At 37.6% G+C, this 551,557-nt stretch overlaps 63 protein-coding genes, 6 long non-coding RNA genes and 3 other non-coding genes across 133 annotated transcripts; 30 read left to right on the forward strand and 42 right to left on the reverse strand.

The window, feature by feature from the left end:
• Positions 1-3,337: 3,337 nt before the first annotated feature.
• LOC113693702 (ubiquitin carboxyl-terminal hydrolase 8-like) lies at positions 3,338-12,395 on the forward strand. Of its 3 annotated transcripts, none has more exons than XR_011815763.1 (13): positions 3,338-3,849; positions 3,946-4,221; positions 4,636-4,807; positions 5,826-5,885; positions 5,993-6,082; positions 6,675-7,019; positions 7,161-7,301; positions 7,477-7,647; positions 7,894-8,151; positions 8,596-8,744; positions 9,388-9,445; positions 9,522-9,909; positions 10,114-10,155. XR_011815763.1 is itself a non-coding variant. In XM_072052435.1 (13 exons), the coding sequence occupies exons 1-13, from the start codon at positions 3,545-3,547 to the stop codon at positions 11,963-11,965; spliced, it is 2,802 nt and encodes a 933-aa protein (XP_071908536.1). In that variant the 5' UTR covers positions 3,339-3,544; the 3' UTR covers positions 11,966-12,395. The 3 variants fall into 3 exon arrangements, 2 of the variants coding, with proteins under 2 accessions (XP_071908536.1, XP_071908535.1); XM_072052435.1 differs by adding an exon at positions 11,927-12,395 and having other exon boundaries at positions 3,339-3,849; positions 9,388-9,909; positions 10,114-10,387; XM_072052434.1 differs by adding an exon at positions 11,952-12,395 and having other exon boundaries at positions 3,341-3,849; positions 9,388-9,909; positions 10,114-10,387.
• A 3,780-nt stretch (positions 12,396-16,175) lies between these two features.
• LOC113691952 (dihydroneopterin aldolase 1) lies at positions 16,176-18,739 on the forward strand. Of its 2 annotated transcripts, none has more exons than XM_072052441.1 (3): positions 16,176-16,401; positions 16,945-17,149; positions 18,275-18,739. In XM_072052441.1, the coding sequence occupies exons 1-3, from the start codon at positions 16,380-16,382 to the stop codon at positions 18,471-18,473; spliced, it is 426 nt and encodes a 141-aa protein (XP_071908542.1). In that variant the 5' UTR covers positions 16,176-16,379; the 3' UTR covers positions 18,474-18,739. The 2 variants fall into 2 exon arrangements, with proteins under 2 accessions (XP_071908542.1, XP_071908543.1); XM_072052442.1 differs by lacking the exon at positions 16,176-16,401 and adding an exon at positions 16,464-16,618.
• Positions 18,740-19,326: 587 nt separating this feature from the next.
• Positions 19,327-23,055, reverse strand: LOC113691296 (uncharacterized). Of its 5 annotated transcripts, XM_072052437.1 has the most exons (8): positions 22,902-22,974; positions 22,750-22,814; positions 22,187-22,343; positions 21,842-21,927; positions 21,219-21,380; positions 20,401-20,511; positions 19,926-19,992; positions 19,327-19,846 (listed from the first exon to the last, which is right to left on the reverse strand). In XM_072052437.1, exons 3-8 carry the CDS (start codon positions 22,302-22,304, stop codon positions 19,566-19,568), a joined length of 825 nt encoding a protein of 274 aa, XP_071908538.1. In that variant the 5' UTR covers positions 22,305-22,343; positions 22,750-22,814; positions 22,902-22,974; the 3' UTR covers positions 19,327-19,565. The 5 variants fall into 5 exon arrangements, with proteins under 5 accessions (XP_071908538.1, XP_071908540.1, XP_071908541.1 ...); XM_072052439.1 differs by lacking the exon at positions 22,750-22,814 and having other exon boundaries at positions 21,842-21,924; positions 22,902-23,055; XM_072052440.1 differs by lacking the exon at positions 22,750-22,814 and having other exon boundaries at positions 19,930-19,992; positions 22,902-23,055.
• Positions 23,056-26,057: 3,002 nt separating this feature from the next.
• On the forward strand, positions 26,058-31,680 carry LOC113692314 (uncharacterized). Of its 3 annotated transcripts, none has more exons than XM_072052444.1 (11): positions 26,058-26,672; positions 27,403-27,605; positions 27,713-27,837; positions 27,936-28,044; positions 28,172-28,211; positions 28,969-29,058; positions 29,147-29,246; positions 29,356-29,495; positions 29,945-30,047; positions 30,511-31,190; positions 31,267-31,680. In XM_072052444.1, exons 2-11 carry the CDS (start codon positions 27,467-27,469, stop codon positions 31,538-31,540), a joined length of 1,800 nt encoding a protein of 599 aa, XP_071908545.1. In that variant the 5' UTR covers positions 26,058-26,672; positions 27,403-27,466; the 3' UTR covers positions 31,541-31,680. The 3 variants fall into 3 exon arrangements, with proteins under 3 accessions (XP_071908545.1, XP_071908546.1, XP_071908544.1); XM_072052445.1 differs by having other exon boundaries at positions 27,461-27,605; XM_072052443.1 differs by having other exon boundaries at positions 26,060-26,672; positions 27,427-27,605.
• Positions 31,681-37,444: 5,764 nt separating this feature from the next.
• On the forward strand, positions 37,445-41,782 carry LOC113692315 (iron-sulfur cluster co-chaperone protein HscB homolog). Of its 6 annotated transcripts, none has more exons than XR_011815765.1 (8): positions 37,451-38,008; positions 38,211-38,307; positions 38,593-38,682; positions 39,409-39,474; positions 40,093-40,161; positions 40,720-40,862; positions 40,979-41,083; positions 41,450-41,782. XR_011815765.1 is itself a non-coding variant. In XM_072052447.1 (7 exons), exons 1-6 carry the CDS (start codon positions 37,578-37,580, stop codon positions 40,855-40,857), a joined length of 891 nt encoding a protein of 296 aa, XP_071908548.1. In that variant the 5' UTR covers positions 37,451-37,577; the 3' UTR covers positions 40,858-40,862; positions 41,450-41,782. The 6 variants fall into 6 exon arrangements, 1 of the variants encoding a protein (XP_071908548.1); XR_011815766.1 differs by having other exon boundaries at positions 41,009-41,083; XR_011815767.1 differs by having other exon boundaries at positions 41,017-41,083.
• An 88-nt stretch (positions 41,783-41,870) lies between these two features.
• Positions 41,871-45,294, reverse strand: LOC140008370 (putative pentatricopeptide repeat-containing protein At5g06400, mitochondrial). Its single transcript, XM_072052446.1, has one exon. It carries the CDS (start codon positions 45,204-45,206, stop codon positions 42,054-42,056), a length of 3,153 nt encoding a protein of 1,050 aa, XP_071908547.1. The 5' UTR covers positions 45,207-45,294; the 3' UTR covers positions 41,871-42,053.
• Positions 45,295-46,336: 1,042 nt separating this feature from the next.
• LOC140008371 (fra a 1-associated protein-like) lies at positions 46,337-48,437 on the forward strand. Its single transcript, XM_072052448.1, has 2 exons — positions 46,337-46,762; positions 47,884-48,437. Exons 1-2 carry the CDS (start codon positions 46,542-46,544, stop codon positions 48,251-48,253), a joined length of 591 nt encoding a protein of 196 aa, XP_071908549.1. The 5' UTR covers positions 46,337-46,541; the 3' UTR covers positions 48,254-48,437.
• A 9,860-nt stretch (positions 48,438-58,297) lies between these two features.
• On the forward strand, positions 58,298-64,065 carry LOC140008372 (calcium-dependent protein kinase 26-like). The gene is made up of 7 exons (XM_072052449.1): positions 58,298-60,220; positions 61,289-61,432; positions 61,530-61,682; positions 62,274-62,389; positions 62,624-62,791; positions 63,074-63,298; positions 63,570-64,065. Exons 1-7 carry the CDS (start codon positions 59,062-59,064, stop codon positions 63,690-63,692), a joined length of 2,088 nt encoding a protein of 695 aa, XP_071908550.1. The 5' UTR covers positions 58,298-59,061; the 3' UTR covers positions 63,693-64,065.
• A 4,009-nt stretch (positions 64,066-68,074) lies between these two features.
• LOC113692838 (uncharacterized) lies at positions 68,075-71,464 on the forward strand. Of its 2 annotated transcripts, none has more exons than XM_027211419.2 (8): positions 68,075-68,285; positions 68,720-69,325; positions 69,412-69,464; positions 69,694-69,759; positions 69,878-69,959; positions 70,044-70,115; positions 70,227-70,334; positions 70,908-71,464. In XM_027211419.2, exons 2-8 carry the CDS (start codon positions 68,729-68,731, stop codon positions 71,286-71,288), a joined length of 1,359 nt encoding a protein of 452 aa, XP_027067220.1. In that variant the 5' UTR covers positions 68,075-68,285; positions 68,720-68,728; the 3' UTR covers positions 71,289-71,464. The 2 variants fall into 2 exon arrangements, with proteins under 2 accessions (XP_027067220.1, XP_027067218.1); XM_027211417.2 differs by having other exon boundaries at positions 68,076-68,285; positions 69,875-69,959.
• Positions 71,465-75,442: 3,978 nt separating this feature from the next.
• Positions 75,443-76,060, reverse strand: LOC113692840 (plastocyanin-like). Its single transcript, XM_027211422.2, has one exon. It carries the CDS (start codon positions 75,945-75,947, stop codon positions 75,444-75,446), a length of 504 nt encoding a protein of 167 aa, XP_027067223.1. The 5' UTR covers positions 75,948-76,060; the 3' UTR covers position 75,443.
• A 627-nt stretch (positions 76,061-76,687) lies between these two features.
• On the reverse strand, positions 76,688-79,869 carry LOC113692837 (fasciclin-like arabinogalactan protein 15). Its single transcript, XM_027211416.2, has 2 exons — positions 78,328-79,869; positions 76,688-77,171 (listed from the first exon to the last, which is right to left on the reverse strand). The coding sequence occupies exons 1-2, from the start codon at positions 79,676-79,678 to the stop codon at positions 77,098-77,100; spliced, it is 1,425 nt and encodes a 474-aa protein (XP_027067217.1). The 5' UTR covers positions 79,679-79,869; the 3' UTR covers positions 76,688-77,097.
• A 6,005-nt stretch (positions 79,870-85,874) lies between these two features.
• Positions 85,875-92,247, reverse strand: LOC113692839 (E3 ubiquitin-protein ligase RHF2A). Its single transcript, XM_027211421.2, has 9 exons — positions 92,015-92,247; positions 91,321-91,461; positions 91,183-91,229; positions 87,976-88,038; positions 87,740-87,848; positions 87,248-87,642; positions 86,971-87,075; positions 86,478-86,817; positions 85,875-86,194 (listed from the first exon to the last, which is right to left on the reverse strand). Exons 1-8 carry the CDS (start codon positions 92,018-92,020, stop codon positions 86,532-86,534), a joined length of 1,152 nt encoding a protein of 383 aa, XP_027067222.2. The 5' UTR covers positions 92,021-92,247; the 3' UTR covers positions 85,875-86,194; positions 86,478-86,531.
• An 8,848-nt stretch (positions 92,248-101,095) lies between these two features.
• Positions 101,096-102,666, reverse strand: LOC113692338 (uncharacterized). The gene has a single exon (XM_027210735.2). The coding sequence runs from the start codon at positions 101,810-101,812 to the stop codon at positions 101,348-101,350; it is 465 nt and encodes a 154-aa protein (XP_027066536.1). The 5' UTR covers positions 101,813-102,666; the 3' UTR covers positions 101,096-101,347.
• Positions 102,667-105,897: 3,231 nt separating this feature from the next.
• LOC140008373 (uncharacterized) lies at positions 105,898-106,737 on the reverse strand. The gene is made up of 2 exons (XM_072052450.1): positions 106,462-106,737; positions 105,898-106,235 (listed from the first exon to the last, which is right to left on the reverse strand). Exons 1-2 carry the CDS (start codon positions 106,592-106,594, stop codon positions 106,015-106,017), a joined length of 354 nt encoding a protein of 117 aa, XP_071908551.1. The 5' UTR covers positions 106,595-106,737; the 3' UTR covers positions 105,898-106,014.
• A 1,351-nt stretch (positions 106,738-108,088) lies between these two features.
• Positions 108,089-108,160, forward strand: TRNAW-CCA (transfer RNA tryptophan (anticodon CCA)). Its single transcript has one exon. It is a non-coding gene; the product is annotated as a tRNA-Trp (tRNA).
• Positions 108,161-109,209: 1,049 nt separating this feature from the next.
• On the reverse strand, positions 109,210-113,801 carry LOC140008374 (sucrose-phosphatase 1-like). The gene is made up of 9 exons (XM_072052451.1): positions 113,439-113,801; positions 112,309-112,392; positions 111,943-112,242; positions 111,668-111,769; positions 111,342-111,536; positions 110,958-111,248; positions 110,308-110,494; positions 109,546-109,592; positions 109,210-109,468 (listed from the first exon to the last, which is right to left on the reverse strand). Exons 1-9 carry the CDS (start codon positions 113,658-113,660, stop codon positions 109,373-109,375), a joined length of 1,524 nt encoding a protein of 507 aa, XP_071908552.1. The 5' UTR covers positions 113,661-113,801; the 3' UTR covers positions 109,210-109,372.
• Positions 113,802-114,889: 1,088 nt separating this feature from the next.
• On the forward strand, positions 114,890-120,192 carry LOC140008376 (prolycopene isomerase, chloroplastic-like). 2 transcript variants are annotated; one of them, XM_072052456.1, is made up of 13 exons: positions 114,890-116,038; positions 116,541-116,747; positions 116,846-116,945; positions 117,606-117,688; positions 117,794-117,850; positions 117,921-118,073; positions 118,178-118,256; positions 118,396-118,544; positions 118,650-118,784; positions 118,905-119,018; positions 119,300-119,410; positions 119,527-119,635; positions 119,789-120,192. In XM_072052456.1, exons 1-13 carry the CDS (start codon positions 115,451-115,453, stop codon positions 119,860-119,862), a joined length of 1,959 nt encoding a protein of 652 aa, XP_071908557.1. In that variant the 5' UTR covers positions 114,890-115,450; the 3' UTR covers positions 119,863-120,192. The 2 variants fall into 2 exon arrangements, with proteins under 2 accessions (XP_071908557.1, XP_071908558.1); XM_072052457.1 differs by lacking the exon at positions 117,794-117,850.
• Positions 120,193-120,263: 71 nt separating this feature from the next.
• On the reverse strand, positions 120,264-129,510 carry LOC140008375 (ABC transporter G family member 22-like). Of its 5 annotated transcripts, XR_011815769.1 has the most exons (12): positions 129,326-129,502; positions 127,961-128,372; positions 125,173-125,240; positions 124,361-124,596; positions 123,667-123,822; positions 123,373-123,556; positions 122,702-123,010; positions 122,010-122,300; positions 121,249-121,533; positions 121,049-121,156; positions 120,480-120,770; positions 120,264-120,307 (listed from the first exon to the last, which is right to left on the reverse strand). XR_011815769.1 is itself a non-coding variant. In XM_072052453.1 (11 exons), the coding sequence occupies exons 2-11, from the start codon at positions 128,367-128,369 to the stop codon at positions 120,549-120,551; spliced, it is 2,268 nt and encodes a 755-aa protein (XP_071908554.1). In that variant the 5' UTR covers positions 128,370-128,372; positions 129,377-129,510; the 3' UTR covers positions 120,309-120,548. The 5 variants fall into 5 exon arrangements, 4 of the variants coding, with proteins under 4 accessions (XP_071908554.1, XP_071908556.1, XP_071908555.1 ...); XM_072052453.1 differs by lacking the exon at positions 120,264-120,307 and having other exon boundaries at positions 120,309-120,770; positions 129,377-129,510; XM_072052455.1 differs by lacking the exon at positions 120,264-120,307 and having other exon boundaries at positions 120,309-120,770; positions 125,173-125,237.
• Positions 129,511-138,941: 9,431 nt separating this feature from the next.
• LOC113692321 (uncharacterized) lies at positions 138,942-141,218 on the forward strand. The gene has a single exon (XM_027210711.1). The coding sequence runs from the start codon at positions 138,942-138,944 to the stop codon at positions 141,216-141,218; it is 2,277 nt and encodes a 758-aa protein (XP_027066512.1).
• A 2,992-nt stretch (positions 141,219-144,210) lies between these two features.
• On the reverse strand, positions 144,211-149,764 carry LOC113692307 (calcium-dependent protein kinase 20). The gene is made up of 7 exons (XM_027210698.2): positions 148,304-149,764; positions 146,608-146,751; positions 146,326-146,478; positions 145,911-146,026; positions 145,410-145,577; positions 144,945-145,169; positions 144,211-144,642 (listed from the first exon to the last, which is right to left on the reverse strand). The coding sequence occupies exons 1-7, from the start codon at positions 149,208-149,210 to the stop codon at positions 144,571-144,573; spliced, it is 1,785 nt and encodes a 594-aa protein (XP_027066499.1). The 5' UTR covers positions 149,211-149,764; the 3' UTR covers positions 144,211-144,570.
• A 2,541-nt stretch (positions 149,765-152,305) lies between these two features.
• LOC113693585 (uncharacterized) lies at positions 152,306-159,369 on the forward strand. 4 transcript variants are annotated; one of them, XM_072052459.1, is made up of 16 exons: positions 152,306-152,620; positions 152,748-152,930; positions 153,474-153,547; positions 153,617-153,758; positions 153,917-154,005; positions 154,099-154,252; positions 154,333-154,514; positions 155,337-155,398; positions 155,468-155,548; positions 155,629-155,727; positions 155,846-155,967; positions 156,507-156,605; positions 157,008-157,117; positions 157,340-157,427; positions 158,056-158,252; positions 158,922-159,369. In XM_072052459.1, exons 2-16 carry the CDS (start codon positions 152,814-152,816, stop codon positions 159,136-159,138), a joined length of 1,833 nt encoding a protein of 610 aa, XP_071908560.1. In that variant the 5' UTR covers positions 152,306-152,620; positions 152,748-152,813; the 3' UTR covers positions 159,139-159,369. The 4 variants fall into 4 exon arrangements, with proteins under 4 accessions (XP_071908560.1, XP_027067928.1, XP_071908559.1 ...); XM_027212127.2 differs by having other exon boundaries at positions 155,337-155,548; XM_072052458.1 differs by having other exon boundaries at positions 152,751-152,930; positions 155,337-155,548.
• An 845-nt stretch (positions 159,370-160,214) lies between these two features.
• On the reverse strand, positions 160,215-163,514 carry LOC113691363 (arginine-specific demethylase JMJ22). Its single transcript, XM_027209469.2, has 2 exons — positions 162,066-163,514; positions 160,215-160,737 (listed from the first exon to the last, which is right to left on the reverse strand). Exons 1-2 carry the CDS (start codon positions 163,373-163,375, stop codon positions 160,497-160,499), a joined length of 1,551 nt encoding a protein of 516 aa, XP_027065270.1. The 5' UTR covers positions 163,376-163,514; the 3' UTR covers positions 160,215-160,496.
• A 1,148-nt stretch (positions 163,515-164,662) lies between these two features.
• LOC113693584 (myosin-binding protein 7) lies at positions 164,663-169,958 on the reverse strand. The gene is made up of 4 exons (XM_027212125.2): positions 169,286-169,958; positions 167,501-169,178; positions 165,811-165,857; positions 164,663-165,122 (listed from the first exon to the last, which is right to left on the reverse strand). Exons 2-4 carry the CDS (start codon positions 168,911-168,913, stop codon positions 165,020-165,022), a joined length of 1,563 nt encoding a protein of 520 aa, XP_027067926.1. The 5' UTR covers positions 168,914-169,178; positions 169,286-169,958; the 3' UTR covers positions 164,663-165,019.
• Positions 169,959-171,148: 1,190 nt separating this feature from the next.
• LOC140003812 (protein MAIN-LIKE 1-like) lies at positions 171,149-174,685 on the reverse strand. Of its 2 annotated transcripts, XM_072052461.1 has the most exons (9): positions 174,527-174,685; positions 174,362-174,423; positions 173,463-173,736; positions 172,738-173,385; positions 172,488-172,649; positions 172,040-172,411; positions 171,836-171,943; positions 171,670-171,756; positions 171,149-171,596 (listed from the first exon to the last, which is right to left on the reverse strand). In XM_072052461.1, coding segments are annotated over exons 2-8 (1,581 nt in total). In that variant the 5' UTR covers positions 174,364-174,423; positions 174,527-174,685; the 3' UTR covers positions 171,149-171,596; positions 171,670-171,741. The 2 variants fall into 2 exon arrangements, with proteins under 2 accessions (XP_071908562.1, XP_071908561.1); XM_072052460.1 differs by lacking the exon at positions 174,527-174,685 and having other exon boundaries at positions 174,362-174,520.
• Positions 174,686-175,802: 1,117 nt separating this feature from the next.
• Positions 175,803-179,559, reverse strand: LOC113692325 (strigolactones hydrolase CXE15-like). Its single transcript, XM_072052462.1, has 2 exons — positions 178,779-179,559; positions 175,803-176,313 (listed from the first exon to the last, which is right to left on the reverse strand). The coding sequence occupies exons 1-2, from the start codon at positions 179,219-179,221 to the stop codon at positions 176,241-176,243; spliced, it is 516 nt and encodes a 171-aa protein (XP_071908563.1). The 5' UTR covers positions 179,222-179,559; the 3' UTR covers positions 175,803-176,240.
• A 5,313-nt stretch (positions 179,560-184,872) lies between these two features.
• Positions 184,873-186,949, reverse strand: LOC140008377 (strigolactones hydrolase CXE15-like). The gene is made up of 2 exons (XM_072052463.1): positions 186,175-186,949; positions 184,873-185,414 (listed from the first exon to the last, which is right to left on the reverse strand). Exons 1-2 carry the CDS (start codon positions 186,840-186,842, stop codon positions 185,105-185,107), a joined length of 978 nt encoding a protein of 325 aa, XP_071908564.1. The 5' UTR covers positions 186,843-186,949; the 3' UTR covers positions 184,873-185,104.
• Positions 186,950-195,296: 8,347 nt separating this feature from the next.
• Positions 195,297-206,155, reverse strand: LOC113692226 (D-lactate dehydrogenase [cytochrome], mitochondrial). 3 transcript variants are annotated; one of them, XM_027210600.2, is made up of 18 exons: positions 205,730-206,155; positions 205,475-205,568; positions 205,222-205,322; positions 205,097-205,145; positions 204,813-204,905; positions 204,047-204,161; positions 203,176-203,236; positions 201,901-201,937; positions 201,768-201,829; positions 201,415-201,511; positions 199,997-200,071; positions 198,916-199,024; positions 198,433-198,542; positions 197,341-197,403; positions 196,913-196,992; positions 196,689-196,819; positions 195,938-195,981; positions 195,297-195,682 (listed from the first exon to the last, which is right to left on the reverse strand). In XM_027210600.2, exons 1-18 carry the CDS (start codon positions 206,011-206,013, stop codon positions 195,563-195,565), a joined length of 1,725 nt encoding a protein of 574 aa, XP_027066401.1. In that variant the 5' UTR covers positions 206,014-206,155; the 3' UTR covers positions 195,297-195,562. The 3 variants fall into 3 exon arrangements, with proteins under 3 accessions (XP_027066401.1, XP_071908565.1, XP_071908566.1); XM_072052464.1 differs by lacking the exon at positions 201,901-201,937 and having other exon boundaries at positions 204,043-204,161; XM_072052465.1 differs by lacking the exons at positions 195,297-195,682; positions 195,938-195,981; positions 196,689-196,819; positions 196,913-196,992 and adding an exon at positions 197,063-197,246.
• Positions 206,156-208,215: 2,060 nt separating this feature from the next.
• LOC113693564 (probable E3 ubiquitin-protein ligase BAH1-like) lies at positions 208,216-211,613 on the reverse strand. The gene is made up of 6 exons (XM_027212096.2): positions 211,122-211,613; positions 210,201-210,445; positions 209,823-210,071; positions 209,583-209,720; positions 208,643-208,701; positions 208,216-208,562 (listed from the first exon to the last, which is right to left on the reverse strand). Exons 1-6 carry the CDS (start codon positions 211,423-211,425, stop codon positions 208,457-208,459), a joined length of 1,101 nt encoding a protein of 366 aa, XP_027067897.2. The 5' UTR covers positions 211,426-211,613; the 3' UTR covers positions 208,216-208,456.
• A 436-nt stretch (positions 211,614-212,049) lies between these two features.
• Positions 212,050-214,701, forward strand: LOC140008378 (uncharacterized). The gene is made up of 2 exons (XM_072052466.1): positions 212,050-212,182; positions 213,709-214,701. Exon 2 carries the CDS (start codon positions 213,720-213,722, stop codon positions 214,470-214,472), a length of 753 nt encoding a protein of 250 aa, XP_071908567.1. The 5' UTR covers positions 212,050-212,182; positions 213,709-213,719; the 3' UTR covers positions 214,473-214,701.
• A 229-nt stretch (positions 214,702-214,930) lies between these two features.
• LOC140008379 (uncharacterized) lies at positions 214,931-215,527 on the forward strand. The gene is made up of 2 exons (XR_011815770.1): positions 214,931-215,070; positions 215,319-215,527. It is a non-coding gene; the product is annotated as an uncharacterized lncRNA (long non-coding RNA).
• A 3,311-nt stretch (positions 215,528-218,838) lies between these two features.
• Positions 218,839-224,860, forward strand: LOC113691400 (probable glutamate carboxypeptidase AMP1). Of its 2 annotated transcripts, none has more exons than XM_027209524.2 (10): positions 218,839-220,229; positions 220,985-221,227; positions 221,903-222,055; positions 222,162-222,230; positions 222,568-222,655; positions 222,794-222,877; positions 223,035-223,123; positions 223,482-223,595; positions 223,712-223,846; positions 224,197-224,860. In XM_027209524.2, exons 1-10 carry the CDS (start codon positions 219,270-219,272, stop codon positions 224,377-224,379), a joined length of 2,118 nt encoding a protein of 705 aa, XP_027065325.1. In that variant the 5' UTR covers positions 218,839-219,269; the 3' UTR covers positions 224,380-224,860. The 2 variants fall into 2 exon arrangements, with proteins under 2 accessions (XP_027065325.1, XP_027065324.1); XM_027209523.2 differs by having other exon boundaries at positions 219,123-220,229; positions 223,482-223,589; positions 224,197-224,678.
• Positions 224,861-225,377: 517 nt separating this feature from the next.
• Positions 225,378-229,109, forward strand: LOC113693656 (uncharacterized). Of its 2 annotated transcripts, XM_027212243.2 has the most exons (9): positions 225,382-225,507; positions 225,640-225,805; positions 225,987-226,202; positions 226,370-226,499; positions 226,778-226,851; positions 226,989-227,033; positions 227,124-227,236; positions 228,022-228,121; positions 228,704-229,109. In XM_027212243.2, the coding sequence occupies exons 1-9, from the start codon at positions 225,454-225,456 to the stop codon at positions 228,796-228,798; spliced, it is 993 nt and encodes a 330-aa protein (XP_027068044.2). In that variant the 5' UTR covers positions 225,382-225,453; the 3' UTR covers positions 228,799-229,109. The 2 variants fall into 2 exon arrangements, with proteins under 2 accessions (XP_027068045.2, XP_027068044.2); XM_027212244.2 differs by lacking the exon at positions 226,989-227,033 and having other exon boundaries at positions 225,378-225,507.
• Positions 225,500-225,572, reverse strand: TRNAR-CCU (transfer RNA arginine (anticodon CCU)). The gene has a single exon. It is a non-coding gene; the product is annotated as a tRNA-Arg (tRNA).
• A 127-nt stretch (positions 229,110-229,236) lies between the features above and the next one.
• Positions 229,237-243,512, reverse strand: LOC113693655 (ubiquitin C-terminal hydrolase 12). 2 transcript variants are annotated; one of them, XM_027212242.2, is made up of 32 exons: positions 243,177-243,512; positions 242,728-242,815; positions 242,338-242,485; positions 242,073-242,230; positions 241,145-241,410; positions 240,836-241,054; positions 240,640-240,748; positions 240,450-240,565; positions 239,304-239,402; positions 238,437-238,546; positions 237,918-237,992; positions 237,345-237,423; positions 237,121-237,267; positions 236,958-237,038; positions 236,750-236,869; positions 236,088-236,210; positions 235,089-235,166; positions 234,879-234,967; positions 234,609-234,717; positions 234,422-234,490; positions 234,209-234,319; positions 233,201-233,256; positions 232,935-233,112; positions 232,661-232,762; positions 232,502-232,573; positions 232,030-232,095; positions 231,235-231,300; positions 230,655-230,741; positions 230,392-230,508; positions 230,222-230,296; positions 230,044-230,130; positions 229,237-229,869 (listed from the first exon to the last, which is right to left on the reverse strand). In XM_027212242.2, the coding sequence occupies exons 1-32, from the start codon at positions 243,204-243,206 to the stop codon at positions 229,828-229,830; spliced, it is 3,372 nt and encodes a 1,123-aa protein (XP_027068043.2). In that variant the 5' UTR covers positions 243,207-243,512; the 3' UTR covers positions 229,237-229,827. The 2 variants fall into 2 exon arrangements, with proteins under 2 accessions (XP_027068043.2, XP_027068042.2); XM_027212241.2 differs by having other exon boundaries at positions 236,088-236,213; positions 243,177-243,456.
• A 2,363-nt stretch (positions 243,513-245,875) lies between these two features.
• Positions 245,876-247,265, reverse strand: LOC113693658 (uncharacterized). Its single transcript, XM_027212247.2, has 4 exons — positions 246,868-247,265; positions 246,589-246,671; positions 246,293-246,411; positions 245,876-246,197 (listed from the first exon to the last, which is right to left on the reverse strand). Exons 1-4 carry the CDS (start codon positions 247,136-247,138, stop codon positions 246,116-246,118), a joined length of 555 nt encoding a protein of 184 aa, XP_027068048.1. The 5' UTR covers positions 247,139-247,265; the 3' UTR covers positions 245,876-246,115.
• A 327-nt stretch (positions 247,266-247,592) lies between these two features.
• LOC140008380 (uncharacterized) lies at positions 247,593-249,122 on the forward strand. Its single transcript, XM_072052467.1, has 5 exons — positions 247,593-247,755; positions 247,925-248,251; positions 248,349-248,452; positions 248,558-248,676; positions 248,772-249,122. Exons 1-5 carry the CDS (start codon positions 247,608-247,610, stop codon positions 248,869-248,871), a joined length of 798 nt encoding a protein of 265 aa, XP_071908568.1. The 5' UTR covers positions 247,593-247,607; the 3' UTR covers positions 248,872-249,122.
• Positions 249,123-249,772: 650 nt separating this feature from the next.
• On the reverse strand, positions 249,773-256,482 carry LOC113693562 (rhomboid-like protein 15). The gene is made up of 13 exons (XM_027212093.2): positions 256,310-256,482; positions 254,899-255,064; positions 254,240-254,543; positions 253,940-253,972; positions 253,751-253,842; positions 253,572-253,645; positions 252,747-252,841; positions 252,593-252,659; positions 251,262-251,434; positions 250,519-250,573; positions 250,376-250,432; positions 250,121-250,195; positions 249,773-250,041 (listed from the first exon to the last, which is right to left on the reverse strand). The coding sequence occupies exons 1-13, from the start codon at positions 256,361-256,363 to the stop codon at positions 250,036-250,038; spliced, it is 1,251 nt and encodes a 416-aa protein (XP_027067894.1). The 5' UTR covers positions 256,364-256,482; the 3' UTR covers positions 249,773-250,035.
• A 1,281-nt stretch (positions 256,483-257,763) lies between these two features.
• On the reverse strand, positions 257,764-261,247 carry LOC140004312 (uncharacterized). Of its 2 annotated transcripts, XM_072052468.1 has the most exons (6): positions 260,857-261,247; positions 259,697-260,172; positions 259,353-259,511; positions 258,844-258,925; positions 258,346-258,537; positions 257,764-258,131 (listed from the first exon to the last, which is right to left on the reverse strand). In XM_072052468.1, the coding sequence occupies exons 2-5, from the start codon at positions 260,036-260,038 to the stop codon at positions 258,386-258,388; spliced, it is 735 nt and encodes a 244-aa protein (XP_071908569.1). In that variant the 5' UTR covers positions 260,039-260,172; positions 260,857-261,247; the 3' UTR covers positions 257,764-258,131; positions 258,346-258,385. The 2 variants fall into 2 exon arrangements, with proteins under 2 accessions (XP_071908569.1, XP_071908570.1); XM_072052469.1 differs by lacking the exon at positions 257,764-258,131 and having other exon boundaries at positions 258,347-258,526; positions 260,857-261,204.
• A 2,733-nt stretch (positions 261,248-263,980) lies between these two features.
• On the forward strand, positions 263,981-269,033 carry LOC140008381 (probable glycosyltransferase At5g11130). The gene is made up of 3 exons (XM_072052470.1): positions 263,981-264,632; positions 267,058-267,625; positions 268,204-269,033. The coding sequence occupies exons 1-3, from the start codon at positions 264,095-264,097 to the stop codon at positions 268,691-268,693; spliced, it is 1,596 nt and encodes a 531-aa protein (XP_071908571.1). The 5' UTR covers positions 263,981-264,094; the 3' UTR covers positions 268,694-269,033.
• Positions 269,034-270,285: 1,252 nt separating this feature from the next.
• Positions 270,286-273,623, forward strand: LOC140008382 (probable glycosyltransferase At3g07620). Its single transcript, XM_072052471.1, has 3 exons — positions 270,286-270,911; positions 272,068-272,632; positions 273,006-273,623. Exons 1-3 carry the CDS (start codon positions 270,374-270,376, stop codon positions 273,487-273,489), a joined length of 1,587 nt encoding a protein of 528 aa, XP_071908572.1. The 5' UTR covers positions 270,286-270,373; the 3' UTR covers positions 273,490-273,623.
• A 1,499-nt stretch (positions 273,624-275,122) lies between these two features.
• Positions 275,123-280,765, reverse strand: LOC140008383 (syntaxin-132-like). The gene is made up of 13 exons (XM_072052472.1): positions 280,473-280,765; positions 279,364-279,474; positions 279,183-279,239; positions 278,648-278,696; positions 278,014-278,102; positions 277,859-277,932; positions 276,634-276,676; positions 276,484-276,544; positions 276,358-276,383; positions 276,194-276,271; positions 275,828-275,908; positions 275,618-275,683; positions 275,123-275,506 (listed from the first exon to the last, which is right to left on the reverse strand). Exons 1-13 carry the CDS (start codon positions 280,488-280,490, stop codon positions 275,330-275,332), a joined length of 930 nt encoding a protein of 309 aa, XP_071908573.1. The 5' UTR covers positions 280,491-280,765; the 3' UTR covers positions 275,123-275,329.
• A 3,087-nt stretch (positions 280,766-283,852) lies between these two features.
• On the forward strand, positions 283,853-286,731 carry LOC113692799 (uncharacterized). 3 transcript variants are annotated; one of them, XM_027211367.2, is made up of 3 exons: positions 283,853-284,165; positions 284,479-284,623; positions 285,041-286,731. In XM_027211367.2, the coding sequence occupies exon 3, from the start codon at positions 285,096-285,098 to the stop codon at positions 286,536-286,538; it is 1,443 nt and encodes a 480-aa protein (XP_027067168.1). In that variant the 5' UTR covers positions 283,853-284,165; positions 284,479-284,623; positions 285,041-285,095; the 3' UTR covers positions 286,539-286,731. The 3 variants fall into 3 exon arrangements, with proteins under 3 accessions (XP_027067168.1, XP_027067167.1, XP_027067169.1); XM_027211366.2 differs by lacking the exon at positions 284,479-284,623 and having other exon boundaries at positions 283,855-284,165; XM_027211368.2 differs by lacking the exons at positions 283,853-284,165; positions 284,479-284,623 and adding an exon at positions 284,643-284,899.
• A 1,574-nt stretch (positions 286,732-288,305) lies between these two features.
• Positions 288,306-293,351, reverse strand: LOC113692798 (uncharacterized). The gene is made up of 10 exons (XM_027211365.2): positions 293,108-293,351; positions 292,350-292,601; positions 292,008-292,212; positions 291,479-291,569; positions 291,242-291,387; positions 289,976-290,219; positions 289,764-289,868; positions 289,485-289,667; positions 289,175-289,376; positions 288,306-289,051 (listed from the first exon to the last, which is right to left on the reverse strand). Exons 2-10 carry the CDS (start codon positions 292,582-292,584, stop codon positions 288,555-288,557), a joined length of 1,908 nt encoding a protein of 635 aa, XP_027067166.1. The 5' UTR covers positions 292,585-292,601; positions 293,108-293,351; the 3' UTR covers positions 288,306-288,554.
• Positions 293,352-298,126: 4,775 nt separating this feature from the next.
• On the reverse strand, positions 298,127-300,837 carry LOC140008605 (uncharacterized). Its single transcript, XM_072053427.1, has 2 exons — positions 300,202-300,837; positions 298,127-300,055 (listed from the first exon to the last, which is right to left on the reverse strand). The coding sequence occupies exons 1-2, from the start codon at positions 300,835-300,837 to the stop codon at positions 298,127-298,129; spliced, it is 2,565 nt and encodes an 854-aa protein (XP_071909528.1).
• A 102-nt stretch (positions 300,838-300,939) lies between these two features.
• LOC113691282 (uncharacterized) lies at positions 300,940-310,942 on the reverse strand. Of its 5 annotated transcripts, XM_072052474.1 has the most exons (11): positions 310,704-310,942; positions 310,213-310,238; positions 306,639-306,879; positions 306,321-306,525; positions 304,190-304,280; positions 303,951-304,096; positions 302,766-303,009; positions 302,553-302,657; positions 302,284-302,466; positions 301,980-302,181; positions 300,940-301,885 (listed from the first exon to the last, which is right to left on the reverse strand). In XM_072052474.1, the coding sequence occupies exons 2-11, from the start codon at positions 310,219-310,221 to the stop codon at positions 301,398-301,400; spliced, it is 1,914 nt and encodes a 637-aa protein (XP_071908575.1). In that variant the 5' UTR covers positions 310,222-310,238; positions 310,704-310,942; the 3' UTR covers positions 300,940-301,397. The 5 variants fall into 5 exon arrangements, with proteins under 5 accessions (XP_071908575.1, XP_071908576.1, XP_071908574.1 ...); XM_072052475.1 differs by lacking the exon at positions 310,213-310,238; XM_072052473.1 differs by lacking the exon at positions 310,704-310,942 and having other exon boundaries at positions 310,201-310,238.
• A 2,311-nt stretch (positions 310,943-313,253) lies between these two features.
• Positions 313,254-317,841, reverse strand: LOC113691281 (uncharacterized). 2 transcript variants are annotated; one of them, XM_027209370.2, is made up of 10 exons: positions 317,703-317,841; positions 316,893-317,133; positions 316,546-316,750; positions 316,031-316,121; positions 315,792-315,937; positions 314,860-315,103; positions 314,647-314,751; positions 314,378-314,560; positions 314,074-314,275; positions 313,254-313,979 (listed from the first exon to the last, which is right to left on the reverse strand). In XM_027209370.2, the coding sequence occupies exons 2-10, from the start codon at positions 317,128-317,130 to the stop codon at positions 313,492-313,494; spliced, it is 1,902 nt and encodes a 633-aa protein (XP_027065171.1). In that variant the 5' UTR covers positions 317,131-317,133; positions 317,703-317,841; the 3' UTR covers positions 313,254-313,491. The 2 variants fall into 2 exon arrangements, with proteins under 2 accessions (XP_027065171.1, XP_027065172.1); XM_027209371.2 differs by lacking the exon at positions 317,703-317,841 and having other exon boundaries at positions 316,893-317,345.
• An 8,031-nt stretch (positions 317,842-325,872) lies between these two features.
• LOC113694035 (multiple C2 domain and transmembrane region protein 16) lies at positions 325,873-330,101 on the reverse strand. Its single transcript, XM_027212886.2, has one exon. The coding sequence runs from the start codon at positions 329,305-329,307 to the stop codon at positions 326,104-326,106; it is 3,204 nt and encodes a 1,067-aa protein (XP_027068687.1). The 5' UTR covers positions 329,308-330,101; the 3' UTR covers positions 325,873-326,103.
• Positions 330,102-332,276: 2,175 nt separating this feature from the next.
• Positions 332,277-334,729, reverse strand: LOC113691498 (uncharacterized). The gene is made up of 2 exons (XR_011815771.1): positions 333,984-334,729; positions 332,277-333,729 (listed from the first exon to the last, which is right to left on the reverse strand). It is a non-coding gene; the product is annotated as an uncharacterized lncRNA (long non-coding RNA).
• A 3,658-nt stretch (positions 334,730-338,387) lies between these two features.
• Positions 338,388-348,260, reverse strand: LOC113692116 (uncharacterized). Of its 5 annotated transcripts, XM_072052479.1 has the most exons (13): positions 348,057-348,260; positions 347,419-347,557; positions 346,214-346,330; positions 345,832-346,077; positions 344,841-345,018; positions 344,503-344,731; positions 343,847-343,986; positions 343,259-343,548; positions 342,355-342,567; positions 341,781-342,269; positions 340,232-340,897; positions 339,291-339,815; positions 338,388-339,156 (listed from the first exon to the last, which is right to left on the reverse strand). In XM_072052479.1, exons 3-13 carry the CDS (start codon positions 346,238-346,240, stop codon positions 338,908-338,910), a joined length of 3,252 nt encoding a protein of 1,083 aa, XP_071908580.1. In that variant the 5' UTR covers positions 346,241-346,330; positions 347,419-347,557; positions 348,057-348,260; the 3' UTR covers positions 338,388-338,907. The 5 variants fall into 5 exon arrangements, with proteins under 5 accessions (XP_071908580.1, XP_071908579.1, XP_027066281.1 ...); XM_072052478.1 differs by lacking the exon at positions 347,419-347,557; XM_027210480.2 differs by lacking the exon at positions 347,419-347,557 and having other exon boundaries at positions 338,388-339,129; positions 348,057-348,258.
• Positions 348,261-354,046: 5,786 nt separating this feature from the next.
• LOC113693819 (binding partner of ACD11 1) lies at positions 354,047-358,125 on the reverse strand. Its single transcript, XM_027212544.2, has 7 exons — positions 357,926-358,125; positions 357,658-357,840; positions 356,366-356,437; positions 356,228-356,290; positions 355,432-355,772; positions 355,011-355,134; positions 354,047-354,385 (listed from the first exon to the last, which is right to left on the reverse strand). Exons 1-7 carry the CDS (start codon positions 357,929-357,931, stop codon positions 354,365-354,367), a joined length of 810 nt encoding a protein of 269 aa, XP_027068345.1. The 5' UTR covers positions 357,932-358,125; the 3' UTR covers positions 354,047-354,364.
• Positions 358,126-363,313: 5,188 nt separating this feature from the next.
• On the forward strand, positions 363,314-365,297 carry LOC113691504 (annexin D8). Of its 2 annotated transcripts, none has more exons than XM_027209653.2 (4): positions 363,314-363,932; positions 364,047-364,265; positions 364,389-364,511; positions 364,804-365,297. In XM_027209653.2, exons 1-4 carry the CDS (start codon positions 363,435-363,437, stop codon positions 365,029-365,031), a joined length of 1,068 nt encoding a protein of 355 aa, XP_027065454.1. In that variant the 5' UTR covers positions 363,314-363,434; the 3' UTR covers positions 365,032-365,297. The 2 variants fall into 2 exon arrangements, with proteins under 2 accessions (XP_027065454.1, XP_027065455.1); XM_027209654.2 differs by having other exon boundaries at positions 364,422-364,511; positions 364,804-365,233.
• A 373-nt stretch (positions 365,298-365,670) lies between these two features.
• On the forward strand, positions 365,671-366,828 carry LOC113691505 (uncharacterized). The gene is made up of 2 exons (XM_027209657.2): positions 365,671-365,915; positions 366,172-366,828. The coding sequence occupies exons 1-2, from the start codon at positions 365,807-365,809 to the stop codon at positions 366,687-366,689; spliced, it is 627 nt and encodes a 208-aa protein (XP_027065458.1). The 5' UTR covers positions 365,671-365,806; the 3' UTR covers positions 366,690-366,828.
• Positions 366,829-368,390: 1,562 nt separating this feature from the next.
• Positions 368,391-376,628, forward strand: LOC140008384 (uncharacterized). 4 transcript variants are annotated; one of them, XM_072052480.1, is made up of 12 exons: positions 368,391-370,284; positions 371,090-371,179; positions 371,259-371,495; positions 371,757-371,978; positions 372,065-372,173; positions 374,264-374,410; positions 374,957-375,027; positions 375,140-375,219; positions 375,384-375,454; positions 375,547-375,590; positions 376,167-376,215; positions 376,404-376,628. In XM_072052480.1, exons 1-12 carry the CDS (start codon positions 368,536-368,538, stop codon positions 376,406-376,408), a joined length of 2,874 nt encoding a protein of 957 aa, XP_071908581.1. In that variant the 5' UTR covers positions 368,391-368,535; the 3' UTR covers positions 376,409-376,628. The 4 variants fall into 4 exon arrangements, with proteins under 4 accessions (XP_071908581.1, XP_071908583.1, XP_071908582.1 ...); XM_072052482.1 differs by having other exon boundaries at positions 374,966-375,027; XM_072052481.1 differs by lacking the exon at positions 376,167-376,215.
• Positions 376,629-377,830: 1,202 nt separating this feature from the next.
• Positions 377,831-385,516, forward strand: LOC113691750 (uncharacterized). 2 transcript variants are annotated; one of them, XM_027210046.2, is made up of 13 exons: positions 377,831-378,297; positions 378,428-378,522; positions 378,666-379,743; positions 379,879-379,946; positions 380,566-380,648; positions 381,403-381,502; positions 381,836-381,921; positions 382,461-382,543; positions 382,930-383,057; positions 383,145-383,246; positions 383,780-384,073; positions 384,155-384,277; positions 384,835-385,516. In XM_027210046.2, the coding sequence occupies exons 1-13, from the start codon at positions 378,294-378,296 to the stop codon at positions 385,216-385,218; spliced, it is 2,628 nt and encodes an 875-aa protein (XP_027065847.1). In that variant the 5' UTR covers positions 377,831-378,293; the 3' UTR covers positions 385,219-385,516. The 2 variants fall into 2 exon arrangements, with proteins under 2 accessions (XP_027065847.1, XP_027065848.1); XM_027210047.2 differs by lacking the exon at positions 384,155-384,277 and having other exon boundaries at positions 378,160-378,297.
• A 199-nt stretch (positions 385,517-385,715) lies between these two features.
• On the reverse strand, positions 385,716-391,345 carry LOC140008385 (double-stranded RNA-binding protein 1-like). Of its 2 annotated transcripts, none has more exons than XM_072052486.1 (7): positions 390,924-391,345; positions 389,893-390,030; positions 389,335-389,570; positions 389,001-389,217; positions 387,953-388,102; positions 387,636-387,803; positions 385,716-386,210 (listed from the first exon to the last, which is right to left on the reverse strand). In XM_072052486.1, exons 1-7 carry the CDS (start codon positions 391,177-391,179, stop codon positions 385,909-385,911), a joined length of 1,467 nt encoding a protein of 488 aa, XP_071908587.1. In that variant the 5' UTR covers positions 391,180-391,345; the 3' UTR covers positions 385,716-385,908. The 2 variants fall into 2 exon arrangements, with proteins under 2 accessions (XP_071908587.1, XP_071908586.1); XM_072052485.1 differs by having other exon boundaries at positions 385,716-386,228; positions 390,924-391,324.
• A 606-nt stretch (positions 391,346-391,951) lies between these two features.
• On the reverse strand, positions 391,952-397,074 carry LOC113692677 (5-methyltetrahydropteroyltriglutamate--homocysteine methyltransferase). Of its 2 annotated transcripts, none has more exons than XM_027211153.2 (12): positions 396,914-397,074; positions 395,380-395,733; positions 395,204-395,291; positions 394,839-394,966; positions 394,373-394,764; positions 394,126-394,289; positions 393,927-394,007; positions 393,666-393,832; positions 393,482-393,587; positions 393,091-393,341; positions 392,760-392,961; positions 391,952-392,650 (listed from the first exon to the last, which is right to left on the reverse strand). In XM_027211153.2, exons 1-12 carry the CDS (start codon positions 397,051-397,053, stop codon positions 392,282-392,284), a joined length of 2,442 nt encoding a protein of 813 aa, XP_027066954.2. In that variant the 5' UTR covers positions 397,054-397,074; the 3' UTR covers positions 391,952-392,281. The 2 variants fall into 2 exon arrangements, with proteins under 2 accessions (XP_027066954.2, XP_071908585.1); XM_072052484.1 differs by lacking the exon at positions 396,914-397,074 and adding an exon at positions 396,326-396,555.
• An 8,014-nt stretch (positions 397,075-405,088) lies between these two features.
• On the reverse strand, positions 405,089-425,052 carry LOC113692701 (dicer-like protein 4). Of its 5 annotated transcripts, none has more exons than XM_027211195.2 (25): positions 424,501-425,050; positions 422,678-422,855; positions 421,908-422,018; positions 421,368-421,508; positions 421,023-421,095; positions 419,217-419,257; positions 418,929-419,072; positions 418,692-418,820; positions 418,368-418,506; positions 418,028-418,124; positions 417,377-417,569; positions 417,029-417,189; positions 416,746-416,952; positions 416,371-416,633; positions 416,002-416,276; positions 415,489-415,913; positions 414,872-414,966; positions 412,018-412,223; positions 411,651-411,860; positions 409,884-410,339; positions 409,517-409,783; positions 407,706-408,032; positions 406,312-406,627; positions 406,124-406,238; positions 405,089-405,456 (listed from the first exon to the last, which is right to left on the reverse strand). In XM_027211195.2, the coding sequence occupies exons 1-25, from the start codon at positions 424,704-424,706 to the stop codon at positions 405,297-405,299; spliced, it is 4,935 nt and encodes a 1,644-aa protein (XP_027066996.1). In that variant the 5' UTR covers positions 424,707-425,050; the 3' UTR covers positions 405,089-405,296. The 5 variants fall into 5 exon arrangements, 4 of the variants coding, with proteins under 4 accessions (XP_027066996.1, XP_071908589.1, XP_071908590.1 ...); XM_072052487.1 differs by having other exon boundaries at positions 405,431-405,880; positions 424,501-425,051; XM_072052488.1 differs by lacking the exon at positions 421,368-421,508 and having other exon boundaries at positions 424,501-425,051.
• Positions 425,053-427,385: 2,333 nt separating this feature from the next.
• LOC113692703 (uncharacterized) lies at positions 427,386-431,195 on the reverse strand. Of its 2 annotated transcripts, none has more exons than XM_027211199.2 (2): positions 428,321-431,192; positions 427,386-427,927 (listed from the first exon to the last, which is right to left on the reverse strand). In XM_027211199.2, the coding sequence occupies exons 1-2, from the start codon at positions 430,890-430,892 to the stop codon at positions 427,644-427,646; spliced, it is 2,856 nt and encodes a 951-aa protein (XP_027067000.1). In that variant the 5' UTR covers positions 430,893-431,192; the 3' UTR covers positions 427,386-427,643. The 2 variants fall into 2 exon arrangements, with proteins under 2 accessions (XP_027067000.1, XP_071908591.1); XM_072052490.1 differs by having other exon boundaries at positions 427,699-427,972; positions 428,321-431,195.
• An 8,933-nt stretch (positions 431,196-440,128) lies between these two features.
• On the forward strand, positions 440,129-448,641 carry LOC113692511 (uncharacterized). The gene is made up of 3 exons (XR_003448966.2): positions 440,129-440,676; positions 441,381-445,648; positions 448,062-448,641. It is a non-coding gene; the product is annotated as an uncharacterized lncRNA (long non-coding RNA).
• LOC113692583 (protein ENHANCED DISEASE RESISTANCE 2) lies at positions 444,955-458,427 on the reverse strand. Of its 2 annotated transcripts, XM_072052492.1 has the most exons (23): positions 457,992-458,127; positions 457,159-457,671; positions 456,721-456,795; positions 456,407-456,460; positions 456,261-456,326; positions 455,984-456,042; positions 455,491-455,567; positions 454,883-455,008; positions 454,136-454,170; positions 453,425-453,525; positions 453,259-453,354; positions 452,326-452,390; positions 451,666-451,737; positions 450,902-451,072; positions 449,962-450,164; positions 449,809-449,875; positions 449,525-449,700; positions 448,389-448,490; positions 447,474-447,521; positions 446,688-446,831; positions 446,506-446,601; positions 445,447-445,548; positions 444,955-445,198 (listed from the first exon to the last, which is right to left on the reverse strand). In XM_072052492.1, exons 3-23 carry the CDS (start codon positions 456,757-456,759, stop codon positions 445,106-445,108), a joined length of 1,992 nt encoding a protein of 663 aa, XP_071908593.1. In that variant the 5' UTR covers positions 456,760-456,795; positions 457,159-457,671; positions 457,992-458,127; the 3' UTR covers positions 444,955-445,105. The 2 variants fall into 2 exon arrangements, with proteins under 2 accessions (XP_071908593.1, XP_027066804.1); XM_027211003.2 differs by lacking the exon at positions 457,159-457,671 and having other exon boundaries at positions 457,992-458,427.
• A 3,678-nt stretch (positions 458,428-462,105) lies between these two features.
• On the forward strand, positions 462,106-468,355 carry LOC113694072 (uncharacterized). The gene is made up of 3 exons (XR_011815773.1): positions 462,106-463,995; positions 464,275-466,533; positions 466,936-468,355. It is a non-coding gene; the product is annotated as an uncharacterized lncRNA (long non-coding RNA).
• Positions 464,530-467,978, reverse strand: LOC113694071 (sugar transport protein 7). Its single transcript, XM_027212923.2, has 4 exons — positions 467,834-467,978; positions 466,821-467,140; positions 465,872-466,498; positions 464,530-465,275 (listed from the first exon to the last, which is right to left on the reverse strand). The coding sequence occupies exons 1-4, from the start codon at positions 467,976-467,978 to the stop codon at positions 464,835-464,837; spliced, it is 1,533 nt and encodes a 510-aa protein (XP_027068724.1). The 3' UTR covers positions 464,530-464,834.
• A 932-nt stretch (positions 468,356-469,287) lies between the features above and the next one.
• LOC140008386 (uncharacterized) lies at positions 469,288-471,750 on the forward strand. The gene is made up of 2 exons (XR_011815772.1): positions 469,288-469,881; positions 470,758-471,750. It is a non-coding gene; the product is annotated as an uncharacterized lncRNA (long non-coding RNA).
• A 1,402-nt stretch (positions 471,751-473,152) lies between these two features.
• On the reverse strand, positions 473,153-476,532 carry LOC113693623 (sugar carrier protein A-like). 3 transcript variants are annotated; one of them, XM_072052493.1, is made up of 5 exons: positions 476,269-476,532; positions 475,591-475,765; positions 474,837-475,156; positions 474,112-474,738; positions 473,153-473,810 (listed from the first exon to the last, which is right to left on the reverse strand). In XM_072052493.1, exons 2-5 carry the CDS (start codon positions 475,733-475,735, stop codon positions 473,373-473,375), a joined length of 1,530 nt encoding a protein of 509 aa, XP_071908594.1. In that variant the 5' UTR covers positions 475,736-475,765; positions 476,269-476,532; the 3' UTR covers positions 473,153-473,372. The 3 variants fall into 3 exon arrangements, with proteins under 3 accessions (XP_071908594.1, XP_027067980.1, XP_027067981.1); XM_027212179.2 differs by having other exon boundaries at positions 476,226-476,532; XM_027212180.2 differs by lacking the exon at positions 476,269-476,532 and adding an exon at positions 475,299-475,492 and having other exon boundaries at positions 475,591-476,211.
• A 2,934-nt stretch (positions 476,533-479,466) lies between these two features.
• LOC113692053 (adenylate kinase 5, chloroplastic) lies at positions 479,467-487,028 on the reverse strand. 3 transcript variants are annotated; one of them, XR_003448856.2, is made up of 19 exons: positions 486,696-487,028; positions 486,124-486,225; positions 485,905-486,033; positions 485,676-485,810; positions 485,436-485,582; positions 484,804-484,878; positions 484,616-484,706; positions 483,684-483,727; positions 483,433-483,561; positions 483,250-483,285; positions 483,101-483,181; positions 482,864-483,002; positions 482,094-482,173; positions 481,926-481,991; positions 481,111-481,140; positions 480,925-481,034; positions 480,139-480,290; positions 480,012-480,041; positions 479,467-479,914 (listed from the first exon to the last, which is right to left on the reverse strand). XR_003448856.2 is itself a non-coding variant. In XM_027210390.2 (19 exons), the coding sequence occupies exons 1-19, from the start codon at positions 486,897-486,899 to the stop codon at positions 479,890-479,892; spliced, it is 1,791 nt and encodes a 596-aa protein (XP_027066191.2). In that variant the 5' UTR covers positions 486,900-487,027; the 3' UTR covers positions 479,467-479,889. The 3 variants fall into 3 exon arrangements, 2 of the variants coding, with proteins under 2 accessions (XP_027066191.2, XP_027066192.2); XM_027210390.2 differs by having other exon boundaries at positions 480,139-480,276; positions 486,696-487,027; XM_027210391.2 differs by lacking the exon at positions 486,124-486,225 and having other exon boundaries at positions 480,139-480,276.
• Positions 487,029-488,909: 1,881 nt separating this feature from the next.
• Positions 488,910-491,690, reverse strand: LOC140008387 (transmembrane 9 superfamily member 11-like). The gene has a single exon (XM_072052494.1). The coding sequence runs from the start codon at positions 491,229-491,231 to the stop codon at positions 489,261-489,263; it is 1,971 nt and encodes a 656-aa protein (XP_071908595.1). The 5' UTR covers positions 491,232-491,690; the 3' UTR covers positions 488,910-489,260.
• A 1,648-nt stretch (positions 491,691-493,338) lies between these two features.
• LOC140008388 (uncharacterized) lies at positions 493,339-499,548 on the reverse strand. The gene is made up of 8 exons (XM_072052495.1): positions 499,173-499,548; positions 498,871-499,049; positions 497,297-498,248; positions 496,075-496,166; positions 495,467-495,541; positions 494,644-494,705; positions 494,373-494,442; positions 493,339-494,281 (listed from the first exon to the last, which is right to left on the reverse strand). Exons 1-8 carry the CDS (start codon positions 499,324-499,326, stop codon positions 493,553-493,555), a joined length of 2,313 nt encoding a protein of 770 aa, XP_071908596.1. The 5' UTR covers positions 499,327-499,548; the 3' UTR covers positions 493,339-493,552.
• Positions 499,549-508,127: 8,579 nt separating this feature from the next.
• LOC113691474 (uncharacterized) lies at positions 508,128-513,085 on the forward strand. The gene is made up of 2 exons (XR_011815774.1): positions 508,128-509,465; positions 509,675-513,085. It is a non-coding gene; the product is annotated as an uncharacterized protein (transcript).
• A 4,895-nt stretch (positions 513,086-517,980) lies between these two features.
• LOC113693874 (peptidyl-prolyl cis-trans isomerase CYP28, chloroplastic) lies at positions 517,981-520,451 on the forward strand. The gene is made up of 2 exons (XM_027212627.2): positions 517,981-518,951; positions 520,103-520,451. The coding sequence occupies exons 1-2, from the start codon at positions 518,273-518,275 to the stop codon at positions 520,309-520,311; spliced, it is 888 nt and encodes a 295-aa protein (XP_027068428.1). The 5' UTR covers positions 517,981-518,272; the 3' UTR covers positions 520,312-520,451.
• A 10,006-nt stretch (positions 520,452-530,457) lies between these two features.
• On the forward strand, positions 530,458-535,013 carry LOC113692444 (homeobox protein knotted-1-like 11). 4 transcript variants are annotated; one of them, XM_027210853.2, is made up of 6 exons: positions 530,458-531,356; positions 533,220-533,340; positions 533,862-534,055; positions 534,142-534,273; positions 534,361-534,497; positions 534,666-535,013. In XM_027210853.2, exons 1-6 carry the CDS (start codon positions 530,658-530,660, stop codon positions 534,676-534,678), a joined length of 1,296 nt encoding a protein of 431 aa, XP_027066654.2. In that variant the 5' UTR covers positions 530,458-530,657; the 3' UTR covers positions 534,679-535,013. The 4 variants fall into 4 exon arrangements, with proteins under 4 accessions (XP_027066654.2, XP_027066653.2, XP_027066652.2 ...); XM_027210852.2 differs by having other exon boundaries at positions 530,486-531,356; positions 534,577-535,013; XM_027210851.2 differs by having other exon boundaries at positions 530,486-531,356; positions 534,574-534,803.
• A 5,995-nt stretch (positions 535,014-541,008) lies between these two features.
• Positions 541,009-541,747, forward strand: LOC140007960 (uncharacterized). The gene is made up of 2 exons (XR_011815389.1): positions 541,009-541,153; positions 541,234-541,747. It is a non-coding gene; the product is annotated as an uncharacterized lncRNA (long non-coding RNA).
• Positions 541,748-545,214: 3,467 nt separating this feature from the next.
• On the reverse strand, positions 545,215-545,673 carry LOC113692331 (uncharacterized). Its single transcript, XM_027210728.1, has one exon. The coding sequence runs from the start codon at positions 545,671-545,673 to the stop codon at positions 545,215-545,217; it is 459 nt and encodes a 152-aa protein (XP_027066529.1).
• Positions 545,674-551,557: the final 5,884 nt, after the last annotated feature.

Below are 551,557 nucleotides of genomic sequence, written 5' to 3' on the forward strand. Positions count from 1 at the left end.
TGATCCCTCCTCGGCTATATCCTCAAGTTTGATCACTCGACGTCTGACATATACAGGCATAGCTGATTAATGCCAGGCGGGGTTGACATGACCGCTGCTGTCGACCTATCTCTGACACCGCCGCCCTAAACTAACGCCCCACAGGTGACAGGGAGCGGGTTCCATCATGCCTCCTTTGGGTCTCTTGACTATAAATATTCTCCTCCTTTTTTTTGTGAAGGGGGGGGGGGATAGACTCCAACTCAGTTTAGTGTGGCTCTTGCTCATAACTCGAGTCCAATTAGTCTTGCTTTTACTCGTAATTTCTTACATAATTGACTTTAGCATCAGAGCTAGATCGAGGGATAAGACCCCGCTCATGCTTCTATCTTGACAGGTGTGCTTGTACTGTCGACTTGGTTCGTCCATCCAGAAATCACCTCGTCATAGGTCAAGGGAGTTTTAAAACTCTTTTGGTTACATAGTTTATGCTTTACCTGCATACTAAGAATATTGCCGCATTTCAAATTGGATTTCCTGATATAATTGTTTCGGAGATAAAGAGCACTGCGCAAGGCAGGCTAAATACAGTTACATGTAGGATCACAATAGTGATATCAAATAGTCATAAATTACAACTCAAAAAAAAAAAAGTTATAAATACGGGGGTTATCTGCTTTATCATTTGAATGGTAAGAGTAGTAGAATAAATTCACTGCAGGGTTCAAGAATAATTGCTTATTTCCAACAAAAGCAGTTATTGTACAGACCGTGGCAATTTCATCCACGTTCTACACATCTAGCACATGGTCATAACCAGAAGAAACATGAGCATAAATTATCAAAACCATGGATTAATTGGTGACAAGCATCAAAACAAGCTAAAAATAAAGATGGAAAGTCCAAGGTTAACATCAACAACAAAGTGCTGAACTGGGAGTCGAACGAGCTATGGGCTTGCGCTAGAGCCCGACGTCTCTGTGTTACAAGGGCAAAGAGTTTCTTGCAATTCGGCGGCAGCTAGCTGTAGTTTTTGGAAAAGGGAAGAGAAGATTCTGCGTTTGATAGTACCTCGCACCGGGGTGACGAATGGCCGTGCATGGACAAAGTACGTAATTTTCATAGAAGAAGCTGAAGAGGAGGAAAATGCTGTAGTACTACAAGTAGTGCTTTGAGAATAAATGGATGTCATGTTTTCTGTTGGATGCTTACCTTCTTATTTTCCATGTGTAATACTAAAACCCAAGAAAAAAAAAAAGGAGGGAGGCAGGTGGAAGCCTGGGGCTCACAACTGATGATACCTGCGATCTTTTTGATCGAGGAAGTTGTGTATGTATAGAGAATGGTGTTGTCTAGTTGGGATTCAAGCATCCCTCCCCCATTTCAACGATATATATATATAGAGAGAGAAAGGGGGAAGAGATCTTAATTATAAGCAAATGAATTATTGGTCAGGTATTCGTTATCCCTTTGAAAAGTTTGTTGGTGAAGGGCTGCTGTGGCGATGGAGCCAGACAGAGACAGGGATGGTTGAGAGAGTTATGCATGCTTTGGCCGAAAAAGGATGCTTCCTACCACATGCAGGAATTCACTTCATTATGTTGTGGATTGACCTCTTTTGGCTATTACTATAACTCTTTTGCACTTGCATTACCATACTATGTTGGACGGATTGGGCCGTAATTAATCCGACCGCCTGGATGAAGATTCCTTTATTATCCCTCCATTCTTCCTGTGGGGAATATGACACGGCCCCCCGGTTGGGGGGTGGGGTGGGGTGGGGTGGGGTACGACTTACAAATGTGCAGCTCTACAACATAGTGCCAGTAATTTTTGGAATGTTTGTAGCCCTTAATTCGTGAATTCTTGACATTCTGGAACCAAATTGAATCATTAATAGTAGATTATTGTATGGTACTGCATGATCAGTTTTGTTTGAACAGTGCTTTTATCTCAAATAATATTTCGCTTGCATCATAAACATATTTTTTCAATCCATTTTTTTTTATATTTCCAATCATCTTTTTATCTCACATACATCATATCACAAAAAAATGTTACAGTAATTATTCCAAATAATACGCTATCCAGAAAGTCCCCTCATTTCTTTGGCATCCAAAATAAGCTGAGTCATTCAATATTAATTGTTTTCCCAAATACAAGCTCCTTGAATCCTCTACCACGGGTTGTGTTAAAAGTGTTGTGGTTGATTTGACGGGTTGAAGTTCATGTCAGTGGCCTTCTAATTATTTATTACAGTAAATAATGCTGAAAGATTGTCCAATTCTCACGTTTCTAAAGAAAGAAAGAAGGAAAGAACAATATACTGTAGTGTATTTCCATCAGAAAAAAGGTGAAGTTAAAGAAACAGAAACAAGCACTCTTGAAATAATTTACGCAAGTTTTCTTAATCCGATTCCAGAGCCCTTTTTTTTCCGAACAAAACTTTTCAACCCCAGTGCCGGTTTGCTCATTTTCGCTTTTGCCAAGTAACCGTGCAGTCCCTAATAAATTGATTTTATCCTAATGAGACTTGAAATTAGGACAGGCTAAGGCAGTCAAGATGTGGGTTGCTTTTTGTAATTAAGAAGATCAGACTCGTTTTAGTTTTTGGGTCGTTCCTGGTCAAAATCGCTAGAAAATTTTATGTACCGGGCTACGACATACCCTTGTTGGAATTCTAATTCTAATTGACCAGACAAAATTTGTGAAAATTTTCCATAATAACATCAGTAATGAAAACGGAACCTGTTTTCGACCTTCTTGTTCCTAGTTAGTAAGTAATCTTGGGACGAGGGCTGTTAGGGATGTAATTGAATCGATTTACTCTTGAGCAGCTCGCGAATAGTTCGATCAAAATTTTGACTTATACTCAATTCGATAATTATTCAAGTCGAGTTTGAGTATTATTTTTTTAAATTCGATGGCTTGTCGAGTCTTATTGAATACAAAGTAATTAATTGAAAATTATATATTTAGTTATTGTAATTTTATTCTTTTAGACTTAAAAATTGTATAAATTATCAAAATTATTCTTTTAGTCGAATCAAGTGCTCACTGTGATTATACTCGCAAGAAAATCAAGTATAATTAAATCAATTTTGAATTTTCGAATCATTCTTTGAATTCGAGTAAGAAGTCTACTAGTCGCTCGAGCTCGAATACCTGTCATCATCGCAAATTTTTGTCGCCACCTGTCATCCGCAGCCCATCCCAGTCGAACCGCATCGGACAACACCAGTAGTGGGTCTCGCGTCTGGCCTTTACAGAAATAGCTCGTAGAAAATGGAGTGGCAAAAAAGAATTTCTGTTTCTCTTTATTATTTTTAAAAAAGAACAATTAAGGAAAATCATCATCGTCAATCAATCAATCAACCAAACCTTCCTTCTGGAAAATACCGCCCCGCATTCCCTTTCTTCTCTGCTGCTGCTGCTACTACTAAACTACTTTAGTAGTAGTGGGAGAAGTAAAATTGCTTTGCTTCATCTCTCTCTCTCTCTCTCTCTCTCTCTCTAGAAGTGTTTGCGTGCCTACGTAGGAAAGAGGGAGAGAGTTGTTTGTATTATGAGCCGTAGCCTTGGAAGCTTGAAACGACTGCGTATTCCACCCCAACTCGAAGCTTTTAACTTCTCTCTCTACCACCGCTCCACTTCCTTCTTCTCCCTCCTCTCGTCTCTCTCCCCATTCCGCCTTCTCAAACGCCTCTTCTTCAAAACCCTCCGCTACTTCCCCGTCTCTTTCCACCGCATGGATTCCTCCTTTTTATTCTCCCTCTCTTCCCCCTCCCCTTCTTTCGCCGACGACGTTTTGTCTTCCGATTACTCCTCTCCTTCCTCCTCCCCTGAACCCCTCTTCTTAGTTCCCCTCAGGTACTTTTTTCTTCACTTCGCTCCCGCCGCCGCCTCCTCCTTTTCTTACTTTTTTTTCTTTTACTATTTGACTCTTTTTTTTTTTTTTTTATGTAGGTGGTGGACTGACGCGAATGCGGCGTTGTATGGCGGCGGTGGCGGCTGTGGGGAGAATAAGGGAATTTTGTATAATGTGATGTCGCGTTTGAGTAATAAGGAGCTTGAGATGGATGATTTCTTGTCGGAGGTGGAGTCCGAGATTGTCCTTGACATGACGAGAGTTGGGGACACCGGCACCGCCCAAGGAGAGGGCGTTTCTGGCAGCTGCAGCGGCACCAGTGATCTTAGTCTTGCTTTGATTTCTGAATGGATGTTCTTGAGAGCTTTTAGATGGTGAAATACTTATTTAATTTCACTCTCTTTATGTCTTTTGCATGCTTTTGCAGTTACTTTTCTTCTGTATTTTGCCACTCCCGAATTAATCATGGATGAATTTACTGAGTTGCCATAACTAATTATCATTAGTAACCGACAAAGGCTTCTTTAAAGCCATCAGAAATCCGTGTAGTAATAAATGTCCCTGTAAAAATCTTGACGGTTCTTTAATCGTTCGTGAGTAGAATATTAGTATGTGAGCGGCATAAACCTCACCTTTAGAAAGTGAGTAAATAAATTGACTTCCGATTTCTTGATATATCTGTAATCTGACGATGCCCGTTTTCAAAAAGTTGTGTGTTTGGACTAGTGTCATGAGGAAATTCATGTACCGTACCATTGACGTTTTATCTGTTTCATTCTTCCTTGTAGGCATAATGATACTAAGGATGTGGGAGCTTTTTTAGCGGCAGCAGATATTATACAGGACTTGTTCTCTTTACAAATCCGACTTTCCTTTTCGTGCAAAACAGATTCACTCATAATAAGGATAAACCGAAAGGTTTCAAGACAATCCTCCTTTTCCTTGGCATCTCTCTACCCTGTTAAGTTGTGATTGTTGCCCTCTTGTTAGTGGTTCATTGCCAACTAGTGATTGAACTTCAATTCTGGTCAAGCATAAAAGAAATTTGATTAAAGTTCTTGAGAGCTGAGTTACTGATCTACTTGCGCAGAAAGAGACGGAGAGAAGTACGAGCCCGGTTCATGTATTGTGCTTTATGAATATGTAAAATGGCTTAGGATCTAGAGAATGGGTATAGCGTTGATTTGTCTCATTAATTCTAATTGCCACAATATTAAAGTATTAACAACCATAACTACATAGAATTCAATTATTTCATATTCTAAGAGCAAAATGAGGGTTAGGGTTTCTCTCACTTTTGGCATAGCGAGCTGCACTGGAGGCTCGCACGATTTGCTCTTAGCTCAGTTATACATTGTGGCCCAGATAATTGCATCATTCTGCCTATTTGTGACAGCTCTATCTGTGATGGCTCTCAGCTGCATAAATCATTAATAATTGTCTGGGAAAATCATATTGTTTCTACATTGTGTTTCTATCTGCAATTTGAATTTTTTAGTGTTTCAACAGTAAGATAGTGTTCCATGGAGCTTAAGCTTTCAAATTCTGGGATTTCTAAATGGTAAAGATATAGCACTGTTCTTTAATCAGAATTTATGTTCAGCCAACCAACGAATTAAATGGTTTGCTACTTAGTTTACGTGATAGTAAGTGTGAAAGTCTATCATGTAGGAAGTTGTCTTCCTCTGTTAATTACCATAAATTTATTACCTTTCTGCCACTTGGTTAAGAACTTTCTTAGTTTGCTTTGTAAAAGTTTATGAATAATATGTTCATATGTGCAAAAAGAGCATGAAGGGACTGAACGAAAGCTTGATTTTCAGTTGTAAGGGGATAGTTTCATGCTTTAGAAGAGTGACGTGATTAGTATGATTTGTCTCATGCTTTTGGATCTCTTCTATATGCAGATAGTACAAACTGATTTGTCTTGGTGGTTTCTTGCTTTCTTTATCTGACAAGTTTTCCATACATTTTCAAGGACAATGAGCTTAGAGATTTTGATCGAGCTTGCAGTATTTTTTGTGTTGATTCCGGCATGGTAAGTTGAGTAATGTTTTAGTAGCCCACATCGTGCTCCATCTCCTTTTTGTATAAGAAAGAAAGGAAGAACTGGAGACAAATTGATCTCTTTCATCTGTTGTGCAGTTGGAAATTTGGGACTTTTCCGGACAGACAAACCAGTTTTTCATGGATGACAGGAAGCTACTCAGTGATTTTGATCAGCCTCGTGAGGAGGTAAGTAGATACTTACTTCTCTTCTTTATTTGTAATCATTGTAAGCCTTATATGGCCTACATCCTAGTTGACTAAATGTGAAAATGTTGATCTACATGATCCTAATTCTTAGAGACATGAGTACGTACAATCAAGTTGACTCTGTTCTTAAAATTGCCATTGAATGCATAGAATATGAAACAGCAAAATGCAGATATGCTTGTGTCACTGTGAATTTCATTTTTCTTTTTGGGTTGTTCTGTGGATTGGAGTTTTGATTAGGTACACTTCTAGTTTCCAGAAGAAATAAAGCCCGTACGATTACTGATTTGGTATTGGTTTTCTTCAATGTTTGCGTATAGGCTTCTTAGTGATTATATCGGACAGCGTTGGAATGGATAGTCTACCATTAACATTTTGAATTACTTTTCACATGAGACATTTAGCTGTTAAGAGGAGCATTTTATTTACTTGATCATAATAATTCAAAACATTATATTAGTTGTGATTATTTGTTTTATGGAGTTGATGGCTTATTTAACATGTTATACTTCGCATAGATTTGACTTTTAACTGTATATTCCTTTTCATTCTTTGGAATTGCTTATTACAGATGATTTTGGAGTTGCAAGTTTATGGGGTTGCTGAGGCTAGAGACAATAAAAGAGAGAAAATGATTACTGACCAATGCAAGATTGAAGCTCCTCCTATCAGTGGTACAATGACGATGAATGGGAGTATGGATGATGAGCTATTCTCCAGATTCAAGCAGTCGCCTCCCCTTGATGGTAGCTATAGTAATGCTTGTGCTTTGGGCTTGACTGGATTATATAATCTGGGGAACACTTGTTTTATGAACAGTGCCCTCCAGTGTCTTGTGCATACAAGGGAGCTGGTTGATTATTTCCTTGGAGACTTCCGAAAAGATCTTAATTTCGAAAATCCTTTAGGCATGAATGTAAGTATTAATGATGTTTTACATTTTCTTTTTGGTTTTCTTGTACCTTTTTTAATCTCCAGTAAAGTTGTTTAAACTCGCTTTCTCTCATAAATGTGTCCATATTGATAAAGTTTTTACTAATTTGGACCACTTCATCAGGGTAAGCTAGCATTAACTTTTGGAGAATTGTTGAGGAAGCTATGGGCTCCAGGAGCAACACCAGTGGCTCCAAGGATATTTAAGTCTGTGATTGCTGGTTTTGCTCCTCAGTTCGGCGGATATAGTCAGCATGATGCTCAAGTCAGTGAAGAATGTGTATTGTTTTTAAGGTTTTCTTTTTCCATGCAATTTTCTATTCCACAGTAACATTCATAAAAGGGAGTTCTGTAGTTTTGTGGATGTCATAGATGCCATTTTGTACAGTATTAAAAATCAATCATGGAAAATGTTGCATTATTTGTCTACTGCCATGTAGGAGTTTCTTGCTTTTTTGTTGGATGGGCTTCATGAAGATCTCGATCGTGTAAAGCATAAGCCTTATGTTGAAGTGAAGGATGTAGATGGACACTTAGATGAAGAAGTTGCAGATGAACATTGGCGGAATCATCTTGCTCGCAATGACTCTATCATTGTTGATCTGTGCCAAGTGAGCATTCCTCATCTGTTACCAATGTCTTTGATGACCCATGCCGTTATCTTTGCAAGTTTTAACTTTTAAGTGCATCCAACTTTACAAACATTCTTGTTTTACGATGAATTTTAATGGGCTCACATTTTTGTGATAATGTAGATGAAAGACAGTCTTTTAGGAAGATTTACCTCATCAAAGGAGTGGCACTATAATTTGCTAATTCGCTTATGTGAGTAATTAATTTTGTTTATTGTGTTGTAGGGTCAGTACCGGTCAACATTGGTTTGCCCTGTTTGCAAGAAGTTATCCATTACATTTGATCCATTTATGTACCTGTCATTACCACTTCCTTCTACAACAATGAGAAAAATGACTTTGACTATTTTCAGCACCGATGGTATCACTTTGCCTTTGCCAGTCACAGTTGCTGTGCCCAGAGATGGGACTTTGAGTGATCTGGTTGAGGCCTTGAGTGTGGCTTGCTGTTTACGAGATGATGAGACGCTGTTAATTGCTGAGGTAACTTTTTCAAAGTATAGTTGATTAATTGGTGCTTTTCTATCTATCATGTATTCCGGCTGAGTTGGCAACCCAAGCTTTCTTTACCAGTTCGATTCTACTATTTATGATTTTACTCTGCAAATATCTTGTGTAATCCATGGCATAAAGCTGGATAAAACCATTAACAAGCCACGGGCAATGGTAGTTATATTGTCTGACCTTATTGTTCTTTTCAACTTTGTAAATCAAGCTGAATATTACACAATTAGGCTGTTCCTTTTGCTCCATTATGATAGTTCACTTGACCTTAAGCATCTAATTCGAAGAACCTCAAATGTCTTTCATTCAAATTATTCATGGTGAAACTAACATGTCTAGGATATTGTTGCCCCGCCCATCATGTTGCTTGTATGATTTTGTGAAATGGAGAATTTACACCTTGACATGTGGGGTCATCTGCAGGTATTTGATGGTAGCGTTCTTGGTTATCTAGAGGAGCCATCTGGTAAAATAGACCTGATTAGAGATCAGGCTCATCTTGTCGCTTATAGAATGCTGAAAGAAAGTCAAAGATCTCCTTTGTTCGTGTTCCGACATCTACGTGAAGAAAAGTAAGTGTTGGCAGCTTTCATCCAATCTCTGTTACTGTTGCTGGAATCAGCTCTAGCTTCCAAGGTTGCTGTCTTTTGAAAATTCTATGTTTCTGAGAAGGTTTTTCCACGATGTGATAGCTGTCAGTTTTTCTTTTAAGTCTGTGGCCAAATTCTTGTTTGTCTGATCTCTCTCTCTCTCTTCCTGGCAAGCACTTATCACACGGCATATGGTATTGTACTATCTTTGTGAGTTAAGCAGCCAGTACTTATAATAGTAACATCCATTGTCAAATTTACTTGTTGCTTCCTCAACAATTCTTCACAAGTGTTAGGTGGCTGAATTCATTTGTTTTGTCCCCTTGAAAGTAGAGCATTTATTTTTCAAAATCAAAGACAGTCCGAACTTTTATGTGTCTTGTTGGATGATTTATTCTTTCATGCACTTTGTAGGTTCCAAAAGGTTAAGGATTTAATTTATATGACGAGATCTAATGAGCTTGAGTTTTGAGTTTTGAGTTTGGTGATAATTTCAGGAAAGCATATTTGGCACTGATTTGTTAGCTTTCCACCTTTACTTAAGACTTATCATGGCGGTGGGGATGGGGGATGGACGTATAAACTTCTGGACTAATCTGTATCTTCTATAACATGTTTGATTCAGGTCAGAATTTACTGGATACATATATTGCAAGAAATTTGGTGTGCCTCTCCTGTCAAGGGTATCTAATTTTTCTGAAGGTTCTGAGATACGCAAAGAATTCCTAAAGCTGCTTAACCCATTTGTAATGCCTGCAGAAGAATTGTCAAATGACTATGATTGTAAAGGGATTGACACTAATGGAGATGGTAAGATAGAGTCAATTCTGGATGAAGATGCAGACATAGAGCCTGAATCTGAGATTGACAGCTGTGACTTTCAGTTTTATCTGAATGAATCTTGTTGGAAAGAGTATAAGATAGAAATGAATAACCCGAGGCCAATATCAGTGTCTTCTGGCATTGTGAATGTGTTTGTTTCCTGGCCCAAAAAAATGCTGGAAGTGTATGACACTTCCCTTATGAGTGTTTTACCAGAAGTCCATAAATCTACACTCTTCTCAAGAAAGTATCAGGAATCTGTTTCCCTATATAAATGCCTTGACGCCTTCTTGAAGGAGGAACCACTTGGACCAGAAGACATGTGGTGCGTGTCTTGAGTTTCTTTTGCTTTATGTATTCAACTTGCAAATGTGATGCTATTGTTAGCATTTTTGCTTGTAGACTTTTTTGATAGCTTATACAAAGTAAAACTGTATTAGCTTTACTTTCTCATGAGCAATGTTTCCCATTCCCTGCAGAAATTGCTTTTTTTGGTCTCACTGCCTTGTGGTATTGTCAACTTATTTAGGTACTGTCCCAGTTGCAAAACTCACAGGCAAGCCAGCAAAAAGTTAGATCTGTGGCGATTGCCAGAGATACTGGTTATTCATTTAAAGAGGTTCTCATACAACCGATATTTCAGAAACAAGCTAGAAACATTTGTTGACTTTCCTATAAATGATTTTGATCTATCAAATTACATGGCTCACAAAAATATCCATATGTCGCACCATTACATGCTTTATGCTGTAAGTAATCACCAAGGTGGCATGGGGAGTGGTCATTATACTGCATTCATTCAAGTAAGTTCTTTTTGGCTTTCTTTAATTATGTTCTTTTTTTGTAGATAAGCTGTGGGGTGATTGATCTCACCTTGAGACTTCTGAAAGACGTTACAAAAACCACCTTTGAATTAAGGATGCTGTAAAATTTTCAAGTTACCTTCTTCAAGGAAATAGATGAGGGAGATCATTGGAATTTAATCTTAGAATTAACTTGACAAAGGTTTCTGATGTACAAGGAATTTAGAAATGGAGATTAGTATTGTTTGGGAAACAAGAACGTCTCTGGTCTTTATTTTTAATTGGACATTTTCCCTAGGATTTAGAGGTCTTGTGTTCAAATCCCTCCTTCCCGTCCCCACTTCTTAAATCCCACCCCTCTCTGCTTGTTTTGTGGGTTGGGGGGGGGGAGAGTCTCTGGTCTTTATGACATAGAGATGTCTGCATGACTAACCTAAATGATGTGTTTTCTCTCTCTTTTATTTGTATCCCACTAGCAAAGGGACTTGATGAAAAGATATCAAGTTGGATGTCTTTTTTATTAGTTAGAACTGAAGATGCAGTTCGTGTCCATTCTATGTGGTTTTCATAACCTTTTATACATAATTACTGGATACCAAGTGTTGCACAGAAGCTGTGGGATTTTTTTTTTTTTTTTCGGTTGAAGACATTCTGTTGATGTAAAATCCAGTGTCTCATCTTTCTTTTCTATGCTGAATGAGTTATTTGAACTGGATACGTCTTCATCAACCTCCCCTCTTCTGTCTTACTGACTGTGAATATTTTGACCTCCCCTTGAGTTTATTTGTCTTTTATTTGGAAGGACTAGATCCTTTTCTCTTAATAATAATAGCATGCATTTACTCTTTGAGAAGAACGAGAGTTTAGTTTGGATTAAAGGCTCTGTTAAAAGTTGATCTTTACTTTCTAATTTGGTACATCATAGCAAGAACATTAAATGCTTGTTTAATAACACTCCTAATATAAAAGCCATCATAAGATTGTATAGTTATTACTTTTGATATTGAAGTTATGCATAGAAATAATGCTTCTTCCCTGGTTCAGAGGTTAGCCTTCTTGGGGGTCCATATCAGGAAACCTATAGAGAGAGGTGTTTTATTCACATCAACAGATAGAATAGATTGACTTGTGGGTGGAACAATAATGGATTTGTTGAAAACTTCAGTAAACGGCAGATGTTATCGTCAGTAAATAGTTGAGAACTTTGATAAAGAACTGTTACTTGATTTTTCTGTCCTTTTGCTGACAATTGCATTCTTTCATCTATGTTCAGTTCTTATTTGATGCTTTCTCTGCTTAAATATTTCTTTTTCATTTTTTATTCAGTCGTTGTGTCTTCATATTTTGGAGTTGGAATCCTTTGGCTTCTAGGAGGCATAGTTTAGTTTTATGCGCATTTTCCTATAGTTGAACTCATTTGATCATTAAAACATGTTCACCTTCTCTAACTTGAATTTCTGCTTAAAAAAAAAAAAAACTTTTATATCCCAAGTGGTCAAACCTTCGTCGAAAGAATATCCAAAATACTTATTATCCCAGTTGGAATTTTTGTTGCTTGATGCAGCATGGGCAAAATAGGTGGTACGAATTTGATGACAGCAATGTTTTCCATATTAGCGAGGAGCAGACAAAGACATCATCTGCTTATGTTCTCTTCTACAGGAGAATTTGAGATACTGTACATAATAATGTCCATTAATTATATGGTTGGAATACTGGATAGTGAGACATATTCAAGCATCTTACCTCAGGTTTGGTGCCAGCCTCTAGGTTTCCAAGTTCATTTGGGGCAAATTGGAGGAGCTCAGCAATGTAACCATTGTACATATGCCAACAAAATTTTTACTTGTTTAAGAGGTGATTCCTCCGGAAATATGTCTGTACATCATTCTAACCTGTTTCTGGTGGGAAGATCGTCAGGGAGCGACGTAGTGTTAACATTCCTGTCGAAATTGATTATACTTTTGAATCCTTGTCTTTATGGAGCTCAGTATTCCTCTTTTGTTTTCGTGCTTGCCTGTTTACTGAAACATTTATGGCGTAATTATTTTTTATCAGTGGGATGCCTTGTTACATAGGTGGTACCTTCTACTCGCAATCTTTCCCACCCCCCAAACCAACGCAACCCAACCCAACCCAACCCTCCCGTGTTGTAATTATCTATTCTACAACATCCTATATGTGCTGTCATCCTTGGTTGTTTATGTAATTGCTTGCTGTTTTGCTCATCGGTTTTACTTTTTGGAGCCGCAGCTGCAGTTTAACAATAATGCAAACTTGCACATACAATTCGATGTGTTGGGAGTTTATGCTCTTACCTCTATTGCATGGAATTTGTTTACTTAGTGCTCTGTGGTACAAAATGTATGCCTCCTGCTCCTCCTGTTTTTTGGGTGGTTCTATTGTCCTATTCCCAGCTTGGAAGTTGAAAGCTAGCTCTCTGGAGTTCTAGCCCTGTTAATTGTGACTTCACCAACGTAGGGAATAAATGGGCTTGTACTCAATGGGTTATGCCTTTTTTAGCGTATTATTGGAATCTTTTACATAATTATGGGGTCCGTTTGGATTAGCTGTTTTTTGGGTTGTTTTTCAAAAACAATTCTGTAGCATTTCGTTTTTGAAATACAAGTCCGTTTGGATTAGTTGTTTTTTGGGTTATTTTTCAAAAACTAAGGTTTTGTTATTTAAAGAAAATTAAATTTTTGTTTTTAATCCTTTATCTCCCTCCACCTTCTCTTTCCACGCTTTTCCTGCCCCAAATTGTTATGCTCAAGAAGAATTCTATGAACTTCGCTATGATTACTAAGCTAATCTAATGGTGTTTTTTTTTTTTTTTTTTAAGTTAAAAATTAATTTCGAAAGCAACCACATGCATGTATTTGAAATCCAATGGTGTTCAGACATACCCTTTCTCAGCACTTTGACGAATTGGCCATCATAACCTGTACAATAGTCCCCCTAGGACCAGATTTATTCTTATCCAAGTGAATCTAGTCTTTATTTGCTGAGATACACAGTTGATCGGCGGCAGTAAATGTATGCAACCGTCATGATTACTCACGACGCTTCGGCTTTCATGATGAGACGTATTATATCAGTCAGTTGTTTCGCGTATCCATTTCTCCATAAATAGGGGAAATCTTTGTCATTTTTTCACATTTACTTTCTTTCGCTTTCAAAATTTTTTCACCTTTCTGTTATCAGTTAGGGCGTCCGCTCCAGGCAACTCAACTTCCCTAGAAGAGTTCTTCCTCTTATAATAACGTGTTGTCTTTTAATCACTTTATCCCCGTAAGTAATTCAACTCAACATGTTAAGAATTTTTGGATAAAAATATTCTTTTATATTATAGCATTACTATATTATTATTATCAATTTATTCGTTTAGGTTATAGTGATACAATCATTTTAGTTTCTAACATTATTTTCTAGATATTTTACCTTATCGTTAATCTAACTAGTATGGTCAAAAATTTTAAGTATATTTACACTTCTTATATATAATTAAAAATAAAAAAGTTGGAATGGTAATTCTTCTTTTTTTTCACTTTAAGAGATTGAAAAACATAAAAATAAAACAGTTTTCTCAAATTTTTTTCGCACTTATTAATACTAGAAAAAGAAAAAGAGATAGAAAAGAAGAAGAAAGTGAATTAGGATTACATTAAGATTGTCGGAATTAGGATTGAAATTTGGTAGTAAACAGAGAAGTGAAATAATTTTAAAATAATAAAAGTATTTAATTCTTTCTTATTTGTAATTTTTTAAAAAAAAAAGAATTGAGCTCTCTTTCTCTCCCCCTCCCTTCCGTCATCTTTCTATTCTTTTTTTATATTAATAAGATTGCCAATAAAAAATAAATTAATATTTTGACTTTTTTTCTTGACACTAAAAAAGAAAAGAGTTACTCTACATTTTTTTATTATTTTTATTATCCAAAGAGGAGGGTATTTTCTTCTAAAGTTTTTTAACTTACTAAATTGGATTAATGGTAGGATAAATTATCTAAAAATAACTCTATGGGGTAAATTGGTAATGAGACTATAGTTTATGGGAGTAAAGTGATAATAATTTTAAGGGTTAAACATGTCTTTTTACTTTAATTAACAAACTCCATTAATTTTGACCGTTAGTTTTGGGGGTAAAGTGACTAAAAGATTACGTTAAGGAGAAAATTGATAGTGGCACCAAACGTTAAGAGGATAAAGTGATAATAACATAAAATAGGAATTGGGTGTGTAATTCTTTTTTGGGTTAATAACACTTTGCGCTCATGAACGATGGTAATAGTCTCATTTTGTCACCCTCAATAAAAATATAGTCCCTCCGTCCGTTTACTTAGTCTTGATTTTTTTTTCACACAGATTAAGAAAGTGTAATTAATTTGGTTGGAAACATAAATTTAGATTAATAATTTCCTAAAATACCCTTATGCTAATAACGAAGAGTGCATTGGAAAAGCTCAATGTATTCAATGTAATGGGTTAGTATTTAATAACAATGTATTAATAACAAAATATTTAATAAGGGTATTGTAGACAATTTGAAAGATCATTTCATTTCTTAATGGGAAAGTGGACTACAATTTGGGACAGACCAAAAAGGAAAACAAGACTATCAAAGTGGGACGGAGGGAGTATACACTTTATCTCCTATATCCTATTAAATGTTAGACCCTCAAAGTATGTGAAAATTTTACTTCCAACTTTGCCCTTACTTTGCCCCCTTCAACTAAGAAAATGTACACTTTGTTTCAATAATTAGCAACTATATATATATATATATATATTATATTGAACTGATGAGAAAGTTACAGTATAATTATAACACTTAAAACTAACATACTTTACACTTAAATATTATTGATGAAAAATGCCATATATATATAGTTCTTTAAAACAAACTTTCTATATAATTATTTTATTGTCAATATTTCCTTGCAATGTATTTTTTAAGTTTTCTTCAAGATATAATTAAAAATTTCATAGTAAAAAATGTACTGTAAATAATCTCATCTGCCATAATATTTTTTGAAATATGTAAAATAAACTTTAAAATCTTTAACCTCAAAAAGAAAATGAGTTATGTAAAAATTTAATAAATTTGATATCAACAAATACGTACACCCTTTCTTACTCTTAAAACAAATATTGTAATTAAAAAAATATTTATATCTTTTAGATTAATTAAGTAAACGTACGTAATTGTTTTTTTTATAAACTTATATTGACAAGTGCTTTTAAATTTTGTGTTCGTAATGTTTTGTCAATGTGTTTTGTTTAATGTCAAATTTATTAAATTCTTACATAACTAATTTTTTTTTATTCTTTGAGGTTAAAGATTTTAAAGTTAATTTTAAATATTTCAAAATATATTATGGCATACAAAATTATTTATACTACATTTTTAACTATAAATGTTTTTAATTCCATCTAGAGAAAATTTTACAAAAATTATATTGTAAAAAATTGTTATAGAAAGCTTATTTTGAAGAACTATATATATGATACTTTTCATCAATAATGCTTTAGGATAACATATGTTTGTTTAAAATATTAAAATTATATTATAACTTTCCTACTGGTCCAATATATTATATATAGAGTTGCTAACTATTAAAGCAAAGTGTACCTTTTTTTTTTTTACACTAATGGGAGAAACAAAGTGTGAATAATACTGAGGTCAAAGTTGAAAGAAAATTTTCACACATTTTTAAGGTGTAACTGTAACATTTACTTGGATAGGAGAGCAAAGTGCGTGCGTGTGTCTATATATATATATATATATAATTTTTTTTTCCACAGGGCAAAGTGTGACTACGCCGATGGTCCATGGGGATCCAAATGTTATGAACCCTTTCTTCTTTTCCCCTGGCTTTGTGGAATTAGTGTGGAAGGAATAACAAAACAGGCAAAAGCTATTGGTAGTGGCTTCTGAACTGTAGATAATCTAGGCGGCGCTGCCGTGAGCAGCTCAGTCGGTTTCTTGACTGATGACGTCATCACCCAGCATTTGTAAGTGATTATCTGGTTTTGCTTAATATATGCTAATTCCGTGTGCATGTAACTCGCTATTTTTTTTTTTTTTTTGGCGTTCTTTCTTTGTCTTTTAAATTTTGCAGTGTTTGCTGAAGAAAGTTTACAGCCGAAAAGCTTTTGGTTTTTCTATTTTATATTTTTATCTATTGATAATTTTTCTTAAGATGGTTGGGTTGCTTGTTTCATCCCTGAGGTATTTATCCTTGGACATTGGTATATTTTTACTTTTTTTTTTTGTGTAGTTCCTTTATCTGCAAGAAGCAAAAGAAATTTGTGAATAGACAAGAGGGGTGTGGCCGAAAATGTTAGTTTTTTTTCTTATCTGATTGAAGGTTGATTTGATGATTTCTCGACTCATTGATGCAGTGCAAAAAGGTTTTTAAAAAATCAAATATTAATGCTTTAATTCTTGATACTAATTCTATGTTGTTATTGGCTTTGAATACATATCTAATTTAATTTTGTTGGCGTCAAGACAGTCTACCTTAATTGCTTTTCATTGCCTTGCATTCCAATCAGCTGCAGATACAGATCATAAGGTGTTAATAATGGGAGACAAGCTTGTACTCAGAGGTTTAAAGTTCCACGGGTATCACGGGGTGAAGCAAGAAGAAAGGAAGCTTGGCCAGAAGTTCTTGATAGATGTGGATGCCTGGACTGATCTGCGAGCAGCTGGTACTTCTGATCACCTCTCAGATACTATAAGTTATACTGCCATATATGCGTAAGTCATAAACCCCAATTTTCTTCATTTATCTCCCATTTGAGGGGCAAAAAATCTTAACAGAATTTAAGAATTGGGACTTGATTGTTTTGCTTTTGGTTGCCTGTGTTTCATAGATCTTTTGCCTACCAATATTTTTCTCCATTGTTGGGTGACCATGTTCACGTGATTCAAACATCTTCCTGGCAGGATATTATAAATGCCAAACTAAACTGCTTGCAAAAGCGAGTATGGGTAGGATCTGCTTCTTGTTCTTTGACAATTGAAGAATAACTCAGAATGAGAAATATCACTTGTCTAATTTGGAATGCTTTGCTGTCTAAACAGAGCATCAGACTCCCTTGTACCTTGCACTTTTTCTTATATTTGAAGCTCAGGTTGTTCAGCCTGACATCGGTTCCTTGAAAGTCAGAGAGCAGGGCTACTTAATTAAAAAGAAAGAGTGAAAAAGGCAGGAGGATTTATTGAATTTCGACACTTAAGTTAGGAAGGAGTATGTCTATACTATATTTGAGCTCCTCTCTTGTATAATGTTGGAATAGCAGAGCGAAAATGGTTAATCTAAAGCCCATGGCTTTTTAAACAAGTTAAAAGCAAAATTTGTCTCGAGACATCAGACCTACCTTTGTCTAAATCCCTACCCTACTGGAATAACTTAATCCATACATGGTCTTCCCCTATGAGGTTCTACAAAAAGCTTCTTTAGTAGATGGATGACGATATTGTGATCTGAAAATTTCATGACAACTAGTTTCTTCAAAGGATATTCAGTGGTTGCAATGCATCAACTGCATTTATGTTGTTGATGCAGTGTGTGAATTTTGTTGATACATCTAGATGAAAAGGATATTCTGTGAAATCTTTGACGCACCTGCCCTCTAGCTTCTACCCATTTTTCCTTCTGGGTCGACCTGCCGAAGTATAAATTCGGAGAAAAGCATTTAATATAAGTTATCTTTTGAACCTTGCTTTGCCATTCATTATGTCTACTGAGATTTAGTTACAATTCACACTGTTGGCAATGATGTCTAGATCAGAATTCTCTTCCACTTGTCAAACAAATAAATGTCAGTAGTTTGTTAGTAAGCTACAGCTTCTTTATAATTTGAACTGGTTGATTGGCAGCATTGTCAAAGAAGTTGTAGAAGGACCACCAAAAAATCTCTTGGAATCTGTGGCTCAACTCATTGCATCTACAACCCTGTCCAAGTATCCTCAGATTTCTGCAGTTCGTGTGCAGGTCGGAAAGCCACATGTTGCTGTTCATGGTCCGGTAGACTACTTGGGTGTTGAGATCATACGGTACAGAAGTTCTGATTTATAGAGTATTGTCACCTGACCTCATTTCTTGTATCAATATAGGGAGTTATAGCTACTCTTGGCAAATACGTTTTCGATTTAATAGCTGTTCATTTCACCTATTATTCATGCTAGGCGATTTGGCGTAGGGATTTTGTTAGCCGTTTCCATGGGCTTTAATTTGGCTGCGTCTCTCGCCTGAATCTACTAAAGGTGTTATAATGTTTGCGGTGATCAGAGTAAATGTTTAGTTGCCAAGAAATTTATTCATGGAATATTGGTTGATTACTACTCTCAGTCTCGATAACCAGTCCAGAGTAGAGTTGCAAACGAATCCAACTTGTGAGCCAATAGCAGTTTGAGTCAAGTTCGATTAATATCAAATTTAAACTAATAAACTAATCAAATCGAACTCGAATTCAAATTCAAAAATACTAAACTTGTCAACTTGTAATTAGCTCACGAGCTTAATATTATATATATATATATATATATATGTGTGTATTTTTAATATTAAAATTATATATATATTTTTAATATTTTATTATTATTAAAAAATAATTATTTTATTTATTTTTCAAAAATAAAATAATTATTTTTTATTTTTTAAAAATAAAATAACTATTTTTTTCATTTTTTAAATTCGAACTTAATATTTTGAGCTCGACTCTAAGTTAAAGACTCGATTTGGCTTATTTGCACCCATCGTCCAGAGGAGCAGGGTGCTCTTAGCTAAGTCTGAGTTCTCCACGAATAGCACATCATGCAAGTTGTTGCAACCACCGTCCATATAAGAAACTGACACTTCCAATGGGTTGCAGTTCCTAACCACGAGTGGGCAACTAATGCAACAGAAGAAAAGTCTGTCGCCGTTCCAGTTAACTCAAGCTGCAAACCAGTCATTTCAAGTAAACATTCAAAAACAAATAAGCCTTGCAATGTAGAATAGCGAGATTCATGTTCTAACACTTTTTTTTTGGAAGCTAAAATGCATTAATACTACAACTCTAGATGTCAATACGCGGAGAAGGAAGCAGTCGATAATTGGCGTTCCTTATGCTTGGGTCTCCTATATACCACCTAAGCTTTCAACCAAAATTGAAAAACTGGAATCTGGTCAAGCTGCCATCGCATCTGATGCAGTGTCTTTTGATTTGCTTTTGCGGCTCCATATGGGCGTGGTCTCAATAAGCTGATGAGGCACGAGCCTTTTTTCTCGTTTAGTAAGTTTGCGGAAATTGTGAACTCTCAACTTGGCTATCTCAGCTTCCTCCTCCGGGGTAATCTCTCTCAGAACCACCGTCAGTCTACATTCTGGTCTTACTTTTACCCCGCATCTTCCTTTAGCATGGTAGGATACCCTTTTTCGATAGAATCCCTTTCCCACAAATGCCTCAGCTGCAGGGAAGTATGATACCACAAATAAAAAAGGGTACACATAAGAACTGCACAGAGACAATTTATGACCAAAGGTTACCAACAAGTAGACGATCCGGATCTAATCCATGATTATGAGTTGCATTTGCCCGTGCTGAATGAATGACCTGGGAAGCAACACTGTGATATCAGCAGTGGTACAGCAATATGTTACTTTTCCAGAAGTAATGGGCATATCTTTCAAGGACCATCGATTGTATTCTTAAGAAGTATTAATGTTTCCAAATACAAAGGAACCCCTTTGAACTGCCAGTGCATGTTTTTATTTAGACCTTGCAGCTTTCAGAGTTCTTACCAGAGAAGTGAAGCATCGGATTTTCGGATGCAAGACACCCTCAACATAATAGGGCCAAAAGAATATGTAATCAGAATAGATGCAACTGACTTCCAACCACTCTACCTCAAACACTAACAGAAACATAACCTGTCTCTGGCATAACAGAGAACAGACCACAGAAATTTCATGGAAAATTATTTGCTACAAATCATCCAAACAATGCTGACAGTTAAATCACCTGATAGACTGTCTTAGAAGCTCTCTTAACTGTTACTTGTAGCTGCAATAAAGCATCTTCAACACGCATACCACGGACTAATGCAGCAACCAAGTTCACCTTCTTAGGACTCTGAAACCAGTAACTACGTCAATGTTAGAAAAAGAGCAGTCAATATTTAAATCAGATCTAGAGAAGCAAAAAGGAATCAAAGCCCCATTAAGGTTGCAACAAATAATACCGATGACCATTTTGTTCCAACGCTATAGGAGAACACAGTAGGATGTTCTTTTTCTCATATTTATTGTGTGGAAAAAAAGCCAGAATTTCCAACAGATTACTTAGAATGACTACTTATGAGGACCAAAACTAATATTACAGAAAGTACTCAAGAAATCCTAATTCTCTCAAAGAAAGAGACAAAGGGAAAAAAATATCTCGCAAAGAACAATGCCTTCTGACTTGAGTCAGCAAGAAGTCTGGAATAAAGGAAAACAAGAGTAAAATGAGAAAGTAACAGAAAACAATCCTAAAAAAGAACAAACAGATAAAATGGAGATTACATAGAATAAACAGATGAATTGTTCAAATATCTACCAGCTCAACTGCATGTTCTCCTTCGTTTCCCCCCACCCCCCAATAAATAGAATTTCAATGAATTGGGAGTTCAAATGATTTGTTAGAATACAGCATTCAGGGACTTGTTGCAGCAACCATAGACTTAGACTATTATCTAAATGTGTAAAAGAAAATCTGTAAACCCATATTGTTAACACATTTGACGGGCCAACTTACTACCATCCAACTTTCTCACACTTAAAATACAGTGCCTATCATACCTGTTTTATTCCCTTTAAAACTGCTTGTACTTTTGAAGGTTTAGAAACTGGTTTCTCAGGTTCAGCCTTTCCACCGCTCAAAGCTAAAGCTGGAGTTAGTGGAGATGAAATTGGAGTTTCATTAGAAGAGTCTGCAAGTAGCTTTCTCGTACTGGTAAATCCCTGCCACGTTAAAAGATTGCAACATCTCAAAGATCAACGATTAATGCATGGAAGATTTGAAGCCACTCAACTAAATGGTTAAGCACCAAGAAGCATAAAGATATAACACAGTCAGTATGAAAATTTCAATCCAAAGTAGATCAACACTGTAGCGAAACACATTATGATGGAAGGAAATTCTGCCCAACCAGCTTAGGAGAAGTCTTGTCTGCCAGCAGAAAGCTTGCAGATCAAGATAAGGAAATAGACTTTCTTCTTTTACGTATAAAGGGGAATAAAATTCTAATAATTGTTGTTGTCTCATCTTATAATCCTTTCTTGCCAAACATATTTTAATGAATTTATTTTGCTTGTCTTTAGTTTCTCATTCTTCAGTGACCTGACTAAAAAAATAGCAACTAGATGACAGATTACAATCCAAACACCGACACATTCTTCATCAAAGGAGAAAAAGCAGTTACCAATTGCTGGACATAGTGATATAAAGGTCTTGTTGCGCAATGAAAATGCGAACTCCACAGTATGTTTCTATGAGCCGCCTCACCTGCTAAAAGCTTTTTCTCTCAGTCATACAATTTGAAAGACATATAAAGACTACTCTGACAGTAAATTTTACAACATATTGTGATAATCTGATACCCAACATCTTAGTCTTGGAACAGAGAGGAGATGCATTACATTTTTTGGGAAAAAAAAGGGGAATTTTTCAGCATTGCCAGCCAAAAAAAAGCCTTGTACTACTATTTATGCTCAAAGTCAATGCATCTATCAGTATCAGGTTTCCACAAGAAACTAAATAGAACTACCAAGTCCTGGGGCAGCCTTTGAATGATAAAATGAATATAAAGGAGAAAGGCGGCTCTGATCAAGTCTCCTCCCAGCTTGACGCAATAAGGACTGCAAATGGCGCTGCCAACCCACCATGCTTTAGCTTAAAAAACTCAGTAATAATGACAATTTCACCTGAATAAAACCAAGATATTCGTCAGGTAAAAAAAGAAGTAATCAAGAATCCAGAGAGGATAGCAGTCGGCATCCGTATACACTTAATGGAGTCCAAGTGTCCACTTGGAACACTTTGGACGAAACTCCAATTTGAAACAGTACGAACTATTTCCTCCCAAAAAAAATTAAAAATCATAAATGGGTCTTCAAATATAAGTTCAGAAAAAAATGTTGGACTAAAGTACGAAACTTTCGCATTGGCATTTCATCGAATATATTTCGTGCAGAAAATTAACACAAATCAGCAGCAATTTTCCGCATACAGATAGTTTACATTTCGTCGGAACTAAAAGTAAGTATTATTTTTTGACGATGGTCAGCTGTTGAAATTCGCTGTTCTGTAAAACCCTATCTAACCCATTACCCAGCTGTTGGGAAAAAAAACAGCAACAAATGATCGATAAATCTTCAATATTCGCCAAAATTTTCCTAGAGCAAAAAATGCAGTCTAGTGAAGAAAGACAGTGAGGAAAAGCAAGTAAGCGAGAAATGGCAGTGAAGGAAAAGGAGGCGTACCAAAGAGAGACCTTAGAGAGGTGAGCAGAGCTGCAATCCTGAGGACGATCACGAAAACATTCGTTATACAATTTTTCACCCGCAAAATGTCGACTGTGTGTTGCTGGGCTTTGTTTGGGCCTGCTGTCACTGTAATTCTTCTTCGTTTTCTTTTTCTTTTTCTTTGGGCTCAATTCGTTTGACTGCAGGGAAAAATAAAGTGACGTGAGGTGAGGAAAAAGAAAGTTAACTTTTTCACATGTGTTTGGTTAACAAGAAAATGATGCAAGAGAATACAAATTATTTTGTTTGTTTAGTTGGAAAGTCATTGACAGAATTGGATAGTGTGTTCATCAGTATAAAATATTCAATATTAAATCTCTTCATTTTTTGCATTATATATTTATAGAAAAACATGTAGTAGATATAACATTTTGCATATTGGAAGAATTGTTTACTTCTAAATTAATCTCATTCTTTAATAATAAGGTTGTATGTGTGTACAAGTTATTTCACAGATATGTAGACATAAAAAAGGAGCATAGAATGTCTAGCTATAAGCCGGTTTTTTTAAATGATAAATTCTAAGATATTCTAACTTAGGTAGAAGTTTAGAATGGAAGAAGCTTATTAGAAAGAAAGGAGTTGTACAAAAAATTAATTAGTTGAAACTTTCCTATGACTCGCTTTCCTATCAATTTATCAAGAAAAATTTTTACAGGAAAATCAACTGTTATAAGAAATTTTTATGTGGTGAGTTCCATAAGTTTCCTAAAAAATAAACATTCAAAAATTATAGAAAAGTTACTTTCCTTGACTTTTCTTTCCTTTTTTCTAGCGACAAAAACTATATTAGTTTTCATTTTGTGGGGCCTTGACTTGAGTTGTGGGTGAGTTTATATAAATACAAAGCAAATGAATACGAAAATTATGTGGTATCTTGAATTTTAAGATAGTGAGTGCTAGGTATTTCTTGGCTTTGGATGGGTTGATTCAAGTAGAAACTCGTTGAAAATTGGAGATTCTTAAGTCTGTTGTTTGACATAGAACATAGGAGAGAATTGTTATTGTCGTGATAATGTTATGGCGCAAATCAGAAACTAATATAATTCGATAAAATGATGAAAATTTTGAGATTTCCCAAATAAGCATAAAGAAATTTTATAAAATCGTTATAACAACTATAATATGGAGCCCTTAAAAATATAAATAAATTTTCTTTATGTGCCACACCAAATTTTTGACCTTTTTTTTTCCCTCTCCTGAATAAAAGTTGGGTCATTAGTTTTTCGAGGGCCTAGACAGATTTCAGCAGATGATAGACAGGCTAAATTGCACTGGGCCTTTGTCGGGACTCCATCGTGACAAATCCCACTCATTAAGCGAACAGTGTATTGCGTAAATTGTAGTAGTATTACGTTTGAAAAGAAGAAGCCCATGATGCTTTGTCTGATAAACGCCACAAAATTTTGTTGATATCTTTTTTCAATATTATCCCTACTTTTAATCAACTGCGTGTTTCATTTAAATCCAAAATTTGAATTTTGAGGGGTTAAGATTGAAAAGAGAAATTCAAAAATTACAGTTCTTCTGTTTATACTAAAAAAAAAAAAATTGGTAGTGAAGGGGGAAGGATGGATTGGAGGGTACGGAGGAGCGAGTGTAAGCGAAAGGGCTAGAAAAACACATAATTATTGATATAAAAAGTTGAATTCTCAATGTGTGACTAGAATTTTGAGGAAGGAGTACAATCTTTTATTTTAATATTTTTTTCCTCAAAATAATTTCTACAAAGACGGCAATCCAATGTTATTCCACCGCTTTGACCTGCGCAAGTGTGAAGAACTCTCTCCGTTGGCGAGTCGCCACGTGCAGTGGCTGATCGATCATGCTCACCAACCGCTTAAAGGCGGCGCAGTGCACCGTCCATTTCCTTCTGTTTTTAGACTTTGAAGCGCCCAAATCTGTCCCAACTCGCTAATCAACGCGCGTCAGCCCTCTGTATGTCACTCTCCCATCCGCGTCTGTTCCCTTTAGTCCAAGCCCCCATTTGCGGTCAGCATTTTGTTTTTGTTTTTTTGGGTAGAAGCGGTCAGCATTTTGTATAAGACAAAAATTTGGGTAGACTTGACCGGAGCGATTGTTCAAAATTGTCATTCCATCTCACTAATTTAAACGTTAAAGATACAATAAAGATGTGGTAAAATTTGACCAAACCAAGCCTGCCCAAGTGTTTAGCTTTGTATAAAGAGGTAATTGCAAAAACCTCCTCTGAGATTTATAATGATTGCAGCCACTTCCATTAAAGTTTGAAAAATTATAGAAACCTCACCTAAAAAATATTTTTTTTTCATAATAAATGGTGATGTAATTACAAAAGTTTAATGAATGTCCTATGTTGTCCTTATTTGATTTGCAAAACAAATAAATGCATCCCCACTAGTAGGTTATTTATGAAACTAAGCAAGAAGTTCATTTAAATCATCTAATAATTGAATATAATGTATTAAGTGATATGAAATTAGAACTATTGGATTAAAAGTATTTGTTTTAAAATGCTGATTTCTTTTTCCTTAACATCCGCTTGTCATTTAGGGTTTGTAGAGTTGTCAAAACTTTTTTCACAACATCAAGAGAGGTAAACATAATTTTTAAGGGAGGTGGTTGTAATTGTTAGAAATCTCAAGAGAGGTTTATGAAATTATCCCAGTATAAACCCCTAACTTGCAATCTAGGCCTTGTTTGGAAGCCCTTTTTTGTCAAGTTTGTCTGCTCAAGTTTTTTAAAAACTTTAATTACAGTAATCTCGAAAAAATTTTTCGAAAATTTTAAACTATACACTTAAAAATATTTAAAAAAACACATTTCAAAAATTTTTTTAAAAACTTCTACAGTACGATACAGTAAAATTTTAGATAAACATCCAACTAATTCCCTCTATTATTCAAAGAATTTTTACGGCAGGAGCCGTATGGTACAATCGTACACGACAACCTTGTCCCACAATTGTTTTCTTTTTCTTTTTCTTTTCCTGGTCAAAACCCACAATTATTTTTTTAAGTGCGGAAAGAATCATGATGAAATGTTTCAAAGGAACTCAACAATCATTTCTGGATAAAGTTTCACCCTGCTAAGGATGGAGAAAATGGGATATGTTATTGGTTGATACAGCAATAAAAGTAAAAGCAAGCATGTATGTTAGTAAAAGAGACATTTATCCACTTCAGTTATTCCATAGTATTTGAACGGGAAAAAAAGTATAGGGGCTGGGCTAGGGACTACTGTGATCTGTCTAGTTAGAGATGATTGCAAACAATTGACCGCATTTACATCAAAAGGAAAAAAAAATAAAACGCGTATGAAAGTCAATAATTAATGTGGTGTAAGAAGCAGAGATTCCAAAAGTAATTGTGCTTTTGTAGAACACGGGCCCAACTGCCCTCATTTCTTTAACAAACTCCACTCCATGCCGTGCAACATTCATTTTATCGGGCTGTATTCTATTTTTTGCCTCTAACTTGATAGATTTTGGAAGATGTGATGAGATTTCGCTAACACTTGACGATGATTCTGCTGTCCGTCTTTGAATTCGATGTGTTCAAGAAAAACCCATGTTACATATCCTTCTAGTTGGTCTCGTATCAGCTGATCTTGTCTCTTTTTGCCTAAAACATCTGTCGAGATCTACAACCGTGCAGTGTTGCCACAAGTTTCTTTGTGCGTCATGCTCTCCTGTTTCAGAACTTACTACACCAAAAACTTTACCTGATTTTCTCGATTCATCAATTGCATGTGAGTTTGTCTTTAATTTGGTAATACTTCTGTCTTCAGACATGCATATTTTAGCTGGTTTGGTGCTTTTCAGTATTATACAACTGCTTTTGATCTTTTTAAAGATATATATTTGTTCTGGGTTGAAAGTTTTGAAAGTGTCAGCTTTTTATTTATCTTTTGTGGTTCTAGTTCATGCTTATTTTGACTATGTTGCACTTGCGGCTGTTTGGAATCAGGTTGTCGCTGCAACTTGAGGTTGTTGTGCACTATGTACGTCTTTACTGCAGTTAAGATTTGGATATTGTTTCCTCCCTCTCCCCGGATTATAGAGAATGGAGGCAAAAAGAAAAGTTTTTCCGAAATATTTTTATAGATGATTATACGTTCTAGGCGTTTTATAGTTAATCTTTCTATTGTTCAGTCTCTTTCCTTTTTTGCCTCCTAATTTGTGCAAATGAGAAAGTTTGGGCGACAAATTGCTAGCTTACTGCCAATTCATTTATTTAGTATGTTTAGGAAGTTCAGTATATGACAAATGGATGTATTCTTTAACGCTTTAGTACTTGAGGGGCCGGTTTCTTGGTTGATGGTATTTCTTGAATCAATGATGTGTTGATTGTTGTATTCAATCGTCATTTCTGCTTTTATGGGGAAGAAGTAGAACAAAAGCAAATTGTACTTCAGCATTATGTAGCACACAGATTCATATGCTACAGTGTTCAAATGAAATATTAATAATTCTTCGTAGCTGTATCTGGTTTGCCTCTTTAAGGATTGAGAAGAATATCACTTTTTAATTGGTGAAGCAAAAAATGAGGGAGGACAGTGGCATCTCACTTTACCGAGATAGGCTGGATAAAACACTTTGTTCTCATGATCTTACTGACGTGGAGACACTTGGGACACTCGTTAAAGATCACATTTTACGTTCATCAAAAGTGGAGAATGAAGGTTGGGGTTAGAAGCTTCTCTTCCAAAATCTTAAGTTCCAATAGTTTAGCTCACTTTAAAGTTTATGCAACTAAATCATACTAAACATTGATATTCATGCTTTGTAGATTATATCGACAATATTGCAGAAATGAGAACCAAAGAAGTCTCACATTTACTGGGAATGTTAAGGAGTGCCTCTGTGGATGATCAGAGGTCAAAACACAGTGACGCTTCACATCGTGGTTGGAAAGTATGTCTCTATTCATATTGCTTGCAGTTCCTGGTTGCAGTTTTCATTCTGGTGAAAAGAAGTGTGGTAATGATACTATTACCATATTATTTTGTCAGGTGAAACAGGATACTGAAGAATTTCGTGTTATGTATAGAGAAGGACCAGAAGGCACTCCATTTCATACCCTTCTTGTTGAAGGCTATGTAGATGGGCCTTTAGATGTTTGTAAGCTACATTAATTTGCTGAACTGATCTCCCTCTTCTTCCATGTTGAATGCACATTTGGTTGAGTCCCACATTCCGTGTTGATTGCTATTGAGAACTTTCAAATGGTTTTTCTATTCACTTGCAGGTCTATGCATCACATGGGAGGTGGGCTTGTTTCAAAAATGGTAAAGGTTGCTTCCAGATATATGTGCCATTGTTTAACATTATAATGACACAGGATATGCTTATTCAATCTTGGGTTTGTTACCTGTTGAAATTTGTTTAGTGTTCTGAAAAGATCATCTCAACTGGGTAAGCAGAGTTAGGCAGGGATACACCTGCTTTTGCTACCACAAACTATGAAAGGAGCAGCATCTGATATGCTTGAGCTGCAGCTTGGCTGTTGCATTTACAACAGTACAGTTGAATTCATTAAGCACATTGGTAGCTCTTAGAATAAAAGTGACGTGATACCATGCTCGCTGGATTCTAAGCCAGTGACATTTGGAGTACAACCAGACAACTTGTGTGAATCAAATCCTGTTCATCCTTTTGGCTGTTGAAATGTTTTTGAAGTAATTACCTAATATTGCCTAAAGTTATGAGCTTTAGCATTTTCTTCCCTAACAATTTCCTGCAGTAGGTGTGGGAAAACAAAAATGGTTAAGGGGAAAAGGAAAAGATGCATCTAGTACTATCAGATATTGCAATCCAGTTATGCTATATCCCTAATCAACCTGTAATAGCTTTATAATAAATTTTTACATTTCCTATTGGATGTATTTGAAACTTATGTACATTGGTTCTGTAAATGACTCTTTTTTTTTTGGTTTATTGTAACCTGGTGATGTGGTTAACATTACTCAAAATCTTTGTCTGCTTTCTACCGCTCCAATTTTGAATTTTTGTAATAACATCATTCTGTTGTATCTTTTAAACCAGGTGGCCACAGATTAGCATTCCAAGTTTCAAGATCATCTCTTCCCAGTGTCTGCAAAAGGTCAGAATTGGTGAACAGATATGTTTAGTGAGGTTTGTTTTTAGGTAAAACCAAATATTTTCAGTTGCTCTATATAAGTCATACCTTGCCTTCTGATGTGCTCAATTACTTGGAAGGAAGAGTGAAGATTTCATGGCCATTGTTGACACGGGAGGCTCTAGTCCATTGTTTTGAGTTTGAATACTTACAAGATGATCTGGTTGTTGGGCTTTTGAAGTCGGTAGGAATTTAACAATACGTTATCTTGTCTAAGTTGTGTTTTCTCCTTTGCTTTTCTGGGTCCCTTATTCTTGAACCGTATCTTAAACTGCACTTTTCTGTCTACTCAGATATCTGACTTGGAAAGCATTGATACAAGTACTCATGGTTTCGCTCGGGAAGGGATACCTGATGCACAAAATGTTGTCCGAATTGATGTGGTGGGAGGTGGTGTTTTACAGAAAGTTTCTGCAAATAGATCTTACTTCCGGTAAGCAGTTTTGGTTAAATATCATGTACCTTTATTATAGAATGATAGATAAAAATTTGGTACTGTTAAGTGCTGCTTGTAGATCAATTCTATTCCATGACCTGAAAGATAAATGACTTGTTAATTACATAACTGGAGGACCATGATAGAAAGAATTCAGAAATACATAATAGATCTGACATGAGGATTTAATTATACAAGGATGAATCTATCTATCTGTGTATCTACGCATGTATAACCAACATGGCAACTGCATTTTGACTACTTTTATGAAATTTTACTTCAAGTGTTTAAACATGTGGAAAAAGAATTTTGTTTATGAAAAGATCACATGTATCTTGAGTTTATAAAAAGGCTTATATTTCAGTGCATCTTGAGTTTAATATTCATGCTTAACTTAGTTTTCTGTTTCTGGCTTACAATTTTTTTCTTTGATTCAAATATTCTAGGTCCATAGCAACCGTGGATGTTAAACTGGACTTTGTTCCTCCAGCACTCATTAATTTTGTTTCAAGGCAGATCATAGGAAGTGGTTTCAGGCTCTATAAAAAGGTCAGTAATGCTTTTCTAGAGATATCTTTCTTAAAACAATTTAAGTCTCTACTTGCATTCCTATTGGTGACACATGCATTTCATATTTTCATGAACATTCATCTAATGGTGGCATGAACAGGGCCTCTTATTGTGATTAGGAGGTCCATATAGTTCCTCTCTCAAATTCTTACTAATGTTACTCGTAGGATCCTGAAACTGTATGCATATACATAGCTAAAGTTAAAACTTACCGCAAGCCTGGTACTTTGAGTGCATCTCTTGCCAAGTAGGATCTCTGGTTGAAGTAATGGTAAAGAGATGAAGTTGTCTGTGACCTTTTATCCCAAAGCCAAATCATTTGCCCAGTGAGTTTGAAAAGGGTGCACAAGTCCTTGCAGTTTTAACTTTCAGTGTTGGGTTTGGATCTTTTGGTGCCTAGTATCTGCTTTCCTCAGATGCATAATCCTTGGAACTCTTGCAGGAAGTTGCTTCAGTTGCAAAAGGTGATGAAGATTTTGCCAATGCTTTGAAAGATCCACTGTATGCTCGAATTCGTCAAGCCCTTTACTCAAATGGTTTACCTACCAAGACTCCTCAACCAGAAATGAATAATGATACAGCCTCTCTGCTTGAAGAAGAACCAGAAGAGAGAGAAAAATTTAGAAGTGGTCAAGAGATGGCTCATAACCATGAGCTTGCAGTTAATTCCCAAGCTGGGGATTCGTTTGTTCAAGATAGAAAATCACATGGTGAGATCGAGGAGATTAAGGAAAATGATAGTGAAGAAAGTCGATGTTTAGCTGAATTAGATCACAATAGATCTATTTATTTGCCCACGAATCAAATTGATTCTGGATTTTGGACTGACGATAAGAAAGTAGTTATTCGCCGGGAGGTTGAACAAGCTCTGAGAATATTGGATGATGTAATATCTGTTTTCCAGGGATGCAGATCAAATGATGAAACCAGGATATTGCCCGGCATCCCTAAAGAAGAATCACAAAATTTGGAAATTAATGAGGCCGAAGAGGCGGTCCCCTCAGAGGCTGATCATATCTGCAAAAATGTGGAGACACATGGTCAGCCAACAGAAAAGAAAGATCCAGAAGTGATGATTGCTGCAGATGAACCCAGGAACAGCTCCAGTAGCCGGGGTATCAGGTATTCTTTTCATATCAATAGTTTGTTTCTTACCATTGATTTATCATTTTATTCCACTTATTCAATCCATTATCAGACATACGCACTCCAGGGATGCCAACCATAATAAAATAGCTCCAGCATCGCCTGTTGAGAATGTTTCTGGTCCTCGTGAGATTGACCATGCTGCTTCGCTCTCATCTCAAAATCAGAGAACGGAATTAACGCTTGCGGAGAAGACAATGAATGAAGAGAATATACTTATTAGTCCTGATGCCAATGATGCTGGCGGAGATGAGGCAAGGAGTAGTAAAAACAGGAAAGTTCGGCTCTGCTGCTTCAGCTCTCTTTCTCGGCAGTCATCATCTTGAAAATGAGGAGTAGAGTTGACAAATAGTAGTGTCAATCTGAGTACCATTTATCATTAAATTTACCAAGTAGGTAATAATTTTTGTAACTACCAGATGATATTGATAACGTAGTACCAGCAATTATGAGTTGGTTGATAGGAGACCGGAAATGTACCAGGAGTCGGCAGGGATGGCAACGCATCCCCTGCCCCTGCCCCCATCCCGCCACCTATTAATTCTTCCCGCCCCACCCTCGCTTTCCATGAAGGTAATAATAAAAATTTGTTATATAATTTTATTATAGTTAAATTTTAGCAAATAATCAAATACTAAAATATCAATACATCACCAAATTATTATTCATTATAATTTCATAATTGAAACTCATAAAAACAATCAAATGAAAGTTATTTGAATACAATCCAATATGATAAAATAAATATAATTAAAGTAGTCAATTTTTCATTTTTGACATAAATACAATCACTAATTTATTATTATACTTGTGTTTTTTTTTTTAGAAAAAAAATGCTATTGTATTAAGTGTAATTAGAAATTTAGTATAAATGTATTAGTAACTTTAGTATAATTGATTAATAATTTCTATTAATAGACATATATAATTATTAGTATAATTGATAATATTAATTATATTACATATACTAATAAATATTAGATAATACATATAACTAATAATATCATTATCATGAGTTTGTAACCAATTAAATTAAATATTATATATATTTATATACATATATATATTTATGGATTAATATCAGAAACATCCCTTGAGATTTCTTCTAATCACACCTAGAACCCCTCATGTTTTCGAAATCACATTTAGCACCCCTGGAATAACAACTTTGGTATCATTGTTAGTCCCTCATTATTTTTGTTCCACCTTTACTCTCCTTGTGAACTCTATTTATGTAACTCACATCCCTCCAACTTTTCTAACACTACAAAATCGTCCTTGAGCAGTGTAACATGTTTTGAACATTTTGTAATTTTATGTAAGTTTCTTGTACATCTTTATAATAGATTGTGTTTCTATTATTAAGTTTTACAAATAATTCACATAAAGTTACACATTGTTTAAAAAATGTTACATTGATTTGAACGGAGATAAAAAAAAATGTGGCTATGGATTCTCATAATAGTAACAATAGTTTCAATATGTGACTGTAGTTGTAAATAAACTTGCTCTTCCATTTTTCTGAAAATGAGGTAGTATAAATAGCTTTTTGTGCATCCTAGTCGAATGGGGTTTGTAAGTTATTAATATTGCGATACCCTATTATCAAGTAAAAATGGATTGCTAATGCTATATACTCATGAATTCCCATCATCTTTAAACTACTTTTAGATTATGTTATTATTCACTTAGAAATTGCAATTTTGGCAATGACACTATGTCCATTGCCAAAAGTCAACATCACTGGAAACTCCATAGCTATTTAATATTAGGGAGTGGGATAGGAACAATTATTAGATCAACCATCCCTAAATCGTGTAACATTTTTTGAACATTTTGTAATTTTATGTAAATTTCTTGTACATCGTTACAATAGAAGTGTGATAAGTTGTTAGTGTACATATGAGTCCAATATGTAATAATCGTATTTGTGTTGATAAATTTTACAAATAGTTCAATTAGAATTACACTTTGTACAAAAAATATTACATAATTACATAATAGTTTTACATAATTTAGGGAAAACCTCAAGGGAGGTTTCCGAAATTAACTCTACATAAATAGAGTTCATAAGGAGGGTAAAAGTGGAACAAAAATAATGAGGGGCTGACAATGATACCAAAGTTGTCATTCCAGGGGTGCTAAGTGTGATTTCGAAAACATGAGGGGTTTTAGATGTAATTAGAAGAAACCTCAAGGGAGGTTTCAGATATTAACCCTATATTTATTTATATATATATATATATTTTAGCGGGTAGCGGGCCGGGGATGGAACGGAGGTATACTTTCCCGTCCCCTGCCCTGTTCCTAAATGACGAGAAAAAATTCCCACTCCCCCTCCCTGCCCCGCCCTATTAGGCCCCTACGAGCACACTATCTCGTTATTAGGGGTGCAAATGAATTGAACTGCTCGCGAGTCTCGATCAAAGTTCGACTCGAGTTCGATCAATATCAAGTTCGAACGGTTCATTTATAACATGAGTCGAGTTCGAGTCATATGTATGAAGGCTCCTGTGCTCGCGAAATACCCCTACTTAACTAGGCATACCATCAAAATTTCCATCAATAATACGACTAGAATCATTGTAGTTTTCATACTGTTTTGGTCTCTGTAACGATGACTTCTAAAATGGTGTTGTAATGATGTATTGTAATGATGACTTCTAAAATGACAAGGACCACACTTTTTTGGTCTTTGTATTTCTCGGTGAAAATTCTTGCAAAAGACATCAAAAAGGCTAGTTCATGTCTTTAAAGTTTATGCTTACTTTCTCCATCACTTTTTGAAAGTTCTTGCAAAAGTTTATGCTTACTTTCAACCTGCAATTTTGTTACTTACCAAGCCCAACGGTGTTGAAAAAAAATTACTTTTATTTGTTGTTTGGAATTTAGGCACAACTACAATATGGCTATGTCTCCTCAAGATATTTCTTTATAACTAGTTAAATCGGCGAGTGATTCTGCCGGAAATAACAATGAGGAGGAGCTAGAATATTCCATTGGAGATGAAGAACTAGGAAGTGAAGAAGAGCAGTTAGAAGGTGATACACAAACCCCGGCTCAAACTTTGAATCAAGAGGTTGGTCGGTGATGATCTATATAATTTTAGAAGGAGATTTTATTACATATACCTTGAGACTCTACATGTTTTTAGGTAATCTATATTGGTTGCTGGAGAACTTAATCTAGAGTGATTTTATTGGTTGTTGGAAGACTTAATCTAGAGTGATTTCAAACTATTTGTTCCTTATTTTTGAGTTTGTTTGAGGTGTTGGACCTTTGAATTGAAAAATTGTGAAACAATTATGTATGTGGAGTTGTGGACATTTGTTTCTGATTTCGTGCATGTATTATTAGACAATGAAGAACTTGTTTGTTGTTACTTTTAATTCATGTCTGGAATTGTTAAATTCAAGTTTGCAAGGCATTAAATAGATTAAAACGTGCTATTGGAGTCAGGTTATATAAACTGGTTATGTTTAGTGACAGAAATTTTCAAGCTAAATTTGAGCCATTTCGAGTTCTTGTTGAATTGAGTAGATCGAGTCTTATCGAGTCGAACTTGAGCCAGCTTCTTACTTAGTCGAGTCGAGCTCGAGCTCGAGCTTGAATGTATAGTAGTCGAGCCTGACTCGATAAGTTTAATGTTCGACTCGACTCGATTCGTTTGCACTCTTACCCGTTACCATCCTAGGCTATTCAACAGTTGTTTTTTGATCCAACTTCCACTGAACCGTTGATGGTACAAGAAACATCTACAAACATGTACGTACAAGGATCCGTCTTCTGCTGCTATTCTCAAATGGAAACACCAAACCGTAGGCCATAAACCCGTCTTGCATGCTAATTTATATCTATATGAATTGCAGAAGAGATTTTTAGCAGAGACCCTTTCAATGACTTCCAAATTTCTCATTCTTTTTTTTCTAGATTTTTATATTTATTTTAATACATAAAAGTAGTGGGTTATAACTAACCCTATCACCAATCAAATTTAAAATTTAAAACATTCCCACTATCTACTTCATAAACGGTTTACAGTTTGTTATTTATACTTTAAATCCTTTTTACTCCTTAATTAAAGACAAATGTTCATTTATATGCTATTTTAATACAATGTTATATTTTTATAATTAAGAAATATTTGTCACCACATTAACTCTATAACCACCTCTACAAATGAGTTTTGCAAATTACAATCATGATTTAAAAATATCACAAATGTGCAATTAAATATAAATTTGAGAGGGTAAAGTGCTGCTAAATATAAAATTAAGGATTTTACTATATATAAGCCCTAAAAAAATCCCAAGAACGTAACAAGTAGTGGGTTATAGATTTTTGTATTTATTTTAATAGATAAAAAGTAGTGGGTTATAACCAACCCTATCACCAGTCAAATTTAAAATTTAAAACTTTCGCATAATCTATTTCATAAACCGTTTATAGTTTGTTACTTATATTTTAAATCTTTTTTACTCCTTAATTAAAGAAAAATGTTCATTCACATACTATTTTAATATAATTTTAATTCGCAAGCATACAACATGATCAAAAAACAACAGAACCAATTAGGATTAGATTTTGACTCAAAAAAAATTAGGTCTATATGGCACTGGCACGTTGCCGTAACTTACGATGCCAATTAGGACTATTTAGTGTTTTTTTTTTGTAAGGAGTTAGGATACTATAAAGTTTATTTAGACAAACTTTGACTCATCGGTGATTTGAGTATCAAATTATTGAATATACTACAAATCTTATAATATCAGTCTGCTATAAAAAAAATAATAATTTACTAGCATGTGGTATTTGCGTACGAAATTTCAGAGGTAAATCAAATGCTTTTACTTATACTTTATATAATTTGAATAGTATTTTAACGAATATAACCGTACTATGCAGGATCATCACTTTGTACAATTGGAGTTAGCAAATTGTATATCAATTACAATTTAAATTTTGCTCGATACCTGCGCAGTTTGTGAGTTCTATCAGTAACACTACATCAAACTTTTAATAATGTTATTTCATACTCTTATCAACGTGTATTTCAAAAAATTGTAGGTTTGAAAATGATACATGTGCTCAAAAGTTAGTTACGTGGTTGAGATCAAGCAATTTTATAACATCACAAGCATTGTTGATAGCAAATTCAAAGAGAATATAAATATCCGAATATACAATCATGCCTACGGTAAACTTACTCTATTTAATTTAATTACTGCACAAATTTTTTAAATTTGTAATCATAACCTATACCTTCTTTCATTCTTATTAGATTAAATATTTTCGAATACTTAGTTACATACAAAGCATTAACATAGAAAACATGTTCTATGAGTTATGCAAAAATTGTGGATAACTATATGAAGGTCGTTTTTCAAAAACATTGTGTATGCATTGTAATGATGTGGTCGACACTGTTGTTAGGTAATTAATTTCATGTATCTTTAATTTCAACAAATTTTTTTGTGTTGTATATAACATTTTATTTGTCAAATATGTATAATGTTAAAATACAAATCAAAGATTCCAGTGGTAACATGCATCTTAATCTACAGGACAGACATGCACGATTCATATTTGATTGTAATGTTTCTTATATCAGAGAATTACAAAGGAAAGTAGAATTTCTTGATATATGTTTATTTTTTATAATACTATTTATAAACTATGTAAAAAAATACATTAATTTTGAATTTCGCGCGTACTTAATTCTTAAGACAATGATAATAGGTTGTTCAACCAACGAATCAATTCTTGCAAATATCGTGCATTTTCATTTGTAATACGCATTTCACAAAATTCAACAGAATTAATTAAATAACCAATTTTGGCTTTCATACTAAAAGTTGATTGTTGGGAAGAGTGTTCGCACCTTCATGCAAGATTATCAAATCGAATGCATAATATTTGTAAATATTTATTTTAACAACATTTAATTACATTCATTTTTATTTATATATCATTCATTTTTTAATATAAATTTCTATTATTTTTTCAAGATCTATCTTTCGAAAAAAGTAATTTTTGAATAATATACACATTTTATCATATTTCAAACTATTGTTACACAAATATTATATTTTAATTATGTTGGTACAATTTTTTAATTTTTTTTAATTTATCTTTTTTAATTTTTTAATAATATCAGCACCGCACGTAGCACGGGTATTTAAACTAGTCCTGTGAATTACTGAAGCCGTGAAATATAACCACGAGGAATCCTATCACAAGAGTAGGAAGTTTCTTCCCCTACTCTACTGCCCTTGCCCAGCGCAAACAGTAAATACACATAACAACTTACTCTCTCTGTCATCACTTCTTTTTCTATTTTTGGGTGTAGATTAGAAGTGCAAAATGTGGAAGAAGCTCCATTCTCTAACTCCACTCTCGACCAACCTCCTCCACCGCGGCAGCGCTTCAGTACCTTATCCTTCCGCCACCACCGCCGACCCCTTTTCTTCCGAAATCACTTCCAAACGAAGTTCCCTCTCGCAATTTTCCTCTCTTCTGTTATCTCCTCCCCAATTCCAAATAGAAGGAAATTATTGTTATTCTTTTCATTCTCCTCCGTCTTCTAGAGTTTTCCAAACCCCGAGACTCCATTCAGGGCTCCACGGTCTAAACTCCGGTTTCTTCTGCTCGATTGCAAGTTCTCCTGCGGCCAATTCAAAGTGCTGGAATTGTAATGCTGTTGCATCCAGTGCGGTGCCGTTTTTGGTTTGTCACGGTTGTCGCAGCGTCCAACCTCCTGATCCTTCCATTGATTACTTCCAGATTTTAGGAGTGTGAGTTTTTTATCGCCTCTCTTTTAAAACTTAATTTACAGCCCTAATTTTCTTGCGTATTCGGGGTGCTTGTGATGTTTTTTTTAGTTCCCTATTATTTTCCCATATGAATGAGACGTTCCGTGCTAGACATCCTCCAGTTTTATTCTAGAACGATTCTATCTCTAAAGCGTCACTAAATTTCCTGTCCAATAATTTCTAGGGAGAAGAAATACGATGTCAAGGTCGAAAATTTGGAGGGCAAGTACAAAGATTGGCAGAAGAAGCTGCATCCTGATCTTGTTCACACCAAATCCAAGGTTCTTCCTTGGGAAACTATATGTGTGTTTGGATTGTAAGTTATTTGAGATATTTTTCCTGTAATATTTTTTGTGACGTGATGGATGTGAGATAAAAAGGTAATTGGAAAGATAAAAAATTGTATTGGAAATTGTAATGGTGACATAAGCAAATATATTTGGACAAATAACTTACAATCCAAACACAAATATTTTGCTTCAGTCCCTTTTAGTTTTATATTCATATGCTTACTGTCGAGTTTTTTCCTCTCATATTAATTGGTTTTTTGTTACTGTCTCTGTTAGAAAGAACGGGACTTTGCTGCTGAACAATCTGCGCGGGTGACTGATGCTTATCGGACCCTCAGCGACACATTGTCAAGAGCTGTGTACCTTGTAGGTTATGTTTTTAGACGATGCACTATGAACTGTTTCAATATTTTTTGATGATAGAAATAGCTCTTCTTCTGAGACTTTTTGCAGGTTTTATTGCTTTCTTGTGAAAGAGTGTCATTGTAGAAGCAAAGAATAGTGCGTCCTTTACACAAATTTCTGATTATGAATTACCCAAATTCATGGAAATTGCTCACAATAGTCTTTCACCTTCTACAATTTTAGTGGCTCAAACTAGCAAGTTTAATGATTGATAATGCATCAAACTAGCACAAGTCCTTTTGATGGCTGAAAATCAGTTAGATGAGGCTAGCTTATCACTTTGGTGTCATAACTACACAACAAATGGGTAAGTTAAGAAGCTTTGCCTCTCCTGGTTAACCAAATGATACAGGGAAATGGACCTTCAAAAGGAACATCAAAAGGTTGAATATGTTCAAGAGGTTTCCTTCTTAGTATGTGCTAATATGTTGTACTACTACTGTTGGATTGTATAATTGTTTAAGTATGTAAACATAAAGGTTCAGCATTTGTTGTAATAAGGCATGAAAACCTGTTGATGTTTTAATTTTTAATACAACAGTTGTGTGTTTTATTTTTTGACTATGTTAATAAAAGATTCCCACATTGTTAGCCATACATGTCTCTGCACTGACATCGGCACTACTATTTGTTGTATACTACTAGTATCATTGTGATTGCTTTTCAATTTCTTTCCCAACTTTGTAGCTGAAGCTTGAAGGTCTGGAGGTGGACGAAGAGGGCAGGATTTCAGACCCTGAGTTACTTGCTGAGGTAATCTCTCTTAAACGTAATAATTCTTGTATTTAACATGTTTTTTGCTTTGTTTGCCTGTTTCTCCAATTACCTAGACATTGCATAGGTTACAATTAGCTTCAAATGCATATAGAATGATGTGAGGCTTTACAAAAGTTCCATTATAAAGTTAAGGTTAAGTTGCATTAATGGATAGTTAGAATCCTGCTAACTCATATGATATCTTGAGACTGCCTTGATATTTTGGCAGATTGAGCTTTCCTAGACTACTTAAACCAATGTGTCACTGCTTCCTCTCGAAGAATTAGTGATTGACATTCTCAACTGATGAATCTTGCTAAAAAATAGATTTTGAAACGCATTTCATTTTACAGCAATTTGTATATTGAATCTCATTGCATGAGATTAAACAGAGAATAATGCACATAGCTCGAACTGTACTAACCCTTTTCATGATTCGTGTAGATAAAGTAAAATTTTTTATGGAAGATTCTAAAAATTGTTGTCATTCTTTTTCAAGATAAGCATGCTTATCTGATAAAGTTTATAAGTGAACCAATCGCCTGCATAAAGTGGGAAAGGCCTGAAATTCATTAAGTTTGTGATATCGTAAGTGACAATCAGCTTAAACTGCAGATCATGGAAATTAGAGAAGCTGTTGAAGAAGCAGCAGAGACACAGGCATTAAATCACATTCAGGCACAGGTATGAACTGGGTTTTGTAATTTGGTGATCTTGTGCAGGAAACTCATGTTGGGCCTCCAGCAAAGAGCATTGAATTATAAAAAAGGGAAAATACGCATTTTCACAGTGTCCTAGAAACTAAAATCAGTTTAGGTTCCTAGAAGAAGAAGTCAAGGAAAAACAGTTAATTCTTGAGCTCAAATTTGAATTTAGAACCAAATTAACCAATATTATCCCCTTAAATAAGGTTTTCAAAGTAAACCTTAAAATCTTGTCCGATTACCTTCATAATCCATGCCAAGAAACTTCTAATATGGAATGAACTCTTATGTAGTGCATGAAATAGAGGGAGGTAGAAAGATCGTTCTTTTGAATGGTTGCATACGTTTTCTCATGTTCTAGGATAGGCTTTGAGTAGTTTATCATGTGAAAAGATATAAAAGTGCCTCCATAAAAGGTAAACCAACACCAAATAGATATCGGTATCATTGATGATTTTTATCAAGGCAGAAGTGCAGATCTAAGTGCTATTGACATCTCGACCTTTGACTTGTGCAATCTATGTTTCTATCTATGCAGATATGGAAAAAACTGGAACATTGGTCTAAGTCCTTCGCAGATGCATTTCAGAGTAGAAAGTATGAAGAAGCGATATCTTCAATCCAGAGAATGACATACTACAAGCGGGCAAATGAGGAGATCATTAAGAAGCTCTAACACAGGCATACAGCTCTTTGGTCTTCTGAATTGCTTTGGTGTTTCCTGCCAACTTTGAAATTTAGGAATATATGACAAACTGTGATTATTTTTTTTTTCTTTTTAATTTCAATATGAGTAGCTATGTCAAGATAGTCATGTTTTTGCAAAGGTACTCAGTCATACTAGACCAGACCAAGAATTTCTGATATCCCTGATGCAAGAAAGGAGTATACTTTTCTAGAAGGTAAGTTTAAATTTCATGCTTCATATTATAATCAACAATTACAGTAAGTTTGTGCTTAAGAAGTCTCCTTATTTAGTATTTTCCCGGTGGATCTTTTTTTCCCTGTATTTTTGTTTGTGCTATGTGTGTTGTAGTTGTTGTCTTAATTTTTTTTTTTTCCGGTTTTGGGTTGGGGGGAGGGGTTGGGGGTGGTGTAGGAGTGCCTTTTTATTGGGTCAGATGTATTTTTGTAGTGTCTTTGTGAGTTCAGTATTTGCTACTCTTATGTCAATCTCTGGTTCACTTGTCGCGTTATTCATTTCAGAAGGATCTTTGCATGCATTCTTTTTTCCTCAAATTTCTGCTTCTCTGTCCTTGTGTTTGCAGGTGTCATTACTGCGGTGATGCTTCGACTAAACGCTCAACCAAATGACTTGGTGGCCAGAAACACAATCGAGTGGCTTGTGTGATCAAATTTTGTGAAGAGACCACATTTATCTATTAGTCTGGGACTTGACGACCGCCAGCTTTCTGCTGCTGCTGCTGTATAAACCTTATTGCCTGATTGTGTCATAGATGAACGACATGTCACTAAGAGTTGCTTCCAGATTGTAGTAAGAAAAGGCTTTGTACATTATATTCCTGGTGGACTAAACTGGATTGGCAGAATAAATCTCTTAAGCTTTGCTCTTTTAACAACAAAAGACGAAATTTGGTGAAGCCTGTCGTCGAAAACAATCAGGGACAATTTTAATCTTCACAATTGTCCAATTAATATTGTATTACTAAGGAACATATGCGAAGTGACTTAAATGAAAGGAAGTAGCGTCATGTTACCCTTTTATACCCGATTTTTTTTTTTTCGGCTTGTTTTTTAAATTGGAAAAAAAAAAGGGCTGGACAAATAAGGAACCGCCAACCAAAAAAAAAAAAAAGGAACAACATATGTCAACCTACGACGACAGTCTTCTTCGACATTTTTTTTTTTTTTTTACCAAACGATAAAAGATTTTCTTCGACGTTTAAGATCCAACTTTTTCCGCAGTACAATTTGGGCCAAATCGTGTTTGCCTTCTCTGTTCAGCCCAAAGAGAACCGCTCGAAAATTTATCGTACTAGGGATTATCCCAGCATCCAACATGTCATCAAAAAGTGGAAGAGCTTCTTCAGACCTACCTGCTCTGCAAAGACAAGCAATGAACATTGAGTAAGCCTTGAAATCAGGGAATGGTCCATTTTGCTTCATATGACGGAAAATCTCCCAGGCATCTGTAATCTTTCCCATCTCCATATATCCACGTACAATTGCAGAATATGTAACAGTTGTTGGTTGGCATCCCATCTCTTTCATCTCCTTAAAGGTTTCTAGAGCTTTAGATACCTGCTTCTGCCTAAAGAACTGGACCATTAGTGATGTATAAACATGGACAGTAGGGTGGATGCCAACCTGCTTCATCGATTCCACCCTTGACATTGCCTCTTCAACTCGTCCTCTTCGTAGTAGTCCGTTTACTAGGCTACCACACGTGTACTGTTCTAGAGTATGCTTCTCGCTACCAGATTCATCAATTAACTCTAAAGCCTCTTCCAGCCTTCCTCCACGACAAAGGGCCCTTATATACAGCGATCTGGTCAAACTAACTGTAAAACCAACTTTTCGAAGAGATTCGACACACCTCCTTGCCTCCAACAGTTTACCAACTTGACACAAACAACCAAGGTAAGATTCTAGTAATTCTTTATCAGGTTGAAACCCTGCTTTAATCATCTCTTGATAGATTAAGATTGCTTCATCAACATTCCTACCCTTTTCACCACAAAGAGATATTATCAAGAACTTGTACGTACTTGCATTAGGATTACAGCTACTAGCTTTCATCTCTCTGAAAGTAGTGAGGGCAATGTTTGTGAGGCCCACTCGACCATATTGCATTATCATGATTGTCCATGTATCAGATGTTATTGAGCAGCCATTTCTCCTCATTTCGTGGAAGAGACTTCTCATGTGTTTAAAATCCTTTACTTGTCCTGAGAGTTTAATAGCCATGTTGTAGGCCTCAGTATTGTGTCTATAACCACTTTGCTTTGCAACCCATGAGAAAAATCGTAGTGCGGCACCACCATGCAAGCTGCACTTTCGCAAAGTATCCACCACAAGTTCTGGGGTGAACTGTATAGCACGTTTCTCCAATTTGTCTTGAAGAGACCACCAATCCTTTGAGGATGACAAGATTCGGTTAACTTCATGCAAATCATCTTGGTTATAGGAACTTGATGTTGACTCCACCACATTACAATCTAAACATTGTTGCTCTAGTTGTTTGAAATTTAACTTTGCATTTGATTCTGGTTGAGTCGCTATATCAGCAGTAGGTGAGTCCTCTTCTTTGGAAAAAATGTTGCAGCTTTTCTGCATCTGCTTTATATTTTTTACCTTATCCATCTCTCCCTTTTTCATCATATAAAGTATAACAAACTGAAAGATATCATTTCCTATTTTAACCTGTGAAGCCTGCATCTGGATCAACATATTGACAATCTCATCTGTTGCAGAAACTTTACAAAGCTCCTTGATGAATATTGAGTAAGACCTTTTAGTCAGTCTGACCCCTTTCTCCAACATATTGTTAAGCACTTGCCACGCATCAGAAATGCGGTTTTGACTAATATACCCTGCAACTATTGCTGTTGTTGCTACGCTATCCAATTGTACACCAACATCCATCACTTCATTATAAAGTTCCATGGCTTTCTGAAACTCTTTCATGCGGATCAGATGTTGCATCAGAGTAGTGTAGGTAGACACAGTGGGTGAACATCCTGAAACTTTCATGTTCTCAAAAGTATCAAATGCCTTAGAAACATCATTTTTTCTCAAGTAACCATTAATGATGATTCCATACATTTCCTCATCGACAGAGTTCTTTTTCTTCATAATATCCACAATTTCCAAAGCATCAGCAATTCTATCTGCCCTACACAATCCTTTGACCAAAGTGTTGATGTTTTCAGATCCAAGGCTTGCACTTTTATCCTTGAAGGTTCGGATCAATTCTAAGGCTTCCCTAATGCGTCCAGCAATGCAGAAACTCTTCAGCATGAAACCATAAATGACGTGTTCAGGAATCTCCGAAACTTTTATCATGTCATCACCAACAGCATAAACAGCATCAACATGCCCGGAGCATGCTAAGCATTTAAGTAGTTGTTGATACAAACCCGAGCTCACTCTCATATTTCCATGGATCATCTCCTTGTAAAACTCCAACGCAATGTCCCCTTTCCCAGCTTTACAAATGTTTAGCAACATAACCTTATAAGCCATCACATCTGGTTGGAGACCAGATTTCTTCATCTTCTCAAAGGTCAACAAAGCTTTGCTGATCAACTTCGCCTTCCCATAGTGATCTATGAGAATAGTCCACGTTTTAATATCTTTCTGACATGAATTCTTCTCCATTTCCTCTAGTAATACATCAACCGAACGAAGGTCCTTCGCTTCCCCCGCAATGTAGATCATTATATTGTATGTCTCAGTTGAGGGACGAAACCCTGCTTTCAAAGTTACCCAATTAAAGAACCTCAAAGCCAATTGAGGAACTTTAAAGCATCTCTTCAGAACGTTTTCAACAATTTCCACATTATACTCAAAACCGGCTTCTTCCAACTTTTCCTCCATTGATTTGGACCTATTTTCACCCCTGACAATCTCAGTAACCTTATGGACCATGGGACTGACATCAATTCCATCCGAAACTTCCGTTACTGTATTCTCGGAAACCAGTAAAATTTCGTCTTGCTGTTCTACTCTCTTTTGCGAATTTAAACAAATATCTTGCAGGCCCTGTGACGGCCGTGCTCCTACAGCATCTCTTTTCAGGTCCGTTACTTCTGCACTCGAAAACCCCGTTGGATTTTGATCTGTTATTTCATTTTCAGCTCCCAAAATTGCCAGGATTTCATTAAAGAGCGGGCCTAACTTCCGGTCGTTTCTTTGGGCAATAATGGGGTGTTCCGGAGATTTATCTGCACTGTTGGATTTGGAGATAACTGAAAAAGTGCACTTTTGGAATTTTGAGACCTGAGTGCAGAGTTGATCGTTTACGGATTTTGGATGTAATAGGAACCTCAGTATGCACCTCATTCTTTTCGGTGGCCGGTTTCTCAGAGTTATTGGAGCTTGCAAGTGCGTTTAGCACAGGACACGGCCGCAAAATGCTTTCCAGTTTAAACGTCGTACTTTTTTTAAGGATTAATTACACTTTACCCCCGTAAACTTTGGCTCCATAATAACATTCTATCCCCCTAAACTTCAAATGTATATATTTTACTCATTGTTATTAACTTGTTGATGCAGTTAAAATGAAGTTATATATTTTACATACTCAAAAATATCCCTGACTAATTCTTAAATGTATATAACAATTGTGACAAAATTGATAAAATTGCTAAATTCTTCAATACAATAATATCGTGTGTTTTATTGTGACACAATTGATTAAAATTGCCAAATTTTTAAAATTGTGACATAATTCTTCAATAATTGCCAAATTCATTTAAATACAACAATATCGTGTGTTTGACCTTTTGATAATAAAAAGAATTATAAAATTTGTAAAAAAAGAAAGCATAAGCAAGTTAATGTGTTTATCACACCACTCGAGAGCTGTGTATACTAAATAAAAATGTATTTAGAGAATCTTCATTTTTTTTAAAAAAAATTTAGAATTTAAACAAAATACAAAATAATGTATAAAAACACCAAATGGCATTTTATTAACTCATGAAAATCTTATGAGAGCTGTAACATAAATGAAAATTATCAAAACCACTCTATTTACTATTTAAAGGAAGAAAGATAAGCAATGGAAAACTTGCGCAAAAGTTTTAGGAATTTTTAAATCCTTTTGTTCCACAATACAAATTTTCAATTCTTTGATATTATGCCATTTTTTAATTTTTTTTAAAAAAATTTTAAAACATGCGACTTTGTGTTGATTCTATTAAGATGTTTTATGTTTCGATTAAAAGCATAACATTATTCTAGAGCCATTATGTATTGGAATTAATGTCATTTTATTAAATTTTTGGATGGAGAATTCATCACTAACATTTGACTAATTAATGAAGGGGGTAAAGTATATATATTTAAAGTTTAGGGGAGTAAAGTGTTACAAAGGGTCAAGTTTAGAGGGGAAAACTGTAATTAATCCAAATATAAAATACGTGCACATAAATAAAATGAAATGTACACTTGATTTTTATGTGTACACATAAATTTGTTTTTTCTCAACCATTGATCTTTCATGTGTTAAATCCTGACCTTCAATTCCTTGAACAAAAACGCTCTCTCCAGAAAGCTAGCGAATGACTTGACTACGAATATTAATTTTATTGTCCTGCTTTTATTAACCGGCGGAAGAAACGTTTTCCTTCTCCTTCTGGATTGTCCCCGAAGCAAGCAACCACACCAGCAACGATGGGTTGGGTCTGGACGGATGACGAAGCCGCCGCTGACGGTTCTTCTTCCTCCTTCTATTCTGACGCTAGCGATTTTTGTATCTCAAGCTCTAGCTCCGGCGAGCGGTGCTCCACCAGAAAAGTTGTCAAAACTCAGTGCCGCACTGAGGAAGTCGAGCCTGGAAAGTTTATGAGAAAGTGTCAGAAAACCGAAGAGATTTTCAAGGATTGTGTTGGAAGGTAATCCATTTTTCTTCTTCGCTTTAAATTGCCCTAGTTTTTATTGGATTTGACGTTTTTTAATCCCTAGTTTTTTCGCTAACGGTTATGCGAATTGATCACCTTTGTTGAGATTTAGGGTTCTGATTTATTTAGGGCTTTTTTTTTTTCCAACGTCCGTTTCATCTCTTGGGATTTGTGTCACTTTTATTTTATTTTTTCCCCAGGTTTGCATTGTTATTGTAGTCTATTTTTGTTCCTATTTTTATTCCCTTTTTTTGAAATGAGTTATTCTTGGTGACGTGAATAGTATATGGTTTTGATGGCATTCTTGTCCAAGCATCTTCAGGCGAGCATGGTTGCAAGAAGATTCTGAAATCCTTTCCAAAGTTAGATAACATAAGTCCATTCCAAAGTTAGATAACATAAATGCTGCTGAAATCCTTTCCAAAGTTAGATAACATAAGTCCTTTACAAAGTTAGATAACATAAATCCTTTCCAAAGCATATGGTTTTGGTTCTGCTGAATGTTTTGTTGTTGTGCCTTAGGTTCATGTTTGGGCACTTTGTTTTAAATCTCTTGAGTGTTTTCCCCCCCAGAACATGTCCTTTAGCATCTCCAGTTAAACTTCCTTGTGCTTGAAGTTCAGTTGACTTGTTTCATAGTTGCATGTTACTGCAGAGTATCTGCACAAGCATGGCATCGCAGAATCAGAATTCTCTCAGTCCCTATTTTTGCATGACAGGGTGTAAGTGGGCCTTCTTCAAGAGAAGAGTGAGGGGAAAGGTGAATCAGTAATGTATGATAAGTGAATTAAGTGCAGGAGCCAATAACATCTGCTGACTACATGCAGAGGCTTAGCAAACGAATTTATTTCCTTTATTTATATGGCAACTTTATTGGTCCTCTCCCAGAATTGTTTCATACCTTGGTTTATGTCTCTAGGCCTTGCTTATAATCAGAGGAATATATGCAAAGCATTTGTGGGCGGATTTTGATTTCTTTTGATTTTTTCATCTTGACTGTATTTGCAGCTGGTATTATATAATTCACAGACCAACTTTACTGGTTCTGGTAGCATTCTATCTGAGCATGTTGCTGATATATCTTAATTCCAAAACCTGTTCCGTTTTGATTTCAGCCCCACTGAACTGGTGCAGTCGAACAAAGAATACACTGAGGAAGATGTCACCGGCCAGATGGCTAAAGGTGCATTGAGTTTGGACAACTCAGAAGATACTAACTTTCCAGGCCTAAATCGGGACATTGAAGCAATTGGACGTAGTCTTTTTGGTACCATTAGTCGAGCCTTCGAAGCCGCTGAAGAGATAAAAAATGGCTTCTTCAATGTGTTTGGAGATCCCGTAACTCCTCATATTAATGGCGGTGATTCTTCTTCTGCAGCTAAAAGTCGGGGCTTTCCCATAGAAGTACCTCAAAAAGAAGTTCCTTCAGGGCCAAGTAAATCTGATGGGGATGTTGATCTTTCTGGATTGGCAAGGGATATCTGAAGGCAGGTTCTTCTGCAATATTAGTAAGGGAATAAATAAAGCTGGGAGTAGGATAGCCACGCTTAGTATTCTGTCTGGCCCCAGAAATAAAAAGATGAAGTAGACGAGAGACCTGGAATGTAGATGGTTTTGGATGGTTTACTACTCATTTGAAATGGTCCTTATGCATATTTTTGTGCGTTAATTTTTTTGGTTCAACTTTTCGGCTGTTTTAAGGCGTAACATGTTGGCAGTAATACTTGGATTAGGAAGAGCATCCGAGATGTTTCTTTTAGTACATCTGTTGCTTTGTTGTACATCAAGTAGAGTTATTTTATGCCGAAATGATGCGTCCTCAGTTGCTAAGCAAGCTCGAGAATGTCTTCTTGCATCCGACAGGCTAACTACTAAGATAGCTGAAAGTTGTATGATGAAGGCGGGCTCTGGTTATATCTTCTTGTTTCACATCTTCTGGTACATAGTATAATGAGTAAAAAAAGTATTTGGCGATCTTGGGCTATATTAGCTTCCTTGAACATTTTTGGATTGGCAAGGCGTAATTAGTGAGCGTAAATCATGTGTACAGGTGATTTGGCACTGTCCAGGGTCTGTGTCACTTGCTATCTCTACATTCTCGGGCGGTCTGTGAGTATATATACTTGGGAGGTACTTGGATTACCATTTTCCTCAGTGGCATAGAATATGGATATGGTGGACTCTTTTTTAGCAGAGTATACCAGGAGTGAATTGGGATTGTAGTTTACTTGTCTTCTGTTTTACTAATTCTTTAAAAAAAAAAAAAAATCGTTCAAAATGTCTTCACATTTTATAAGATGACTTTTTTCGTCTCTCACTTTTAAAAGTGTAATTTGATGTCCTTTACAAATTTAAATTGATCAAATTTGGTCTCTACCTAGGTTTCCGACTAATTTTTTGCCGGAATCTATCACGTGACTTGCATGTGATCATTTTTTAAGGTTAAAATTGTCAAATCAAATTTTTACATAATTTGATTCATAGTCCCTCACATTTCACAAAATAAATTTTATCAACTCTCACAATTTTTCAAATGAATTTTTCATCCCTCATTGATCATGTGTACGAAATAGTTTTTTTCTATTAACCCACGTATATGTATATTTGATTTTACATAAACAGTATGAATAACATGTAATTTATCTCTATTGAATTTTATCTAAACATGCTAATCGTAGTAGTTATACACATTATATTCAATAGATATATATAGGGGTTTAAAACTAATATTTTTGTTTGAAACCCATATATATATTTATATGATTTCACCATTTGAACCTATTCAATATTTGTGACCTTTCTCTTTTGGTAATAATTTATTTATTGAGTTGTATAATAAGATCATTAAATTAATGGGTCCTAACTCGAATTCTATAATTGTGCTAACAAATTTCAATTTAAATCTGAAATTTCTACTCGACACATTTAAGACCAACAGTTGAATTACTTGCTTTGTGATTGTTTTAAAATTTGAAAGTGCTAATAATTTATTTCTTGTTGTCATACTTTTCATTTGTTTACTTTTTCTGTCCAAATTTAATTCGATATAAACACTCAATAATATTTAGGATTAAATGTTTTCTTTATTTTCAAATTTTGAGTAAAAGAAAATGAATATAAGTGAAAACTAACAATTTTTTTAAACCCATGTATTTCACTTGAGTAGTACGAATAGTATGTAATATATCTCTATTTGATTTCACATGCTATTCGTACTGTTCAGGTGAAATCAAATAGATATATACATGGATTTAAAAAAATTATTCACATACATGATCAATAAAAAATGAAAAAATTCATTTTAAAAAATATGAAGGATGAAAAAGTTCATTTTGTGAAATGTAAGAGACGAAAAAATTTATTTTATGAAATGTGAGAGATTATGAATCAAATTATATAAAATTTGATTTAATAATTTTACCCTTAAAATATGACCACATGCAAGACACGTGGTGAATTCCGACCAAAATCTAGTCGGAAACGTAAGTGGGGACGAAATTTGACTAATGTGAATTTGTAAGGGACATAAAATTACATTTTTAAAAGTGAGGGACGAAAAAAATTATTTTATAAAATGTAAAGGACGTTTTGAACAAATTTTTCAAAAAAAAAAAAGAAAAAAGAAAAAGCCAAGTGAGACTAGTAAGTAGTAACACTGACGGAGCTATTGTGAGGGCTGAAGTCTCCCCTTTAAGAACAAAAATAAATAAAACTTGTGAAGAGCTTGTAGGGTTCTCCCTATACCCTGAATTTTATGAAGTTCAGGGTTCAGCATGTGGGACAGTAGGGAAGGGTGGGAAGTTAGAAAAACAAAAATTATGGGGGCTGGACTCAAATCTTGAGAGTGGTGGTCTTGCCCAGCCTAATTGCTATGCATTTCATCAAATTTCTCGGCAGAAAAGAAAAGATCACGAAACTCGAAGTCGGAGGTTGAAGAGGTGATTTTCGGTTGGTAACTAGACCGACCTGGATCAGTCCTCTCTGAGATGAAGTGAGGTGAACTCCTGTGTCCGAAGTGAACCTCGGTGTCCGAAGTGAGTGGCGGGGCTTCTCCCCTGGGATCACTCCGACGATCAAGTTAGTATGAGAACGAGAATAATGAGAATGAGTTAATGAACAGTGTATGCTTACTTGTTGGGAGTGTGAGTGAGGTATTTATAGAAGAGAGGTGGTCAAGACGGAAGGCTCATGCTAGCGGGACCCACTCTCTGGCATTACGGCTCTGTCTCCTGTCAGGAGGTCTGACTCTGACACTGTAGCCGCCTGGGAGTGATGACGGAGGATATGGTGCAGGTGCCATTAAGTGCCTCCAGTGCTTTTCAGATAAAGTGCTGGTCCTGGATGATGTCAGGTGGGTTGACATCATCAGCGTGCAGCCGAGGTGGATGTGCCGAGGTCACCTACACGATGGACTAGGGATGAAGCCGAGCTCTGGGGTTGTGCTCAAGACAGGGATGAGCTCCGATGAGGGACGAGACTTGTGTTCACCTCGGACACCCGCGTGTCCGAGGTGAGCATCCTCAATAAGCCCCCCAAGCCTCGGGAGCTTCGGGCCAGGGAGGTACCGAGACTTCCTTCTGCCGAAGTCGTGAAGAGTCAGTGTCCCGAGCCTGCTCCGGAAGGTGCGGGGACGTGACACGTGGGCATGTCAGTTGAAGGGACCTGGAGAGTGAGTCGGCACGTAACCGTCACGTCGTGAAGTAGTGGGACGTTTCGTGCAGAGAGTGTCAGTTACAACGAGGACTCCAAGGAGTTGTGTGACCGGATGGCTGAGGACCTCCAAGCTGGAAGGAACCTGGCCGAGGTCCTGGCCGAGTTCAACAAATGGCTGTCCGAACTCGACGAAGTGTTCGAGGAGGTTGAAGAGGAAGAAACTGGAAGAGAGGATGCCGAGGGAGACGAAGCCGGAGGGGGCGAAGCCGGAGGGGACGTCGGCAAAGAGCCTGGAGATGAAGTTCACCCCGGCGGAAAGGAGACCGAAGAGAAAGATGCCCAGGAGGGGGCCAAGACCGGGATTGGAGCCGATACGGGGATGTAGGCTCGTAGGCTCTAAAGGGGTGGCCGAGGTGAAGAGTGTTTAGTAGCACTCTGACCTCGGCCTTGTATTTTTTTTAACACTTCTGTTGAATGAAAGTCTATTTCTTCTCATCTCAGCTCTTTAATTTCTTGCTTTGCTTTGACTTCATCCCTTGCTTGTCCCCCTTATTTTTTGATAGCGTAATAACCCTATTGTTCTCAGGTCGTTAGCCGAGGTAGTAAAACGGGCAGATACCACCTTGATTTATAATGGGCCGAGGTGGCCCTTCGGGAGGTGCCACTGAGTAAGGCCGAGGTGGTAAAACGGGCAGATACCACCTTGATTTATAATGGGCCGAGGTGGCCTTTCGGGAGGTGCCACTGAGTAAGGCCGAGGTGGCCCTGCGGGAGGTGCCGCTGATTAAGGCCTAAGTGGCCCTGCGGGAGGTGCCACTGAGGAAGGCCTGCCACTGATTAAGGCCGAGGTGGCCCTTCGGGAGGTGCCGCTGAATAAGGCCTAAGTGGCCCTGCGGGAGGTGCCACTGATTAAGGCCGAGGTGGCCCTTCGGGAGGTGCCACTGAGGAAGGCCTGCCACTGATTAAGGCCGAAGTGGCCCTTCGGGAGGTGCCGCTGAGTAAGGCCTAAGTGGCCCTGCGGGAGGTGCCGCTGAGGAAGGCCGAGGTGGCCCTTCGGGAGGTGCCACTGAGTAAGGCCTAAGTGGCCCTGCGGGAGGTGCCACTGAGGAAGGCCGAGGTGGCCCGTCGGGAGGTGCCCTGAGTAAGGCCGAGGTGGCCCTGCGGGAGGTGCCACTGAGTAAGGCCTAGGACTGTCCGGACCAAAATGACCATCCTCACTACCCGTGCCAAGACCTCGGCACTAATGAGCCATTTCGGTAACTCAGTTTACAATACCCTTTAGGGTCAGATTCCACAACTCGGTAAGGGCCTTCCCATTTCGGGCATAATTTCCCCTGCGGCTCAGCTCGGCTGACTGAATTTTTCCTCAGAACCAAGTCTCCAGGCTGGAATTGAGCGGTGTCAGCTCAGCGTCCGAGGTGGACGATCTTCCTTTCACTATTCGATCGAAAATACTCCGGCGGTCCCGGAGTTGGGTTGAAGTGCCACTTGGGCCGGGTTCACCTCGGCCGGTGTCTCTCCTCCGGGGATCTGGCCCCGTACGAGATGCTTGGGCTTCTCGCTTCATGCGGTTCACATCCTCACTTCGGATTCCCTGGTCCACTCTATCCCAGAGTTCCCGAAGTGTACGGGGGTACTCCCGATGGATTTCAGTGTTGAAGATTCCCGCCACCAATCCGTTGGTAAAGGCCGCGATAGTTACCTGCTCGTTCTGGTCAGGTATCTGCATATTCTCCTCGTTGAACCTTTGAGTATACGAGCGAAGGGACTCGCCCTGACCCTATTGCAGGTTCAAGAGGTAAGCTGAATTCTTGGTGATTGGTCGAGATGATACAAAGCGGTGGATGAACCGGTCTATCAGCTCGTCCAGGGAGGAAATGCTCCCTGGTTCCAGACTCCAAAACCACTTCCGGGCAGTCCCATGTAGGAAGATGGGGAAATCTCGGCAGATCACAGCGTCGGGGACGCAGTAGAGTCGGAATGCGGAGATGAAGGCGCGGAGGTGATCCTCGGGGTCACCTCGGCCATCGTAGGTGTGCAAGTTTGGGAGCTTGAAGTTCGGGGGAACCATCTCCCCGTTGATGTCATCAGTAAAGGGCGGAGCCCTCATGTAGTCAGAAGCTAGACCCCCGGGGCGCCGAGGTGGGTCTTCAGCTCGTTTCCCTAGCAGTCCCCGGGAAAACGCCCGGGAGATGGAGGCAAGCTTAGAGGTCGCCTTGGAGGAGGCGCGCCTGGAGGTACTCCGAGAGAGTCGCCCCTCATCGGAGTCTTCACCTGAAGGTACCTCAGGGGACTTCGTCGGCCTCCTCTTGGAAGACTCGGCCTTTTCTTTCCCCTGCCTTTTGAGGTACCTTCCTAGCTCCTCAAAAATGGTAGGGTTGTGCGATACGAACTCGGCCATCTTGGCGATGGCATCATCGTTGTTGGGCTGGGTCCTTTGGTACCCTGGTTCTTCAGATATGCGATCTTGCTGGGCTCCCGAGGTCTGCTCAGCCCCGTTGGAGGGAACTCTTCCGCTTCTAGAGCGCGTGGATCTCATTTTAGCAAGTCTCGTTCCCACAGACGGCGCCAATTGAAGAGGTGATTTTCGGTTGGTAACTAGACCGACCTGGATCAGTCCTCTCTGAGATGAAGTGAGGTGAACTCCTGTGTCCGAAGTGAACCTCGGTGTCCGAAGTGAGTGGCGGGGCTTCTTCCCTGGGATCACTCCGACGATCAAGTTAGTATGAGAACGAGAATAATGAGAATGAGTTAATGAATAGTGTATGCTTACTTGTTGGGAGTGTGAGTGAGGTATTTATAGAAGAGAGGTGGTCAAGACGGAAGGCTCATGCTAGCGGGACCCACTCTCTGGCATTACGGCTCTGTCTCCTGTCAGGAGGTCTGACTCTGACACTGTAGCCGCCTGAGAGTGATGACGGAGGATATGGTGCAGGTGCCATTAAGTGCCTCCAGTGCTTTTCAGATAAAGTGCTGGTTCTGGATGATGTCAGGTGGGTTGACATCCTCAGCGTGCAGCCGAGGTGGATGTGCCGAGGTCACCTACACGGTGGACTAGGGATGAAGCCGAGCTCTGGGATTGTGCTCAAGACAGGGATGAGCTCCGATGAGGGACGAGACTTGTGTTCACCTCGGACACCCGCGTGTCCGAGGTGAGCATCCTCAGAGGTCGTTTCCGTCTGTATGGGTTTGGACATCAGGTACACAACGACAAACGAGTATTGCATCAAACAAGTAGAGCAGATGCCGCTATCCATAAGAAAGTTAAACGAGCATTCGGCCGCTATCCATAAGAAAGTTCGTACATAATACGAGTATTCGGCCGGATGGCGCGACTAGGGGTGCAAACGAGTCGAGTCGAGTCGAGTTTTGGCCTTATCGAGTCGAGCCTTAACTTAATTTCATCGAACTCGAACTCGAGCTCGAGCTCGACGAGCTGGTAATTTTCAAGCTCGAGCTCGAGCTCGAGCTCGAAAAAAATAAAAAATAATTATTTTATTTTTTAAAAAATAAATAAAATAATATTTTTTCTTAATAAATAATAAAATATTAAGGATATTTATGTAATTTTACTATTAAAAATAAAAATAAAAAAATAAATATATATATACTCGAGCTCGCGAGCCGGCTCACGAGCTAACGAGTTTAATGTTTTGAGCTCGAGCTCGAGCTCGATTCTGGCTCGAGCAGCTCGAGCTCGACTCGAACTCGATATTGATCGAGCTCGAGTCGAGCCGCTCGCGAGCGGCTCGATTCGTTTGCACCCTTAGGCGCGACGGAGAAGCAAACTAATCTAAGGTCTATTGATTAACCACCAGCTCATCAAAAAGAATGCTTTGACTAACCTTGATCGTGTACTTTAGGCAAATATCAATCTACAGGCACCATCCCTTTTCAGAGAGAAGATTGCGCTCAAATTGGATTCGGAGAAGTCACATTTTCTGTAATATAATAAAAAAAGAATCAATTGGTATTGGGTCAAGTGGTAAGCAGTTTGGTTCCGCTTAAGCAGATCTTGGGTTCGAAATCTGGTGTACGCAATTACCCTTGTTGGGAGACTCACCCATCACAGCCAGGTGTGCGACCCGGATCGACTAACGGATTAGTCAGGACAAAACTCTAGATACCGTGACAGGCAACCAAAAAGAAAAATTAAAAAAGGGAGGTGAGATTCTTATTTGCTTATTTTTATATGAAAAATATTAATCACCCTTCACTTTTATTATTTATTTTATCATATAATCTAATACGTGAAAATCATTTACTAATAATAAAAATGATATTAGAAGTAGGGTGAGATTAACAATTTCCTGTCTATGTTCCGATGTCCAAATCCACTCAGCGTAGTCCATTCTCTCCCGGGTTAGCCTAAGGTGCTAGATAGTTAATTTAGGTTTGTAAAATGCCAAAAAGTCAATTTTGGCTTTGGAGAAAAAAAGTTGAAAGGCACAAGTAATTGCTTTGATGGTAACCGCTGGCCGACCCTTCTTTCCAAATCAAGAAATAAAACGAGATATCTTTAGCCTTAATTCGGAATTAATGATGTCACTGGTGAAAATTCGTTGGTATATTGGAGGTCCTCAAATCAATCGGGTGTTTAGCTGAAGACAAGAAATTTAGTCCAATAACACTCCAATATCAACAACTACACCCAATAAAAGAAATTAAATTTTTTTTATAAAAAATAGGAAGAAAAATTCATGTCAGCATGAGCATGGGGATATTCATATATTCCCATCCTCCATATTTATCTATGTCATTAAAAATTTGAGATTTGCGAATCTGTTAGGGTCAAACTTTAAGTCTCCTTACTACTAGGAATTCACAACAACAAAACATTAGTACCATTTTGTCGCCTCCTGAATCGTGAAATCCAATTCCAACCTACCCTACTAATGGCTTTTAAGTCCACGAAAATGCCTTGTGTTGTTTCGTCGTAGTACGAAATTTTTTACCGGCTATAGCCTGCAGTCGTCTAATATTCCTGCCGCCTTAACAGCTGTTTTGCAGCTCCTCCAGATTTTCTTCTTTACAAGCCTTGTTAGGCTCGGTTCTCCACACTAATTAACAATAAAAGTAAAATCCCAAACTGACCACACAAAAAAAAAAAGAAACACTCTAACAACAAGATAAGAAACCTGTTTTGCTGGTTTATTTTGTTTAGTACGACTTAATTGAGTGGCTTCCCACTTTCACGCTCTCATTGTATAATATATATTCCTCTGCACATCACTCGGTAATTCCTCTCTTTACCTTTCCAAAAATATTTTTGTTTAGACCTAACTAACAATGCATGAAGTTTACAGTTCGCGTGAGTGTATCATTCATGATACAAGAAAAATTATGTTGATCGGGTGATTGAGGAAGTAAATCTTTTTTCTCCTTTTTGGATAACTAGCTATAGTATAAGTAATTCATTCTTTTTTGTTTTACTCCTTCGTGTGGGAGTGTTTCCTTTTCTTTTATATGATAAAAACATCCTCATTATTTATAAACTGCCACATTGATGGAAGATGGATCATTAGAAAAAAAAAAGTAGAAATCTATATCATAAATTAAGCGACAAAAGGGTTCAATTAAATGTTATTGAATATTTAATTTGATAAGTAAATGAAATACTTACAAATATTTTGTCATTGATTTGATAATCTTTTATAAAGGTGGGAACATTTTTCAAACTAATCAACTCCAAGTACGAATGTTAGTATTGAGGGTTTAATTAATTTTGTTAAATTTTGTAGAGTTCGTACTATAAATGAGAATGCACAATTTTTACATGAATTAATGTGTTGGTCGAACAATGTACCTCCATTTTTCTAACAATTAAGAATATACATAATTCAAAGTTATCATTTGTGTTAGAAAGTTTGTAAATAATATTGTATAAATATATATATATATATATATATATATATATGTATGTATGTATAAATAATCTATACCTTCCTTTCTAAATCTCTAAGATAAGAAGTATGACAATGAAATATGAATCGTACCTGTCTGTCTTGAAGAGTGAGGCATACGTTACCACTAGAATCTCTAACATGTATGTTAATATTGTATCTGTTAAGAAGAAATTGTGATATATAGCAAAAAAATATAATTAAAATGAGATATACATCATTTTTGAAAAAATGTAACTGCATCATTACAATGGATTCACACCGTTTTTAAAAAATGAGATTGCCATGGTTGTCCACAGTTTTTGCATAACTCATGGAATAAATTGTCTATGTTATTGCTTTGAATGAAAGCAGGTATCCGAAAATATTTAACCTAAAACTATTTAAAAAACATATAGATTACAATTATTAATTCAAAATAAAATATAGATAATTGTTCATTAATTAATTAATTGAGAGAATTTTTACCGTAAGTGTAACTGTAAATGTTTCCTCCTTTGCAATTAAGTTGAGGGCTAAGATCGATACCAGAAGGAAGTTGAAAGAGATTGAAACCAAAAGGAAATTGAAAGAAATCGTAAATTGTGATTTTTGGTGTTGTTATCTCTTATTATTGGGTTGGAGGAGTTTTACTCAGAGTGGATTTGTTAATTAGAGGAGTATTAATTGGAGTAAAAAGGTATGTGAAGAGAGCAGTGTTAGTTGGAGTTGAATTCTTATTTGATGGAAATATAGTCGTGTGTTTCAAATATGAACATGATGTATTTTACAAAATAAATTAAATGAAAAATGGAATTGAGAGTGGTAAAGTGTGTGAAGGCTTGTTGTTAAAACCCTTCTCAAATTTATATAGATATAGATTTCCAATGACCAATTGTGTAGAATTTTCTTTCTTTAAAAAAAAAAAATTTTTTTGGCAAGTAAATATTCTCGCATCCTACAATGCGCGTATTTTGAAGAATTCTAACGGAAAAACCTGCCTCTCTCCGACCCTTCATTCACACACGTACATACATGTATGCACGTCCCTCTCCTCAATCAAAATCTTGCACTCCCAAAACTAAAAGCAAAGAGAAATCTCAAAACCTTAAACAAATCCCACGTTCGACGTAGCATACATACATACATAGGTTATGCATTTGGAGGGAAGAGAGGGAGGAGTGACCTGGTAAACCAGAGGGGTTATTACTTGTTCAATTCATAGGCAAAGACTCCTTCTTTTCTCATTAAGGTCGCTTTCTTTCTTCCTTCTAGCATTGTCCCTGATTGTGTTTTCGTGGTTTGACATTTGTTTTCGCCAAGAATTGTTCAAAGATCACTGGTCGGATTTCTTCTTCAAAGGTTGGAGTCTAATTGAAAGGGTCTTTATTTTTTTTGGAAGTTGCCTAACTTGCCTCCTTTTCCCCAGATTATTGATTCCCAGAGTTCGATTTTTCTTTCTTTCTTTCCCAATTGAATATCTGTGGTTGTGCTAGAATTTGTTGGTAGGCAACTGTTAGTTGTACGAGCGTTTGGACTAGTTTATAATTTCTGATCAGCGGGTTTGTCTCTGATCGTGCAAACCCCTGTTTATTTAGCAATTTTGTCCTTCACTTTGTGTTGTTGTTGCTTCAAAGGGCTGAAGCATGTATAGATGGGGTTGCATGAATTTATGATGGTCGAGTTAAAACATCGTTTTCAAAATTAAGGAGAGTTTGTACTCGAGACAAGAAAAAGAAACTACCAGCGAATCCAAGAATGGGAAACAATTGTGTGAATGCAAGAGTTTCAAAGCTCGGGATCTTTCAGAATATTTCGCATTCTTTATGGGGGCCTAAATTACCTGATAAGATTGCACATGAAAACAGTACAGTCGTTAGCAGCGAAAAGCCCTCCGTGGCTAAAGAGTCTAAGGAATCAGAAGGTAGCCTATCTGTACAGCATACACCTCCTGAATTGGTCGTTATAGTTAAGGATGGGAATGCAATTTCAAAGCCTGTGAATCCTCAGGAAGTGATCATGCTGATTAAGGAAGAGGAAAAACCAGCCAGGGCGATGAAATGGGAAGATGTAGTCAAGGAGAAAAGGGAAGATACAAACTTAAGGGCAGATGAAAAGCCCAAGCCAACAGCAACTGTAATATCAAAATCCACTGAAGATGTAGTCAAGGAGAAAAGGGAAGTTACAAACTTAAGGGCAGATGAAAAGCCCAAGCCAACAGCAACTGTAATATCAGAATCCACGGAAGATGCAAGACCTGCAGAAGTCTCAAGACCTGAGCAACCTGCACAAGTCACGAGACCCCAGCAGGCAGCCGAGACAGCAACAGTGTCCCCCAAACCGAGTGAGGCTGCAAAACCAAATAAGGCACACAATGTCAAGAGGATGGCAAGTGCAGGCCTCAAGGTGGACCGTATTTTAAGAACTAAAACTGCTCATCTTAAGGAGCACTACAATTTGGGGCAGAAACTTGGAAACGGCCAGTTTGGAACTACTTTTCTTTGTGTGGAGAGAGCTACCGGGAAACAGTATGCTTGCAAATCCATTGCAAAAAGGAAATTGCTGACTCTGGATGATGTTGATGATGTCAGGAGAGAGATTGAGATCATGCATCACTTATCTGGGAACCCGAATATTATTTCCATCAAAGGTGCTTATGAGGACAATGTAGCTGTTCATGTTGTCATGGAATTATGCACAGGCGGTGAGCTTTTTGATAGAATTGTCAAGCGGGGCCATTACAGTGAGAGAAAGGCTGCTGATCTTACTAGGACCATAGTTGGTGTGATCCAGACTTGTCATTCTTTAGGAGTCATGCATCGTGATCTTAAGCCAGAGAATTTCCTCTTTGTCAATAATGAAGAGGACTCACCAATTATGACAATAGATTTTGGATTGTCTACGTTCTTCAAACCAGGTACGTTGCTATTGCATACTACTTTTAGATTCTTTCATTTTGTTTCAGCACTGGTTGGTTAATCGAGTTCTTTTAGCCTTGGTGAACTTTTTATCAGTAGTTTGTGCACAGCAATAAGAAGTTGCATTGTTTTCTCGACTATAAGGAAAGCGCAAATACACGTTTTCATCAAAACAGGGAGCAATACATTTAGTTGATCAAAGAAGCTTTGAGATTCTTGACAATCACAATTCAGCTCAAGGCTGTTTTGGTTCATAGGGACAAGCAAAGAATTATGCGAATTCAGTTCAGGCCCTATAAGCATTTGTTGGGATGTAAGCAACTGTAAAGGCAATATATCATGTGTATTTTCTCTTTGTCAATCAAAGCTTTAATTTGAAGATATTTTGGTGGTTTAAGCGTCCGTTTTAGCATCCTTTAAATAGACTAGTTTAGCATTCTGCTCAAGTTGAATTTGCAATAGGTTCCCGCCGACAATAGATGAAAGACAATGTTGTCGTCTTCTTACTAATATGTGCTTAATTAAAGACACAATTAATGGTTCATAATTGAAAGCTTTATTCTTGTTGGGAAGACAATTTCCTTTATCAAAATAGTTTCCTCTTTACACTAGATAGAGAAGGCCATAAGTTTCATTCTTTTCAAAATTGGTAGATTGGTGTTCAAGAAGGAAATTCACCAGTTATTGTCTTGGTCTGCAAGAGATCAAGTATTTTGGTAGGTTTAAAGGTAGCTGTTCATTTCAGAATAATAAATCAGCTAGATATGAAAGATAAGCCAAAGCTCATAGAACAGGATTGAAGACACTCAAGCGCTTTTTTTTAACTATTACTATTGTTGTTATTATTATTATTTTATGTAGCGAGTGCATTGGCAGGATAAGTTATGTACACCAAAGCAATTATGTTGCTTGATAACAAATCAGTTTTTACTCCACAGTGGACACAGGTTATTTGTTGTTTAACTATTGAAAGATTTTCTTCTAACAATTGTTCTGATAACTAGTGAATTTTGGAATCTACTTCTCTCCAGCAAGTCAAATAAAATGTTCAATCTGTTGAACTACAGGGGTGACGTTCACTGATGTTGTTGGAAGCCCATATTATGTTGCCCCTGAAGTTCTTTGTAAGCGATATGGTCCAGAGGCGGATATATGGAGTGCAGGAGTGATAATTTACATTCTTCTTAGTGGTGTGCCTCCATTTTGGGGCGGTAAGAGGGGCTGTTTTTTCCTGAACTTTTGATATATCGTCTTATATAGATTTTTAACTTAGTTATCCTTCTTGTTTTTTTTCTTCGAATTTTGCAGAAAGTGAACAGGAAATCTTTGAGGAGGTTTTGCATGGTGATCTTGACTTCTCATCAGATCCTTGGCCTAAAATCTCTGAGAGTGCAAAAGATTTAGTTCGGAAGATGCTTGTCAGAGATCCCAAAAAGAGGCTAACTGCCCATCAAGTTCTTTGTGAGTTCCTATCAACAGATCCTCTGTTCTTCGTTTCTTATTTTTGAATTTGTATTGTTCCTCAATGCTAAGAACGTTAAGACAGAACCCAGGCAAATAGTCTTGCCTATATTAGAGGAAATATGCTTAAGTAAGGCTTTTTGTCACAACTAATAAAGAGGATGAAAGATTGTGACTGCATATTTTGTTACATTAAGAAATTCATATGCCCGATATAGACATGATATCATCTTGGTTTAGTTTATCGACATCATTCCTTACTCAAATTATTATCTCTCTTTTCAAAGCTGAAAATGGATCTGCAACTGTTTAGCATCAGTTCTAACCATGGTTACATTATGTTTCTTTAGGTTTATGAGAATGTTCCATATTTAATATAAAATTATCCAAGTTCTCCATCAGCATGCTCCAATTAACAGCATAGTCTACGATGTCCAATCAATATTCTTGAGTACTTTGATTATACTGGTTTCATATTCTTGAAAAGCATGGTGAAGAAGTTTTTTGCAGTTGGGTTCTTATGTCACAATTGTCTTATGCATTGACTGACATTATGAACATGAAGAACTCTAAAATTTGATTTGCTTGCAGGTCACCCTTGGGTGCGAGTTGATGGGGTTGCTCCAGATAAGCCTCTTGACTCTGCAGTCTTGAGCCGCTTGACACAGTTTTCAGCAATGAATAAGTTCAAGAAAATGGCTCTCAGGGTAATTTATGAGTTCTTTTTTTTTAAACTTTTGTTTTGTTCTGTTCTGAGAAGAGAACGTTTTGATTAGTATGTGTATTACTGTGGTTTTGGTAATTCTTGTAACTTTCAACTGTAGATCCACCTGATGGATGCAAGCATTTTATGAATAGAGAGCTGTGAAATTCATGCTTGTCTGTGTATATGTATCTATCAAGAAAATGCATCTTCTAAGTTGCTTCTTTTTTTCATGTAGGTTATCGCTGAGAGTCTGTCTGAAGAAGAAATTGCAGGTTTAAAAGAAATGTTTAAGATGATAGACACGGACAACAGTGGGCAAATTACTTTTGAAGAACTGAAGGCGGGACTAAAAAGATTTGGAGCTGATCTTAATGAGTCAGAGATATATGATTTAATGCGGGCTGTAAGTATCTGTACGGAAACATGAGATTTTATCTTTCAACTCTTTTTTCTTTTGGGGTACATATGATCGGGTACCAAAGAATGTTGTAGTACACGTATATATCTCTGAGTTGGTCTAGTTGTTAGCTCTAGTAAACGCAAAACTTTTAACATGTTTTTGTTTAGATAATCTTTGAAGTAGAAATTATGTGGTAGCAGAAATTCTGTGTGAGACAGGACATGTATATATATATATGTGTGTGTGTGATTTCCTTATCTAAGCAGTTAAATTCTGAAAATGCAGGCTGACATTGACAACAATGGTGCCATTGACTATGGGGAGTTCATTGCTGCAACATTGCATCTCAACAAAATTGAGAAAGAAGATCATTTGTGTGCTGCTTTTCAATATTTTGATAAGGATGGCAGCGGTTACATTACGATGGATGAGCTTCAGAAGGCATGCGAGGAGTTTGGCATAAATGAAGGGCACCTCGAAGAAATGATCAAAGAAGCCGATCAGAATAATGTAAGTTGCTTCACATCACCTGTACTTTAGTCCCAAGATTCTGAACTATTGGTTGCATCTCTTCTCATGCATTTAATCGCTACGTACAAGGATGAAAGAAATTCACCTAATGAAACCAATCAAGTTAAAACTGCCATGTAGTTGGCTTCACTGAACAAGGGAATTGTTAGCAGATTTCAATTTGCTGCACTGGTCGTCTTGTTTATGATTGTGTTAGAAGTTTAATGTCCACTTTTATAAACATGGACATATTTTTCTCTCTCTCTCTCAGGATGGCCAGATAGATTACAATGAGTTCGTGGCCATGATGCACAAAGGGATTACTGATCTTGGTAAGCAGCATCTGGGAAGTAGTTTAAACCTTGGATTTAGGGAGACAATGCAGGCCTGTTAACAATGCGATGGCCTGCAATAATCCAATGCATCTCTACCGATTTTGTAAATGATTGAATAAGTTGCGTAGGTTTGAGCATTGGCTAATTAGAATATTTGTTTAGCTCTTTTTAGTTTTAGAAACTGCAAATTGTTCAATGGATAGTAAGTAGTAAAAGTTTTCCAGTCGAGGAGGCTCTTTATTTCCTTCTCTGTGTTTGCAACTTTTCTCATCTGCGAGAAAAACGATACTGCTTGAAGCATATGATTAGTAGTAGTAGTAGTAGTAGTCGTCGTATACAGAAATTATGGGCTGAGACTGGGAGAAACCAGCCCTACTGGGCTCAATTAATCCACAATGTTCCGTTTGGTCCTGGACCTATATTTTACTATCACCATTTTTCGGGTTAAACAAGATGCAGATTGCTGCAATTAACGTTTCTGCTCCTGGCGAATCATATATATTTTTTCTTCTCAAATCCCCTCTTGATTGTCATTTCTTTTTTAAGTTTTCTCTTCTTTTCCGTCGTCTATACGTTATTCTACGAGAGTATATTATCACTCTTCACAATCCCCCTAGAAAGGGAGGCACTTAATATTAAGGGTTAATTGTGATATGCACCCCTCAACTATCATTGATTTGTAATTTGCCTCTTTAGTACCTTGTGCTATCAATTTTTCGTAGATTGTTCAAAAATGTTGCAAGGGCAACCAATTTGGCTTCCAAATTTCTAATGAAATAATTTAGTACCCCCGAGTTTGTATATGTTCACCGAAATTCTCCTATAAATTTAGAAATTTTTAGTCAAATACTATAATTTCCAAATTTCTGTTACCATCTGTGTTTTTTAAATCTCACTCATTTCCTACTAAAAACAAATATATATATATATATATATATATGTGAAAAAAAAACTACTACGTTTTTATTGGTTTATGCAATGTGCCGTAAGTTGATAGTACAAGGTACTTAAATGCTGCAACTAATAATACTTTAGAGTCTGAACTACTAATGAATGATAAGATTGAGGGCACAATTTGCAATTAACCCTAAAGTTAGAGAACGATTTGGTTCTTATCGCTATGATTACGACGTGCTTTTCATACTTAGTTTGCAACAAGGCTGGCTAGCGGCTACTCAGCTTTAGAGTTTATCCTGTTTGAGGATAATTGCAAAATAGGATACCCCTACCGAGGAGGCGAGGACTCGTTGAGAGTTATGTACAAGCAAGCACTTGATTGCTGCTGCACTAATAATTCATGTCATCCCAAACCTGACCCTGTCTAAATTATCCTCTACTTTAAATCTCTTTTTTTAACCAAATTTAATTATTCATTGATTTGGTCCCAAGCTTTTATAGTCAAAGGGATAACTCAATATAGAGATGGGCCCGTATCAATTTTTAAAATCCCTCCTCCCTCCTGGGGTTTAGTCCTCCAATTATCTATCATGTACAGCTTGAATACTTCATTATCAATGCACCATCACCACGTTGCCTTCAGATGAGACCACACAGCCAACAGCCCAAGACATTCAAGACATTTAAGTCTTGGTGGTGGGGGGGGGGGGGGGGGGGGGGGGGGGGGGGGGGGGGGGAGGGGGGTTGTCATTTAATTGTGGTTTCTTTCGACAGAAAAATTTAATCGGCTCCTTCTCTTTAAATGAGGGTAAAATAGGTTATACAAATGTTATCATCGTTGTCAACTAAAAAAAAAAAAAAAAAAAAGAGATCACACCAACACTTGTTAAAATTGATTAAAAGATACTTCTAGTAGTTACAAACGCAATTTAAGTGTCTAAATTGATGGCTAAAGGATTATTAAGATTCTGCTTTTAACATAGAAACTTGAAGAAGGATAAATTCTTAGGGTTGGACCTAGTTGCATGCATTCCTTGAAAATATCCTACGAAACAGGGGTACTGGAATTTAACACATTCATAAGTAATAAATGGTTGAGCCCTTTTTTCTAGTGTTTCTTTAGAAGAAGACAGGACAGGAGGATATCATATGATTTTCTCTCTGTTACGTACGGTAACGAATCCTATGCATTGCCTGCTGTGTCAAATGTTTGTCCAGAAGTTTGTGCTTGGGTTACGAAAAATTGCTATGTTTTTTTTAACATATTTTTATTTTATATATATATATATATATCAAATTATTATAATAATTTTTTTTATAAAAAAATTCAGAAAAATACAATCCAAACACAGTCTAGCGGTAGCATGCCATTATCATGCATCGATCTCAACAAGAAAAAAATGATGAAGACGAGTAATAAGTTTGATGACAAGAAAAGAAAGTACTCCGATCAATGCCAAGCTTGAATACAACGTACCCACTCACAAAATCCCAATCCCTCCCTTACTACAATTATTATTATCATTCCAAGGTGGGAGAATGATTTCTGAACAACCTCCACCCCACCAAGATCAACGGTCTAGATTCCTCCAACGGATATGATTCAGCCGTATGATGGATCGTCTTCCGCTACACGTTCTGACAGCTCATAATCCTCAACGGCGGTTGGCGGTGCACGTCAAGATACGCCGAACGTGGGACCAATCACGTTGCTCGGTCGTGCCACGTTGGCCTTCAACGCGACAGCCCCTCCGCCTGCGCGCAGAGGCTCATCGCCAGTTTTATCCCCCACGTTCTCCTACAGTTGCTCCTCTGTTTTTATTATATACTCCTTGCGTGCAATCACTTGCTGCGCAGCTACTTTACCCTTCTGCCCTTGATTAATTTAACAATCAAATGCTCTATTTGACTAATATGCCCTTCTATTTACCCTTCATCAACACTCACATGACGTGCATTTTGAGTTGCCTCATAGTAGGTGTTCATGTCATGGTCGCCCAAAAATTTGTCTTGCATCACGGAGACTTTGCTCCCATGGTTTTGGTCCTCAAATCTCAATCGCAGCTACCGAATGGTATGGTGAAGATGAGACATGATGGCGAGATAATGATCTGCCATTCTGCTTTTGTCATTCAAATGTCAAGACATGCTCATTCGCTCCATTAAGCGTAAGTTTACCTTGTTCGGAGGGAACTAGAATTCGATCCTTTTTTTTTTTGACATTTCGACCATATGTATCAAAATGTCCGAGATTTCCTGCGGCTGCCAAATGGCTTCTCTGTTGACTTCAAGCAACAAAATGACTAAAGAGGATAATCAATCGGTTTACGAAGGGGCAGAATCGGTTTGAACACAAAGAGGAAAAGTTAGGGGATATTTATCATTATCTAAGTTTTTTTTTTTTTTTTGAAAATGTGCTAGTACGGTTTCATCATTTGTTGGGAAGGTAACAAAGAAAGTTAAAAAATGACAAATAGAAGTAGAGTAGATCTCATATACACTAACATTGTATACACTATCACCGTTGAATCCATGACATAGGCATAAAAGTTTAATTTTAAATTCAAATTTTATATAATTGTCATTCATCCAATACTGACTATTAATGTAGCATAGAAAAGATTAATCCATAGAAGTAACACCCACCCTCTAAATTTTCTAAATTTTATTTAGTAAGATATGGAAATACTAAAGTTTCTATATGCACACGAGGGTACCTATAAATGTATTAGTCTGCCGATGACTTGCATTTTTAAATTACTGCACATGTTTCAGAGTTCGAAACTAGGAATCATATGAAAAACGAACACAAAAAAAAAATAAATAAAACATGTTTTGCTTGTGAAAAACTAATTCAAAGAATCAATATAATCATTAAAATGTACTTGCATAGGTTCTAAGGAGTTGTTTAATTATCATCATTAAAATGTATGCACGGTCACCGTTAAATATATATAAATGTTTTAAATAATCAAGGGTATCAAAGTAGTATCATTTTATAAGAACACCAACTGATATGAGGGAGGATTCTAGGATGAAATTGAGATGCCAGCCGCGTCAATCAAAGCATGTAGTGGTTGCTTACTTGCTGACCTTTGCTCCGTGCTGTCCAAATGGATCTTCAATTATAATCACCCCGAGGTGTTCTCCACCATGATTTCTGTTTCGCTCAAGTTTCCCGTAATTTTGTCGTGATAGAAAGAGAGATATTACATATTCCATTATGTTTACAACAGCTAGAATACCGTAAATGTTGCTCAATCAGCTGGAAATTTTCTCCATAAAAAGCAAACGAACTAGGAAAAGAATTGCCACACTGAAGTAGACCCAAAAAAAAAAAAAAACTATCAAATCCCACACATAAATAGGAAATGCAAATGATCTGCGCCTTCTTTTTTTTTTTTCCCAGGATCGTATTTATTTCCCTCTCATTTCTTGAGAGACAGTTTTTGGATTCTGGTTAGGAGAGTGGCAGTTTAGTCAGTTCAGAATCTTTAATACCCCCGCAAGTCATAAACCATTTCTCTGGAAAACTGGCCCTCATCTTGACTTATTTTTACCTCCTATTATCAGTCTCTGTGACAGTGAATGGGAACCACCCCAGCAAGTGGCATCCCTCTCTCTTTTTAGTACTGGTCGAACCAGATATCAACTCTGAGCACAATTCCGAGGCATATCAGCTGAACAACTGAGCAGCACGATTTCCAGGGGTATCACCGTATCAGGTCATCCGCATCGATTGTTCCAAAAAGAAGGTACCACTTCCAAAATTCCAACTTTATGCTTTTACGCTTTCACTTGTTTTACCCGTTTACTAGAAGTGGTATGACAATTCTGGATCCTGCACTCGATTTTCTTACCATTTCAGCACCGAATTCCGTTGGATCACTGTCTTTTTCTGCTTCTTTTTTCTGGGATTTTCATTAGGATTCCAATGACTGGTCTTGTTTTATGATGATATGTTTATTGGATAGTAAGGAATAGTGGAGATGATAGAATGCATCAGAGCATCACCTTTTCCTAGTTTCTGCATTTATATCTTCCAACTTTTTTATTCTTTTTAGTATTTTGACAATAGGTTTTTCAAATTTAGCATTTTAATATTCAGTCTTGGTGAATGCAAGAAATTCAACTCTATGTATTCAATTCTTACTTAAAGTTCGAAAATTTTATCTCTATGGATGGATAGCTTCTTCATATGGAGTCTGAAAATGGGGTTCAAGTCGAAGATGAAAAGAGTGGTTTTGTCGGAATGCGAACTAATGGTGGACCTGGATCGGTTCAGGACGTTAAGGAGGATGGCAGCGTCAAAAACAATGAACAAGCATCTGATGAGAATGGCTTTTCTGAAATGAAGGCTAAGGTGACCATCAAGATATCAGGGTCAGGGACTGAATTGTCGAAGACTAATTCAAATGTGAATACTAAAAATTCGAGGACAGGTTCAAAACATAACAGTTTGAAGAAGAATAAGAACACTGGAAATCAAGATAGCTTGGGAGCTTCAGCTTTGCATGCTCGGAAGACGAAAGCAAGCTTAACTCAGAGCCTATCATTCCCTGCAAGAGTCTCTCATCCTGATGGTATGACGAGGAGCACTGACGCACTCACAGCGAAACTGGGTTCCAGACATTCTCAAACCATTGGGGTGAAGGCTGAAGCTGCTCGTTCAAATGGAACTCTCAGTTCAAGTGCCCGCTTGAATCAGGTCAGCAAGGGAGTAGCAACAAACGCTGGGGGTACAATCAGCAAGCGAACATCTTTAGGGTCTCTGCCTTGCCTTCGTCAATCCTTGGTGAGGTTTTGTTGGCTCTGTATTTTCTCCATTTCTACTTCACGTATCATCTCGTGTGTGATATTTGTCCTTATTTGTTTTCTCAGTCTACAAAATCGGTTTCTGCTAATGGAATTGCAAAGAAGGCAGTATCAGAAGAGTAAGTGACTCATTTCATTTACATTCATTGAGCAAAGAAATACTTGAAACAGTTTTGTTCTTTTTTGCTTTTATATCCATTTTACTTTTACTTTTTGTTTGAATGCTGGAAATCACCATATTAAATCCGAATTAATGTAGTGGTGAAGGAGAAGGAAAACGTAATTTACCATCGTAATTAATTGGAAGTAAAGCACTTTTTAATCTGAATCAGTTGTTCATGCTTACAGATCACCTGACCAAAATCCAAAATCAATTAGAACAGGGGAGGATGATGCTCGCTCAACTGCCTCTTCGTAATGTTCATCAACATTTTACTCTAATTAAGCTATTGCATTGAAAACTTTTGCCTTTCATACTACATGTTTTCCGTATCACTTTTAACCTTCATGACTTTGCCTCAATAATCAGTAGTACCACTCCTCGCGGGCAGCGGAGGGCTAGTGTTGCTGGATTTTCCTTTAGGTTGGAGGAGCGTGCTGAAAAGCGGAAAGAGGTATAAAATGCAATTTGAATAGCTTCTGTTCCTTTGCAGACATGATTTTATGTACAAATTACGAGTCTTCACTTTGTTACTCAGTTCTTTTCAAAGATGGAGGAAAAAATTCATGCAAAGGAAGCAGAAAAAAGTAACTTGCAGGCGAAATCAAAGGTGCCTGGTATTTTGTGATCCTTCTCTAAGTTTCTGAATTTATGCGGTTCTCTCTGTTTGATCTCTTGAAATCTGAATTTTTCATTTTTGACCTACTTTTACTGTCACCAGGAAAGCCAGGAAGCAGAGATAAAGCAATTCCGCAGGAGCTTGACTTTCAAAGCTACACCGATGCCAAGTTTCTACAAAGAACCCCCTCAAAAAGTTGAATTGAAGAAGGTAGACTAGATGTCAGTTTTAATACGGTACAGAGACTTTATTATGATCCTTGTCTAATATACACCATTTTACAAAGATCTATGGCAAGATGAGAGCAGAGAAAATGGGTTGAGGAAGAAGGAATAGCATTTTTTGCCAACTTATGCATTTAGTTTCAACTTGGCCATTAAAATGGAGGTTAAAACTTCATCTTGATTAAAATGTAGTACATTCTTGCTTGTGGTCTGTGGACATGAACTCTTTTTTTAGGTTCACTATACGTCTGTAAGGGTCATCATTTGGCCAATTGAACCCGTAATACACTGTGGCTTCATCAATGAAAAAGGGAAAAAGTTTTTAGCAAATCGTATTGTCAGGCGTTGCAGTTGCCAAAAGAATGATCTTCTCTTCTGCCTGCTCAAGTCTATTGGTATCAGCAGGATACACACCACAATTACTTTTTGACAAGAGTCTATCAAGCACAGAGTCAGTTGCTCAAAATTTTCTGTCTCTCTTTCTTATTTTAATGCTACATAGCGTGCGCCTTAATTAAAGTATCATCGTATTGTTATCCATCGCTTGTTAATCATGCAGATTCCAACCACTCGTCCGGTATCTCCGAAGCTTGGAAGGGCCAAAAGCTCAATAAACGAATCCTCAGAAAACGGAGCAACTTGTCCCGGCAACGCAGCGGTCACTGACAAGGGAAAGTCGCCGAAGGATTTTCAGGCAAATGGTGACAAGGGAAGTTCTGCTTCAAAGAAGCAACTGAAAAGGTTCCCATCCAAGTCCCAGAATCGGGAACCTTTGGCTGCTAAGGCTGAAGGAAAATCAGGCAAAATAAAAGTGCAACCAACAGAAGGGAAAGCTTGTACAGAGAATTCAGAAGATATTCAGAATGAGTCTACCGTCCATTCCCTTGAACTTGCAGGAGAGGTAGAGATGGAAGCTGATAAGAACTCTGCCGAGGACTAAGGGCCTTCTTACATTGATGTGAAAAAGGAATGTTTGTATATTGGTTGACTACGTGTTCATAGATTTATTTTATCTTCAAAATTGCGGATGTACAAATAATTGTTTTAATCTTTTCTGGTTTATTTTTCTACAGTTTTTGAATACTACAATATATGAGAGATTTTACTTTGCAAGAATTTGAGATGAATCCAATGCTTCGTCCTTCACAATCATTGCACGAGTGGTCACCTGCTGCACTTATGATCGGCAATGGTTCTATAAAATGCTAGTAGAACAGCAGCAATGGCCGTAGGGATCTTCAACCTTTGATTTTGATTTTAGATTGTCACTCTAGTCTTTCACTTGCTAGTAAGTGGTAACAATGGAACAAATGCAAATTGGCCGCACCTCAGAACCCTTTATATTACCTTAGCAAGAAGTACTAATGAATAATGTAGTACGAACAGACTTGGATGCAGGCAGAAAGGCCCTTCACATTTGCATGGATGGAAGATTATTGCGGGACTTCTACGTATGGAATGGAAGGATCTGACGCATAAGGAAATGATAAATGGATTATATAACAAAATAAACCTTTTTTTTAGAGATAAAACACGGCAACAAAAAGGAAAAATATTATTGGAAACTAATTATGAGTCACAAAAACAAAAACGCAGAATGGAGGTTTTTTTTTTTTTTTTAATGAGGAAAAAAAAATACTGCTTGTACAATTAACAGCAAGCCACTGACGAGGCAAGCCTCCCTAAAGAGTAAGACTTGTTCTGGAGACGCTAGGCTGTCGGCAACTTAGATGATGAAGCCCCCAGAATGATATGGGCTAGTAGTCGGGAGTCCATAACTTACAGATTGGACCGTTCCAATTTCACTCTTAGCAAACCAACTCTGAATTCTATGATCCATACACATCGTGAGGCCTTTTAATGCTCTTAGGGCTAACAGCATTTGGTCAACGTATCCTGACCGAGACAGAATGAGAAAAAAAAAAAAAAAAAAACTAGTACAGGATGGGACTCAGGATTTTTTTTTTTTTTTCAAAAATATGATACTGAAAGTCCCTCTCTCTATGGTATACTTTACGAGCTTAATGAAGTAGTTTGATGCTTCACAGTTCAGTTAAGTAAAGTAGGCTAAATGTCACCGTAGGCACCTAAATTTTTAGAAAGTGACACTTTAGTACCTTAACTTTTAGCTACGTCAATTGATTGAATAATTTTTTTTTTTTTGGATAAAAAAGATCATTTTATTCAAACAAACCTACACATTAATGACAGAAAATACATCAAACAAACACGACACCGACACAGATAGATTTGAAGGCAATGTATAACAGATCTAAGAAAACAATACAAATAAAGATAACATATATTGATGTTTCAATATATGTTCCGTCCAAATGAATTACTGTAGCTCAATGCATCAGTGCATACCTGCTGACAATCAGATCTGATTGAAACTGATTCAAGTTCAAAGAGAAATTTAGATCTGATAGTAATAAAAAAATTGCGGATATGAGAAATTAGATTCTAGTTCGTCAATTGAATAACTAAACTTATAAAGCGGCGTCTACATAATTTATCAACCCAATTTTGGTAAAAAAAAAAATTCGAGTGAAATTTCTTTTTTTTTTCTTTTGACTTTTTGTACCAAAATTACCCTTGATTTGATTGCACATGCCGTGCATGTCACCTGCACCGAAATTGAGTTGGTGGCAACCCAACTAGAAGGAAACAATAATATAATTTTACCGCAAGCTCAAACGCCCAATTGGCACTCCAAAAACGTTTATTTACCTACGGTATTATTATTCACTTATTAGTTCTATAAGTATTTACTCTTTCATTTAATAATTATAATTTGGTTCGTCTTCGCTGCTGGTGGCCCATCCTTATCTTTGACCAGCCCAACCTAATCCAAAGTCCCTCCTCCACCCTAAACAAGCAAAAAATCAGCAGTCTAGAGATTATTGATATCATCAGAGAAGTGGGGCACCGATTCAAGATCCGTAGAATGTTGCATGTTACTACTACATTAAAAATTTGAAGGGTTTGGGTTTGCAGCTGTTGTATTATATCATCAAATTCAATTCAAAGCTTAAATGTTTATGTGAAGCTCGAATGACTTTTTTTCCGGTTGCTGATCATCAGAACCATAAAATGGGATACTCTCTCCTATTATAATAATAATAATAATAATAATACCCCACCAGGCCACGAAAGCCATTCCTCCAACTGGAGAGCATAATTCCAAGTTAGCCAGCTCATTCTCTTTGGCAGTCCTCTTAATCATGCATGCAATAAACAAACCTCTGAGTTCGTCCGAGTCAGAGAGACGGCATGCCAAAAAAAAAAAAAGGAATTAGCCAATTATTGATAATCATACAATTTTTAAAGCTTCGGCTTCTGTTTTGATGTCTCGGTCACGAAAGATAATACTTCCTTCCTTTTTTTATAACTATAACTGATGTTTAAAATTTTGCACATTAATTAAAAAAAAAATTTCATTGCTTAAATCTATACACTACTTTTCTTTTATACCCTCATTAATTGTCCAATTCACCCATATTTTCTCTCACTAAAGTATTAAATGGTGCTATTTTACTAAACTAAAAGCAATGCAAACTAACTCCCACCAAACTAGAGTAGTAATTAAGAACCCTGTATTAAGAAAGAGAGATAAAAGAATAAAATTATAAAAAAATACTCCCTCCGTCCCGTTTTATTAGTCTTGGTTTTTTTTTCACACAGATTAAGAAAGTGTAATTAATTTGGTTGGAAACATAAATTTAGATTAATAATTTCCTAAAATACCCTTATGCTAATCACGAAGAGTGCATTGGAAAACCTCAATGTATTCAATGTAGTGAGTTAGTATTTAATAACAATATATTAATAACAAGATATTTAATAAGGGTATTTTAGACAATTTGAAAAATTACTACATTCCTTAATGGGGAAGTGGACTACAATTTGGGACGGACGAAAAAGGAAAACAAGACTATAAAAGTGGGACGGATGGAGTAATTAATACTGTATGAGAATAATAAAACGACAGATAAAAATACACTAGAATAAATTTTTTAAACGTCAATTATAAAAAAAAAAGGGAAGGAAATAGTAATAGTGCATGCAAAGTTGCAAACAACCATCACCGACACCCGTCACAGCTTTGGTAAATATCATCATCATCATTATGGTTCATTCAGTTCCTCTTTAGGAAAAGGGCAAATTATCCATTTAGCCCTTGAACTTTTAGTTTAAGTAAAATTAAGCCCTCTAACTATTTATAGTCAATTTTCAGCCCTCGAACTTGTAAAATTGAAAACCCGTGACCCTTTTACCTAGATTATCCGGTTTTGCAACCGGAAAGAAGGGCATTTTTGTCCACATAACAACTTCATCTTCTTCCCTTTCCCAAACCCAACCAAATAGGCACAGATTTCTAGAGTTCTTAAGCTTCTGCAAATTGGGGATAACTGAGTCTGACTCTAAGCAAAATTTTTAAAACTACCCACTCTATTCTCTCCTGGTTTCCCCATATACTCCTTTCCCCCACTAAAAATCGCATCAATTAACCACTCGTCCTTTCCCCTTTCATCTTGATTTCTCGATCGTCTCCACGAAATCCAACAAAAATGGTGTCCAAGATTGTGAAGAAAACCCCAACAAAGTCCATCAAAAATTCACGTCACCATCTCCATAGCCACCAACACCGAAAAAATCCCCCGTAAAGAATGCCTCTGCCGCTGCTTTAGTGGTGCTTGCGTCGATTAACAAGTCCATTTACACTTGCCACCACCGCCTCATCAAGATTTTCTCCAAATTAGCGCGCATTTCAACTCCAATTAAGAAGAAGAGCCCAAGAAAATGGGGGTATCAATTACTTCAAAAGGGTTCTGAAGATCCCAAAAGTAGCATCAGAAGAGCTCTGTTTGATGACGAAAAAAGTTCTGCACTTCCACCACTAATTTCGCCAGAGAAAAACACTGTCTTTCTTGATTTGGACAAGACTCTGGTGCATTCCCAGCCGAGCCCTGCCCTAGAAAAGTATGATTTCATAGTTAGGCCGGTGATAGATGGAGAAAGAGTGGATTTCTTCGTGTTAAAGAGGCCATTTGTGGAAGAATTTTTGGAGTTCCTGAGTAATAAAAATACAGATTTAGTTAACAGTGACTTTGCCAACCATGCCGGCTCCCTGGTGAGGTGAACAGTAGAAAGTGTAAGTTCCCTTCTCTGTCAAAGAGACCGAGAAGGTCTCTCTTGGTGCGTTGAGAAGGTCTTCCTCCGACATGGAGATCTTAGATGCATCAACACCAGAAGGAACTCCATCCTCATCGAACACTACATTGTGGGGGAACCCGGCATTGTTCTTGAAAAACAATTTTCTCTCCAGAAGCCACACTGAACTCGCTTGGACGAAAATCAGCTCGCCACCAGAAGAACCAAGCAAGATCTCGGCGGCCAGGGCGTTGGTTGCGAGCATTGCACTGGCAGCAGTAGCAACTACAGCAGCACCTACTTCCTTGAGGGAAGCCTTCACGGCGAGCTTGGGAGAGGCAGCAAAGACCTTAACAGTGCTGCTCACTCTAGAAGCTGGTGCACCGGAGGCCTTGAGGCCGGTGAATGATGGGATGGAAACAACAGCGGAGGTGACAGTGGCCATTTCGAAACTCAATAGCTAAGAGTTGTGGGTGGAAGATGGGCTGTTTTGTTTTGAGCAAACTTCTGGATGGAAATCAAGAAGCCAAAAAGAGGAGAGGAGTGCACTTTAATACGTGGGTCTTGCGGACGTCTCCAACGATGGTCTTGCGAACTTCGGAAAAAGTGATTTTTTTTGTTGGGGGAGGGGAGGAAGGAGGGGTTGTCCCTGAATCTCTGAATGATGGCATTACTGTAGTATTTGTAAGTCTTGGGGTTCTTGGAGGCTGATCTTCGTCGATGGCAGGTTGGGTTAGGGAAAGGGAAGAAGATAGAGCTGTTCACTTTTTGCTTAGAATATACAGACAAAAATGCCCTCCTTGATAGCATATTGTAATTCATGTGATTTGATTTTTCGGTTGCAAAACCGGATAATCTAGGTAAAAGGATCACGGGTTTCCAATTTTACAAGTTCGAGGGCTGAAAATTGACTATAAATAGTTAGAGGGCTTAATTTTACTTAAACTAAAAGTTCAAGGGCTAAATGGATAATTTGCCCTTAGGAAAATGATTAACGCCCCAACTCAAAACACCATTTATTATAATTATTATTAATAAATAATAGCGATGAGAAAGGAAGGACAGCCCACAAACAAGGAAAGACAACCCCGTGATCTTGCAAAGAAAAACCAAAGAGCTGTTGCGTTCTTTCAACCAACCAACTTCCCAAGGATTGTACGTATACACTACTGTCGGCACCAGGCAGCCAAAAAAACCCAAGGGACTTAAATACAATAAAAAAATCGATATGTAATTACAGTATTCATAACAAAATGGAAAAACAAAGAAACTCTCTCCTCTTTCTGTGGGTTTCCAAGGTGAATTTTACTTCAATCGAACATCCTCCCCACTTTATTTTGTCATGCACAATTTTCAAGTTCCTATAAAAAAAAAAAAAAAACTGCCATAATTCAGGAAACTCTTTCTTTCTATTATCCTTTTTTCCATCCAGAATTGTTGGCACTTGGATTTAGCAAGTAAAAGAGAAGCCATTTACAGACCAGACCCAGCCTCCTCCTAGTCCTTGCTTGCTTGCTGCATCATCATTGCGTTTCAATTTTTTTTTTTTTTTTTTTTAAACCTTTGACAATTTCCTGGGGTTGCAAAAAAAACATTTAATGACAGCTAGTGAATTGAGAATCCTGCCCAAAAGCCCCCAGCATTCTACAAGCCACTTCCATCAATTTCCCTGCACGAGTAAAAGCCATTAAATTAAGACCCCCAACATCCAATCACTACTCCTGTATTATCCCTCTAATCAATACTACAACAGCAGCATACTAATAAATTAGCAAAAAAATTTAATCAATACAACAACAACCCCATCACAAGTTAATACTATGACCAAGAATATAAGGCAGAGCGATTCTTTGCATGAAGCCATTCATTCTATAACACATCAAATTTAGCCCCCACATGAAAACCATCTCAGGAGTAGGGTCAGGAGACAGGAGGAGGCTTTTCTCAAGACTGAAGGTAGGAATCAATCCATCATGAGTGAATAAGTAGGGCGTGGATCACAGCTGGGGTTGCGTTGGAATCTCTTGCCAAGGCATTTCTTCCATCAATGATCAACCCTTGGTTATTATGCACTTCATCATCTAATAAATAAATAAACTAAACAACTCTCTCTGTTTGATTTCTTCAACCACTCCACACTAATGCACAGGGATACCTTCCTACGTTCCAAGGGTCACCGACACCACCGCTGCCTGACATTCAATCCTAAAACTATTTTTTATTCATCCTTAAATCCAATAACGCACACTTTGAACAGTACAAAACTCGACACCCACCAGCTCTGAGGACTTTATTTATTTATTATTAAAAGTAAAACAGAAAAGAGTGACAAAGAAAGCTGATTATTATTATTGTGATGTGGCTAGATTTAACTCAATTCGAGTGCAAAAGCCTAAAGTGACAACACTAGCAGTAGTAGTATTTACTTAGCTTAGTGCCCAATTAATCCAACAAAGATAAAACATTTATTATTAAGTTTCTACTATGCGCAATTCTCATCATCATTGACCTCTTTTTTATTTTTTGACCCATTTATCCTATCAATTTACTGAGTATCAAAATTCAACCACCGTTAAATTCACTATCTCTGCAGAAATATTTGGCATTCATTGGTTTTACACAAATATTTCCATCAACCTTTGTTTCATCAATCTATGGATGCACGCGCAACTGCGCAAGCGTGCCAGAGGTGAAATTTGTCTTCATCCTAAACAAACGCAATTTAATTACTGCTGCTATATAAATAAAATCCAATATTAGAAACAAAAAATAATTTTTTTTGAAACCAAAAAAAAAAGTGGTTCAAGAAGAAGAAAGAACTATACCTCTCCTTGGCTTCACAGCAGCCTTGGCCACAGGAGGGGAAGACTTGGGCGCAAGCTTAGTTTCCTCCGGCGGCATTAATACTCCATCGATTCCCTGAACGGAGATTCTGCCGTCGGTGTATATATCAGGATCGAACAAATAAGCAGAACCGTCCCCTTGCCCAAACTTCACCGACCCATCAGCCTCCTCAGCCACCACCTTATGCGGCAGTCTCAAAGTATCGTACCTCACTTTCCCAAATCTCCTCACCGCATTGTACATGCTTTCCTCCGTCTGGTACTCGGGAATCAAATGATAATACACGATTTGCTCCGGCGCACCTGGCTCGCTCAGTTGATCTGTTGTTAACTTGGCCATTGCCTCATCGTTCGGCGCCAGAACCGTCAACACGTACCCCTCCGACACTAATCTCCCCATTTCTGAGGCCAACGATGTGAGGTTCACCAGAATATCGGCCAACTCGTTGTACCCGCCGTAATGTAATAGCGTCTGAATAAAATCTTTGATCTGGGCCTCGCCGTCGAAATGATGGTGAGGTCCGCCTGGCCCGGGAGCTGGGGCTGGTGCCAGGGATGGCCCCGGAGCCATGGCATCATATATGGGGAGAGCTGGAGGAGACCCTGCTGGGGCAGGACTGGCGGGCTTCTTCAGTCGGTGAGTCCTTGGGTCTACTTCCGGTGCTCCTTCGGGCAAAACAGCCGAAATGGCCCTGAGGCTGCGCCGGGAGTTGAAATCTTGTTGGACTGATTTAGGTATCAACACGCGCTCTATCCCGTGAATAATGCCGTCAGGCCGAACGATGTCGTTGGGCTTGAAGATTCTGGCGACGCTGATGTGGTCGTCGCCGTTGCGGTGAGAAATCCTGAGGCTCTCGTCGAAAGCATCCTTGCAGAGGCTGGTGTGGTGGGAGGATTTGTTGGAGCTGCGGTGGTGAGGCCAATGGGCAGAGTCAATGCGAGAGGGTATCATGTGAAAGAGCAAGAGATTCTGCAAGGACTTGAGATTGCCTGGCTCCAGCAGAAACCGCTTGAACTCGGGGTCCAAATCCCTCTCCAAGGCCTCATTCTTGGGGGCGAAAATGGTGATGTTGTGCTTGGAAACAGCCTCTTCTAGAGTCTGCAACAGAAGGGCCTTCTCCACGAGCTCAGAGAGCTCGGTGTAATGGGAGTCCAGAAGGGCCACCAGAACGGAGTTAGAGTTAATCTGGGGGGAGGTTGCTGAGGTTGAGCTTGACGAGTGCTTCTTGGAGGAGGATGAAGAATTTTCACGCAATGTAGCACCGGATGTAGAACAGACAACGATCATCAAGAGAAGTAATCGCCGGAAAACGCCATAGATCTGAAAGCCCATGGCGCCTGTCCTGTCCCGAAGACCCTCCTGTCACTACTTTCTCACTGTACAAAACTCTAGAATGCGTTTTGTGTATCTTTGGTGCTTCCTCTCTCTCTCTCTCTCTCTCTCTCTCGCTCGCTCTTGTGAAGAAGAGCTGTACTTGGATGGGGGAAATAAAACGTAGACTTTTTTGTTTTAGCGTAGGCAGTAGGGGTGTGCGTTGTTTGGTGGAATGGTATTAAAAGTAGCAGTTGTGGGACTACGGAAGAGAGAGAGGCAGATATTGAAGTGTGTGCTGTGTGAGGGAGGGAGGGAGGGCGGGTGAGGCTTGAGGCTTAAGGCCTAAGGGTAAGGGGGCATAGTTTTGTGCCCGAGGTTTGGTAAAAAGGAGGAGAGTTGGGAAAAGAAATGCACCGTAGGAGATTGCTTGGAGATTAAAAAGACCGGGACCGGTGGAAAGAGGGAAACAATTGGAACCCGCGGGAGACAATAATGAAAAGTTGTTGTTTCGGACACTTCATAATTCTTTTTCTTTTTTTTTTTTTTTACAAAATATGCTTCTGGTGGATGGTAGTACTTATTACCTTTCGTATGTTGTTGATTAAAAAATTACTACTGTCTTGGCTTTGATCTTTTTGATTAACCCTGTTCAAATGTGGTTAATCTCTTATCCATTCATTAAACTTGTGCAACCCTTTATCACTACAATCTTTTGCTAACTTTTACGTGAATATTAATTAACACTAGCTATAAAGTTATGGGCAATGTTTATATTGGTCCCAAAACGATAAAATCTAAAAATTAGTGGCCCAAGATTGTGCTATGCTATGCTAATTGTTTGTGAACTAAAGATGTAATCCGTTGTTTGGATTGCGGCCTTGTTTGGAACCCAAGTTTTTTGTCAAGTTTCCCTGCTACAAATTTTTTAAAAATTTTTACTACAATAATCTCAAAAAATTTCTCAAAATTTTAAACTATACATTTCAAAATATTCAAAAATCCTATACATTTCAAAAATTTTTAAAAAACCTTCTATAATAAATTATAGTAAAGTTTTAGATAAATTCTCAAAAAACTCACATTCCAACAGGGCATAATTTTATGTAGAAAATTTTTTACATTTTAGTTAATTAAATTTTTTACCTCACTTATATCATATTGTTTTAATATATTTTCCTATAAAAATTTTTAAAAATAGCAATACAAATGATTAGTATTGTACTTAGAAGTAAGAGTAATGGCGCACTTATTAGGAGTCCACACTGCTTAGTATTGTTACACTAGGGGCGTAGAAGGGGGGGGGGGGGGGCCGGGAATGTATGCTTTATGGATGAATATGTGTGCTGGGGTATTGGACAGGCTGGAAAATGGGACCACGCGGTGGACGTCGGTGGCTTAGCTGCCTCCAATCCATTTCCATTTCCCTTGCTGGCCATTTATTCGGCTCGCAAGTCAAACGTGAGCCAAGCCACTGCTGTCTTAATTCCACCATTCATCTGTCATTTTACATTTGTTTTTTGTCTTTGCTTCTTATAGGTGTCACTCCAGAGTCCAGTCCACTCCTCGTGCTTATTTCTTCTTCTTTTCTTTCTGTTAATTAATTAGTAGTAGTATCAATGATCAGGCATCTTCGGGAGTTTTGCCTTTTATTTCTTCGCCGATTTTTCAAGCCTGGCATGAGGCGCTCAAGACTTGACAAAGACCCAAAAATTTGGGCCAAAATCAGAAGCTTAATACTAGTTGTGTTTGGATTGTAAGTTATTTGAGATATTTTTACTGTAGCACTTTTTGTGATGTGATGTATGTGAGATAAAAAGGTAATTGAGAAGATAAAAAGGTATATTGAAAATTGTAATGGTGATGTAAGCAAATATATTTGGCCAAATAACTCACAGTCCAAACACACTCACTACTACTGAATTAACTCCTCCTTAATGCATCTGTACAGCTAGTAACACGTAAAGTGGATTTAATAAGAATATCTATAATTACACAAGTTCCAAAAGACAAATATCTATAAAAAAAAAATGAAAATAACAAATAAATAATCATAGAAAGCCGGCTATCTCTTAAAGGAATTCGAAATCGTAAAGTTCCAAAATACTTTTGCACCTTTAGCCCGATATACAACAGAAGCTCTGAATGCTGCCAAATATCCAAAGTTAGTGTTCGTAACGCCCTTTTATTTATGGGCTATCAAGTTTGGTTAATAATTTGGATAGTGTATTATTTGAAATAATTACTATAGTACTTTTTATAATGTGATGTATGTGAAATAAAAAGATAGGTTGGAAAATGTGTTTATGATGCAAGCGAAATATTATTTGAAATAATTTTGGTATCCAAACACTCTAATATAAAACTTAGTGCTAAATGCATATTTTGTGGATTTGCCGACAGGGCGAAGATTTGTTAATGCCATTCTCGACCTTGCGATGTTTGTCTTAAATAAGCGATCAATAATTCCTATCAAATTTATTATTTAATATCAAGAAGTCCTACTTTATAAAATCTAAATAACCCCCACAATCTCAACAGCCAATATAATAAAAGAGTATCAGTTCTTCGTGATACACTTTGGTGCTTGAAATTAATTATGGGTTTATTATATATTGTAGTATTTTTAAGTTGAAAAGATCAGATTCGTTAGATTCTTTTGTTTCTAAATATGTTGGGGTAACATTAATTTTTTCTTGATGTAAATTGGCAACAAGGACATCCAACTAATTAGAGCATTCCTCCTAGACTCCACTAACTTCTATTTTATGTGGAATGTAAATATGGTGCGTGCTGAATTAAACTCGTCCTAATCCAGTTTGGAGTTACAGCGAAAATAAATACTACTAACAAATCAACAGGAGCAGCACAGGAATGATGGATCCACATGCAGCAGAGGTGAATGAGAAATTAAAGTATGGTCCGCGGCTTCGGTGTTTCGATTGGGAATACTTCTTTCTTTATTTCTCTATCCACTCTGATTGCAGCACCAACATGTTGCAATTCTATGCCCTGTCAAGTTGTCATGCTCCTGCTGGGAAATGGGGCAGCCAAGATTTGGCTAGAAGGACGTAAGATACAAATTTCATTTTATGCATCATTTTTTCAAGTCACATGTAGACTTATAAAATTTTATTATATACTTATAGATTATGAAAAGTAAACTGTATCGCGTGTAAATTGAGTTACGTCAAAATCAGTCTGGAAAAATTTCTCTGTTGACTGTTTCCGCCCCTGATTCCTCGTGCTGTGTTGTTGGGCAGATATATATTCCAGAGCCAGGCCTTTTTTTTTTTTTGGGTGTCTTTTTAGTCCTTGCCTCTCCTTTTTACTCTTTTAGGGGTCTATTGCATTCTTATTGCTTCACAAATTTTTATTTTTATTGTTCAACTTCTTACCCTGAAATCTTTTATTTTCCGTTCAATGAAATTTCTATACCTTAACAAAGAAGAAGGAAGTTATCAAAAAAGGAAGAACTCACTATTCAAACAAAGTACCTAATAATTGTGGTTCTTTTTTTTTTTTTTTCTTTTACACTAATGTTTAGGAATATATTGCAATTCATGAATGCGTGTGTACAGTGTGGTTGAGGTGGATAATTCATATACCAAGATATATTGGGTACAAATCTTCTTTTTTTATTCTGTTGGGTTGAAAAAAAAAATCAAATTCAGTTTGGTAAGATCTTGTTTTGAACTTGATTCGTTAACTAGTCAAATTAAATTTAAGCAAATTCGATAAAAAAAAAACTTGTTCGAAATTGATTCGACAAATAAACAAGCTAATCCTGAACAAAATTTAAAACTCCTTAAAATAATCAAATATATTTAAACACTAAGATATTTGATCTAATTAGTTTCGATTAAGTGCCTATCCTTTTCGTGAATGGTTGAATTATCTCCACCTCTGTCCAAGGGAAAGACTTCATCGTAGCCTCAACAATAAATGAGTCAATTGGATTTAACAAGACACTGCAATAAATGACGAATTCACAAATGCACCATACAGTTACAGACAAAAGAGCAAGAGGAAATTTCTTGCCAACCACTATACAATTGCTTGATTGTAAATTATTTGCATAATTTTATTCATTTACATCATCAATACATTTTTAACTATTTTTTAAATTTCATATACCTCATATCAAAAAGTGTTGCAATATTTTTTTTCTTTCAAAAAATTATCCCAAATAATCTTTTACAATCAAGTAAAAAAAAACATCTCTATTACCGACCTAGCACATACGCATTACAGCAAGAACCGCAGAAAATTTTTTTTTTTCCAAAAATCTTTAACCACACACGCATCCCAAAAAAATTTTCGACGTAATGGTTAATCCAAACAGAGGGCAGGTACCAATGCTGCCTGACAGCCAGAGCACGTTAAGTTGAAAGTGCTGGACCGACAGAAATTTTTACTTTCCACCTAAAACGGCTGCGGCTAGGCTCAGCCAACGAGCTCCCTCCCATAAAGAGGGAGGAAAGAAAGAAAGACAGAAGCCGGGTGGTGGCTTATAAGTGTACATACGTATGAATCTACGTAGTAGCGGTGGTATTGAAGTATTATTGATGAGGAAAGGTGGAAGGCGGGCAAGGTGTCGTTGTCTGAGTCTGACCCCCACCATCAATGAATTATGAAAGAAAAACTTAAAAGTGCCATTATTTCTACGCTAAGTTACGACGTCCACCGTTGCTTTCACAGCGCGTGTGATGCGTGAACTTGGTGCTTCCGTCATCTCACCTCACTATATAATGGGGACACTTCTCCGAATGGAAGATTATTTGTCACCGTCGGATTTATTATCCTCTTTTTTTTTTTTAGTACGACTTGGCATCCATCAAGATTACAGCCACATTAAAATTATTCCCCAAAAAAAAAGAAAAAAAAAAAAAGAAAAGGCAAACTTAAAATCAGGGCTAATTTGGTCAACTGGAACTGACAATGGAATGAGTTTTACGTGTAATTATGAGTAAATTAGTAAATGCTTCGACAGAAATTTGTAAAGGAAGAGAAAGGGAACATATAATTGGACTCTGTTCTTTTGCCCATCCATTTTGTCGGTGCCTGCGAATTGTGAATTCGGATATTTCGCGTTTTCAGCAATAAAAAACCAACCTCCCACACACTCCTCCATTTACCTTTGCTCTTTATTGCTAGTTTTTAGTCCTTCCTTCCTTCCTTCACACATTTAAAACAAAGCATTTTGATCCCTCACGTCCTAAAAGCTTTCCATTTGGGTCCCAAATTCCTTTTTTTTTTTCACCCGAAAAAACAAAACGTGCATTGACGCGTCTTCTTGCCTATGCGGCTATGCCTATGCTTTGAGGGTTAAACAACTTCTCTCTCTCTCTTTTTTTTTTTTTTACTCCTTCGTTGCTTGTTCTAATTGTGTCCTCAACCTCAAGATGATTCAATGATGCAATGTGCACTTTACAACCAAAGAGGGGAAAAGAAAAGAAGATCCAAATTGGACTTTGGGACTGGAAAAAAAATGTTTTAAACCGTGAAAGGCCAAAATCATTGAAATCAAACGTAAAGAACTAAACAAGTACAAAAAAGAGAAAATGCAAGGGACTATCTGTCCACTTTTATATAATTTCAGAAATAGAAGAACCCCCTATTTTGGGTTTTTTTTTTGGGGGGGGGGGGGGGTGGGAGAGAGAAGGGGAGTCAGTTGTCTGGGCCATCTCCATCTCTTTTAAAGGCATTTAATCTTTTTACTACTTTAGTCAGTTGATTAATTAGAATGCTTGGCGTAGTTGACTCGGCGAGTTATTACTCTTTGCTTGCATGGTTTAGCAAGTATACGGAGATGGGCAGAGGCCAATTTAGAACGAGAGCGAATCGTCGTCGGTTGTGAACGCCCAAAAGGAGCAGGAAGAGCTGGTGGGCAAGTCGAAGTTGGTTTTCATCATGAAAGGCGCAACTTACCGGTCAGTCCATTTAAACAAATATGCTTCCGGCCAATCCAATGCAGGCGGAGTTTACTGAACCCAGAAAAAAGGTTTATTTGACCTGCGGGTAGGTTGGCAATTGTTGTCGCAAGAACCCGTCAGCTTTTTTCCAATTTTGGGTTATAGAGAGAGTATGTAGAGAAGAGTGCATCTTAGCTAATCAAATCAAATTCCATTATTTTCTCAACATTTTTGATCTCAGATTCTTCCTTGCATGATATACATATCGTTCTTTTTTCTTTAATCCGTTGTAAATTTTAAAATTTACCTGCAAATATAATATGCTGGGCTCATTAGCCTTCAGCCTTAGAATTAGAGAAAAATTAGTTCTCAAGCAGAAGGGTATAGAAGACTGCCACTTCAGTCCGACAGCTATTACAGGCATTGGAGTGCAATAGATAACAAACCCAAGTTTGCATAAACAAATTTACAGCGTTTTAACGCAGAAATCGCTGCTCCGCCTCAGGCTCTCTCTTTCCGTAATTGGCATCATCTATCAGTAATGGTTCTCTCCAACATTCTGCCCTGCCCATATAAGCATCCTCTATCAGCATTTCACATTTGGAGGACGAGTTTTAATAACCTGAAATTAGACAAGGATTTTGTCAAATGAAAGATTGCAACGTAAATGAACTACGATCCATCTCTATATAGTGTACTAAAAATCAACATCAAGATCCAGAACTTCGGACACAAAACTTGAGCAAAAGTAAACCATCTCCAAAAGCCGGAAACTTGGAATGTCTACCTTGAGCCCGCCGACATTCAATTTATGGTTATGGCATCATGGAGCAATTATTCAGAACTGAAGTTTAGAAGGAATATGAACTCGTGAAAATAACAAGCATTGGCGTTCATTTACTCACCTCCAAAGCTGAAATGCTGAGGAAAGATGCAACAGCTTAAACAATGTATACCACTTAACGCGAGACAGAATTTGCAGGAAGAGCCGAAATGTCACTCAATGGTGATTCATCCAAATTCCCAGGGTTATTTTGCTCTGTCGCTGGAGGATTATTTGATGTTGAAACAGGACCAGGTCTACTGTTTTCTCTTGTTTCTAGGCGTTCCATCATGCGGGAAACACTAGCAATTCCAGCATTCACTTCTCTCCTAACTTCTGAGCGAATATCTGCCATGGAATTACTTCGTGCAAAAAGCCTTTCTTTCCATCCTCTTGTGCTCTTTGAAAGAGATTCTTTGTATCTTACACACAACAAAAATAGTTGAAACCTTTCAAAGTCAACAAAATAGAGCAGCTAGAAAAGCAAGTAACCTCATAAAGGGGCAGTGTGAAAAATTAAAAAAAAAGAGAGAGAGAGAGAGAGAGAAGTAATCATGTTTGATTGCAAGTTATACTTCATTGACATTGCACTAAAACGAGATCTCCAGGAATCTGAAAAAGACTGGAAATCTGATGTTCCTGCTCTATCTTGACCTGATGGTGCCTGACGAGCCACGCTTCTGCGAGTGAATGACAAGAACTTAGATATGTAGAAAAACAACAGAAAAACTTCAATTATGAGACTGGTTGTCACTATATGCCAAGATCCAGAATCACACAAGGTAGGCAATGCAACCATTGCACCTATACGCATAAAAGAAAGCATATTGAAGTTTTGAAGGGAATCACTACCTATTGTCAGTGGAGAGACCTCGAGGGTTGTTAAGCATGGCAACTGATCCAGATGACGAAGCAGAGAGTTGACCACTAGGAACACTAGTAAGATTTGGGGTGCATTGCAATGATTCACTGCTGATTGCTCGGTGAGTGACAGAAGGATCATTAACAGGGGCTGTTGCATCTGCCTCAGGTTCCGCTCCTACAGAAGCTGAAGCAGGACCAGCGCCTGGACCTGGGGCACTGGCATGTGTGGAAAACACCAGAAAATGTGGACGACCCTGAGCAGATGAGTGACCCCTTGAGCCCTCTCTACGAGCAATATGACGTGCCCTTCCCATTGCAGCAGCAGCAGCCAAGTGCTGAATAATGCGTTCTTCCAGTTCAGAATCATTAACTCCAACAGGCAACTGCAATATGGATCAGAAAGATGAAAAATGTCAATATATTCTATCAAAAAATATGCAAATCAAAAGATGGCTTCTTTAGAATGGATAGTGAGCAAACGTGTTGCAGTTCAAAATCCCCCAGAGTGGGATGATGAAATATCGTGGCATTTCTTGCTGGAGTGAACCTAATACGTTTCTCTCTTTCTACAGCATCAAGCAATTGTTGACTGCATCAATGGACAATAATTTGAAAATTCACTTAAGAATAGTAAAAATAATTTGATGATCAGGACAATCTAGAAATCAAATGCACCTATACAACACAATAATAACTGAATAAGACAAAAGAAATACCTAGCAGGATCTTTCAAACTTATAGTTTGCCAGCACATTGGACAATTCGAACTTCTTTGACACCTGGATGGGGAATAGAAGGAAGGAAGACAACAGTTATGCTCAAGAAAAAATGGAAAGGAAGGCACCAAATCTGTCAATTCATTCTATCATCCAGATTTGTCAAAAGAATTAGATGGAACACGGACAACAGTGCAGCATGCTTCAAATATTAAATTTCATGTCAAATATACTAGTGCTCCGATGTGCTTCCACAGGACCTGTATCTTCATGTCCGAGTGGAACATTTGTATGCTTATGCTATAAACCTCAGAGAAACCCCTCAATCGCTACCTGGTGATGTGGGCAAGCCAAAGCCATATAAACGCCACACCAGCATCCCAAAACTTCAGATGTGGGATCCACACTAGATCCTATACTTACCAGACCTGGATTTAGGTCCCCTACCAAGAAATTGGGTCGTAACAGCGAAGTCTGCCATCTAATATCCATTTTAGTCAGCAAGTCTTTCTGTTCTTGGTGGCAAATTAAGAAAAATTTTCTCAGTTGCAAATGGAACAAACACTGACATCAAATCCTCATTAAGGTAGTTTAATGGCAACTCTACCACTATCAAGCCACCCTGCTACCACCATCATCGCCAAAATCTACTTTTGCAGAAGCTGATATCTTGAGGGCATCCACAATCATTTTTATTAAGCTAATCTATGAACGAGTTTCCTGGTTTCTTTACAATTTTTACAAAAAAAAAAAAAAAAAAACTCTCATATCCTTAATCTGCTGTAAGAATACCGACTGCAATGCTTGAGGAGTAAGCTGCAATCAACATCTCCACTTTGTCTGCTAAACCGGTCCTACAATCAAATCCACTGTCAGGTCTAAACCACATGACATGTTGTTTGTTTATTTTTTAAAGCAGATGCCCAACTTCTAGAAACACTTGGATTATTTAGTATCTCCACACCAAGATTAGCCATTGAAAGAAGAATATGGCCAAGATAAGCACCAAGGCCAAAACTTAGCTAATTTTTGGCTGCAGAGATTTGATACATCTTAGAAGAACTTCCTAGCAGGAAGGGACTTCATGGCCAAATATGTCTGTGCTTCAAAATTTCCATCATAATAAAAATTTTAGACTTTTCATGAAACTTAAATCCTAAAGTCTATTGCTGCATATTCTAACATTAACCATAGAGTGATGACATTGGCATGTCAGAGCCATACCTCCTCAAATTAAGTTTTAGCTGGGAGATGCTATTGCAACAAATAGCCACATTTTCCAAGAATCACAGGGTGGGGAGCCAAACCTTATATGCTGCTGCGATCACCATCATAGTCTAGACACTTATACCGATGCATTAGGCATCAACGTGATCGCACATGTAGCCTATTTGATACTGAATTTTTAATAAGCCAACTAAGATGACTTCTTGGATATGTGTTATTTTTTTTAAGACCATTTTAACAACTTCCACTATCAAAAATATCATTGACCTCCTCCTATTGCTTTCAGAAAGACTTCACAATTTACCAAACCAAATTTGTAATCCCTGCACCAAGAAAATATAAAGTAAACCTCAGGCAATATATACTGCAAAGCCTTTGGAAAACTCACAAATCAACTCAAACTACCAACAATTGCCTAAACTGTTTAGACATTTGACCTTAGTAATCTCAATTCCTGAAAATGGCTACTAAAACCATCCAGGCCAAAGTTTCATATTCACAATGCATTAGGATCACCTTTATCTTCATCCTTCTGTAAGAGCTAATCGCTCCATCTCCAAAGCTTTCATGTACTTTTTAACGTCCCTTGTTCCACAAGTAAAGCTAACAATCAACAACATCTGTTGCCTTAGGAATACGAGTACAATTCCAAAGACATAATACAAATACCATGATTGAAGTTAAAACTTAATTCACATTATAGTCAAAAGGGTTCTTCAATGCTTTTTGCAAGATCTGTACCAGAATTCTTGAAACAGTTCACCTCATCAGCCAAATGGCATAACCACTTAATCGAATAAAATCCCACCACAAACCTCCATTAAACAGCATAGCATTTCAAACATCTCCCATGACATAACCTTATTATAAACCTCCATTCTACTCGCGGAACAAGAATCAAATGCAATTAGAAACTAAATCCGCCATGTTGTAAAATATAAGCAGATCACTTCTTTTAACCAGGCAATTACAATGGTTGAGGAATTTCAGAAAGGGTAAATCGAGTGTTGGGGAAAGGTACTACAAAGGAAAGAAAGAAGGCAGAGATCATATGATAATTTGACTTTGCTGCTTGGGCAAGGAAGAATGGAAGGAAAAGAAGACAAGCACCATGGTTTCTTAAGGCACGATCCTTTAGCAATCACACGATCTTGATTTAAAATCACATCACAAGGAATTTAACTAGTGTTAATCAGAGAAAGAGTGAGAGCTGCATAAAAAAATTATAGAATTTTCACTACTTTGTCTAATAACTATAAAAGGGAAGAAATCTAAGTTGTCAAATTCTTTGAAGGAACAATTTACTAGTTGCACAATTCAAACCTCTCAATTAACTAAACAGAGCCTCCTTATGAAATGACACATAGGTATGAAAGCCTCGTCCCTTTTTAACAGAAAACAAAACAGAAAGAAGAGAAAAGCTTTTTCTTTAAAGAAAAATATCCATCAATCCACTTTTTTCTTCCCATACATCACTCTCATCTTTTGCCCCCTTAAATATTTGGCTGCTTTCAGCATCCTACCCGAAAGCTTTCCGTCTCAAAAATATATTAAAAAGACTTGTGCACTTCAGCAGAATCCATCACCAATGTTCCACCCCTTTCACTCAAATAATATTTAAATTTCTAGAGTATGCCCCAGAAAAACAGTCTTCTAATTCATTATGTTTGGTAGGAGCTATTGCACAAGGAGGTGGGACATATGGCTTAAACAAGGGCACTATCTGAGACTTGCATTAGCCCTGCAAGTCTAGGATACTTCTTATTCTCATTTTGACCTATGCACTAACTTATAAAATACTTCAAATTTGGATGAAGTCCTTAACTTTACACCATAACTGAAAGTACTAACTAGCAGAAAGAACTACTGTACTTTACATGATTATGGTATACTTAAAAAGAAAACGAAAAATTACAAAAAATATAAAAAAGGGACTTGAGAAAATTTTTTGCACATTGCTTCAGCAGGTGCCTTACATACCATTCAAGAATACATTGAAGGTGAAACTCATGCTTGCAAATAGTTACCTGTAGGAGAAAGATACAGGACGTCTCAAATTAAATGGTTTAGGACAAATTCCAGGCAACTCAAAGAGTATATATGACGGAGTTCCTTTACCGTGGATGGATCACTTTCGCAGAAGGCTTCAAGGCATATGCTGCATGAATCATCACATGCCTCCTGTATACCTCCTTCAACAAAAGCCGCGGCTGATGTCATACGATCCTCTGCCTTTTTAACCTCATCCTCCTTCGGAACCTTAAGCCATCAAGAGCTCCAAGAGAGTGAGAAATTTTTTAAAAAATGAAAAATGCAGAATTTAACCCAGGAGCATATTCTATAGCTTCAAAAGAATGAGAAAATTAGCAAAGGCAGCCGGAAATGATTTTTCTTCTATTCAATGAAGTTGAACAATAAATCTTTTTTGTGATGCATTCCACAGTACTAATTTTCTCATTCATTAAAAATTGGAAGTTGAAGCACCATTGCCTGCTCAGAAAACAATTATCTTCACGAAAACAAAAAAACATGTTGGAAATGTAACCGTGATCCGTCACAATACCCACGAATTCTTGTTGCAAAAAATATTATGTGCATCGGTCATAATTGGCTGAATTCCACAAAAAAAGATGCAAAACCCATCAAATTTCAACAAAAAATAGCAATAAAGAATGAACCTTTTGGGGGAATCAAATAGCTCTGCATACTTCAAACATCAATTTACATCAATGAAATATCAGGAAATCGACAAATGACATATCAAAATCACAAGTTTATATTTCATGGATTTGTTCGAATTCGAAAAACGTACCTCCATTGAAAGAAGATATGGCCTAGAAAAATGGGTCAAGAAATTTCCATGGAAATTTTTAAGCCAAAGCTCTGATTTTTATCCCCTATTTTCCTGGATGAAGATAACTCTAAGTTCCCATTCAGCTAAGCCCAAATTATTCTTGGACCCAGAGACAAAGAAACAAAGAAAGAGATGGATAGAGATTAGAGAAAGAGGAAAAGCCGAAAAGGTCCAACCAAAAGCAAAGGGATGGAAAATGGAGGTCACATTCAGCTTCAGCTTTATTCTATTTTTAGCTTTTTCTTTGAACTTTTGTACTAGCAATTTTTAAGTAATATATTCCTCTTTTTTTTTACTCCCGACAGCCATTAGTACATTATTTTCTTTTGATAGATAGATATTTGGGTCTTGATACATCAAAGGAACGCTTAAAGATGCACACAGATTTTAGCAGCATTGATTTAGCACTATTTTTGGGTCTTTCGATAGACATTATATGATTTGGTGCGGGGTGACTGGTGGTTGCTTGCTTGCTTTCTTTGATGCTCGGCCGCTTTATAATGATTGTAGCAGTTGATAAGGGATGATTAGCCTGCATTGATTTGTGACCCACATTTTTTTATCGGGATATCACTTCAGCACAGAAATAATTCTTTTGTCTGTTGTGGTAGAAATTTAATTTGAACCATAAGATGGACTTGTGTGCAATATAGCCGTTGGATCCTACTTAAAAGAAGTGGCACGATTTCAGATGTAGTGGTTGGATACCGGTTGTAGAAGTAAAAGCTTTCATTTGACCAACTAAAAAAATGATAAATTGTTTAAAGGGTAAAAAATGAATTTAACATATATAAGGACACATATAGGGCTGCCCAACCCGACACCATTTGTCTTATGAAGAATCTAATGCTTGCCGACAAACATACAAGAGTGTTGGAGAAATTTCCAACTTTGTGATGAATTTTAAAAAAATTCTACAAAAAGGGTGATTTTAGGTTTAATTTCCGTCAGGGGGGTATTCGCATTTGTGAAATGCGAGCTAAATGCGAGCTCTGGTTATTGAGCTCGCATTCCACGAATGCGAGCTCTTCTCAATTTTTTTTTTTCCTTTTTTAAGAGCTAGGGAATTATTTCTAGGAAGCAAATGCGAGCTCTTATCTTTTTTATTTAGTGTGTCAGAGAGTTGCCATAATCTCCTTAAACCCGCATGCGGGTTTAAAGAGTATTCGGATATTCTCATATGCACCTATGCAAATCGAACCAACCGGATATCTTATCCGTATCCCATTTTTTTAAATAAAAATCTTATAAATTTGAAAAATAAAATCAAATTTAAATGTATTAGGGTTTTAAAAATATTATATAAGTGATAAAAATTTTATAAATTGTAAAAATAAAATCAAATTTAAATAATTAAATGTTATATTTGCATAAGAAATAATACAATAATCATAATAATGATAATACAATAATATTGGTGTAATAAAACTGCCATTAATTTAAATATTTACTTATAATGCCCAAAGAGCCTAATTACCAATTTTTTCTTCTCGCGCTCAAATATAACATTAACCCGCATGCGAGCTAACCTTGAAATAGAAAAAACACAGAATCCCGCTTGCGGGTTTCAACGTTAGTGCGAGCTCGCATTCTCAGAATGCGAGCTCACTGAACTCGCATTTTGATGTTGAGCTCTCACTGAGCTCGCATTCTCAAAATGCGAGCTCAATGAGCTCGCATTCTGAGAATGCGAAGACCCCAATTCCAGAAAACCATTCACAATACGCCCTCGTTGTAGAATCATTTTTTTTTTTCATCACAATGTAAGAATTCACTATTACCACGTGCCATGTTCATACTTGAAGAATATGTTATGCCAACGTGGCAGTTATGCGTTGTTATCCAGACGCTCATTTAATTTGCAATTTTTGCATGCATGCAGAGTAATTATCGTCATTAACATTGACTTTTATTTTGTATTTTTTGTTCAAGCATGCTCTGTAATTCGTGTTTAATGATCGGTCTTGAGATGCCAATAAATGGATATAAGTAGTTGAATTAATACACGTGTAAACCAAAGTTAATATATAATACACGGTAATGATATACTAGTTTGTAACAATGCTAAATCTAGTACGTGCCACGCGTGTACTGAAAACTAGTAGTGTTACTAATTCACATTCAATGAAATGAATACTAGTACTAATATACATGTAAAGAAAATAAGGTAATAAAGATTAAAACTCCTAAGATGGAAGAAAATAAGGCAATAAAGATTAAACCTCCTAATATGATAATTCCTCTCCTTATGAATTTAATTAACTAATATAATATATTATTATATAATATTAATAAATTTATAATATATATTTATATAATATATTATACATGTGTATATAATATTTATAAATATAATTACATTTACATTTTTTATTATAAATATATTATATAAATATATATTAATTTTTAACAAGTAGTGGGACGAGCCTCGTTTCTAAAAGGGAATCAGACTTGGCTTTTATCCAATACCCTTCAAATTACTAGGGAATTGGAAAACTCCAAATTTTTAGATATAATTCCAAAATTTCAATTCCGATAGTAGTAATCCAAACAATGATTATGAGATTTATTTCAATTCTCTATACCGAAACCTTTTTACCAAATACCACCTAATTATGCATTCAATCCGATAGTCGATAGATGTGGTGCTTGCTCATAAGAAAATGGTAATAGATATGGATCATTTCGTTATGAATTTCCTAATGCGTTGTAAGACTATAACGATAATAGCTAATTACAGCAATTAATCAGATAGTCGATTCCGATGATTATAACTAATTAAGTCTCTAATTTGATTATAGATTCCTTGGTACTAACTCATAAGTAGACAATTGTAGATATGGATCATCGGAATCGATGAATTGTCCAATTCGTTGTTGGGCTAAGATGATAACAACTCATTATAACAATTAAATTGGATAGTCAATTCCGACGATTATAACTAATTAAGTCTCTAATTTGATTATAGATTCCTTGGTGCTACCTCATAAGTAGACGATTGTATATATGGATCATCTTCCTATGAATTCCCCAATTCGTTGTTGGGCTAAGATGATAACAACTCATTATAACAATTAAATTGGACAGTCAATTCCGACGATTATAACTAATTAAGGGTCTAATCTATTGTCGATTCCTTGATGCTAGCTCATAAGATGGTGATAGATATGGATCATTGTTATCTCTCAATTTGTTGTTAGATCATTGTCAGATAGTGGATTCCAACGATTATAACTACTTAGGCTTATTTATACAACTATTAATAGGACTAATTTATATGATTGTTCATGGTCAACTAAATCGAACATAGTTGATTAAAGTTACTAATATGATCTCATATATATCAATTAATTATAATAACTTAAAAGCGTGTGGTTTTCATGAAAGTTAAAGCACGCCACTTGCCAAAATGATAGAGCACGCCTTTAAACAAATCCAAGTTTTGATAACAAATCTCCCTCCTGACCAGTGGCACGCGGGCAATTTGGAAATATCTTAATCGTCAGAATACATTTCGCGCCATTGCATTTCTTTGGCGCCAACAGAAGGTTTTACTGACCATTTCGCGCCATTGTCAATTCCGAGAGGTCCCACAACAAATTATGTTGCCGGTTTTGCCCTTGATGCCTGGCCGGTTAACAAGTTTGCTTGTCCTTGCTTGCTTGGCCCGCCACTATCCATTTGTCACCTTTATGTTGGTTTTCTACAATAGCAGAATACATTCGTTTCTTCATTTAAGAAAAAACCTTTTTTATCGTATCTGTTTAGAAGAGATCACTTGAATCTTTATTAATTGCACAGCCCAGGCACCGTTAAGATTTCATTTCTTCATCAATCATTGCAATAATCATGATTTCTTCATAATAATAGGTGCTACTCATCCGTCTGTTTCTTTATTCCATGAGTCCCCATTTTGATGAATAAGTAATCCAGAGAAGAAAAGAATACGTGTTACATTAATCACAGCAAAAAAATCTGCGTCCTCGTGTGCTTATTGAAGTGTAGAACGTTAGATTGTGCACTTAAATACTACTGTCAAAGACCGGAACTGAAGACCCTTTTCAGCAAATTAATTGGTTGTTGGCCTCCTACAAGTGTTTTCAGTTGAGCAAGGTCAATTTTTACTTTTTATATATATTTTTTTTACAAACAAAAAAAAAAAGTTGAGACTAACTTCTGATGCCCTAATCTATATTATGTGTTTTTTTTAGAAAAAAAAAGGGCGAGATATTTGATAAAATTGAAGTTTGAAATTTGAATCGATTAAGTTATCGAATTGTCAAATATTAAATTTAATACATTTAAGTGCATGTCACATTCAATGATAAGTGATATTTCACTTATCACTTAATTTTGAAAGCAAATTTTACTTAAAAAATTTAATACTATTTAATTAATTCAGATGTTTAATTTTTTATTATCAAACTGTCTGAATATATTAAGATCTGAATCAATTAAATTTAAATGTTAAATTTAATTATTAAATAAGGCCTAACTTCATCGAAGATATTATGAGGTAATTAACTTGAGCAAGAAAGGAGGTTGTCGGCTCTTATTGTGGCAGTCTACTATGCCCAATTTGATTTTACGTGTTATAAATTCGGCTGCAACTTCCCAGGTATTCGGAAGTTTCAAGGGATGCATGAAACACATAAATACCCTCGTATTCAAAGGCCTTTTACAATTTGTCTACCCAGACCCACTTGCACACCTACCTCCACGGTCTTGTTCCGATTTTGAAATGGACAGTCCAATGGTCCATGTCATGCGGTTTCGACTTGAGGCCCAACTACCTTACCGCATCCAGTCTCTGATAATACTTTTTTCAACCAACCCGTGATACCTTTTCAATCGGTTGAATAAGAAGGACGCAATGACTACCCACTAACCACTGATGTGTTCAGGGCTAGTTCTCGGTCGATTATTTTAACTGATTATAAATTTTAATTTGAATAGTCAATTTTTGTGATATTCATGGTTTCCTTTGTACTCTGACTATACTTTTTTCTAATTATCAAAAAATTAAAATATATAATCACTCAAAGGCAACTTTTCCTAATTTTAATTATTCTTGTTTGGATTGTATTTTTTAGAATTTTTTGTAGAAAGATTACTGTAGCAATTTGATGTATATGAGAAAAAAAGATAATACGGAAGCAATTTTTCGGCGAAAAATGGCTGTCCAAACGGGGCCCAGTCCAGAACAAGACCAAAGTCAAATGTCCATCGGTTGAATAGCTGTAAAGTGGGAAATCCAAAATCTTGCAAAAGGAAAGGAGAGACACAAGAATATGAGAGACGGCCCAAAAATCTTACAATCACGCTGTCAGCGTGCCTATCGCTTTGAGATGGATCTTGGGGAGGCTGTGGCAATTCTTTTGCTAGTACGCTTTACAGTTTTGGACGAATAAAATTGTTCCATAATCACAAAAGGAGACCCTGCATCCGAATAGAATATGTTTATATTCAATTGGATCCGAGCCTGAACGTGGTAGGTTTGGCCCAAACTGTACACTTTATGGGCCTGTCGGTGCCTCTTTATTCCCAACACACAAATAACCAAAACAAATGAGCACCAGAAAGTATGGATAAATTTACATGCGGATAAATTTCTAACAAGAATGATTCGTAGCCGAAAGTTGTAAAGACTAAAGCAAGGCATCCTGTAATACTACAATACAAATTAGGATGGGACTTTTTAAATCTTGGGGAATGGGTCAAAAGCAGAAGGGGAATCAGAAAAGATGAGCTTCGTTGCATGTAAACCATCAGACATGGTGTATCAGGAGGACGGCAACTTTTCCTATAAAAACGCTGAATTCCTCCGCAATGATCTACGTGATGTTGCAGTCCAGTGATTGTGAGAAATGACGAGGAATCTGATGATCAAAAGCACCTCAGCTTTTTAGTAGTTTCCTTTGATTTAATTCTTCATGTCTTTGACTCTCGTCCAGGGCTTTCAGCATTTCACACGTTATAGAGCACCTCTGGTTCACACAACAAGACTAAAAGAAAGGTGTGAAAGAAGCCCAAACAAGTTTGAGGTGTTCATGAACGCTGGTTATGCGTAACTCCCAATGAGTATATATTTAAAGGTGCTCTATTTTCTAAAGGTTTTTTGGGTGTATGGCGTAGGCATTAGAGTTTCTGGCTTTTTTTTTATATTTTATTTATCAACAAGAAAGGTATGAGTAGGGGTGTTCACGAATCGAGCCACTCGAGTACGAGCTCGGTCAATATCGAGTTCGAGCTAATTAAGTCAAACTCGAGCTCGAACTAAAAAACATTAACCTCGTTGGCTCTCGAGCTCAATTATATATATATATATATATATTTTTTTATTTTAATAATAAAATTACACATATATCCCTAATATTTTATTATTTGTTAAAAAATTATTATTTTATTTATTTTTAAAAATAAATATTTTATTTTTTGTTTTTAAAAAATAAATTTATTATTATTATTATTATTATTTTTTAAGTTCAAGCTCGACATTTTGAGCTCGTCGAGTTCCACAAAATTAACTAAAGACTCAGCTCGATCAGGCCAAAGTTCGGCTTAACTCGGTTCGTTTACACCCCTAGTTATGAGCTCATGTGACAACAATGAATGAAAGAATAAAGTAAGTAGATGACTTTTTTTTTTTTTTTGGATCAAATGACATCATATACACATACTCCTACTCTAACCTATTTCGGAGAGGAGATTGAAGGGGATTGAACTATCATTAGTTCTATATCGGTGTATCACGCACTCATATGAATTTAAGACAAATCACATTAAGTGGTAACTTTGAAGGAAGACAAGATTCGAACTTTTAACCTTTCGTCCCACAAGACATGTGGTGACCAGCTACTGCAAAGGTAACTTTAAGAAATAAGAGGACTAGGGCAGCGAAGTTTGTGCTTGCAGTTTATCGTGCAATAACACAGAGTGTCTGAATAATTTCTTTCTGAAGTCGCTAGTCCTGTGGCCATAAGTCCATGTGAATTATGACTGAAGCAGTGAGTTGAAGTAACACAAATTGGCTCTATTACCTTACTGTCTGGCCAAGGGCATTAGTTCGGGTCCCCCAGACCGGCGCTTTCTGCGGGAAAGCCCAAACACGAGGACACAGGGACCATTTTATGCAACCATGGGGTGATAATTGCAACGAAATTCTAAAAACCACCTGGGGACTCCAGTCTGCTGCGACCAGCTGGAGTACTACACCTACTGGCTCGACGGTGACTCCACATCTCCAAGTACACCCTACATAAACAAAAAAAACTTCTCTCTCTCTCTCTCTCTCTCTCTCTCTCTCTCTCTTGCCTGCCTGCATCTTTTCTCGAGGATCGCCTTGTTTTGTCTTGATCATCATCAATCATCACAGGGAGTATATTCAGAAATCATCATGGTCTTTTTTTCCATTTCTGCCTCTGAAATGAACATTGGTTTATACTTTAAATCGTGGTGACAGGGGCAGAATTACGGGATTCAAGAATGGATTTGCATATAGCAGCTTCAAGCAAGTAACTACTCGAGAATCTGCTATAACTAAAAGTATCATATCTAGCTGATTCTAAAGTGGTGTTTGGCAATTTTGATGAAGCCTCCTCTCCTCCAGCAGCAACCCCATCAGTGCATCTAATTAATTAATTAATGCTTGTTATCAGTTATCACCACTAATAATAATATAATAATAATAATAATTGCGTAGTTTAATAGAGTAGTAGTAGTACTTAATTACAAAGATTTTCTTGCCATTTTAATTTTATTAGTTGATGATGAATAGTGTAATATATAAAAGTTCCTCAGATGCGATTGGAAATGGTCCCACAAGAGACAAAGATAAGCAACTGGGGCTCCACGAAATGTCTGGATCCGAATAGATTCAACTAATAGCCAAATTTCTAAATGCTGTTACGTGGTAGTCGTACTTGCTTGTTAGGTAAAAGTACCTGAAAAAAATCTACTGTTCCTTCTCCCCCAAAAACACAAAAAAAAAAAAAAAAAAAAATGTAGCCAAGATGATCCGGCAATATTTTTGAACCATTAATTTGGAAAGACAACCATTAATTAAAGTGAGACCAACAATAATTAAAGTGAATCCAATCCACGTCAATTTCGTAATCTTTTCTTTTACAACCATGACACTTTCCGTCGAAGCAATAATTAGCAACAGATAAAACGTGAACTAATTCGTCAAACCAACAAAATACTATACACATGTACAAATCGAACACCACTACATCCTAAATCATATCCAATCCACTTCAGCTTGACACGCCATCATGTCTTCCTCACTTCAGCTTGACAGCTGACAAGCAATCATTTTTTTTAAAACAAAAAAAAAATACAGTATATATATATATATATATATATATATATAGTACTTCCTCCGTCCCACTTTGATAGTCTTGTTTTCCTTTTTCGTCCGTCCCAAATTGTAGTCCACTTTTCCATTAAGAAATGTAGTAATCTTTCAAATTGTCTAAAATACCCTTATTAAATATCTTGTTATTAATACATAATGAGTTTGTTTGGATAATGTATTATTTGGAATAATTACTGTAGTACTTTTTGTGATGTGATGTATGTGAGATAAAAAGGTGGTTGGAAATATAAAAAGGTGTGTTGGAAAATGTATCTATGATGCAAGCGAAATATTATTTAGGATAATTAGGTATCCAAACACACTCATTGTTATTAAATACTAACTCACTACATTGAATACATTGAGCTTTTCCAATACACTCTTCGTGATTAGCATAAGGATATTTTAGGAAATTATTAATCTAAATTTATGTTTCCAACCAAATTAATTACACTTTCTTAATCTGTGTGAAAAAAAAAACCAAGACTAACAAAACGGGACGGAGGGAGTACTGTACTCTGATTTCTGTCCCAAATTACCGCATCCATTCCAACGAGTTATTTGGATATTGTGAAACGGAAACACATTTGATCGTGACATTTCAACAAATTCCCAAACGAAAAAATGAAAAAAGAACCGGATGGATGATAAGATAAGCTGCCTTATTCAACAAAAAAAAAAAAAAAAAGTATTAGCGCCGATATTGATTTTCTGTACATCAATCACCAAATTAAGAAGGGAGACAAATTATTCCCCTCTTGAGTTTACAGAAGAAACCACCACCAAATATGATTGACAATTACATCTTACAAGAAGCAGGGAAAAAAAATCAACCCAGTAAATTAAAAAAATAAAAGGGAAAAAAAAACTGAAACATTTACTGGGACGAATATTTGTTCTCTTCATTTCCCCCATCCCCCCTTTTAAATCTTTTACAGCGACGAATTTACGGCGGAGTCGCTCCTCTGGGAGGGACTTCTCCAAAATCCAGTGCTGTAAAATTTGTCCCACATTTCCTTCTCTAGCTCCACCACGTCTTTGTCCGACTCCGCCGTGAGAAGTGGCCCCGGGAGGGGGTGGAGCTGGAATAGCTCGACGTCATTGCAGCCGCATTTCCGGGGCGGCAAATGTCCCCCATTCTTCAGCTTGCGGCGCCGTTTCTGCCTCAGTGCCTTCCGACATAGCCCCGCCGGTACTTTATAGACGGCCAAGACCAGCAAATTCACCAGCCCGCACGGGCAGCAGCAGCAGACTGCCACGCATTCGGCAGTGGTCCCTCCCACGACCTCCGCCACCCGCTTGCTTCCTCGGCGCGAGCCGGTTTCTTCTTGGGTCAGGAGTGGCTGCCGGCGGTCCGTATAAGACGGGGGCGCCCGCAGAACAATTTGTTTCGTCATGAAAAAAGAGCAGCAAATGATTTGGAAATTAATCGTCAAGTGCCCCCGAATTAACTCTTGATTATATATTCATTCATGTAAACGGATACTTAGCTAAACAGGAAACGGAACAGCCGCTGTTGCTGCTGTGTTGGGTCTATTCAAATATTTGAATCGACCCAAATTGTGGATCAGATATACGAGGCGCTAGAAGAAAGAATGAGGCGGATGTTCAGCCATAGGTGGGAGGATGGTTTTTTTGTTTTTTGGGGGGGGGGGGGGGGGGGGGGGGGAGGAAACGGTCGTAAACCTCGCTAGGAAGGAAATGACGGGGATAAAGATGGTTGTTGGTGATGTTTTAATAATTTTCCCAGTAAGATTTTTAATTTTTCTTTTTTTAACAAAAATCCCTCCCGAAGGAGCAGGAAAAGGACAGAGCTTTTTTGAGTTCAGAAATATTCCAGGAGATGTTGTTTGGATTGACCGATTCTAATGGGGGGATTGGGAAATTTCCGATTTCTTTGCATTTGTCTGTGCTCTTTGGGTGGTCCAAGAGCTACAGAGATTTGTTGCAGTCTTGCAGAAAAAGGGTTGAAGCCGAGCGAGACAGAAAGGAAAGAGAAGAGGAAGAGGATTATGGGGCTAAAGAGTGAGTGATTGAGACGGCGTGCATATATAGGAGAGGAAAGTGAATATGGAGATGGATTGTGTGACGGACGTTGAAACGCATACAATACAATGCCGAAATCAGGAATTGCACAGCATAATGCTGACTTATTGAAGATATATGCATTATTATTATACATATAAAGGGGAAAAGTAGGGATAAATGGTGGGACTGCAATTTGTTGGAGCGGTGATTCGAAGTGTGAAACGCACAAGACGAGAAAACGTAAGAGCAGGCAGTCCGTTTGAGCAGGATTTGTATTACAGGCAATGGTCTTTTGAATCTTTTTTCTTAATAAAATGGAGAAAAAAGTTAAAAGGTGGTCTTTAGGGACTTTAACGCTTTGATCGCCTTTACGCAAGATAAAAACAGTAAGGACGACTAAGGACTGGTAGCATCGCCAACGGCGTATTGATGTTAAATTCGTTTCGAGAGTATTGTTGATGATGTTTAAAGCATTTCTGAGAGTTGAGATTTTAAAATATCACTTTTAGTCGTTAACCGAGAGATGAGATAAATTCGATCTAAATTAATAAGTCGAATTGTGCAATCAAGTCGAGTTTGAATTCAAATTCGTATAAATTGAGATCAATTCAACTTATTGGAGCCCAATCGACTTTTAAAAAATTTTATTTAAATTTTATATAGTTTTATACAATGGACTGAATAAACATTTCATAGAAATAAATAAAAAATATGTGTGTATAAATCTCGATTAAACGCAACACAAATTTGAACTTTATATATTAGACCTAATTTTGAGCTCGTCGAGCAATTCATGTTGCTCGAACTCAAGGAACTTTTTTGATCGAGCAAAACTCATAGGTAAGGTCATAAGACATTAATTTACACCATAGTGAACGTAACTTGTTTGGATTGCAGTTTTTCGTCGAAAAATTATGTTGTTTTCGTGATCACATTTCCCTGTTAACTTTTTTCCTCGCATACATCAAATCGCTACAGTAATTTTTTCATGAAAAATGCAATCCAAACACAACCTAAACATCCCAGTGTTGTCTTATGTGGCGAACATAAGACATCTTAAGTAGGGCAGCATAAGACATCTTAATTAATCCCTACTTAATTAATTAAGCTTGATGAATGCGGTATCAAAACTATTATCGAGAGGAGGGTTATTGGGTTGTTCTGCATACGCTAACTATGGATGTTGAAGATCAATGCGTTGGCATATTTGTTAACTGCCTACGTCGTTGACTTAGAAAGGTCCTAACCGTGTTTAGATTGTAATTTTTTGGAGATTTTATAAAAAAATATATTGTAGCAATTTGATATATGCAAAATAAAAAAAAATGATTGAAAAATGTATTTACGGAGAACGTTTTTCGGTAGGAAATCCCTTTCCAAACAAGGTTTCTCTCTCATTTGTCTCGGTAGTAACAGTACAAGGACTTGTTTGTTGCCCGTATATCCAATCAATGTAACGTAACTTCATGTTGAAAGAGATCTTAAAAGCCAAAAGGTTTTGTAGTCTAAGCTCATATGTTTGCCATTTTGGTTGAAGAAAAAGTTTCTTCCCCTTTCACTTTCACACCCCCAGGTGTCTAAACCGCATCCATTGTCGGCTTAATTACCAAAACGACAGTAGTACAACCGCCCACGTTACTGACATACAGTAACTCGGAAAATCGATTGCTACTTGGCATCATACCAGAGACCTTATTGAAGTGCTTTCGGCAAGAATTTGATCAGAACCTTCTTTTTAACTCGCCATGAAATTGCAGTTTATTTCATGCACTATTATTGACTCCTCTCTCTTATTCTTTTTCTTGCGAATCATCAAAAGCCTACTGGGATTAAGAGTTAAATTAAAGTCGACATAGCATTACCGGATCTTGTGAAAATCCGGTTGCATATAATTTGATGTGATGCCCACTGTCGCTCGATGGGAGGCTGGACGGGACTTGCAAAATGAACCCCAAAGTTGTGACAGCTCAAATCCACCAAAAATGTAATCAATATTAGTAGCAACCTTTGCTTGCCGAAAGGAGAGACGCTATTCAAGAGATGAGAAAACGGGCAGTTAATTTCCTTTACATAATTATTTATCATCACTTACTTCGTCAAAAAACCAATAATTATTAAGTTTGGGCACGTGGCCTGCTTTGAATTGCCTATATATATTTTAAATAAATGTGTTAATTATTTTTTTGATTTCATATACATTAAATCGTTACAATATACCTATTAATATTTACAATAGTAGTTAACATTCCTCGTATCCTGACTGAAATTGACACGTTTGTACTGCTTTGTATGTATGATGTGGGCATGAAAAACAATTCAATAAAAAAAATAATAATTAAGCTCATCCTATTCATTACCTTTTCATCTTCTTGCACTGCCATATTGAGAGCATAATCTAGATTCCGAAAAATAAAATAAAAAACACTTCATACATTTTTAATAATTTGGCTGTGTCTTAAAACTCGTCTATTCATCATCATTCTAGCATTAAAAAAGCTTCATTTACTGCCGCTGATATTACACAATTAGCAGAGTTGTAAGGACATCGGTCCATATAAGCATCTATCCTGCGTCCAGTCCATAACAGCCCAACCTATAGTCGCCGCATCCATAAGGATTGACCCAAGTTCGATTTTATTTGTTGTTTTGGATGGTGTATACAAACAGGAAACCAAAAAAGTCTGGGCCTCGCTCTTCCCCGAATCCCGCTCGTCGCTCGAGTTTCGTCTCTCATTTTCCTCCCAAAATTAGCAGGTAGATGCCAGACTAAAAAAATCTAAGGCTCAGTGGGCCAATGGCTCACTAAAAAACTACTGGGTCAATGGCTCAGTAGCTATCAGAAGGGACTTAAGTCCCTCATTGAGCTGTTGGTGAGGGTTCAAACCTCATCAGCAGCGAAAAAAATCTAAAGTTTGTGCCATAGCGTTTCCTTGATCTAGTTGGGTTTGTATACCCACTACCCCCTACAACAGCCTCCTTAGGCTCCCCTCCCCCTAGATTAGGATAGAGTAGGTTATACAATTGTATCGTTGCTGACATAAAAAAAAAAAAGATGCCACACTAAAAAAAAGATAGATTAGGATAGAGTAGGTTATATAATTGTATCGTTGCTGACCAAAAAAAAAAAAAAAGATGCCACACTAAAAAAAGAAATAATGAAAGAATAATAACGCGGCAATTCGAAGATGTCGAGATGCCTTGCAAAAAATACTTGTACAAAAGGCACAAATAAAAAGGAAAAAATAAAAAGGCCAAAATTATTCTACAATGGGAAAATTGACTACATAATTTATTATTTGCACATCTGATGAAACATTAAACCGTTCACAATTCTGAAACTTCCACTTAGTACCCAGCTGGCCAGGTTGCGAACAGCCAATACATTATTATTTGCACATCAAGGGAGGCAAAAAAAATTTGCACAAAGTATCATGCAGCATAGACACTGATCAGCAAATTCAAACGTCAAAGAACTTTCTTTTTTTTTTTTTTGTTTTTCCAATACAAAACAAGAAATTAAAAAGAAAAGGCATGGAAAATTTATTATACTAGTTCAACGCATCTACATTAGTTACTTGAGGCCTTTAAACTCCCTATCTTTTATGATCCCTTTATATAAAGCCTGCCAATTGAGGGGCAATGTCTCCAACTTTTCTTCACGTGCACGCTTTGGACACCCCACACCGCGCAGATCATTCTTCTTTGGCTCTGCATTGTGGCTTGAAGCCGCACGACGTGGCACAGCATCATCTGCAAACCTCACCTTCTTCAGTCGTTGATTTTTCTTAGACCCTGCAACCATTTCAGAAATCCATTTTGTTACCAGGGAAAAACAAATGACCCCCCCCCCCCCCCCCCCCCCAACAAAAAAATTTGTTGTTGTTGTTGTTGGAAGTCAACTGATCATGCATCGTGTTTCACGAAAGAAACATCAATGGATCAAAAAGCAAAGAAACCGAATATATATATAGACTCCATAAACGAAGAAAAGGTAACAGGGCTGCAGGTAATTTTTAACCTATCTCAAGCTCCATCTTCTCCATAAAATCCGAAAGGAGGCGTTTGTGGAGTTGCATGGCTAGAAGAGCAACGCTTCCGGACACAGCGAAAACAGCCATCAACCCGGTTCCCAAGGAATTGTTATTATCCATGCTGTTGATGATCTGCTTCAAGGATTAATTTGTGGAATTAATCTTCCTCCAGCCAGCTAGCTTTCTTCTTCGTCTCAAGGATCATTAATGATTGGTCCGGTGAAAGACGATGGGATGATCAGCCATAACTCGGATACAAAGAAATGGAATGCGGAATGGAAAGGAGGAGAGTCAGGGACATTGCATTTGAAGAGTAAAGTGGTAATAGCTGGTAGAAAAAGAATGGAATATTTTGGGATGGAAAGGAAGGCATAGCCACCTGCTCTTTTCTTTAATTTTTGTCAAGAAAATGACATCAAACTCGAGACGGACAACATAACCAATTAATGGTGTTGACTCTTTCTTTTATTATTATAACCTCACCCAACCAAAAGCCTTTACCAACAACCGTTGTTATCATCACCCGGAAGAAAATCCTAAAGAGGGCATAGAAAGTACAGGAAATACCCACACAAGGCTGAAAGGGCAATGCAGTCATAGAAAAATCAACGCATCCATGATGATTCTGAGATAAGCCAACCGTCAAAAATATACACATATGGGAAAGCAACGGCAAGCAAACTCGTGTGCTGCGTAGTTCATAGCCCAAGCCACAAGGTAATTGGTTGTTTGGAGTAGCGTGGAATTGTGGGGGAAATGACATATGTTGGGTATAAATCTAAATTTGTGTTTCGTCTGTTGGTCACTACTAATTAACAGAATGACTTGGGGTTGAGCCTCTTCCTCATTTCTTTGTCAAAGAAAATTGTCAGCCATTCCTCTATGATAGATGGTGAATAAAGAAGGAAAATGTCAGCATCGTACAGATAAATAAAAAAAAAAAAAAAAAAAAGTCTCTGATGACTGCGGGATTAAAACTATGAACCTTTTTAAAAGACTTGGAAAGAGTTAAATAACTTTCGACCGCGTTTCTAAAAATGCAGTCAAAGTGGTCCAACCCCTTGACCTCTACATCTAATGAGGGACTTAGTTGATTAGATCCTTGTCAGAGAAAGGTACAACACGGGTTTGGACAAATTTGGTGCTGTAGCTCCGAGGAGATTTTGGCTTTCTTTATTTCAAACGCACAAAGTTACAAATACTTCATCCATCGTGTCCCCAAGAAGTCTCTAGAAATGTCCCTTAGGCCTCCAATTGACCCCAAAGAAGAAAAATAACACAGTCCTACGGAAATTTTGGCTTCCTCTCGACTCAAAAAAGTCATACTAGCAAAGTTTCCATAGAGAATATAAGAGGAATTGTAATCAGAAAAAACATCACTGGAATGTTAGTATTATCGCATTCCATTCTAAGTTGAAAATAATGTAGGAATTATACTACTAATCATCAAATTGTTATTGTTGGTAGTATAATTAAATGGTGCATTTGGGACGAAGAAGTATAGGTATGAGGTGTCATATTAAAAAAAAAATAAAGGTACCCTTGCCAAGGAACGTGGATCTTACAGAACAGCCTGGATTACGTAAACAATAGCTCACAACGTATAAACAAAGTGGATCCGTGGCGCAATGGTAGCGCGTCTGACTCCAGATCAGAAGGTTGCGTGTTCGATTCACGTCGGGTTCAACTCCTGTTTTGTTTCCCTGCAGCATGTTTGTCACAGATATTTTTCCGTTCTTTTTTATTTGGGCTTAGGAAGATTGTGTGGTGCCTAACATGCTTAGGAAGATTGTATGGTGCCTTTGTCATTTCTTTCCTTCTTCCTGTTTTTCTTTTATGCGAAAATTTGTAGTACGATTACACTCAAAAAAGATGAAGAAATTTTTTTTTTTGATGGAAAAAAATGAAGAAGTTTAACAAGCAATTACTGCCAATGTGACAAAGTAATACTAGCACATTCCTTGAACTAATCTCTTCTTTTCAGGTGTTGTGCGAATTGAGCGAGTTTTTTTTTTTGGGTAATATATACAGAAATCCTAATTCTGCCCTACAAAAGTTCAATGGAGATTAGAACTGTTAAATGAACCGAACTATTTGATAGTTCAATTCGTTTCGACTCGTCTGTGTTCGTAAAAGACTCGTTCGAAACCTTAAACGAACTAAATTTGAACGAATTTTTTGTTCGATTAATAATCAAGCGAACACGAACATGTTCGCGAGTTTTGACAAACGTTCACAAACATGAACATAATTATCATTTGACAAATTTTAGAGTTAATTTTATGACTGGACTTTTATATTTGAAGGGCATATTGCTTTGTTTTATTTGTTATTTTTATATTAATGTTAGTTATATAGTTAATGAATAATAGAATTTAATCACTTAATACTGTAATTGTTTTTGAGAATAATTAATGAATTGTATAGTATATTTAAGATTTAAAATAATCTGGATTCGAGCATGTTCACAAACGACTCGTTTAACATAAACGAGTCAAACACGAACATGAATTTTGCTTAAAAAGTTGAACACGGATAAAGGTTTGGAGTTCGAAAGTTAACGAACGAACACGAATCTTGTTCGAATCGCTTTGTTCGAATCGCTTAACAAACAGAGCTCAAACATGAGATACTCGATTCGATTCGATTCATTTACAGCTCTAACGGAGATAGACCAGATTATTTCCTAAAATAAAAAAGAACAAAAAGCGGAAGCAGCTAGTCAGCCATCTTCATACCGTCCAAAGGCAATACATAAATTCTCGAGTGAATGGCAATACATAATTCTTCAGTGGACAGTTAAAAAAAAAAATCACCTATCACCGGGATTTCAAATTTGTTTTAACAAAGACGTGTAGGCTGTCGGGTTCTTGTAATAAGGCTAAGCACGCCCGCGGCTTAGAAAAACCAGGATGAATCATCAGTTGGCCCAGCTCCATCCAACCACGTCTGATGGACATGCACCCAAGTAAGCCCTTCTGGGACACTGACACCCTGTGTTGCAAATATGGATCAGATTAACAAGAAGATTCCCAGTTTCACAGTAAACTCCAAAATATTAGCAGTACTACCTTTGAACTCAATAAAACTGTCGTCAAGCAACCCTTCTGTTTTTCACCTGCATGTGGCAGAGAGTTATCAAATGGCCTAAGATTACAAAAGAATAGATGATGGCAAAAACCAAAAAACTTTGAGAACGACCAAAGGACTGTTATTACTCACTTAGGTCATGTCCATAGAATTACATCCTAAGATTAGCAGGCTGGAAAACAGATCCTGTACTTTTACACAGTTTTATGCAACACAAGCCAGGTTGTGTTCTTTAACCTTAAGTAATACTCTACTGTCAACCAGCGCTGGCCAATAAGTTCTTTGTTATATGTGCTCTAATTTACAAACCCATGGGACAATGGGGAAAGCGGAAAAGATTGTTGTGCACAGTTAAAAATGAAGACCAAGTAATTTACGTGAACCCACAGAACAACTAGTAATTTTCTCATTCTTCGGCATACGTTCAAACCAGCTACTCATTTAACTTTCTAAGGAAGGCAATAAGCTGTTATAAGGTCCACCAGTCCATCTTATATATTTATTTTACTGCTAGCTTTAGGAAGTAAGGCTCAAAAACCTATTCTTGAATCCACTGCTACATAACATTTAGGCAAACAAATTTTGTTTGTTTGTCACAAGTTTGTGTGGTAGAAGTACCCTTTTGATTTTCTAGACAGCCATTTCACTAAAAGCTTTTAATTCAAGGACAATCATGATTAGCACTTGAAAGATTGGTAAATAGAAGTCAATCGAGCAAGTTTAAGAGGAGAAGAAGTCCTCACCAGATAACTCCCATTTCTTGTACTTCACTAGCCAAGAGTCTGAACCAACCTGTGTTGGCAAAACCTGATCCACCCAAACCCGATAACTTTTTCCCTGTTGGTCACCATAGCAGGTCCTAAATGCATTTTCACAGTCACCAAGAAGTTTTTCAATCCCTGATGGATGAACAAGCACACCAGATGGACACTGCAAGAGTAAAACAAGTAAAAGGTAGTTAATAAAACAAAGATTAGACCAAAAAGACCACAGATTAATGAAAAATAATAACCCAGCAACTTCAAACAGATGCCAATAATGCAACAGGTAGTGTGTACTGACACAACTATCAAACACATCATGATCTTAACCTTCCATTTTCTTCATACACTCATTTTCAACAGGTAGTCATCTTAGATGGATAAGCATGCAAAGTAGAATCTCTAATATTTTCATCTACTAGCATTGTATAAATCACAACCAGTATCAATACTCAGTTGCAAAGATCAAAAAGGACATAGAACTTTTACAGATGCCAAGTTGAAGTATATTTTTGAACTAAAAGACAGAGAACTACGCTAGAAAATTTTCATCTCCAAAAGGTGATGTACTAGCATGCAGGAAAAAGTATATATCCTATAACAAAACTGCATTAAAAGGTATGCCAACATACACAGACTGCTTTCATGTTTGCCAAATAAAGCTCAGACTTTTCAACTTCTGCACGTCTCCATCTTTCAAAGAACAAGTTAAATTTCACTACTTCATAAGCAGGATCAAAGTCCTCCAACTTAGAATCGGACAAGTCTGTGACATCTCTTGGAGATACACTGGGACCGAGGTTAAAATGGCCAATGGCTTGTATGATACCCGCTGCACACCTCTCAGTTGCATGAATGATCTTAGAATTATCTTTAGCATTAGCCGCATGCCATTGCAACAATTCTTCCTGGGCGTTACTGACCTACAGAACAGACACATGTTCACAAAGTGCCCCTGAATAATAATCTGAAAATCCATTTAGAAATTACAATATGATGAAGAAAAAAACACCAACCATGACGCCATATACTTCAGGTATGCTAAATAGTTCAGCGTCATTCCCAGAGTCTCCACAAACAAGCGTGTTGTTAGGTGATTTACCCTCAGCCTTGAATTTTTTAAGCAAATAAGCAAGTGCTTGCCCTTTGCCTGCACCTTGTGGTAATATATCCAAATCCATCCCTCCACTGTAAATTATTTTAACATCCAACTGAAATAATACACAATAACACAAGCTCAGTTAGTATTACCTAAGAGAAGATCTAATGGCTTTTCCATCACAAAAACTTCACTGATTTAAAAAATTCAGCTTAACTGGCATTTGACAATGAAATATCATACCCCGCGTTCTTCCAGCCGTGCAGCAAGTGCTTTAATTACATCTTGAGCTTTATCCTTCTGAACATAAAAGCTAACCTTGTGTGGTCGTTGCTCCGTGTGTGACTGTATACCCCAAAAGAACACTATCGCATAAGAACTCAAACACTAAGGACATTTTTCTATACTCTGCTTTGAACTCTACCTTCCAATCTCTTATATATGGGGTTCCACAAATTAAACAGGTTGAACTATTTGATTAATAAAGCAAAAATCAGAAACTGCAGCTGTAACTATACCTGAAGAGTAAGCTCTGGAAACTTGCTCGTCTCTTCTGTAACTATCTTTCTATCCCATTTCTGGTTTAGAAATTCAACCCAGCCATCATCAGGCACCATAGCATTGCCGTATGTGATTTCAGTCCCTACAGACATGATGGTAATATCTGGGGTCAGCATAGGCTTCTCTTTCCGCAACTCCTTGTACAGTGTAGGTGACCTCCCAGTTGAGAATACTAGCAGAGAATTGTCTCGATAGTTGGCTTCCCACAAGGCATTAAACCTAAGCAGAGACATATTCTCAGGATCGTGATGATCAACCTGCAAAGCAATAGTCTTACATGAGACATGCCATCACGAGAGAGAAAACAAGCAATGACAACCCACCATTGTGTGGTCAAGATCTGAGACTATCATTAGATGTGCAGCGTCAGCAAGCCGATCCATGGTGACTTTAATGTGAACTTCGTTCTGCAAATAGATGCACAACTAAATTAGGAAACAGTAGATAGACTAAAACTAGTTCTAGGACCCTGAAAACTATGTAATGTATTGGTATATAAAACTAGATTGCAAACTGAAATTGTGGCCTTCCAAGCAACAGTGGATATATCATGATAAGGCTTACTGTAGTTGTAATTGACAATTTGATGCATTATCGGTCAAAACAACATTAAGTTGCAGGAAGCAGGAGCAACAATTCTGAAAGAATATTGCCGTATTGTGCTACTAGTAGATACAGATTCTCTAGCTGTGCCAGTCGAGATAGGAAAATTGTGGAAAGCATCCAACCTTCGATATCAAAAGGTACTCTCCATGTCACACTTGATCAAGTCTATACAGGCTCCTACTGTCCCACACGATACCTAGTACAACATCCTCTTCTACATGGGCTTCAGGAAGCACACATTTTTGTTTCACTGATAGCATGAGAAACCATCCGCCCACAATGATATCATTAACCAGGTATTTAGCTCTCTAAAAATTATGTGAAAAAGATCAAAATCCCCGGTTTCATCATAATCTGCCACTCAATAGCTCTTGTTCCCTTTTTATAGAAGAGGAACTAAATCCAATAAAAATACCAAAAAGCAAATCTAGATCCTTGTCTTTTCCCCCCTGCGAGTAAGTACAAGAATATTGAAATACCCGGGAAAACAAATCCAATGGTACTTAAATCCATTTCAACTCTCATTCAATCAAAGAACCCTCGCTGCTAAAGTCTCATTTGCTCTATAGTAACCTAAATTCAGTGAATCCTTAAAACCATTTTTTCCTTTCACCATATAGAAAACTTGCTAACCATATTCTCAATCTGAACAAGCATTTCAATTATCCAATACAATGCGCAGATCGTACCAAAAAACACAACCCACTCATCATTAAGCAAATCTAATTCGTTAACAAGAATCATCCATGGATACACGCCTATACATATACAATCATACACAACTGATTTGCGCGTATTTAGTGTGTTTGATTTTGCACAGAGCTAAAGAGTACGAGGAAGAGTGTACCGGAGTAGGAGGGGGAGGAAGGGACGCGGCGGAGGCGATGGGTCGGATAGGGGAGGAAGGATGAGTTCGCAGGAGGAGGATGAGACGTTCACCACCTGGAGGATAACTACCTGAGCCTGACGGGGAAAGGGGAAGAGGAAATGAGGATGGCCTTGCGAGTTTTGGTCCGAGACAGTTATTGATAATTGGCTGCAGCAGATATTGGGAACCAATTCTTGGCATTGGATCCAATTTCTTTGGCGCTTCTTTTGTAAACTCCAAGCTATATAGTAGTGCTATACTCGTACGTAGTATATTGTTCCAGGAATTTTTGTCCAAGTTTTAGAATTTTTTTTCCTTTCTTTTTTCACTCTGTCTTCGTTGTGCGAGTCAGAGTACTTGAGTAATATTCTTTGGGGGTTTTAAATCTTTTTGTGGGCTGCATTTGAGCCGTCCGATATATATTCATCAATATCGCCAAGGTTGGGAAATTTTTGTCCCGCTCTCCTACTCCAAGTGGAAACTGGAAAGTGAAGCAGCACTTTGATGCTTGAAGCCAGTGAAGTTAGGAATAGGGATATAATCATGTAACCAAAGCAAGCATATTCTCGAGGGTTATACTCTCCAATGATTCGCATTTATTTAGATACCTAATTTCTTTTAGAGTAAATTTTTTTTATAATGACGTTGTATATATTATTATCGTTGGATTCATAACATGATGCGTGTAAAAATTAAATTTCAAATTAAAATTTTGCATAGTTATCATTCATCTAACGCTGATAGTTTATACACTGTCTGTCAGTGTAGAAAAGATTAATTATTTCTTCTTTAATTATCTTCTCCTATATCTTTTTTTTCTTTTGGGCTATCTCCTCCCATATAAATTGTGTGAACAACCTTCTTTTTCTTCCTTTTATAAATTGGGAGTGTAAATATTGTCCAAGGAGATTTGGGTTTTCCTTTTTTTTTTTTTTTTTTTTTTATAATAGGAGATTTGAGTTTTCCGTGTATATCAATCGTGAGTTGCATTATCACTTACGTTGCTTAAGTTGTAAACTCCAGTGTTCTCAGTGAAGGATTTTACTTCTGTAGTGATCATGTGGTAAATTTTAGGGTTAACTACATAATACATCCACTTAAACTGCACATTGTATACTACTAGCAGTATAGCAAGTAAATGCATTTTCACACACAATTTTACAGTTTCACTCAAGTACTATGTCTCTATCTTTAGTTAAATGCAAAAACTTACTTCCGAACTTACAAAAGACTAACCAGAACACATTTTGCTCCATCTCTTATTTTCATTCATGATATTGATAAACACTTATAAATAGGATGTCTTTTTTCACCAATTTTAAATAGTAAAAGACAAAGCAAGTCTTCTTTTTTCTTCTTCTTCTTCTTCTTCTTCTTTTCTTTCCCCTTAAAAGCAAAAAAAAAAAATACAAAAAAAGGAAGCAAAAACAAATACTACTACTCGAAAGATGCTAAAGAAAGTGAAGATTCAGACATTTAGTCAATAGATATAGAGAATTGCCTAAGAAAAAAGTAGCTGTAGGATTCTAGACCAACCTCCGACTTCAGTTCAGTGGAAGGCTGAGATAAAGCGCTACGAAATTCTACGCCCCCTTGCGACTTCAGCTGAACTGAGGAAGTGCACCACCCAAGTGAGAGACCTACCCAACGGAAGCGCCAATTTACCGTGGAAAAGGGATAGAGCATGTTAACTGCCAACTGAAATCAGACATCCAGAATTTCTGGACAAATATTGTACCACTCAAATTTTTTGTCCCATCTACTCTCCCTGATGAGGAGTCATCAATCAGAATCACGAGCATGTTAATCCATTCTCAGATTTCCCCTATATTCCCAGCAGATACTACAAAATTCCCACCAACTTATAGTTACTAGACTCTCTCATCACTTCAAAACCTATCCCTGTTCTTTTCCCAACTAGAATCACTGCATTTTTTTCCCCTTTTCCCTATACATATTGTCTAATTCCCAGAAATCAAGAACTCAGTTTCATGGCAACCTCTGCTTTAAATCCCCTATCTTTCAATACTGCGGCTAAACGATCTTCATGGCCCACAAGCAAAAAGTTCAAATCGTTATTATTTAGCCCCGATGGAATTCCCGTTATCATGAGCTGCAAAATGGGTATCTTGAATTCTGGGTTCTACAGTTCTTTGCTGCCTTCCAGTAGCTGCAAGATGATACCTTTAAGCAGTTTCAATCACAGACTTCGTCAATACCCGCTGGGACTTGGCACTTCTGGTAGTCACCAGAGTGGTCAATTTGATTTATCAGGCGTTTCGAAGGGTGGAAAGGGAAAGAGACGGAGCTTTGTCTATGTGAAATCACTGGTGGATGTGGATAAGGTGGTGGAGAGCAGTGGAAGTTTTGTAGGATTTGAAGGAAGTAGGACCTATGATGCCATTGTTATTGGCTCAGGGATTGGTGGACTTGTGGCAGCTACTCAGCTGGCTGTAAAAGGAGCCAAAGTTTTGGTCTTGGAGAAGTATGTAATCCCTGGAGGAAGCTCAGGATTTTATGAAAGGGATGGCTACAAATTTGATGTGGGATCATCAGTAATGTTTGGTTTCAGCGATAAGGTTAGTTAATTTTGATTTAGACATGTCTTGTATTGTAATCGTTTAATAGGCTATGAGTTGCATATCTTGGTTTTCTTGCTAAAATGGAGCAATTTTAAACATTGTATATTCAGTTAGCCTTCACTTTATCATAACTGTTCACACATCGATGAAGCGTAATATTTGAAGTTGATAAGGGAACTGCTACTTATGTGTACGATCTCTGTGGCACTTAATCCAAAGGTTGCTTTGAACCCCCTCGAGCCAACTCAGTGGATTCCAAAAACTTTGTGTTGCTTGGGTAACTCTCCTTCATTTACAAGTTTGTGTTGCTTGACTTGTTAAACCAGTTCTTTTCTTGAGCTTAATTGGCTATCTACATTTGTACATTCCAAACTCTGTTCTATGTATGAGTACATATTTGGCTTCGTTATGTTTTTCTGGGCTCATGGGGCTTCTTTTGCTCTCTTTACTTGTTGATCTTGTCCACTAGGTCTGATTTAAATTTGTCATAAATGTGTAGGGAAATCTGAATTTGATAACTCAGGCATTGGCAGCAGTAGGATGCAAGATAGATGTGATACCTGACCCAACTACAGTTCACTTTCACCTACCTGATGATCTCTCTGTCCAAGTACATAGAGAATACAGTGATTTTGTTGCAGAAATCGTGCATAAATTTCCACATGAAAAGGAAGGGATTCTTAACTTTTATGGTGAATGCTGGAAGGTTTGTTTTCGTTAAGGTGATTGCTGCTTCCTGTTGTAGTATTTTTTTTTAGTTTTTGACACAAAACTTACACTGATGATTTGACTATGTATTCGTAGATCTTTAATTCCCTGGACTCATTGGAGTTAAAATCACTTGAGGAGCCAATTTATCTTTTTGGGCAGTTTTTCAAGAAGCCTATTGAGTGCTTGACTCTTGGTAAATTACGCTGCTTTTAATCAACTTATCAGGTGTCTATGATAGCATAGTCTTATAAATTGATATTATTGCCTACTCATTGTAGGTGTGTTTATGCATCTCTAAGGATATGATATAGGAAAAAAGGGAACAAATTTGGATGAGAGCTACTTGTATGGTTTATTAGTTTTTAATTCTGAATCCTTTTGCAATTTGACTAAAGGAACTGTTGACATTTTTTGATCTAAATTGCATCGATATTATGAGAACAGAACCTTCTGCAGTGATGCAGTGATCTACATTTTGCATAGTTAGTGACATTTATCTGCCATGCTATAAAATTGGATGGCAAATAAAAGTGGCGTTAGTATAATGTTTTTTTGGATTTTAATGATGAGGTGATGATGGAAAGAAGAGCTGTGAGAAGCGATGATGATCATGCTGGTAAAATTTCAAGCATTTAACAATTGATGCTCTGGGTTTCTGAGTCCTTTCTATTTGTTTTTTGATTAACTCATAAACACATGCACAAAGATGATGTTGAATCCTTGTCTGGAAATTGTTAATCTTTAATTAGAAGAAAGAACTTGAAATCCATTTTGACAGAACCTCTAATCATGTTGTTTTTGGCACAAAAGCACAAAACATCTCTTCTCATTTTTCGCTTGCTGTGCTTGTTAGCCTACTATTTGCCCCAGAATGCTGGTGACATAGCTCGAAAGTTCATTAAGGATCCACAGTTGCTATCCTTTATAGATGCAGAGGTTGGTTGACTGTTATTTAATCAAAATTTTCTTAGGCATTGGCTCTTGCTATGACCTATTGGATGGCCTGGTTGAGGTCTAATAACCAACTTTTTCTTATCCCAGTGTTTTATAGTAAGCACAGTTAACGCTTTACAGACACCAATGATCAATGCAAGCATGGTAATCTACTTTTTAGTTTAACCAAATATGTTTTGTTGTCATCATAATGTCTGACATTTTTCTTCTGTAGGTTTTATGTGACAGGCATTTTGGAGGTATTAACTACCCTGTTGGTGGGGTTGGTGAAATTGCCAAGTCCTTGGCAAAAGGCCTGGTTAAGAAGGGCAGCGAGATACTTTACAAGGCAAATGTGACAAACATTATAGTTAACAATGGAAAAGCTGTGAGTTTGACTACTTTCTTGTTCCTCTTCGCTCATGTTGTTTTACGAATTATTTGGGCATGTAAAATGTTAGTTCATTAATCCCAATTTAATTTTTGCTTTAGGTGGGTGTGAAGTTGTCAGATGGAAGGAAGTTTTATGCTAGAACTATCATATCAAATGCTACTAGATGGGATACATTTGGTTAATTCTCAGACTTTGCTTTCAAATCTATGTGAATCATCTTTTAAAGATATTAAAAAGGGCCTATAAGTGTTGATTGCAATGGTCCTTTTGATTTCTAAATGGATGGCACCTAATTATATAAGGTCATTTTTTTCAGGAAAGCTATTAGAAAAGAAAAACCTGCCTAAAGAGGAAGAAAATTTTCAGAAAGCATATGTTAAAGCTCCATCTTTTCTTTCTATTCACGTGGGAATTAAAGCTGAGATTTTGCCACCAGATACAGATTGCCACCACTTTGTCCTTGAGGTGCTGTTGCTATTTGAGAGGAGTGAAGTGCTGTTCACCAAAATCCTTCTAGCCTTTTTCCCCTCATTCTGCTATAGCTTGACTTTTTCTTCCCTTTCTTTGAAGGATGACTGGAAAAATTTAGAAAACTCATATGGAAGTATATTTTTGAGTATTCCCACGGTACTGGATTCGTCATTAGCTCCAGAAGGACGCCATATTCTTCACATATTTACAACTTCTTCCATAGAGGACTGGGAGGTGGGTTTCTTTTGTTCTTTCCTCAAACCGTGCACTACTTCTGAATAGAAAATTCTACCAGCTTCAATAAGTGGGGTTTTAATGTTTTATGACAAGTATAAGATGGCCTCTTCCTATCAGGGACTGTCTAGAAAGGACTATGAGGCAAAGAAGGAGCTTGTAGCAGACAAAATCATAACGAGACTTGAAAAGAAACTCTTTCCAGGCCTGAAGTCAGCAATTGTTTTTAAGGAGGTATAAAGCTCTGCTAGAAGTATCATACTTCTATCAGTAGTCATATGTCGTAGGATATAACTTCTTTGGCTTTTATTCTACTGGGTAGTACCAGACACTTCTTTCATGCTGAAATGTCAAAACTGTCCTTTGTTTGTAATTGGCACATCTTAGAACAGGTCTGTGTGATGCAGCACACCTCTCTTTTTGTAATTCTTCATCCATGTAGTATGCCTGTGTTTGGTGAACCTTTCAGGGTTATGATAGCTTTCTTACTTTTTCTAATGCATCACCAATGGCAGGTTGGGACACCAAAGACACACCGACGGTACTTGGCTCGTGATAGTGGTACTTACGGCCCAATGCCACGTAATACTCCTAAGGGCCTATTGGGAATGCCATTCAACACGACAGTAAGGAAAATTAGTGATTTTCATTAATGTGTTCTTGATTATCAGTGAAAGGACATGCTCCAAGTTTATCTCGTCTAATCAATAGAAGACTGCTTCATGGTGCGTGAAATTTGCAGGGTATCGATGGTCTATACTGTGTTGGAGATAGTTGCTTTCCAGGACAAGGTGTTATAGCGGTTGCCTTCTCAGGAGTTATGTGCGCTCATCGGGTAGGTGCTGACCTAGGTAAGCATTTTCCAGAATCCTTTCTTGGTTACTAACCTTTTATTCACTGAAAATTTCCTTACAAATTAGTTAAACGAAGTTAGCTATGTGGTTCGTGTCACTTCTTGTTTTGTGTTGTTCATTTGACTGGAACATTTTCTCTCATTAATATAGGGCTTGAGAGGAAATCCCCCGTACTGGATGCTGCCCTCCTACGATTACTTGGTTGGTTGAGGACGTTAGCATGAGAATGTTTTTGAGTAAAGAACAAGGGAAAGTCATTAATTTGGCTGAAAGTAGTATCAGTTGAGTTTGAATGTCATGACTAAACACCCAAATTTGATGGGAATATATCTGGTTATAGACACCCTCTCTCATATATGCAATGTTGTCCAGTTGGAATCAAACTCATAGGCACTTCATTGCTGGAGTAGTGCTTATCTAGCTTTCAGAAAACCAATGATTCTTAGTTGAATTGTGAATACAATGGCATTCAGATTTAATTGCAAATGCCATTGTGTATATGACTATTTAAATTTTTATGCAGCATCAATCATAATAATAATCTTTGGTGTGGATATTCATCTCTGTATGGGAACTAAGGAATGTTTTGATATTTGATGATTTCGTTCTATAGCAACGGATCATATTCTCGGATGATGCACAAAAACTTCAACGGGTGTTAAGATCTTGCTGCAAACACAACGAGGAATATGAGTTCATATATCATACTAATATTTTGGAGACCTTGTCCTAGTGTAATTGACTCTTATCACGTCTAAGAAACTCGCATCTCCCGTTTCCGAATTTCTGATACACTAAAGATTGACGACCTGCCTAGAGGTGAAAAATTTAACAATCCTACCTTAGTTATCTTAAAAGAAACGTCTGGCTGCTGTAGATTCTGCTGTAGGCCGCTCATTCTCTTCAAGTCCTAAGTTCCAGGTTGCAGCTTCATCCTTCGTAAAGATACATAGGCTAAGAGTCTGTAGCCAACAACCATGGCTGCCAGCACACTTACTTCTTTGAAACCGCTGTCTATTCTTATCCCTTCAATTGTGTGACTTATGTGTTCATACTGCACCTTCAGAAGAAGCTTGTAGGTGTGATAGTTAAACGACAGATAACTGAGCCAAGATATGAATACTGGTACTTTCTGCAAAATGGAGAAATCCCCTTTTCATTACTCATTTAAACACATAATTGGGAAGTGAAAATCCAGATCTTTTAATCAGGTATGGTTTCTGCTTTACAATTTTTCATTGAAATCAAACTGCCAATCTTCTGGATTACATGGATGTTGAGTTTAGTGTTACCAAAAAAAGTCGTCTCCAGAACTGGTCAGCAGGACTTTGGGTTGGTTTAAGTGGATACCTAAGTGCTGCATGTTTATACAATTAGTTTATGCAGTAATTGGAGGGAGAGTATGCTTACCTTAACAAAATAACCCCCAGCTAACATGAAGGTCATCACAGTAACAGAGGCCAGAGTTGTTGACTTCTTTAGATCCATCAATGTTGCCCCGATTGCTAATCCAAATCCCTGCCATTGAATAATCATTAATGATGGAGTGCAGTAGCTATGTCATTTTCGATAGAAAAAAGTTGATATCATCAAATTCAAAATGGTCAAACCTGAGCTGCTACAATGCACAGGAAAACTGTAACCACGGTGAGGAAAAAAGAACCGGCATTGAGCCTGAGACCTGCCATAAAATATACAACCAGAAGGAAAAGTACTGGCAGTAAAAGGTCAAGTGGAATGTCACTTGTCGTCCTGGCCACAAAATATGCACTTAGTCTATACATGTCAGCTGCTCGTTCCTTGCTCAGCATGGCTCTTTCTTGAGGAAATGTGAATATTGCAGTGAAAACTGGGAAAAATCCCCAGAAGACAGAAATGAAGAAGAGCAACCCAGCCTGCAAAGCCATATTAGGTTGAGAACCATATTCATTCCCGTACTACAGAAAGAGAAACTTTGATATTTGGTACATGACAGACTATCGATGAGATCAGTAGCTTTAGCAAGTAGCCCCAATAAAGACTTTCTAGTTTCTTAAATATATTTGCTGAGACTTTTATCTTTTTGTTTTAAAACATCGTGGTAATAATGATCCACAGTTGTTAATGGACTGGTGAATGTAAATCTCTTTGTTTATCTAATTAGCTCCCCCACCCCCGCCACCCAACAAAAAACCACCTCCCCCTCTCCACGTATTTCTTTGCTGTGAGTGGTCATTGGGATCTGTTGAAGCTACGTCACCTTAAATAAGTCAAAGTGCAGTTGGATCAAAACGAGAAGCTATTGAAGCTATGTTTGGATCGAAATTTCTAGTTTGCAATGGTGGTATTGCACATTAAGCAACTTTCTGTAACAACAGAGTATAGTTAATACCTGATCTTGCACTTCTTTGGGGTTGTTGCTACCAGACTGCCACCACAGCATTCCCAAGATAACAGCAGTTGCAAGAACTTGGGTGATCCTCAACCAGCTGAAATAGTCATGACGCCTTTCTTTGAGTCCTCTCCAGAATAGTATAGAGTACTGTTCAAACCAGCTGGCTCCCCATTCTCTCTTCTTGGAACATACTTGAGACTTAATTGCCTCGTCAATTTGCAGAGGTACCAATAGTTTCTTCTTTTCATTTTCAGCTACTCGTGTCTCATAAGATTCCACAAGATACTGCTTTGACATGAGAAAATCATCACAAAATTTAGATTCTTTTGTTTCTTATGATTATACAGGCATATATTTTGAAGCCCTGAGATGTTAGTAAAACTTATATCCAAGATAACCACGAACGGAAAATTTTGGTTTTTTGCTGTGAGATCAATGTTGACGTCCTGTCTGAACCATTTATTCTTTAGCCCTCAGATGTTAGTAAATTTTGGTTTCATTTATTCTTTAGCAACTTTCTGTTTAAACTATTTGACTTTTGCCTTTTGTTTTCACTGAGAAAATTTATGACCTATATAAGTTTGATATATACTGCTAACTACAAAATAAGTTAAGACCTCCAGATTTCAATTCAAATGTATATAAACCTAGTTAATCATATGCCAATAAAATTTTATAAGTATCTTCACCTCATGCACAATAGTAGGAGATGGTCTTCCATTTCTAGTCTCTGTTTCTGTATTCCCCAATTGTACCCTGTCCTCCAATTCAGAAGGGACTGAAACATCATTTAAATTCCCATTTGCAAGATCTAGCAGGAACTCTGCGGGGTTCATTGCAATTAGTGGTGAGCATCCTACGGAGGAAAAGTAAACCATAGCTTCTGCTGCTTTTCCAAAGTAAAGTAAATTCCCTTTGCCTAGAAGAATCAGTTTGTCAAACTTGTGGAAAAGTCTGCTGGACGGCTGGTGGATTGTGGTGATCACTGTCTTACCAGCCTGCCAGAAAGTCGAAAACATCAGTTTAACATGTTTCCTGTTCCCTATAATTCTTGACGATCATAATCCATCTTTGAGTTATCATTATGTTTGTTTATTTTCTATCAAAAGTAATTTAATGAGGCACAATCAGAATGATAGGAAGCGTGCAATGAGTTCACCCTATCCCCAAATAGTTTATAAATGGATTTGGATCTCAAGGGAGAATTGAAGCAGAATTAATATCGTAGGTTTGTTGAACATAATTTGAGTGATCAATTTTGTCGCCTGTAATTAAGGTAGGAATAACTCTACCCCATTTTATGCAAAATGAATTTGACCCGCAACAAAGGACGATAGAGAGGATTTTGATAGCAGCTTACCTCAGCTATATCCTGCAGAAGTTCAACAATCCTTAAAGCTGTGGTAGAATCCAAGCCAGAAGTGGGTTCATCGAGGAACAAAAGAGATGGGTTTATAATTATCTCATTTCCTATACAGACACGCTTCCTCTCTCCACCTGAAACTCCCCGGACAAAGGAGCCACCAATCATGGTGTCTTGGCACCTGTGCACATGATGTTCCTTGCAAGCTTAGCTTTGTCACTTCTAATCTGCTGGTTGAGTTAAAATCACTTGATACTTCCAGATGCAAGAGAGCGTAAAATTGAAAATTACCTCTCTAATCCAAGCTCATATATTACATCTACGGCGCGTTGTTCTTTTTGCTGTTTTGTCAGTATACTTGGCAATCTCAGCTGGGCTGCAAATGTTAATGTTTCTTTGACCGTAAGGTGCGGGAATAGCACGTCATCTTGGGTCACAAATCCAATCCTGCCAAAAAATGAAATGTTATTCTACTGCATTCATTCCTTTTCGTTTTTAAATTTTATCTATCATACCTGGAATTTGCTTTGACATTATCTTAGGAAGAAATGAAAATATGCAGCTGAATGTATAATTTGCAGCTTTGTGTAGGTTTTGATGGATAACCAGTTTGATTGACCAGTTCAACGAAATTTATCCTGATTGCGGTTCTCCTAGTCCTAGGCACTTCTTTACTCAACTGTGCTAGTTAAGGTTGATGCATTTGGAGTTCATGCGTTTTCATTTTTAGCTATAGTTTGAATCTGGGTAATATGCAGATGGGACTTGCAGTTTCTTCTTAGTTTTCTCTTTTTGTGAGCAAATAATAAGATTTACACCAGACCTGTTGTTCATAAATTGAGAGATTAGGAATTGGCTTCGTATGATCTGGAGGCATGTGCGATTATGTTGGTGCTTTTGAATAATCATTTCACATGACATGATTTGAGGGTACTTGTAGTTGAGTTCTGCAAAAATGTGAAACTTCTGAAAAAGAACTATATACCTGCTTTTTAAGAACTTCGAGTACGGCTGGTCATTGTATGTAACTGAACCGCCTGTTGTTGCTCCCCTTAACCTGCCACCCAGCAGACTGAGCAGGGTAGTCTTTCCGCTTCCTGAAGGGCCCATCAGTGCCAGAACTTCACCGGGATTTACTGAACCGGTTATCCCGTTCAATATATCCTTCTCAATTGTTGACGTCACTCCTTTAATGACTATCTTGTATGATACATCGGTGAACTGCAGTTAGGAAGAAAAGTTCAGTATAAGCTGACGGACAAGAATTTTCTCTATTCTTTCTTCGTGTCGTGAAGTGTGCAGGTGGTGTGATTGTGGACACCAAGTTCATGAAACTTATCATAATGGCAATATAATACTACGGTAATCGTGCACTGAAGCCGTACACTTAGCCTTCTACATGACTGAAAACTTACAGAATTCTGGAAGCAAAATGCTGGTGGCAAACTTGAAACAGCTCTACAGACTCATTTAAACTAACTTGACCTTTTGGTTAAACCTTTTCCTTCATCTCCTATTCCGACTATTAGGTTATTATCTGGTTAAAGGAAAGTCTTGTACAAAAAGCCATATGAAATGAGATTCTGTACAAGACTGAACCTGACATGCTAGCAATGTTCAAATGGGTCTCGGTGATCGTTACATAAATCTCCACCCCTGCCTGTCCAAATAGATAGTATTCAATCAATCCAAGATGCAAGTAGAAAAGATGGGTGGTTCGACACCAGGTCATGCTCAAATTTGTGAATGAAATAGAGCAAAAATTTTGGAAGGATTCTGCATGGGGGAGCATTTCACCTTCAGATATATTGGCAAGGTGGGCTCTGTGTGAATCTTCTTCTTACGGGTGCCTGCTTCAAGATCTTCTGCAAAAAAAAAAAAAAAAAAACACAGATTTTTACCGGGCATAAGTTATATGCCAGCCATGTATAAATGGATGGGTGACAAACTTGGAAGCGGAAGTAGGCAAGTAGCACTGACATCATCAGATCATGCATTGATGCTAGAATTGCTATTCAGCTTATTTTCGTTTCCTGACGTTCTTTTTCTCAAGCTGTCCTGAAGAACTCTAGTAAGGCGTTTTTTATATCAGTCATTAGCATATAAATCATCTATGTAGTGAAACGCAGTATTTTAATCTCATTCACTAGATAAGCCTTGATCTTCTTGATTTTGTAATTCAGAGCAACCGCCCTCTAATTCATCCCATGCCAACTTTTTAAGCAACAGGGAAAAGCTAACCCTCCACTTGACATCCTTACCTAAGCTAGATGCAAAATATTAGCTACTGAATGGGGGTGATACAGCCGCCGTTCCTTTGCTCTACCAACTTTTACTTCAGATGCACATTTGCGCAGCTTGTAGCATGGCAACCCCAAAGTGCACGGACAAGTTTCAATACTTCCATTACCGTTGCTAAAGAATCTCAGCTCCTTAATTAGTGGAACGGTTGAAAACTGTTTATAAGCTGACAAATGGTCCAGAAAAAGTAAGATGCTTGCTTAATGCAGCCGAGTAATGTTTTCGACAAAAATAAAAGTATATATATATATATATATATATATATCCCGCTTGACACATGCCCAGCGGTCGGGTGCTGGACGGTGGTGCCGTTAAGAATTACTAAGATATAAGGGCCGGGAGAGCGGGGAGGAACGTCACCAGAGCAAGAAACATGTACATGCAGCTATACTTGTCACCTAAGGGGACACTCTGTCTACTTTTGCTGCTTCTGGTGCCGTGCCATGCTGACAAAATTTTCCAACTTGCGGAGAAATCGCTTTCATTTTGGTGTCATCCACGCTGTGACATTGGCAGAGCCACAACGTAGATGGAGTTAGGGTTGGACTTGGGAGTCGACGAGGAGGACCATTTTGGGCCCACCAGTAACCAGGCTCCCCCCCTTATCTGGTTACATTTTGAGTTTTGACCTCAACAAGTGGCTCACGGATTGGGCAGTCGTGCAGTTTTTGGTAGTTTTGGGCCCCCCCCCAGTACTGGAAAATGGACCACAAATGTTTGTCTTACCATCATTACTTCAGCGGATTATTCAGGACCACTAGAAATAAACAAAGCGACTCCCTCAATTCACGGCCGGGGGAAGGAATTCATTTCCGAAATATAAAATCTATACCTATGTCACGAATAAAAGGCCAATCATGAGTTTTATAAGTTGTTTAGTGGAAAAGCTCGTTCGTAATTTTATGAAAAACAATCATTAGGTTGTTTGGATTGAAAGTTTTTGTATCAAAACATACCGTGACGATATAATAAAAAAATCATTAAAAAATATATTTACAATACAAACAAGTGTTAAGATACCGTTTGGATTGTTATTTTGTAAAATAAAAAAAATATTATAATGATTTAATCTGTGTAAAATAAAAAAATATATTTACAAAAAAAGAAAAAGTAAAAATTTTTGTTTAGAAAACTACAATCCAACGGGTATTTAAAGAAACAACAAAGACGAAATAGTAATAGCCTTTGAAACCTTTAGCTTTGAGTTAACCAAAGGCTCCCATCTCCCAACAAATTGATTGCGAAGGTCGTAAAATTTTACCTGGGCATTGCCTTTTGTGTATTCATTTAAATGACGTATGATGGATGGGGACTTTTACGGCTGAAAAGCATAGCCCAAGGATAAAAATTAAAAACAGGTTAATTAACATCAGAGAAAAGACCTTTAACGTTTTCCTCTTCTAAATGTTGTATCCTCTATCGCAGCTCCTCAACAAATGGAGGCCTTCTTTTAAGGCTTAGCAGAGGCTTCTCTATTAATTTTCCCGTAATCGTTTCTCTGGGATTGGAGAATTGGGTAGTTAAGTTCTCAAGTTTATCTCAAGAGTTGTCGATTTTTTGGATTAAATTTGGAATTAAGTTTAACTAACTAATTTCAAAAATCTGAAAAAAAAAAAAAAAACCAAACCAATGGAGGCACTATTAATGTCGGCTGTTTGTTAGCAATCTTCCACTTACAATGATGTGCCCTCGCGAAAAGGGAAATCTCCAAATTTCCAAATTCATGATTTCCGACGCCATCCACTTTGAACCCAAATTTATCTGTTTAGCATTTTTGGCAAAATAGGAGTGAGGAAACAGGATATCAATTGTGGCATAAAATCCCTATCAAGAACGACCTCAATCCATTTGCATTTTACACAGGTCTTACGAGGGATGGACCGGACCTTCTTCTTAAACTTCACATCTAACAATAATCAGTCAAGTATTTTCGTATATATATATATATATTGGAGCGTGAGATAAATTAGAACCATTAATTCTTTATGAAAAAATTTGAACGCTTTTCGGATATGAAACTATCCTAATTAAAAGAAATTGGATATCACACGCATGAGGGATTAAAGGCAATCTTCACATCATTATTAAAAAAAAAAAAAAAAAAAGGCACAAATCAAAGACGAATTCTACGCAACAGCAGAAGAATGCTCAAAAAAGAAAGCAAGAAAAAAAAAAAAAAAACTCATGTGATTAAATTGTAAAACACTAAACGCTTAGGAGAATATCACAACGTAAAGCAGAAATAATAAACGAAGAATTGTCCAGAACCATAATAAAGACTTACGAATATCATCATCGCTGAAAGGTTTACTATCGGCGATCTCATCGGGAGGCATGGTGAAGCCGGTGAAGGAAAAGGACAAGCCTAGGCTGGCACTGGAGGCTCGGCTCAAAGCCGCACCGCTGCTGACGTCATCCAAGTCGAATTTCATCTGAGCACTGCTCCATTTCCTAATGTGAGCATTCTTACCAGTGCTACTCCCGCTCCGCCCTGGCGACGGCATTGCCAGCCTTTTGCTGGACTTCCTCGAGAGGGTGCCCGTGCCAGTGCCACCGTTCTCCACTGCTGCTCCAGCAGCCGCCGTCTCGCTGGAGGAATGAGTTGGAGACTTCATTATAGTGGCCACGGTCTCTGCTAGTTGATCGGACCTTGTCCTTAGTAGACTTGTCGAGTTTGTTTTCTGATCGGCCATGATCTGTTGCATTATTAGCAAAGAGGTTTTTAACCAAATTAACTTTAATTAGTATATATATATATATATATATATATATGCATTCATGAAAACATAAAACTTACTAACGGGCGATAATTAAATACAGCCTAGTTAGGCCTTGCTACACCTAGAGGCTCGAATTTGGATTCTCCTTCCTACCTTCTTTCTCTAGTTAGTTGTTTCCCTCCTCTTTTTTTTTTTTAATGCAAAAATGAAAAAATAAGAAAATATTTTAATTAGACGGAATTTTGAGCCACAGGTTTTAGTCCCATCTGCTGCGCTCGATCTCTGGATCGAACATGTTAAAAAAGAAATTTAAAAAAGGGATGAGCAATTTACAATTTCCAAGAAAAGGGCAAAAATAATGTGCATTAGAATGCAAAGCGCCTAGGGAGCAGGCAAATATTAAACCTGATTAGAGGCTCGGACATGCTATGACAAGGGTTTTGTTCCCCAAACCCAACTTAAGATGGAGAAGAGAAAGAGATTATTACCAGCTGCTCTATTCATTTTCTTTCTTAAAAGAACCTTGAAATTGTTGGCAAAAAAAAAAAAAAAAAAGAAACTCTTGACCTCATAGGAGAGAGTTGGGAGAAGTGCACAAGGTTATCATCTGCCTACCAAAAGGAAAAACTCTGAAGGAAGTGCACAAATTTTTCCAAAAGGAGGAAGATAAAATTTCATGAAACTCTACTTATAAACATTCCCGCCGGGAAGGGGGGGGGGATTTGGGGGAACATGTAAAGTAAAGTTCGTTTTGGCAGAAAATGGATTTTTGAAGTAGACATACAATGCAAAATTGAGTTCGTAGGTGCATGCAGTGGTGATGAGAGGAGGATCTGAGAGAGGTAGAGATGCCCGTGGAGGAGCGAGTCTTGAAATGGAGTTGGATACAAAAATGATGATCTGAACGGAGAGGAGATGGAGTAGATTACCTTTAGACGAAGGTGTCAGGGCAGGAAGGTATGCAGTTGAATTAACTATACCTTGTCAGGCTGAAACAACCGTTAGCCAGGTGCGTGTGGAATGTTTTCCTATTGTATAGGAGGAGGAGTAAGGCCAATGGGCAGTATTTCACTGTTTCTCTCGCAGTCTCAAAGTCTTGGTCGGTAACAACATCTCTTGTGGTACAAGCAGCTGCGGCTGTTCTCCTTTTATATCGTGAGATTAAGAGAGTCAACCAATTTACACTTTTGCCCATACAGCTGTTAGTGACTAGCCTGCTAGTGTTTCAATCATTACTTTGCCAAAAGATCTAAGATTAATTTCTTTTTTGGACCCTTAACCAGTAGAGGTCTTCCAACTTTAGTTTTTAAATTTCAATTTTAGCTAATTTACATCCTCAGCTATAATATCCGTCCTATTTCACTCCTCTCATTGATCAAATCGATTAGAGATGTATATATGTGTGTGTGTGTGAGAGAGAGAGAGAGAGAGAAACTATTTTGATTAGAGTTGTTTTTCACTTCTACGTAGCATGTCTAATTGAAGAGGATTGATGGATTATAAGTCAATAGAATTTTACTCATATTGAATCCTATTTAGATTATATTATCTGCTTAAGAATATCTCTAATTTTTATAAAAACTTCAAAAAAAAACTAATTTTATGTTAATGACATCTGCTTTCCATCAATTATTACATAAAACTATAGTAAAAAAAATTTCAAATTGCAATTATTGAAATCTTATATATTTCATAAATTATTTCTTTTCACCACCATGTGGTTGATTAGTATTCAAATTGTTCATCATCTTTTCCCTTATTGTTAGTATCTTATATAATACAAAATTTAAAAATTCATCTCTATCAACTAAAATTTCTCATTTTTTCTTTTAATATATACTTAACAACCGTTTTTTTTTTTGGTTGAAATCCTATCTCAACGAGAAAATATTAACTTTCCTTCTTTGTGTTCGCTTGCTAAAATTTGTGCATGTTAATTCTAGAATTTGTACATGTATCTATTATTGGTGATTCAGTATTTTGTAATTTTTATAGTTTTGATTAAATAGCTATCATGGTTTACTTTAGCACTGATTTGACCAATTTATTTGTTATAATTCCATATATTCCGTGAAAATTTAAGATTGTTACATTGTCTCTACGCATCCAATTTTTTTCTTATTTGAGTATATATGTAGGGGAACATAAAGAAGGAAGTTTAAAAGAGGTCGAATCAGATCAAAGTTTTCTATGCATTTGATGACTTTGTTTGTTTTAACGTTTTGTAGTGTTATGCAGGAAAATTTTCATTTTGCCGAGTAGTTATCTACTCTATGTATCTTTTATAGTTTAAGTTAATGTTCGCGCGAGAAAACTAAAATTTGTATTCTTATAAATTTGTCTTTTTTCATATTAGTCTATGATGTAAAAAGTTAATCTTTGACTTTTCTCTTATGTTCCTCCAGATTGCAGGAGTAGGAGTGGCTTACAAGGGTCATTAATCACAGAGAACATAAAATTTCAAAATCATGGAAAGAAGTAGGGGTGTTTTATAAATTTTTCTCATATTATGCTATGATGTAAAAAGTTAATCTTTGAGTCTTCTCTTATGCTCATTCAAATTGCAAGAGTAGGAGTGGATTTTATAGGGATCATGAATCGCAGAGGACATAAAATTTCAAAATCATGGAGTGAAGTAAGGGTGGTTTTATTGGGATCGTGAATTGTAGAGGACATAAAATTCTAAAATCATGAAGTTCGTCTTGGCAAAGGACATACAATTTCCGAAATTCAAATACGTGACCTCGCTGTTTATCAAATCTTCAACTAATCAGAAAAGGATCTCATTAAATACCATCATTCAGGCTTTCATTTAGCATTTTTAAGATCACATGAACAATATTGTTTGTTCTTACACTTCCTTTCTATTCTACCAATATCAATTTTATCCATATGAATTAAATTAGTGTAAAAAAGAGAATTAATTGTCACACAGATAGAATTTTTTCATATTGTGTCTTCACAGATTCATATTCAGAACTCGTATAGCTTAATGTGAAACATTTTCAAAATTATTTGGATAATAGATTATTTGAGATAAATTTTTTTTTGCAAAAAAAAAAACTATAACACATTTTGGATGTAATCTACGTGGTGGTTAAAAAATACGCTGGCGATCGAAACAGATAATAATTTACGATCCAAACAAACCCAATTAATTTACTTAAGCGATATGATTAAATCTATTTTTAATTGGAGGCCGGTTCGCATAGCTCCACATTCGTACAATACAACACCATTGCATACTGAAAACTACTTGACATGTTAAGCAGATGTGATAATATTCAAGATGAACCAAGGCAAGCATCAATCATCATGCACGTCACATTCGCTGAAAGCCAATTAGTCATCAGCACGGTACACGTGTTCGGACGCATTTGCTGTTCCTTCTTTTTTTTTTGGTGTGGAAACTGTGCGAAGGACGCCCGCTCATGGACTCCAATCAACTTCGAGTTACTACGAGGCAAATTCGCGATGAATTCAGCTTTTAGCATTAATGGTCAGTTAACCTCATCCGGCTCAGCAATACCGCCTTCTTTATTAATTATCAAAATCGTGGACCGCGACCCATGACGGGAACCAGATTGCAAGAGAAAAATTAAGAGGAGGTCCTTTCTCCGCGGCTTCCTTTGCCCATTAAAGGTGAGGCCGTCGTTTGATCTCAGCCTCTCAGGTTACCTCTGCACTAGGGCACCCATCCATGTTTGGAGCTTTGCACTCTCACACGTACTTGTCCTTCCGTCCGGATTTCCACTGCGGTTTTTTTTTTTTTTTTTGGTTTGCAAGTATTCCATTCCGTAAGGCCGTAACGAGGTACTAGCTAGCTAGCTAGCCAGCAGCCATCATAATGCAGCAAAAACATAATCATTTCTTGTGAATATCTCTCTCTCCCTCCTTTTTCTTTTTTCTTTTTTTTTTTTTTGGGGTTTCATCACAATTTCATCATGATTGTCGTCATCATAATTGCCACTCTGAAATTGTTATCACTATTTGGCTTAACAAGTACTACTTGATCTTTCTTTTTTTCTCAATGTCGTAAAAAATTTGCACCTGCTACTTTGAGAAAAAGGTTAATTTGCAGTCTCAGCCATCCTGTTTTTGACAGAACAAAGAAAAGAGAAATGTTTGTACAGCTTGCCAGCTAAACTTCCTAAAAACTCGGGGGTTACCATTTAAGCTCGTGGAGAGTAGTTGTTATATTCAAGTCTAAAGTGACGGGGGAATTTTCGTAATGAATCTTCTGTCTCACATTCTGTGTCACTCTCTGTCCCACTTTTTATTATATTGTTATTTCTCCTGCATAAACATCACGTTTTAGTTCTTTTTTGCTTCCTTAAAATTCAATAACTATTAATTAAATAAAAAATAAATACAGTAACTTCAAAAAAATAATATATAATAGAAAATTAAAAAATACAACAGAAAATTCGTAAAAAATCTCATTTTTTATGCATTTTGATTTTTTGAGTTTATTAAATTTTGTGTATTACTCAGTTAATAGTTATTGGATCTTAAGGAAATAAAAAAGAACTAAAACATGATATTTATAAAGGAAAAATAATAATATAATAAAAAAAGTGGGACAGAGAGTGACACAAGATATGGGACAGAAGATTCGTTGCGGGTTTTTTCTCTTGTTTTTCCTAAAAAACCGTGTTCAAACCTGCTGATTAGTCAAGCTTATTTTTTTGTCGTTAGTTAGTGTAGATTTATTGACTGAGACGATCTTTTCTATTTAAAAAAAAAAATCGGGCCGAAGTTTTGCAACGTAGGCACGTCCAAGTTCCAATTGACTACACTAAACTGGTCTTCGTTATAGCGAAAGAAGCGACTTCAATTCCTCAGCAGTCAGCATCTTGAAAACTTGGGCTACGAACGAACCGATATCGAGCCATGGAGCTCTAATGCGTACGCAACCATGCATGCATAAATGAATCCATGAATCATGATATGATCATTGCAGAGTTAAATTTCATACAGGTTAAAGAAAATTATAAGCAAGGACTTAACCCTTGACGGAGACTGGTCCTTATAAAATGGGTGGCTATTAGCTGTCTGGGAATCAAGATTAGAACCAGCACGGAGGGCCGGAGTGGCCCCAAAAGGACATTTTTGGTGGTTATGCGGATTGACAAAGCTTCCAGTTGCCATATTTGCCTGGTGGGCTGCCTGGCGACGCCAGATCCTCAAACGTTGACACCTGTCGTACCAAGTCATTTTTTTTTTCACAACCCCTGTAATTAATAATTTTTTCCTCGGCAAAAATTCCATAAAAAGCAAAAGAAATTCATTTTTTATTATTTTTGGGGAAAACAAATCCAAGTTTGTTACCCGTTTGCCAACATTGATCTGTTCTCAAGTTCTACTTTAAACCAATATTTTTAAACTCGGATCAGAGAGTGAACTGAAAAAATGTTCCGGTTTTTCTGCCAGAGTTACTCCAACCAGTGTATCATCAATTTTAGAGAGTTTCATATGAATCCAGAATAAAGGTATTCGGAGGATGTTTCTTTGTTTTGCTTTTCTTTTCACCTTCCCAGAAGGCGGCTTGACGAGTAAAGTGTGCTTGAAAGAATTAGTAACAAGAAAAAGAAAAAGAAAAATAGAGGCGGACGACAAAAATTCATTTGAATTGCTATTTTTAGAAATTTTTGTAAAAAAATACTGTAACAATTTGATATATGTGAAATAAAAAAGTAGAAATTTTTCTACAGAAAATCACAATCAAAACAAGGCAGTATTTCATTTTCTTTCATATATATATATATACACACACACACACACACACACACGCATACATACATATATTGACTTGGTGAAAAACTTTTTTTTCATTTTCTTTTTCTTTCTTTCCTTTTTCTTTTCTTCTTCTTCTTGTTCCCCCTCCCCCTTCCCCGTTACCTCCGCCACCCCCAGCAGCAACTCCACCAATGCCACCTCCCGACACCCCTCTCCTCCCTTTCCCTTTCTCCTCCCCTCTTCCCGTCGCCCCTCCTCTCCTCCCTTTCCCTTTCTCCTCCCCTGCCCCGCCACCCCCTCTGCCTCACCTTCCCCTCCCCCCTCCACCATCTCTGCCCCGCCACTCCTCGCCTCTCCTGTTCCCCTTCCTGCTTCTCACCATCTTTCTTTTCTTTCTTTTTTTTTTTTCACAGAGAGGTGGGGGAGGAAATGGGGGAGACGCACAGAGAAAAAAAAAGACAAGAGGGGAGGAAGAGGGGGAAAGGGAAAAAAAGGGAAAAAAAAAAAAGAAGACCGGCACCGGCATGGGCATCGGAAATCGGCGCCGGAGGTGGTGGTGGGGGAGGAAGAAAAAGAAAAGGGGAAGGGAATTTTTTTTTGTTGTGTTTTGGATATTTTAAGTGTATAGGTTAAAAACTTTGATAAGTTTTGGGAGTTCCTGTAGCACAAGTTATTAAAAAACTTGGTAAAAAACAGGCCTTCTAAACAGGCCCTAAATACTGCAATAGTTCGGTGTTGCAACTATAAGCACCCCTGCAAGAGTGACATTAAATTGAACTGTTCAAATTATTGGTTGAAGAACGAAAGAGAATGTCGGAAATTGTGACTCAGAACAAGGCTTTGTAGACTGCCTATCTAATGAACATCTATTGCTGCGTGATCCAACAACGTCTTTAAGTTTATGTGAGTATTAGTGAATCTCAAATAGTCCAAAAAAAAAAAAAAAAACAAGCCACAGCACGCATACTAGGTGACTAAATCGGTATTACTTCTCTCCTTTACATTCTTGGATAATAGCACCAGCATTATAGGCGTAGAACAAAAGAAAGCAAACACCTTTGTTCAACATGCACGGGTAGCTTATGCTGGTATGAAATAGTCTGAAATCTGCATCGGGCGAGAGTCAAAGGATATAGTATATGGGCAACCGATTCCACGTACCTTCACTGCCAACTTTTGGTTTTTATGCGAAAGGGATTATGCACGTACCATGCTGCATTGCCTGTTCTTGTTCAATTAATATGACAAATTATTTTGTACTACCGGATCAACACATCGATCATAACCACAATACTTTGTAGTCTGCGCGCATATGTATAATATGTCAGGTATTACAATATGGCACAAATATTTAATCCAACCCTCTCCTACGTGCTGGGACAGCGGCTAACTCAAAAATCCCACAAGCTAGAAAAAATGTAAGTGAATAAGTGCCTTCTCACATCGATCGTGAGTGGTGTGTGTGTACTATTTAAGGTTCTCAGTGTAACCTGAAAGTCAGCATGTATTTTGAATTGAGCTGTGGGTTTCCCTTAGGTAGTGTGTGTATTATTTATGATTGTTGATGAATAAGTGCCTTCACTTTTTTTTTTTTCTTTTTTTGGGCGTGGGGAATAATTTCAATGTGCAAGATAATGTTCCCTATTCGCATTGGCAATATTGGGTATGCAGTTCATGAAAATTCAGAAAACCAAATTTGGCATATGAATATCTGATGAAAAATATGGACCTGGATCCCACTAGGCGCTTGGGTCCGTCCAAGGCTTTAGTTTAATGCATGGAGCAAGACAAACATATATCTAGCTAGCTGCCACTCCCCCTTTCCGTGAAAAGTGATAGCGCAATTTACCTACTGACAGGCTGAGTCTAATGGGCGGTGCCGTCCGATGGACTGGTTGAGGCACGTGACAAGGACGGCACTGCACGGTGGCTAGTGGGTCTGCGGTGGTGGACGCACTTTGAAGAAAAAGCTGAATTTGGTATTGTTTTGTGCGGAGCGAGCGATTCGGGGCGAATTAGCTCTACAACCGGTGAGAGTAGAGGCCACGTGTAGAACATGACACTTTAGGTCTGCACCCTCCAGGACACAGCTCACATGACGACGACTATGCTTTTTCTGGGATAGACATCTGGAATCTGCATCAATTTCTCTCCTCCTGAAGCTTCCACGTCACTTACAAGATCACTTTGTCTCCTCCTGAAGCTTCCACGTCACTTAAAAGATCACGTATCTCTGATGAGGATTGGACTGTCGATCAACCTTTCTTTACAGTAGTTAGTGTGTCGATATGGATATACATATGTATTTTAGGGGACCCCCAATCAAGTGATGGAAAATGACACCGGTTGCGTCACAGATTTTTTACTTTAGTAAGTTCCCACATCGCTTGGGGGGGTTTGGGGGGTTTAGTAGTTAAGTGCTGCGGAGCACTTCAAAAGTTGCCGGCTTTTGAAGTGTCTTCGCAGGGTCCATTTATCGAAACACTCATACAAAAAACTGTGAGTTATGAAAGGGAAAAACCTGTCTCGGGGAGTCTGGGGGGTCTTTACTTCTTAGCAGCAGGGCACCCTGTGGGGTTAAGTTCCCACATCGCTTGGGGGGGTTTGGGGGGTTTAGTAGTTAAGTGCTGCGGAGCACTTCAAAAGTTGCCGGCTTTTGAAGTGTCTTCGCAGGGTCCATTTATCGAAACACTCATACAAAAAACTGTGAGTTATGAAAGGGGTTAAGATTAGCCCAATCTATTGCTTTGGAATAGCTCAACAATATCAGCGCCCCTCAAATCAGGAAGATTCTAGACTCTATATTTTACAAGAAAAGAAAAAAAATACGGAGGATTTAAAAGTCGGATCAGAGATTTCTTGATTATTAATAATTCTATTGGTTAAGTTGATTTTTAAAATATTTGAGAAGTTACAATTTACTACCGAAAATGGTTATAATTAGTGGCTCGTTGAACCACGAAGAACTGCATTGCTCGTGTTCATCCATATTTTACTTTCAAAAAAATAACTACTATATCGAGGGAGAGTAGATCTCTCAATTAAAGCCACTTGCAAAATGCATCAACACCAATGGTATTGGTGGACCTTTTTATATATATATATATATAAAAAAAAAAAAATCAATCGATTGCATTACTACTACTATATCGATCGATGTCAAGCAGACAAGACGATCCGCAAGATTTGCAACTCTCCGTGGGCCGGTCCCAATAGTTGTACCATGATGACATGCATCGTTAGGCCAATTACAAGTCCCGAACCGACAATAGATATTTGCATCCACCATTGTTAACTTAGGCACTTCATCCTGGAATTTTTGAAGATGAGAAGGAAGCAGCTATTTGAGTTGTCATGATGATGCAAACCATTAGAAAGCACGCACGCACACACACACACAACACACAGTGAAATGCACGGTGCGTCTGAAAAAGTTGTGACCTTGTGAAGCATATTATGTGGTCTGGTCTGTCACGGGATAAAGCAATCCAGGAAAAAAAAAAGGGGCTTGCTTTATCTAGCAATAGCTCATCCTCATCTTCTCCTGCCCCCGTCCGTCTCTTTCAGTCTCTGTTCTAACGGATATAACTCCATAACAGAATTGAGAAATGGTCCATGTAATGCAGGAAGAAAGTGAAATAAATAATTTTTGAGATTTCACACAATTTTACCTTGTACGTCTTCTTCAGAAAGGTATTGACAATGAAGGATGAAAAAAAAAAAGGTTTTGGAAATTGATGAGATGGGGGTGTTAGGTTAGGTGTCATGTGCAGCTGAAGTGGTATCATGTGATGGATGAAAAGGTGTGCTTTGTTCATATATAATTGCAGTGAGAAGAGGCCAAAAAGTACCCTATCCGTAACAAATATCTGCTCCTGCTCTCTGTGTCTGGAATTTAAACCGTAACAATACATCAATTCCGTCTCAGACTCACTCAGGGTAGATATTTGACACGCTACTGTTTCAGTCTTCCACGTGTCCCCGGGGGAGCCCCTCCACGTCCCCCCCCACCCCCCAGAAAAAAGAAAAAAGAAAGTAAATGTTTACCATGTACTACTACTGTGCTTATCCTCTAGTAACTAGAATCATTTTCACATCAATTAATGAGGTTCAGCAGTCCGATAGTACCTTTCTTACGACCGAAATTGCGGTATGATATATGGTAGCAATTAAGAAGGAAAGGAAAAAGTTGTCTTTCTTTTTCTTGAGGATTATTGATTGATGGAGAAGGTCAACATGATAGAACTCATTATTAAGAAGAAAAAGGATCCAGTGTGATCTCTCACAATGAGTCAGTAGCATACATGTAATCTGCTGCTTTTTTTTTCTTTTTTTTTTTTGTACATATAAAAAACACCGCAAGTAAAAATTTTTTATAAAAAAAAAAAAAAAAACTGCCTGGAAAGCACCGGTCCGCACCAGACATGAGGAGGCTGTCAGGGACCTAGGCGAATTATACCGTTTCATTCACTGAAGTCTGCGTTTTAGGAATAAGTCGTTGGACCAAAACGGTGCCGTGGGACTAATGTTGTTAGTTAGTTATGTTTGCATTTCACGTGTATTGATTTTCTACTGATTAGGCCGGTTATAAATAGTAAGCTTGTAATAGAATCAAGCTTAAGAAAAGATATAACAAATTTGTTCTCTCCCCAGTTAACGTCTACTCTCTCTCCTCTTCCTCGCATTCTGTTTTTCCCAATTCTCCTCGCCCTCTCTAACCGACTCAGCAATTTTCCCCAATTTCTGACCTAGGACTCTGACATCTGGTATCAGAGCAGCCGATCCTTGGCTGCGAAGACACTGGAAATGGCGGAGAGTACCAGATTTCGTACATTGGAAGATCAGCTCAAGAAGCAGGAAGCTCGCCTGCAGGAGATGGTGGATTCGGTGGCCAGCGTACAAGCTGCGTGCCAACACCAGTTTCAGGAAGAATTAGAGCAGAGGAGTTCGCGGCTGGAAGCGCTCGTAGGAAGCTTGAATCAGAGGTTTGACTCCATTGAGCTGAAGTTCAACAGCCTACTGACCGCAATGTTGAAGGAGAAAGGATGCGCAGAGCTGGAAACGAGGAGTTCGGAGCTGCTATTACCAACTCCACCTCCGCACATGAAGCTGGGGAATCCGAATGGTGCTCAATTCGCACCACCAGAGAACCGAAGTAAGCAATTCACCCCTATTTTGCCAAGATTGGAAATGCCTATGTTTGCTGCTGGTAATCCTAGGGAATGGCTTAGGAAATGTCAGAAATATTTTACGAATTACCAGATTCCTGATAACCAAAAAGTAGAGATGGTAGAAATGTTCCTCGAGGGGAAGGCCGACAACTGGTTTCAAGGCGTGAAACTTGAAAGGCCTCAACTCTCCTGGGCAGAATTTAGCGATTTATTGTGTGAAAGATTTTCCGGTAAAGGCTCTCGAGATGTGATAGAAGAATTCAATAAACTTCAACAAAAGGGGGTGGTAGAGGAATATGAGGAGAAATTTGAGGAGCTTAAAACTCTCATGTTGCTTAGAAATCCGAAACTCGATGAGCTTTATTTTGTCTCCAGTTTTATCAGTGGGTTGAAGGAGGAAATTAGACCAATGGTGAAGATGTTTAAGCCACAAACACTGGCCAAGGCCTTCGAAGTAGCTGAATTACAAGAGTGTTCCTTAGAAGTGCAAGCAAAGCACTCGCGAAATGCTGGAAAAATGATGTTGGAATCCAGGTTTGGGCTGTCTAAGAATATATCTAGTGGACAGAGGTCTTCCAGCTCCTACCGTATTCCAGCCATTACTCCCAACAATAACAAGCAGGAAAACGTGGCTAGGGAGTTTAATAAGGTCTCGGCTGAGGACATCCAACATAGGCGCAAACACGGTCTATGCTATAGGTGTGGTGAAAAATTTGGCGCGGGGCACCGATGTAGGACAGGGAACTTGAATTGCTTGGATCTTGAGGAAGGGGAAGAAACAGATTTTGAAGACGCTGAAGTGGAACAAGAAGAAAACACTGGGAGAGTTGGTGAACTAGCAGAGGTTTCTCTAAATACTTTGAATGATGCCATGAGCAGGAAGTCTATAATACTGCGAGGTAACATGGGAGGACTACCAATAAAAATCCTGGTGGACACTGGGGCTTCGAACAGCTTCATTCATTTTGGACTTGCTAAAGCTTTGTATTTACCTCACTGCGAGGTGACTCCTTTCACAATCACGTTGGCAGATGGGACTGATATCACTAGTGGCGCAGTTTGTCCAGGAGTCCAGTGGTTGATACAGGACTATCAATTTCAATTTGACCTGAAGGTAATGGAATTAGGGACTTGGGACATTATCTTAGGGGTAGATTGGATGTACCAGTTCAGGCCTATTACGTTTGATTTCCACAGCCTCAGCATTTCCCTCAGTAGTAGTGGGAGTTTGTTACACTTACAGGGGCTTGTCAACCAGCCTGTGATGGAATTGGTAAGGGGCAAGGACCTCAGGACTTTTATAGAAGAAAAACGCAGGCATTGTGTAGCCTTACAAGCTGAATCACAGCAGCACCAGCAAGTAGATGTCCCTGAACAGGTAGAAGCGGTTCTGCGACAGTATTCACAAGTGTTCGCCATCCCGACAGGTCTACCACCGGAAAGAGAGTTGGATCACCAAATCAATCTCAAACCGGGAGCGGAACCCTTCAAACTTAAGCCTTATAGGTACCCTCATGCACACAAAACCGAAATAGAGAAGCAAGTGGCTGAAATGCTCTCTAGCGGTATCGTTACTTATAGCAGCAGTCCTTTTGCCTCTCCGGTGTTGCTGGTCAAGAAGAAAGACAACTCATGGAGGTTATGTGTGGATTATCGGAAGTTAAACGAGTTGACGGTTAAGGACCAATTTCCCATACCGAATATAGATGAACTCCTAAATGAATTGCATGGGACAAAGTATATGTCTAAGCTGGACCTGAGGGCTGGTTACCACCAACTCAGAGTTAAGGCAATGGACACGTACAAAACTGCCTTCCAGACGCATCATGGTCACTTCGAGTTTTTGGTCATGCCATTTGGTTTGACGAACGCTCCGGCTACCTTTCAAGCCTTGATGAACCGCATTTTTTAGCCTTACATGAGGAAATTTGTGTTAGTATTTTTTGACGATATCCTGGTATATAGCCCCACCCTCGAGTCGCATGTTCAGCATCTCCAAATCGTCCTTGGAGTCCTGGCTGACAACCAATTGTTCTGCAAACGATCTAAATGCTCCTTTGCCCAAACTTCAGTGGTGTATTTGGGACATGTGATATCTGGAAAAGGTGTAAGCATGGACAGCTCTAAGGTAGATTGCATACTTTCCTGGCCGGCACGACAATCTGTGAAAGAGTTGAGAGGATTTTTGGGATTAACCGGGTATTATAGAAGATTCATCAAGGGATATGGGGTTATCAGTAAACCGTTGACGCAGCTGTTAAAGAAGGACGGGTTTGTATGGAATTCTGAAGCTCAGATGGCTTTCCAAGACTTAAAGAAAGCCATGACGACGGCCCCAGTACTGAGCATGCCCGACTTTGAGATACATTTTGTTGTTGAAACGGATGCCTGCGGAGTGGGAATTGGGGATGTCCTGATGCAACAGGGGCATCCCATAGCATTCCTCAGCAAAGCTCTCGCAAATCAGAACTTGGGAATGTCGGTATACGAGAAGGAGCTCCTGGCGTTGGTGTTGGCTATCACCAAATGGAAACACTATTTGGTCGGCCATCGCTTCATCATTCGAACGGACCACCAGGCTCTCAAATACCTGCTGGAACAGCGACTTACACACCCGTTGCAACATAAATGGCTAATCAAGTTGTTAGGCTTGGACTACGAGATCCAATATAAGAAAGGCATTGACAACGGAGTGGCAGGCGCATTATCTAGACGACGAATGGTTGATCAGAGTGCCGCACCTTCAACCAAATATGGAACTTTGAATGCTATTTCTTCTGCTCAACCAGCATGGGTACAGGATCTGCTAGACAGCTACACAGGAGATGCTATAGCTCAAGATCTTATTCCACAACTGTTGCTAGATCCTTCCTCCAACTCGGACTACCAATTGGACAAGGGACTGTTGAAGTTCAAAGGTAAATTGTATGTGGGCACCTCATGTGAAATCAGAGACAACCTTATCAGGGCATTGCATGCATCTGCCGTTGGGGGACATTCCGGCCAGAGGGGCTACCTGCAAAGGGTGTAAGCGCTGTTTTACTGGCCGGGCATTAAGAAAGACGTCATACAGTTTGTGAGATCATGTGATGTGTGCCAAAGGAGTAAGCACGAAAACGTCCCATATCCCGGCTTGCTCCAACCACTACCGGTTCCTCAGCAGGCGTGGTCCCAAATAACTATCGATTTCATCGAACAGTTACCCTTATCTCAGGGGTTTGATACGATATTCGTGGTAGTGGATCGTTTCACCAAGTTCAGCCATTTTATGCGCCTCTCTCACCCGTATTCAGCTCAACAAGTGGCCGCAGTGTTTCTTGATAATGTGTATAAACTCCATGGCTTACCAGAAGTTATCGTATCTGATCGAGACCGGGTGTTTCTTAGTGGATTTTGGCAGGAGCTGTTCAAGTTACTGGGGACCAGACTTCGATATAGTTCCTCCTATCACCCACAAACGGATGGGCAAAGCTAGCGAGTTAACCAATGCCTGGAAACATATCTCAGATGTATGTGTAGTGAGCACCCAACGCAGTGGAGTGTTTGGCTGTCAATGGCGGAGTTCTGGTACAACACAAACTTCCACACCAGTTTACAACTTTCCCCCTTCGAAGCACTATACGGGTACAAACCAGCTCACATTCCCTTGGGACCTTTCCACGATAGTGTGATTCCAGCTGCGGCGGACATGGTGCAAGAACGACTACAGATCACATCATTGATCAAGGAGAATTTGGCCAAAGCGCAGAATCGGATGAAACACTATGCGGACAAACATCGCTCCGAGAGGACTCTGCAAGTAGGAGAGTGGGTTTTCCTTAAATTGCAGCCGTATAGACAACAGACTATAGCAATCCGAAAGAACCTTAAGCTGTCCGCCAAGTACTTTGGACCTTTTCGCATCATTGAAAAGGTAAGAACCGTAGCTTATAAGTTACAATTGCCACCCGGAGCTAGAGTTCATCCGGTATTCCATGTTTCGCTGCTTAAAAGAAAGATTGGTGATGCTCAGTCAGCTGTACCTGTCTTACCCGAGCTTGATGCAACTGATCAGTGTTTGCTGCAGCCTGAGAAAGTGATGAAGCGTAGGGTAACCATGAGGGATTCTCAACCTGTAATACAATATTTGATCAAGTGGAACCATCTTCCGGACTCTGAGGCCTCCTGGGAAGATAAGAGCTTCATTGATAAAATATTTCCAGATTTCAAAGCTTGAGGACAAGCTTTCTTTATGAGGAAGGGATTGTCAGGGACCTAGGCGAATTATACCGTTTCATTCACTGAAGTCTGCGTTTTAGGAATAAGTCGTTGGGCCAAAACGGTGCCGTGGGACTAATGTTGTTAGTTAGTTATGTTTGTATTTCACGTGTATTGATTTTCTACTGATTAGGCCGGTTATAAATAGTAAGCTTGTAATAGAATCAAGCTTAAGAAAAGATATAACAAATTTGTTATCTCCCCAGTTAACGTCTACTCTCTCTCCTCTCTCTCGCATTCTGTTTTTCCCAATTCTCCTCTCCCTCTCTAACCGACTCAGCAATTTTCCCCAATTTCTGACCTAGGGCTCTGACAGAGGCATACCTGCCAGACGCCTGTAGTCGGTCCATCCAATGGCAATGGATGGTAAGGCGAGAGAAAGATGGATGGAGGAGACTCTCATGAATATATTCATATCTCATCTTTCTCAAACTCTCTCGTGTTATTGTTACGTTTACTACGTAGTCATTCATTCAGAATATTTAATGATGCGTGCCAATCTACAAGACTAGACCAACATAATGAAGTTGGACCTGAGACAACCAACATGATTGATTCTCTAACCATCATCATCAGCATGCTTGATGCTCCTCCTCCACGAGTTTGCACCCTCAATTAAACACACACACACACACACACAAAGCCCAAGCAGCAGAAGCATGACAAGATTACAAGCTGTTATATCTAGTGCACAATAACAACACAGGAACTAATTAAACAAGACTGGCTAGTGGCTACCGGCTACCGGCTACCGGCTACTGTCTACTGGCTACTGGCTAGGATATGATTATTTTCACACAAAAAAAAAAAAAAAACTTTTACTCCTCACTCTCCAAAGCTCCACTAAACTTTACAAAACACAATGGAGTTAGATTTTTGTCTGTTCACGTGTACATGTGAACATGCTTGCTAGCACAGATAACACATACTTAACTATTGGAAGCGATGCATTTAAACTCCATGTACTACAATTTCTAAATGCACGTATTGCTTACACTTTTTCTTTTTTATGATCCTGCTCTTCCAAAACCGGTGTCTTGCATCATCGCCGCAAATTCATTGTAATCAATTCGCCCATCCTGGGAAGAAAAAAAGGATAAAAAAGCAACACAAAATATATAAGAAAATATCAACGGTGTAAAATTTGAAGAAACTATTGGATGCATGACACATAATCCGAATTTAACACGTGTCGTGCACAGTGTATATACTATCAGTCAGTCAGTGTGTATAAGATTTACTCATAAAACTTTCCTCAGTTCCAAAAGAATATCAGTTACTGTCTACGGCTAGTAACATATTCGATGATATGCATATGTCAACACACACACACACACATCACAGCATATAATCTGCCATTGGACGAGGATGCATGCCATACATTATCCTTATCAACTTCATGGATAATTTCGTCAAGGTGAACATCTCCCATTCCGAACTTCTCACAAGCCTGTTGGAGCTCATCTTTTGTAATGTACCCGCTTCCATCTTTGTCAAAATATGAAAATGCTGCGTACATGTGATCCTCCTTCTGGATCTTGTTCAGATGGAGCATTGCTGCTACGAATTCCCCATAATCTATGGTACCACTATTGTCAACATCTGCCTGCATGGTCCAAATAAACACTGCATTTTAGTAAAATCACGGAGACGACGTCGAGTGCCAGAAATGCTTGCTTGCTTGTTTATTGCTCTATACTAGAAGCTCAATAAGGATAGCCTTAAGTTAGTTGATTTGGAAAACAGCGAAGTTCAAAATGAAAAAAAGACACTAGAATACTACTATGTCAAAATTCTAAAAGAAGAAGAAAAAAAAAAAAAAAGCTTTTCAACTGCTTGTGCTTACAGCTTGCATCAGGGATATTATTTCTGAATCCCGAAGATTAGCCCCCACTCTTTCCAAACCATTCTTGAGTTCCTCCAATGTAATTTGTCCACTATTATCCACGTCTATCATTTTGAACATTTGTTTGAGCCCTGCAATTTCCTCTTCAGACAGACTTTCAGCAATGACCTGACAGACAAGATTTGTAAGCCAGAGCACCAAATTTTAGCATGATTGCTTCAAAGCATTGTGCATGTTTACCAAACTATTGGATCCTGGTTTTGATCAGTCGGAAATATTTGGAGTGATTGACCAAAACGCCATGCAAATAGTGAGTCATTACCAAGGAATAAAAGAGACAAGTTACTAAAAGATGTCCAGTGATCTCTATACTCTGTCCCACCGACTTAACTCTGTACTCCGAGCATCCGGTGGAAACAAGTCAATGCCAGCATAATTTTGCTGAGGTTCATAGTGTTCCTCAAACACCCATGTTTAAAAAGGATTAAAAGAAGAACTTACCCTAATAGCTATCTTCTTGAGTTTGTTCATTGCAGAAAATTGTTTCAGCCGACTTAGAACAGCAGAATCAAGAGGCTGATCGGGAGCTATGCCGCCAACTCGGACCCATGGGTGGCCTGCAAAAAGGAAATGCATTCTTTTCATGCAATGCAAAATCCGAGTTGAGTTAAATGGGCCAATATTTAGAGCCACTTTCTTTTTCTGAAATTCTTTATTCAGTTTCTAAATCGTAGTTGGATATCAAACACACTACTGGGTATTTTGAGTGCATGACAGTTTCTTCTTTTCTTTTAATTGTGGATCTTATTGAAATATGACGAAAGACGTTCGAATGGAAATGTCGAGTGAACGAGATATATAGTTGAGGTCTAGAGTTTAAAAAGATAGATCGAGCTCTTTAGCACCGGAGACTCACTTAGAACTTCATGTGCTTTAAGCCGCTTTTTTGGGTCTCTTACAAGCATTTTTCTCACAAGGTCCTTCGCACTTTCTGATATGGAAGGCCAAGGTTCTGAAGCAAAGTCAAGTTCGCCTTTTAAGACCTGCTCAAATATGCCTTGCTCCGTTTCTGATCCAACATATAAATTTCAGGATTAGAAAAAAAAAAAAAAAAAAAAACAAAGTGAAAAGTTTAAGAGAAGAAGTCAGGTAAACAATGGAGTGAATATGAGAACAGGTTCAGAAACGAAGTAGTCACCATCCCAGAAAGGCGGCACCCCACTTAGCAATATATAGATGATGACTCCAGCACTCCAGACATCACATTCTGGACCGTAATTCTTCCGCAATACTTCAGGAGCAACATAATAAGGGCTTCCAACCACATCATAAAATGTGTCACCTGCATAGATAAGACTTGGTGTTCTTCAACAAACCAGAAGCGGAAAAGTGGCCTAAAAATATGTGCGTTCAGGCAAGATTGGGCAATGTTAATGCAGCAATAAAATTGCTTAAATAACAACAAAGTGACACAAACGTAAATGAAGTAGACTGATTAAAATAACCACAAAGTTGAACTTTGGGCAAACTTTCATTAGTTTACAAGGGCACAAGGAAGACACGGATTGTTATTAATTTGAATCATCTTTAGTGGAGTAATTGAAAGGGGTTAAAAGATGATTTTGTATGACACCAGGACCATTCTTATTCCTGCTGCATTGCGATTGAGTAGAAAACAATACAAGTTCCACTTCATCTATTGAATTGATTGAGGTCCTGCTATTTATTTCTGTAGGTGGAATTGGAAAGGTTAAAAAGAAGAGGGTCGTCGTAGGCTATCTGGTTGTATTACGGTTCAAATAATTACCGTTCCTCACAAACTACACTTCATAGCCACCATGTAAATAAAAGGCCATCACCAGAAGTACCATTCGAGCATCTAATTCAAAGCACCCAGAGTATGTATACCTTTCAGCAAATGACACGGGAAGCAAAATTTTCTTTTCTTTCCTATTTGTTTAAGGACAGTAAAAAAAATTTTTTCCCCGAAAGTTTTCAAACTGGATGGGATCACACTAATGTGCTTTGCTAGTTCAGCAAAGTCAGATCAGCATCAGATAACATTCATATCTGATAACATCAGATAACTTTGTTGTCTAAGTGTTGGGCTTCCCATTGGGTATGCATCAGATAACACTTTAAGATGTAAGTAAATTATGTACAAGTTTTCCAAGAAAATTTAGAAAGCCGATGATGATTAGGCTTGACACTAATGGCCTAAAGTTCTATCCTACACACTTCTGGCCATGATAGTGTTGCAACTCTGGAAAGAAACAAGTTTTAGGAGCTTATGATCTACCTATGAGATGAACATGGAAGCAGCAATCCCCCAACAGGAAGGAATCAGAATCCAAGTATAATTAGCCAAAGAAGAATCTATTCTGACAGTCATTAAAACTTTCGTCTTAAAAGAAGTTCTGTAATGTAGTAAAACAACAGGTGGGGCAGAAAAAATAACACAGGAGTGATCTCCAAGGTAGCAGTTACAGAGATGTACAGATGAGGGAGGAAATCACTGTCAAGCTATTGCTTTGCCGGAGCCTTGGTAGTAACTAGCCCAGCACTCATAAAGTGGCTTGCTTAGGAGCAAGATCCAGGTTGAGGCCTTGGAAGCATTAGGTATGGTTTTTCTGACCATGTAAACAATTGGCATTGGGACTTCTTGTTTTTGCTAGTCTACAACACTAAATAGAAATTCCAATTGTAATAGTTGCAGAGCCTTGTCTTTGTATCATACCTAAGGTCAACTAAAGTAGTTCTAACTGAACCGGTAATTCTAATATAACCTTCTTCAAGGATGCTTGAGCCAGATTTTCAGCACATAATCCTTCAAAATTTCATTGTTAAGGTAATCAACTGTGAAATTGAAGAGGAAAATGCAAGCAGGAAATTACCTGGTTTGAAGAACATTGAGAGCCCAAAATCAATGGTCTTAAGTGGCGATTCCTCTTCCTCATTGACAAAAAGAAAATTTTCAGGCTTCAAGTCTCTATGCATAACACCTAAGGAGTGGCACGCTTCCACAACACCAACAATGATCCTTGCAAGCTCAGCAGCCTTCCTCTCTGTATAATGCCCCCTCTGTATTATTCTGTCAAAAAGCTCCCCACCTGAACAGAGCTCCATGATAACATGGACAGCAATGGCGTCCTCATAAGCTCCCACTATAGATATCACATTGGGGTGCCCCGCCAAATGGTGCATTATCTGAATTTCTCTCCTCACATCCTCCACATCCTCCTCCGTAGTCAGCTTCCTCTTAGCAATAGTTTTACAAGCGTATTCCTTTCCTGAGTCCTTCTCCACACATAAAAATGTGGTGCCAAACTGCCCTTGTCCTAATTTCCTCCCTAAACTATAAATCTCCTTCAAATTCCCTGTTTTTCGTCCTAGCACTGATTCAACTTGAAGCCCCACGCTAGAAACTCTCTTGAAATGAGCAGGCTTCTGTTTGGGAGCCTCAGCTGCAGGCTTGTTACTACTGGTATCAACATTATTAGTCTTCTTATTCAGGCCTTCCACGTCTGCTTCTGCCTGCTTCTGTGGCTCCTCGCTGTCTATCTTCACCGGTGCAGGCGGAACACTGCGGATATCAGATGCATTAGATTCAAACTCTGACTTTTTGGAAGTTGATCCCACTGAATTTTCATTTTCTTTGTTGCTTTTACCGGAATTCTTGCTACTTTTTTCTTGTTCTGGGGGTGGCAGAGTTCCCTGTTGCCGATTTTTCCAGACCGCGGCTGTAACAGATTGCAAGAAGCCATTGTTCCCCAAATTGGGTCCTACGCATGTATTCCCCATTAGATTTGTGCCCGTAAATTCTATCTCTCCTGAATCTCACTATGATATGAACATACCCTTCTTGATCCCATTAAAAGTTCTGTGGCTAAAATGGGGGGGAAAAAAAAAAGCTTTGCGGAAAGATCAATTCAATCTTCAAGAAAGCCTGAAAACACCCAAAATTCTGATCCTTCCTTAAAAGCAAGCAAGCTCAATATACTCCAAGATTTTGATGATTTGATGCCCTAATATCAACCAATCTGAGGGACAGAGAAACCCCTAAACACAGAATTGAAGCTGCCAAACAATGGTAAAGCTAGAACACAGTAATTTTTTCAAGGAAGATATATACAAACAACGTATCAAAACGGGCATGAAAGACGAAATGAAAAAGCTGTGGAGGCAAAACTCAAGAAACACGACGAATAAACAGAGTTAGTTGGCGAGTTGACTCGGAGGAGAAGATGTATGGATCGGTTGGTGTTGGAATCTAAAGTGCGTTTTGCAGACGAAAATGGAGGAGATCAAACATCATTTTCTAATTTAAGCCTCCCCTTTTTTGCACACTTTTTTTTTTTTTTCTCTCCACACTTTCTCACGCTCCATTTCCAAGTGGTGTGCTGGAAAAGAGGCAGAGAATTATGCTAAAATTCGCCATGTAACTCCGAATTCAACCTACTTTTGACAAATATACGCGGTAACCTTATGATCTAACTCATTGTGCTTGGGATTATCTGGTCTAGTACGATGATAAATCCTTCTGGGATTACAAGGGTAGGTTCATGGGTAGTATGTACTCATTAGTACTATTTTGCATGTGCGCATGTACATAGACTGCATGGCTCAGGGACGTGCATGCATGAATTTATTTATGGATTTATTAAAAGTTTTTTATGGATCTTGCAATCATATGCATTTATTAAAAGTTTTGAAATCAATAGAGGCTGACTACCCACTTCATCATAACTATATAATCTATTTATAACATCAAAAGTAGAAGTCATAATTAAGTACAAAAAGAATGGAATAAATTTAGCGCTCGCTCCAAATATTAGTTTTGGGTGGTGATAATATGCTAATACCACTACCAGTAGTGTTTTTTGTGGGGAAGGAAGGTAGAGTACCAAATAGTTGTGGCAGATATTAAGATAACCTCATGTATAAAGTTGAAACAAACCCCCAACTTACTCTCACTTAGCAATTAAAATCGGATATATATACGTAAAAACGCGAATGTGAATATCAGTGAGTCCGTTCGGCTTGGATAGGTGGTTATTTGAGGAAAAAAAAATCTAAAATAATATTATAGTTTTTTTTTTTTGATATGATACATGTGACATAAAAAAAAAAGAATAAAAATTGTATTTATGATGCAAACAGAACAAATTTTAGGCTTAGTTTGGGAGTTTACGAAGGAAGAGAAAAGAAAAGAAAAGAAAAGATAGCTTAGGAAAGAAAGGAAGAGAAGGGAAAAGATGCATATTCCGTTTGGGAGTTTGATGAAAGAAAATAAAAGAAATATCTTTCTCTTATTTGAGAGTTTGAGAGATATGGAAAGAAAGGATTTTACGAGAATACAACTTTACATATTTACCCTTTCAATTTGTAAATCAAAGTCCAAAAATTAGCTTTCTTGTTCCCATAAATAAAATATTTGAACAAGACAAATTTCTAAAACAATTGCATCTGTATTCCCACAAGGTGAATAATAAAACAAATTTCTTGCTGGACTTTGATTCTCTTGCATGCATGTAAATCGCCTCAAGTCCTTGCAGTATCTTTTAGGTATTCTCGACATATGATTTTTTATATTGGCTGGAAATGCCTAGTAGGTTATCTATTTAACATAAATTAAATATTTTTTAAAAAAGAAATATCCCATAAAGTTCTAGCTCTTTATGACTTTTCTCTATTACATGAGCCAAGTACCAGGTTTTTATGGATATTTTATTCTGAATCATTTAATTTATGTTAAATACATAAATATTTGCAAATAAAATTCAAAAGCCGTTACACAAATATCTTTATGAAAGGAAAACTAGCATGTTTTGTGTTTAATATAAATGAAGTATTTGAAAGTAAAAAAAATTTGTCCATAACATTCCAGTTCTTTACGAGTTTCTTTCATTATATGAATAAAATACTAGCTATTTATGAGCATTTTACTTTGAATCATTTAATTTATATTAAATACATAAATTTAATTAAGCCAAGTTCAAAAAGTGTTACACTAATATTATTACGAAATGAAAACTAGTAGGTTTTATATTTAACATAAATTAAATACGTGAAAGTAAAAAAATAAAAAGAAATTACCCATAACATATCAGCTCTTTATGGGTTTCTTCTATTACACGAAATACCTTTTGTTTGGTGAATTATGAGTGAAAAATGGAAGAAAGCCAAGTTTTCGCTGGAAGTATTGAAAGTACAGGACACATGACTGAGAAAGCTTTGCGGTGCTTTTATAGAAATCAATTTTAGGATATATTGGAAATAATAAATTTTTGTATCAGCTTTTAAAGGACAAACTTGATATTTTAAAAATGTCTTTTGGAGCCCAACAAATTTCCGTCCTTTTCTTCCCACTTTTGGGCGGAAACATTTTCAACAATTGGAGCGAGACTTTTATCCATTCATTTCACTTCTCTTCTGTCTTATTAAACTCCCAAATGAAAGAAATGACCGTTCTTTTTCTCTGAATATTTTCTTTTCTGTCCTTTTCTCCCTATTCAAATGAAGCCTTAGGGAGGAGAGAGTGCTACTGAGAAATTCCGAATTTAAACCCTCCCACTTATACCGGAAACTTTTTTTTTTTTGTCAGCAAGTGTGCCTAACCAAACAGACCAACATTCGTGAGATCATTTGAATTGTAACAACAACAAACCCCTTTGATTGACTGAATGAAGAAAAATACGAGAAGCATGAATATTATTTGGAGCGGCTCTGCGAAAGAAGCTAAACATTGGGCCGAAAGTTGTGGCTACGTGATTTTCATTCAGTTGGATATGCTTGGGCCTAATTGTAATTGGGTCTTCAGCTTGTAGCGACTTTGCCACTGCCTGATTAAATAGATATAAATCGACCCAATAATGTAAAAACAGAGAGAGAGGGGGGCGGGCCGGGCGGCAGGGGTTGGTGTGTGTGTGTGTTGTGGAAGGGGACAGATCGGTGGACGTCGTTGACTGAAAGACGTCATCTCGTAGGCCAGTGGGAGGGAAAATGGGAAATGAAATTGGTTCAAAGCAAAAGCAAAAGCAAGACTACAACCGCTCGGCCCCTGGTCTCGATAGTCATCGTTGTTCACTTTCCTCAGTCATCCCACCACTGCCTGCTCCCATTCTTCCTGATTTGCCCTAAATAACACAACACATTCCTTTCCGGGGCAAATCTTTCGATTTCAATGGCGATTAGGGCATTCTGACTTCTAGGTTATTATCCGATCCTACAGTTATAACCGAATCGAATCTCTTAATATTGATCTTACACTCGCCTGCATAAGCCTAACGTTTTCATCTACTTTCATTTTGTGCTTTATGAATTTTATTTTATTGACAGAAGGAGCAGCAAGAATTTGAAGTATTTGTTCCATTTTGAAGGACTATAAGTACTATAAGCAGAGGTATGGCTAAGGTTGCTGCAGCGGCTCAGACAAGTACTATTCCGTTTGGTGGCGGAGGAGGTTCTAAGGCCACTACCACGACTACTACTATGAAACGGAAAACTCCGTCTGAGTTGCGGGTAACCTCTGTTTCTTCTTTGGTTGCTTCCATATCGTAATGCGAAACCATGGTTTTCTATTTATTTATTGTTTGGCAATTTACTGCTTTTAAATGTGAACTTCTTCTCGTTCTTAATTCCGGGGGGGGGGGGGTATGCTGGCTTTTTCATTCGATTGCTGAGGTGTGTTCTCCCGATAAATCGAGTTGAACAAAAATTCTACTATTTAATTTTACAGGTGATGGTTTTATATTAGTGGAATTCCTGTTGAAACTACTTATTCCTTGACTCCTTATGAAGTACTACTAAATTTTCCCTTCTGATAAAATGTACAATTATTTGCAATTATGTTTTGGGGATATTGCCTCCACTTAATTAGCATCATCTGTATGTCTGACTGTTAGTAGCTTCCTCTTTTAATTCTATTCTTCTTGTTGTTCAAAATTGTGTAACCCAAACTAATGCTACAAAACAACCGCATATCTCCTCCAAAACAGCATTTTGCACCAGAATCGAATTATAAAGTGAAAATCTTTTATGTATATATATTTTTTATGGATGAAGGGGGAGCTGCTGAAACGGAAGAATGTCATAGAGCTTGTAGATGAATCTCTCTTTCCTGCAACTGCTTCTACAAGGTAAGCTTTGTCTTGCTTTTTTCAGTTACCTTGTGAACTACAAACTGAAAAACTGTTTGCCACTTGTAGGGATGGCGAGGGAAATGTTCCTGTCCAAAAAAATGACTTACCCAAAAATCCGAAATATATTGATACTCGCATGGATGAATTATTTCCTGTCAGAAAAAATAGTATCAGACTTAGGTTGCTCTCAAAACAGGAACACTCCAAGGTTGTAACAGTATCTCGAGTGTTATTCATTTGACTTCCTTATACTGTAAATCATGTTAAATTCATTATTTGTATGATTCAACTTTCTGAAATAGACAGCAAATGCACTTATCCAAAGTTACTGTATACATATTTTAATCTGTATTTAGTCAATCACAGGATAATGCTCCTGTTGAAGTTAGTGGCAGATTGAAGGCTTCCTCTGCTCCCATGAATATTGCTGATGAGAGTCGAGCAAAAACATCATGGTAAGGTGTATGGAATATGACTTACAACGCTTTATGATAATGTTCAGATTTTGTACTTCAATTTACTGATTGTCTGTCTTCTGCCTTTGGAAGTAAGGAGGACTCTGTCACTTCAGTTACCTTCTGTGAAGATAGGGCCACCAAAACTTGTAACACAGCTGAAAAATGTGGTGAGAGTACCTTTCGTAATGTGGCCGAGCTATCTCTGGGCGGTGATAGTTTGTCTGGCCCGTTAAATGTTGACATGGTATGTAATCTTCTTTGCACTGTTTGTATTATTCTGGAAGTCAATTTCTTTGGAGAAAATTAGAGTATTTGTTTTCCCAGGATAAAGCTTTAAAAGGATTGGTTGCCAATGATCGTCTTACTGCTTCAGCATCACTAGCTAAGTCTTCGGAATTGAAGTTGCAAAGTTCTTTCTCAGATTTCATTATTTCTGGAAACAAAACTCCTCTGGATTTGACTCTAAAAACTACTATGCGGGTAGTGTCCTCGACCTCAGTGAACTGGTGAGTTTCCTGATATGGCCCTGATTCTGCCAAGTGCTTTACATCTTTTTAGATAAAATGATATACATTTCAAGGGTTGTTATTTTTCTTGATTTCCACATTGCTGCCATCAATTATTTACAAAGTCTGGATATGTTTTGTATGCAATTGGTGATTTGCAGTAGCTTTTGGTGATTGCAACTTATCAGTTGTGTTTGTCATTAGAATCTGAACCTTTTGCTTTGGCCACATATTCTGTTTTATTGCAGTCACTATATATTGGTATTCACTGCATGGATGTTTATTCTCTTTTTATGCTTTCTAGTTTTATTGTGGAGTATTTATTGTTTATTTGCTACTGATTCACCCATTTTTTTGACCAACTGGCCTGGAAAAGCAAATTTTCTGTGACTTGTTCTGATGGATTGTTAATGTTTGCTTCTCGCTATCTAACATTGTGCTCTTTGTTTTTGATTTCCTCACTCATTTTACCTTTATCAAATGATTGACCATTTTGTTTATGGAGTTTGATTTATGTCTATTTCCGTTGCCCTTTGTTTTTGGTGTTCTGAATTTCTGGATGCTTCATGGTTCAGGTTAATCACAGATTACTACGAACCTGAATGAGTCACATGTTCCTTGTTAGGCAGTTATGTCTGGCTTTTCACCTTTTAAAAGAAGTTTTTTACCTAGCATGTGCTGCTTAATTTGACTGCCATAGCTTGTACAGGCATTCCAAACGAGTGCTCTTTCTTAGTCTCTTTTGCTTTTATCATCTGTTCTTTCCTTCAAGTTGGTAATACACCCTCAGCTGTTTAAAAGTAACTTCTTTTGATATTTTAGGTTTCATAGGTCAGTGAATTGTGGCACCTTCTGCAGTAAATTTGAGAGTGGTTCTCAGGATGGTAAGTCTGTAGGTCAGGATATGGCCGGTTCCACAGAACTTGGTTCATTAACTCCCAGATGCGATGCAGGGGGGTTGTCATCGTGGGTCTTTCCACAGTCTTCTTTACCTCCTTCAGTTATATCTGCATTGACCTCTGCAGCAGTGGGAGGTACTATATTATCTTGCCTTTGCTGTTTTTGGTCTTGTCCATACCCTTTTTCTTGTTTTAAAAACTTTGTGCTCTTAAAGGGCAAGTGGATTTCTTGACAAATCGGCAAAAGGCTTGGGAGGACTCATTTCGGAGTCTATACTACTTACTTAGAAAGAACATCTGTAACATCTTTTACGGTAGGGGTCTTATACCTTTGCATGTGTGACATGGTTTTTTCAGCATTACTGAGTTCTGTATACATTTATGTGCTTCAGATTGGAAAGGTTAACTTCTAACCTGATTTGAATTTTGCAGTATGTACTGCACAGTTTGTTGTGATGTTTACTGCTTGTGATGGTCCAAAAGAAACAAAACGTAGTTGCAATGCTTATATATCTCAGTCCACGAGAGGTTTGAGGTCACTTCTGAAAGAACATGTAAGATTTATATTCTTTATATGTGAAAAAACCTTCACAATTTTGATTGGAAAATTACTTGTTTTATGTCCTAAATTATGGGTTTTATTAACTTCTTTTGGTTTCTAATGTCAGTTCTTTAAATCTGTATCTATGGTAGTTTATAGAACTTTTTTAACAATACAATTTTATAGAATATTTTTTTCTATAGTTTGAAATCTTGACAAGGGAAGGCAAACATCAGGGCTTAATGGTGCACGCAGTGTAGGAAAGCTGAAATTAACAGTCCACTCGTATATCTTGTATTTATGGTTTTTGGAAGGAAATGCTATGTGGATTATTCCCTTGCATGTAGTTATTGTAGAAACAGGAATCTAACCTCAACTATGATCTGATTATGATAAATTGCTCTGGCATTCTATCTGAGTTGCATAGAGTCTTGAAATTGTTTATAACTTGGGCTATATGCTCACTGGAACTTCTTATTTCTGAGTCTAACTTCAGATAGCTTGAGTTTGCAATCTATGACATCCTATGGTTGATTTATGTTCTTTCTGCAGGATGTTTGTTTTTCTATGCCTCTTTGCCACTCTAAGATGGATGAAGTTAATGCAGAAGACCTGATTGAGCTTTCAGTGCTTGAAAACCATAATCTTGAGGTAGCATAACTTTGCAGATGTTGTTTTGTAATGTCTTTAATTTGGCAAGTGCAGTGACAGTCTCAAGCAATTTTTATCACATAGTAATGATTGTTGGATAGTTTAGTTATCTAATCCATGTCATAAAGAGAGGTGTTGCTCATGTTTCATTCTTGTATTTACCATGGTTTCCTAAATTCTTTGAAGGCTCGAGAGAAATAACTGTGACATGGAGATCAAACCTTTTTGATATTGGTCTTGATGTACTGTTTTTAAAGAGGCATTTTTTATGAGCCACTGGGACATTGTAAATTTGCAATGATACTGTTAATTTATTTCTGTTCCTGTATAGTAAATTTTGTGGGCTATTTTGTCAGTGCTTTGCTCTTTGTCAGTAATTGATTTTTCAACTAACTAATGCAGGGTCAACATTTTGTTGCCATGTCTGATGTGAATAACGGCCCACAATCTCTGCTCATGTTTACTGGAAACCAAAGTGTGCATGGTTTATATGATTTTCTGCTAAATTATAGGTGAGTGCATTTCTTTCATGACAATATATATTACCCATTTTAGGTTTCTCTTGGAAAAAAGGAATTTGTTAATTCTAACATGTATTAAGGAGAACAGAAACAAATTGTTGAATTTGGTTGTTTGGAATATATAATGTCACTAACAAACTCAATTAATTCAATTTCCCACAGTTATTTACCTGTTATATCACACTTGTTATATCCCATCATTTGTGTGTGCAGATTCTTTTTCTTATCTTTGACTGGTGTGGATGTTCCCATCTTGTATTCACCGGCGCCATTTGATAATGCTGCTCTTTCTGCTCCACAGGTAAGGTTTTAAATTGTAGGCTGGTGCTTTTTAAGAATTTTATCTATTGTGCATGTTAAATGAATATGTTGAAAATCTTTTTGTGCCACCTGATTTTCTTCTTTTTTCCAGCCTTTTCATTTGGGTGGGGGTCACTGTGCCATGACATACTCCTGCATTTTTTTTTGTTCTTGATTAACGTGATCACTACTTTGTGTCTAAAATGGGATTGTTCGACTTTTTAATGAAAGGAAGATGATTAAAGTAGCTTTACCGTTCAACTACTATATTAGCTCCTTGGGATTGTAATTAACATCAATTGAGACTCTTAATTTATGTTTGCATATATGTTTAACCTCCATTTAAGAGGTTTTATTTCTCTGTTATAGAGCAGAGAAAAATGGAAATTAACAGTTCTTGAACATATCTTCGTTTTATAATCATGAATAGATATCTTCATAAGATATTCAATACCCGCTGCTCCAGCATTCCTGCTCTTGTGCCAAAAGATGGCTTTTTAAATCTCATTCTTTTGCAGTTTGGGTTAGTCTCTCGAAATGGATTTATGACTTTGTTTAATATTCACTATTCATTACCATGTTATGTAATTTACTTCAGTTCACATATCTTACCTCATTTAAACATGCAGGTTAGGTGCAAGGAGGTTAGGCGAGCTGATCAAATGCATTTGCCACTGAAAAACTGTAATGCAATTGATGAATCCACCCGGGATTCAGCTGCTGGTATCCATTACAGTGTCGAAGTGAAGGATGCATATCTTCCACCATGGATAATTAGCTGCATATGCAATGCTATGGGATCTGATGGGACTAGCTTCGAGGCCAGGTATTGAAACTTTGATGCCATAAATGTCGATATTTGCAATTCTAGGTTTGAATTGCCATCTCAGTATTATGAAGCTCCATTTGCTTATTTTAAAAGGAACGCGAAACTAGGATTTTATTCAGAAAGAGATTATCACTTGGATTCATAGATTATGTAATGGATAATTTAATTGGAGTTCCTATTGGAAGGATTACAGTGCAAGGTGCTTGCAAGTATGGTTTCAGCAAACTAATTGCTCAAATGGTCAATGAACATAAATTTGTGGGACAATATTAAATGCGATTGAACATTTATCTTTTCTGAAGTATAGTTTCAGTTATAAGTACTTGGGTTCCATTAATTGAACATGCCTGCCATGAGCATATAAAAAAGAATAATTTCAAACAGGTATTCGTAGTGGTGGATAGAATGCAAATGAAAGGGACAACTATCTTTGCTCTGCAGATGGTAGTAAGCCATGCATTGGATGTGTCGAAAGGCATATCTGAGTGATGGCCTGGTTTTTTGTTGGATTTTTTATGATGCGGTAGAATTTAATTGCTCTTAGCAATCAGGCACTTCCTGTATATTAATTTTCATTGTTGATGTTATTTGACCGTGTTGATATGGATCTGAATGCATTATTTTGTAGAATACTCATCACTTTACTTTGATATGCATGACATGCAGTTTCGTGACAGAGCCCACGTCAGTTGGCTTGAATGTTGGTCTGGACACTATTGGTCAGGATTCTCATCCTCAAGCCACAACCTATGAAGCATTGCCAAAAGATATCTGGAATTTTGGGATTCAAAACACCAGCTTTTCTCCTCACCTTCGTTCCGCCTTCTTGAAAGGCTTGAAGTACAACAGTGGTTCATACACAGCTTCACTTTCACGCGTTTAGTTACTTTGAAGGAGCTCACTAACCTATTTTTGTGTAATTGCAAACCGGGTTCTTCCTTTTGCAATCTAGACATGTGTACATTATCTGACCTAATCTTGTATAACACCCACTCCTTTTCGCTGAACCACTTTGCTTTGGAAAACATCCGAGCGTTTGTTGAATTAGTCAAAGCTATGGATTTGTGTTGGCTTATGCCTTCAAACAGTTAAAAAGGTATCTGATCCGGGTCCATCTGCTGTGTACATGGTTTTTTTTTTTTTTAAATTATTTTCAAGTGAGTGATTGTGAACCAAGATTTTCCATGTACAATTTCTTTCACTTTATCATTTAAGTCAATCCTCCCCCTCCATCTGCTGTGTACATGTTATTTCTTGTAATAACTGTATCGAACCATTCATGAATGTTATATGAACTTGTGCTCTAATTAAAGTATGCGTCACCAAAATGTATATCATGAATAGCTCAAATTTGGGTGAGATTTTTTGTAAAAAGAAATTTTGGGTATATTTGGATGGTATATTCTTTGAGTATTTATATAAAACTCTACTGTATAATTTGTTCAAAAACTTTTGTGAAAAAATTAAGAATTTTTTGAACGGAAGTTTAATGGATATTCGTTAACACATCTAAATTTTACATAATTTATTATGTATATATACACATTAATAATTATTATTCATTCTTGCATTTATACACTTTCCTTAATTAACTTTATTTTTTCAAAAATTTTAACACTTGAAACACATTTTAACGAATACTCAATCAACATCTATTAGATAGATAAAAAATATTAATATTTTTTATTTTTTTTCCCCTTTCTTTCCTCTCTTATTCTTCCTCCCAGCCACCACCATTGCTCCAACCACCAACGACACTAGCACCACCTCCCCCCTCTCTCTTCCCCCTCCTTCCCCAGCCACCCCCTATCCTCCTCCTCCCCTTCCCTCCCTCCCCCTTCTCCTCCCCAATCCCCCCATGACCCCTGCCTCCCAACGGCTAAATGTATCTTCTTGAATGGCATTGAAATCTTAAACCTTGTTAAGCAGGAAAAAATTGGGCATTATTTGCTCCAGTAGTCAATAACAAGGGAAATTTGTCCACCACTAATTACTGGCAGGAATAGTAAACATGTTCCGTGTTCTCTCCTCTTCCGATATGTAGGAAGATAATGCAAATCATGTGAGCACCTTGATGCTTTGTAAAGCAGATAGAAGGTAGTGCAGTAACACACATTTTTAACGATCTAAAATAATGAATGCTAACTCTAAAGATATCAAAATTTTGAGATAGCTTCTTTATCTGCTGTGATATTGCACATAAGAAAGACCAATTTCTGGAATATGCGGTTACCTACTGCACTAAAAAGAGAACTTGAAAGCACCTGCATTTGAATCAGTAACTGATTCCCAGAATGAAAGTTTCTTCTTCTGGATCTTTTTATCTTCTGCTTTTGATAGCAGGTCATCAACAATTCCAGGAAAAGATGCCTCAATGGCTTTCTTGAATTTTTCATACAAATTCACCCGGTCTCTTGTTCCAGAAACAATCATGCAAGCATTTGGCTTCTTTAGAAAATCCAAAACATTCAATAAATTCCTTCTGCAAGAGAAAGTAGAATACAGTTAAAACACAGAGAGAGAGAGAGAGAGAGAGAGAGAGAGATACGGCAAAAGAATAAAATGATAATTCTTGGGGATGCAAGTTGAAAGGCTACGGAATTTCACAGAACAGATACAAAAAGAGCTCCAAGTTTGCTGATTAGAAGTTATCATACCAAACATCACAATGATGGTGATGCATCATCATGCTTTTATCTTTTCTCACTAGATCATTGTTGCAAATAGAGTTACAACCAAGTGGTATGAATTCTCATCAAAACAAAGAAACCTGTCCACCAGCAGACGTAGCAGTCATAGCAGGAGATGCTTAATAGCTCAAATTTGTAAGATTAGTCTGTATTAAACAATCACCAACCAACAGTATCAAGAATTGAGAAATCTGAAGCATTTAGCTATACTCATGAGAAGCAATAAATATCACTACAGGTCGTGAAAATTGCAGGTGCAAAGAGGGTTTCATAGCCTATACCTATCTGTAATGAGACACAATTTATCTGTCCTGTATGAAAAGACTGCTAACACCCAGTTAGACAGAAAGCACCTTCAGCACTAGTTATATCCTTTATTTGACATTTGGAGAATGGATTTCAAAACAGAGATGCAACCTGGTATGCCCCTTCAATCACAAGAATTAGTTTCTTTCTTTAGAAGTGATTATGGTCGCAACAAGTAACAAAAAGGTAAATTAGGAAACAGTTTGCATGTGTAGGCTAAGATTAATACACTGTTGTGTAATCATCTTCTGTTCATCTTCCCCAGAGCCACAACACCGAGCACCCAAATTACAGATTCTCATTCCTCACTGGAATTTCTCCAGCCTGTTTTGAATGAGGTTTCGCCGGTAAAGAATGTTGCAAAAACTCACAAAAAAAATGACACTTTAGTTCTTTTGCTGATTTCATGTACAAAGTCATTCCTCCTTCATATGATCTTAATCTGATTACACATATACAAGGCTGCTCTTCCTTAAGGTCTATACATTTCACAAGAGTTCAGGGCACATAGCCTTCTCAAGGAACATTTTACAATAGTTAGGGGTAGGTTATCACAAAACGGTCGTTTGCCAATCAATGGGTCACATGAAAAATTAGGGTACCTTAAAAAGCTAATATGTAGTAAGATGCAACAAAGGATACATAAATCTTAAAATACCAAATATAAGATATGATCTCATTGCCTGTTAGGATCCATTAAAATCAAGGAGAAATGAATTCATTCATGAGATAAATTGCCCCGCACGCACTTAGACACTGAGGAAACTAAGCATAATTACTCCAACACAGAATATGCAAAGAAACATGAACAGACCTGCTAACAAAATTCTGTGTAATGGCAATGGAGTCCTCAAGGTTGATAACCAAATGCCACCATCCATTGGGCACAAAGATAACTTCTCCAGCCTTACAAACACACTCAATGGGCTTCTTTTTCCAACTTCTTGTTTCATTATAAAAGTTCATGAACCACTCTATTATTGAAACAGGACAGGCCACTTCCACTCCATCTGGGCTTGGATGCACTCCTGGTGGCACCACATCAGGGGGGAATAAAATCCATTTCTTCGATCCCTTAATCACCGCATTCCAAGCAGATGTGGAATTAGGATCAATGTGGAATGATGAACCAGAACCAGCAGGTCCGATAATTATCCATCGATAATCCGGCCTCTCATCCCCCAAAACACTAAATAAATCTTCACTGAAATACACTGGAACTTCGTAGTCCAAGCCTAAATTTGGAACTTTCCGTGCAAATCTGGGATCAAACAGATACAATGGCCTTTCTTCCTTGGCGAGATCAGAGTACCTAAAATACTCCTCAAGCTTCATTTCCACAGGCCCAACTGAAAATTGAACATTACCACATAAGTCGATCAAATAATTCCTGTCCCACTTGTCCAACGCAGCCCAATTTTCTAAACACCCTTCCAATAAAACTGGCTTATTCGGTTCCTCAAATCTTGACACAAATTCTTCAACAGAAATTCCCTTGGCTCGTACTATATTATCCCTTTCAAGCCATTCAGGTTTCATTTCAAGATTAGCACAAAGCCAACTCTGAAACAAGTAGTCAGAATAAAAGTCCCTAACATTCAAACCCGAATTTAAAATTTCAAAAGACGGCCTAATTGCACTGACATAAGTAGATTTCCAAGTCTCGTAGAACAGAAAGCCACCTTTACAAGTTTCCAAAACAATATTCCTCCAAAGGGGTTCATGGTTACAGAAAACATACAAAGACTTGCTCACAGTTGATAAGACACCTAAATGGGTACCTCCCAAAAGGCCTAAAATTTCAAGTACAAGTTCGTCAGTTAATGACTGTAGATTACCGAGGCCTGAATTTCTTGAATTGTGCGAAGAAGGGCTAAAGTACAGATTGCCCAGTGGTTGAACTCCGTGAGAATTTGATGGTGCTGAGGCCTTCAGGCTGAAACCTTCTGCACTATCATCACCGACTTTTTCTTTTTCCAGCTCATGGAGTATGTCAGCTTCAGGTTTTCTTGAAGCAAAGATATGGTTTCTTGAAACAGAGCATTGCTTCTTCCAAGCAGTTTTCTGCTTGATGTTTCTCTTTCTCTTGTGGGTCTGGGCTATCAGATTCTTGGCGCCGCGCATTGTATCAGATGGTGGCCGAGCAAGGATGAATTAGGAGGATTAGGCTGTAGCATTTAGCCGCCACCAAAGAGAAAATGTCTTGGCCACGAGACCAAAGGGTTCAAGAGAATCAGGATTCGAAGCACAAATAATTCATTAATTTCCTTGATTTACTCCTGCTGAGCTTCAGAATTTATTAAAGAAAGGGAAAAGGAAAAAAGAAAATGAATTTCTTCCATAGGTCCTATGCATAAATGACTGATTTTCCCAAAAAAATTATGTAAATAGTAGACAATTAGGATTAACCGAGTTGTCAAAGGTAAATTAGTAAGGGATTTAAAATGTAAAAAACAAACAATTAGGTAAGCAAAGTTTCGGTTCGATTCACACTGTCACCATGCCGTTGAAAAATATTGTTTTAGCTTTGGGGGTTTTCGAAGCTCCTCCTGTTTGGATTGCTATTTTTAAGAATTTTCATAAAAAAAAATAATATAGTGATTTGATATATGTGAGATAAAAAAATAATTAAAAAATAAGTTCACGAAAAACATAAAATATTTTTGGTGAAAAATTGCAATCCAAAATTTCTTAGGATTATACCGCAATAATCCTTTTTGAGAGACATATTTGTAAGATAAAAAAGAATGATTGAAAAAATGAAAAATAATTAAAATCATTATTTTTCTTTTTCAATTGAGGCCTACGTGACCTTCTTCTTTCTCTTCTTCTTCCTTTTTTTAATTTTTGGTTGCAAAATTGTCCTCACGTGACATTGGTGATACTATTAATTAATTCTTTGATAACACTAGGTAAACCACTAAACCTCATAGGCGCCAAGATTTACTCGATTAACGGTCCATGCATATGCACCAGTCCCGCTTTGTGAGTATGGGAAACGGTCAGCCCTCCTCCGACAACGGTATTTGACATTTAACATATGGTACAATAGTCTGACATGGACATAGGTTGTAGACTCAACGGAGGAAATTGTTAAAAACCATACGAGTAACATTTATTTATTTATTTATTTTTTTGGAAAGGGAATCAGTAAGGTTGTCAGAAGTGAGGGGGTATTGATTCTCTTTACAAAATTTTACTTGGATTTGAAAGCATTTTCTTAGTATATTTCCCAATTAATTTTTTACTTTACATAAATCCTGTCTAAACAAATTACAACAATCAATGCAATTCACACGAGAGAGAGAGAGAGAGAGAAAGAAAGGAGAGGGAGCGGGGAGGAAGCTAATACCAGGCTGACAAGGTCAGTGACCCGCCTCCATCAAGTTAAAATGAAAACTACATGGAGTATTTTCAAGAAAAAAGTAGGCAATCGTCGTTGATTGACAAATCTTACACAATCCATACTGTACAGAAGCAAACCTACTGGACAAATAATTCGAGCTACACTTCAAACCAATGAACAACAACATGCCCACAAGGCCAGACCGTAATGAAATTTTTGCTGAGTTAACCAACAAAAATTGTTGAATTCCAAGATATCAAGTGGATAGGCGAAAAAAAACTGCACAAACAACTCAAGCCGAATTTTACAGTATCACGAATCCAGAACAGGGAAAGTGAAAATCTGAAAGGAGCAACTGTAATGAAATTCCACTCTATGTTCAAATTGATGAGCAAAGGCTCAGAAGATGGACGGATTAACCGCTATACTTGTGTGCTTGAAAGACATCTCCACCGTCCTACAGGAGGTGCCTTATCTAAGAGCATTAACAACCCCGCATCATTGGCCGACAATCCAAACATGTACCTGGAAACAAAACGTAGAAGAATTAGACAAAATTACCAAGAAAAGAGAAAGTTGCATTCAAAGTGCACTTCAAAGACTCGGAAGTGGGTTAAGCTCTAACCATCCATCACTATCTCCCATTAAAACATCTGTCAGTCAACAATTACCCCTTTGTACTAATTACATAAAACAGGAAGAAGCACCGGTTAAAACAATGAGTTCTGCCTGTCAACAACGTTCTAAATGGTCATATACATTGTCTTTGGAATGTAGTTTCATTTGTGCTTGTACAGAAATATTCATCAAGCAAGAATTGTCTTTTTAGCCATCAGATAGAAGATGAGCTTTTTAACAAGGGTCATTAAATTGGTGTCAGCAAATTCATGTTACACAGATTGCTCGTATAAAACTGCACTAAAGGCTTGTGGGAAGCAGATGCTAAAAGGTATGAAATGTCAACACCTTTTGTCTGTTAAATGTATGTAACCACACATCTGAGTAATTGACAAACTGTAACCATCAGATCCTAAGAGCAAGTCAGATACTTGTCATTAGCATGGTTAGCCACATTTAAGGAAATTTTTGTTAGCATAAGCACAAATATGGTAACTTTAGCAATACAACTACGCAGAAGAAATAGTCATAAAAGATGAGAACAAAACTCTAGGTTATAAGAAGTCATTAACATCTTCCTAAACAATATACTCACTTGCATCGGCGTGCTTTCCTTTTCCAGAAAATGAAGGAGACAATCCACTGGACATGAACAACAAGTAACAGTTGGTCAGCAATTGTTGATAATCAGCAATTGTTGATAACACAACGTGACAGACATTACTTTGATTATATACTAAACAGGCCTTGGTTTTATAGAATTATCCTGTGCGCACATCTATTCAAATGTCAGTCAATTTCATCATGAGTTCCCCAAGAAATTCTACAAACCTTAAAAATCCCAAGCAATATACAGTAGTGATTTTGAAAAAGCTTGGACAAAGTTCAAAAGCTCAAATAGAGAATCACAACTGAAATGTGCAAGCCAATGCCTAGGTTGTGAAGTGAGAGCAGAAAAGATATGGCAAATAATGAGCTATTGGTCATGATTTACATTAATAACTAAAGATTAAATGAATACCAAGAATACAATTCAAGAAGAAAGTTTCCACAAAACTCCAAATTATGGATGTCCATTGCCACTTTGTCTAGATACTTTCTTAGCACTAATTTGAACCCAATAACTTAGGAAATAAATCTCTAATCAAATGGTTACATCTGTAACTCATACCTTTACACTGCCTGAACATATGCTACTTTTCAGGAAAGACAGCTTTAAGTCTCACAGGTGATGACACATGAAATATACAAATATAAACAAGGTAAGAAAGAAACAAGAAACTAAATTCTGGATCTTGGGCACTCAACCTGTAAAATTTCAATTCAAAGCGACTGGCAGTAGAAGTTTCAGCCCAACAAAATAATTAACTATTTAAGCCCCAAAAAGCAAAAAGAATAAAGCAATACTAATGTATCCGCTACCATCAAAGTTTTCTCTCTATCAATCATATCTGAAGAATTGAAGAGACACTGATAGGAGAACTGAATAAGACTTCTTCTGAAAAAACAGAATAATAAAAGAAATTATGCAGGAGTCGAGAGAAAACTTCTGTATTCATAGCAAACTATTTAGGAGCCCTGCTGCAACCTTGACAGCACATAGAATAAAGAAAAAATTGGCAGTTGCCTTTCACAATCTTATGGGTTAGTTTAGCCACCTGAAAAGAAAAAAAAAAATCTTATGGTCTAGTTTGGATGATTGAATTATTAGTAATTGTAATACTACCTTTTACTTCATATTCTTGGAATAAGAAGTATCTACCGGAGATGAATATAATGACTCCTTTATTCCTAAGTTACATATAGCTTTACTAAAACCATGTTAAGACAGCTCCGGTTAGGATATCCAAAGATGTTTCAACAACTGTTTGAGAAACTATTCACAACTCCGAAAACTACTAATCCCCTAGCTCCTAATTCCAAGAAGAATGATATCACCTGATCAGACTGTGAACCAAATGAGCCCTAAATATTCAAGCTAATATCAATGTTTTCCTCAATAAGATATCCCCAGTGTTGGCAAGATGACAGGAAGTTAGCCGTCAAGAAAAGGAGTTCAAAAGGTATTGAAGTATTTGACATGATAAAGAGTATTGCTTTCATCTAATCAAGAATCACTGGAAAAAGACTGCAAAGGGAAAAAGAAAAGACCACATGAAGAAGACTAAATAATGAAGAAAAAGGACCTATGTTGGACAGAACAAATATGCAACACATACTAACGACCAAATAACTCAACTAGAAAAAATAACAAAAAGCTCATCAATGGAAGCATTATACTCTACCTTGAATACTGAGATGAAGGAAAAGCTCCCGATCAAAGATGGCTTCTTGACAGGTGGCCTTCGCACTGGTGGCATTTCTTTGCACAGATTCTGCGCTATCTCCTTCAAAAGTACCAACTGAGCTTTATCTGTCCTCATAGAGATTATTGCCTGCCTCATCGATTCTCTATCAGCCTCAAGTGCTTGAAGTCTCATATAGAGCTTCTGTATGTCGGGGTCAACCATATTGGTATTCGCCAACGATCCCCTAGGAGTTTCCATATAATCATCACCAATTGCAGCAGAAGCCTTGGGTTCTTTGACACCATTACATTGGGGTGCCCCAGGATGAACAGAATCAATTGTGTAAACTCTATCGCTCATGTCATCTCCGATATCTGAGGCATTATCAACCTTCCTCAAATTAGAAAGTTCCTCTGGATGCAGATATTCTGGCTTCCTAAAGCTCCCACCAAACCGTGGAGAATCCATGGAAAAATCTGGACCCACTTCTCTAACATTTGCAGAGAATGAATTATAACTATCAGTTGAGAACTTCCTCAAGTGTTTAGGCCGCCTTGGAGAATGACCAACTATGACCTTTTCAAGCACATTTTTCGTACCGAAAAATTCCCCTTCAGGCTGATTATTCCTCGGACTTCTCTCCAATTGATTGATGCGATGCTCCAAATCCTTCAACTGATCCCGAGAACGTGGAGTTTCTCCAAATGCATATTTCTCAACATCCACAGATTCATTATCGGGTTCAAAATAAGCCTGATTTTCATTCAAATTGCATTTAAGAGGGGGGTAATCATATGTGGGAATCTCAAACTGTCCATCAAGGTTCTCAATGATGCTGTTACTTCGGGTCATGGAGCCATTCCCCAATTTGTCTCCCTCAGCCTCAGCTTCTGTGAGCCCATAACTCATCATTCTGTGTTTATACATTTGCACCTCACAGGTGAGTGATTGAATAGCCTGCTCTCTCTTGTAAAGCAAATCCTCCATTGCCAAGATCTCGTGCTGGTCATGTGCCATTTTCTCCTCTGCAAACCTCTTGAATTGGCGAGCCTCCATCTGAATCTCCGCCTTCTCCCTCTGCAGCCTCAAGATCATCGACATAGCTTCATTGGCAGCAGATGAAGCCGCATTCCTCTCCTCCTCCAACTCCACTGAAAGGTCCTGAATGTTCTGCTGTTGGCTGGCAACCATCTCACGCAGCGCAGCACATTCATTTTCCATCTCAATACGAGCATTTTGAGGTATAATAAACCCTGGAATCACAAATTTGTTACCCCCTTCGTCATATTCATCAAATTTCCGCTTGACGGAACGTAGCATGGTCCCAGAGAATGACCTGTTCATGATCGGCGAACAACTACACCCACAATCACAACAATTTACCAAACTTGTGGACGGCTTCGTATCCATAGCTCGCCGAACATTCAATCTCAATATCTCAGTCCTCCAGTTTCAAATTCAAAGTTTCCCAATGAGACGTTTGTAATGTATATAGCTATCAAAGCTGTTCATATACGTAAATGGAAAAATATATATGTATTCTTCACACAGCAGAATTTCCGCACCCTCCCTCTGGAAAATCATATGTAAATCTCCCCCGTCGGCAATCCCGCATTCAATTCGCGAACTTATTATTGTTTCATATCAAATCAACCAAAAAAAGGACAATGATATCCTGCAGAATTTAAACAAAATCCATGAATTATATTAACAAGCCCTAGTTTACACGATTATAAACGTTTAATGAGGGAGAGAAAGACAACAGGGAATAGGGAGGGTTACCTGGTAAAAGTTGGAAGCTGAGAGCCGGGGCTAAAAATTTCGCGGGAAAACGAATTTTCTGTATAGTGTTATATGTTTCAGTTCGTTTTCCAGGGAAAATTGAGGATCGTTTTTTTTTTTGGGAGGGAGGGGGGGGGGTGAGATCCCCGAAGACCAGGGAAAATATGAAAGGTCGGAAAAGAAAAAATTTCCCGGTGGTGGTTGGAAATTTGGGGAAGCGACGGAGGAAACAAAAACAAATTGAGAGGGAGAGTGGAACAAAAAAATAAAATTAAAAAAAAAAAAAAGAAGAAGTAGTGTAGCCTGGAGAGAGAGAGAATTTGAAACCCTAGTTTTTTTTTTTTTTTTTGGGGGTTTGTTATTCAAATTTTTTCATTTTTTTCCTTCGGATACGCTTCGTGTGTCGTGGAGAAAGAAATGATTATTGTTGGAATGTTTTTGTGAGGGAGAACTTGTTTGGTGCAGGGAGAGAAAAGTAAAAGAGGTGAGAGTTCGGTTAAATGAGGGGTAAATAGGGAAATGAGAGCATTGGGGGGCTGTTAATTTTGGGAGGGAGGAAGAATATTTGACGGATTCTACAACAGAAATAGCTGTGGCTAATTTTGCGCAGAATTTTGTCCGTGATCATTATTCATTCCTAATTCCCGCCATATTTTTGCAGTGAGCGTTGGGGGTTTTGTTTCATCGTGTGACCATGATTGCAATTTGTTAGCCTTGGACATTGGTATTACACGCCATACCAACACCCCCGTTCCACCACCACCACCACCACCACACGAAGAAAAAAGAACAACTTCAATTTGGATTTGTAAGGTAATCAAGATTCAATACATAGTTAAGCACAAGAAAATTCAAAATTTGGAAGTTTGACCGGACGATCGAAGTAAATATAAATATCTTAGTTGGATCGTGATTTTTCACAGAAAAATTTTTGTGAAAATATTTTTTAATTACTTTTTTGTTGCACGCATATCAAATTGTTACTGCACATTTGTTTTAATAAAAATTTCTAAAAATAACAATTCAAACCGGATAATTTGTTAAAGGAAGAATCTGCCGTGTCTTCTTTCTTGCTTTGGAGTTCAACTGGATCTTGTTGTATGTCAGCATGTAGACTCCGGCCAAAACACTCTTGAGTACAATCCAAAAGTACTCTCTCTGTTTTCCTAGATTCAACCACTTGCTAACAAATGGAGTACCATCAGGTATGATGCTGACTAACCAAATCTCTTTTGTTTCTTTACATTACAAGCCATAATAAAGATGTTAGCGAGAGCCACGTTCTCTTGACTTTTCTTCTTCAAATTATGGACTACTCAAATTTGTAAGTATTCAACTATTACCTTTTTTTGACTGAATAATAAAAGTACGAAGTACCCAAAAACAAACGTTCCTCTTAAATACAGATGCACACTAACATTAGACCTATTCCAAAATAATAATATCATTTAGGCCATTTTGTTAAAAGGTTTTTTGGATTTTAGATATAGATATATATATATATATATATATAATGAAGATGAACGCTTTTTATTGACATTTCATGCCAAAAAGTAGGATATAACCATTCTTGCATTTATCCGACCGGATAATAAAAAGCCTCTAAGCCAGGGTGAACCGTGCCATGTCATAACCACTTCTTTTTCTTGACCAATGCTTGCACGTTTGTTGATAAAAGAAGCAATTGCAAAAGCAAGAACTAGAAAACAGAGAAGTGGTCCTCGATTCCGGTGTGCTTAATTAAGATAATCATTCATTAGTGAAGTAGCACTTCCACTTCTATGGCCCAATCACTAGTTGTAATTGCTAACAAAAAGTTTCAAAGAACATGTGGATTGGAGGGACGAGGACCCTACTCGCAGCTTTCAAAAAAGAATGGTGCTTTTTAGGTTAGACTTTTAATTAAGGAAAAATGAATTGGATAGCACAAAAAACGTAACTAACTAGAGTACTGCGTTACTTTTCTGCTGGAGGTTGGCCGGATATTACAATTGGCTCCCTCAACCGTCGCTGAACTGTAGGGATTCAGTCTCATGGTCTTGGATCATTCATTATTCAACTTTCATAGCTGCCTTTTTGCCAGGCAATTAACTCACAATTAGAGTCATTTTCAACATCTGTCGAAGTTCTGAGAGCATGAGCCAAACAATTTCCAAAGGGCCACCTTTGATGGATGACACCATTTACTCGAGAATCACTTTCAAGTGCTTATACTCCAGTAGAATTTCTAAAGAGTCTAGAAAGGCTGTAGCCCATCAAACCCCCAGGCATCTGCTCCATGTTCAAGCAGCACGAATTTTTTACTATCAGCCTGCAGGAAACCAATAAGCCCATAAAGAAGAATGATGCAGAATGAAGCATCATACATAAAGCCGTGAGATTACCTCATCCCACGTTGGGGCTTTCCTTCTCAGTTCAATCCAACAATCTGCAGTAGAACATCTTGCCTAGGAATCTCATTCAGCCTGAGCCTGAAAAATTCACATAATTGAGCACAATTATATGTACGCTAAGGTCAACTCTATAACCCTATGTACGATCAGACATTACCAGCTTTGCTCTAAGCATTTGACACTCAGCAACAGCAGCATCATAGGCCTCAGCCATTGACTCATAGTCAGAACGCTGAACAAGCAGTATATCTGGATGGTGGGCAGCCTATAAAGAGAATACAGTACTATAAAGAGGCACCCAGAAAAGGAAAGACCTTGGCCCCAAAAGAAAAGAGAATACAACCCAACAGAAAAGGCTCACCACCCAGTGGGATAATACTTTGGCCCCAGTTTCAACACCACCCAGAAACCGACTCAGATCAACAATCTTTCCAACTGAGTGAACAGCGAACCATGAGGAGTAGTCTACATTTTCATCCATCACAAGATTATCAGCTGGTCTCCCTACACCTACCTCATCCTCTGGTGTTAGATCATGGGTACCATGCATCCTGTCTGGAGGTGGGAAAGGCACTCGACAGGGAAAACCTAATTGCCGCCTACACCTCTCTCCAAGATAGTATTCCCAGGTGTCGATGCTCTCAAAAGGGGCCCGCTTCTGGGCAAGAGACACTGCCTGTACCATGTCAGTTGAACCAAATTCTGAACTTGCTAAATAAGGTTGCCAGGTAACCTGACATTGAAGACACAAGAAAATGAGCAGGAAACTAAAAGGAAATAAGCTGACTCAGAGCACAAGAAAAACCAACCTGAGCCTCTTCAATGTAGTCCAACTGGCAACGGGCAGCAAAGAGGTCAGAGAAGTCAGCAGAGGACAGAATATTAGGACAACTCCAGCGAATGGCTCTTGGAAACACATCAGCCTCAACAATATTTGGGCGAAAGATATCCAAGTACTCAAAAGCCCAGAACTATATGAAAAATTAAGATTAAAAACATAGGTCCAAAAAGAAATGGAGAATAATAACAGCATCAAGCAAATAAACTTTTGAAGATTACCAGGAGAAAAGGCCAGAAGCCCGTAAAGGCTCCTGTCTCTCCAGTGACCTTTCTCCTCATCCCAGCAAGAAATGCGGCAAACGTGATTGCAGCCCAGTTGTAGTTTCCAACCTCATCAATATGCTCCAGATATTTGACAAGCTGATGATTAATGACAGATCGATTGTTGTTAAAGAAACAACTAGCAACAACATAAAGGAACAGGCGGCGGAACATCACTGACTTTGCTTCATTATTTGCAGGGGCCATCTTTACCTCCTCCATGGTAGGTGTGATGCTACTAAGACGAATCTTTCCCTCTGTGACAGCTGCACTCTCAACTCCAAGAAGTTCCAGAGCTTTAATCATCTCAAATTGATGATTAAACCTAATAGATTCACCTTTAAATTGCAAGCCAGTAACCATCGCCCAGTCAACAGGCGTTGGACCTATTTCACAGCAGGGTAGGTGAATTGTATTCGTCTCACTAAACCACCTCTCCATTAAGGCCACAAGATATGCTTGTGGTATGTGCACAGGATCAATCTTTAGAAAATCTCCAAATCCAGCTGCAACAAAAAGTTCCTTGTACTGGTCATGTGCCTGACGATACAATCCCAGTGCAGTAGGCCAAGCGCCCCGAAAATTAAGATTTTGGGTTAAAGTACCCTGTAATAAGGCAAACTATAAGTATGTGAACACAAAGTTAAAATGCTAAAATTCTGCTTAAAAGGCTATCTTTTCACCCGTCCAAGCCTTGCATATATTGAAGGGTGCTTTCCCAAATTATGAAGCAGTGGTGTATCAGGGATGCCTCTCTGCTCAGGTGGTATAACATCTTCGGTAACCTTCTTTGAGGGCTTTCTCTTCTTCAGTCCTGAAACTTCGCCATTAGCTTTTTCTGAACCAAGATCCTGGCCAGATGTAGACTCATCTCCACAGGGCCGTTTCCTATTTCCTTGACGGCCTCTTCGTCCTCTACTTCTTTTGTTCTCAGAGACAATGCTAGTTGACATAATCCTTACAAAAGTTTCAAGGCACAAAGAACAAAATTTAATTTGGTAACAAAAACGTGTCAAGGCACATTGATTTTACAGTCATCCAGTAATAAGACAAAACAAAGCTCAGTTTTGTATCTTCCAATCAAAGGGAAATAAAACATAACAGATATATACTCAAACATCACAGCTCAAACATCCATAATTATTTGTGAAGGACAGTTTATCCAAAGGATGTGGATTTGAGCATGCTCGGGTTCAAATTTAATTACCCCAAAACAAAAAGGAAAAGGAAAATTGCAGAATTTCCAGATGCAAGAGCAAGGAAAAGTTTAATGAGTAATCGCAGAATGTACTTCTAGAGCATCTTAATACAAGTAATAAAGGACGAATGCAAAGGACGTTGCACAATCAATATTATTACTAGTATCAGTTCGTGAAAAAAAAATCCAAAAAAACATACAGCTCTGCTTGGAGTGACCGTAGACCTAATTCCTATACATAATTACCCTAAATAAAATATTTATTCGCCAAAATACTCCTAAACTGTAATGATTTTGTCTTTGTGTAGGTATTGTGCGTGGATAGTGTGTGTGTGTGTGTGAGAGAGAGAGAGAGAGAAGAAGAAGAAGAAGAAAGAGAATTACATATGATGGGGACATGTAGGCAGCTTCAGCTGCTGGTGTCACTTCCACCACCGCCGGTCTGACTGCGCAAGTAGAGATGAACCAGAAATCCAGTGAGAATCGGAAAAAATGGAGGGAGAACCGAAATGTCTACGAACAAGATAGGCCCAAAGAAACCCAACTTACCGGTCCACTTTCGTTACCCTTTTTCCTTTTCTTACTGAAGTAAGAAATTAATTAATTAAATTTAATCTCGAATTTAATCTAAACAGTTGGCAACTCTTAAAATAAATCTGAAGGCTTAACTAGCCAACCGTTACCCCCAAAGAAGGGACGCGGGATAGACAATCCTCTTTCGTTACCCATTTTGTAGTTTGCAGTCGGTATCAGTTGGGCCACAGCCTCCATCACGTCATGGCCCACATTTCCTTGTTAAGAGTTTTCTATTCTACAAATGGATGGGCAATGGTAAGACTAACCAAATGCATAGGCAATGGTAGAAATGTTTTTTATCTGAACGGATCCAACTCAAGAAAAAAAAAAAAAAAGAAGATCTGAACGGTTCAAAATCCAAACCAACATATCTGAATTTTTCTGAGTAAAATACATTAAACCCCATGTGCTTTGCCATTTTAGTCGAAACTTTCTCATTATTTAAAAATACTCATTTAAATTTCTTATGCTTTGAACTTTTTTGGAAAATGAATGGAAAGACGTAAAATTTCAATACTAACCCCGTTTTCAAAATGTACCAATAGTTAATTTAGGATTTAGTTGTTATTTTACTAAATTTCTCAATTTATTGGAGAACAAAAAGTAAATTAAGGAGCTAAATTGAAATTTTAGAAAGATTTCGTCTTTTCCAACCTTCCTTCCTACGCGCTGCGAACACTAATGCCTTTGAGAGGGTGAATGGCTTGGGCAGATTTGAGAGGCTTTATCAAAGGTCATGGGGATTTGGGTTTCTGCTTGTAGTTGCACCAGAAGGGAAAGGAGAAAAAATGAAAAACAAAAAGAAGAAGAAAAAAGAAGGAGGAAAAAAAAGAAAAAAGCATAAAAATATAAAATAGCAAATTGTCTTTGATATATTGCTACCACACTCGCTCGCTTGTGAAGCTTGTGTAACTCACCTTCCGTCAAATTGGATGATTTCCGTCCATTTTTTCAAAGAAGTCCAAAATATAGGTGGTTTATCTGAATATTTTTAAATAATAAGGAGATTTCGTGTATAATAAGTACGTCGAAAGGGAAATTTAGTGTATTGTACGCTTTCTTGCTTCAACTTGAAAGTAGAAACCAACATCATGGTTACCCTTTTCACAGCAAGTAGAAAGACAAGTTTATGGAAGCACATAACTAAGGTGTAGCAAAGAAAATGCCACTCAAATTCACAAACTCTTTGAAACACTTGAATGTCTTAAATTAACTAGTTAAACCAACATTGAACAAGATTTATCCATTCTTTACCATCCAAATGCGGCTCAAAAAATTTGGATTTTTAATCCATCAATTAGTTGTAATTTACATATATGATTTATTATCTCCTCATTCCCAGTCTTCAACATCTTTGCAAATGTCCAATGCAGGCAAATAGTGCAAAATCAGCGGAACTTACTTCAAACATAACATTTTCTCGCAAAGGGCAGGAGAAGTTTGTGGACTATTTGTACATGTCTAAATTAGTTAATTGGAGCTTTCAGACATGAAATTCTTGACAATCTGAACCACATTCTGGGACTCTCCGAAGTAAGGATAAGATGTGAAGAAGCCATGCTGTTTTCCCTTAAACTCGACATACTTAACGTTATTATTTGAACTTTTCATCCTCTTCTTTTAAGATTTCATCCCCACCAACGAGCACCAAGAAGGATCCAAGCTCAAACCTTCTAGGCTCGGGCCCTTAATTAGGTCCAAATGGGTTCACCAACGGGTGGTCTCTATCAGCTCCATTCGGCATTGCCAGCCTCCAAAACCTGCAACCCCTCAAACTGATTTTACTATTTATATATTCATACAACCATGCACATATATATTCTTGTGGGATACATTTCAGGATGAGAGCACGTTACATCCCTTTCCAGTTCCAGCCAGGCAAAAATGCCGACTCAAAAAATGAAAAACTAGATGGAAAAAGAAGTTAATATATCGCTCATGACGAACTAAGGACTGAATGAAGTGCCCTTTGTTGTTTTCTAGCTCACCAAAAAAAAAAAAAAGAAGAAGAAGAAGAAGAAGAATCATAAACAACAAAAGAACAAGATTTGATAATCGCATGATGATGTTCTTGTGCATGTACGAACCAAGAGCTTGGCTAATCGCATATTGAAAATCCACTGATAATGTCTCAAGGAATATATTAATTTTTTCCGTGCCCTTACACGATAAAAATCTCTCTTATTAGTTGGAATACTAGTTCTCTTTTTTGTTCTAATTAACTGATTGGCTTTCATTTGCATCAGTATGCAACTTTAATGGAAATTTTCCTACAATGAATGTTAGTCAACAAACTAAAAACTTGAGAATAACGTCGATAGAGAAGTATTTGATATTGAAAGTCAACCGTTTCATGTACGTATATATAATATTTGTCTTATAAAATGTTATCTTCTAAGCTACTACTGATCTCTGTCCATGAGTACTAATTATATATGTTAGGTAAAGGATTTGGGGCAGTACATTTGATAGAAGTTATTTATACGTTTGCTAATATGTTTTTTTTTTTAAACACTCAACGGTGAAGCATGAAATACATTATAGCAAATTATACACAAAATGCTAATATATTATACACAAAATGCTAATATAACACAAAATTAGCATTTTGTGTTATATCAACCACTTTTTCTTTACTTTGACATCTCATAACTTTTATTGGATCCTTTTAAAGGTGGATTGGATCTTACAAACTTCATTTCAAACAAGTTTATCCTTGAATATAAACAAGTTGAAATAGGGTATACATAAATTATAGATAAGGTGTAAATAAATTGCAGTATGTTGTTAAACTTTTTTTTTTAGATGACTGTTTTATCCTTAAATAGAGTGAGACGGAACTTCAAAACATGTGAGCCCCAATATGAGGATTTGACTTTTTTTCAATAGATTTTCTTTGCATTTTTCATAATCCACGTCTAGATGCAGGACACGTATCTTCATTTACAAAAAAAGGATATGATCATTTAAAATTTGACTAATTCTAATCCTTATTAATAAATAAAGACGTATGACTAGGGTTGTAATCGAGTCGAATCGAGCCCGAGTATCGCCATACTCGAGCTCGACTCGACATAGAGATAGGGGTGCTCGAGCACGGGCGATACTCGGGCTCGACTCGACATAGAGATAGGGGTGTTCAAGCTCGAGTTCGAGCTCGAGCGAGTAGTATTATTGCAGCTCGAGCTTGAGTTCGAAACTTGCTCTCAGTACTCGAGCTCCACTCGCATGGGCTCGAGTCCATTCGAGCATTCGAGCCTTATCGAGCTCTATCGAGCTCGAGTTATTAAATTTCATTTTCTTGATATTTTTTGAGTGAAAAGTCATTATTGCCATTTTAAAATTTTTATATAATTTGAAACATTTCGTAAATTCGACAATTTTTTTTGGGCATAATGGTAATTTTATATATTAAATAATATATATAATTTTAATATTAATATATTAAATAATTAAAATTAATATGCTCGATAAGACTCGTCGAGCCTCCGAGCATCTCTTCTGGATGCTCGAGCTCGACTCGATAGCCTTATCGAGCTGCTCGAGCTCGACTCGAACTCGGTTTGATCGAGTTCGAGTCAAGCTTTTGACCGAGCTGCTCGCGAGCAGTTCGGTTCGATTACAACCCTACGTATGACACGTTAAATCTGTACTGTAGAAGATGGAAAGATAATCCATAGACAATGAGTCAAGTCGATTAGGTACCAAAGATGCCTCAATTATGCTAGCTGACCGCAACTTAGATAAATTCGTACTCGAGTCTAAAGGCCTCCACTACTACTACATATTCCGTTAACCTTCCAAGTATTGAATTTTGACATGATATCGTTCCCCAAATATGCGAAGAACGAAAGGTTCGGACTCGGCAAATTTTGTTGATCTTATTGCTTTCGTGTACAAAGTATTACTATCATTTCATTTTGTCAGGCCAAAATTTCGGGTTTCACCATTGAGCACCGGATATTATCAATCAATTAGTTGAGTTGGTCGGAAAAAAAAAAACTCAACAAAACCACAAATACAAATGAATCGAACTCAAGTTCTTTTTTGCTTTTCTTTTCTTTGGGTCCATTCATGGGAAGCAATTAGCGTGGCACAATAACGATTTTATAGTGGCAGACATAATGGATAAGTCTAGGTTTCTTTTCCTTGAAAAACAAAAAAGTATAAATAAATTAGAGGAGAAATGAAGCTATTGCAACAGAAGATGTGAATTAGAACTTACTGGTCATAGATCTCCTGGCTCCAGAAGTCTTCTTTGGGGCTCTCTTCTTCCGACTTGGTCCTGATAATCCCTCCGAAGAATGGCGATAAGAGTATGCAACCACGTACTCTAATGGGACTTAACTCAAGCGAACCAGATCCAAGCTGAATAGCCAAATGATGAGCAATGTTTTCCCCCGAGGAATCACCGAATATGAAAACCCTGTCCACGTCAACCCCACCAATGTCAAACAACCACTTCTCATGAGCGACCTCTCGACTTTCACGCAAAGCCTGGGCTTGAAGAAACTTGAGGGCTGTAACAGCATCTTCTAAGGCTGCCGGAAGCCGGTCCTCTGGAGCCAACCGATAATAGGGGCAGGATAATAAGGGCCTGAAGCCCAGAACAAAGGCTAAGGCAAGTGTTGTGTGCGTTTGTTGAAGTAAAACAGAAACCTCCTGCATGAAGGTAGCTAGTAAACTACAGGAAGATTCTTGCGGTACTCATTCTTGTTAGAGGAAGAATAGTAATGATTTTTGGGTTTGTATACGCGTTGTTGAAGATTGTTGTTAGAGTCAAAACAACAATCTTTCCAAATGGCTGAACCATCATCGTGGGTTTTGACTTGATGCTCTTTATGCGAGGTCCGAGAAATGGAGCCGTCGCTGCAGAGTTTGAGAACTCCGAAACAACAATCTTCTATTGCTTGTTGTGCGGTGGAGGAAGAAGAAGAATCCATCTTCTGATCTGATGAGTGCAATAATGCAGGCTCATGACCAAGCAGATTCTTTTGTATATTTATTCAGAGGAAATGAAACTAATGTAGTAGTAGCATTCAAGGAAATTAATTTAGTAGTAATCTAGTAGTAGCATTAAACTAATTTAGTAGTAGCATTCACTTAGCGTACGTTGCAATGGCGTGGATTAGCTTTATTCCAGCCTGCATAAATTCGCGTATTAATTGGTCATTAGTCGACAGAATAATTACAGCCACCTAAAGTAGAGGCGTCTTTGATGTCATCTTTACTGAAAGCAATCCTTTTTCACTAAACTATCGTTTGAAAATTGTTGTTATCTTTTTTTTTTTTTGAAAAACAGACAAACGATAAAGTATATATAAGCTAAGCTTCAAGATAATCAACTAACATTTCTTAATTATTTAAACTAAATTCAAGTACACTAAATTGGTTAAAATTTTAATTTCACAGGGAGATATATAATTGAGGTCTAGAGTTAGGTGATTGTTTTTATTTTGGCTTGTCATTTATAGTTTCCTTAGAAAACCAAACACAACAAAATGATTACTTTTGAGTTCTGTCTTTTTGCCCCTAAAATAATTTATGCTCCAGCAGTGTCAACTCGCCCATTTTTTCTTTGGAAAAAAAAAAAAAAAAAAAAAACTCTTTCTCCTTTGGAGGAGTGAATTTGTGGCTCAAACCTATGTGGTTAGCCTTAATCGATGTAATGGACTCTCTTCCTATTTGCGTCAACCTCCCAGCGTAGCTGCGTAGTCCTCCACTCTCTCTCTTTCTCTGAAGTTCACGGCCACGAATCCAGAGATTCTATTTGTCGGCTCAAAGGCCCAAAAGGGTTTTCTGAAAACGGGCCAAGCTTCACGGACCGCGTTGGAAAGCACCAACGGCCTCCAAAACCTATTACGCTAAGTGGAAGGAGAGAAACTCGTGTGAGACGTGATCAATGGATGAGCAGAGCTTCAACATTTTCACTTTTTTTTTTTTATTAATGCAAGGGAAAGGGTTCGAATACGAGATCTCTCACTTATGTTTATACGACTCAATCCACCACTCTTCGATATCTTCACTTCAACCTCATTTGGTCACCACATGCTATGGAAATATCCAAGAATAATACAGTACGTGCACTAGAAAGGAGAGACCCATGTTGGAATTTGGATCAAATCAATTCTCCAAAAGTATGCTGGATGAGGAGATTGAAGTTCTTGAGTGAAGAAAATAAGGCAAGTAGGTCAACTGGAACATAATTATTTCTCATCAAAGGGAATAGCTAGGGCTTCTGTTTGATAAACCAATTGTATAAACTTTCTCCAAAAGAAAAAAAAAATTTCATAGTCCATATAAATTGGGTTTGCTTGCTCTATTTGTTTAAAGATTTTCTTAACACGTTTCTATAGTACCTTTATTTCACATACACTATTTTCAAAAAAGAACACTAATATATATATATATATATATCTACGAACTCTTCCCGAAGAAACAATATAATATTTGAGCAGTAATTATGCAAAATTTTAAAGTGCAAATCATTTCACCAATCAAAAAAGTACGTCAGTTTGTGAGGGGGTCATAATCATATAGTTGAAAATTTAAGAAGCTAACTTCAACAACAAACCTAAGGGAAAAGCATTAGCCAATTTAGTGTGTGTGTTAGTATATGATAAGGCTGAATTAAATAATTTCTCTTCTTTGTCGCATGCCCTTTGGTTCGTGTTTCTCCACTTCCGTTGACAAGGATAGGTTCGTCAACCTGCTCAGAATTGAAAATTTCAAACCATAATAATAGTGAAATTTACTGCGTCAGAAAAGATTTGCACTCAAATTGGTGGCCGTGTAAAAGGGACGACTCTTGCCCTGCCAAATCTTTTTAACACTAGAACATGCATGCATAATAGGGTCACAAACGAGTCGAGTGAATCGAATTTTGATCTAATCGAATCGAATCTTGACTTAATTTTATCGAATTCGAATTCGAGTTCGACGAGTTGACAATTTTGAAACTCAAACTCAAGCTCTAAAAAAATAAAATAATTATTTTATTTTTTAAAAAAATAAATAAAACAATAATTTTTGTTAATAAATAATAAAATATTAAGAATATATATGTAATTTTACTATTAAAATAAAAAAAAAATATATATATATATATATTTGAGCTTGGGAACGAGTTTAATATTTTGATCTCGAGTTCAACTCGACCAGCTCGAACTTGACTCGATCTGCTGTCGAGCGGCTCGATTCGTTTGCATCTTTAGTACATATCTGTAAATTTCTAGTGTCAGTAATTTCTTTAGAATTGAATTGAACACAAATTTGCGGGGATTATTTAATCAAAAGGATTGCGCAATGAACGAAGAAGATCCACAATGGTATGGTCCGGGTGGGCTCAGATTAGATATAAACCAAAATCCAGTCGCGAACTCTGTCGCACATGAACTTTAAAAAAAGTTGGTCGATTTGATTTTGTTCTTTTTTATGACCAAAAAAAACTTGTATGGTTCTCAAAACAAATGATGGATTATTGGATCGGCATCCTCGAACATCATGTGGAGATTGCACATTTGACTTGACTGAAGGAGACGGTAGATAAGATCAAAAAGCTAATCTTACAAAAAAATAATTGTGGCTGCTACTGCTAGTGGATTCCCAGATATTCCACCAGTCCGAGGCATGTGCCCAAAAAGTCGGCAATAATTCTACTGTAACCACAAGAAAAGCGGGGGGTATGCATTGCATCGTTGGTACAAGGAGAACCTTCTAATTTGATTTGAACCTCCTCAGCAGCTTTAGAGCGGCCGATGCTTTTACCCGTCCCTTTCGGTCGTCTTCGCAAAAAGAACCAAGCAGCCATTGGCATTGGGCACATTTTCTTCACCTCGCCAAATTCGTAGTGTTGGGTTGGACCATTTTGATCCTTTTGATTTCAATAATTGGCACCAACAAAGACCCGGATTTCAAAAGTAAGAGGAAAAATCATTTGATGCGGTCCAAGGACAACGTTCTCTCGTCGGGTATTGCGGTCCTTTTGTTGACGTTGATGCTACTCATTAGCATCTCTTATTGGAATATCCATGCGGTACGGATAAAAGAGAGAGAGGAAGCAGTGAATTGTGCTGGATCGGATCGCATGTGGGGGCATGGTTTCATCTGATTTTTGGTTTTGTAAGAGGCTCATCTTGTAAAATTGATTCGAATTTTTTTTTTTTTTTTTTTTTGGAATAAGTCATGTGTTCTTGTTTACGGTTAAACATCGGACGCAGCTGTGAATCTTGATGTGACATGAGAACGGGAACAAAATTGAAAGACCATAAAAAAAATCACCAGGCCAATGGTTCAGTGGTCACATCTTACCTACAGTAAAAAAAAATCTAATGATTGTGTTATAACATTTTCTTAGTCTACATTATGATAGAGTAGGTTATACAAATGTATCGTTGCTGAAAAAAAAAAAAAGATCACAAAAATTTATCTATCTAATCTTTACTTAGTATAGTAATTATATTGAAATTTGAAGGATAATTTTGTCGAATCAGAATCCAAGAGCATCTCATCGGGACCTCCTTGTAATTTTCAACTTTTTTGGACTCAAAAAATCTAAATTGAATTTTTAAAATCAGTTGAAAACACAATAAACTAATTTTTTGAAAATCAGTTGAGAGCTAAAATTAGGTCATGTCAAAATGAGAACAAGGCCTTTTTGTTTTCTCTCGTTTTTCTTTTTCCCTCTCTCTCTCTCTCTCTCTCTCTCTTTCATCCTTTGGACATACATGGTTAGCAATGAAATTGGAAATTTGGAACAAGGCTGGACTGTCATCCTAAAAGGAAAAGAAAAGGAAAAAAAAAAAGGGTTGGAATGACGACATTACTATGTAACAGAAGAAAAGAACCAAATAACATTTCATTTTTCGAGTCCTTGCATGGGTACGCAGCATTTCGAGGCCTTTACAGTTTGTTTCCTCTTCTTTTCCCTTGCATACACACACATATCTTCCTGTCAAGAATGCGCAACGTCCCTCCGGCGGTCCCTCAGCTTCGAATTTCGTCGTCACACTTCCGCCAATGAATGGCGTCATCACCCGACCACATTACCACGCACTACTAGCTCAGGCTAGCCCGGAGGCCCCGGACAGGACTGGACTCCCAACTGCCCAGCGGCGAGCCACGTTCCCTCTCGATGAGTCCCCATCATGAAAAATCCCCGTCAAAAATCATCAACCATCCACTCATCATTCGATCCCATTATTTATATATGGACCGAAGTTGAAGCCACTTTAGAACGCATTTTTGATTGCCACCGCAAGTCTATGCTCCGGTGGCAGCCCGTAGTCCTATGCAATTACGACCCCCCCCCTCTTCCCTCCTCGCCCCCGGGGACAACTCGACATGCATGATGCAACAGCAATCGTGAAAATAAGCCATACAAATTCCACCGCCGTTTATGCATATGAACGAACGAATGAAGAACACTGTGGAGAGTTTGCCGGCTGAGCTGTAAAGGAATTTTAAAGGCGGAGATGGAGGTCTGTCTATGGTTCAATTGACAGTGTTTTCAACCACGGAGCGGTTGTCATGGACAGGACAATTGAAATTTACGTCTTTGAGGCGGGAAATGGAACCATCACTGTACTATTTATTTACGGAGAATTGGCTCAGAGTCCTCCACTCTCACTATGTGCGGTAACGTAAATATTTGCCTTTCCAGTATGAGTTTTTGTTTGGGAACACTGTTGACTTAGCATGGTTTAGTATCAAACCAGGGAAACAAAAAAACATATGAAGTTTTTTTTTTTTTTGGATTCTGGATCTCACTAGTCCATTTCAGAGTAAATTAATGATCATTTTAAAATTTGTTTCCGACGTCTTATACTTGGTTTACATTTTATCTAAACTTATTCACACCCTAAGGACAAATTGGTTTGGTATAGAACTTGTGAGGCTCCGTCCCCATGTTTTTATCCTCTTATTTATTTGCAATTTTATTCTCGTTCATGTTCGTTTCCCTTCATTACATCATCGGAAAAGGTTGCTTTATAACACTTTCGCGGAGATGTTCCCAGGCAAAAGGGTTATCGTGGAGTAGCAGCGGTACGTACGTGTTGGGTATTAATCACTTTATGATGATGTAGTTGCAATGTTTATTTGATGCTGTTTCCTTGATTTAGAACTTGTATTACTGAGCTCAACTCCTAATTAAGCTAACCAAAACCAGTCAAAAAATTAAGTTAGGTAAATGGGAAATGAGAAACTTTGTTGAAACACCCGCGGTCTGACGGAACAAAAATGTAAACACAACCATTTTGCCGGAATCGAATTGGACTTCCAAAATGAGAACTCATTTGAGAATTGCCACTCGGATAGCCTAAAAAAAAAAAAACAAATTATTTTTTTTTAAAATTTAAATCACAAATTTAAGCAACAAGAAAAGCCACAATATCTGGTACACTGCTCCAAATAGAAACACAACCAGCTTCCTTAATTTCTTACATCGAACCCCTCTATCTGTGACTCGCAACCTTGGGATTTTTCCAGTAAACAAAGCATGAATATATGCGAGAAAACAAATGGAGACAAAGCAATATGGGACACAATTCATCAACCCGAAATTTTGGACATCCAGTCTTTTATCTCCTGTAAAACTCTGTCCCCCAATTCAGAATACGGGTCATTATTGAAAAAGCCATGATACTTCCCTTCAAACTCCACATACTCGACTTTCTTCCCGGCTTCCTTCAACCGTCTTGCGTAGTCCTCCACTCTATCTCTTAGCAGCTCAATTTCTCCGGCGATCACCAACACTGGGTCAAACATCACCGATTCAAGATTCTTTTTGCTAAAAGGGCTGAAGGGGTTGGCCAGCGGATGGTCTGCGTTTTTCCCTGGTGGCAACGATAGCCTCCAAAATCTGTCGTGGGATTTCAATCAGATCATAAAACACGTAATCTGATCCAGTCGAGCATGAAAAAGAATACTGCTCCAACCACTATCTAGCTAGCAGGAGAAGTAAATCTGTTACTTAATTTCTTAAATAAACAAGCTTGGCATGCATAGCTTACTCAACCATGCATTAACTTTGATTTGATAGTATTAGTTAATTAATTAATTATTCTAGTTCCTATGCAGACCGCACTTCCTTGTGTGATATTTCCAACGACTTGACTTCTGATGTAATTGCTAATATAGTAGTAGTAGTAGTATTATTCGGGTGGATAAGGATAAGGTTATCAGATTATTAGGAGTAGTAATTAATTTTAGGGGGAAGTGATTTCATCTGCCCGTGTGTGGAACTGTGGCAGACATGGTACGTGACGGTGGTGATGGTTTCGGATCCACCACTATCAATCAACGCAGGACTGTGCGTACCTGCACTAGAAAACCTCTAAAAATTTGCATATATAATACCTCTCGCAAAAAACAAGTACACGAAGTTGTGAAGACTGCACTTGGGTCAGCTACTCTATGACGACTTTGAATAAATAGATTGCGGAAATTGGATGAAATTACGTGCATTCAAACTTGTTTCCCACAACGCAGGACTAGGTTCTAACTACTACTGCTATAACCTTAATTATGATGCTGCTATAGTATTTGCTTGCATACGCTGTTGAGCATTAATTAATCAGGGCCAATGTTGAAATTGAAGTTAATTAACCATTTAAGCGTACCTGTCAAGAATCTCCACGTTCAGGATTGGTTCAGGCATCCCCTCTGCTTCGGACTTGGTCCTCACCGTGCCACCAAAAAATGGTGCCATCAGCACATAACCACGTATGTGAACCGGGGCCAACTCCGGCGAGCCGGGCCCCAGCTGGACGGCTAAATGGTGAGCCATGTTGCCACCGGATGAGTCGCCCATTATATAAACCCGGTCAAAATCAACCGCCTGATCATGCAACCATGTATCTTGAGCAGGAGCACCATCTGCAGTTGCCCGAGCTTGAAGCCATTTGAGAGAAGTCAGTGCATCGTCCACTGCTGCCGGGAGCCTATGCTCCGGGGCTAACCTGTAGTCTGGTGCGACCACTAAGGCTTGTAGCCCCGAAGCTAGGCGTAGGCAGGCGTTATGGTTGTTAGGCCAAGTACGCGAGCCAACACAGAACCCGCCGCCGTGAAAGAAATATACTACGGGCAGTTTTGTGGATGCGTTTACAGGCTTATAGAGGCGGAGATAGAGGTGGTTTTGGTTGTCAAATTGGCAATCTCTCCAGACAATAGAACTGTCGTCGTGAATTGGGATATTGAAGTCTACGTCATTAGCCCGGAAAACGGAACCGTCACTGTAGAGCTGTACAACGCCTTCAAGGTCTTCCACGATGTGGGGAAGAGAACCCATTTTCGATCGAGAATGTGCGCGCGTGTTCTGATGGTGCTGTTGGACCCGGAGCGTTTTATCGTGAAGATGGAGAGAAATGAAGCAAAGCAGGAGAGGAGCCTGACCTATAATATAAGCCAGAGGGAAAGGACTGGAAAGGATGAGGAAGGTACAGATATTGTACTTAAAGGACATTTGTGTAATTTAAATTGGAGAAGTCCAATGCTACAATACATAGATGACGAAACACATATCCCTTCCCTGCATGTGACCATGGATCGCAGCAAATGGAAGGATATATGTTAAGATGGCAAGATATGATGCTAACCCCACAATGGATAGGCGTTAGGTTGGGTGTGATTTAACTCTGCTGAACAAGTACATATTGCCCATTACAAAAATCTTTAGATTAATGTGCCCGTAATTATTACCACTTAATTTTGGATTTAAACACTTTCCTAATTTAATTCTATTGTACTATTCCATGCAATCATTAGCTTTGCATTTAGACACTTCCACGATAAAAAATAGTTGCGCAAGCTGTCCTATTGCTCTTAAGTAAACCATTTTTTTTTTTTGGCAGAATAATCTGATGTTGCACGGTAGTTGAATGAATTAATTTGACAATATGTGCTTGAAGTCATTTACAGTATATCGTTTTCGCCAGGCAAACAAAACCTGTATGAAACCCTATCAACCAATTTGCAAAGTTCGATAAATTGTTGGATCTCAGACTGATATGCAACAACTATCTTCACATTCATTGACTCGGTTTGTAGGCATATTTAAATAAACGCTGCCACCATGCACTAAATTAATCTGTCGAATTAAGACATGCATGTAGTAGCACATATATATATATATATATATATGTGTGTGTGTGTAACTTTTAAGAATTTCTGACCATTATATATCGTCATCACTTCTAGCTAAGTACACATTATTATCACTGTCTTGCAAATTTTCATGACAAAAGATCATCCATGTTACTAGATAAAAGCAAGAGCAAAACTTTCGAACCCTCGCATGTACTTCCCCTGTGGGGTTTGAGGACGTTTTGGCTATAAAAATTTTTCCTGGGAAATTTGGTCCATACACAGTTTGGAGACACTGCATCATTCTAGTGTTCATAGTTTGAAGGAAAACAAATTTTGATCCTTAATAACTTTTTATTTTAATCGAATTAAGGCAAATCAAATTACTGAATAAATGATTTTCTTGAAAGCTCTACCAATTGAAACACAGGGCAGATATTGCTTCATCAGTTGATTAACATCCGATCCATCCACGAGACTTTCAGTGTTGGTAATTTTTTTAGTCGCTGGAAATTGCTTGTTTTAGCTAGGTCAAAATTGGAAACATAATGGACCGTTTGTTTTATGAGTACTGTATGAAATTTCGTTTTTGGAAAGTTTGTTCATTGGGCGATGAATACGTACGTACCCTCCAGCCGGGAAGTAGAATCATCTTTTACGAAGAAGCTTTCACTCCAAGTCCAATGGATTTTAATAAAGCTACGGTACAAGTTGCCCGAATGCCTGCCAGCTCCTACTTGATTCGACATTCAGAGTGACTCTAGATTATTTACTTGTTGGAATCTTCTACGTATTCTCTCTCTCCCTCATTTTTTTCTGCATCTTCTTTTGGGACCAATTCCGACTGCAAGATTCAAGAATCACCCTTTTTCCTGTACTGAGGACAAGAAGATCATGTGTACGCACGAGATAAGAATATGGAGGAGGAAATTACGGAAATTTCGTGGAATTGTTACGCCATTTATTCCATGCATCCCTTATTCCGGGGCTGGAACGGTTGTCAGAGCAACCGTTCCGGAAGGTGTAACACCATTTGCATACGGTGTAACATTATCTGTACAAGGCGTAACAATAAAACAACAGCTAGTAATACTAGAACAACATTTTTGTGGGTTTCACACGGCGTGAAAATCGAGTTACAATGAGTGATCTGAGCCGTACAAATTTTTTTCACCTAATCATGACCGTAAACCTTCGGAACGAGACAACCACTGTTCCAGCCCCTGCTCCCTTATTCTCCTTCAACCTATCCTTCCTCTACTAGGGGTGGCTGAGAACCTTTTCAAGTTTAATCAGTAGACAGCTTTGCTTGAATGAACCAGAACCAGTTGCTCATTTCCAAGAACTTTACTAATTAGGCGCCGAAAATCGCGACCCTATCGATTTGCTTAATTGACAACAGTTGCAGTACTGCAACAGTCGAACCACCTCCGTAGAGATATTTCTCTCCTTATTTCAAACATCATTATTACGCATTGAACGCTGCTAACCACAGACCATAGCTTGGACATGAATAATGATTTTCAAACACTCTTTTGAGTCGCTGTCAATGCTCTATGCACCACCATCTGCAATCCGCAGACTGCAAAAGGAATATTAAGCATCAAACAAAAGCCTCGCACGGCCGACCGCCGGATGGGACTGAATAGTCCGTGATTTTGCCTTTTAGCAATAAGACAAAATTGTACCCCCACCCAAAAAAAAATGTGCATTTTGACAAATTGATGATACATGTATTCTGTCTCTCTCAGCAACCCACTTCACGGGGATGCCTAAATAGTAGAATGTCGATCGGGGAGTGCTCGACCTTGCCTGCAGACTTCAGATTGCAGGCCTATTTTAATTCTCTTGTTTCATTGTTGCCCTGAATCTGCTCGCTAAAACTGCAGCTTGCTGCCGCGCAGGAGCTGTTGGATTACCTTATTTATTTACTTATTTATGGTTCTTGGGGAGGCTAAAACATACTTGGGGTGGTCTACCCCATAATATCATTTCCAATCAGCCCTCTGAGGTCATCTGGTAGCTCTGAGTAGAGGACAGCAGTATCTGTGTCCATGTTAAGGCTTGCTAACCAGTGTCAGCACAGAAATGGTCCGAACCTTATTTCATTGTAAACAACAACAACAACAAACAAAGTGGAAAAAAGTGAAGAACACCAAGAAGATAAGCCAAGCGCCTTTTGACTGTTTAGATATTGGTCTGGGTGGATTAATCAAGGACTGAACTAGTGTCGGAGATTAGAGGATTTTAGATCTCTAACTGGATACTGATAATGACTGTAACCTCGTATACTTCCTCCGGCATCTTTGTCCGCCAAAGAAACAACAAAATTCTAATGTTAGAAACTTACACTCTATTGCTCCCCCGGCTTCTTCCCTGTTTCTTAATTTGGAGTTGGTCAACCCTTCTGGCTCCATTCAACTTGTAAAAGAGCTGATCCTTCCACTCCACCCTCCGGTTTCGCATCAAACGGTGTGAAATTTTCATGCCAATCACAGTTTTTTGACGGCGAAGAAACTGGAACATACACCAAAACAAAGCAACTCAAAAAATTGGTGGCCTTTTTGGTGTAGCCTCCAATTGCCTAACTAATTATAATTCTATTTCATCTTCTTTTACCGACCAAAAAATAAGAAAGAAGTTTAGACATGCAATATTTTTTGACTCTTTTTTTTTTTTTTTTTCGTAAGTAGAAGATATTGAATTGAGTCTTTCTCCTTATGTCCTCCTTTCTATCCTACCCAACCCACCCTCCAACCTTTTTTTTTTTTTTTTTTTTTCTGGAGATGATAAATCTAATCTATCTTACACTAAGGGAAAAAGGGTGAGCCTAAGGAGGTCCAGGGATAAGTCGGAGGGGACTGAACCACCACCGGACCAGACGGGTGCACAGCACACCCGCCTGAATTTTTTGAAAACAAGTCACAGAAATGTGACATTTTTGGTGGGAGGCAAGGGTTCGACCCCACCAAGCAGGTGGTGGCCACTGAACCCCTCCAACCCTTCCCCTACTTTTCTTGAATTTCTTTTTCTCACGCTACATCATTTTTTTTTTTTTTGCTTTTTTTTCGTCTTAGCATTGTCTTCAAGCCCCCGCGGTTCTTTACAATTTATTTAATTTTGGAAGTTCTAATATGCCACTTGCAAATGATTCGAGATTTTCAAACAAATACTCCATTTACTTAAAGAGTTTACTTCAAAAAATACGATTGAAAATCATAACATGTCCGAGTCATTATAAGTATAAATATAAGAATTCATAAAATTAAGCTAAATATGCACCGATAAAAGTACATGTACATAATTCCTTTTTTTTTTTTTTTTGCAAAAAATTGATACTCCATGTGAATGAGAGATAGTGACCGTCCCTGTCGGATCCAAAGTGTCGGCTTCACAAATACTACTACTCTTTAACGAGCAGTAGATTGAAACACGTCGCATTCATATAAAAGATTAATAGATTTATACACGCTTGGACGTTAGTTTGGGCAGTCTCCGTAAAGACTAAAGAGTAGTTTCGTAATCGTCATCAATGACGAAAGCCAGACTAGGCATCTGCGACCCTTTCGCCTCTGTCACGTTGTAAGGACAAGTTATCAAGAAAAATCTTCGAAAAGCAGCACAGAGAAATAAAATGATTAAGCAGAGGGTCGTTTAGGAAGGAACTCTACATTAACATCATCGTAAAACTTTCTTCCCCGCTTCTTTCAACCTGTTTGCGTAATTCTCAACCCTGTCTCTTTGTATAGCTCAATTCCTCCGGCAATGACCAATATTGGGTCGATCATCACTGCTTCGAGATTTCTGCTGAAAGGGTTCGATAATCCACAGCAAAATTTTACAGCAAAATTTTCGTCTGTCTTTACAGCAAAATTTTAAATTCGACTCCCACTTGCTATTGTTATTGGACACCTTTGGAGCGAGTTTTGTCCAATTTGAGGGATTAATCTAAATGATTCTAGGATACTCTCCGGATCGAAAAAAAAAAAAGCGCTTATTTAGGCATTTCCAAGATACAAGAAATAAAGCCGAAAAAGTAAACAATCCTATCCTTAATGACCATGCATGTGGGACGGACAGCTTAGTCAACCAGCAACACTCACGTGGTGTAAATTAATGCTTAATTAATTTGATCTTATTATAAGCGCAAAATTATCCTGTATCTGATAAAACTGTAGAGCCTACTTCTATCCATTCGCAAAAGTCCATGGGATAAGTATGACGTCATAATTTTGTTGTTGGAATATATAATTGACACTACATGTGAAATAGTAGTGACTGCTACCTCGTCGTGTGCTACTGATGCCACTCAACCTTGTACTGCTACTAAATAAAATTGAATGAATATTTTCCTGACTATGATGGATTTGGATCCACCTTTTCCAAAACATGTGGTGGTGGCGGCGGCGGCGGCGGCGTTACTCTTAATTACAGTCTAGTGGTAAGCTAAATTTGGTTTCTCGCACAAGCTAAAGGATTAATAGCTCTGAGATTCAGCTTACAATTAGCATCTTGGTTCTGCAATTTCCTTCCTTTGAAAAATGAAGGTTGGACCCCATAAAATTTTGTACTTTCTGGTTTCAATTCGAATCCCATCTGAATTAGCAAGTAATATTAGTGTTCAGCTTCTTCTTTTTTCTTTTTTCTTTTTTTTTTTTCGTGTAACTTGTACCATTATACGAGCTATTGCTTACAATTCAACTAAACTAACAAAAAATTTGACTTTTCTTCTATAGATTCTCTCCCAAATTTTCATGATACTCATCTAAAATATATGACATGTACATTCATTCACTTGAAAAAGGACATGATGATTTTAAATTTAGCTAATCCTAATGCTTATTAATACTAAAAGTAAACAGGTTGCAAAAATTTGCATGATCAGTGCGAAACAAATGCTTCCTGCTGAAACTGATGAAGTTTCAATTGAAGGAGCGGCAAAGAAAAGCATAATTTTTGGTTTATGGACATTATACCCGTCCAAATCTAGTAGTGGTTCAGGAAGCCACTCTACTTCAGTTCAGACTTGGTTCTCATCGTTCCACCAAAGAATGGAGATATGAGCACGTAACCTCATACACGAACCGGGGCTAACTCCGGGCGAACCGGGCTTCAGCTGAACGGCCAAATGGTCAGCCATTTTGCCACCGGATGGGTCGCCAATTATATAAACCCGGTCAAAGTCAACCTCCTGATCATGCAACCGCGCATCATGACCAGGAGGACTCTCTGAGATTGGCTGAACCCACGGTTCACCATCGCGGGTCGTGATCGCGTCGCGGTTTTGATTGTTCCACATTCGTTGCGGCATATTGGGTGATACGTGTATTATAACACATGAAAGTTTCTAAAAATTTTGAAACAATTATTGAAATTAGAAAATACTAAAAAATGAGCCATATATATAGGCAGGAGATCCAAAAGAGTGGAAGTAGGAAGAGGAAGGGGCGGGGGCGGGGTGAACCTGCCAATTTGTACGCCAAGGACAATTTACAGCGGATAATCCCCCTGTCGAGTGCCGACTCAGCCTACTTAAGTACTAACCATGGTTCAAAGTCGCGGTTGCAGTTGAGATCGCGGCCTGAACCATTCCATATCGATCTCGATATATCGGTCACGGTCTCGGTGAGACGCGAATTTTTGAAATATTTAATACTCTAAAAATTATTAAAAAAATGATAAACAAAAATAATTAAAAATTTAGTAAAAATAATAAAAATTCGAGTTGACTCGGGATGACTCGGAGTGATTCGGTGTGACTCGGCCGTTTCAACCCTTCACGATGACGTCTTAGCGAGTTGAATATTTGGGTATCGTTTCATTGCAGTATCGTATCGGCGAAGGCCGAAACCGAGACGACTCGGCGAGTCTTCTTGGTCTCGGCCGAGTCTTCGAACCATGGTACTAACACTAAAAATCACTACCATTCCATCAATTATTTTTCTTTCCTTCATTCTTGTTTTTTCACTTTCGAATGACTACTGGTATTGCCTCGCTTCTGCAAATGTCTCTGCAAACGTGACATTATCAAACTAAACTGGCAGCAGCAGGAGTTTATGTGGTATCGAAAATTACATGAACTTGGTCACTGCTCACAACTTCTGAGCAGGTAATGTTGTTCATACACCAATGTTCTATCGGAATTTCAGCAAACCTTATCCATATTCACAACTTCTGCAAATCTCTCTCCATATCGGACAAGCAGTTAAAACACCTGTGCCCACCCCCCCCCCCCAACCAAAAAAAAAAAAAAAAAAAAAAGGGGGGGGGGAGGGGTGCAAGTTAAACCGGCTAAGTATTAAAAGAGTAGGAACACATGACCGGGTTTGAGACGTGAGAATCAGAGAGTTTTGGAAACTATTGCATGGGTCTACAGCAGGGCAGCGATACTTCTATTCCAATTTTTCCAATGGCTAAAATATAACTCTACACGAGCTAAGCTCAATTCGAACGATTTCGAAACATACTCAGGTTGCAGTGGACAAATCATGATCACAATTGGTTCGAAAAAGTTTTTGCCCCTTGCTAGGAATGCGTAGATAGCTTGGTCTTAGGACAAGAGTCAAATAAGTGTTTATGTGCTTAGACTAATGCAGCTAATACATTGAGTACCAGAAATTAATACACATCCAATAGAAAAAGCCCAAAATAAAGTAAAGGAGATTGAAATAGAAAAAGCATGCATCATCACGGGAGTAGTCACACTAACTGGGGATTTTTTATTGGGATTGACCCAGCTTCCGCTCGACCATTTACCGCGTTACAAGTTTATACCCGGCTGACATGTCTTGTCCTTCTGGTTTGAATTTTACAAATCTCCATCATTTGATGGTCAGCTTCAAATTTTCTAGTCAGCGCCCGAATCCACGGTTTTGGAGGATACATACAAATGGAGTATAAGAAAGGGAGTTCGCCGACTACAAATCACGATATTCCTAAATGATAAAATGACACAAATATAATAATCTTTAAAATTAAGAAGATGAATCATTCTTTAGTTTGTTTTTATAAATTCAATGCTTAGTACAAGATTTTTCACAAGAAAAACAATAGACATAAAAATGACAATCTTTCGTATCAAGGAGGTGGTAATCCTTTAGTTTATTTCTGTCGTTTCAATCACATGTTGCTGAATGCTTATAAAATTTTTCGTTAGAAAGGGGACAAGATCACCTCCTAAACCTTTTATTAGAGAAAGCTTTCATGCATTGCCACTAATAGAGCATAAGTAATGAAATGGTCTTGTACTTAATTGCGATGGGATGGGATACGTAGGAAATCGTCTTCAAATTATGTTTCAATCCAGCTGCATTTCCTTCATGATGGATGGCGTACTAGGTATCCCTAATACTACTAATACTCAATCCAGCTGCATTTCTTCTGAATTTGTATCATTCAGTCTCGTAGGTCAATTGTACAACTGTCCAATGCGCATTAGTAAAACGCAGAGTCGTACATTTTTCTTTTGATGTAAACTATTCTTAATGCACGTTAGTCTCAATCTAAACTATTCTTTTGATCGAGAAAAATGTACGACTATGCATTTTACTATTTTGCATTGATTCAATTGCAAACTATATTTTGGGAAAATTGGATTGAATGATAAAATGGGAGAAATTGTAAGTAGAGGGCTTTAAACTTATATAAAAGAAAAACCCAAAAAAAAAAAAAATCTATTCTTTACTCGTTTCACCCTGTCTTCGAACCATGCTTGTATCTTGTTTTATTTAATTTTTCACCCTGGTTACTGACAGACAGTTTCCTATTCCTTTCTCTTTTGCTTTAATGCCAAGTATTAGTAATCATACAATGAGAGAGCTTTCTTAGCAACACTACCAACAACACAGATCGGGAAGAAATGATGTTCCCACGGTCATCTACCAAACCATCATATGTCATGTCAGTTGTTGTGGGGAGAGAGCTCCTTCAAAAACACACATGAGGAGGAATGAGTTTCCCAGGGTTCATGATGTTGTTCGGATCTAAAGCACCTTTAATCTTTTTCATTGTCCTCAGAGCCTCCATTCCAAGTTCTTCTTCAAGATACTGTAACCAAACGATTGAACAATCAATTTAAAATCATATTAAAACTGTCATGTCACTGCAAATCACCCTATCGATGCATATCCAAAAATAGAGTAAATCAAGTCCAGCAATCTTGTTAGATTATTAACCTCGATGCATTTTAATGCCCATCGCAATACCGAACCTTTGTCAGCACATCATAAAGGTTATCATCCTAAACTTTCCTGGTTTGTCATGCGTACACTCAAACAATCAACAATATTATATTTCACATACCTTCACTTTCCCCGTCCCAACACCGTGTTCTCCGGTACATGTTCCTGCCCATCACAAGATCAAGACACATCAAGCTATATTAGGGTCCTTAGAAATCATTCCACCATTATTTCTCAACTGCAGCACACTACAGTGCTTAGAGGAACTCCGGTCAAGGCATTACATCAGCGGTACAAGCAGCACATTAAGAACTTCAAAAAAAAAAAAAGGGCAACAAACTAATATGCCTACACTTCAATTGAAAACAAAAACAACTAAAGCATTCAGGTGATTCTCAAAGATTTCACGACGGATGACGGTAATGACGCAAACAGTTACCACCACGCTAGAAACTCCAAACAGTCATCTTATTGTAGTTGAACAAAACATATAAAGGCAGGCCCGCACAAAATTTTCCCACAACAAGGGATCCTGAAAAGTTCAACTCATCCAAGCAAAGCAATGGAAAATTATGCATATACTCGAAAGGAACATTAACTTTCATGGTATAGAAGATCTATGTATGTATGAAAGGTGTGGATAAGCAGATTGAAACACAAGTTGTCTAGAGCATCACGTATGTACCAACATCTCCCATGTGTGACATGAGTGCCAAAAGAAAGAAATGTCTAGATTACCTGGCTCTACGGTAGTTAAAACACACTTGTATGACAGATGAATAGCACGTGCCAAGAATATGAAAGAAGAACTCTACCATCATCAGGTATGTCAAAAGGGAGAAAATTTCATTGAAGTTGGATATATTTCATACCATCCATGGATAAAGCAGCATGGACTATAAAATGGTTTAACCTCTCTGCTTCCGTTCTCTGTTCCTCTTGCTTGGGGTCAAATAGGACCAATGTGTGGAAGTTCCCATCACCAGCATGAGCAATAACTGTGCTGTTAAGAAGATCAATCAAGGCTAGCATTCAGAGCCTGGAAACCAAAATACAATAATTTGCCTCAAGTTTGAATTGTTTAGATGAATTATACCACACAAGTGGTGAAGCATCAATCTCTTGTTTGGAAACAGATATTAATGCAGCAAGACGTGATAGAGGGACACAAACATCCTGCAAGGAACAAGAAGTGATAAGAATTTTCTAGTAGATTAAAAACTGCAAAAGCTATTGTCTCTAACAAGATGCAATTGCAGTCGGGTTCTCGAACCTACGAACAAGGAAATGCAGCCTATATAAATGATGATATTCATCATGCACTAAAAGTGATCGAGGGGCATGATTAAGACGTACATGATCAAAGGGCACGATGACACTTCGAAAGTTGCAAGGGAGGAAAAGATTGTAGGAGAGAATCTCTTTATTAACTAATTCATAGAAATCACGAAACAGCACAAAGCTATAGATGAAATATGGCAAGCCATATGATACACTTGACATATACACAAAATGTAAACTCACTGTTATCATTGCTTCATAATTAGGCTCCATTGCGAAGCATGCCCAGAGCGCCTCCTTTCTTATCTACATGGAAGAACATATAAATTTAGCAACAGCTGCTTAACTTCTTAATTGCAAAGTTACTATTTTAAACTTCTGAAATCAGCTTCTGCAACAAAGTCAACCATTCTTCAGCAAGCACTCTTCCATGCAAAGGGGCGAGTTCTGACAGTTACAAGCAATTTGATACTGAAAATAGCTCTTAAATTGCTCTCTTCAGCACCTCCAAAATCCACCATCCTCCAACTTTAAGACTTGTCCAACAAAATTTAATGAGGGATTCTAGAACATCCCTCATAAATTATTTAATTCTTCTTGCATAGATGCCATGAGATAAAAAATGAAGCACTAAAGATCTAACAATAGTCTAGAAACTGAATACAAATTATAGTAATCTCCTCTCAAAAGGTTCCTTCCATACCTTTGCCAACCACTCCCCAATTCGAGCAATAGATGGATTTTTTTTTTGGTAACATCCCACCCCTTCGTAATGCTTCTAGTACAGTGCTCCATAAGTTCAAAGAAATTCATTACATTCACAAGGATCCAATACAGTCATCCTACTTGCATCAACTATTTTCTCTCCCAAGACACAGGTAGAGGTCACAGAAGTTAATTTTCAGTACCCAAAAATAAAAAAACAGACGAATATTAACCAGTATGGTTGTGTTTCTCAATGTAAACATTTTTTTGCATGTTTATGTGTGTGCGTGTCTCTGTGTGTGTGTGTGTGTGTGAGAGAGAGAGAGAGAGAGAGAGAGAGAGAGAGAGAGAGAGAGTGAGTGAGTGAGTTAGTCAAACAAACTGCTTAGGAGACTGAATCCACTCTTATTCTGTAACTAGAGCCAAGAAGCTGCAGATGATGATATATTAGTAATCTGGCACCTTGTCCTATCTCATCGTCAAAGTTATATAGGAGGATACAAATTGAGAGTTAATTATCCTAAAGAGAAATAATTTCATACAAAACATGTTGAAACCCAACTCAGAAAACATTCAAGGAAAAGGAACATAGAAAAGGAATTCAAGATCAAAATATTTTCAACTACATACCTTCCAAAGTTCCTTTTTCGCTTCAGGGTCTCCAGCAAAAACAAAATCTGAGCCGTTGTGCTCAGAAGCTATCTTCTGGACTATCAGTGTTTGCTCAAGTGAATATGCTTCTGATTGAAGCCAAATAATGAACAATAATTAGCAACCAAGACAGTTGAAAAGATAAACTTGAGTTAAAAAAGGGCAATGGATATATGTGTGGCATCTAACAAGTATTCTTAAACCAACATCCTCTCATACTAAAGGCCTTAGATGATGCAAGCAATTAGTCTCACAGACCAATTAAATTTCATCCCTCACCAAACATGCCATAGGGCAACCTATCCTTCCGCTTAGTCACAAGTTTATCACTAGTACCCAAAATACTAGTGTGAGAAATAGCACTTAATCCACACACAACAGCTCAAGTAAATCATGTGGATTGAGCAATAAGTAACACGCATGACAAAACCATTAGCAACTATTAGCAGAACCACATTTCACCTGTGCCAACAAATTCAAACATCAAAGTTGGAACTTCTGGTAAAGTTTTCCCATTAGCAAGGTTGATGGCTTTCACTTGAACTTCATCCAAGAGCTCCACCCGTGAAACCTGTTCATCATTATGGAAAGCACAACAAGTGAGAAAAAGGAATAAAGAAGCATTTAGCTGTCATTTTTTTTAAAAAAAATCTAACTGGATCTCCACATTAATCAAATCAAGCATTGCAAATATCAGATAATGAATGGTAACCTAATGGACAGCAATGTGAATATTTATAATACCACCTTTTGTATGATAGCCGTCCAAAACACAAATCCCATACTCAAATCTCACTTTCATATAACACAACATTACTCTTATAGACCTTTTGATCTCAAAACTTGTCCAAGCCTATCTATGCATCGTAATTGTATATGCATCTCGAAGTAGGTTTATAGCCTTGCATCATTAGGAATACTTTTCCACCATTGCTTACAATTGATATTTAAGACTATATTAAGCCTCTAGATTTCCATCAAATTGTATATTTCTGGTGTGAAGTACACATTCGTCACTGGCAAAGATAGTAGTCTTCTGACTAGCTCTAATCACTCTTAGTACTGTTCAGATGATTGAGCCTCAGAGCTTCTGGAAACTAGTGTAGAGGATAACCCTGACGAACAGTCGTGAACAAGATTTTCATAATGGTGTAGACACATAAAATACTTCATATGGGAAAGTCATGTACATCACACAATTGGCACTAAATTACGTTAAATTCGTATACATATAGATAAGTAGGTATATATTCCACAGATGACTAGAACAAAATTTAGAGTGACATCATAAGTAATTTGTGAGTCATCATAATAGAGTACCATATAATATTAATAATAAAAAAACCACAAACAAAAAATACATGCGCTGAAGTTGTTGGATTGAAAACTATATCAAAAACTACAAGCTCATAATGAAGGATGCTGTAGCTAAGACTGATTTCACACTAACAAATAGGAAAAGGTTAAGATACAAACCACAGTGCAAATCTCAAAAAGTAAAAGACAAAAACTCAAAAAGAGATTAGAGGACCAGCTTCTCAACCTGTATACCAGACAACATAGTGGCAATAGCAACATCAGCTGCATCTTTAATCGTTGGGAAGTTACACATTGCAACCTGTGTATTGATCATCATTTACAAGAAAAAAGCAAGATAAAGTGAAAATGTTTGAACAATAAAGCAACCCTATCACTTTGTAGGAATATTGTCTGATAAGATATCAGCAATTTGACTTGAGAAAAGTTTAATCTTTTGAAAAATAGTAGCACCAAGACATTACAATCTGATGTCATCTGAATGAGGGATCCAATGCAACTGCAGTTATATCAAATCAATTTGTAAATCATACGGAGAATAGACTGCTATAAATCTAGATGTCCAAAAAGGAGTTAGTTTGGATACGGGATTAGGCCCAATGGACTAAAGGAGTATTATGGTATTCTTTATTTTGCAGTACCATGCAATAATATCTAAAATCCTTCGTACTAAGAATGATCAGGGTAGATCATAATACTCTATTTGGTTCTTTGCGACTTGAAACCTCAGTCCCACCATTCATTTGAAATACTATAATCTCCTTGTCACTTAAACTAACAATGTTGTGTTTGTAATCCACCTCATCGGGCATTGGAGTGTATGGGCTGACTACTTGTGGGGGAATTTGAAACTACCTTGCTGATATGTTTCATGTTTCTTCAGGTATACAGATCCTGGTTTTCACATTAATCAATTTATTTCAGACAACCAAAATGTCCGTTTTGATAATGGCATAAAACTTTATTTTCTTTTGACACCATGACAATCAGGTGCTCAGTACTTCACGTGCCTGCTGACATACAGGAAAATTTGCAATGGAAGTGAGATATTCTAATGTGTTTAGGTTGAATTGCCTTGGAAAGTTTGTAATATAGCTCAAGGGTATGCCACCTTATCTAACAAATTACAGGTATCTATGAAATGTAGGTGGGGTAAAGTATAACCCTCAAGTGAGATTAAAAGTTCAGGAAAAAAGAGAAAAGAAAAACTGCTCCTGTTATTAAAGCACTGGCCACAGCCAAAAGATGAGACAGCCGCAAAATGTGTACGTCAAAACCTAGTGCCAGCACTGTGATTGCTTCAAATATCTATCGGACAACAGACCTCACAAAGACCATCTCAAGCTTAATCTAAATTACTTCATTGCATATGTTATTCTATATCTTCCTTATAAACAAAAAAGGCATTTCCGCTCCTTATCCGAAAAAATTAGATCACAGGGGCGATGTCTATAAGTTTTGCTATTTCTCTATATTTTTTAGCCTGATGTAGCTATATGATAAAATGCATAACAATCTGCATGAGCTGACAAGTAGCTGTATTAATTTTTAGTAAATTTAACTATGCAATAAGACAAGTTATACCATTATATATTGGATCAAAACTAATTCCCTAAAATTGCGCTGAAAGAAAAGTGAAAATACCACTGAAGACTGAGGGATTTTCTGGAGACGTAAAGTAACTTCTGTTATAACGCCCAAGGTACCTTCACTCCCAATTAACAAGCGGGTAAGATCGTACCTGGGTAGACATTTGAAAGTTAACTAGCGTAGTTAACCAAATAGTAATAAAGATTCGTATTATTCCTTTTTTGACCGCTCTGACCAATTAAAGATGATGCTAATAAACAATCAAAAATTGCAATTCCAGCTGCAAATGCTTTCACGTTTTAAATGTCAAACTGATGCTACCAAAACTGAACCACATTTCAATCACAAACTAATGCTTCCAAAACCACATCACAAACTTCACAAATTTAAGTAGAAACAAGACCCACCCTGCAGCACTTTTCCTGGCACGAGATGCTGTCTTGACGATCTCTCCATTAGCTAGAACAACCTGAAAGAAAAGAAAATTTTAGAGTGTGATTTTTGCAGAAGATAATAGATCCTGACAAGGACATAGCAAACCTTAAGGCTTATGACATTATCGCGCATAGTCCCATACCTACATGCTTCAAATGAAACTGTTAAGTAAAATCCAATTGGTATTATAAAATTTTAAACCCTGCATAGCTGTTCTTAACATGACCCAATCAAGTAGTAAATACTTATCCTTTCTTTTTGAAATTGCAAAATTAAAATAATCAGATAGATAAAGCAACAAAATGTTTTGCAAAGGCTTTTTTTTTGTTTCCAGTTTCTGGTAACACGTCCCTTCATTAAAACTCATCAATGACACATAGTAAATGACGAGCACATGCTCCACTTAAAATGACATCTAGTAAATGATGAGCACACACTCCACTTAAAGCTACATCTTCGAATGCCAAGTGCCAATGCATCAGTCAGATGATATTACTCAACTCCATTACTCAACTTCATCAGTCAGATGAACATTATACCACGTAGCATCGTGATGACTTAGTTTAAGTCCATTTAGCTGGATTAGATCTCCCGTAGTTTTTAGTTTAAGTCCATTTAGCTAGATAAGATCTCCATGGTAATTCGCACTTGATGGGTTAACAAGTTTTCACGACCCATTAGCACATTTAAAAAAAAAAAGAGTATAAAGTTTAAGAGATAAAGACTACATTCAAAGAGTACACCACCATACTAATCAAACATAGAGGCAAAGAAATGCAAATAAAACTTGAACTGAGGGAACTCAAAGTTACATCTACATAAATATAATAAGCATTCAGGAAACTCTTTCACATATATAACAGGATGATATTTGACCACTATTGCCAGCACAAACCAAACAAACTCCATCTTAGGGTAACCAGTTAGCTAAAGCATTCTGCTAATAATAGATGGACAGAAGAGAGGAAAGATACTCCTAACATGCATCAAGTGTCCCACTTCAAGAGGACCAGACAACCCTATAAGGCCATCAATTACAAGTTTTAGTTTTTGCAACAAAAGCTAATGATATGAGCACGCCAATATGATACAGCTTGTACTTAGTTTCCTTTATTTGTCAGTTTGACAATCCATCAACTGAAAACCAGTTCATTACCTTAGACTTATCCTGCACAAAGAATGTGATGGTAGCAAAAAGCTTAGTAGAAAAACACATCACCCAAAAGCAAAAATGTCCTATTTTACCAAATCCTGGTTAATAAGAAGGATTGTTACAATTAGCTTCATTTCTGCCAGATAAAACCTAGTAGGATCAATGACACATTTGGATCTATAGCATAAAATGTTGCAATACACATAGAAAGGTAATGAAAGAACAACCTCACAGCTAAAGATCCAGAGCAACGAGTAGCACACATCCCGCCAATGGTAGCTCCAGGCCCTGCCGATTGAAATAGGAAAAGAAGATAAAATCCAAATGAATCTGATAAGGAACAACAGAAGCTAGAACAAGGAAACGGACAGACAGACAGAAAAGATGAAAATAACAAATCTAAGCAATAGAACAGTTTACTGCTACCAAATTGTGAACCTTATAATAGTCATCATCTATCTTCAGCTAAACGTGGTTAGCTAAGAATTTTTTTTCCGAAGACAAAAGTTCTTACTGACAAGCATTATTATCATCTGTAAAGCCTATGAGAAATAATTGATTACAAGCAACAAATGCAATGGAAAACGGCTAGAGTACTGAACGTCATGTAGGATGGCTTTACAGGATGTAGGCAGGTCAGTTCGTAGGATTTTTTTCCCCGTTGGCTGCAGTCAGAGTTGATCACCTCAATTTTGCATTCCTTCTGTTTAACACTGCGAATTGAGCTCACAGCTCTTAAATCTCACTATTGTGATGAGGACAATTTCATAAGAAGCACGAGATAATATTGCTCTGTGGATAGACATTCAACTACTAGAATGCTTTTGTCATTCACAACACAACCATAGTAGAAAATTTCAATTTTTCAAAATTGAAAATGATTCATGTTGCTTTCTAAAGCTTGTTTTAAGAACTACACCATCTAATTTTCAATGCAATGCCTAATACTTCTATCTGTCCAAATAATAAAATTAGTAAATATTTGGAGCTTATGTTCCAAGACTGCTATGCAGATCACAGCCTAAGAACTAAAGAGAAAATGAATTAGAAACAGAAACAATTTCCTGAGTATCAAATGAAAGGTATATCATTACCAACCAGGATCAAGAGGAAAGAATAGACCATAAGGCTCCAGGTACTCATTGAGTTCCATCCACCCAATTCCAGGTTCAACAACAACGTCCATGTCCTCAATATTTAAGGCTTTAACATGCTTCATAAACATATGATGGTTCAAAATTAGAAACAAAAATAAATGTGACCTAAAATTCAATTACCATTGAGTAACTTAAACAAAATGCAATTCTGCACGTTGCACAACTTTTGAAAGTGAATACATATTATGGGAAAAATGAAGTGCACAACAGGAGAACATCAAACCAAAGGAAGGAGAATGACAACTTGACCATCAACCAACACAGAGAAGAGTATTTTGGTTATGGTAAAGCCAAAGACTCAAAGGCAAGAGTCAGCTCCAAGCAGAGGCTTAAAAGAGAGAAGCGCATTTGCCAACTAGTCATCCATTTTGTCACAAAAACTAATTATCAAAATCCGTGCAATAAGAACTTTTACTAGGCATATACATGCATATGATTTATGCCCATCAAGTTAACAATCACTGCCATTATTAACTGAAAAAAGAAAGAAAAACAATTAGTACCCAAACAGGATCATCCTGGTGTAGGATTCATATTCCGTTCTATCAGGGTAAGGAATCTTCTCAAGCAACCCACTACTAGTCAGAGACCACAGGAAGAAAATCTTTCAAATCCTGTCCCCCCCCCCCCTTCCACCTTCATTTTTGCAAGGTTGAATATGTACAGAAAGTTGGCATAAATTAATGCACCAAGTATGCAACTCGTACATTCATCTGAGTCATGTCGATGCAAACACCCCCATTAGGAGACAAGGTGTGACCTTCAATTGATGTTGCTCCACCATAGGGCACAATGGGAACCTACTTTTCACCACGACAAAGAATACAGTCAAATAAAAGGTTAACTACCTTGAGATGGTCAAAACATCTAAGGTATGACGACATGCAAAAACAAAGTTATCTTAGGCCTTATACTTCCTTAGAAATAAAAGTGTTGTAAGGAAAAAAAAATGAGAGAATTATAGAAACCATATAATCTCATAGAAAGAGACCTTATGATCGTTACAAGATTTGACTATCTTAGAAACTTCTTCTGACGACCTGCAAATGATACAAGATTATAATGCAAATAGAAGACTAAAAACTCAGATTGTAAGCCAAGTTAGAAGTCATTGACCTTGGATACACTACCACATCAGGGACATTTACTGCTTTGTGAAAACTATGCTGCGGCGTCCCATGAAAGTATCTCTCCTCATAATCCATGGTTATATTATCCTGTATCATGAGCTGTATTATAACTGCTCACCTAATTCCAGCAAACTACCAATCTGAGCAACACAGCCTCCTTCAACTATAACCACAGGTTATCTATACTTCCATTTCATTTTCTGAAAGCCCATGGATTTAGCTTTTAGTCCAGAAAATACCTGACAGATAGCCTTCAATTCATCAATAAGCTCTTGTGGGACTTTCTGGTACGAACCTTTGACCTCATAACCCGTGCTGTCCTTATCCCCAATCCTGACTCAAAGGAATAAGAAATAAAAGAAGCAATCACACTCAAGAAACCAAATGTGAAGCCACAGCACTCACTATGGAAACTGACAAAGATTCCAACTTAGGAGATTCTCGGTATGAAAATACTGAAAAGGATGAAGGAAATGAGTATCAAGTAAAAAGACCTATGATCAATATTTGAGGCATCGCAGAGAGATGGTTTGTTCTGCGATTGGATAAAAACAGCTCCAGCAGAGGCTGCCAAGGCCATGGGAAGTAGAGAATAAGCCCAACTTGACAGGATTCTTGATACATTTCTTTGATGATCTGAGCTGGCAGCCTCGGTAGGGGTGGACAGCAGCAGGGCCCTGCTGTGCTTCCTGAAGATGGAATTCCGACGGCTGCAACTACTGTAAAAGGATGGTACGGAAGAAGAACGAAGGCGAGCCAACCATGACAAAAACACCATGCTTCAAGGTTCAAGCCCGACTTGGATTGTACCAAACCGTGGGGAATGGGGTTGACTCTAGAAGAAACACAGGATAGGAAAGATTGGGAACCTCGTCCGTTTCAAAATGGACTTGGACTTTTAGACTGCAGAGTGTGGTAGAGAAAGCTGAATAGGATTCCAAGTGTTTACGTGATCAATGCCAAAGCAATTAAAATTCTTTAAATTGACATATCTGTTGATTTCAATGTGAATTGAAAATATATAACCAGTCAGCAATATATATATATACATACATATATATATATAACCAGTAGAGGGTGACAGGGTGTCCTCTGTCATAGTGAAGGAAAATTTATGTGTATTTCGTTGCATTTGGGGCCAAGGCGATTGTGGTCCAAAATCTTCCAAAATTTATGTTATACTAGTTTTTTCAACCTCACGCGATGCGTGAGGATGCCCTGGCTATATGTTAATCAAGATCAAATGAAGGTAAGTGGATTAATGTAAATTGGTTATATATTTAATACATGATAGGTGTTAATAAATGTGGAGATTTTGACTTTAGGTAAATTGAATATTGTTGTTACTCGTTTACTCATTTGATTTGTAATTTTCTCTTAGATAGTCAGTCTTTGACTTAAGATCTTTGTGAATTCTTGATACTATAAATAAATGATGCATTCATTTAAAATGTACAAGTACATACAAATATCATAAATATGGTGACGCTGATCAGTTTTAAAATTATGCACACACTATTTGTATCTAATCAAGAATGAAATAAGTTTCAACAAGATCAGCCAGGTGAGAGTGTGAAAACTTCACCTTGTAAAACTGTCAAATCCAGGTCTTCAATTGAAGAAAGAAACACATCCAATATGTTGCTTTCAGATGGCTTTCTCTCAAGATTACATAGGCAAGAGAGCTAAAACTCTGAATGAAAAAAATACCAATAAAAGTATCTAAAACTAAAGGTTAGGTAGTACATTACTTTTCTGAAATTTCTTATCAAGAATTAGTTCAAACATGTTCAAAAAATCTTTTCTTGTTATACATAATAGTGATTAAGGCGCACTCAGATGTGTATATAACTAATTAGAATAAAAATATTTGTAATAATAATTCTCTTATAAAAGTGAAGTATTATAGGGGAAACAAGTGCATGGACTTAATTTGGGTGATGTTAATAAAGAAAAATTGAAGAAATGTGTGTCAAATATAGTAGATAAACATGAAGAAATTGAACGTAAAAATATGGGAAGATTCGAAATTATGGTAAAATTGTTGTTTTATTATTTTGTTACAGAATAAATCCATTTTATCCTTTATAATAAAGGCAAAAAAAATAAAAAATAAAAAGAAGAAAGAACTAACAATGCAACACCGTAAAGGGTATCAAGTTTTATATATGACACATATATGCTTCCTAAAAAATGCCACTGGAGGGAGAGGGGAAAGAATTCTAGCGTCTGAACTCAGGAGCAAGAGGGCAAGCCCAAACAAATGCCTATGAAATGCCACTGGAATTGTCGAAATTTACAGCATAACCAGTCTATCTGCCTATGAAATGCCACTGAAGTTGCTCAAAATTACCGGATAACCGGCCCATGAGCACTGTAGCAACTCCAACTGGCACTTTTAGTATAGTAAGGATTTGGTTTGGTTTGGAAAAATATTTCAAAACATCCATTCTACTTGCAAAATGAAATTTTCATTTTAATTTTGCATCATCCCTTACAAATTCAACATGCAATCCTTTTTCTTGTACAAGAAAGTCAAATGTTACCCATTTTTTTTGACAAAAATGAATATAGGTTAAATTAGATACTACATTTCTATTTAGATCCTAACTTTTAGAAAAAACGGATAGTTCATCGGTTGACTTTTTGGATCTTTATCCAGAGATGACCGTTTCGATCCCAGCATAGGTACCACATGGTGCATTGCATTATCCAAATACCCCTATGTTGACCCAAAAAAAAAAAGAAAAAACAGACCTTTTAACCTTTTTACTCCTGTCACAGTATGTGTCAGCTACAAATGGAAAGACGTGAGAAGAAAAAAAATAGACGCGAATTTTATCAGTTCGGTGTGTGTCAATTACCGGACCCATTATCAATGACTGTTATTTTGGGTGAGGACAAATTTGATTTTTGGGGGTTCTTCTTCTTTTATCCGATCTAAGAGCTGTCAATGTAGTAGTGGAAAGGAATGCCAAACTTATGGAAGTAATTTATCGTACTATGCATTTCAATGCAATGATTTTCTTCCTCCGACCAGTTGAAAAAAGAAGTAAACTTGAAATGTTACAATTTCTGGAAAAGAAAAAAACTTGCATAATTTTTCATATCCAGGCTTCCTAGTTCGTCAAAAGCGTCACCAATCCTCCACAAATGCATGTTTACACTTCAGGGTCTAATCAAACATACATATCACCCCACTCTAAAACTCGATGATCTTCTCAAAATCCTACCATAAATTTGGTTTGCATATCCCAGTAATCCTTAGATTGCTTCACCATCTCAGCACGTTCAGCACTCAGCCTCTCCTTCCAGTGTTCCTTGCATCTGAAAATGCTATATGCATATTACAATCCGTTGTATGGTTTTTATTCCAAGAAAGCAGTCTCAAAGCAAAATTTATTTACCTTTTCTTCAGGAGCAAATCTAATTCTAGCATGTGTATTGAATTAGAATAAACCCCAACCTGCAACAAAATTTTGTTTTTTCAGGGGATCAGGATCACATTGAATGGAACCAATGACAATACTTGTGATACAACTGTCGAGGCTAAGATAACAGAGAACAACAGTCGATTTCAATGAGAAAGCTGAAGGATACAATCAAGCAACAAGGCTGACCATGACAGAGAACAACAGTCGATTTCAATGAGAAAGCTGAAGGATACAATCAAGCAACAAGGCTGACCATGGCGTTTTTTTATGGCCCTATAGGAAGATTTCACAATAACTGGGCTACCAGAAGAACTTGTCCTAGCAACATTGACATGGCAAACAGCATATGCGGGGAGTTCGTGAGACTTTTAATGTTTAGGTTCTTGCCTCAAATAGTTTTGAAGGTAAAGACCTATCGTAATGTTTGAGAATTCTCCCAGAAAAGAAAAAAAAAAAAAAAAAAAACACAACAGAAAAGTTTTTGTACCATATCACCTCAAATATGGAAAACTCTAGTATAGAGGCCGCCGAGCAATCCCCAAAATGTCAATTAGGAGTTTTAGACTTTGTCTAATTTATTCTTCTATGCATCATAAGGTTAAACACACTCTTAATAATATAGATGAATTACGTGTAGATGCTTATGTAGCTATACATGCTTACTAAATGAAGATGTGCAAAACGCTGTAATCATTTTGATCGACATCACAGTTGCACCGTCTGCTTGGACATGAATTCACATTGTCCAAAATGGTTTTGTTTGGACAACCAAAGATAGATAGATACGGACCTCCATTTACACAATAGGGAAGCAGATGTTCCCATATCCATATTTATCCCACATTTCTTACGAACTTAAGAAGTGAGCAATGATGGTAGGTTTCAAGGCTATAACAAATCAATTTACACTAACCTCCCTGCAGACTGGACATTTTGAATCAGGACGTGCAGCCTTGGGACCTTGGAATATCATCACAGAAGCTGCAGTGCACGCACACAATTTGCAGAAAAGATGCCCACAACTCAAAGCGTATGGATTGAAAACAATTTCCTGAGTGATAGAAGTACGTCGAGTATTAGCACCTCAACCCAGCTAAGAAACATAAACTTTATAGAATCTTCTTCTAGATTGCAATCGAGTGAAGATTCTCACCAAGCAAATGGGACAAGTCAGATTGTACTCTAACTTCAACAGATCTGACAGCTGCAATGTCATCGTTGCCTCTGCAGTACTCAGTTCATAAGAGACTCGGCTGAAAAGGTCATTGGGACTTCCACCATTTGAACCTGTGAAATTCATATAGAAAGCCCCCAGTTCAATTAACCATGGTGACCGCAGAATCTCTATATGTTCAGTCCTCATCTTAGATTTAAATCTCATGCCATTTGCAGACCTGTGTACCTGTGAGGGGATACCAAATAAAAATGAGAAAGTGAATTGTGATAGAGAAGTATAACATTGAACCTAGTACAACAGAAGTAAACTGGATTGACATGAACATTGATGGATGCAGAACCAATTCATGATTACTTTGTCATATTTCTTAAGGAGCTTCCGGATAGCAAGAGCATTCATAGTGACGTATTCAATTAGCATCCGACCCTCTTGCACCATGACTTGCTCATCATGCTTAAAAAAGTGGCGCAAACGAACAACATATCTTTGCATTCCAGAAGCAATATGAAGATGGAGAAGGCGCCTCACTCTGGAACTGAAGAAGCCTGCTACTTCAGATGCCTCCTTCATTAACTCGGAGAAGAAAATCTGATCACACACTAGAATATTTTCAGAGCACAATAATTAGTATTTTGCTAAATGAAAGATTGGCTACAAGAAATGGTGCCTATGAAGAAGTAACAACACATCACGGGGCAAAGGTAAAGATATCTGAATAGACAGTGGGAACAGCATGAGACTTGTCGAAACTCATAAGCTTAAATATGTATAGTATGTCCACGACAGTGAGTTTTTTTTTTTAAAAAATAATAACAAACTGAACTGTTATGGCATCAAAAAATGCTGGTAACATAGTCCAATCTGCACTAACATACATAAAAGTAGTCGGATTCATGAGACATTTGCACATACCAGAGAGATAATTTTGCACTTCAATGCTAATGCAGAAAATAAGTCACCAATTACAACCATTTTTAAAACACGGGGCAGCTAGCTAGCCTAGAAACCAAATAGTACTGAATCCTATATTCAGTTACGACAACAACATAGTAGTATAGCAATCACGAACTGCATATCTCAGCCAAAAAAATTCTACCAATTTTGTATTTAATGGATGTGCACCTAAACGTGCATAAGAACGGAACAGATATGTATGAATAAGGCTTTTTTTTCCCCTCTGACCTTAAATTGTTCATCTTCTTCTTAAAAAAAAAAAGAAAGAATAAAAAGGGGGGACTAGGAAGAAGGGATGATTGAGAAAAGTGAAATGCATACATGGGCAGGATTGACACTGGCAAAATGGAGATGACGAGGTAGTAGTAATAGAGGAAGTATCCGCAGGGCTTGCAGGATGATCAGTATCCCCATGGTGGCCCGCAGGAGGATGATGACGAAGATGCTGCTTTTGTTGGTCTTGTTCTTCTTCGGTGTCTAAGGATGATAATGATGGGGATGATCTACTAGTCCGACAGCTTTTGAGGACCTTTTTGAGCCTTTTGTACTCAACGTGGGAGCATTTATCCAAGTGCCTCTCTTGATCTCCATTTAGATACTCCATAAACGTCTCCCCAAACTTCATTTCTTTTGCCCTCAATCAGCCCCAAGAAAACCCACATTCGAGAGAGAAGAAATAACCACCAAATTAGCTGCTGCAGCTGCCTTTGTTGGTTATTTCTTTTCTCCCAACCCTTACCCTGTAATGTTTGTTTCAGTCACTCCTTTTGTTTTGGAATGGAACAACACGCAGAGGAGTAAGTAATTGAGTTTGAATATGTGAGGAGTAGAAGCAGGCAGAAGGCAGATGCAGACGCAGACGCAGGGGATGACGAGAAGAAACCGGACGAGGTCGATTGGATGTGAACGGAGCCGCCGCTTTTTCCGGCTGCGAGGTTGCATGAATTACACGTGTACTTCAAATTCACTCGCAGCTGTTAGCTAACCTTGGGCTCAAGTCCATGCACGATGTTGAAAAAACAATTGGAATCCGGGCAGGCCAGAGTCTCAATTGATGGGCCGTAGCCCATGTCAAAGGAAAAACACGGAAACGGCACTCGGTTGGTAGGAAGGATTGAAGGACGATGAAAATAGTCACATTTGGGTATGAATCCGACCCAGACTAGAGTCAAACGAATTGCGAAAGCGAGTCAAACATACCCCTTTTTTTTTTTTTTTTTTTTTTTTTCTGCTCTTTACTTTTTTTTGGTTGGGTTGGCTGCTGATTAAAAATGCTGGCTTAACAGTTACCACCCCCCTCTTCCTCTTCTGTTTCTCCGGAGATCTTTCTACCCGAAACAGATTCTCAGGAAGGCTGATTCCGGCGATAAAATTCCGCAAAGGTAAAATAATAATAATAATTTTTTTATTGCTCAGCTTCCCTCTGTTTGATAATTGATATGCATGAATTAGCTGGCTACTTCTACTCGCCCCAATACCTTATCATTGCTGGTAGATGTGGTCAGGTCGCAAAATAGCCACTGACCGCTCAGCCTCAAAACTGGGTCGCAGACTTGATAAATATGACACTGGTCTGAATTTATTAAAGATTTTTAATGGGTTGCTTTTGATTTAACCTTCTCGAGTAATTCAACGGCTAATTCTATTCACACGTGAATTCAACATGCTATGATAGATAATAATGTCAACGTTATCTCCATCTAGGATTCTGGGCTTTGGTATTGTGATGAGAAATTTCGATTCTAGGGGGAACGAAGACGAACATAGTCAGGGGAAAGACATAGAAGAGCTGGGCTTTAGACCTAAACTTGGTTTCCCGGGTGCCATCTTTGTGGCTGGAAAGTTTACTTTGTTGTTTAGATTGACGGTTATTGCTTAGACTCGTTGAATTTATCTCCAAAATGATATCAAATGCCAAACCTTTTTTAACTTTCACCCAGATAATAAGCACATTAAAATACCACTATATAATGAAACGTCACTATTTGTGAATCCTTGATTTCAAGTTGCTTAGTTACCTTTTACAAATCTTAGATTGACGGTTAGTTGGGAATCTCACACAGAATTTGCCACTGCTTTACTATGTATACACACATTTTTGGCTCAAATGCTAAGCTAACTGAAGTGGGGGTCTCTAATCCTCTCTAGTTATGAGAGGACAAGAATGTTGAGCCACCAATTGGATCACTTTTCCTTTTCCTGTCTGCATACGTTTTTGGACTTAGAGTGGAAAGCATGTTAGGATAACATGAGCCACTAATCTCGGAGTCGAAGTAAAAATGGCGACTGCAGTATGATTTTTTTTTTTTTTTTTTATTCTCTTCTCTGTTATGTTTTAAGTTAGGGTAATGAACATTAGATGCTACTCAATGGGCATAAGAAACCTTGGAAACATGTCAAGATGTGCCTTACGTAGATAAGAGAAGGTAATCTCCACAATATATATGGAGTTCAAGGAATGAAAAGAGAATAGATGAACTCATCTACATTGAATCCTTTGCTAACTGAATAATGTCTCATTAGCTTAATTACAGACTTTGCTTTATAGCTTGGTTTCAATATTATAATGGGTTGTTTCTTTCTTAGAATTTAATCTCTTTATCCGTTTCTTCCTGTTTTCCTCTTCCACCAACACCACCCCCCCCCCCCTTTTTGAGCTTGCATGTTTTGCAGAACTTGGTCAGATTTTGGAATATGTATTGCAGGAATGTGAATTTTTAAACAAATTTGGAACTATCGTATGTGGAGTGGTCTTTTGACATTGATGTTTGTCCTCAACTAATTAGTAGATCGACCACTTAGAAATAAAATCCCAGCTATAACCTATTCGAAAGAAAATCAGAGTTGCAAAGTTTCTACAATCATTTTAAAGATCATACTCATTGTTATCTGTCTGAGTATTGGATAGGTGTGCTTCCAATGGCACAGCAGAAACAGCACCAGCTTGTTTCTGCGCCTGCAAGGAAGAAAAAGAGGCCAGCTGCTCGAGAAGTGGACTTTGCAAGTGCAGATGGTTGGATGGTTGTCAAGAAACAAAGAATCACCATTTTGATCCCACCATTGCCAGCGACTCAGCAGTTTACAGTGCCTAATGCAGAAGAAAGCCAACCACAAGCGAGCCTGAGAAACACTATTAATGCCCAGTCAGAGTGTTCAGACAAGACGTACTCCCAGAAGCATTCAGTTTCTCAAAGAGAGAAATCCTGGTCACTGGCTCCTGATACTGCTATTCCAACTGCTAAAATGGCTCATCCTCCTCGACCCACCCTGTTGTTCCCAAAGCTATCTAATCCTAGACGTTCTATATCTTATGATAATCCACAAATTAGCAATATCAGAGATCAGAAGTCAGTTGGTTTGTTCAGTGCTACGAAAGTGAGGAAACCAGCATTGATATTTGGTGACAGAAAGCCATTGCTGAACAGAAGAATGAGGACTATAAATATCGAGAAAAAGCTTCAAAGGGCTGGCGGTTTAAGCAGTTGGTTGGTCTCATTGGGCCTTGAACGTTTTGTAAAAATTTTTCGGCAGAAGAATGTGAGTAAATTCCAGTTGGCAAATCTGACGATGAAGAAGCTGAAGGATATGGGTGCAGATGCTGTTGGTCCCCGGAGAAAGCTGATGCATGCGATTGACTGCCTCTGCCAACCGTATTGTTTTGAGCGGTTTTGATATCTATTCATTACGTAGTTGACTATAAAACTGGGAAATGAAACTCACCTGATAGGATTACAAGACTGCTTGCAGATGCAGTATGTGAAGCATCAAAAGACCTAAACTGAAACAGATTGGGATTACTACTCTGTCTGTACATACTTGTAGATTGGCATCAAGAATTTTGCCTCTTCATTACTTGTGCCGCAGATAAAGTTTATATCTAATAGATTGTTGATTTGATTTAGTAGAAGTGTACATCGAAAAGGGAAAGAGAATGAATAGAAGCACCCCCTCCCCCGTCCAAAATGGAGTCAAGAGTTAGATGTGTTTGATGAAACCCTTTTTTATTTTGTAAAACAACGCGTCTCCTCATTCACTCTGGTGATAAGAGTCCTCAGCTTTATGATAGTGTTACGTCTTATTAAGAGAACTAATGTTTAACTCCTTGAATTCATTAGGATGCCGATTATGATGATGCTTGGTTATTTTGGTCGATTGAGGAGGAGGACCCAACCATCATCGGTCTGGCCTGCTAAATCGGCTTACATGCCGTTGTTAGAGAGGATTGGAAATAAGAACTAGCTACTAGCCAATTCTTGCAGGTCCAACAATGGTAGGTTGATTGGCAGCTCATTTCCCACTTTTCCTAATGCAAAATTGGCAAAGTCGTCGATGGTAAGGTGCTTTTGTGGGATTGGTCTCCCCTTCAATATGGTAATTGATGAGCATGGTACTCAGACGGCTCTAGTTTTTTTGGGATGGATAGATACATTATGCATGCCTTACATCAGAATCTTTCCAAATATTTCGCGAGGAAAAGCATCTTTCATGATTGTGTAATTTGGAGGTTATCTTTTTCAGGTGAATGCCCCCGGTTGGAAGCTCGTGGGTAATGCTTTTCCCACTCACCGAGCATCAACACCCACGCTCGATTGATAGTGATTTTGGGATGCTTTTTGGCACGAAAATGCAATTATGCAAAGGTGAGATTGGATTGATTCTCGTTGCTTTTGACACAAATGGTTGCATCCCATAGCAGATGAATAAAAATCAAGGAAAAGTTTCGAGTCTTTTTCGGCCTTTGTGCCAATACAATAAGCTTCAAGTCTCTTTCCTGGACAAAGCCCTGGCAAATCCCCTTTTACGGTGCGCTCAGAGCCACTCATCCGGTATTCCGTGGATCGTTCCAATATGAAATTAAATTCATTTCCAAGACCAGCAGCGCCAGCCATATTGATACATCCGGTCTTTTTCTTTCCTTCTTTCCTTCCTTTCTTTTCTTAATGATCACTCCAAAGTGGCACTAGGAACCAAAGTATGTTCTTGTCCTGCCTTGGCATAACTTGATTCTATTATTACTCTTTTTTTTAAATTAAAAAAGAAGACGCTTTTAAATCCTCCTGCTTGCTTTTTTTTTTTTTTTTTTTAATTTTAATTTCTGTGTAAAAGATAGTAGTAGTTTTGTCCCCCCAAACTATTTCTGCCAAGTACCCTTCTGTTTTTCCAAACTTTTATGCCTAAATCTTCATCCATTATCCTCTCAGCCTTAGGTGTTATTTAATTTAATGAGAAACAGCCAGCAATGAGGACTAACTGGCTGCAATGAACATTTGTAGTGGCAGTCGATTCCGTGCTTGACACATTGCAAGCAACGCAATCCAGAGCGGGGCCAACCCAAAATTTGTCTTTGCAGCAACTACTACTGCCTACTACTAATACCAAAAAAAAAGTGCTAAGCGCTGACTGTCAAATGATGTGATATATATTATTTGCACTCCAAAATAATTCTTATTTTGACACTTTCTTTTTTTGGGGGGGGGGGGGGGGGGGGGGGGGGGGGATGAACACTTCAGCTTTCTACGCTTAATAAAATGTTTTTAGAATGATGGGGGATATTTTTAGAATGCAAAGACTACTTGCCGTCAAAACATTTACTTGTAGGATGCGTTTGGGCGATTTACTATTTGTAAAAAAAAAAAATTGTTACATCATAAATATATTTTTCAATCACTTTTAAATATTTTTAATCATCATTTTATCTCGCATGCATCACATCAGAAAAAAAAAGTATTACAGTATTTTTTAAAAAAAAATTTATCTCCTATCTAAACACAGTTACTTTAATAATGGGGAAAGAAAAGGAAGAAGAAAGTGGCACTTGGCTTCCATAAGAGAGAGATATTAATATCCTCCCTCAAATAAAAGTTGAGATATTTACAAAGTGACATTTTGACCCAAAAAAAAAGGTTGAGATATTTAGAAAGGATTATTTGATACACATACTCTAAATAAAATGGGAAGCTCTGTTTTTTTTTTTTTTTTTTTGTTTCTGTTAATGGGTGTGTAACAATTTATCTATTTACTTTTTTTTCATTAAAAAAAATGGGTAATATAGAACGATGGGCCACAGTAACTCGACAATTCTCCATGGGAATGCAAGCTGCGCCAGAAATGGCCCATTAAAGTTGTGGGCCTCCGAAGCTGTTTGGAATTGGTAAAATCAGAGAGGGTAAATTGGCAATTGACCCGACAGGACGTACACGGTACACTCTCTGCACTTCCTGGAAGCACCTGAAACTAGCCACGCCGCCACCACTACAAACTACAGTCAATCGCTTCTTAGGCCAGCACAAGTTTCACAAACACACAGGTAGAGGCAGAGGTGCAAACGAATCGAGCGGCTCGCGAGCGGCTCGAATCGAGCTCGAGTTCAAAACATTAAGCTCGTTAGCTCGAGTACATATATATATATTTTTTTTTTATTTTTATTTTTAATAGTAAAATTACATAAATATCCTTAATATTTTATTATTTATTAAGAAAAAATATTATTTTATTTATTTTTTTAAAAATAAAATAATTATTTTTTATTTTTTTCGAGCTCGAACTCGAGCTCGAGCTCGGCTCGAATCGAGTCGAACTCGAGCTTGAAAATTACCAGCTCGACTCGACTCGACTTGTTTGCACCCCTACACACAGGTAATTTTTTTTTTTTTTCCGAGGACTGTGTTTTCGAACTTTACTGTTGATATAGAGTCGTATTAATTGACAATTTATTATAATTTTGTTTCAATAAATTCAGTGACATAAATAAACATTGTTCTTATCTGAGTCGAGAAAATAACTGAAAATATATAGCATGGTGTTATAAAATGTACATGCATGTGTTTCAAGAATTAAAGCAACAATTCTTGTAACTAGCTAAAAAAAAAAAGGTGAAAAATGTGAAGCTAAGATATTGGGAAGCTAAGATGTTGCGGTGATGATAGGAGTTGAATTTTTTTAATATATATATATATATTAAAAAAAAAGTCACCGCTTCTGAGAAAAGCAGAGTCCATTCCGTGTTCATGCTGATGTTGATGTTGATAATGGATGTTTTTATCGTTCCATGCATGAACTCGGCCTGGACCGTACATGCTACAACAGCAGCATGCATCATGCATCATGCATCCGTCTCATCTCTTCTCTCCCCATCCCTCTTTAACTTGAGAGCTTTTCTTTTTGCTAAGAACTTTGCAGTAGTACGATGTTTGAGTCTACTAAATTAGGTAAATTTCTTCCTCTTTGGATAATACTACTAGTCCTTTTAATTTTGGTAAAATTTCATACGCGATTTTGATCTCATATTAAATGATGTGATTCGGACAATTTCTCTTAACTCTTTTTTTAAAAAAAAAAAGATCAGGACTTGACACCAAAAACTACTACTGCTACATAACTAATAGTTAATCTAGCAGCTTTAACTCAGTGATCACAAAAAAGGGGATTAAATCTCTTCTTCAGAGTTATAGGTTAGGGATTTCAAATTTCACCTATTGTGAAAAATATTCGAAGGAGGTGTCAAGTTAGCCTTTTAGTTTAGTCGGGTTTTTGTTGTACCCGTCAAAAAAACGTAACTAATAATTGTAGCGAGGTAACGAAAAAAAACTCTATTGGACAGTTGCAAATTGAATAATAATATATTTTACTTTTATCATAAACATATTTTTCAATCCATATTTTTAATTATCTTTTGATCGTCACGTATACTTTATATCACAAAAAGTGTTACATTAATTTTCTTAAATAATAATATTTTATCCAAGCACAGTCAAACCGCTGCTGTGCATAAAAGTAGGACTATTAAAAATAAAATTTTTAAAAACAAAGCGTAGTAAATCAGGATGTTAGCGGGTCGGATCAGGCCGATGATGAACAGTTGAACGCAACATGATTTTAGATTTGTATGATTATCTTCAGCAAATTAATTATCGCGTGTTAGGCATTGCTTTGATTGTCAATGGCTCGTGGAGGAGGGCAGCTTAAACCTAAAGGCTTTTGCAACGCAATTTCTGAGCAGCTTGGTCTATAAGTATAATTTATTTACACATGCCACTTTAATCAAATTTTTCTTGTGACTTTAGCAGCCACTAGAAAATTTTAATCTACGATTCTTTAACAAAAGCTGGTAGCGTATTTTATTTTGCACGAGTACTATTGAATTAAAATCGAGTGTAACTTCTTTCATCAATACATACAAAAGCAATTAGTAGCGGTAGTGTGTATGTGGGAGTCCTTAATTATCTTCCATAATCACACACACACACACACACTGCTGCTTTCTATACACACTGCACATGCCAGCTGACAAATGTTTGCAGAGAGTGCAGCAAAGAAGATGAACTTGAGACAACCGACTTAAAAGCCTTCCTTCTTCTTTCTTGAATCCCCACAACGATTCCACCATTTCCACCACCGCCGCCGCCGCCTCCTCCTTTTTCACTTGCTACTTGTAGTTTTTAGTACTATTGTATTTTCCCACAAATCATAATGCTTCATAAAAACAACATTACCAAAATGGTTTTCCCTTCCATATCATCCTTCTCCTTTCTATTTATTCTTGCCTTCTTCCTCCTCCTCACTCTCTACACCACCCTCCACCGCCCCACCACCACCGCCACCCCCTCAAACAAACTTCACCAGAACGACAGGCCTCATTCCCTTCACTACCAGAACATCTTCCTTTCTTCTGCCAGTAACTACACCCTCGCCACCTACCTCCGCCACCTCACCCTCCAACCCCACCTCGCCGGCACACCTCCCTCTCTCCAGACAACCCTTTACGTCAAGTCCCATTTCGAAGCTCTCGGGCTCGAAACCCACGTCTCTAACCACACCGTCCTTCTCTCCTACCCTTCTTTCTCCTCTCTTACTGCCCACTTTAGCAACGGCTCCTCCCTTGACCTTCCTTTGTCCGAACCCGGATTCTCCGGCGTCGTGAAGGCTTACCATGCCTACTCTCCCTCCGGGTCGGCTTTGGGTCAACCCGTGTTTCTCAACTACGGGAGAGAGCAGGACTACATTGCGCTGCGGGGGCTCGGGGTGCAGTTTAAGGGCTGCATTGGAATAGTCCGGAGAGGCGCTGGGCTGTCGAGAAATGCAGTGGTGGAGAAGGCGGCAGCGCACGGGGTTGCGGCCGTGCTAATGTACACCGAGGGAGAGAAATTCGCAGGGGTGGAAAGAGGGACTGTGATGAAGGGGTTGGGGGACCCATTGAGCCCCGGGTGGTGGGCTGGGGTCCAGGGCGGTGAGAGGTTGAGGTTAAATGACTCGCAGTTGAACGAAAGGTTTCCGGCTATTCCGTCGATGCCGGTGTCGGCTGATACGGCCGAGATCATATTGAGTTCGATGGAGGGGGCACCCTTGCCCCAAGAGTGGAGGGAAAATCTAAAGAGTAATAAAATTGGACGCGTTGGGCCAGGCCCCGTTTTGCTCAACTTTACATATCTGGTGAGTTGGTGGCATGGTAATACTACTTTATTTTCGTTTGGTAGGATAGTAAATGGCCAGTTGTGACGTATGAATGTTGATTTGTTGAGTAGTTGTTTGTCTGAGTGTGTGATATATGGGGATTTTTTAAAAAAAAAAAAAGACGATGGATGATAGAAATTAGAATTTGTATGATATGTTTGACTGCTTTTCTGGTGGTTAGGATGCATATAGCTTTCCTTGTTTGCGTTCTGGATTTGGGTTTTCTATCCGGTTAATCGATTCTTGAAGTTTGACTTTTGATGGAATACTTTAGCTTGTATAGCTCCTTCAGAATTTCATTGAACTTAATTAGTTTAACTTTTGGGCTGTGTAATTTTTTTACTATCATTGGGTCATCTCGTCATCAAATTTCATTTAGTAGCACTTAGCGCAGAGTTTCTGAGCTTGCTACTACCCTACAAGGCGAACATCTAAGAATTCTGCATCTGGGAATCTTTCGAAGAACTGGTATTTTGGTGCACAATATACTGCACTAGTCCTTGCTGAGTAATAATCTTATATACTGGTAAAGTAAATGGATACCATTTTGATAAGTAAAAGGAGATGCACTTTGTACTTGTTACTCTGCACCAAATTTCTAATCTGAATGTGGCATCTCTAGCTATTAATCAATTAGGATTGGAAATTTAACTTATATCTTCATTAGAAGTGCTTTGACAGTGGAGCAAAAGCTGCAAGAAGCAATATTACTGAACGTTTTTTTTGTCTTTCAGGGTGAGAAGAAGATGGAAACAATTCATAATATTTTTGCTGTCATCAGAGGATCAGAAGAGCCTGATCGCTTTATAATTCTCGGCAATCATAGAGATGCATGGACTTATGGAGCTGTTGATCCTAACAGCGGAACTTCTGCCCTACTAGAGGTTGGCCGTCGGTTTGCTCTTCTGATGCGTCTGGGTTGGAGTCCTCGAAGAACCATCGTCTTTGGCAGTTGGGATGCAGAAGAGTTTGGTATGGTAGGTAATATTCTATCTACAATCTTGCTGGCCTCTACAATTGGTGTATGTCAATAGTAGGAAAATTCTATGACATGCACCATTGAGCTTTAACTAGTTAAAATTGTCATTTATGTAAAGTCTCTATGGAATTAGGAATTTACATTGTAGGCAAAGCACTTGATTAGCCTTATCCTATCAGCTGAAGGCAAATGTTTTAAAATTCTTTAGCAAGTATGTAGTATGCGTAGAAAACACGGTCCCAAAGTGTTCACACAAGGAAAAAAAAAATCTTGCGTCCTTTTTCACTTATCCTGTGAACTAAGTGGGGATATGTGGTGGAATGCTCGTGAGGTTTTCTGATGTTTTGTTGGATGCTGGGTCTATTCAGCTATTTACTGAAAAGCTTTTTGCTGCAAAATTGCACAATAAGGAAGAGACTATAATCCTGCTTCATAGTAGTTTATTCTGTACTGGATGGCCTACAACTATAATGCTGAATCAGCAAACACACATGCACACAAGCAAGTGCACGCACACAGACTCTCTCTCCCTCTCTCTCTCTCCCTATTTTGAAATTACTTAGTTTTTATATTTGTGGATAGTTACAAACTTTGGAAACCATCAAATTAAGTATGTTGATATTCTTTCCAATTATCATTAATGACTCATTTGGCTATGTATTTATGGTTTCAGATAGGGTCTACTGAATGGGTGGAAAAGAATTTAGTGAGCCTGGGCTCTAAAGCCATAGCTTACCTTAATGTGGATTGTGCTGTTCAAGGGCCTGGGTTCTTTGCTGGTGCAACTCCTCAGTTAGATGATCTTCTCTTTGAGGTCACAAAGAAGGTAAGTAGGGAGCTCAACTGTGAGGAGTTGCTTATCTTGTCAGTTGGAATATTTCAGCAAAATTTTATTTTCCACTGATACTGACAGGTTTCTGCATCTTTTGAAGGTTAAAGATCCTGACTCGGAAAACATATCAATATTTGAAACATGTAAGGTCACCAATAAAGCTATCAATGTAAGTACAAGCTATTCTTGTTTTTCTTATTGATAATATGATATTTTCTCTGCTATTCTCTAATTTTCTGGTTGGTGATATGATATATCCTCTCTTTTGTCCCAATGTATGCATTTATTAGTATAAAGTCTAGAATTTTAATGCTTTTAACAATATGTTACACTTATTAGGTTTCAAGTTGTATATGGGGTGAAATATCTTTATTTGATTCTGCATGATTTACATTGTTTTGAAACCTTTGCTACACTATTCTGCCCATGGAGTACTGTATTTATTTCTACATGCCGGTGATGCCAAAAGTAGCTGTCTCTTAAGTGAGATTGTCGTTTATTTGCAGATACAGAGACTTAGTGGAGTTGATTCAGACTTTGCTCCGTTCTTACAGCATGCAGGGGTCCCTTCTATTGATTTATACTATGGCAGAGGTACATCTCTTTAGTGCTTCTGTAAAGTTCATGTTTGGCTCTTTTGGAAATAAAAGCAAATAAGAACTCTTGTTTTGAGCTATCTAGTTATTTATTCTTGAGTGCTAGTTTGCTGATGACAGTTTTAGCACTTGGCAGATTTTCCTGTTTATCATACTGCTTTTGACTCGTATGACTGGATGGTGAACTTTGGAGACCCACTATTTCAGCGGCATGTTGCTGGTAGCCATTTTTTTTTTCTGGTTCAATGTTTGCTTGTCATCTTTACCAGTTTTTAGTATCTCAATAATTTTGTTAATTTTGTGATAGAAGTCTCCTGGTTAGATTTGTACTGGAACTATATTCAGATTGCCTGTTTCTATCCTTCTATATATTGCAGTCAGTGGTGTCTGGGGACTGCTTGCTCTTCGCTTGGCTGATGATCCAATTTTACCCTTCAACTACCTCTCTTATGTTGCTCAATTGCAGGTAACTCTTTCTCATTTTCTTTCTGTAATGTGCAAAAAAGTTATGGCAGATGTGCTCATCAAAGGGTTTCAGAAATGCTTTTAGTGTTTGTTTATTTTAACAGCATGCACTGTTTTCATCCTCATGCTGCAAAACCTGGGAAATTTTGGTCAAGTGATGGGTACATGCTCATAGCCCCAATGTGAATAATTATGTTTTGTGTTACTATGATGATCTTTAAGAAAATGAATTCTGATTCAAGCTGTTCTGATGGTTTATACCTGATGTCTTCTCCTGCTGGATTCATGCCGACAGTTTACACGCAAAATTTATTATTATTATTTTTTTAAATTCAAACACTTCAAAAAATTTGCTGCAGGAATATAGAAACACATTGAGCAACTTTTTGGAAGGGGATATCTCATTGAATCCTATTACTCTGGCCATTCAAGACTTCAAAGCTGCAGCTGACGAAATTGCTGAGCAAGTAAAGGTTACACGGAAATTCTTTTCTGTGAATTAATAAGTAGAAAATTGTACATTCTTGGACAGATTTGGCTTTGTAATTCTCTCTAATTCTGATAGATTATTTGGGTTACTTTTGGACAGAAACTGAGTGAAGATGAAAGGATGGATGAGTTTTCTGTGCTAAAGAAGCGGATGTTAAATGATCGGCTGATGTTTGCTGAAAGAGGCTTCTTGGATGCTGAGGGGCTTCAGGGATTGCGATGGTTTAAGCATCTTGTAAGCGTTTGCTTTCTGTTTGTTGAATCATAAATCGTATTCTGTTATATGGTTACCACGCAATATTCAAAAGTAAAAGACTGTTAACGGGGAGAGGACTTGCCGCCTTAGGTGTCTTTGCCTGGTTTTTAATACTTTGAGGAGGAAATTGTCGTAAATTACTGAAGTTACATATTTGACTTGTGATGGTACTACCAGCAGGATAGTCCATCTCTTTCTCCCCCTTGTGGGGATCAAACCCAGTCTCATGGCCAATTTGGCTCTGATTGGTTGGGCCGTTGAATAGCCAGTCCGGTAGGTCCAGGGAATTCTGCGTCTTGAATGTCATACTTAATTTCTATTCAATGCAGATATATGGGCCTCAGATTGATGGTGGAAGTGAGCTGAATTTCCTCCCTGGAGTAGTTGGTGCTATTTCTCGAAACACGGGGATGAACAAGGGGGAGAGGCAGGAAGCCATCCAGCATGAGGTTTGGAGGGTTGCAAGGGCCATTGAAAGGGCAGCTTGCGCGCTTAAAGGCAGTCTCACCTAGAATTGTTGTAACAGGACATTTTGCTCCAGATTTTGTATATAGGATAATTCCCCTACCGCCCCTCTCTCTGCTTCCTAATTTACCCAGTTGATGCTCTGTCCCTGTGCCCCCCTTCTTGGCCCTTTACGATTTTACAGCGGTGGTTGCTGGGTACCGGGTTTGTGAGTTCTGACCAAACCAAAGGGTCGAGAGAAGCAGCAAGTTATATATGTACACCAAAGGCTGCTTTGGATTGGAAATGGTTCCCCCTTGGAAGCTATATTGTGCTCAATCAATTCCAAGTGTCTGGGATTAATTTACGGGCACCAGTATTTTCTTTTCCTTCTTCAAAGTTTTGATGTAGTAGCTCTGAGGAACGGTCCTAAGAATGTGGAACAGGCCAGCATTGTTGTAATCTCAAGTTGCGAGTGTTGGTTGAAATGGCAGAAATTTTCGTAGGGTTACTGTCCGCAACGGATTTTCTGTCCCACACTCTGTGCTACTCTCTGTCTCACTTTTTATTATATTGCTATTTCTCCTATATAAATATCATGTTTTAGTTCTTTTTTGTTTTTTTAAAATCTAATAACTATTAATTCAGTAAAAAATAAATACAACAGCTTCAAAAAAGTAATATATAATAGAAAATTTAAAAATACAGTAGAAAATTTATAAAAAATTTCATTTTTTATGCATTTTGATTTTTTGAGTTTGATAAATTTTGTGTATTACTGAATTAATAGTTATTGGATCTTAAGGAAACAAAAAAGAACTAAAATATGATGTTTATGTAAGAGAAATAACAATATAATAAAAAGTGACACAGAAGATCCGTTGCGGTTACTGCTGTTCTCTTCATTTGTCCTGTTTGTTTAATCAGAGCATTCAATGTATGGATCTGGTCGGACATGATTTATATCTATAGGGTGTCAATTATCGATTGGAACTTATGATTTGCTAAGAGCTTTATCATTTGTCCTGTTTGTTTAATCAGAGCATTCAATGTATGGATCTGGTCGGACATGATTTATATCTATAGGGTGTCAATTATCGATTGGAACTTATGATTTGCTAAGAGCTTTATGTGAATTCAATATGGCACTTGAGCAAATGGCGAAAAGGAAAACGATTGAGGAAAACCCGCGCCAGGTAGGGGTCGAACCTACGACTTTCTGCTTAGGAAACAGACGCTCTATCCACTGAGCTACAGGCGCGTTGTGGACGTTTTATAGATTACTTTCTAAAGATCGTTTCATATAATTCGGCGCTGTTATTTTGAAGTGGGAAAGGGCGCCCAAACTCCCGGAAAACGAAATTGGAATGGAGGGGAGGGAGGAGAAATGGATCGGCGGCAAGTTTTGCGGAAGCATCTCGAGTTTCTGCCACCACCTCCAAAGCAGCTGCGACGCCCTCATACAATCCGCCGACCGCCGGCCCATCCCCCTTGGTTGGTTTACCCCACAAGCTCTCCATTTCCTTTTTTTTTTTTTTTTTTAATGTGGTAATTTGCTTTTACTTTTTGTAGTACCAGAGAACAAAAAAATTTCCCCAATCGTCTTATTTTCTGTGTTTTCCTTTTGGTTTTGATTTTTTTCCCCATCTTGGGTGTGAAAATAAAATGCCGGAAGACTCGGCTTCGACTACGTTCATGGAATTTCTAAACCGGAGAATGTCATCCACCAGCACCGACCTCAACTTGCTGGAGTGCATGTCCTGTGACACGGTGTCGTTTGAGGAGCTCCTCGGCCACTGCACCCAAGTCTACAACCACAACCAAATTCACCTCCTTGCCCTCCAACAGCACCCCGTTTTTTCCACTTCCGCCACCCAAATCCCATCATCCGGTCGGTAGCCGCCGTTATTTATATTCTATATTCCATGTTATAGGATTACATCTCCAGAAATCAGATAGGAATGGAAGCACCTTTTTTTCGATGTAAATTTTTTCCCCAATTTTGAGGGATATAGAAAATTTACCCAATAATTTGACTTCTTTTGCTTCTACCATTAGCTGCCACTGCTGAAGACCAAGATGAAGAGGAAAAGGATTCCGACGACGATGATTTATCTTTATCACCTCCTACGAGCAGCAGCAGCACAACCATCCTGCATTTTAGTAGCAAATTCCAAGATGATCCCTTGTATCCTTCTAATTATTGTTTTAGTTTATGTTGAATATGAATGTTGACTTCTCAAATTACTACCCTCAAATGAATCAGTAAATGAATTTAATACTACTCTTAGATTACTATGCCCCTTTCCTTTTATTTTTATTATCTCCCCACCACCCCCCCCCCCCCCCCCCCAACAAACAAAAACCCAACCAAAAAAAAAATTCAGATTTCTGGTTGATCTTGAAGAATATAAACTTGGAGGAAGCAGTTGAGGTTCCTTGGTGCAGAACTTAACGTTTTGATAGGTTGGATGATACTCTCAGTTTAAAGAATCTTGGACTTTCCGATGTTTGTCTTGCTACCATAGCATCTGATCAAGGTCAGACTAAATGATTTTAAAAATCGGATTAAGGAAGGTTTTAATCTATATGCTTCGTCAGATGTGTGGTACTAATTCTAGTGGTCTATTCTAAGAAAAGTGTATTCTTGTTAATTGACATGATGGGATTTTGGCAGGTAATAATAGCATTCACACTGCAAAGATGTTTCAAGAAAGTGAAGGTTCTTGATTGCTTGGTTTTTTCATCGTAAAAAGGTTTTATCTTTTGAATCCAAATTTGTGAGTGATTTTTTTTGGGTGTAATTAACTAGGTGAAATGAGAGATGAATTACCGTCGTCCAGGGATTCTAAACCATGGATAGTTGCGTCAAGAGATGATTATGAAGGCCTCCCTAAACATATCAAGAGCTTGGCATCCTGGGAGGTACTTTCTTCTGCTTGTAGCTAAAGATTCTACTCTCGCTAAATTATTAGGCTGTGCAGTTATTTGAAGTTACATAGGATAAATACACTATAAAGGTGTAAGCAGTTATATTTCCACTATGATTTTGGTATACCTATAGTTCAATTTGTGGTTAGTAAGTTAATTTTCTGCTTTCTACTTTTATTCATGTAGTTTCTGTTCAGGTAACCAAATCGGTTGTGCAGATCATCTGTTTAACTAAATAACTGAAGCTTGTGGTGAATCAAGTTTTTGCAACTTCTTGTCATGCTTGAGTTGTATCTCTGTCAAGGCTGGAAGAGTAAGGTTGTAATCTGTTAAGCAAAGGGTTGGGCATTAAAAAGCGTTAAAACCAGGACCCATATCTTCATGCTTATAGAATCCAAAGCTAGATGACTCAGGTTCATACCTAAGCTGCCAAGACATAGTGGGTTAACAAGAGCTTTAGTTGGAAGAGAAAGCCTGTAATCTGTTAACAAGAATACGCAACCAAGAGCAATTCAAACCAAGAGCAATTCTTCATGGATGTATATTCAAAAGTTAAGATGATTGTGGTATATACCTAGTCTGCTAGCCTCGGTGGACGGTAATGAGAGTTAAATTGATGTGGTGTAGATAAAATCACCGAGAACCTTCTGATTCATGCTTAAAAATGACTGCATTGTAACATTTGACATTATATATTCGATCAGGGATCTTTTTTTTTTTTTTGGTGCCAGTCTTCTTCTTGTTTCCTAAGTACAACTTTGAAATATTACCTTTGCCAGGATCTTATTGTTGCTGTCGAGAAGATGAATTCTTCCCTGGCAAAGAGGAGCATGAAGGTGGACACAATCCAACAAGATGAGATTTCGTTGTTAGGATTAGGTATGGATCTTTAGATTGGTCAGGTTTTATTAGTTCATCTATGTGGTTCGCAGCTCATTGACTGCTACTAAAGCTTTTGACTCCTTCAGTGAGAGCAATGGTCAGGACTTTTGTATTCTTACAAGGTTATCAAACTCGTCTTTGTGTCCCTCAATTCACTTGGTGAAATTGCATAAAGAAGTGAAATGAGTCATTTGATATAGGACCACCTGTTTTTCTCTCTAGTTTAGCATATAGGACCTATTTTGCATTATTGAATGGTATTAGTCGTCAGATTTTTGCTTTCCTTTCTCAGAGTCGTGCACCACAGGATGGGACACAGCAAAATATATAGATTATCTTTCGTGCCATAAATTGGGGAGCTCTTTGTGAATCTTTTAGACTAACAAGAGAGAGGTGGACCCGGATAATTAGTTTATACTAGATCTAAAGTCGGAAATTCTTTGGCGTACAAAGCTTCATAAACTTTTTTTTTTTTTCCTTTTTTCAAAGAAACAGAATGCGCGTGGATTTTTCTTTTTTTTTTTTTTCGTGGATGGACCATATCAGCATCTGTGCTAACTGGCTGCTCTTTTGTTGCAGGCCATAAAGCAAAAGCTTATTTGCTATTGCTTATAAAAATGAATTGCATAGTCGTTGAGACGATTGATGGTGTGATTACCTACAGAGTGCTGTAGACCACAGTCGTGGAGTAAAGCTTTTAGATCCGCAAAGGCTGCAATGCTCCGACAGATGATGTTCTTCGGGTGCTACTAGTTTCATCTCCTTTCTTTCCTTTACTCCGTCTTACGACTTGGGTACTTTCCCTCGGTTTCTCGCAACATAAGTGGAGGCTCGTTCACACATTGTAGTCCAATTTCCTTCCCCACTCGGAATGTAAATTCTTGGCACATGCAATGCAAGAACTGATTGATTGCCGGTAGAAAATTTCCCCTTATGGTGTTGCTTTAGTTGGAAATCAAAATGTTAAAATTCTTTTTGGAGTTGAGATTAGTTTCTTAATAAATGAATTGAAAAAATGAATAACGCGTGGCGTAAGTAGTAACCAAACTTTCGATGAGAATGTGTTGTGCCCATGAGTTGGAATGAATCCACGACTGCGTGAAGCCACATAATAAGAAAAACATTTTATATTGCATTAGAATAAAAGGGCTATTACATGGATCTTTAACTAAGACGATCTGTTTTTCTTACAAATGCATCCCCCATTATAAGATGACAATGTACACAATCAAAAGAGGGGAAGTGAAAACTGGAAAATACATCAAACGCAATGGACAAGGAGGGAGCATAAACCACGAGTCCCTACCACTTTACATCCCACAAATCAAAACCTTGGTATTACCAATAACTACATACAAAGAAAGCAACAAACCTCAGTCCTCCTTACCAGAGAAGCGCCTGGAAAGGGAGGGAAAAAAAAGGGAGCAACAAATACTACTTTCTTGTATGAAGGAGCAAGACCTAGGAGAAAGGTTCCCTCCCCAGAAAAATTGACGGAAAAATTTTGCCCTACAAAACCACCAATTCACTGGAAAATAGAAACAAAAAAGGGAGAGAAGACAGGTAGCCTCAAGCTAGTGACCTCTTTCTATGACACCCAATCCCATCTTCAATCAGCAGAGTCCCAACATTTTTTACAATCGCATGAACTCAGGAGAGATACACTATTGAGCTTGGAGCTAAAGATCCCATCTTAAGATTCCTTAATTGTATATCTTAACTGGCTTCTCAAACGTGTGACGATTCTGCAATTTTTGACAGGAAAAAGACAATAGATTACCCAAAGCTGCTTAACCTCAAATAGTAGAAGAATTTTCAAGGGTGTGCAAAGAAAAGAGGCATGATTTATTCATTCAAGTGGCTAAGATTTAAAAAAAAAAAAAAAAAAGAACAAATATTTACAGATCAGGAATATTTACCTGGTTAGATACGTAAGCTCTTTTAGGAGTTGTATCAGAATGCTCCAAGCCAAGGTACTGCTCCCAAGCACCATAAACATCTCTTCTCTGGTAGGCAACAAATCAAGCTTCTTCAGTTTGAGGATACAAGAAAGAGGTAAAACATCAAAAACGGAAGATTTTGGACTACAAGCTTGACCTGGAAACGGCTGGACACAATGTCAGTGTCCTGAAGATACTCAGGGCGTCCCAGTGACAAAAATGCAAACTTCCACTAACCATTCAGGACAAGTAAAATCAGTCCAATGTTAACAGAATGGCTTGAATTGTATTAGAAAGAGAATAGCTGAGAATAAACAAAAGCGTTACCTTTGAAAATTCCTCATCCGGAACCTGCAACTTCTTCTGAATTCGCACTTTAACTTCAGCTAAAGTTTCACCTTCACGAATGACCAAAAAGAAAGGTTCCCCAAAATTCTGAACTTGCTGTTGATGGAAAGAAGTGGCAAAGGTGTATATGCAATATCAAATTGTCACAGGATTAATAATAACAAAAACAGAGCCAAATGGGAAGAAACAGGGCATTAATGGCATCTCAAATTCACAATGAAGTATCTGCTACGTCCAAGTACCATTGGATTTTGTGCCGTTTCCTTGGTGAAATGATAAACATGAATTAAGCGATCATGAGGACCAAGGTTCTTCTCTTCATCCGGAATCTGGGGAGAGAACATGAATTTATAAAATGATTTGGGAACAAATAACAAAATATATAGGTTCCCACAAGTCAAATGAATGAGTTTCAAAGGTAGTTATACTTGCCAATTTGATAATGTAGTCATATTCCAGTAGTCATATTTGTCCACGTGTATGTACAATAAGTTCAACCATTTGCACATACGTTAACAATTCTCTTGAGCAAAAACAAACAGCAACAGTGTTTGTAGCACATCAAATTATTTAAAATAGTTTTTCAAATAAAATATTTTTGAAAGCATTAGAAAGGAAATTTCCTACACATGCAAGTTCATAATGTGCCTTAGCATGTTCGTTTTTCCAATATATCGAGGTTAAAAACACCAAAAGTAAGAACTCAGCACCTATTATCTCCCATAAACCAAAATTGAAGAGGAAGTATGAAAGAAGAAAAATGCAGCAAGGTAAAGATTGCACCCTATGGGAAGTAAGACAGAAAAGGGCAACCACACTGACCTCCTCTGCCCGTAATGTCCAGTACTGATCATTTATATTCTCAATCTTCTCATTCAGGGGAAAGATCTGCATATATTAAGACGACACAACCATGGGTACCATCCATCAGAAACAAAAAAAAAAAAAAAAAGGGCCACATCACAATTGAAACAGAAATACAAGACAAAAAAACCAGAATCACTGCAAGCATGACCTGTCTCGACGGTCTCGTAGTATATGGCCACAAAAGATCTCACATCATAGAAGGCTAAATACAGTGTTCATACAGCATAAACCATGTAATGGCAGCTGGCACATGTATCAAGCTCATCTCCTAGAATATAGAACAGTGGGTTTTCCAATCATCTTCCATTCTTTCAACACATTTTTCTTGGTCCTAAAAGACAATACCAACAACCTATACAGTAGACTGCTCATACTGGCCCAGGAACCTCGGTTCTCCACCAGCTCAAGCTGTAGAACAACTAAATCCGCACTGGCCAACTAATCCTCGCAAGAGGTATCCTTTTTTACCTCCTTCAAACTCAATATTTCCCCCAGAACAAATTTAGCACTAGTACCATTTACAGCTCAACACATCTATTGAAGTATTGATGAATATAACTAAATATGAAATTTCAAACTCATGTTTCCTTCATAGACCCAAAATTTGCATAGCCATGGAAAAATAGACAGTTTTTCAAAAGACACTCCACTAATGACACAGTTCACTAAGAGTAGAAGCCATCTTTGCCCTCCACTACTTTCAGTCCGTCACTATACCATCATAAACAGCTTCCAATATGGGAAAGTTACCTTGTAAATCTTGTGATAGAAAACTTCAAGCAATCTAAGTTCAGCATTTGGTTGGGACAATTCCACCTGTTACATAGTGAACAATAAAGATTGATAATCTGAAGTCATCCAGCTGAGTAGAAAAAGGAATGGGATGTTGCGCCCCAGGGGCACTGCTGGGGGTTTCTACTTTACAGGCAAAATAATACATGGAAGTCATATACCAAAGATTCTTGAGCTCCAACAGAATTTTTTACAATACTGCTTTTAATTTGATGCATAGCAGAGACACAACACTTACTTCTAAAGAAAAACAGATAGAAGCCCATGTAGACCTACATGTTAAGCAGGTCAACACGACGACTAGGAGGAAAAAAACATGGTAAAGGTTACATATTTAATAGAATCAACTCACATAAGTACTAGTTCAATAACATTGAAACAGAAAAGCGCAATAAAATGAAGTTTAAATAATTGTGGGCACCATTCTCACCTTTGTTTTAATTTCATTAAGTACATCTTCTACAGTGCTCAGTTTTGGCAATCTAACATTGAGAATTATCACCTGACGGATTGTAATAAACATACCATTAGATACACAAAATTTGGGTACCGTTGTGCTGTTGCACAATATCGGTAATCTGAGACTTACCTCATCTTTTGTGGCATAATGAAATGCAACTTTCAGTGTTTTCAGACATTGTAATTCTGGCAGAGGAATATCCAGCACCTCATAGTACAAAATATCAGAGACCTGTAAAAGAAAACCAATAAAAGTTAACCGACTGAAATCAAGAATTCCTCTATAGCCCCTTATTATTAGCTTAATATCAAAATGTTACAGGAGAAATAGGATCAAAAACTACAGATGAGATATAGGACATGAAGAAAAAATCCAAAATAAATTCAGCTCATATCATGTATACCTGATTGTAATGGACAAGCATATCTAGTAAGTGATCAACAGATCGATATTTAATGAAATTGGGCTTTGGTTGCTGAGAATAGCAATTGTGAGGAGTTAGCCTAATTTTCGATGGGTCGTTCAGACCAAGCCGTTGAGCTACTCTTTCCACCACATCATCATAAGTGTGGTTCTTTGCTCTAAAAATTGATTAACAAGATAGTATTAGCACATGACAATCAGAAATAATCTCCAACAATCCAGACCTAAAGCATTGCAAGTACTTACAACTCTAAACAAAAATCATCCTCTTTGGGTCTCTCCAGAGCTCGAAAGTGAACAACCTGAAAACGGAAAATTTGAAGAAAGAGTTATCCAGGTTGATAAAAGAATTCTTGTCGTACTTGCAACAAAATAGCCCCATGGTAATGCCCATAAACCACCTGCTGTTCAGGATCATATAAGAGGACTGGAAAAATGAAATTACTTTAAGAAATTATGCACTCAACATTCACATAGCAAGAAAAGATGATGCATTCTCTATTACTCCAGCTATAAATGACAGCCAAGTAAACTGTAAGCTCTTTGCCTTCCCAACATTCCATTTCGGTGCCAATAATGCAAGTAAGGAAACTTATATCCTGTTTTGCATTCATAATACTCCCAGAAACCCTACATAAGCGCTATCATTTAGTTTAAAAATCTATTAAATTATTGATAATATAGTACATCTTTGCTATTAACTGCATCACCTTTAACTTTTTGAAGTCCAATGGACTTATCTACAACAAAGAGGTCATCTTAATTTATTTAGTCTAAGAGAAAATCGTTGAATACATCAATTTGGGAATAATAATGGAATAGAAAAAGCAAATTTGTTGAAGCATTAAAATATAAAAAAAGAAATACTTCCAAACTCGAGCAGCTTGACTGCAATCAAAGGTGATGCAGAGAGAGTAATAAAATTGAACAAGCAATCCCTGGGAAGAGTTTTTACAGAGCTCATAACAAAACCTACCCAAAGAAAAACCCATATTCTGGACCAAGTACAAGCTTTACTAAGAAAAATGGGAACAAAGAAAGTTACTAACTACCCAAAAAAAAAGAGAGAGAGAGAGAAAGAAAAAAGTAAAAACCCATATTCTGGACATGCATAAAGAATATATGCTCTGCCTACACACATGAATAAATAACATGCACAAAGAAAAAGTACAAGAAGAATGAACACATGCCACAAGAGAAAAGCAGATGACTATGAGAACCTAAATACCAAATAAAAAATGCAAGCAGGTTCACCTGGCGATTTTTAACATATTCCAAAAACATAGGAACATCAGGATATCGGACTTGTTCTTCACTTTCAGGTGAAAGGCGCTTTTGAAAGCAAATGATATCCCCATCTTCAATCTTCCAGAGGGTAAAAAGCAGAAAGATAAAAGACTTGATGAGGAGGAAAGTACAAGTTAGTAAAAGTGTCAAAAACTGAAACAAAAGAAGAATGACAAATACCTGACTAAACCGGAATGAAGTCCTCCTGTCAAGGCGCTCGCACATGACATTAGGGTCATATTTTATTTCCTACAAGAAGATATAGAAGGTAAAATAAGTTCATGTTCCATGTCCAATTCAGCATCACAAAGTAGCAAACAGATACAAAATTATTACAGACCATTATGTGTCGAAAAGGAATACAAACCTCAAAAATTTCAATTTCTTCCTCTGGAGCAAATCCAGCCAATTCGTTTAGTTTCGTCAAGATTTCAGATGGCTTTCCAGAACACTTAACAAAAAGCCTGCCAACATATCTAGAAACAGAAAAAGTAGACCGCATATCAAATGCATACCATGAACGGAAAGAAAACCATGAATGGAAAGAAAAAGCATTACTTAAATGAGTAACCATGCATGCATATACATGCACATGCACGTAGAAAATATATGTATATGGACATAAAAAGCAAATTACCGAAGCTCTTCCTTTTCAGGATCATAAAGCTTAAAGAACAGAAGTATATCTTCTTTAGTCTTGTCAGGTGGAGGAATAGGACGCAAGTCCTGCAAGGTTAGAGTGCAAGTAAAAATGCATTAAAAGTAGGACCAGCAGAGCCTTTGAATAACAACCACATGCAAGTGGCAATTGATAACAAGATTGTCTTGAAGATGGTTCAAAAAATACCAGTCCATATTCTACTTCCAAAAACAGTTTGAGTTCTGCATTATGAGTTTTAGTTGATACTTCCCTCAACTGCCCAACCTGCACTTCCATACAAGAAGTATAAATTGACAGTAGAAGGCATAAGCAGACCTCCAAGATGGGTGAAAATGCCAAGAACAAAGAGATATCAAAAGATAAATATAAAAACAAAATAAAGATAACAAAAGTGGAGATTAGTCAAAAAAAAGGCAATCAAGACGATTCCACATCCTATTAACTGACCAATACCAAAAGCAAAAAAGGAACTTACAAGAGCAAAACTGATAAACAATTTAACAGACTGACCAGAAATCTCAACAAGTCTATTCAGCATGGTTAACCTACTAGGACATCGAAGAAACAACAGTGCCTTTGGCGCAATATAGAAGTGCCATGGGGTCAGAATTGAAAGAGGATTTCCAACAGAAGAAAATATATGCACAACAGAATGACAACATAGAGGAACATCTCAAGCTCAACCTATGTCACACCAGACAACTAAATCAAACCTACCTCCCTTGAAATACTTAAACTGAACAAACCCCAGACCTCTTTCAAAGATAGACCGCTTGTTTACTTTTGACAGAAGCCAAAAATACAAAAACCAACTTTCTCAAGGAATTCAGTTCTCCATACAAAACTTCAAGAATAATTTAACTCTCTCATCATTGTTACAGATTAAAATCCTTCAAAGCGGGACTCTTGCTTCAAGAGCTTCTTCAAACTAGTTTACAGATAAATTGATACCAATCGGCCAGAGAACAATCCTTCTTATACCTTGAATCCCCATCCACTATCCCTTGAAAAACTCATCCCTCCCAAAACAAAACTGTGGAATTAAAGTAACACTAAGCTCTCTAATACACATGCCATTAACAAGCAGCAGCCCTGCCCCCTTCCCATTTTTCACAGGACAAACAGGAAAACAAAAGCAAAAAGAGATTCTGAAGGGAAAAAGATGCAAACCAAAAAAAGCTTTACCGTTTGTGTTTCTTCTTGAGGTGTCAATGGGCGATTGGGACGATATGTGTGATTCTGCCTCTTTGCCCAGATCCAAAACCGTTGGTATTGAACAGGAATACCAAATTCTTTTGCAACCTCCTCCTGCTTCATACACACACCTAGATTAAGAAGCCTAGAATATCTGAAAATTCAGACTACTAATTTAATTGGTTAATTTGTATCAGCAAAAATGAAGTGTGAGGGAAATACTTAGAACACATTAAGAATCAACATAACAATTTGTTCATTTTTTCTTTCTTTCAGGATCTTTTATTCTTCCTTCTCCTGTCTACACAAGTTTACAATGAGAAATACACAGAAGTGGTGGTCACAAAGACAACAGCTCCATGCCTCATTGCAAAGCCCACCAAAATAGACGGGAAAATTCAAATGAGTAAAGAACAACAAAAAAAAAGTATCAATCACAACCTCATCTTAATCCTGATAAGACTTCCAGTTTTCTCAAGATCAGCAACTCTATTATACATAAAAGTGTGAGACAAAAACATTCAAAGAGTCAGAATAGATCATCACACTGTTTTTAACTCCCTATTTCTTTTGGTGTATCCACTGCAGATAACTCTGATGCTTATGGTCTTTCCAACATCCACTAACAGAATTTATAACGAAAAGAAGAGTACCTTAAAAAGGTTGAAAGGCATTTGCTTCTGTATCCGGAAGCTTCGAACTTTATCATGGTCAACAAGATCAAAATGTATATCTTTTCCTATTTGCTCTCTTAGATCCTCATCCCGTGCAACCTAGATAAGTTATTAGTACCATGTTTAACAACGTACTCAGAGGTAGAAACACTTCAGAATGACAAATTTTGTACTAAAGGAATATAACCTTGATGATGGTATAAAGATGGGCTTGAGCTTTGTATCTTCTCTTGTCCTCCTTCTCTTCTTGTTCTTTCTTCAACCGTATCTAAATGAGACAATTATGCAACAATATATGAGGACATCAATTACATATAACATGGAAGCAAGAGGAAATTCAAGACACATACCCTGAGGTGCTCTGCAATGTCTTTCTCATCCACATCACATATTATTTTATCCTTGTCGCTTTCCCGTATATACACAAGCATATATGCATTTGAGTACTTTGTGAATTTAAAAGGAGTATTATTGAAGCCAGGATTTGTTTGTGGCAACTGTTGGAAAGAGTAAATATGAGTGTCAGCATCTTAACTCAGGAATACTGCATGAGGTTTGCTGATAGATATATTACCTCTTCCTCACCACCATACTGCTCCTCCAGCGCCCTCTTAACATCTTCTTTTGTAACTCTCTCATCGTCAAATTTGTACCTATGAGTAGACACAAGACACCAGAGTTGAACTATGTCAAAAGTTTAGTAATCAGATCAAAGTTGCAAATATTTGTATAAAACTATAGATGCATCTCAATAAAGACAACAGGAACATCTGTAAATAGAAAAATAAACACACAGCATGTCAATAACTAGCAATGCAGTTCTCAAGCTAAGACCAAAAAAGATTGCAGTTCTCAAGCTTGCACCTATGGTGCAACAAATTTCAACCTTCATTGAAGAACTAAAGCAACTAAAGTACACAACAAACTTTTTACCTCTACAGATAGGCAATTACAGTCGGAGACCCCCAAGCAGGTAGAGAAATGCAACTATTGTATAACACATTTCAACCTTCATTGAAGAATAAAGCAACTAACATACACAAGAAACTTTGCCTTTGCAGGTAGGGCTACAGACAGGCAATTACAGTCAGGCCCACAAGCCAGCAGAGAAAAGAGCAGAAACGAGACTTCAGAGATAATTGCATACCACTGATCAGAGAGTGTCGGCCTAATGAAAGCATAATAGTGCCCACCATGTACTCCACCGCTATGTACCAAAACACTGCAATAGAAAATGGACACAAATAAGTTTATACAAATCTTGCTTGAATACTCGGAAATAAACATGAGTTAAACAAAAAGCAGAGCATAAAATATTATTCACACCTAGACAATAGTTTGATGCTAATGAATTATAAAGGAGGGCAGAATAAAATCATTAAAGCATCGTAAATCATTGGCTTAAATATATCAGTCTAATCACAGCCGATAGGTAGAACTGTGAAGAGCTCAATTTACCACAATGCAAATGGAAAAGATTATGTATTACATAAAAGCCAGACAGGAGCAAAATCCTAGAGTAATGTAAGGAAAACATAAAAAGAGAAAGATGTCAGTATCCAATTTAATGAACCAAGCTTTCACTCTTCAGCCTGAGCCCTTCTTTCTGTCAACTTTTAACAGAGCTCCACATATACGCACAATATAGAGAGCTAAGAGAGTTCACCTATGAAGTGTGTAGAGATTGCGGACACTCCTATCTGCATCAGGGGACAGATATTTGCCACTCTCTCTGTCAAGGTCAAGTTGCAGAGGAAACTCATAGCGGTCATTTATCTGCAAAGCGTCAACCATTTAAAAAAAAATTCCAAGGTGCACTAAATACTGGTTGTCCAATTCATGTTCGCATAAACCAATTACAAATTCAAAAGACAAAAAACTCTAATAGGTTATTGTCCGTACTCCTACTTAGAAATACTTGTTTCCATCTTTACACCTGTTCATCCTGGACCATTTAGTAAAATTATTACCAACTTAGTGAAGTCCACCACAGCCCACGAGCTACCTTCTCTACCTCCTTTGCTTGACAAACTTTTCCCTCAAAATCAGATACAGAATACAAAATGTATACAGGTAAATACCCAAAAAATTAGAAGTGATCTTTCATATTCAAAGAAGTATTTATTAGCATTAACAAAATCATACAGATTATAAAGCAAAAGACAATATATATGGTAATTAGAAGAAAGATAAATAGAGAAGCAGATAGCCTAAAAACTAAATTTCAGAACAGATGCAGTGTTTCAGGCAATCAATAGCAGATGTGCTCAAAGCTGTGGTTTTCTATATTGTTTTCCATCTTCACAGGCAAAAAAAATTTCAACATTATAACCTTCACATTGCCAACAATGAGAAGTAGTTTTCATCAATGCATCAGAAGCAACAAAAAGCAAGGTCAGATATAAACTTATTCATGCAAGAAAACATAGTTAGTCTTCAACTTCTTCAATATACGGTCACAACCCCACCCCCACTGACCAGAGTACTTTTTCCTTTGCAAAGCAAATGAACACAGAAAGTTTGTCCAGCTAACCTTAACCATCGTATCACGCATAAAATCATACTCAAAGCGCTTGAGCTGAAGCTGAAGCACAGGAGGAAAGTCGATAAAGAGGACACCTTTTCTAGCATCCTGAAAGTAGCATACAATTCACACTTTAAAAGCATAGTATTTCACAAAGTGCAGGAAAAACTGTCCAAATAAATTAGCAACAAGACAAATAGACTACATTAAAAGCCAAAGATTCCAGATCTGAAAACAGACTACCAGCATATAGATATAAGAATACACACGGAGAAACATGCTATCAAAAACCTTATACATATACCTTTGCGACAAAAGAAGCCATGGAAAATTTATCTAAACCGGAGGAAGATCTTAAAAACCCATGACAAGCAGCTGATGTCAACACATGATCTAATTATTGGATTTGGCTCCTCTCTAGTGGATTCTCTCTTCATTTCCTGCAGTGCACATTTGGATGCATGACATGTGTCTTCATTTATTAGGAATGGACATGATCATTTTAAGTTTGACTAATCCTAACCCTTGATAATAAATGAAGACCCGTGTCATACATTCAGATGTGCACTGCAGGAAATGGGGAGAAAATCCACTAGAGAGGAGCCAAGTCCCTAATCATCTACTTATTTATAGATTCGCCATCGGATTTAAGATAATTTGACGGCAAAATTTCCAATCAGCATTATCACTTGTGCTTCCACATGGTCAACAAAAAGACACATCATAATTTGCCATAAAAGTTTTTCTTTAAGTGTTTGAGCAATGAATATTATTATAAGAATGAAAATATATATACCTCCATTACCAGACAGAGTACACCACAACATTCATCTATAAGAAGGTTAGGCTCAGGTAGCACATGATGAATTTATGAAGTGACATTGCATCAATTTTTCTAAAACATTTACTACACTAAACAACGTGCTGTTACCAATAGTTATATAGAGGTCAACCAATTCTCTTATCAAGCCGACCACGCTGGTCAACCCATTTACCCTTTAGGTTGCTCTATTTGACATCATAGATTACCATCACTGGATCTATGGGAAACAGTTGCCAGAATGCAACTACAACTTTCTGTATGTTGTACATATCAACTAAAAGTGAGACCAACCAAACCTACAAAAAACAAGATCAATTAATCCAGTATCCAACCTGCAAACCATGTTCCTCGGCATGGTACTTGTTATCACCTTCAAGACGTTCAACTTCCACATATTTATCAAAAGAAGCATAAACATCCTTACAGCCTTTCACATCAAGTTGAAGATCTGCAATGCAAGTAGGAATAAAGTTAAAGTATAAACACGGAGAATATTAGGACAAACTTGGCAATAACCAGTACCATAAAAGGATTCCTTTCTTGTGGATTTGAAGTCCACATTGATGCATTCAATGTAGTTCATATGGTGCCCTTCAAACAACTTCTGTATTGTTCCTTCCACTACCGTTCCCTAGAAGAGCAAAGTACTTGTTTATATATCAGCATAAGACTACTTAGAATAAGATTCTTGGAAATCTACCATACTCAAGCAACATACCTTCATCTTATCTTCAAGTTTCTCACACAAAACCCTATTCAGTTCTTGCACATCATGCTGCATAAACGAGTCATACGTATCCCACCCAAAAGATTTAGTCAACTCTTTTGTTGCAACACTGGTGTCACTGTATTGAAGTTTATAAAACAAACTCTGTAGAGCCAGAGGGATGCTTCCTGAAGGCATATCATTCTCTGTTGTTGGCATATGATAAACAGCCTGATACATAACATTACCAATGAGGCATTTCCACTTTAAAAAAATAAGAAAGAGAATGATAGGCCCACTTTAATGGAGAAATACACTAACCTTTCTAAAATAAGGAATATGGTACAGAGTTTGCAGGAGAGAATTCATATAACAAGTTGCTCCCTGGTTCTTTAGGCCCACATAACCAGTCTCTTTCTTTGAGTCATATGTCCAGTAATCAATGACCTTCCGTACAGCAACATCAGCTTCAACAACAACTGAGTCATTCACGAGGTACCCCTTACTCGGGTCATAAAGCTCACTAAGAGGCATGAAAGACGTAAAGCCCCAATCACTCTCCCTTTGATTGAACTGGTGCTGTGTGTCTGCAAAACCCAGTATGAAAGACTCTAATCAAAACCAATTAGAATCACAATAATAGATGGCATATCCCTGCAGTTACGTGTCAGGATGTTAGGAAAAACAAATCTCAGCTTCCACGGACTAAATTGTTCTAACTATCAAGCATATCTCTGCAACCGTCATACTCCGGAAAGCACTAGCTCGAGAGGCATAATTTGCAGGCACACGTTGAGGGAATTATCAAGCATCAGAGTGATGATGGGACACTAGATGGAAAGTACACACTCTTCCTGGGCATCCAAAGAGTACGTTTGGAGGAAAAAACAAAACAAAACTCAAATGTTACCAATCAAAACTACATCAGTGTACGATAAACCAAAATAAGAAAAGCTTTAGCACTTGCCTATCTGATTTCCCACAATGGATTTCAGTTATAAAGTACACAGAAAGTGCATCGAACAAGAGAAAGAATCAAAAGGGCAAAAGTGGATGCATGTCTGTGTGTGTATGTATATACATACTTCAGTTCGCAATAAGAAGAATAATAATGAAGCATATCTTTTCATACAAGTGACGTGAAAAACTACATCCCGCTAAAGAAAGAGAAAATAAACCACCTCGCATGCCCTAACACCATTAAAAAAAAAAAAAAAAAAAGGCACCGCAGAAAAGAAATAAGAATTACCCTTTTTTATAGTGAACTTGTTATGAATTTGATTAACAACAGCTAAGCTGAACTGGGCATAGCGACTCCACCCATATGGCAAGGTAGCTGAATCAGCAACATCTAAATACATTGACAGATAGTCGACATTGTTGCCTTTCGGAAAGATGAGCACGCGCCTGCTCATCAAAATGCCAGTTAAAAGGTGCATTTTACCTCTTTGATATCGTGCTATAGCTAAAACAAGACTTGAGAAAACGACAAAAGAATACAGCTTTACACTTACCATTTGTAACCGCCAACAATAAAAACCTCTGAATAAAGCTTTTTCAAATTCAAGCGAGAAAAGTTCTCAATAGTCCACGTGAACCTTGACGCTTGTGGCTCATCTACAGCTTGATTCTCTGCTGTACTGGCATTCTCTGGCTGTGCTACTGCTCATCAATCAACCCCACAAGACAAAGGAAAAAATAAAAACCCCAAACATCAATAAAAGATAACTGGCCAAACTCATTTAAAATGAAAAGACTACTTAACGGCAATATCAGTAAATGGAATGCAGCTTCATTAAAAATATACAAAAGAAATTCAATTAGCAGACAACGTAAACAGACAATAAAAAATATCAGAATTGTAGTAACTTAAGTAGAAAAAGGAGAAAAACCAAAGTGCTAACCTTCCATTGGCTGAGGACCTTCGACCAAAGGCTGAGGGCCTTCCACAAAATCCGAGTGGGGCACCAGCATCTCCTCGTCTTCTTGTTGCTAAAGTTCAAAAGCAAAGTAAATATACCCAAAATCAAAAAAGGGAAAAAAAAATGTGATCCGTTAAAACCCTAGCCCTGTCACCTAATTTCAAAACCCTAATATCAATTCAAAAGTAACTACTTAATTCCCACCACAATAATATTCATAATCCGTTCTTAAACCTTGCTTCCCACTCCAAAAACCCTAGATGATCACATAACAGCCAAACTAATTGCAATCGCGAAAAAATCATGCGTACAACCAAAAAACACGTATTTATTCACCTCAAACGCTATTCAGAACAAAAAAAAAATTGAAGAATACAAAATCGTAAAATGTGTGAATGGAAACTGTGGGAGTGGGGAAGGGGCAGACTTACATCCAAAGGTTGAGGAGTCATCATCGTCATAGTTGAAGTTGCGAGAAACGTCGGACAGACGAATCTGATAAACGGAAATTAAACTGATAAAATTGAGAGAGAAAAGGAGAGACTTCTCAGAAAAATATATATACGCATATATTAAAAAAAAAAAAAGGGGAGTGAAAAATAGAGCGAAGGCTCTGGGTTTGCTGTGATGGTTTCGTCTTTTGGCTTTTCGATTGGGGAAGGGATTCCTTCGGAATTTCAGACAAACCCAAGGGTAAATTGAAGGAAGAGGGAAATTGCTGCGTAAATGTGCGTTTCGCGTGTATGAATATTTGATCTCTTTGATCCGCCACCGTCATTCGACACGTAATGTATTTTCTAGACCGGTGGATTGAAGCTTTTTAAAGAAAAACTTCTACGTGTTTTCGTGATCATATTCTTCGATCACATTCATGCGTCATATTTATTAAATCAATATAATATATTTTTCTAAAAAAAATTTGAAAAATAACAATTGAAATGGAGCCTTTAATTAAAACTCTCTACGAATTGAGAAAAAAACCAAAAATTTTTTTATTGAGAGCTTTTAGGTGGTACCCCTTCTTTCCCCAAGAGAATTAATTAGGAATGCGTCGGTATTTTTTGGTTGGTTCGATAAATCTTAGCCAAAAATGAAATTCAGCACATTAAAATGGATAAATACTTGCGGTGTAGTTTCCAAAAACTTGTTTGTCAGATTATTCAGGAAGAATGCTTTTGGATTGTAATTTTTCAAAGAAAAATCATTACGTTTATCGTAAACATATTTTTCAATCACCTTTCTATCTCACAGATATCAAATCGCTACAGTAATTTTTGTACAAAAGTTTCAGATATATGCAATCCAAACAAAGACTCAACCAAAAGACAATAAGCTATGCCTTGGTTTGCAAGTCTTTAGAATTCTTATAAAAAAAAAAAAAAGAATATATAATGTACTCCCTCCGTCCCACTTTGATAACCCTGTATTCCTTTTTCATCTGTCCCAAATTGTAGTCCACTTTCTAATTGAAGAATGTAGTTGTATTTTAATTTTTATAAAATACCCTTATTCAATATAAGTAATTGTTACTATAAACCTACCCCATTTAATGAGAGTTGATTCTTTTTTTACCATCAATTCAAGTTCCCATAAAGTTGTACCATATTTAATGTGAGGGTATTTTAGGAAAATGGCAATCTAAATTTACTTTTCCAACAAAGTTAACTATTTTTTTAAAACTGTGTAAAAAAAAAGAAATCGGACTATTAAAGTGGGGCGGAGGGAGTACGTGAAATAGAAAGTGATTAAAAAAAAACGTGTTTAAAATTTTTTGACTGCAGACTATTTTAGACAAGAGAGAAAAAAAGTTTGGCCTGGTGATGGGCGGGATTGGATATAATTTTTTTATTCAAGTGTTAGGGAATCTCGCCCCTACTAAGCCAATAGACTTTGAAATAGAAGAGTGGTAATTGACGAAACTTTTCTTCCTTCAGGCGTTGGAAGTCACGAATTTGTTCTGTACTGGTGCTATATTATTATTATTGTTGCAGTGCGAGAAGAAAAATCAATCACGACGACATGATTAGTTTGCTCGACACGCTTCATGCGTACACGTAGATGAAATCGCTTGCGCAGATTGTACGCTGTAACTGTTCCTTGTACTACTGCGGAAAGCGAAACGAGTTCTCTTAAATTGCATGATCGATGCTTTGAGTGTCTGGCACTTCGGAATGATTTTTTTTCAATTCCATATGTTTCACTTTGGAGATGACATAATAATGAGCATTGAAATAAAACAGGATGATGATGCGCTTATGCTTCACCCGTTTTTTTTTTTTTTTTTTTTTTTGCCTTTTCATCTTTTACTACACACTACTGAAACCAAAAGCTTGGTAAAATTATAAGAAAAATTTTAACTGCGTGGTTCGTTTTAAAATAATTTTCTGCATCTTTATCTTCTAGAAGTTCCTTATTATTATTAATTTTTTTTTATCCACATGCATGGAGTTCCTTTGTCCATTTTCCACAGCACGGGTCCCGAGTCTGTGGCGTTCTTCCACGGCAGTCAAAACGGGGCAATCTCCAGTGCATTGTATAGACCAGCAGCACACTAATGTTATGGAGTTCCTTCCTTTGTCAGTCACTGTTCAGGGCAACACGGGCAAGCATTTCAGCATATTTCAAAGCAGCAGGACCGATTAATAGGAATGTTTGCGGGCGATGTTATTGGCGGACGGAGTAGAATAAATACGAATATTTTTCGTCATTCACTTTTTAAATAATAATTTTATATCCTTTATAAGATAAAACCTATAAATTTTGACTCTAACTTAAATTTTCTACCACTGTTTATCCTGAATTTTTAAATTTCTTTTGTAATTTGTAATTAAATAAATGATGCAATCTATATTTAATTTTGTTCATAAGATAACTTTTTTTATACATATATAAGATAACTACGTGCTTGCGAGTCACGTGATGATTTTAAATAAAAAAATGATCGAAAACTCGAGTTATGATCAAATTTTATTAAATTGAATTTGTAAGAAACGTAAAATCTCATATATTTTATGAGTGAATGACAAAAAAAATCATTTGATGAGAAGATGCGAGGGACATTTGAACGAACGATTTTTTTCATTTTTGGGAGTACTAATTTGTTTGGAAATGGAAAAAGCTAAAGAAAGAATAAAGTAAATAGTACTGCTGACTGCTCAGGATTTCACTTGGGATATTTTTCAAACTCCACATACTCGATAGTACGACATTGCATTTCTCGCGCTCCCATACATACGTAGCTTTATTGCACTAACAACTATGATTTTTTATTATTAACAAACAATCAGGCTGGACATCAGAAGTATGGATCTGTACCTTGAACTCTTCATGTTCAAGGAAATACATACATTGCCAGGTATTGCTGCAACTACTACTTGTGGGGCAGCTTCACAATCACAACAGGACATTTGGCATGGTGAGCACAGTAATCGCTAACACTTCCCAGGAATGCCCTGCATACAACAAATACGCCAACATATTGACACTTCTAGTTTTCAAACACATTAAGATCAGATCAGAATAAAACAAAGGGCTAATTAGAAACTGCCTCTTGATTTGACCAAGTCCGCGGCTGCCAACAACAAGAACGTCCACGTGCATTCGTTCTACTGCCTCACAAATCATTTCCTTGGGATCTCCCTCAAGAATGAGGGTTTCTGCAGCGACCTACGTGCAAATATATAGCCATATCCAAGAATCAGCACTTCTCAATATGGCTTACTTTCGAATGCTTCTCCAAAATGATAGTACTACATGGTTTGACACGCACGGAAAAAAAAAAAGAAGAAGAAAAGAAAGAAGCTCCTGCAATGTTCATACTAGTACTGCTAACTAGATAATGACCTTTCTGTCCTTGCACATACGGGATGCCTGCGAGAGTATTTTTGCAGCATTTTGCTCCCGGGCTTTGGTGGCAGACTCGACCACTGGAAATGTTAGATTTCACGCATATAATACTTGGGCAAAAAATAACATCAATGGCAGCACCAAAAGCACTAGTAGTAGCTACTAGTTCAGAATAGACAGACTATGGAATTGCAGAACATACTTTTGTGTTTGTAATTGCATTAATGGTGATATCACTAGTTGCTGTGTAATTAATTTATAACAACCACGACGTACCGTATCCGCCCGGGAAGACGTAGTGAGGCAAGCGATCCATGACATGGACGAGGGAAACGAGGTTGGACTCCACTCGATGGTCGTGTTGATGATCAGGTGTTTCAGTACCAGTTGGTAGCGTACTCATCACGATGTTACTGAAAAATTTATCCAGAACCCAATTGAGAGCGTAGAAGCTCTCCTCGCTGTCATCTACTGCCACCATCGCCCTCATCTTCTTTCTTTCTTGCGGCAACAACATCTGCTGCTGCTCAGCCTGCTCTTGCTCCATTGTTCCTCGTGGACCTGCTGCAGTACGGGTCCCTTTCTCTTCTAGGACACTGCTACTGGGCTAGTAGTGGTCTCCATATCTCTTCTTTATTCGTCTGGGACTGGGAGTATATATATATAACCACGTCTGGAAGTGTTCAACCGTCTCTCAAGAAACTACTAGCAGTGTAATTATTACTAGGTTAAAAGTGACGCTGGGTTGAATAAACTTTTGATCTGTAGCGGCTAGTCATGAATCATGTTTCTCTATGCACAGAAACATTGGATATGGATGCAACACGGGAGCAAGCAAGTTGGCACGGGTGCTGCGACGTGGCTTCCTCCTATGTACTTACCGCTACTTTTGCATGTCAAAAATGGAAATTTCTATATGCATGGAAGCCACGTGTTTTTTTTGGGGGGGGGGGGGGGTGGGAGTCAGGTTCATCTTTTGCCAGGTTTCGATCTCAAGCTTTTAAGATCCTGCCATCATGCCCCCCCGACTTTATATACCTATCCACCGAACACAATACTTTCTCGTCTATCTGAGGTTTAGGGATAATCCTTCGGATCGAATTACGGGGCCTGGCGTTGTCGTCTCATTGCAATATTCCTACTTCTTTCATTGCAATATTCCAGGTAAATTAACTCGAAATTCATACTTCCATGTGTATATATATAGACATACAAGTGCTAGAAACGGAACTAAAGTAGAAAGTTGAAATTGTATGTCTAGTGACACACGTATATATATATATATATATATATATATCTTGCTTGATACATTACTGAAAATTAAAAAAGCCAGGTGGTAGCTCTGCGGGTTTTCGATCTACAGGAATGGAAAGAAAAGCAGTAGATCAGACTAGTGGTGGAACAGAGGAGGAGGCAGCTGTAGTCGTCCAGCAGCAGCCGTTGTTGGCTGGGGAGAGAACGCAGATCATGAAAGTGATGGTGGCGGTGGACGAAAGCGAGGGGAGCTTCTATGCGCTCAAGTGGACCCTTAACCATTTCTTCCACCAGCTCCCAGCTGCAGGTGCAGTACCGCCCGAGGAACCCGGCCGGGAGTCCAGCATGATAACTATCGTACACGTTCAGGAGCCCTTTCAACCCTTCATTTATCCTGCTGGACCAGGTATATAGTTTTTCTCTCTGTGTGTGTGTGTATCTAAAGCAAACATTAATTTTGTTTTCTCCATATCGTACTTGATTCATTTTGACTTATTTTCTAGCTGTCTATGCAACACCCATGGTGGTTGAGTCCGTGAAGAGAGCCCAAGAAAAAAATGCTGCTTCAGTTCTCAGTCGTGCTTTGCTAATGTGCAAGGATTACAAGGTAAATCAATATATTATGTATCACATCAAATACAGCATGCACGTATGTTCATGATGTACGTGAGTGCATGATATGTACTCAACTGCTATTTCATATTTGAGGAAGATCAAGGCAGAAACTTTGATTCTTGAGGGAGATCCGAAGGACAGGATTTGTGAAGCTGCAGAGGAACTGCATGTTGATCTTGTGGTTGTCGGTAGCCGCGGCCTTGGCAAGATAAAGAGGTGCGTGGTAATAGTAGTGATTTCTGTAATTAAACGTCAGTCAGCTGTAAACAATTGCTAATATATATTTTGAGATGTAATCTTGGTTTTCGCAGGGCTTTCCTGGGAAGTGTTAGCGATTATTGTGCGCATCATGTGCGCTGTCCGGTTCTCATTGTGAAGCCTCCAAGGGACCAGGAGGTCCATAAGAAGTAGATTTAGCTTTCGGTCCTATAATCAGTAATCGCTCAGCCAAAAGAGTTGCAGCCGCGATAATTGTAATACTACTCCTCAGTCTATCGATCAGGTTGATAGACTGAGGAGTATTAAGTGATCTCTTTCCCTTTCCTTTGGCAAGCCTACAACAGTTTTTCTCTTTGCAATGTCGGTCATCTCGTCTGACTGATGCTCACAGTTGGAATTCTCCGAGTTTTATCTTATGAGAGCATTTGGCATTGATTTTGTTATTCTCTCCTAGTTCTCCCTTCTCTGGTTCTTCCCTCCTTCCATACGCGATTGTACAAATTAAATCACCTGTTACCGAGTTTTATGTTTCACTCTCAAGGATGTTTATGCCCAAGTTGGGAAAATGACCGACCTACGATTTGTGATTGTGATGGCTTGAACGTCCTGCCGCCCACCGTGGGTGCAAATGTTTGATGGATGGACAGAAAAGACGCTGGAGGCTCTACTCACGTTACCACGTAATAATAATGTAGTGGGTAGCAATAATCATTCATCAACAGTAATAGCAGGTAATTCATCATGTTTGAATGCTCGAGTGCAGCCTACGCCGAATAGGAATACTTGTGTGTATGCATGGATGAGGGGCAGTAGAATGACCGCTCTGAACTATTCACGGTCAGATTTTGGCCAAAAAACAATATACATAGTTGTACATCGATTTTTACAGTATGTACAAAACTCGCAAAATTTTATATTAAAATTACACATTATTTACGCCACGTGCAACCAAAATTACGCGCAATTGAAAATGACCAAAATCGTCAGAAACGGTTGCCCCTTGTATGCATGCTGTTGCTTCAGCAATCGTATATATTATCGAGATACAGACGAGAATCATGAATCAGACTAATATTGTCCACAACAGAAAATATGATGATGATGATTGTTACCATTCTCCAACCGATTCCATTTAATGTGAATAATGTGTAGGAGTCGGAATTCAGAATTCTGAAACCCCGAACACACGTATGTATACAAACTTTTGTGTTAGATTCGCTCGTCAAATATACAACGTCCGTGACGTTACTTTTCCTGAACTTTCCCGCAAACAGGTTAGACATGCCGTCATATGCCCCTATCTCTCTTGCAACGCTTGAAATGCTCGTCAACGTCTAAATAACAAATAGATGCTGTTTATCCCTGGGCAGATTAGATGCGATAATATACAATCAGGATCAATACAAGTACACAATAAATATCGGATAAAAAGCACACAAACCTGTTGACTCATAATAATTTCCACAGCTACATCCAAATCCCCATCAGAAGCCGCCAACGCAACTTCTACCTGCGTCTGAAAGATTCCAGCGAATTTCTCATCAAGGTTTTGAGAACATCATTTAAGCAATTACATGAGCACTGGAATGCAAAAGGGTCTTTTTTTTTCCTTTGGCCAAAGAAAATAATACTCAGATAAATGAAATTACAAACTGAGAAAGAGTCAGCACAAAATATGCAACCAGCAACTATTTACCCTTTCAAAACCCATGGCAACAAGTTTCTGTATCTTTTCATCAGATGCAACAGGGCCCTACATGTACAAGGGAAAAGAAACAATTAATGGTCAGTCAGAGGAACAAAATACATCAAGAATCAAGCTTCCTACCACATACGAACCTGATTACTCTGCGCTCTGGTGACAGCTGCTGATGCACCATCAACTGTTAGCTGCCTGAAAAGATAAAGGCCTCTCAGCACAAAAGCCTATTAGAACAAACTAATAGGCCTTCCATTAAATCACACCCAAGCTATTGATTTAGAGGTTGTAGTGACGAGGAATGAGACTGATAAAACAGGAGTTATAGGCATCAAACTAAAGAATGAACTCTCAGTGAGAGCTATGAAGTCACATTTGAACATTAACTTGTGTTCTGCGAACAAGAATTATCCCCTTCCCCATCCAATCCATATTTGCAAGCGTATATCAGGTGAAACAAATTGAAACAATGGTGCCCTTTTCCAAGTCTGTTAATTAACCAAATGGCAAAGTAAAATCCATTGAACTACCCACGGAATGACCATTCAAATATTAACTTCACTAGAAGTACATGACTTCAAACTTCCTGCTTGCTATAAAGCAATTCAGTGCAACTACCCCTAGGTTTCTTTGTTACAAACAAAACAGATAAAACACAAATCCATTACCATTTGGGAATATCAAATGAGCATGAATAACCCAACATTTTACAATTAAAACTCAAAAGAGAGTGATTTCCTGTTTGAAATGCATACATTGCAAAGCAGCAAAGCCAATACCCAAAGAAAAATACCAGTATGGAGCTCAAATATATGACAAGTCTCTGTATGTATATAAATGTCAAATCAAGGTCATGTTAGAGGAGAAGTCCACTTCCTAGTACCTTCCATCTGATAGTAGTTCACCCCTAGCATTTTCTACTGTCTGTAATGGATTGTCTGTGTTGCTGTTGTCCAGAAGTCTAGCCTGTAAGCTTGAATTAGGATTGCTTTCAGATGGTGAGACAAGCGTTCTTCCCCTTCCTGGAAATCTACCATCCTCTTCTACAGACTGCATCTGTGAATCAAAATAATAAATTGTTAAAGTGATCATATCACATGGACGTGGTTTTTTTTTTTGTTTGAATTACTACAGCTTTTTACTAAAGAATGCCATACTATCGCAGCAAAGAGAATGCACATATATGTGGGCCACAAGAAATCGAAATTTGAGTATGTTCCTAGCATAAACTAGATTTAATGGCAGAAAACAGAAAAATGAAAATATTCAATGTTCAATAGAGTCATGGTTAGAAACCAGAAAAACAGACATCTGAAATTATGTTTACAACAGCGCCATATACAACAACACAAGGATGCACTGGAACCAAATAACATCTAACAATCCTAAAAAGATGACAGACAAACACTCTTAAGGATGCTATTCTGCATTAAGAGCAGTAATTCAGAGTTTGATCGCAAACCCCAGGACAGAAATTCTCTCAATAGACAGCCTGCACAAGTTGTCTCTCCAATAGTTAACAGCAACCCCTAAATAAACAATAATGGTAAAGTTTTCTCCATTGAATATATTATATTATCAATCAGCTCCGACCATTTTCTGCTTTTCTAGATTGATCCAACCTGTAAAAGACTTGTATCATCTTTTTCTTGATGCATTTAATTTTCTTCAGCATTTTGAGAACTTCATACATTCAATATGTTTTATGGCTAGAGATAATAAGTAGCTTTAGCGCTTCAAAAATTGATAGCGACCAGCAAATGCAGTCCTCCTTTTATCAAGATTGAATATTCGTGAATTTTAGAGTATGCATGTTCACCACTGCATTTATGCAGGCTTCTAAGTTTTTCCAAAGGAGAAAATATAAACCAGAAAAGGCTACACAACAAAGCCCTTAGCATCCCTTCTACCTAATTTTGCAAAATATGTATGTCATTTAAAATTGAGGAGAATTTCATATTCATATACACCATTATTGCATTCAAGATCTCCATTCTCTTGACTGAATTACAGAGTGAGATGATTTGCTTTGAAAGTACATATCTAAGACTATGCAGAAAATTTACTTAAATCTCCCCTCAACAATCTAACTCATCCAGCTCACCCTTTTCTCCACAAAGGAAAATGATTCATTATTATGGCATCCATCGCCAACAGCATCACCAAAAAGAGTGAACGGAAACATGAAGAAATGAAAGAAAAGCAGCTGAGCACCTGAGAGGTCTCTCTTTGTGGCATCCATGAAGAAAAGTTCCTCCAAACATTTCCAGAAAGCAATCCACTATTCGGAAACAGAATCATCATGTTCAGATGTATGTTAGAAATCAAACTAAAATGAAGAAAACATAGTAAAACCAGACAAATCTACCTGGATGTTGGATTTTGACTTGTGTGAGTGGGAATGTAGCCTGAAGCATTCCCACCAGTGCACAACATAAACTTCGGTCTTCTCACGCACGTTGACTGACCAGGGAAGTATAAAATCATTGCTAGTGAGAACAATACATTAACATAAATCATGCAAAACAAACAAAAATACAAGAGTAGATAAACAAAGAAACGATTTTGAGCAAAAGTTAAACTTCTTATACACCTACAACTCTCAAGTTTTTATCCTCCTTATGGATATCATTAAGTATGACTGATCCTGCTAACTCAAAAGGCTGTTATCTCAACTTACAAGTATGCATCTAAACTTGTTCAACTGACAGACGACCCATAGTCTGCCATTATCTACTAGAAAAGAACCTTCAATTGTGTGTTGGACACACATTGGTATTAATAGCCTCCTATAATGTATACTTTAGGGAAATTCAAACATCTAGGCTTTGCCTCTCTCTCAACTGTCCTTTTTACTTTCATTCCAAGTGCTGTCAAACCTCATAGCTTCCCTACCATATACAAGAGATCTTAGCTGTCCTTCAAATCTCATCTGCATCAACTAGAAAAGTCAATTCGAAAAGTAAAGAACAAGCATGCCTTTATGCATATGTAAGTGATGAAAATACATAAGTGTTTGGAGAACTTCAAATTACATTTCAATATAAAAGAAAATGATATCAACAATAGCACGTCAATGGGAGATATGACATTAAGAAGAAAATCGGTAACAATGGATCTGATTCCAATCTGCTTCAAAGAGGAAAATCCCAGGTTTCATGCAAAAAAGGAAAGCATCCTTGATGATACTTACAAGCCATGAGGATGATTCAATTGCTGAAAAAATGGACGTCCCAGGAATTAAAATGTTGAATAATCCATAAGTATCTGCACGAGTATAAATTGCAACTGAGTGTAAATGTAGAGGAGAATCCAATAGTAGTTAAAAAGGATATACGTGAGGACAAATAGAAATTCTTAGAATAAGCATACATGCAAATCCAGACAAAATGCCACAGAGATGTCCAAGAAAAGAGACATTTGTCATAAGAAGCTGAAACACCACCAATAAGATCCAGGCATACCTGACAGAGGTATATCAATTAGAGTATGACATACAGCTAACATATGAAAGACAAAAGGAGATAAAGTTACACTGCAATGCAATAAATGTTTATTTACCATTTAGCAGGCACATTAAATAGCCCAAACACGCTGCAAAGAAAATATAATAAGTTATCATGTCAGATCCTGGAAGTTTCAAAGACTGAACTTAACGTTTCACAATATTAGAAAGCCAATGGTACTTATACATGGTACAAGATATTCCAAAAATAACTTTTTTGCAGACAGGTCTATCTGCAAAAAGGATTTAATTCAAGGTTACGGTTAAATGTGTATCCCCAAAAAGGGGCAAGGAAAAGATAAAAAGCTTTTGCTGATGGCAATTATTCACAAGAGTCAGCAACAAGGAAGCCAAACCTTCTAGACTGGACTCCGCTCAAACTGGTCTCTATCACAATCATAGAGAAGAGAATCCCTGAGAATCCTATGCCGCACTCATTCATAAGATAGTCAAAAGGACGGAAGGGATTATGAGAAATCAACAAGGCTAAGACAAGGTGGAATATGGCATTGCTTGTTGCCAATAAAATGATCATATAAAACAAGCGGACCGACCCCATGATCCTCTCTAGTTCAGATCCCAGAGGAACCAAAGCCAACATATTGAACAGAACATGAAGCATAGAACCATGGAAAAGAATTGAAGTATAGATCCTGTAAACTGCATAGAAGATAGGAAAGAGATCCAAGGTTAAATATGAACTGCATAGCAAAGGAAAAAGATCCAAGGTTAATATTAACAGTATGATGTGACTTCTACCGTGGAGAGAATTAGCTCTGTAAAAATACATAAATGCAGCCATAGGCTATGAGATGCATTTGCCTACTACAAAGAAAGAAAAAGACCTATTTGCAGCTAAAATTTTAAGATTTCAGAAATCAAGTTCAATATATTGCTTAAAAAGATTAATAACAGATCTTTTAATATGCACTTTTTAGCAAGATTAAGAAGGAAGAAGTGTCCCATCGGGGACATCCGATAAAATTGGAAGAAAAAGAAAGAAGTAAACACTAACCTTGAAAATGTGAAATAACTGCAGATGGCCAAAAGCATACTTCAGCAAATGAGTCATATCCAACTAGTAGACAAACCAAGTAAACGACCCCACAAACAATCACCACTGTAGAAGTGACGAATGGAATTCCTTCCCACCATTGCCCTACCCTCGTGGATAATCCGGCCTTGACAGAAAATAAAAAATGAAACTCACCAGAAGAAGCACAGCAGTATTTTTCTCCTCATACATTAAACAAGTCAACAACTCAAAAAAAGGTAAGAAGTGAAAAGTGGAAAATTGTAATAGACCCCCACCACCAAAGCACATGGGACACAATCCTCCCTCAAAGAAAAAGGAAAAGGAAAAAAAGAAATGAGCACTAGATGGTAGGACTCATGTCGACAAAATTGAAACCATGAAGACATTAAGAACCAGCATAATGCCAGTATGGGCTATCAAGGCAGATCACAATATGGTCAATAAAAGAGCAGAAAACTCCATCGTTAGTTAGAATACCACTGTTAGATAGCTCATTGGACTAAGTTCAATTCTTCCTTTTTGGTCCCTCCTTTTCTATGGGTGTAATGGGGAATTAAAGCAGAAGAGGCATAGGTTAACAGTAAGAATAAGTAAGGCAATGGCTACTGCTCTTGCCAAAACTATTTGCACAATTCAAAAGAAAATAAAACCATACAAGCTTTTGAAAACTCTAAAAGTGGGCCATGCGAACAGGGATGTGAATTCATCTGGAGATTACCATTTACAATGCAGGCCCTATAATCTCCACCAAAAGATGCATAAATTCCCTACCCCAACAAGTATTTTCCTTGCGATTATCTATTATTTATCATCCAACAGCAGTAAATGTTCCTTAATTCGCATGAATAATTAACCCTATCACTCAATCCAAGTACACGTTCACACATTCGACAAGTCCCCAATTCAACAAACTTCGCAAAATGAAAATTTAGGGCTTTAAACTCCACAACACCCCCCTCCCTCACGCCACTTCCGATTTGAAAACCATGCTACAAGCTATCCGCATTTCAGCACAAATATGTACATGCCAACTCATTCAAACCCAAATGTATACATGGCAAAGCAAGAATGTAGAACCCAAAGAAAAAATCCAAACAAACAACTGTCTTCTTCATTCTTCATTTCGCAAAAATTAGACATTCTAGACGGATAGACATATAACCGCCCTCAAAAAATTAGCAATACTCTAAACTAGAGTTCACGCTAACTACATATACCTCGACGAAATTCCATTTGCTCAATTTTGGAGTGATAAAAGAGGAAACGATGACTGGTATTTTAACAGATTCGCAATCGATGGTTCAAACAGAAGTTTGTAGATGTCACCGAACTAACTTAAGTAACAACTAATTGAAAAAGAAAGCAGGTAAGCTAAGGGTAGACGGGTAACCTCTGAAACGATGTTTGATCTCATGCTGCGGTTTCTTCTTCGAGCTTCTTGCATTCAAAGTAGTATCCGTTTTTCTCAACCTCCACTCCAGAACCTCCAATTGCTTCTTATATACCACTTCTCGGTCAAGGGTTCGGATCTTTACCGATTTATAAAACCTGGAATGGTAATAATGAGTTCTGCAAACTCCCATATGGGTGGGTTGTGTTAAAACCGGGCCGGGTATAGAAGGCCACCGAGATACGGGCCATTCTGTAGAGAGATACTCTATTTATTCATATTTATTTTTAAAAGAGTTCAGTTGCATAAAAAAAAAATTTTGACATGCAAGATAAGACTAGAGATGGACGTGAGCCGAGTCGTAATCGAGTAGCTCGCGAGTAGCTCGGTCAACAGTTTGACTTGAACTCGAGTTGACCGAGTTCGAGCCAAGTCTCGAGTTACTAGATTGTCATTTAAGTCGAGTTTCAAGCCAATATTCTGAGACTCGAGGCTTGTCGAGCTAGTCGTCGAGCCTGAATATTTAAATAATATATATTATAATTTAAATAATATATATTATAATTATAAAATGACCATTATGGATATAAATTTTACGGAATTTACATTCAAATCAAATAAAAAAATTTGATTAGACTTGACTTGATAAGACTCGACTGACTAAAAGTCGAGCCTTATCAAGTCGAGTCTCATGTTTAAAACGAGTTCTTCGAGTCAAGCTTCGAGTATCAATTTTTTGTACTAGGTCGAGCTCGAGCTCATATATATGAGTCGAGTCGAGTCGAGCTCGAATATAGCAATACTCGAGCTTAATTTGACTCGATTACATCCCTAGATAAGACTACCATCTAAGGAGGATAATTCATATTGTAACAATTTTTTTTTTACATGCAAGATAAGACTACCACCTAAGGAGGGATAATTCATATTGTAACAATTTTTAAAAGGTTTCATCCATGAGAGTGTTTGGATAGCTAAAATTTTCTACATAATATTTTATTTGTATTATAAACACATTTCTCAACCTATTTTTTTTTTTATATTTTCAACTACCTTTTATTTTGTATACATCACATTAAAAAATTTTTTATAATTTTAACTACATTTTTATTTTACATATATTACATCAGAAAAAGTTCAATAGTAATTATTTCAAATAATACTAGTCTATCCAATCTAAATTACGGCATTGAAACGGTTCATAAGATTCACTTGTATCGTAGGATATACTCGTGTGGCTATTGGATGTTACAATTCATTGCAACATAAAATTAATGAAAAGATTGCTTCTCTTTCTTTAAGCAGTAAGCATGATGACTCAGGGACAAGTAGAAAGCGACCCAGTAGTCTATTTTCTCCGTTTGGTCATCGTCTCGTTTTGCTCTGCAGACTTTCCGGGTGCCTTGAGCTCACTCGCAAACACTCATCCCCGGCACCATCGAGTGGTGGATTCATTCACAAAATAGACAAAACCTCTGTTAATCACCTTGTTATCACCATCCACCAAGCATGAGCGGTGGCAATTGAAACATGCAACAAGTTGATAAAACCAGATCAGAATTGTAAAGGGAAAATTAACATTACAGACATCATAATCTCAGCTGCTAAAAGGACCAGAAAGAGGCCCATGTCCGTTTCAAAGGCAAACTGCATTTTTCCATCAGCACGAGTAAACTGTATCTAGCTTTTCCTCATCCTCTTTTTGAGCATGAACAAGCTACATATTGTTTGCGTGCCTTCCAATTTCCAAGCACTCTGAGACTGAGCAGCCTCGACAGGCCCAAGGTTAACCACGTCAAATGATCCCAAGCAGAGGCATTACCTATCAATAAGGAAAAGGATGCTATAAAGCCAGGTATAAACTTTAAGTGGTCAATGATGCACAAAAGCAGAAAAAGATGAATGCTGATTTTGTTAAACTGTTAATATTTTTTGCACCTAAAACAAACGATTTCCAAGTACTGGGCCATGAGGCAAAGGATGCCAGCTATATGATTGTCAATGTACATATCAGAAAGAGCTGGATTACAAATTACCTTTTACTCACAACATCGTGATAAGAGAACGCCAAGGAATCTACTGCTCCTGCTCCCACCCACCAAGTCTTGCCCCAGGATCATAGTTGGTGAACAATCGAAACTCATTGCCAAGTTTGCTGGAATGCTGAGGTCGAAAACCACAAGGATGTAAACCTAGAAGCGCTGCAGCGTTATCTTTCTGCACCTCACCTAAGTTAGTTGCAGGAAAGCATGATGAATAAATTTCAGCACTTAAGTGTCATTATTACTATGTTGTTGTTTTACATAAGATAGTCAAACATGAAGATCCTGCAAAGAAAAAGGCTTTTGAAATTAAGCTTGTCTACACATATTTTTGCATAATACTTTACCATTTGACATTAGCAACTGAAGAAATGGTCATAAAGACAATCAAATGACAAATGAGCAAAAGCAATATAGACTGAATAGAAGAGGAAGGAATTTCCACAACATGGCAGAAAGCAATAAGCATTTTGAACAAAATTTGATCTTTACCAGTGAGTAATAGCAGAAAGGATTTTCCGGGTCTCAAGAGGAAAGAAATTGTTTGAGTAACTTTCTCCAAGCATTCCTTGCTCTGGCAAGAACATCAACATTCAAATTAGGTAATAAGTACATATTGGAAATATTCCGGCTTCAAGTCAATCACACAATGAGAATTTGCCAAGACAATTCTGGGAAGATACAATTATACTCCAACAGAGGGTAATATAACTCATTGGATGACAAAATCCTTGTCATTTACAATTCATCAACCAAACATTTCATTATAGTTCATGCCATGTAGCATGAACATCAGTAAAGACGGAAAATAAATTACTCATCTTGTCCAATTTTGTGATCAGTTTTGCATTCATAAACTTAACCAACAAACAGAAATCTAGGTCATTTGTCTATCTGAGATGCGTACAAACAGCTAAACAAGAAGAATCGAAGTGCAAAGCAAGCATATACATTGCTGTCGAGACAAGCAATAGTGCAGGCATGATCTTCTTAACTCTTACCAAGTAAGGAGGATCAGCAACTACTATTGGAAATGAATGGTTCAATGATGCCGGTATATCTTCAGGCTGATTGTAGTCGTAAAATGTGAATTCGCTTCCGTACTGCTCAAATCGTTTGTCATACTCAAGAAGTTGAGCAGGTACTCCAGAATTAATTTTCTAAATCCAATGAATGAACAGTTACCAGCTAGCATGAATGAAGCAGTTAAAAAAGCTGAGAAGACAGGTAAGAGATGAGATAGTTTTATATACTTATGTTCATTGCTAGAGCAAGTGCTGCCTAAAATAAACAGTCGTGTACGCCACCTGGCATCTCAAGTCATCCTTAGTAAATTACAATATACCTTGAGGTATGCATAAAGAGTGGGGCAAGCAACGCAGGCAACCGAAGGGGAATCAAAGGAGTGACAGAGAGTTAGAACTTCTTTGGCTACTGTGTCAGCAGTCTCCCTGTCATACCAGAACTGGCTGAGCCGCCAGTCTTCTGTCACCAGCGCCACCTCTTCCTCCTCCACCTCTGCTGAAGATTCCTGGGTGGTAGAGTGATTCTGCTCGGCCAGGAACTCTTTGAGTGCTTCAATAGCATAGGTACTCAGCATTGGAGCATCATCATCCTCAATAATGTCATTTTGTGGAATAATAGGCTCTTCTAGGTGACCTGCGGAGTGACTGGCTTTGGACTCCATTTTAATTGCCAGCCTCGTAATAAGAGCTTATTGCTTCAAATAATGAGTTTGTGGTCTTATTCTGCTAGCAACCAGCTCGAGTCTACAAGCAGCAACAAAATAGGATGGCAAAGACTAGATCTCCCAATATGCTCCTGTACACAGAAGAAAGGAAGGGAGAAATGAGCCGCATATGAGCTCCATTGCTGAATTAACATTTAAGATCGTTTAGATCTTCAAACATAGAAGAAGGATCGGAAAACCCCAATTACTACAAGTCCAGATGGGTAAATTTGGAAGCAATGTAACAGCATGAATTGAAGTAATCTAGAATCTTGAGTTAGAAAAAATCCAGAAGCTAAGCTCAACATTGGGTTTGCAGCATATAAGTTAGAAAGATAAAAACTCATCCTACTTGAACTAGTTCAAAAGAACAGAGAGGTTCTGGTATTAAATTTGTGCTTTCCACCAAATTCAACAGTACACTACCTCAAATCTCAATCCATATGGTATTATATAGCTTCTTCTTTGACACAATGCGGTCCAATCATCTAAACCTCAAAACTCTCATTTAAGCCCAATGAAGCTAAAAAGGTACAAATTCGGGGCCCACTAAATGGAGGGAAAAAATAAATAGAAGTAAAACTAAAAGAAAAGCATAAATTAAACGCTTACTTTCATCCAGGAAAAAAAAAAAAAGAAACATAATTCCCAACAAATGCAGAGATACAAATGATTAAGCATGAACATCATTCTCCCTCGTCAGTACAATCTGAGAGAAAATGAAATTCCCAAAACAACCTAATTAGTAGAAGCTGATTTGGGAGTAGCTATAGTACCTTTTTCCAGAAAAGTTATTGAAAAAAGGCCGAAGTTGATCGGAGGGTTTGTGCAACCTTGCTTCTCTAGGGTGCCTACAGTGAGCAGAGGGCGGAGGCGGCGGGGTGTAGGGAAGACGAACGAAAAAAAGATGCTAGTACAATACTACTCCAATAGATGTTCTAGTATTTTGCTGTAAAATCCTGGAAACAATCAGGGCAAAACTGGTGCTGGATTGGCAGCGTTACTCCTCCGCATTACCATAATCAGGCTTGCAAGTAAAGTAGTAGCATCAGTCCTAGCCTCCTAGGGAAGGCAACGGCGGCAGGCACCCGCGGTCACCCGTCCCGCGGGGGTACAAATGGAGCACGGGGCAAAATATTTACCTCCGCTTTAAAACGGGGCGGGGATGAGGCCATCCCTCGCATAAAATATATATATATAAATATACAAAAATAACAAAATTTCTAACTGTTCAAGGTATTTTTAGTTAGTGTTTGAGAATTCTTCTTCTTTTCTATTAATTCTAAAAAATGCTTGGACATACGAGGAGAGTTTTGCTTTTCGTATAGGGTTGCTTCTGATTTTTTTTTGCTTCATGTACTAGGCTTTTGTGTGCATAAATTTCTGAGTTGTTCAATCCTTTTAAATAGCCATGGATATAACTTATTATAGTGGTGGTCATCTTTAACTAATTAGTCAGGAGACCTGTAAATGCTATTACTTAATGGAAAAAACTCTATATTATTATAAAGCTATGTTGTGGCTTTAGATATGAATTTCTGGCATCTTATGTACTAATATTCGTTTTACGGCAATTAAATGGTTTAAGATTTTAGTATTAAAAAAAAAAGATAGCCATGGATATATGTATAATGCTGAAATAACTCCAAATGATATATTTCGGTCAGGAGATGGGTTGGTAACTGAAAAGTCAGATATACATAGAGGGGCAATCAAGTGCAATCTAATAAAAAATTCAGTGAATTATTGTAAATGGACATTTTATGATAAGTTGATTTCTTTTCTTGCATAGGACCGCGGGGGAAATGAGGCGGGAGCGGAGCGGGGGACGGGGGGGCAAGGTGCGAAGGATGGGGCGGGGAACGAGGAGAGTTATTTGACAATGGGGCAGGGGATGGGGGAAGAAACCCCTGCCTCACCCCCTCCCCATTGCCATCCCTAATCAGTCCTGGCATACTATCCTTTTGTATTTGTCGAAAATTATAGCACTATTTCTTTTTGGCCAAATTTCAGTAAACCTTTAACGTTCAGTTCATGTTTGGGCATTTTAAAAATAAAAAAAAAATCAATGAATTTCCAAGAATACCCTTATTTTTACCAATTAAAACGTTTGGTGAGGAGGAAAATTAAAAAAGGAAAAAAATTCTATTGTATATTCTCAGGATTATACATTATGCAACACAATATATAAATTAAGGATGAGGAATGAGTCGAAGAGATAGTGTAGATGAGAGGTTTCAGATTTGAAATCCTTTACTTACATTTTAAAAAAATATTTTAAAAAATAAAAAAAATGGTATATAAACCATTGCATCTATAGAAACACAATTGATGCCTTCAGAATCTTTTTTGTTTAGTGTTAATAAAAAACAGAATGAGAAGATTGTCTACCAGCAAGAGATTCATCTTTCTTCTTTCTTCCTTGTAAAAAATACTAATATCTTGATTGATGTCAGGATCTAAATTCTCAATTAACTCGGTTCAATCATTCCTTCGTGAAAAAAAAAAAAAGGTCAGTTCAATCATCAAAGTCGCCATCAAAGTCGCGCTTACATTTTGGGCTTTTTTTTAAAAAAAAAATTTTTGCCTGCCACTTCCCAGTTTCGTTTGGAGATCAATCATACATCTTGCGGGCAAAGACTAGACAGGTAACCCAACCAATAAATGCTCGAAATTATAAGTAGAAAGTTCTAAACTCAAAATATTTCACTTTAAAATAAAAATTGTGATATCCATTTACTGTGCGTGCAGTAAAGAACATCATATACAGTTGCCTGATTTTCTACAGCATAAAGAGGCAGATTGGATTGTACAACATATTGTCCCTTAGATTGCTTGTTATCATTAGGCCGATTTATCCGTTAACTCTCGTGCTTGTTCTAATTGTGTGGGTGCGCGTGTTTCTTACTGTTGCAGTAAAAAAAGAGACAGATTGGATTGAGTCAATGAAATTCCAAATTATTTGCAGTGGAAAAAATCTGAGTACGTTAAAAAATCCAAATTTGTTGCAAAGTAGTAGTATTTTATTCATCTCCCAAGTTGGCCAGCTGCTGCTCAACTAAAAAGAGAGGATGTTCCGCAGTGTACTACTACTACTACTACAGTAAAATTTTGTCAAGATATATCGCACTGTGCATGTACCAGGATTCATTTTCCATCGGGGTTAGTCGTTTTCTTTCTACCACCATAACCCATTCCATCAAGAACGTGCGGAGTCACCGTTGAATTAATCGTGTGGTTACACCCAACAATTTGACCCACTCAACGGGGCCGCAGCCTCCAGGGTGGACGTATTGTAACCCACAGAATTATAACCATCCCCATAATATCAATATATATATATATATACACGACAACAAGAAGAATATCTGTATATACGGCTAACCCCTGTCGTAGAGTTGATATATGTGTACTAACTGCTAGGGAATAATGTGGAACCTCTAGTATAGTATAGGGATCCCAATAATTAATTAATTGACTAATCGAACGTCGCTGCCACATCAACCTCATGCATCATACTATACTCTTTATTCTCAAAAAAAAAAAAAAAAAAAAACTTAAAAAGCATGAGCATCGCAGGTTTTCGCGCACGACAATTCCCGATCTCATATCTTATACTATGCAGCTTTACTCGTCAAACTCGGTGATCATGGGGTTTTCAGACGAAAAAAAAAAAAACTTGATAATCATGGGATTGACTAATTAATTGCCAAAGGAAGATTATTGAATGGAGTAATGCTTTTATAATCACCATCAATGTATCTGCATGACTCGGCCTTCAGGCCTAGCAGATTCAGACCGACAAAAATATGTACGTATTTAAAAGAAAACTGCGTATTAGCTGACGATTACTATCATGCTGAGAAGTAATTAATTTACTTTTGGTCCCAACCATAAATTAAACGACAGGCATCGTCATTCAATCAATAATTTCTTCTTCCTCTGTCACTCTCACTAATTGTGAATTCTCTGCAGGCCATCTGGGCAGATATAGCAGCCAGCTAGGTCGCGATCATGGCTCCTAGAATTCCCTTCTTCAGCTCTTCTTTTGTGCATCGTCGCCTTAAAGATTCAGGCCCGAGCTTGTTTTTCTTCGTTCCAACATGCTTAGCTTTTACAACTTGTGTTTTTATTTTCTTTTACATAAGTTCTACGTCAAATATACTGAGTATCCACCTAAACGAAACTCATCTGCACGTCAGGCCTCCAATACAACTCTCCTCTATTTCTTCACCCCCAAGCACTTCCTCCTCCCGGCCGGTTACGATCAAGATTCCACATCAACAAGGGCAGCCGCTCGATGCTCCTAGACTCCACTTTTTGGAGCCGGCCCAAGTGCTACTTGGTGATGAGACGACGTCCTATATGTTAGTCAACGACAGTGATTCACAAGAAGCCGCCAATACTAGCCTTCCAGCTGATGATCAGTTGGCCAAAGCAACTGAAGCTTCATCTTTGTCTGCGAATGACGAGGATGAAGCTCCTGATCAGGAGGATCAAAATGATCCGTTGCCTGAGCCTGAGGAGATACGTCAACAAGGAAGACATGAAGGTATATCCCCATCCTTTTCTTCTCGTCGTTATATCTTTTATTAATTTGTTATTTATATTTGTCTTTTGTGGTTCAACATTCCTTTTATTTTTCATTAAGGTTAGCTATATATATACAATTAGATGCCGGTGGTCCAAAAATGGGATTTCGATGGTGCTTTGCCTTTTTACATTCATTTTTCAACCAAAAACAAAATAAAGTATGTAAAAAGGCAAAGCACCATCGAGATCCCATTTTTGAAAAAGAATGCCTTTTTACATACTGATATGATATCTGCTTGGGCAAAATGGAGCCAATAATAATGTACGTACGTAGTTCTCAACCCACAAAACAGAGATGCAGTTTTCATGGCAAAGAATCACTTTTTCAAATTAACATGAGATGTTTTTAGAGTACGACGTCTGGATTAAATTGTGTGCGTCGCTTTGAAATCATGGTACGTACGTTGCACGGTCCTTTTATGATCAAGATGATAAAAACAGTAGCTCACCATGACGAAGTAAATTGATTATCGAATAGGAGTATGACCAGGCAAACGAAAAAGAAGCTCATCATGACTTTTACCGCCTGAGAGTTGTAGCAGAAACCAATAAGCCTGCGGTTGTTCCCGGGTCTGCGTCAGATGAAGAATCTTCATTCAAGTTTTTGAAATGTTGTTTGACAAGTCTGAAAGAGAAAGGGGGACGGCGGGGATAAGGTCTAGAAAAATACATTTAGGAATGGGATAATTTCAGAAACCTCCCCTGAGGTTTCCATTAATTACACATAGCTCCCCTCAAATATTCAAAATTACATATACTACCCTTACGTTTACTATTTAGGTAACCATGTAGGCCCAATAACCTAGATTCTTTTTCAATAATCCCAAACTACCCTTCTATTAAAATTGTGAAAACAAAAAGGAAACATAATTTAGTCATCACCTTTCACCTATACACTTTTGCAACCAATCAAGCATTCCTAACTCAATCCCTCTCTACAGTATGACAGAGTCCCAAATTCACTCCAACTCAGTCCCCAAAATTTGGGCAGTCACAAAATCCTCAACCTCTGCTCAAATGCTTTCAGTGCAAATCAATTACAACAGTCACCTCAAATACCCAAATGTTTCTACAATTCATCTATTTCATTCCTTGCCCAAAATTAACCAATCTCAAATTCCAAACTGCAATCGCATTGGCTATCATCTTGCCAAACATAAAACAATATCCTAACCTACGACCACCAATACCAAAGAGCAATGCTTTTACTTACCAAAGCATATAATTTAGTAATACTCCATCAACATCTAGGGATCTAGACCAACTTCGATATCCATAGCAAACTGTTATCAACTATTGCAAATCAATTAAAGAAACCCAAATGCAGCTGTTAATATACAAGAAAATTTATTTTTATGGAAGGCAAAATTGTATACCCCTCATCTAGACCTCTTCCCCTTCCAACCATCAGTTTCTTTTTTTTTTCTTTTAAATCTATCACTAGTATCCTCTTCGTCTCTATCTATTTCGACAATAAAATCTACTCACCTCAATTTATTATTTGGCAATTTCAAGTCATTAGCATCAGCAAAGCATAAGAAAAGTTGAAAAATCAAAAGGTTCTAATTACCGAGAATGAGAGAGGCGGACATAGCTTTGCTATCATTATGGTTGGTGGGAGCAGGTTATGTTGAAAAATGAGAAAAGAGATAGGACTTAAGATAAATGAGAGAAACGGGGAACTATAAGTAGTTGGTGAATCTGTGGTAAGATGGGTAGCGGTGACAATTTTTTTTTTTCATTTCACTATTTTGTTTCAACGCATGGTATAGATTGTCTATTTAATCAAGGACATTTTTGTCATTTCACTGCATCAAGGGAGGTTGGTGTAATTTTCTAAACCTGAGGGGAGCTGTGTGAAAATGCAAGTAACCTCAGGGGAGGTTTCTGAAACTATCCCTTTAGGAAAATGGAAACGTGAATTCATTTTGTCTTGCTGGCCCAATACGTACCCTATGTCGTATTGACTAATTCAAGTTCCTAAACGCCAGAAGTTACTCAATTGACCAACAAATTTCCCAAAAAAAAAAAAGAAAAATATTTGTGTCCAACTACCGTCTTTGTTTTTTTTTTTTTTTTTAAATACACGCAAGAATACAATCCTGTCTATAATACTATGCCGGCTGTTGTAATTAATAATTAATTTGGCGCTCTCAAAGAATATTGGGATGCAAAAGCTTATTTGGCTGAGGATAATAATTAAGCCAGACCGGATGGCAGTGCATGGATTTCTAACATGGATGTAGCATTCGACATGGATACTAGGTTATGGCGGATCGAGTTTATTTTATATTTACCTTAAAATGTTTCACACCTCAAATCAATGCATTTCTTCAAGGAAAAAGCCATCGACGAATCGATGCTTGTTTGCTTGCATGGTTCAGGAAATAACGTGGATGGATTCGACGTATTCCATGACAAAGCTCTCTTCCAGCAAGAATACAAAGAAATGAACAAAAGCTTGAAGATTTTTGTTTACCCTCACAAGCGAAACGATCCTTTTGCAAACGTGCTGCTACCGGTAAATGACGAACCGGGAGGCAACTATGCTAGTGAAAGTTACTTCAAGAAGGCCTTATTCAAGAGCCATTTTATCACGGAAAATCCTTTGGAAGCTGATCTGTTTTACCTCCCATTTTCCATTGCAAGTCTGAGGCATGACAAGAGAGTTGGCGTGGGTGGAATACAGGGTTTTGTCAGAGATTATATTCGAGATATCAGCAAGAACTACCCATATTGGAATAGAACAGGCGGGGCTGATCATTTTTACGTGGCATGCCATTCTGTTGGGAGATCTGCAATGGAGAAGGCAACTGAAGTTAAATTGAATGCCATACAAGTCGTGTGCTCCTCTAGCTACTTCCTTCCTGGTTATGTTGCTCACAAAGATGCATCCGTACCCCAGATTTGGCCTAGGAAAGGAAACCCCCCTATTCGACCACCGTCAAAAAGGTACTCATCATTAATTAAAGTATCAATCTCAATCAATTATTTTCCCTCTCAGGATTAGCATCATGTTATCGCCTTTTAGATTTCTTAGTCACTTCATCTCAATTGTTGGCAGTTTCTTGGGTAAGCGTGCTTGCTATGATTGATAAAAAGAAAAAAAAAATCAGCGGATGTAGGTCTCTTTTATTATCAAAAGCCTAAACACAGATTACAAGCCAGAAACTGGACATGGAAAAAGAAATGGTTTTCATTAATTAGTCTGTAGTACTATAATGCTATCTAGTCATGATGTCGATGTTAAAGAAACAAATTTCTCTGTCCAATTAGTATTTGGCATTTGGGGTATCGTTTCTCTGATTTTCCCTTTCTTCTCGCTAATGTTTTAACTGATACCTACGTAGTTAATCCATGCTAGCCTCTCTTATATGTGGTAGCTCTTAAATAGTCACCCCATTATCTCTTTTCTTTTCTTTTTTTTCCTGTTCCCTTAGTTCCCAGTACAGAAATTGGCCATGCATCTTGATTTTCGTGCGAAATGGAACCTAATAATCTTCGAATATATTGGCTGGCATCTTCATCAGGGAAAAACTTGCCTTTTTTGCCGGAGCAATGAACTCCCGGGTACGCGAGTTCCTAGTGCAAGTGTGGAAAAACGACGCCGAAATCTCAGTCCACCGAAGCAGGCTAAAAACGCCGTACTCAGAAGCACTTCTGGGGAGCAAATTCTGCATCCATGCAAAAGGCTTCGAAGTCAATACAGCTCGAATTGGTGATGCTCTATATTACGGTTGTGTCCCTGTTATCTTGGCCGATCACTATGATCTCCCATTTGCGGATATAATAAACTGGAACAGCTTTTCAGTGGTCATGTCCACCGTGGATATCCCAATTCTGAAGAAAGTACTTCTGCAAGAAATAAACTCCAGTAATTACTTGAAGTTACAAAGCAGCGTAATGGAAGTGCAGAAACACTTCCAATGGCATGATGTCCCCGTTGACTATGATGCATTCCACATGGTCATGTTTGAGTTATGGCTGCGCAGGAGTCATCTGAGTCTTGCAATTAATTAGTGGCTAGCTGTAAGTCTAGTTAGTGATCGTAGAATTGAGAGTTTTATCTTTACTTTTACAGTCAGAGTAAACTAGGGTTTTTGCGTATTTTGGGAGCGTGTTTAATTGGTGAGGTGTGTGTACTAAATTTGGTGGGTTTTAGATAAGAGGAAGTGTGTGATTAGAAGTGCTATTAATAAGCTAGCGAATCATAAGTTAAAACACAAGTACGAGCGGGTCACACATACACCACCGTAGTTATACTAGCAGTTGATTGAGGAGGATAAAATTGTTCTTCGATGGGGGAGTTCGCTACTTCTTTTCATGTATAGTACAGAAATACAAGCTGTATATTCATCCATTTGTTTTAAATAATGCAAGTTAATTATTGATGAAACAATGATCCGCGATGGGCAGATTAATGTACTTTGAAACAATAAATCACGTTTGAATAGCGGGACAATAAATAATTTGCTTGGCTACCCAGTGCCTATTGGACACCACTTGAGATCCTCGGTGACATGTTTTCTATGCCAACCCAATGCCACCAATAGTGTTGTGCCAAGTGTCTTGTTATTATTTACACTTTAATTTTCTAATAATTCAACTTGGCTTGGTTTAATACAAGTTTAAATAATAACATGACACTTGGCACAACACTATTAATGGCATTGGATTGGCATAGAAAACATATCACCGAGGATCCCAAGTGATTGGACACTAGATAAGCGGGAGTTTAGGTATTGGTTTCTTGAAAAAGTGTAGTTAATTTGGGAAAGTTTTACAATTCTTGGGGTGCAATAAGTATAAGTGTGTACTTTTATATATAGTAACTTAGGTGTGATTCAGGTGTCTTAATGAGTGCTTAGGAAAAATAATCCATAAATGATAGGCAAGTGCCTAGTGCCCACTCGTTAGTTAAGCTGTAGTTTAGGTCTTAAATATAACTGTATAAATGCAAGAAACAATAACGATTGTTAATAAATATATTCATCTAGTAAGTTGTGTGTGATTTAATGTAACGAGTGCCCATTCAGCCCAGTTTAAAAAACTGTTTACGTATGCCTCATGAATAGGAAATCACTACATAATTAGCCCTCAATTAATCTTGAAGATTAATTACTGGAATGGGGAGTTGGAAACGGAAGTAGCAATACAGGTATTTGGCACTATGTCTTAACATGTCCATTGGGCCAGCAGTTCCCCTCCCTTGCCTAACCGTATAATTTTTTTTTTTAAATTTAGGAATATTCCAACCTTTTTGTCGGACTAATCCCTTAAAGATTGTGTAGAGTCTTACCTCAAAAATATATAGCGAAGAATATACAAGTCGGTCACGGACCTGTTTATAACTATTAGGTTATGGAACCTATCGAATTACTGGCGGGGCTTGCCTAATCGTATAATTGTTTGCTCCAAAATTGCAACAAGAAAATCTGATCAGAATTGGAGAATCGGCATACACGATATAACATGTCCATTGGGCCAGAATTTCTCTGCTAAAAGACTATGGTACAAATACTCCTATAGACTGCAATTGCATACATGGGTGTGATCTTTTCCCTTGAGCAAAATTTTATGCAATTGTTCCGACAAAGAAACTGGTGGGAATTCCCACCACTTCATGGAATTTGGCAACATGTTTTAACAACACCAACTACCTCATTAAAGGCACAATTCTCGTTCTTAAATGGAAAATAAATGTACAAAAGAAAGAGCTTTCGATTGCTACTCAGTTTTGACTGTAGCATCCCTCTTTCTCTCATTTCGAACCTTTGGGGGAAGAAATTAAGACCAACTAACCCTGTCCGCGAATTCCTTATGGCTTCTTCCGTTTTCTTGTACGCTATCATCTGCTGTAATCGTACTAATTTACTCTCACCCAAGGCCATTTTCTGCATACCCACATTATTAGCCTTATTCACCACTACTTGTATTCTCTTCTATATCTGCTCCACTTCCAATTATCTCTTGGTTTTTCCATCTCAAACCCATGTTCGTGTCAAACAATCTTCAGCAACTGGGATGCTCTCTATCTCAAGCTCAACTTCTCGGAATCAAAGACAGACCAAGTTATCCGCACCTGGGGCATTTTCCAACTCAACAGGAGTTACAGGACTGGTCAACTTATCTGTTGTCGGGCTTCCAACCCCATTTGAGTACCGGAAAATTTCTCATTTTGCCGTGGATGATGCTCTGGAAAATACTAGGCTAGGGAAATCCGAAATGATATCAAGTGGTGAGTAAAGTGATGATTTTTTTTTTTTTTTTTTGGATTAAAAAGTTTACTATTTGAATTGTGGCTTGTGGGCTTAAGGACTTTTCTCTAGTTTGTTTCTTTTGCTGGATACGAAGTTAAAAGGAAAAAACTTATGGATAGTTTTGCCATATGAATTTTGTCAGGTTTTGTTGATTTTGAAGCATAAAGAAATATTGAACTATTTATTCCCTTTCCAGATGTACAGAAGAAACAGAGCAAACCGGAAGAGCAACTTCTAAATAAGAATAAAGATGCTATGCAAAAGAAATCATCTCAAGTTATTTATCGCTGCTCCAATTATATAATCTCAAATTGAGTGAGTTTTCTTGAGAAATATGGAGAGGAAGAAATAAAGGAGAGGACATGATTGAAATGAGGACGCTTGGATAAGATGAGGCGACCAATAATGGGGAGAGAGTTAGGCAAGGAACAACCTGAAGGTGGGCTCTGCTCTACACTGTCTGAGTTGGGAAAAAAAAAGGTGCTCAGAGAGAGAGAGAGAGAGAGAGAGAGAGAGTTTCTATAAGGGTTTGATTGAAAATATGGCCCCAAAATGTTCATTGTGTAATGTTTTTTGGGCTGTTACATTTGATTTCTATCATAGGGAAGTTTAAGGATGAGCTCTAGTTTGATACTATTGCCTAAGCAATTGCAATATGGGTAGGGGGGAAAGGGGAACTTCTAGCAATATATCATCTTTAGAGGTGATGAATTTTAGTCCATTATTACAATGGAGTAGACCCTGCTATGATTTTATATTTTCCACGATATGAGAAACAGACACAAGCCCATTGGTATCTGTAAACGTTGTATGATTTATCTTGTTGAATACAATTTTGATATCACAGACAAAAAGAGCCCTGGTAGATTTCTAGTATACTTCTCTTTGATCTTGTGTCTTATGCTGAAACCATCGATAGTAGAGATTTTTTTTTTCTATTGTGTTATAATGAAAAAAGAGAACCAAAATAAGAAATTGCAACAAGCAAACAAAGTTCCATGGGGTAAGAGAGGATGATTATGACAAAAATGGTGTACAGCCATAAAATTTACCAAGGTCTGTTGACTCTTGCTAAGTTTTGTGCAATAATTAGTTCTTAACGTGAACACGTGGAAATCTTGGTTTTATGTTCAGGAAACTATGTGAATAACGAGGTGTTCCATGACAGAGATTTCTTTGTGGGGAACTATGGGCAAATGAACAGGAGTTTGAAGATATACGTCTATTCTCACAGAAGTGACGATCCTTTTGCTAATATCCTGTTGCCTGTGAATTTTGAACCTGGGGGTAATTATGCCAGTGAGAGCTATTTCAAGAAGGTTCTTATGATCAGCCATTTCATTACAAAGGATCCTTCCAAAGCTGATCTCTTTTTTCTGCCCTTCTCGATTGCAAGATTGAGGCATGATCCAAGAGTTGGGATTCGTGGCATCCAAGACTTCATCAGAAACTATATATCTAACATCAGTCATGAGTACCCTTACTGGAATCGAAGTGGAGGTGCTGACCATTTTTATGTTGCTTGTCATTCTGTTGGACGGTCTGCCATGGAGAAAACGATTGAAGTTAAGCTCAATGCCATCCAAGTTGTATGCTCTTCCAGCTACTACGTATCAGCTTATGTTCCCCACAAAGATGCATCCTTGCCGCAGATTTGGCCAAGGCAAGGCGATAATCCTGATCTTGCATCATATGAAAGGTGAGCAAAACATTTAATTACCTTAGTTCATTTCAGTGGATGTGTTTCAGTAGAGTTATCCTGGCTTTATTTCTAGTGTCTGATATCTGGAGATCTTGACGTATACAGGCATGATAATCTCCGAAGTGTAAATTTGCCAAATAAACCTGTTCCAATAGCCGAGTAGAACTTAGAATCCATCTATACGAAACAATCACATAAAGCATGAAACAAAAGGAAATTGTAGATATTTGAATTTGTAAGTGTCTGAAATGAGTTTGCTTAGTGGGAGCTTATTGTGTTTCTTTGATATTTTATTATATGACACATTTCTTTTGCAAAAGTTTTCAACTGTCATCATTCTTCTGGCTTCATGAATAAGAATGAATTTCAGGAGAACGCTGGTGTTTTTTTCTGGATCATTAAACTCCCCTGTGCGGGAAAATCTTCTTCGAGTATGGGGAAACGATACAGAGATTTCTGTCCACACTGGTCACCTTGAAAAACCTTACACAGAGGAGCTTCTAAGCAGCAAATTCTGCCTTCATGTTAAAGGCTTCGAGGTGAACACGGCTCGTATCAGTGACGCACTATACTATGGGTGCGTCCCAGTGATAATTGCCAACCATTATGATCTTCCTTTTGCTGACGTACTGAATTGGAAGAGCTTCTCTGTTGTTGTTGCCACTTTGGATATACCAAAACTGAAGAAGATTCTCCAAGGCATAAGTACTGATGAATATCTTGTCCTGAAAAACAATGTCATCAATGCTAGAAAACATTTCCATTGGCATCTTCCACCCTTTGATTATGATGCATTTTACATGGTCATGCATGAGCTATGGCTCAGACGAAGTTCCTTGAGGGTTTCCGGGTGATTTTTAGTAAATGAAGCGGTTAAATACTTTGTTTTGCAACCGAGTCTGGTTAGTTTAGTTATCTGGTGCTTGCAGTCCCTTGCTTCTGTTCATTCACTTGCTTCTGTTCACATGTAAAGCTAATCTTCATTATATTCGTCGACTTTGTTAACCTCTAATCCATCAATCCCCAGAATTGCAAGTACCAAATCCACATTACCTTTCTTAGTACCATTAGAAAATTGCTTTTTTCTTGAATTGGATGGACATTCTGGATGGACAAGAGAGGGGTCAATACTTTATTTATGGCTTTCCCTCTTTCATTGTAAAACTTCAGGAATCAGCATTATACGTGCAGCGCTTTTCTGGTAATAACTTGGATCGGAACCAATTTGATATATTATAATAGGGAAATTATCTAAGGAAATGGCACTCCGTCATTTCATAATTATACTCGGTTATCTTCTTTTTCACTGAAAGTGAATATATGATTGAAAAAAAAAAGGTAACGAGTCTTTCATTATAAAAAAGAGAGCGCTCTTAACTATTGTCATCATCAATTGGTGTTATGTTTTGGTTGAAATTTGCGGAGAGAACTCTAGTTCACTTCTTTTTTTTTTTTTTTTTTTTTTTGCAACAATAACATTCTTACAACTAAATCTATCCTAATCTAAGTGGAGGGGGAGCCGATGCGAGTAGAAATTCCACATATAATGGCAATTTGATGAATCATTGACCTCCCAACACCGTCAAGACTTGAATGCTTGCTGTGACCACCTAATTTACAAGTTGGCATTTTACTGACGTATGTTCCTGTCAAATTGAAATTAATTAATATATTACATAAGAAGCATGTCATTTATCTCTTTTTCTTCTTTTTTGTGTCAAAGAAAAACAAAATGCTCCTTATTCAAAAATGTTTTAATTAATTTCACGGGAGCATTTGGTTTAGAATAGGGCTGCAAACGAATCGAACCGCTCGCGAGCGGCTTGAGGCAAGCTTGAGTCGAGTTCGATATTAATCGAACTCGAGCGGGCTCAAGTCAAACTCGAGCTCAGAATATTAAGCTCGTTAAGCTCGCGAGCTTGAGTATATATATATATATATTTTTTATTTAATAATAAAATTATGTATATTATATATATATATATATTTATAGTAAAATTACGTATATATCCTTAATATTTTATTATTTATTAAAAAAATATTATTTTATTTATTTTTTTAAAAATAAAATAATTATTTTTTATTTTTTTCGAGCTCGAGCTCGGCTCGACTTGATTCGAGTCGAGCTCGAGCTTGAAAATTGCCAGCTCGTCGAGCTCGAGCTTGATAAAATTTAGTCGAAACTCGGCTCGATTAGCTCAAAACTCGACTCGACTCGACTCGTTTGCAGCCCTAAGTTTAAATAACCTGGAAGTACGATATCCAATACTAGGATTTTGGCCTACCGTACACTTTAGGTTTTAATTAATTTGAAATCCAAATCACATTGGAGAACAAGTTCTTAGCAATAATAGCTATATGTGATAAACTGACGAGTGCCTTTTCCATGTAAAATGTCAATCCATAGCACGATAGATAAGATATATATATATATATATATATATATATATATATTGCGTGTCATGAATAAATATATAGCTCCAAATATTACAGAAACCAGGCTGATGTATATCAATGGATCCGTAAAGAAAACAATTACTCGTCTGAGATGAAAATTACACTCAAGAATGGAGCAGGCAAGCCCAGACTCCAACAGCTCGAGAATAGAATATTAGTATAATACAAAAAATATGTATATATATATCTTTTCCCTCGTATCTTTATACATTTCCCATAGAGGAGGAGTAGAAAAATCTAAGCACCCTTGTTGTTGTTCTGCCACGGCTTAAGCACTCCCACGACTATGATTGCGACAATTATGAGAAGGATGAGGATTGCAATGCACATCCATTTCCTGGAATTCCTTTGCAGTGTCTTCGCTTTTTGAAGGGCCACATTTCCACTCTGCACATGGTCTACCGCGTTCGAAACCTGAAAATTGATAGGAGACAAAGTCAACGGATTCAAATGCAAAGACAACTGTGGTTGACATCAAATCCTTCTTGTTGCCCGGAGAAGCAGGGAAAGGATCTGCAATCTTACATGTGTCTCTATGTTATCAAGCAAGTCCCCTTGAGCATCTACTAAAACTGCCATGTCTAAGAATATCTGCACGAGATTATTTGCTGAACTAAGGAATCAAGTCCGATAAAAATGAGTTCGCACTAATTAAGTAATCAAGCCAATGTGATTTTGACTTCGAAAATTATATCAATAAGACTAACATGCTCTGTATTTACAAGTCAATACTACCTGTTGCAATTCAAGAAGTTTCCTCTCCAATTCTCTAACAGCATCATGACGTTCTTGAATTTCTGCTAGCGTGTCCATGATCTGCAAGAAAAAAACACAAAGAGCTAAAGCATGATTGATATGTGTTGTTGCAACAACACCAAGTGCAACAGAGACTTGTTTCTTGTCAAAGATGCACGACAAAAGCCCGGAGAGGATAAATTAAGACCAATAATTTCCCCGATAGAAGCCTTTTACACGTTACACAGTTATTACCCAAATATGTTCCGTGTGCATCTGATATGAAAATATTTCAAGAAACACAAGCAGAATAACAGACAGGCGTAGGAAGGTGAAGAAATAAGCTACAACAGAAGTGGAGCAAACCTGCCCACGTCCTTGATCCTGAACTGCTTTCTGGAAGATTTGTTCGCTATCCCCAGTCTCTATAAGTTTATCGATAGTCTGAAGAAGTAGGGAAAAGAATTAAGATCAGAAATATACACAGAGAGATTCAACATGGTTCAAAGCACAGAATATCAGGCCCTAACCTCTTCGTCTGCTCGATTTCCAGTAACTGGCAACCAAAACATGAAAGAGAAAACTATTTTAGTTAGTTATAACATTATCAGATTTTGCAGTTGGTTTTCTATGTACAATAAGCAAGGGCCAAAAACCTGTAAATACACGTCTTTCTACGACCTCACGATGCTCTTGATGGATGCTCTCTCTCAAATTCTGCAATGATCAAAGCATAGTTAATCTACAAACAAAAGAACATAAATGAGAAGATGTCCTTTGTAACGTCATCAATCAGATCAAGCTACCTGAAACTCAGTCATCTTGTCTTTGAACTTCTTTTTCAATGAACTGCAATCAGATAAAATCATTTTAGACTTAAAATCTAGTTGAAACTATCTTACTATATGAAGGCTGATCCCTCTCTACACTCATCACTATTTAGCAAAACTTCATGAGACTATCAAAATTATACAAATCTCCATAATTTGTGGTTTCCAGTATCATAGGATGTGGTATAAACCAAATTACCCCTGTTATAACCGCAATGATTCCCTTTTCTCTTTTGTTTCATTGTGAATAGTAGGATAATTCAGAATCCCACCAGAAGTTCTTGACCAGGCGAGGAATTATGGACTTCATTAGTGGCAGAAGATGATGATGGTTTGACGTGTCATGGAATTTGTATGCAGTTCATCATAATTTCAGAAACCATGATGGAAGGCTTTGTAGCAGTGGCAAACCTTAGGTGTGTCAGTGTAATTTGCACAGCAATTTATATACCCAAGTGCAAATTAGAATGAGAATGCAGAAAAGAATAGTCTAATCTCCATGCTCGGACAGGAACAGAAGAAAGTTAAACTGAACCAAGCTTTAAAATTATACACAGATATGAAAGATATTTAAAACTTAGAAGCACAAATTTCTATTTCTCAACAGATTATTTAACACTTAACAGTTACAAAGTACCTTTCTTCATTCTTTGGGAATGTTTCATGCTTGCAGATACTATGTACTTATGGTATATTCAGTTCTAACTGCCATTGTAAATTTCAATAATGCTAGTTCTTACTATTACCTCAAGCATCCCAGCTTGTTATCCTAAAACTACTGTCAACATTATTTGCTAGTGGATATCTCACCATAGCCTCGTCTTGGTTTCATTTTAAATACACTAAAAAAATAAAATGTTATATCCCCTTAAATAGAAATATTTCTGTGTTGATTAGACCTATTTTGAAAGTAAAAACGTGCAGATACTCAATTATAACACCTTCTTTTATAGGACAATTACCAACCAGAATGGTCACTGAGGATTACCAACTTAAAATATGTTATGCTATGTGTCCTGCATGAACATCAATTCCACCCAAAGATCAGTTATGCTTAGTCTACTACATCTGGCTCTTATGGAACAATAACAGAGATCATTCAAAGTGGGTTAAAAAATGTCTAAATAACAAACTAATTTCAAACAACAGATTATCATGTTGGCTAAAAGTAAATAGATGTGTCAAATGTCATCTAAATTACACTGTTGTCGCTGTTCTTGATCTATCAACAGCGGACCCTTTTCCACATCCAGGTTTCTGTCTATTGGATAAATTCTGCATAGAAGAGGAAAGGGTGTCAGTGCAAATAATCTTACATACTGCAAGCTTGCTAGAATATGTAACTACAGCCCTTACTTCTCTGTCCAGTTCCTCAATTTTTGATTTGATAACACGAGTAATTTTCCCAACTTCATCAACATCCTTCTCCATCCGCTGCTTGATTGCTGCAGATTATGACAGGAAAAATTTACAATAAACAGCTTATCTAAAATGCAGTGTCATCACAAGATAGAAATAGTATGTGCTGATGCACAGTTCAATACTTTTACGTACAGAACAGAGTTATTTGAGTCTACCAATGTTGTACGCCTAGTTTGAGACAAAATATTCAGATATAGTTCTTAACTGGAAAAGTTCCATACTTCCAAGCCAAGATTAAGGCTCAAGGCTAGTTTAAGTAGTTAATATTTATGTAGATAATTTACACGCAGTTTGACCAGATAATTTCAAAACCTACGCAACTTGTGATATTGAATAAGACATACTGAAGTTTCCAGCTCAATGCTCTCGCTCTGTATCTGTATAACAATTTAATGCCTAAGACCATTCATAGCTCTACATTGAAGAACAATCATCTACATTCAATCAATGTCAGTAACAGGCAAAATATTTCCAATAATCATGATAATTCTGCCCATGCAACTAGCTAACCAAGCATATCCTAGTCATACTGCACGCATTAAACAGAAATAGAGGAGGAGTTAATTGCCTTTCATAGCAGAGGCCTTGGTTACAGCCTTTGACTCCTCATGAGCATCCTGCAGACAACAGTAGACATTCAGGTAAGCAGACAAAGATGGTAACACATAACTCACCTCTGAACTCATCAAGTAGGATTAAGATTAACAAAATCCTTGACATGGTACAGTAAGTGGTAAGAGTAAAAAAAATTCACTATGGCATGAAAAATTCTCCTTATCCAGAAAAGAAATGGGTGAATTTGTCAAATCTGGTAAATTAAGCAAATAAATGATCTTTTTTCTCCACTCACTTTTTGAGGAGCAACAATTTCAGGGGTAAAGGTTGGAAGTTGATTAGTTTAACCTTCTATCACCATTGTCATCGTGCACAAAGGAAGCAATTAATTGTCACAATGCATTGAAGTATGATGAAAAAAATACAAGGACGAAAAGGACAACGATCCATTGAAATTGATTTGTTCAACATTCAGAAGGGGAAATATGGGCAAGGATAAAATAGAAGGAAAAAAAAAAGAGATGTAGGAGAGGAAACAATATCCATACCTGAAGTTTTTTAAGTAGCTTATTCAATTTCTCATATTGGTTCTCAATCTCTTGCACCTAGAGACACAGTAAGAAAAGTTAGAAATGATTACTGTAGCATTGCAAGCAAAAAACAAGCAGAAGATGAACTGTTTTACCCCATCAAAAAGGAACAACAATAACATCAACAATGTGAATTCACCTTTTTAAAAAAATTGTCCAGGCCTAGTTCTCCTGAATTCATTGGTTGCTGGGTTCCCATTTCGATATCCCCATTTCGAGAAGTTTCCTCCCGAGGGATGACAAAAGAATCCTGCAAAAAGAAATAGAAGAAGCATTCCTGTAAACGGTGACAAGAATAAAAAAGGGAACAGCTAATGGCTTCTCAGAGAATCCTTGGCCAGAAACATGCTACAAAGATGAGCATATAAGCTTCACTTTTAAAATATTTTAAGTTTCTCAAAATGGAAATTAAGAGTTAACTGGAATGCACTTATTCTTGTTATACACAAGGACAGTAAGTTCCTATAGAGAGTTTGCAAGCAATGAATACTGCTTGATTAATACAAACTTCAGAAAGTGTGAATTTTGCATCCAGTTCCAACCACCAAGCACACCAAAAGTAGAGTACCAAGGACTGTAGGCAGAAGAACAAAGTCCATGACGATGCAACCTCGTAATTCCCATCTAAATACAAACATCTGAATGCAATTGAGAACAATAAATAGATAAAACCAAAAATAAAAAATAAAAAAAAAGCTCATTGCTTTGCTAGGGCTTTTACGGATTTTTAGCACCCTCAAGTTTATTCGTTTATCCTTCTTGCATAGCCAACACAATTTCTGCCTGAGCTTTAGCTCATAATGAAGGCCAATACTGTCACGGATCTCCCTGTTCATTCTGTTTAAATTTCTTATAAACCCAGTCCTGTGTTTAAATAGCTTCAAAAAGCCGATCCAAAAAAATAATAATAATAAAGAGAGAGAGAGCAATTTTTTATCTCGGACGAAATCTTGATCTCCCAAAAGTTTTCTTCAGCTAGCGCCAACTACTCCGGGTTGCATTTCATTACTTCAAGATGTAAACACACACAGATACACGCAAAGCTACGTACATTGATACACAAACAAGCACAAAAGGTGAAATCTTTTTTTCAACACTCCTTGTTCCCGAGTTTGTCAAATTTAATGATTTCAACCGTTAACACTAGCAATGAACTAGCTAAGATAGATGCCATAAATTTTCAGAATCAGAACAGAAACAAGACAAATTGAAACAGGAGGAACGATTAGAAAAAAATGTGGAAATTACCGTTAAGAGATCGTTCATGTTGGAAGCCGATTAATAACAATGCCGTGAAAACTTCAGAGATGAAACGATTAAAAAAGAACAAAAACGAAAAAAAAAAAAAAAGAAAGAAAGAAAGAGAAGGAGATCTCCCTCCCTCTGTGATTTCCCTCCTCTCTTTGGTGAGGAAGAGAGAGAAACCAAGAGAAAGCAAGAGAGAGAGAGAGAGAGAGAGAGAGCTCTTTTATTTTATGTTTTGGGTTGAACTCAGAACCAGCATTCCCATTGAAGGAGCGTGAAGACAGCTTCCTCTCATTTCCCCCACTACTCTCTTCTTCCATTTTTCTTTTTTCACATTTATACTTGCGTCAATATAATTAATTAAATTAATGGGCTGATTACTCTTCTAAATTAAAATTTTCCTTAACTTATGAGAAGTTAGTATTTTGCTTATACGCAGTCCGAAATTTTAATCAGATATTAATTGCTTTTGATAATGCAGCAAGTTATTTGAAAAGTAAATATCCCCTTTATAATTTATACTCTTTTTTTTTTTTTTACTTCATGAAAATTTGAATATTTAGATTTTGTAGATCTTTTTTTTTTTTTTTTAGGGATTTAAGGAAACTTTTGAAATTTCAAGTGATAACGAGACCACCACGTGAATATCCAATGAATTGGTACAAAAGTGGTAAGATAAAAGGAATCATCACATTCTTTCACCAATTTTATCAACTTGAAATTTCGCTCTTTGTTATGGAGCTTCTCATAAATTTGATAAAATTGACAGCAAAGCTTGTTATGTTAAGCAGAAAAAGAAAAAATATAATCAAATGATGACAATTAAGTCATGGTAACATGGGAGGCAAAATGAACATTATTGACCTGTTGTGTTTTTATTCCTCGATGATTTATTAGTTTATTATTGTTACTCCGTTATTATTGTTGTGATTTGGATGGATCTTCAGAGCCTGCCATTAATTATTATTTGTCCTCACTCAAGATTTTGCAAACTCCACCGCATGCTGTCCAGCTGCAATCTTTACCAAGTAGTATAGTGTGTGTTTTTTAAAGATTATTCGGCCTTGTTTGGAATCCAAGTTTTTTGTCAAGTTTATCTGCTACAAGTTTTTTAAAAATTTTAACTACAGTAACTTCAAATATTTTCTCAAAAATTTTAAACTATACACTTCAAAATATTAAAAAATCTACACATTTCAAAAAAAATTTTAAAAACATCTACAGTAAAATTTTAGACAAACTCTTAAAAAACTTACCTTCCAAACAGGGAACATCAATTCAACTTTTTGATTGATTGGTCTTCAAACTTTCGCAAGTGTGGACGTTTTGTCTCAATTGCAATTTTTTTCTTTTTTCTTTTTTTTTTAAACCTTAAAGATCAAGAATCAGGTAGTGACTTATCAAGTTAGATTCAGCAAAACAAACTTGAAGCAATTGTGGGTTGGTTTACAGTCCACTGAAAGTTGTGAACAATTGGGAGAAACTCCAAGTAAATTTGCTCTTGGAATCTTCAACTTGGGAACAAATGGTGCTGGGTCTGGTCCGGCACCTAACATACTTCTCGAATCAGAAACAACTCATTCGAGTTGCCGCTCCCAAATGCTCGGCATTTTTTTTTAAAATTTTTCTACTTTATAAGAAGAAACGCTGGGCCCAGAATCTGGCCTGTACGGGCCTCTTTAATGTGTTTTTTTGTGAGACAGACATACGGGCCTCTTTAATCCTCTGCCTGTTAATGGGTTTTTTTTTTTGTTGCAACAATAACAATTATATAAAATACACTAATCTATTCTTATATGAGAAAGGAGAGTCGATGAAAATTCCGTAAAAAAAAAAGCCACTCAAATGTGACAATCACAATTAAATAGTAATTTTTGATAAAAAAAAAAATTAGGATTGAACCCTTGAAGGCTTATAAGTCTTGGGTTACCAACGGACCAAGAGGTTGTTGGCTCTGCCTGTTAATGTGCTGCGATAGCAGATTTCGAGAAAGTAAAACTAGTGCTGTTGCGACATGGATTTGGGGCTGGAACGGTTGTCAGAGCAACTGTTCCGAAAGGTGTAACATCATTTGCACACGATGTAACATCATGTGTATAAGGTGTAATAATAGAACAACAGCGAATAACACTAGAACAACATTTTTGTGGATCCCACACGACGTGAAAATCGAGTTACAAAGGAGTGATCTGAGTCACACAAATTTTTTTGATCTAATCATGACCGTGAAACTTTCGAAACGGTTGTTTCTGACAATCGTTCCAGCCCCTCCTCCTCCTCCTCCGTTGGGACATAGGCTGTCAACAAACACTGGGCCGAGACAGTACCTTTTGTTTGTCAGACAGATATCTGGTGACAGTCCTAGAAACCCTTCCTTGCCCAGTTTGTTATCTCCACCCGTCATCAAAAGCAATTCCTTGAAGCATAGATATATGGACATCATCGGTATTCAGGTAGAAAAAGTTACCACTAACTGAACAAAACGTTTCTGCTTGACGTTGTCTCAGCTCGAATACTCCGTGCTTTGTAAACAACCACGTTAAAGATTTTTTTTTTTTTTTTTAAATCCAGCATGTAATTTATTTTTTGGTTAAGGCATGAAGAAGTTCTCTCGAGTCCATTCATTTCGAGGCTTGGTTTTTGAACTAGCCAGCCCTTCATATATATTGAATAAATGGGCGAGCAAAGCCTCAAATTTTGTATAGCGTGCAATTGCTAGATCAGACTCCCTAGAGGGTCGAGTTGGGCTATTTCGAGCCTGAAATTCTTGCTAAACACGAAAACAACCTCCCCGATTTTAATTCCTATGCCTAAATTACTGAGGGTGGAAGTTTAATAATAAATGAACAAGGAGGTTGGATTAAGTTTTCTCATCCCTCCTCCTAATGCCAACTCCTACCCTCACTAATTTAGACATCGGAGTTGAATCGGGAGATAAATCCCATCTTTGTTTTCGTGTTTTGCAGGGACTTTAACCCCAAAACAGCCGAATTCGACCCCCTGGAAAGTCTTATCTAGCAATTGCACATACAGCAGCCCCAGAGTTAGAGCCTCTCAACGACGCATTAGTCCTGAAGTTCAAACAGTACAGAACAGGATATTAAAGAGAAAAACAAAAAAGAAAAAAGGGGGGGATGCTGAATTTGGGCTCTACCGCGGAAGTGACAGAAGAAGAGGGTCGAGTTGGGTTTTCAGAAAATGAGTTCCTTAGTGTGCAAGCAGTCTGTGATTCCCCAACTAACGCAACCCATCGCAATTTAATTTAGGAGCTTTGAATTCACACACACGACAGCCTTAATCCCAAATTACTCTAATCAGATTTTGGGCCCCGCTGGAGCTCCCCACTTCACTCCTACAGCACCCATGACCCACCCATGTCATCTCATGTCTGCCATCCCTTGTTACGCTCTTCACGCGGTGACCTTTCCATAGACTACCACAATTACCAATTTACCACCATCCCAGCCCACGCCCCTCCTCTTTCTCTCTTTTTCCCTTCAGTTTTTATCTGGTGCGGGTGATCTCGCTAGATTTGCTTTTTCTTCTACCTTGCCTATAAATAATATGATTGACCCTCGACAGAGAGCCCCCAAACAGAAGTAGAATTATACACATATTCCAGAATCCAGGAGAACCACCTTCCCCTGTGTACGCAAAAATTCTTCCTATCTTCCCAGCTGCATCAATTGATCCCAGGTTTGTGTGTGTGTGTGTGTTTTTTTTTTTGCTTTATTTAATTGGTTCAAGCTGATAACGCAAACTCAATATCCATGTTTAGACTACCTGTCCATGGTCGGTACTTGGATATAGCGTTTGTTCGTGTCATTCATGCGATGATCTTTATCCGAATTTCGCTGGTTTTGAATATTTTGTCACTTTGATGCTCCTGCTTTTTGGTTGATTATCGCTATGATGTTATTGGGAATTAGTTCTTTGTGAAAATGAAGAGTTTTATGTTTGAGATGGCATGTGATCTCTACCTTTTCTCATTTTGTTGTTTCTATTATAGCTAATGCATCGAGGGTCGAGGGGATGTTTGATGGTTGCTATGAATTATGATGAGCTACGTGAAGAGGTTCGGGATTGGATGGAAACAGGGGAGGGTGCTTTCGGATGCAATAATCATTGACATATAAATTCGCTCACCCTTCGTGGTCTCTGGGAAGAAAATTTACCTGCTTTACTTATTTTGTAAGCAGTTTTTGTCGGTAGAGGTAGAGAAATAGGAAGCAACTTAGGAGAGGGTGATCGTAACTTGATATATATGAGGCAATTTTCGTAGTACCGATTGATATGGCTACATTCAGGTTTCTCTGTTTTCAGCTGTTTTTGCTTTTTGCTTTTTCCCATTTCTCCAATAAAGTCTAGAAGATGATCATCGTCTCAAAACATCAGTGGAAGTCTGGTTTTACACAATTTAGTTTTTGACGGTACAAGTTCCAGCGCTTGTGCAATTTTATTTGTGTTTGTATATCTGCCTTTTTGCTTCATTTCTCTTAGTAGTTCTCGCGATCAAATTGATTGAGTTGGAAACGCTAACACAGATCTCCACAATTTTTCGATTTTCTCAGATACTTTGACCTACGAGAGAAAAGTTCACTGGTTGGACTGGCTACAATACCCAAGATGGAAGACAAATCTTATGTCGTTGATGAAGGCATAGAAAAGTTGGAGAAGGAACAAGTTCAGCTGAAGGTTGAGAGCAAGATTAAAACATCTGACAAAGCAGAAGAGAAGACAGACGGAGAAGTGGTATGTAAGTCCAAATCATTGGAAAAAGATGGAAAGGAGCTGAAGAAGAAAGGAGACGATGAAAATGATAAGGAATCCACCAAGAAGGACAAGAAGAAGAAAGAAAAGAAGAGTGATGACGAAGGGGAGAAGAAGAAAAAGAAGGAGAAGAAACACAAGGATGGCACTGATGAGGAGTCTGGTGAGCATGATGAAGCAAATAAGGGAAAAGACAAGGAGAAGAAAGAGAAGAAGGATAAGAAGGATAAGGGAAAAGAGAAGAAGGCTGAGAAAGATGAAAATGTCGAGTCAGAGGAGGAACCAAAACACAAAAAGGATAAGGAAAAAGAGGAGAAGAAGAAGAACAGCAAGAAGGCTGACAAAGATGAAGATGTCGAATCGGAGGAAGAGAAGATAGGAAAAAAAGACAAGAAGGACAAGGAAAAAGAGAAGAAGAAAAAAGACAAAAACATTGACACAGAGGATGTAGGGAAAGAGAAAAAAGACAAGAAGGGCAAGGAAAAGGAAGAGAAGAAGAAGAAGGGTAAGAAAGATGAAGATGTTGAAACTCAGGAAGAAGATAAAGAGAATGAGCAGGGTGAGGTGAACAAGGTTGAACTAAGAGATTTGGAAGACAAAAATGATAAAACACAGGAGGAAAAGCAGGGAGTGGAAGGGGAAAAGAAGAAAAAGAAGCAGAAAAATGAGGAGGAAGAATCAGATCATGAAACTAAGGAAGGGAAAGATGAGAAGAAAGGCAAAAAGAAAAAAGAGAAGCATAAGGAAGCTGAATCCAAGAAGGATTCAGATGAAGAAAAAGATGAGGGAAAGAAAGACAAAAAAGATAAGAAGAAAAAGCACGAGAAAGACAAGAAGGAGAAGAAGGATAAACAAGGAAAGGAAGAAGGCGAGGAAGGAGGTTTGAAGGAGGAAACAGAAGGCGACGACGATGGGGTCAAAGAAAAGAAAGAAAAGAAGAAGAACAAGATTGAGACTTGTAAGAGTAGGTCTGATGATGAAGTCACCGCAAGGGAGATTAAGATAAACGAAAATGGCAGCGATGCAGTAGAAGGGAAACACCAAAAAGAAGCAAATGAAGGTAAGGATTATAAGGATAAAGACAAGAAAAAGGGAAAGGATGAGAAGAAAAGAAAATTTGAAGAGAAGCATAAAAGTAAAGATCTCGATAAATTGAAAAAGAAATTAGATAAGGTCAACTCCGAAATTGAGAGTCTTCTGAAGAAAAAGGCAGACATCTTGAAGATGATCAAAGAAGCAGAGGATAAGAATCAGGCTGTTGTTGAGGTTTCCAAAACTGTGGAGAAAGCAGAAGAGTAAACAGTGGCTGCTACTCAGTTTGCTTAGAATCGAGTGGCACTACATGCTTTACCTTTGCAATATCAGATTGTCCACGTTACTGGTAGATAACTCAATGTACATGTATGGTGTGCTCATATACCTGCAATTTTCACTTTGTTTTTTCTAAGAGTCCTTTTTTGTCTACAATGAATAAGAAGAAATTTTCAGGCTAGCGATGTTCATGTCCCATTGGTTGCACTGCTTTATGGAGAACGGGCACGCTTGAACTTTATAAGAAGTTATTTATATTTTCTGTGAGATATGCTCCGTCAAATTGGTTAATTTACTCCAAGACAATTGGGTAAAAGGTTTTATTTCCATTTCGCATTCCCATCCCTTTCTTTTTTTTTTTTTTTTTTTTTTTTGTGTAGCTGTAGTGTGTTGTATGCCTGGGTATAGACTGAATAAGATTTGTTTCTGATATTTTTCTTCTCTTCTTGTTGGCTGGGATATTTTCCGTGAAAAACAATTTTGAATCTGAATACATAGGCAGCAAAATTAACTAAAAGAAGGAAATTCTATTTCAGCATTCTTTGGTATTGAGCAATTTGTTATTGTCATAGGAAATAGTAGTGGGTCATAATGGCGATCCCCAACGTGCATACGAAGCTGATCAACAGACTTGAACCATGTATAGCGAAACCACAATCACCAAATGGAAGGTCAGTGACACCTAGTCCTTCGGTACCTGGAGGCCAAGCTACTACAAGTGCATCAATGTGATCAAGATACGGCTGAATCACGACTGGACGTCCTGAACTACGACACATTTGACTGAGCCACAGACAAGACATTGCTCATGACGCTTGGACCTGGTTCAGGAATCGTCAAGTCCAAGCTATCTCCGGGTGTCTTTGCATATGGCAGCTCTCCCACTGCTACAATGGCACCAGAAAAGTTGTTGGATTTGACAAATTTGGTGTGTTTGGATTGCTTGTTTTCGTCGGAAAATATTGTCGTTTTTCGTGATCACATTTCCCTGTCACCTTTTTCCCTCACATATATCAAATCGCTACAGTAATTTTTCCATGAAAAATGACGAAAAATGCAATTCAAACACATTAGTATCAGGAGTTTCCTCGAAGATGACCTCTGTTGGTTGATGAATGGTTTTTCTAATGGCACCGAGGATTGTGGTACCTACAGAGAAATGGTGTCTATTTCCTCGGTGGTGGCTGAAATTAATAATATTTCAGGAATTGAAAGTAAAAAATTCAGTTCATGTATTGAGGATGCACCAACTGTAATGTTGCCACTCAAATGCTCAATGCTGCTCCAGCCCCCACACTGAAATCCAAGATTATTATCTGCATGGCTTCCTGCTGCCCATGCTCGTGCTGCTAGTCCAACAAGTGGTATTAGTGGCACAAGAGATTTTCAGACTGCAAGTTCTCTATGAGACTGTCCAAATTAGTTTTCAGATAAGCATACCTGAAATTTTTCTTGATCTTCTAAGCACCAGTTAGTTGATTTGACTCCAGGACGAGCATGTTCTGAAATTACCTGGTACTTAACCATAAAAGATTCAGTCATAGGCTCCTCACGGCATTGTCAATTTAAGTCTTAAGAACATAGTAATAGTTAATTCTTCACTAAGAAGGTTAGCCCATCAATGAATTCTGGGTAGTTGTATGAAATCGTAGCCTGTCCAAATTATGTGGCTCAATTGAGTAACTATAGACATGCATAAAAGCGTTCGGTGACAGCATAATTACTGTAGATGACTCGAAATTATGCCTCAAAGCATTTTGAAATATTTCACTTGAGACTGCCATTATTTATTTCGGACTCAATGCATCAACCATGTGCCCCGTCCTTCAATGTAATTACACATATTAATCCTGGGCCTCAACCAAAGTTTGCTGTTACACATTTTATCTTCCAACTTTGTTGAGGACGCGAAGATTTCCTCTCTCTTTCGACGAAGATATTGCTTGTCCTCACAGCAAATGCAGAAGATCAAGAAATGCATTACGCAATCTAATCAAATGTCTATCAGTAGGAGTAATGAGCCTCCGAAGGTTTTGTGGTGAGGCCAAATCCAAATGGGAACAACGGGTCATAATGTGGATCTCCAACGTTCATAGGAAGTTGATCAACCGTCTTGAACCATGTACGTGGTAACTTGCCTGAGAAACCATAGTCGCCAAATAAGACATCAGCAACCCCTTGGCCTTCAGTGCCAGGAAGCCATGCTGCTACAAGTGCATCGATTTGATCAAGATATGGTTGTATCACAACTGGACGCCCAGTGATGAGAACAACAACACATTTCACAGAGCCACAGACATTTCTGATGGTGCTTGGACCTGGTTCAGGAATTGTCAAATTTAAACTATCTCCATATGTCTCTGAATATGGTACCTCTCCTACCACTACAATGGCGTAAGAGAATTTACTGGACTTGACAAATGCAGAACCAGGATTTTCCTCGAAGATAACTTCTGTTTTTGGGTGGATGGTGTTTCTAATGGCGGTAAGAACGGTCGTACCTGCAGGAAAATAAACGATTGGAAAATGTAAAGATCTTTTTCCTTGTTCCATTTTGCTTGGGGTGAGGGCCTGAATAAGAAATGAAGAGCACAAATTTAGAAGTTGACTGCTAATTGATGTACCAATTGTGGTGTTGCCACTCAGCCCGTGCCACGACACAGTCCATCCTCCACACTGGTTGCCAATGTCATTGGCATGGCTGCCTGCGACCAGTATTCTCGATGCATGCTTGGGAAGGGGTAGCAATGGTTCATCTTCGAATCTAACATTTTTTAGCAGAACAAGAGATCTTCTCACTGCTTCCCTAGCCAGTTCCCTATGCTCCTGTCCAAGTCAACAGTTCAAATGCATAAAACTTGATGATCTTCTCTAATAATCCTACAGAATTGACAGCAGTCTGGGACCTGAGTATATTCTCAAATCTCAACTTACCTGACTTCCAAGGTACTTAATCATGCTATAATCAGGAAATGGGTACTCAAATAGACCCATCATGAACTTCACCCTTAGAATCCTCCGCACAGCATCATCAATTCGGCTCATAGAAATGAAAGAGTTGTTCACCAAATAGGTAAGACCATCAATGAATTCTGTATAGTTGTAGGGAATCATGATCTGCAATTCACCATCAATCAAATAAGTATGGTAAAATGGACTAACATGACTTAGCTTCTGACCATAATTTACTTTTGGAGCACAATATGAACTAACCATGTCAATGCCTGCATTTACACCAACTAAAATCGAATATGTGGAGTTTACATGCTCTGGTGAAGTCATCTTGTAAATACCCTGAGAATCTGATATGACAAACCCCTAATATAATTCACAAACATTTGAAAATCATATTATTTACTGCACTAGATAGGTCTCAGACATGGTATTTATCAATTCATGGAAATCAACGGAGAGATTAGCTTTACCTCAAAATGTAGGGTATTTTTGAGAAAGCCAGTAATAAGATCACGATTAGCATGCATCTTTACACCATTCCAGCTAGAGTATGAGATCATGACAGTTGATACGCCCTTAATTATTGAATCATTGTAGGCAGGCATATGGATACGTAGCAGGTCATCCCAGTTGGCCACTGTATCGTACTCATTGATGCCTCGGATGGTTCCACCATCGCCAACATAGTGCTTTGCACATGCTAAAACATTATTTCTGCGCATAATCCATCCAAAAGGAAGAAATATAAAGCAGTGTCTTTTCTATGTTGAGCATATTGTTTAAGCTACAACTTAAACTTCAGCAAAGAAATTTAGAATAACTCCCCCAGCTAAATCCCCAGACTCCAAAAGCAATTCCCTTTCAGAAAAGAAACATAAAAAAGAAGAACCACCACAAGGAAATTTGAAATTTGCTTATCAGACCAATGTGATACAGAAAAAAACATGCTTTAGCATCAATAAGTGCCTCTTAAAGCTTTGACTCTTCTATGAAAGAATTTTGGGCAAAGTTCTGTTTATTGCACCACATATGAGCCAAAGTAAAAATGATTGAAGAAGTTTTGTTGCTCATATCATCATCAAATAGTCAACCTTGTCGATTTTTGTCTTATGTTGTCAAACAGAACAAGGTAACGTCATTCATATACGACTGCAATCACAATTCTTCTTATTTTTGCTTTAAGTCTGCTTTGTTCTTTATCCTTCTGTAATAGTTTTAAAATCCAAATAGAGAAAAGTTCTAAATATTAGCAGAATTTCAAATAGATTTGCAGTGAAATGAAGAAAGTCATAGACCTACAAAAACTAAGAAAACACATCTATTAATTCCACCAAATAACTGCCAGAATGAGAGTACAAGACATAAAAACTAGTACAAAACATGAGAATGGCTCTTCATATTCTATAATAGAAAATGGGCAGGCCTCGATAGCTGAAAAGCAAGTTATTGACATTGTTTGTTGCAAGACATGAAAGGTACAAGTTGTTGAACCATACAATTACAGGATGCAACCCTTTCAGTACCATGGAATGTGCAGTCTAACTAAAAGCCAGAAGGAAAAATTGTTCAAGTCAAAGATCCATGCACACCATTAATTAAAGGTTATCATTTTGAAAAAACCTACTATATTAGACACTAAATTCTAAAAGTTGGGATGAATTAGCAACTTAGGACTTTGTTCAGTATTTTGTACACACCAGGATTGAGAAGAAATAATTAGTTTGTATGGAGCTTACTGTCCAGAAATGTAGGGGACACCCTTAGGAGAATCAGGAGGAACATCTCCTTGTAATCCTAGAATAATATCAGTCATTGCTTGAACAACTTGGGGATCTTCACTATAGCTTTCAAAACAGCGACCCCATCTGGGATCTCGACAGACCTGACAAGCAATAAACTTTGAGTAAAATGAACAGACTTACAAGATTTTAAAGGTAATTTCAGAGAGAAGATCATTTGAATAATTTTATTACAGCAACGCAAGGTGCAAAAGAGTACTGTATGCCTGCAGCTCTAACTTCAAGAGCAGTTGCAGCTCCTATCTTCTTGACTAGTAAAGGATCCCTGATACAATTATTGCAGAGTTTAGCATTATACCAGCTGATAATGCTTAATCTTCTAGCAAAGTGTCCTAATCCATAATATGGGAAAATAGTGATAGTATGACAACACGTTTCCGAGAGAAGAAAATCTTTTTGCTCTTAGCAACAGGACCAGAAATATTATAAGACCAAGTTGTAGACTAGATCTTCAATTTGAACAGCTATCTTTTCCAGGGTTCTGGAAGGCCAAAATGTAAACTGGTTTTGCATAAAATGTCTCGCAAAAAACTTTTTCTTTATTGCTTGCAAAAGTAGTTTCGAATTTTCTCATTCCACTGTTATGTTGGTTCTGTTCTTTGTTTTAACATCTCATTGCAGCAAGTTTGGAAAATTAACATAGGACTTGACTAGAGTAAGGTATAAATAATAGATTCACTTTGAATTTCAGAAAGCAACTTGCCTAGCTGCTCCAAGACCAATATTATGAGGAAAAACTGTGGCTCCATATACATCATTGTTGCCATGAATTGCATCGATCCCATATATGATAGGTATGCCAAGACGTGTTGATAAAGCACCCTTCTGGAATTCGTTCACCATGTCCATCCAGGTCTCAGGAGTAGCCCTGTTAGGTAAAAGACTTTCCCCACCATTGAACACACTGCCTGCTCAAGAAAATCAAAATCTATATGATTTGTTTATAACTAATCAAATACTTGAGCAGACCTCACAGTTTCACAAATCATCATTAAGTGATACTCTATCAAAGAGTAGGTATACCAAGAGTGTGTGATGTTTATACCAATATAGTAGTTTCTCACGACTTCAGCTGATGCAACAACGCGATCAATTTGGGACATTTGACCAATCTTTTCCGCTAGGGTCATCCTGCTCATTAAATCCTTAACTCTCACGTCTACTGGCTGTTTAGGATCTTTATATCTCATGTACTCTGCTTTTGTCTTCACTGTCCAGCAGCACAAGACCAAAATCCCCACCACAAAGAAATGACTCCTTGCCATTCTTACCATCAGCATCCCCTTCACTTCGCAAACTAATGGACAACACATAAAAGTCAATTAGACAAATACACCAGCAACATATATTCACGAGATTAAATAGAAGAAAGCAGCAATTTAGGAACCAAAAAATGTATCCCCTTTTGTTTTTGATTTTGTGCGTGTGTGTGTGTGGGTGGGTGAAAGGAGGAGGACGGGGGGTGGTTAAGTCAAAAATTGGCAATGGCCAAGAGAATAAAAGAACGCGCACAGTGATTGTATTCAAGCAGTCCTTCAAGTCTTACACGAGTACTTGGCCAGCAACGTCCACTTGAAAATAATCAGAACAACTAGAAAGCATTCTGAAGTTTAATCTAAACAGAAATGCAAATTCTTGCACGAACATCAAAAGCACTGAACATAATAATAGAAGGGATAAAATTTAGAGCGAAGAAGTTTTACTATTTGGGCTCCATTCCTTTATTTCAGCAAATGCTTACATATCTAATCCATCTAGAAGCTTATATTGTCAACCCAAGAAGATTAGTCCATGGAAACTTACAGTAGCAGAAAAGAGATGATAATCACACAGTCCAACGGTGGCACTTCTTCTCCGGTGATGATTCTTGCTTGGAGCTGGCCAAACACCCTCGCAAACAACACCACCAAACGGGTTTGCTGTTAATGCGGAAGAGCATTGAAGTTTGGAAGAATAGAAGATTAAAAAGACGATTAGAGCAGCAAGTTCAGCCAAACGTTTTTAGTAAAAAATATTTGAGTGTGGTAGCTTGTTCCGTGGGCAATTTATAAACAGCACCAAACCAAGTACTGCTAGATATAAAGAATAAGAGCCACTATTTGCACTCCGATCCCTGAGATTTTCAATAATTAGAAAACACCACTCTATACCTGGCTCGACAGAGTACACATGACTGGTCCACCACGGTTTTTCTTTTCTTTTCTTTTCTTTTATTTTTTCCCCACAGGCGATCGGTCCCCCATTTTTGTGCCACGTATTTGGATATTTCGACTTGTTTAGTGGAAAAAGTCGGCAAGTAAACCTTCACTGGTAGTTTGGGAGTTGAGGATAGAAAAGAAAAGAAGAGAGAGGTTAAGTTATGGGAGAAAATAAAGCATAAGAAAAGAAGAGAAGCGATTTCAATGTTATTTGAAAATTTATAAAAAAAAAAATAATTTTGATCACATTGATCAATAAATATTCCATTAAATAGTTTTTTAAGAATAGAATGGACAATTTAAAAAATTTTTGTAGCCTTTCCATATCGTTTCTTTGTTTTCTGCTCGATTTGGGATGGAAATTTTTTTTTTACTGTAGCGGGTCTCTTCCTCCTTTCAAATCAGTCAAATTCTTGTACTTTTTTATTTCACTAAAACTCTTAAACATGAAAAATACTTATTTTTCTTTTCCACGCTCTTTTTTTAATGTTCAAATCTCATCTCCCAACCTAGGCATCAGAGCTCAACCCCGAGAACTTTTTGTTTCCAAATAAATAAATATAAATATACAGCATATCTCTTGAAAGTCTAACGTGGTAAATGATCATAATTCTTAGGTGTATAAAAAAGCACCAACCAACCTAAAGAGGGAAGAGGCGAAGAGGCGTGGGGATTAGAACAATTTGAATTTCGACCAATTATAAACCAATGTTATAATAGTGACCTGCCTTCTGTCCTTTGTCCAAGTAGAGAGTCAGATAAACCGTGGCCCACTGGTCCATCCGCACAGGTGTATCGCCGGCTGGAACGCGACTACAAGTTTGCCCCTTCTCTTAATTGACAATTTAAGCGATAGATTTTGGACATATTGCAGTGATTCGATCAGAAACATCGTAGTCCGCATAACAAACGGCACTCGGGCGGAGCAAATAATGTATCTCAGGGTGCAATTGCACATTTGCAGCCCCTCAATTTTTTTTGAAAGCAATAGAATGGCCTATAAAGAAAATCTAATTTTTTTTTAATAGCTTTACTCTATACACATTATCCACCTACTATATACGAAAGAATTTACATCTTGAAACCTCATGCATAATTTTAATTAATAGTATGTAATTTCATACTATTAGATAATTTGATAACTACTGCAAATAATAAATAACAAGTTGCAGCAATTTTCCAAAAAAAAAAAATTTGTGTATTTAGAGCAAATATTTAGTTGTACTAAAAATTTATAAACCAACACGTTGTAAGTATAAACTAATGTTGTTATCCCTCGAATAAAGTTCCTGACTCAACCACTGGGTAAATCATAGCTATGGTAATTTTTTTATTTTAGTGTGTCAGTAACATCATTCGAACACGATAATCATTTCTGTGCAATTTTAAAAATTTTCAAGGATGACTTAATCTTACTTAATTTAGTTAATATTTTTAAAATATTAATACAACAAATGTTCGATAAAGAGCTGCTAGTTATTTGCTTAGTTTCATATATATATATATATATATATATATATATATATATATATATATACATATATATATACATATACACACACACACACACACACAAACCTACAAGTGACATATAAAGGAGTGAGATAATATCAATTGACCCAACAAAAATTTAAAAAAATGGGGTTGCTTGCATTGGTGGATTTGGACCATTTTTAGCCGCGGTAGAGATTTTGTCAACCTAGATGAGTCAGGCTGACTGGATTTTAGATTTCCATCTCTACTAGTGAAGATTGAAGATCGCACATGAACTAGCGTCTCTTAGTTTATCGGCTACCAGAGACCTTGCAAGAGTAGGTGCCTCCACTCACGAGTGGCCGGCCCAAGCCCATTATGTCCGAGCCCACGACCCACATTGATGTGTCAACTCAACCCGCCAGCCGCAACACTGACGTGTACATAAACCCACCGGTACCTTTCTTTTCTTTAAAAAAAAAAAAAAAAAAAAAGAGAATGTTACTCACGTCATGAGATTTTTTTTTTTTTTTTTGTGTTGGTGCATCAGTAAGATTTCTTCCACAATGGTTTCTCTGATTTATATCTGATTCAGCACTACAGGTTTTAGAGCTTGGGTGGGCATTGGATGCTGCTTAGCTTAAAAAAGCTTTCCACCTTAAAAGCAAATTAGTAAAACTATACTAGAATGAAAATACACATCACATCACTGGCACCAATTTCATCAACTAGTAGCCTGTTATTTTTCATTTTTCACCAAAAATATGTTTGAATCAGAAATTTTTTGTAATGGTACCAGACTGAGTTACGTGGAAATTCTCCAATCCAATGACAGAAATGGACAATTCAATCAGATAACAATCAATCAATTGAAAACTAAGATTCGGATTTAACTCAGATAGTTGTAATTGAAGTAGGAATTAAAAGATACAGAAAAGGCGGGAAAAGCTAAGAAGATGAATGAGATTGAAGGAATTGGGGAAAAAGAAACAGAAAGGGCTCAGCCCAAATCTCTGTTGAATTTACACGGAATTCTTGCTACCTATTACATCCATTCTATCCTATTTATAGATATCCAGCTGATAACCAACTTCATAGCTTCCAATTGTCGTGACCAAGTGGCTGAGAACCGTTGCAGCTGAATTTGAAAGTTTGTTATTCTTCATGTGCGTCTGTTGCAGAAAGCATCCTCCATTTAAAGGCGTGGTTTTGAAACCACGTTTTCCTTTGCTTCTTCTACCTATTTCACGCCTTCCCTTACTCTGTCTCCACGCCTTCAGATTGACTTCATGACAATAGCTTCCCCTGCAATTAAATCTTGACCTCAAGATTGGAATGCTGGAAATTTGCGTTCTATCTCTTCTGCATCTTCCCACGTTGCTTCTGCAGGAGAGGTTCCCTACCACTGAACCAACCAATAGACTGCTGCTGCATTTTTTTTCTTAACAATCTTTCGATCCAGCACAGCTATTGGCTCTACCCTGAAGTGACCCTTCTCATTTGTATCTGGTAATTGTAGTACTGGCACCACCTTCTGTCCTATCTTTTTCTTTAGCAGTGAAACATGAAAAACTGGGTGTATTTTGGATGAAGTTGGGAGCTGAAGTTTGTAGGCTACCTTTCCTATCTTCTGAATCACTTGATAAGGTCCAAAGTACCTGGCTGATAATTTGGTGTTGCTTCTCATCTCCACAGAGTTTTGCCTGTAAGGTTGTAGCCTAAGATACACCCAATCCCCAACCACAAATTCCCTTTCAGACCTCTTTCTATCAGCATAGATCTTCATTCTGTTCTTGGCCTCCTCCAGGTGCTGCTTAAGCAATCCTTCGATCCTCTCCCTTTCCTGTAAGTGATCTGCCACTGTGGCTACCTTAGAGTGTGAATACGTACCCAAAGCTAGTTGAGGTGGTTTCATTCCATATAATGCTTCAAAGGGGCTCATCTGTATGGCAGTGTGATAAGTGGTATTGTACCACCATTCTGCCATTGATAGCCAGGCATTCCACCTCTTGGGCTCCTGGTGTGTCATGCATCGTAGATACATTTCCAAAACTTGATTCACCCTCTCAGATTGACCATCTGTCTGAGGGTGATAAGCAATACTTAGGCATAGTTCAGTCCCCATTAGTGAGAATAACTCTGTCCAGAATTGACTGGTAAATACCTTATCTCTGTCTGACAGCATGCTCAGGGGCATGCCATGTAGCCTACAGACCTGATCCAAGAAGACTCTGGCTACTGTTGGGGCATCAAAGGGATGAGTTAGACCTGTGAAGTGAGCATATTTAGTGAACCTATCCACTGTGACCAGGATTGTGTCCTTCCTTTCTGAATTGGGCAACCCCTCAATAAAATCCATGGTGACATGACTCCAGGAGTACTGAGGTGTGGGTAGTGGTTGCAGGAGACCAGGATACGCAACATGTTCGTCCTTGCATCTCCTACAGGTGTCACACTGCAACACTGTCTCCTTGACCTCCTTATACATCCCTGGCCAGTGGAAGAACTGCTTGGCCCTTAGATAGCTATCTTGCACACCAGAGTGACCTCCCAGCTGTGAATCATGGATGGCAGTGATGATTTTTCTCCTGATTTGACCTCCATTTCCTACTACCACCCTTCCCTTGTATTTGAGTATCCCATTCTGACAGGAGTAGTCCTGTAGAGTCCCTGGTGTGAGGATCAGATTCCTGAGTATCTCCTGGACCTCTGCATCTCCTCGATAGCTTTCCTCCACCTCTTTGATCCACTCAGGAACGACACAAGTCATTTCTGCAATCTCCCCCTCCTCCTTGCTGCTTCTCCTGGACAGTGCATCTGCAACAACATTCTCCCTGCCTTTTTTGTATTGAATGTCATAGTGTAATCCCAATAGCTTAGTAAGCCACTTCTGTTGGAGTGGAGTAGTGACCCTTTGATCCAGCAAATATTTGAGGCTCTGGTGATCTGTCCGGATGGTGAAGTGATGACCTTCTAGGTAATGTCTCCATTTGGTAACTGCAGTAACCAGTGCCAAAAGCTCCTTCTCATAAATGGATAATCCTAAGTTCTTTGCTCCTAAGCTCTGACTCAAATAAGCAATAGGCCTCCTGTCTTGCATGAGCACTGCTCCAATCCCTCCATAGCATGCATCTGTTTCTATGATGAACGCCTAACTGAAATCTGGCAAGACCAGCACAGGTGTGCTACACATTGCCATCTTAAGCCTCTGGAATGCCTCCTCAGCCTCTTCATTCCATTGGAATCCCTCTTTTTTCAACAGTGTTGTTAGAGGCTTGGCAATGGAACCATAACCCCTCACAAACTTCCTATAGTAGCCTGTTAAGCCTAGAAATCCCTTTAGTTGTTTCATATTTCCAGGACGTGGCCAGTTTATCATCCCTTCAATCTTCCTAGGGTCTGCCTGCACTCCTTCAGCAGTGATTATATGGCCCAAGTACTCCATTTGAGTCTGTGCAAAACAGCATTTGCTCTGCTTTGCAAACAGTTGGTGCTGTCTCAACAGGTCCAGAACTTCTGTCACGTGTTGGAGATGAGTTTCCAGTGTGGGGCTATATACCAAGATGTCATCAAAGAACACTATCACAAATTTCCTCAGCTGCTCCTTGAAAACCTGGTTCATTAAGCTCTGAAAAGTAGCAGGGGCATTAGTTAGGCCAAATGGCATCACCTTGAATTCGTATAGTCCTTGATGAGTCCTGAATGCAGTCTTGTGTCTGTCCTCCATCTTGACCCTGATTTGATGGTAACCTGCCCTTAGATCAATTTTAGTAAAGTACCTGGATCCATGTAATTCGTCAATCAGCTCATCAATCAGAGGCATTGGAAATTTATCCTTCACTGTGAGCTCATTGAGTTGCCTGTAGTCCACACAAAACCTCCAGCTTCCATCCTTCTTTTTGACTAACAGGACTGGAGAGGCAAAGGAGTTGTTGCTAGGCTGAATAATTCCCATTTGTAGCATTTCCCTGACCAGCTTTTCTATTTCTGACTTCTGTACATAAGGGCATCTGTAGGGTCTGAGTTGGAAGGGTCTGGCACCTTCTTTGAGTGGTATCCCATGGTCATGGCTCCTAGGAGGAGGTAGGCCCTGTGGCTCAACAAATATATCCTGGTACTGGTTCAGCATTTGTTTCACTTCTGCTGGCACCTCATCCTGTCCTTCCTCCAGTATGGTGAGAAGTGCAGTTACTCCATACTCTTGTTTCCTCCTCCATTTCATCAACTTGCTCCCTTTAATGGCTGTCAGCTTAAGCTTATTAGATTCACCCTTCAGCTCCACTTTCTCCTTCCCTCTTGTGAATTTCATGCTCAACTGGTTAAAGTCAAATTCGATGGGACTATATCTGGCCAGCCAGTCCACCCCCAGCACCATATCACAACTTCCTAGCTGCAAAGTGTTGAAGTGGTGCTGAAACTCATGTCCCTGTATCTTCCAACTTAGTGGTCTGCTGAGCTGTCTGGACTCCAACCTTTCCCCATTAGCCACTCTAACCACCAGGGGAGTTCCTGTTACCTGCAGTTGCAGGTGGGAAGCCACCATTTCATCCAGAAAACAATGAGTGCTGCCACTGTCAACCAGAATTAAGAGTTCCTTCCCTGCCAGTACCCCTTTTAGCTTAAAGGTGCTGTGTCCCTCTCCTCCAGATAATGTGTGGATTGAAACCTCTATCCTTTCATTACTGATTCCTCCCTCAATACAGTCACAAAACTCTTCTCCTTCATCCATTTCCCCTTCAGCTACTTCAATTAGCTCAGTTGGTTCATCCTCCAAGATATACTGAATCTGAGCTTGCTTGCAGATGTGGCCTAGAGTGTAAGGTTCTGCACACTTGTAGCATAATCCCTTCTCCCTCCTGTAGTTGAATTCTGTGGGAGAGATTTTCCTGAAATTGTCTGCTGTGTTTCCCCCTGCCTTGGGTCCCCTGTGGTAATTGTCCCTGAGTATCCTAGAGCCTTCATGGTGCCATTTGTTCCTCAATTGTGGGACAGGGTTTGGCCTGCTGCTTCCCAGGGAGCTGGAATGGTATGGGGCCCCATGGGGTATTGTCCTCTGTGCCTTCCTTATAACTTCTAAATTCTTCTCCTCAGCTTAGCAGCTTCTATAGTGTCTGCCAAAGTACGGGGTCTAGCCTTCCTCACCATGTTTACAATTTCCCCCTTCAAGCCACTCATAAAACAAGATTTATAATAGGAGTCAGGTTGGTTGGGTAGTAGAGGCATTACCAAGGATTTGAGTAGTTCAAATTTTTCCAGGTAGTCAGTCACACTACCAGTCTGAGCCAGTTTGTTGAATTCTTCTATGGTTTCTTCTGGTGTTCCTCCTCCAAACCTCTCGCAAATGGCCCTGGACAGCTCCTCCCAAGGAACTTCAGCTCTTCCATGGTACATTCCAAGGAACCAGATATCCGCCTTCCCTTTGAGATGCAGTTGAGCCAGATCAGATTTCAGTTCCTCTTCCACTCCCTGGATCTGGAAATACTTGTTGGCTCTCCTGACCCATTCCCTAGGATTCTCTCCATCAAACACAGGGAAGTCAAGCTTTGGCAACCTGTTTCCTCCTCTTCCTTCTATTCTCTCAGGTTTTTTGCTGACCAGATCCAACCTCTGATATCCTCCTGAACTACTTCCTTCCTCTCCTTTTTCCTTGTCAGATAGCTTGGCCATCATCTGCGCCATCATATTCATCATACTCTCATATTTCTGATCCAAGTTTTTTATAGTTTTTTCAGTACTCTCTTGCCTGTGCTCCATAGCTCTCATGGCTTGCTCCATTCCATCGTTCTTATTGGCAAACGTCCTCATGACACTCCCTAGCTCAGTCAGGTCCTTCTTCATCATCTCCTCCTGTGTCTTAGTCATCCCTAATGGCTCGTAGCTAGCTCTGATACCACTGTAATGGTACTAGACTGAGCTATGTGAAAATTCTCCAATCCAATGACAGAAATGGACAATTCAATCAGATAACAATCAATCAATTGAAAACTAAGATTCGGATTTAACTCAGATAGTTGTAATTGAAGTAGGAATTAAAAGATACAGAAAAGGCGGGAAAAGCTAAGAAGATGAATGAGATTGAAGGAATTGGGGAAAAAGAAACAAAAAGGGCTCAGCCCAAATCTCTGTTGAATTTACACGGAATTCTTGCTACCTATTACATCCATTCTATCCTATTTATAGATATCCAGCTGATAACCAACTTCATAGCTTCCAATTGTCATGACCAAGTGGCTGAGAACCGTTGCAGCTGAATTTGAAAGTTTGTTATTCTTCATGTGCGTCTGTTGCAGAAAGCATCCTCCATTTAAAGGCGTGGTTTTGAAACCACGTTTTCCTTTGCTTCTTCTACCTATTTCACGCCTTCCCTTACTCTGTCTCCACGCCTTCAGATTGACTTCATGACATTTTTCTCACTCAGGGTTTCAGTTGCCCTTCTTGGCTTCTGTGTTCAGGCCATATCCAAATGGGTACAACGGGTCATAATGTCTGTCCCCGACGTTCATGGGCAGTTGATCAACCGTCTTGAACCATGTATGAGGAAGCTTGCCCGTGAAACCATAGTCACCAAATAAAACATCAGCAACCCCTTGGCCCTCAGTTCCTGGAAGCCAAGCAGCTACAAGTGCATCAATTCGATTCACGTATGGCTGAATGACGACAGGCCGGCCGGTGATCAGAACTACAACGCATCTCACAGACCCACAAACGTTAGTAATGGTACTAGGGCCTGGTTCAGGAATCGTCAAGTTTAAGCTGTCCCCGACTGTTTCAGCATATGGTGGCTCTCCCACCACAACAACCGCATAGGAGAACTTGTTGGACTTGACGAATTCTGCATCAGGTTTTTCGCTGTACACAACTTCTGTTGTTGGATCAACTGCATTTCTTATACCAGTCAGGATTGTGGTACCTGTTTACCAGAAAAGAATAAGTTGGAGTCAGTTACCAGTACGAATAAATGCCATCACTGCTACTGCTATCAGCTAAAATGATAACCAAAGAACCTTTTGTGATGTTGCCGCTGAGGCCTTGCCACTCAATTGTCCACCCACCACATTGGTTACCAATATTATCAGCGTGGGTTCCTGCAACTAGAATGCGTTTCGCTTTCTTGGGGAGGGGTAGCAATGGCTTGGCTGCGGATTCGCCATTCTTCAACAGCACAAGAGATTTCCTCACTGCTTCTCTTGCCAGGTCTCTGTGCTCCTGTTAACGTTAAAAAAGTGTTTAAACTTGGGGCCAAGTGATCTCAACTTCTCTTTCATCTTTTCTATTCAATCCGCTCTTTGTAAATCGACACCCACTTACCTGCAACCCAACGTATTTGGTCATGCTATAGTCGGCCAATGGGTGCTCAAAGATGCCCATCGTGAACTTCACCCTCAAAATCCTCTTCACTGCATCATCAATTCGGCTCATTGGAACAAAATTGTTCTTAACCAGGAAGGTTAGACCATCAATGAATTCTGTATAGTTGTATGGAATCATGATCTGCAACATCCGAAAAATAACACAAGTCCTTCAGCATTTAGCAGAGTAGATTAATATTATAAGCTTGTTAAGCAAATCAGACTGACCATGTCAATTCCGGCGCTGACACCAGTGACAATTGAGTATGTGTAATTTGCATGAGGAGGAGAGGTAATAGTGTCAATGCCTTGCCAATCTGAGATGACAAATCCCTGAATAATAATTCAGAACTTAATTAATCCTGTGCTCGATTGGAGATGTCGAATGAGGAACTGGAAGCAGGAAGGAGTACTTTTTACTTTCGAAACTGATTAGTTTACCCTAAATCTCAGCGTGTTCTTAAGAAAACCAGTGATCATTTCACGATTAGCATGCATCTTTATTCCATTCCAGCTTGAATAGGAGATCATGACAGTTGATACACCCTTGATAATTGCATTATAATAGCCGGCCATATGGATGCTAAGCAAACCATGCCTGCTGATCACTGTATTATTCCCATTGATGCCTTCAGTCGTTCCTCCATCACCAACAAAGTGCTTAGCACATGCAGCAATGTTCTTTCTGCCAAAAAAAAAAAAAGATTAATCAAGAATGCAAATTCCGAAGGTACAGGGTATACAATTTCTGGGAATTTATTATCCATTCCTAGAATAATATTTTAAAAAAATATACAAATTTTAGATCGAATGGAGTAATTTTCATGTATCTTCTAATTGACACCGGGTAAAGCTAAACAACCTCCCAATTCCAAGTTTTGAAGCTTTGAACGGTCAATTGGACTTTCTAACCTTTTTGTGGGCATTTGGTTAGATATCTTATTTACTAGTAGATGTTCTTTGTTACCCCTGTTTTAAAGTTCAATCAATCCGGTCCACATCAGTTCTTGACAAAAAAAAAATGTAAAAGCTAACATCCAACTGAAGGAGTGGACTATAGCAAACAAGGTGACGGGCAAGCAAGTCGCTGCATAAACGGGGAAGGCCGCGAACTTGAGCAAAAAAAAAAAGTGGCCGGAGCAGAATGAGATGAGCATGAAAGCTGTGGATACAAACAGCGAAGTTAAACCCAATAGAAGCTTACTGGGCAAGCTGGTGCCAAAATCTTTTTCTTGGTACCTAGACGTGAGAATGGCTAGAAACATGACTAAGGAGGTGACCGAAAAGCAAAGCGCAACAAGGGATGAAATGGCGAAGCAGTCAAATGCGGGCTTGGGAAATTATGGATTTATCCCGAAATTTTAGTCAGATCCGAGTTTGGAAAATTTGGGATTAACGGATGTTTCCGATTTTGTCCTTGAAATTATGCCGGTGTGCTATTTTTAGCCGAAAAAGGGCAAATACGAGCATTATAATGAAATTGGCTCATAATTTATAAATTAAGAAATATTCTGGCTGATTTTAAATGTCAGGGACTAAAAAAAATTTTTGTGAAAATATTGGGGATCAATTTGGCTAATTTACCATCAAGAAAATGATGGAATAAGAGGAATTTGCAATACGTACTGGCCAGCAAGATAAGGAACCCCTAAGCGGCCATTGGAAGGGATTTCCCCTTGTAATCCCGGAATAATCTCAGTCATTGCGCTCACAATTTTGGGATCTTCACTATAGCTTTCATAACACCGGCCCCATCTGGGATCTCTGCAGACCTAATCACAGATCAGAAAGGGCACTTATTTTGATTGTTTCAATGTACTCTGAGCTGCATAACAATTAATGGATCACAGAAAGAGTTAAATTACCGCAATGCATGGTGCAAAAGCATATTGAATGCCTGTAGCTCTCACTTCAAGGGCAGTTGCAGCTCCAATCTTCTTCACCAGTGCAGGGTCCCTGCTCAAGCGGGTAACTCAAAGAGTTTAATTGCCACATTCAATTAAAGATTCAATATTGAGAAGAGGGTAAATTCCATTTTATCCCCTTAAACTATGCCCAAAATCTCACTATAGTCCCTAAACTTTAAAATGGGACATTTAAATCCTTAAACTATATAATCCGTCCCACTTTACTCCAAATTTTGACGAAATACACAAAATCTAACAGAATAGTTGCCAATTCATTTAGGTTATAATTATAATTTAATTTAATCAAATCTAATAGGGACATAAATATAATTTAATGAGACCCAATATAAAAAAAACAAAGAGTCAGAGAGATAAAGATAATTTTACCTCTTTAATTAATAATAATTAAAGTTTTTTCCCTTTTTTAATCGAAAAGCCATGTTTTTAAACTTTACTTTTCTTTTTTTTTTCCACCTTTTTTTCTATTTTCCTTTCATTTCCTTTTCTATTTTTTCCTTTCTTTCTTCACTACCTTCTTCCTCCATTACCGCACATCAACCACTGCTACACATCATCTACCTTTTCTCTTGCCATCATCATCCGCCACGTTTTACTACTTCATTCTCCTCCCGATGATGAATCCAAAAATATGATGTTTATCACAGAAGAAATCACAAAATGTTTGCCATACCAATACATCACCATTTGTACTTATCACAACCTGTAACTTGTTTCTTGTCTCCTTTTTGAATAGCCGCCCCACCCAATTTCTTATCCCCTCTTCTCCATTCACCTAATTTCATATCACAACGTTGTAGGAGCATTTTTTTATGTTGTAACGGAAATAATGTAAATGATTTGTTCAAGAAAAGAATACTGCAAACAAATTTGAGATTTCTTGAAAACCAATTTTACAAATACCAACTGAATTTAAACCCAGAAATCTAGAAACATATTTTGAGAGAAGGAGAGAAAAAGAAAAGAACGAAAGACCATCGAGAAAATGGGTCAATCCTGTTTGATTTGTTTCCCACCAGCCAAATCACAGAATACAAATTTCCTCAAGAGGAAAGTTGTGAGATAAATAAAATAATATTTTCCTCCAACCTATTAGCTCTGAGCGTACCTGACCCGGCTTTTGAGTCTCGGCTCCGAGACAAAGCCTACCTCGAAATCCTCGACCAACACACCTCCGACCTCCATCGTCTTTCCACCTCCACTTCCGTAGCACGATCCACCCCCTCTTCCTCCTCCTCCAACACCACCGCCACCACCATCCCTTATGGCCTCGTTATCTCCCTCTTTTCCCACTCAAAATTCTTTGTTGATATTGATTTGGTTTCTGATATTTAAAATTTTTTTTCGTGATTATATTATAATAATTAACAAATGGAGGGCTGCGAGTCAAGGGTATGATCAGAGCTTCTGGTGGCAAACGGTGGTAGTGGGTGGCATGGGCGGTGTGTGGCTGGGATGAAGGGAGAGATAGGGAGGAAGAGAAAGAAGGTGAATGAATAATTTTTAAAAATTTGGAGTGTATCAAAAGCTTTGGATTTCATGAAATTACACTTATGTCCCTGTTGGATTTGGTTAACTTTAGTTATAATAATAACTAACAGAATTGGCAAATATTCTATTTGGTTTTGTGCATTCTGTTAAAAATTGGAGTAAGGCGGACATGTTTATAGTTTAAGGATTTAAATATCTCATTTTGAAGTTTAGGGATTAAAATGAGATTTTGCTTATAGTTTGAGGGGATAAAGTGGAATTTACCCTCGAAAAGATAGATATCAAATGATGCCAAAAAGAGCCGTATCCCTCCCCGCTAAATCCCTCCCCGTCCTTCTCCCCAAGACAAGAACTTCAGCTGCAGCTTTTTCATAAAACAACAAACAAAATGGTGGACTTCAGCTACTACAATACAAGAGTGCGTTTTGGAGTACTCTCCAAATTATAAGCAAATAACTCACGTCAAATAATTGTAATACGAACTACTAGCCACATAAAAAATGGTCGTAATCAAAGGAGATGTGGATTAATCATCGTCATCTAGAAACTTAATCACAGCCAAATGGTCGTGCAGACTTACCTAGTGGCTCCAAGACCAATATTATGAGGAAAAACGGTAGCCTTGTAGACAGTGTTGTGGCCATGAACAGCGTCAATCCCATAAATCATTGGTATCCCAAGACGCGTAGACAATGAACCCTTTTGGAAATCGTTTACCATGTCCACCCATGTCTCCGGCGAAGCCTGCTTAGCTGGAACACTCCCTCCACCACTCAGTACACTCCCTGCAAATAACTGACATTTTAATCCCAGAAAAAGAAAAACGACAACACATAACGAGCTCTTCTAATTAACTGCAAAAATCAGTTTTTTCAAAGTGCAGATTATTGATGCATACCAATGTAGTACTTTTTCATGATCTCTCTGGATGCGATACTACGATCTATCTGCACCATTTGGCCAATTTTCTCCTCTAAGGTCATCCTGCTCAATAAATCCTTAATTCTAGTATTTAAGGGCTGTTTGGGATCCTTATAAGGCAAGTACTCTGCTTCTGCTTTCATGGCTGCACAGATGCAGAACAATGCGATCCCAAAAGCCAGTAAGGAACCCTTTGCCATCTTGAGCCTCAGCATTACCTTCAACAGACAAAAGAGAACAGAAAATTCTATTAGATTCCAAGCATCCCATCAATAAATCTCACTGATGTAAACCGTGGCTTTGGAAAACGTTTAGACAACTGAAGTACAAGGAAGCAGCATTTTCCCAAATTTTGCCGTTTTAAATCTGGAGATGAACTATTCAAGTATTTGGAAGAGCAATTATTGGACAGGAGAATATCTTGGACAGTGGACACACGAAACATGAAACGTGAACATGTATGTCCATGCGTTTGTTTGACGAAATGGACTTGTTAAAAAAGCGAAGACGAGTAAAAAAGGAAATCTTGGGAAAGTATAAAATTATCAATGTAACACTATGATAGTTAGGAAAATCAAGATAAACTATCAAGAATCTTGAAAAAGGAACCAAAAAGTCCCTCTAAAAAAAATGGAACCAAAAAGTTTTATCTGAACGTATGAGATGCCCAGGAAAACAGTCCAATGCTATTAAAGAATCAGAGCCTACTATCACCGATAGCCACTGAGTGGTGGTCTATGGCTGCCGATTTAAGGTAGGGATGTAACTTACAGAGGATGCAGCCAAAATTGCACCCCAGCACACCAACTACTACTATGCTTTTAGTAGTACAGTGTTTCTTTGTCGCTGAGAGAGAGAGAGAGAGAGAGAGAGAGAGAGAGAGAGAGAGAGAGAGTACACAGCTGCAGATGAAATGGGATGTAGAGGGATGCCATTTATAGAAAAACGTTCTGTCATTTAATTGGCTTGGTTACCCATTGATGCGGATATGCCCTCCATATTGTGCTGTAAAAGTCTGATATTAAGTTTGATGGAGTTTTTTGCCAAAATAACACTATGTTATTGTTGCCACCTAATTTATAGTTTCCAAAATGAATTAAAAATTTAAAATTTTTTTTATTATAGAGGAACAAGAAGATTGCATAACTTTTATAATTTCCTTATAATTATTTAACATAAATTCTGCCATTATTGACCTTGCTATTATTGGTTTCTGAATTTCTTAAAATGAATCAAACCTATTGCATATATTTTTTCAAAAAAAAAATTAAAAAATACAAAAATTGCAACAAAAATTTCAATAAAAATTGTAAGCAATTACAAATACTTCAAGGTGATCATATTTGTTTATGTTACCCTTCCTACTTCTTAAAAAGACAAGAGAATAATTTTTATCTGCCTTGAGATTATCGATTTGAGAAGCATATTTTTTAGGTGTTGTTAATATAAATATTGGCTTCTTAGGATTATGTTTGACAAAGGAAAAATAATTAAACAAAAAAATGCGAGAAGGTTTAGAAAAAAATTGGAGAAGACATTATATGGGAAAGAGAAATGAAATATGCCTTTATCTCCATCCTAGGACATATGCAGCTTAAGTGGCAAAAAAAGGATCATAAAAGTAATAAAATTTAAAATTAGGTTACTTTGAGTATATGTTTTGGAAGACGAGTTATTTTGGCAATAAACTCAAGTTTGATGCTAGGGTACTGAAATGCTGGTCCACGTACACTGCAGCCCCAAGTGAAGACAGTAATGGAACTTTGACGTTTTTGTAAGGTAGGGGATTCAAACTAGTAATAAGTTAATGTAAAAATAATTCAAAACGTATCTCATATTTTATTAAACAATTTTTTTCTCAATTTTAAAATATTAATTTTGCATTTTTATCAATATTTAGTTTCAACCTAAATTTTCAATTATCTTTTAGTCTAAATTCATCACGTGATCCACATACAGTTATTTTTATATACAAAAATGTTAGATCCCACTTTCTTTGTAGCAAAAAAATATAGATTAGCTCAGATCTTATTTTTTTGAAAAAAAATAAAAATGATTCAAGTCAAATCCTATTTTTTTTGAAGCAAAATTGAATATGGATTAGGCCATTTGTTTAATTACAAATGAGATCTAATCTTTTTGCCCCTTAAAAAATGACTATATGTGAATCATGTGATGAATTCAAGATGAAAAATGGTCGAAAACTTAGATTTGAATCAAATTTTATCAATTTGATTTTATAAGGATGTAAAATTAATATTTTTAAAGCGAATGATTAAAAAAATCATTTGACAAAATGTGAGAGACATTTTAAATAATTTTCCCATAACTGATTTACTTCTCTCAGTAACTGCTCTATCTTGTACTCTCTCCTTTTTTCTTTTTTTTTGATACATTTATTTAGCTGATTTCTTTGGTCATTTGAACAATGACAAAGCGTAATACTTGCGTGATTTTTTTTTTTCTTCTTGGGAAATTTGGTCGAACACTCAACACGAATACAAATCAAGCTAACAACTTCTAGAAAGTTGAGATTTTGATATTCCTAAAATCCAAACTTAAATAATGTACATAGATTGTAATTTTTTGTCAAAAAATATTTATTTATATCACAAACATATTTTTCAGCACACTTTTTATTTTTCTAATTACCTTTTTATCTCACATATATCACATCATAAAAAGTATTACAATAATTATTATAAATAATATTTTAAATAGTTTCCTATCCAAAATAATCTCTTATCCAAGTGTTACAGTAATTATTTAAAATAATCTCTTATCCAAACATATATTTTCTGAAATTATGAGTCTGTTTGGATGACATGTTTATTAGGTGTTTATCTAAAATTTTATTATATTTATTTTTTTAAAAATACTGATATATGTCCAAAACACTCTTTTTTTTTCCAAATATCCCCCTTTTTACCTCGCGTGCTACTCGCCATCCACCGCTGCTACCGGCCTCCGCCGTCATTACCATATTTAGCTCTTTTTTTTTTTCATTTTATTAGACCTTCTGGGTATTTTTGTGTATTACTATAGATGCTGTTTTTTAAAATTTTATTTCCTAAAAAGTTACCGAATAGACCCTATGTTTAATTTTATATGTAATCCTATTGGTGGTTCCCAATTCGCTTTAGAACAATTTAACTTAAAATTTTATTTGAATATGTTTGACATTGATCAATGTACACTCTGTGAGAGGAGTCTTATATGGTATTTGTTTGGATCAGTGTATTTGAATTGACTAAGTTTCATATGCAAGTGAGATTGATCTACTTTCATGAGAATGATCGTGTTTCCAAAATTTATTGTTGATGTAAGAACTGTGTTGGTAAACGTTCTGTAAATAAGTTATTGTTTTAAAGATATACTTTGATATGTGATGGTAATCGGAACTGAATCCATCAATTTTATTTTAACATTTTACTACCAAAAAATATTATGACTTTGTTTTCTTTACCCAGAATATATATATATTTTTTAAAAAAAAAAAAAGACGACAAAGAGACAGAGAGACGGGGAAAGGACTGAACTGGGATTCTTACCATCAGCATCCCCTTCAATTCGCAAACTAATAGACAACACATAAAACTCAATTAGATAAATATACCAGCAACATATATGCACGAGATTAAATTGAAGAAAGCAGCAATTTAGGAAGCTAAAAATGTATCCCCTTTTGTTTTCTGGGTTTTTTTTTTTGGGTGGCGGGGAGGGGGGGGTTGTTAAGTAAAAAATTGGTAATAGCCAAGTGATTGTATTCAAGCAGTCCTTCAAGTTACACGAGTTCTTGGCCAGCGACGTCCACTAGAAAATAATCAGAAAAACTGGAAAGCATTCTGAAGTTTAATCTAAACAGAAATGCAAATTCTTGCACGAACATCAAAAGCACTGAACATAATAGAAGGGATAGATTTTAGAGCGAAGAAGTTTTACCATTTGGGCTCCATTCCTTTATTTCAGCAAATGCTTACATATCTAATCCATCTAGAAGCTTATATTGTCAACCCAAGAAGATTAGTCCATGGAAACTTACAGTAGCAGAAAAGAGATGATAATCACACAGTCCAACGGTGGCACTTCTTCTCCGGTGATGATTCTTGCTTGGAGCTGGCCAAACACCCTCGCAAACAACACCACCAAACGGGTTTGCTGTTAATGCGGAAGAGCATTGAAGTTTGGAAGAATAGAAGATTAAAAAGACGATTAGAGCAGCAAGTTCAGCCAAACGTTTTTAGTAAAAAATATTTGAGTGTGGTAGCTTGTTCCGTGGGCAATTTATAAACAGCACCAAACCAAGTACTGCTAGATATAAAGAATAAGAGCCACTATTTGCACTCCGATCCCTGAGATTTTCAATAATTAGAAAACACCACTCTATACCTGGCTCGACAGAGTACACATGACTGGTCCACCACGATTTTTCTTTTCTTTTCTTTTCTTTTATTTTTTCCCCACAGGCGATCGGTCCCCCATTTTGTGCCACGTATTTGGATATTTCGACTTGTTTAGTGGAAAAAGTCGGCAAGTAAACCTTCACTGGTAGTTTGGGAGTTGAGGATAGAAAAGAAAAGAAGAGAGAGGTTAAGTTATGAGAGAAAATAAAGCATAAGAAAAGAAGAGAAGAGATTTTAATGTTATTTAAAAATTTATGAAAAAAAGAAAATAATTTTGAACACATTGATCAATAAATATTCCATTCAATAGTTTTTTAAGAATAAAATAGACAATTTAAAAAATTTTTGTAGCCTTTCCATATTGTTTCTTTGTTTTCTGCCTGATTTGGGATGGAAATTTTTTTTAACTATAACGGGTCTTTTCTTCCTCCCAAATCAGTCAAATTCTTTTACTTTTTTATTTCACTAAAACTTTTAAACATGAAAAATACCTATTTTTCTCTTCAACACTTTTCTTTTATATTCAAATCTCATCTCCCAACCTAGGCATCAGAACTCAACCCCGAGAACTTTTTGTTTCCAAACAAATAAATATAAATATACAGCATATCTCTTGAAAGTCTAACATGGTAAATGATCATAAATAATTGTTATACAGCATAAATAATTGTTATTAGGTGTATAAAAAAAGCACCAACCAACCTAAAGAGGGAAGAGGCGTGGGGATTAGAACAATTTGAATTTCGACCAATTATAAACCAATGTTATAATAGTGACCTGCCTTCTGTCCTTTGTCCAAGTAAAGAGTCAGATAAACCGTGGCCCACTGGTCCATCCGCACAAGCGTATCGCCAGCTGGAACGCGACTACAAGATTGCCTCTTCTCTTAATTGACAATTTAAGCGATAGATTTTGGACATATTGCAGTGATTCGATCAGAAACATCGTAGTCCGCATAACTAACGGCACTCGGGCGGAGCAAATATCTCTCAGGGTGCAATTGCACATTTGCAGCCCCTCAATTTTTTTTGAAAGCTATAGAATGGCCTATAAAGAAAATCTAAATTTTTTTTAATAGCTTTACTCTATACACATTATCCACCTACTATATACGCAAGAATTTACATCTTGAAACCTCATGCATAATTTTAATTAATAGTATGTAATTTCATACTATTAGATAATTTGATAACTACTGCAAATAATAAATAACAAGTTGCAGCAATTTTCCAAAAAAAAAAAATTGTGTATTTAGAGCAAATATTTAGTTGTACTAAAAATTTATAAACCAACACGTTGTAAGTATAAACTAATGTTGTTATCCCTCGAATAAAGTTCCTGACTCAACCACTGGGTAAATCATAGCTATGGTAATTTTTTTATTTTAGTGTGTCAGTAACATCATTCGAACACGATAACATCATTCGAACACGATAATCATTTCTGTGCAATTTGAAAAATTTTCACGGATGACTTAATCTTACTTAATTTAGTTAATATTTTTAAAATATTAAAACCACAAATGTTCGATAAAGAGCTGCTAGTTATTTGCTTAGTTTCATACATATATACACACACACACACATAAACCTACAAGTGACACAAGTGTGTTTGGACAGGAGATTATTTGTCCAAATATATTTGCTTACATCACCATTACAATTTTCAATATATTTTTTTAATTTTTCAATTACTTTTTTATCTCATATACATCATATCACAAAAAGTGTTACAGTAACGCGGATTTGGTACCATTTTTAGCCGATAATGCGGTAGAGATTTTGTCAACCTAGATGAGTCATGGCTGACTGGATTTTAGATTTCCACGTCTACTAGTGAAGATTGAGGATCGCAGATGAACTAGCATCTCTTAGCTTATCGGCTACCAGAGACCTTGCAAGAGTAGGTGCCTCCACTCACGAGTGGCCGGCCCACGCCCATTATGTCCGAGCCCACCACCCACATTGAAGTATAAACTCAACCCGCCAGCCGCAAACACTGACGTGTACATAAACCCACCGGTTCTTTTCTTTTCTTTTCTTTAAAAAAAAAAAAAAAAAGAGATAAGGCCACCTTGAAATTTTCCTTTTCTTTTTTTCCATTGGCACAATTGTCCCATTAATTAATGTTACTCACGTCATGATTTTTTTATTTTTTTTTTTGTGTTGGTGCATCAGTAACATGATCTCTTCCACAATGGTTTCTCTGATTTATATCTGATTCAGCACTACAGGTTTTAAAGCTTGGGCATTGGATGGATGATGCTTAGCTAAAAAAGCTTTCCACCTTAAAAGCAAATTAGTAAAACTATACTAGAATGAAAATACACTTCACATCACTGGCACCAATTTCATCAACTAGTAGCCTGTTATTTCTTTTTTTCCACCAAAAATATGTTTGAATCAGAAAATTTTCTCACTCAGGATTTCAGTTGCCCTTCTTGGCTTCTGTGTTCAGGCCATATCCAAATGGGTACAACGGGTCATAATGTCTGTCCCCGACGTTCATGGGCAGTTGATCAACCGTCTTGAACCATGTATGAGGAAGCTTGCCCGTGAAACCATAGTCACCAAATAAAACATCAGCAACCCCTTGGCCCTCAGTTCCTGGAAGCCAAGCAGCTACAAGTGCATCAATTCGATTCACGTATGGCTGAATGACGACAGGCCGGCCGGTGATCAGAACTACAACGCATCTCACAGACCCACAAACGTTAGTAATGGTACTAGGGCCTGGTTCAGGAATCGTCAAGTTTAAGCTGTCCCCGACTGTTTCAGCATATGGTGGCTCTCCCACCACAACAACCGCATAGGAGAACTTGTTGGACTTGACGAATTCTGCATCAGGTTTTTCGCTGTACACAACTTCTGTTGTTGGATCAACTGCATTTCTTATACCAGTCAGGATTGTGGTACCTGTTTACCAGAAAAGAATAAGTTGGAGTCAGTTACCAGTACGAATAAATGCCATCACTGCTACTGCTATCAGCTAAAATGATAACCAAAGAACCTTTTGTGATGTTGCCGCTGAGGCCTTGCCACTCAATTGTCCACCCACCACATTGGTTACCAATATTATCAGCGTGGGTTCCTGCAACTAGAATGCGTTTCGCTTTCTTGGGGAGGGGTAGCAATGGCTTGGCTGCGGATTCGCCATTCTTCAACAGCACAAGAGATTTCCTCACTGCTTCTCTTGCCAGGTCTCTGTGCTCCTGTTAACGTTAAAAAAGTGTTTAAACTTGGGGCCAAGTGATCTCAACTTCTCTTTCATCTTTTCTATTCAATCCGCTCTTTGTAAATCGACACCCACTTACCTGCAACCCAACGTATTTGGTCATGCTATAGTCGGCCAATGGGTGCTCAAAGATGCCCATCGTGAACTTCACCCTCAAAATCCTCTTCACTGCATCATCAATTCGGCTCATTGGAACAAAATTGTTCTTAACCAGGAAGGTTAGACCATCAATGAATTCTGTATAGTTGTATGGAATCATCATCTGCAATATCCGGAAAATAACACAAGTCCTTCAGCATTTAGCAGAGTAGATTAATATTATAAGCTTGTTAAGCAAATCAGACTGACCATGTCAATTCCGGCGTTGACACCAGCGACAATTGAGTACGTGTAATTTGCATGAGGAGGAGAGGTAATCCTGTCAATGCCTTGCCAATCTGAGATGACAAATCCCTGAATAATAATTCAGAACTTAATTAATCCTGTGCTTGATTGAAGATGTCGAATGAGGAACTGGAAGCAGGAAGGAGTACTTTTTACTTTCGAAACTGATTAGTTTACCCGAAATCTGAGTGTGTTCTTAAGAAAACCAGTGATCATTTCACGATTAGCATGCATCTTTATTCCATTCCAGCTTGAATAGGAGATCATGACAGTCGATACACCCTTGATAATTGCATTATAATAGCCGGTCATATGGATGCTAAGCAAACCATGCCTGCTGATCACTGTATTATTCTCATTGATGCCTTCAGTCGTTCCTCCATCACCAACAAAGTGCTTAGCACATGCAGCAATGTTCTTTCTGCCAAAAAAAAGATTAATCAAGAATGCAAACTCCGAAGGTACAGGGTATACAATTTCTGGGAATTTATTATCTATTCCTAGAATAATATTTTAAAAATTATACAGATTTTAGGTCGAAAGGAGTAATTTTCATGTATCTTCTAATTGATACCGGGTAGAGCTAAACAACCTCCCAAGTCCAAGTTTTGAAGCTTTGAACGGTCAATTGCACTTTCTAACCTTTTTGTAGGCGTATGGTTAGATATCTTATTTACTAGTAGACGTTCTTTGTTACCCCTGTTTTAAAGTTCAATCTGGTCCACATCAGTTCTTGACGAAAAAAGCAAAAGCTAACATCCAACTGATGTTGCTTTCCCATGAATGCTAGCGTGCAATCTTCCATCAATATATCTCTTTCATCCCCTTGGAACAAGAAGATTTTAGCACCCAAAACTTGAATTTTAAGGATGGCAAATGTTGACTTTGGATTCTTGAAAAGGGCAACACGACTTGAATAGCTTGAATAAGACGAAGGATATTTCCAATTATCCACAAAAGGGCAGCTAATTGAAGTTTATGATATATTACTAGTACTTTTCACACTGGATCCAGGATTTATATGTGCTTCAGAAAGAAAGACATCGTTGTTCATTACTTTATGAATGAATCAAGAAAATGCTGGAATAAGAGGAATTTGCAATACGTACTGGCCAGCAAGATAAGGAACCCCTAAGCGGCCATTGGAAGGGATTTCTCCTTGTAATCCCGGGATAATCTCAGTCATTGCTCTCACAATTTTGGGATCTTCACTGTAGCTTTCATAACACCGGCCCCATCTGGGATCTCTGCAGACCTAATCACAGATCGGAAAGGGCACTTATTTTGATTGTTTCAATGTACTCTGAGCTGCATAACAATTAATGGATCACAGAAGGAGTTAAATTACCGCAATGCAAGGTGCAAAAGCATATTGAATGCCTGTAGCTCTCACTTCAAGGGCAGTTGCAGCTCCAATCTTCTTCACTAGTGCAGGGTCCCTGCTCAAGCCGGAAACTCAGAGAGTTTAATTGCCACATTCAATTAAAGATTCAATATTGAAAAGATAGATATCAAATTATGCCAAAAAGAGCCGTATTCCTGCTAAATCCCTCCCCGTCCTTCCCCCCTAGACAAGAACTTCATCTGCAGCTTTTTCATAAAACAACAAACAAAATAGTGGACTTCAGCTACTACAATACAAGAGTGCGTTTTGGAGTACTGACCAAATTATAAGCAAATAACTCACGTCAAATAATTGTAATGCGAACTACTAGCCTCCTAAATAGTGGTCGTAATCAAAGGAGATGTGGATTAATCTAGAAACTTAATCACAGCCAAATGGTCGTAATCAAATGAGATGGGGAGGTTGTTAGAATAGCTGGAAAGATCCATATACCGATAATCTACCACGTACAAACTTACCTGGTGGCCCCAAGACCAATATTATGAGGAAAAACGGTAGCCTTGTAGACGGTGTTGTGGCCATGAACAGCGTCAATCCCATAAATCATTGGTATCCCAAGACGCGTAGACAATGAACCCTTTTGGAAATCGTTTACCATGTCCACCCATGTCTCCGGCGAAGCCTGCTTAGCTGGAACACTCCCTCCGCCGCTCAGTACACTCCCTGCAAATAACTAACATTTTAATCCCAAAGAAAAAGAAAAACGACAACACATAACGAGCTCTTCTAATTAACTGTGACTAGTAGATAACAGAATCTAATCGCAAAAATCAGTTTTTTCAAACTGCAGATTATTGATGCATACCGATGTAGTACTTTTTCATGATCTCTCCGGAGGCGACACTACGATCTATCTGTACCATTTGGCCAATTTTCTCCTCTAAGGTCATCCTGCTCAATAAATCCTTAATTCTAGTATTTATGGGCTGTTTGGGATCCTTATAAGGTAAGTACTCTGCTTCTGCTTTCATGGCTGCACAGAAGCAGAACAATGCGATCCCAAAAGCCAGTAAGGAACCTTTCGCCATTTTGAGCCTCAGCATCACCTTCAACAGACAAAAGAGTACAGAAAATTCTATTAGATTCCAAGCATCCCATCAATAAATCTCACTGATGTAAACCGTGGCTTTGGAAAACGTTTAGATAACTGAAGTACAAGGAAGCAGCATTTTCCCAATTTTTGCTGTTTTAAATCTGGAGATAAACTATTCAAGTATTTGGAAGAGCAACTATTGGACAGGAGAATATCTTGGACAGTGGACACACGAAACATGAAACGTGAACATGTATGTCCGTGCGTTTGTTTGACGAAATGGACTTGTTAAAAAAGCGAGGACGAGTAAAAATGGAAATCCTGGGAAAGTATAAAAAAATTATCCATGTAACACTATGATAGTTAGGAAAATCAAGAAACACTTTTTTGGATAAACTATCAAGAATCTGGAAAAAGGAACCAAGAAGTCCCTCAAAAAAAAATGGAACCAAAAGTTTTATCTGAACGTATGAGATGCCCAGGAAAACAGTCCAATGCTGTTATAGAATCAGAGCCTACTGTCACCGATAGCCACTGAGTGGTGGTCTATGGCTGCCGATTCAAGGAAGGGATGGAACTTACAGAGGATGCAGCCAAAATTGGACCCCAGCACACCAACCACGAATATGCTTTTAGTAGTACAGTAGTGTTTCTTTGTCGCTGGTACGTAGAGAGAGAGAGAGAGATATACTATACAGCTGCAGATGAAATGGGATGTAGAGGGATGCCATTTATAGAAAAACGTTCTGTCATTTGATTGGCTTGGTTACCCATTGATGCGGAGATGCCCTCCATATTGTGCTGTAAAAGTCTGATAGTAAGTTTGATGCTAGGGTACTGAAATGCTGGTCCACGTACACTGCAGCCCCAAGTGAAGACAGTAATGGAACTTTGACGTATTTGTGAGGTAGGGGATTCAAACTAGTAACAAATTAATGTAAAATTAATTCAAAACGTATCTCATATTTTATTAAATAAATTTTTTTTAATTTTAAAATATTAATTTTACATTTTTTATCAATTTAAATTAATAAAATTTAGTTTCAACCCAAATTTTTAATTATCTTTTAGTCTAAATTCATCACGTAATCCACATATAGTTATTTTTATATACAAAAATGTTAGATCCCACTTTCTTTGTAGCAAAAAAATATAGATTAGCTCATATCTCATTTTTTTGAAAAAATATAAAAATGATTCAAGTCAAATCCTATTTTTTTTGAAGCAAAAGTGAATATGGATTAGGCTATTTGTTTAATTACAAATGAGATATAACCTTTTTGCCCCTTAAAAAATGACTATATGTGAATCATGTGATGAATTCAAGATGAAAAATGGTTGAAAACTTAGATTTGAATCAAATTTTATCGATTTGATTTTATAAAGATGTAAAATTAATATTTTTAAAGTGAATGATTAAAAATTTTATTTGACAAAATGTGAGAGACAATTTAAATAAATTTTCCATAACTGATTTACTTCTCTTAGTAACCGCTCTGTCTTGTACTGTTTCTTTTTTTTTTTTATACATTTATTTAGCTGATTTCTTTGGGCATTTGAACAATGACAAAGAGTGACACTTACGGGTTTTTTTTCCTTGGGAAATTTGGTCGAACACTCAACACATGAATACAAATCAAGCTAACAACTTCTAGATTTTGATTTACATAAAAATCGAACTTAAATAATGCACATATATTGTAATTTTTTGTCAAAAAATATTTATTTATATCACAAACACATTTTTCAGCACATTTTTTATTTTTCTAATTATTTTTTTATCTCACATACATCACAGTATAAAAAGTATTATGGTAATTATTATAAATAATATTTCAAATAATTTCCTATCCAAACACACCCAAAACTATTTGCTCTTTTGTTTTCTGTTTCATCAATCATATGTCTGGCGGGAAAACACTCTAAAATTCTCTCAGATCTATTTATTATTGCAATAAATACCAAAATCCAATATCCCAGATTATATTCCTAATATCAATTTGGATTCTTCACTTTGGGCCGAATAAAATTTTGTCAACGGCCTAAGTAGTACTCATTTAGTTTTCTTTTTTATTTTCTCGGAGACAAAAAGAGTCCGCCCAAAAAAAAAAGAAGAAGAAAATAAAAATATAGTGGTATGAATCAACTAATGTCGGTGGCATTTTCTTTCGCACTTTTTTTGTTTTGTTTTTTTCCAGAGTAGAGACTACGAATAAACTCAAAATGACGACCCCCGCAGCGCTTAAGGTCAAATTCGTACTAGTATATTTGTCCAGTCCCATTCCTCCCCCTTAAACAATTCCAGGAAGCTTTTTAGTATTTATCTTCTTACGCTTAACGCGTTGGACCGGATAAAGTATGATTGGTCGCTGCCTCGCTGGTCAGCGGTCGTCACTGTTTCGGTTTTTTAATTTCAATTTTTTTGATAAACAGAAAAGCTTCTCCTTTGGAAATTGGAACATTTCTATGGAGTTTGCCTTCATCCCCATTATAATCTTTCCATTGCGTAAAGTGGACGGCATTTCATCTGGATCTCTGGCCCCGTCTCTTGGTCCAGTTTCACGATGGACAACATCATAATGTTGTTGATGAAAATATAAATACATCAATCAATGAATACCATTTTCTTTTTCTGATTTTGTTTTCTCTTTCTCTCTTGTCCGGTCAAAATTATTTTCTATTTTTTTACTCATATCAAGGACATGAGTGACTTAGTACTATTCGGATAGCCATTAGTTGGCTCCAAATTATTTACTTTTTAATATATTTTTTTATTTTTTAATCATTTTTTTTATATCACATACATCACATCACAAAAAGTGTTATAGTAATTATTTAAAATAATCTCTTATCCAAACACGTATTTTCTGAAATTATGAGTATGTTTGGATGACATGTTTATTAGGTGTTTATCTACAATTTTATTATATTTATTTTTTAAAAAATACTGATATATGTCCAAAACACTATTTTTTTTTCCAAATATCCCCCTTTTTACCTCGCGTGCTACTCGCCATCCACCACTGCTACCGCCCTCCGCCGTCATTACCATATTTAGCTCTTTTTTTTTTTCATTTTATTAGACCTTGTGGGTATTTTTGTGTATTACTATAGATGCTGTTTTTTAAAATTTTATTTCCTAAAAAGTTACCGAATAGACCCTATGTTTAATTTTATATGTAATCCTATTGGTGGTTCCCAATTCGCTTGAGAACAATTAAACTTAAAATTTTATTTGAATATGTTTGACATTGATCAATGGACACTCTTTGAGAGGAGTCTTATATGGTATTTGTTTGGATCAGTGTACTTGACTTGAATAAGTTTTATATACAAGTGAGTTTGATCCACTTTCATGAGAATGATCGTGTTTCCAAAATTCAATGTTGATGTAAGAACTGTGTTGGTAAACACTCTGTAAACAAGTTATAGTTTTAAGGATATACTCTGATATGTGATGGTAATTGGAATCGAATCCATCAATTTTATTTTAACATTTTACTACCAAACAATATTATGACTTTGTTTTCTTTACCCAAAAAATATATATATATTTAAAAAAAAAAAAGACGACAAAGAGACAGAGAGACGGGGAAAAGACTGAACTGAAGAGAGTAGCCACTGAAAAATCGAGCAGCCACTGAAAAACTATACCAAATTTTCGATGATACCATTCATGTGAGTAAGAAACATCGATAATGGTTGGGTAAATTACCGATCACGATGCTTATCCACTTGTTCCTCTTACCTCTGGAGTTATAAGTTATGACCAAATCAATATGTAATCAAAACCTTGTCCCTTGTTTTACTTGAGTTGTCTTCTTTCGGCGGCAGAAATTTTTACTTTTCTCGGTATAACCCACAAGCCAGTTGGGCAGATTGTTTTTGGACTTCAGAGAACCAGAGTGCACGTGTTGTCATTAATTACGAGAATAAAATTTTTGCTATAAATCATATTAATCAAGACATATCAATTTTTAAATATTTTCGCAACATTATTAATAAGTTTCGAAATGTCAGGAGCCTTATTTAACAATTAATTTAGAAGAAAGATGAATGTCCATTTTGAAAAAGACACTCGCCTAAGTAGTGTATAGTAACAGTTAATAGCTGTGGCTGAAAGATATATTATAATTGTTTAAAATAAATACAACAAAATTGAAAAGTTGATTAGAAATATGATACACAGAGAATATGAGTCTATGCATGATTAATAGCAAAGTATGTGAGCTCCAGTTAGAAAGGCTCTTTCTTCTTCAAAAAAAAAAAGACGCAACAAACCAGACGCAACAAAATTGCCACCGTGCCCGTGAATCCGTTTCACCATCATGCTTATTCGTTTTTGTATCTTTTCTTACGTCGCATTAACTACGATCAACTTAAAACTCAACGGCTAAAACTTCCCATGTGACGCTGTATATCTTACCACATCATAATTCATTTGCATTATTGTCGAAACAATGCAAAAGCGGACCAATTAATCCGAGTTTTTGGTCATAAGATCTTCCTGCTGAGGGACTAATCAATTGAGTCACCACACTCCTCTTTGCGTCTAATTTAGATATACCAGAAGAGCAAACAATTCTCTCATTATAATATAATATTCGTCATTTTTATTAGATATGGTGTATTTGTGACATGTCTGGCGCGGCAACCAAACCATCGCCCCAAAATCAGGGACACTTTTTTTTTTTAAGGACATCATAACTAGTGTTGCAAACGAATCGAGTTGAATCGAATTTTGGTCTAATCAAATCGAATTTCGACTTAGTGATGAACTCGTAGTTGGACATAGATAGAAGAAGATAAACAACAATTCATATTCTGAAATTGGCTTGCACAGTAGTCAAATACTGCAGTATTTTTGGTTAGCGTTATCTTTAGTTTAATTTCACAAGCAATACTACGCAGACGGCAAATTAAGTCTGGAACGTTTTTTTTTTATATATATATGGTTCAGCCGGATGGTAACATTTGGAGCTAGCTTGTGTATACCTCGCTTTTGCAAACTAATAATTGAATGAAGTTTGTTTGACAAAAAAAATCCCCTATAATAATTAGTAACTTACATGGGTACGGCAGAAGGCTTTCCTAGAATCACGACCCCTTTTTTTTTTTTTTTTTTTTTTTTTTAATCGACACAGGGGTGTTCGGGTCAATTCTTACGGGATCCGACTAGGGCTGCAAACGAGCCGAGTCGAGTCGAGCTTTGAGCTAATCGAGCCGAGCCTTGGCTAAATTTTATCAAACTCGAGCTCGAGCTCGACGAGCTGGCAATTTTCGAGCTCGAGCTCGACTCGAATCAAGTTGAGCCGAGGAGCTCGAGCTCGAGCTCGAAAAAAATAAAAAAAAATTATTTTATTTAAAAATAAATAAATAAAATAATATTTTTTTCTGAATAAATAATAAAATATTAAGGATATATCAGTAATTTCACTATGAAAATAAAAAATAAAAAATATATATAATATAAGTAATTTTATTATTAAATAAAAAAAAATAAAAAAAAATATATATATACTCAAGCTCGCGAGCCGGCTCGCGAGCTAACGAGCTTAATATTTTGAGCTCGAGCTTGACTCGAGCCGCTCGCGAGCGGCTCGATTCGTTTGCAGCCCTAGATCCGACTAATCCTCTGCGATCCAGGCCCGACGCCCCAATCCGACCCTAGCACGTTAAGTGCGCGAAGAAATCCAACAGAGCGGAGGCTCGAACTCATGATCTCTCGGTCCTTGTGAGAGCTAGCTTTCGCTGGACCATTCACGCGGCGGCTAGAATCACGCCCCTATCTATGGAAAATCTCGTTGGAATGTAGTGGAAAATTATTTAAATAGACATTAGTACTGTGCTCTGAAGGAAAAAAAAATCAGAAAAGACAGGAGAATTTATTACTACTTGAACAAATGGAATCGACACGTTAGAGACACATGACTCAAAACCAATCTTGGAGTAGATGTCGGCAGTTCAGAAAATGGAATTGTTTGTTGGAAGCTTCAATATCTTTAATGGTGTCTTTTTTTTTTTTTTTGAAACGATAAGAATTTTTATTGATGAGTCAAAATTCAGAGCAACAGTTCAAAATATACATAAGTATATCATCAGTGTATCATGACATTTAAGAAAAGATATAAATTTTCTCCTCATCTATTAGCATGTTCACTAATACTTATGCATAAATTCTCCTCATCTATTAGCATCCCTTGATACTCACCAGGTGCATCATTTTCTTTATATCCTTTTACTGCATTTTATTTTTATTTTTTCGAAAACTCAAACTTTGTATTTCGTGCGTTGACTTCTTCCCTACAACTACTATATATAGACTCTTTCCAACGGTCGATTTTTTTCTTCTTATAAACAATTCAAGGCATTTAAAGGAAGAAAATAACGAGTGCGATGAGATAATTATTATTAACCAAAAAGCTCTAGACAGCCGATCCAGCAAAATGGCATCTCCGCCTAGCACGGCAAACTTTTAATCTCAGATAATCAGCGAACAGTCCTGCAATTAATTGAGATCACGAGGGAACGGTACTTTTCTTGTCTGATGACAGCCCAGACTAGCAGTCAACACAGAATATTTCTGAACTTCACATCACTCGTTCAACAACAAAACGGATTAGTAAAATAAATATTCCATATGGGGCGCCGCCGGCGATTTCTAACTTTTTTTTTGGAAAATTTGTTTTGGGCGGGGGAAGGAGAGTTGCGAAATCTCAGCTACAAGCTACTGAAGACGATCGAGTGAATGCGAACAATAATAATAATAATAATTTTTTCTTTTACATATATATATTTTTTCTTAATTAAAAAAAATTAACACCTAATAACCGACATCTTAACGAGTGCCAACACGAACACTAATTAAATTAGTCCAATAGTAAGCATCCCTTTGGTCGCAAGCCGCAGATTCATCATTCTGAAAACGGTCCGGATAAGCTAATGTTAATTAGCATTAGCGGTAAAATTGGGTTGTAGTTTTATAATCTGCAACGGAGACTTGCGGCAATTGCGAATAGGGGTGGAGCTGATTCAAGCTACTCGACTCGAGCTCGATATGTACTCGATCAGAAGCTCGAGTTCGAACTCGCTTCATTGAGCTCGAACTCGATCTCGAGCTGCTCGTTAGGGCTATCGAGTCGAGCTCGAGTTCAGAAATTTGATACTCAAGATCTCGACGAGCTCTATTGAGTATCACATAAAAAATTAAAAAAAAAAAATATATATATATATATAATTACTAATATAGGTAAATGAATTTTGAGAAATTACCGGTGAGTACCCTTATCGAGTCGAGCTCAAGCTTTTTAAGAACTCGATCGAACTTGATCGAGCTCAAACTCGACCTCGAGTATAATTATATTATAGCCTAGTCGAGCTCGAGTACAGTACAGCGGTACTCGAGCCCGACTCGGCTCGAATACACCCTAATTGCGAAAAAGTGAAGGTTCAGAAATGGACATTTCAATCAATCTTTGGCTACTTGTAAAACAGGTGTGGAAGTGCCGTTATATGAAGTCCAACCACGACCGAGTAAAAACAATATTATTCATTCATATGGCCTGACTTGTTAATTGTCTTGTAGGCCCGGCCCACAGGAGCAGCCTTAATTTGGTTTTGTTCTTCACATTCGGGGAATTCGACCCGGCTAAGCGTTCCACACAACCAGTGGATAGAATCGTGCAGCCCTTGAGTATGATTCTATGATATGATATGATATCAAGTCGTTGTTACTCTATTATTCTTTGCATGATAATATATATATATATATATATGTTCGAAAACAAAGTAGACGGAATCAAACAAACAATCTGCATATTTTGATACTTGAAAACTCATCAATATGTGAAGCGGTGGTAACCGGACAAACAAGGAAACAATTTGTCCATTTTTGCTTTGTTGTAAGATAACAAAATGCTCATATGAGTAAACAATTGACCTTACTCCAAAACAAAATTTTGGTTTTAATTTTTGTCACGTAACTTGCCCCCCCCCCCCCCCCCCCCCGCGAAACTTTTGGATATAGAGTAGGAGTCCGCCGTCCTTTCACATGAAGGATAAGTCCGTTGGGCCTAACGTCAAAATTCAAAGCTTGTCCCGCAGACATTCGGCTCCATCTGCTCTGCTCTAAGGGGTACCTTACATTTCTGCTGTAATGGACAGGATACTTGTGTGATTTTTTTTTTTGTTGCGCACTGGATAAACCTCATTCCGTGTAATAGACAGATGTTTCAGAGAGATTCGAATCCGAATTGCTAGGAAGACATAATATCAACTCTACCATCTCAGCCAACTCAAGGGACTATTGTGTGATTGTTATTTCGTATGCAGTTCCAAATAAGCCGGACTCCTTGGGAGTAATGTATACAGTGAGGAGCTGCAGTTGATCTCTTTCGGAATAAATATCACGTGCGCTACTGCTGCTGAAAGTAATCGATTGGCATACCCTGGAGCGCGTTTTCCTCTATCCCACATCGATTGTGAGTGGTGCGTGTGTACTACTTAAGATTCTCAGTGTAACCTGAAAGTCAGCGTCCCTTTTGGGTTGAGTTGTGGGTTTCCCTTAGATAGTGTGTGTGATATTTACGGTTGTTGGTGGAGCGCATTTCTTGTATATATATATATATATATATATATATATATATATTTATGGGTTACAAAGGATAGGAGTGGACAGACCCAACAAAATGGGGGATAGCCGCCCCTCCTCCTACATCTTCGCCACCTAACCACTCCTTGGACAAGAAGCAGCTTATTGCAATTCAGCTGGATGCAATTATTATACGCCTTTACACTGGTGATGGCGGAAGCTGAAATCAGAATAGACTTAGTGCTGGCATTCAAATTCTTAATTTAATGTAAACCTCCTCTACCATAATTCAACTACTATCATATCCATAATCCAAGCCGTTCAGAATAAGCATGGCCCATTAACATGCCATTTGCCCAAATTAACCAGGTTTTAACAATAAATATTATTAAGCTACAGCATGCGATCAGAGAGCGAAGGCAGCCTTCTGAAGAAGTTCAAAGCTGGGGAAGGCATTCTGTCCCTGAATATGGGATGCCGCAGGTAATAAAACCCGAAGGCCATCGCTATCATTTTTGATGGCACCAAACACAGTATGAACGACACCCCGAAGCACAGCCCGATGAAGATCCCCGTGGCACGTGGGTCCCGCCACGCCACCAGAGCCTGCAGTCGCTCCCCTTGCGTGGCAAAATCACCCAGTACCGTCTGGACACGTGCCCCCAGCATCCGCAGCTTGTCGTACCTGGCCCGCACCACCTCATTCGCCCTCGCGCACGGCATCGCATCGAACTCCTCGTCCACTTCGTCGCGATCGATGGACTCCGCCAGCGAGAGCTTTGGATCAAAATGGGGGAGCGAATCGCGCGGTCGAACTCTATAGTTCCATGCACCCACCACGAAAACGTAGAATGCAAATGTTGGGACGATCAAGTCCGGAAACCACACCAGCATCACCAGCAACGCATGTACGAGAATGGTGGCCGTCGGATTCTTCCAGGAACGCGTGTCGTCCAGCCATTTCACCACGTCAGTCACTCCCGCAATCACGTTGATGATCCTAAACCAATTTGCGCGCACCTTTCGCATGCTGAATGCATGTGAGTCTGCATCCAGCATGTAGGTCACCACTTCTCGGCGAAGCGGTGGCTCCGACCGGGATAAGTGTGCAGCCACCATCTTCACCGCCGTCGTCCTCAGCACCTCCTGCTGGACCATGCCGAGTGGCTTCGTGTGGTGCATCATCGGCAACAATGGCTGAGAGTACACGTGTAAGAAATCCAGCGTGGGCGTTGCACGTGCAAACCTAACCGCCAATTCAATCTCGCCCATCTTCTTCAGGCCCGAATTATTAGACAACAGAAACAGAGGAAATGTGTTCCTGTACACCTTGCCCGTGCCCAAGGTAGATATACGAATGCGAACTTTCCCTATACGAAAATCCGGCCGCATCGACTCTTTGGAGCCATCGGATTCTAGTACTTCCCAGCTGTCAAATACTCCGATTGTCAACACAGTTGACGGATCATAGACTCTCCATGTATACTGCTCATTCCACTTGGGGTCCAGACTATCAGATATGGTACGTGTCCGCACCCATTTGCTGCCATATTTCGCCACCGCATAGGCATCTGTAGACCCCTTGCCCTTGATCGTCTTCATAGGGAGTAGATTTCTGCACCCAATGACTCCTAATTCAACAGTTCCAATAGGGGGCTTCCAAAGCTGCCTGGCGGTTGGACGGTAGTCACTGCACACGTGAGCGGCTTCGTCCATCACGTGATACCCACCATCAAAACACAGCTTCAAGTGGACTCTGCCTTTGTACGCCCTTTTTGCTTCTTTCGGGTCTTCAAGTGTGAGCCATCTGGAAACCACGTTGCGATCATCAACGCGTCGCTCTATGGACGCGAGCGGTATGCTAGCGACACCTAGCATGACTTGTTCCTTAGGTTGCCGGTTTTCTATCAGGGAAAACATCAGAGGGTGCTCCGTGAACGGTTCAGCTGCTACAAATACCAAATCTTCGTTCCATGACGGAGATCCGTTACTGGAGACAGATGATTTCGTTTTCTGGACTTGAAACCCCAGTTGGACTTTAACTTGAAATGATGACTCTTTTGACGACATTAACGGAAAAATGTCTTGTGCTTCTATGATTGTTGACCTCAAATACCACAGCTTGGGGGACTGGTAGACTTTTGACTTGGAATTAGGATTACCTGCGGTGTCGGTCTTCCACGCCTCAGGAAACGACTCGTCAGCTTGTGTTCCAACCCACGTGGCAAGCATGAGGTCCCCCTTGTGGGCTCCGCCTCCTTCCAACCTGTACCACTGTGGGGCTAACGGACTGTCGGGTGGGTCCCGCAGTGGGATCTCACTCACGTCAAAGCAAATCCCACCTAGGAAGTTATGCCCCGCCACGTCAGCCGAGCCGCCTCCTGACATGGCGTGTATTGGGTCCCACACAGAGATCTCCAGGATGGAGGAACAATCTGGTGCGTCCCGACTGAAAGCAAATGTCTGGTCCCACTCGAACAAAGTGGTTTTCCGGGCTGGTTTTGAGATGATATGGCAGCCGGAAACAACAATCTTCACGACCGGCCTTCCCATGGTCGGAAGAGATCTAGCTTTGACTACTCTGACGAAGAGATAATGCATTTTCTCTACAAGATCAAACGAGGACCGTTCGATTGTAGATCTATCAGATGCATCAGACAAGAAACTACTGACTGATGAAACACGGCTGATTGGTTGAGGACCGTTGATATTGTTTATTTTGACTTCAGCCATGGATCCTGAGGCTACCGATGCCATCATGTGATCAAGGCCATTATCAAGTTGTACTGTTTGCTGAGGACTCAGGTCCACAGGATCCGTCCCTTCTTGGGCGGGTAAATGATCAGGGGCCACGTCTTGCTTTTCGTGGTCAGCAACATCCGAACTCACACTAGCAGTTTCCGGTGGTGGTGCGGCTTCGGCAGGTGGCACTGGAGGCTGTTCTGTAGCGGGCTTTTCACCGCCAGATGCTGGCTCCTTAGGTTGCTCTGGGTTAGTCTCAGATGCCGCATCGGGCTTTTCACACACCGGTTCAGTTGCCTCAGGGGGAGGTGGTGGTGAATCAGAAGGAGGTGCAGCTGCTGCCTCGGGTGAAGCTTCTTCTGCGGCGGCCGGTGTTTGTGAAGTTTGCTCGGGCTTGGCCTCCTCCGGTGGTGGAGTTGGTAAGGCTGGTGGTCCAGGTGGGGGTATAACTTCATCGGCAAAATAAATCTTCAGCCCAATCTCACCTTGAATCCAACTAAACAAAGTCTTCTTCTCCAGCGGATAATAAATCAACGCCTCCTCACCTTTCCTGACGAACTGCCTTGAGCTTAACTTTAATCTACCCAAGAAATGATTCCTGGTGGTAGGTCCGACTTTTCGATCGTGATACATCTCCAGTTCAAGCATGTCACCTAAAACATCGGATGGTTTGCCAACGTTGAACTCGAGAGTTTCGTTCCATGCTGGATTCAAGTCCCGGATCACTGTCCTTGTCTTCTTTCTCTGACCATAAAAATCAAGAATCACGTAAGGACTGCACGTCCCGTGACCGTCTTTTGGTGGAAGGTTACGTGCATCGACCACCTCAACAATGAGTTTCCTTACCGTGCCCATCGCGGAAAAAGAAGGGAGAACGAAGATGAATGAGTTTACTGGTTTAAATTAGCTGTCTGCTAGGTTGCCAGCAACGAGGAATGCTAGTTACAATAATTGTTGCTTCTTGATGGGTTTTCTTTAACTTTTGGGATTGGAGAGAATTAAGGAGATGGGTGAGAGAAAAGGGACACTTGTGTTCATACTGGATGTACTTGATGGAAAAGATGGCGAATTTGGGAGACTGAGAGAAGCACACTGTAGCAGTGGAAGTCTTAGCTGGACATCTCGAGGAGGAAAAAGTTCATTAGATTGAGGAAATCGGATGGGAAAACATGCTTAACTTCATGTGCAAGCGGCTGCAGCATTAGCCACTTTGCCCAGCATATCCCTACGGTCAAATTCTTCTCTTGCTTCCTTAATTTAACGAGTTTTCTTTTCCTCAGGATTCCCCAGGATTTTGCTTTTACATGTCCCGCCGTGTTTATAAGTGAGTGGTATAAAGTAATTAACTTACCAAAACAAATTGATGTGGCCATCCACGATTCAGGCAGGGTTCACTTTTGCCTTCTGTTTTCTTTTGGTTCGGTTGGGCAGGATTGGGATATATTGCATTTGCAGAAGATTCTTTGGCTAGCTCCCTTTTTCCGTCAGAGAGTCACAATTAGCCCACACACCTCGGGATGGCAAAGAGATTGAAAGGTGGATGGGGAATTTTGTTGGCCGCCTTACTGATGACTCAGGATGAGTGATTGGTTCGCTTTTTGACAAAGAGGAGTGCCCTTTTTGGTGGTTTGTTATCATCGCCGACCATGCTTTGGCCGGCCAAGCGCTTTCCACACTTTTGCCCATAGCCTGGAGATGTATCATTTTATTTGATAAAATAAATCAATCCACTGATGAATCCCCGCTTTCTTTCATTTCTGTGAGAATCATTTCTTGTTTCTTTTCCCTTTTTATGTCAAGTAGGAGCTCTGGATCGTTGCGCTACATTCTGGTAAAGATTGGTATAGCAAGTTCAACACCAAACTATAAAGAGCATGAAGGGCAAAAAATACGCTCAAGCATATTTGCAGGTCACATCCAAGCGGACTACTAACGTGCATGCATGGTAAAGCAAATTGAAAAGAGCAATCAATTAAATGACCCCAAAATCAATATATCTTTAGGAGAACGTATTATAGTGCAGTGAGAATTTTCAACGCTCACAAGATAGGGAGATTTTCCACAAAACCAAAATTCCTCGAGTGACGACATTGGAGTTGAGGACATTGAAAGGCCATAAGCTGACCCTTGTGTGAGCCTTCCGGTGGGAATATTAGGGTCGAACAGTCTAATTCTACTACAAAGATTTAGAGAACTTTGTTGAGTGGCTAAGATTACCTCCGCATTCCTCATAGCTCACAATTTGGCAATTAATCACAACAAGATTGCATCATAGATAGAAAATATTCAATACATAAATACAAGTACAAGTTTTTTTTTTCCTTTTTTTAAATAATCACAAGTACATAGAAGAAACTTGAGGAACCAGAAATCTATAGGTTACCCCTCTCTCTTCCCCTTTTTTTTTTTTTTTTTTCTTTTTTTTTCTTGGGTTTGTTTTGGGTGTCGAGTGATGCTAAAAGAGTGTATGAATCCCTCGTCAAAGCTCAGTAGACATTTTGTTATCTTTGAGACGCCATTTCCTGAAAAAAGGATTGACAATAGATTATAAGAATCAGGGGAATTATCAGGCACTGCTGCAACATGCTGTATGCATCAGTAATTATTATCTTTAATTTAGGATGGGCTTATTTTCATAAACGGGCTAAGGATATCTGAGCGTATAGGGCAAGCCCATTTCAAGAAAACTAGGCAGCACCCCAAAACTGCAGTAAAGTTCTGGGCTGGGTCCAGATGGACGTGGTTGTACACTTATGCCTCGTTTCTCGTTTGCTGTAAAATACAAAGTAATTGGGCGTGGACACGAACTGAACAGCTTGTATGGGCTGTACTGGAGTTATTAATGTACGGACTGCAGAAAGCAAGGCATTTGGCACTTGACCCCAACTGGAAAATCCCAATGCTTGTAAGTTTTTCATCCAAATTCACTTTTACTTTGGGCAAAACATTCCTAATGCTCAAGTTTTTCATCCAGATGCACATTTATTTTGGGGAATTTAACGTTTGGGTTGCTATTTTTTGAAGTTTTTTTTGAGAAAATTTATGGTAACGATTTGATGCACGTGAGGCGTAAAAGTGATTAAAACATGTCTTCACGCGGAGAGGGTAAAACCTTTTCTGCGAGAAACTTCAATCCAAACATGCTAAGTTTACAGGTGAGCTGCTTCCTAAATTTTCTACAGCAAAAGGTTGAGAGAAACAAAACTCGGATTCAGAACATCTGCAACAGTGCTCTCATTGACAGTCAATAATTTCATTGCGGTACTTACTCCAAAATGTTTATGTTCTAATCCAGACATCACAAGGAACAACAATTCGGTCAGGGCAGGACTCTTAGAACTCTCGCGACTGTTAGGTTTAGAGTTCGAGTCCTAGGTCTAACAATTCGGGATAGGAAGGATGTGAGTTGACAAGACTTTCATCTCAGAATCTAAACTTCCTTTGCGCAAAGGTAAAGGATTCAATTAGAATTTCTAGCATTCCAAGTTTGTTATTTTTTTCAGCTCTTTAAAAAGAAAGGCATGGAGCTATGTATTCTATTCTCCCCTCCGTTACGTACTTCCCACATTAATAATGTAATTGATCCAGACGCACGCATTGATAGTTGTCACTTTTATATTTTAAGTAACAAAATTGCTATATTTCATTCACCTGGATATATAGTTGTCACTTTTATATTTTAAGTAACAAAATTGCTATATTTCATTCACTTGGTATGTAAATCTGGCATCATTCAAAGATGTAACCCTCCAGATATAAACACCACTAGTTTAAGCCAACAACCGTCTAAAATGAAAGCCAATAATGTCTAACCAATAAAGCAATAATACAAAAGAGTCCTATATATATATATATATCTTTTAGTATTTGCCCAAGAGGGGCGGAACACCAACAAATGAAATGCCCCAAGAAGAGCCAACAGGCATTTTGGATGAAATACAAATCATAAGTTCAAGAATGAGCATCAGTCAATGACCCAAGGAATAGTTGATATCAAGTTTTATAATCTCATGATATTGTTCCTCATAAAGATGCAAAATTCCTAGATAGTTAACAAACTGGAGGTTAGCAAAATACGAAGGCAACATACATAGTTAACAGTGATGATTCATAGCTGCGCACTGGTATAGGTTAAAAACGATGCCCGACTACTGACTAAATACCTGCATAAATCTGCAAACTCGCCATCAAATATTACAGTCATTGTCACATAAGAAGAACAAATCTGTCCTTGCAAAATTAGGGTACTAGCCTAATTCTTCGTGTTGTCATTTGCATAGCATCTCATCCCAAAATCTGCAAAAGAAAGAAAAAGCAAGAAAGTAAAGGAGAAAACCTGAGACACAGAAACAAAGATGCTTAGCATTGCTAACAAGGCTGGTTTTGTCTGTTATGATGCTTCACTATCAAGAATATAAATTATGCTTTCAAAAGCTATTCACTTCTCTTACGTGAGCAGCGTTTATTACTAGTCGATCTGGTTTACACTGTAACTTTTATGTGGTGACTTTTTTTTTTTCCGATCATTGCACCACTCTTTTGGGTGTGGGGAAAGGGGGGGGTGGTCGTGGAGATGCGACAACCAACAGAAGGAAAACAAAGCAAACAAAACCCTACTTCTCAGTGAATGAACTGAAGCCACTAATTACGTATTCAATTATCCAAAAACAAGAGGCAATAAAACAAAGACATACTAGACAAAATAACAAGCATATACGTACAGAACTACTTTTATCATCAAAGAGTCCGTCAAAGTGGATTTTTGGTTCCTGGTTAGACCATTTTTTTGCTGAAATTTTTGAGCACTGATCTTGTAACAACTAACTAGTGTGAGTTTTTTGTGATGTGAAAGGAAATGACCAATTGGTTACTTTGTTCTTCGTTCACTTTGTGAATCAGAGGGTAGAAGATGATATACCTGCAGTGGTGTACCAGCAGTATAAGAGGGTTGTTCCTGACCTGAGGGATGTGGGGCTGATGGAAACTTGGAAAAGTTGGGCGTGAGGAATGAAGCCTGGTCCGAGATCACTACAGATCGTTGAGCCTTTTATCACAAACTCTAACCTGAGTTGGGATCAAAGAAAAGAAAGGAGATCCTTAATAAGAATAAGTGTAGTAGTAGTAAGTCATCAAATTAAAGGATCTTGGATCAAACTTCATTCCAGACGCCCTCTTTCCCTTTTCCTCCTCCAAGAAATTAATCTGATTCTCTCGGCTTTCTCTCGCTTCTCTCTCTTCATGATTCAACAATGAATGCCTAGCTACCTAGCCACAAAGCTGCAAAATAAAAGCACTCTCAAGCTCTCAATCTTGTGATTCTAGTGTATATAATTCCTACTGCCTAGCCCACCTAACGACATCAAATAGTGGTTGGAGACTTGGAGGAGACTTGCTTATATAAAATAAGGGAAGGAAATACTGCTACATAAATATGTGCATGCACATGTGGACAATCACATGATAGACAGGTCATATTAGGAGTAAAATAATAAAAAGCTGGTTGATTTTGGAGGGATAGTCTTGTCTTATACTTCTGAGTTCTGAGCCCTTTGTTTTTCTTCATCAAAGAAAGAGTGAAGAGAATGAAGAGAGCCTGATGACTGCGCCACGACATGAGGAGGACTTCCGTTTCTTTTCAATTTTACAGGCTAGCTTTTCTCTCCTCTCTCTGTTCAGTAGAAGTACTATAAAGTAGTGGTAGTAAAGTTCAGAGCAGCAAGAGTGTAAGCTTAGCACTGAAAATAACGAGTAGATGGGTCATAGGAGAGGACATGGGCCTTCCCCTATCGCTATTTAAAAAAGAGACAAAAGAGAGAGAAAACACTGTGGCCACAGTGAGGAGGGAGGAGGATTGACACAAGGATCAGGGCTCACAAGTCTTTAAAGTTGTGACAAGAACTCCAGATGAACAGTCCATCATATCCATCATCATCTAAAAGCGTCACCGGCCATATTATAAAAGCTCCATTCCTATCAACACCACAGTTTGTGTTGTGTATATTTGCGTGATATTTGTGTGTACTCTGCTGTGATTGGGCAACCATGCATAGAAGATGGAAAGAAAACATAAAAATAAGAAAGAGAGAGAGAGAAAGAGTGAGAGAGACAGGAAGCAACGGGTTTGCTTGATTTATTTCAGCAGGGCGTTACAACAAAAAATAGTTGTTAATATGGAAATGAGGACATTACGATCCTGATTCTTATCAGTTATCTCCTACTCAAGAAATGTGGAACGAATGGATTATGACAAGCAAAAGGAATTTGATTGAACATCCATCCTGTGTTTTAGTTCTGACAGGGTAAATATCAGTAATTTACCGACTGTTATTCTGAACTTTGTGTTTGTGGAGCACAAGATTTTCTTGAACAATTTTTACGAATTATCGTCAAAAACCACAGCTGTGAGCTTCAAAGCAATCCTTCGCTTTTAAGTCCAATCTAATCAGTAAATTCTGCTTCTCATCAATGTAACTCTTCCTCCCTGTTATGACTGGTCAATTGGAGGATTAGTGACCATTTATATACTAATGGCACGATGATGGAAAGCACCCATAATTAATTTGGTTGTGAAATATATCTGGTTAAAATCACGGTTAATTTTGATACACCGTAGCGCTTTGTTCCCAAAAGTTAAATCTAGATTGATGTTAAATGGATGACATTCTAAAGATATCGTGATAAACTTGGTGGGTACAAACATAGAATGCATTGTTAGACAAGCATAGTAATTATTTTTAGGGTTTTTCTAACAGGTGCCCTTAGAGCATTTGTTAACAAACCTGACGTTCACCTAATCTATCATATAAATAAATATATACATACTAATAATTATTATCCACCCTTATATTTATGGATTAATCTTATATACAGTATATATACATTATCACCATTAGGCATATGACACGTGCAATATTTGAATTTTAAATTCAAAATTATTTATGCATCATCCATCCAATCGTGACAGTGTATATAAAATGTACTCTATATCTACAAACTTTTCCTATTTAATAGTGCTTACTCTCATTTATATTTATTTACTTCCACTAATTAATCTTATATTTCAAAAAATATAAATATCAAATATAGCTTAACAAGTGCTATAGGGCACCCAGACCATTATTTTTATCCTAATTTGGACCCTGTTTGGCACTCAAGTTTTTTGCCAATTTTTTCTCTTACAAGTTTTTTTAACAACTTTAACTCAAATAATTTCAAAAAACTCTTGAAAATTTAAAAATATACACCTTACAATACCCAAAAGACACACAAATCCCTTCTTTATATTTTTCTTTTTCTTCCCCCCACCTCAACCCACCACTACCAAAGTCGCTGGCCACAAGCCACCATTTTTTCTTTTCTCTCTCCTCCCCTCCTCTCTCCTCCTCCTTCCTTATCACTTCCTCTCCTTCTCCCCTCCCCTCCGCTCTCCCCCTTTCCTTACTCTTCCTGCTATCTCATCGCAGTGACTAGATCGTGTATGAGAGAAGGGAAGGGCAGTAGGGGGAGAAGGTGGTGAGAAGAGTGGAGAGAGGTGGAGGAAGGAGAGGAAGAGGGGGAGAGGGAAGGAAGAGAGGGAGGAGGAGAAGGGGAGGAGATGAGACGGAGGGAGGGAGAGAGAAAAAAGAAAAAAAATAGAGAAGGTTGACAGCGCTAGTCGCCGACACCGGAGAAGAAGAATAGTGAGACGGGGGAGAAGGAGAGGAAAAGACAGAAAAAGAAAGAGAAAGAGAAAGAACTGGAAAAAAGGCAAGGTTTTTTTTTTTTTTGTTAAAAAGAAAATTTTTTACACAACTCAACAAATTTTCCTACAAATTCTAAGTAAATTACACCAAAAAAATTCATTTACCAAACAGGAAGTTAGACCTAATGTCTTGATTTTCTTGTTACGAACATGGATCAATATTCATCAATTAGAAAAGGCAAAAGAAAAGAAGATACTCATACTGCTGCCGCTGCTACTAATTATACTGCCTTCATCAATAGAGTCAGAGGAAATTAAAATAAGACAAAAGAGTTCGAGGTTTTAACACAATAGTTACTACTTACAAGGTTGACTGGTGCGTTGTTAGTTAGGGATGGAAATTTTGGGCTGTTACGTGTACGAGTGAGCTCTCCTTCTCATCATGCGAAGAAAAGGAGTTGTTAGTGATTTTTTTTTTTCTTGTCATAGGTCAACTTCTATGTAGGAGTTGTTAGTGAATGAGAAGCTAAAGAGTGTCTGTCAGCTACGCGTCAGAAGATCAGATCAATTAAGCTTCAAATAATTGAGATGGCAGCGCAGCGCCAACATTTTACCCCCGAACGACTATTGGCATCAAAGTTGAGACCAACCAACCTTTTACTTTTCGTCCTTTCCAAACTCCCTACGATGTTGAATATTTGATCCCACCACGCCACGCCATTTCTAATCTTTTGTTTTTTTTTCTTTCAACAAAGAAAGTATTCTAATTTTGTCAGACTAATTTTTTCACGTCTGTGCACCACACTCTCAAGAATACATAAGCGATAGAGAGGTGATTCGAACACACGATCTCAAAATCTAATTAAACTATTTCGAAACCATCCAAACCAACTCCAAAAGACAATCAGACTAATCTTTGTTATTTATATAAATTTTATACTACAACTGCTATGAAAAGAGAATCTAAAGAGCTCAAGAGAACCCTACACTAATGAAAACCGGAAAGGGGAACCTAATACATTGGGAAGAATAATCTAAAAAGATCAAGAGAATTCTCAGCACTAGAAAAAATATTTTAAAATTTGTTTGATGGCCAACTACTCTAGCCTAGAGTGGTTAGCAGTTGGTTCGCTCCATTTCTAATCGTTTCTTTCTTTTCGCTCCCTGTGCAAATCATGTACGTAAGCCCCACGACACGACACGACACAACAATCAGGCTCAATGCAAAAGCTGAAAGGAGAAAGGAAAGGGCTTACTGTTTCTGTACTTGCGTCCTGTGGCCGAATTCATACGTTTGTTTTACGAGTCCAAGAATTGGAACTTGCAAGAATATGTGATTGCTTTGAAAGCCAATAATTTTGCACCCTACAGCTTGCAATTTCACCAAATTGCTCAAGCCTATAGACGACAAAATTCAAGTAATTATTTGAACTAAGCAGGAAAAATTATTGGATTTTTGACTTAACATTGCTACACCCAATATCTGAAACAGCACCGTCATGCACAAAAGTCATCATAACATTTGCGAAGTTTGTAGTTAATGAATTCTTCCTCAGCTCAACGCCATCGAGATCGTAAATAGGATAAAGAACTGTTAAGTCGAATTACTCCGTCAAATATCATTTTTCTTCGAGGAGGGATTGGGTTGGGTAATAAAATGAAAGATTCTAAATTCAAGATCTTCCATTTTTCAAAGAAAAAAAAAATCCTTTTTTCTTCATATGATTTTGTTTGATTACCTTGCACATGAATCTCGTTCCCCGCTGGGGGCTAAAATTTCAAGTCCTGCTTGATTTTTACTCCTGCAACTAGTAGATATTTTAAAAAAAAAAAAAAATCTCTTCTCCTGTTTTCAAGATTGGGTCCTAAACGAAAAATCGATTGCTAGATTGCGTTAAAGTGGCATCATTCTCGCTTTTGAGGATGACCGATGCTTTATGTTTGCCGATGAATGAGATAAATGGCAATCACGTGCATATCTTAACCCATTTTACAGCTGCATGTTTGGCTGGGAGTCACCCGGTTGAGTTCAAAAAAGAGTGTGTGTGTAGAGGAAATGAACTTCTTAGCCCCCACAACGAAAGTGAGGTAGATTTTTAACGTTGCTACAGATAGGTATGCATGTATACCAAAAATTTGCCCAATTGGCCGATCCTCCTCCCCCTTCTCTCCTCTCTTCAAGAACTGGAAACTTGCTTAGAATTTTAGAAATTGAAATAGGAGAAAACGAAAGGTTTTAACAGGAGACAAAATAGAGATTGAAAAACGCTAAATCTACTTTGGAAGAAATGAAACATCCAAGTGACGATTATTGACTAGTCCTGATCAACAGTTACAAAGAGTTGATCAGCCAGCTTCCGTACTGAAGGAAGATGTATGCCAGGGATGGGGTAATTTGCTGCAATCCCTATGACAAAAACTGCTTCCTTATTCAAGTCAGGTGGTGAAGAAAATACAAAAAGACCACCGTCCATAACGAAGCACCTTGTGATTGCTGTTTTGAGCCTGCTCCGGATTATCTCAGGTTTCCAACGGCAGCAGACGAACCAAATGGGAGTGAGGACTGACCCATCAGAGGCGAACCGACATTTATAGCTTGAGTTTGAAGAAACCAAAACAATAAAAATGAAGATAAAAAGCCATTGGCCAACTAGCTACACTGTTACAATGCCCTAGGTGGAGAATAAAATGATCTGTACAGTTAATTTACATTGAAACCCTGACTAAGAAAAGATAAAAGGGAATTTACAGTCAGAAAAGACATGATGGTCTTCTCATGATGGGTTCCTCATGATCTTCACGCTGCTGTAGAAGCGCTTGAGGTCTTTCATTGCCTTTTCCTCTATCTGAATCGAGCGAATAGATGAAGGTGTCTCGACCTCCTGCTTAAACCACCTGTTCAGACCACCGGAGTCTGATGGTGAACCTTGACCACCTGCCACTGAAAAGCCAGTGGTTCTCGTTTTTGGGCTGGAAAGAGATTGCTGATGTTTTCCCTGGGTTGAGAAAAACAAATTGACCAACTAAATAAACAAAAGAAGTTAATTGCAATATTGTTGGTCAGGTAGGCTGCTCAAGAAGGGGCTCATAATGGACACACAGTAACTCATTAAGGCACATCAAGATAAGAGAAAGCGTGTGTTCAGAAACCCCATACCTGTTGCAGTTGGATGTCCCTGAGAGACGGACGAGAAAGAGAAGGTGGAGTCCCTGATGCAGCCCAAGGTGGTGTGTTTCTTTCTCCATCAGAAGCTTGAGTCGTCTGTGTTGCAACAACAGGTATCGGATTGGAGGGCAGAAATGAACCTAACCGAATCTTGGTGCCACTGCTTCCATCAGTAATATCTTCCACAAGATCGGTGGACTTTGCGGGCTTTATTGCCTTTATTTTACTCTGCTCATCCTGTATCTCACGCAGAGAGGAGGAACCCTTAGAAATCTTAGCACCACCCCAAGCAGGACCCTCACATTTGAGCACTGATGGAGGAGGTGCAGTACATTTTGGAGCATCATCAAGACCACCACTCAAGAACATAGAAAGCCCGCCTTTTCTGTTCTTCTTCCTTGACACAGAATGCAATGAACGATTATTTCTTTCAACTTCTGCCAAATTTTTCGTAATGCTAGTAGAATCTTCAGGAAATTGTTTATCTGCAAATCCCTCAAGATCTCCACTTTCATCCTAAAGCACCAAATACAATGAGTAACAATCATCAAACACTATACTCCAGCTATAAACTGGATTTTCAGAACCCTTAACATATGAGATCAAATAATGAAATGAAAAAGCTACAAAATCAGAGACTGCATGTCAACTTTGGCAATAAGAAGTAACATGGTTCATGTTCAAGCTTCACAAAATGCCTATAACCTGATGGGGACTTATCATAATAGAGTCAGAGATACTCAGAAAATTTTGACCAAGCAAAGTGGTAAATTCTGAAGAAAATAATTTAATCAATGAACAACTAATATAAATAGCTTCCCGCGAACATCCCTAGCTAAAACATGCTTCTCTTCTATTTTCACTAAATAAAATTAAAACACACTTTCTTACATATCAAAGATCTAACTACAGCAAAGACTACAAGGTTTTACCTTGTGCTTACTATGAGATGATTCAACTTCCACACAAGTCTTTATGGAATCCAAGTGATCAATCTTTTCACAATTACCAGATGCCTCTTCAACTTTTCCTGCCCTGTTTTTGCTCTTTCTTCTTTGCTTTTTGGACACTGCTTTTTTACAGCCTTTACCATCAACAGAAACAGAAGAAGATGCTTTTGCCTGAAGAGTCTCCATAGGCGCCCCAAGTTCATCAAGCAAGCTCTGCAAAGCTGTCCTGGTCTGGAGTTTCTTCATTTGCTGGTCATCCAGGGAATGACCTTTCAACAGCTTCTCTTCAAGCATCTCAATCTGCTGTAACTTCTTTTTTAAAGCTCGAACCTGTTTGGAAACTGCTTCCTTGGCATCATCATTACACTGCAAAAAGCCATCTAATCTTACAGCTCTCTCTGCTATGGAGGATGGTCTCTGTATACAGGTGTCACGTTTCCTAAGAAATTCACTGTCACTATCTTCTTCTTCACTGTAGATGATGGCAGGGAAGGTAGCTGTCGGGGTTGGAAGCCGACGATAACACCATGATTCAGTTGACTTCAAATCCAGCAGTTTTTCAAGGCTGAGCAATATGTCCAACGAAGTGTTGGTAAAAGTATGCGTTGAGACAGCAAGAATGTAATCAAGGTTGCGAATAGCAATCTCCTGCAGGAAAATAGTTTCATTTTTACAAGATTTCATCAATTAAATAGAAGTAGCAATTCTGGTCCTAGACAAGCACCAAACATCGCGAATACAAGTTTGATGAGTTTAAAGTGAAAGGATAATTACAGAAAATCACTCTCTCGAAATTTACTCAGGTGCTAATCAATCAAACAGGTCCAATGGCAACACACTAGATCAATGAGGGAACATGAAAAAATAGCACATTCCTTTAAAGGCATTCAGCCAGCTGTGGTCAGATAAAGGATATCACCCTGAACAGGAACATATTAACTTGAAAGAAGAAAAAAAAATAAGAAAAAGAAACTCCAATTACCCCCAAACAAAGAAACACATCGCGTGACAATGCCATTATACTCACAGAACAAAAAATTTCAGCTACTCTTTTGGTTACTATTAGACTGGTGAAGAATGGTTTTTACAAAATAGGAGCCATCCATGGCAATTTGTGGAAACAAAATCAGAATAACTGTTTAGGTGTTCAAGGGACTGACAATGTTTATCAAGTGATCTCTCCCTTCTGAGTTACCCACTTAGGTTACAAGCCAAGAATGCTTAAGCCCCTTAATAAGTTTAACAAAATGGTTGAGGCTAAAAAATCACTTGGATCAATACCATCTTCCATAGCATGGTATGCAACTGCATACTGCAAAACCAAAAAAAGTGCAAGTTGTCTCCCATATGGGGTAACCCAGCTTAAGGTGGCCAGTAAGTTAAACACCCTTTTTCAAGTAAAATTTCACTGCTCACAACCTTGAAATTGACAGAAAAGAGCAAGTTGATGCCTCATTCACATTTCAAACAACCAAAAAGCCAGAAACCAGGTATACCTATTAAGTTAAATCAGAAAAGTCATCAGTTATACCTCAGAATGCTTCCTTAGGTCATCTGCTCCAAGTGAATCTGCAATTTCTAGCAGCTGAATAGCACTTCGTGGCTCCAACAAGTACTCTATTGCGACCTTTTCGCACAAAGTTTTTAAGCTTGGCACGGTCTTCATGATGCCTTCCTTTGGGTCAATGGATGAGACATCGTCAGACTCTAGATCATTAAAAATAAAACCTTCATCGAATTCATCTGTTTCAATCTTGACCTTTTGCTTGACCTTCTGAGAACCCTTGACAATTTTAGGAGAATATGTAGGATGATAGAGAGAACTAATAATCAGTAGATGTGTCTCTCCTACTGAAATTGAAGTTGCCTTTTTCACACCATGTAACCTAGTTGCAATAGGTGGTTCATCTTTTCTGTTCTTTCCATCCCACATATAAACATCACCAGTGTCAGTAGCAGCAGCAGTCCAGTACTTCCCAGCTGAGATGCTAACAATGCTTCTCCCACATAGTGAATATAACTATACAACAAAGATGAATATTCAACATTCTTCAAAACAAAAGGTCACAGAGGAGGAAGCAATAATTAGCTCAATTAAGTAAAACCTGCTGGCAACGGAGACTAGGATCTGATGAAACCCAATAAAAAAGGGCCCCATCATCAGTTAGAGCCATGCTATGCGTCACCCCAGCAGCTATGGCACCAACATGAAGGCGCTCCTTCCTGTGAAACTTCAGAAGAGTGTTCCCAAGTTTCCTCGTATTTCTAGCAATAACAACACGTCTTGGGGTAACAAGTCGGTAACCCCAAGTGAATACCTGCCAAAGAATATGGAGCTGCAAAATGACTAACATATAACAGAAACATGAGATCATTAATATCATCACTTTAACATCTTATTCTGTAAATACTATATGAACATCTGCAAGTTAAAGGGAAGTTACCATAAATGTCCAGGTGTCTGATCATTTGAATCAAGTCTATGACAATTAGATTTCGGGACTACCTAGTACAAACTTTGCCGTGTCCTAGTCATCAGCTAAACAACCCAGAATATTGAATATTGAACAATTCTCAGAATATTGAACAACTTCAGACATCACATTCCTGATGAAGAGATAGATTTGTTTCTGATAGGTCACAAGCCAATCAAAAAATGGAGATGGAAGTTGTAAAGATTCTGTGAACCTCAGGAAATCCAGCACAGTATCAAGTTTACTTGTCTTAAATTTAGATTAAGCAAATAAATACATTAGATTTGTCCCACAGACTATAAGATCCTTCATTAGGTGGCAAATAATTATCATTTACCAGCCAATCATGATTAATTATTCCTTGCATGTCAAAGTTAAGCATCACACATGTGCCAGGACATGTTAGGGGGGCAAAAAAAAAAGAAATCTACTCGTGTAAAGCCATAACAATTGCTTAACTTTTCAATCAGGCAGTGTTAAAAAAAAAAAGTGGCAACTCCAACAAGAGGAGGAAAGGCAGATAATATAAACATACCTCACCATCACTTCCCAAAACAATTGTGTGATACTTGGCAGCAGCAACTGCACTGAAAACCTTGCCCTTCAAGTATTCAACTAATCTTGGAGTGTAGTTTGAAGCAGAGTTAGAGGTGCCATAACCAAGCTGTCCCTCTTTATTGCAGCCCCAAGTGAACACCTCACCAGAATCGGAAATAACAGCAGTGTGCTTGTTTGCTGCGGCAACAGCAACTATTCTTGCCTTTAAAGAACTAACTCTCCTGGGTGTAGGTTGAGTATCAACAGATGTATAGCCAAGTTGACCTTCTGCAAAGTATTAAAGAAAGGTTAAAAAGTGTCAAGACCCAAATTCTTCTCGTGTCAATCTAGCAATTTCAAAACTTTAAAGCGCACACACTATTAAAAACATTTGCCATAATCCATCCTTTACGTAATGAAATCTACTAGGGGAACAAAAAGAAATCGAGGAAAAAGAAAAACATCGATAAGGGATGCACAATAATATTATGAACAAAATCAACATAATAGATCTTTATTTTAGAGATAAAACACAGCAATGAAATAGACTGTATCTCAAATTCATAAGAAATATCAATAATTTCACCTCTATTGGAACCCCAAGTAAAAACCTCCCCAGCCTGTGTAGCAGCAACAGTGTGATGCTTAGCTGCAGAAATTGTTTTAACTCGGCGTGCCCCTAAACCGGAGCTCACTTGCCGAGGAGTAATAACTGCAGCTTGACCACTGTGCAAAAAAAAAAAATCATGTAAATTATGTGCAGAATTTCAGAAATCTTGAACAAAAGCATGAGAAAAAAAAAAACAAGAAATCTGATAGTAAGTGCTATCTTAACTGTTTCTCAAATAACTTAATAGGTAGACGATTATCTTCAAACAAATTATATTATGATTGAAAACAGCAAAAAGAAAAGAAGGTACAACCAGCTTTCACAGTAAAACATTGGTCAACAAACACATCAGCATGCATCAAATAACCCCACAAATCCATCGGTGAACAGAGACAGATGGGCAACAAAGAATAATAATACAACATTCAAAGTGAAAAAGGCAGACTATATAAAATCTAAAAGGTGCTAAAACTAAATAGAAGTACTTTAAGAATTAGAAAGACCTGAAATTATATGGAATTAGTTCAAAAGAGTGAAAACTACAATAAATCAAGTATCAATACTGGATTCTTGAACCTGCAAGGGGAAAAAGGGGGGGGGGGGCACGGGTTGAAGCTATTCTAGTTATTTACCTGTGTATATCAAATTCAGGATGCCCAAGACGGCCACCTCTCCCGAATCCCCAGCTATAGACTTCACCTCGATCAGTAACTGCTACACTATGGAATTTTGCAGCAGAAACCAATTTAACATAAGAACCATAGAGTGTGTCAACTTTGCATGGTAGCTTCTGAATATGCGCATTTCCAGTCCCCAGCTGATAATTCACACCACTCCCCCAGCTAAAGACCTCTGTAGCAACTATAACATACACAACAAACAAACCATATCAGCGTAAATATCATTTCCTATTGCTTAACATTCATCAGCATGAGACCTTCTATGTAATATGTTCCAAAACATTGCCTACCTAAATCGTCTCCATCCCCAACAACCTGAAGCACAGGTCCGGATACAAGATCTATAGGCGTTCGAGATTTAGAGTCCTCCAATGTGATAGAAGCACCAGACTGAAGAAGCACACTAGCAACTGTGAGGTGACCGAAATGCATAGCTCTATGAAGGCTACTCCATCCTGATTCACTATCCTGAGAAGTAAAAGCTACACTTAGGTAATGATAGTAAACAAATTAGTTTGCTCTTTAACAGCTTAGACTTTCAAGTCAAGTGATAACTCAACATGGAGTCATGCAAATAGTCTGAGTTCACGTGGCATTGCATCCAAATATTTCCTCTTTATTCTCATAGCCATTTATTTTAAACTGGCATGAAGATAGATAGTAATATAACTCATTCTAATTGCATAACTCAATAGCAAGACGAGGCATTTAGAACAACATGCATGAAGAGAAATGTAGCAGCCATGTCATTTGTAATACTAAACAGGCATCAAAATTAAATTCCAACCTACAATACAAGCTACAAGCAACAGATTTGTAAAACTAATAATTTCTCTTAAAATATAACAGGTATAGCATATCAGACAAAAAATAATCATGTAGGATATCGATCATTAGTCAAAAAACATATCAAACGCCTTACCCCTCCCACTAAGGAAAAAGGCAGCAACATACAAGAAATTTACTAATTTTTGAAAATTCACCTGGTTTTCTTCATAACAAATTCCTTGTCATCCAGACATTTACTTCAAGGATAACCAGATACAAAACTGAACCCAAAAAAAAATTATCTTCACAGCATGTGGTCCCTATTGAAAAATTTATTCCCAATTTAGATTCCTTCTTTTGCAACTGATCTTCACAAGCACTAAGACAGAGACATAGCCCAGTGCCTTGTCAACTTACCTTTTGATTTGCCGACTAACATTTTAATAAGCAACAAGTGATCATGCATAACATTACAAATTCTGGAAGATCTAAAGGATCAATAGATAAACACACCCTAGCATTAGGGTCTGCACCAGCTGCAAGCAGCCTTCTGACAATAGGAACGTGGTTTCTCCAGGTTGCAATATGAAGAGGTGTGAGGCCAAACGAATTCCTTGCATTGACATTTCCACCACTCTTCTTAAGCCATGCCAATGCCAAATCTACATCAGATAAAGATCCCTCCCTCGCCACAAGCCACAGATCTTTAGACAATCCACTAGGTAACCTTTTTTGAACAGGAGTTTGCATATTCTTCTTCTGACAAAAATGTGGTACCACTTCGTGCATCAGTATGTATCAAATATGCTACGCCAGAACAGTAAACTTCAAATTTCCACAAAAAAAGCCCTTATCACAAAATGATGTAAACTTCAGCAAGAATTATCTGTCACACCCTGCAGGGGTCCTCATAGCAAAGCATCAAGTCAAGCACCAATTTCCTAATTGATCATCCTGCAACTTCGACATCTTCATTTTACCATCTCAAAAGCAATAAAACTGAAGCAGCCACCTAAAGAGCCAATGACACATAAAAGGCAAACATAATCATCAAAAATAGTGCAAGATCACTGCATTCCATTTTTTATCAGAAGAAGACCTTTCACATAATTGTTTGATCATTTCTAGAATGCAAGTGTGTAACTAAAACAAATAGATAAAAGATATGTATATCACATTTGGCAATACATATTTATTTTCACAACAAATATGCAATACTTCATACCAGGATGGAATGAATGTAATTTTCAGTAAAAGCCCTAGCCATCCCAAAACTATCGCTGAGGATTCAAAAAGCTACATCCCACTAACTTAGCTCTATCTACTGGTCAAGCTTCTTTTGCCTTCTTTTCTTAATTCCCAATTTCTACAATAAATGCCACAGATGTTGCTGAGTGAAACGACTTCATGCCTCCTATTCTTCACCTTCCACCTCCTGTCCCTAAAGTTGTATTGTCATTTGACTAATTTCTTGCCCTTTTAAATTCCCAACCACCTAAATGGGTTCAAGTCCACAATTTCTCTATTACGGTGATGCTTTAACATCTAAGAAGTGTGGTAATTGCCCATCTATTGCTTCTTATATCTCCATTGGTTCCTTCTCTACTGCATCAATAAAAATGATGAGATGCTGCATGACTGGTCAAGGTTGAGCTATTAAGCTATTCTCATCTAATAAGATTTTTATTTGATCCTAATATTATATAATAATCAGCAAGTAACTTATGCCCCAATACATATCAATTGGACAAATAAACTAAAATATGTAGATTTCAGAACTCTCATCAAAAAGCTTTCATGTAGAAGAATGAGCCCATAAGATTGTAAGTAACACTCTCACACCAAGCAAAACATAATAAATTGAAATATAAAATGAACTTATGAAAGAAGTATCTTCTTTTTCTTTTTCTTATTTTCATGTGGCCCCTTGGGAGAGGGATAAGTAGAGTAGGTACAATCCCAGCTAAGCAAGTCTAACATACATGTTTAAGAGGAAGAACCAAAAAGAACAAACGCAAACAAAAGTAGTCCATGGAAGCAGGCCACCAAAGTAAACAACCATAAGAATTTGGAAAACAACGCAAATTTGTAACTTCTAACCAGCATAATTGGGACGCAATTGAGAAGCCAAAGAACATCGCACTCAGAAAATGAAGCGATGAACCTATAAGAATCAAAGTTCCACAAGACTGCGCACATTGGATCTTGTGATTTATCCAAGAGAGGGAAAAAAATGCAACTGAAACGTCAAATTTAGTTAATAACACATGAAAATCACAGTCAATTACTTCGACGCTTAACCAATTCGACACACTTTGTCATAAAAAGACTACTTTTTGAAGAAACATGGAGCAGTCCACTCTCCAACGTGAAGGTTTACAAAATAAAAATCAAATTTTTAATCATCCAATGTCCTAACTCAGACTAGTAAAGATCAACCTAAAAGAAAGAAAAACGCTAAAAAATCATACCAAATTGGATCAACATCAAGCAGCGCAGTTACAACTAATCACAGAGAAATAATGGGTGTTTAAAGAAAAAAAATTGTTATATACAGAAAGAAGAAAACGACCCCACCCACCTAAAATCACCAATAAACCAGTTGAAAGAGCAGCACCCCAGATAATTAATGCTCAACAAAATTACATCACTTTCAATCAATGGGGAAAAAATAAGGAGAAGCTATAGCAGAAGAAAACCCAAAAAAGAATGAGAATCCAAATGAGTAACTACATCACCTTGGAATCAACGAAAAAGTAGTAAAAGGAAGAACCCAATCTAGCGACTCTTCTAATCCCTCTCTATCTCTCTTGTTAAATGGTTTTTAATATCACGCAACAGGGGTGAGGGGTCTTAAGTGTGGAGGTTTTAAAGAGACGGAGAAAGCGGAGTTGGAGAATATACCCCCATAAGATGCAATACCGAAGAGAGAGAGAGAGAGTGAATTGCAGGGAACTGGATGCCTCGATGGACATCTAAGGGCAATTTGGGAAATTCGTACCATACAGAAAACTTCCACGTACGTCAACGATGACACACGGTACAATGAAATGGCAATTTTTCATTCAAGCTCCAGTGGCATACTAATTTCTTAATTACTGCCATCTCATGTCCCATACATGCGTTTTGCATATAAAAAAATAAGTGCTATAATATTTTTTTAAAAAATTTCCAAAAAAAAAGTGTTTCAACTATACACGTGGCACGCCGTACTGGTGCTACATCACTTTCCTTTTCCTACCTGTTGGGATGTTTTAGAAAATTTTTTGGCCTTCCTTCTTGTTATATTTTGGGACGTGGTCCGGTAAAGAATTAATGGCATCGAACTACTGGCTCATCTTATTTGAGCTTTTTTCATTTATCAAATTCCAATGTCAGCCCAATCGTTTTGAAGAAGTGTTCATATTTGGTCATAGATTAGATTCAAGGTCTTTCAATTGAAAAAAAAACAATTCGTACTTGGTCAATTGATTGAAGATTCTACATAGACTAATAAAACATAGCCGGTAGAGTGTTTAGATAGCACTATTATCTCAAATAATATTTCGTTTGTATCATAAATATATTTTTCGACTCACTTTTTTATATTTTCAACCACATTTTTTTTTATCTTACATACATCATATCATAAAAAGTGCTACAGTAATTATTCTAAATAATATTTCAAATAATACCCTATCCAAACAAATTGATTTATTGACTTTCGCCTCGTAATATCTTCAGATGTTTCAATTTCAAGAAACAAATTCTTTTTTGCAGTTTCGTTAGACTACGTACCATGCTTTCCTAGAACCTTGATTGTGAGAAGAGTCAAAGGTAAAATACGATTAAGAAAACAAAAAAAAAAGAGAAAAAAAAAATCACCGTTAGTTTGCTCCAAAAGTGAGATCGTTGTTCCTTTCCTTGTCAACACTCAATACAATCCTACATTAACTGGAGATAGAAACAGCTACGACATTATCTAGAATTATACCTGGCAATTGGACGGGTTTGACGGGTTGATATTGGGTTTTTATTTAAATGGATTATATCTAATCCGTCCAACTTTAAATCGGGTTAATTTTGAATTGGGTCATATTGGGTCATCTCAAACCCAAGACCCAATATATTAATTAATAGATTTTGATACATAAATTCTTTTAAATATATTTTTTCATACAAAAATTTTTTTTCACATACTAAAACAATTTTGGTCCAAGTTGAATATAGCATGAAAAAATATTATACCAATATTAAACAAGATCCAATCACGCCTTAATTAAATTGAAACTTGATAAGAAAGATACAATTCTCAACCAATTAGTTCAAATATCACTATCCAATTCATTTGAGATTTGTGACTTTTGGGTTCTTTTTATTCATTATTAAATAACCTCACTTTGCACTTTTTACACAATTATTGTGGTTGAATATCAATCTTGTCTTGTGATAAACCTTCATGTCAATGGCCAAAAAAGGGCAAAAAAAAAAAAAAGATGAAGAAGAAAGAAAATTGGACCCATGAATGATCTAATTGACAAATTTTAATTAATAATTGAGCAACTTATGAAAGCAATTAAAAATTTGCCTGCATATTTTGCTAGATTTTTTAGGGACTAGTAAATGCTTAAAAACACGAGTTGCTAATAGAATCTCCCCATCCAAAAGATAACAATGGAAAAAAATATGTATATGTACATTAACATGCAGTTGAACAGTAATCTTCACAATCCTAAAACCAATTAGTAAAGGAACAAGATGTGTATGGACTTGCAAGTTTGCTGTCTTAAAGGGGGAAAAAAAAAAACAGCAAGCCCGATGCAGTTGACAAGAATGTGCCAAAATGCTTAAAGTTCAGAAAACGGTGGTGGATTGAAAATTCCCAGACGAGAGGCCTCCATTGTTTTTTTAAGTTGGATAATGGGTACCCAACTTAATTATTCAAACCGCTCAAAATACATGTGAATTTTTATTACCCGACCCAAAATTAACCCAACACCCAATTTACCTAACCCAGCCTCTTAAATTAGTGGATAGATTGGGTGAGTTGTTGGGTTTTGGGTATAATTGCCACCTCTGTCTAGAATGACCCAGCATCTACATTAGAATAATAAATTATGAATTTAATTTTTATATACACTAACATTATATGTTCTGCCATCGTTATATATATATATATATGATACGTACACAAAATTTGAATTTCAAATTAACTATCGTGCATTCAATTGTCATAATATATTTGATAAAAGATTAATTTATAAGCTATTATTACATAATCATATATATATATATAATAAAGTCGTATTCTCATTCTTATCCCTTCATATTTTCTCTTTCCTACGTAGTTTAACGAGACGGCAAGTAGTTTTCTACGTGGCTTGCTCCTTTTTCGTTTGGATATATATCCATTGTTATTTTCTATAAGAATTCTTAATATTATATGATTCTTATTTCCTACCCAAAAAAAGGAATTGGAAAGTAATGCGATATAAATAAAAGAGACATAAATATTTTTATTAGATATATCTCCAAATTCATGCCAATAATTTGTGTACTGCATAGGGAACCGAAGTAAATAAGAAATGTTATCACTATGAGAAGTAGAAAAGTAACTAATTGCTGAAGTAAATTATTAGATGTTCAAATTTATATTATAAGAATACTTTGTATTACAATGCGTATATAGTAATATACTTAAGAAATGTTATAATAAAATAGACATTAAGTTTGTATTTCATATCAATATTTTTATAAAATTGACTAAATAATTTATTATTTTTTAAAGATTTCCGTTCAACGAGCGGGTACAAAACTAGTTTTAAAATATTTTTCAATTGAAGAGTACAGAATTTGAACCCATAGTGCATGTTAATGGGCATTTTAAATTCCGCATCTCAAATCTTGGGGTTGGACTTGTGGTACAATCCATCCACGTAATTGATCCAATGGAGAGATAACACGTCAGTAAGGAGATCACAACAAGACCATTAGCGGGAAGGTATTGACGGTTGATCCTCTATTTATGACGGCCCGTATCTAAGAATGGCCCTGCGGTCCACCAGGCACCAACTAGGTCTCTCAATTCTGTCTTTTTGAAACCAACAGCCATTTGAGACCCCTTTTTGACCTTGCATCTTTTGTTAGAATTGTTTGAGAGAAATTTATGGTAAAATATGTGAAGACATTTAAGAGTAACTAAAAAAAAACAATAAAAAAAGGAAAATAAAAAGGTAAAAAAGAAAAATATGAAAAAAATCTGATTCTAAGCAATTCTTTCGATTTTCGACTAAATCCAATCAAAAATTGGATTTGATCGAGTTTTTGTTTGACAATTTTTTAGAACAAGCCTGACTGAATGCTTGTCTAGTTTCCAATTCAATCGATTGAACCGGTCAGTCTGATAGTTTGATCCAAGTCTCAAAACACAGTTAGGACTTGGGACGACTAATGCCTTGAGATGATAAAAAAACATCGCAATTGCTTGCATTAAGCGCCACTGCCCTGCTGCTGCTACTATATTTTTATTTAAGGTGAGAAAATAGAAAAGGAGGCCTCAAAGTTATCTTTTAGGTGAAATTTTTTAAACAAGAGGCCTTAGTCCACTTACAATTCCTTTCATCTCACTGCGATAAAAAAACCACTGCGTAAAACCATCCCTCGGCGTCTATCAGTTTTTACCTGATTTTATTGCCATACTAACTTTCTACCAAAGATTAGGTAACATTCAATGGTCCAATAACACTGCCTATTAAACAGGAACCCAAAACACAACCCATGACAGCCAACACGAAGGAGCATAGCAATTGCCAAGTTTCTTGAACTACACCTCACATTTTATATTAGTACCTTGGAGTTTTTCGACTAGGCGACGATTCGCTTGCCAAAGGAAAACATAATAGTTAAAAAAGATGACAGTTCAAAGCCGGAGGATTGGAGATGCATAAAAGCGGAGAGGGCTAATTACCATTTGGATTCGCTTGAACATAACGTCTGTTTCAGAAGACTTTTTCCCGGATATTCCTTGTTTGCTGGACGAGCAAGGCAAGGAGGTTTCTTAAGTTTCGGCGTCATTTATAGACGAAATCAATTTCAGTGCCTGGAGATTTTAAGGTATGCGCTACGCACAGGACAGCCTCCAATGGCATATGGGAGAGGCTCGAAAAGAAATGTGTCAAGGAGGGGTGTCAAAGGGGCCAACGCTATTACGCTAGAATCTCTCACCGGGTTGGTCCAAATGTACTGGAGCCAAAGAGGTTGGAGACTAAGGTTCCATTTGATAAAACTGAATTTAAATTCTGAAGTCTACGTTCTGAAATCTAAATATTAAAACAATTAATTTGTTGAATTTTAATTACTGAAAAAAATATATGAATGTCTGAATTTTAATGCTAAATCTATTTATACTGTTTGATAAATATTTATAACTGAATGTTTAATAAGTTTAATTTGACAATTTTGCCCTTATATCTTTTCGTTCAAAAAAGAAATAGAACCTATGATTTAATTAGCTAAAAATGTTAGGTATGAAAATGACAATATTTATTTTTAAATCAAATTAATATAAAAAATAAATTTTATTATATGAGTAGTATGGAGAAGAAGTGAAAGTCATTCAAAAGGGAGGAAAAGAGAAATAGAAAATCATTGATAGAGAATATTAGGTTGTTTAATTATATTAGAATTTTGAACATAATTAATAAACAAGGGTAGATTTTGTAGATAAGATAAGATAGTTGAAGTAATTCTATTGGTTCTTATCAAAATTAAGCATTCAGTTAGGATTTTTGTGCTAAAAAAATACACACAAGTTCAGCACTACTTAACAATGTCAGCAAATGGATTTTCATTTATCAAACACTCAAAACATCTGAATATTTGAAAAAGTTCACATTCAGCATTTTTTTATGTTATCAAACGTACCCTAACACTTCTTAGCCAACGGAAATTGGAATACCACTGTACAGACTACACAGATTCGCATTTTGTTAAGCTGCTAGTGTATTATATTCTGTTAAATCATCACTCCTTGTCACCTGTAATTTGTTTAATGGAAAAATGCACGTTCTTTCTGCTCAACCTCCTTGTAATTTTGTTCATGGTCAGTTGCTGTTGGATCCGGATTCTCGCCTGCAACTGCAGAGAATGGGGAATGAGTCTCGAGTCTACCAGCCAGGCAGACTAAACGTACCCATAAACAAAACAAGACCCACCATCACCCATAACATTTCAAATTGAACTAACTGGTGAAATTGACCGGAAAAGCGCCCGAGTTAGAATTTTTTAACTTTGACATTTCTTAAGTAAACGTTGACCTTAAAAACTCATTTCGATTGAATTATGCTTGTAGCCATACTTCCACATGGATAACTACAATTGGTGGCTGTAGAGGACGCCGAAACTTGTAACTTGCAAACGACTGCGAATTTATTTATATCCTATACTAATAATTATGCATCCCTTACAACCGCTGAGTGGTGTTATGGCTCTCATCTTCTTCTGTCAGTGCATTTGTACTCTGAAACCCAGCAGGGTCAGCTAAATGACAACATATAATCAAAACACGATTTAAAATTTTTCCACCCTTGCCAAATGAACACTCTTGACAGAAGCATTTGGCGTCTTAAGATAGATCTTCTTTGATGAAGGGTTTGATTGAAGGCGCCCAGATTGGACAGAGCTTGTGGACAAAACGCTACTTGAAATAATTAGTTGTAATTTGTAAATGTGTTCGACTAAGAGTGCGAGCTGTGCAAAAATGCTATGCGAATTTTCCTCGCACGTTATATCTAATATAAAGAATTGGGATGCTGAAGAATTATGAACGCATAACTCAGACGGCACCATCTGACACAATAGAGTACCACATAAACTAAGATGAATTACATTGCTAATGGCAAAATACCTCGACTCAAACGATATACCAATGAAAAAATGCACAAATTGCACACCAGGTTCGTATTCCTAGATCTCAGACCACATATACTTCTGAAGATCAAGATACCATCATCAAATGAAGAATCATAAAAGAACTCAGCAACCCTTCTTGCAACTCCAAGCAGATGAATTACGCAACAATAGCAGGGTCCTGCAATCAAGCAAATAGAAAGAGAAGCTTGAATCTTTCCTTCCCATCATCCACAAAGAACTGAACTTGCAAAATGCAACTTAATCCATTTTATCTTATGTTTGTCCAAACCAAGTTTGTGCAGAAGAACATACACATCTTGTGTTTGTGTCTGCATTGACAGAAATCCAGTACCACAAATTCCAGATCTTGCCATAGCTTAATCTGTTGGCTATTAGCCTTTTTAAGAAAGTGGAGGGTAGATAAATGCTTAACAAAATTTTGGATAAACCCAAGTGGGCTTGAAATAGCTTCCCAAATCCTTTCTGGAAAATTTTGTAACAGCATTCTTGTTAGCTTTAGCTTATATGAACTTCACCCTTTAGCATCCGTCATCCTATTTAGACCCAAGAATTTTAAAAATAGAAGCACCAAAAGTACAGATAGAAATTGCACATACACGGCAGGTGGGAGGGGGTGGTGGGCGGATGGGGAAGTGGTAATATTCTGGAAGTTTTTTCATGGCAATTTTTAAGAATCTTCAGCTTTAAAGCTTCTCCCTCTCTCCAGGATTTCACATTAGACATTCTGCAGCCTTACAAATCACACAAGGCATAATGAGTAACGAGGAAGAAACTACATGCACCTTTGCAGTCAAATTTGACAGTGCAACGTTCCACTTCTCTCTAGTTTTTGTACCAGCAACTTGCCCCGCCCTTGCTACTTTGCTGAAGGCACCATTCAGCCAAGTCGTTCCAGCTGTAACATACCTGATCACCTCAAAAAGAGTCAACTACAAATTTTCCTACCTGTGATTATGGAATAATACAAATAGCATAAAATGGCAGCTGAAGTTGATATCTTTGCACCAATTATAATCACAGCAGCCAATTTCAGCAAGTACAATAACCAGCACGCTTAATGGAACAAGAGTGCAATAGCCACCCAAGGGCCAAAAGAATGTGGAAATATTGTTAAATAAGTCTAACACACATGAAATGCACCAAGTGCATGGTAATTCCTTTGAAACAGAACAGAGAAACCATTCAAAATAGGAATTTTGTTACCTGCTTGACTTGACAGCTGATCCTGTGTTATTTAGTTTTCTCTCTGCTGCCAATATTGCTGCCATTGTTTTATCAGAAACCTGCAGCCTCTGGTCCACAGATTTAACTTTCTCATTCACCACAGAAATTCCAACTGTGAATTTTTCGGATAACCCAACTCTCTTGTCAAAGGAAGCAACTCTTGCAGATGCATTGGCTCTTAACTTGTGTTTCTCATCAAATGCCCTGGCCTTATTTAGAGCATCCTGTCCTATTGCTGAACCCTTTGCAAGCACACTTGAGACAACATCTTGTGCTCTATTAACATACACTTTTCCACTCCTAGGAGAGCTATTTTTGGTCTGCCATGAGACAGATAATCCAGAGTTAAGAAGTCAACAGTCATGAATCAAAATTTGTACAACCATATTTTCTATCATCTCCTCCAAAGAAGGACTGCAGTTATATTATCCGAGGCAGCACTTGTTATTATGATTTTAAGCCATCACGAGCTAGCGACCAAGCATCATAAAACATTTAATAGATTCTTCACTGCAGTAATCCACAAAATACTTTAAAAGGCACAGATTCACAATCAGACACCCATTTTAACCTATAGATATCATGTTGAAGATGTATATATCTCACAGAATATCAACTATGATTTGAATAAACACCCAGCATTTTATCTCAATCTTTCCTACTCCTCTTCTGAGTACAATAATTCTTCCGAGTGCCAGAAACATATGTAACTTTGTCAAACAAAAGATGCTTGAAATGAATTATAGTTAGCCAAAAAGGTCTGAGTCATTATTACCTCAGCAACAGGTGACGTATTGTCCTGAGACATGTCCACAGCATTCTCAACTATTCTTACTTCCTGAATGCAGTGATGTCAATATTAGCTCAAAGACTAATTAGGATGAAACAAATTCAGATATGAAGATAGGTCTACCCTGATGTCATATTGTGGTACATAGTTTTCTGCAGGAGTTATTGTAACTATCCGGTCAACAATTGTTGCTCCCTGCAATGCAAACAATTCCCAGGCTTTTCAGTCACAAAAATTTTAACGACTTTCCAAAAACTATTCTAACAAGTTTGATATTATGATGCACATGATATTAATGAACCAGACATAAAAAAAGTTACGAGTCATGTGTTCAAGAAGCAATCATGCAATTCAGGACACAAGTATATTAGACCTCGAGACCATAAATGATCACAGAATAAGCTCCCCCCAACCAACCCCCAACCCTCCCCAAAACAACCAGGCCATCTTCAGCAATATGTGTCTGAGCACCTTTTAAGACATTGTCTGGTGCAATAATTACTGTTTTAACTTTCTGTTTCAATTTCTTTCTTATAAGCTAAAGCCCTTTTAAGTGTATTAGAGTTCATTCATCCACGAATGCGTAAATTCTGGTATGGTGATAGCAGTTGTTGCCATTAAATACTGCTCACCTTAAAATGATGTTCTAAAAATTCAATAAGGAAAACATAAGTTGTCAAATACACAAGTGCAAGCCTTAACACACGGTTAGTTGCGACTGGGCACGACCAACCAAGAGTGGGCCATTGAGATCGCATGCATAGCCTGTCTATGATTCCACACCCTTCAGACCATTAACTAGAGGGTATTAGTAGAAAATGAACTTTGCAGTGAAGTACCTATATTGACTTCCAACACATAAGATAGATGACCTAGACAACGTGAAAAGGTAGCCAATTTTCTAGAATTGAAGTGTTTACAAGTTAGAAACTAAAATGTAACAATCGCAAAAAGTGAAGTGGTCTATATAACTTACTTTTGCTGCCAATAAAACCTTTTCAACATCTGGCTCAAATTCAACCAAGACAACACGCTTTTTCTTTTGCAAATGTTAAACATGTTACAGACATTGGTCAAAGAAAAAAAAACATGCGTCTGAACTAGAAAAAGCATCTTGAGGTAAATGCCAAACAAAAGGAAAAAAAAAAAAGAAGAAGAGCCACATTGTCCTAAACTTAATAATCGCAAAATCCTCCAATGATACTGGGCATGTTACTAATACTCTTGCGAAGCATCTTATGAATAATTTCCAACTTTTCCAAAAAAATGGTCCCAAAAGCAATAAGGCTCTTACGAGAATTGACCCTTAATAAATCAACATGCTGTATAAAGATAAATTAGCAGAAAAAAGTAACGGAACAACTATAAAGAAAAAAAAAAAACTTGAGGATGAGAAAGGAGCTAGTAGTTTATACAGATAATAATAAAGCGATTTCGAGCGCTTTTGGGTCCTTGAAGGTAACAAAGGCTATCCTGGACTGCGGCGGGTCACGGCGGATCTCAATGTGTTCAATTTCACCCGAAAAGGAGAAGAACTCGTGAATTTCTCTCTCTCTCGCTAGATCTGATAATTGCTCTACTTGTACTGTTCTTGCCGCCTGCTTCAAAAATAGTTCACCATTCTTAAATTCGAAAAATCAGAAAATATTCCAGGAACAAGAACAATAATCGAAGAAACCTCACCTGCATTGTACCCGCTATGTCTCCCAATTATATATGTTTATACAGGAATGTGACTTTCTTATATTCCCTGTTTGGGAGGGGGAAGAAGGAGAATGGAGAGGTGGGGGGAGAGGTCAAGTTTTAGAAAGGGGGAGGAGAAGGAGAACGTGCTGCTGCTTAATTGCTGATGCTGATGCGTGAGAGAGAGGGAAAGCGTCCCCAAAGAGAGAAATTAGTCGCGGTAGAAATAGAGAAGTAAAATTTGATTACTGTTGGACTGGTATTAGCTCTACTAATTAATATTAAAGAATTAGGTTAAGCTGATAGATAAAAGGGAGAGCGAGAGATAATCATGACATTATTCTTCTTCATACTGCTTTCTCCATAAATTTCGGTTTTGTCGTTGATACACAACACGCTTTTTTGGTTGCTTATTGGAGTTGATGAAGAAGATTCTTTCCCATGTATGTTCCTGTAGCTTAGCGAGTGAGAATAATCTAATGTACAAGACGACAACTCCGTGGAAGAGAATTTTGCGCTTTAAAATACTCGATTGAAATGACAAAACAAAAAAAACTATGGGGGCAGAGAAAGTAGACAAGTATGTGTAGATGCTATGCTGCTGGCATTTATCTCCTGAAAAACAAAAACCTTGGGGAGAACTGCTAAAGGGGTTTTGTATTGTACGTACAAATATTTAAAGCCCATAGTCCCATCTTTCTGGTTCTTGCACTCATAAAACAGGTCTCCGACCCTCCCGGAGATGCAAAATGCTACTACTAGTTAGTATAAAATCAGCTATAAAAAGTAAAAATTTGTGGACCATATTATGTGTAGTCATTATTGACTGTAATTGGATGAATTAACAGCTTCATTTTGCTTCTTTGAACTTTAATTTGAATTTTGCATTGTTAAAAAGGAGACTAAGGATTAAAAGTTCTTGAGACCAATAGTGGTTGAATCAAATAGCAAGGAACTTGATATTCCTTAAACAAGCTTTTAAGGGTTCGAGTTCTGTGGATGGAAATAGTAATGCAAGAGACTCACTCTTTGAGGCGAATCCGACAATGTTTGACTCTAAATTAGTTGAATCTCAATACAATCATCGAATACTTGGGAGTTTATAGCCAAAAAAAAAAAACACGGAGAGTTTACGAGGCCAGACCAATGGGATAGTCATGCTATTTTGCTCTCGCAAATTTTCTTTTAGCTAAAAATATAATCATTGTGAATGATCTTCTTGCAGGATTTTCGTTAAGATTGAAATGTTCATTCATTCATTTCCAAACGCGACATGGACTGAAATTAAGCTATAATAATGATATGAATTTGTTTGAATAGTTGCTTATTTACAAAAATTTATTTATTTATATTTTTTAATTATTATTTTATTTCACGTACGTCACATCATTAAAAAAAGGGAAAAAAAAACAAGATGCAGGCAGCTGCCGTGGCAGGGCAATCCGGTTCAAAAGCCCAAAGCGGGATTATTTTTCTCGGTCAATGTGTGGCTGCTTTCTCTGGCATTGTTTATACATATATGTATGTATATGGAGTATTCTTTGTCAAGGTTGGAGTGCGTACAAGACGACCTTAGTTGGACTTTGGGCACCTTTCTGTTCCCTGCTGCCGCTGCCCCCGTGCATGAGTTGGCACTTTTTGTTTACCCAAACTTTAGCACTTTTCGCCTGCGTTGAACTGTTGATAATTTTGACTAATGACACCATTAATCAGGCCAAAACACATTACTACACATGCTAATATACATGACGATTCCATGCCTCCCCGAGAGAATTGAGATGGGCCCAAAACTTGGAAAAGGTCGCGCATGGTTATTTTGATCAGGCTGCTCTTCTCTTGTCGGTAGTCATATGTCCCTGTTTTTCTTTTGTCTTTTAGCATAATGGTGCTCTGGTATTACTGAAGAGATTTTTCACTTCAATGGATATGCAACTGACCAGTTAAAAAAAAAAAAATTCTGACGATGTCCCAGTGATTTAAACACACGATTACTGAAGAGACAAGGAGTCACCTGTTCTCGACGTTGAATTATGTAGGGTTAATGAAGATAACAAGCCATGTTTCATCGTACTTTCTTTGTTTTTGGCTGCCGTAAAAGGTATTCCGGCGTCCGATCCGGCAAAAATTTCCTGCGAGTCAAGAGAAAAGGTCTTGTCCTTCCGAACACGGTAGACCCGGAACTCAAAACATGACTATCCGACCCAAGGGGGTAGTGGGCGGCCAGGCGAGTTACCCGGGAACGGCTGGTTCATCGTACTTTCACTCTCAATGCTTCAAAGCAGGACTGTAGCTTTTGGGGAACATTTTATATCCGTTGACAGTTGCAAAAAACTTACTTAAGAAATACACACGATGACTACTTGGAGCGAGCTATACCTCGAGTTTCAAGTTTCAACAGAGCCCTCGCAATCATTCTGATCCTCTGAGAAAGTATGCAGCCTCTGGTGCATTCTGTTCTGCCAACTGCCAAGTCTGACATGTCGACAAGACAATAGTTTGACTAGTTATTCATCAAAAAGATATTTAAAATTCTATTTCAATATAGATTAAGAGATTAAATTTTTTTACCTACATTTTAAAATCTAATTTTCTTGAAAATAGGCATGTGTCCGGACCGGTGATCCGTTCGGACTGATGATGATTCAGATCTCTTCGAATTTCTTTTTTTTTTTTTTTTGGATCTCTTCGGGTACCTCCCTCCTTTGTACAAAGTAAATGTAGGTTTATCCTATTAGCAAAAAAAAAAAAAAAAAAGTACAGGGCAATACTTTGACATGACAACCATTGAGCTTGACTCAGTGGTCACCATGGAAGGTGGTCATTAAATCCTTCCTTGGATTGTAAATAAGGATTCAAAATTCACCTGCAGCGGAAAAAATTCAAAAATGATGCCAAAGCACCCCTTTGATCTACTTCCCCACATCCTTTACCAAGCCCTCCCAAGGAAAATCACAGCGCAAAAAAGAAGGTAAAAAAGTGAAAAGGACCACACTTTTTCCGGTTTGAAATAAACAAAATTAAAGAGTGAATAATTTGAATGACTTCTAACACAATTATTTACGGTCTTCTTCATATATGCTACTGTAATTATCTTCTCTGAAAATATACGGACTAAGAAAATCTCCACTAAGGCTTTGTACGTTTTTGACTTTAATCTTTAGTGAGTAGAAGGATCTATTTAGGGATCCAAAATATTTTTTTTCAAAAGTACTGAAACAGGACTGACATTTGAATTACAATCACCATAGATAATCAAAGTTTATTACTTGAGAAGAGTTAACTAGAATGATAAGATGAAAAGAATTATAAAAAAGATGTTTTGAATTCAAATTCTCCTGCTTTATATATATAATAAAAGGTCTATTACCTTTGCGAAGGAACTATGATGTGCCCAGCTTGTACGGACTTAAGTCGTGGACTTAAGCTATCCTGGAAGCGGGCCTAATCAGAGGGTATGAAATCCGCTTCAGACTAGCTAGTGCAAGAGTAATAATACAATACGTTTTGGATTGGGCCTCCATGCATTTGACAAAGTCTGTCGCAACTCTTTTATTTATTTATTTAAATAATTTCCTTTTTGTTAAATTTAAAAAATAAAAAGGAGAAGGAGATACTTAAATCAAAAACCTTTCATTTCTAACTTATTAACTTTAGTCATTAAACTAAAGCCTTCTCGGCAGTCAGTCACAACCCATCTATCCTTGCTTGAGAGAGAGAGAGAGAAAATTTTCATATATTTGCTTTTTATGGTGTCAGGATTTTTATTTTTTATTTTTTTTGAGGGAGTATCAGGATTGGTTTTGCAAGTCTTGCAGAAGTAATCTCGTCTGTATGGCAGGGGTTACTAGTTACCACTTGCTTGGCGTCGTGGTTTTAAGCATATGGAGTGTGATCCGATTGGATTTAGGCACTCGTGCGGGAGATATCGGATCATGTTCATCGTCAATTGTTAGGAAAATCCGACACCTCTAACTAATGTTGGGTTTGCAAATTAAGGCCCTGTTTTAATTGTTATTTTTAGGAGTTTTTATAAAAAAAAAAATATTATAGCGTCGATGTATATTATAAATAATTAAAAAATGTGTTCATGAAGAATATAATTTTTTTTGACGCAATCCGAACGAAACCTAAATCATTTCTTCTGTTAGGACAACATTTGTGCTAACAAAGATCAATTTGACAATATAGTCAGGGGTATTGAGTACCGATGCTATTGAATCCTCCTGATGAGTTTAGATACATTTGTCAAATGTATCGAATATGTTTAAATATTGTTACATTGGATATTGAATTTATTTTGTCCAAACTTTAGGTACGGGGATGAATTAACAGTCAAAGTTTAAGTACAAATTTTGTATTTTATTCAATACCTAATATAGTGTAACTGTCTATCACCTTTTTTTTTTTTTTTTTTTTATTTATGGAGTGAGTATCCGGGCTTTTGGCCCTACTAATCCCACTCCGATTCGGGAGAGGAATCCCCACTCCATTCCGAGCACGGTAGCAAGGGAGCTCAAACCCTGATTGTTCAGGTAAATTTATCATACTCTAAAGAGGAGGAGCTGACCGCTCGAGCTAATCCTCGGGACTAGCGTACCTGTCTATCACATCAAAGCAAAATGGATTCTCAAATGCGCCAAACAAACAAGTGCTAGACTAATGACTTCCAAAGTCATCATCGACTTCCAAAGACACTTTACAACTCAACCCGGTGTCCGTGCAAGCATTTCCTCATAGCACAAACTATCCAAGTCATAAAGTTGCACCGACCTGCAAACAAAACTTAACCCCTTTCCTTTTACTTTCTGGCTTGCTTTTCCACCTCACCAGCACCAACACTACTCCTAAGTCCAGTCCTGTGCCAGTAAAATCATTGGCAAAACAAGCTCAAGAATCTACCTTTTCCCCCTTCATCGCTATCACTTCTGCCATGGTGCTTCCTTTCTTAAGAAAAAAAAGTATTATGGTATCATAAAATATTCCCTTCCCATGTGACTGTACGCTCTGGTCTGAGGCTTATATGTTCAAACTTTTCTGAATCAAAATCAGTACAACTATTTTTTTTCACCAGAGTACATGCACATGTATGTTCCATGGGCATAAAACATGCCAAAAAAAGGGGGGGGGGGGGGACACAGAAAGAGGGAAAGGCGACGGTGGTCTTCAAAAAGTTGGCTAAAGGAGAAATCAGACTGGAGAGCTCAGGCCTCAGAGTCATTGTCCAGTGTCCACTAAGAAGCAATCAAAACTTTCACCACAAAACAAACGTAACTGAGGACGCTTGCAAGGCAGTGCAAACTCGTTAAACATCGCTTTCTTGCTTTATGGCTTTATCTTCCACTCTCACTCACGCCACCACCATCTACTAACCAGGGACACCTTCCCATTCGCCCCACCTCCCAAAAAAAAAAAAAAAGAAAAAAAACTACCATTTTTCTTGACTACTTATTACAAACCCTTTTCTTGATCTCCAAGCATTTTCCTAATATAAATATTCGTATAGTTTTATATGTGCGTTTTATTGTTTTCTTGCAATGTTGTTCGCATAGCGGAAAAAGTTATGGCGTGGTCAAGCTGCAACTGTGAGAGTATCTGTAAGGAGATTCATGATTCTTGGGGACAGCCTGCTCATTTGATTCAACATCTGGCTGGCCTGACTCAACTCGAATGCAGGAAAACTAGGGAGACGTATGTGAAGATTTATGGGGAGGACCCTGCTCAGCTTCTGCTTCAGAGTTCGGAATCCTCTAGCCAAGGAACCGGAGTTTCTCAGAGGACATATGCGGCTTTGTCAATGATGATGGTCAATCCGCATGAACGTGACGCAATTGTGGCTAGAGAGGCATTTGAGCAGAATGATACGGTGAATTACAAGGCTCTGATTGAAATATTTACTTGCCGGAAATCAAGTCATGTTCTTCTCATACAAGCAGCCTATCATGCAAAATATAAGAGGCAATTAGATCAAGACATTATCAGCATCGAACCTTCCCACCCCTATCAAAGGGTACCCCTTTCTATTGCTTTCTAATTTGTAAATTTCGTTGATAATTAGCGATGTGAGGTGGATTCAGAAGCATAACAAGTTTGCGGGAACTTTGTCTGTTTTCCGTGTTTGCAGATTTTGATGGCATTGTCTGCATCACACAAAGCACTCCAAGCTGATGCCAGCCAACACATTGCCAGGTGCGATGCCATGAGGCTTTACCAAGCAGGGGAGGGAAAGCCGGGGGCAGTTGATGAAGCAGTTCTGCTAGAAATTCTCAGTAAAAGGAGCATTCTTCAACTGAGGCTGACATTTTCCGCCTATAAGCACATCTTTGGTCACACTTACACGGCTGTAAGTTTTTCGTTCTTAAGATTTCATAACTTTTACGGTGTACTCTTCTTACACATCCTAGCCGTAATTAATCCAGTAAAACAAAGATTCGAGTTATAGGTGCTTGAGTTGGTTTTTGTGCAGTTTAGTTTTCGGTTTTCCTTGACAATTTTTCAGTCCCTCAAGAATGAAAAATCAGGAGAATTCGAAGATGCCCTGAGAGTGGTGGTGACATGCATATGCAACCCGCCAAAATATTATGCAGAGGTAATTGTTTTCTCCACCTTGATACTTTGGACTGTGCCATGGTATGATTTCCCTTTACGGCCACATGTGCAGCCTGCCAAGGCCATGATTTGTTCAAGTGACAGCGAAAAGAGGGCCAATGAGCAAGTGAAGCAGATGAATGAACAAAAGTGAAAGAGTTGTAAAAAATTTGTTGGCCCCATCTTATTATGAGATCTATCCAGAAATTGGGAAAGTACAAGATAATAATGGTTTTTCTTTTCCATTACACTAGTACATATATTTGTTGCATCACATGCTTAATTTGTTGCAGACATTGTATGCATGCATAAAAGGGACAGCAACAGATAAAGGAGCTTTGGTCCGAGTTATCATGAGCAGAGCAGAGGTGGACATGAATGAAATACAAAAGGTTTTCAAGAAGAAGTATGGGGTAGAACTTATGATTGCTATGAGCGAAAGTCTTCCATCTGGGGATTATGGAGAGTTAGTTCTTGCACTTGCAACAAAGACATGTAGAGTACCTGATGGCTCCGTCTAAAACAGTTCATTTATGTTGCCCGGCAGGCATAGTATTTCTAGTAGCGATATCAAGTCTTAACAAGCAGCACTGTTTGGGATCTAATTAATCCATTAGTTGTAGCTAATACTAGACTAGTATGTTGCAGTAACTTGGTTAACTTATCTGTTTCGGGAGCTGATATTAGCAATTTCACGAAGAGGATGTTCATTCAGAATCTGTCTCAGCAGGAATTAGTGCCCACGTTCTTGAGTTCTGATAAATTATTATTATTGGCAGCCGTCTCATTTTTCTTCTTCTGTTTTAGGGCACATACTTGATTAGCTGCAACAATTACTTCAACTTTCATAATGATTCATTAATGACTCGTATAATCATGCGCTGACAAATGTTGATTTTAATGCGTGAATTGAAAAAAAAAAAAAACACAATCCAGCCAAATGTTCTCTAGCACAATATTGGAAAAAAAAAACCTCTGACACAGAAAGGTATCGATGGTATCATAAATCGGACAAGGTATATTACGTAATGACTGAAAGAAGATATCAGCACAAGATTTGCCAAAGGCATAAGCAAGTCATAGCCCTCCAAAGCCAAGAAGGAATAATTCCCTTGTGTTGCAGGAAACCCTGAAGGAACCTCTTTGGACACCCTTCGTCTAAGGCCTAATCTTCTTCCATATATATATATATAAAGTACACAGACAGGACCGCCTTCATCTTCATCGCTTAGCAGACAGCAGTTGTAAATTGTGGTTACCAATATTTCTAATAATACGAGTAAAGGACAGCTGATAATGGAAGCCAAAACTGGATCTACTGCCCGCCTTTCTTACGAAGAATTCGAACCTTTCTGTAGATGGCAACGCGAAGAAGCCTGTGACACTCTGCTAGTCCATCTCCCAGGTAGTATTGGAATGACACACAGGTGCCTTATTCTGTTCTACTTCTTCTTCTTCTTCTTTTAAAAAATCTCGCGAATGTGTATCTTGTGATATTCAAGATAATTTCCTATCGGAAATCATGATCTTAAACAAGAACAGACTTTCATATTACTAGTCTGGCATTGAATTTCAATGATTTGGCGAGAAAAGCTATTGATTCCATAATGAACTTAGACGTCATTTCGCTTCTCTCTTTCGTTCCTTGACCTGTTTACCAGACTTCAAAAAAGAACAGCTCAGGGTGCACATCAACAATCGTGGAATCCTGAAAATTTCCGGGGAACGTAAATTGAGTTCAACAAAAGGGAGCAAATTTTACAAGGAAGTTGTGGTTGCTAGGAACTGCAATACCAATGCAATTCAAGCCAAATTTTCGGCCGGCCAGCTGTGCATCAAAATGACTAAAAACGTTAATGCAGCTGCAGTCCCAGAACAGAAAGGTAGCACTCTTGACCCAACCGCAAAACCACAAGCAGGTCCAGAAGAAGGTCAAGCCACGCAACCTCCTCAAAAACCTGGCGAGGAAAAGGATAGCATCATCGTGCCGTCCGGAACTCCCATTGCTACTGCGTCAGGAAAGAGCAACGGGACTGTTACAGAAGGGGAAGAAACAACAGTTTCGAGAGGAAAGCAACTCGCAAATATTGCTTTGAATGTTGGAATGCCGGTGGCTTTGCTGGCTGCTCTCGTGGCTTTCGTTCTATATATGTACAAATCTACCATTGTTGAAGATTAAAAAAAAAAAAAAAAAAAACTCGTCGATGAGATGCTTATTGCTCCTAGATAGTAAGAAATTCGTTATTGCAGTAAATGCTTGAGATTTGTTGCCTACAATGGTAATCCAAAATACTAGCTAGTATCTTACTGTTTGTTCTTTTGCCTTGTGTGCTAATAAAGAAATATTAGTTTGTAATTGTAACGTAATGTACCTTGTTCCTGAGACTTGGCGCAGTGGTGGGTTCCTATTTTCTGAGCTACAATAATTTATTCATTGAATTCTAATTGGAAAAGACAAAAAAAAAAAAAAAATCTAGTAGAAGTTTTGCAGGGTTAGGATCCTGGATTTCTCCCCATCGATCTTTCCTTATATTTATATCTAAATTACTATATATGATTTTATAAAATCACCCAATCGTGTCATTGCTTTTCTTTTGATCTGTACATCAACAACATACTAAAAAAATGACATAGTATTCTTTTGAGAATATTCTGTCTTTCAATTTACACGAAACATTTTAAAGATAAAAATGAATATCAAATTTGTGAACAATTTTATAATGATTAACTAGACTACAAAAACTAGTTAATTTCATACAAAATTTTATGTATATTTATACCAAGTGGTGAAATGTGTTATGAAACAATGTTGATTTTTGAAAATAATTTATTAGGTGCGTAATGGAGAAAAATTGTCTCACCTCATACACACTTTTTTTTACCACGTAATGTTGTATCTCATGCCACATTATGATTGTTTTAAGTGGCAATCCACGTATTTAAAGCATCAATTAAAATTTTTGCTTTGGCATTTATTATGTCATCATTGATGCCTGCCAACGGGTCGGATCTAGACCCGGATCCGGATCGGATCCGTGAAATTATTGCGAGTATGGGTATGAATTTAATTCCGTTTTTCGGATCTGGATCCGGATCCGTTTTGTCAAACAAAAAAACGGGTCGGATACGGAATATAGTATTCCGCCCCGTATTAGACCCAGATCCGGATATAAATGAATTAATAATTTAAAAAATATATATTTATCAATATAATTTGATTAGGGTGATGTATTTGAGTAAAGTCAATTTGATTTCTTTTCTTATTTATTTTTTTCTTTGCATTAGTTAGAAATTAGTTTACAAATATATATTTTTTCTCATTTTTATTAGAAATTATAAATTTTGCTAAATTTGTGCGGGTAGACCCGACCCGGATCCGAGACTCGCCGGATCTGGATCCGGAACATAGAATAAAAGACCCGTCGGATAAACGGGTCGGATCCGGTTCCGATATAGTAATTCGGGTCCGGGTCCGAAATAATGAATCCCGAACTGCACCCGGCCCGTTGACAGCTCTAGAGACAACATATCTACGTTCCGAAATGGACAAGGGGCACGGACGGTTGCACCTGCAACCGTTTCCAGCGATTTTAGTCATTTTCAATAGCGTGTAACTTTAGTACAAAATTTTACGGATCCCATACACGATGTAAAAATTAATACACAACTTGTGATTTGGACCACATAAAATTTTTTGACCAAAATCATAGCCATTACCGTCCCTGCCCCTTGTCCCTACGAAATTATCCTGCCAAATTTTATGACCGTGCTTAGCTGGACGCAAACATATTACTCTAGTAGATTGTTTTGTCCTTCTTAAGCTCTATCGTCCGTGCCGCTTCAAATCCCCGAAATTACCTTCTGTCCCTGCACGCTCGTATGTCTTCACCGATTTTGCTGATGTGTCATGCGTCGTCAGTCGTCACCACCGCATTTTCTACAGCTTCTTCTGATATCTGCTCTGCACTAAAGCTCTCTTTCATCGGCGTTACTCCTGGAAGACTGACCAGGACGACGTCGTACGAATGGCTTCCAAATCTTTGCCACCCCGGCGAACCCTTAAGAAGACCACCTCTTGTGAAAGCGTCCCCTCCAAATGCGCGTCAACCCTTAAACCTTCTCTCTCAGCTTCGCCCCATGACTCCCTTCATTATCCTCCGCTTCTCTCCGCCGGCGCCGCCATTGCCACATCATCCCCGGGATTACATCTAAACGACGCCAACCCGAAACTAGAAAAATCATCGACCTCGGCAAGCTCTCGTTCTAATTTAGATGCGGAACCCCAGGGAGAAGTGTTGGCTATGTCGTCGGCAAAAAAAATTGCTGTCGAAGATAAAGCTCAGGAGAGCAATAGAGCGAATTCAGTCTCTTCGGTGGCCGGGATAAGCAGTTGTAGTAAGGCTGATGAGGAAGGAGGGGTAGTTGGAAGTTGTGGGGATGAAATGAGGGGTGACGCTGGAACTGGAAGAGAAGGGAAAGGTGAAAATGAAGCCTCTGAGGTTGACGTGGCGGCAATGGGAGCTGATGAGGTAAGGAAGGAGGGCGAAAGTAGGACAAGGAAAGTGAAGAAGAAAGTAAGGATTGTGAAGAAGATCGTGAAGAGGAGAGTGCCCAAAAGGGTTGTTAAGGGTGGTGTGGTGAATGAGGAAGTCGGGGGAGTGCAAAATGTCGGCAATTGGAACGAGCGAAATGAAGTTACGGGGTGTGAAAAGCTTGATCCTTTGGCCACTGCTTCTACGGACACAGAAACTTCTAAGCTTGATGAGAATGTTGGATTGGAAGTTGAGAATGAAAACTTGAAAGAAATGCAACTGCAACCAACGAAAAGTATCAAGACTAGTCCTAATATTGAGAAGGAAATCAAACCAATGGATAATGTTGGCAATTCGAGCAAGAATGAGTTGGGAATAACGGAGGTGGAAATGATTGATCTTGGTGAAACTCTCTCTGTGCAGACTGAGACGTATAAAGCTGATGCTTCTGTTGCATCGGAAGTTAAGAGTGAAGACTTGAAAGAAGTTAAAGTGGAAGCAATTGACTGTATCAAGACTAGTCCTTCTTTTAAGAGTAGTGTAAAAGGTGAAGATGAGGAGGAGTTATGCGTTTCTAGTGGCAAACACGTATCAGAAGTTTTGGTTGCTGGCCAAAATGCTGGAAAGGAAAGTCAAGGGATTCAAGGCGAGCTTAAAAATCAGGATGTAAAATTTGTCAAAATGGAAAGTGGAGACTTGGTCGCGGACCTGAACACAGGGTTTGTCAAACAGAGACAGGGAGAGGGAAAAGAGCTGGTTTCGGAACTGGTCGAGAACAATGATGTTGGGTTGAATGGAGGAGTTGCATCAAGTTTGGAAACGGAGGCATTAGGGGGAGAGTGTGGGGAGGTAGTGAAGGAAGTAGTTGAAAACAATGATGTTGGGTTGAATGGAGGAGTTGCATCAAGTTTGGAAACGGAGGCACTAGGGGGTGAGGGTGGGGAGGTAGTGAAGGAAGTAGTTGAAAACAATGATGTTGGGTTGAATGGAGGAGTACCATTGAGCGAGGAAATGGAGGCCTTGGAGCGGAAGAAGAGGCGTAGAACTGAAGTTTTTCTTGGTGGGTTGGACAAGGATACGAGGGAGGAGGATATTAGGAAAGTATTTGAACAGGTTGGTCAGGTTACAGAAGTGAGGCTGGTGATGAATGCTAATACGGGAAAAAACAAGGGCTTTGCTTTCTTACGCTTTGCTTCAGCTGCTGATGCCAAGAAGGCTTTGGAAAAATATTCTGCAATCAAAGTAATCCTAGTTTATACCTTATACATTTATTACTTTACATTTGAAATTAGCATCTAGATTAAATCATTTTGACATAAGGATAAACTATTTCTTCTCCGGTACTGCTTTATTAGTTCCCATGCTATAGGAAGTTGAATTTTCAATGTGATTCCGAGCTAGAGTTACTAAGGACACATATATAGTGATTAGAGAGGAAAATTTCACTATTTATTGATATATATATATATATCCTGCACTCCAGGATTTGACCTTTGAAAATGTTGACCAACTAAATTATTTGGAAATGCTGAATGCAAGCATACATTTTACTTGTTGGAAGTGAACCATATATCTGTAGTTCTAATTTTGAAAGGCTCAGTGCTGTATTTAGCAGCTGGCGTTTTCTTTCGAATAAAGAATGAGGCTTATACTTGTTTTAGGATTATAATATGCAACGTCATATAGGGAAGAGTTAAATGAAATATTGTATGGACCTTTATGCAATGACTTGGGATAGAGAGGCTGAAAGATTTGTTGTGTTCTAATCCATAGCTGGATAGATTGAGAAGTTATTTTAATGTCGACTCATTGAGTTACTGCATGATATTTTTGCTTATGATGTGCTGCAAATTCCTTGTAACTCTCGAATGTTGTGACTATCATATGACTAAAATTTCCCCTCTGGATCACATCAATGTGATCATGACTGTTTTCTGAGATGAGAAGTTGTCAGTTGTCTTTGCTTGGTCTGTAAAGTCTTGGTTATGTTGTTATCCTGTGGAAATCTCCTTGTAAGTGACTTTATACAATTTTGTGAGAATATTAGATTTGTGGGAAGCAGTGCGGTGTACGACCTGTAGCGGGGAATGACACAATATATCTTGGGAATATCAACAAGATGTGGAAAAATGAAGATGTAAGCTACTGTGTTTCCTTCTAATCATGTAAACTCCTTTATGCGAGAGTGACAAAATCTGAAAGAGATTTTTTGGCAGGTGGTTAAACTGTTGAAGGATGCCAGGATTGAGAAAATTGACAAAGTTACAGTTATGACTGATCCCAGTAACTTTGAGCAAAATCGTGGCTTTGCATTTATTGAATTTGAGACCAGTAAAGATGCTCAAATTGCCTTAAGTAAACTCCAAAAGCATGATGTTTTTATTAATCAGATGAAGATGAAAGTTGCATGGGCACAACCTTTAGTAGAGCCAAAAGAAGAAGACATGCTAAAGGTCAGTTTTGTTGGAATAACTTATGTGCCCCATGTATGATTCCTATCTCAATATCCAATTGTGAATGATGTTAACAGTTTTGATATTGATAATGTGAATGGGATCTTACAAAATTAATCCTGAATATTAAGCCTCTAGAGAATGAATTGATCTTAATATGCTTCCTATTTGTTTGTTCAATAGTAATTCATATCTGCAACCAAATCTATGTACTAATACCATGATATTATATTAATGTGGACTTAATTTATCTCTGTTTAGGTGAAATCAATTTATGCTGAATATCTGCCATCCTCGTGGGATGAAGAGAAAGTCATGGGCTTCTTCAGAAGATTTGGTGAAATTGAGAGCATTTCTCTTGCTAAGAATCTCCCTTCCTCTAAGAGGAAAGATTTTGCATTTGTCAATTATGCAGTGCGGGAGGCTGCTCTTGCATGTGTTCAGGCATTTAGCCGTGGGCAATTGGATGATGAAGGCACTGAGGTTTCTGGCTGTATATTCAGTATACAATATGCAGACACTTGCATACTTTCTTAGAATTAATCTCTCTGTGCATTCACATGTTTCAGTTAAGGGTGAAAGTATCTCTTGCAAAACCCAATCTGAAAGGCATGCAAAGGAAGCACGTCTCTGGTACAACTGGAAAGGAGCTTAATGAAAAGCGAAAGGCTTCTGAATGTAAGTGGTTTAATCATTTTTTCATGCCCATTTCTTTGTTTGTGCAGACTTGTTTATGATGAAATTAATGTGTTTTATTTAGGGTTTTAGACCTTGGTTACCATGCATATCAAGTTTGAAAGGTAATTATGTAGCATTTAATTCTATAAATACTGGTTACCCTTATGAACTTGATTCAAGATACAATTGTCTTTAATGTTCATCATCAAGATATCTAGCTTTGCTAGTTGATCTATGATGTCATAATAAGAATGGTTGATTGGTGTACCTTATTTTTGATAGCATCTCTTTTAATTTTCTAAAACTTATGCTTGGCTGCATAGTTTGATGACATTTATACTCAAGAGGATTGTTTGGAAAAGAATGCAGTGATATACACAAGGGTGCATTTTTAATGTTAATTTAGACTGAACCTATGAAAGATATATTAGAGGGGTAGGTTATTGGACCTATATCTTTGCAGGTTGAAGTGAGATTTCTTGTCATTTTTGTTTACGTTCATTTGTGGAACTTGTATGGTATGAGCTGTCTTAGAGGCTTTTAGTCAGCTTTAATTTTGTTTTCCTCTCCATTCTCCATACATGTTTTACCTTCTCAGACTTGGGTATACAAGTATACATCTTTAGTTGCCTAAGACTTTGTAAAGACCTGATCAATTCTATAATGCAGAACAGTGTTGCATTTTTAAAAAAATTAAATTTAGAACTATGCAAGTTACTTGACATTGTTGGTTGGATTTAGTAATCAAGTAATTTTGTCTGAGATTCTGCTACGTTCTTTCTAAATTTGTGCTTAAAAATCACAAAGTAGCGAATCAGAAATGGTAACATTATTGTTCTTAAGGACACAGTACCTTCTATTCTCAAAGAGAATGGACTGAAGTAAGACAATTTTGCCAGAAAATTCCATCTACCATGGTGTAGTCATGATTACCTATTGTACAGACCTAGTTTATTGCATATCCACAAATATTATGGGTTCTCCAATATCTTTGGGTCTGTCATTGTGTGTGTGAGAGTAAGTGATTTTGTGTGTGTGTGTGTGTGAGACGGAGAGAGAGAGAGGGAGGGAGGGAGGGAGGGAGGGAGAGAGAGAGAGAGTAGTGTGGAGTGATAATTGGCAAAAGGGCGGAATGTTGTAGGTTTTCATTTTGCATTATCTTACTAGAGAGAGTATGTTATAGTGAGATATTAAAAAGAACAAAAGAAAGATGTTTAAAGATTGATTACTGGTCTGATTGTAGAAAATCAACTAAAGAGACATTTGTTTTTAGAGGATTCCAACTGAAGGTTTGTCATTCAAAAAGGTTAAAGCTGTAACTTATTTATCGTGACACACATTGTTTAAGGCATCACATACAATCAGGGAGCAGGTTAAGGAAATTAATATCTGGAAAGTCATCTGAAGGCAATCAGTATGTCATAGAATTATTGCATTGGTGAACTTGGATCTTTTGGTAACATGCTTGCCTGCTTATACTGGAAAATGGAGCATGTGTATTTGATCCTTCATCACCAGCAGGAATTTGAATGAGAAGAGCCTTTCTTTAAGTTGCTAGTTTGGAAATTTGGTTGGTTTGTGGTAAAAACTTTCAGAACTTATTTTGGAGGGAAGTTATTTATGATAGAGAACAGCTCAACCTCAGAAGACCTTTGGTCCTTTTTGTGTGTGCGCAAGGAAGTTGGGCTGAAAGTATGATTTACAAGTGACCCGCCTTCGAACAACCGAACATCATGCTGTGCTTATTTTTCTGCTATCCTTTTGATTCTGCTAATTTTCCTTTTCATATTTTTTTATATTCATTTCCTCTAATGTAAAGTTTGGAGTTCCTTGGTATAATATAAATGGTGCTAGCCCCAAAAGTGAACTATCACTGCATGGAACACTTTTTTCAACATTGAACTATTACTTTCTGGGATCTATATTTTTCAGTTTGCTAAGCACCTTTTAAAGACCATTGCTTATGTGACTGTTTTATTTACATCTCAATGCAGAGCAGGAAAAGCTCTTGCATTGTATGATATGAGACTCCTTATATTTATAACATCTGTTTAACAGTTTCTTGTTACTTTTGGCTTTCTTTGCTATAGCCATCATAAAAGTTCGTGAACCAAGAAAAAAGGGAAAACCTGCCACCAGTAATCTTGAAGGTACTAGAGTTAATAGGACTGCTTCTGCTACTGATGAACTGTTACTGCTCCTAAGACAGCAAGCCTTAGCAGGACAGAGACAACGAGGTATGAGCATTGCTATTTCACGATGTTGTGTTTTTAATGGTTGTGTTTGGATTGCATTTTCCGTCATTTTTCATGGAAAAATTACTGTAGTGATTTGATATATGTGAGGGAAAAAGGTAATACGGAAATGTGATCACGGAAAACGAAAATATTTTCTGACGGAAACAAGCAATCCAAACAAGACATAAGTTTGTTGCCATACTACTTTTCTTTGTATCGTTTTGAGGGTCAACCTGTTTCACTTGTATGCTAAATTATAAATGTACATGAGGCCCATTTTAATTTAATGCTGTAACACTGATGATGCTAAACATACAAAGGGCAATGTGTGATATTATATGGGGAGGTTTCTAAATTTCCATAACCTATTACGTTTCCATTGATTTGATTTGTGATTTTTATCTGTTTGCTATTGTTTTGGTGCTTTCCGGGTTTAGATACTTCTATTATCTGTTTTAGTAGTTTTTCCATCTCATGCAATATGAAAAAGAGCACTTCATTTCCTTCTTTTTTTGCCCCTAACCTTTCTGAAGTTGTATAATATAGCTTCTGCAGGATTGTCTAACCTGAATTATCAGTATGCTCTTCCTGGAGGCGAGGGACCACTTTCTGCTTTGGTATATTCCCTGAATGCCATATATTGCACATATGATGCCCTTTTCGAAAACCGTTTGTATGAGGATGTTGTTGCTTTGGTTTATGTCTTATATGGTCAAATTACACATGCAGGGAAGCCGCCTCCTTCCTTCAGATCCCAGAGGGTTCCCTCACAGATATATGGACACTCCTCATTTGTCTAGAAGTCCAAGGTATACTTAGCCAGATTCAATTTTTCTCCCCAGTTGATGTGATACTCAAAGTTTTGTTCAAGTATTCCTGTGAAATTGCTTTGCTTTTTTTGCTGCTTCTTGAGGGCAAGCTGTATCGTTGATTTCTCTTTGGATGATGATCTATCTTTTCCTATGATCTCCAGTGCTGTTTCCCATCCTGTTGGTTTGGTATCTTTGCCGTACTCCCAGCAGCCACGGACCCGTCATATACTTGGTAAGCTAAAATGTGTTGTTTGATAAGGTTTTGTCCTCCAGGAAAGACTATACCGTTTTGACATTATACTCTTTTTGCTTAATTTGTTCCAGAACCAGAAACATCCTATGGGTTTGAAGATAATCCTCATGTCGTGGTATAAAACCCTTCTTGCTCTCTCATTTATTGTTGCATTAATAATCAAGATTTTGCGTAGATTGTATTATCTTCTTTGCCATCTAAATTGAATATTAAAATCTTAAGAAGAGTGTTGTGAGGGAGTGCAGTGACCGGTTTGTGCTCAATTTTGTCAAGAAGTCTCGTTCTTAAATTGTTTTGACTTTTAAAGCTCGTCTTGGAGAGAACAAGGAACAAGAATGTATTGTAGTTTGATCTAGTTTGACATGATTTTCTCAGATGCATCTTATTCCGGGAGAGTTAGTTGACTAATGCATTGGATATGGTTGCAAGATAAGTTGATGGAACTCTTGATGCATGGCCGTGTCAAAACATAAAAAGGGTGGACCTGTTCTTTGTTGGAAAAATTTACATATTCTATTCGGGTTTATAACTTAAATGTCTTTAGTTCCCTTTTACTTTGATTTTATTCAGTTAAATCGTATGACATAGTTCAACTAAAGCTCTTTAGTGACGAATCCCAACAGAAAAATTGTTTAAGCGAGATTTTATTAGAAAAACTAATTTCCTGATGAATCTCTGTCTGTCGTTGCAGATGAGGCAACAAGCTAACTACTTTGGGCATAGTGGCATGTACAGAAGATGTAGGTTAAGTCAGCCTTTTTCATTGTTCAAATAATTTTCTTTTATAGTAGCATTGCATGGTATAAAGTATCGCGGTTCATTTGGTCAGTTAACTGGTGGAAAGTCGTACTGATTCTTCTTTGAAGAGCAGTTTGTTGATAGATAGATCATATACTCATCGCTTTGTTTGTGCTCCATTTTTATGCAGATTGAAGGAGGTATTTATGAGGTAAATCTGATGGTGGTCTGCTGGTAACAGTAAAAGACACAGTTTCAAGAATTTTGTAAAGAGGAACCATTTCATGTTGCAAAACTTTACACGAGACGATCTACATAACTACGATATTGTAAATAGTTTCATGTAAATGAACCCGAATGCTTAGAATTTTTGTTGGTCAAGTTTAATTTGATATATAGTCTCTTTCTTTTCTAAGCGGTGGAAATCGTGTGAACTCTTTTGGTGACCAGATATCGTTTGCCTGGCCCTGGCGGAACAATGCAGTCCTCATGGTCACACAGTTTGATTCGCATCGTACGCGTCGTGGGCATGTCTAAAAACTGCAACGAGCAAGCTACATGCTCTCTCTATGAATCGTTCTTTCTTCTTCCATGCATAATTGGCAGCAGGATTACGTGGCTACTGCAAATCCTATTGGCATATTGTGTTTTATTTTACCTAAGGTGTCCCCTACCCCTACCCCTACCCTTTGGTTTGACTCCTACCCAACTGTTACTGCAGCAAGAAAAATTGCAATAAACAGTAGCAGCAAATACAAGGACGATGTTTCCCGAAGCCGTAAATATTGAGCAGCAATGAGGAGTCTGTTTCTACTTATAATAATAATAATGTCTTCGGCGGAGTACGTAATTGATCATCAAAGGCTTTTTAAACAAACTCCTGAAACCTAGGAACAGACGGTGCATAGAATTGGAGTAATTCCCTTTGCCGACTCTGAGAGCGACGAAAGGTTATGTATTAGAACAAGGCACGGAATTTGTCGTTTTGTGATTAGGACTTTGAGGCCACGCATAGCCATCACATGAGATGATGAGATATGAAACCACAAATGCTGGGCAATCGATTCCATCATGTCTCCAATTCCTTTTGTTACGAATGTCTGTTTCCTTTTGTTTGGTCGATTTCATACTTGTGATTGGAAGACTTGAATTAATTGTTTGTTGACCAATCCAGTTAAACGTTTTATGCTGAAATTTTGATTTTGTTTATTAAATAAGGTTGAGATTGTAGTTGAGTTTGATTTGACTGTCTCAAGAAACTCTATATCAAATCAAAGATTTGATTGTTTTAAGAAACTTTATATCAAATTGAGGTTGGATTTTGATTATTATCATCATCGTCATTGTTATTATTATCAATTAGAGCCATTTTTTTTTTTTTGGCAGGTGAGAAAATTTGAAACCAAGACCTTTCACTTTTATATAATTAAAAACTTAAGCACTACTTACCCAAAAAAATTTCAAAAAAAAAAAAGAAAAAAAGAGCAGAGCCATAAGCGAGCAGGCTGGCTTGCAGTTAGTAACTCGATTCGTAAACATACAGAGGTCGTGAGACAGAAGGTTTTGTCTGAGCACGTTTTTCTCGTATATAGCGCACCATGGGTCACGTTTCCGATGGCGGCTTAGAGAGTCAGAGAATCCTGGTACGGGGCCTCTGAAGTAGTATGAACTTGTGGGCCTCGGCTCCTCGTTGCGTTCTCTTCACCGCCCCAGCCCCAACGCGGCGACGCTCGCAAAACCCTAGCTTAAACCCTAATCCCGATTAACCAACTTCAAACACCAGTATATCTTCATTGCAAGCTACGATCTACCTTTCTCACCAGTGCCTGTTTGGATTAATATTCTTCTGAATCTCTTCATAGGCGGTGGCATCTGAAATTAAAGATAAATTTCATACGACGTGATGACTAATTGCCACCTGATTAATAATTTCTATATATTTATTTTAAGGAAATCCCAATCTTTTGTTGAGCTAGCATTTTTGCGATTCTAGTTGAATAATTTGAATTTCTCTTTCTTTGCATTGAGTTTGAGTGAAGGAGCATAAAATTCTTCGAAAAGAGGGGAAAAATATTTTTGAATGGGTAAATCTTTATTTATTTTTGTTTCTAGTAGTATTATTTAGATTGTAATGATCAGAGAAGCAATTGCTTCTCGTGCAAAATATTTTAGTAGCTTTTATTGTAATTTTGTGCCTTTGACTCTCTTCTGCAGAAAAAACTTCTGGAGAAAAGTCCCGGAGGGAGCGTAGGAAGGAAGCTCGGTTGGCAAAAAACAAAAAGAAGTTTGATTCATGGGTCCAACATAAAGTAATTTACCACAAAAATATATATATAAAGGAGGGAGAGAGAGAGAGAGTATTTGTTTGTTTGAATTATATTTCATTTGTTTTCTGCCTCTTATGTGCATTTTCAGTTAGTGCTGCTTATTCATGCTGTTTCTGTGTCTGTAGCAATCCTCCAAATCAAGGAAAGCTTCGTTGGATTTGAAGCCCACATGTGGGAGGAAACTGGAAAATGATAACGAGCATTCGCAGAATAAAGACAATATACTAATGGTCTCGGATGCTGGAATGGACGGTGACTTTGAGGCGCCTTCAGTGGCTAGAAAGAAGATAGGGAAAAGTAGAAATTCAAAAACCAAGTTTTCCGAGTATCTTCAGATGGAAACGGGAAGTAGTGGTATGTCAGCAGAGAAGGATTTGATATTGGAAAGAAAACTCGCAAAGAAGCTCAAAGTGAAAAATGGAAAATTGGGGGGACTAGATGATGAGATTAATTTGTTGCTTGACGGTATTCCTTCAATTTTTGATTCTATTAAGGGGGCCGATAGAGAGATAAAAAGCCTCGAGAATGGTGGTGCATTGTTTAAGCCAGATAAATGGAACATGTCGGAAGAAGTGGTAGAAAGTGAAATAGAATATGGCACTGAAGAAATAGAAAATGAAACAGAATCTGTCAGCGAAGAAATCTCTCAGTCAAACAGTGAGGAGGAGGATAATGCACTGGAGCTAATTCCATCAAAAGATTCAAGGAAGGAGAAGAAGAGGACTAGGAAAACGAAATTTGAAGAATATCTTGGCATGGAGGAAATGCAAAAAGGTGCTCTCTCAGCAAACGAGGACGTAGAATTCGAAAGAAAGCTTTCCAAAAAGCTCAAGGTCAAAGATGGGAAATTACGTGGAGATGATGATGGCATGAATAACTTATTTGAGGGTATTTCTTCTGCTCTTGATTATTCTGCAGATGTAGTAAGCCAGGGCAATCGTGCTAAGGTCCTTGATAATAGCTCTTTATCAAATAGAAGTGGAATGATGAAGTCAGCAAAGCAAGAACAAGCTAAAAGCATGATTGGGATGTCTCTTGAAGCATCTGAGCGAGTGAAGAATGATGGATTGGATGTAGTGGCAGAAAGAGTGCCTACAGCGTCTCATGCATTAGGGTTGAATACAAAATATGTGGCTCCCCACCTAAGATCTCGTGTGCAGGATGAATCAGAAGAGTATGCTCAAATTCGTAGATGTGTACGAGGTATAAAATTGGGAAACAGCAGTTCTCTTTGCAATTTAAAGATGGTGTGTGTGTGAGAGAGAGAGAGAGAGAGAGATTTATGATCTTGTGATGCTAATGGCTGATGTCCTAAATGGGTTTCAACTTGTTTTCCAGGTCTCCTAAATAGGCTGTCTGAATCTAATGTGGAATCAATCACAGGGGAAGTATCCACAATTGTCCAGGTAATGCACTGAACTTTCTTGTTTGCCTTTTGCCTTCTCAAAACGTTGTCTTGGCTGCAAAATTAAGTTTCAACTTTGATATGCCTTTCTTTTTTATAGGTTAGTAAGAGAGGACCATGAAATTTATATTTTGTATGAAATTTTGTGGCCAATTGGTTGGCAATATGCAGTGTGTTAATGGAAACTACTTTACTACTTCAGCCTAATATCACGTATGGGTTTTGTTGATCTTGTGATTGCTAGATCGGATGGTGGTGGGTATAAAATGCGCATTTTTCGGCAACCATTTAGCGAATAGCCTTCAGCTCATCTAGTCTGGCATGTTTTACTTTGTACTTTGCTCTAGATGTTTGAAATGTGACTTTTAAATGTATAGATGCAGTTCGCTGCTGTTATTTCACAAGTGTTAGGGCATACCTAGGTGAAAGGTTTGCTGTCATGTCATGCAACTGCTGTTTTGAGTATGTTAAACTACAGAGTTACATGTATATTTTTGAAATTCAATGTGAGTTGTGTATAATTACCATTAGTGCATATATGCTACTTTTGTTCTGAGATTCTATTGGGGTGCCTTGCTTAAATTTGCCATGACAACTTTCTTGTTTACCTTTAATTGCAGTCCGTTGGTCGAAGTGTTGGATCTCAGATTATTATTGAAGAAGTTCTGGAATCATGTTCTGGTGGTCCTCGTGGCAATGAACAGTTACGTATTGCGAATATTTGTCCTTGACTTTCTGATGTTTTCTCTTGCCTTAGGTTTTCTCTCTCGTACTGTATGTGCAAGAGACATTTTCTGGCTGCTTGCTTTTCTTTTTTGTTTCATAGTGAAACTTGTTTTGCAACTTTCATGAACATTTTTTGGTAGAAAGCTCCAAAAAACTATCAGGTTCACCTCAAAAATGTTATATATATATATATATATATATATAACGTGTTGGTGGCCAATACAGGGAAAATATGAGTAATTATTTCTTCCCTTGATTGAGGGCCAAAAGGCTCAATGCTTCAAGTGATTGGAGATGATTGAACCTTTTAACTGAGGAAACTGGCAATGTGCTATTCACAGCATGACTTATGTATTTAAGTAGAGGGAAGAATATGTCCTGGTTACTGACCTGCATGAAGTGTTTGAATTTTCCTAAATTCATCTCTCTCTCTCTCTCTCTCACATGAGCGCATGCGCACACAGTTAGACAACACACGGGCACTGCACTATTTCAGTCTTAATTGAAGGATTCACTCAGTGACTTGCATCGCTCACTAGATGTTACCAGTTGCGAGAAGTTTAGATTTAGTTAGATTGGCTCTTAACCCGAAAACCAGCAAATGGAGTTTTCAACAATGCCAGCAGCCTCTAAAACATGATTTGTTTGAGCTGTTGAAGAAATATGTAGTTGGTTGACACAGGGTTTGGTTTTTATCTTAGTATCATCATTTTCCATATTCCTGTGTCCAGGTATGCTGCTACTTTTGCGGCTTTCAGTGCTGGCATGGCCTGTTTGGTTGGGATTGATTTTGGTGCAAAGCTTCTTGCCTCATTGGCCAAATGTTTTGAGGTGAATGACTTGCTCTGAACTTCTTAAGCTGTTATGTGTTACTAGTATTCAGTTTTTGTCTAATCAACCTTTGGAAAGTCAATGAATCTTGGCATCAAAGAAAGTTTTTGGTTAGCAACAATATCATCAAAGAAATAACTGACTGAATATATAGACTGTGAAGAGAAAGAAGAGATTACCATTGTAGTGATTAAGATCTAGGGCACCGATTGAGCACGTATAAACAATAAGGCTTTTTGCTTGCTTTTACCACTTATATGTATCTGTAGAATATTTTGGTTTGTATTTCTGCACTTTCAAGAAAATTTTCTTAATTTTTATTTCTGTATCCAGATGGAGTACCTGGAAGAAGACAATGTGTCCTTGAGGAATCTGACTCTTCTGCTTTCCTATCTGTACATATTTGGGGTTTGCACAAGGTCGGGTACTTGCAAAAGCCAAAAATTCCACTCTCCCTTGAACCTCTTCTCCGTCATGCTTTACCTGCTTAGAAATAATTGATATTTTCCACTATCTGATGCTTTTAGGTTATTCCTGTGATTGCCACGGGTCAACAACCAAATTGCAACACACAATCCAGCATGAAATTCTGCTGATTAAAGCTACTGTGTGTGGTTTTTTATTTACTTATTTATTTATTTATTCTTTCAACTTAATTTTTCTCTGGTGGAAAACAAGAATGTATATCTACTTAAAAAGGGAAAACAAATCACTTATGTGTGGAACTACTATGCCCTACACCTTCTAGGGTAATAATTCAAAGTAGAGTTTTTGCCAAATTTTAGTTCCTGCAAATTGCTGAATCTGCTACAATCTGGCCGTCACCATTAGGACTAACACTTTCTTTGTGGTTGAAGGAATTGGTCAAGAATATTAATTTAGTGGATAGCATGTTTCTTTGTTTCATCTTTTTATTGTATTGATCTCTTGAAGTAACTTTTGTCTTGTTATGTTTCAGTGACTTGGTATATGATTTTATGATAATGCTGAGCAAGCGATTGACAGAGGTTGATGTTTCTACAATCTTGACCATCCTGCAATGTATGCCATCTTCCAGCATATAGTCCTTTAGAAGTAATGCTGTCTAGGTTTGCATTTGATGCTTTAAGAAGTACTAATTGTTTATTAGTAAGATTTTTTTAGGAGCCAGTGTTCCTCTGCCTCGGAGCTGAAGAGAGAGCTAACTTGCATATCTTTGTCCTTACTATGACTGGCTTTTCAACTACAATTATTATTATAATCATTATTACTATGTTAACTTGTAATTTAACTTTTGATCTGAGAAACAAAAGAACTATTACCTGCAGGCTTTATTCAAATAATTCTGTTCTTTACAATATGTCAACCCATTGTTACTGAATCCTGAGGTTTTTTAATTTGGCCTTTCAAATTGAGATCTCATTATTTCTTCTTGTCATTGCAAGCAGCTTGTGGGATGAAAGTGAGGGCTGATGATCCTGTTGGCATGAAGACCTTTATCCAGAGTGTTCAGCAAAGAGCAAATGAGTTGAAGGCTTCATCTGGAAATGGGCAATCAAATATGAGCGGGAAAAGAGTACTCTTATTATAACCATAAAGAGTGCAGTTGCCTTTAATTTTTACCTCTTCTTTTTTCAATACTTAAACTCTGTCATTGTTGCAGATGGAGTTCATGCTTGAAACTTTGTGTGATATAAAAAACAACAAGAAAAGGCCGAAGGAGGAAACAGTACAGCATACTCGAGTAAAGAAATGGCTGCAGAAGGTATATGCTTAATGACATTTCTGTCCTTTATAGATGGTTGTTCACAAGTATAGCAGTTCTGTGAAATCTGCTCTATACAGTATATCTTTGATCCATCTGAAGAGGTACTTTAGACAAAATGATCATGTTCTTCAACGGGGGCAATAATCACCAGTTTGCTGCCATTTAATACAAGCTATCTGAAGCGTTGATCTGTGTTTCATTCTTTAAAACCTGAACATTTATCACAGTATCTCTTTTGATATACTCATGTGTCATTTGGTACTTAAAAGGTTGAGTTTGTGAACAAAGATATATTTTCTTGGTCTTGGCAACTATGTTATCTGCATTCGGGAACGGAGAAGGAGAAGAAGAAGATTGCCTGTTTTTCTCATTGTATAGGGATTCTAATTGAGAAGGGCATATTTAATGAGGGTTGCGTGTTTAACAATCTAGTGCTTGTGATTGTGCAGTTAAAATTAAGTCTTCTGTTTTATATATTCACTATAAAGCTTAATTGATTGTTTCAAAAATTATTTAAATTCTTGATGCAGGTGAGAGTGGGTGATATACTGATTGGAGGTCTAAAATGGAGCAAGCTTCTTGATCCTGAGAAGAAAGGTCAATGGTGGTTGTCGGGTGATATTGGTTCCACAAGTGACAAAATTGAAGACGTTGCCAGCAAAATTGACAGGGAAGCTCCGGAGGCCCAGAGAATGCTGCAGCTTGCTGCTGCTCAAAGGATGAACACAGATGCTAGAAGGGCAATTTTTTGTGTAATAATGAGTGGGGAAGACTTCAGAGATGCTTTTGCAAAACTTTTGAGTTTGGATTTACATGGAAAGCAGGTTAGCCTCACTTTGTGTTCTTCATTCAATCATACACTGCTCAAGTGATTGGGCAACTTACTCTCCTGTCTATGTTTCCAGGATAGAGAGATAATCCGCGTTCTTCTAGAGTGTTGTTTGCAGGAGAAAGTGTTTAATAAATATTATACTGTTCTTGCTCATAAGTTGTGTAAGCATGACAAAAACCACAAGTTCACTTTACAGGTAATTAATTTTCCCTTTAGGTCAACAGTGTTGTCTTGCTTAGTTTGAGCTAGGGTGTGGCTGTGTGTAAAATTACCAGTTTTTACTTCAATGTTGATTTTTTTGACTGATCATTTCTCATTTCTTTTTTTTTTTGGCCAATTTCATGGGAAATCAAACTGGGAAACATATAGTAGCAGTTCTTTTCCCACTACACGTTGAGAATCTCAAGGAACAGAACCACCCCCCCCCCCTTTTTCCCCCTTTTCCCCTTTTTTCAGAAAAAATAAAACCTGTGGGTCCCCACCAGTTCAGAAATAGCTCGAGCAATCTTTGTCAGTTATGTGAGCCATTAGACGCATCAATCACATGAAATCTGTGCTCCAAACTAGTTTTGTTGATAATTTGTGATAGTGGCTGCAATTTTGAAGATCAAGTCATGACAACTGAAAAGTGGTGTCTTACAAATTCTAGGTGTAATTATTGCAAGCATACATGGTGAACATGCATTTCGTCCGTATGTGGAATTTATCTTTTGATTTTGGATTTACTTACCTCGTTTTTGATATTGCTCACAGTACTGCCTCTGGGACCATTTCAAAGAGCTTGAAACAATGCCACTGATCAGATCAATGCACCTAGCAAAATTTACTGCTCAGATGGTCGCCTCTTATAGCCTCTCACTTGCAGTATTAAAAGCAGTGGATCTGAGTGATGCTGTGGAATTAACTCCAAAAAGAATCATGCATTTCCGGATGCTATTTGAGGCCATTTTTGAGTTTTCTGATGCACTAGTTTGGAATGCATTTTCGCGTATTGCTGGTACTTCAGAGTATGAATCCCTTCGCACGGGAATCAAATTTTTCGTCAGCAAGTACGTTATTAGCAGCCGAAAACCCCTGGAGCAGAAATTTAAGATTGCAAAGAAGGCTTTGAAAAATGTGAAAGGGCTCCTTATGTGAATCTTGGAATTTTGCTTCCTTGCAGCTGAAATCCGTTACAAATGTAATTATGCGGAGTAAATTTGTGTAATTCAGGCGCATGTAGTTCGGGTGGGGTCTGCCTTGAGTGATGTGGAACAGGATAGCGTCATGCTTATTCGATTTTCTATATTCGCCGCTGTCATCCTCTCATTGGCTTAGATTACTTGGGAATTAACAAAGCATTTGCCAGTATGAGTAACATCCTGATGGTGAGGATGCATTACAATTGGCTACCCTTGTTCCCTCAAAAGGAAGGAGAAATAATTCCTTTGCTCTCTTCCCTCGGTCCGGTGTCCATTGACAATGTCTTGACAGCAATTTACATGAAATATTTGCAACACCATCCCTCTGTCTAGGAAGTAGGAACCCCGAGCGTTAAGACGACCAGGGAGCTCTAGAACCACGTGAACTAAAGGGTGAGGTAAGAGAAGCTAGCAAAGATAAATGTGGAACGTTAATAAATATTGGGCAATGGATGCAGCAAATGACTGGAGAGCGGCAATATAATTCCATCTCGGGGCTTAAAAAATAGCATCCACCTTGACATTAACAGGACATGGGAGGTTAAGGTAGACTTTCCTCAAGAGAACTAAAAAACTGAAAAACATTGGGCAGACACAATTCCGTCCAATATTCTCACAATAGAAGATCAAGAGCAATGGCGCATTACTAAGGCTGCTGATTTTGATTCAACTCCACTTTCACTGCCACCCACTTGTCATCACTGTAGGGCAATATGGAGGCACCCTCAGGAATTTCCATGGGTGATCCACGGGGAAAAACTAAAATCTTGGTGCGACGGGTATTACCTCCAGCTGGTTTTGCAGCATCAGATTCCACAGACACAGAAGGCATAGAACATGAAGATGGGGTATTGAGTGATGCAGAGGAAGGAGAGGATATTTCAGGCCGAGATTCATGCATGTTTTCTGTTGGAGAACATCTGTACCTTTTAGCATTTTTCTCTTCTCCTGGAGAAAGAATAGCAGCTAACATAATGATCAATGAACATTTTAAGCATCAAGCTAATTGGTAGATAATTCTGCTACCTCCTATGCTCATCACTGAATTCTGGAACAAAAGAAAATCCAAGATTCTACCATATAATAAATTTTAAATTTCAAAATGATGCAAATGAGAGTGATTGTTCAATCTACTACCCAAATACTCAAAAGTCCTTTTTCAAGGAGTAACAGGTCTAGGAATTGCAAGGGATTGGAAAGGGGGTATAGTCGAGGCATGCAGGCTACAAGAGCAGGAAAGAAGAGAGGCTGCTCTAGAAGAAGTTCTAGATATCAGACAGCCAAAGCTGTGGCAGACCAAAGCCAAGCAAGCTTATTGCTATAGAATTGCAAAAGTTCTATAGGATATATAGACCAGGCAAAATGTTTTAGACTCCGCCGATTTTCATTCATAGATATGTCATGTAATGAGGTGAGTCACTCATCAGCAAAGTTTTCTTCTAGCTTAGTTGGGGATCTAGAGTGGGAAGTTAAACTTCCCCCTGAGGTTTAGGAAGTTAGTGCAGGCAGATGTACGGGGCATTTGCACTGTTATATAATTTATCTTGTGCGACCAAATTTTTGATACATGTGTGCATGTGTGTGTGAATGACAGTTACCATTTTGACCCCCAAAAAAAAAAGTATCAAGGAGCTGCAAATTCTCAAGGCTTAAACACACATTTAACAGATAAAAAGGACAAATAAGCAATAGCAAAACACATCTAATTATACACCTTGTGGACTGACATGGAGATGGTCAAGAACATAGGACAAAAATCCTTCAAAAAGCAGGCTAGACGCCAATGCACTTAAAACCTTCATCGGCTATCAAAGGTGAAATGCCACAAAGGAGAGAATAGACATGCATTTAATTTAATTAACCCTGAGTCTACCAGTCTCAAACAATGGGGGCAACCCCATCTTATTCCTCGTGCTTTCTGAAGCTAAATTTTACTCTGTTAAAGGAAATTAACTTTCTTCAACATTGCTACAGACTGTTTCTGACTTCATTGACAATTCCATCATTTTCTGTCAAAATTGGCTGTGATTGAATTTCATTATGTGCCTAATTTTTTATTTTATTCAGAATAATATTGCCTTTATTTCGAATGATTTATTGATTTATTTATTCAATTGAGTTCTACTTCCATTCGACGAGAATCTGTAGCAATATTGAGGTAATGTTTTAGGACCATAACCATAGAAAAAATTAATGTATGAAAAGTGCTTCAAAATAAAGAATGTTCTTGCAGGACGGCTACTAAGTTTTATATCACGCATATACTGTTTGATTGACAAAATAGAAGAAGTGAACTCCCAACATTACCAATCCAGCAAAATGTTTACCCAAAGAAGTGGTGGAAATATAGTATCAAAAGTCATAGAAAGTCACCTTTAACTGCAGCATCCAAGTTCTCCTTAACTGTAGGTATGGGCTTCGGCTGGATATTCTGCTGCAAATCATTACCAACAACAGAGTCCACACTCGAATCAAATAGCTCTGAGTATTCCTTCCTTTCACTACCAGATGTAACTACACTAGATTTTCCATCCATTTTGCCTGAAAAGAGGGATAAGTCATTAATGTCAAAAAGTTAAGTACAGAATACCTCATGTTTAAAGAGTAGTAGGGAACAGAACATAACACTATACATCTAATACAGAGATGGAACAAATCAAGCAATATTAAGAAGACCATCACTGTCTCACCAACTGCTACTCCCATGTGATATTCTTCAGTGGTTTCTGCTCCTATGTTTGGCTGGCACTTGTCATTAATGGCAGGTTCCAAGCTAAGAGAGGGGACCTCCAAAATATCCTTTGTGCTGCAACCAAGTGGGAGATTATTAACTGTTGTACCTGCAATCAAATGTACAAGATAAACTAATTTAAAAAACAATGACTGACTTAATGGCTGTGCAACAACCCCTAAATATCGAATGCACTGGTTTCTCGGAATGTTGGATTGGTTGCACAGTCTAACATGGCACTTCATTCCTGTATCTACTTCCTCATAAATCAACAGGCCAGGGCTCTTCCGTGCGCTATGTTTTTTGCTAATAATATTAACTTAGCTATATAAGAGAACAAATTACAGAATACTTAAAAGAGTTTATCAGATGTGATTCCCAAACCCTAATTGTAATGAGTCATGTGGTCTAAATTTGATGCCTAGAACTTGTACCACTCTTTTCATTTCTGCTTTACCTTTTTCATTATGGCCTTATTGTTCTACACAACAGCTTGATTCAGAGCATCAAATAAGAACCTTGTTAAAACCCAATTATTCCGACATTCCTAAAAAGTCAGAAATTGCAGTGCCAACTTTTCCATCCATTTGTTAATGAAAGAGAAACTATTGGGCCCATAATTTTTTTCCCCTCTGCTGTCCAATTGCAAGTTCCAAGATAACTTTACCTTTAGCAATTGGCAAAGCAAGACACCAGGAATCTCCTACAACCCATGTGTAACCATTAGCATAATTATAGTGCTTCTTTGGACATATAGGTTCATTGACAAACTAAAAAGGATGATGTCTATATATCATTGTGCTTTTATCAAAGCAAAATGAAATAGCGATAGAGCTCGCTATCTTTTTCCCCTAAAAAATTACAAAGCTCAAATATATTAGGCACATAGTAGTGATTTTTTATTTCTTTGCACTGTAACTCAAGAATTGCTGAACACTAAGTCCATTAAATGCTTTAGAAGTACTCAAATCAATTGCTCTCTGTCAATTGACAATAAAGTTCCTTACGCTCCATAAGACTGTTGTAAGCCACCTTAGCAGCACTCATCTCTGACTGCTTCTTGGTTTTGCATTCTTGACCTTGATAAGTTTTACCTCCAACTTCAATGGTGGATACAAAAGTCGGCATGTGAGATGGACCAGTTTTTACTGTGCTATATGATGGAAAGTAAAATCCCTCTTTGTGGGCCAATTCTTGTAATAAAGTCTTGTATAGGCCTTCATCCTGTGATCATTTTAGAAATATACGACCACATTAGGCAAGAACATGACAAAGAAAGCACCAAAAAATGTGATGAAGAAAACATTCTTACAAATTTAGAAAGGCTATTAGCAGACTAACCTCCTGAATTTCACCAAGAGATAATGACTCCAAAGCAACTTTTGCAGCTGCATGTTCAGCATCTTTCAACGTAGGATAACATTCTAGAGTTCGGTAAGTTCTTCCATCAATCATCACGCTAGCCCTAAATAGACGTGCATGAGGAGGACCATCAAACTCATAAGAATACTCAGGAAGAGCAAGACTTTTCTTCTGTGCATAATGCTGCAACCGACTCTTGTAGACATGCAGCAAGTCTGAAAGAGATGATGATAACCATCAACAGGAAGATCATACGCACATGAGTAACTTATCATGGATTTCCTGAGAAGATGAATCTACAAGCCAAAGAAGACAGACATGACACAACTACACATGGACTAAGCACCGTTGCAATAAGTATACTACAACACCATTGAGGATATGACAACATACACTAGTCATCATGGTCATACAGAAAACAATGCCTCCAAATCACTTTTTAGCCGCTCTAGGATATAATCTTGTTTAGTTAAGCTGTTCAAAATAGGCATCATAAAGAACATTAAAGTAAGGAATAAATCCAACATATTTGCTGACCTTTGGCCCTACTTTCATCCTTGTGAGCCAGGGGTGTTTCATTGACCGGACTCATTGCAACATTTCCTCCAACCTTTTGATGCAAGTTATCTTTCTTTGCATGTCTAACATCCACAATACTGCTGGATGCCGCAAAACCTGTGGAATTCAATATAAAGTCCGTGAAACATATCTAATTCCAATACTGAAGCTGAAACTACTCATATTCCCTTGAAAATGCATCTCAATTTCTTACTTGAATTTGACTAATAAGAGTGTTAATTGACTATGTTTAAGGCTGTGTGCAATAACAACATAGAGCTAAGAGCAAGACAACAAAGAAATATTGTCATTTTTTGAGCAGATAACAAAGTAATAAAGAGTTACACACAAATCATCTAAATGCATTCTGTTAGTAACAAGCAATTACAAGATAAAGTGTGTCATGTCATGAGTTTCCATAACTTAAAACACAAAACAAGCAAATTATTTACTAGTACCAAATTTATGGTAGATGTATTCTAATAATTAGAAGTATAATTTATTATTGCCCAAAAACCTCAGAACTTGGAGGATTCGTGTATTTAACTGAAATACAAAAAAAAAAAATCAGGCTGACTTGCTCGGAGAGTTACTAGCAGTTATACGTCGAATTCAATTAGTTTGAGCTGAATTGAGACTTCTAGCAGTGGTTCTGTATACACCGAGTTGGCACAAAAATGTACGACGTACCAGAATATAATCACACACCACAATCTTATACACCCTATGTGGACGCGTAAATAATCCATTCACAGCGCCAGTTAGACGGTTATATGCATGCACTGGAAAATTAAAAAAAAAAAAAAAAAAAAAATTGGCCGTAAAAAAGCAACCAAATTTAAGATGCAACAACTAAAGCTGAAAGTACAAACGGAAAATGCATCCGCAAAACTAGTGAATCAAATGAAGATTAATATAATTCAACATCAAATGATGTATCAAAAGGGGACACGTTTGGGTAAACTTGCGTGAAATTGAGGATGAAAGAGAAGAAAAACATCGTATCGTACCAGGAGAAAGAGGAGGAGGAGGAGAGGTGACGGAGATGGGGGAGGCAGAGAAGTGGTCGTAAGCAAGCTTGGCAGCGACATTTTGAGAGTCTTTTGATGATTTGCACTGATTGAGGGGCGACTCGAAGGACATTCCGGCGACGGTGACAGTGGTGGTGAAGCGAGGGCAGTGATCGGGTCCATCCTTCACCGTTGTATAAACTGGTAATTCCCAAGCATGCTGGTGGCAAAGTTCTTGTAACTTCGACTTAAACATCTCTCTTTCTTTTTTTTTTTTCGGTTTAATTGCTGTGCCTCTGTGAGGTTGTTCTGTAAATGAATCTTTTTTTTTTTTTTCTTATTAAGTTTTGGTACAGAGTAGGAGGAGGAGGAGGAGGAGGAGCGAGGCTGAGGAAATCCGAAGCAGAGTTTAGTCGAGAAGCAGACAAAGGAGAATCGCGCTCTGTTTGTTTTTGAGTGTTAGTTCTGGGTTTTTTTTTTTTTTTGGGGGGTGTAACGTAAATTGCGTTTGGCTGAAGGAGGCGGGATTTTGGAGGGGAATCTAGATACACCTGATTTTTATTTATTTATTGAAGCCACAAGATACATGATCTGATCAGTGATCTGTACCGGTATATATGGATCCCTAACCTACCCTACCCGCTGACTATAATTATTTTTTTATTTTTTGGGTACTAATGACGCCGTGTCATGTAAATGTACGATAAGAAAAAGGTCGATTGACTGCAGCCTAAGATTTGTGCTGATAGGGAAAGGGTGGAAGGGTATCCCCGTCACGAGCCGGAGATCAGATGCCATCTAAGTATTTAACGGGAACTTTTTAATCTGTCATGGGGTACAGCAGGATTTTAGCATTTATGCCGTGCCAAGGGGTTAACTTTACCACGCATTAGCAGTGTGTCAGTTAACCATTAGTACAAGAAAACGACAAAAGGACGGCCATAGCTTAGACTGGTGCGGTGCAACGTTTCTAATAGTAGAAAAAGAAGAGGATAAGATGATGGAACGAACATACAACCGTGACCAAATTTCGTGCAGCACAAAAACCAATTAATTATATAGCATTTCATTTCGTGACGTACATTAATAAGAGACCCGGTGCCTTCTAAAAGGCAAACATCCCTCAACATACACAGGTTTAAAACATGGGATGAAACGAGATCCACAAGAGAAAGAAGCAAAATGCCCCCGCAGGGCCGGCCAACTACACCTACTTTGCGAATATTCCGCAAAACACCCCAAGCCAAGAGTGTTATTAAACAAAACACGATTTTTTTCCCAAAAAAAAAAATAATAATAACAATAATTTGCAAGAGAAAAATGAATCAGTGATTAAGGTCCTGCATCCCCCAGGTCTTTCATTTGGCACTGGCAAGCTGGGTGCGGATTTGCTTGGCGGCGGCAACCATGTTTTGGAGGGCCGGCTTCACCTCAGCGTACTTGCGGGTCTTGAGACCACAATCAGGGTTGACCCACAAGATGTTCGTATCCAGCACTGCAAGCATCTTGTTAACTCTGTCAGCAATCTCTTCTGTCGATGGTATTCTTGGAGAGTGAATGTCATAGACACCCGGACCAATTCCAGCACCGTACTTGACTCCCTCGCGGAAAACAGAAAGGAGCTTCTCATCAGATCGGGAGTTCTCAATGGTGATCACATCAGCATCCATGTCGATGATGGAGTGAATGATATCATTGAAGTTGGAGTAGCACATGTGAGTGTGAATCTGTCCAATGCAAAAGATTATCAATTAGTATAAATCTCAAGGACGCAAAGAGCAAAATGTTTTTTTTTTTTAACCATTCAATTTGAAGAAAAAGGGCTCAAGAAAGAACCTGAGTTGTGTCCTGGACACCGCAGTTAGTGATTCTGAATGAGTGAACAGCCCAGTCCAAATAGAACGCATGTTCAGCCTTCCTGAGAGGCAAACCTTCTCTCAAAGCAGCTTCATCAATTTGAATAACATTGATGCCTGCCTTCTCAAGATCTTCTACTTCGTCCTTAATGGCCAAGGCGATCTGATAGCATGTTTCAAATCTGGGAACAGAAAAAACAGCGCATAAGCAGCATAGTCTACAACCTAACAAAGCTTGATACACTTCATAAATAAATAATTCTTCCACCACAAGCAAAGGAAAGAAGAGGGGAAAGCTTCTATTTTGTTACCTTGGTTGGTCATTACGAACAAAAGACCAGTTGAGGATGGTAACAGGGCCAGTAAGCATTCCCTTCATTGGGCGCTTGGTCATGCTCTGAGCTGTCGAGGACCAGAAAACAGTCATTGGGTTGGGGCGGCTCACATCACCATAAATGATAGGGGGCTTCACACAGCGAGATCCATAAGATTGCACCCAGCCATTTGCTGTAAAGGCAAAACCAGACAGCTGCTCGCCAAAGTACTCAACCATATCATTCCTCTACGAAATGCAACCTCCAGTGTCAGTAAATATGACAAATCACTCTTAATATGTCAAAAATCCGCCGACAAAGCTGGCAATTTAGCCCTTAGCAGCAGAAACTGACCAAATTGTAAATAACAGAGTATGAACTTGCTTACCTCTGGCTCACCATGAACCAGGACATCAATATCAAGTTCTTCCTGGAGCTTCACCACTTTGCTGATTTCCTCCTTAATTGCCTTGACATAACCATCCTCAGATATCCTAGAGCAAAAGGATGTTAGAACAAAGGAACAGATAACAGATCATACAAGATTACAAGATTAAGTAAAAGTCACTCACTTCTTGGCCTTGTATTCACGACGTACTCTCCTAAGTTCCAATGTCTGAGGGAAAGACCCAATGGTGGTGGTGGGAAGAATAGGAAGATTAAGCTTCTTTTGCTGAGCATCAAGTCTGGCACTAACATTTGTGGCACGGCGGTGGTCAGAGCCCCTCAGAGCAGCAGCCTACAAACCAAAAAATTTTACTAGCAAGTCCACAGAAAACCTCGGTAATGAATGAAACAGATTCTCAAGGAAAAGACATGGCTGCATCACTTACAGCCTTTTGAACAGCTTCATTTGTAACCCTTGGAGAGGACTTTCTAGAAGCCTGAGCTGCAGCATTGGCAGAGAAAAATGCCTACACCAAAACATGAGAGCCCGGTGGAATCCAATTAATAAAATTTCCAAGAGCGAATAAATGCACCATTGCAGAAAATACCCCATGTAAAGAATGGGAACTCTGGAGCAAAACCTACCTCATCCTTGGCACCACTTAATGCCTTGGCCAAGGCATCAACCTCTACAACTTTCTGAGCAGCAAAAGCAAGCCAGGACTTGATTTCTTTGTCCAGTTTAGGCTCATTAACTAGATCAACGGCAGTGTGGAGAAGTGAGGAGGATGTGGAGACAACAAGCTTGTCTGCATGAGGGTATCACAAGGAATCAGCACCTGTACAACCAGAATTCATGACAAGTACAAAATTAACCTTTGGCCTGTTTTACCTTTTCCAACAATGCCCTCAAGAGCCTGCAAGGTGGTTAAAGATGCAGCAAGATCATTAGCCCAGATGTTCCTTCCATCAACCACTCCAGCAAACAAGTATTTACCAGCAGGGAATCCGCCCTTGATCAAGTCAAGAGTTTTAGCTCCACGAACAAGATCAAAGCCAATGGCTGAAACTCCACTCAAAGAAGTGACAGCTTTAAATGCCTCTTCAGGAACATCAGCAAAGTAGGTCTCAATCAGAACATTAAGGCCAGAAAACGATGACTCCAACTCGGAGTAGGCCTTGGTGAATGCTTGCAATTGGTGAGATTCAAGATCCATCACAAGGATTGGCTCATCAAACTGAATCCATGAAGCACCAGCTGCCTTTAGATCAGCAATTACTTCCCTGCAAAAGGGTTCAATTTATTAACACCAAGCTGGAGACACCGAATTAAAGGTAGAAAAGGTGGCATTTCTTACTTGTAGATTGGAAGGATTTTGTCAAGGAGGCTAAGTTTATTGAAAGTCTTCTCAACACCCTTAGCAGGTTTGGATAGACTCAAGAAAGTGAAGGGCCCAACAAGGACTGGAACAGTATCTACACCAAGCTGCATGGTGAAAGTTCCAACAATAATTAGTTTCTACTTTGTAATGAAGCAATTTAAATAATCAAGTACATTATGAACTAATGGCTTCAATCCCCTACTTGGAAAGCATAATGATTGACTTGATCAAATAGGAAGAATGACAAGATAATTGACTATCATGGCAAATGGTTGCTAAGAAGTCCAAACAATAGCAAGTAAATTGAACCGGAAAAGTAATAAGGTTGCACAATAACATACCGCCTTAGCCTCCTTGTATTCATTTACTGCCTTGTGGGAAGCATAAGAAAACTTCACATCAGGTCCCAACTCAGGAACAATGAAGTGGCTGGATTGTGGGGGAATAAGATTTACTTTAATTAGAGAATATAGACATTATATTATGAAAGGGCTCAAAGAATAAACTTGTCACTTACTAGTTGGTGTCAAACCACTTGGTCATTTCCATAGCAGGTACAGAGGCATTTCCTCTGGCCATGGAAAAGTAAGTGTCGAAACCAATCTCCCCACCACTCCAGTTGTATCTAGGTGGAACTGCGCCAAGCAATGCAATAGTATCAAGAACCTGATCATAGTAGGAGAAGGTGTTGCCTGGGATGTACTTGATCCCAGCATCAGCCATCTGTTTCCAGATGGATGCCCTGAGGTCAGCAGCCACCTTTTCCAACTCTTCAGCACTGCTCTTCTTATCCCAGAAGGATTCCAGAGCAAATTTAAGTTCTCTCTTGGGACCCATTCGGGGATATCCAACAATGTGAGATGCCATTATTCTGGATCAACATAGAAACAAGACAAATTTCATTCCCCAATCAAACAAAATCACTTGTCATTCTCAATTATATCCTCATTTCACAGTAGTACTCGTTAACACAGCATGCATATGGTCCAGTAGAAGAACCAAATAAGTGCAAACAACGAAATGGCAATGACCAAAACACTAATCCTTATACAGATATTAGGGACTAGCTAGAACAAGCATTTCTTCTTTCATGTTTGTCCCACTGTTATCTAAAAGAAGAAAATGAAGGACTAGAACCCAATTCTAACACAAAAAAGCAAGATCCTAGGCCACACCCCTTACCGGATGAAGCATTTCTTTATTACTATAATCATCCAGTTTCAAATGTGCTTCCAAAACAATAAATAACTAAAGAAGTCATTCAAGAAACAAGTATCTAGCATTGAAAAGGACATGGACAAATTTGTTTTCAAGTTGTAAAACTAGATTAGCAATCGCGATTAGCAATCGCCTAATGCTGCTAGTTGTGATCCAACACCAAGAGAAGTACCGAGCTAATTAATATAAGCAGAGAAAGCATACGATAACCAATCCAAAAGATTTGTTTAATCAGATCTACCAACTTTTTTCCAGATCTATGACGATACGAGGCCGAGTGCATATACATCACATGCAGTCGAACAGAAATGCTGGCTGGTTTAACAGTATTCACCGCCACCATTAGCAACTTCATATCAGATCTATTAACCAGAAACGACCCGAATCCAGATCCCCACGACCCACTTCCCCAAACCACTAGATCTACAAGAATTCAATACTAAATTCACGCCCCCCTGTTTAAAAAAAAAAGTTTACAACTTACCCGCCACCCCTCCACCGCCCTAAAATAACAATCCCACACTAACACAAAATCCATTTTTAAGTCGCCATGTCATCACTTGACACGGTAAAAATTTAACGAGTTACCATTTGAGCAAAACAAACATGAATGCGTTAAAACTGGGGATTTACACATTTACCAGTATGGATCGAAGAGAAACGAGTAGATCAAATTAAGTTTGGAAGGAATAACTAAAAATCTAAGAACACAAGAACTGTGTAACAAAATGAAAATGGGATTCAAAAGTGTAGACAAAATTTAGCAATACAAATACACAAGAAACAATGGGTGGTACGAAGAAGAACAAGAAGACGCGAATGAGAGAGCGAACCTTTCGGACGAGGTAAGACCGGGGATGTGGTGGTTCAAGACTGATTCTATCTTTTTTTGAGAGATTGGTTTGTTGATACAGGGCAGCGGAGAGAGGAGAGAAGGGGCTGACGCGAGTTTTGAGCTGGGGATGAGTGTCATATATATACAGGGAGATGTATGGGAGTAGGTGGGTAGATCTGGGGTGTGGGAAGTTTAACGAGTTACAATTTTTAGTGGGTTTGTTTGGACGTCGTGATTATAATTTTTAATATATTTTTTTAATTTACAGATATCACATAAAAAATATTATAGTAAAAATATCTTAAATAACTTAATAAAATTTTTTTTTTCTTTTCCGATGTTTTTCGTTTCCTGATTTTCGTAAATAGTTGGTGATGGCCTGCCGCGCGGGATTGGAGCGCGTGGCTTTGATGATGGTTACCTACTACGGCCGGTCAATGTGCAGGGATCATGGATATTCTAGTGGTTGCGTCTGGGCATTTTTGCGAACCAAAAAAGAATTTTTCAGAATTACATTGGATGCGCTTCTGTTTTAGGGATGTTTTATAAAAACACTCTAAAATATCCATCCACAAGTTTTAGAAAGATAACAAACAAAAATATATATATATATATATATGTTAAATAAAGCACTGATGGCAGAGGTGGATAGAAATTGCAGGTGGCGGAAGTTGTGAATGGAAGGAGGGGAAAAAAAAAAAAAGAAGAAGAAGAAGAAGAGGTGGCAGGTAGGGGTGATAGTAGCAATAGTTGAAGTGGGAATGGTGGAAAGGCCAGAAGGGTGGTGGTGGAGGAGGTTAAGAAAGTGTGTGTGTGTTTTTAGGTTTGAGAAATTAGGGTTTGGGTAAAAATAGATTTGTGAAAAAAATGGTGGATTATGTGAGAATTTGGTTCAATATTAAGTCAGTTGCGATTTACCTTTTAAATATTGACCACGTAAAGTGTTCGTGATTTATTTCAATAAAAATTTTATTGAAAATGATACTAAGGATAAAATAATCATTTATTATTTATTAGGGACTAAAAACCATTCATTTTGACTTTGAGAGGTTGCAATTTATCATGAGCAACAAAATATTACTACTGGTTTTTAGCATGCGACAACATGAAGTATTATGTTTTGTTGCTAATTACAATTAAAACACACACACAAATTATTGTTTCTATTTTTCCAAGTGATCCTGATCAATGTCCTCAACTACTAAAATAAGTGCAAGCTCGTTAGTTTTTAATGTTCTAAAAAAAATTTCACATTGTGTCCAATAAAATGTACACTAAAAGAAGATTTGAATTGTCTTTTTCTTTTAATTTTTAGTTCGCTTCTTGCATATTAATCAATACCGTGAAAACTAGTATAGTATTATTTTATAACGTGAAATATCAGCAATGCCTATTCTATCTGCGAATCATTTTTTGTTTTCCAAAATATTATAGTTTACCTCATATAATTTATTTCAGTCGAGTTGAGTGAAAAACAAGTTACTAAAATTTAGTAGGAATGGCTTCTAAATCTTGAAGTCATTAGTCATATTTGATGTATGTAAGAACAAAATTTTAGAGATTTTTTTAACATGAGCTCAATTGATATTTGTTGATGATACCCAATTTATCATTGAATTAGTTGTTGCATTTATTGTCATTATCATTTAAAACACCTTCTAGTGAGAAAATACATACATTGAAAATTGAATGCGACGCAGGTGGCATAGCACATTAGAAGCAATGTTTTTAAACTCGGACCGGTCAATGAACCGGAGAGGTGGCCGGTTCGCTGTTCGATCGGTCCGACCGGTCCAACCAGTCGGTTCAAAGGTTCACTGTTTTTTTTTTTTTTTTTGTGTTAAGTACTAAGCAGGTTTCATTCTACACTTGAACTTTACCAACATAACTTAATTTAAGTTATGATAATAATAAATTTTCTAAAAGTTATACATAAAACATGGAATGATAAATATAATTAAAATATCATAATTCACCATAAGTTTTCATAAATTCATTATAAACATAAATAGATACAATCCAAATGTTCACCAATTATCACAAATAAAAACACAAAAAATAAATAAATTAAATATTGAAATTCTTTTACAACCCTTAAAAAAATTCATAAAAGAGTTCAAGTTAAGACAAACTATTTGAATAGCAAACTTTTATCAGTGGCATGATAAGCAACCACACCACCTTCACAATTTCATCAACTTAAGCTGAAAAAGTTAAAATTTTATTATAAAAATATAAATCTAATTGCTCAAACTAAAAAAAACTAAAAATTTTTGAAAAACAAATATACAGTTAAACACATAAAAAATTAATTGCTACTAAACATTACTAATTAACATGTTATATTAAATTCAATGATCCTATACCATTAATTATTTTAAATTCAATTATCAATAGCTTCGATTATGTGCCAACTACCATATTTTTGACCAGCCCAATGTTATTATTTGTAATTCCTACCCAATTCCTACACGGATGTGCACTACTTTTGCAAAAATTTCATCATTAATTAATCGAATAAAAATAAAACAAAAATGAGGGAAACATATGAAAATTGAGGGGAAAAAGAAGAAAATGCAAAAAATCAACTAAAGATAATAATATAGAAAAAAAAACCTTGAAAAGAAAAAAATTAAACTTACTAAGATGTTGGAAAACAAGAAAAGTTGAAATTTTCAACTTGTTTACAATTTGCTAAAGATAATAACCTGATAATAATGGTGAAGACTTGAGAAAATCTTGTTGTGGATATTTGGGTTAAAAATGGTTAAGAAGAAAAAATTGAAAAAAAAATAAGAGAAGAACTTGATGTTTTAATATATTTTTTAGTCAAGTAGAATTCTCAACAAACTTAACTATAGTCTAGCGGTGAGATTGTCATATCCAAACTTGGAGACCCAAGTTCGAATCTTAGCTACACCATTCTTGATATTTTGTTGAAGAATTTTAAAAACCGCCGGTTCACGGTTCTTAACGGTTCGCACAGTTTGTCCGGTTCATTCGGGTTCAACGGTTCTCCATGAACTTCCGGCTTTAGCATTAGACCAGACTGGTGACATGGCCGGTTCGCGGTCCAACCGGTCGAACCGGCCGATCCGGTCCGGTTCTGAAAACATTGATTAGAAGTAGTTACTTGTGTGAATCATATTGTTTTTTTTTTTTTTGATAATGTGTGTGAATCATATTGTTGTTTTATAGCTATTTAAGGCCATCTACAAGTTCCAACTATTGCCTTACTCGTACGGACCACCGACCCATGAGTTGTTGTTATATGGATTTGTTTGAATGTCAAATTTTTTTAAGTATTATTTTGCTTATATTACAAATATGTTTTCGAATTACCTTTGTGGATTTTTAATTATTTTTTTATTTTACGCATATCACATCAGAAAATATACTGCAGTAATTATTGTAAAAGATTTGTCATTCCTAAATTCGAACAAATGGAGGAAAAGGCGACATCGGACAAAACCACAATTTGTTAGATTATTGTGGTTCTATTTATATTAAAACTCTCGAGGATTGAATCAAATTGGGCCACATTGACCACATACATGGTTAATCTATGAAAAAATCAAACACCTTTTTTATATTTTGTTTCTTGTTTCATTCTTTGCTTGTATGCTAATTCAATGCTGTACCTACTGGACATCTGGTTTTCCATTTAGATTCGATACGTAGAAGGTAAAGGCATATGACGATTTGATGGTCATGGGATTTTGTAGCAAAAAAACAACATGCAAAATGAAAAAATTATGTTGCCACTTTTTAACAAAAATCAGGAAGCAAATTAATTCTAAGATATTAGAGTTTAATTTTATAAAACTTTTTCACCTTAATCTAGTAAGAATTAAAAGATAATCGATCAAAACCTTATGTTAGTGTAAAGGAAAATCTTGGAAAAAAATAAATTGAGATTTACAGATGAAGAGAAAGCAAAACGGTCATTAAGTTGTGACAAGATGAATGAGATTTCTTATTCATAAGCGATAATGAATTGCACATAAAAAAAATATTGTGTTCAACACAATATAGAAATCTATATTTAAACACAACGAATCCTAATTCAAAGTGATTTTCGCAGAACATTCCTCATCGTGCTAACTCAAATAGGTATCAAATTAATGAAAAATCACCTTGTGTTTTGTCTTCCCTTCTTTGCTGCATTGGCGTTAATAAATTTTTGCTTCTTCAAGAGAAATGTACGATCTGCCGAAGACATAAAAAGTGTTTGTACGGGAGCGAAATCCCATGCCAGGGTCCATGGGACGTGGTGATACGCGCTTGCTATACGTCTAAGTTCAATACGTATCAGATTAAACTAAAACATTGGTAATTTTTGGCAATTTTTTTTTTTGTGGTAGTTGGGGTGGGGGCGAAGATGGTGTGGAAATTGTGCTGGAGAAAGAAAGTAAAAGAGTTGGTGGATATGGCTGGTAAAGGCCAAAGGGAGAGCAGTGTGGTAGGCCAGGTTGGGCCACTACTTCCCACTTATGGCTGGAGAGAAAGCGTACTTGTCAGCGCATTAAATACTTTTCCGAAAGTACCCTTTGATTGATTATCACCAAATGACTGCAGCCAATCACACTACACACAGGCCGTTAGGTGAGCCGGTGAACTGGGGCCAACTCAGTTATTAATATTTTTTTAAAACCTTTTTTTTTTCCAGTACAGAAGGTGAGATTTAAGGGGTCAAGAGGCAAAAGAAAATTTTAAATTTAAAACCTCTAGTAGGCCTGTAAATCGAAATATATGATTCGGATTTTCATAAGTTCATGTTCAACTCATTTAATTTGTAGTACTTTCGGATTTCAGGTCATAAGTTTCGAATTAATAAATGTGATGATCATACTAAATTCACAAAATATTCAAGTTTTAAACTTTATTCGGATTTAATCCAAATTCACTTACTACTCCTCAATTTTCGTAATATAATTACTATAACTATCGAGTTGTAAAGTAAATTTAACATTCACAGGACAACAACATTAAAACTAAACATAAACAAATAATAGGTCTTAAAAGTATATGAATCAAGAATTTTTCAATAATATTTATATCTAATTCATTCAAAATACATAAAAATAGTAATAAAACATGCGGTTATAAACCAATATATCTTCAAATGTTGGAATTTCTTCATTATTTGGTGACTTGAATCCAAACATGTTTGATTATTTATGTTTCCAGATAAAAAAGAAATCAACTATTATTATGCCAACACAAAAATTTATTCAACCAATAAAAAAAGTTAAAGTTTCAGTTATGCATTACCAATATTGGCTCTCGAGAAAACTAGTAGAAGAGTCTCCAAATGTATTTTTATGTTTTATAATTTATATATATAATTATATATAATATCAAAATACAAAATATTATATATATATCATTATATATACAGGTAATTTAAGAGTCGGGCTTATATTGGATTTGAGTTTAATGAGACTCAAACTCGGCTCATATTTAGTTTGAGCCTAAAAAACTCATATCGACTCATTAAAAGGTTGGATTCATCGAATTTTTTTTCGGGTTGAACGAGCCGAGCTCTAGTTAGCTCAGTCCCATTGATAGTCCTAGCATCTAATAATCTTTATTGGAATCTCAGTTTTAGTCACAAAATTAAGACCTTATCTTTTCTTTTTGCTCTCCCACCCGAAGAAGGGCTTTGATTCCCTTCCTCTGCCCGCCAGCCTAAGAGGCGTTGGTTATGAAGACCTTATCAATATTCATGTGTTATTTTTTTTTTATGTGATTATATCTTGTAATGGCTAGACTGACCATAACATGATACAATATTAAGTTTGTCCATTATGGGGCAGTGGTTGTTGAAATGTGTATTAGGTGTTAATTTTTTGAAAAATAATTTGTTAAGTGCAGTAGGATAATACACGCAAGTATCTGTATTTAAATGACAAATTATATACCAATTAAGTATGTTAATCAATGCCTGTCAAGCATCAATTAGGAAAATCCATTTTTAAATCGTAATCACTTGCTAGACCCAAATAGAGGTGGGGCCACTACTTGCGTGATTAGATACCTCAAAAAACAAAAATGGGCTTAGGAAAGTTCACTTTGATACGCAATCACTTGCCAGACCCAAATAGAGGCGAGGCGGCACTTGCGCGATTAGATACCTCGAGATTTGGCTTTCGATTAGAGACCCTAAAAAGTTGCCGGCTTTTGTGGGTTTTCACGGGGTTTAGGTTTGTCAAAATATCAAAAGTCCTTTGAACTTGAAAAAAAAGACATCAGCCTCATTTTCCAGGGGAGTATCGGGTCTAGTTAGGTCTCGCCCTTCGAGGCAGGCTCCCTTGTGGAAGTTGATATCCCACATCGGGGTTTAGGAGATTTGGGATAGAGTAGATAAGTCTCCTGTGAGACCCTCAAAAGTTGCCGATTTTTGTGGGCTTTCACGGGATTTAAGTTTGTCAAAATATCAAAAGTCCTTTGGGCTTGGAAAAAAAAAAAGAGAATTGGCTTTCGATTCAAACTAGTCATGGCATGGGGCGTCGAAAACTTGTTTACTTGACCCCTTGCTAGAAGAGTTTTTCTTGTTAATTATCTGATGAATTTTGTAAACCTCAACGTAGGAGCTGTTCATCGGGGTTGTTGCGATGCACAAAATATTCGGAATTTAGATGGAATCATGAATAAAAAATAAAATAAAATACAACTACTGTATATACACAGTGAGGTTAGGCTGTGCATATAACATGGGACATGGGATTTTGAAATGGACATGCTCTGTCCCCATTTATCGGTTGACTTCAAGGAGTGATAACAGGCCGACAATGCGTTCATTAAGAGAGAGGGAGATACAAGTAGGTCAGTTCCTCTCCTCATAAAAAAAAAAATCATATGTCTGAATCTTGCGATAAACGTGAGAATTGGATTGAAAGATTGTATTGATACGTAATTTGTAAGAATTCATATCAGTGACCTATAATTTTAGAGATATATTTTGATTGAAGTCGAAGCCATGGTTTTGAAGTCATATTCTAACTTCTTGTAATGATAATCAGAATCGAATTCATTGAATTTTTTTTTTTTTTTTAATAGAAAAGAAGGAGGGAGGGAGGAGAGGAACCAAAAAAAAAGGCACACCCAGTAGCTAGTTTGGATTGCTGCTATTTATAAAAATATATTATAATAATTTGATTTATAGTATACGAGGGAAAAAATTAATTAAAAATATATTAACAAAAAAAATTTTGTGCGAAAAACTACCATCCAAACAAGGCGTACAAGACCTTATCATAAGCATCTTTAATGGGATACATGACTTAATTCCCCGACAGCCGGAATGAGACCACTTCACAGAATGGGCATCATTATTTTTAGTTAGTAGGGCAAGCAGGCAGGCTTATTTTTGAAGAAAATAAGGCACTTTTCTTGTCTCCACGAATTAACCTCGGCCAACATGGTTTACACCCCTACATTAATTGATTATGGAAGACCAAAAGCATTCTAATCCTCATCATCATGCACTCGACCATACTAACTACTAGTATTTTCTTCGAAATAAAACAGAGTAGTTTATTGTTCGGCAAGAAAAATAAGAAAGATTACCCTAGAATGTAGCAGTATATTAGTACTAATTAATTCTCTAAAAAACGCGCTGCTACTAATCTTAATCGTGCTGAAGCTTTCTATCAAGATAACCGATATCATTAGAGATCATTAAAGTCCAAATTGCCCGATTAAGATTAGTTTCATTTTCATCACGGGTCATTAGCATGTTTGTGGATGAGTCATGGATCATGAGCAAAAGAAAAAGCAACAAGTTACGAATAGGAAAACAGAGCACAAGTCTGAAAATCCAATACCCTATGTTCCTGCTTTCCAAAAAGCCAAACTCAAAATCAAAGTCAAAATGATCACCACTCACAAGTATAAAGAAAGAAAGAATTTATGCTCAAGAACCGTAGCACGGCATCATTCATATTATAGTTTAGGTGGTAACCCTGTAAACTAGATGATCAATGCAAATGTTCGGCCTTTCCCTAGTAGATGTATGCCATAAGGTGGTTTTTTCAAGGTTAAAAAAGAAATTTGTAACATAAACTGAAGGAGAAAAATAAGTGTTCTAGTTAAGTCCTATCTTTCCCGTGCTTGGAAAATAATTAAAAAAAAAAAAAAAAACACAGTACATATAGAGCTACAGAAGGACTTGGAGTAAAATTTACTTGGTAAATTAATGAATGAAGCAGTATGTTTAATTTTTTTTCCCCCCTTGCACCTGATTTTACATGTATATATAGAGATACAAAAGGAAATGTAACATATCTGTAACTACGGAAATGTATGCCTCGTACTAACAGTTTCATGTACAATCGTGGGAACAAATCACAAAATGAATATTTTAGGTCCTTGGGCCCTCAGTTCTGGTGCCATAGATAACGTTCATGCTTCAAGCACCAGAGCGCCCCTTCAGCAGCGCTCTGTTCAGCATCCTTCTTTCTTGGCCGGGGCACCCCACAACATTCCAGTACTTGATTCAAGGCGTCATCAATTTCCACCACCACCTTGAACGTGTATCTGTAACATATAGCCAAACTCAATATTTCGACGCGATTGAAATTTGACCAAAAAATTATCTAACTTGGGATTTGGTATGCGAACTTCAAAGGTGTCATGATTAATGCATAAAAACCTATATGAACGCTCCCTGTCCCGAGAAACAAAAAACAAGAAAAATAAAGTTGATTGATTAACAGGAAACATCAAACTAAAGAAACTACTGTATAATAGCAACTCCCTATTTTGGCACAAGGGAAGAACCAGAAGGCAGGGGAAAGGTGCAAGGCTTCTGGAGCGCTACAAGTGGCTATTGGTCTACCCTTGTCGTTGGTCTCATAATTAGAGTACCAAGACTACGGCTTTTTAGCTTCTAACTATATGTTGTCTTTCCAAAAATGGCACATCTCCAGCCTCCGGTCTCTTAACAGAAGAAAGCCCCTCCCTGCTAAATCCCAAGATAAACAAAACGCACGTCTCTTTAAAATTTGCCCCATAACTCTGAAAGCATATATCTACATTTGCTGATGGCATAAAATCATGTATGAAGTGAGACAGAGGGAGCACTCACATTATTTGACGTAACTTTAATCCAAACTACTTCATCCATTATTTTACCATCCAGATTTCTTACTATTACTCAATGCAAACCTTCTCTAAAACTGAGGTAATAAAAAGGTTCACTTACTCTTTCAGGTGGCTCGGCCCATTCTCCTTCAAGCATTCAAATATAGGCGATCCCCAATAGTTGGTGGCACAAATTTCATACAAGCGTGACTTGGGTGATCCAGTACTCATACCACCTACATTTTTTATTCAAGTGAGACAACAGATGAAAACTGTTTATTGTGGAAGCTGAAGATTTCGCATTAGTACCTGCTTCCCGTGAATCAGGATTGCATATTAGACTTTTAGTGGCCCCTGTAGGCCGCCATCGCGAAGCATTGTATGGAGCCACAATCTGCCTTGTGTGCTTGTGGCTTGAGTTATAGTCGTTTCCAGGATCTTCATTCAGGGGATACACCTTCAAGCCATTTTCAGTTTCAGAAGCTTCTTCTTGCACCCTGAAGTCGTCAAATTTAGCATTAACAACCGAAGGCTTCTCATCAAATCCAATCAATTGGGCTTCCATCTTTTCAGTTTCTTTTAGCACTTCGTCTAATGACTTCGACTTGGCAGTGTAACCACCAGCCTGCATATTTGATAATCACTAAGCACTATTATGACCTTGTAGAAAGGCTCAAAAGCTCAAAACTAGCCAAAATCCTGATTGATAAAAGATTTATGAACTTCAAAAAGGAAGGAAGAACCACCACAACTAACATATACAAGTAAACCTTGGCTCCTTTAGAGCAAGCTAGTCCTGAATGGATGCTAAAAAGATCCATCAACCACGAAGTGTAACCTAAATTTAAATCAAGAAGTCATATCCTCTACTGCAAACTAGTCTGGAATCACTGATTGAGCTCGCCAAGTGCGAATCAGACAAGAAATTAGGCCATTTAAAACATTGAAGCAAGAAAGATGTTTGTACTGAGCCCTCCAACCACTAGACAGACACACCACGCTGAAGAGCAGAACAAGAAACAAGCTCTTCAAAGCCAGACTTCAAGCACCTACAAGGAACTCCACAACAGCCACATTTTACTCATAGGATTTAAATTACATAAACCACTTTCAGTTCACCTGACATCCAGGAATTCCATTGTGATATTTTTAAACCTAGAGTATCATATTCAGAAAAAATCAAGTATTTTTGGATCACAATTCAATCTGCATTGATAATCTTATAGTTCAATCCAGTATATAAATAAAACTGTAAAGACATTTCTCAAATATGCCAGTACTTAAGATGGACACATCAAAGACTTTGATGACTAACTTTGCTAACATTGGTGGCTCCAATGCTTTTAACCTTTATTAAATTAGACTCATAATAGAGTTAATAGAAGCTTCTCTAAGGACTGGCAAGAGCATATCTATGATGCTACTACAATCTAGGCTGAAATATCTAGTTCACACCTACATATAGTTGTACCAAGCCTAACAACTAAAAAGTATATACTTATTATCATGCCCTATTTGCTCTAATGTTTAGTTTTCCTGACAAATTTCACAATGGTGAGGCATAGTAAAATAGGTATGAAAGTTGCCATGGGAATTAAACCCCAAAAGAAAAGAGAGAGAGAGAGAGAGAGAGAGAGAGAACCAAAACCACACGATAGTGACCTTTTAGTAGCATAAAAACCAAAGTTCACTAGATAAAGTACCTTTAAACGTGAATATAGTTGTTTTGCAGCCATTCTTTTGGCAGCCTTTTTGCTGATGTTAGTTGCAGAATCATTCATAATCAAATCTCCTGAAGTCACTTTTGATTGAACAGTATATATTCCACTCTTCCTTGACGCTGAAAACTGCAAATCCATGCCATGACACTGGCAAAGTTCCTGAAGATCCCTAATAGGATTAATCCACAACTTGGAAGAGCTCATAGTAGGGTTTAACAAGGAAAGCATTATCTTCCAGACACAATTTAAGTCGAACCCTGTGTCAAGAAGAATGGCACCCATGCAAGACTCAACCAAGTCACCCAGGGCCTGAAAGAATACGGTGATCCAGAGTGAGGTCAAGTGTGGAGACTTCAAATATAGAGAGGCAATTTAATACTTTAAGCTATTTCCCACCACAAAATCATTTCTTCACATACTACTTGGCAACCACAAAGTACTCACAGCCTCAAAATGCTGAGAAAATCACATAAATAATTTTCATCCATCACTGCTTGGATGAAGCAAGTGTTTGTTTTCATATTCATTCCGAATTTGCTTTCCGGCAATAAGGAAAACTGAAAGAACAATAATCTCAAGGGGTTGTTCAGGACGGTAATAAGCAAGGAAAATTGCTTCAATAGCATGAGGTTGAAGGTTCTGTTCCCACAAGGAGCAACTCCTTGGGGCCCATCACAAAGCTTAAGTTGGGCAACCAGGGTTGTGGGTCTTCTGGTGTGGTCTAAGCACCTGGAAGTAGCTGACCGATTTGCGGGTGTGCCCTTCCATTATACAAAGACAAGAAATAAAAAGAAGAGGAAGAAAGAACACTAATATATTAGAAGTCAGCCATATATCCTTTCAACTTCCAAGCATCAAGGTTTTGATCCTTATTCCAATCATATTTAAGGTTTTGAGTAGTCAAAATTTTCCATGCAGGAAACTACTAGACTTAAAACTGCACTGAATGTGCAAAAAGAAAAGAATTCCGATATTGGTCATAAGTCCTAATTGCAATTCAAAGTATGTCAATACAATTTTCAATCTACTTAATTTGATTGCTCCTCTACTAAAGAAAAGCATGGGCCAGAGTAGTGCACAGAAAGGCTGGTTTTCCAGAATAGTGAGGAATAGCAAAGAGAGTCGAGAAATTTCAGCGGTTAAAATGTGGATAAAAAAGACACATTTGAAATTTTCAATGATTGCACACAACTATAAGAAATTTAATATTCACACTATCTTAGAAGAAAAGGTATCACAAAGAAATAAGCTATGCAAATTCAGAACATTCATTAAAGCTTAAAGTTAATATGCAACAGTTAAGTACTTCAGTTTACCACAGTATAATAAGCCTAAAAAGGACAGTTGAAAGTCCCTATGACTGCACTTTAAGATCACAGGGTCTTCAGTATTTATATATATTTTTTTAAAAACAGATGTTAAAAGAAAAAGGAGCTCCCCTTATGCTTCATGGATGTGGTACATATTTCTTTACAAATTAATTATTAAAGTATCAATTTGACTATCTGACTATAGAACATGAGCAGTGGTCCCTAATCAGATCCTAATCTTTTGTTTTTCTTGATCAGTACATAGTCTCCTGATTCCTTTTTGACTTCTTTGTTTATCTTTTTTCCATCTGATTTAAAACATTTATTCTAAAATCTAAATAGTCATGGTTGCTATAGCCACTCTCCATTAAAATGTCAATAAATTTCCAACAAATACTAGAAGAAAATTTTAAATGATTTATACAGAGGCCATGTGCGGCGAATTGACTTTACAATGCATGAAATAATGACGTTTAGCATCACCTTTGGACAAGTTGGCTCGTCAATCTGTCCTCTTTCTGTTGTTTGTGTGAAGCTGACATATTGCTCCATAGACTTGGAGAGTGCACTAGAATCACAAATGATAAATTCATGGAAGGAGCAATGAATAGCAATGTCAGCAAATGAAGTATTATTCACAGATGCAGATCTCAAATCTGTCAGTTGACCAGGCTTCAATTTGGGATACACTGAGTATAAATAGGATGTAATCAGATAATCCAACATGGCATCTCCAAGAAACTCAAGTCTCTGGGTCAAACAACTTATTAGTATCAAAACATGTCAGACAGTAGTTAACAGATATGACTAAACAACACGTAACCAAAGTTGATAAAATTGCAATACTTACTTGGTAGCAACCTCCCAAGTGGTTGTTGTAGGAAGGGTGGACAAATGCCTGAATGAGCAAACCTTTATGCCTAAACTTATACCCTAGTAGATTCTCAAGGGCAGTTATATTTATCTGATTGGCTAAAGGGAGAAAGTTTTTGCTTTCATTGAAGATTTTAAGAAGTTGTGACTCTTCAAAATCAATTTGTATGCCAATCCACTTGAGGAAAGCAGTTGCTCCTCCAAAGCCAGAATCAACTAAAAATGCACCAATAAGAGCCTCAACCACATCAGCAATGGTTTTCTTGTACAACCAATGATGACATTTGCTGCATCGAACCTCAGTATTTACATCATTCACCGAACTTGCATGAGAGTGTATTGCATTTTCTGTTTGCTTGCTGCAAATTACAGGACAAGGACGACCCACAGCGAAGAATTGGTTGGGTTCAAATGATTGATCACGTATATATACCTGAAATATGCACAGACATCAAAAGCAATTATGAAGAATAATCCAAATGAAGAACTTGTTATTTTGAGAAAGCAATAATTTGTTAAAGTAAGCTCCTCCTATCTCAAATCAATAAATAGGTATAAAAGAAGGTTAAATTATCTGTTTCGCTAAAGCAATGCCCAATGCTAAGTATTTCAGCTTCAAACTTATAAAAATCTAGACAAGGCAATAGTTACTAGTAAATTTTATATTTCTTCAAGTTTTCTGCCTTGAAAATGGTAAAATACAGATCAGAAGAATGTGAAAAACAAATAAATAAATAAAGCAAGATAGGATTGTTCAATTTGTAAAAGCAGTAGGTTACAGAATAGTTACAATCTTATGCTTCATAAATACATGATCAGACTTGCATATATAATGATGCACGCTTAATTCTAAAAACCAAAATAGCCCATGACTGGTGTTTGCTCCGTTCTTAACTGTAAGTCAGTCACATTCAAATTTTAGGTGAGAATGAAAACAAGAACCTCTTCATAAACTTCAATTTCACACTTCCAAGCGAGCAACTATAGGACACATTCTGATTGACCAACACAGACATCTTTTTCTCCTTCCCGTAATGTTATTAGTTGACACACACGATTTCACGACTTTATATGCTGTATGCACCTATCTCATGTTCCGACATAATCAGCCAAGGTTGGTTAGTGGTACACAAGTTTCACTCACAACAATTCCCCTAAGCAGCTGTTCCCATGTAATGCTTAGGTGATTATGTGGTATTCGAGCTTGGCTACCACTCACATACTCCATGGAAGGCAGAGATTTTTGCACTATACCAGAGGAAATGCCACAAGTACTTTCCACCATATCAATTAACGAACAAAGCAGGACATAGATGCACAAAGTAACCAGTCAGACTCAAGATTCAGTAGAAATTAATAGAGTGCATCATTTTCCCTCTTCTTTGGTATATGACTGGATAACTCGTTCCCCTCTGTTCCTCTTTTGACCCCTAAGTGACTACCAGTAGAATGAAGGCAAAAAGACCTAAACATGGTCCAATCTTAACATTCACTGCCCACTATCAGATTGAAGCCACGACTTATAAGATCATCAAATGACCTAACACCATTATACTTTAATAAAGAGTGCATGTTTGGAAAACACAGCCATAATTTGTGCACATAACTGTCAGCTTCCGATTCCAGTATCAACTACACAGAGAAGCCTTCTTTCTTTTCATTCTATTTTTTTATTTCCTTTTGGATAATTTCCTTCAACAAATACAATCTTATATCTTAAAGTCTATTCAATATAATCAATCACCTGCAAATTCTTTCTCATAGCCAGGTTGAGTAAATTGGAATTGTTGACAATGTTAGACCGCTTTTTTGTCAGCTGTCCTTCATCTAGGGAGTTGTGCAAAAGAAATAGACGTCTACCAACTGCAAACTTGAGGAATGCATCACCAAGCACCTCCAGCCTTTCAAGAGAAAAGTGCTCACTGCACTTCTCTGTTGTAAGAGCTTCAAGAACCTGCAGTTCCAAAGTACCCATCACCAAAGCACATTCTTTTATCATGTTCATGCTGTATCTAGCTTATTATAAATTAGCCATCGTGGAGAAGGTGACATGAGTGCTAGATGTGATGAACACAACCCTTCACTAACAGTAAGAGAGACAACAGCCATACACGCTGAACAGTAACTTCTGCTCCTTGGGGAAATGAAGCAGATAATTTGTTCTTCAGCTCAATTGCCACAAGCAAGCTTTCCAGACGGTGCATAATTGAAGGTAACAATGACAATGAACTCCCAATATCTTTTGAAAACCCAACTATCTTCAACTGGCAAATCTCAGGAGGTAACTCAATGAAGTGCTCCTCTTTCTCACGTACTTCTGCTCATAAAACATTGATAAACAACAATCCAGAATCTCAGAATAGGTCACTTTTAACATTCCATTTTCTCATCAATCTTTCTTCTTTCTTTTCTTCTTGTCAGGGGTCCTGTTCTTTTTTTTTTGGGGGGGGGGGTGGGTGGGAAGGGCAAGCTGGGAAGTGGTGCAGGGAGTTCAAGAAGGCTAGCTATCCTATATATATAGCAGTTGAACAGTTATAAGATAGTTGTAGAAATGTACAAAGAAAATAAGTAGGAGAAATAAATGAGACACTCATAATGTCTTTCAATTATATCAAATCTTTATACGGAGAAGATAAGGACAAAAAAGGCCAAGCAACATTCTTATATTAAGGACAATAACCTACCTAAAAAGAACATATTATGACCCCTCTTTACATCTATAGGTTAGCTGCAATAACACTGCATTCCGAAGATCAACAGAAATTTGTAATTGAATCAATTAAATCTCCCATTGCTTTAATTGCAGAATGTTGCGAAATTTGTAACAGGAACGACGTCTAAGGAGTTCATATGCTTGCTCACCAAGTTCTATGTTAAGCTAATTCTAGTTGATGGCTAGATTGGACAATCAAAAGTGGTTCATTTACTTGCGTAAAAAGCATAAAACCATATCAGGCAGAAAGTTTTTAACGGCCATAATATATCAGCTTTGCACCTTGGATTGCTGAGTTCTGATTAGACATCTTTGTGTTTACCATATATGAACATTTCCTTTAAGTACAGTTTTAGTCTAGATAGACACGTGTAAGGAATGGGATCAAAATTTCTATGGAATGACGTGGAAATGAGAATGAAGGGGAAACAGAAAGTGTTTAGAAATTAAAAACTTTAAACTAATACAAAGAAGGGTCTCACAAAGTATCAGTATGTAAACACAAGAAAGCAAGCAAATAAAAGCAAGCAAATGTGCAACAGAACAAAGATCAACAGGAAAGAGCAAAACAGAGACTTCTTAGCCTGATCAAATCCCCGTTCTGAAAGACAGACTGTTTACATAAGTTTTGCAAGCTGACAACAGAATGACACAAGAAGAAGAATTAGATTATTAGTTCAATCTCAAAAGTCATTATCAAGACGACGTAAACTACGACAACTCCTAACACCAGTAAAGCCCAATCAAGGATGTCAATTACATACAGTAAAAAGTCAGCTGCAAAGAAGTACATGATCTAGTCATCATTTAGCAATAGTGTGATGATTTACCTTGTAAAGACAGAAAACAGTATGTAATGAAGTCCAGAAGTAGTAGTTCAATTTTTTATTTCTCTCGGGGTTCATTCACCAATCATTTTTTAATTACAACACTATTGTTCATAATGAAGCCATCTTAGATTTTGTCATGACAGCAGACGAGGTCAGCCATGTTTATCGAGCAGCAAGAACTGCACCCCTATGCTTACAGGTCTTTAGAAAATTTTCCACAATTTTAGCACATGTAGTAGATTAAAAACCATATCAACAGGCAGCTAAAGATAAAATCATCAAAATCTAATCTAATCTATAGCCTAAAATGTAAAAGAGCCCTGATTGGTGCATTCCTTACATACCTATTTATTCTGGTTCATTATCTGCAGCATCTTACCAAAAGGAACCAACAAATTGAAGTGGAGACGTCTTGATGAAGGCTATGATGTTGGAGATTTAAAATTTACAAATGGAAACAGGAAGAGAGAAGCACACTCTAGAAACATTCACATCGCGTTTGGAACATTGTGCATGAGTATCCAAGAGGATGGAAGGAGGTACATGCTGTGAATATTTCTAGTACTGCAAGGAAGGCAAATCAAAAATGGAGGAAGGAGAGAGATATGGCAGCTAAATTTCCACCAGCAAAGGTTTGGCTTAGGTGACACTAACTTTGAGATTGTGCAAGGACTTCACCAGAATGTGGTGGTTTGCTTATACGTGTCCAGCCGAAAAATAACTCTGTGCAGCTACGATCTTGCCAAGGATCATTTTGCCACCTCAGATCAAGCATTCCCTGAGATTCATAGTTGCCATACTAATGGCTCTATAGTTTGTAGACAGCAGATGAGGCATCCATGTCCTTTATATTTTCTGAAGTTTGTTCCAACAGATATAAACATCCCTACCCACTCACATCAATGCTACAGGCATCTTATCCCACACGCATAGACTCCTGACACGGAGACAAACCATGTGAAAGACTTCCCATTATTAAAGCATAAGAAGGCTAGAATTCATGACTTCCACCATCGTCAAGGTGAGACTAGTGCTGAGAAATAGAACAGCTCACTCCGAACTCGTAAGGTTGTGAAACATAAATGGGTATGACTTAACTGCTACCAACTTGCAAGTGATTGGTGAGTGGTAAAACGACTGTAGGTCAGCAGCATGTCAAAATTGCTCATCAATAATAACTCATTTCTGGTTCAAATAGGACCATTCAAGAAAAGATGTTAGTGGTTATGACATAGAAATGCTCAGGAAAAGTCTACATAAATCTCAAGGCCAGCCTTCCGATACAAAACTGCAAAACTACTACAAGCTGAAACAAGAGATAGTCACAATTCACTGATAACAGAGAAGATTTAATTACTGGAGTCACACCACTGAACTTGATTCGCATGAATAATTCAATTAGGAAACTGAAATGATAACTACCTGAATACCCTTTCTTCCGCAGTAAGTTGTCCAAGCAGAATACTTGTTTTGCTTTCAAAAGTGGTTGATGAGGATAACAAAGCTGAATGCTAAACCTATCACAATAATCAATAACTGAAATGAGAAAATAGTTGGGAAATAAATTACAGGACATTGTAAAGGCCAGAGAATATGAACAGATGATGGCATGAAGAAACCATTTCGAGCATAAAGATTTTAAGTGGGTACCAGTCAAATTCTTACATGCTATTCTTAGTAAAAGACAGACAGTCGCATACTCATGAAGCATATAGTAAAAGACAGTGCAAACTTTTACACAAACTTTTAAGCAAAAGTCAACAACTTGTCATGATGCCAATAAATTTCAGATTGAGATCCTTGGTATATTCACCCTCTGTGATAGGTGATTAGCCATGCACATGTTCATTAACAATCAAACTAACCTCCCTGGTATTTTAGTTGTACTAACATTCCTCTCCTTAACATTCACAAGAAAAATACTGAATTACAGATCAACTTTGTTTTACATACAGCAATATATATGCAGCCCTATGTAACATTATAAGAATTTTACAGGAAGTTCCCATATTCTCAAAAGAATAAAAGATGCTGCTTACTTTTCCATGTAGAGGTCTAGATGATTCTTGGAATCCTTGATTGAGCTATATCCATTCTTGTAATAAACAATGTCAGAAACAAAAAAGAATGTGTCCTTGCACGGTACATATACCAAACTGTTTACAACTTCCTCTGCACTCTTGATTCCTTTTGCAAGATGCAACTGTCTTTTGTCCTGAGAACTTTCATCATGTCCAGCACATTTTGGAGCACCAAAGATTGATGAGGATAAACATTTCTCAACAAGTTTCCAATCCACAGAAACCTTGTTGTTATTGTTAAGAAGTATAGGAAGTAACAGGTAAGATGTTGACGAGATTGGATCGCCAGTTTTATTTTCCAGTGATACAAATTCAGAAGTAAACTCTGATCGATCGAGAATCACCTTGAGGAACATTCTTTGGAATTTCTCTGCTTGCACCAGCTAATAATTGAAATTTAAACAAGTGAATAAGCCTCTAAATTTCGACTTCTAGATGGAAAAACAAGAACAACAAGATAATAAATTTTACCTCATCTTTAGTGAATTTTACTACTCCATATGGAACAAGCTCAGTCAAGACAGATCTACCACGATCCAAATGAAGATCAAGTTTCATTTTCTCAGCCTCTTTTGGCAGAGGTGATTTGACAAAAAGAGCAAACTCCCTGTAAAGTCTATCTATGGGATTAGGACAAAACTTAAAATGGTAAGTGCAAAGGGAAACAGAATTTTTCAGCTCAGTCCAGGTTTCTTTAAGGGCTGCAGGAATCAGCATCTCATGCAGTTCTCTCCGCAAATCATCATCTGCAAGAAAATTCCAATTACTAGGATTTTTAAACTGTGTTGTAAACAAAACATCACATGACAAAATAACTTCAATATGCCAATGTCCCCTAACCATCACAGTTCTCTGTATCAGAGAAATTATCGTCTGTTTCCTCACTGCCACTATCTTGTTCTGGCAGGAGATAGTCAGTTAGAGCTCCGACTTCGTGCAGAGTCTTGCATGCTTTCAAACATGCATCTTTTTTAGCTGCTTCGAATGAAACTTGTGAAGCACTCACAATCTCGTGGATTGGAGCATTTGATGGTAGAATTATAAGGCAAACCATTCCATCTGCCTCATCCAAATAGAAGAACTGTGGTCTTGGGTTGAAATATCTGCAATTGAGCAGATAGAGTCAATTGATAAATTCAGTGCAGAATTTCATATTTACTCTCACGATCGAAGAGAAAGTGTTGCTGCATTACAAGCAAAGCATTCAGAGCATACTCATCATGTGGAAGCTTTGAACAGTAGTGATGAAGCAACGATATACTAGATGCTGAACTGATAGTGGCACCGGTCAAATCCACCTGATATGTTTTTTCTTCAAAATCAGTCATTGTTACTTGAGATTTCCTTGACGAAATGTCTTGATGCATCTTGAGTTCATCTTTTACAAAATGTTTTATCAAGTTTATCTCCTTTTCATTGCCACTGCAATAACAAAATTATTGTGATGAACGTTCTATAGAAAATAACTTTGCTAATGGCGCATATTTCAAAAGAGCACCTGTTGACCAAAAAGGCATATTCGGACTCCGGCATTCTTGCACGACCTCGAGATTGTATGAAACTGGCCACAGTTTCTGGAAGATCGAACCTTATTACAAGGCAGCAAGTCTGTATATCAAGTCCTTCCTCACCCACCTTAGTTGCAATTAATAAATTAAGCTGCCAAATAGAAAATATGTACATTTATCCACACATCAAATCACCTACTTTACTTGATGTAAAAGTGATCGACTTTAGTTTTGAAATTACAAAGTAACCGCCAATGCACAAATCAAACTATAAACAGAAGGAAACTCTAGCACGCTCCTAAAACACTTTCTGTGACAATAAAATTAGAGTATATTACCTCACCAGATCGAAACTTCTCAAGAATAGCATTTGTAGTCTTTCGAGACATACTTTTCAGTCCAGAGTGGACTCCTATAAGGAAATGACACTTCCAAGAAGACAAGAATTTAAGGTTCTTAAGTATATATGACAAGGACCGGGCAGTCACAATCCTGTTGACAAACACTATGCATTTCATGTTTGGCTGTAACCTGAAAAGCCACAATGAGAGTTCTAAGGCTGACAAACATCACAGATCAAATCAGTAAAGATGAAATAGGTAAGTAAATTTGCATTTATTCTTTTACTTACAACAGACAATTAGATGAATAACAAAAAATGACTATAAAAAAATAGATGTATGTTTTTACTATGTCCTTTTCTTTTCCTTATTTCTTCTCCTTTTCTATTTTTGAAAGAGAAGTGCTTTTTGCTGTCCAGAAAGGATACACTAAACCAGATACTGAATAATGTTGACCAATAATGTTGCAATTCAAAGTATCAATATACAGGGCTAATGTACTGTTTGTGGATGATATTATGCCATCTTAATCACTATGCATCACAAGCTGACCCTAATGTTTGACTCCATTATTTCTCATTCAATAGAAATTTGTAAACTTTGCAACAATTGATTTCTCAATATGACACAGTAAGACTGCTTACCAACCTGAAGGTGCGAAGAATTCCAATAAGTCGTAAGAGCTTTCTTGAAAAAAAGGGCTCCTTCAGGAACTCCACCAGGGATAAATCAGGTGCGACATCATCTGCATGAAGGAAGCAGACCCCATCAATATTATCGAACAGATTCAGCTTATCCAAACAAAATGATATCATAATTATATCTCAAAGCATTAAAAGTGAAAAGGCAAAAGTTTCTTTTGTATTCAACAACATTATCCAGTGACATAGTTGTTAAGCATAGAAAAACAATGTAAATCAACTAGCCATGAATGTTATAGTGATAAGCGAGAATGACATAGATGTCACTGAGCAAACTGTTGAAGTACCTTTCCTACAGGCAGAAGCAAGAACAGAGTAAGCTTCAGTTAAGTATCTGTCACATAAGGAGTTATCGGCAGAACTCTCTTCTGCATCTGTCCCTTCATTTTGCTCATAGTGATCACCCTTCGAAAGGATACAACTTGCCTTTGAAAAGTAGCACAAGATAGAGTTAATGCCTTCATGTCAAAATTTTCAATAGCTTCAGCATGTGATTTGAAACAAATAGAAGCAATCACAAAAAGATATGCATAAACATTATAGGGAACTACATAAAGAATGATACAATACATGAAGAAAATAACATCATTTGAAACATCATGATAGTGTACCTGTAAAGATCCCCAAAGACCAAGGTTTTCCAAACTAAACATGATATTACCATGCAGCCTCTGTAGCATCTTTTTGGTAATCCTAAGAGTATTATGATCACCAGTTTTCCGGGTTAGATCAGACACACACTGCCAAACCACCAATATTTTGTAATCATAAGTTTTTTTCAAGAAAAAAAAGAGGGAGACAGAAGAAGAAGACAACAATTACAAACTTAAAATGTTAAAGTGGAATACCTGGTGCTTTATCATCTCAAGTTGCTCATGGTAGCTTATACGAGCACAAGAAGAGCTAATTATAGTAGGATCATAATAATATATCCTAAGCTTAGGTGAAGCAACAAATTGCTCAAGTTCATCAACATCTTCAACAGAATAAACCTATGAATCAAAAAGGAAGACAATGAAAAGCTGAAGAATATGCAGAATGTTGAGTACAAAAGGGTATATAAACACAGCTGTATGGCTAATGCTAGAGACATAAAACCATATTTGCAAAAATATGCAGCTAATCATACAACTTACTTTAGCACGTAGTAAGGTTTCAAGACCATCAACAGAAGCACCTAAATGTTATGAGATCCAAAAGATCAGCATAAGAAACTTCAGTTAGTTGAACCAAAAAAGTGCAAATGCATATTCTAATTCAAGACTCTTAGATCTTTAATAATTGGAGCTTTCAAATCAACATCAAATCTTCTTCTAAATCTTTCACTAGATGATGCTGTTGGATCAGTAATTTGCATTTCCAGTTTTAAAAAATAGAAATTAGTGACCTAAGAAGACCATAAATTTCTAACAATTCTTCCTTCTGATCCCGGTGCACTCACCAATATCATACCAAGGCCAACTAGAAGAATAAGTCCAAGTTGCAATGAGTATCCATACAAACACTAGACAGAGTTCAAAATCATTCCAACTTTGACATTATACTATCATTTTACACTAAGGTACTATCATTTTACACTAAGGTTAGTACAAAAAGGAGCAATTTCTTTAGTCAAACAAGTACAGAAAGCTTTCAAATACCTCACTATGATCACATGCATGACAGATTCCTTTGTGCATAGTTTACCAATTACACAGCCAATCAAATTTTCTTTGCAATATGATCAAGAAAATGTAAAACTTTAATATGTACAACATGTTCCATAGTTATTTCTACTAAACCAATTCGTACTTGAGGTAGTTGCTGAATATCCTAAGGTAGAGAAGGTAATTCACAAAAAGACATTGTATTCTTGTAAAGAAGTAGGCATACCACTTCAAAGTTCAAACATCAGCAGACATATGGTGGAAGCATCAAAATATAAGTTTTGCAGGATACATCTCACAATTATAACTAATACATATTTCATGGAAAAACATGAAAGACAGAACGAATTAGTAGGAAATATTCAGCAAACAAAAATTTATGGGAAGCATAATATTAAAAGGAGAAAAAATAAGTAAGAGTACATTATTTCCTCAAATTTAAACAGTCACAGGATCCTGAAATGTCAAGATTCCAATTCTTGGATTTTAAACTAAGAGTCTAAATTCTCTTGAAGTTTGCAAAGCAAATGCATGGAAAATAATTGTAGAAATTCAGATAAAGTTGTACAGACAAATATGTAACCATGAAAATTTCAGATGAAAACTTCTTTAGGATGTTATTGAAATCACGCAGATGAAGGAATTTGCGAATCTACTGCAATTTCAATTTCACAAAAAATTGAATAAAAGAACATGTAGACATGCAGATCATGAGAATTTCATGTCTGAATTCATATTGTTAATTTACTCCTTAAAGAACACGATAACAGTTGAGCATTTCTTTTACTAGAATATGATTTGCATTCATATGAGCTAACACAACGAAATTGAGTAATTATTATTAACACTTTCAGATTTACAAACTTCATAGTACTAGATGCAACAGGTATGAATTAGATATGAAAGGTGTCCCCAAATAAGGTCTGATAAGTTTTGCTGATAAACAAAGTTATTTGGTACAAAAGGCTGGAGCTATATCTCAGTGCAGAACCAGTGTAAAGTAACAGAAGCTGAAACTATGCGCTAATTCATCTTTTCCTAACTGTCACTCCAACAAACCTCGTCGAATTAGCAGATCAAATATCAACAGCTCCATCTTTACTTCCACGTCACATGACAAAGAAATATTACTTACGTTCAGATAGACAAACTATAAAACTATACATGACAACCAAATGATTATTAGAAATACAATTGCCACTAAGGATATACCCAAAATTCAATGCATGGATGCGCTTTCATGACATCTTTAGGAACCTAAGCATGCTTGAAAAGGCCAATAACGTGATTATTTACCTTTCCCTAGTATTGGAGATGCGGTCATGCCAAATATACGGGGAAGTTCTGCTACATTTGATTTATAGAAGATCTGAAACATTATGATAGACCATACACAAGTAATAAGGCAAAAATACAGGGAGAGAAGGCTGCTGATAATAATAACCAATTTGAAAAAGTAGAGAGTAAGTTCCATTTGGATTGCATTTTTGAAGAATTGTTAGAAAACTAATTGTAGCACTTTTTGGAATGTGATGTATGTGACAAGCAAATGTAGTTGGAAAATGCGTTAGGGGAATATTTCCAAAAAAATTAAAAAATTAAAAATCCAAACAACCTATAAGCATATTTAGAGTACATTACCTTCATAATTTCAGCATAAGGATGATTGCTTTCAATTTGGGCATAATGACATTCATCAAATATTAGAAGTGCTATCAGCTCAATTTTGATGAAGCAGTGGGACAAATTATGTAACAAAATCTGAGGGGTCATAACAAGGATCTGCATTATAGCAGTACAAAATGAGGACGATGTGGACAAATTTTAGTCATTTAGCAGGAAGAACAGGCGAAGGATCCAAGATAAGATAAATCAACCACCCTTGCCATGCTTGCAGCAGCATGGGCTGGTGGTAACCCTCCCCCCCCCCCCCCCCACAACAACCAAAAAAAATAAAAAAGAAACCAAAAAAAAAACTGAGAAAAAAGGCAACCACTTTTAAAGTGGTATATAACAAGCAATGAAGACAAAAAGAGTCACAAGAAGGAAAATCAAGATTTTCCTTATCCAATGACTGAAACATAGAGCTCACCAAGAAGTTCTAGCAGCCACAAGAGTTAAAATCATGTAAGACACCTGCTGCAATATTCAGAAATGTACCTCATGACATAATCAACTAACCTCATGCTCTTCCAGTTCTCTTTCCCATTCCTGATGACTCCTTAAACGCTTAGAATTTCCACAGTAGATTCCAACTTTAAAGTCTATGGAGTCTTCAATGACCTTAGCTTGCTTCAAATTACAAAAATCACGAAGAAAAAAAATTGGTAAGAAACTACATATAAAATAGTGAACAATCCTCAATCAAAGAAAAGTGGTAAAAATTAACGCCAAATATTGAATAAATTTCTTAGAACAAACTGATCATGCTTACAATAAACTATTAAAAGTGAAGAGTGGTAGATTGCACATCAGGAAATGACAAGAAATTTCAAAACCAGCACAGACTTAACCCAATTGAGTGCATTAAAAGTATTGATCATTTACCATTCTTAGCTTGTGCTCCATCAAGCAGCCTTGTTTTAAGAAGTTTGGGTTTTCAGAAAGAAGGTGTGTACAAGTAAGTAATATCAATTAGATAAAGCAATAACCTGACCAAAATGCTCTTAAAACTGCAAGATATCTTACATAATAGGCATCACCACTAGTTTCAAATGAGTCTGATTGTTTTAATAATAGTCAGTTCCATGTAGCCGATATTAGGACTACTAATTGTATAATCTGCTAGAAGTATTTAGGCCAAACTAAATACAAACAACAGAAGTCAACATTCAATCACATTACAATGGATTTCCCAAAAGTTTTGCAAAGCTGCCAACCAGTACCAAGAACAAACAGCGTCATAATGAAATAAAACTATCATGTGAAAGGCAATGAGAATAGAAAATAACCTGTTGAACCAACGCCACTGTAGGTGCAAGGAATATGCAAATTCTTTTCTGTGGCTTTTTTATTAAGTGACCCATCTCATAGATTAGCAATGTAGCAATATGGGTTTTCCCACAACCTGTTCCAAGATATACAATAACATTTTCCTCCAAGGCTTTCTGACAAAGATCCAACTGATACCTGTGAAAGCAAATAAATAAACAACCGTCTTAAATTTTTTTGTTCGTAAATTCAATAGGACCTGATATTCTTAAGGTGTCATTTTGGTTCTTGCAGGATATAGACGTACTCTTACCCTCCCCCCATAGACTAGTGATTATGCCAAGACATTTTCTCTGATCTCAAAGATCATGAGAGGTCTTTTGCTTCCCATGCCAGGCTTCAATGACAAACAAAATTGCTAACACTATATAGGGCTCCACAGAAAGGTGAAGTTCCAAAAAAACCTTGTGTAACATTGTAATGATTGTTACCAACATGCACTTAAGAAAAAAGAAAATGTTATAACCAGCCCTTCGCAGAGTGTGTAAGACATTATAATTCTTAAGAGAAACATGTGGAAAAAAGTGGATCATAGATGTGCCAAATCTCAGACTGCTGAAGAACCTTTTAGAAGATGACATGTCTAATGATGACGTGTCTAACCTCTTCATATCACCAGAACATGAAGTTTTTGCAAAAATATGGAAATCAGGACAAGAGTTTTGCCAGTACAATGTGAATGGAAAACAAAATGTACAGAATTAGGTAGCAGACAAGTACAAAAATGCAATTTTCTGGAGCCAATTGTTTGCAAATAGATCATAAGCAGAACACACGACAATGCCATAAGGTACACTCTAACCCAAAATTGCATACTCCGAATTTACTGTTCAGGATGCATCTGGCTAAAACAAAAGAATCAACCTTTTTCACAAATACGAAATCTCAAGTTCTGGAAATCAGACAGGATTGGCAGGGTGAGGCTAGCTCAGTTAGTTCCTCAGACTTAATCTCTTCTAGCTCTATGTTTATTCAAGCCTTCGTGGTTTTCAATTTGATTCATGCAGTAAAAGAGATGCCCGCAGATTAAGATATTTACACTTGCACTAGAAAAGCATAGGCAGAGTAAAAACGGAGATTTGAGCACATAAGTCAAATAACTCAGATAGTATGAAAACAAAAAATGCACTGAATCCTACATATCACTTTTCTGTTTCTAGCCGAAGTAGGAAAGCAAAGGAGTCGACAGGCAGAATTCTTGTTCTGAGCCGCAAAACTAAGACCCTATGCACTGGCCTGTGCATCTTCCTTGGAAATTTTCACTTCTTCTTTAGATTGGTGACAAACAACATAAGATATTCCCTCTTAAACTATTGTCCACTTGTCATCTTATTTCATGAGCACAGGCTCAAACACTAATAGAATGAGACTACGGAAAAGCAAAATCGTATTGACACCACAAACAGGAATAAGAAGGAGAAGAAAACCCGAATAAATGTGGTCTCTCCAACTACCTCAAGTCCTAGCGACATGCAAAGAGAAAAGACGACTTAATGGTATCAAAGGAAGCAATAAGAAATGTAAATGCAGACACCTGAACCCAATTCTCAACAGAAAATCGTAAGAGTAACCTCTATATTTACCATTTTTCTCGGTAGTCCCACAAAACAATGAAGCAAACACAAATAATGGATCAAAGAAGATACTCGAGGGAAAGAGAACAAAGAAACACAAAACAAAATAGAATAAAACACATCATGCAAGAGAAATTTCTTCAAGAAAAAGGAAACCCACGAAGCAAAATGCAGTAACATGCAACACAAAGCAGAGAAAAAGGCTGTACTTTCTGGCAATCTTTCTGGGGTCTTTCTCTGGTTTGTCTTGAGGCTGAACGGAGAAGTCTCCTCCATCATCACCAAGAGACAGACTTGAAAAGCGCTCCGTGGTCACTGAAGTTGTCTCGGCAGTCCCATTGGCTACAAAAGGGGCCGCAAAATTTCTCACTGCAGCGGCGGAACCATTCACATTAGTGGACTGGCAGCCGTCCATGGCGGCGATCAGGGCGGTGTGGCAAGAATTGCTGCACAGAGTAGAATGAGTACAAAAAGGCCTTGACTTCTCTTGACTTTCCCACCACTCCCACCCCCAGCTCCCTTTTTAAAAGTCTTTCCTTCCCTTCTTCATTTTTTTTCCTTCCAGAAATGTCAGGTCTTTCCTTCCTTCTTAAGTAGTGTGTATACTAATAAGCAAGTGTTCTGCGTATTCTTTTTTTTTTTTATATATATATAAATTTATTATTTCGCGCTCTGTAGCCAAGAGCTCGTGAGCCTGGAGAGAAAATGGGGAAAGAAAAGAGTGAAATTTAGAAGAGAATCTCTCTGGTTGGTAAAGTAGAGGAGTGGAAGTGGAGCCCGGGTTAAAGAATCTCTGCTGTGTCAATGACTTGTCCACGTCGTCTACGGCTTTTGCTGTACAGACTTGGGGACTTTCCGTATTTTCCGTATTTATTTGCGTATAAAATTGCAACCCGAAAATTATTGGCGGTTCCAATTATTTTTTATTCCCCCTTGATAAGAGAAAGTTTTTAAGGGAGTAACCTAGACAGGGTGTGAAAATGCTAGTAATTTTTGCATTACTTTTATATTTATTACTTACCAGAGAAATATTTGCATAATTAGTGATCTGTCTTATTCAATATGATTTCGGTTGATCCACTTTTGGAAATATTTTTGTTTCATCAATAATGCTTGTACATTTGAGACATGTGGGATTGGCCAGATGCAGATTAATAGTTGGAATAAATCGCTTTGAATTATGTATCGCTTTATTTACGAACTTAAAATTATAATGGTTGTAATAGTTCACACGTCACATTAATTAATGTATCGCTTTGTTTAAAAACTTTAACTTAGAACTTGATTATAATGCTCGTAATAAATTATACGTTGTATTAACTGACGTAACGTTCTATTTAAAAACTTTAACATTAAACGGCACGCATATATTCTAATACAGTTATCTAATTTATGCAATGGGTTAGTATACTTAAAACAAGTTAATAGACGAAATTAAGAATTATGGCTCTTTGGGCGTGGATGTTTTAATCGTGAATGATTGGCTGCGATGGAAAAAATAACCTTGACTAATATTGTCTAGATAACTTATTATTGTGTATGTTGTTGAAATTAAAACCATATATGTAATTGCATGCACCCATTCGTGGCATTAAGAATCCATCGCAATACTTGCCCATCAAATTCCCCCCCCCCCCCCCCCCCCCCCCGCCGCGGGAAGTAATTAATGGAATGTCATTAAGAATGATTTTCATTTGTTCATCTGGAAGATAGATATTGGTAGGAATTAAATTGGAAATATATTAACGTTAGGTTATGGCAATGGAAAGTTGCAGTAGTCCAAAACGGAACAAAATCATGCCAAAAAAATTGAAGGGGAAGAATACTAATTAAAAAATAACTACATAATATAAACTCGTAAGATAAAGGGAAAGAACGAAATAAATTTTCTCTTTGGAATGTGAGTTTTTTGGGAATTTGTCTAAAATTTTACTATAACTTACTATAGAAGCTTTTTAAAAAAATTTTGAAATGTGTAGGTGTTTGAATATTTTGAAGTGTATAGTTTAAAAATTTTGAAAAATTTTTTGAGGTTACTGTAGCTAAAGTTTTTAAAAAACCCATGACAGACAACTTGACAAAAAACTTTGAGTTACAAACAATTGCCTGCTAGTCTACGACGATATGACTGAATTTTAATAGGTTATTGCGCTGAATTTTGTACATGCAATTTTGTTGGTCAAGCATTACATGAGGCAAGAAAACAGGACATCACATCCATTCCATTTTGATACCTAACATAAAGAGTTTGCCCATTTATGGGCAAAACGCCCACGTCTTTCCAAGGAAAACATGTGTGAAAATTGGGTTGAATGGATCCATACTGCATGTGCTGGGTTGCCTAGAAGATCCATAATATTAAAGTTTTAACTCCAGGCGGTTTCAAAAGGGACCCAATTTCAGGCAGACGTCGAGCAACTTGTCCACCAGTTATTTCTAAATCCTGGTGGGCTCAAGGCCCAGTCCTCATAACTCGACCTCCTCAAAGGCCTGGCAAGATAACTACAATCAGTTGACTTCCTTGACTGTCATAAATCAGGCAGAACCCAATTCATTGGAGGCAGGCCATAAAGATATTAATTTGTTTGGATAAAGTATTATTTAAAATAATTACTGTGATATTTTTTATAATATAATGTATGTTAGATTAAAAAGGTGTTTAGGAATATAAAAAAATGAGTTGAGAAATATGTTTATAATATAAGTAAAAGAACTACATATCTACTATTTGGGCCACACGATTGATGGATGATATGATGGTTTAATCTTGATTACACATATATTTATAGGTGGAAAATCGAAATTCAATTGGTCTATCTAGTTTAGCTGTGTTTATCAAAGGCGTGGAGGTTAACCTTGCGACGTTACACCGCCTTTATCTGCACTAGACATTAGTCACAAAGGCGTAGAATAGAGCATCTCCTCTTAGCTTTCTACTGCGATGATAATACCCCCCAAATCCACATTCCAACCACATAAATAGAAAGCCGGAAAAAGGCAGAATCAGAACTCAGAAGACAAGGTGCAAGAAATACATCAAAACCGACATAACACAGAAAGCGGAAAAAAGCAGAATCAGAACTCAGAAGACAAGTTGCAAGAAAGGCAGCAAAACTGAGGCTAAATATCATAAGAAGCCAAACTACACGTCCACATTCATACACCTCTTTTTACACGCGGGGGCGGGGGGAATATAAATAGTACTGTACTACTTAACCAGGCGAAAACTACCAACCACATTAAAGGCAACTGCAAAATTTTCAGCTTAACATGTTACTTACAGATATCTGGTCACATTTATTGACTAGATTATCGTGATCTTGATGCTTCGGCCTCCTCTCCGAAGAGGTCGCTATGACCTTTGGTGTTTCAAACCCGATAAAAGCTTTAATGCATTCTCCATTGACGGCCTATCTGATATTCTACTTGTGCAGCGCAAAGCCACGTCAAAGACCAACTTTATTTCTTCTTGCATAGAACTGGAGGGACTAATCTCATTCCTATCGAGAATGTCTCTTAAAAGAACCTCTTTTGAAGTGCTCCTCGGCCCTCCATTTGTTAAGATCTCCAGAATCATGTCTCCAAAGTTGTATACATCCTTGTAAAGCTGGTCCTTTGTGCTTGGGGTAACTTCACCTGTTTAGCGAGTTCAAAACAGTCTTAAAGAGCCCTAGTTAACTCCTAAGAAGGGCAAAATATTCAGGCTGTCATTGCCAAGATTCAATCTTGTTTTACACTTGTATGGGGAGGGGGGATGAGGTGGTCCTACCATTTCAAGGTAGACATAAGTAAACATATGAAATATCTGGAATAACGTTATCAGACAAAGGAGGAAGAATTAACTGAGGAATAACGTTAACAGAGGAAAAGCATATTCGCCCACGCAAAAGACTATTGATGCTCCACTTTTTCATTCATCTATTCTTAGGAGAAACAGAAACATTTTATGTCTTGAATCCTGGAGAATTATTCTGTCAGAGGAAATTTACTGGAAACTATATAATGTAATGTAGAAGTGGTATTGCGTACCTGTTTCTGGGTTAGTTGTCGCTGGTAATTCGATATTCTTTAATTGATACAATGAACTGAGTCCATATTCTTCCAATTGAGGCTCCATAGTTTCATCAAACACTATGTTACTAGCCTTTAAATCCCCATGTGGAATTGCGGGAAAGCAATCATGATGAAGAAAGCTGAGTCCCCTTGCGACTCCAATTATAATCTTGTACTTGGTTTCCCAATCTCTTTTCATCTTGATCTTTTCGGCTAGACTTCCATTAGGAGAGTAATCATACAACAGGTATGCCATATGCTTGTTGTAGACAAATCCCAGGAGCCTAGTCAAGTTCTTGTGCCTAGCATTGCCCATTCTGTTTATGAATCGTGACATGCTGTCCACCCTCTTTTGTTCCCATTCAATCTTCTTGACAGAAACAGTTATCCCAGTAGGCAGAACCGCTTTGCAAACTGAATGGGGAAATGATGGCACTGCATCTGCGGCTTCTGCAGCATTGAAACTCCTCAAAACATCATTTGCAGTAAATCCAGGAAGCCCACTGAAAGAAACTATTTTCCATTCACCTTTAGTTCCTTTTCTAAAATGAAGCATCCCGAAAATTATCATGACGATAAGTAAGACAATGACCGCGCAGCTTATGAGAACCCAAGCAAACTTCTGTGTTCTCCTGCTTCCCAATTCAAGACCACTGGGCATTCCCTTCCCATGACAAGTTCTCAATGGCACACCACAAAGCCTGGGGTTTCCCATAAATGCACTGCTATCCATCATTCTGAAGGCCTTCTCGAGAGGTATGGAACCAGATATATCATTGAATGACACATTTAGGAGTTTTAAGCTTGAAGAATTCCCAAACTGCATGGGTATTGGACCACTAAAGCTATTGTGCGACATATCTAGGACGCTAATAGCAGGAAGAGTAGCCAGCTGAACTGGTATATGACCTGATAAATTGTTAATGGACAAGTCCATTGCCAGAAGACCCTTACAATTGGATATACTTTCAGGAACAGTCCCAGATAAATTGTTTTTGCTTAAATCAACAACCATCATAGATTTGCAGATATCAAATGATGGAATATTTCCTGAAATACTGCAAGAGGCTGCAGAAAAGTTCTGGAGTGATGGCAGGGACCATAATTTTTCTGGAATTACTCCTCCTAGTTGCGGATTATTAGACACGTTCAAGTATTGAAGACTGGAGGCTTCGGTTATATCAACAGTAATCCCTCCTACAAACTTATTTCTAGACAAGTCCATATATATTACTTCCGAGAGATTACTAAATATCACAGACAGCTCACCTGAGAATGAATTATCTTCAACTCGAAGACGAACAAGAGTGGAACAATTGGAAAGAGATGGATGCAGCCCGCCTGTAAAATTATTTGAGAACAGAATCAACTTCATCAGCATCCCTCCTGCACATATGCCTGGGGGTATTTCACCAACAAATTCGTTTGTTGAAACATCCACGTATTTGAGCTTTGAGTGCCTGCCCAAGTTTTCTGGGAGTGGCCCTGAAAAGAAGTTGTTCCATATGAGCAAGGTATCAAGTTGTGGAAGCTTAGCAATACCTTCAGGAACAGTGCCACTCAAGTCATTGTACATAAGACTGAGCAGCCTGAGATTTTTCAACTCCGAAAGACTATCAGGAATAGTTCCAGAAAGTAAGTTATCAGAAAGATCCAAACTTTGGAGAGAAACGATATTGCTAAACTCCCAGGGAATCATGCCATTTAGCTGATTCCTGAAGAGGAAAAGGGACTCAAGTTTGGTGAGGTTGCCGAGCTCTTTGGGAATGGGACCAGAGAGATTGGCCCCAGCTATATCAAGATATTGAAGCTCACTCATGTTGCCCAGCTGCCAAGGGATGCTTCCCTCGTATACGTTGTAACCAATTTCCATATGAGTTACAGTTCGTAACATTCCCAATTCTGGAGGAATTTTACCACTGAGGAAATTTCCTGCCAGATGAATGAAATCAAGACTCTTGAATGAACCATATTCTGATGGAATTGGACCTCTGAAATAACTCCCTGCAAAGTTGAGTACTTTGAGTGGCTGAATTTGTGAAACATCAGGTGGCAAGGGACCTGAGAAGCTGTTGCTGAAGGCATCAAGAACAACCAAATTTTGGAGATTGGATATCCCACTTGGAAAATGACCCGAAAAATTGTTCCTGCTGATGTCTAAGCTTCTTAGATTGGTGAGGTTGAAGATGCTTTGAGGTAGTTGCTCCGAGAATGAATTATAGCTGAGATTAAGATCAAGAAGGTCAATAAAGACATTAAATTGCTTCCCTGAGAGTGCACCACCAAGATTCTTCATAGATAAGTCCAAACCAATAATTAAAGAGGAGTTGTTATCACACTTCACTCCAGACCAAGAACATGCAAGAATTTTATCAGAAGAATTCACAAGGGCAGGCGCAATCCAGTCGCGCAAGCTGTTGGAATCATCTATGATCTCTGATTTGAAGCTCAAGAGTGCTTGTGAGAAGGGATCGACAGCAGCAAATGCCGCCACGAAAAACAAAGGAAAAATGAGAGGAATGGAGTACTTGAGCTTCAGAATCTCCATTGGGACTTGAATCCTTAGTGCTGAGCAAAGAAACAGAGAAAGAGGGACTTATAATGTAGGAAAATTTATGTCACCCTTGTGATGTATGTGCGTCTTGATCCTGTTCTTGATTGGAGGATGCATGGGGAATAGAGAAAGGTTGAGGGAAAGGAGGGAATGACATCCCCATAGATTAGTTTAGATTGAGGGTATTATTGAATTGCTTTCGGAAACAGAGAGTCTGGACCAGTTTAATGCTTTTTCTTATGAATTTGTTGGCCATTAGCGAATTGGAGAATAAAGATTTTCAATTAGAGGGCATCTGATTTCTCTTTTGCTTCCTTTTATGATGGTAGATTTCCATTAGTTGGTTCCTTTATAGTTTACTTTTTGCCTTAAGTCGCCATCAGCTAGCTTGCAGACGTTTGTAATTCGAACTGAAATTTAACGTCTAGTTGCATGCTTCAGATTTAATACATCCCTGGGTCCCGAATTGCATTAACGGGCAACTTCTCTTGCTTTGTTGTTTTGCGTTGCAATTATGCTGGTCAAAACCATTGTTTAAGTCAAAGGATAATAGTAGGTTTTACATCGTTATTGTGATCATGTATACATGTTACAATTCATCAACTAAGAATGAAGAGAATCTCTATCTGTCAAACAACTGGTAAAGAAAGTTCATTCCCCAAAAAAGGGGGAAAAAAAAAAGAAAGAGAAAACGACTGGAAAAAGTGTAGGAAGAAGTTAAAAGTTGATGTTAGTGATCAACCTGCTTTCACAGACGTTACACTTGTTTGCTGTTCTAATTCCCATCGATTAAGCGTAATACATACTTGTTGCTGCCCTGATTCTTACATTACCATTATCCCTTGTTCCCCTCCTTCCCTTGTATTCTTCCGGTTTTGTCTCATGATGGACTTCAATTCCTCTAGAATTTTTGTCAATTTTGGCGAATCATTTTGCCTAATTCGGATGGGCATCTGATTCCTCCACCCTGCCCAGTGCCCACCTCTTTTTGTTCCTCCGTCCCATTTTAAAGCACTTTTAAGTTGCGGTGCTAATTAATACTACTGACTGACTAGTAATTACCGATCAAAATGCCACTATGAGCTCATCATCTCTTTCTATGTTGCTTCATGCATCCCATCCTTAGATGAAATGGTAAAAAAAGAGAGGGTGGGTCATATGACAATTGAACAGGAGATAGGTTAGAAAGGGCAGCATCATGATAAAAAAGCAGTCTGCTTGCTTCTTTTTTACGAGTTAAGCCTCTCGTGTCCTTGAAGCCTTGAAGGGCACAAAAGGTTGGATACTCCGATGGATGTGATGCCTTACACGGCATTGCTTCTTTGTAGCCTCTTGTTGTTATTATTGTTAATCTTATCTTAAAATGGTATACTCCCTCCGTCCCGTTTTGTTAGTCTTGATTTTTGTTTCACACAGATTAAGAAAGTGTAATTAATTTGGTTGGAAACATAAATTTAGATTAATAATTTTTTAAAATACCCTTATGCTAATCACGAATAGTGCCAATTAATATCAGTTACAGCTAATGGGTTAGTATCAATGTAGTGGGTTAGTATTTAATAACAATGTATTAATAACAAGATATTTAATAAGGGTGTTTTAGACAATTTGAAAGATTACTACATTCCTTAATGGGAAAGTGGACTACAATTTGGGACAGACGAAAAAGGAAAACAAAACTATCAAAGTGGGACGGAGGGAGTAAATAAAACCCAGGCACAGTTGACCTTCGTCTTAGCTTAAGCAGCTAGTTACTAAATGCATGGTTCTTGTATATATGCAAGGTTCGAAATCTGAAAGGGGTGTCCCCTCTGGCCTGGCAAGGAGTACTAGTAATTGCCATAGCGACTTCGTCCACAAATACACCTGGCTGCTGCTGCATGGCTATATAAATGTTTGAAAAACTCTGCAGACATTCAATACGGTACCACCAATTCATTACCCATTTTGACAGACACAAGAAAAGTTAGTGAGTTACGCCCGTGACTCGGAGGTGAGGGCCAGTTAATACTCAGCATGCCATCCTATTGCATTTATTATTGGAGAAAAAAAAATTGATCCCCGATCCATCCTTCATGCACTGCTATCATTACTTCCTAAATGGGACCTAGGAGGCTAAAATTGAACCATTACCAAGAAAGAAGGTTACGTAAGGACCAAAATTTCGTCACAAGTAGCAAACTATATATTAAAAAAAAAGATCAACATATTGTTGCTGCCTCTCCTCCTCCGCGGTTCCGCCTCTAGATCCACCCTCCATTCGATAAGTTTAGGTCAAAATTCACAACATGTTATCCCCAATACATATTGAGAGAAGACAGAGAATCAGAAAGGCCAAGACCAAGAAGATGATTCTAATTATACCAAGATCTCAAAAGAGCCGTTAGAGACCCAATAATTTGTATAACCGTTAGAAAGGGTCTCGAACGGCTCTTTGAGATCTTGATTTTTTTTTTTTTTTTTTGTCAGCAACGATATATTTGTATAACCTATTCTATCCTAATCTAAGGGGAGGGGAAGTCTAAAGAGGCCGTTGTAGGGGTTAGTGGGTATACAGATCCAACTAGACTAAGAGAGTATTATGGTATAACCCAAGGAGAGACTTAAGTCCCTCCCTGGTGGCCACTGAGCCATTCTCCCGGTGGTTCTTTGAGATCTTGGTAGCTTGTTAGTTTACGTATAAAATAAGCCATCAAGGTCCTTTGGCCAAGCAACATTTGAGGGCTGGAACCGTGTGCACAGCTTCTTCCCTAAAGCGCTCCGAGAATAAAGCAGCGTACGAAGTTACCACGAGGGTGGACCAAGAAATAGTACGCAAGGTGCCTGTGAATTTCGTCGACAAGAATTCCCCGAAAAATAGGACAGTTTTAAAAGGTTCGTCCTGGCCCCGGGCCACCCCACCCGCCGTGTGACGGGGCGGGGGATTCTATAATTGCCTCGCATAGAAAATGATTACCAATATTTAATTCTCTTTTTCCGTTTCGGGAAAAGATAAAGATGATTTTCTTGAATCCTCTGTAGTCAAAAGAGTAGGAAAGCAGGAGCCCATATGTGTCCCATTCATATCATCTACAGGAGCCCCTGTAGTTTCTATCGCACAAAAACCACCCAAAAAAAAAAAAAAAACAGGGAAAAAGAATCATCTGATGAAGCAGGATAAGTTTAAACTGTGATTTTTTCTCCTAACCATCATCCTGCAAAACTCGCCTAGCTACTATATGACTTGAATCAAAAGACAGTAACACAAATAAACACAAACTGTGTGACTTGCAGCCAAGAACTTTATATGTTTGAAGAGAATTCCAATCTGATTTTGTCGTCTGTTTACCACAAGATTAAGGTTTTACCGGCTGCTGACAGTGCAAATGTGCATGACTTGAGAGTTTGCAAAAATACAGCCAGTGGAGAAGATGAGAAGTGAGTGGCTGACTACAGTGCAAGGGAAGAACAGCAAACGGACAGAAATTAATACATCAATCAGAACCAATCAATCAATGAACGCACGCATTAACAAAAAGTAATTTGTACTACCGACTAAAGCGAAATTTACCTCAAGAAAAGGGAAAGAAAAAGAAAATACTAAAGCTAAATTTGATAGATCGATTCCTGAGAAAAAAAGTGACTTTGTCTTCCGATTCTTTTTCAAGATTAGTTCGCGCAGACTACTGGTCACCACATAGATAAAAACTCACCCTCAAAAGTAGCCAAAAATCCATGCATCGACAGCTTAAGTCATGTCAGCTCATCGGGCACGAAAAAGCATTGCATTCTTGGATCATACAAATCTGACAAAGGCCGAAGGTTATTCGTACGTTTAGTTTAGACGCATAATACAGAGCATTGTCTATGTCGTCCAGCATACCGGCTGGATTGGCCCAACCAAAAACTAGTCCAATCTATCTCCAAGTGGTTCAGGATTGGGAACAATGAGGATAATCCGATTGTTTAAGCGGTTAAATTGATGCAAATGCCTTCCCATAGTACAATCTTTTAGCTTTTAATTAGCTGGCCTTAAAAAAAGACCCAAAAAAAGGGAAGAAGAAGAAGAAGATCCAATCGATTCAAAAAGTTCTCCAAAATTAGTCTGTGGTCCTTTCTGGGTGAATCCTAGTATTTTTAGATACTAATCAAGAATCTCTTAAAACAGAAGTAACAAACAGTTTATCGGTCACATTCTTATATTTTGGTCTGCTACGGCATTTTATTTGTAAGCTTAGTTTGGATCCAGCTGTCCAAGCCAAAAATGGGTAATCGAATTGCAATTCATGATTGTCACTTTGCTTTGGCTCGGTGGCCACGAAAAAGAAACTAAATTCCTTTTTGAATCATAAACGAGAGATTCGAACTCCATCTGCAATGCAAAAAGAATTCAAAGGAGGTATTTTTAGACTTCCCTTCCTCCCTCTAGATTATAGATTATGATAGATTAGATTATCGAAATATCTTGATTGCTTTTCATACGAAAAGCAATATCACACATGCCATGTCCAGCGCATGAGTAATTCATTCTAACCTTTCAAATCCTAATCATTGCATGCGCAACAATTATGGTTAATTGAAGCAATAATGCACCGAGTCCCAGTGAAGTTACAATCATCCACTAAAAACAGAAAACATTTTTTTTCAAAAAAAAAAAAGAAGTTAATAATTGTAACACAGAAGATGAGATGATGCACAGAACAAGATGCAGGTCCATGTAATGTGTTCTTCCATAGTCAAACCCACAATTAGGATATATTGTTGGTATTTTGTCAAACCCACAATTCTATAAAACCAATTACTAGTAAATAGCAAGCAGCACACTCGGGAGTTATATCTTACCTGAATAAAGACGAGTGCAATTTTTCCAAAAATTTGACAAGTAGCTCTTGATTGGATTTGCTGTTACAAAGTCAGATTTGAGACTAAAATTCGAACAAGTATATATATATATATATATATATATATATATATATATATATATATATATATATATATATATATATGCGCGCGCGCGCGCAAGCACGTGCAAAATTAATGTAACATATATTAAGCCGCCCAAGAACGATGGTAGTGTAACAGTTCTTTACGCATTTCTCTAAAGAACAAGAAAGAAGACGAAGCAATTTGTTCTTGTAAACAATTTAAACAACAACAAAATAATAAAACGACCACCGGTTCTCTCGTCGTAATTATTATTAATTGAACTATGTGTGACGATGGTCTTCCGTTCTCAGGCGAAATTTTGGCTCTAATTCTATACGAGTGAGTAACCGTTCTAGCGTCTCAAGGACAAAACGAAACAAGGGCTCCGAGTATGCATATGTCGAAACAGCCAAATGGTGACCCAATCAAGGGCTTGCAAATGATGGTCTAGACAAAACTTTGTCCACCCCGACTTGAGCACGTAAAGCTTTCTCTTGCTCCAAGACTGAAACGCCATCCGGTAATCTTTCCCTGAAGAATCATAGACAGTAACCGGAATTCCAGAGTCTATGTTTTCGTCTTGTTCATTCAACAATGGCAAGATCGAATCCAGTACTTCCCCCTTGGATAACGCTAACCTACATTGGCACTCGCTAACATCACTATCTGTCAACTGCTTCTCAAAAGGCTCACTGCAAGTCCCAATAACGCCATTCAATCTCGCAACCGGCGGCAGCCTTGGCAATTTCCCTCCAATTCCCCTATCTAATTTTAATTTGGTCTTCTTCATTACTCGCTTGCGCAACTCGCTAGCGGTTTTAGGATCCAGTACTTGCTTGCTCATCACTGATAGAGTTGAAGCCGCTTGCTGGACTTCCGCGTCCGTGAACTTGTCAAGAACTATCGAGCCATTGATGATGATCTTGCTTGCTTCCGAAGTTTCTGCCGACCCCATTAGTGATTTTCTTTTTCTCTTCATGAACTTAACCCTCTCTTCATCTTCCATTGCCAAAGTTAGGATTCAACCCTCCCGGCCTCCCTCCTTTGGGACTGGGTTGAATTCACACAGACGGAGGCTAGGAGAATTAATTAGTTCTTTTATAAAGAAGCCACCAAGAACAAGAGAATTAAAGGAAAACAAGGGAGGCCTACTCTGCAAGAAGGGCCCAATTCACGGCGACCCTTTAAAAGTGCTGCACTAGAGGAATGAAGCTTACTGTCCAGACACAAAATTGGAGCCCTAAGGCAGGCATGCACGTCGAATTAATAATAAAAATATATATACACATCAGAATTCTGAGGAGGAGTTGATGTGTTTCCTAATCTGATTAATTGTTACCGACTTTCCTTTTGTTTCAAAATTCCAACAGTTTGTCAAGGTAACCTTCGAACCCTAAATTTGCGTTTGTCTTGAAGTCGCGTTTCCTTTTGTAATTCTAATCAGTCCAGGTCTTCGCGCTCCGTCGAGTATAGGTCAATCTACGCTGTCGTTTTGTCATGGGTTCTCATTCTCAATGCTGCGGTAAAGTTTTTATTTCTGTTTTATTTCTTTTCTGTTATTCTTATAGAACAAGAAGACCATCTCTCTCCAATTGTAGGCTCCGTTTGGATTAGCTGTTTTTGGGTTTGTTATTCAAAAACACCACTGTAGCATTTTGAATTTGAAAAACAAGTCCGTTTAGATTAGTTGTTTTTGGGGTTGTTTTTCAAAAACTATATGAAAAACTTTTACTGTAGATTTTTTTGATTATTTTTAGAGGTATTTTTGAAACATATTTTTGAGTATTTTTAGAATGCTATAATTTTTATATTTTTATATAAATATACATTTATGCATTTATAATACATTTATATTTACAAATGTATAGATGTATATTATTATAAATGTATAAATTATAAATGAATATTATATAAATGTATAAATTATAAATTATAATTTATATATTTTTATATAAATATGCATTTATGCATTTATAATACATTTATAGATATTTATAAATAAATATATTTATATATTCATATAAAAATATATAAATGTATTATATTACATATAATACATAATATAAATATATTTATAAATGTATAAATGTATATTATTATAAATGTATAAATTATAAATGAATATTATAAATGTATAAGTGTATATAATTAAAAATGTATAAATTATAAATGAATATTATATAAATGTATAAATTAATATATTATAAATATATATTAATATTATGTAGAAATGTATTTATATAATTAATATAAATGTATATATGTATTGATATTATGTATAAAAGTAAAATTAATATTATGTATATTAATATAAATGTATAAATGTATTATATTATATATTATACATAATATAAATGTATATTATAAATATACATAAATATTTATATATTATGTATAAATGTACATTTATATAAATGTATAATATATTATATATTATATTATATATAATTTAAATAACATATAATATTTATGTAAATATATTATAAATATTTATAAATATATTATAAATAAAATAAAATATTTATAATATGTATGTATAAATATATAATATTAGAAATGTATAATATATATAATATACATTATTATTAATATAATTTATGTATAATATACATAATTGAAATATACATATTAATATATATTATAAAACAAAATTGAATAAATATATTTATAAATTTATATATAAATAAATGTATTTATATAAATATATAATATTTATTTCAATTGATATAATATATATAATATTATACATAATTGAAATAAATATATTTATATTAATATAATATATATAATATACATAATTGAAATATACATATTAAAATATAATTGAAATATACATATTAAAATACATAATTAAAATATACAAATTGAAATATACTTATTAAAATATACAAATTAAATATACATAATTGAAATATATTTGGAGTTGTTTTTGATATATTGTTTGGATATGGTGTTTTTGAAATTGTTTTTGAAATACACATTTACTATAGCATTTGGAATGTGAAAAACAGTTTTTCAAAAACAGGTGCAAAAACACTCAATCCAAACGCAGCCGTAAGTGTAACATATATATTTACAGACGGTAAAGTAAACGGCTTGGATCATACTTGCGGTTTAAGAATTAGGCTCATGCCTAAAATCGCCCAATCTCGATATATAGTCAAGGAAGGAGCAAAAGATCGACACGAAAAGGAAATCACCCGTTCTTGTATTCATTCCTTTAGTAATTAATCAATCAAAAAGTCCAACTTTACACGCTTAATGTTTACCTAACATACTCTAAATATATATATGTATATATATATACACTAATAAGTATTATTATCTCTTATATTTATATACTTTTTTTATTTAATTTTATCTATCGTCTTTATATACTTTTTCTAATTAATATTACATTTTAAAAAATATGATATTTGAAATATATCTTAACACGCTCTATTAGAAAGACCTTTTTTTTTTTTTTTTTTAAATTTAGTTAGGACAAACGAAGACGGTCCTTGCTCAAAATTGCTTGGTTGAATTCATGTAAAGTTTGACTTTCTTTTATCTATACATTAATGCCCAACTCGGACTGTTTGATCGTATTAGGAAAAATTCCATCCGGTCTAGACCTCAAAATCCAAAAAAAAAAAAAATTTTATTTTTGCTCTTCAAAATTGTAGACACCAAATTTTGAAATAATTTGTATGCTTCGTTTTAGTGATAATTTTTAACTGTTGATTTTTGTTTTAGATGGTTTGCATTTTAGTTCATTATCGTTTGTTCAATCCTTTTAAGTGTTATTTTATTTTAGTTTTATTCACTTTTTAGTTTTTAGTTTTTATTTTTATAGAATTTGTCGAAAAGAAAAAAAAAGAGAAGAAAAACATTCAAAAGTATGCTTTAGTTGATTTTTATTCAAATTCAACGCTTTCTTGAAAAAAAAAAAAAGAAAAAAAAGGAAAAAAAGGGAAAAATGATGAAAAATGAAAAGGTGATGAAAGAAAAATTAAAAATTGCAATTTTTGCTAATTCCAGTTCATTCATTTTTATCCGATGTTAATTAAATTATTGGTCTTCATTTAATTTTATTACTATTTCATCCACTAATTTGGAAAAGAGAAAATGATGGAAAAGAGGAAAATAATGAAAAAATGAAAAGAAAAATGAAAATTTGCCATTTTGCTGTTTATTATTTCTAGTTTATTTATTTTTATCTGATATTAATTAAATTGTTGGTTTTTACTTAATTTTATTATCATTTTGCTAAATTACTTTAAAAAAAAAAGAAGCAAACCGCGGCATGCAACTGCATTTTTTTTTGCAGCTTGCAAGGACAGCCACGAAGGTCCCTTTGGAGGGCTGGATGTGAAGGCAAGGGAGGCCTTTCATCCTCACCATTGGGGTGAGGGTTTAGGAACTTGGAGTTCCATATAAAAAGAGAAAAAACAGCTGCCGCAGAGGAGGTTTTGGAGGGGACGGCTAAGGAAAACTGAGAGACGAGAGAGCGGAAAACAAAACAAAAAAAAAAAAAAACTACAGAGAGATTGAGGGAAACAGAGGAGGTTTTGAGGAAAAAGGAAAGGGCTAGAAAGGTGGACAGCGGAGAGTAAAAAATCAGGAGGGTTGCAAACAGAAAAGAAGAAACGGCGAAGAGAGAAATAGAGGAAAATCTAGGGGCGGCTGTAGAAGTTTGGAAAAAGGGCAAGAAACCAGAGAGAGAGATGCAGTGACGGCTGGAAATCAGAAAAGGAAAAGGAAGGATCTTCGGTTGGCATCGCTTGCATCAGTGTTGGGGTCTCTTGCAACCCAGTTCGTGGATTTCAATTGCCAGAGCCGTGCGATTTCCAGGAGCCTCTACTGTTTCGTTTCGCAGCCCAGGTGCTTTCAGGTAGTCATGGATCCCTTTTCAATCTTAGTTTGACAAAAATTTCTTCCTTTCCTAAATGTTGTCGATGCTTGGGGACGATGACTGTAAGTCATCTTTTTCTTTCTTTAGTCGTCGAAGTTGTGACCTGTTTGTCGTTCTTGTCTTTGTTTGTCGCTTGATTGAGGATGCCATGAACTTATTTGCTATCAAAGCTGTGTTAGAATCCTCTTGTTGCAAACTTAGGAACCAAAAAGCTGCTAGCTTTCGTGCTTTCTTTCCTTTGTGAAACTGACTAAGTGCGGTCCGTGGGTTGCAAGTGTTGTTCCTAGTATCTTGCTTGATTCTTATGTTTTGGGTCTTAGGCTGTTTTCTTGAAGCTTTATGTTTGGAGTTAGTAGATGCCTATATGCCTTTGCATTGCCGGACCTTGGTCGGGAGTTGAGGAACTCGTTTATTGTCCCCCTGCGCATTTGGAAGCTGAAACTTGCATAAAGTTTTCAACTTTGTTCTGAATTTTTTAGAATGTATTCTGGTTTCTTGCTGGAGTTATGCACGGGTTTAGTGTAATTGAAAGTTCAGTAAATGATGTAAAACATCAAGCAAGTTTGCTCTGAGGTTTCATGATTTGCTACTGCTCTGTCACTTGTTAAAATTGCAGAAGATTCTTGCATGTTTGTATTAAAAGAAAACACAGGAAATGAAAGAAAGCTGCATTTTATTCTCAGGTTTTGCTGTTTTCCCTGGTCCCGTAACAACTCTTAAAGCTGGTTGTCCTCAGCTTTGTTTGCATGATCAATCTTGTGTCAAATGACTGGTGCATGAATTGTTTAAAACCCAAAGAAAACACCAGGGGAGTTTGCGGCAAAAGCTGCAACAGGAAAACGCAGGAATGGTTCCAGTGCTTGCGACTCTTTTTCTTATATTTGTTCCAGTAGCTGTCTTCCTTGCATTTCTGTGTAATCATGGGGTTTGTTCAGTAGTTTGTTTGAAAGATTTTAGGGATGTGTTAACATCAAGTGAAGCTTTTGGTGGCTGTTTCCATTCACAAAACATGCATGTGTTCATTGCACTAAGGATAGGTAGCTGTCAGATTTCTATCCTGTGTTGGTTTGTCTTCTTGGAAATCTGGTTTAGGCAAATGATCACAGCACTCCATCGCAGTTTTTTCGTTTCCTTCCCCTCCCCTCTGTCCCAAGTTGTTGCATTCAATTTGAGTTGTTAAATTCATTGGTTTGTTTTGTAAGGCTAAATGGAAAAGGTTGCGGAAAAATGTTAGCCGAAAGTTGCAGAAAGCTTCAAAGTTGTTGAATGGTTTTCATTGCAGAAATCTTCCTCGTATGCATGCATGGATACTTTTCAAAATTGCCTTTTAACTCCCTCAAGTTTCCCCTTATGCAACTATGACCCAAAAATTGAGAAAAACTAATCAATTTGGTCCCTGTTATTTTGCAGCAATGCTTTAAAGACCCAATTACATTCCAATACCTTGCAATTGAATCCTAAGTTGATTGTAATTTGACTCGTTATTTGGCTTTTTGGACTTTTGAAGTTTTTAAGCATTGCATTTGGACTTGAATGATTGGTTAAAGGTCGTTTTGAGCTCCCATTAGTTGCTATATTTGGGAATTTTGATGAGTTATTCCATTTTTCCTTGGTCATGATGCATTTCTTTAATTAATTGCAATTGAACAAGGATTCGATGTTGGTGGAATCAAGTTGGTTTATATATGTTTTACCACTAAATTGGTGCATTAATCCTTTGCTTTGATGGTTTTAGCCTAAGTTATCATTTTTTTGGTGACCCTAGTCCAAATTGAGTCCTTTTACTCTATCAACGTCATGAATGGGAGATATAATTTCTTTTATCTTTTTTTTGTCTCTCCTATGTGATCCAACGTGCTAAGTGAGAATTGCATGTCTAAATTGCTTTCCTTGCCTTTCTTTAGTTTCTTTATTTCATTTACTCTTGCTTTTTGTTAAGTTATTATTTATGGGGTATGTGTACACCTCTTGACTTGTAATAGATAGGGCTTGGAGGAGCACTTGATGAAGATCTATTGAAGACGTGTACCTAGCTAGCAAATGTAATAGGTTCATTAGCTTGATTGCTTGCCTTTGTTGCTATGTGTTAATTTGTTTTATTAGGCTCTTGCATCTAGTCGAGCATGCTAAGTGTTATGTGTTTATGAGTGTTTGGCATGTCTACTTGCTTTCTATAGCCATGGATGAATGTGATGGATGAATGTACGTTTCCACTAGTCCAACGCTAGTAGGAATTCATAGAATGGGCTAGTCCAACGCTAGACCCTTAGGGATTTCTCCCGTGAGTCCATACTTGCATGTTTCACTTCATTTCATGCATTTTTCTTAGTTTTTATCATTTAGCATGCTCCTCAAACCCATTTTCCCCTCATTTTAGGTTTTTGCATCTCATGCTAGTTATAGGGTACATTTGCCTGAGTGTCCCCTTTCGATAAGGGAAACGAGTGAGTTTGGCTACAAAATAGCCTTAGCACGCTAGTTCTCCCTTCTAATCAAAGGAAAAATTAAAGTCACAAAGTTAGGACTCCCCGTTCCCGTCTTGATGCATTCCTATAGGATTCATGCATTTTACTCATTCACTATCACATGCACTTCTACTTTATATTCTATCCCTTTTTCCATATTCTCACTTCACACGACTTTAATTTTTGCATGTTTTCACTCAACTATTTACACTTTATAAATATTACTCGCACACATGCACTTTATGTTATCTCACATACATTTTCACATTATTACTTTACTCACCTTATCTTGTAAATCCATTTGCACACTTCCACTTACACACTCTTGTTTTTATCACTTTTTCACTTCACACAAATTCACATTTTCACATGGCATGTATTCATTTCACTCATTTTTACGTCATTTAGGATTATGTGTGACCTCTCCAAAGGATCATTATTGGGCTTCACAATTAATGTGATTGGCACCACTCAACCTTTGAAGAGAAATTTCCCCCATGTCCCCCTAGGTCTAGGTTTGTGCATTCATATAGTTCATCCAACACGCGATACATATCTTGGGTAGAATAATTAGGAAAAGTGGGGCTAATTCACGCAACTAGTTTTGGCTAGGGTAAGGGAGTGCCTTAGGCTCCGCCTTTGCCTTCTCCCTTACCAAACGTGACCCCCGATCCCTTTTTTTGGTTACGTAGATCTAAAAGTTTTCAAAAAGGGTTTGTTTACTTTTTCATTCAAAAAACAAAAATCATTTTTGGGTGACTTGGTACACCCTAACTCTATATCAAGTGGCGACTCCATTTTTCATACATAAAACCCTTTTGAACTTTACTTGACCAAAACCGTCGCATTTTACAATCCCACGGTCTTTGTTTTCACTTCTACACACGTTCACACACACTACACACACTACTTTCACACCATTTTCAAAAAGTGGGGCGCGACAAAAATGATCAAGCCATTAGACTAGGGGTGCGAGCTCAAGCTGGTCGAGTCAAAATCGAGTTCGAGTTCGAGTTCAAAACATTAAGCTTGCTCGCGAGTTTGAATATATATATATATTTTTTATTTTTATTTTAATAATAAAATTACATAAATATCCTTAATATTTTATTATTTATTAAAAAAATATTATATTATTTATTTTTTAAAAAATAAAATAATTATTTTTATTTTTTTCGAGATCGAACTTAAAAATTGCCAACTCGTCGAGTTCGAGCTCGAGTTCGATGAAATTAAGTCAAGACTCGACTCGATAAGGCCAAAGCTCGACTCGACTCGTTTGCAACCCTACATTAGACCATTAAATAGATAAGATGGATTAGATGGTACGAAAGGAATGGAGTCTAAGTGAAAGATTTCAGATTCGAGATCTCTCACTTATCAAAAAAAAAAAATCTTAAAAAAAACCAAGTAGTCCTTTAAACTACAGTTTCAGAACGATTTCTTAGAAACCGTTTACGTTAATAACGTCACAAAGTATTGCTACGAATAAAGCGTTGGCATCAACTTGGTGTTAAAATAGATGACATTTTTTCCCTAAAAAAATTTCATTTTGTTGATTTATACGCATAGATTTTGAGGGGTAAAGTGGACATGAGTCATATGACTAAATATTATCTGATTTTTCTTACCTATAATTATTCGCCAACCCTTTTTTGCAGTTCACCAATTTCTGTTATTTTACACCAAAATCTTTTTATAGTCGCGACTCGCGAAGAGACGGCTTTGTTGCACAGAAGAGCAGGGGCAAAAGTAGAGGCTTTTCCTCAGCACAAAACTACAATTTGAAGGATATCTAGTAAACCATCCCGGTTCCGCATGATTTTTGTAAAATATCAGAATCAATACAGGGAGAATAACAGCTCAACCACATAGAATAGAATGGTCAAAAAAATTTTTTTTTTTCCAATAAGTAGTAAAAATGCTCTTACTTATCAAAAACCTCAATTCTCCAATCGTACAGCAGAATCAAGCCTAACGCGATTTAGTCTAACAGTTCCTAGAATATACTCGGGTAGTTCTGCCTCTTCTTTTGCCTACGAAACAGAAGTAAACAGGCTTTAGTGCCAAGATAGAGAGAAACCTAAAATCTTGAATTGCAAAATTCCCAAACTTTAAAAAAAAAAAAAAAAAATTTTAAGCCCGAGAGTGTTAACTCATTCTCAGTCCAAGCAATTTAGAGGTAAAATATTTAATGCACCTAATGAGTTTCACTCCGTGCAATTTAGAGATAAAATATTCAATGCACCTATTGCGTTTCAGAGTAAGAGGAAAGTATACTTGCCTCTATCAATATTGCAAGATCAACGACAATGCTGGTGACATATCCAAGGACAAGACCAATCACACTCCTTGCCACAGATGATGAGCCAATGTCCACATCAATCTGCATGTAAGGAACACTTATCAGTTTCCCAACAGAACAGAAAGACTAACAAGCGGCAAAGTTATGCAGAAAAGAGTTGAAGTGACGATGCCACTTACAGGTGAAGTCTGTTAAGACAGATACTAAAACATTTCTTTGTCTGATATTAGTAATTTGTCCAACAGTTTTCATGTTCTAAATCTGATAAACAGCAAAAGAAAAGGGGATATGTGCAATGGTTTGCACTGAATATCCAAGTTGAAAGTAGTTACAGCAGCAAATTAAAACTCAATCATGAGAAGGCAATGAGTAGGAAAATCATTTCATGATTCACCAAAGGGAAAACAAGTTTCCTACTGTATCAATTTTCGTACGGATACAAAAACCTTTTATAATGTCACATAAAGGGAAATGAAATTGACTAGTAACTGTCTGATGCCAATGATGAAAAAGAAAACTTCATATAGAAAGGGCAAATTTTTAAACATAGTCACAAAACCATTACGTTTTAGTATTATATGAGATTAAATAGCCCCAAGTGACAAATGCATAAATAATTTCGAGAATAGCAGACTTTAAGGTTTGACCTAAGAAAAATTTGCACATCACTGAAAGTAATAGAAATAGGATTAAGGTTTCCTACACTTGACAGTATAAGATTCTTCAGACAAGCAAAGTCTAGATGCATAAGACATAGTCACTATTGACATCTGAAATCTCCTTTTTGCACGTCATGATTCAGGAACTACTACCGGATCTTGCTCAAATAGCGAACAATATATGAATCAATAGGTGAATCTGTCAATGGTATTGGGTTCTCACATACCATATTCAAGCTCATGGAACTAACAAAGATTTTTGATGGTTCAGATTCTAGTTGATTGCACTTCAAAAATGATGTAAACAAAACCCAGAATTTATCATCATTGGAAAACCTAGTAAAGACTTGTATAAATTCTTATCAAGTTTGCGTCCTACCTCCAGAAAATTGTCTTGTCTAAGGTATTTGCACGTTACTGCTTTCCCAAGCAGGCAAGCTTTAGTTCCAACGGCACGTTTGACCATCCAATATCCCTGTCATGCAAATTGCCAAACAGAACTGGCGTCAAAAGCTCATGAATACCACATGCACTAGATAGACACCAGTCTGCAATCCATACCTCAACAATGCTTGGAATCAGTTTGAATCTTGAATCCCGGAACATGTCAGTCCCCTCCACAAATTTACCCAACAAAGAATTTTTATTTACAGGTCTGTCAGCAGCATAATAAAGAACCATGCTGTAGTTTGGTTTGGCAGGAACCTGACATAGTTAAACCAGGAAGAATATCTCCTGTTCTCAGAAGGTGTGCATGCTAACCCAAAAAATAAAGAAAATGATGAATCTCATTGTGGTTCCTACTCCTCTGTTAAAAACATTACAAGATTTCCGTCAAAAAAGGAAACATAACTAATTCAAAACATATTAGGGAACAATATCAGCAACGGATTACATTTGTCACTTCAAAATTAGATTTCTTGAGACCTTTTTCTTCTTTTTCACTTAATGAAATTATGATTATTTCTCAGCTCTCAATCTAATTTCAGCTATGCCCATATTCCTGAAAATCAGTTGAATGTCAAATGTAGATTAACCAAATATCAATATTAACCAGTATTTTCCAAGGCTTGTATGTGGTGAATGTCACGTTTCAACTTGCATAATGCTTAGTATATGAAGACAACTCTTTAGCATATGCAGAGCATATGGCTTTTCTTAGGTAAAGAAGGAAGTCTATTGAGATGAAGGATGCATGAATAGAGGATGAGAAATCCTCTTTTATAATGCAGAATTGGAAAATGTTTTGCTTTGCAGTCCCTTGAAAATTAATTGTTTGTATATGCAAAGACATTCTCATAACATCCATAAACAGAGAGGCAAGCCACAATAAATCCTAGCACACACCTGAAGATTTATAACAAGGATGAACGGAACTTTCTTCCCTGCTTCAGACTGTAATCACCAAACTATGTTAGATAGCATGAACCAATTACCACACCACCAGATGGTGACATGAAGATGGAAGGAGCCTGCCTACAAGCACCTAACTTTCCTGTTTCACAAACTCACATGGACAAGGATGACAACAAACGCATTGCAGCCTTATACATAATTAAAGGCCATATTAAGTATAGAAATGCAAGAAAGCCAACAAATATATAATGTGGATTGCAAAATTTGAGATCCAGAGTTCTTATCAGAATTTATTTCCATATTTGTGTTTGACGATGGAGACAATCCATTGTGAGACTGAGAAGACAACTCGGCAACAAGACCACTTTAAATTACAACAAACACCCATTTGCTTGAGATTTTCTCCTAACACAATATAAGGGAAAAGGTATCGAGAGGGTTTCCTAGAGGTCTCAAAAGACTCTCAGCAATGTTTTGCATAATTGTACCTGAACTTTTGCCGAATGCCATTAAGTTTCAACTTTCCATTCAAAGATTGTCAGATTATTCTTATTTTCTTTTTCTGCTTTTGGATTGCAGGATGCGGCATGGGGGAATGGTCAGAGTATCAGATTCTTCATACATAGATTCAAAGGCATTATAGGTGAGAAGAGTTCATGCCATCACTTTTTTTTTTCCAACTATATACCTTGGCACAGCACAAAAAACACAAAACATTATTTTTCCTAGGATGTGACATAGCTTGTTACAATGCACGTGGGAACTACTAAGTTTTTATTTTATTATTATTTTTAGGTTTACTCAACTTCCTTTATTTTCGAAAAATCAGGAGAAAAAAGAGACTCTTATGGTTAAACCTGCCTGGAGTAGACTCCTATTTATATAATTATAGATTCTGTTGATTACCTGAACAAGGCATTTAGGATGCAGTGCAATGTTGTCAACACGGTTATCTACATTAAACCAGTCCACAGCTATGAGCTTCAGAAGTGGCTCACCCCCTTTTACCTGCATCGAGGAAGAGCTACATTTGTCAGATTAAAGCTGCGAAGACATCAAACTTTGATAGGGATGCAAGAGATCATATTGTACACAATCTGATACCTAAATCATGACTAATTTCTTACTATCAACATGCAATTTTCTATTAATTTGGTAATGAGTGGAGTTGGCCTTGGATCCCTACAAAATATAACTTGCAATGATGACAGACTCGGGTATATGCACTGGGCATTTATCTCAACTGTTTACGGCTCTTTATGAATAACTGTAAAATGGAAATGTACGAAAAAGGATTGAAGATTGGAGATGCGGATCAGTCTTCCAAGATTAGCTTTTTTATAAATATTAAGAAAACAATTTCAACAAGTAAGCCTCAATTGTTGTATGCGAACAATCTTTGAAGGGCTAGAAAGGACATGATTGACTATATCAACACATAACTCAGGAATCCAATTCCACATGGCGAATAACAAGTCAGGAGTTCATGCTATGTTATGCAAAATGCTACCCAACATTTGGCTTTGATCACATATTCATTCAAGGAGTTGACTACTAAGCTATGAGTTGCAAGTATTTGAAAGGGCAAAACTTTACTTTGCACTGAAGCAAATATTTTGACTGAAAAACTTCACAATTACATAGATACCACAAAAAGGCCCCAAAGGCAACACATATGATAAACGCAAACAGCCAGATTGCTCAGGGAAGGGTATTATGTGCATGTTGGCCTCCCCCATTTCCCATGGTGGCCACATCATCAATGAGACATCCCTATTCTGTTGATCATAATCCCTGGCAACCTTAGTTTTTCTTCAATTTGATCGATGATGTGCATTCAGTGGGACATATTAATGATTAGAAGGTCAAAAAAACCAGTACTATTGCAATGCATGGAGAAAGATGAAAAAGCACAATGCTATATGGAAGAGATCAACTTTCTGCTCTGCTCTTTGCAAAATATAGCATCAGTTAAAAAAAAAACAATAATAGCTCTACCTATCATTACATAGAGCATCAATATCAATATCACAGAGACATACCTTTATGCTGTCTTTCAAGTATGTCTTGCCTCTGATCATGAATCCTGTGCCACTAGGAGAAGTCCAGCAGCTAGTATCAGCCTCATCCCCCCCTCGTTGCATGGAACCATGGAACTGAAATGCGTCAAGATTGATTGGAGTGACATCTGGGTTTAACTCCTTGTTAGCATCTGGTGCTGCACGTTCAAGCAATAAACACTTTATGGTGCATATGCTACTTTTTGAATCTGTTAAAATAGTTACATATGTATAAATAGAGCACATGTGCACAAAAGAAGAGATACCTGACATTCTCTGCAATGCCAGGCTTGCTATGGCCCATGAAACATTTTTCAATTTGAATTTTCTATTCTGGTAGAGTAAAAGGACAAGTTTAGATTCTCAAAAGACAAGTCGCAGTATGATCAGGAAGGGAGATGAAACAAACAAATACGGACCTTATTGACTTTTTCTGAGTCATCATCGCTGTTATCATCTTCTGAAGATGAATCACCAGCAATTGCATCATAGAATTCATCTGGTGCTTCTGCCACTTCCAATTCACCATTGGATGCTAAAACATCGGAAATCTTAGAATGGATAACAGTTGTGGGAGATTCAGCTGTAAGTGCAGGATTAGCTCCAACATATTCCTTCAAACCTAAACAAAGTCATCAAGTATGTTAAGATTAGCCGGATGTGCATTCAGCATTAAATACAATTGATTTCTTAGGGCACATTAAAGTGTTTTAACTTAAACTGTCCATATGTTGTCAAGCAATTGCCTGTGCAACCATTGGGACACCAACAGCTTTATTTGTTTAAGAAGACTCCTACAAGGAGAGTAGCAAGAACATTGCAAGCATTTAGGTGAGAGAATTGTTTCAGCAATAATCGAAAATGGTGAATGCAGATGGTCTGGCATTAAGTTTTCAGGAGAAGAGAAGAAGTTTTAAGTTAATAATAAGCGTTGAGTTGGTAGGTGGAAAATAAGCAAACATGGCATTATTGCTAGGGGATAAAGACAGCATGGGAAGCTTGGAATCCATGCTTGGTATACAAGACAAACATTAAAGGGCTACATAGTTCTCCTGAAGGATAAGGATAGACCAAGTTTAACATGGAAAAAACTAATACCTACATTAGGTTTCAACAAAACCTGTCTTTCTCAATTATTTACTTAAAAACAAAGCATAGTTATTGTATCAAACTTGCAAAGCAGCAACATACTGCCCAGAAATTTCAGTTGTTCACAAGATAAATGTAGATATCATTTTAGATGCATAGTTTTTGGCGAGTATGAAGATGGTTCATGAATATCCTCAATCTTCTCTTTATACTAGTTGTACATAAAGGAGGAAAAAATGATAAATTGTTAAATGTATAGAAATCAGAAACCTGACACTTGACTCAGCAGTGCAAATGGAATAGTTTTTTCGAACTTAGGGCTGTAATCCTTCTTCCATTTAAACCAGCCTTTGGTGTTTATCTCTAGCGTTTGCGTCACAAGGCATTGGGCCACCTTTGATGATGAGGATGTATTTAAGTTTTTTATCTCCCATGAAGAAGCTACATTGGAATGAAAACAAAGAAAGAGTCAGGAAAACTTAATACGGCAAGCTATGTCATTCAACTGATAGTGTCTAGTCAGTAATAAGAAGCAGTCATACCAAATGTACACACAAATGCAGATGTTCAGAAAATTATATTTATATAGACAACAGAGAGTTAATCACTAGTTGCAAGCAATCAAAATAAGGAAAATAGCACGAAGAGAAAGGCAAGATTCCAAAACATTGCATACAGTGCAATTAAAATTGCACCAAATGGATCTGATACTTCTACAAAACCTTAAAAAGTCACAAGACCATCTTCCCCTGTCAAACCTAGGACAAGGTCTCACAAAGGATTCCATGTGGAAAAAGTTCAACTTGTCCAGAATGTCTAATGGTTCTCAAATAAAAGATTAAGATCTTTTCTCAAAGGTTTGTGGAAATAAAACTAAAGAGCAGAACCATGTCTGCTCCCAAAACTTTTTCCAAGAATCAGAACGAATGGACAGATAATTGTGCCAAAGTAATGATGTTTTATGCCATCGCCACAAATTGTGACAGGTTAGGAGTAAGCAAGCAAAAGGATCACAAATACATAGAATCTCTTACGATTAATTTTGGTGCGTCGATATCCAGATTTTGGTGGCCGTTTCTTGTGCACGGCAGGAAACTGCAAGATTGCTGCATCATTACATAAGAAGTGTCATGCACAATAACATTGAAGAATACAAGAAACGCAATAAATTTGTGTGCATATTCTGCAGAGTCATTGGCTTTGGCAGTTTCTGCATAATTTCAGTCCGGTACGATGATGGAAGTTTTCAAGTATCCAGTGTCTGGGGCTCTACAATATTTTCCAGTACTTCATGGGCTCTTGTAGGATAAAGTCTGATTTAATGTTGTCATATGTTGAGCATGACTTGCAGTTTTGGTCCGTTCTTTCTTTTATCTTTAAAGTTTTCTATTCATGTGAATAGCCTTCCAGGAACACGCCACCTTCCACCAAGAGGTGGTACTAAACTATAATAGCTTTGTAAATTTACAACCTCTATGATAGTTGATGTAGCCTTAATTTTCACGGGAAATTTTCAGGAGGATGACTAGAAACATGTGCATATTCTGTATTATTACCATTATATGCTGTTTCGCAGCTCTCTTGAAAATTTTGTGCCAATGCATAACTCCAATATTGCTTATTTAAGAATACAAAAGAATATAGAAGTATATGGTAGAGCAGTCATCAAACTAAGCAAATAAAGAGAATCTTACTATATGTTCCATCCTGTCCACGAAACCACTGCCTAGAGAAAACAAAATCTCTCTTGGACCGCCACCTGCAGACACAACACTTAAGAAGTTCATGAGAAAAGATAAAAGGTTCAATGGGGAGCTCAAATCTCTTAGCTAGATGATCCAGTTGCGTTTGCATATTGAATTCAACCAACAAACAAAGAACTGTATTTGCTATCTGCAATCTTCGTCTGTTGCTTCATAAAGCAATTAAGGAGCAAGGCGTGTTTGTTTTGAAGTATGAACATCAAAAGGGTTGAATTCCCCTACTCATCATACTCAGCCTGCCATGCTAATAACCAACTCAAACAGCTCTTGTTAGGATATATAGACCTAGAATAAGTTTAGCAAGATCTAGCTTGAGCAGAAAACACACTCAGTCGAGGTTCACCCTTTGATTCTATAAGCTCTATTACCATTGTCTCACTTCAAAGACCCAAAAATGTAGTTTGGGATAATATGGTAAGTGTATAATGTCCATTGAACACCAATATATCCACTAGTCCAACAAGCTTTGTTCAACTTACCTATTATTACAGAATTGTTGCTGAGGAATGATATTTAGAAAAATACAAATTTATTGTCCATAATGGATTAGAGAAAACAAAAGAAAATGAAGATTAAAGTATTTCTTGGAAGAAATTCAATGCATGTGACATAATAGTGGCAGAATGAGAAAATGACATTATTCAGGTTATTTCAAGAAAGGTAGAAGAATTACAGAAAATATATCAAAACAGTTTGATGATAGTTGAGTACAAGTGCAGTAACTATAAATAACTCTATAATACCATAATCTAGAACTTAGGGTGGCAAGTTTTCTGTTTTTGATTTACACTTCTGAAATGGAAGTTTCAGAAAAGAATAGGAAAAAGAAAGACACAAAACACAATTTTCTGCTTTAATACATACCAAGTCAAATAATTGGGATCAAAAACTCCATACACGACGTCATAGTGTCCATTTTCAGAATCAACCAACTCCAAGTCACCTGTCAATGTATCCCACCTGTAGTATAAATGTTAGTGAATCTTTGGTGGCAAGATAATCCACAGACAGAAGAGTATGATACACATACTCATATCTCTGGTGGCGATCAAGACTCAAAACCACATCGAAGACAGTGTCAGCACTGGCTTCAACAACACCTACAGCCTTGACAACAATGCCCTTACCACTCTACAAAAGCAACATGCATAACCATTAAAAGCAGTGAGGAAAGATGAGGATAAACAAACAGAAAAATCTGGGAATACATGCACTCTCAGGACTCTGTCAAATACTCTCTTCAAGCTAGAAGTTCATTTCAAGCCCACAAATCATGATCCCCAGCTGATCTGCCGTCACACCTCTTTTGTCAGAAGGACTAAATATGCAACTCAGTGTGCATGAAAATTAAAGGTGTCCAATAATTGGACATAAAGGCCTTTAATACATTAACATATTGTTCATAAGTTCATGAATTTTAGTTGTTCTCCACAGTATTCAAGCCATGAAGGTAGGACACTAAAAACTGTGAAGACCTAAACTTTGACAGCTTTCTGAATAAACACTAACTTTTAATGAACATGAAAAAGAAAACCAAACGTTTCCTGATTAATTAGCTTCCTCGGCTCCAAAGAAAGGCGGGGACGTCCCCCCGGGGGAGGAGAAACTCAGTGTCGTCACCTTGGTATTTAATTTATTGACATCACACTATGCAAGGCAGAAGTAATGATTTTATGAAGATTGCAAAGCACAAAACATTATAGACGCCATTGTAAATGTATATACAAATTATAGAAGATACCTCAGAGCTAGCTACATCTTCAAATATTCTAACACCTGAAAAATAAACATTGAACAATTTATTTAAAAAAAAAAAAGCGGGAAACATCCAGATCAATAAATTGTCTGGTAAAATATCAAATTTTCGAATAACATGATATAAAGAAATTATTCTTAGCCTCTTGCATGACTAAGAGTGAGCATATTTCAAGCACACACACTAATAAGATACAACAGTCCAATCATTTTAAACATCATCTCATCATATATGAAAATAAGACGAAGTCAACTTTTATGCAAGTATCGACTATGGAGAATAACCATTTAAGAAAATAAAATATAATAAAGGGTAGCCCGAACTTCATTTAATGTTGAACAATATAATGTAAGATGATCAAGTGCCATAAAGCAGCACCAACATAATGATGAGAAGCATAAAGTACTCACACTACTTTACTGCTACATGCACACAGAGAAATCTGAAATGATGTATGATGTAAGCAACCAAAATCAATTGACCATAATCATCTTGGTGGCTACTGGAAATACACAACCATGCGAACAGATAATGTATGAGAGGTATGGAACATTCGACATTCATGGCCATGTCTTCTATTTGCCTCAGCAATCAATAACAGAAGATCAGAGGTTCATTTCCTAGGAAGCCAAAATTGCTATACTGGTTCCAGTCAGTCATTTATTACTTCACAATGTCTAATAACATGAACTAAAGAAAAAGAAAAGGCCATTACAAGAAAAAAAAAGATACCATTGATTGTCCGGACACATTTCCATTCATGTGCTTCAACTGCATCTCCACCATGTGCATCAAAGAATGCATCTGCTCTGCCTCTCCCATCCAAGCTTGATGATTGGCGTAATAGCATCTCAGGACCTAAGTCCAACGAACAGAACAGATCACAGACAATTTGAAAGAAGATTGTTTCAATTTTACCAGTCAAGGTTATATATACATCATGGAGACATATACGACAACTGAAACATTAATAACACACTGTGCAGCACCTGTGGACCATGAAACAATAAAATTACTAGCATTTAAAGCTCAACCTACCTTGTACCTACAGAGGCATATCTTTCAAGCTTAAGCATATGATCAAGCATAAGACAGACCACCACATTGTTCACAAGACACATAGACAACTGAAAAATGATAAAGGTATAGAGCACACAAAATTAAAGTTCTTTTTGGCCATATACTGTTTTGTTCCTCAGAGCTGAGCAGTTACATCATCAACTAGGATTAACTAAAGAAAAAAAAATGGCACACAGAAGCACGAAATCTAACTGTAAAATGAAAGAAATCTCAAAAAGTATGTCATGAAATAATACGCAAACGTGTTCAAACTGGCTCACCTTGTCCTATTCTTATAAGCTTTTTCAAGCCATGTGCATACCGCCTTACCCTAGGCCGACGCCCTTCAAGATTGATCCTTCACACAACAAAAAGTCTTCATAAATTTTCAGAAAACAAGTTTAAAAATATACACAAAATTCCACAGAAGTGCACTTAAAAAACTTGTGATATGAAAAATAAAGTGAACCATATTTAAGAGCAAGCATTGCAAGGAAAATAAGAGTATCGTTGTCATATGAAAGAAATTTCATGTTAATATGTACACTATACTTGATTATAAGCACTACAAAAAACTACTAAAGGATAACGACAAAAAACTTTGGACAATCCTTTCAACTTTTATCCCAGATATGCCTATACCTATCATAATATGTTCCTCCATATCCTAATATTTTCAAGTTTTCTCCTGAAGAAGGGAAGTCAAAGCAATCAATTACACAAAATTGTACAAAAAGTTTCTACAACTGAACAATTTGGCAATTGTGTACATACTCGTTCTCCACGTTCAACTTGCTTCTTGTGCTAGCACCTCTTGAAAGCTCATACTCCGCCTAAAAAACAAGAGTTGAAGAGTCCACAGAAAACAAGGTAACATTAATAAGATTCACTCAATCAGTCGATTTCTTTGAGCGTGGAAACTGAAAATCACTCAAAAACCTTATCCAGGAATATTGTTTTGTAGAGCTAAACGTTAACAAAACATGATATGGTCATGCATTAAGTGGTTACAAGCATATCAAAAGTACATACTTAACAAAATTGCTCATACCTGTTGCTTTGCATGATCAAATGCTTCCATCCATTTTCGGGCCTCACCAGCGTTAGCACAAGCAATCTTGCAGCAACCACAATCACTTAGTGTGAGATGATTAAACAAACAAGAGCTCAATTTCAGCTAATAGATGTTTTACTTACTTCTCCCTTTCTTGTCTCATCCAACCGGTTGTAAAATCTTAGAACGTAAAGATCCTATAAAAGTGCAAAAGCAAAGCACTACTATATTAGTTTAGCTAATCCGATTAGGAGTTTGAAATATGTTTTGAAACACTTGGAAGAAACAAAACCCAACACGAAGTAAAAAAGGAGAACTTGTGAAAAGGGACTAATAAAGGTAAAGGGGAAACAAACATCTTACTTTTGAAATAGAGAAACATGACACACGAGAAGAAAAGCATTTTAAGTAAGCATGAACAAAAGCAACTAGGAATAGATCCCAAAACGAAACTTACCCCACTGTTAACCTTTCGGCGACCTAGCTCTTCCACCATAAGTGTGTGACCGACAACACCCCTCCGAATGGGTTTCTGCAATAATGCACCACTAACATTATTGGACAAAACAATGACCATCAAAACTATTCCTGTTCAAGAATGGAAATGCTTTCTCCAAGTGAAAATACAGACACCACTAGGGCACATAGAGGAAGGATGAAAAGAGATAGGACATGAATGACATTGAGAACTTAAACTAGTCTAGTATATAACTGTTTTGAACGTGCAATAAGCAAACATCACATTGGCAATAATCAAATGGACATTGTGAAACGCAACACGATTAATGAAACAAAAGCATTAAGATTGAGTTTTAAGAGAACATCAAGTGCATTAAGCAAAAGTTTCTTCAGACCTCCAAAGTATCAGCGAGCACATTATTTCATGTGGATGTACCTCAAAAGTCAAGAGAAAGGAGACATGTCATCTTTGAGTACCCAAGAGGATAAAAGTGATATTTCAACTTCAATTGCTCTGTCAATTCCGAGCCTTCTTATCATCCTTCTAAAGTTGCAAAACCGACCATTATTCCAGCATTTTCTCCTCAAGTGTTCTACCCTGCTATTAATCTAAATGGTAAAAGTTCTATCTCCAGCAACCACAGCACCCACAGCCTACAAATCTATTTTCAATCAGAAGGCCCCAAATTGCCTTCTCCACGGTTCACCATCCCCAATCCCTCAGTACACAGTCCAAAATTCAGCTAGAAGGCAATTGAGTGAATAATGTTCCCTAACTCAAATCGAACAACTGAATCAAATGATCCACGTAAAGAATCAACGCAAGCAACAGTTAAAAAGGAACACACGGTTAAAAACAAACTCGTGTTTGGGTATGTTCAGAATGGGACTTGTCAGGGTACGCGCTACCATCATTCCGCCACCTCATGAACCCATCAAAATAAGATACCTGGATTCAGCTTCTAGTCAGCTCAGGACAGCACAACTAAGACGTTAATAACCATGAAAATAGTTACTGAAAGCTTGAACATTCAAAATTATAGTATGGTGCCATCATTTTAAGGTTAGGAGACAAAAGAAAAATGGCCAAGTCCAGGGTATGACGCGAAGCGGTTAACATGATCCAACAACCAATAAATCCTTAAACCCCTTCGGTTCTTTTCTCTCCTAATCATCCTCGCGAACCAAACAAAGCCCATAAAGCACTTCAAAAAAATAAATAAATAAATAGACAAAGAAGCGAAGGTGATTTAGAATATGAGGACTAACAACGCCAGGATTTTCGCGAGGGTCTCTTTTGTACATCTCGACGTACTTTCCTCGGATACAGAGGTAACGGAGATGGCAATATTCATGACCAATGGAATTAACTCCTAAGTGATAGACCCATCCGAAATACTCAAAAGTATTGCTGCTATTGCCGCTGCTGTAGTTGGATCCTCTGTCGTCGGCACCGCTCTCGGAGCCTCCACTCTCGGATCCTCCTCCTCCTCCTTCGCTGGCCACCTTCTTCACTGCGCCCCCCCAGCTGGCCATTTCAATTCGTTAACTTCCAGAAACAATAAAAGACGACGATAAATGAGCTAATTGAATCGGATCATCAGTAGGTAGGACGGAGATATATATATATAAGAAATTGACTTGCGTTGGGACAACGAAGAAAGAGTGTGTAGTGCGTGTTTGGCCTATGGAATTCATTATTGTCAGATTTGGTTGACGTGGCAATTCGTATTCTGGAGAAATGAGTTGGAAAGAGGGTGGACCCAGTGGAGGATATGACTGTGCCCGTTGGATTTTGGATTTTTTTCAAGTTCCCTAATATTCGGTTATTGGCGTGTTTTGCAGTTTGTCACCTAACATTTTATTTTCTTTTTAACAGCTCAAAAGGACAATATGTTTTCCCTTAAATGTATAATAAGAACAGAGCCGCTGGCCTTTTTGTCCAATGGTCATTCATCGTACCTTGCCTCCAGTCTTCCGCCAAAATTTGTCACGATGATCTTCATTGATCAATTTCGATAAAGTTTCTATTTACATTGAATCCTCTCCACCTCTCCACTAGAATAGGCTAGCTTAGATTATAGGAATTCTATCGTATCGATAAAAAAAAAAAAGAATAATGAAAACAAACATAATGTCCACGATTTTGGATCAAATATAGCACATATTTCTCTTCCTTCACACAAAGCTTCTGGTCTATCTACTTCAAGTAATTACATGCATGAAGTAAAATATTTTGAATTTAACATTATTTTTTTAAAAAGTACAAAAAAATAATTAGTTTATCATAAAAATCAAACCTTGTAGTTTGAATATTCAAAAAAAAAAAACTACTTTTTGGATTTTTGAATGTCCAAAATCTTCTTAAATATATTATTTAACCACATCCATAGGTTTTCATATGGGGTGATAAACAACATTTAGAGGAAAAGCAATAAAATGAATTTGAAAATTTTCGAGACATTTTTTTCTGCTTCAATTGCAAATGTGTGGATGAAGGAGAGAATATGGGAGGGTCGCTTCTTTTATAGAACATGAAAGAATTTCTCTTTTCATCAGAAGTTTTAAAGATTAAAATGGGGAGTATTTTTGTTCACTGCAATGATTTTAACGGTCCATTTGATAAGACGGACTGACGGAGGGAATGAATTGACAAAAAATAAAATGCTAAGGGATAAACTGCAAAACATACAAAACCTTATGCGGACTTCCTGTGATTAACCCTTTTTTTTTTCATTTTCTTATTTGATTTTTGTCAAATTAATGATAAATTGTTGAGGTTGTAACTAGAGAGTGATTGTAGGGGTGGGGGTGGGATTGGGACCGGTGGATTGTCGGCAAAGATGGAACCATCTGGTGTTTTTTTTTTAAAAAAAAAATTGTTTTATTTATTTTAGTTTAGAAAATGGTACTGAACTGGTATAATAATTAATAACGCATTAGGTAGGAGAATGGGACTCCAGCATTTGTGCACACTTGGTGGTACTATTCATTTTTAAGGTGCTGAGTTTTAAGTATTTCTACATTTTTTTGTTTAGCTTTGAGTTACATGGCAGGTAAAGATTAAAGAATGCATTAAAATGTTTTGACTTCAAGGTCATTGATAATGGATTATTAATAAGTTTATTAACTCACGGTTTCAAATTCAAGTTACTTACAAAGTAAGAGTTGCTGCAAGAATTGTCAGTCGTAACAAAGCTTGTAATTACTTGCCACGATTGCACACCTCGGAATTTTTGAGCAGTCATTCATATCATTTTCCCCCTTCATTGTTAACGTTCAAATTGTCAAATTATATATAATTGTCAAATAATGTAATTCGAACATTTTCTTACGGTGTAAATTTGGAGCTCCATGTACAAACGTTCCGGTCATATAAAATCATGTTCTCATAAAAAATAAGTAATTTTTTTTTTAAGGAAAATGAGAATCCAAACAGGATGTGAGTGTCTCGAATGTTTAAGGCAATAAATACAAGTCAAAACACAAATGCCAGGAACCAGGAACAGCGGTCTCTTACGGGGACATTTGTTTAGCTTTCGTCTCCATGTTACGAAATTGTAGTTTTGGGCTTCTAATCCCGAATCACAATCATCAAGCAATTGATTATTTGGTCACAATTTTAGTCATAGTAAAACTCTTCTAAATCATTGACATTTGGACTTGGTCCACTTAAAACAGATGCTGAAATCTGGACAAATGGAATTGCCCCAACCGACTTGGTGGGTCCATGACCTTTTAATCAACCAACCTCCAATCCTTATCTTTTTTTAGTGCATTTATTTATTACTACCCATCGAGACATAGGCTATGCGAATCATCCGCAGCAAAAAAAATTCAAAAGTAATGTCAAAATACTCATTTGATCTACTAAGATTTGTGTATCTGCTAACTCCTAACACAAGTCTCTTCGGACTTTTTTTTCCCTGTAATTTATAATATAATAGATTATACAATTATTATTATTTAAAAAAAAAGAGATATATGCAGCACGTGATTCATCCAAAATTTTATTAGTTGTTCGAAGATTAATGAAAATTTTAAAAAAAAAAGACAAAAGAAACATCATGTTAAAAGGACAAAAACTGAAAGATAAAAGAATTATTGATTGATGAAAGATCTTCCTTCCAACAAAACAAAACAAGTAAATCCATAATAGACGGTATAATGATAGTATAGTAGCGGAATAAGTATTTTGTCATGATAGATGACAAATCAGTGAAAATTTTTAGAAGTTGAGTAATGTTTAGTAGTTTAGTTTGATATATAATGGGGCGAGAAGGAGTTTTTTCTTCTTTTTTTTTTTTGGATAAGTAGTTTTGAAGTTGGGCAGTTTAATGAACTGTAGCGTATATGCTTATTGATTAATAATTAATTTAAAGAGTAAAATTGAAATTAAAAAAATTACACTAAATTGTTTACGCCAAATCAAACTCCTACTCCTTTGGTGCTGTAGAGATTTCTTATTGTGGAAGTAATGCTTTTATTAAGCCAAAAAATAAAAAGGAAAAGAGCCTGCTCATAGCTGCATTCTCTAAAACTTATTTTAAAAAAAAAATTCCCATAATTGGGACGATGTCACAAGATCACCGTCCTCATGGACCATTGATGTCTAGGCATCAGGCAAAAGCCCACGAATTGTTCTTTTGGGGGAAAAAGGGCCACAAATTAGGATCACAGTTTTCGTGGCCTGTCAACTTTCTCCCCATCCCTACTTGATCCAATTGGTTAATAAAAAGTGTCTGCAGAAAAAGCCCACCACCTGCGGCCATTTTACTCTGTACATACAGTAGCTATATTTGTACATCTTGCTATTTGGTGTATACAGCTACAAATAACGCTAGCCATGCAATTCTACCATGGTTGCCAATTTTGCGTTTTGACCATTCCATCTTTTTAAGTTTTTGATTAAGGTCCATCCAATGTCAATTAGAGTGATTGATATAGAAAACAATCAGAAATTTAGATTGGCTAATAGAGCTTTTACTCTAAAAGATACTAGTTGAAAAATAGTGTTTCGGCGAGAGAATTGGATTGGATGATAAGATATGTATTTGAATTTAAATCATCTCACTTTAAAAAATATATAAAAAATATTAAATTACACGAGAAGTCCTTATCTCACATTAAAAAAAAAAAAAAATGAAGGGCTCATTCCTCGTAACTACTAAGGTAAAAGCTAGAAACATTTTTGAGACAATCTTAAGGAACAGGTAAGTCACAGTTAATTTACGCTCTATGCAACAATTAGACCCGTATTAATGCTATGAACTTTTGCGACACAAGATTACCTTCGACCGAAGCAAGAGCCTTGTGAAATAAATATAACCAAGTTGGAAACCGACAAGAAAAAGCCTCAAATAGGGATTCCGTATTACGCATCACGCGCAAACCCTCCCCTATAAATTAGTCAGCAGCACTCCCCCAATTCTCACTCATCCATAGATGCCCCAAACTCCCCCACAAGTAAAGTAACAGCGACAAAATACTAACTTCTTCCTCTTATTCTCCTTCTCTCTCCTTTCTCTCTTTCCTCGTTCGATCGATCACTGTCCCTCACCATCTTCCCCAACGTCTGTTCCCCGGCCAACCAGAAAGATGTGTGCCACCGCCGTTCTCCGATCTCATGATTGCCTACGCAAACCCTATTACACTCGCCGAAACACCGCTAGTCATAATAACCCGAACCCTTCCGGATCTCGCCGCCGAAAACGGAGCCCCACTGGCTTCGAAACTAACGTCCACGATGGATCTAGGGTTGTGAACCCAGGTCTTCGCAAAGCTCCTACCTCGACTTCTGTTGCTGCCAAGAATAATCTCGTCATGGGCCAAGTTAAGATCCTGAAACGCGGCGAACCGTTGCCGGTGAATGATGACGATAAGAATAATAATAATCGCACTGGCAGCAAGAAGGCCATTTCGACTCCAATTCCAGCGACGGCGTCTGAGAAATTAGGGCTTGTGGGTCGCTGCGATGAGGATGATTTGATTTTGTGTTCAACGGGTCGGTTGGGCCCGGAACCCGAGATGGTTCAGAAGCAAATTAGGACTTCTGATTTTTACGCTGGATCGGGTCCCATAGTGGCTTCTCCTCCCCCGAGTTCGCTTCCCTTTCCTGCATTCTTTTCGAAGAAGGAGAAGAAGTTTGATGAGGCTACCAGCGATCTGCTTCGTTTGTTGAGGCTTGATTTGCCGTGAGCCGTCCTTACTTCCTTTAAAGTATATTACTGAGTGAATGGACGACCCTTGTTATCTTATCCGAATTGCGTGGCTAATTCGTATGGAAGAAAGTGGGTAGATCGGGTGGATTACGCTTTCTTTATTCTTCCTCGATATTTTTTTGCCAAGAGGGAGATTAGAGGAAGCAAACAAGCAAATGGGGCAGTGTTGTTGCAGTCTACTTGCAGAGGAAAGCTAAGCTAAAATGTCGAGGGGCACTTTTTCAATCAAAATGGAGCAATCAAGGCCTTTACTTGTGTGTGTTTGGGTTTAGAGCAAATTTGTGCTTTTGGAGATTAAGTTATGGTACTCTATTAGTATAAAATTGTATATCCTTCTAGTCTAATAGCATTTAATGGTACTCCAATGGAATGGTAGATGATTGGACGGAAAAAGAAGTTAAGTTATGTTTGTGGGATTTGGGGTATCTTACTTCCCCAAGCCTATGTGAAGTATTTAATAGGGCTTTTATGAATTTGTTTAACGTTATGTACTCTGGAGTTTAGTTGATGTGTTTAGCCCCTGTACTACTGATGTTTAAGTTGTATCCAATTGCAATAAAAGCTCTTAGCTGTGAATATGAGTAGCTTGCCTTCAACTTAGTTTTTAAGTTCTCAAGTTTTGGCTGATTAGATTGTGGTTGTGTAACTCATTATTATCCAGTTTACAAATGAATGACGTGTGCCCTGTATTGTCAAACGTTTGTGGGTTTCGTTATGTGGCAAGATCAAAGAAGAGTCTGAAAGCAAACGAAGCTTATGCGAAAAGATCTTGAATCTGGTTGAAGATGGAAATGAACTTTTGCTACGAAATGGTATCTCTAAGTTCCTGCAACTTTAGAAACAATAGAAGAAAAGAAAAAACGTAAAAGCCCAATGACTTGGTTTTTTCATTTCCTGAGACCAAAAATGGTTGAAGTTGATAAATTTCTATTATGAAGAGTTGCAGAACCTTCCAGCAAATTGACATTAGTCTGTTGGAAGAGTTGACATTTCATGGCATGTACTGACTTTCGGGTGAAGTAGTAAAGGAATCATGGTACCCGTCATTACAGGTATGTTTTTGCAATAAGCAAGTAGCATCTAATTTGTTTGTTTCTGATCTCTTTGAATATGTAGTTTCCTGTGAAAGGTAGTGTTTGTTGATATTGAAGTACGGACTCGACTTTGATGTTTTACATTGAAATTTTATGACCTTAATAAGCTCTTTATTAACTCAGAAATAGTATGTTCACTATGAGCACATGAAACTGCTGGATAGTTGGCATTTTAAGCGAAAGACACCTTTTAAACTTTTGTTTTGCTGTTTACTGAATTTTTTTTTTTATTCTTAGATGTTTTAACAGGAGGCTGTGCTGCTCATTTTGCTCCAATGCTAGTAGGTCTAATAGGGTTGCAATTTTTGGGTATTCTAAATGGTGTTGCACCTTTTTGGTAAGTCGGCAGTGCCCACTGAAAATGACCCTAAAGGTCACAATGTAAGTGATACAGATTTTGTAATTTTGTTAAGGCTCATTGACTCTGCCTTCATTTCTATTTCTGCATCTTAAGCACGGTTGAGATCAAACTGAATTTGTTGGAAGTTCATCTGTAGAGAAAAACATCAACGATATGTTATGTAGAATTTATCCACTGAATCTTGGTTTCTCATGATTTACCATGGATTGACACTAGACTCTCAAATATAGATCAAATAATTAGGTAAGCCTGAATATTTGGCTACAGTCTTGTACATCATGAGAACTGGTTTACATTTTTTGGCTCCTTTGAATTGATTGAAACACAGGCCTACTTAATTTGGCACTCCATTACATGAAGTGCTTTACATAAATAAATTAATTGCTAAAACTTGGTATTTTCATGATGCATTTCTTTAATTGCTATGTTACACGTCTTACTCTGCTCCATTCTTGGAAGACTCCAAATCCTTGGGGAGAACCCTCTTCCAAAACCAATGTTTTCTCCAGAGGAATACCATCTCCTCAATTGGAACACCCTTGGTTTCGGGTAGGAAAAGATAAACAAAGATTGTCATGATGGTAATCCAGCCCGCAAAGAAGAGGAAGATCCCAAACTTGAAGGCACAAAGGAGGGAGAGGAAGGCCTGGCCTATTGCGAATGTGAAAAGGAGATTTACAGCTACTGTAATGCTTTGTCCAGCTGACCGAATTTCTAATGGGAATATCTCACTTGGCACGGTCCACCCTAGTGGGCCCCATGACCACCCAAAAGCTGCAACAAAGAGGCAGATCACAACTACCACCAAAATGGAGAAGCCTTTAGAGAGTTCCCTGTCACTGCCAAATTTTAGCCCCAAGATAATTGCTACTATGACCTGTTTCACCATGAGACATAGCAATCAATTACAGTATGAGGTAATTGTGAAACAACTGATTTGATAATTTATGGGTCACTTGTTTTTGCGCAACTTAATCTTTTTGAATAATGGTGTACTGGTTTGCCTTTTCCTGTGTATTAGTTTAGCAGGTTATACAAACACAATGATTTGGTCACCCTGCTGATTGGTGGCTCTTGATTGTGTGGATCAAAATGAATCTACATCTTGCCATCTTTTACTTACCTTTTACTAGGTGGACAAACCAACAGGAGTTGTACTAAGAAACTTTTGCAAGTGAAATTCTTGCGAGGAAGGAGATTATGCTGCAAAGGCATATTCTTTTAAACCTTTTACTCTTATCATGTCCTTGTGTTGTTTTTAGTGTTTTGGCATATCCTCCAGCATAGATCTCTGCTACTTCTTTTTGAACTATTTTAGTTGGATGTAAAGGATTCCAGAGTTAAAAGATCATGCAGTGATATAACTATCTTTATAACAGTATGTGATTGCATTTTGGTACTCATTTTTCTTTCAGGTTTTCAATTTGGTGCCAACTGTCCAATTGTTGCTGTGCAGGATGTTATTTTTCTTACCTGACAAATAATCATTTGTATTCCCCCACCGATCAGTAAAACTCTACGGCCCCATCTATCAACTGTAGCAATTGAAACTAATGTTGATGAAGCCAGAACTGCTCCAGTCACTGCTGAAGAATATAGAGAAGCATTGCCTGCAAAACCCATAGTCTGAAATAATACTGGGGCATAGAAGAGAATTGAATTTATGCCTGTCAGAATCTGGAAAGTTGGCATGAAGATAGACATTATTAACTCCGGTCTGTGCTTCTTCTCAAGAATGTTTCTGAAAGGATGCTCAATTGAGTTTGCAAGCTCGCTTGCATCAATAATGTCTTGTAACTCAGCATGGACATTTGTTGTCCCTCTGATTTTTTCTAGAACTTTTTTTCCTTTTTCCTCTGATCCACGTTCAATTAGGCTGTTTGGTGTTTCTGGAAGTAGTATTCCTCCCACAGTCATTAAAATTGCTGGAGCAGCTGCCAGGCCAAGAGAGACCCTCCATCCCCATGGCCGTAGCTTCTCAGTGCCATAGTTGATCATGTTTGCTGTGAAGATCCCAAGAGTAGTTGCAAGTTGAAACATCATGTTGAGCCCTCCTCGGAGATGCGTGGGAGCCATCTCAGACAGATAAAGAGGAACAGCCTTACCAACAAGAAGAAAAGGAGTTTGCAGCTCTGGTAAGTGTTTGGCAACGAAAAGTGGCATTATACCAACTTCATGTATGTAAGCATAAAAACAGGCAAGTGATACGCTAAAACTGCTATTCAAAGATTGGAATGTATATAGAGGTTTTTCCTGTTATTTTATTTTTGTAAATTGTGAAGTTTGTAAGTAAACTTTATCTGCCATCTCTGGAGATTTGTTTAGAAGTCTCAAATGGCATACTTTAGGAACTCCATGATAGATAGAGTTTCACATGCTATGCTAGTCTTTCTTGAAGTTAAAAGATGTTGGGTAAATTCACCTGATTTCCAAACCCAATGCCAAAACCAAGCATTATCCTTCCAAGAATTAGCATTGCTAGATTTTGAGCTGATGCATCCAAAGCTGCTCCAATTGAAAAGCTTATTCCACCGCAGATTATACTTCCGCGTCTACCATATTTCCTTGTAATTGGAGATGCCACCAGAGATGAGACCAATCCCGCAAGGTAGAGAGAAGATGTAAACGATGCTAGGCCCTGGTTGTTGTACTTGCAGTAGTTGTTTTCATGGGCATGCATCTTATGTCTATAGACTGTCGGAAAGAACTTTGAGAGAAATCCATCCATGGAAGTTACTCCTCCTGTGCAGAGCAATTCACAAGGTCAGGTTTCCTTCAACTTCCCATTAGTCAGTCGTGCACACTACTTCGAACGACATGTTTTCTGGTCTTTTTTGGACTTAAATTAAAAAAAAAAAGGGAAGAAAAAGGTAATATTGTCAGAATCAGCACTTCTAGTTGTTATTGATTTATGAAGTTGTGCATTTCTTTTGTTTAGCAAATCATTCTACTGTACCATCTTTTCTTTAACGAGTTCTGGTTGTGTGTTTTAGCGACACCTTCAAGAGTGGTCGACTTTGAAACATAGGCAGGAATTGTAACTATAAATATGAATTATCAGGTCTTCCTGCAGCAGCCTTGTTTTAGGGAAAAAAAAAAGCAAGTTTGTGGATCATCTCTTAATATCCAAGTATGATATAATGAAATTCGGGACTCCGATGGTAGTAATTTGAGAAATTACTTCTTATCTTCGATATCTCTGATATAAACATGTAAAGAAATCAATTGCTACAGCAGAACATCAAATAGAATATGCAGCTTTAACCGTACGGTGAACTCGAGGATCCTGGTCCTATTTTTGTTTCTGCAGTTAGGATACCTTTATCCCTGTTTATTCGCAAGAGTCAGAAAGAAATTCTTTTGATTGTGCTGAAAATGACGGTGTACTGTTGGGAACTTGAAATTGCATGTTCTTGATGTACAAAAAAGATTTACCTGAAATTCCGATGTCATATCCAAAGAGCGACCCTCCAACGGCAGCAACAATGCAAGCGACGATTACATAAGCTGTGACCCTCCCTTGGTACTGCTCTGCTCTCTCCTTGGACACACCTGTGGGAGCTGACGAGCCACCAGCCATTGCCGAATTTCTTCCTCTCACAGTTTTAGCACAGAAAACAATGAAGGGGAAACTGTTCACTCAGGAATGGGGGAGATCGTCGTCTTCATATGCTTGTTTGTTTATATATATAACTGAACTGCGGTCAAGGTTTCCAGCTAGTATTTTGCAGCTCCTACTTTAAACTCTTAAAGAATTGTTGGCCATCATCTTGGGAACTGTCCTCTCTTTGTTCAACTTGAACCGGAGTGCTTTCCTCTGTCTTTTTTTTTATCTGTACCCCGGTCCCCTGGTTTACTCTGTACAAGTCTGTGTCTGACTCTATATCAGTGTATGCAAGTTGCGAAGAATCCAGTTAGGCCCGTCGGCTGTCGATAATTGAATATTCTTAATTGTCAGTTTGTGCTGTCAAGGGTTTTGAGGTGGTGGGAGTTTCATAGTATTTGACTTTTTGTTTGCACCTTACATTTCTCCCCGCTACATGCCAAATTGTGACATTGGATTTGGACTCCTCCTAAGAGGGGAGGACTTTCTTCTTCTTGAGATGTTTCCCATCGGAATTTTTTGGTACGCTCAGGCGATATGAAATACGTGTCAGTATGTCATTCAGACGCATCATTGACTGATATGTTCGTCTTTTATACCGCTACGTCATTGACATTCATGTGGCAGAGGTTGAAAAAAATCTTTTTTTATAAGTAAATTTTATATATACTAACGATATATATTATTATAATTAAATATATAATATATATATAAAATTAATCTTTTGGGTAAATATGCAATGGGATATTATCTGGTCAGCACTGTCTTTCAAATCTTCTGTCTAAAAAACTATTAACTTGGTTAGTGCGTATTAATGGCGTGCATAATTATCAGCTTTTATAGTAAAAAAAAAAAAAAACCATACATCATTAACACCCCCGATTTGCTGTAGAGTGGCGCACTTATCCAGATTAGAGGTTGTCATGGATAAGTACTCATGATTTCTGACTCAGAAGTTCTGAGAATCCGCATTGATTTGTGTACACATATTATGATCTACGAGCTTTTTGGTGCGGTTGCTATTTAATCACTGTTCCATGCATGAATCGAAGTAGGCACGACGAAGCCAGGAATTAATATTACATTTCCATGGAGTTGGAGGAATGCATTTTTGGTTCTCCTTGCGTGGCATTTGTGTGTTTTTTTATTTCTAAAATTTCAGCAAAAAATAAATCTAGTCCCTAATGTTAAATACTTGGTGCAATGTTAATCCGTGACAAGAATAAATTCGGCCCTAATGTTATCAATTTCGAGTAGATTTAGGGTGCGTTTGGTTCCCCATGGAATTGGAGTTTAGAATTGGAATTGAGGCTCCAATTCCAATTCTGTTGTTTGGATTCTGCTCCACTCAAAGAATTAGAATTGAATCTGAATTCTATGGGGGTCCAATTCCATGACTTGAATTCTTTATGGGATCAAAAGAATTCTAATTCCAATTCCACACCAAATCCTAAGAAACGGGTTTACACGCGGATCAAATGTGGGTAAAAATTATAACCGGGTCAAACATAAAGTTGCAAGAAACAAAGACGTCTCTTTGTCCCGATCGCTTGCAGAGCCTCACAGGTGCCCCTCCTCCATCATCGCTTCCACCTCCACTATAACATTTTACGTCTCCTACCACCGTCTCCCTCTCCGCCTTCCAATCCTCCGGCCACTCCCTCCATCCTTCTCCACTCCCGCCACCCTTTCACCCATCAGCTCGCCAATCGCAAGACCTACTCTGTCCAATTTTTTTCGCTCCGTCTCCACACTTACCTCTGCCACTCCTCCATTTCTGCTGCAGTCACCTTTATTCCTCTCATCCTTACTTTCTGGGTTCTCTCCTTCAGCTCTTTTGCTTTCCCCAAATTTCAGAAATACTTAGGGCTTGTGAAAGGTAACTTCATCTTTGAAATTTTTTAATTAATCATTGGTTATGGGCTTTGTTACAAAGCCTTGTTTCATTTGACACATTGCCACGGTTTGTTCTGTTTCAATGTGCCATCTCAAAATCCAGAAAAATAGGAGTAAATGAAGGCAAAACTTCCAGAAAAGTAAGTTTGACACATGGCTTGTTCTACCTAGTTTGGAAGTTTAATCTCTTGGTGCAGTAGGAGTACATGAAAGCAAATAAGACCGCAAAAGCCACCATTACTATAGCTACAAAGCCATAATTCTGAATCATATCCAAAATGCTTTTTGATGTAGTCTTTAATCATTGGGTGAGAGGACATCCCAGGGACTTCAATGGTGTCTTCTACGTCACCATATTGGTATGCAATTAGTCTATAAACCATCCATGCTAATGGGCAAATCCAGTAATATCATATCCACCACTTGGGAACTTTCTGAAGTTTTAAATAGGAGTAAAAAATCAATTTGTGCTTCTTTCCATGTGGTAATAATGATTGCCTTCTCCAACCGAGTATTTGGTCGACCACAAGGTTCATAAGAGAAGTCAGGCCAAAAGGGAAGAAAGAAAAATAAATCAGTAGCATAAATATTTTGATCTTCACTTAGAGCTTTTTCCTTACAAGTATATGATGACTACGCAGTTTTAATTCCAGAGAAATATGTCACAGGAATATGAGAATTTGACATCTTTTTATTTCCTGGTTATGCTGTCATATGTACATTATGTGCACATTTGTGTTGTGGTTATGTAAATGATCTGCGTAAGTGCACATCTGTGTTGTAGTTATGCTGTCATATGTACATTAAGTGCACATTTGTGGTGTGATTATGTAAATGATCTGCGTAAGCTTGATTTCAGATGATGTGATTGTCACTGGGGTGTTGAAGGAAAAATGGTCACCTGATGTAAAGGATGCCCGCTGTGACTTTGATCCTGTCTTAGTTGCAAACTACGTAAGGTACTTGTGGTTCTGTTCCTCGTTTAATTCAACTTTCAGATAGCTTTTCATATATTTGGCATGATTAGAGAATCATCTGTTTCTATCTAATCAAACATTATTGGAACTACTAGTTTAATCACTCTCTGTTCCTGTTAGTTTAATAACATTATTTTGTATTTTACGGCTACTAGTTTTGGATTGGTAATTGGTTATAATCACTACCAAGCTAGCAGAGTTAATTCAATAAGTGCTTTTTACAATTGGTTTCATTGTAAATGGATATAAATGATTATGCTCTTACTGATCCAAGGTTAGACTAGTAGTAGATTTTCAACATTATTGCTGCTGGTCAAAGCTCCTCCATACAGAGTTGGGGTTAGAGTTAGGACTTGTGTAAGGAGACCAAACAATGATTAGAGCATCTTACACCATCTACATGACATGCACAAAATATTCTAAATTGCCGCATTGGTCAAGGCATCACCATGAACCTTCCACTTCTTAAACTCAGTAGAGGCTAACATAAATGAACTTGCATTCTGATGGCCTCCACCACTGAATTCCGTCATGTGATTCTATGATATGCATTTTCATAACTGAATAGGAGAAGTGCTATGAGTTGTGAAGATATTAGGAGGTCTCTTTGTATTGCTCATTGACGTTCACTCTCCAGACTGGAATTGGCTCAGTTCATGGTTTTCAGTTTCACAAGGTATAAAGCTACCTAAACCAAATGATGCCTGTTGTTTGGATCATGTACTTGCCCAGTCCTTTTTGGTTATTATGGAAATCTTACTACCAGCACAATCATATTGGTATATTTGTACCTGTGCGATAAGAAATTGGCACTCTGAATATTGATTAGTGCTAGATTGGCTGTTTATTGCTGATTTGCTGGCTTTCTGATCAAATTTTTTTTTTTTTGTAGAAAAGGAACTAATTTGTTTTTTTTCTCTAAAGCATTAGTAACAATTAGTTAAATGCAAGAAAAAAAATAAATTATTAAGGGCACTAATTGGCTTTTTCCTTAAAGCTTTAGTAACAATTAGCTAAATGTTAAAAAATTATTATATAGTAAAAAAGAAGAAATTTTTTATGTAAGGAAATGTTAGTTGGAAACAATTCTAATTTTTAATGAATTCTTCTCTCATCCAAACAAAGAATTTGGAATTCCAAATGAATTCTATATCAATTCTATGTATTTCCCAAACAAAAGAATTCCAATGTTTTGGAATTCCAATTCATAGAATTTTAATTCTATAGAATTTCAATTCCAATTCAATTCCAATTCTGTTGAACCAAACGCACCCTTAAGTCAATTGGCGGAATTAGTCACGTGTATTTACATGTTTGCTGAATTAAATTTCTTTAAAAAATAATTAGCAACCTTGAACGATCAGAATAATTAACATGATGGCACGTTAGTAACTAATAATTAACCGAGAGAGAGAGAGAGAGAGAATTTGTTTATCTATCTAGATAAAATAAAGTATTACAATTTTTTGCTTAGGGGTAGTGGGAATACAAAGTGAAAATCAGCTTTGGATCGATCAATTGGGTGCTCCAACTTATTTTAAATTTTTAGTTTAAAATTTTCCTCCTTTTTTTTATACTTATTTAGTTAGCACATGAGTTTTTAGTTCTTACTTTTATTATTTAAAATTAGCAACTATTTTGCTTCTATATTTTAAAATTTAATTTTAACGGACACATGATTAGACGTGACTAAATTCTATTAGTTCTTTGGTAAAATAATTCTTCAGATGCCTAAATCATTTGGATACATTGGGGACCGAATTTTCTCTCGTCTGAATTTTAGGGACTAAAACTGTACATGTGCTAAACATTCAGGACTAGACTAGTTCTTGCCAAAATTTTAAGGGCTGGAACCGCATAGGAACTAAAGATTAAGAACTAAAATCTCAATTTTTCCATATTTCCTCGAGCGGTTCCTTTCCTTTGATGGGTACATCACGGAGCAAGTTAATGGCATATGATGATTTTGCATTCCCTTATTTGGGTTCCCTCAGCTGCTATGTTGGCTGAAAACTTTGTAATTACAAACAGTTTATCCAGTGGGAAATTTAATATCTCTACCCTTGAAAATACTTGTCCCTGGACTCGTTGTACACAAACCAAAGAAAATGTTTCTTAAATACTAAGGCAAATTATTCTTTACTTGGAGGAGTAATTTATCTCTTTCATGCTTCTGGACTTTAGCTGATGCTGCCTATTGGCATATTGAATTTGATGTGTTGTTTTTAGCTAATTAGGGAAATGCTCTATGCATGAAACACAGCTCCGATCAGTTGCTTGTTTCAAAAGCACTACAATATGGTTTATTTGAAGCATGGTAATCAAGCTTTCCCAGATACAGGGGATACATAATGCGGCAGAGAATGTTGCATGAAGCTGAAAAAACAGCTCTGACTGTTATTGTCTCGTGCTTTCATTGACGTTCTGATACATTCCATTTTTTTCACCTTAATTTTCTGATTAGTGATTTCATGAAACTATACTAGTCTTCGTGTCATTACTCATCATTCTTTTCAACTTCTGGATTCTCCGATACAATCTTCTTCCAGAACCAATGCTTTTGCCATAACAGTATCATCTCTTCTATGGGCACTCCTTTTGTTTCTGGTAGGAATATATAAACGAATATTGTCATGACGGTGATCCAGCCTGCGAAGAAGAGGAAAATCCCAAACTTGAAAGCACAGAGGAGCCCGAGGAATGATTGTGCTATGATGAAAGTAAAGAGAAGATTGACTGCCACTGTAATACTCTGTCCTGCCGAGCGCGTCTCCAATGGGAATATTTCACTTGGCACGGTCCAACCAAGCGGACCCCAAGACCATCCGAAGGCCACAACAAAAAGGCACATGACCACCACCACGAGGACTGAAAAGCCTTTTGACAGTTCCTTGTTGTTGCCAAATTTGAGGCCCAATATTATGGCAACAATAGTCTGTTTTGAGAACAGAATGTAAGCATAAAAAGTTAAAGGTGAATGCTGAAATGCTTACTAAAGTTGTTTCACATGCATCATTTGAATCTTCGAGTGTACCCTGCCTGAACAATGTGATCACCTGTGGGTGGGTGTTGGGTAATGGAGGAGGATAAGAGTGTGTTATCATCGTTCTTGCCCAGTTGAATCACATCTGGACGCTTTTCGTTTTGGGAAAAGATTATTTGTTGGATATTGGTTGTAATTATACTTGTTATTGAGGATATGGGTGTGCAACATGGAGCATTGGTGAGCTTTTTACCTGGCATGTGATCATTTGAATGCCTCCACCAATCAATAGAAATCTTCGACCCCATCTGTCTACCGTTGCCATGGAGACCAGTGTTGATGATGCAAGAACAGCTCCGGTCAAAGCCGAGGAGTACAGGGGAGCATTTCCCTTGAACCCCATGCTTCGGAACAGGACAGGGGCATAGAAGAGTATTGAATTTATGCCTGTCAGAATCTGGAACATTGGCATGAAGATTGCCATCACCAGCTGTGGTCTGTTCCTTTTCTTTAGAATGTCTCTGAATGGATGCTTGATGGAGTTAGCCAATTTGCTTGCTTCCACCATGTCTTCAAATTCTGCACTCACATTTGGAGTTCCTCTTATTTTTTCCAACACTTTTCTTCCTTCTTCTTCCAACCCCCGTTCAATTAAGCTGTTTGGTGTCTCCGGAAGGAGCAAACCTCCTACCGTCATCAAGCAAGCTGGTGCTGCAGCTAGACCAAGAGAAAGCCTCCATCCCCATGGGTGGATCTTATTAGTTCCGTAATTAATCATGTTCGCTGAGAAGATTCCAAGAGTTGTTGCTAATTGAAACATCATGTTTAGCCCACCTCGGAGATGTGCTGGTGCCATTTCAGACAAATACAACGGAACTGCCTTGAGCAGCAACAGAGAGCTAATGTTTCTAAGTGTGCAGGCGATTTTATGGATTATGTTCATGTTTATAGGAAATATTTAAAGACAGAGAGGGGCACCTGATTTCCAAAGCCAATACCAACGCCCAGCATGATACGGCCCAAAAGAAGCATAGCAAGGTTGATAGCTCCGGCATTGAGGGCTGCTCCAATCAGGAAGCTGATTCCACCATAAATTATACTTCTCTTACGGCCACACTTCCTGGTTACAGGCGAGGCTAAAAGAGATGCAACCAAACCAGCTAGGTACAAAGATGAGGTAAATGCTGCAAGACCTTCATTATTGTACTTGCAGTAGTTGTTTTCATGTGCATGCTTTTCGTTTTTGTACACGGTGTAGAAAAATCGGTGGAGAAAATCATCCATTGATGCAACCCCACCTGTTCATGTAAAGGAATAAACATTCACTAACCCATTTTAATTTGACGAGAGGCATGCTCGGAAATTCTTGATGACCATGCAGCTAATTTTTCTGCACCAGAAACCCATTTAAGAAGCAATCTCTGAAATGGGACAAAGTACCTGGATTCGGAAGGAGTCCTTGAATATGTAATGCTAACCAGGGAAATCCACAAAAGAGTTGTCTGATCTCTTAGAATTAGTAGTGATGGCCTAATTGATCTATGCTAAGCTGTTGGTGGCCGAATAGACTAATCCACATCTTCCTTAATCATTAGCTTATTTAAAGGTTAATACCCTTGTATCTTCCCTGATTACTGGAAAAATGATCAATTGTTCATCTTTAAGCTCCGGTAGTAAGCAAACTCAATGTGTAACATGTGATAATGTAATCTAGGAAAAGGGAATGAATCACCTGAAATTCCAAGGTCATATCCAAATATGGATCCTCCGATAGCAGCAACCAGACAAGCAATGATCACATAAGGGGTGACTCTACCTTGGTATTCTTCAGCCCTCTCTTTGGCCACCCCAGCTGGAACAAGTGACCCCCCTGCCATGCTCGCTTCTTTCTTCTGTCCCTAGCTGAACTGGAGATTGAAGGCACAAAGAGAGAGTCAGAGAGAGGAGTTTAACTAAACTGGCTTTTCTTTCAAGTGTTGAGTATGCCAAAGTTTTCACTTGATCCCAAATTGTATACTAAAAACTAGTTCCGAGCAGGAAGCAATAGTCTAATACTTTCTTCAGATGAACCTCTTTTAGTCTAATACTACTAGTCTGACAAATAGACTTTCTTCAGCACCACTTATTTCTCTCAGTCAATACATCTGTCCGCATGGCACAGCTCTCACTTTTTCTGGAAATTTCAGTGTCAAAAAGAGACTTGCACTTAGCCAAAGAGATGTAAAATAATCAACTTTTTTTTTTTTTTTTTTTGTTGGTTCTTTCTGTGTGTAGTTATTATCACTTTTGGATCTTCTATACGTTTGTTTCAAAGATGGGTTTTGATTCTTGTAGGCTTTTCTGTTCTGACGGGGAAATTTACTCTACCTGTTCTTTCTCTGTTTTTATATATAACTGAAAAAAGAAATACCATCATCACATGCTGCTCAGAGTTCTGGAAACTCTCTTCTTTTCATTTTTCCCCACTTCTTCTTGTCTTGTGGAATAGAACTATAAGAAGAAGGGGAGGGGAATGAATGAATGACCAAACTGACACAAGGGAGGTCTGTTATGTTATGAAGAGACGTTGCACAAGCAATCTGTCAGAAAAATACGGATCGACAGGCTCTCTGGGTTGCTGGGTAAATTGGAGCAAGCACGGATTACGTGGGAGGCCCGGAACCAAGATGATCGACTTGTATCAATTCTATATTTTATTTTATATTAATTAAAGTGGACATCAGCTCAGCTGCGATAATAATCATAATAATGTGTCTGGGTTTTGAATGATAAAAGCATAAAAAAAAAAAAATCATTAGATTTTATGTAATTAAATGTACCAGACCAGACCAGGCCAGAAAGAAGATGCCAGGCATTGCGATCTGCAGGTCTAAGAAGTAAGTTTATTTATTTATGAAAAGCAGCGCACTTGTAACTCGAAAGTGAAACGAAACGAATGCTGCTTTCCATATTTGTGTCTCTCACCCAATCAGCATCACGTATTTGGCAAAGGTGTCCAATCTCAATCTCACCACTTAGCTAATTGATCACTAAATAAAGTTTTCTTTTTTTTGGCTAAATAAAGTTAACACTTTAACATTGACGACCATGACTACGATGCAGAAGAAAAAATGGTCTGAAGTCTTTAATTGATTCCAGATTGGTCCTCATCAGTAATCACTCCCTTATCAACGAATTCAAAGCCCAAGTAATTACTACTTTCTTTATTTTTCCTTATGAAAGGCCCTTCCGCAGGGACGGAGCCAGAAATTTATTTTTGGGGGGCTGAAGTGTATTAAAAAAATTTTTTTGTGACGAAATAAATATATTTAATAAGTAAAATTTAGAATCAATAATTATAAAAATAATAAAAACATATAATTATACATACCCAAAAATTTGTTATTGATTAACACTTGAAGTATTGGTAGTTGTTGCACTCGAATAATTCAATTCTTTTTTTTTTTAAGGTTGAGAACTAGAAATAGTAATTTATTTTAACTTTTAAATCTTGAGAACTAAAAGTGCATTTTTTTTTTCAGTTTGGTAAAATATGACGACTTTGTAAAGCTTAACACCTGCTTGAGAGGAAAAGTAAACACTGATGGTTTACTCAGGAATAGAAAAATAATGACAAGTTGAACAACAGAAAAGAACATTATAATGTACTATGTGTCTAGCTTGTGTACAGAATACAGTCTTGATCCAATTGTGATCCATGCCACTTAGACTAAGCAATAACTGTTAAAACTTCAAATTCATTCACAAAATGTAATAAGGTCTCCAAAAGAGAGAATGGGAAAGACTTTGAGAAGTTCCATTTGCAGTGGGCAAAGACTTGACGTACTCAAACAAAACAAAGCTGGATATTTGGAACTTTCTTGACTTTAGGCTGCCCATCCAGCATTACTACTCAATTCTGCACAGACTGGAAACCACCTCAATTGCCATAAATTCCATACAAAAGGTCAATGTCCACTTTGGGGACCAGGCCAGTTAAGAAGCACCCAAATAATGAAAGCACCACACCCATCCATTAATTTAACGTCGCGTTATCAAGCTGGCATATTGCCCATGAATTCTTCATCCTCTTAGCCAGGAACCTTCTTGTCTCGTTCTCACTCGGCCAAGTATAAAAAGACATTCCCAATGCTGATGTCCTCGCTCAAATCCAAAGCTATCTGATCATAAACTAGCATATAAATTAACCCCCGCTTCAATTCTTCTCTAGAATTTCACCTTACGACTTTCATACTAGGGATTTCTTCCGGTTAGTATTATTACCAAAATCTAAACCAATGGCCGCCGGAATCCCCTATATATAGGGGGTTTTCCGGCGGCTTGGGGGGGGCTTAAGCCCCCACCAGCCCCCCTTAAATCCGTGGCTGCCCTTCCGGGCTACTTGCATTCTTACCAAATTATCTTGTGATTTTTTTTTTTTTAGAAGATGAATTATCTTGTGATTAAGAAGACGGAATTTGAACACGTAATTCCATTATTTTATTAACGTTGTGGGTGGTCATGCATGTTCAATGTTTGATGTAAGTTATCTGTCTATTCCAAATCCCCACCTCATTACCAACTGTCATTAAGAAGAGCTCGTGTATTAGAAGTTTTTTTTTTTTTTTTCTAATCAGACGACAACAACCAATGTTACTCCTACTCTTACTCTAACCTATACCAAAAAGGGGAGGAGTCCAATGGAAAAACTGACGGAAACTGAACCACTGTCAAGTCTTTTCTATTAGAGAAGTTGTCAGCATCCTCAATATAGCTAATGGGCCATTGCTAACGCTATGCTAGCCTGTTTCATCTAGGAATGTAATCGAACCGAGCTGCTCGCGAGGGTCAAAAGCTTGACTCGAACTCAATCAAACTGAATTCGAGTCGAGTTCGAGCAGCTCGATAAGGTTATCGAGTCGAGTTCGAGCATCGCTTCTCGACGAGTCTTATCGAGTATTTTAATTTTAATATTTAATATATTATTATTATAAAATTACCCTTATATCCAAAAGAATTGTCGAATTTACGAAACATTTCAAGTCATATAAAAATTTTAAAAGGATAATAATTTCTTTTCGTTCAAAAATTATCAAGAAAAATGAAATTTAATAACTCGAGCTTGACCGAGCTCGATAAGGCTCGCATGGACTCGAGCCCATGTGAGTCAAGTTCGAGTATTGCGAGCAACCTTCGAACTCGAGCTCGAGCTCCAATAATACTACTCGCTCAAGCACCATATCTATATGTCGAGTCGAGTTCGAGCATGGCGATATTCGAATTCGACTCGACTCGATTACAACCCTAATTTCATCCCCTATCCGCTTGCTCACGGAATTAAAGTGGGCCCATCATGCTTATGGATGGGATGCATTAACACTAGGTTCCGTTTGAAGAACATCCAACTTAGCTTCAAGCGGTAGGCAGTTTATAGTTGCCGGAAATTTTTTTATTTTATTTTTATAGTGGCAGGAAATGATCTCAGGATTTCCCATGTGAATATTAATGGCTGTGATTGATGTTCTTCATGTCCCCCTCTGATTTTTATTCGGAAACCAATTCTTAAGTTCGCCACTGATTGTAACAAATAAGGTGATATGGTTGTATATCCACCGGCCAAAATAAACTCTTGCAGGCCAACCACCTGTTCATTTCTCTGTCTTCAAAATTATTAGTTTCAGATTACAGTAAAATGAGCTTATCCGTCGTATATACCATATATTCCCTAAAGGTTAGAAGAGAAAAACAGGAAAAAAGAAAGTAATAATGCAACACTGGTTCTTTTACTAGAGGAAAAAGAAAAAGAAGGGATATCCATTCACCAAATTTTTCACCTTTTTTTTGTTTTTTTAATTTTTGTTGGTGAGGACCAAATTTTCACTTTCATGGAACCCTACCCTTTGCCAACAATCTGTCACAGGCTGAGAGAGAGTTAATTCCGATGCCCTATCATATTAGTGGTTGATAAAGATCCCTTCTCTTCGGTTTCCTTGGACAAAGTATAATGTCTCGTTTGAGTGCATTTTTTGTCATCCATTTTCTCCTTCAACGCTCAAAAGATACCACTCAATAGGCCCCTAAAAGATAACGAGTTGATGAATGAATCAGTAGCATTAATTAAGCAGCCAGCCATTTTGGTACCAGTTCAGATGATGAATAAACGAGAATCCTTACCAAATCCCTGAAGCCCTTTTGACTTTACTTCTGCAAAGATTCAAGCGAAATCGGTCCATAAGTTACTTCAGCACAATGATAATACCAGCGGACGCATCACAATCCAACAACAATATATTCTGTTTACCTATCTCTTCCTTCAAATGCATCGTTAATCTCCTCCCCTGTCGGTCTTTCTGGGAAGCTTGCCAAGGGAACATATTTCTCCTTGCCAGGTGACTCATCTATCCTCTTGAATAACTCGTAAGCATATGGATGGGACATCCTGAAATATCATTACTACTGAAGATGTCAACTTTATTGGACGAAATTTAAGCTGGAAATACCTTTCCAAAAAAAAAATTCGAAGGACAAAATCCATAATCCGCCGCCACACAAGACTGTTGATGAAGTGGCCCTCTCACCATACAAAAGAACAAAAGGTACAAGTGATGGATTTACAGGCACTCGGGTAAACTCATCTCAAGTAAATAATTATTTCATCGTTGTTTCTGATAAGATTTACTCCATTCAGTCAAAGTAACCGTAGGAGCAGAAAAGCTAAAGACTCAGTGTATTTCATCTATGGGGGTGAAACTACTGCGTTAGAACTGTGGCGTACGCGGCTCGGTTTCATAATCATAAAACACTTTTTCCATTCCACTGAAGTGGTTTGAAGAATTTATGTGCGGACATGTCATAAATTGCATACAAAATAGATACGTAAAGTTTTATTTTGCACTGTTACTTGCATAACAAATTTCAAAACATGGATGTTTACATCTAGCCCTCTGTAGTGATATCCTTTCTGCACTGGTGCTGCTAATCATAGCATTTATGGAGATATAAATGGAAAATACTGCCGAGTTGAGCTTTAGAAATTTGTTTTGGCTTTATAAATGTGCTAGTGTGATTGTATGAGCAAGGATCTTACCGGAGAGCACCCATAATAGGATACTGTGTTCCTGCATAATAGAGCAACCGAAAGACGTAGCATATCTCGAATGATGCAGCATACTCCAACCTCTTTTCTCGACCCATTGTCTTGCAGAAGATGAAATCGAGTGTTAGATGATGACTAGTGATTTGTTAAATAAGAGATTTACTGGTCTGCACTTACTTGCATGATACCGCTTGAGCCAGGCACGTCCTGATATTGAAGTCAGTGATGATGCAATCAGTATGCATAATAAGGTCTTTTTGTCAAGATATCAATGGAGAACATTTTAACCACGTTATGGTGCAATAGAAAGAAATGGATCCAAAGTTTGGTCATACTACTGCACGGTATTCATATTATCCACTTGAAAAATACAAGCAAGTACTTGTTTATTAGTATTTGCATTTGCTAAGGATTTTAAATACCACAAACATCTCAGCAGCCCTCCTACTTTACTGGAGATGAGCACGAAAGTGACACTAGGATAAATGACAAATCTAGTTGGTATTAACTTACTTTTCAATAAACATCAGAAAGTGGATTACCATCTGATAGAACTAACAGGAGAAATAGAAAAAAATAAAACAAATGTACAATGAGAAATGAGGCACACAATTTACTGATGACTCGAGCATTTATGAGATTGCAAGTCTATAAGACTGCTCAGCAGGGACAAATTGGAGATTTAGGATCTGAAATATCTGTGCAATTTCGTATATCTTGGAGACATGCCAAAGTGTGCAAAATTTTTCCCATCAAGACAAAACTACTCAAACCATTCCAGATGAGTCAAAATCAAAGTTTGTGACAAAAAACATCTGATTTCAAAGTTGTGACAGAAAACATATGATTTCAATCTGTGCCTTTCCTTCGTAGTATAGTCCTGTCAAAAACTCTTGATTCTAAACTCATTTCAGGCATCCTTTAATTAGCGTCCTACGAACAACGAGTACAACCACAAATTTAAACAAAATGAGTCAGCTGTACCGTCTAACCTTCAGTCTAGGATTTACAAGAACAACTGGACGGGTACCAGCTGCATCAGTCATAGCCTTTAGATCCTGCAATATTCAATTCCACATGATTGATGAATAGAAATTGACAAATCATCTCTGTATGGTGCAAATGAAAAACAAGTACTCATTTCCTCTTGATCTGCTCACATCAATAATACAATTTCCTACTGCATTTTGAGGTGCCACTAAAATGTACATATCATCCTCTTCATCAACCTCTTTGGCACCTGTGACACAAAATAAACACGGCTACTGAATTAAAAAATCATCACGCGTAAGTCATATTTAACCAAATCAATTGAGACAAGCTGCTAGTATTGATTATAGAACTGCACTCTAACTACACCACTAAGTAGGGTAATCATATGTGACTTCAGGAATTTCTGGCAGATTATTCACCAAACCAGTGGATGGATGAAATAAAACTGTAGACTGTCCAGTCTACATTACCAAACAGAGTCTTATCTTCAGGAAACAAAAGCACACAACAACTAAATAAAAATTCATGTCTAAATTGACCATCAGACGTGTGAAATCTAAATAACGAGAAGTCGATTTTGACAAAGTGGGGCAAAATTTTCAGCTAGAATGCAGCTGAAAAGGAATGGCTTACTTAAGTCTTTCATAATGGGTCGCATAAAAAATATTGGCAAAATTAGTGTTGTTCATTACCCAGAATAAGCGCAAAAATTGTATTGCAAGTACCAGATGAAACGCATTTATTCGAAAACTTTGAAATGAGCATGAAAATAATGGAAAATTGGGTTACAAATACTATTTTGGCAACCATAGGGAGCCGACTGAATCCACAGAATGTATCAGTAAAACTAATTAGAGCAGAGCATGAGGAAAAAAAAAAAGAAAGACGTTAGCAAATTACAGAATTTTAAGTAATAATTATCTGATTTATTTACTACCGATTGAACCAATCTTGATAAAGGTATCCTTAGCACCATATTCTCCCCAGTCCATGAACTCCAAGATCTTTCTACTTCCTGCAAGCTGTAAGGGCATACCAGCAAGTGCTCCTTGTCCCATTGACCCTTGAACACAAACCTTAGAAAAGGACCCATGAATCTTCAGTATAGCTAAACCGGTTACCATTAAAAATTATTTGATTCCTGAAAGTACAAAAATAAGCATGATAGGTGTACCTTAACATGTTTTCCATCATCAGCAAATGAGAGAGCAACAGTCCGAACAAGTTCCATCAAGGTACCTATTCGATAAACATCCTGTAAATCATAAGATATGGTTAAACCTAGACAATAAACGTGCGATCAAACAGACAAGAGGGCCTTACCATTTCAGGGTTCAGCTCAGGAATATTAATCTCCACCTGTCAAGTAGCACAATTAAGTGTTTAGTCTACACCCAAATATGTAGCCAGTACTAACTTCACTAGGAAGTAACTCTGGAGGACTGTACAGTAAAAAGTTACAAACTAACCATTACTTCGTATCTTCAAACTATCTCAGAAAAGTACCTTTAATCGAGTTTTCCCATCATTTATGGCTCTTGTTGTAGCTTGCAGAACATCGTTATAGAAGTATTCCCTGATTTCTCGCGAATGAGGAATGTTATTCAATCTAGTTGGAATTCCTCTCCAACTCTCCTGTCAAAGGCTAAATCAAATAATTGATGCAAATATGGAGCTAGTTACACTTTATCAATTAGATAATGAAATGGAATTTTCAGAAATCATACATTGTAGTTTCATAAATAGCAAGAAGATACCTTGCTTGATGTTGGCCTAACCAGATAGTTGTCACTCCCAACCACTTTTTCAAGAGACAAGCAGCAGAATCAAGAAGCAGGTCAGTTTACATTAACAAAACGTTGTTATTGGTAGATTACAAGTAGCAGCTTACAACTGTCTGCTTAAGGTATATTGTATCAGGATGTGGTATCCAAAAATTACAGACATCGCATAAAACCTCTATGCCACGGGTAAAAGATAAAAGATGATGCGAAAATGTTCCTGCTTCTACATGCTAACAGTACAGATGACATTTCTATTAAGTAACAGAACATGAACGGTAGGAATGTTCAGATTCCAAATACAACAGGAAAACTTATAAATAACAATTTCTTATTGCAGAAGATTTATTCTTTTTATTTATTCTGCATTAGCCATGCTAAATCATAACAGAGAGATATCAAGTTGAATGGAACTTGACTGGTTGTGACAGATTTGATTTTTGATGGCCCGTTTCCAGCTTTGCCAGGCAACAGCTTCACAATTGTGATTCATTTATCAATTCTTAATTAGGATTGAAGACTAATGGAAAATGCAATAAAAAATTGCCTTCTGCTGAGTATGGTAGAAAATTTTCAGATCCAATGTTCCAGGATCCAAGATCAAAAGATAACAAAAGAGATTTATGCAGACACCTATAACAACATTATGTAATCTTCATTTTAGTAACTTCCATGTATCCAAATGGACTCAGAACAATTGGCTACTTCATGTTATGACCATAAACACTGAGGGAAACAGATAATCACTGATATAGAAATAAAACTATGAAAACCAAATATGAGAAATATACTAGACTACTAGAAATAACAACATTACTGCATGCATACATATCATAGACATTTGGACAAAAAACCTGGGAAAAGTATTTAAGCATGTAATATTTGATATTTGGTACTAACAAGGTTACCTAATTTTTCAGTCTCTTCATTCTCCTTCACATGCAACAACAAAGTTTCTACATCTTTAAAGACTACTTCTTTGAGATGGTTTCCATCAACCTATGTATCATGGTATAAATAGTTAAAATCACTGAAGAACTTGTGGTCAAAACTGAAGAAAAAAGCTCGATGAACATGATTAAAATAGCAAAAGTACCTTCTTTAGAATATCCCTGTATATCGGTAAGATTGCTTCTGCATTTTTTTTGTATATTTTCAAACGTGACTTGACCTGAATGTACACATTTACAATTCATGATGTAATAAAAAAAGGGGTTTTGAGAAGTCATCAATCCTTTGATAGAAAAATCAAATTGTATTGACACACATACACGTCTGTTAAAATATCTGCAGGTCAAAGCATGTCCAAAATGGGGGCATGGGGTAAAAAGATAATTAATTCATCTCAAACATAAATAAAGTGTAACTAGAAAACACTTGCATAATGATAATTGCAAATCTCTTCTCACTGCATACCCATACAATATGCTAGATTCTACAATCTATTCAGTTTTGGACTCAAGAATTGCTGAGATTAGTTAAATTTTAGTAATTTCAGACTTTTCTCATATTGAAAACCCACAAATGTTCACAGGTACTAGTAACTCTTGCAACAAAAGTTGCCAGCAGGTGGCTATAATGAAAACTACAAATAGGAATCTAAACCTGTAAGTTGTCGACTGGATTCAGTCTAAGAACATCAAGTATGATATCCTAATTAGAGTGATTTTTTGGCTAAGGTCTCTATATGCACATTGTTGTAAAAGTGTAGCAACCTGGTCAACTTACCTTCTCCTCAGTATCATCAGGTCGAGTGACAAGCCTATCTCTAATTTCGTCATTCTCTGGAGGGAAGTTAGTAATGTGGTATATTTTTCCCGTTACAGGATCTAGCCTTCTGCCAACACCTCTGTCTACTAGAATCTCATCAGGAACCTAATTGCAACGAGGTAAGATTCTTTGCTAAATTTTGGAACTATACAAACCAGCAGTGAACAAAATATTGAATTAGCGAGCAAGTGAAAATACATCGAGCACAATATAGACATCAGGTCTAATCTTCATTTCCTCCAGGCTCTGCGCTTGAGCAAAACTTCTGGGGTACCCGTCCAGAAGCCAACCGTTTTCTTTAGCATCTTTCTGTGCTAATCGTGCTTTTACCATCTGGAAGGCAAAAAGTGTCAAGACATTTTTATATTCACAAGAAAGAAAGCAACGAAACAGGCAACAACCAAAAGCATGTCCTCCGCTGTCATACAGCAGTCACAATCTCATCTGGTACGAGTCGACCAGAACTCATGTACTCCTTTGCCCTGTTTCCGATGTCACTGCCAGCTGCTACTTCAGCACGTAAAAGGTCTCCAGTTGATACGTGCACCAATCCAAACTGAAGAACAAGACAGGGGAATGTAATCATGGTGGAAAACAAAGCAAAAAAAATTTTCCTCAGAGCAATGAATAAAGAAAATCAAGTCACCTTCTTGACAATCATCTCACACTGAGTCCCTTTACCAGACCCAGGAGGCCCAGATATCATCACCTTCAAGGGCTCACCTTTTGAGCATATGACCTTTAACCCCTGCTCCCCCAGGAAAGCGTTCAGCAATCAATAAAATGGACTTCAAAAACCAACGTGTTTGTATAATAGTATATTGCTCTCGTGCAAACCAAAGCTGGAAGTAAAGGGACAAACCTGCTTACTACATTCTTTTTAACTAAGTAAAATTGCGGTTCGAGTTGGGCTTGATTGTTATTCGCGCTGAACTGAAACAAGCTTTTCCCGAGCCAAACTCAGATATTTTTTTTTTTGGGTAATCAGTAAAGATTAAGGAGCTAATTTGAATACTTAACCAAACAGATATTTTGTTCGGGTTTTGTTTGATCATTAGACGAGCCAAATACTACACCTACCTCATGGTACTGATCAAGTAAGCTTAGTTTGTCTTTCAGTCTTAGTAAAACAACAACAATGCTTGCTTACCCAAAAAAAAAAAAAAACAAGAAGAAGAAGAGTGCTATTAAAAGAACTGCGGTGTGGTATGTACTAACCTTATGCTTGGGTTTAGGATTGAGATTGATAGATGCATCATGGAAACTGCACGATGAAAGTCTCAGCTTAGAAGCAGAAGAAGAGGATAACGATGGTGATGATGCGAAGGAGAGGGAAAGGCAAAAGGGGGAAGTAGAGAGACGGGGAGTTGAAGAAGGGAAACTGTGACGGTGGGGAAGAGACTGTGAACAGTTTAACATCATCACAGCAGAAGCCGTGTACTCAATCTAACTGGTACTTCCACTTCCAGTTTCAGATTTCTTTTTTTTTTTTTTTTTTAAAGGTGCAAGGAAGAGCAGCAGGGGAGCTTTTGAGGGCGCCAGAATTAACGAACAATGCTCGCCACACACCCCACTTCCCCCTTGTCCCTGGATCCTGTAGCCCATGCCCTTCTGGACCAATAGCCTTTTACCTCTTTCTTTCTTTTTTCTTTTCCTTTGTTCCAATTTATTTTTTTTAGGGTACGTAATATTGACATGAGAATGAACTAATTCCCTCCTAGTCATTTGATGGGTTCCTTACAGTTTTTACTAGTGTAGCAAAAAAAAATTTTTTTTTCGAGTACTTAGTGCAGCAAAGTGATAATGGTCCAATTTAGGTCCCAAGTTTTACAATGCTAAACATCTCTCATGTAAATATGTAATGGTCGAGGAGGATTTCCGCATTAAACAAAATAAATAAATAAATCTCCTTCTTCAATATTGTGGCCGAGAGTAAAACGCTCAAGGCAGCCAAGTCCCTCCAGCCTATATATTTGAATGCACGAGTCAGTGGCGAAAAGAAAAAAAAAGTAAAATTGGTTAGATTTATCGTTTCCGCCAAAAAAAAAAAAAAAAAAAAGAGTCCGTGGCGAAAAGGAAATGGCCCACTACGCAAGAACTTTTGTTGCCCCAAACCCAACCTCTTCCTTGTTTTCCTTTCATGTTTGGGCTCTGTAGTTGTGAATAAAAGGGAATTGGACTGCAAGCTGCAGGAAGCCTGATGCAGCCTTTCTCAAAGCAGAACCTAGTCTTTTTTTTTTTTTTTTTTTTTCCGGAGATGACAATTGTTGTATAATCTAATCTATTCTACACTAAGGGAGAGGGGGAGGACCTAAGGAGGTCTAGAAATAACTCGGAAGGGACTGAACTACTACCGGACTAAACGGATGCACAACACACTCGCCTGAATTTTTTGAAACAAATCACTTAAATGTGACATTTTGGTGGGAGGCAAGGTCTGAACCCTTACCTCCCATCCCACCAAGCTAGGCGGTGGCCACCAGCCCAAAGGCTGGTGACCTGTACACTAGTCAGGGAGATGAAATTTAGTCAATGCACAATGCAGAACTGAGAACCTATCACATTTTCGTTCAATATTATTTTCTCACCTGAAAATCACAAGATTGCCCACTTGTCAGAAGCTTAATAAGAAAAATATAATAATAAAACTGAAGTTTACCCACTGGTCAGCAGTGCCACCACTACCAGCTACTCAACCTACAATAATCTTTCAACGAGCAATGGGGACTTTTTTTTTTCCTCTTCCCATTCCTTTAATTGTTTCCCCAATGGAAATGTAATATGGCGGCATTAGTTTTGGCTACTGCAGCTCTAGTCCATTCCATGTATGGGGGAAAAAGCGTGACGTACTGGGCTGCTCCTAAATTTCACTTGCTGCCTAACTCTATAGCACCTAATCTCAGTTCCTCAGGGTTAGGTAAGCCTAATTGGAAAACGTAGAGAAGCTGATATAGGTTTTGTCTGGAGAAAGTTGGCATCAAAAGTAGAAGTACCCGTGACACTTCCATCAGCGATCCGCTATTATATCCACGCTTTTGGGGTATCTCATTCTCAACCTGGCGCAAGTGCCACATTGTTATTCATTGTAAATTTGATGTTAACATGGGAGCACGAAGTTGCAGTTTCATTTAGTGACTCTTCTTGAGCAGTAATTTTGGTTAGGGAACTTGCGCAGCATCATCTTTCTTTATGGTAGCTAAATTAATATACCTTTCCATCGGTTCTTCAGGTGAATAATCTCCAGACAAGGATATGGTATATTGATATTGAACCGTTGCTACGTTCCATTGCAGGCCAATTCAAACACATTGACCGAAATCGTGTGCTCTTTTTTTTTTTTGACAGTAATCGAGCGTTATTCGAGCCACATCAACATTTTGAACTAGGCGTACCAAATATCGTGTACCAAAGTCAAAAGTTAATACATACATGTCAAGAAAAATACCTTCATGGCTTCATGTCATAAATCTTTTAACATGTAATAAGTTGTAATGAAAAATTCTACATACCGACTGCATGCCTATTGTGATCTCACAGGCCACCCCCTACCGATTTTGCAAACTACCCAACTATGTTTTCACCCCAACATGCTACCCTGAAACAGTCCTTGGCTATAAAGAGTTCAACGAAAATTGAAAGGATGATTGTGTATTTCATATTCTCCAGGAAACGACATTGACGACAAATGAAAGGCAAAAGAAGCATTACAATGGCTGTCTGTTTCTCCTATGCCGTTACTGCTGCTGCTCTTCGGAAGACAGCCCCCTTCGAAGCCAAAACTTCTTAATCCAACTTCACTGACGAGAACAAGTAATGCACAAACCAAAAAGAAGATAGGAACCCAACTGCGCCTGTGGCAAGCATAATTGCTGTCACCATGAAGAGCGAATATCCCAGGTAAAGGGTGGCAGAAACAGGTCCACTCAGACTCTTGAGATCAAATATTAGGTAGTTAACGGAGTACAAAAATATGTAAATTGCAACAGAACCGGATGCAAAGAATGACTTCCACCACCATTTCCAGTCCTCCACACAGAGATGCATATAGGTCAGAACAAGGGACACCTCAGCACAAACCACAACGAGAAGGATCAAAACAATGAAGAGAAATCCAAAAACATAGTAGACACGACCCATCCAGAGGCTGGACATGATGAAAAAGAGCTCAATGAAAAGCGTACCAAACGGGAGAGTTCCAGCCCCTAAAACTAAAAGCCAAGATGGATATTTCTGAGGTGGGATTTCTCGTGGAATCTGGTTTGTTCTAACTGGATATTCAATATGAGGTGCTTTGGCTCCAAAGTAACCACCAACAAGGGTGAGGGGTACAGAAATGCAGAACCACAGCAAGATAAGGATGACAAACAGTGAAAATGGAATGGCTCCTGTGCTATGACTACCCCATAATAAGAAATTCAAGACAGTTAAAATAAGGAAGGCGATACCAGGGAAGAAACATGAAACCTTCCATGAAACAGAAACCCATCCTTTGTGATCACCACAGAAGATTGTCCTCCACATACGAACAGCCACATAACCAGCTGCAATTCCTAGAATCATGTAGAAGAACAGCATACCTGTAATCAACGTTCCGCGTGAAGCAGGAGACATGAATCCAAGGGCAGCAAACAAAATTGTCACAACTGCCATCCCAAGAATCTGGATCCCATCCCCAACCATCACACACAAAAGTGCTGGATTACTGGGGGCCCGGAAAACATCACCAACCACAAGCTTCCACCCAGATAACTCCTCATTCATCTGGGCTTGAGCTTCCTTGTCAAGCTCTTCATACCGAGTCAGATCTCGCTTAACTGTCCTCAAAAAGATCACAAACACGATTCCAGCCAAGAAAGTGATCACCATGAGTGAATTCAAAATTGAGAACCAGTGGACCTTTGCTCCCTCCATCTTAAGATAAGCATCCCACCTTGATGGCCATTTGATGTCCCTCTCCACAAAGGAAACTTCATATGTGAACGCAACAGGCTCATTCTCTTTAATAGGCATTGAAACAATTGATGGATCACACTTAACCGGAGACGGATACTTGTCGTAAATATTCAAGTTTTTAAGTGAATCAGCATTATGCTGGAAGCTGCAAGGAACCACCTCAAAACCAACAACCATATAACCAGGTGCATCTGATCCAGCATTCCCACCTGGAATAACCTCAGCACCATCACCAGTCCCCATCACACGAGCCACATTGGTATCTTCATACTTATGAACAAGAACCGTGAACTTTAAGTGATTAAACACATAATACACATCCTGAACCTTGATTCCAACAGGGTACCCAGTCCATCGCAGGAAATAACCTTCCTTCCTAGTATATCTAATAGCAGGCAGATTATCAAGAATCAAATTAACCTGATACATCTCGTCAATCCTCTTCTTCAAAAGCTTAAACTCTTCACCGGACAGAGGCTTGGTTTGACACAGAAAAACCTCTGTCTCATTGTTATACATCTTAAACCTGTAGGGAGAATTCTCTATCCTATCACCCATAAGGAGCTCACCAAGATTTTCAGCACTATCCTTGACACCCTCTTTTGGATGGCAGAAAGGCAAACTATAATAGCTGAAGGGCATCTCAGTTTCAATTGAAGTCAGTGAATTCACTTTCACATTCAAGAAGCCACCAATCCCATATTTGTGGGGATAACTACCCGGAAGGTAAAACCCATGACCCAGTTGAGATATCATGCAGATAAACAAAACCCAGATCTTAATTTTTCTAGAAGATTCCATCTTTACTGTTCTAGACTACAGATCTGGACGACCAGATCAGGAACAATGACTAATATGCCAAGATCAATTCAATTCAATACAATTACAACTATCCCTCGATATATAGTGATGAATTTCGTCGACAAAATTAGGTTTTTGTAACAGTGCTAGAGCAGATCGAGTGCAGAGATTACAGCAACGTATTAACAAAAAGATGACCGCTCAGGGTTCAAACAGGGGATTTGTAGAACAAAAGGGTAGATATTACTGACCTTATATGTGAGTAAAATCATGAATCACGATAGAGAACATAGGCAGTCGCTGTGATGTGATGAGAATCGAGGAGCAACAGACCGCTTATTTGTATGACAAAAAGATGACTTATGGCTGGAAGATTTATACTACTAGACTGGGATGATATGGGGTATCCTTCTGCGTCGGTGAGACTTTGAGACGAAAAATGCTGGCACTCGCGGTAAATGACGATTGTGTCCCCGTCAATGGCAAAAGGAACAGTCTTAAGGATCCTTTCTTTCTTGTCGGTTCCTTTTTTTTTTTTTTTTTTTTTCTTTTCTCATTTTTTCTTAGTGTGTGTGTATGTATATATATATATATATATATATATTTTTTTTTTTTTTGGGTGGGAGCAAATTAGGTTACAGACATTTATTATTTTTTATTTGTCCCTCTAAACAAAAAACGTAATTATCATAAATTCATTTTCCCTTTTCATGTTTCATGGGTTTAACTAGTGTGCAAGCACATTTGACTTGCATCTAACTCCGGAGTTTAGAAAGAATTGTATGTTTTGTCACACCCAAAAAAAGGCAAGCCCCTCGGTCCTCCGAAAATGGTGAATGTGACACTTAACAGGTGACAGGTTCCCGCAACCCGTTGACCACTACGCTGAGTAACTTTTTTGCTTCTCACGATAAATGTAGCAGCTTAGATCTCACTCCACTAGATAAGAATTATTTAATCTGAGCTTAAAGTACCATAGTTCAGTGACAATAGTGGATCGACCATCCAATCGTTTTACTACTTTGGATGTGAACGTCACACCATCCTTGATTGCCCTGCAATGATCGTTTTACTGATTGATCTTGTAATTGTTCTGGCAATTGAAAAGACGCGTGAGGCGCTGCTTGATGAGTGGCACCATACGAGCCTCGATTAACAGGGGATAACAAAAGCACTCAAAAAAGTGAAGGATTGCACGTACCCCCCATCAAAGCAGGCGGAGGCTATAACTGAATAATTGCAATACATTTTTACTACTAGTTATTTAGCTTTATAAATGTTCCATGCCTTAACAGCATATTTTTTTGCCTCTAGAACGTGGACAGGTACCGGTGCAAGCGGAAAGGACTTGCATCGCTTGATCATGAAGTTTCAGGTTCGAAAAATATGGGATAAAAAGGACAATGTTGGAAGAGTTTCTATTCACAAAGGGGCTCGAATCGATTTGAATAAAATTAATCACAGATCATAGAACGAATGCGAATATTATGAATTCTACCGAAAAAAAAAAAAAAACATAGACAGGCATAGGGGCCGTGGGTGCAATACTTGATAAGGAATGTGTTTGTGCGTGTGGAATAAGGAGTTTCTTTGAATCCCACGAGAAACCCAAATGCTGACGGTTTGTTTTGCTTTAGTTGAGGCCCTCCTCCTCAGTGAAGAAATGGAGGAAAATGCTCCTGGTAAAAGGTTCAGACTAAGAAAAAGATGAAGCAACTCAATTAGAGAGAGAGAGATGATGAAAGCAGCAAAAGACTAGTCAAAACTACAAAGCATGTGCATTGAGTTTTCATTTCCTTGGGTTTCTATGTGGAGTCCGCTTAGGTTTAAGGGGCGTAACTTCCAAATGTTTCTAATCTAATTACGTACATGTGTGAATTTATCCCGTTTCGGAAAAAAAAAGAGCTTTCATTTCCTTCAATGTTACGACCGGTGGGCTGTAACGACACTTCTCACCATTACACGCCTACACACGCCCTTTAATTTTCTTCGGACATGAAACCAATGCAATTGAACAGTTCATAGTGCAGCAGCAACGCGAAAGCAAAGAACGCTTTGGCAAATTAGAGCATCCAATAGGTTGGAAAAAATAGAAGCACAACGACAATTAATAAGAGGTACTCGGGATGCTGCTGCTTCATTTTATTCTTACTTCTTGAAGAGCTCCAATAAGATACTGGAAACAAGAGAATAAATATTATCAACACATTGTAGCCAGACCGCGTACAGAATAGACTAAATTAGAACTGACCCTTCAAATTTAGCAAAGCAAGGAGGAAACAAACTCTCCTTGTGAAATAAATATACATATGCATGGACTCTTAACCAGTGGCACCCAATCCTCGGGATTTTGGACGTCTTGCTACAACCAGAGGCCTAATCATACCTTGTGAATCTTTCCCTAGGCCCATGCCTTCAACAAAACCCATCTTTGCCATCACTTTTGACCCAAATCCCTTTGTATGCCTCTCAAAAGATGCAAATTGTGCAGATTCTTTTTTTCCCAATTTATTTCTCGTCCCCGGGAGTTCAGAAGACAGCCCTGATACTGTTGGTCGGCATTCCTTTTTTGCCAATTTATCACTTGTTTCAGGAATCTCAGCACCTAATCCAAGCGATTTAGGACGTTGGAGAACTTCAATGGGCTCGGCCATACCTTGGCCATCCTTTCCCAAGCCGCATCCTTCTACATATCCCATCCTAGCCATCATCTTCGAGCCAAAACCTCTAGTATGCAGTTCAAAAGCACCATATTTTATTGAACTGGAAGCATGTTTCTTTTCTTGGCAATTATCACTTGTCTCGCTCGTTTCAATTGCCGAGTGCTCAACCATATCCGAATCCATTATACCACTGGAAACAAAGGACACAGGTTGAGCAGCAAAAGAGCCCCGTTTCCCACTTCGTTTCTTTTTGTTCCCTTCAGATTGCAATTTATCCAGAGTTGACTTGGCTCCTTTTGAAGTCTTCTTTGGAGTTTTCCTATCTCTCTTCACTGAGTCCATGTCGTAGACAGTGAAATCCAAATCCTTGTCATTAGTTCCTATCAACTGATAATCAAAAGCCCCCAAAATTAATTTGGAATTTTAATTCCTATAGCTAATAACTCAACTTCCAAGCTAAATTTACTTGTCAGGATACCTTCTCTAAACGAACTGTATCACTGGAAGATGGCATACAAGTATGTTGTGTTCTTGTAACTGTCACAAATCTGCAAAAACAGATGTCGTCAGTTCGTTTCCACAAATTCCATCTTCTGTTTTGTAGATAGGATTTCAAAAGCAGATGAAACTTCCAATCCACTTTTGTATGTCATGGTCTTAGAATTATTACAGGAACAAAAGGTCAGTCAGATGCTTGAACCCTAAACCTACCCTTGAGGGGAGGAAAAAAGTGGAAACCAGTGGTGTACCTTTTCTTGCCAGAACCTTGAGAAGCACTTCTTAAGCGGTATATTGATGCCAGCCTTTGGACCTATTTATGTGCAGAACCAGTTACTATAGAAATAAATAGTATTCCACAATTGACAGTTGCAAAGTTATCCCCTTTTTACGGTTAATTAGGAAGTTTAAATTAATGATATGCTGATTTTTTTCCCTACTTAAAAAAATTTAGATTTTTGAAAACTTAGGGCTGCATGTGCAATCTCTGTGAAGGAAATGGATCACTTTTGTGTCTTTGTATTGAAACCCCGTGGAAAAGATAAATCTGTTTCTGCCCCAACGAAATGACAACTCAATGCCATGCAATGCCTTTGATACGATTGCAAGCCTATTCAACATTTAAACTGTAACACAGGCAAATATACTCGTGAACGGTAGTCTATGGCGAGGTCCAACTAGTCTAAAGATAACCTATACTAACCACCCAAAAAGAGTTACAGGAATGTTTGAATAAAGTTGAGATGATGATGGAGAAAGGCATCAGGGGCAAATCCTGAAACCAATTATACCAGCACCAACTTCTAAACTGTAATAGAGAAATCTAATGACTGCCACTAGAAATGTCTAACAATCTAGCGCAAAATCCTCTCACTGCTTCCAAGTATCTAATTATCTAGAAGTAACAGAATTTGAAACTTGGCTATCATGTAGAGAATCTTATTTCTTATAGCTGCAGATCCACAAGACTGTTCAAACTGCTATACTTACAGAAGGCCAAAAGGCAATGAAATATCACTTCTATTTCCCATTTTTTCCCTTTTATGAATGCACAAAGTGGTGAACCAAAGATACCTGGGAACAATCTCGAGAATGCATTGGCTGGAATGATAAAATCTCAACTCCATCCAAAACCATCCGCTGCAGTTTCTACAGTTTAAGAAGAAAAAGCAAGCATTTATCATTTTTCTTTATCTTTGTTATAATATAACAAGTAATCATTTTGGTTCCAAAGTCCTGGCAATCATGACCTTTCTGAGTTTAATTGAATTTAGTACTTCACTTAAGAGCAACTACACATAAAAACAATAACAAATAAAAAATTTGGAAAGTAAGTTTCTTTTTTTTTTTTTGCAACGAGTATATGAGGAATCCAAGTCAGTTGTTGCAATGAACAAAATTGCATGAGCTCAGGATCCAGTAGGCACAAATGTAGTTTCCACAACCGAACTACATAAGTTTAGAAGAAGCATAATAACCACTGACTAATTACTAATGGCGAATATCACAGCATCAACTGCACTATCCCCATTATTTAGCAGTGAGGGTGTTAATGTACTGAAAACACAAAAATTCACTGTTAATAGACTACGAGCTCCCCTAACATGCACCATCACAACTAGGAGGGGGAAAATTACTTGGACAACAAAGCATCAAGGAAGGAAAAAATGCACTTATCTTACCAAATTTATTTGCTGGAGATCAACCCCGCGGCCCAGCATTCTCTCCCGACGCTTGATTGCAATCATTTCCTTTCGATGCTTCTTCTTCTCACCTGAAATTATGCATCAGATGTTTATTGAGGCTTAGAATGTTATTCCTCAATCCACATCATGAAGGGTGCTCCACTGCAACAAGAAGCATATGGAACATTTGTGTCCACAAAATGTATTATATTGAATCTCAGCTTACTCTTTATTATCAGTATAAGGTGGACCTAGACTAACCATACCACCAAAAAAATAATCAAGGTTACTTTTTTGCCAGATTAATTTCTTTGCTGCATCGAATTCTTAAAACATCAACAGACAAATGGAAGATCTGTTGGTGAAGGAAACTAGAGTTTATGTGGAATAAACAAGGAATATCACAACCAAAAGATGCATATATCCATCAAACAGGAAAGACAATGTTCTATGACACTGCAGAAAATGAAAATTTTCTTCCTTTATTTGCACAAAAAAGGAACTTATCTTCCTTTCAGAAATGAGTTGGTAGGTTCAAAACTATATGACCTTTTGTTCCCCAATGTTTCTTACGATAAGCAATTTTATCATTTCTATTTTAATTATTTGGAAAACATTCCAAAGAACAATGTTTATAGTCTCTCCAACAGTGTCTATTCCCCATACATTCAACAATAGAGGTCTTGTCTGAGAGAAGGCTAGACAAAATGAAACAAAAGAACATCTTGGACTGGATTAAAGTAGAAAAAATGTACATCTGCCACTGGATGGTTGATGGGATGTAAAAATCTTTCCATCGGAGGAACGTCAGGGTATAGAATATTAGCTTCCAAATGAGCTCATTTAAGAAACGCTCCATGGAGTTCTATTTTCAAGAGGAGGAGCCAAATGAAGCAACTTGCAAGGAGGAAAGTCGTTCTCCCAGTTACTCAACCATGTCAACTAGGTTTTCATTGAGGTAGTGTGTCAAGACATTTGACAAGAAGTATGCATCTTCTCGCAGCTTTATGGCTGCATTCAAGCTGCAAGGACACAACTTAAGGTGCTAACAGAATGGGAGATATTTACCACACCTTGGACCAGGCGGCAGTATGGATGCATTTAAGCAGGAAAGGAAACCTAACCACATAAAACTGGTGGTTGAGGAAAGCAATTATATGAGAACAGTCAACCAGAAGTACATTAGTCTTATAAGTTAACAATAAATGGAGTTCCTCACCAGGAGAATTCCAAAATTTTCTACTCTTTTGGGCCTCAAATGGCCATGACTTTGGAAATTTGGCATAATGCTTCTTTCTTCCAGAAATAGTTCTTGGATCCTTTACAGCCATTATGTCATCCAAAGCTGATGACCAGGCAGACTTGCCAGCTGAAATTTTGCTATCTTTGACAAGAGACCTTTTACTTGATTGAGGCTTCATCATGCCATATTCTCGTGATGCCTCTTGAAGGGCAATGCCTCCAAACTTTTCCAAGGTGTCGTCAAGTCTATCAATGAGAAGACCATTATCAGGCGATGAACGACGATTTCGTCCCACCAGCTGATCAACATCTACAATATTTTCACTCCCACCAATGCCTTCAAAGTAATCTGCAGCAACCTCATCATCAATATCTGAACTATCAGATGATTCTTCACTATCAGATGTTTCGGTGGTATCCTCTGATTCAGAAGACTCCAAGCTTTCCTCATCCAGCAATCCTTCTTCTTCACTTCCATCACTTTCATCATTTTCATCATCTGAGATATCTCGTGTATATATTTTCAAGCCACCTATAGATAAAAATCCCGAATTCTCCCCGGTAGACAATGTCTCAGCAAGAAATTCATCTTCAACATCACCACTGACATTCTCATCGTCAACATTCAACTCCTCTTTAGAGGCTGATGAATCATAAAAATCTTCTTTCTCCTCTGCGTTGGCAGACATTCCAATACCAGCTGTAGTCTCTTCTGCTTCGTTATGGAAACCTAAACCTCTATGAGAGCTTTCATCTAATGTGAAACCCATAGTGTAATCATAATTGTATTCCGAGCATTGAATATGCTTGGAGGGACCCTCATCTATATAGGCAACAATCGGGGTATCCTCAGAATCAACCAGAACGATTGGACATGAATTTTTTAATTTGCTCTCTCGTTCCTCATATCCATTGGCAAATGAACCTTCCTGAAAAAAGCCTCAAACAATTCTAAATCAACAAAAGACTAAAATGTCAGAATCACAACGGCATAGAAAAAAAAAAGACTTGATGAAATATGCAATTTCACAAAAACCATTCAATTTAATGACCAAACAACTTATATTGATTATATGACTTTACTTTCATTTCAATTGAGTGCGGAGCTAGATATAAATCCAACTTGTAACGATCATAGGACAGAATCTACCAATATTCATTAAAGAACGTATTCTACTTCACTTCGCATAACCAACACTACGCCCGACAATCCAGGAGCGAACAATGGATAACCTTTGTTTGAAATGAAAATCCAATCTTTGAACCAAATACATATTATTATTATTATTATTATTCTGCGAGCCAAAACGGTCTGCATCCAAAATTTCAGGCCCAGCTCAAAAAGACCTTTATTTTCTTTATGAACAAATCCCAAGATTTAAAGCAACTTCTTTGACCTCAAATACTGCTAAAAACTTCCCAGTGCTCAGTAAAAAAATCTTTAGCAGTGAAATTTCAAAAGAAGCAGGTAGATGAACTGCATGTCCAACATAAGATGGAGATATTAGCCCTCTAAATTTACAAAAGAACTTGTACCAAAAGCAAATGTACCTGAGCGTCAAGGGAAGGATACACGTAACCAATAGCATTTCCTCTACTCTTGCTAGATTCGCTTCTGGAACCCGACCCAGAGACCGAACCCGAACCCGAGTTCAAACCTTTCCTCCCCTTTCCATTGCTAGACCTCTTGGAAGAACCAGAGACTCCATTCCCACCATTCAAATTCTTCTCTGAAATTTCGAAAATATAAACTTAATTAGTACTCCTATTTTTTTTTGTAATCAATGAAACCCGAAGACCCAAAAAAAAAAGGCACAAACAATTATTTAAAGCGTGTCGCTAAGTTAAAAGACCTCTGGAGGGAGAAGAATTAAAGGAGGAAGACCAATCGGCTAAGACGCCGCCTTCCACGAAAAGGGCTTGGCCTCGAGCTGATGATGAAAAGTTCCTATGTGGTTTACGGCTCTTGGATTTACCATTAAACTTTTTCTTGTTCCCTCCTCCCATCCCTCACTGAGTCCACTCGTGGTAGTTCTGTTTGTTAAAGAGGTAAGGTGGTTTGGGCGGCGGCGGCGGTGGTGGTAGAACGCGTGGGTTGAGGCGGTGCTGTTGAGGCGTTGATGGTGAGGACGTGAGGTCATGTGGCTGGATGGATCATAAGAAAATGATAATTGTTCATGGGGTAGGGGTAGGACTTAGGAGTACGGTTGAGAGGCTGCACATTATTGTACCTTTTGAAATTGGACCGGTGGGTACAATTATATTTTGCGCTGTCTGGAGTGATTGTACGAGAAATGGATTTGATAGGATTGTAGAGGATAGATTCCCACTAGTAACATCCGGGAGTCATTCCTGTAGATGCGGCTCTTCTTCTTTTGCTTATGCCCCAAGGAAAGGACACTACGAAACGGCACCGCTTCAGGAACGGGGCTGGTGCACGGTCCAGGAGGATGTCGTTTCTTTGAATTTGTGTTTGTGGCACCGCTACCGCTGGAATGGAACGTGGATCGAAGATCCAAACACGAGTTGGGCTCCTGATCCATCACATGCCACCTCAAACGTTGCAATATGCTTTTCTTTTTCTTTGTTGCCTTTCATTGTTTTTTTGGGCTTTTTACGCTCAACCAACACATCATTTAAGAGTATAGCGAGACTGCAGAGGCCCCGTACTGGGCCTAGACACGTGGCAGCCCAGGTAAAGCCGAGTTGGGCTCCGGCCCCAAGCTCCTGGCGACCGCCCTGGGCCGCACCCCCGCTAGGGCTCCAGGGGGATCAGGAGACCGTCCCGCAGAGGTCGGAGGAGATCCCGCTCGGCGCGGGATTGAGATTATATCAGGAAGGTCTCGGAACGTACGGAGGTCGGACTCTGACCCAAGTATAAATAGTGCTACACACCCATTGCCCAAGGTACGCTCACTATAGGCAAATTACTCCCGGTTGTTACGACCTCCCGTGAACTCTATTCACCGAAAAACTAACTTGACCGTCGGAGTGCCCTCGGGGACCACCCTCGGGCCCCCTCGGTTAGCTCATCCTTTCTGTTTTGCAGGCTTGGAGTCAGCTCTGCCATGAGCGACCCGAGCTGATCAGGTCAGCTCTCCTAGGGGAAGTTCCGTGCTTCTTCAGTTGGCGCCGTCTGTGGGAACCGTAAGGTAAGTAAGATTGTGCTGATGGCCAGGACGCGATCCAAGCGCACGGTAGAAAGCACCGGTCCGGGGGGCGGTGAAGGATCCCAGCGAAAGGAAATTGAGGCTTCTCGGGGCGCCGGGGGCTCAGCCCTTTCAGGAGAAAGGAGGCAGCAGATCCTCCAATTCGTGACGGAGAACCTCCCTATGCTGGAAGATATCATCCGGCAGGCAAAGGAGGGGGAGGAGGCTGGAGGCGCGCAGACCTCCAAGGCGAAGGGGAAGGAGAAGGAGCCACTTCCCGAACCCTCGGAGGATGAGTCGCGCGACCAACCCCCCGGGAGGAAACGGCCACGGACGCCGCCTCGCCCGCGAACCTCGGAAGTCGGAGACAACGAAAGGTACTCCCGACACAGGTCCACGGGGAGCAAGCCGAGGGGTCCCTCGCCGGCGAGGCCTGCAAGGAACGGTCTCGTGCGCTCTCCAGACAGGTCTGCCAGGAGCCGACCTCGCGACCACCTGCATTCGGACCCTGCCCGGAATGAGTTTGAGCGGATCCTGAGGCCCCGGCAGTACGAGGGCAACTACGCAACCTCGCCTTTTACCCGGGAAATAGAGGACTACCCTCTACCCCGGAGGTTTAAGATTCCGAGCATTGAGATGTACGATGCCTCCACAGGTCCAGAAGACCACCTTTCGATCTTCCTGACGCATATGCGCCTGCAAACCGCCGCGGATGAGATCCGCTGCAAGACCTTCCCTATGTTCCTAAAGGGGAAGGCGCGGCTCTGGTTCCAGGGACTGAAATCGGGGTCTATACGGAGCTTTCCCGAGCTGGCCCGGCAGTTTGCAGCCCAGTTCGTCTCCTCGAAGGTCTACGCGAGGAACGCAACCCACCTGATGTCCATCAGGCAAAGGCCCGACGAGTCACTGAGGAATTTCATGACCCGCTTCAATGCGGAGAGCTTGCAGGTCAGGGACAAGGACGAAAAGGTGGTGATGGCCGCCTTCACAAACGGGGTCAGGGTAGAGGAGCTTTTCTACGACCTGGCCAAGAAGCCTCCCGTAAACCTGGAGGAGCTCCTTCGCAGGGCGCACGCGGCTGTCAACGCAGAGGAGGCAGCCCGCCTGAAGAAAGAGTCAGATCGGGGGCTCGGAGAGCGGAGAGAACGGAAAAACCCCCCATGAGGTCCGCAAACGGCTTTAAATTGCGAAATTTGAGAGTGCGATGCTCGACCCCAAGAGGTCGGCACGCCTGTTAAAGACGGGAGGCTTGACGCTCAACCCAAGAGGTCGGCACGATTGCCCTGAGAATGTAATGCTCGACCCAGGAGGTCGGCATGACTGCCTGAAAAATGTGATGCTCGACCCCAAGAGGTCGGCACGTCTGCTAAAATCAGGGAGCTCAACGCTCGACCCAGGAGGTCGGCATAACTGCCTTGAAAATGTGATGCTCGACCCCAAGAGGTTGGCATATCCGCTAAAATCAGAGTTCGACGCTCGACCCGGGAGGTCGGCGTGACCGCCTTCAAAGCATGATGCTCGGCCCAAGAGGTCGGCACGATTGCCCTGAGAATGTAATGCTCGACCCAGGAGGTCGGCATGACTGCCTGGAAAATGTGATACTCGACCCCAAGAGGTCGGCACCTCTGCTAAAATCAGGGAGTTCAACGCTCGACCCAGGAGGTCGGCATAACTGCCTTGGAAATGTGATGCTCGACCCCAAGAGATTGGCATATCCGCTAAAATCAGAGTTCGACGCTCGACCCGGGAGGTCGGCGTGACTGCATTCAAAGTATGATGCTCGGCCACAAGAGGTCGGCACGGCTTGAAATTTTGAAGTCGGAAAGTGCGATGTTCGGCCCCAAGAGGTCGGCACGTTGTGCCTTAACTTGAATGGGTTTGTTTGACCCAAGAGGTCGGCAAGGCTCAAAACTTTAAAAAGTCGGGGGCTTAAACCATGTCAGTGGCAATTTGATGCTCGGTCCCATGAGGTCGGCACGCATTGATCAAGTTTGTCGAAACTTGGGAGTTTGACGCTCGACCCAGGAGATCGGCGCGATTTTCTCAGTGACAGCACTGTACCAGAGGTGACCAGGGCAGAGCAGTGCGCGACGCTGGTCTCCCACGTGGCAGAGTATAGATTAGGTCTGCCTGGAAGTCTTACCTAATCTAGGGGGCTAGTGCAGAGGCCCCGTACTGGGCCTAGACACGTGGCAACCCAGGTAAAGCCGAGCTGGGCTCCGGCCCCAGGCTCCTGGCGACCGCCCTGGGCCGCACCCCCGCTAGGGCTCCAGGGGGATCAGGAGACCGTCCCGCAGAGGTCGGAGGAGATCCCGCTCGGCGCGGGATTGAGATTATATCAGGAAGGTCTCGAAACGTACGGAGGTCGGACTCTGACCCAGGTATAAATAGTGCTACACACCCATTGCCCAAGGTACGCTCACTATAGGCAAATTACTCCCGGTTGTTACGACCTCCCGTGAACTCTACTCACCGGAAAACTAACTTGACCGTCGGAGTGCCCTCGGGGACCACCCTCGGGCCCCCTCGGTTAGCTCATCCTTTCTGTTTTGCAGGCTTGGAGTCAGCTCTGCCATCAGCGACCCGAGCTGATCAGGTCAGCTCTCCTAGGGGAAGTTCCGTGCTTCTTCAGAGACCATTCAGTGTCTCATTTTAAATGTTCTACATTTTTTTGTAATTGTTTGTGGTAGAGCTATGGAGACATATGACTTCAGATCCGGTTGCACATTTTTTTGTTGGACTTCTTGGTCATCCCTGAGGCAGGCTCTACGACTCTACTCAGAGAACTCTCTTTTGGGTTCGGAGACTCCACACCTCAGGATTTAACTTTTGCAACGCTAGTTCTTGTAGTCTTGGACACTTCAATTGGGGGGAAGATCAGAATACGGGCTTCATGGGTTCACGCAAAGCATTTTTAACAATGAATTCTGAAAATGTATTTGGACGTCATCGGTTTCTCTCTCTCTTTTTTTTACGGCAACGATAATATTTTTATAATAATCTATTTGATCCTACAAGGAGGGAGGTCTAAAGAGATTGTAGAATGAAAAAGCGCTGAGCTTCCCCGGACCGAGCTGAATTGAGGAGCTCGGTATGGCGATGGAAGAGCTGGTTCCAAACCTGCAAAATAAACAAGGATGAGCCGGCAAGGGGGCCCGAGGGTTGTCCCCGAGGGTATTGCGACGGTCAAGTTAGCTTTCCGGTGAATAGGGTTCACGGGAAGTAGAGACAACCGGGAGTAATCTGCCAATAGTGAGCGTACCTTGTACAGTTGATGTGTGCTATCATTTATACCTGCGAGGAAGTTCGACCTCCGTACGTTTCGGGACCTGCCCAGAATAGCCCACATCCCGCACCCAGTGGGATTCCCCCCGACCTCTGCGGGATGGCCCCCCAGGTCCTCCGGGAACCCTAGCATCAGCGCGGCCCAGGGCGGCTGCCTGGGACCGAGGCCCAGCTCGGCCACGTCTGGGCTGCCACGTGTCTAGGCCCAGGATGGGGCCTCTGCATAGAACAATAACATTCTTATACTAATAATCTATCCTATCTTACAAAGAGGGAGGCCTAAAGAAATATAAAGGGTAAATAGATACGCAGATCCAACTAAATCAAAGAGGTATTTTGACATCTCTTTTGAATATTTTTTTTCTCTGTAAGTAGTGAGATTCAAAACCCCAATTTATAACCCAAATCCCTGTAAGTGGAATTTTTTTTTTTCTCTATAAGTGGTGGGGTTCGAAGTCCCTAATCCCTTTTAAGTTGCCATGTTGCAAAAAAAGGGGCCACTAAACTAAACCCCAGTGGTTCGTCGTAGGTTTCTCTTACGTTGCAATGCCGCAAAAAGCATTGTCACGAAGAATTAAGTGGGAAAGAAATTTACGTAGCTGGCAGCATCTGAATCTGTCAATTTTCGGAGCTTGTTAAAGCAAATTTGCCGTGCGATTGACAATTTGACAGGCACGAGGCATAAAGGAGGAGCGAGTCGCTCCAAAGGCTGCGCTACAACAAGTCTCCTGGACATCAGCATGGAATACAAATCAATTCCCATCGCTGTCGGTGCCAATCGATTGAGACGAATATCGCCAGAAGTGGAAGTTAGAGGAGTGTGGATCATCTCTTTTCACACAGAAAGTGGAGTGTCGATGCATTCAATGATAGAAACTCGGCAATATTTCCTCATCACAACTCAAATTTTGATTCATTTCGTTTATAATGCTTGTTCGAAGATAACTCGATCTAACCAAAAAAAAAAAAAAGGAAAATTTTTTTTTTTTGATCTATCCAACATGTACAGACGCACGTACTTTGAAATTTATGTGCACGCAAAGAAAAAACTTTGTGCGAATCTGCCAAATGTATAACATTATTTTTTGTCTCATAAACTTTGTGAGATTATACATTCCTAATTGTGCATATGAAAAAGTTTTACAACGAATATTTGTACAAGATGGATCCTAATATATCCGAGTTATTTCTCATTTATTTTTCTCACCCCATAAATCTTAGTAAAATAAGTAAACTACAAAGTATGCACTATGGTTTTGACATGATTTAATTCACTTTCTCATTGAAATAAACAATAATTACCAAACATTAATTTCAGGTTGTGAAGGACCAGGTGCCCTAAATGCCCATCTTTTTATTTAACCTTATAGTCATTATTATAGGGCAAACGCATTGAAATTTTAGAATTTTCTTCCAAAATTTCCTGCTATTCGAAAAAAATTTATTTGGATTGGTGCGCAAATTTCTATTAATATTTTCGTTTTCCAGACACTTTTCAACGTAGGATCATCATCACAAACTGGTGCATCACTTGCTATTTTCCAACATACCTTAGATATCTTGTACCATGTTCTTGCAAATTCCAAACGTGCAGCGCATCGTACACTGGTGGTGAAGTAGTTGCGAATATGGATGCTGCTACCAGCTTGTTTTTTTTAGTAGGAGTTACATTCTAGAATCTTGACTTTCCCATCACAAGAGTAAAACTCCTCTCGCAAACTTTCGAAAACGAAATTGGTGGAGTTTGTTAATTGCACGTTTCCACTGACTTGCCCCAAAGCAATCTCATATTCAATTTTGCCAACTCGCACAAGTCTCCACAAGGGTTGTTGGAGGAAAAATCTAAGCCATATTGCTAATTACTTGTATCTAAGTTAAATTGGTGGAAGGTTATAGCATCTTCACTAGTCTGTGCTTGCTTAGTGCTCTTGGCTATGATGATCGGGTGCTACTTTGGAAGGGAAGGAGCTAGCCAGCAGAAATGCTAGTTCGTGATTCGACTCTCAAATCGTTTTCTTTTTTTCTTCTTCCTCGTTAGACTTGAAATATCATAAATCGTTAGTACTACGTGTCTAGAAAGGTGGCCGCGTTAAACGAATTATTGTATGACCGAAAGGACCTCCTGCCAAATTTCACCGATACCTTAGAGCGCTTTTCAATTTATATGTGTGTGATGACGTTATACAAAGTTGATTTTAGCGGTGATTTTTGGTGAATGTGTAGAGTGCGACAAGCTCTTCAAAGGAATCGAGGTTCATTCTTAACGCCACACGTAAGGCATGTGCAAAGAACGTGAGAGTAAAGATTGAAACAAATGTCTAATGCATGTACTGCGAACTAAAAAGCATACACATGCTTGCAAACATTTTGATGCCGACCACACCAACCAAGCGCGTGTGTGAGTGAGTGTGTGTGTGTGTCTCTCTCTCTCTCTCTCTATATATATACATATATATATATATATATATATATATATATATATATATATATATTAGGGATAATATTAGAAACCTCCCTTGAAGTTTCTCCTAATATCGCTTAACAATTATGAGGTCGTAAAAATATTACTTACCTCTCCTATTAATTGTAAAAAAAAAAAAAACACTATATTAACACTCACTTGATAGATAATTCACATATTTTGAATTGATTTTTATAATAATTAGTACAACTTAAAGGGTTGAGCCATGGATTGAGACGAAATTGGGACAAAATACAAGATTCTTAAGAAATCGATTTTGAGCATATAGAGTTAAGTTGGTGCTAGTGTATTTATTTATAAATACTTTTTGATTTTTCAAATTTATATTTTTATGGTCCATGGATTTGTGATGTGATAGTGCTACTAGAAATTATTTTTCAGGTAGTGTTTTTTTTTTCCGGAATAAACAAAGTGGTTTCGGAGTATTTTTATTTAGCAGAATGAGTAAAATGGTAGTTTAGGAGTTCTCAAACTCTTATTACACAAATCATAGAAGTAAGAGAGATACGTGATATTTTAAAATCTTATGGGCGCTAAGTGATATTAAGAGAAATTTCAGAGGAGGTTTATGATATTATCCCTATATTTTAATCCTCATAATTTCAGGCTTCGTGATGCCAGGCATTAAAAAAAAGTGATATCAGGCATGAAGCTGCTGCATTCCCGCATGAGTGTTTGGGTCAGTCAAACCGTGTATGAGTCTGATCAATTACATGCAAAGATTATGACCACAACCGTTCACTCTTTTTCTATGACAGACTGCATCAATTGATCAGACTCATTTTCAGGAAAAGTTGAATTATATTTCTACGAAAATAGTATACTCTTTTAATTTTTATGTACACACAAGGGAATTAATAGTTTTCTTTGGGTTATATTTACTTTGTTTATATCAATGCAGTAAACTTAAACTTAAATATGATATTTGTCATATATTCTAATTATAATCTTTTTAATCTTACCACTCAATCTAACCCCCGCTCTCTAGAATATGCATAGTATATCTCTATATTGATATTATTCTTAGGATTTCAAGTCAAAGTTAAATTAGTGTGTTCGGATTATGAGTTATTTGTCCAAATATAATTGCTTACATCACCATTACAATTTCCAATACATCATTTTTATCTTCCCAATTACCTTTTTATTTCACATACATCACATCACAAAAAATATTACAGTAAAAATATCTCAAATAACTTACAATCCAAACACACTCAGTTAGCGGCTACTTTGCGGTGAAGTAATACTAGTACTAGTATGCATAAGATGTATAGTATAACTCTATGTTGATATTTTTCTTAAGAATTAAGTCAATATATTACCTTAGGAATTCAAGTCAAACTTAAATAGTTTGGATTGTAAGTTATTTGGGATTATTTGGAATATTTTTACTGTAGCACTTTTTGTGATGTGATGTATGTGAGATAAAAAGGTAATTGGGAAGGTAAAAAGGTGTACTGAAAATTATAATGATGATGTAAGCAAATAAAACTGGGTAAATAATGCTCAATCCAAACAAACCCACTGGCTACTTCGAGGTAAAGTAGTAGTAGGAAGCTTCCCAATTTCTCGAGTCTCGTTTGTGTCTCCTGGGTCCCTCAGTATATGCTTCCATAGAAATTAATATGCTCGATTTTGGATTAATCCGATATTATATAGAGCGTGTTTAACGTTTATACATCATTTTTTTTTATTTATATCATAAATAAGTTTTTTTTAATTACTTTTTTTATATTTTAAATTATTTTTTATTTCACATATATCATATTATAAAAAATAATTATTTCAAATAATATCATATCCAAAATAATCCTCGGACACCAAACGGTTTACAAAAAAAAAAAAAAAAATCAAGAACCCCCAAGGAGTGTTAATATCGTAGACCGGCAGAAGGGGGGCCCCGTAGCGCGTATCGGTTGCGTTGTACCGGGTCGGTTATTTAATGAGTGTGGGAATCCCAGGAGTATGCGGCTAGGTTGCACAACTTGTTGGGTGGGGGTTTGTTGTTGAAGAGACCGTATAATAATTCCGCATAAGGCGCTGTTGCATCCGCTTCCGTTCTCTCTCCGTCTGTCATCACTCCTCCCTCCTCTTCTGGTCTTCGTCATTTATAAGCTTCATCTCCTCCATTTTTATAAAATGCCATTTCCACCCACCTTTTAAATCTGTCTCTCCCTCTAGCTCGCACCCTCCTCACCCTTGATCAGATTTCACACATATAAGAGAGCAGAGGGAGGAGAGAAGAGTAGACGAATTAGTAAGAGGAACGGAAGGGGATGGCCACAGGAGCAGCTGGTGACGGAATCCTCCGAGGTATGTTTGACGGGTGCATTTCCGGCTCCGATTTGGGGATCCAAAGGAGACCTTACCACCGCAATTGTAGCTGCGCTTTGCATAAATCCCGGGGTCACTGCAGCCACGCGTCCAAGTACAACAATGTTTCGTACCCTATCAGGCGTTCCTGGAGCGAGGGTTGTCTAGCTCTAATGGGGGCTGCAAGTAATCACAGCAATTCCTCCCCTTCGCCTTGCACTTCTCCGGCGTTTGGGGCGGAGGCTAGGAGACCCCAGTTGGTTTTGAGTAGAGAAGACGAAAACGATCACGAAAAATAGTAGTACTATTAATTATGAGTTGTGATCTTTGGAGTTTCTTCGTTTCTTTGAAATAAGATGTTCTGAAGGTTGACATTCAGAAATTACTACTGGTGGGTAGGTTTGTTCTTTTGTTTTTTGCCAGATTTTGTGTCTTGACTGCATTGCATGTCGTTGGGCTGTTCAAATCTGGTTTATGCTGTGATTTTGCGGTGGAAAGTTGGAATCGGGCAAGACAAAAATGTCGATGATCAAGAGAAAGAGCAAAAAAAAGATTCAAAAATTAATTTCTGCTAATGCCGGCGTGCATGTATTATTTTAGAGCGCTCTCTTAAATTTCCTTGTAGTTTCATCCCATCTATCTATCTCAGGTAATGAATGAGCAAGAGGATTCCATCTCGATTCGTACAAACATATCAAAATATTATTTTGGCTTGACTTGTCTCTTTAGAGCCTCAAGGTTCCTTACACTCGTCTCTGGCATTGAAGCAACTAGAAACATCCCAGAAAGCGTTCTTCACTCGTTTTCGTTTCACTCCCTTTTTCTCCACATGGTTGAAGAAGCCCAGATTTCAATGCGACATCTCAGAAGTCCGACTTTCCAGCTGCAGAACGGCAGAAAGAAAAGAAAACGTGGCAAGTGCAAATTCATGTCGACTGAAATATATTTATTACTAAATAAAAAAATATAAAAAGGAAGAAAACAAATGTTATCTAATCTAACCAAAGTTTAATAGGGGAAATTCAATTGAAGATGCATGTATCGGCATTCAAAATTCAGCAGGCATACCATCTTGAAAGTTGAAACTACCTGTTGATTTTTTTAAATTTTATTTTACCTACAGGGGTCCCACTTTGGAGCGTTTTTACCACTGAACGATCCAAAACATTTCTGGTGTGCACGGGATAGGAGGAGTTCGGGGAGACGTGGACGGAGGGAAGTAACGCCGTGATGGGAAGCACTCACCCCCCGCGCTTTTGGGAGGACCACGTGGTCTGTTAGTCTGCTTACTTGTTTTTTGGTTTTTTTTTTTTTTTTTTGTCCGTTCCGTTTCCGCTTTTATTAGTTTATTACGAGCAAAATTAGTTTAATATAATATATAATTAGTGGGAAAAACTATAACCCGTGTCGGCCCCATCGCCCTTTTACTGAAACCGAACACATATAGTAATTTATTAAATTGTCCCCATTTGTTTATCAGCAGCCAACCCACCATGGGTCCCGTTTAAAACTTAATCATGGTAGTAATAATGCGGGTCATCACTCTTTCCACGGTTATTAGATTGACGGGTATCTCTCTTAAAGCTCTCTTTTCGACTATTATTATGAGGCCTTTATAAGATGATGGTCCCTGATTAGCGACACTACTTAGATTGATGGGGTAGACTGGATTGTGTTTTTCTTGCGAAAAAATTTCATCATTTTCCGTGAATATTCTTTCAACCTATTTTTTAATTATTTTTTTACTTTACATATATAATACTCCCTCCGTCCCATTTTGATAGTTCTCCCACGTTGATAAATCTGATTATTTTTTCACATAGTTTAATAAAAAGTAGTTAACTTTATTGGAACAATCAATTTAGATAGTTATTTTTCTAAAATACCCTCACATTAATTAGAGTACAACTTTATGGGAACTTGAATTGATGGTAAAAAAAATAATCAACTCTCATTAAATGGAGTAGGTTTATAATAACAATAACTTACATTGAATAAGGGTATTTTAGAAAAAATAAAATACAACTATATTCTTCAATTGAAAAGTGAACTATAATTTGGGACAGATGAAAAAGGAACACAGGACTATCAAAGTGGGACGGAGGGAATATATCTTTAAAAAGTGTTATAGTTATTTATCCTTCGAACACTCTCCAGAAAAATGCAATCCAAATGGATGCAGCGCCTTGTTTGGTTTGTTATTTTCTAAAAAAAAAATTTATATTTTTTGTGAATATATATATATATATATATCAGATCGTTGCATTACTTTTGCTACGAAAACTAAAAAAAAATCCAAACGAATTATACTGAATAATCTACTGGCCCAAAAAAGTTACACCCGCATACCCAAAAAAGAGTAGTACATTTGCAAAAAAAAAAAAATGTTATACCGTGCCAATTTTCCAAAATACTATAGACAGAAAAACAGAAAAAAAAAAGGAGCAAAATGAAAGCAATTAACAGAAGCGAAAGTGAACCGCCAAACAGCTACCTAGCTCAAACCCTCTCAAGTCTCAATTGAAGTCTTTTACCCATGAAATGGATTTCAAACCTATCATATTGACTTACCCACTGGAACCTGTTGTAGTTTTCTTGTGGAAGTCTTTTCTCCAAAATCCAATTCAAAACGCGACCCTCAGTCCAATAACTTAAGGGAGCAAGAATGATGTTATCAATTGACGAAGATGCTTACTCTTTTAGGATTGGACATCTGCCTAGGCTTGATTGTTTGACCAGAAATGATCGATAGAAAGAGCCCATTTTCAATTTCTTTTACACTAGACACCATCAAGTGCAGTGTTTGATAAATCTACTATAGAGTTTGCCTTCTCCTTCTGTGCCCGGGGATTAAAAATATTTTTGCTTTCTCCTTGATTGGTCATGTTTAGTACACAAAGCAGCATACTATCTCTTTTTTCTTGCCTTTTTTTTTTTTTTTTGGCCTTGATTGAGGGATATGTCAAGGCTCACACCCGTCCAACGTCAATACCTCTTCTCTTAAGGTAGTGATTTGGATTCAGGGCTCACAAGGATAAAATTCAGGGAGAGTTCGACCGATTAATATTTTAGATAGGATAAAAGTAATCAAGGAGTTAGATAATACAATGATATATACAGACGCCCCGTCCTGGGTCTAGACACGTGGAAACCCAGCAGGGGCAGAGCTGGGCTTGAGCCCTGGGCCCCTGGCAATCGTCCTGGGACACACCGCCACTAGGGCTCCGCAGGGCTCCAAGGAGTAATCCCGCAGAGGGCGGGGAGGATCCCCTTCAGTGCGGGATTGAGGTCATACCAAGCAAGTCCCGAAACGTACTGAGGTCGGACTCTGGAGCAGGTATAAATGGTAACGCACACCAATTACACGAGGTACGCTCACTATTGGCACACTGCTCTCGACTGCTTTACTTCCCGTGAATTTCGCTCACCGGAAAACTAACTTGACCGTCGGAGTGCTCTCGGTGATCACCTCGGGGCTCCCCGGTTAGTCTCCCAAGAGACTACTTCCTGTTTGTTTTGCAGGGTTGAACTAGTTCTCCTCATCAGCACGCCGAGCTCGTCATGTCAGCTCAGTCCGGAAAAGTTCAGTGCTTCTTCGATATACTATAACCTATGACAGTAATATCATATTTAGTATATATAGCCAAAAAAAAAAAAAAAGGTAACAAGTAAAAGAGGGATTCATAAAGTACTCCCTCCGTTCCTTATTAGATGTCCTAATCCATTGTTTCTTTTTATCTGTCATTTTATGATATCAAGAAAGCATTTATGAACTTTTTTCCAAATTTACCCTTGCTTACCCTTTCAATTTTCTTGAATTGGAACTCTAAATAATTAAATGCAGTATTTGTAGCATTAACAATAAAAGTAGTTGAAGAGATGAAGAGAGATAAAGGGTAATTTTGAGAAGTAAAGTTAAACTTTTGTTGACTTTTAGAAAATAACCAACTTTCTTAATCTAAGAGAATTAGTTATTCAGACCATCTAATAAGGAACGGAGGGAGTACAGTCATTTAAGTACGCTCTCTTCATTTCCCAAGCCTCTTCTTAACTGTTAGCACATGGTGGAAACGAGTCTAGAGTCTAGAGCTGCGTTCTCCTAGGAAAAATTGCTTTCGAAGGGAAACAAGAAAACCTCTGAGAATGATTTTCAGTGACTTTGTGCTGTGTGTCACAAATTGAAGCGTCTTTGCTGCATAGGTATGGAAGAGTACTGCTAGAATGAATGGGGTGCCTGGATGGCCCAATAAAGCGTCCAAATGTCAGGCATCCATCATACATCAGAATTGAAAGACTACTAACAACGAGCGAAGCTTCAAAAACAGTTGGGTAATAAATGGGAGTGAAAAGATCCAGGGAACGGATGCTACTTCTTCACATTGCATGAGGATTGAGGGCCACTTCTGTTCTGCTTTTATCTTCATTTACACTAAATTAGGTTTAGTGGAGTCTTTGAGCACTAATTTTTTCTTTTCTTTTCTTTTAACTCTTTCAGCACTAACTTATTGCTTTGGTTGTCTAACAAATTACGCAAGGTGAACATTTTTTTAGGATTAATCTTTCTAAAACTTACAGTGTATTGGATGAATGACAATTATGCAGAGTTCGAATTTGAAATTTAACTTTTACACATGTGTTATGAATCAAACGGTACTGTCATTGTATATAAGATTTACTCAATTTTTTATATATCAATAGTATGGATTAATTTTTTCTATACTGACAGTATATATATTATTAGCGTTGGATAAATAATAACTAAATAAAATTTGAATTTGAAATACAATTTTTGTACATATATCATGGATCTAATAGTAAATAACAACTATGCAAAATTGAAATCTGAAATTCAACTTTTGCATATACATCATGGATCCAATGGAGATACTGTACACATTGTCAATATATATATATAATTTATTTTAACAATATATACACTATCACATTTAGGTTAATTCAAACATTTTTACCATCTCTGTTTAAAAAACGCAACATGATGTCTTCTTAGAATTTAGGGGAAAAAACATACACACACACAAATACACGGCTTAAATGGGCCGCCCAAGGTCGTCTGGATGCCAAAGCAGCGGGCAGTGGGCCCCCATTTGATCGCAAAGCTAGAAAGAAGTCTTGGGGGTCTACAAGTCGGCCTCTGAGTATCTCAGTGAAGGCCTTCGGGCCTACGCTGTTAAAACGAGGGTCGCGTTTATTCAAACGACAGAACAAGTTCCAGTCAAAACGTGTTTCTACGTACACACCAAGACACTCGCACTCTTTCTAGAAAGCCTCCTAATTTTAGGAGAATTTCACTAAGATCACCGCCAATAAAAGGAAAAGGGGGCGCCGGCGCCGGCGCCGCCGGGGGAGGGGGAGGCGGGAAGGAACTCACTTCTAATCTTCCCATGATTACAAATATTCTTCTAAGATTGCCTAATTCTGATAGAATTCCAATAAGATCACACAAGGGAAATTGAAACCTTCACAACATCAGTGCAGCAATACCGTCACAAAATTCACAATCTTGGGACTTTTCAGTCTTCTTCTTGATGCACTTTTCCTAGTTTATTGCGAATGAATGTCCAATGACCATTCAAAGTCTCGATGCGTTCTAAAAAGCACGATGTCACAAATCCATTTCCTAATTATCTATCGTCAAAACAAAAATTATTTATTCAATCCGAAAACCAAAAAAAAAAAAAAAGAATCTTTCTAAATGATGAGTAGAAATATGTAGTTGGCAACATGATTCGATCGATACAGGGATTCTCTTTGCATAGAGACCACCGCTCAACGCAACAGAACGCCAGCTAGAACAATGCCAATTTCTTGAAATTTCTGTTGGTTACATGATATCACCCCAAGCCCAAATCCATGGAGATTTAGTATGGAAAGGATTTCTTGAAACCATCGTAAACCTCCGTAGTCTAAACTACAAAGTTGGCTAATTTATTCCAAGTGTTTCGAGAAGCAATCGTGCCTAAACGATGATAGCTAAGATCCCTTTTTGTTATTTTTACCAACTGTTGTGTTGACAGAAAAGATGTATACAAGCGACCTCCACATATTTAACCCCTTTGACCGCTATCAACAAAGGGTACTTCTCATTCTCCAAAATGCACAGATACAGGTAGACCGAGCGGCAGCCCCTACAACACCAGCATTCAGGAAAATAGAGGAGACGAAAAGGGAAGCCAGAGATATGACAATTGGAGCCATTGGCATCTTACTTTGGTGTGCTATAGCTGGAAGTGTATCAATTTACCAGACGGAATTTCGGCGGAGGCCATACCACCGTAACTGCAGCTGTGCACTGCACAACTTGAAAATGGCTTTTCCAAACGCCTGTTGTCTACACAGGAACATTTCATTCTTGAGAAGAATGTCATGGAGTAAATGTTCCTTGTCCCTTTCAGCCCCAAAGCTGTCTCCTCAACCTTTTCTGGCTAGCCGTCTGTTGGGTAAAAATAAAGATAATTAGCACCAAAGTTTGATATGGCAGAATGAGATTTGGAGCTTTGCCAAAGAGATAATTCAGAGGTTTGATATGAGGCCTATAAAATTACAGACATGTAACAGTTTGGTTTGGAATCATCGTTGTCTTGTAAAGATACATGTAATAGATTAATAGTAGTAATAATATGTTTGTTGTGCAAATGATTCTAGATTCATTAGTTGAAACTAAATGCTACATCTAACATTTTCTCTAACTGCAAGCCATAAAAAGTTCAGAGCTGAAAATTGCCTTTCGAGAGTCTCGTTGTAAGATGACAAAAGATCTCGAGGAACATCTTTTACAGAATGGCATCTATGATAAGTTCAGTAGATTGGTACAAGGAACTGTAGGAAATTATTCGTACTTGAGTTTACAAGCTTTTGCATTTCTATTCGTGAATTACGTCAGGAGAGCGCCATCACAAGTATTCCAACTATAATGCAAGACCATGAATTATAGTTTGGAATTATGGTTTGGAGATGCAGAGAAGTGAAGATGAAAGTAAGCAAAAGAGATTGGATGTAGTCATTGAATTCTAAAAGGCAGTTCACCGCAAAAGGTTACCCGAACCAACAGTTATTGTAGCCTTTTCTGTAACAAGCTATAATAGTTGCAGAACATTGATATCTAAAGCACAGAGCTACAGGACTTGGACAAAGATGTCCGTAAAGATAGTTTTCCATTCCAATGTCACGATGTACAGTCAAAACTGAATCTTAGAAAATGCCAATCCCTGCATGTGGAGCTTTTGCTAATGGTCTGTGGTACCGAGCTTTTTCTGCACTAACTAAAGGTTGCACTTGATCACACAATTGCTGCAGTGAATGCATATCCAGTGCACTATTATTAAAAGGAAAAAAATGCTATAATTAATTTGTGATGGTGGTTATATTTGGATTGTCCTCTGTGGATCAAAAGCTGAATACCACTTTTGATCCACTGAAACTTTTAAGTACTTCTGAACGTGCAAGAGAATTTTTGTTTCTGCAAAGTTTGTAGAAGAGTACGTTAAATCCTCTTCACAATATTTAGTTCCAGAGAGTTATATATCGTGATTTTGAAGAAGCAAATATTAAAAACAGTCGGGGAGATGGTAACTACTCAAGTATATTCAATTTTTAAAATGTGTTTTTGAGTGTAAGAACCTGACACCAGTGCGCATAATTACATCGGTGTTCCGATTGTGTCTTTGCCAAGTAAATTAGACTGAACAAACCACCAGCCTTTGGGCTGACTGGTGGCCTGTTTGGTGGGGTGGAAGGCAAGGTTTGATTGCCACATTATGTAGCTCTTCAAAAAATTCAAACGGGTGTGTAGTACACTCGTTTGGTCCGATGGTGGTTCATTTCTCGTCGGTCCCTCCATTGGTTCAATTGGATCCCCCATTAGAATAGGCCAGAATAGGTGTAGAATAGACTATTGTCAATTATCGAAAAAAAAAATTAGACTGAACAAGCAGCAAATTATATGGACTGCTGATTCAAATCGCCAAATGGATGGAGCCAGTGAAATGGAATCATGACTTGCATTTTTTGTGAGCTTCAAGCGATTCATATCAGATCTTTTGTTCTATAGAAAAAGGTCATTTGCTCTTCGTGCATAACAAAACGGTTGACTGACGGCTAGTTAGTGGAAGATGGCCAGTCAAATGAATGAAAGATAAGGTCAGTACCAGGAATATTGGGTTGAAAACTATCTGAGAACAGTCTTCCTGCAAAAACTAGGTTTGAAGTCTAAAGCCATCTGCAGCAAAATCCAAGCCGTACTGGAGTCGGAACAAAAACAAGCCTACTGAATCCACCTGGCTCTCCTGGATTAAATGGGATTCAAAGAAAATGAGACTTGCATACTACTGCTCTACACCTTATTGTGGAAGTAAAGATGGCAACATCATAATTCTTGGAACCTAAATTTGGAATATGAGCCCCTCAAATTGCTACTCCATATACAGTCACATCAACTCAACGATATATAAACTTGGGGTGATTGCTCACCATGTCGGCAAATTCATACCTCGCAAACCTCTCGTAGCTCAGTGAGGCTGAAGCTGATTAAAGACGATGCTTCAGTGCACCTTGAGCATACCAGCGCACAGCATGGAGATTGAGAGGAGACCGTACCATAGGAATTGCAGTTGTGCATTGCACAAGTTGAGGCATGAAAATGTGAATATCTGTCCCAAATGTGATCATGCAACATTTCCAAGAAAGAACTCTTGGAGCCAATGCAACTTATCTGTAGAAGCTACCAAAGCTCTTTCTGATAGGTTTCTCAGGGTCATATCAATTAAGAACAGACACGAAGTTAACGAAGTCATCTGAAGAAGAACAAGTACAGCCTGGATTATATTGCGCTATTGGGAAAGGAGAGTAGCAAGGAAGAAGCTGGTTTCAGTGGAAGTCTTTAGTCTCTGTCCAGTTCTTTAACTAGCTAGGCGCTCCTTGAGATTCTGATTTGCGAAATCATATCCAGAAAGGCAATTGCCAGTTTGTGTAAACTTCACTTATCCTGATTTCTCGTAATAACATTTGCATTTGTTGTTCAAATCAAACTCGTGTCAAGAACTATTGAAGGTCTAAAATCAATCGTTTGACCTTTAAAGAGGAGTCCAAACGCATCAGAAGTTGAAAGCTTGAGCTAATGGGATCAGCATAGTCCAGGTCTGACTACATTTCTCGCACAACGTAGTCCACACTAACACACTATCAAAGCGGTTCCGGCTTTTAAAAGAAAAAAAAGAAAAGAAAAAAGACAGCTCTGTGTATCAGCTACTGGCCTTGAACCATTTACCGACATCGAATTACCAAAATGGGCTCGTTCTAAAGAGGGGGCTAATTGATACTAATTAGCTTCGCAACACTATAAATCATGATAATAGAGTCAAATTGTTACGAAATTTGATTGGAAAATCATTGTTAAAGCATTTAAATTACTCAAATGAGCTCAATTCGCAGAATAATCCAACGTTTCCTTCACGAGTCAAATTAAATCTTAGTTTTTTCTTTTTCTTTTTCGGGATTTTTTCTAGCATAGAGAGCCATATCATAATTCATTCACCAAATTCCCTTATCCAAAACTTCATCCGAAGAAGAAGAAGATCACCATTGTAGTCCCCACCTCAACCAATTCTGTGGCATCAAGACCCTCCACATAGTCCCCTCTCTTCCTCTCCTTCGCATCCCTCCTCCTCCCACATTTTCAATCCCACCATGCAGCACCGTCGTCATCATGGGCTGCTCCACCACTCTCTCTTCCTCACCTCTCCTTCCCCACCACCACCACCACCAACCCACCGTCAACAAACTCCACCGGCGCTCCCTCCTCTTCCTCTCCACCTCTCTATCCCTTCCAACACCCCTCTCTTCTTCTTCCACCTCCCCTCCACCGCCACCTGACACCACCATCACCGACAGAGTCTTCATGGACTTCAGCATATGCCCCTCTTACTTCCTCAACCGAAATCTGGGCGACGAGCTCTCACTTTGCACCGACGCCGAGCCAGTGGGCCGCCTTGTCCTCGGCCTCTACGGCAATCACGTTCCCATAACCGTCTCAAACTTCAAAGCCATGTGCACCGGCTCCTGCGGCTCGAGCTACAAGGGCACTTTAGTCCAAAAGATATTCCCGGGACAATTCTTTCTTGCAGGGAAGCAAGGCCGGAAAGATAAAGGGGAGGTCAAGCCGCCTCTGGAGTTGACTAGGAATACTGAAACGGTTGAGTCCAAGGCTTTCACGTTGGAACATACGAGGCCTGGTATTTTGTCATTGTGCTTGTCCGAGAACGACGAGGAGGATGATATTAAGCTGGACCCCAATTATCACAATGTTGAGTTTATGATTACTACAGGACCTGGACCTTGCCCTCAGCTTGATTACAAGAACATTGTATTTGGAGCTGTGCTTGAAGGTCAGTTCTCAATCTCTATCTTTTATTCTTCAATCCATTGGTCTGAACTTTCAATTGTCTTGAGATATAATGATGCCTGCATGATCAGTACTAGTATAATGCTGGGATAAAAGGAATTTTTAGGTGTGCATGCATGTTCTGCTTTTGTGGAAATTGTGGCATGGGCTACTAACTACTTTGCAGTGCTTGTGACATTTTGCTGTAGGCAGTGTATATATTACTAGTACAGTATATTATTATTTGAAAAAATGACTAAATTTGAGGGATCTAATTTCTAATTTTAGTTTCCAGTATGAAATTGTGGCATGGGCTATTTTATTTAGGTGCTACTTTGTTTTGAGATATATGCGAGCCTGCATGAGTACTATTACACTGCTCGTCCGTTAACCCCAGTGCTGTCGAAATATGATATTGAAGGGAGTGGGGAGGGATGCTTTTGATTAACATCCAATTGCTAATAACTTGGGAAGAAGCAGATATGCGCTACTTCGGTTTAAACAATGCAGTAGCATATGAAGTCATATTGCTTGAATCCTTGTAATCCTTAAAAAGATACTAGGACTCCCTCCGCACTGATGAAATTATCAAGACTCATCTACGTAATTTGTGATCCTTCTAGAGACTAGAGTTTATTCCTGTTCTGCATTAGTCCCCCATGCAAGGTATGAGGAAAGCAATGAAGTCTCTATCTGTGGACTGCGGAGTTTTGAGTCAAATACCATGTTTAATTGCAAGGCTTATTTCACATTGTATTTGGTTTCGCGGGATCGTGCCTTATTGGTTAATTTGTGTGTACTAATGTCAAGAATTCGGAGGTAGAAAATGCATAACCGTTTTCCAATCTTTTCTGTAATTTGGTCAGTAGTTTTGCCTAGAGTATTCTGTATAAAGCTAATGCACTGATTCTTATCAATTTTCCTGTTTAGTCATAAATATTTGTGTTATTTTTTCACAAAGGTTTTGTATTATTGGGAAGGATTGGAAGTAATATGCCATTATGCGTTACCGTTTTCTTCCCGAATGAACTATTTTCTCATGTTTTCTGCTCACTAGAAGATTATGCGTACTTCTTGTCTGTGGATTGAAGATAGTGAACGTAGTCACTTAATGAATTCTATTGCTTCAGCTTAAGTGGTTGAGTTTCATGCTAGGGTTGGATGTGGTGACAACAATATCAGCAATCCCTACATATAAACCAGCTGAAAGAATCCGACAATACAATGATCTTGCGCAGTTCCTTGGAGATGAAAGAGCGAAGATTGCTCGTGCAATCTGGAATAGACCCCTGAAGACCCTTTATATCAGTGACTGTGGAGAACTCAATGTCACTAAGCCTACCCTTTTCCGTAGTCTTCCTTAGCACATTGTTTATTTGGTCTGTCTCCATTCTTGCATGCAGAGTACGCATTTCTTATTCGTTGTTAACACTCTCTGCTCAAGGAAATTCATTGTACATTACAATTCACAGAATGAAGAATAGAATGTAAATCTTGGAGACTCTTTGAGTTGGCCATGGTTCAAAGACGAACTCGGCCGATTCAATCATCAGAACGGAGCTCTCACAGTTCCGATATCGAGACAAGATGACTGCAAGATACATGGATCGCCGAGAATTCGACCGAAACACCGAGAACTCGGCTGAAAAGTTTCCGACACGGCTAGAAATAGCCGAATCAACCCGAGTTTAGCATATTTTGTTTATATTATTTTGTTTCTTTTGCTAATTTTTTATTATTTTTGTTTAGCATATTATTTTATATTATTCACAATTTTTAAAATGTTAAATGATTCAAAATTTGCACCTCGCCAAAACTGCGACTGATATACCGAAATTGATGTGGAACGATTTAGACCACGATCACAACCGTAACGACCGTAACCGCAACTTTGAACCATGGAGTTGACAAGTCCAAAGATAAGCTGCTACATTATCTTCTTCATTCTGACCACCTTTTCTTTGTGGTTGCCATTGAGTAGTGGAGGTGCTGAAGACGTCCGAGTCAAATTTAACACCGTCCATCTGCGTCACGTCCATTCCTGGACTGGACTGGCGGGCCGGGTCTGCTGTTAATGGTAGCGGACTTTGAAGCAGAGAAATAAGTGCATTAAAACGAAGTTTGTAGCTTCTGAAACAAAATTGGCCCCTCAAGCGAGAAAATATGTGCCCGTGACAATGTCCAACTGGTCCCGAAAACCTAACTTATTTGGTAGGAACGTTAACCAAGGCACTGTGAGGTAGACACAGGCGACAATTCTAGTATTGCAGATGCGATTCTTTGGAAGGGTAGAACCATTACAGTCCTAGAATTATTGATTATGACATCTCTTATAAGACGGTTCTTGTTTACAGTTTCAGAAACCCTGATTGCGGTTTCCATTTCGATTCTACTTCTTCCCGGTTCTAGTTTTGGCTCTTTATGGTTATGGCTTAGATTTCTTACATTTACACTTGGGTACTCATCGTTACAAATTTTGACATGAAAGTGATCTGACAGTGGATTTAGAATCAAGAGAATCGACGGTGAAGAAAATACATTCAGTTCTTGTTTGATGTAAATATGCAGCCCAATAAGCCCAACTCTGGTCTAACACATGTGGAGTTGTGACCATTGCCACGCGACCTTGTGAGTCTGTAGAAAATACTATCCGGGGGCTCCACCGACCCTCCCCCTCCAAAAAAGAAGAAGAAGAAGATGATGAAAGTTTGGATGAGTAATTGATGAGCAGATAAGATTCAGAAAGTACAAGAAAGGGGACCGCTGACACATTGCCAAACAGGGCCTTGCTAGATATGTCTAAAAAGGTAAAGGCCATCGTAATAAACGAGGACGATCAAGAATCGCCGAGTATTTTTTTTTTTTATTGCATGCATCAACTGGCAATGATGAAGGGCAGCACAGGTTTCATGGAAAGGTTAACTGTTCTCAAAATTAGTTTTTGGCAGTGGGAGAATGAAGGCTTTGATGGTGAATGGAAATTATGAGAGAGGAGATCCAAAAGGGACCACTGACATTTAAGAGTGGTTGTGGTGATAGCTTTTTTCATGCTTGGGCTTTGGGATGCCGAAGTAAACGCCGAGACGGAACTGACTACAGGGGCGACAGTCACAAGACATTATTGTTTGTTTCAAATCATGCTGCTATAAAAACCAAATTCGTGTGGCTGAAAGGAAATTTCTATGTGGAAAAAAATAATAATTAAAGGGAAAGGGACCACGAAGGGCTTTGGTAGATTCCTTCCCTTTGAACAAAAAAAAAAAAAAAAAAGAAGAATGCTTCTCGAGTGCTCACCATTTTTCTTGGATCATGTTTTTCTTTAATTAGACAAAATTTAACTTTTCCATTCTCGAGTCATAATTTTCCAAATAAATCTCGACCGGGACTCGAACCCCACGAATTTAGGTGCTAAGGACATTTACGATTCTAAGAAAAATTTTTGGGGCAAATGAAGATTGCAAATCTTATAAAGGAAAAGAAGAGAAAGGATGCTCGAGAATCAAATTAAGGAATTCACGGCTAATCTCCTCTTAAGGACCATCTAAGTTAATTTTTAAAGACGGCTATTAAAAATTTCGGTCTGGCTAATGAGTGCCATTAAGCACTCTTTGATGCCCCAAAACGGGAAAAAAAAAAAAAAAAGATTTGCCTTTTCCTTATTGTTTGTGTGAAGGGGATTGGAATTTCTCGCTTTTCATTTTCTTCTATTTTCACATGTTCCTTCACTATGATTAATTGAACTAGTACGTTTTTGTTTTTACGGTAAACATTTGTTATCATTTATCATCAGATTATAATTTATGACAGCCAAAGGGCTGGTGGTAGAATTTTATCCATCCATTTGCCCCGAATATTTGGACAGTGATTAATTTAGGCACTTTTCCACAAAATCCAAAGGAGAAAAGCCGCCGCCACATCCACATTGACGACTGTTGAGCACTGGAAACTCTCTTTTCTTCCAATTTCGAGCACCTGCACCTACTCGTCGCATCACTTTTGGAGAAAGGGTGAAAGCATATTCCTTATGGTGGTCGATACACTAGGCCGTCACTCCCACTTCCTGAAGATGACTGAATTTCTCAAAATATAAAATATAACTGAATGTGCATGCGTACCTTTTTTTTTTTTTTTTTTTACTCATTTGCTCTGTCCTCAGAGAGATTTAAGCCGTCTCATATAATATATCTTTTATTTTTCTTGGTTTTTTGATTAATTTAACTCAAGATGACATCAAAGGGCTAATTATACTTTTCTGGGAGATGGTATGACCATGCTTAAATATTAATTTATCATTCCGCCAAAAAAAAAAAAAAAGAGATTGGTTTGAACGGCTGGTTTTTTTTTTTCCCCCGGATGTTGTTATGGTCCGGATAGACCAACCTCTTCGTCGTGATATGATTGCTGAATTCTTTTATCCCAGGAGAAAATCTATCATAGTTTTCTTTTTTCTTTTTTAAGGCCACCGATTTCGGTTCGAAAATTGCTTGTTTTGATTTCTTTAAAAGGTAGAACCAGAACCGAGCATTGCAAGAATGGTTACGGTTACGGTTCTGAAACCTTGGACTCCCAGGTTTCATTTACGATTTAAACTTGAACCATGACCGTGTCTCAACATCGTTCATAGGTTGTAGTAGTGTTATACTAGAAAACATGCAAGCATGTCAATCAACGGGTCTTACTTAGCGATTGTAGTAACAAAATCACCGGTATGAAGTGCATAACTTCCTCCTCGCATGGGCCCAATTTTCCAGTCTTATACGATAAATTTGGCTTGATCTAGAACACAAATGCTCTATGCCCCTCATGAACAGCTCGGTTGATCACGGAAATCTCTTTAGAAACCGTTGTTCAGTTCCACCAGGATTCGAGTCCTATGATTATCGTGTTTCAGGAGATGGGGCATCTCCTCTCGAGCCGCAGGGGGATTAGTCGGACCGAAAGTTCAGATACCCCGTGCGCCTGAAAAAAAAAAAGAAAAAAAGAACACAAATGCCCTACGCCTAGAAGATATTTTGTTATTGAAAATAACTGTTCATTAGCGCATACGCTACACAATAATCTATGATCTGTGTAGTTCGGCCATGCATGGGGCAATATTACATAGACAAATGTTTCATCGGAAGGATTCCATCATCACGATTCTTAACTAGGAAAGATTGCCTTCCAGACAAATTATTATTTTTTTTTTCTCTTTAAGTAAAAATTATGTCCACGTTCGAAGTTGTGCGTCACCATCGCGCATGAGATTTGTCACCAAATTAAAATGAAAGGCAAGGGAAAATGTAGGTTACCAATTCAACCAATATAGGTGTAGAATAAGTAGATAATGACGAAGTATCAAGCATTATTTTTGATCCTCTGTAACCCCACAAAATCTCAATCAAACAAAAATTAAGGACACCAAGAAGATGACAAATTTCCAGGCTGCGCTAATCGTTCTACATTTTCGCGTGGAATCGGTCAAAGTACGCCTTAATCAGCTTACTCCTAAAGATATATCTATATATAAAAGCGGAACACAAAATTGAAAGGTACTAAAACAAATGAATTGAACCAGACTCTCTCCATCACTTTCCTCCCCCAACCATTTTTCTTTGACAGTTATAACTGTTAATAAAAAGACCTTTTGTTCTTGCAGATTGAGAAGTAATTTAATCAGTTATGCAGAGTCTTGTCAAGAGTCCACAGCTCGCTCCGCGAATAGAACAGATTGCATGAGGCGAAGGTACCGGGCAGTTTGGTGATAAAGAATCGAAGGATCAAATTGGAGGCTTTTGAAATTCACACAGTCTTTGCTGCTGCTTATTATTATTATGTTTGGAAGCATCTTTGAGCTGGAATTTTAAACCAAGAAGCCGATTCTAGATGTAGCATTCAAACTAATCATCTTGACTTGCGCGTTCAACCAATGCTAATAGCCTAATATTAGTAGTCATTAGTTAGTAGACCAAGAACATAGAGGGTTTCCACAGGACACTACACTACAAATTAAATGAATAAACCGTCCAAAATGAATCGAGGAATAAGTAAAAATGAAGAGCATGACATGCATAGATAGCTGTTTTGGACGGTTCTAAGGGGATATATATATATATATATAAAGTTCCAATTTTATCAAAGAATTTTTTTTTTTTTTTTTTTGATAATGGGTGCCCTGCTCTAGGCCTGTTTGATAAACAAGTTTTTGGTTAAATTTGTCTGCTGCAAATTTTTTAACAATTTTAACTACAGTAACTCAAAAAAACTTCTCAAAAATTTTAAATTATACACTTCAAAATATCCAAAATTTTATATATTTCAAAAAAATTTTCTACAACTTTTACAGCAAGTTACAGTAAAATTTTAAATAAATATCCAAAAAAATCCATTTGCCAAACGAGACTTATGCTTACCTGAATTGACTTTTTTCTATCCTAAAAAAAAATCACCATTTTGAGTGAACGAGTGATTTCTGGATACGTGAACCTTGCATCAAGAGCAACAATTAAATTAAAAGTAAGAAGAAGCAGTTAAGTTCATGGGCATCCAAGAAAAAGTATCAAGATTAATAAAATGTTACCCAAAAGAGAAAAAATGATACGACAACCAAATAATAAATGGAAGTAAAAGTAAAGAAAGCGTAAAAGAATTGCCGTCGGGGTGACGGCAAGGCATATGGTACGTGGAGTGAATAGGTGGGGGACCAAAGCAAGTCGCGACACGTGGTGAGACCGACGACGTGCAGGACCAGAACTGGGCTAACCTCAAACCCAAAGCAATACCGAAAAAAGAAAAGCTTTGTTAGGCCCACTGACTACCACTACATCCCTCCCTTTTAAAAAAAGAAAATTACTTTATTACCATTGTGGGTGGGCTCGAGGTCGAAGAGAATAGGCGAAAGAAAACTGAACAGCAGCAGCAGCAGGAGGTACCGACCGTTCCCCCTCCGCCAAAGTAACTTTAGCCAGCCGCCGGCGCTACCCCCACCCTTCCTTCTCAGCACACAAGACGAGACGACAGCCAAAAAGTCGTAGGCGAGTCCCCACGGCGAGGTTGTTCAGACGCGGTGGCCCACAATTTACAGCCAGCTGGGAGGTGTGTGTGGGCCCCTGGTGGCTGGGAGTTTTCTGGGGGAGGGGGGTGTCTTGGCTGACTTGGCTGTCCCTGCTGAAAACGAATTAATTGTCATGGCGCGTGATTCAACGTGGTCCCTACTACGTGGAGATGATGGGAGTGCCGTGGTCCATGAAAGGAGAGGGCGACTCGTGGAGAAAGGGTACGGAGTTGATGTCACTGTCAAGGTTGCTAACGTCTGGCGGAAAGAGAGGAGAGCAGAGCCCAGCACTACGGCAGAATAGAACAATGGCCAGCGCCAGCGGGCACCGCCCCACCCTTCCCCGGGCCCCCATTACTCTTGTTCTTGTACGTTCCCTCGCTCTCCTGTGCCGTATTCCAGTCTCCTCAGTATTATCGCTGTTTCCCGCCTCTGTCCCTCTCATCTTCCTAGGTTCTTCTACTTTTTCATCCACTACTACACTCAGCAATTTATTTACCAACCAATTCCTTTTACTGAAAAAAAGAAAATAAAATTTTTCATTTTTAATGAATTCAGGAAATTGGAACATCAGCTGAACCCGTGCTTTTTCACCTTTTCTTTTTTTGGTCCTTTTCCTACGAGGACAAAGTGAAATTAAATCGAAACAGTATCTAAACAAAATGGAAAAAAAATGAATGAATGCGACTATGTGTGTTTAAATAGTAGTAATTTTAATATAAATCACATGTACCAAAAACGACTCGAATCGAGTCGAGTTTTAAATTTACTGCACCTAACTCGACTTGTTTTTTGTGTGGGCTCAAGTTAAGTTTCAAGATCAACGAGTCAAGAAATTGGAGTTTGAGTTAATCAAGGAAAATGCAGCTTTAAACTTGAGTTGACAAGGCTTGCGAATAGGCCTGCAAACGAATCGAGTCACTCGCGAGCTCGAGTATATATATATAATATTTTTTATTTTTTTATTTTAAGTATATATTTTTTTTATTTTAAGTATATATATATTTTTTATTTTAATAGTAAAATTACATATATATTCTTAATATTTTATTATTTATTAAGAAAAATATTATTTTATTTATTTTTTAAAAAATAAAATTATTTTATTTTATTTTTCAAACTCGAGTTCGAGTTTAATAAAATTTAGTCGAGACTCGGCTTGATTAGCTCAAAACTCGACTCGACTAGCCTCGTTTGCAGTCCTGCTCGCGAACTAAAAGTGGATTTCTAACTCTTGAACAGCTTGAATTACACGTAATTTTCTGGATCGAGAGCAGTTCAAAGTCAGCCCCAATTTGTATTTAGAAAATAGGAATTATTGTAAATGATAAATAATAAAGGGGCAATTATATAATTTCATATGAACTCAAACTGATCGAGCCATTCATCGAATTATCGAGCCTACGAAAGTATCACTCAAACTCAACTCGCGTATAACAACAACAATTTGCTCCAGTTCGACTCAAACTCAACGATGATTGAGCTTGAATCGAATTCTAACATGATTTGCTCGACTTATGTGCAGCCTACTTCAAACACTGCATACACGTAGAAATATTTGGGGCAGGAGTGGAAATGGTTGTACGGAAGAATCGTTTGATTCCTAAACAATGCAACTACTTGTGCAATAGATTACAGTGTTCAGGAACCACTACATTGACAATACAACCATTGCTGTCCATTTCTTGAAATGTTTGACCCTTATGTTCTTAACATTAATATATTGCTAAAATAACAAGATATGAATGTGCTAGCAAATCTTACCTTTGAATTCGGTTTTACATAATTTATGTGCATAACAATCGAGCTTCCTTAAACCAAAAATTGCAGCCGTGCAATTAATTCACATAAAAGATATTATTGGTGTTTCAAGTTACAACAACGCTAGTACTCAGTGTGTTTGGGTGGTAGATTGTGCAGAATATTATTTAAAATAACAATTATATTATTTTTGTGTTCTGATGTATACGAAATAAAAGGTGATTAAAAAGATAAAAATATATATTAAAAGATATATTTATAATGCAAGTAAATAATATTCTGGTATATAAGTGCTATTGAAACAGGCTCATTATGGGTTGTTATTTATGGATTGACTATTAGTTTTAGCTACAATCAATGATCATCTATATTTGGTGTGGATAATAAACATACAATCACAACCTCTTTTCTTCTTCTCTTTGGACGGTGTATTATTTGTATAAATTTATTTGCTTGCATCATACTCACTTTTTCAGCTATTTTATTTCATATACATTATATTTTAAAAAATGCTACAAATTTTTTTTTTCAAATAATCTCCTATTCAGACATGCCTACATCATGTTAAAAAATCAATTTTGATATCAACTTCAAGATCCACCTATAAATGCAACTTTTTCCATATTAACTTGTTTAATTAGTTTTGTTTGGATAGTGGTTTATTTGCAACTTTTTATTTGCTTGCATATCAATATATTTTTCTGATCATTTTTTTTATTTTGCATATATTACATCAAAAAAGCGTCACAATATTTTTTAAAAAAATTATTTGAAATAATCTACTATCAAAATTTTATACAGTAGATTATTTTTAATCATATTTTTGTATATTAAACTATTATTATTGTTTTACATGTATCGTATTATAAAATATACAACAGTGGTGTCATTTGAAATAATTTATTCAAATAATCTCGGAACCAAACGTACAAACACCACCAAATCTCGCGCGAGAGACAAGGATCCAAAAAATTAGAGACAAAAGAAAATTACAAATGTCAAAGCGCAAAGGCGGGACACCTTCATGCATGTCACGCGTACATTCTCCCACCCTCATCAATGATCAATTTTTGTCTCATTCTTCTTGCATCTCCGAAACCATCGAAAAGAAACACGGAAATGTCGACCCCAGCCCCGCACCAAACAACCATTTAAATAAAGCTATCGGGAAATTACCACAAACCCCACGTGGCGTTATTCCGCCCTCCTTCTCAACAATCCCCGCTCGTTAACTCCAAAGTCCTACCCGTGTCCCTCGCCAGTAATTGATGTCACAAATTAATAATTGTGTGAATATGGAAGACCTTCCCTGTATAATCTTTGTCCCCCCAAAACCAAAAGCCCCCAACTTTTATCTTAATTTCCAAAGACAACGGAAAGAGCGACCATTCAAAAAAAAAAAAGAGGAAGGAGCTCAAGGATAGGAATGCAATTACAGAATGTTTTACAAAAATTACTAATTCTTTGAGCAAATTTAGATACCAATAAATAAAAATTTTAAGAATCATTAATAACAACACATTATGATTGAAAGACAAATCAAACTAATTAATACTCTAATAGGTCGAAGTTTGTCAAGAGTTCGTTCGAATTTGATTCGTAAATTAATTAAACTAAACATGAAAAACATGTTAGTCGCATTTGAAATATTTTGAAACTCAACTTGATTGAGATAAAATTTGATATTTCTACGTAAAAACTCGAGTCAAACTAGAATTTGGTACTCGATTTTGACAAATTGATGGAACACAATTTCGAACTCGTTTAAATAACCACACACAAACATGAATGCGAGGAAGTTTGATATGATTATATTCATTTACTCCCTATAAGAAGACCTGCACATAAATTTTGAACCGAAAAACATGCATAAAACTGGTAACAAAATTCACCACAGTAGACCAAGTGACAAAAAATTTGTTGTTTGGCATTTGATCATAACAGAATGACGAGACCATCAATCATTCTAATGATATTTTACTAGATTTGACTTGTAGTTTTTTGGATCCAACGATGCAGGCAAAGAACCTTCACAATTACAAAATTGATTATCGTAAAAAAATACTAGTATAACAATCGTATGACAATAATGTCTAACTAGCCACACAAATCACGTCAAAAAATTACGTTTTTCCATATAAATAGAGAAATACTAAACCCTCCCTAATAATTACTAATATTTCGGAGAGCATAATACTTCATGAAACTTTCTCTTTTTTTTTTTTTTCTTTCTGATAAATTAATCATATATATACTGACAATACATATATCAGCATATTTGGATTCACATCATCCACTTAGTTTTAATTTGAACTTAAACTGCATTTATTCACATCTTCGGATTTATTCTACTCAATTTCAATTTGAATTTAAACTTCATTTTTTTTTACACGTAACATGCAACTAAATGTGTTTGTATATAAGAAACTACTAACCCTTTTTTTTTTGTAATTGCTGCAATATGAATAAATTTCCGGGAAAGTACTGCCAAAGTCTTTCTCTTTTGTAAGAAAGCTGTCTTAATCCCTACGTTCACGTCTAAGCTAAAGTATTGCGTTGCGATAAATAGTAGAAAACATGATGAATACATGTATATGTATAGGCCCCCCCCCCCCCCCCAATCCCCCCGGTGGGCACGCCTCCTCCACCCCATCCATTAACAGCGTGTGAATGAAGTGAATGTATATATAACCAGGGGAGGGAGGAGGTGCTGGAGAGGTGAAAAGGAAAAAGAAACTACTACAACTACAAACTCCTGTACTACCTATTTCTACGACTGCCATAATAGCAGCAGCAAATAAAAAAAGTACTTCAGTAATTAAAATAGAGGAAGCAACAAGCAGGAGCAGGTAGCTGAGGGGAATTGGACTCTGAAGAAAGAAAAAAAGAAGAAAGAGTAATAATTGTAATGTACAAATGGCGTACGAGGACCACCACCTCTCCCATTCTTCTCAAGAAGAAATGGCTCTCCACCACTTCCACCACTTTACAACTAGTACCACCACGACCGACCCCCACCACCACCATCACCATCCCACCGCCTCCTCCATCCTACGCTCTTCCATCCACTCCCCTCCCGACACCCCTACCTCCGCCGCTGTAGCCGGCAACCCTCCTCCTCCCCCTTCCTGGCTCCTCAACTCCTCGATTCTCAGGGGGCCGCACCATCACCCCTCGCAGCAACAGCCCGACGCTGCCGCCACCAGTAATTTCCTCCACCAGCTTCAGGCCTCCAACGACGACGTCTCTCACCTCGACCACAGCCCCACGGCCGCCATGAGCATGGTACACAAGCGGCTCAAGGATAATCACGCTCACGGCGCCGCTGATCATAACAATAACAACGGCAGCGATCATCAAGCCCCGGAAGTAGTGGTGAATGATGAGTGGGAGAAGGACAAGTGTAAGGCCGAGATATTGAACCATCCCTTGTATGATCAGTTGCTTTCCGCCCACGTGTCGTGCTTGAGGATCGCTACCCCGGTCGACCAGCTCCCCAGGATCGACGCTCAGCTCGCTCAGTCCCAGCACGTCGTCGCTAAGTACTCGTCGGTGCTCCGGGGTCACGATCCTCACCAACAGGCTCTTGATGATAAAGACCTCGATCACTTCATGGTACACTCCATGCTCCATTCCTCCTTCCCCCCTTTCTTCTTCGTTGACCCATGTCTCTTCTATGTGGACACTGGACTGTCTAAATTTAAACATAACTTTTCTGTTTTGGATTAAGATTTCAAATAACTCTCGGTATTCTTGCCAAGTTATTCTTCAAGAATTTGAATTTCATTGAAGTTCGAAAAAGAGATTTTTTCTTCCCTTAAGCCCCCCCCTCCTCCTGCTGCCGCTGCTGCTGCTCGTCCGGGGCAGAGGGGTGATTAAAGGCCTAATTTTCTTTTTCCATTATGTTGTTCGAGTTGTTATAGGTTGTAGATGTTGTGTGATTGATCATCATAACTTGAGTTTTTGGTTGCATGCATCTGATTAGGTGAGAGGAACAGATTTACTACGCACACATAATTTTGTTAATTTGTGATCCTAATGATTAGAACTAACTGGTAAAATTTTGATCTTTGGTAGAACTTTTTCCTTCTGAATTTAGTTTAATTTTTTAGTCTTCTGTTGAATTGTAGCGCGGTTGTGGTCTGGAAAACAGGCATAATTGAATGATTGGAAGCTCCTAATTTCTGGAGATTTACTAGTATGTTGGTTTTCAAGGAGTTGAGATTGTCGTCCGTCCATTGATTGTTATAACGAGCGCCTTCGTATTTAGTGAGCTTAGTAATGGACTAACTATCTAGGTAGTATTACCTTTTCATTTAGGATAACACGAGTAGGAGAATTGGAATTTCTGTACCGTGGAGTCTTTCAGATTCAGGTGAAAAACTTGTAAAGTTTTCATTTTTTATTGGGTTCCTCTGTATTGGTTCTAGTCCTAGTATTAGTATGTATAATGTTGGATAATTATCTTCTTATGTCCGCAATTCTGTTTGTGACCGCTCAGCATGTGGGCCTTTTCTTTCTTGCTTTCTATCATTTTCTGTTAATTTTTTTTTTGGTGTTGGGGGGGGGGGGGGGAGAGGCCTAATAAGTGTGTGGGAGAACAAATTCTGGGTAAGGTTGAAGTTACTTATGATGGTTATGGTTTATGCTATGAAAGATATTCATGGGAGTAAAAGATTGTCGTCGGAATATTACTGGTTTTAGTTGTGACACCAATTGGAATATCTAAGTGTCGCATCAAAAGAGGAATCACGTTGTTCTCAGTACAACAATAATTGAAGCTTCATTTTGGCTGTGTTATGGGAATCTCTTTGTTGATGTAATTTGTCTAATATGTTCCTGTCTTGCATTTATTGTATTGTGCAAGTTGTTTTAAATCGTTTGAAATCTGAAAATGGACAGCACGAAATATCTACAAGGAGAACTATCATATGGAAAGCATTTCCGTCACAAAATTTAACAGATGGATAGATTCAAGTATGAAATTCATTCTAGATTACTGAATTTCTCCTATGATGTAAATGCCTTACTTCCAGATGGAATCATGTTTATAAAGACCAAACTACCCAAAAAGTGTAAATGTAAATAATCTGTAAATATCTCTGTTTTGTTTGATAATGTGAAAAGTCTAAGAATAATTTGTGACGTTTTCCAATGATAACCAACAAGAACGTAGCGCAAAGATGAATGACCAGAATATGCAAATTAAGCTGCTAATTTAAATTTAGAAATCTCCTGGTTTTATCTGCTTTCTTTATCTTCTTCTTTCTGCTCCACCACCTATATCATTTCATACATTGATGTTCTGCCATACCCCACTATTATTTGGTGTTTTATGTTTCCAGGAATCAATTTATGGTTTTCACATATCCTCTGGCCTTGGGTATCTACTTTATGTTTTAATTCATGTCTGATTTGTTCTTTATGAACCTTCACGTTCTTTTTTTTTTTCGTTTTCTTTGATTTCTTCTGATGTAGACACATTATGTTCTGTTGCTCTCTTCCTTCAAAGAACAACTGCAACAACATGTCCGTGTTCATGCAATGGAAGCAGTCATGGCTTGTTGGGAGCTTGAGCAATCTTTGCAAAGCTTAACAGGTATGATTTATTTAAGGTTCTTTTCCTCATTGTTTACCTGTAATCGTTGACTCATCCCAATATGAGGTTTTACCAAAAGACGCTTTATCAGTTTTCAACTATGTGTGAGGTTTGCCTTTAAACTTCATTCTGTGATCCTTCCTACTGTAATTTTTGCACTGGAAACAATCTTATATTCACCAGATCCTGTATGCCATAAATTATGATGCAAAGTAGCAAATGGCATCTACCTGCATTTCCACCAATTTTCCATTTTGAAAGTTGGGTGAGGAGGGCAATACCTCATACCCTTCAAAATGAATCTTGCGACTTAGAACTAGCAAATCCAGATATTATTAGTTCGGTCCTCAAGCTATGCCAATCTAGTTAGCGAACTCTCTGGTTTTTGGATCATTTATATTGCCCAATTATGCTATGTTCTTCTTGATGTTCCTTCATTCTATGTTCTGTGTTGAGAACATCAGAAAAGCTGCTTTTGATTCTTTACTGGGTGGTCTTGACATAAAACATGCAATGCATAGGGGTGGCGCCCAGTGAAGGTACGGGAGCTACTATGTCTGATGATGATGATGATCAGGCAGATAGCGACACAAATTTGTTTGAGGGAAGTTTAGATGGCCAAGACAGCATGGGATTTGGTCCTCTTACGCCTACTGAAAGTGAAAGGTCTCTGATGGAGCGAGTTAGACAAGAACTGAAACATGAACTCAAACAGGTGAAATGGTGGAGCACATTGATTTGCCATTGTCATACTTTAGCTTTACCTAGTTGGCTGCCACCAAACAATTATTTGCTTCACAGGGATACAAGGAGAAGATCGTGGACATCAGAGAAGAAATTTTACGTAAAAGAAGGGCGGGAAAGCTGCCTGGTGACACCACATCCCTCTTAAAATCTTGGTGGCAATCGCATTCCAAATGGCCTTATCCAACAGTATGGATTGCAAAACCTCTCCTGGCTATGAATTTGAAAACCATGGTCTATTGGGCAATGCTCTGAGACTTTATAATATTCTTGTAGGAGGAAGACAAAGCCAGGCTAGTGCAGGAAACTGGGTTGCAACTAAAGCAGATAAATAATTGGTTCATCAACCAAAGGAAAAGGAATTGGCATAGCAACCCTTCTTCATCCTCTTCTCAAAAGAGCAAGCGCAAGAGGTACACGGATTGACTTTCATCCTTTTACATAGTTCATGCTTCTTAGGTCGCCTTGTCAAGCTTGTATCTGGAAAAGTAGTGCAGGTGAAAAATCCAGCAACGAGCAATTTATGTGAACCAAGGAATTCGTATTGAAGAAAAAAATGTTGCATCTTTTCGCCCTAGCAGGTTGATCAACTAAATTGCTCCAGCAGATAGCCAGCTTTGAATTGAAGAGCTGATCCAATTGACCATATGTCTGAAGCTGTTCAGGATTATACAAGCATAGCAAGCTGATAGAACTCAGTAGTGATCGACGACGTGAAATATGAGATAGGAATACAGGTACCAGGGCACATGCTCTCTGTTGTAGCATTTATCTTTTTGGAGGTTGCGTAGGTGAACGTTGTGTCTCTTGTAGACGTACAGTTTCAATTCAGATCAGTTTTGTTTTCTTTGTACCACGTAGTGGTGGCACTGTGATTTTGCTCCAGTTCTTGATGGTTGTGAATAGAAAATTGCGGGAGGTTTCGTGTAGATTATAAGTCAGCTGGCACAAAAAGGCGCTTGTACGAAATAATCTGACTTTTTACCACCGGAGTCTTGAGCTTGTTCAAGATCATGCTATGAATTGTTCATGAATTAGATGCACGGCCGGGGGACATAATCAGGAAACGACCGGAATGGTTAAACCCCCAAAGGTTTTTGCGCTGAATTTCATCGTTTCAGTTAAATCCGCTGCGGTCTGGATGGTTTTGCATGCTAACTGCTAGAAGCCCGGAATCTCACGGTTGCCATCTGATGTGCATGTCTATCGCAATTCTTGACTGTGATTAGCCTGCCGTGGAGGAGGACGGAGGACTTCGTAGAATACTAGTGGTTTTGGATTGAATTTTTTACGTAACATGTTAGGCAACTGCGATCCCAAACAAGACCAGGAGTTAAAACATCTCGTCCTGAGTGATAAGGACTTCTTCTCAAGAGGAAGGCAGCTGCAAAAAAGTTGTCAGTATTAAACAGAGAGTATGAGAACGTTTAACTGTGGATGATGGAGTCTCTGCCGGGAGAATTCTACTATTTCACAAGACGCTGGTCACTCAAAAAGCTAGTAACCTTTACAGCGTGCGCAAATCAATCAAATCTGACGAGAAGTCCCCAGTTTGAGGGACTGACTAAGCAAAGCTTGTTTTGTACTAGTTGCTTCGATACTACTGTTCTCGCTTCCAAATAAATTATTTATCTGTCTTCATGAATCATGAGTAATAAAATAATACTACTACTACTAAAACCTGAGACAAGATTTTGATAGCGGGATATGTCCTTTTTTGTTCATGGCTGATTGGATAACCTACTTATGCCTTTCTTTGTCACCACGTTCCCCACCAGGGCCAAGCTTCCTTGATGATGATGCGTCCTGTGGCATGCATATGCCGCCAAGACTATATTATATAATGGTTGCTTGTCAATAATGTCTTCTTCTTCTTCTTTTATATGTATATATATATATATATATTATTTTTTGGGGCAGGGGCCGTCGACTTCTACTTTCTTGCCGTGTAAAAATAAATACAAAATGGGTTTAGTGGGCGCCGGCCGTGGATTTGGTCAAACAATTTATTAGCTGGAGACAACTGGAGGGTGAGACCTTGGACCGGTCCAAACAAGGCGGCTGCATATGTTATTATGTCTGGTCTGGGCCCAGGAGCGCTAAAATCGACTCGGACAATAAAACGTGAGGATCTCTAACATTCCAAGACAGGCACCAGGAATCTTTTACTATTCGCGATGCCCCATTCCATTCCAAGCTGCAATCACTCCTTGCATCACCATTATCATCTGATAAAAATTTGAAGAAAACACAAGTTGTAGATACCTTTGCTGGAATGGAAGGGACGGAAAAAGGAAAGGATACGTGAATTGAAGGGAACTCTTATCAATCAATCAATAATGAGTTAACAGAAAACCAGCAACCACTAAATAACCAACGATCACAAAAGAGAAGAAGCTGCATTTCTGTAAGACAGTAATATAATAATTAAATACAATAATATTTCACACGGACATTTGATGATGATCATCAAGAACTCGCAGACGTTCTCTGTTGATTGCTAGATAAAGGAGCAGAAAATCTTGATGAAAAACTGACGAACAAATCATCCTCCTCCTCCTCCTCTTCGCCATCATCAAAGTTGAGTGCATAGCTGTTTGGGGTGTACATGGATCGAGTCGTAGATTTCTTGGGCTTGACGTACTTTCCGATCTTCCTGACAAGGTTCTTCCACTTAGGTCCCGCCACAACCTCTGAATATTCCTTCATGTTCTTCAGCTTGTCCACGAACCAGGATTCCTCATGGCCGCTATTCTCTCGCAGCAAATATTTGCTCTCTTGATTGCTTCTTTTCCAACCTCCAAATCCAAAGCAGCAGCAGCAGCAGCATCCACTTGGGGAAGCTACCTCCTCCTCCTCCCGGTCATGATGCAGGCCTTCTTGTTCATGCTCTCTTATCGCTGAATATGAGCTAGTAAAGGCCTGTTTCTGCTCAGCTCTGGCCATATATAAAACTCTAGCTACTCTTCTTCTTCTTCTTTTTTTTTTGGCTTCCTGTCCCTGTGATTGAGAATTTGATCACAACGAAACTAGTTTGTAGCTGATATCCGACGGTCGGGTGAGAGGAGGAGGAGGAGGACCTGAGAATATATACGTTTTAAGTTTTGCATGTGGTTCGTAGTTGTGGCCGTGTCATGCGTGTGATTTTTGCGTTAGCTAAGGGCCGGCAAATAAATATCCATCTCTAACTTGCCTTTTGGAAATTTAATTTCAATGGCACTACGAGGAAGTAACCGCGCCAGGGAAGAGAACTTCAGAAATGGAACTAAATGAATTGAGAAGCGGGCGTTGACTAGTAAATGCGACTCTTCTACGAGATAGGGACACAACAATCATACAATAGTCAATAGTCAATAAATGTATTTATTTATTTTAAGAATGTAAGCGCGCACAAGTAAACTGGCTCATTATTATATATAAAAAAAAAAAAAGTAATGATAGTTGTGTTTAATGAATACATATCATTAACTAGAGTTTAATGATAGTTGTGTTTTTTTTTTTTTTTTTATAATCCACAGGAATTTGCAGCATCCGTTGTACGATCTGTGATTAATTCTGTTCGATCCGCATCGAGTGTCTTGCAGGGAAAGCTTTCTCAACATTATTATCTCTTCCATTTCCATGAATTTTGAACCTGAAATTTCAAGATTAAGGGATGCAAGTGCCTTTTGCTTGCACCAGCATCCATCCGGTGGTAAAGTTTAATGATAGTTGTTGTATCGTTTTGGATACATTCCATGTACAGTAGCAATTCTCAAATACTCTGTTGCTTAACTGATCATATTTGAACGGAGTTAATTAATCCCAGATTAGAAGTCTTTGTATATTTCCTTCATTTACATTCGTGGCGTGATCCCTCATCCATAATAATTCCAATATATATACATACCACTGGCGGAGGCCGGCCCATTACCCAATTTATCTTCCAAGCGAAGATATATACGTATAATTTTAGTACAGGCTGCTGCCACCTGCTTTTGCGATGCGCGGGAGGATATGTATTCATATTTTGATTTTCATTTGACAAGTCCCACGTCTTATCCGACACCAAAAAAAAAAAAACAAAAATTAACTTTTAAATAAATAAAATCTTACACGTCTTAGGGTGGGTGCATTTGATAAAAATCTGAAGTTTTTTTTTTTTAAATTAAAGTCTGAAATTTAAAATTATTAAATTCTCAAGTAATAAGGCCCTGTTTGATATGACTGCGACGCATTAAAAATTAACACGAAAATTGCAAGAAGAAGAGAGAAAATCTTAGCTGCTGCTGTGCTGAGATAACACGTCCGTATGCATCACGCTAAAAAGTGTTTGAACATGTAAATGAATGTTTACAAATCAACAGGTCTGTTCCCTTGCCTGGATCCTTCTCATGTGATTACTTCGAATATGACTGGAAAGACCATTGGCATTCATTCCTTGCCTCCACAATATTTCAGTTTTGTGTTAAATTTAGCCCTAAAAATTAGCCTTCAAATATCCGAATACGTTTCTTGTTTTCTCTCATACCGTAGGTCAAATCAACCTGATCTTCTACATCAGAGGGAACATATTTCAATTAGTGGATGCTAATTAAGGCGTTCAATGCTCAGAGAATTTGGTTGGTAAAATATTAATAATTCAGATGAGCTTAGCAACAAATTTTGGAGGACTTTACAGAACGCATCTTTTTTTTTTGGCTCAAGAGAGACTCTACATTTGGGTTTAGAAACCTGAGAAATCACTTGAGAGAGAGAGAGGGAAGTCAAAAAGAAAGAAAAAATTGTTTCCTCAAGAAAAGAAAAAAATAAAATTATCTTGTCATCATTACTTATTAGTTTAATCAAGTGGAGATTAAAAATTGAAAGCTACCTGCTGCCCTTTGAAAAAAAAGGAGAAAAAAAAAAAGGCCTACCAGCAAAACCTTACTTGACGTCAACGCATGCGGACGAGTGTGGAATTAGGATTGACTTAAATTATGTGGCTGAATGTTGAAACATCCATTAAAAGACATCATCAATTTCTGGGTTTAGTCATGGAAGGAGGCTGTATCCTGCAACTAGAATTTGCTAGCTAGCAGGTAACAGGTTCCTTTCGCATGAATAATCAACTTTGAACGAAACCATGGACAACTTTTTGCCTTAGCTTAGCAGGCAACAGGACCAGTCTTTACATCAACATCTACTAGTAATGCACAAGAATCATGGCTTTCTCAGATTAGCAGGGGTCTCTGGTATGAAATATATATTGTTGTTTGCTTGCTCAATGTAAGTTTTGTTTTTAAAATTAAAAACAAAAAAAAAAATTTCTAGCAGATGAGGGTAGAATTTAAGAAGCTGTGAGGAGAAACGGGGATTTGAAAATCCTGACAAGAAGTCTCAAAAGTGCCAAGTATCGCAGTTTACTACCACAGTCTTGTGGCAGATTTGCAATGTGACATAATTGCCACTGATCTTGTAGTATTCCTGGTCACTTAAAGCAACTTATTTCGTAGACTTGGTTCTGTACATATAATCCTCCATAACGCAGCTGTTGCAACTCCGAAAATTCTTGGAATCCGAAGAGCAGCACAGCCTTCTCCAATAATAATCTGAGACCCAACACTTCGACCTGTGGGCTGCAATTGAAGGAAAACAAGAAAGCTGTCATGGCAAATCTAATAATAAAATCTCAGAACAAAAGGACCGTATGTCCACTAATAATAATGGCGATTATACGCAACCCACATTGAATTTCGACAAATGTTCATGCTACGTACTCAAAACAGCAGTTACATGATATGACAGCAAAGGTTTCACCTAGTTATTATGTCCGTCCTAACCCTTGTTCAACAACAGCAGCGAACTGCATCTATACATTTGAAAGCCACGTTTCAAACATCTGGAGTGATGTACAAAGCAAGACATGCCAGACTAGATGTGCTGAAGGCTATTATTCCCCAAATGAAGGGCATAAAAAAGTAAAATGCAAATTTTATTCCCACCACCTTCCGCACTAGCAATCATAAGGTCCACAATCCATGCATGATATTCGGCTGAAGTTGTACGGTAGTTGCCATTAACACTCTACATATTGCCAGAAAAGAACACCAAGGATATATATATACCAATTGGGCCCGGAATTTCCTGATCCTTTCTTACTAACCTATAAAAAAGAAATGCATATCAAAGTTGAAAGTAACCTAATTTTGTAGCAAAGACGACATTTTGAGAAGGCAAAAGACAAAAAAGAAAGTTCAGTAAGTACATTGCCTGGACGAATGTGGAGGATACTTCGCCTGGGATTGATTCCACATTAGATGCAGATGGCCTATTTAGGATGGGCCTGGAAAACAAGTTGCAAGCTTTTATTTCAATTGGATTATGGAGCACCGCAATGGTTTGCATTGCTGATGAGTGATAAGCCCACTATCTAAGTTCGGCTGCCAAGAAGCATGTGGATTGCGGAATTTGTAATTGCATTTACTCCAGTTACGTACCTTTGCATGAACAATTTCAGATTGAATATTGTTCTCACGGGAATCGTGGTCCGCGTAATACCTCAGTGAAAATGCGTTCTAGTATTATAATTTTCACCTCAAAAAATAAATAAAATTATAATTATTCAGAGTATAACTTTGAGACCGAAAAAACAAAAAAAACAAAAAAATATTTGAACAATACGTTCACGAAAAATGTAAAAAGTTTTGCGACAAAAATCACAATCCAGTAAACAATTCACCTTTACGTGACGAGCACAACTGGGTGAAGTTCTTTAGTAATGATGATTGCACTTTAATTATTAAACTCAGACTCTTCAGCTGGCAATCATGGAAGAACACAATTAGCCACTCGTAATAATAAGTACTCAAAAGAGTTGTGCGTATGGAACAATCAAAATTGGTATGGTGAAAGTCCATCACCAGCGGCAACATCCCATAACATCGAAATATAAATGGTGTTGTGCTGGAGGGACAATAATTATAACAATGCCATTTTACAGCGGGGAAGTTACATTGGAGGCCGAGAAAGGCAAAATCCCCTCTTTTTAACTTTCGCATAATCTATTGAATAACAGAACTCAGAACCGCAATTTCAAGTGGAGATATTGGTGTGTGTATGTCTTAAATTCTGTCACAATTAATTGTTTGCTTTGAAATCTAATTCTACTATTCTCACTGTTTGTTTTAGGTGGATGAGATGAATTGCTTGAGAGTTACAGACGCAGAAATGAGCGCATTGACCGGCAGGTAGGAGCTAGGGATCGATGAAGAAGAGCAGAAGCTGAGCAAGGGATCGCGCTCTTAGCTACTCGGTGGAAAGGGACGGACATCTTAGCTGCTGGTATTATGTGAATGAGGGGGCCATCTGGTGTCGGTCCCTGCACTCTTTTCCGCTGCCGATGACAACACCACAAAAACGACGGGACGCACACACCACACGCACTGAACCCACACGGCCATCGTCGATAGGCTCGAATATGCTTATTCACATCGTACTCAAGCCATTAAATGGTTCTTCATCAGATGGGTGTGTTATGCCCAATGATGGAGCCAAGGGGGTAGAGGGGGTCATGTTTTGAGAATTTGAATTCATAATATGTAAATATGTGTGTAAAATAAAATTAGCCTCCCAAAATTTTTACAATTTTAGTTTATATTATGAAAGTTGATATATATATACATATGAATTAGTCATCTTTGAATGGAATGGCTTGCAAGTTTTAATTTGCCATGAATGTCCATATGCCTATTACATTCATTGTTTGGCTCATAGGCTTCAACTTGCTTTAATTGCGGTTTCTAAAGAAGTAACTTCTGTTCACCAATTCTTCTCCAATGTAGTTTGCATTTTCAACATTGTTACTGCATCTAGCAAACGTAATGATGAATTAAAGGAGGCTCAAGCAATTGAAGTTGCTACTAAAATTGTTAATGGTGAACTTGAAACTGAGAGGGGGCTTCATCAAATTGGCACTTTAAAACGAGCTGGAGATACTCGTTGGGATTCTCATTTGGATTCTATTTCTAGTTTACTGAAAATGTTCAATGCTACTTGTGTGGTTTTAAATAACATTGCAGTAGACGGAGGTTCATACTTTCAACGTGGAGATGCAAATTTTGCTTTGAATCAGTTGTTATCCTTTAAGTTTGTTTTCACTTTGCATCTTATAAAAGACATTATGGAAATTACTCATCTTTTTTGTATAGCATTGCAACGTAAATCTCAAGATATTTTGAATGCAATGCATCTTGTCTCAAGCACAACAAAGCTACTGAAGAATTTTTGAGATTCAGAATGGAATGATTTCTTGGTGAAAGTTAAATTATTTTGTGAGCAACACCCAATTGATATCCCATGTACGAATGCTCAATATATTGCAAGACGTGATAGATCTCGAAATCATCATGATGAGATTAGTGTGGAGCATTATTATCGAGTGAATATATTTCTTGCAACAATTGATTATCAATTGCAAGAGTTACATAGCAGGTTTAATGATCATACCGTGGAATTGCTTGTTTTGAGCATTACTTTAGATCTTAGAAATGGATTTATGCTATTCAAGATTGATGATATTTGTAAACTTGCAGAGAAGTTCTATCCGAATGATTTTATGGAGCAAGAACTAGTACGTCTAAAAATAAAATTTCAATATTTTGAGCTCGACATTCCAAATCATTCTGAATTGCAAGAATTATCTGGTATTAATGAGTTATGTCAAGATTTGGTGAAGACAAGAAAATCATTGATATATCTTTTTATTGATATATTGATTAGACTTGTTCTTACTTTTTCTGTATCAACTGCAACTACAGAGCTGGCATTTTCAATTATGAAAATAATCAAAACAAAACTCCAAAACAAGATGGAAGATAATTTCTTGAATGATTTGTCTAACTGTGTATATAGAAAAGGAAGTTGCTGGAAATTTTAGCAGTGTTTCAATCATAGATGAATTTAGTTCTATGAAAGAGTATAGAATTCAATTACTTCAAAAAAAGATGTTGAAATTTCAAAATATGTTAATATAACTTTTATCTTTTTTCAATTGAAAATAGTTACATTTATATTATATGGTTATATATATATATATATATATATATATATATTGCATAGGTGACATATTGGAGAGCATCTTCTCATAATGTGCAGGTTTGTGATGTTATAAGATATTTAATCAAAGGTTATCTTTTTTGTTAATTTTTGTTATGACTGTACCGTATATTTATGAATAGACATACCTTTATAATTAAATTTAATATTTGATATTTTTAGATGTCATATATTTAAATAGAAGAAAATTATTTTGAACATAATATATTAAGATAGTTTTATTAGGAAAAAATTTTGGCCCAAAAAAAAAATTCTGACTCCATCACTGATTATGCCCATATGATCCGACGGTAGTTCTATTTTCATCGCCCGTTGGACTTCCCTCTTAATTAGATTAGAAAAGTAAGATATACATAAAAAGCAACGATTCACCCGAAAAAAAAAAAACATCCTACTCATCCATGATTCATATCCTTGCCTCCCTTTCCTTGTCCACTTCCCATTCTGTGAAAATTACTTATTTAGTGCCGCCACCAACTTGTGCTGAGCTTACAAGCAAACTTTTGCAATCCCATTTTAGGCTCCATATCTTCTTCTAATTAATATATTAATATTGCTGCTTTTCCGCTCCAGGAATATAATATAGTAATTATAGTTTGAAGCAGTTTTACTTTTAATTGAATTACCGTCCGTTCCATGACGGTGTCATTTCTTCTTTTGTTTGGAAATGGATAAAGGTTGGATGACAAAATAATAGTAGCACGATACAAAACAAAACCCCAAATTCAAAAGTCACAATAATATCTTTTTGCTGCCGAGATGAAGTCATCGAAACTTGACTAAATCGTCGCCTTTTCAAGCAGCAGTAGTGTCTTTTGCTTGCGTGAATTTTGATCTTTGTTGGAACAAGACTTATCACCTTTTTTTTTTTTTTTTTTTTTATTTCTACTAAGAAATCAGGAGGGTTATCTTATAAGATATGCTACTTTAAACAACATTTGGTTAAAGCTCTGCGTAATAATGGAGTGCATGTTTATTGAACATTGATGTCGGTGACTTGGTTCACATTGGTAGGTAAATCCGTATCTTTGTACAAATAGTATAGGTACATTATCCAAATCCAAGTATAATGTTAATTATATAGTCAGCTAGCTAACTTAAAAGAGTCTTAGACTTGCCATTTTTGCTACAACCTGTTGTTACACCTACTTGGCAACATAGAGTACATAGGATTTTTGTTACGAGTGTTTAATACACAATTAAACTAGAACTAACTTAACAAGTGAATGGACCGACCACATTTAATGCATCCTGTGTATTCTAACACTTTTTATATCACGAGATGTTCATGGCAAACTGAAGCCAGTAGGATGGATCACTTGATATTTTTCCAACACAACTTTGTACAGCCACGTAGCCTCCTTGCGATTAATCTTTCTGCATTGTTGTCTGTCTGAGTTTCAAATTTGAGCTGAGCAGCCCCCGGCCAAGATCGTCATTGCAGATAAGACTGCTGAAGGACTAGATATTCACAAAAACTGATCATGGTTTCCCGGCTTTGAATACTAAATCCTACAGCTCAGAACCATTTAGATCCGCAAGAGATTGGCGGTCGGCTCGAGATCGACAGATTTACAAAAGCGATTTATACAGCTGATCTTTTAAATTTCACCAATTGGCTCATAAACAACCACAAGCAAAATTGTATACACTACACGAGCACTGTCATTCTCCTGTGTACTCACTCTATTTCCAGCAAAGGACTGGCCACTGACCACTTACCAATGGCCTTAACACTTCCTATCTGAATCCCCCCCCCCCCAAAAGAAAAGGCTTGTTGAAACTCGCAATCCAAAATTCGGAAGTTGGAGAAGAACCCGGATCCCAAAAAACTTCACCAGCAACGCAATAAATCTACAGAAAGCTACTAAAACGAAGGAATGTCGAACAGAACATTCCGCACAGGTGTGTATTTAGTAGGACATTCGAACAGAACACCGAATAAAGAATTTAGTAGGAAACAGAAAGATCTATCAAATTCAATATATTAAACACTCTGATGTTTCCATGAGCAGAAAAAGAAACATAAATTTTTTACTCTGTACTGCTAGTATTTCATCTGCAGCTAATAGCTGCGATTTCTCTTACAGCAGGCAAGGCTTCAACAGGCTGGGAAGGAGGAAGCCTGGCGGAGAAATTCCTCAACGGATATTCATCGTCCTCGTCGAACCCATCTGCGAAATTCAGCGAATAACTCAGCGGGTCGTATCTGAACTCAGCAGACGGGTGTCTTTTATGATGCCTGTTGATTCCATTTCCAACGCGGCCGAAAACCATCATGCACTTGTCCTTTATATCGTCTTTCAAATCATGGGCCTTCCTTGTTTTCAGCCAGAGCAAAGTGGGCTTGTCATCTGACGGCAGAGGAGGTGTTGGCGGTCCCGTTGGAGAGTCTAGAACCTGGCGATGGCCGTGGTGGTGGCGGCGGAAGCAGCAGTAGAAGCAGAGCGAGTCTTTGATCTTGGATTTGAGTGAATGTGGAGAGGCTGGGTTGAGATCGTCATCCAATTCCATTAGTCTAGAATTTCTTTCCTTTATTTTCTCTTCTAGTGTGTAGTGTGTCTAAAAAATGCAGCTAGAGAGGTTGCGGTGGTGATGCTGATACATATACTGGGAGGGAGAGATACGTGTAGTCTGGAGAGTGAGGAGGTGAAAAAGGACGAGGGGGGGTTAGCATACCGCGGCGCTAATTCAACCGAGTACAGAACGTGGGGATGGAGGTGGAAAAGCGGTTTTAGTTATATCCGAATGGGATAATATCATGTACCTCCCTTGAGGTTTCTCCTAATATCACCTAGCCCTCCTAACGTTTTAAAAATATAACTTACCTCCTCTAATAATTATAAAAAAAATTATATTAACCCTCACTTAAAACATAATTCACATATCAAATGAATGGAACTAAAAATTTAAAAAAAAAGGAAACAAAAATCACTTTCTTCACTTTCCCTTTTTTCCAATATTCTCTTTTACTCATTTTTTGGATGACCATGCAATTTTCTATTTGTAAACTATAATAAATTGAAATTTGTTATCTTTTACTCTTCATAATTGTGATAGAGTGGGGTATAATTTATTTGTTTATTTTAAGTTATTTTTTATAATGATTAGTACATTTTAAAAGTTTGGATACGAGTTGAGAAGAAGTTGGGAAAAAAAAGATAAAGTTCATAAGAAATCAGTTTTTAGCATGTAGAATTAAATTAGTCAACTATATTTTTTTGTAAATATCTTTTTTATTTTTCAAATATATATTTTTATGGACTATAGTATTATGATGTGATAGTACCACTAGGCATTATTTTTTAAATGATGGTTTTCTTGAAATAAACAAAGTGATATAGGAGCATTTTTTTTTTTTTTAGTAAGTAGAAGGATAATTTAGGGTTTTCAAAAATTTTGTTACACAAATAACAAAAGTAAGAGAGGTAAGTGATATTTTTAAAACCTTAGAGATGTCAGGTAATATTAAGAAAAATCTCAGGGGAGATTTCTATATTATCCCCATCCGAACAGGAGGGGATTTTTTTTTTTGAGATCTTCTAGGGATTCATTAGTAGTTTTAACCTAGACTGATTCTCAGTCAAAACAAAATAATAGTTGCAAGACATTCCTGATTCAAAATTTTGAACGTTTCTAATTTAACGATGCTAGTTTTGTTTAAGAAAACAAATCTCTTGTTACCTGTGGAATCCAAGTAATCACATTCAACTAATTGCATGATCCTTTCGATTTTAAACAAATACACCAAGTCGCAAAAAGAAAAAGGGTTAATAATACTTAGCCCCTTGAACATTTAGGATGATCACATTTTACTACTCTGAGTCTCGACTTTAAAAATATACATTTTGCTCATTTTACTAAAAAATTATTTTTTTCCCCACTTATAAAGATCACATACTGAAAGTATCAAGGCTTCATTGACGATTTTTCATCTTTTCTTGTGCATGCTTTGGGTTTATTCATTGAGAATTATCATACGTTAAGCAATCGTGTTTGATTGGGTTTACGCCACAAAGTTCACGGTGCTTGCAATTCAAGAGAATGCAGCTTCTATTATAATTTATATAAAATGCTGTGTACTGCTTCTACTTCTCCAGCGTAGGGAAAAGTCCCGACCAATTATGCTTCCATTTTGAATCCTTACTAATGCTATATATTTTCTATTCAAGAAGCAACGAAGCTGTAGTAGATTTCCTCAATTCAACGATTTTGATGCGTGATACTATCAGTATAATCAATCGTTTCAAAAAAAACAAGGAACAAGAAAATTCTGATGCTGGAAGCAAACGGATGGCAATCGGCAGCGGGCTACTTGCCCTTTTGGGTTGACTAGCCATATCGATGATGGTCGTTTTTACTTGCACAATACCAGAGTTGCTGCTCAAATCGACAATGCAGAGTCTCATTATTGTCTTTCGGCTCACAGCCCCAAATTTGCAGCTTAAACGGGCCTCCGCCTCAGGTGGGATGTAAAGGATCGAAGAGTTTAGACCAAAACGACAGTTCGCCCAATTTCGCATATCAAGATTGAATTCGTCAAGCATCAAAAGTTCGGTACAGAATCTTTTCACTAAATGTGAGCAGCTTGAAATTTTGATGTGGAGTTTTTGCATGCTAATTCATTCTTACAGTTTGTTTCCTGACAAACAAGTTGGGTTGAATCGTAAGTACAAGATTCTGGATGCGAGATTTAACTCGAAAGTTGGCCCGTTTGAAAACTCTGGACTTGGCCGGTAGCCGGTAGCCCACTATGCGATGGATACTCCTAATCTCCTATGCTCGTATAGAGCCCAAATCTTTCGATCCATCAATCATTGGATGCAAATGCAACAAAAGGGAATCTTGATCTACAAAGTAATAGTAGCATCGCTAAATCATGAAAGAAAAAAGAATTTGTAAGGGAACCTTGGCGCAAGGACAGAATTCATAGTGATATTCTTAGTTAGGACATTTTGATTTCCAAGTTTTCATTTTGTGTACAATTATTGAAAGTAACAAATAAAGCATTATTCCATTCCAGTGATAGGTGTCTGATCACGTTTTTGGGCCGGGTTGGAGCGTCGGGTCCGGATCGCAGGGAATTAATCGGATCCCGTAAGAATTGATCCGAATGTCCCTGTGTCGACAAAAAAAAAAAAAAAAAAAAAAAATCGCCAACACAAAACCTCCATAATCCCACATGGATTGGGGACTGACATCAATACCAATGCTATTCATTAATCCCACAATAATGGTTTCGTCGTTCGGGGTCGCGTCGTCTGCTAGAATTTCTTTCCGTAGCTATATTATTATTCTGAAAACCAATATGTATTTCTCCTTCTTTGTTTCTTCTCTCCAACACCGTGCAGCTTCTCGGTCGTTGCGCGTTTGTTTGTAAAGAGACATGTTCCAAACCGGGGAGGGACTACGAGTTAGGAAATATCCAATTCAACGTACGCAATTAATTAACTGTCTTAATTTAATGGTTTATGCATCTTCTGTGAATGTGTGTTGTAGCTTCGACTTTAATCCCAAAGTCTAAGCATGGCTTCCACGTTCCACGATTCAAGATTCGCAGGTAAAGTTCAGATGAAGCAATTACTTTAGACTTGGGTCTGTCTAATCCAAGATGTAATTATAGTCTTTCTTTCTTTCTTTCTTTATATATATATGTATATATATATATTCCATCAAATAACTAATTCCTTGTTAAAAAATTTCGAAACGGCTGTTAGATTTTAGGAGTGCACCGTTGTTTTGTACAGGGTCATGGTTCTCTTGCTTTTTCTTTTTCCCAGCTAATTACGTAGCTATCACCCAGTCGACCCCTGTTCCAGCCCTGGTGGTGTAGCCTCTAATTAAGTAGTTATCAGGGTAGCCGACTTGATGGTGTAGTTATCAGGGTAGCATACTTGATGGTGTAGCATCTAATTAGAGCATCCACCAGAATTCGATCCTATCACAAAAATAGACAAAAACCCAATAACCCAAATAAGGGTTGAGCCTGAAGTGGGTCCAGATCCTTGTTTTGAACTCAAAAAAAAAATTAAGTAGCTATCACAGTCATCTGAAATTGGCCTACTTATATTACTACTAGATGTTAATGTCAGGTTTGGTCATAGTCATTCATGTGGCATTTCCACGAAATTATCTGCAAGAAGAAGTTTGACCCACAAAAAAAAAAAAAAAAACTAGAAGCAAATATTTTACTAGGTCACCAGAACTCCACAAGACAACCTAACCTTCCAGCTACGGAAGCTGAACTCCACGACTCATAGGATCAGCTGAACTTAAAAAAAAAAAATTTTTTTTTTAACCACAGAGGGATGAGACTTGATAACTGAAGAGAAGAGGGGGGATAAGCCGAACTCTTAACTTTTGTGCATGCTTCAAACTTCTCCACTAACTTTCCAACCCTTTCCACTAAACCACTTTTCAATATATATATATATATATATATATATATATATATATATATATATCATGTTGGAAGTTAAAGCGAATTGTTTTGATTACGCAGCGACCTTTTCTTTAATTTCTTTATTCATAATTGCAGATCCAGAATCCAGGGTCGTGTTAGGTCCTTGATTCTATGATTGATTTATCAAATCTTCCGTAGACAGATGTATAGTGGGGTATGCCTCGAAGTATTACATTACTATTATTATTATTATTAAAGTAAATCATACATATATACATTATTAGTTTTTTTTTTTGTCGCCACTTTATTTATATTATCCTATTCTATTCTAATTTAAGGGAATGTTCAATTGAACCTACGAAAAATCGATGGGGATTAAACCACTGTTAGATCAGACAAGTGCACTACGCATCCGTATAAATTTTTTTATAGAAATCACATATTATGACAATTGACAGAAAATAAAATTGAACCCTTGATCTCCTATCCGACCAAGTCTTAAGGACTTGGTGATAGCCATAGGTTGTTGGTTCATGACATGTGTATGTAATGGTGGCCATCCGTATCTATACACTATCAGTTTGATTCATTCATGACATGTATATTCAACTTTTACATAATTATTATTCATTTAAAAAATGATAATGGTTGGACTAACTTTTGAAGTTATAACGCCTGTCCTGTCCTGTCCTCCTCAATTCTTAAGAAGAGTCGTTACAATATTCATTATTATTAATCACACAATGCACCGATACTACAAGCCACGAACCTTGCACACCCAATTCAGCTCCTTTGCTGTTGGCCCTGCCGATACTTTTCCAATTTCACTTCATCAATCATGCCACTCACCTAATTCCTTTCCTCCCTTCCACTTCCCCCACCTTGCACGCCCACAGTGTCTCTCCACTTTTAATTCAACCTCTACCTCTACCTCTACCTTTTTTTTTTTTTTTTTTTATAACGAAACATATTTTATTAACGGATTGCCGAAAATTATTTCGCACGATTGATATATATCGTTATCCTAAAGGTAGATAACATATGCACTAAAATTATAGATTTGTAATCTAATGGACACAAAAGACTTGAGAAATTAAGAATAGATTTAAAAAAATATCATTAATTTTAAAATCATCTCCTTATAAAATAAATCGCTGCAACCCACTTTGTGCATGTTACAATCGTCAGATTTGCTAATTAATAGTTGTAAATTCCAATAAAAATAATGAAATCTGCCGACATAAACCCAAATCTGAAATAAATTTAGGTCTGACAACTAGATCTGAAGTGAATTCAAATTTAAACAACAAAACAAGGAAAAATAACACAAAACCTCACTAGGAACTATTAGGAGAACAAAAATTCTCACCAGAAGCCCTAAAAGAAACAGAGATCTCCCACTAAGAAAATTGAGGGAGACTTTATTAGAAAAATAACAAAAATAAAATATATGAGAGAGAGAGATCAGGGAGACTATGGTGGTCTCTCTCTTCTCTTGAAGAGGAAGAGGAAGAGGAAGGAATTCAAAGAAAAGGAGTAGCAGAGAAAAGTTTGGAAAAGAGAGACAGTTGGGCTTTATTAAGCCATGATTTCTGCCTCTGCCTTTATTTCTCCTCTACTTCGTGACTTTGTCATATCAGTCTTGCAATCTTTCTCTTCATATATTCCCTTCATCCTCCAGCCCCTAATATTAGCCACTGATGGAATCAAAGTAAACTGGAATACCAACTTTTTTTTTTTAAGTGTACAATTTTTTCATCTGAAAATTGAAAAAAAAATTAACTAAGGAGGACCGCGAAATTAACAGCTATCTTTATTTCTTTTCTCTTTTGTGATAAATTATGCACTATCGAAAGAGTGCTGGTGCTATTCTCAGCAACCTTGGTGTAAGCCAAATATTACCAAACATTTTCCTAATAATATGCATATGGTTGGCATAGTTTCTTTTTGCCATTATTTTCTTCAATAGAAAAGAAGCGATTTGTTTATATATAT

The sequence above is a fragment of the Coffea arabica genome, chromosome 6c (genome assembly GCF_036785885.1).
Source record: "Coffea arabica cultivar ET-39 chromosome 6c, Coffea Arabica ET-39 HiFi, whole genome shotgun sequence".
NCBI lineage: Eukaryota > Viridiplantae > Streptophyta > Magnoliopsida > Gentianales > Rubiaceae > Coffea > Coffea arabica.

Bases quoted from the DNA above. Each gene is read 5' to 3' on its own strand.
- LOC113693564 (XM_027212096.2), bottom strand. From the start codon at position 211,425: ATGAAGTTTGGGGAGACGTTTATGGAGTATCTAAATGGAGATCAAGAG. The intron at 210,446-211,121 runs GTATGCATTTCA...AAAATATTCTAG, and splicing joins CCAGTGTCAATCCTGCCCAT to TGTGTGATCAGATTTTCTTC. The intron at 209,721-209,822 runs GTGAGAATCTTC...TCTATCACTCAG, and splicing joins TGACTTGTCCCATTTGCTTG to GAAATTGTTTTCAATCCATA.
- LOC140003812 (XM_072052461.1), bottom strand. The intron at 173,386-173,462 runs GTGAAAAGATAG...GCCTTATTACAG, and splicing joins TATATGCAAGGCTTGGACGG to GGTACTTTAACCCAAAATCT. The intron at 171,944-172,039 runs GTGAGCCTTTTC...TTCTCTTTATAG, and splicing joins AAGTATTATCCCACTGGGTG to GCTGCCCACCATCCAGATAT.
- LOC113692226 (XM_027210600.2), bottom strand. From the start codon at position 206,013: ATGGTGTTTTTGTCATGGTTGGCTCGCCTTCGTTCTTCTTCCGTACCA. The intron at 205,323-205,474 runs GTATTTTCTGGA...CTCATGATACAG, and splicing joins AATTGAAGGCTATCTGTCAG to GATAATATAACCATGGATTA. The intron at 198,543-198,915 runs GTGAAATGTGGT...GGCTTCAATCAG, and splicing joins GTTTGAATTTGTTGGCACAG to AAGCATATTCACTTGAGCAA.
- LOC140008377 (XM_072052463.1), bottom strand. From the start codon at position 186,842: ATGGGTTCTCTTCCCCACATCGTGGAAGACCTTGAAGGCGTTGTACAG. The intron at 185,415-186,174 runs GTACGCTTAAAT...ATCCCACGACAG, and splicing joins AACGTGGAGATTCTTGACAG to ATTTTGGAGGCTATCGTTGC.
- LOC113692677 (XM_027211153.2), bottom strand. From the start codon at position 397,053: ATGACACTCATCCCCAGCTCAAAACTCGCGTCAGCCCCTTCTCTCCTC. The intron at 394,008-394,125 runs GTAGGTTTTGCT...GTTTTGGTGTAG, and splicing joins TAAGTGGTGCCAAGGATGAG to GCATTTTTCTCTGCCAATGC. The intron at 393,588-393,665 runs GTGAGTGACTTT...CTTTTGCTCTAG, and splicing joins CGTGAATACAAGGCCAAGAA to GATATCTGAGGATGGTTATG.
- LOC140008374 (XM_072052451.1), bottom strand. From the start codon at position 113,660: ATGCCAAGAATTGGTTCCCAATATCTGCTGCAGCCAATTATCAATAAC. The intron at 112,393-113,438 runs GTACACTCTTCC...ATCTATTTGCAG, and splicing joins TTCCTCCCCCTCCTACTCCG to AACGAAGTTCACATTAAAGT. The intron at 111,770-111,942 runs GTATAGTTACAG...TGGGGTATACAG, and splicing joins TTCCAGAGCTTACTCTTCAG to TCACACACGGAGCAACGACC.
- LOC113692053 (XM_027210390.2), bottom strand. From the start codon at position 486,899: ATGATGTTAAACTGTTCACAGTCTCTTCCCCACCGTCACAGTTTCCCT. The intron at 486,034-486,123 runs GTGACTTGATTT...CTTGTTCTTCAG, and splicing joins GTGAGATGATTGTCAAGAAG to TTTGGATTGGTGCACGTATC. The intron at 481,035-481,110 runs GTAAGTGCAGAC...ATCTTCTGCAAG, and splicing joins GCTCAAGCGGTATCATGCAA to ACAATGGGTCGAGAAAAGAG.
- LOC113693819 (XM_027212544.2), bottom strand. The intron at 355,773-356,227 runs GTAATAATGACT...GTCTCATGGCAG, and splicing joins ATACGTCACCTGTTGCTGAG to ACCAAAAATAGCTCTCCTAG. The intron at 354,386-355,010 runs GTGCATGTAGTT...GCTTGATTGCAG, and splicing joins TGTCAAATTTGACTGCAAAG to GACCCTGCTATTGTTGCGTA.
- LOC113694071 (XM_027212923.2), bottom strand. From the start codon at position 467,978: ATGGCTGGTGGCTCGTCAGCTCCCACAGGTGTGTCCAAGGAGAGAGCA. The intron at 466,499-466,820 runs GTGAATTTACCC...CTTGTTGGTAAG, and splicing joins GCATTGGGTTTGGAAATCAG to GCTGTTCCTCTTTATCTGTC. The intron at 465,276-465,871 runs GTAAGAAAAATA...ATGGTGAAACAG, and splicing joins TACAAATGATTATTTGTCAG to GTCATAGTAGCAATTATCTT.
- LOC113692307 (XM_027210698.2), bottom strand. From the start codon at position 149,210: ATGGGGAATACATGCGTAGGACCCAATTTGGGGAACAATGGCTTCTTG. The intron at 146,027-146,325 runs GTGAGTCTCCGG...TCCTTTTTGCAG, and splicing joins TAAAGCACATGAAGTTCTAA to GCCACCCATGGGTCCGAGTT. The intron at 145,170-145,409 runs GTAAGCACAAGC...TGGACCATGCAG, and splicing joins TAATATCCCTGATGCAAGCT to GCAGATGTTGACAATAGTGG.
- LOC113693562 (XM_027212093.2), bottom strand. From the start codon at position 256,363: ATGCAAGAAGCTCGAAGAAGAAACCGCAGCATGAGATCAAACATCGTT. The intron at 250,433-250,518 runs GTTCGTATGTGG...TTGTACATGTAG, and splicing joins CCAGAGCGCAGAGTAATCAG to GGCCCTGTTGCATCTGATGA. The intron at 250,196-250,375 runs GTAAATAGTTGC...GGAATCTTTCAG, and splicing joins TTGCCATGGGTTTTGAAAGG to ACGCAGGTAGAAGTTGCGTT.
- LOC113692314 (XM_072052444.1), top strand. From the start codon at position 27,467: ATGAGGGAGGACAGTGGCATCTCACTTTACCGAGATAGGCTGGATAAA. The intron at 29,496-29,944 runs GTAAGCAGTTTT...CAAATATTCTAG, and splicing joins GCAAATAGATCTTACTTCCG to GTCCATAGCAACCGTGGATG. The intron at 31,191-31,266 runs GTATTCTTTTCA...ATCCATTATCAG, and splicing joins TCCAGTAGCCGGGGTATCAG to ACATACGCACTCCAGGGATG.
- LOC113692315 (XM_072052447.1), top strand. From the start codon at position 37,578: ATGTGGAAGAAGCTCCATTCTCTAACTCCACTCTCGACCAACCTCCTC. The intron at 38,308-38,592 runs GTTCTTCCTTGG...TGTCTCTGTTAG, and splicing joins TTGTTCACACCAAATCCAAG to AAAGAACGGGACTTTGCTGC. The intron at 40,162-40,719 runs GTATGAACTGGG...CTATCTATGCAG, and splicing joins TAAATCACATTCAGGCACAG to ATATGGAAAAAACTGGAACA.
- LOC113692703 (XM_027211199.2), bottom strand. From the start codon at position 430,892: ATGGAGATTCTGAAGCTCAAGTACTCCATTCCTCTCATTTTTCCTTTG. The intron at 427,928-428,320 runs GTACGCAATACC...CTCGCTAAACAG, and splicing joins GACAACTAACCCAGAAACAG to GTGAAGTTACCCCAAGCACA.
- LOC113692331 (XM_027210728.1), bottom strand. From the start codon at position 545,673: ATGGAATTGGATGACGATCTCAACCCAGCCTCTCCACATTCACTCAAA.
- LOC140008384 (XM_072052480.1), top strand. From the start codon at position 368,536: ATGGCTTCCAAATCTTTGCCACCCCGGCGAACCCTTAAGAAGACCACC. The intron at 371,496-371,756 runs GTCAGTTTTGTT...ATCTCTGTTTAG, and splicing joins AAGAAGAAGACATGCTAAAG to GTGAAATCAATTTATGCTGA. The intron at 371,979-372,064 runs GTTTCTGGCTGT...CACATGTTTCAG, and splicing joins TGGATGATGAAGGCACTGAG to TTAAGGGTGAAAGTATCTCT.
- LOC113692444 (XM_027210851.2), top strand. From the start codon at position 530,658: ATGGCGTACGAGGACCACCACCTCTCCCATTCTTCTCAAGAAGAAATG. The intron at 531,357-533,219 runs GTACACTCCATG...CTTCTGATGTAG, and splicing joins AAGACCTCGATCACTTCATG to ACACATTATGTTCTGTTGCT. The intron at 534,056-534,141 runs GTGAAATGGTGG...TTTGCTTCACAG, and splicing joins TGAAACATGAACTCAAACAG to GGATACAAGGAGAAGATCGT.
- LOC113691952 (XM_072052441.1), top strand. From the start codon at position 16,380: ATGACGTCATCACCCAGCATTT. The intron at 16,402-16,944 runs GTAAGTGATTAT...CATTCCAATCAG, and splicing joins GACGTCATCACCCAGCATTT to CTGCAGATACAGATCATAAG. The intron at 17,150-18,274 runs GTAAGTCATAAA...GTTGATTGGCAG, and splicing joins AGTTATACTGCCATATATGC to CATTGTCAAAGAAGTTGTAG.
- LOC113691281 (XM_027209370.2), bottom strand. From the start codon at position 317,130: ATGCTGAGGCTCAAAATGGCGAAAGGTTCCTTACTGGCTTTTGGGATC. The intron at 314,752-314,859 runs GTAAACTAATCA...ATTATTATTCAG, and splicing joins AGAACACACTCAGATTTCGG to GGATTTGTCATCTCAGATTG. The intron at 313,980-314,073 runs GTTCTTTGGTTA...TCTGGTAAACAG, and splicing joins CAGCGGCAACATCACAAAAG to GTACCACAATCCTGACTGGT.
- LOC140008370 (XM_072052446.1), bottom strand. From the start codon at position 45,206: ATGAGGTGCATACTGAGGTTCCTATTACATCCAAAATCCGTAAACGAT.
- LOC113692799 (XM_027211367.2), top strand. From the start codon at position 285,096: ATGGAAGACAAATCTTATGTCGTTGATGAAGGCATAGAAAAGTTGGAG.
- LOC140008380 (XM_072052467.1), top strand. From the start codon at position 247,608: ATGCCCCCCCGACTTTATATACCTATCCACCGAACACAATACTTTCTC. The intron at 248,252-248,348 runs GTATATAGTTTT...CTTATTTTCTAG, and splicing joins CATTTATCCTGCTGGACCAG to CTGTCTATGCAACACCCATG. The intron at 248,453-248,557 runs GTAAATCAATAT...TATTTGAGGAAG, and splicing joins TAATGTGCAAGGATTACAAG to ATCAAGGCAGAAACTTTGAT.
- LOC113691282 (XM_072052473.1), bottom strand. From the start codon at position 310,221: ATGCTGATGGTAAGAATCCCA. The intron at 306,526-306,638 runs GTATGCATCAAT...AGTTATTTGCAG, and splicing joins CATGAAAAAGTACTACATTG to GGAGTGTACTGAGTGGTGGA. The intron at 302,658-302,765 runs GTAAACTAATCA...ATTATTATTCAG, and splicing joins AGAACACGCTGAGATTTAGG to GGATTTGTCATCTCAGATTG.
- LOC113691750 (XM_027210046.2), top strand. The intron at 383,058-383,144 runs GTACTCTTATTA...TCATTGTTGCAG, and splicing joins CAAATATGAGCGGGAAAAGA to ATGGAGTTCATGCTTGAAAC. The intron at 383,247-383,779 runs GTATATGCTTAA...TTCTTGATGCAG, and splicing joins TAAAGAAATGGCTGCAGAAG to GTGAGAGTGGGTGATATACT.
- LOC113691400 (XM_027209524.2), top strand. From the start codon at position 219,270: ATGCTTCATAAAAACAACATTACCAAAATGGTTTTCCCTTCCATATCA. The intron at 222,231-222,567 runs GTAAGTACAAGC...GTTTATTTGCAG, and splicing joins TCACCAATAAAGCTATCAAT to ATACAGAGACTTAGTGGAGT. The intron at 223,847-224,196 runs GTAAGCGTTTGC...TATTCAATGCAG, and splicing joins TGCGATGGTTTAAGCATCTT to ATATATGGGCCTCAGATTGA.
- LOC113691505 (XM_027209657.2), top strand. From the start codon at position 365,807: ATGGAAGCCAAAACTGGATCTACTGCCCGCCTTTCTTACGAAGAATTC. The intron at 365,916-366,171 runs GTAGTATTGGAA...CCTGTTTACCAG, and splicing joins TCTGCTAGTCCATCTCCCAG to ACTTCAAAAAAGAACAGCTC.
- LOC140008375 (XM_072052453.1), bottom strand. From the start codon at position 128,369: ATGGCCGATCAGAAAACAAACTCGACAAGTCTACTAAGGACAAGGTCC. The intron at 124,597-125,172 runs GTGAAATGCTCC...TCCTAACTGCAG, and splicing joins CCTTGCCAATATATCTGAAG to TTCACCGATGTATCATACAA. The intron at 123,011-123,372 runs GTAAGCTGCTAT...ACTTTCTGGCAG, and splicing joins TTCTGCAGGATATAGCTGAG to GCTGGTAAGACAGTGATCAC.
- LOC140004312 (XM_072052468.1), bottom strand. From the start codon at position 260,038: ATGGAGTCCAAAGCCAGTCACTCCGCAGGTCACCTAGAAGAGCCTATT. The intron at 259,512-259,696 runs GTATATTGTAAT...CATTGGATTTAG, and splicing joins CTCTTTATGCATACCTCAAG to AAAATTAATTCTGGAGTACC. The intron at 258,538-258,843 runs GTAAAGATCAAA...CAACTAACTTAG, and splicing joins CTTTCTGCTATTACTCACTG to GTGAGGTGCAGAAAGATAAC.
- LOC113692840 (XM_027211422.2), bottom strand. From the start codon at position 75,947: ATGGCCACTGTCACCTCCGCTGTTGTTTCCATCCCATCATTCACCGGC.
- LOC113692321 (XM_027210711.1), top strand. From the start codon at position 138,942: ATGGCGGAGAGTACCAGATTTCGTACATTGGAAGATCAGCTCAAGAAG.
- LOC113692325 (XM_072052462.1), bottom strand. From the start codon at position 179,221: ATGCAGGAGGTTTCTGTTTTACTTCAACAAACGCACACAACACTTGCC. The intron at 176,314-178,778 runs GTAAGTTCTAAT...GAGGGGTTGCAG, and splicing joins AGCCAGGAGATCTATGACCA to GTTTTGGAGGCTGGCAATGC.
- LOC113693584 (XM_027212125.2), bottom strand. From the start codon at position 168,913: ATGGATACGAAGCCGTCCACAAGTTTGGTAAATTGTTGTGATTGTGGG. The intron at 165,858-167,500 runs GTAGAGTATAAT...GTTCATGTCCAG, and splicing joins CCTTCATCTCAGTATTCAAG to TGGATTGTCTCCTTCATTTT. The intron at 165,123-165,810 runs GTGAGTATATTG...TTTTGTTTCCAG, and splicing joins AGGAAAGCACGCCGATGCAA to GTACATGTTTGGATTGTCGG.
- LOC113691363 (XM_027209469.2), bottom strand. From the start codon at position 163,375: ATGCGCGGCGCCAAGAATCTGATAGCCCAGACCCACAAGAGAAAGAGA. The intron at 160,738-162,065 runs GTCTGTTCATGT...TTTCTCTTGCAG, and splicing joins ACACAGAATTTTGTTAGCAG to AAGGAATTTATTGAATGTTT.
- LOC140008605 (XM_072053427.1), bottom strand. From the start codon at position 300,837: ATGACTAAGACACAGGAGGAGATGATGAAGAAGGACCTGACTGAGCTA. The intron at 300,056-300,201 runs GTAATGCCTCTA...GCTGAGGAGAAG, and splicing joins TTGAACTACTCAAATCCTTG to AATTTAGAAGTTATAAGGAA.
- LOC113693874 (XM_027212627.2), top strand. From the start codon at position 518,273: ATGGGCTGCTCCACCACTCTCTCTTCCTCACCTCTCCTTCCCCACCAC. The intron at 518,952-520,102 runs GTCAGTTCTCAA...GTTTCATGCTAG, and splicing joins ATTTGGAGCTGTGCTTGAAG to GGTTGGATGTGGTGACAACA.
- LOC140008387 (XM_072052494.1), bottom strand. From the start codon at position 491,231: ATGGAATCTTCTAGAAAAATTAAGATCTGGGTTTTGTTTATCTGCATG.
- LOC113692583 (XM_027211003.2), bottom strand. From the start codon at position 458,258: ATGGCCAGCTGGGGGGGCGCAGTGAAGAAGGTGGCCAGCGAAGGAGGA. The intron at 455,568-455,983 runs GTATGTACACAA...TGTTGTGTGAAG, and splicing joins AAGTTGAACGTGGAGAACGA to GATCAATCTTGAAGGGCGTC. The intron at 448,491-449,524 runs GTATGTCTCTGT...TCCTCGATGCAG, and splicing joins ACTTGAAAGACAGCATAAAG to GTAAAAGGGGGTGAGCCACT.
- LOC113692338 (XM_027210735.2), bottom strand. From the start codon at position 101,812: ATGACGAAACAAATTGTTCTGCGGGCGCCCCCGTCTTATACGGACCGC.
- LOC140008371 (XM_072052448.1), top strand. From the start codon at position 46,542: ATGGGTTGGGTCTGGACGGATGACGAAGCCGCCGCTGACGGTTCTTCT. The intron at 46,763-47,883 runs GTAATCCATTTT...TTTTGATTTCAG, and splicing joins TTCAAGGATTGTGTTGGAAG to CCCCACTGAACTGGTGCAGT.
- LOC113693655 (XM_027212241.2), bottom strand. From the start codon at position 243,206: ATGACGATGATGACTCCTCAACCTTTGGAT. The intron at 240,749-240,835 runs GTATGTTGCTTG...TTGCTCTTCTAG, and splicing joins AACTTGAAGATAAGATGAAG to GGAACGGTAGTGGAAGGAAC. The intron at 234,491-234,608 runs GTTTGTATTCCT...ATCTTCTTGTAG, and splicing joins AAGAAATTGAAATTTTTGAG to GAAATAAAATATGACCCTAA.
- LOC140008388 (XM_072052495.1), bottom strand. From the start codon at position 499,326: ATGGGAGGAGGGAACAAGAAAAAGTTTAATGGTAAATCCAAGAGCCGT. The intron at 499,050-499,172 runs GTCTTTTAACTT...TCGAAATTTCAG, and splicing joins TAATTCTTCTCCCTCCAGAG to AGAAGAATTTGAATGGTGGG. The intron at 498,249-498,870 runs GTACATTTGCTT...GGCTTTTTTCAG, and splicing joins ATCCTTCCCTTGACGCTCAG to GAAGGTTCATTTGCCAATGG.
- LOC113692837 (XM_027211416.2), bottom strand. From the start codon at position 79,678: ATGGGCTTTCAGATCTATGGCGTTTTCCGGCGATTACTTCTCTTGATG. The intron at 77,172-78,327 runs GTATAGTTCTTT...TTACTCGTGCAG, and splicing joins TGCTGTGAAGCCAAGGAGAG to GGAAATTGATGGAAGTGGCT.
- LOC113692116 (XM_072052477.1), bottom strand. From the start codon at position 346,107: ATGCACGAAGTGGTACCACATTTTTGTCAGAAGAAGAATATGCAAACT. The intron at 343,549-343,846 runs GTGAAATTATTG...AATACTTTGCAG, and splicing joins TACTTGGGGTTCCAATAGAG to AAGGTCAACTTGGCTATACA. The intron at 339,157-339,290 runs GTATGGGGTTTC...TTGTTTATTTAG, and splicing joins GGGACATCCAACTGCAACAG to TTGGTCAATTTGTTTTTCTC.
- LOC140008372 (XM_072052449.1), top strand. From the start codon at position 59,062: ATGGGAAACAATTGTGTGAATGCAAGAGTTTCAAAGCTCGGGATCTTT. The intron at 62,792-63,073 runs GTAAGTATCTGT...CTGAAAATGCAG, and splicing joins TATATGATTTAATGCGGGCT to GCTGACATTGACAACAATGG. The intron at 63,299-63,569 runs GTAAGTTGCTTC...TCTCTCTCTCAG, and splicing joins AAGAAGCCGATCAGAATAAT to GATGGCCAGATAGATTACAA.
- LOC113692701 (XM_027211195.2), bottom strand. From the start codon at position 424,706: ATGGACGGCTGCCAGTCCACTAATGTGAATGGTTCCGCCGCTGCAGTG. The intron at 417,570-418,027 runs GTTGGTAAGCAG...GTGGCTTTTCAG, and splicing joins GGAATTCTTCGCACCTTCAG to GTTACAGCCAAACATGAAAT. The intron at 416,634-416,745 runs GTATGCTCTGAA...GCTCAATTGCAG, and splicing joins TCAAAGCTTCCACATGATGA to ATATTTCAACCCAAGACCAC.
- LOC113693585 (XM_027212127.2), top strand. From the start codon at position 152,814: ATGGCTAAGGTTGCTGCAGCGGCTCAGACAAGTACTATTCCGTTTGGT. The intron at 153,548-153,616 runs GTAAGCTTTGTC...TGCCACTTGTAG, and splicing joins CCTGCAACTGCTTCTACAAG to GGATGGCGAGGGAAATGTTC. The intron at 157,118-157,339 runs GTGAGTGCATTT...TTGTGTGTGCAG, and splicing joins GATTTTCTGCTAAATTATAG to ATTCTTTTTCTTATCTTTGA.
- LOC113693658 (XM_027212247.2), bottom strand. From the start codon at position 247,138: ATGGAGCAAGAGCAGGCTGAGCAGCAGCAGATGTTGTTGCCGCAAGAA. The intron at 246,672-246,867 runs GTACGTCGTGGT...TAACATTTCCAG, and splicing joins CGTCTTCCCGGGCGGATACG to TGGTCGAGTCTGCCACCAAA. The intron at 246,412-246,588 runs GTCATTATCTAG...ATTTGCACGTAG, and splicing joins GTATGTGCAAGGACAGAAAG to GTCGCTGCAGAAACCCTCAT.
- LOC113693623 (XM_072052493.1), bottom strand. From the start codon at position 475,735: ATGGCAGGGGGGTCACTTGTTCCAGCTGGGGTGGCCAAAGAGAGGGCT. The intron at 475,157-475,590 runs GTGATTCATTCC...TTACATGAACAG, and splicing joins ATATGACCTTGGAATTTCAG to GTGGGGTTGCATCAATGGAT. The intron at 474,739-474,836 runs GTGCCCCTCTCT...TTGCTGCTCAAG, and splicing joins GTATTGGCTTTGGAAATCAG to GCAGTTCCGTTGTATTTGTC.
- LOC113693656 (XM_027212243.2), top strand. From the start codon at position 225,454: ATGGCACTTGAGCAAATGGCGAAAAGGAAAACGATTGAGGAAAACCCG. The intron at 225,508-225,639 runs GTAGGGGTCGAA...GTTATTTTGAAG, and splicing joins TTGAGGAAAACCCGCGCCAG to TGGGAAAGGGCGCCCAAACT. The intron at 228,122-228,703 runs GTATGGATCTTT...CTTTTGTTGCAG, and splicing joins GATTTCGTTGTTAGGATTAG to GCCATAAAGCAAAAGCTTAT.
- LOC113693702 (XM_072052434.1), top strand. From the start codon at position 3,545: ATGAGCCGTAGCCTTGGAAGCTTGAAACGACTGCGTATTCCACCCCAA. The intron at 4,808-5,825 runs GTTAAGTTGTGA...TACATTTTCAAG, and splicing joins CCTTGGCATCTCTCTACCCT to GACAATGAGCTTAGAGATTT. The intron at 9,910-10,113 runs GTGCGTGTCTTG...CAACTTATTTAG, and splicing joins CTTGGACCAGAAGACATGTG to GTACTGTCCCAGTTGCAAAA.
- LOC113694035 (XM_027212886.2), bottom strand. From the start codon at position 329,307: ATGGGCACGGTAAGGAAACTCATTGTTGAGGTGGTCGATGCACGTAAC.
- LOC140008376 (XM_072052456.1), top strand. From the start codon at position 115,451: ATGGCAACCTCTGCTTTAAATCCCCTATCTTTCAATACTGCGGCTAAA. The intron at 119,019-119,299 runs GTATAAAGCTCT...CACCAATGGCAG, and splicing joins CAGCAATTGTTTTTAAGGAG to GTTGGGACACCAAAGACACA. The intron at 119,636-119,788 runs GTAAGCATTTTC...TCATTAATATAG, and splicing joins TCGGGTAGGTGCTGACCTAG to GGCTTGAGAGGAAATCCCCC.
- LOC140008382 (XM_072052471.1), top strand. From the start codon at position 270,374: ATGTACAAAAGAAAGAGCTTTCGATTGCTACTCAGTTTTGACTGTAGC. The intron at 270,912-272,067 runs GTGAGTAAAGTG...TTTTATGTTCAG, and splicing joins ATCCGAAATGATATCAAGTG to GAAACTATGTGAATAACGAG. The intron at 272,633-273,005 runs GTGAGCAAAACA...AATGAATTTCAG, and splicing joins GATCTTGCATCATATGAAAG to GAGAACGCTGGTGTTTTTTT.
- LOC113692838 (XM_027211417.2), top strand. From the start codon at position 68,729: ATGGAGTCTGAAAATGGGGTTCAAGTCGAAGATGAAAAGAGTGGTTTT. The intron at 69,760-69,874 runs GTAATGTTCATC...CTCAATAATCAG, and splicing joins GCTCGCTCAACTGCCTCTTC to TAGTACCACTCCTCGCGGGC. The intron at 69,960-70,043 runs GTATAAAATGCA...TTTGTTACTCAG, and splicing joins GTGCTGAAAAGCGGAAAGAG to TTCTTTTCAAAGATGGAGGA.
- LOC113692798 (XM_027211365.2), bottom strand. From the start codon at position 292,584: ATGCTGATGGTAAGAATGGCAAGGAGTCATTTCTTTGTGGTGGGGATT. The intron at 291,570-292,007 runs GCAAGTTGCTTT...TAATTGTATCAG, and splicing joins ATTGGTCTTGGAGCAGCTAG to GGATCCTTTACTAGTCAAGA. The intron at 289,668-289,763 runs GTTAGTTCATAT...GGTGAATTGCAG, and splicing joins TAAATGCAGGCATTGACATG to ATCATGATTCCCTACAACTA.
- LOC140008378 (XM_072052466.1), top strand. From the start codon at position 213,720: ATGGCACAGCAGAAACAGCACCAGCTTGTTTCTGCGCCTGCAAGGAAG.
- LOC113692839 (XM_027211421.2), bottom strand. The intron at 91,230-91,320 runs GTAAAGGAACTC...TTTCTCCTACAG, and splicing joins GCGAAAGTGATCCATCCACG to GTAACTATTTGCAAGCATGA. The intron at 88,039-91,182 runs GTATGTAAGGCA...TTCCCCATCCAG, and splicing joins CTTCAATGTATTCTTGAATG to GTGTCAAAGAAGTTCGAATT.
- LOC140008385 (XM_072052485.1), bottom strand. From the start codon at position 391,179: ATGTTTAAGTCGAAGTTACAAGAACTTTGCCACCAGCATGCTTGGGAA. The intron at 389,218-389,334 runs GTTAGTCTGCTA...AAATGATCACAG, and splicing joins CTCTTGGTGAAATTCAGGAG to GATGAAGGCCTATACAAGAC. The intron at 388,103-389,000 runs GTAAGGAACTTT...ATTTGATTGCAG, and splicing joins TTACAACAGTCTTATGGAGC to GTACAACAGTTAATAATCTC.
- LOC140008383 (XM_072052472.1), bottom strand. The intron at 279,240-279,363 runs GTGAATTCACAT...CTGTGTCTCTAG, and splicing joins TGGACAATTTTTTTAAAAAG to GTGCAAGAGATTGAGAACCA. The intron at 278,103-278,647 runs GCAATTAACTCC...CATAATCTGCAG, and splicing joins CAAGGCCTCTGCTATGAAAG to CAATCAAGCAGCGGATGGAG.
- LOC113691504 (XM_027209653.2), top strand. From the start codon at position 363,435: ATGTGCGTTTTATTGTTTTCTTGCAATGTTGTTCGCATAGCGGAAAAA. The intron at 364,266-364,388 runs GTAAGTTTTTCG...GTTTTTGTGCAG, and splicing joins TTGGTCACACTTACACGGCT to TTTAGTTTTCGGTTTTCCTT. The intron at 364,512-364,803 runs GTAATTGTTTTC...AATTTGTTGCAG, and splicing joins CGCCAAAATATTATGCAGAG to ACATTGTATGCATGCATAAA.
- LOC140008373 (XM_072052450.1), bottom strand. From the start codon at position 106,594: ATGGATAATAACAATTCCTTGGGAACCGGGTTGATGGCTGTTTTCGCT. The intron at 106,236-106,461 runs GTTAAAAATTAC...AAATGGTTGCAG, and splicing joins GAAGATGGAGCTTGAGATAG to GGTCTAAGAAAAATCAACGA.
- LOC113691296 (XM_072052436.1), bottom strand. From the start codon at position 22,304: ATGGTGGGTTGGCAGCGCCATTTGCAGTCCTTATTGCGTCAAGCTGGG. The intron at 21,928-22,186 runs GTAGTTCTATTT...AAAAGCTTTTAG, and splicing joins AAAGGCTGCCCCAGGACTTG to CAGGTGAGGCGGCTCATAGA. The intron at 19,847-19,925 runs GTAACCTTTGGT...ACTTCCCTGCAG, and splicing joins TCCGGATCGTCTACTTGTTG to CTGAGGCATTTGTGGGAAAG.
- LOC140008381 (XM_072052470.1), top strand. From the start codon at position 264,095: ATGGCTCCTAGAATTCCCTTCTTCAGCTCTTCTTTTGTGCATCGTCGC. The intron at 264,633-267,057 runs GTATATCCCCAT...TGCATGGTTCAG, and splicing joins TCAACAAGGAAGACATGAAG to GAAATAACGTGGATGGATTC. The intron at 267,626-268,203 runs GTACTCATCATT...CATCTTCATCAG, and splicing joins ATTCGACCACCGTCAAAAAG to GGAAAAACTTGCCTTTTTTG.